This window comes from Amblyomma maculatum, chromosome 3, assembly GCF_055883805.1.
Source record: "Amblyomma maculatum isolate TAMU_Amacu chromosome 3, ASM5588380v1, whole genome shotgun sequence".
NCBI lineage: Eukaryota > Metazoa > Arthropoda > Arachnida > Ixodida > Ixodidae > Amblyomma > Amblyomma maculatum.
In genome coordinates this window covers 197,621,180-198,111,179 of record NC_139346.1, presented here as the reverse complement: position 1 = coordinate 198,111,179, position 490,000 = coordinate 197,621,180, and the positions used below count along the sequence as shown (strand labels likewise).

Sequence of the window (490,000 nt, the reverse complement as noted above, 5' to 3'; positions counted from 1 at the left end):
GACACAAGGTAAAATGGTGCACCTACTCATGGGCGACAACAAAAAGTGAAGCAGTGGAATAAAAGAAAAAGTAATAAACTGTTGCGAGGAACAAAAAGGCAGATGAATCATGGTGCAGAAAACTCAGAAACAAAGGACAAAATGATCGGAAACTCTAATATTGCATTTATATAAGCAGTCGCGTGCGTCCCGTTGAAATTTAGAGAGAACCTGGCTGCGAAGGGTAGATACTTCGCTTTGCGGCGGGCAGTGTTTGCCCGAAGCAAGTATTCCAAGCATTGTTTACAGCGCTAACGCCCTCGAGAAGCGAAATAAGGTTCTCTATGTGCATTCGCTACGGATAGTCCGGCGGCGCTCTCGTATTTCTGGACCGTGTGTTCAATCAAAGCTGGACATCGGTTGCTCTGTTTGCCCTGAATCACAATGGGTTCCGCGCGGGCACGCAGAAAGAGGGGGTGGATTTGCCGAGTCGAGCTCGTCTTCAGTACTACCGTGCAACGTCCTGGGAGCTACAGAGTTTATCTCCTGTTGATGAGCTGTATTCACTCCAGTGCCTTCCTTGCGCCCCTCAATCGGCACTTAACCAGGCACATACTGCGTCAAGACACCGCTTAGTCCGACAGAAGGCTCAAGGTGCAAAAAACTTAATGAAGTGAGTCCACCATAAGCTGGTACCACGTAACGCGTCGACAGTGTCGCACGAATTTGGCGAGATGCGAGTGTCACTATCACATTTTCCGGCCTCCCGGAAAGCTTTGAGTGGCCCTTTCGCAGGCTACTTCACCGGCCGCCCAACGATACACCTAGGCGAACCGGTACATTGCTAATTACCAGTTGCGCGCGCGCCGCGCGCTTTTTCGGGGGCGGGGGGAGGTGGAATAGGAGGGATGCGTTAAAAGTTTGCCGAACTGCGCAAATGCAGACCTACGCGTACATTGTATAAATGATGTCCGCGTTGACGCTAGCTGTTGACTAAGAGCTTAGAGTTTGGGCCGCGGCTCACGCTGTGAGATGCAAACATGATACGAATGTTTTTAGCAACTCGTAGTGCCTGCATACGTGTGCTCGCATGGCGATGCGCCTTTGTCAGCGTCGGTTGACATCCGCTGTAGGCCTGTAACTCTATAGTGTTTCATTTCATGTGATTAAATTAGTTTCGTAGACGGGCGTACCTATACATCGTGAGGAAAAGCTTTCTCTTTATTACATTATCTGCAAATAAATTTCGTGGAACATCATTGCTGGCGCAGAATGGCGGCTTTGTTTCTTGAGTCCTAAGAAAGGCAGTCAGAGTATGAAACACAAGAGAGTTACGGACTTCATTACTTATGTGTATAGGTGGGGTGTTTAGTAAAGACTGAGACTCGGTCTAGGGCGCTGTGCTCTGTGCTCTGCCTTCACTGCGCCATCTCTCGATGTTTTTGATAAACGCTGTGGCTCCAGTTCTATTGCAATATTCTCCATTATTGTGGCTCTCATGCGGTGGCACCAATATTCATTCAAACAGGAGATAGTATTTCATCGCCTCGAAGTGTACTTTGTAAAGAACACCTTCACATTTTAAGAACCTGTGCGCTATGAATCCCCATCTTGATGGCGCCTGTCTAGAAACAAAACATTGTAGACGTTTGTCTTTAGTGGTAGCTGTGCCTAGAAGAGGAAGGTGAAGAATTACTGAAGACCATAATTGCCGCAGACACAACCAGGACATTTTTCAATGACGCTGAGATAAAGTGTCAAAAAAAAAAATACTGGATTGAGAGGGGCAGCCCCGACCAATGAAGGCCAAAGCGCAAATGTCGGCAATCAAGACAATGTCCATCACATTTTTCGCACACGAAGGGGGAATTGTAAAAAGCTCATGCCGTTCCTAGAAGCCAGAGGGTAAACGCGGAGTACTGCAGAAACATTCTGGAGACGGTTATGAGAAAACGCAAGTCAAGAAAAAGGCCGAAACTATGGTAAATTGAAAACTGCACATCGATAACCCAACTGGTCGCGTTGAAAACACTGCGGTTAAATTTCTTGCTCGGAAAAGCATTGCAACTACTCATCACCCACCCTACAACCCTGGCATGGGCCCTGGCATGGGCCCCTGCATGGTGAAGGAACAGTGCAGGGGACGGGACACATAGACACAAGAAAGCACAAACACAAGGCGCTGACTATAAACTTCACCAAGCAAAACCAACTAGCCTGCCAACTCGTTCTTATTCATTTCATCCCTGCAGTCTCGTCTTTTGCCCCACAGCAAAATAGGAAATAAACTAATATCAGTCTGATACGGCGCAAAATGCAATGAAGGCATTGGAGGCGGTATTCAAGCACATAACTAAAAATGGCTTCACCCATGTTTTCCAGGCATAGAAAAGACAGCTGGATAAATGCATTTTCCTGACGCAGGATCACTTTGAAGATGACCAAAGGCTCGATGAGTAATTTTCAGAAATAATCTTTTTTTAGAGAGAATCAACCTCAGTCGTATTTTTTCGAGAATAATATGTTGCTCCCGTTTATATTACATTAGATATAATATAACGTATATACGTTTATATTAGATGCTCAAAAGCGAATAATGAACTAAGTATTCAAAGCTAAGAAAATATTAGACAAATCTATAACTTTAAAGGGGGGTGTGTACATATCTTAAGCAAGCGTGCATTGCCGACAGTGATGTGTGTCATCTGTGGGCTTGTCGTTAAATTATATGCAGCATAATAATAAAACGTCTGGTCGCAAGTTTCCAGCTAAGGACAGCAAAAGAAGCCTTATTTTTCATTTTCATTTTAAACACATATTCAAAAATTGTGGACAAGTTCGGTGAAAGAGTCATCGAAAGAAATTTTTTCTATATATTTTATAACAGTGTGCAAATCTCCTTTCGGCAGACTTCTCGTTTTTAGCTATCTGTTTTCATAAACTCATCCTATTCATTTTCTTTGACTTCTTAATCACTCGTCAGTGCAGGACAGACTTCAGAAGCAAAATTCTATGCATCGGAAGCCTTGATTATTTCTGTAAATTTCTTCGGACTAGTATCGCAGTATTTCGCAACTATCGCAGTTATTTTCGAAAATGCAGTGCATTAATTTTATGTGGTAGTTCTAGCTACTTTGTGCGAGCGCAGAAATAATGTGGAAAGCACGCTACGCATTGGAAGCATACGCCATTCACATCAACATGAAGTTAACAGTATCTTACAATATTTCACAATTATCTCACAATTAAAAGGTGTCCAAGAAAGCTGGAGTAACTATTCAACTTTGGTCAAACCAAACTGAAACCAAACCTTACGTGTTGACCGCAGGAGAGTTTAGTGCTTTGAACACAAGCATGCATGGTGCGGGATCTGAGGTGCGGAATTCGTGGGGTAGTGCAGGTACTTAGCAGTTCTCCGATGGGTACGAGCTTTCACTTCATGTGATTACCGGCACCTCAGAGATATGCTAGAGAAATACTCCATTGGCTTCACCTCTACAAAAGCAAACACAACGTTGACAAAGAGTCTTCTGCCCAAGCCACCCTTTCGCCACAAACACTTTATCACCATCATTAGGATCATTCCTTTTTTGTGTTCCAGTACTTGTCCACAGCAAATGCCATATCTGAAAATATCTGAAAAGTGGGCATTTTTAGACAATGATGATGTGTCGTTTACCGCTGCAGTTAATACTTACAAATAGCGGAAACTTTTGAAAGCATTAAAGGTGCACAACCGATCAAACCATGTGATGTGACAAATCCATGTTAGCAGTTTCGCTTGTGCATTTCCCATTAATCTTAGAATTTCATTACGCCGTGGGACTCTTACGGCTTAATACTTCTGAAGGGTTTGAGTGGTTGGCGTATAAACAATCTGTCTGTGGGGGAGGGGACGGTGCGGGCATGTAGGTGGGTGCACGTCCACCGAGGTCGCCCGGGAGGTGTCTCGACCTGCTCCGATATAATGCTGTAAAAACTCGTTACGCTGGCTCGTGCATAGCACCAACGATTTTTGAGCAGCCAATATCAGAAAAGAAATACGTTTTTTTTTTTTTTATCATTGTAGCGATCTAGGCATTTCGAACTTGTTCCAAGCAGCAGTCGGTCAATAGCTGCGGAACTCCTTCTTTCCCGGGTTAATCGTAGTATCTGGCAGCCGGCCTTGTTTGCTGCCGTTTTGATTATACTCGCCAAATCCCCGCCTATGTTTACGGGTTTGCAAACTTCCCGTGAATGCTCTGTTACTCTGCCCGACTTTCTTTTTTTTTTTTTGTTGTTGTTGTTGTTGTTGTTGTTGTTGTTGTTGTTGTTGTTGTCGTTGTCGTTGTTGTTGTTGTTGTTGTTGTTGTTGTTGTTGTTGTTGTTGTTGTTGTTGTTGTTGTTGTTGTTGTTGTTGTTGTTGTTGTTGTTGTTGTTGTTGTTGTTGTTGTTGTTGTCTTTTCTACGTGATCTGCAAGCCCCTCAGGCAACTGAAAACGCCGGCCACGATGTTGACTCACTGGTGGCCCTGCACGTGTGCCTTACAGTCAAGAGGCTATAAATTGCAGCCGATATGCTCGCCTGCAACAGAGAGGCGGCGTTCGATTTGTGATGGTTTCGAAACCGATGTGCATGTTTTCATACTCAGACGCCACGCAGGCAGAAATGGAAACATAAACGGGCTGACTTTGATGACAGCTTCTGACTCAGGTTCGCTAGTTGTGCTGCAGCTAACAGCAACTCCACAAGTTTTTGGTACTTGATGGTTGTAAAGATCAATGGCGCCGGAAGATGATATTTTTATGTATACTAGAGCTGTAATGGATGAATGCTGCTCAGTGCAACACAGCCACAATTTTACTGGAGAAACTTTTTCCAAGATAGAATGGCCGTGCGCATGAGTGACTATATATAGCCTTATGGGCAAGTAGTTTCGTTACTTAAATATGCCAAGGTTTCGGGAAGAAAGAAGTAGGAAGCGATTATGATATGAATGCACGAATGAAACTGGTGCATGAGTGGCAGTGCCAGAACGTTTTGACTGTCCTGCGCTTTTATCCAGAGCTCATTTTTTGAAACCGTGTCACCGGGATATCGACAATGTTTGATAACACATTACTAGTCCAACCGAAAGGTAAGCATCTGCTAAAGTATATTTCAACGTTAAAACTTCTAAGTGGTTTCAGAATGGTAGAGTGGCCAAACTCCGCAGGTCTACTGTTTTATACTTAAAGGTTGTTTTGTTGTTGTTGTGTGTTGTGTTTTATGGCGCATAAGCATCTAAGGCTATCATGCGCCAAACACATGATGAGATCTGCTGTCCATGCAGCAGATGGTAATATGGTAATTAAAACTCCTAATTTGTTAAGAAGGTTGGCATCTTTTAAGAACATAAAAACGCATGATATATTAACAAGAGCATTTTCTCCTATGAGTAAGTTAGGATGAAGAGGAATATATTCTGAATAAAATATTGGAAAATGCTTCTTTCTTAGTTTTTCTAGCTTTGTACAGGAATATAAAATGTGATTAATTGTGATAGTTTCTCCGCAAAGGTCGCATGTTGGTATTTCCTCTTTTCTAAGAATATAACCATGTGTAAGGTATGTATGTCCAATACGGAGGCGACATAAAATGACTTCAGTGAATCGTTCTTGGTGTGTGCATGACTTCCATTCAGATATGACAGGTTTTACTAGGTGTAGCTTATTATTTTCTTCATTATTCCATTTAGACTGCCATCTATCTCTTAGCTTAGACTGCATTAACTTGACTGCTTCTTTGTAGGGAACGTGCACTTTCTTCATTTCTATATGTTGAGCTTGTGCAGCGCATATATCAGCGCTAAAGGATCCCAATGCAACGCCTTGTACTTTCTATTGGTTGTCACTGCGGCATAGCAATGCAGATATTTTTTATATTGTAAGACTTATAAATGCATCGCAAAACTCATTTCAGTACAACAAAAACTACAAACAAGAAAAATTTAGAACCACCGATCGCTGCGAACTGCTGCACGATCGCTGCACTGTTAACGAAGCACTATACTTTAGCAAGTCAAAGCTAAGATAAAATTCATTAGTGAGGAAAAATTAGGAAAAGACCAGCAGTTTTGCGTGGTCATCGCAACAACCCCGCCCAACTTACGATACATTTAAGCACTCTTCTTACTGTATGCCACTTTTAAGCAAGTTGGCGTTCTGCTTGTTTGCTAGTAACGAGCCCTAGCGGTTCCAAAAATAGCCGACATTAAGTTAATGACTAGAGTGAAATATGGTCTATAATGCGCTCTCTTGATTACACCCTTTTTAAATACCCTCAGATAAAAGCTCAAGAGCATACGGCAGTTCGCATTGTCGGCTACTGCCCGAGATTGGCCATATTCAAATTCATAAAAGTTAGACGAGCAAGGGAAGAGGGAAACGTAGGTAAAGCAAGTTTTTCTTCAAACGCAAAGTAAATAAAAGGTGCCTGTTAGTGAAAACAATAATACCTCGCAAAGTAGCAGGTGTAAATTTGCCTCTATTATAAAGCTTGTTTTTCGTATTCGAACCCTATAGGGAATATAGCTAGGGAAATGTGTGTCTATTTTTACTATTTTTCATTGTTCCCGGAGTCATTGCAAAAGCTGCGAGGCGATAAAATCAGGTGTTTTTTGTTGGCGGGAAGCAGTGTCTTGAATAATTTAGTGGTATTCGGGCTCAGAAAACGCAAATGACTTTGCTGGCCTTAATTGCAATAGGACTTCTGAATTGAAAGAGCCAATCAGCGGACAAAAGCGTTTAATTATTCACATGAACACGCTGATGTAAAGCAAATGAGAGATATTTTGATGGTTACTGCAAAAAAAAAATAAAAAATTTAAGCATAGGCTTTAATGTTACCTTTTTTTTTCTGGAATTTACTGAACGTAATGCAGGCGAACCTAAATTTCTAAGCTTTGCTGATTCCGTGGTGCACAAAATGCTATTTTGATTCCTCGTGAACGTGATGCGCCAAGCTTCGCCATCGATTTCTCTTCTCTCGGAGCCCTTATATCTTCCCCCTGTGCAATATTAAGAACTTGATGGATGAAGCAATTTCGGCGCTCAAAACACGTTCGAAGCTTTTCCGTTTTTCGCTCCTCCTGTCCCCCGAAGAAAGCTATTATGCTGATTTCGTCCGTAGATTTGGCTTCAAGCTTTTGATGGGAGGAGCGGCATGTTATTGCATCATTAATCAAGAAGCTTACTACTGCTTTTTTTATGTAGTGACGCTTCAGCGCCAGGCTTTTTTTTTTTTTTTTCGAGAAGCACAAAAGCAAAGGCAATTTTTTTTTCAGGGCATATTATAGTGCATTTTAGATGCATCACCTTTTGAACGCTTTTGTGTCTTTAGAAACAGTGTGTGCGACATTTCTTATGAAAACGTCTTTAGCAACAGTGTTATGCGACATTTCTTATGAAAACGCGAATTAAAATAGTCATTCCAAAAAATGTTCTAGCATATTTTAATAGGCTGAAACATTCTCAATGATAAGGTATAGCGATAATAATTGGACTCATTTTGCAGACCCTCGTCTTTAATCAATAATTTATTTTATTTGTCACCAATAAATGAAATATACAGATTCGACAGTCTTTCCCAGCTATCTCTACGAGACTCCCCCGCAGCTACACTCTTAGTACGGTGGCTTGTTTGGTTAAAATATGCGCAGAAATTTGTCAGTCGCGAATCAAATTAAACTTAGAAAACTTATTACTAACCCGCCTAAGTCAATTGCTTAACGTGCTAGGTATGCTCGCTAGTTGCATCATTCACTGAAAGTTGTCGTAGTGTATCTGCACCAAACTAAATATTATAATATGGATTACAATACGAAGAATTGTATATATTCCGCTGGCGCTGTTAACCTGCGCGTCAAGTGAAATTATCACCGCCAGCCATTTGCAAACAGCTAACTGCGTTTAACGAATTAGCCCAATAAACAAATTTTTCTGCTATTAAACTGCTTCCAGGGCAATCAAGAGGGGTTCTAGTGCGGAATATGTTGCTGTGTTCACTCCCTGTGAAGCAAATGGCTCCCCAGCGCCATTCTTTAGTACGCCATCACTTTTCGTACTCGTTTCAAAACAAAAAAAAAAAAGAAAAAAAAAGAAACCTACAACCTCACGGTGGTTTAATTAAAGGCTCTCTGACCCCAAGCTGGTCAATATGTTCTGCCCTCACACAGGTGTCAGACGTCTCCCTGAAACTTGCAGCCTCAAAAAGCTTTATAGAAGGTTAAATAACAGCAGAATTAAAGCTGCCGAAAACAAGCCTTTTTGATGCTTTTGTTTAGGTGCTTCAATTGTGTCGGTTCGTCTCACCCGCCCAGGCGACAAGCCTTTGAAAGAGAAATTTCCCTTTCTTCTTCGTGCTTAAAGGAAATTGCAGACTACGCTATAGTCTACATCATAAGCGCATTTTATTAGGTTTTCTTTTTCATTCTTGTTGCTTTCTGAAGTCATGGAGTGCATATGTAATAGCCTTCCGACGAGTGTGCGCTACACCGATAGTTGAACGAGTCGACTCACGTTCATGATAGAAAAAATATCGCACAGAAAGACGACTAACTCGGACAGAAGCTACTTAGCCAATCGCGTGTTTCAGACGAAAATACAATGGGCGAAGTGAGGACGAATAAATGTCAACTTAGAACACATACCACGCAGTGACATGGACCATGACAAAGAACTAGCTGAAACGCATGTTTTGAGTGTGCGGGGAGGAGGAGGGCACCGAAACGAATCTAGCAGCCAAAAATAACCAAGACAGCTAGCCAACAAAACGTCTTCACATTACAAAGTTTTCACGACAAATAAACGCACACAAAAGAAAACAGCTGCAAGTAGTCATCAAACTCCGCAGATGTAGTTCGTGAAAACGTTAGGCCTATGAGTACTCGTAAACGAATAAACTGTCCCTGAAACGAACGTCCGACTGCGCCGCGTAGTCTCGGCCAACGCGCGTTGCGAGCTTAATATAAAGTTTCGTACCCAGAAAGCAAAGTTGTTCGAAAGTTTCGTCAGTTAGTCAGGTGCATAAAAAAAAATTTCTTCTTTTCTGTACACAAAACAAAATATACTCACAAAGCGTGTATCCTTGCTACAAGGAGAATCCCTTCACTAAAAACGAACGGTAGCACTTGCGGGCGAATGAAACAACACCATAAACTCGCTCCGAAATACCGAAACGACACCATACGAACCCAGAAGACAGGAGATATCCGTGTTCCTGGTCTCTGTCGGTTTGTAGGTGTCGCCGTCTTTAGGCGACAGTTTCACGATTTCCGCGTTCTCTCCCACCGCCCGTTTACGTGGGCGAGGTTAGAATCTCGGCCAAGCGGGCTGTGAGCACCGCACTCTAAGGATCGCTCCGACCGAGTTCTTGGAAATGACGCGAAGTCTTCCCAGTCGGTCGTTAAAGCGAGTCTGGCCACTACTAGGCTGCACACTTTTCGCGTCCCGCACTTTGGTCTTCAAACTGCGACCCCGCAGTTATGGGTTCCCCTTCTTTTTTGTCCGGCTAGTTCATTCTTAGTACATCTATCTCGTTGTTTAAGCGCTCTTACACTTTTATTCCATGCGTCGGCTTTGGTCTTTTTTTTTTTTTTTTTTTTTTTTTGCACAGCAGCTAGTCGAAGTTTATTGCCCTGATACGGTCGAAGTCGAAGGCCATCAAAGTGAGCGAAAATAGATGTACGCTTGGTAAAAGTCAGGGCTAAAAAGTTTTAAAGCACCGTACAACAATTGTCAATAAGTTACTAGCGAAAATCCGAGCTAACTTTAGAATCCCTTCCCACCTGGGAGAAAACAGTTGCGTTGCATGTCTGAGGAATGTTGTGATCTCATTGTACATGTCATCACAATCAATAAGTTTGTGACCCCGCTGAGGTCACAAACTTATTGATCTAAAGACGTTTAGACTCATTCACGCGTGTTTCTGCCATCTTCATTTTCTCCAAGTGCTTGCTCAACGAATCTTAAGGAGATAAGTTCACTAATGACCAATCAATACGAGTTTCACCCTTCGATTTGGCAATGACAATAGCGAGCATAGCCAAGGTTGGACAGTTTGTAGCTGTTTGTACAACGCTGAAAATATCCAGGAGCGTTTTATCCTGGACATTCAAGAGCAAAATTATGAACGCGCATTTCTATTCCAAGGCAGCAAGGAATTATGGTGCGATTGTGTAGCGATTGTGTTGCGGGAACATAAAGCCGCAGGCATTTATGTAGGAGGTGCAAATGCCAGGATGCGAAACCGTTGACTAAACAACGCACCTCTTCTGCTATTACTGAAGCATCTTCAAAGCGCAGGTAGGTTGCCAGCTGCTTGTCGCCATCTAAACTCTGGTCTGGATTAGCCAACTGATTGCTCTTTTATTTGTCACCGCCTATAAACTTTGGACTAGAAGCTCTGCTAACCGAAAACACTGGAATCGCCAGTGTATCTCACCTGAGCAGAAAAGTAATGGGAAGAAGCGTGCATTACACACACAAAAAAAATTATCCTATCGCAGTGTAACAAAGGAGCTTTTATACTCACAGTATTTCTGCTTCACACAATCTTTCAAATGCTTGAATTCCTTTCTGGGTGTAGTTATCGCTGCAGCCGATCGTTTGGCGTACAGACTGCAACGTACACCCTCGTGCTGTTCATTGCATGCCTTCACTTCCGTCAACTTACATCTGTAGCAAAAGCTTTCGCACCTTCTACTCTGTTTAGGTGCGCTAAACCGTGCCATTTTTTGTATTTCTTCTTGAATTTACATTCACTGTTCAAAAGCGCTGCTGCGCTCATTTGAGTTAAAACTCGATCGTCTTCGTTATCACAGCTGCTTAGAAGGTTGTCGTGTTTGCACAGAAAGCAGAAACTGACCACTGCCGAAGCAACTCATGCGAGGGTAGAACGCTATTTCATAAATACGGCTGTCTGCATTGAAGTTACATATTTCAGTATATCAGTTACATACTACAGTCAGTCATATATATATCGTTATTTCTACTTGATTTTATGTGTGTGTGTGTGGGGGGGGGGGGGGGGGCATATCTGTGCATCATGATGAATAATAAGTGCCGTGTACTTGAAATTGAGAAATGAATATATCATTAAACTTTTTTTTCTGCTGAGAAAGAGAGTGAGTGCGTAATATTTAAAACGAAAAGTTTCCTTTTGCCGAAAATTGGGCAGCGGTATCCTATAGATTGCTCTAATTTCTTTATATCCTGTCATTTTTCGCTCAGTTCGTGCTTCCTTTCTCGAACTTTCAGTTAACTTGCCTTCTTGGTATAATCCTAAAGTGGTCTCTCCTCTACTTGCCAGGCCGCAACCTTCATATTTTGCAGCTTTGCTGTGACAAAATATATGGGCGACAAAGTAAAAGACAAAAGTAACCGCATTAGTTTCCACGTAGTCTCTTTTTCTTTCGAACTCAAGCGACTTCGAATAACAACATTTTACCTCTTTTTGATGCTCTGTAAGTGTCAAAACCAGGCCCCTTCCGCCTCGAGGCGTCCGCTGCGGCCATCCTTTCCAAGGAGGCGCTCTTGTTAGTCGCGCAGTTCGGCAGTTACATTTTGCTTTGAGAGGCGACAAACTAAGCCTCAGTGGAGAAATTTCTCTTAGTTCTCACCACTTTAACTTGCGTCCTGACGCGACAAAGACATTTGAGTAATTGTAATGATGTTCTGGTCTGGTCTCCGACCTCGGGACAGAAAACAAGGACAAATGAATGTGCTAACTACCTAACTCACAGAATTGGTGAACAACTTGCTCGAAGCGTTTATGAACCGCAAGAAGCTGCTAGAATAACATGGAGGCTGAGAGAATATTGTTTGTTTCCAGTCGTCCTTCGTGTGTGTGAAGTTTCCAATTATGTGCAACAAGATTGTGCATCGCATTCACCGCGTTCTTATAGTTTTCCTGGGCAGTGTTGAAATCCGCTTTATGTTCTCACACCCCAGATATGTCGTAGAGTTTCACTATTTTATTGTTCTGAATTCGAACTGTACGCCCGTTGAATATGCTTGACAAGTCGGTCACTGATATTAACACGTGAGTAATAGTCTCGTTGTTATTCCTACACTTCGTGTTTCACATTCTTGATAGCAATAAAGCACGTAAACACTGCGCCTATTTAGCCATTGCTTGCTTTTCATATAAATAGTGTCTTAACAAATTTAGCCTAACAGTTATGACGCCCAAAATACGCCCCTGCAACATACCATTCTAGTACTCCCACCGGAGAGCTTAAATACCCTAAATTATTCCTTCGTTTTTAGTTTTGTTTTTTGACGCCGTAGGGCGTGTTTAGAATGGTTATACCTGTTCTAACTTGTCTTTCATTATTTTTTTTTTTGTGGTATACCAACAAAACAGAAGGCTCCCATTTTAATATCTACTAGCGTTATTATAACGTTTGGAATCTAGAGGACAATAAAACAAGATTATTCGTGTGTCCCATGGCTCAAGACAAATTTTTCATTTCTTTTTTTTTTTTCCTTTACTGTCGATTTGGGTGCTGGAATGAATCGGAGAAGAACGAAATTAGATTTCTATCCTCTATAATCCTTCATCATAAACAGCGATTTTTATGGGCACCATTTTAACGAGGCCTGTTGGAGGAGCCGAATATATAAGAGTAAAGTAAGATTTTTTTTTTCTATGTTTTTTGGAGCTATGTTTTTTGGAGGAAAAGAAGACGGTAAGGAAGTGTATGGATTATGGAGTAATGACAGCAGAAGCAAGAGATAGTTAATGGCTACTGCGGCTTATTTACGACATACGTGGACTGCTTGGTAAATGCGTGACAAAGAACTACTGACAGGGCTCTGAGATGGCAACAAGGCTGTTGCGGCTTATTCAGGGGAACATCATCATTCTCATGGGGCTTAAATCGAAGACAGGCAAAAGTATGTAGGCTCGTGCTCCATTGATTGCAACCACTTATGTCCACATATAACAGAGCCTAAGCAAAAACAGACTCTAGCGGCCAAAATACTGATCTCAAATTTAACCTGGCTGATGCGGTTGCCGCTCTGATTAAAGAACACCGAGAGAAAGAAAGCAAGTGCTTCTGTTTTTGGTATACCAAACAGTCATGTCATGCATCCATGCTTCATATTAAAACCATCTGATAGGATTCTTAAGAATTCAGCTAGATTACTGTATACTGAGCATTTCACTTTCCTTTTGCAAGTTTTAGCAAGATGTGCAAGCCTTTTCAGCATTATTTTGTACATGTTCATCTCGATACGTTGTTAAATCTCCCTCCTATTCATCGTTGAGGAGAGCGATCGAAGAAGGCTCTTTGACCGAAACACATCTGTAATTTAGGCACGCTCCCGAATCCGGGAGCAGCGAAAAAAAAAAGAAACGGCGCATTTTCAATGCTCATTACACGATTCGGCAGAAAAGCTACAGTCAGCGCATCGCCCGCGGCCTTGAAGTGAGAGATCTAGAAAAAGAAAGTCGATAAAACGAGGCAGACATCTTGTGTTACACTTTTTTCAAGGCATTTGGCTACAGCCGAGGTGCTGAATTTCCGACAGCTTGCAAGAAATCGAGCAATGCTCGGAGCTAGAACGAACTTAAACTCCTCCGCTTTGGGCGTCGCTTTCTTTGGTATAAAAAAAAAATTTCGCCTCAGCAGATTCAAGCAGAGATTTCGTATCTCTTCATTATAACGCATACGCGTTTCTGTCGCAATTTTATGTCTCGATTTCCGCAGAGCTAGGGCTCCCCTCTTTTTGTATACAATTCCAGGATTTGAGAAGACGAATGAATTCAGCGAATGTCAGTTACACGCCTGTCTGCATATATGGATTATGTTTGATAGGAGCGCTTATTTTCGCTGTGCTTTACAGACACACTTTTATATATAAAATTTCTTCTCTCTTTGGTCATTTTTTAAGAAAAAGAAGATGCTTCATATAATCCTATGAAACATACTGGTGATTTCTATTCTCTCCCAGTTTTACCGAAACTTAGTTCAAACTATATACCCTCTCAGAACCCTTTTTAAGAAGCAGCCCTTTTCAGACAGAAAGGGCGATAAAGGCATCTTGCTGAAAATGCTATGTGAACACAACGTAAACTAATCCTCGCACATTTCGTGTCGCTAAATATTCATGCTTCAAAGCGCAACAAACAAAGAATTTTATTTCATGCGAGTTTATGCACACAACGGACACCTCACAAAATCACTCCTGCTTGAAGCCATTGTGCAAATATTTGTGATTAGCAAGTTGTATGCGCTAATGGAAGACCATTAAAGTAATTACGCTATGGTCCGACATCGTTCATTTAATTAAGTCCACTCCAACTTTGCATAGTGTGACAAAAGCAATATTTGTATTGGCGCACATGTATCTATATAATTTAAAAATTCTAAGTATAGGAGTTTTGTGTACAGCGGATGTGCCACGTGCTGCAACATTATAAACTAGTCAGCCGGTTTCATTTGGGACGCTTTGCTCTCCCTGCCTTCACTGAAACGGCCGCAGGAATCTATAAAGATCTGATCGCAAACAACGTTTCCTTCTACCCGAAATCCAGCAAAAAAAAGTAGGTTTATGTGATCAAGTCTATAAGCTGAATGCTGAGAATAATTTCCCCTGAGAGAAAGTGCGACAGGCGCCGAATTATAATCAATGTGTGGATCTCTGCGTTAATGGATGTGGACGTAAATATAGAAAGGGAGAGTTCATCGAAAGCGGATGAACATACGATGAATGTAAGTGCAAGAGAGAGTAGGCAGTGAATCAATGCTCAGGCGAAAATGAGAGAAAGAGAAGTAATTGCGGCGTCTGCGCGAATGCGCAATCACAGCTTTGCCTAGTCGCGAATATTAGGGAACTGTGCGTCGTAAGCTCCAGCCATGTACCTTCTTCTTACATAGCAAAAACACAGAAATTCCTGCCAAAAATGTACTTATACCCAAATACGAATGCCAACTAGGAAGCCAGGAAAGCATAAATGAATACAAATAGTAATGCTCCATGATAAATCAGCACGCGACAGAGCGAGGTAACATCTTCAACTTTAATCTTTTAGAAAGTTTTATACTGTCGTCATAAGAATCTCCCAATTAGTTGACAATCGATGCGTTGGACGACGAGTTTACGATTTCGAAATGTCATAGACTACTGAAGCTGAAATACGTGTCGCAAAAGCAAATGGTAATGCGCAATTAGTAGTGGAGGGCTGAACCATCTTAGCACGGAATGGGCATTTTGGTGCACACGTCAGAGCTTCAGCAACAAAAGATTTTGAAAGGTTCAGGGTTTTTATGTTTAAGGTGGTTTTTACGTACAGGTCAGGCTTCTCTCTCTTTCTAGCTTCGAGTTCTGCAGAAAGCATCCTTAGAAAGCGAAGAACATATATTGTGCTAAAGTGAAATTTAACCTGCTGCTGTGTCTGCGCTTCGTTAGGGGAGATAACTGATATCAATCACTGATGAAATTTCGTCCAGATACACTACAGCATTTAAAAAGCGGTAGAGAACTAAAAACTTACCACAGAGTTAGTTACGATTAGTGTGCATTTGTAATTTTAAAATATGAAATGAACGGGTATTACACTTACATCATCTTCACGTTTTTCAGGTTTCATACATTTTTCATAGCCTGGCCACTTTTTCATAGCTTGGCCCTTGGGGGGGGGGGGGGGGAGGGGGTAGAAAGAAAGCGGCCCACGGCTGCGAGACGGGCAACGGGTAGACTCCTGTAATCTCTAGGATGTAGCTGGAGGTGATAAGTATTTGGAATGGGGTTTGGGTTGGTGGGAAGGCTTCATGGGAGTTTGGAAAGGAATGGGGGCAGCGTGGGACGTGAGCCATTGATCCAAATTGAATCGAGGTCTTTCTCAGGCCTCCCTAATTAGGCAGGCACACACTGAAGACGCCAAAGACACCGAGCAGGTTGGACGTGGATACAGAGAGACAAGTAACGACACAGCTTTCCAAGGTGCACTAGTTCCGAGTGCTGCCGCCAGGTGTACCAGTTCAATGAAACAGCAAGAGAAAAATGCTTTCTATTGGCTCCGCGCAACAACACGATGCGGTTTTAAGCAACTTAATTGGAAACACCAGCTTTCATCGCAGTGCAGTGTAGTTAGATTTTCAATTTTTAATGCTTTATTCCTCTGAGATGTTTCAAGCCGTTTAAGAATTTCGTGTTAGGACCGCATGCTCTTTCTGATGACGATGAAGGCAGAACAATGCATGATCGAGTCATGGGAGTCATTCATCAAACTTCTTTTTTTGCGATGTAATTATACATTTCAAAATCTGATATCTCTGCACCCCAATTCTTTGGCCGATACCCCTGTGTGGTATGTGCCATCAAATTAGAGGAGAACAACAACAATGGGCGTCGCAGTTATTATAGTTTACACGGTGATTTTGCTCCTCCTCCCTGGCATGGGGCCATGGCTTATCCCGAGGGGAGAAAGCGCGTGTTCCCGTCGAGACCGAGTTCATCCGGACTCGGCGACCAATTCTGCCCGCCACAGTAGTAAACGAATTAATGACGGCATGCTCACGATCCCCGTGCACGTTACGAGTCAGGCGGCGCTGACGCTTCTAAAGGAGACAGGTGCTTGCGTGCTAGCTCGAAGAGACGAGACTAATGTTCTGGGCAAATGTGCACGGAGCGGGTGAGGGGAAACCATCCCACTGTGCCACTGGCAGCTATAGCGTAGTGGAGTTGCAAGAACGTCAAAGTACCAACGACGCCAGAAGCATCGGCTTTCTTTTCTCTATGGCTGCCACTGAATGAACGACACAGCTTGTCTTCTCTTCCGATGCTACAAGAAAATATCTCCAGTACAAAATGAGTAACTTCGGGGCATCGCTACGCTTTCAGATCGAGCAATACGGGACCCGAAGCAAATGCGATTGTTACATGACATGTCTGCTCAGAATAGAACACGCCTACTAAGGACGCACTATAGGCTAAACGTGGGCAACATAGGAAGTCGTCTACCGTGACTGCTACTCTCTATTTCAAGACCAAGTAAATTTTTCATTGCAGCTCTTTGTGGCACTGCTGTCAGGAATAACAGGCGAATCAATGGGAGGAACGGAAAATTTCTATATGTCGCACTAAGATTCATTTTCGCACAGAAAACGCATTTTGACTCAGTAAACGTTTTGAAGATCAAAAGTGCTACGAACAAAGCTTCATATCTTTTCATTTTCTGTCGTCCTGTCGTCCAGTAGTATACAATTGTATAATTCTCCCTTTATGCTTTGTGCTGTTTTGATCACACACTTGAACAGCATTGTTTTTCAGTCTCTATGACGTTTTAAAGCTTCGAGCAGAAGTTTTTTAGACTGCATTAAGCACTGTCAGAAAATCAAGCAAAAAAAAAAAGTGATTTGCGCCTGCTCATTTCCGCGGAATACAAAGCTCCGGATTCTTACTTCGGGTAAATTTAAGCAAGCCGAATGCAGTGTGCATTAACAGATTATAGCAGTGAAGGAGTGGAAACAAAAACGAGATGTAGTAGTATTCGAATGAGGGAACATGAGTCTACTTATCAAGTTTTTGATCGAGGCTCGAGAGAAGTTTTAAATGTTTATTATGTTCCTCGTCAAAAATGATTTCTTCTAAGGAAATCGTGAAGAGCTAAATTCGGCGGAGAGAGGCTCGCGTTTTCGCGACTGCTTCCACACGAACAGATAAAGTCTAAAGAAGCGGAAGGGTAGAACTCTTACTAATTTGCGTGAATTCAGAAGCGTGACAATACGGCATAAATTTAAGATCAGAACGTTGCGTTGGGGTTAAATCCTCTACAGATTTATTTTCCGTTGTTCACATCTTTCTTGCCTTTTGCTAAAGTAAGAAGCGCTCTGAACGACACAAGTTGGATTCGAGAAGTTGCCCATTGCCCATGTAAATGTGATGACACTTCCTTTCCTTTCATTAATTACAGATTCCTGCTTCTCACCGTTGCGTAATCTCTGGCTTTACGAGTTGAGCCTCGAATCGGTACACAGGAAAAGCAGTTTCTTTTCTTCGTCGACTTCTTGTCCCTATTCAGCCCTGAAGCGTCTAGACGGCAGAAAAAGCCAACAATAGGCGAACTTCTCGTGGAGTTGTCCTCGCACCGCTACTGCCATTAAGAAGTTGCATCAGTTGGTTTCCTTGTGGTGATACCGAGCGCTCTTCCGAAGCGAAGCACCGGAGCGTAACATTCTGTGATGCGAGGCGGAAACTTGACTGCGGGCACAGCTGTGGGCGGATGCCTCCTGAAATCAGCGTCTCTACGTTCGAAAGTACGAGAGGAATAGTTCCTCTCTTTTGAAGCAGAAGTTCTTCATTTCCCTTGAAAGGTTTGTTGTTGTTGTTGTTGTTACGTCGAGTGGTGTACGCCCTTTACAATTTTTCTTTGTACCTTGGTATATATTGCAGAACATTTCCTAATCGACTAGAAACTAATGTGCAGAGTTTTGTTTCTTCCGCATTTCCTGAACCGAACTTTCCAACTTTCCAAATACTCCAGGAGCGGTATCTCTAAGTTCTCCTAGCATGCATGAATATATTTTCATCTGTAACCGACTTACGTACGAGCCACGGTCGTGTCTTTCGGCGGCACGAACAGGAAAGAGAGAAGAAGCAGGTTCATGAGAAGGAAACCAACTTGACTGGACGTCAAAAAAACTACACAGATGAAGTTGCTACTCACAGCGTGATAAACAACGAAATCGACGAATCAGGCAAAATAATAACGAACGGGTATGCGCTCATGCCTCGCAAGTTGTAAGCACTGCCGGCTTCTGACATCAAAAAGGAACACCACCTCTGTTCCTTTAGAGCACTTCGTGAAGTGTCGTCTTATACCGAGCAGGCATCTAAGCCGCAGAGCGTGTTTTAGCGGCTTTCAGCGCGCACATCTTGCCGTCGATTTGACGTTGAATAACATCGCCACTGCTCTTGTTTTTAACGCTTAGCTTTCGGTGTCTGTGTAAAATCACATCGCGTTTCTTATACCTATAGCATTATTGTTGCATTTTGTTTCTATGCTTAACGCCTGAAATGTTCTTCTCGGTGTCTGCCTTTATGTGAGAGGGTGTGCCGATTACTGCGAATGCGAAAGTGCGGTACTCTTGAAATACGGTCTCCTTCTACAACGCGTGCGAAGATATAGCGGCGATTTATTGCAATATTAGTATCACGCATGGCCTGCTCGAATAAACGCATGGACTTAGCCAGGTTATTGGCGTACTATGATGGTCATCCAAGCCGTAGGTTAGGAACGTTTACAAGAACGGACACTTCGTTGGGTGTAATGCTACCGTAAGATCGAAAAGTTTGAAAAACAAATGTTAAGTCCTTCATGAGAGAAAGTGCTGAGTGGTTCGTAAATAAGACGAAGGAACATTGAGTAGCATCACTAAAGTTGCTACGCACATGACAACAACAGCGCGTATGGTTCTTGAAGCACGTGATCGTCTTAGAAAACACAAAGGGAATTAGGTTTCTGCGTCTGGTGGCTTCAGAAAAAAAAAAAAAGAGGAAGGAGGTGGGGCAAATGAGGAAGTTCGTTAAGTCAATTCATTCTCTTTCTTCGCCAGGGAAATAAAACGAGGAGGGGGGGGGGGGGGGGGAGGTTTTGTACTATGAATATTTTATTTGACAGCTGCGATGCCCTCCAAGAAAAAAGGCCAATGTGTGAAAGTTGCCAATTCATGTAGTCTTGACGCAATAGTCGGCTTTTCCTTGTAAGTCCAAATTACTTCTAGATCGCTTACAACCACAAGGGTACTTTTCACTGAGTCAGCTGTCATGCGTTCTTCTCGATGTTCCCATTTTGCGAAACTAATAAACAAGGATAAACCCAAGCGCATTCTTATCAACAGCAGCGTGCAATCAATCATTTACACATCGTTTCACTAACTCGATGCCCACGGCCGGTAAATCAGGAAGGCTGAGTGCACATGTGCGAGGATGAGTCGCAGCAACTTGTTGTCAAAGCTATCAATGAGCGATTGCAAGCATTGCGAAAATGTGCTCCGTGCGGCAAATGCTGTGATAATTTTGCTTCTGCGAATGCTCTATAGCTATCTACAAAACAAGACAGCTCTTTTCCGGAGCTCAAAGACCTAGCGCGCAGATTTCAGTGCCTAATAAAAGTCAAAATGCGAATATATGATGGTCAACTATTGCACGCTACGTGACCATACATGAATATACGTGACCAACTAACCCTCAGAACAAAAACAAATAACATATAATCAGTGGTATCCATGCGGCGTATACGCGTGGGCGTTGTCGTTCTACAGAATGCTGCATGATTATGTTATCGCCTTCAAAATAAAAGGCAGAGAGATTAATGATCATCTCAGGATCATTTATTGCGATTTGTTAATTTCCTTTTCCTAAATCTGCAACCAATCAGTATTCAGTCATGTCACCTAGCAGCTTCCATCATTCAGGCTACGAGGCTTCAAATTTGGGTTTAAATGGCCTTCGGTGTCTTCGATTCACATCTCATCCTTCCATATGAAAGGAGCTGCGCGAGTTTGCTGGCAGCTCTTCCTAACTTTACCATGCCCCCTAGTCTCGTAACGTCACACGGCCTGCCGACCGATCAGTGCGCGTCCAAGTATCGCCCTCTTCGTGGGAGTTGTAATATCAATATTATTTTCCCTCAATATCATTGAATCTCTCTAAAACCGTAAACGAAAAACGGATGAAAATTCGGGGCTCTCCTCCAGTGCTTTCGTGGTGCATCAGATTCGTGACAGGTGCCTTTCAATCAACACCGTCGCGTCCGCCAAGGTTCGCAAAAATGCAAGCGGGCACGTTACCAAAGAGAAGTTTGACGGTTTACACACTCTCATGTAGTGCACTGCCCGTCGTTGTCTCCATCTGCTTATATCTGTGGGCTGTACCATGTTAAAGCTGTACTTTTTCTTTTTCACTCGCCGTGATTGGCCCAAATACGAATTAAGTGCGCTAGGTATTCAGGTTTCGCTTCAGTTTTGGTGTCGCCTCGAGGCTCGGTTTTCAAGCCCAAGCAAGTTTCTGATAAATATTCGAGAACTCTTAGTGATAGCGCACTAATCAGCTTTAAGAGAGCGCCGCAATGCGATGCGTTCTCGGCTCACTGCTCAGCCACTGAAGTCGAAGAAAACGACCACGACATGCCAATCTCAGTGCGTGAGAGTGACAGTTCAACAACGCGAGATGCTCGGCTTTAGTGATGGCGTAATGACCGGTCCTAAAACGAACTTAAAAACATAACAAACGAAAGGCAAAGCATTTTTTCTTAGACTACATAGCAGGAAATTGCCTGTTTAAGCGCAGTTGCACGATAAAGAAATTTTTGTGCCTTGGGGAGCTCTGTGTCTTCTATGCAAAAAAGATGAAACCATTGAGCCTGTTTTTTCTGGACTGCTTGAACGCAGTTTTATTATGATACGTCCTCCAAATGACTCACGGGGATTTTCCGCTTAATCCTCGCGGCATCAGGTGTCTCCCGATTGAAAACGAGGACGGTATTCTTTACGACCTCGTAATGGCATTAGGCATGCATAGTATATGGAGAAACAGGATGGTGGTGCGTCACGCTGATCTTGACCTACGGCTAGGAAGAATACTTCAAAGAGTTATTGTAAGATATTGTGAATTTGCGAAGTTATCAAATTAAGGAATCTAGCAAAAGCATTGAACGATTTTTAGCCATGTTACGTCAGTAAAATATGCCCGACCGTTCTTGTGTAAGTGTTGTATATCTTGAGCTTAATAAATTAAAAAAAAAAAGCGTTGATGCCGCATTGGTTTAATGTAGTGGCAATCGTAGCTGGTGCGTTTGAGCGGCAGCAGGATTGCTTCCATGAAGTCTTTTATTTTATTTCATGGTCAAAGAGAGGCTTATTAGAGAAAAAATCTCGGCCATATCTGAGATTTTGGGCTTTATTGCTCACGCACTAAAACAACGCATGGACGCACCCATAATATGCGTTTGTTTAACGAAGTATATTTTCCTCTGTATGTATTGAACTGAGCCATACTCGTGCAGTCAGACGCTATTTATTTTTCCGTCCTTATCTCATCACAGCATTTTCGAACATTAACGGAAAATATGAACAAAATGTATTATACAGGGAGCAAAAAATACAAACAATGATGGATGTGAAAACAGCATGCGACCAGGCAAGTTCTTTTAAGTCCTTGTTCTTAACACAGAACACTCAGTAGCGATCTTCCTTTCTCATCATTGTATCAGCCATAGAATATGCACGGAGAGCTGCTTCCAAAGTCACTGCAATTATTTCGCATGCCGCCTCGCTTATTTCAAACGCTGAGGGCTCAGTCTCAGCCTAGAGTAATACTCCCAACGAGCAAAATACGTAAACAAAGGCTAAATCACTTCTTTTCCTTCCGAATACCGAGGTCAAAGTTTGAATGTTTTCTTTTCCATTTGTGCTTTCGCCGCTGTCAGTGGCTGCCGGCTGTTGCATGAACGAGTGCCTGGCCCTAATTAGATGGTCGCTGCCAAAACAATGCGCTGTGCTCAGGAGCAACGGTCACAAGTAATGGGCTTGTTGCCCAAGTCCTGCGTCGGAGTGAGGCCGCGACCGCTAGCAGGAGCGAATCTGGCACGTTTTTCTCTCGCGTATCCACTCTAGAGGTCCCCAGTCTCGAATTCAATTACGACGAAGACGTAAGAAAGAAAGCGAAGTGTTTATTTGTATGTGAGGCTGAAATAAGACTTTTCAAATTATCGACGCCAGTTATGTCCTCTCTTTCTCTCATTCCCTCGTCGTGTGTGTGTGTGTGTGCGCGTGCGTGCGTGCGTGCGCGCGTGCGTGTGTGTGTGTGTGTGTGTGTGTGTGTGTGTGTGTGTGTGTGTGTGTGTGTGTGTGTGTGTGTGTGTGTGTGTGTGTGTGTGTGTGTGTGTGTGTGTGTGTGTGTGTGTGTGTGTGTGTGTGTGTGTGTGTGTGTGTGTGTGTGTGTGTGTGTGTGTGTGTGTGTGTGTGTGTGTGTGTGTGTGTGTGTGTGTGTGTGTGTGTGTGTGTGTGTGTGTGTGTGTGTGTGTGTGTGTGTGTGTGTGTGTGTGTGTGTGTGTGTGTGGGTGGGTGGGTGGGTGGGTGGGTGGGTGGGTGGGTGCGTGCGTGTGCTCGCGCAAGCGAAAGGGAGAGAGGGGAGAGAAGGGTCCGTCCGGAATCAGTCACTTTGCTCGCACTTCATTATTTCTGCCCATGTACGGATCATCAAAAAACCTTTCACTAAGCATAAAAATATCCAGGCGCTCTCACGTTTATTATTTTTTTTCGAACAACGCGGCGTTCCCCGCACCGCGACATAAGTCGTCGTGTCAGGCGCTGGCGCTTTGTCTCCGCAAGCGTGGGTGGCAGCGGCAGTGTCAGTGCAACTACTTCCACGCTGAGGACTCATAAAGACGGCGCAAGCTTTCTTATAAAAGTGGTCTCGGGACTCTGGCATCTGAAGAATAATTACAGGACACGAAAGCAATCTCGTTTTGGCCCAGAAAACTTTCTAGTGGTGTAATTAATCAGCTCCCACGCTGCTTTCAGGCATGGCCGAGTTCACCGTCCGATGTGAGCGAGTAGAGTGCGCAAACTGGGAGCGCTGAGCGCAGGCCGCGCCAATTTGACCAGAGGCGGAAAACACGTGTAAATCAAGAGAGCTAACTTGGCGATAGCAGGTTAGTTGTAGGCCAGCAGTAGGGATGTCTTCCTGTGTTTTCCTTTGCTCAACGTAGCCGACGCTTGCGATCCTAATCAGTCCGGTATTAAATAGCTGGCTAAGCGCGGTGGTTCTGCGAGCACCACTTAAGCGTTCTGGGTTTCGTCATTTCTACTTTCGCCGATCAATTCTTTCCCGTCCATCCAAACAGCAGCCCGAATCCCATATCGGGAGCAGACTCGTATCGTTCAACCAATGAAGCGTTTTCACGAGCGAGAACTACTAAGAGAAGTATGAGCATTCGTGCCTAAGTAAAAGAGTGAAAAACCGCCCTCCATTTTTTGGAATTTACTCATGAGAAAGCTAGCAATATCATCTTTACCACATGCGTTACTTGCTGACTGGCTCCTCCGCAGATGACACCTGCTTCTTGTCTTCTAATTTCCTTTAATCTCAAAACGTGCAAGTTGCAGCTAAAAATATTATGCATATCGCGGTGACCGAACAAGCAAACCCTTGTCTACCCTCTCCTCGATCTTCGTTAATTAAAAGTTTCCTCGAAAGCCGTTCTTAGTGCGTGCACCATAAAATACGTAGTAGGCTGAAACAAGTGCACGAAAAGCACGCGCCTTTTCTTCGTGCCTATCAGGCGGTTCAAACAAAATCATGGTAGATCAGATACACAGTTAAGCAAAGCACATATCGCTTTCATTGCAAAATATTCACGGTTAGAATACAAAGTTAATTAGTACCACGGCGCATTACACATTTATCAAAGTTTTTTACCTCCAGTTTCTTCAGAGGGGACAGCTGTTTGTGAAAAGGCTTTTTTCTGTATTATTAGCACCCGAGCACTCTGAATGTAAAAAGAATTGCCCATTATCATCCAGCGATGTTCCGAAGCGCAGCCCTAATATTGGTTTATAAAGCGACGGTTTTGCATATTCATTCCAGGACATTTTAGGCGTATACGAACATGATAGATCTTGACAAGAGAAGTGGACAGTATTATTTTTGATGCTGTTGACATTGCAATGGCGTCTGAACACGAGGTCACCACAAGTACTCCAGGGCGTTGTTGGTTGCTTGGGCTACATTTCTAGTGCTTAGTTCCGGATGCGATGTAAGCGCAGTCATCACTTTTAGCGAGGCACTACTGGTTAGGCCTTGAAGCACACCTAGTGTTTTTAGCCATCCTCGAATAAGGTTTGCACAAGAAATAATAATGGACTCTGGTGAAACCGCTTGCCCGATCCATCCGGTTAGGTCGTCTTTCTGACGAGGACCTTCAACCGATGAGTCCATAACATGAAAATCTGCTTTACTTTTCTTCTGTAAAGCGTACTTCGTTACGCGCTCATCAGCACTGCAACAGAGCCTACTTTGCTGACACAGACATATTCTAGGGCTGTTAAATGCTCTATAATACGCTCTCTACAAAACTCATAGTGTCGTTTTAATCTGCAACGCCAACTTACGGGATAGTTTCGAATGCGAAAATGCTAAATGTCTGCAACTACGTTGTTTTTCCTCGATCTCGAAGGCACGCACCATTGAGCCTTGCAACCTCGATGATCTTATCGCGCGGTGCCTATCCCACCAAATTTTCGAGCAAGTTCGTCCCTTTTTCCCACCCATTGCAGGCACGTGGGCTCTGTCCTCCCACTTGCGCTTAGCATTCAAAACATGACGTTTCCTTTTGGCCTCGCCTATAGCCACCTAGCTCCTATATTAAACGTAGACCAGATGAAACTAATCATTTGTCTCTTACCGGCATCGAGTCCAGGGTCCTGACATTGTATTGCAACCAAAGTATCGCAACACCTGCTCCCACCCACGGTGGAAGAAAGGGAGGTGCTCCGACGGCGCGACCACGCTGCAGCGAGAGAGCGGCCGCTTAGTGTGACCGGAAGAGAGGGCAGCCGCTAGGAGCAACACATATTCTGTGGGCCATCCTTTCCACCGATTCTGCTGGCGTGCCCATGGAGCAGCAGCGCACGCGCTGATAATTTCCCCCTTCAGTCAGCCTAAAAGACCATAACATCGACGCATTTCTGTTTTCGTTATTTACACGTCAAGTTCTGAACAGACAGAAGCTTTCATACCGCTTACTGATCAAAATAACTCAATTTCAAAAGGAGGAGAGAGAAGCGTCGTCTGCTCGAGGAGACGACGTCCTGCGCTCGCCGCCGCGGAGCGTGTTTTGAACGCGCTTCTAACGGATTGCTGCTTCGTATGGCCAAAAAAGAGCAGCGTCATGCCATCATGGCGCCGATAGCAATGCATCGCGGGTGATGGGCAGCTCAGTTGATCCATTCAAGAGAGAAGTCCAGCTGCTCGACTCGGCTGCTCGTATTTTTGAGGCAGTAAGAGAAGTTTTCCGAAAATATATTATAAACTTAATGCTTACCTCACCATCGACGAATCGCGTTTTATTCCCATGCGTTGAACATAAAGTAAATATGTTCATTCCCTAAATTACCATTTTGCAGTGAGGTTGCGATAGTTCATAGATCCGCAAAACTCCCCTCGGGACACTTGTATATTTTTGTCCCTTATTGTCATAACTAGCACACTGCTGGTCGTCTAAGGCAATCTTAGCTACTCGGTGCAAGTGCAAGACAATATTTATAAAAAAAAAAAAAGGTTTCGATATGCATCGAAATGATAGACCCTTCTCATCAATATGTTAATGACATAGTCTTATCCAACACATAACTGCGTCAAAATTTAAAGTGATGTCAGAGAACTTCGAACCCGTTTTTAGTGTCGATTTCTGAGAAGAAACGATCCGGCGTCGGCGTTGTCAACATCAGCGTTGCGAGCGAGATATATCACGGGCATGGCGTTGGCAGGTGGCAGCTGACATGGCTCAGCGCTGATTCTTCGGTGGTTTGTGCGACCTAACGAGACCACATGGTGCCAAAATGTTTTGCATTTTGTAAAGATTTTGTATGTGCTATTTTGGCGGATGCTGTTTACTCGAGTGCTATGCCTTCATGACGCCACCTGTGACCTTGAGCTTTCACTGAAAAATATTGCAGCAACTATCACATGATCTAAGTGCTGAGAGAATATTTACTCTTTCTATATTTTAAGAGCTCACAGCTACAGCATTGCAAATTATTTCTTTGCTACCACGTGGCCAACCATACAACGTAATCCATCACCTGGTCTACCACGTGTGACGTCATGATTCTCCAAAATCACTAGACAGGCCCCCTTCTACCCCTGATTTACCTACTATATTATGGACCCGCCTTATATACTCCTCCTGAAAATAGTGTGTCGCCACTTAAAATCGCCATTGGTGGCAAAATTATGGTCCAACCGGTTTAAGTGCAGAATTCTAAGTTGTCGAACAAATTATGCACCATACGGCGCACAGTATTGTTTTTTCGAGCTGTACCCCAACATGTGCAGGGATTCGCACAGACGACCCTTGATCCTCGATACCGTGATGGGGTGCGACCTTCGAGGGGCCGTGGCGGGAGAACAAGTGCTCGTGAGAGGTGCATATGGTACCAAACGAACCGTTGTTTTGCGTAGTACAAGTTGATACTGAAATTGAGAATGTAGGATTAATTACGAAAAACTCGAGCTAATGCTCTTAATGATCAATCTCTCTTTCTTTTTTCATAAATTATGTATCAGGAGGCGTTCGTTACCAGGGCCTATTTCTTTTATTCTTTCACTCAAGGCATTCATGCTAGAATCTCTTGGGATCGAGAAAATAATGGACCTTAAAAATTAATACAACTGATTGTAACTCTGCACAAGAAGATACCCCATTCTTTCTCTAGCGCCCCACATCCGTACGGTACCCCGACATTTTTTGGGCGAATATATTTATTGAACGAAAACTTTCACAAAGGTAAGCAATGTGTTGTCCCGTAAGATCAGATTTTCTTCATTGGCAATTTACTTCATTTTCTTGACGCCATTGTGTCCTGAATATTGTACCGGGCAGTTTTGTCCTACAGTATGGCTTCTCGCGTCCAATGGCCGTCTTCATTTCTCCTGCCACTGCGAACCAGTTCCACTATTTATCTGCGTTACTCCGTTCCCAACACCACAAGGGACTTTTGCCACGTTACGCCACTGCCATCGAAATTTGTTTCAATCAATTCGTTGTCGTCCTGGGTGCGAAACCGCGAGCGGAAGAGCTGCAGGTAATGAACAGACATGGGAGCTCGAATAAGCCCTCACCGGGCGTAAACGGAAGCTAGAGCAAAAATGAGGGCGATCTCTCACCAATAGAATGTGCGCCGAAGAAAAGAACACAGCAATAATCTCGCGTTAACAGCAAATAACAACCGGTATTTTAAACCTACTGCTGCTATTACAGCATTTCCCAAGTGGGTCATGACGCATGATTAAGGATATCGGCAGGCAATCGTGCTGCTGGCAAGATCGATGCATCCGAAAGGCGCACTTTTTACCATTAGTGTCGCAGTAGATGTTTTAGTTTTATGGCAGTTTTGATTTTTAATCTACTACACTTCAGCCTTTGCTAGCATCGTTGTTCTAGTTCTGCTTCCGACTCCTCGTCAAAGCGGCCAGCATGGGTCGTTTCCTTAGCTACTCGAAGGCGGCCTTTTGTTCATGGGCCCAGATGAACGGTTGGTCGTCTTTTATCAGACTGGTTAGAGGCTCAACTAACCGGGGGAAAGTCATGCACCTAACGTATATAACACGCGCAGAGACACCAGAAGGACGCACACCCCACATATCAGCGGGGGTTCGGAAATATGTACTGCAGCCGCCTCGTCGTGGAGTTTTTCTAGTTTTATATAATGGACAACCCAACGGATTGCCTCCAGAACGGCACTCGCACGCTGGGACGCTTGAGTAACAATACTAGTGCGCGTACTGAAAGTAGCCGGCATAACCTGAAGGTAGTTGCCATGATGGAGGGGTTATATTATGAAAGGGGAAGGAATGAAAACCCGGAGGGATGCAGCTATGGAAACTGCCCGCAAGTTGTTACCGTAGAAGGAGGAAGCCGTACAGTGACGGCGGGGGAACAAGCAACCGGTAGGTGGTTACTGTGGGAAGATGCGGAGGAGGGTTGCCGGGGGCTGCAGGAGGGTATGGCTAGATCGAAGGAATACGCAAACAGAATGTGATCTCCATCGAACTCACACGGATGATAATATTCATAAAAGGCGGAGGTATATAAGGGGCTTCTTAAAGGATGGATTGGCTAGAGCGGATGCGTAACCGGAAGGCTATTACCACAGGTACCACTCATAAAGTGATCATCAGAGCGGCTATCTCTGTCACAAGTTCTTCGCCCCGGTGGAGGACAGAAACATTAAGGGCTTGTTATTTCTGTCCTAATTTATTACGCATCATTTCCTTAAATGAAAAGCTTAAGTGCCCGTTCAGTTTAATTTTAAACCATTTAACATTATTACCCTAAGGTCCTCAAGAAAGGTTATTACATAATTGGCGACAAAAACTAAAAAACGCGGACGAAATCACAGATAAAAATTTTAGGAGGCACTTTTGACCACCAAAGTGCGACGAGGCGAAAGCATCTGTTGCGCGGTGGTCCGAAGCCCTCCACTACGGCACTTCTTTCTTTTTTCGCTCCCACCTTCTTACTTTGCCTTACGACTCGGTTAAGGTGTCTGCGGAGGATTCCTACAGATACGTACTGCGCTTTTTCTTTCCTGAAAACCAATTTGAAACACCGCTGATGCCTACTGTACTGCGTCTGCTTCTATAGACCAACACCAACCTCCAGTCGCCAGGCTGGGCCGACTGGAGGAGAAAAGTACGCTTAGCCCCTATAGGAATACATGAAACCGAAAGATTTCGAAGCAGATTTTTGATTTCATGGAGCCCCTGCGATGTCGTTATTAGGCACTGAGCAACCATGAACATCCTAGAACAGATCGTGAAAGTCTGAAATATTAACTAGGTGAAGCCTATTTAAAACACCGCGGAACGTGTGGGGTGCGAGTTGGGAGGGCGACCAATAGAAACGCATGTAAACACAACTTACCGCAACGTTTTTCTCGTTTCGCAGAGTATCAGAAGTAGTGGCCGGTCGTTAAACGTTTAACCGCCTACTGTGCCTACTAAGGGCACCGATGTGGCACCGATAGCAAGGACAGCCCAACTTCCACAAGGGGGCGCCCTTGACAGTGAGTCTTTTATAACTCAAGAGGCAGTGCCCTACTTTTTGAAGCTAGATCAGGGTGCCTTAGAACACGCAGCTACAAAAAAGAAGTTTAACAATGGAGATGACGCATGTGCTGTATGTGGAAACTCCAGTGAAACAATTGACCATATTATACTCGAATGCAATGGTATCCATCCGGAAGTTGATGCAGGCGCAATCATTGTTCCTGAAGCTCTGGGGTTTAGAGATAACAGTGGCCGGGTGAATGAACCGGCGGTGGAAACTAGCAAAAAACGGCTGGAAGATTGGTGGCTTAAATGCAGAGAAGTGACATAGTGTTAGTAATGTAGGAGCAAAATTTAATAAATAGAATGATGGTTTAGTTAACCATTCCAAATCAATAATTAAGATATATGGAGAGAAATGAGCATGATGGCTACTGCTACCACCCCGTTTCAAAGGGGACGCTCCTATATTCCATCCATCCATCCATCCGTGCATAGAGCATAGGGCATTGTGGAGATACAATAGGTATGAGGTTTTGAGGGGTATTTGGAAAGGAATTATGGTGCCCGGACTTACTTTCGGAAATGCGGTTTTGTGCTTAAAATCAGAGGTACAGTCGACATTAGAAATAAATCAGAGATCCGTTGAACGATTATCACTAGGTGCCCACGGCAAAACCACAAATGAGGCGGTACAGGGAGATATGGGGTGGGCGTCTTTCGAAGTACGGGAAGCTCAGAGTAAAATATTATATGATGAACGCCTGAGGAAATTGGACACTAACAGATGGGTGCTAAAGTATTTAAATACCTGTACTTAAAAAGCGTTGACTCACAATGGAGGAAAAGAACTAGGAAACTAACTAGTAAGTATGCTAGTCACAAGGACGGAGAAATAAAGAGCATTAAGCAACAGGCGAAAAACACAAAAGGTAAAAATTGGAAAACTTCGATGGAAAAGAAACAGAGCGTGGAATTATACCGAAAGTGGAAAATGCAGATCAGGAAGGAAGCTTTCTTTGATAACTCAAGAGGCAGTGCCCTACTTTTTGAAGTTAGATCAGGGGGCCTTTGAACACGCAGCTACAAAAAAGAAATTTAACAATGGAGATGAAGCATGTGCTGTATGTGGTAACTCCAGTGAAACGATTGACCATATTATACTCGAATGTAATGGTATCCATCCGAAAGTTGATGCAGGCGCAGTCACTGTTCCTGAAGCTCTGGGGTTTAGAGATACCAGTGGCCGGGTGAATAAACCGGCGGTGGAAACCAGCAAAAAACGACTGGAAAATTGGTGGCTTAAAAGCAGAGAAGTGACATAATGTTACTAATGTAGAAACAAAAATTTAATAAATAGAATGATGGTTTAGTTAGCCAAGCTAAATCAACTACCACCCCGTTTCAAAGGGGACGCTCCTATATTCTATCCATCCATCATGCGGAAGGTTTTAACAGCGGCTTAAGGAGCGCACGTTTCTGCCAGGAAGTCGGCCGAGGTGATCTCAATTGATCGCAAGAGCCTCCTTTGGCATGTGTGCGTCTTCCATCTGCCCGCTTAATGCCTTTACAAAATCTTCAAATCGTGCGGCTCCAACCGAGGCCGTGAACAGGGACGCGTTTTCGCTGCTTGAAAGGTTTGCGGCACATTGATATTCATTATGCCCGTTTTTAGGCAAGGTTACTTAACCCGGACATTCTTGCGATGCAACATTTTGATGAATAATCACAAATGTACGCACATTATTTAAGACACGCAGCAAAGAAATGGCATGCATTAACGAAACTGCACACTCATGTACACGGCAACGCCAGCTGCACAAGAGATATCGCCCCTGCTAAGAGAAAGCGTCTTCTGAGGGCTGAGGCTGATATGAGCGTTCCCCTTTACAGCGAGATATCATAAATCTCTAAATTTAAGTCAAGGAAGAAGTATAGAAATAAAATATAAAACCTTTTTTTACCAAATTTATGTTGATTTACAGTGACGATGATGCCTCAGCACACTCACTGCGCAGTGCCCTCAATTGGCGGCTGATGGCAGTCATTACAAACTGCTCTACCCCTTTGTATTAAAAGCTGCCGCGGCATATGGCACACTAGACAGTATATTCTAGGCACTGCAGGTATCCGAAGTCAATCTTTCACTGGCGTCTGGACGCTGTGCACGAACATTGGTGACGCCCGCGGACACCAAAAGGGCGTACCCCTTGGATATGACGTTCAGAAAATAGTTGAGATTAACGGGCAGTCTTGTAAAAACGACCGACCCGTACGAGTTAGTAGTGAAGCTAATAGTTGACAGGCCTCTGTGACAGCTTACTAGTCAGCTTAAGGCCAGTAAATTTTATATGTTGCTGCAAAAATATTGACAAGCAAGTTTTCACTAAAAATAAACACAATACAAATCCAGTAAAAAAATACCTGCATACAAAAATTTGGTAGAGTTTCCTGAGACTAATATTTATTTGAAAAAGGTTTTTTCACCCGACGCCTTCATTAATACGTGCAGAGTACAGACCGATGCCCCAATGTCCGCGCTTTCGAGTGCCTCTATATAAGCTTCCGCCTTGACTTTCTTTTATTCTTCGAGCTGAGCGTGTCTTTGCAAAGAGCGACATGTTCCTGCCGCTTCCAGTGCGAAATTTCACAGATTAAAAAAACATTAAAGTCTATCACCTACGACAGTTTCCCGCCTTTCAACATACAGTACCCCGCTCGAGCTGAGCTATACTAACAAGCGCCCATCCTTCGAGTGCTCGCTGTGGCATCAGGCGAAAGGCGTCTGGTTCTGACACTTGCCAAACAGGAATTTTTCTCTTCAAGCTGTTTCAATACAAGAAAATAAATCACAACAATTGAAACTAAGTTCCCTTTTCTATCGTTTCCAGAAGTTCCTTATCACGGCATCACTCAGAACACAAAGGATCCGACTTCTAAGCTAGAGTCAAATGCAACTAACGGCAAAACATTAAAATGTTTGAACACGCAGTAGCAAACTTCTGAGGAAAGAAAGAATAAGGAAGAACACCGCGCAATGTTTAGGCAAAATAAAGTGACTGCATGATTACTGTAACCATTGTCTCCTTTACGACACTTTACAGCATCGCATTTTTCAAAATATATATCATGAAGCACTGCACCAAGTCAGGAGAGAGGGGATTAATCGCGGCTCTTTTCATTTTTTTTTTCTTTGCTCCAAGCATAATCTGAAGGCTGACGTCATAACAGACAGATTTTCCAGCGCATGCAGTGATAGACGGACAGTACAGTCGGTGTGGAGGAAGAAAACAGTTTTATATAAGTCGTCGAAAAGGTACGTAAATACTTGTCACACAGATGGCGTGCGCTACAACTCTCATGAAAGCAGTTGAATGGATGCTTAATTACGCATTGCCTGAATGCTATACAAACTGTTTCATGCATTAATCTCCGGCGCTGTGACGCTGGTATGAAAAAGAGGAAGATAAACTGAGCGTCGCCGATGCGCGCGTAAGTGTGCGAACCATTGGTGTGACTGGAACCACCGATGCTGTCTAGGCAGTCAATCGCAGCAGCGTCCAAGCCTGCAGCCACAACGCCACACATCTGAGCGGCACATTGAAGCGATCATAGGACACGGAGCGATAAATTTGCGTTACCACAACTGTGCATTTTGTTCTTATATTTATTTTGGTTTGGTTTATGAGGCTTAACGTCTCATAAATCTCATAAACCCCATAGTACTCCCTGAAGCAGAGATTACCATCGCGCATGCGATTCAATTGAAGGGGGAAAAAAAGGAACTTGCCAGTCACGTGTTGCTTACATAAACATTTGTATTTTATGTCAGTCAAATGAATGAATGAATTAATTAATTAATTATTTAATTAATTAATGTTTATTCCAGTTTTGTCGTATAAAAAGCGTGGGTGACGAAAAAAAAGCAGTTCGCAATGACCGCTTGACGGGCTTCGCCACCCGTAAAGTCGACGATGAACAGCAGCGGCAGTTCGTGCGATATAAAATGAACAATTCACGCGTTACAAAAGGAGACAGTGCTATGATACAGAAGAAAAAATATACAATGAGAAGGAGAAAGTATGCAGATATGAATGGTCGACAGATGCATTTCTTATCAATACCACCTAATCAGTGAATATTTCTCGGAGGAGGGAAAAAATCATTTCGTTTATGTTGCTATAAAGAAAAATTGGCAGTGGCTTAGCTCTGCTATGCCTGAATATACATAGCGTAAAACATTGCCGTATTGCCAGTGATCATAGAGAACACTTCCCTGTTTCTCCTCACTACACCGATCATCTGCAAGCAAGACGTTCCGACATTCTGTGTATTTCTGGGCGGTTGTTAATTTCGTTTGGGTTTAGCATCAGAACGATGCTTCTTTTCGAAATGAGGCAGTGTAGCCGAAGAAAAAGCATGAACGTTTTTGAAGAAAAAAGACGCTGGTGCGAGCGGTCTCACGCATGCGCATAGCGGGCGGCGCACACTCACGCGAAACTCTGCTCTGACCCGCGTAGAGTAGCTTTACGCTACAAAAGTTGGTTGGTTGGTTTGTGGGGTTTAACGTCCCAAAGCAACTCAGGCTATGAGAGACGCCGTAGTGGAGGACTCCGGAAATTTCGACCACCTGGGGTTCTTTAACGTGCACCGACATCGCACAGCACACGGGCGCCTTGCTTTTCGCCTCCACCGAAAAGCTGCCGCCGAGGCCGGGATTCGATCCCGCGTCCTTGGGAACAGTAGTCGAGCGCCCTAACCACTGCGCCACCCCGGCGGGGTTCGAACATATTGGCAGTATATATTTCAACATAGCAAAACCATAGTTTGTTCTGCATTTGTGTACCCAAACATTTCAGTGTTTCTTGTAGTATAGGGCGTGTTGCGTGGCACCAGCTGCACAATGCGGGACAAAAAAGGGTCATTTCGTGCGGTATGCTCTTTATAAAAACAAGCAAACCTGCACTCGAACAGCTTAAGGACTGGAATTATTTTGTATTTTATCCGTATGGGACGAGTTGGGGCATCACAGGAGGAATCTGTAATAACGAGTAGCACTTTCTTCTGCAAACCAAAAAGCTTTTGCAAATTGGACATAGCGGTATTTCCCCATACCAATAGCAACACCCTAAATATGAAACAAAAAAAAAAAGAATTCATAGTAGAGATCAAGTTTTGTTTTTGTTGGTATAGTATATTTATTACGAGAGATTATACGAGATTATAGAGGGGAGAGATTGTACTCCACTCCCCTCTACAATGCCCTCGGGCCCCAAGGGTAATAAAATAAATTAATTTATTAATTTAAAAAGCTTAGTGCAGACCTTGTTTATCTGAGCATCGCATGATATTGTGAGTGTAATATCAATGACAAGTGATCTGAATGATTGGACATATTCGACTCTTGAGCCGCCGAAAAATATAGGTGGCGCATTCCTTACTAGCTTGCCCTTGGCATGAAATATATTGCCTTTGTTTTTTTTTCTAAGGGCGACCATTCCTCTAAAGAGGTCACTACTTTGTTCGCAGAATCCGTTAGTTGATTAATATCAGTGAAGGAGCAGAATAAGCTGATGTCAGCATAAATATCAAATTTTATCTCGTCGTTTATATCAACAATATCATTTATATATACGTTAAAAAGTATAGAAACCAGAATACTGCCCTGTGGCACACCATTCGAAATTTGTAGCACATCAGAGCGATAATTATTGATAACAACATATTGATGTCTGTCGAAGGAGGGTTGAAATCTGGGTCAGTTGGTACATTGTCTTAGAGAGTAAAAACCAGCCAAGGGACGAGGACGAAGAAAGACGAAGTACACACGGTAGCTGGACTAACAACTGTGCTTTATTGAAATAATACCATTTCCCAAGAAACCTTGCAAGGCATGCGCAGCTCGACGTCCAACACACAGCATAAAACACAGCATAAAACACACAGTTGTATTCCTTGTGCCACACATATTATTTATAAGATCCCTCTGACATGTGAAAAAGTTTACATGGCCAAACTGGCCGGTGTTATAATGATAGGCTGCGAGAGCATCACAACTCTTTGTCACAAACCAGCGCAGCTAATTTGTCTCGCCATTGTAGGGATTGCGGGTGTTATCCGCTGTTTTCAAATGTCACGTTTCTTGGTAGGGGCAAGGGTAAGGTAGAGCGCGAAGTTCTTGAAGCTTATCACATAAGTATGCAAGGAGATAATTGTATTAGCACTGCATCCACATTTTTTATGCAGAAAGAAATAAGCTTTTATCTCAAAGACCCTAGTGCCTTGGCTATCTCCGAAGCGTTGCTGTTTTTCTTTTTTTTTTTATGCTGTGTGTTGGACGTCGAGCTGCGCATGCCTTGCAAGGTTTCTTGGGAAATGGTATTACTTCAATAAAGCACAGTTGTTAGTCCAGCTATCGTCTTTCTTCGTCCTCCTCCCTTGGCTGGTTTTTATTCTCTAAGATGGTGTCTAACGTTTGCGGTGTCTTTTCTCGTTTTTCCCTCCTCTCATTCGCGCTAATAACATGTTTACAGAATTAGTGAACGTGCACTGGCATCGCAAGGCACACGGGCGCCTTGTTTTTCACCTCTATCGAAAAGCGGCCGCCGCGGCCGAAAATCTGTCCCTCGCCCTTGTGTTCAGAAGTGGAGCGCCCTAAGCACTGTGCGACCACGGCAGGAGTTTTGCATTTATTTATAGATTTGTGTACCACCCTGTATTATATGTGTGCCAATTCGTGAAAATTCAAGGCCCCTGCGTCCCACTTCTTTACTCTAAGTCGCCAATTTTTTTTTTTTCATTTTTTTTTTTCATTTTTTTTTCTGTTTTTTCTTTTTTCTCGCCCCGGCAGACGATTTCCTGTTTTGGTCATTTGTCGCCGCTCATGCGAATGTCTAGTGTGAACGTCTAATAAAAAAAAACTGTTTCTAAACACATGTATGTACCCAATGAATTCTCTTATATGTTCATCGCCAAAAGTATTTTCGAAATTCTAAAAAGCAGCACAGTGGCGGTGCGCGTTTACGGCGAGAACCATTATTGGTAATTTCTCTGCAACATGGGCGAAGCCTTATTTGTAACAGTGGGTGGAACTAGAAAGCTATTTGCTTGTCTCATTCTTACATAATGCATGCGTCCCCACCTTTTGTGCTGTTTACATTTTTCGCTACGAATGAATACTCCGAACACAAACTTCTAATGCGCCTGCGCCTCGGTAGTATCGGCAGGAGGCAATAGAAAACACGTGGAAGTTTTTACGTGTTCAAGCAGTGCTGTGGATAGCGCCAGACAAGTGCGAGTAGAAAAAAAAAGGTTTTGTTTGGTTTATGAAGTTTAAAGTCCCAAACAAAGTCGGCTATGAGAAACTACTGGCATCGCACAGCACACTAGCGCCTTCCTCTTCGCCTCCATCGAAAAGCGGTCGCCGCGGCCGGGACTCCATCCCGCGTCTTTGAGTAGAGTAGTCGAGCGGCCATGCCACTGCACCGCAGCTGAGCAGAAAAAAAAAAAAGGCACGACTTTAGAACAAGGGAGGAACAAAAACCAAACGCGTCAGGTGAACAAGAGAAATAACTACCACTAACGGGGACACGTCCAAACGCATACTTATGTCCATTACTGCTACCGTCGCAAGCTGTTACAGGCAGATGATTATTTGTCAGACACTTGGACGTCGTGTAAGCAAAAAAGTTTGGTAACGCCCGCTATTGCGTTTACGATTACTACATCCGTGCCATCAAGGCTGCATGTAAGAATGAGTTCTTCCCATCATGCGCTTGCTTCTTTCGAAGTACTGAAAGTTGAATGAGCTAGTTGGAACTTGGCATTGTTGCAAAGGCACAAAAGACGCCAGACAACACACAAAAGAAAAAAAAATCAGAACGACACACCGCTGTAATACCCTGACTTTTTCTTTGTCCCCCGTTTCGCGCCGTTGCCAAAATAAACAATGCCCTCCTTGTTCCCTTGCCTCGCCCTGAACTCGCGGCCGAATGTGAAAGCCACACGACTCGGTCTCTGTGCACTTGAAGAAGTTTCTACATGTCATCTTGCACTTGCCTTGCGCAATGCTGTCTGGTAATACGCCCATTGATCGAACCAAAAAAAAAAAAAGCATAATGGAGCTTTGCAACAAATCCCGCCGGCACTTACGAATACCACGTGCTCAGCTTACAACCTTTCTTTGTTTACCATTGTACTCGAGGCCCGTAGGTGATACGGTGATAGCGTTACCCTATACGTTGGGCGTGACGTGCGCAGGCTTCCCACGTGTGTCAAAGTGTGGAGGCGGTATGACGTCATAGACAGCAATATCGCACCACTCGCCATCTTTAAGTGACTTTTTCTTGTCGACGTCTTTCTGCACAGCAGGTAGCCCGTATTTGGCGTTCCCCGACCGAGACGATCGCTTATGACAGCGTGGGGAACGCGAGTGTTGCAAGCGCGGGAAGTCGGGCAACTGCGCACTATTTCTGTGCTGTATCCGGCACGCGTGATACTGGCCGGGCTATGCAACCTGACAAATCGAGGGCGCGTGAATGGCGACAGCCGCGCTTAGTAGGCGGCCCTAGACTGGAGCGCTAGCAATTTATACAACCAACGCGGACCCCCTATTGCAATTATTATTTCTCCCAGGCCATCGGCTCATGCTATTCGTGCTCTGATTTAAAGAATCAAGGCTATAGAGTGAAGAAAGCCAATGATCACCAATCTTTGAGACGGGTTCTGGTAACAACGTCGCCGGAAAAAGTGGCCCCCGAAAAAAAATGTCCCCTGAAGAAAAGTACCCATTTCCAAAGTAAGAAAACATGCCTTCAGAAGGTGCCTGGCTTAACAGTGATTGTTTTTATCATCACCGGCTTTTACTGCAGCTTTACATCTCCTTTTGTAGTTTTTTTTTCTTTATTGTAGTTTGTATTTTGCTTCTGACATTTTTTTTTTTTTAATTCGACGTGGGGTAGTTGTTCATTGCGCTATAAGGAGCAGACTGCGTCCCGTCGTGGAGTGCTGCAGTATTGTATGGCACAGTGCTTTCAACCGTCGGATTTGAAATCATAGTGATGCGGGGCGGGGCGGGGCGTTCAGAACAAAACATTTAGAGCACTGTGGAATCTACACTGCAGAAATGCGAAAGCTGGAGTTTTGAGTTTTAGTGCCGCATATGGTGTACTACGTTTGCTCTCATCATTATTATCAACTATCAACTAAATGCACCGCCATTATCAATGCTACTGTCATACAGCTGTATAACGTCACAACACCTGTGGCGCACCTGGCGGAGAGAGCGGGAGTTAGGTCGCCGTTCATGCGCACCGCCGTCTCTCACGGACGGCGCGAGTTGGTCGCCCAGCTTTGAGGCGTGACGTCATAACACCTGTAGTGCTCCTGGCGGAGAGAGCGGGAGTTAGGCCGCCGTTCATGCGCACCGCCGTCTTTCACGGACGGTGCGAGTTGGTCGCCCAGCTTTGAGGCGTGACGTCACACAGAGGTCATGCGAAAGGTCATTTCATGTGCACCACCGTCGCACCGCAAAGGCTTGAAAGTGAAAGTAGTATTGCTTTCACAATAAAATAATGATGGTAGCAGAAAATTATTGGCCTAGGGCAAGTGCTTCTTTGGACCACGGCGGGACTCGTCCCTTCGCGTTCCGCCTGTGCGCGCTGATGTCTCTTCTAATGAAACGCTTATCTATTGCGGATATTCAGCTGTCCGCTGAAACTGCCCCGTTATTTGTTTCTTCTCGTCCATTGTAACCTCCTTCGACAAAATAGCCTGTAATGAAAAAGCTATGAAAAGTACCGTAATAAAACCTTCCACCCCCATCTGTGTTCCGGTTACATGACGGCGTTGCCAAAAAAGAAAAAAAAAAGAACTAGAGAACACGGAACCTTAGGCAATTCTGAAATGCTTGCGAAATCAAACTCGTATGTTATCGTTTCCCATACGGCTAGAAGGAAATGTTTAAGCGGCACCTGAATTCTTTCTGTTTTAGGGCTTTCTCTTCTTCATGATTATTTTATTTTTTGCGCTTTTCTAGGCTGAGTCTGAACACGTGGGCTTGTGCAATTAAGGAGTACGTAGTCAACAGGATTAGGCACCTAGGGTCAGTCATTAAGGAGTTAAGAAAACAGAATACCATAACACGAAGCATGCAAACGCTATGAGGTAGTATGTCCTATGTCTTGCTACTAGATCCCGGTGCCTTTGCATGCACGTAAAACTCTCGACATTAATGTTCCGGAAAGCGAGAGGAAGGAGTGCGCGTACGAGAAATGCCCGGCAATACCACCTCAAGTTCATTCAAAACAAAAAAAAATTAACTGTATTTTCATGCCGCGAGGTATTTTCATTTCCGGTCAAGTTTCCGACGCATCAGGCACCGTGGGCCACGCACGTGTTTAAGAGAGCTACAGTCCTCGCTGCTTGCAAACTCATAGTTGCAGCTTCCCGACAGCTTCGGTGCTCTCGTGTTTCTCCATCTCGGCCGCCCCGTGTCTGCTCATTGTGAACTATGTTTGCCCGCGAAACAGAAAAGCTATTTTCGCTGAGCTCACATTCACCGCCTCTTGGTCGGTAGGTCCGCCACGCCCCCGTGGCGCTTTTCACTGCACGTCGGGCTGGTGGTCGGCGCCCAGCTCCCTTATCGAACCTTGGAAACGCGGCTGTTGCCCCCGATGTCTTCGACAGAACGTATGCCGGCGTAGAGGTGTTCCTGCGGCGTCGTGCAGGATGCCCCCAGTCGATCGCTCATGTTTTATCCGAGTTCGCGCGACGGCAGTCAGTGATTGCAGACAGCGTGGAAAAGCTCGAAAACGCCAGGCAATAAAATTCCGAAATAAAGCCACACGCGTGCTGCTCTCTCGTTACAAGCATAGCATGACTGAGCAATACAACCCATCAACGCTGCTTATTGGAGCGGAAACTCCACTGCGTCATGTTTCGCCAAGGTCATTGATTGTGACAAAAGTTCAGGTGGGGTGCGAGGAGCCGGCGCCGCCCGCTTCTTCTGCCTCGCACACTTGCTGCTGCTTCTTCTTCACTAACCTGGCTAGCTGTATTCGTACCGGTGCATACCTCCACAAATGTACAACATTACAATTCCACACAGCCCTCTAGTCCCCGGCCTACCCTTTCCCATCACCGCCATCGCTACCCCCTGGCTCGCCTCCTGGGAACTATCCCTTCAAAATGCCCTCGACACCTTCGTGTCGTCTAGATCCGGCGGCGTTTCCTTGGACGTTTGCAGAAAGCCGGACGGCCTGTCTAGCGCAGCTAGAACTCTATTATTCCTTTTTCCCTCTTCGTTTTCTCATTCTACCATTTCCCTTCTCTGAAGAGATGTCTCACCTAGGCGTCCATGCCCATGGAGAATGAGACACTGCTGCATCTGCTATAGAAAAAAAGAAAACTTTTTATTTTCTGTAATGCCGTCGATGAAGACAGTCGCGCTTGGTACGCTGAACGTACGCAGGATAAGCCAGGACGTGCACACTCAGGACGTTGTCCGCAAACGACCTGTACGACAAGATGTCCAAGTCCGCGCCGACGTATTTTTACAACATAAAGCACCTGTTGTAAACCCTGATAAAAGAGAAACTCATTCGTCAATAACTCATACGCATTGAGAATGAAAATGCTCCTGCTAGCTTATTCAGTCAAGCTTGACATTGGTTATTGTGGGCAACAGAAATAATGCTGCGCGCGCAGCGTGATGTCACAGAAAAATTTCAAGGGTTCGTGTAATTGTGCTTAGGTGCAGGGCAGTACTGCGAGAACATTTCTCTTGCTGCTGTTGATTACATTGCTGCATGTTCGTTTCTTCATGCCTTTGCCGTTTCTGATACGCAATTTTCCCTATAAATCAAGGTCAGTTTGAGCCTCGCGGCTCATTTTCTGCACCATGATGTATGAGACTGCTGTGGTGCGGTGTGTTTCTGCTTCGTGCAGGCATCTGGAAGCAGAACAAGGAGGAGGAAGATAAGACTTGGGACTTGGGCGCACGAAGATGACTGAGAGCCATGCTGCCATATTGATAGCCGGGTGGACAGCCAGGGAGTAAAGACAGTCAGAGGCGGCCTGGTGTCTGCCCTGCTTCTGCAATATGGTGTTCTGTGTCATTCTCGCAAGATGGCGCAACGCGTCTGGATAAGAAGAAATTCTCATTGTTTTTCTTTTCTTTAATTTTGCATGAGCAGGTTTCGAAACGCTTTCTTCGCCAATACCTAATCTGTGGGACAGGCTGTTAAATTTTTGTCCATTGTTTATCTTTTTTCATTACTGCCCCTATTGTCTTTATCCTAAGCGATCTCCATTCTCCTTACACTAGACAAGGTGGATTTCAAATGCGTTCTCAGTCACTCAGCGTAGCGTAGTCGTTTGCGCGCTCGTTGAGGGGGGGTTCAACTCCTAGCGATGACAACATTTTTTTTTCTTAAATATAAGTTCATGCAGAAACATTCATCTATTCAGTTCATACAGTGGGCGGTCACTGTATCCGCTAGCAATGGTGTAATCGCCCTTTAATTTTTTTTTTTCTTCCTTTCAGAGAGAATTTGAGCGCGTGGATTTGAAAGCAGAACCCAGAATACAACACGGTTTCAAACAGAGTTTCGCAACCAAAGAGAGACAGAAGTATATCAAATATATTGGAGTAGTCATGATAAAGAAAGACAGAGCCGCATTTCGCAGATAAAAATGCGAAAGGTTAAACGAGCACTGACCGCGTGCCACGGAGACAAAATTGTCACCAGGTAATCAATCCATTGGACATCTCTGTCGCTCCTTTCTCAAAAGCCGAGAAAATGAACCCACAAGTTGCAAGTTACTTTTTCATTACTCGAGCGACTGACAAAAGAGAGGCACGATTCGTGAAATTTAATATAGCAGACATCATTGCTCTAAATTGCGTTCAAGCAGCAGTCTTCGGTCATACACGCATATTCGCCGAAGGTCGTCTGTGAGGTCATTATTTTCTTCTCTTCGCTGAAGAGTGGCGTAGTCGCAACTGTCTTTCGCGAGCAAATGTGTACCTGCCTGTAAAGCGGCTGCTGGCTCAAAGGAGGCCACCAGCTGCTAATGAAGGGGAATGCCACGAAGGTGAACACGTGTGCTCAAAATTGGCTTCACGATTTGAGCGAAGTTTTATGAAACCTTAGTTCCTATATGCCCTATCCTTGAAGTTTAAATTTGTTTGCTGTGTAATTTGTACTTGGAAGGTGCTTCTTCTGTAAATACTGCGTTTTTATTTATTGTTACAAGTGTTTAATTTCATTTTTTCATTTTAAGTTTGTTTGTTTGTTTGTTTGTTTGTTTGTTTGTTTGTTTGTTTGTTTGTTTGTTTGTTTGTTTGTTTGGGACAATGACGATTAATTCTTAAGGACAGACGGCTTCTGTCTTGTGTGCAACCAATCTTTAATGTTGCATGACATATGCGCACCCCTTGAAAAACTGGCATAGTGCGTCTTCCTCAGTCTCGCCGAAACACGATTAGGATGGCGAAGTCGTGAACTGTTCAGCTGGCTTCCGTGCACAAATAGTAAAAATTTACCCTAAAGAGCGGACTTTATTATCTTTTTTTTTATTATTGTTTAAGAGAAACATAAAAGAGGATAGGTTAACACGGGAGTAACAAGATATAGCTGTTGGCATCACTCAGATGGGCGTTATTTCTGCGTAGTATTACTTGCTAATTGAAATTTATTCAACATTGGCAAGTGCCCATCAACACACTGTACGAATGCCATTCACGATTTGTGTTTTCGATCAATTCAGCATCACCATTTCGAAGTTTCTGAGAGAGCTGCATGACTTTCCTATGCACTGTTCACTGTCCATACATGGTCATTTGAAGCCTTTCTGCCGTCGAAATTAATTCAGTAATGACGTTATTTAATATCTATCTTTTAATTCTAGTGTCTAAAGGTGTTTCGGAAAAAATATAGCTATGGTCTAGCTTGTGGTTAAACCTGGAGTTACGCAAGAGCAATCTGCATGGATACGCTTAAGTTCGGCTTGAAAGTAAAGGCATGGCTTTTGCGCATGGTATTTTACTCTATGGTTTCAGCTTTATTTATGCCGTAGGGGGATCACTTCACGTATGAGCACCCCTTGCCTCTCGTCGTTGACCATTCTCATTCGGGTGAAGAAGACTTCTAGTGGAAGACTTCTACGTCGAACTCCGAAGCACATCGCTATTGTCGTTCGCTTCTACCAACTACCGAATTATCTCTCTTAATTTTCTTCTTCTTTTACTTCATCTTCTTTTTCTTCTTCGTCTTCTTCTTATTCTTCCTTTTCTTCTTTCTTCGCTCTTCGGAATGGCACGGCGAAATCGCGAGACTGTGGACAATGTAGCTCTCGCTACAAAAGTAATCAACCTGTAGCGCTTGAGATTAAATCCTTAACGATCACACACACAAAAAAAAAATGTGCGCTTACCAGATGCGTATTACATCACTAGATCACTCCTCTGCTATTGTGCAGTTCCGAATGCCGCTTGAGCAGCAACAGGTCTTGCTCATGCCGTCAAGCAATCTAAACGTTTGAAGGCATCACAGACACAGCCGATGTCCTTGCGAGTGCGAGCGAAGCTTCCACGTTAAACAACTGCCTTCAAAAACAAGTGGGGTGGTCATAATGTTGCGATAAACAAGCTCCTGACATAATTGCTCTTGTAGTCCCCAAAAAATTTGTTCAAAATTTGTTAACTAGTTATTCCTGTGCTAAAGACAGAACGAGATCTTACTTAAGAATCTGCTGTATTCTCAAGTTTTTGACGACTTGGAGTTCAAAGCATTTGCAAGATTCGTGACAGCTGTGTACCGAGTTTTGAAAGCTTGAACAATTTCTACAATTTCGGCTCAACTCATTATATTCACTAAAACAAAAACTTCCAGGCTTGCACTTCAGCTTGCTCAGGTGGAGTAGCGTGAAATCATTTATATTACTGCTGCCGATTACCTAGCTGCGTCTTCGGTTCGTTATGCCTTTGCCGATCAACGATATAATGTAGTTCTTGATATATGAGTTATTAACTAATTCCCAAAAAACGATGAACCCAACAATTTCCAAGTAACTAATTTCACTTATTATTTAATATTTACAAGTAATCAATTAACAAACGCAGTAAACGACTACAAAAGCAATTAAATATTTCATCTAAGTGATTAATAATTCATCGATTTCTAAATAGCTGACCTATTCATGCAGTTCAAACGTTAAATTAATAAAATATTTCGGTGACCTAATCAGTTGTTCCTACTACTATCTACATAATTGTTTATTAATTATTAGATTAATTCCCCATCCAATGGATGATTAAGACTTCGTGCGGACACTCTCTGATGAAAGGCTTTATCTACACACACATATAACGTCACTCATGAGACAAGAAATCCTTTCGCATTAACAATTTTCATGCAAATGCACCCGGTTCAAGTGTAACCATTCACTAGCCCCCACTTTTGTTCCCCTGTAAAGCGTGCACCGCCGCTAATACGGCCTTTATGTGGTGAAGCCAATAGGCTGTAAATTACCGAGAAGTTTAAATAACACGCGCCCTACTTCGCGCGCGTAGCAATTCGTGACAAGAATTCGTAACCAATCATGAGACGCACTACGTGAGCAAGAAGCAGGAAGTGCAATAAAAAGCGAAACTACAAATGCAGATCGCGGATAAAAAGGTAATGAGGTATTAGGCGTGGTGAGCAGAGGGCAAAGGTTGAGAGCGTAAAGTTCAGGATGTAGCAAAACTTGGGATCTCATTCAGTTTCTGGCAAATATAGCCAGGAAAACCAAATCACACGTTTTTTTTTCCTTTTTCTTTTTACTGCGCTTATGCTCCACAGAAAGAGTTCATTTTTGTATCATTATTGTCATTACAGTGTTTAAACTAACACACATTTCGTGAGTTTCCCAGGTAGCACAAACTTTACTGACACTGTACCAATATTGGGCCTAAGGTTTGTGCTGCTGGGATTCTTACGTGACATAGCTGACCTAGTCGACACGCCAGTTTATACGGTGGGAGGTAAAGGTTGCTCTACTGATTGCTCGATGTGAGATATAAAAATTGAAAAAAAAAATTCCCATTATAAGCTTTTCATGTGTTACCTAATCCTCGACAACCAGCAAAGTTACACCGCTCATATTATATACCCGCCGCGATGGCTCAGAGGTTAAGACACGCGGCTACTGAACAGGATTCCTCGGACTAAAGCCTGATCGCAGCGGCCGCGTTTCGATGAACGCGAAACGCAAAAGCGCCCATGGGCTGCGCGATGATAGTGCACGATAATGATATATATGCCATTAATTGGTTCATAGGAAACGGATGGCGCAGTATCTGTCACACTTGTTCTGTGGATACCTGAACCGCACCCATAAGAAAAGGGAGGAAGGAGGGAGTGAAAGTGGAAAGAGAGAAAGAGGAGCCGTAGTGGAGGGCTACGGAGTAATTTCGACCCAGTGGGGATCTTAACGTGCGTTGACATCGCAAAGCACGACACCTCTCCGTTTAGCCTCCATCGAAACGCGGGAGAGGAGGTGGTGAAGGGTGGTAGTTCTTGGTCCTACAGGGCTGGGACGGTAGGTCAACACCGCTTGCGGCGCGGGCTAGCCAGCCACCGAATTTTATCTGTTGTAGGCCGTCATTGCAGCCGCCACTGCTTCGGTGGTGGACGACGGTTGTTGCGGCGCGCACGCCCCGCCGGGGTGGTGCAGTGGTAAGACGCCCGACTACTGTGCCGGAGCACCCGGGTTTCGAAGCCGACCTCGGCGGCTGCGTTTCGATGGAGGCGAAACGAAGAGGCATCCGTGTGCTGTGCGATGTCAGCGCACGTTAAAAATCCCCAGGTGGTCGAAATTACTCTGTAGCCCTCCACTACGGCTCCTCTTTCTCCCTTTCCACTTTCACTCCCCCTTTCTCCCTTCCCTTACGGCGCGGTTGCGATGTCCACAGAAAACGAATGAGACAGTTACCGCGCCTTTTTCTTCCTATAAATAAATAAATCAGTCTTTCTCTCTCTCTTCTTTTTCTCTTCTGTCCGCACGAGGCAGCGGAGGTGGTAGATGGGGCTGGGTCAGGTAGGTAACCGCCACTTGCGGCGGGGGCTAGCCTGCCACCGATTTTTTATCTGTTGTAGGCCGTCATTGCACCCGCCACCGTTTCAGTGGTGGACGGCGGCTTTGTTGCGGCGCGCGTCTTTCTCTCCCTCTACCTTTTCTTTCTTCTCTATTTTCTCTTGTTGTGCCCCGCCGGGGTGGTGCAGTGGTAAGACGCCCGACTACTGTGCCGGAGTACCCGGGTTCGAACCCGACCTCGGTGGCTGCGTTTCGATGGAGGCGAAACGGAGACGTCGTGTGCTGTGCGATGTCAGCGCACGTTAATTCCCAGGTGGTCGAAATTACTCCGTAGCCCTCCACTACGGCTCCTCTTTCTCTCTTTCCACTGTCATTCCCACCTTTCTTCCTTCCCTTACGGCGCGGTTTGGGTGCCCACAGAGCAAGTGCGACAGTTACTGCGCCTTTCCCTTCCTGTGAACCAATTTTTAAAAAAATCTCTTCTGTCTGCCCCTCCGGGGTGGTGCAGTGGTAAGACACCCGACCACTGTGCCGAAGTACCCGGGTTCGAACCCGACCTCGGCGGCTGCGAAACGAAGAGGCGTCCGTGTGCTGTGCGATATCAGCGCACATTAAAGGTCCCTAGGCTCCTCTTTCTCTCTTTCCACTTTCACTCCCACTTTCCTCCATTCCCTTACGGCGCGGTTAAGGTGTCCACAGAAAATAAGTGAGACAGTTACCGTGCCTTTCCCTTCCTATAAATCAATCAGTTTTTTTTTCTCTCTTCTGTCTGCACGAGGCAGCGGAGGTCGCTCAGCTATAGAGCCAGTAGCAGGCCCGTGCATTTTCTTTTCCTTCTTCCTACAGCCACATCGAAACGCAGCCAAATTGGTTTTCAGGAAAGAAAATGCGCAGTATCTGCCATACTTCTGGTGCACACCTGAACCGCGCCTTAAGAAAAGAGAGGAATTAAGATGAGAATGAAAGAAGGAAGAAGTCTGGTTTTGTTTGTAGGCTTTGAGATCCCAAAATGACCCAGGCTACAAGAGGCGCCGTAGTGGAGGGTTCCAGATTTCAACCACCTGGGGCTTTTCTAACGTGCGCTGACATCGTACAGAATATTTGATCCTTGCTTTGCGCCTCCATCGAAAAGCAGCCGCCGTGGCCACAATTCGATACCGCATCCTTGGGTTCGGTAGTCGAGTGACCCAGCCACTGAGCCACCGCGTCGGTGTTAGAGAAAGTGCCGCAGTCTACGGGAGTAATTTCAGCCACCTGGGAATTTTCAGTGTGCACTGACATCGCGCAGTAATGGCATATCCTTGCGTTTCGCCTCCAACGAAATACGGCCGCCGTGATCGAGTTAGAGCCCGGATACTCCGGTTCAGTATATCCAAGCGTCATAATTACAGCCACCGCGGCGGGTCACGTTAAAAATCGCCCAGGTGATCGAAGTTATTTCACAGCCCTCCAAGACGCATCTCTTATTTCAATCCCACCTTTCTCCCTTCCCTTATGGTAGGTTCAGGTGTCCACCGAGAAATGTGACAGATAAGTTAAAGTTAAATTGGTTCACAGGAAGGGAAAGGCGCAGTAACTGTCACACTTGGTCTGTGGACACCCGAACCGCGCCGTAAGGGAAGGGAGGAAGGTGGGAATGAAAGTGGAAAGAGAGAAAGAGGAGCCGTAGTGGAGGGCTACAGAGTAATTTCGACCACCTGGGGATCTTTAACGTGCGCTGACATCGCACAGTACACGGACGCCACTTCGTTTCGCCTCCATGGAAACGCAACCGCCGAGGTCGGGTTCGAACCCGGGAACTCCAGCACAGTAGTCGGCCGTCTTACCACTGCACCACCCCGGCGGGGCAAGTGGCAGATACTCCGCTTTTCGTTTCCTGTAAAGGAGAGTGACAGCATCTGTCGCATTTCTCGGTGCACCTTTCCTATCCTATAAGCCCCGCCGCGGTGGCTCAGTGGTCAATGCTCGATTAAAGAATCGGAGTGCTCGGGTGTTGACCCGCAGCGGTGGTGCGCAGTGGTATACTGTACCAGACAGAGTACCCAGATTCGATCACGACCGCCGGCGGCTGCGTTTCAATGAAGGCAAAACAGAGGCGTCCGTGCGTGCGATGCCAGTGCGCGTTGTTGTTGTGGCTGTAGGAAGGACGAGGAGGAAGAACATTTATTTCCGCCGAATATGGCGGCAGCCACCTCCGGGTCCGCACGCAGGCGTCCAGGGAGGCAGTCTGTCGCACCGCGGCCAGAGGACATCCGGCCCCGTCTAAGAGAAGAGGTCTTCAGCCTCGGCCGCCAGGCGGACAGCGAATCGCTGAGTTTTTTCGTCGGAGCTTCTTTGCGTGGTCTCCCATTCATCGCTAGCTTTAATCGCGTTGCGCCCTGGGGCACGAACGCATCTCCATATTATGTGATCTAATGTTGCCACGTGGCCGCAAAATTTACAAATTTCGGTTTCCGCACCGTCCCTCTTCCGCTCTCTGGCACCCGTCCAACTCCTCCACAGGGGTGAAAAGAAATTTCGAGCTTGGAGTCTTCTCCAGTTGTACTATTCCTTTTTACTCAGGGATCTATCCGGTGGCGGATATATCCTCCGGTCTTTCTTCAGATTGTCGGTCACATCCTTAAACGTACCAATACATTCTTTGCTCTTAGATGTTGTTGTGGAGGCGTCCGCAGCACCCCGAGGTAGCGAGGAGCGGGCGAGCATGTGGGCAGCCTCGTTGCCGGCGAGACCGGCGTGTGCTGGGGTCCAGATTATGGTCACGCTTTCGGCGAGAGACGACTTGTTCAGAATTTTTGCAGCACGATTGCTGACTCTACCCTTGCTAAAATTCCTAACCGCCACTTTGCTATCGCTGATGGCGTGTTTCACGCCTGGTCGTGCAATGGCAATGGCTATTGCAATCTCCTCCGCCTCTACCGGCGGTAGATCTCGGTTTATTTCGGTTCCTATGGCGATCCCGGTGTCTAATAGGGCGACCGAGGTTACGTCGCCTTCTTTCCCGATCGCTGCATCGGTGTAGGCGACAGATCCCGGTGGGAGTTTGTCCAATTTGTTAGCGAGGTGCTTAGCTTTTCTTTTCCTCCTCCCCTCGTCATGTACGGGGTGCATGTTCTTCAGTATGGACGAGACGTATAGATGCTTTCTGATTTCTCGATCTATGCTTTCTCTGACACTTTCGCCTTCCCCGGGCGCTAGTACGTTTACCCAGTCGAGGATTTGCCTACCCGCCGCCGTTCCTGCGAGTCGTTCTCTCTGGGACAGCATGATCGCCGCAGCTAGCTCTTTCCACTCATTATGCAACCCCATTTTCTCTAGAATGTCGTTAGATGTAGTTATGGGGAGTCCTAGAGCGCACTTCGTGCATCTCTTAATTATGGTGTTTAATTCGCGTTCTTCGGTCTTGTTGATATTTAGGAATGGAGTCGCGTAGCAGATTCTGAGCTCGTAGTCAGAGTATTTAAAGAAGACGTCCAACAGAAGGAGTGATCTCACGGAGGCTAGTAGACTCAGACTCGTACAAGGAAGAAGGAAAAGAAAATGCACGGTTCTGCTACTGTCTCTGTAGATGAGCTGCCTCCCGCTGCCTGATTTATTTATAGGAAGGGAAAGGCGCGGCAACTGTCTCACTTGTTTTCTGTGGACACCGCAACCGCGCTGTAAGGGAAGGGAGAAAGGTGGGAGTGAAAGTGGAAAGAGAGAAAGAGGAGCAGTAGTGGAGGGCTACGGCGTAATTTCGACTACCTGGGGATCTTTAACGTGCGCTGACATCGCACAGCACGCGGACGCCTCGTTTCGCCTCCATCGAAACGCAGCCGCCGCGGTCAGGTTCGAACCCGGGAACTCCGGCACAGTAGTCGGGCGTCTTACCACTGCACCATCCCGCTGCCTCGTGCGGACAGAAGAGAAAATAGAGGAGAAAAAGATGAGGGAGAGAAAGACGCGCGCCGCAACAGCCGTCGTCCACCACCAAAGCGGTCGCTGGTGCAGTGACGGCCTACAACAGATAAAACTTCGGTGGCAGGCAAGCCCCCGCCGCAAGCGACGGTGACCTACCTGTCCCAGACCCATCAAGGCCAGGCTCAGCCACCCTCCTTCCTCCGAAAGCAGGCGGATACAAATGGCAGTGGTAAGACTCCAGACTACTGTGTCGGAGTACCCGGGTTCGAACCCGACCTCGGCGGCTGCGTTTCGATGGAGGCGAAACGAAGAGGCGTCCGTGTGCTGTGCGATGTCAGCGCACGTTAAAGATCCCCAGGTGGTCGAAATTACTCCGTAGCCCTCCACTACGGCTCCTCTTTCTCTCTTTCCACTTTCACTCCCACCTCCCTCCCTTCCCTTACGGCGCGGTTGTGATGTCCACAGAAAACAAGTGAGACAGTTACCGTGCCTTCCCCTTCCTATAAATCAATGTTTTAAATCAAGTGTAAGAACTTGAGAATACTGCGCTTCCATTCCGTTAACCATTATTATTATACTATGCTCGGGTGCGAACCCGGCATGCGGCGGCTCCGTTTCGATTAGGCGAAACGGAGAGGCGTCTGTGTACTGCGCGATGTCAATGCACGTTGAAGATCCCCAGGCGGTGGTCGAAATTACTCAGCAGGTCTCGACTGCGGTACCTCTGTTGTTGTGGCTGTAGGAAGAAGGAAAAGAAAATGCACGGGCCTGCTACTGGGGCGGTATTAGAGAACTGCGTTCAGTTGGGAACGCTCTGTGATTGGTTGGAAGCACTTCCGGTCAAAGCCTCTCAGAACCTGTCGTGACGTAAAAGCGTTCAGTTCAGCGGCAGTGCTTCCAACCAATCACAGAGCGTTCCGAAACTGAATGCCAACTGGACGCACTTCTTTAATACCGCCCCTGGCTCTGTAGCTGAGCCACCTCCGCTGCCTCGTGCGGAAAGAAGAGAACATAGAGAAGAAAGGAAAAAGAATAGGGAGAGAAAGACGCGCGCCGCAACAACAGCCGTCGTCCACCACCACCGAAGCAGTGGCGGGTGCAATGACGGCCTACAACAGATAAAAATCGGTGGCTGGCTAGCCCCCGCCGCAAGCGGCATTTACCTACCGCCCCAGCCCCGTAGGGCCAGGAACAGCCACCCTTCACCACCTCCCCTACGGTATCTCTATTAAGGTGAAAGCCTTTTAGGCGCCTGGTGAAAATCTCGCGTCGGCAAGATTTGCTCGTGAGATATGCGAGCCAGATTCCGCCTTTGACATATACTGCGCCTTTCCTTTCCAGTAAAAAGAATGCTGATAGTTAGAATCTCGATGAACTTTGACGTCTTCAAAGGAATGCTGGTTGTGTTCGACAAGGAGCGCGCGATGTACCGTGTGCAGCAGCAAACTTAACTTTCGCACTTCTCCACTGCAGATTCTGCAGTGCCCTCGGAACTTTTTATTTTTATTGCGAAAGCAATACTATGCCAGGTTTCGAGCCTTCAGCGTAGCGTGGCCATTAGTTACGCTTTACACCACGTGACTGGCGTCATACCATCGCGAGAGCTGGGCTACCAAGTTGGCTCTCCAGCGTAGCGTGGCTCGTAGCCACGCCGGGCGTGTCACGCTTCTCCTCCTAGGTGCGCTGTGGTCTAACAGGTGGTGTCGTCTTCCATTGGAGACACTTCGCCTCTCTTCTCTCTGCAGTAAGTAGAGGAGGGGAGGCTGTGCTGTATAAAGCATGCCATTTCAGCGCTTGTAAGACAGTTCATCATGTTATCTGAGAAGCAGAGGGAGAGAGAGAGAGAAAAAACTTTATTCGTCAGCGATTTAATGTTTTTGCCTTTGGCTCCATTCAGCTGCTCCAGGTGGCCAGCAGTCCAAGTCTGTAAGCGACCTCTTGCGCTCTTGCCGAGGCCCGGGACTGAACGTCTGGGTCCCGGCTGGCGAGAACAGCTTCCCAGTTTTCCAGCGAAGGAGATGGTACTAGATCTGCCAGGGGCGAATCCTCCGCGCAGTTCCAGTTTATATGGTCTAAGGTGGCAGGCTCATCGCACAGTTGGCAGTACCGGTTTACTAAGTCGGGAAGGAGTTTTTCGCATGTCCAGGGGTTTGGGTGCGACCACGTTTGCAGCCGCCGCCACATGGTAGCCTGCTCTCTTAGTACACAGAAAAGGTTTAAGGATGTAAAAAATTAAACGTGAATACATTAAAGCTTTCCAGGGCATGTACTGCTTTAGCGACAGAATATTAAATATTTACTTTAAGTTCTAACCAATCATAGCAAAGAGCGAAACTAGCAAAAGGGCGAAGAGCGCATTTCCTCCGAGATGACACCCTCGCGTGCGTGTGCGCATGCAACCACTCTACAGACACTTCATATATGGAGGAAAAGAAAGCATAGGTGAAGCCCTGGCTATCAGAGCTGCATAAAAAAAGAAAGGAAAAAAAAAACATATGGGGAAGGTCACATGTTTCGCAAGGGTTACTGGGATTCCTTGGTCACGCTTCGTCTCAGGTGAAGTGAGCTCATGCTCTGTCTGCATCACCAATGTCGACTACATTGTTGACATAGCCGGCTGGTGCAATAACTGCGTTCTGTGAATGGCGCAATGTTTTGAAGGCCAACAGTAAGCGTTGGTTTTCACTGCTGTGCGTTTAGTTCATTCAACATGTTGTGGTAAGCAGGTTTAGAAGTCCCTGCTTCGCGGCTCAAACGTGCTGAATGCCCAGATGCGAGACAACGTGTATATGTCGGAGCCGGCCTGCATCTGCGTGCAGAAGCAGACGTGAGCAGGAGCTAGTGCGGCACCCAGACCCAGATCTGTACATGCCCAATGCCAGCGCCTGCGTTATCCACGCCGCACACACACCGGAACCCCTGAGACCGCCGCGGGACAAGCAAGCCAACTGCAGCTATCGCAGCCGGTCTTATCCGCATGAAATGCATTAATGAAGCGCCACGACATGAGCAGTTAAAAGAGCTAGAACGATGCACATGAAAATGGGTGCCCGTTTCTGACGCCTGACACGAGCTGGTGCTGGGCGCACAGGAAGTATAGGGCTAATGCTCAAGGATGAAAGATACAAACAAAAGTTTGACAGCATAGATGCCATTTGCTGCATGCAAATAAAAAAAACACGATTGAACATATTATTCAAAGAAAGGTACTTAAACTGTTTGTGCACAATGCTGATCTAGGAATTCGAGAAGTGTTGGGGTTTTGAGGCAGCCATGATGGCATACCCAATTACTAAATAGTGAAAACCAATACGACACACCTTGAGGACAGGTGGAAAATGACAGGAGAGTAGTTTTGGACAGCAAAGAGGAAATAATAGGTCAATCTTAAAATACTATCAAGCACTTGAGCAAGTGGAGTCGCCACTTAAAAGCAACAGCCACACAATGTTGCAACTGGAAATAAAACCAGCATTTTTGAGGTTCCACAATTAGGTCCCAAACCTGAAAATTATGTTGGCTCAGCATGTAAGTTGGTTCCGCATGTAGGTCAACTCCTTCAATTTCCAACGGCCATTTTTGCAAAGTCGAAACAATTCTACAAAGTGTGACAATGCTTCACTACATTTTTTGCCTTTTTCCATGTAACAGCTTGCTTGTTGAGAAAATACAATGCCTTGATGAGATTTAGTGCTGCCTGCTGCTCATACGCTTTGCATTCGACCACTTTCACACGTTCATGTGCAGTTGCATAACGCTGTTACTGCCGACAAGGGAGAGCCTTTCTATCTGCAGCGCTGTAAAGCCACAGCTGTGGCACTAATGTTGTGGAAGCCTAGGCAGTCGACAATGACTGCAACACAGCTATTGCATCATGACAGACCATCTCCACTGCATCATGACAGCAGTGTGCATTCTCAGCATACCTTGGCAATACAATACAGATAATATGTATATCATGATATCATAGATATATCATGAGATAATAGAAGAGTGCCTATGCGTTTAAAGGTTGCAATCCAAGCAGAGCACAAATTATCTGGCAAGCTTTTCTTCTAAACACACCACATCATATGTTTTCCCCGTATGTATAATCTGAACGCCAGAGACTCAAAGCAACGGAACGATACTTTGTCCCATACTGTAGCACACACAAAAACGAACATACATCGTGTAGGGAACATAATACATAAATGCTAGTTAATTCAGCCTTCAACGGACAAGTGAAAATATTTGAATTGACCGAAAGTTCGAATTATCAAATGAGCCTGAAAATACGTGCGAAAACCGTTGCCATCACAGTAATTTTATTTAATGGAAATCTACATGATGGCTGTCAACATTTATGATGAAACCCAAGTGTGAACGATGATTTTTCCTGGGTTAGCCAAGTGGTTTATTTTATTCACCCCATCGGGAACGCTGAAGAAAAGTGCTCCAAAATTTTAAACACCTTGGCCATCCTTTTTGCAGTTGGTGTGACGCAGTAGCAGCAGCAGCATCTCTTCATAAAACAACCCTGTTGGGTTTTGAGGATGCTTCATCATAAAATCAAAACGTCAAAGAATAGTGCTGTACTGGAAGTGAAATGTGTATGAACGAGAGGAAGATATGCGTAGGCATTAGAACAGTGTGACGCCATTTCAGAATGAAAACAAATGAACAGTGATCTACCAAGCTGCGTCCGAAACTGTGCGACTGGCTGATGCACGCGCCTGATCGCAGCCACAGGATGGCATGACGTTGGGAAAACCAAAACCGAAACGATACAATTAGTATATTTAGGAAATCCTATCATCTTCATGCCTGCAACAGCATGCACAAAATATATGGCCACCACCATTCTACATGAATGAGGTTCGGGGAAGCCTATGTTGGTGATCGCTGGCTGCACAGGCCACACTACAATGCGATCAGCCATCTAAATAAGCTATGGCCAAGCCCACCTAAGTCCGAATTCACGAACATCCAGCACCATTGACTTACATGGGCGCGGGGTCAAATTAATGAGATTTCACTGTACACATAATGTGTGTTGACAAGTCCCATGCTAGTGCATAAATAAATAAAAATAATTTTTTTTTCTTTTATTAATAATGCAAGTATAAGTGCACAGACTAGATGAGTGAAATGGCAACATCTAAAAGCATCGCTATTGCCTGACATGAACAGTGATGAGTATGTACAGAGATGATTACAAAATCTGTGGTTGTTCAGCGGCATCATTTTCTTTCTGTGGCTTTGAAACAAAGTTGCGAAAGACAAAGGTGATGCTGTCTTCTGCAGCTGCCAGGTGAGGATCCTAAAGAAAATACACATGAAATGTAGGGGAAAGAAAGCAACAAACAAAAGCTTTAAGGTATGTGTTAACAACTTACATATACAGCATTTTTCTGCTTTTCCTGTAAGGAGGTGTTTTTTGCTTAAAATTAAAGCCAGAAAACATGGCCACAATTCACGCGGGCCACGGGTCACATCAGTCCTGTGACAGCTGTGACCCATCCTTGAACTTAGACAGAAGATATCATTCTGACATTCCTCCAGTTAACCAATCTAAATGCTGTACTATTTCTCGAGACCCTGTTTCGGTAAATGCTTTTTCTTTTCTGCTGCTATAGTTTGTTTCCCAATAACAAAACTATTTATTATTTAGGGTTAGCTATTTCCTCGTATATATCGAACAACATTGCATAATAAGGCATTCCAACTCAAGATGATAGTACATCTCTCAATTGATAATGGCCGTGCAAAACGCAGGACAAGAAGTGAAGCAGAAGCATGTATCATCTACTAATTAATACCGCCCCCTATTAGTTAATTGCACTGTTATTCCTCACCATACCTGCATTAATGCAAGGCTCTACTGTACAAGTAGTACCTGTGAGGCAGGAAACAGAGACTACCCAATATAAACAAAATCGGTCCTCATCACTGCATCAAATTTCAGAAGTAACCATGCACTAAGCTGATTTCACAAACTGAAAAACTACTGTGCAGACAGAGAGGGGTAATGTTTGAACTGCTTAGGAACTGATTGATAGCTGAATACCAGTCAGATACCAGTCAGATGCTGCGACTTGCTTTTGGTAATATGTGTCTACTTATGGTCTGGTTTCCTGAAGACTCAGCCAAAAGCTGGCATGATGCAGGATGTCAGGGCCCTCTCCACAATTGCAAGGGCCATCAAAAACTACAGTATGGTCACACCATCACTGAGGCAGCTAGCGCCATCTAGAGAAGCTTCTTGCAACTAAACACACGTAGCCCCAGGTACTCTCAAAGGGATTAGATGTTTCTCCAACCCATACGTGTTGAGCAAAATCTACCCGGACATTCAGCCGGAGTGCAAATGCTGTCAGGAATTGGCAACCTATGACCACATATTATGGAGCTGTAGCATAGCACCGCCACCGGCGGATATTATGCGTGATCCCTCCCTCGAGCAGTGGGAGGCCGTGTTGGCCAGCTCAGACCCGGTCGTCCAGACCAGGGCCATGGAGTGGGCCACCCAGGTCGCCGTCAGCCATGGGTTGATGGCCATCTAACACGGAATCGTCCACACATGCTCTCTGACGAAAATAAAGTTTTTCCATCCAACTCAAAGGGATGTAGATGCAAGCAATTCCATATGATTGTTTTTCCGAGTCACGGTGAATGAAGATAAATTTGACTACGAGCAAAATAATGTCCCCATGAGCATATAAGCCACAATACGAGCCATGGGTTTGGTAAAGCAATTAAATTTACATTGTCAACATATGATATGCACAGTGCAACTGACCTGTGAAACGTGCTCGCTGATCGGAGCCGGAATGTGCTCCCACCGCAGCAGGTCGCTCATGCCAAGTTTCTGGAATGAATCGAGGGGAACGTGTACGGCTTGGGCACAAGGATCCGCAGGAATTGTGCATACACACAGTTCAACGTGTTGCACGAAAGCATGACCAGCATAACCTGTACGTGATTAAAAATTAGAAAACCTGAAAGAAAAGCTGAAGCCATATTTTACTTATTATTAATTAGCATACAGTCCTAATCTACTACGTTACCCAGTTACGAGTCATAGGTTACTGACAAAACGGCCCACTTTAACAAAGCCGTATGCATGCGCCTACGTGGCCTTGGAGTAGTGTGCCTGATTCAGCATCAAAGAGGCCTGGAAGATCCATTCATATTCCACCTTCCCACCACAAACGAGCAATGCCAGGTGGCAGCTCCTACCAACTTTGTGATATCATGTGGTCAGATTATGTGCAGGACAAGACTGTTACTGGCCAACACGTTAAAAAAAAAAACTTCAAATTTGAGTTTGAGACATAACAGTGATATAACAGCGTGAAGTTCTCACTGCAACGTGCAAATTCAAGCGGCTGCTCTGCAATCAGCCTTAAATATTAGTACTGCCATCTATGAATTATTAGCTGGCTTCAGCTTTTTGTGAGCTACACTGCAGTTGCCAACTGCTGGGACCACCGTAGACTGGCTGCAATGCCAATTTTATCTCCAACTGTCCAGGGCCCCGCGTCAAGAAAATTTGACGGTTGACTCAGGCTAAAGAATCAGAGACTCAGGCGATAGGTCTGTGTCATAATATTACTCCCTAAAATGGACAGCGCCTGCTTACATTTCACACAGCACATACTCCTAGTTTATGAACGCCGGTCTGAGCATTGAGACAGGGTTCAGTCAGATAGTATAAAAGGTGTAAATAGAGAGGCTCTGACAGCTACCACTTGCCTTCCTTGCATCATCTCTCCCGCGGCTTTACAAGGACAACCACAGTTCAACACAGCAGACGAATTAGTGAACCAGAGACATGAGAGTCCAAAAGCCCACCATTTGAACTCCACACTACTCATGGCTTACACTCCATCACACTCCTTATCGATGTCACTGGTTCTTCCTTCACCAGCCACGTTACAACGAACCAATTGACATTTGAGACTTGAAATCGAATTATGTAGCAGTGTCCGTTTGAGACGCTGCTACAAGATTTCCCCTTTCATTGTGGCTCTGTTATTGTCTAAGCAGATGCCTGAATCCAGAGTTGCAAAATAATTCACTGATCCTGCAAGAATTATCTTTAGTAATACATCTAGATTTAGATTGAAGGAAGCTCTTTCTCTGCGGAGCTGACTGCTCTCCAGAAGGCCTTTTCATCTCTCGTCATGCTTACCGTCTCACACGTGGCCCATATTGTCATGAAGCGTGCAACAGCTGAAGGGCGCAGATATCCTTCATGTAGTACACCTACTACAACGCAGTGACCGCAACCTAGAGTATTGCCAGAGTCCGGTGTTGCCAAAATATTCTTAGTCAAGAAGCTCCCATCTCTCATAGAATTCGTACTGAATGGGTCCCATGCAACCTCCTTCTGAAACTCATTTGACAAGCCCTATGTCGTCACCGCCTCAAACCATATGCCGGATGCCGCAAACCTCCTTTTGTTCACAAGCAAGTGCTAGCTTTTTTTTTTCTTTTGTAGCCCTCCAATGCAGTCTCACTCATGCAAAGGAGGTTGCACTTAAGAAGATCCAGGTCAGGGTTGGCCCAATCGAAACTGCACTTCCAAGGCTCGTCTCCCTGCCCTAAGTATCCACATATCTATCCAAGGATACTTCATATGAACTTCATATGATCTGAAAACCACTTTTACAGGATGTTTTATTGAACTGTTTCCAAATCGTTATTTTTAAACCCTGTGAGAGATATATCAGTGCACTCTGTGCAGCTGGATTGTACAGCAAAACAGGCATTATGTTTGTGATAGAGCTCAGTAATTAAGCAATAAAATAACTAGAATTAGCTGATTACCTTTTTATTTTTTATTTCAGGGGCCAATATTATACTATGAAAATGAAGGCCGTCGACAGGAAAGCTGAGTCCAGTTTTTAAATCTCCTTTATCGGCAAAGCAGTTTGAAATATTCAACGTCTAAATTACGTATTCTTTGGACATAAAACTGCATCGCTGGGCATGGTATTGTCATGGAAATAACACTTACTGCTTCTACAGCATAAGCCACACCGTTTTAAAAATGTGCGTTGCGGGAAGCCAGCTTTACGACCTAAAAATGTCTTTTTGACGACAAATATTTGTTTCGAACTGCATTGCTGATAAAGAAAATTTGAAAACTGGACCCAGCTTTTCTATTGACAGCTTTCAGTTTCTTAATATAATGTTCGCACCTAAGATCAAAAATAAGAAAGATAATTAATTTTAGTTAATTGGTTAATTACTGAGCAAGCTCTACCATATATATAATGTCCGGCTTGCTGTACAATTTACCTGTACCGACCGCACTGACATATATCTCACAGGGTTTCAAATAACGACTTAAACAGTTAAAAAAAAACTGCACCTTCTTTAATTCGTATAGCGATTTTATGCCCCGAAGCAATAAATACCACTAAAAAAAAAGCAAGACACGCACACTTGAGATGAGAATTTCTGCACGGCAGTGCAAGATGATTTTGAGATGCCACACAAAGTATCTCTTTACGCTGCTCGAAGGTGCTAGGCTAACAGATGGTATGAACCCTGTACCCCTCTTTGCTTCCAGTAGCAAGTATACCTTTCCAATAATGCTGTGAGTGGTAGTGCTTCCCAGCTGAGAAGAACGCTGAGGAAGAGTTTGTGGGGCATCTCTCGGGTGTGCCTGGGTCTCGTCCTCAAGGTAGTCATCCTTGGCAGCACTCCACACTTCGCGTGTGCTGTCACAGTTGCAACCCAGTAGCCTGTGAGTGGAGCTGGTGGTTGCATCATCAAGTGTGAAGAGGTCCTGCAATGTTACGTTGAAAGGGAGGAAATCTGTACTGCTAAGAATTCTAAGAGAACTTGATAAGAATTCGGTGACTGACACTTACTGCCTCTGCGTTCAGAGAGTCCGAACGAATACGAAAGGGAACTGTCAGTTTGTCCATTACAAGCTAATTCTGTTCTTACTTATGTAGTGAAGTTGAAAACGTCACAGGAGCATTGCTTATTGAAGAAAAGTTTTTCACACCAAAGATAAAGCTTGGCTTTCATTCCTTGCTTGTGAAGTACTCAGCTGAACGCATAAAATATGTTCCGTTTCATATTTGTAGCTTCCTTCACACACCGTGTGAATATCTGATGGCTGAAGTGTGCATCAATGGTTACACGACAGTTGGTTACAAGGTGTTTCAATATCCAGTGCAGCCTCACATCCACAAGCTGGCTTGACCAACCAAAGCCTGCACAGTTTAATCCATATGTGTACTTACTTTTGTAGGTACTTTTGTAGTTTTGTAGCAATTACTTTTGTAGTTAGTACAAATTTAAAGGCAAAATAACTGTAGGAAAGTGCTGGTTATGCTCCCTTTGAGATGGCAGCCCACAGGCATCCAGGCTAAAGTGAGGTTCTAAAAGAAGTTACCTCAACACGGATACAAAATGGTCTCCTGATTTCCAAAAACGGCACTGCACTTGAATTTCATTCAAGCACTACAAATACACAATTTAGGGCTTTGTTTCTGCATCAAAACAAGACGGCAATGCACAGCAGCAAGCGGAACTGCTTTGACAAACTAAGATATTTAAAAACAGACCTTCCACCTTTGTTTTCTGGAGAGTGCGAATGAAAAAAATGCTGAGAATTTGAAGAGAAGCTCTCAACAAAGCAGCCTGTTTGAGCTGTTTCAATATAAAAATCTGCCATCTTTATACCTCTGCATGCACTAACTTTACTTCTTTTACTGCACTTATTTTAAGCAGAGCAACTCTCCCTTCACTCTGCACACTATACAAGACTGTGTAGCAATGGTTAGATGGCATTCTCGAGGCATTGCAGATGAAGCTATGTGATGTTAAGAAGATAGTGAGAGACCGGAAAGCGTGGCGTGACATGGTCCATAGGGTCACGAAGAGTCGGACACGACTGAACGCCTGAACTGAACTGAGTTTTATGACCAGACAACAGATCGACTTGAGTGGCATATAACACTGAATTTCTCCCTTAGCAATGAAGAAAGAATGACGCAAAAAAATGTTAGCTGAGCAATTCACGTTGCAAATCACTGTACATTGTCAAATTTCACCACCTGAAATGCTCTCGAGATTAGTACACTTTGAATGGTTACTCTGCAAACTGATATAACAGGATTCCCTTTGTGAGCTGCCAGGAAGGTTGCAGCAAAATCTCTCACACAAGTTAGATTTACCTCTTAACTTTGACAAGCCGTGAATGAAGCAGAAACTAAGGTTTATTCAAATTATTGTAGCCAATTAATTAGAGACGAAAGACTGAGACATGCCGACCAGTCTCATGAGAAAAGCCCATATTTCGATGCCGACTTGGTACCTTCTTCAGGGATGACTGGGTGAAAGCAAGAGATAGACTTTTTTAAACTTCACTGCTACTGTTCTGGGAAAGGGTGTCGCCAGCATATCAGAAACACAAGTTGAGGACTGAGCAATGGATCATCAAGAGCAACAAGGGATGGATTTCGAGACTTTGCAGAGACCACACGCTGATGAAAGGGGATAGTGGGGTCTGCTCATATGTTCGTTTAAAGTCGACACACATGCAAAAAAAGTCAAGCCAGGAAGACATTGAGTGTTTCGCTTTTTTGGTGACAAATATGGCACTCTTAAGCCTGTGTTTTCGCTCATTGGCAAGCTAATACCTATCATCCTTTCAGCCCAAGAGGCAAGGTGATGGGTAGACAACCGGAAGTCATTAAGCTTCTGCACTTCGGGCATGCCACTGTGACAAAGAACTATCATATTGAGTCTACAAGAAGGAATGCAGAAGAAAACCTACAGCACGCTAACATACTGATAGTATTTGCACACCCTGCACACAACAAAGTTCATAAAGTTAACAGGCATTTTATAGAAACACTACAATGTTTCATCATGAGCACATATGAGTACCAACTTGCTGCTCTAGCATTTCTGTTGATCAGTATGTCCCTCAAAGCAGACAAGAGTGCCCTCACCCTGAGATCCTCAAGAGAGAACTTGACCCTCTTGCCATCCTTCTTCTTGTTCTCCAACACAGCTCCACTGAGGTCCTGCTTTGTCACCTGCCGCTGGAATATCTTCTCCTCTATGGTGCCCTGTCATGAAAAAGGGCCAGCACAAAACGCCAACGGATAAAGCTTAAAAATTACGATGCCCATTATGACCACTATACATAACACAGCAGTAGCACATGCGCTGGAGAACATTTCGACATCTTTTTTCTCCTTCTGACATGTTTGTTGTCAATTTCGCCACGAGTTCTATTTTATTCCTTAAGTTAGGTTAAGTTAATGACACGTATGACCGCGGCACTTGACAAACTGCTTTAACATGGTGCATTTTCTTTTGGTAATATTGTTACGCTCGAAGGCCTTCACGAAGATCAAGGTGTCAGGGTGTCAGAGATGCCTTACAATATTATCCCTTCCAGACTAACCGTCGTCAGCAGCCGATAGATGAAGACGTGGCGAGACTGTCCGTCCCTCCAGACGCGAGCCATCGCCTGGAGGTCGTTGGCAGGGTTCCAGTCAATGTCGAAGAGCACGATACGGCTAGCACCAACCAGATTCAACCCCACGCCACCTGCCTTGCAGCTCAGCAGGAACACGACTGAAAGTTTCAGAAAACACGACCAAATGAACTCTAACTCAGTTTTCTCCTTTTACACTGGGACCACATGCTCAATCACAATGTGGAATTAAACTACCTGTGGTGAATCGATGACTCTGGCATTTGGCTACTAATCTCAAGGGAGCAGGTTTGATTCCAAAGAAGGCAGCCGCATTTCAATGGAGATGAAATACAAAAGCACCTGCGTGCTGTGTGATGTCCAAAGGACCCCAGGGCGTCCAAATTACTTCAGAGCCCTCCACTGTGGTTTGGCTTGGTTTGGTTTATGAGTTTAAAGTCCCATAGTAACCTTACTGTGCATTGACATCACACAGCACATGAGTGCCTTGCTTTCTGCCTCTATAAAAAAAGCGGTCGCCACAGCCAGGATTCGATCGCACATCCTTGGGTACGGCAATTGAGCGCCCTGACCACTGAGCCACTGCAGCGAGGCCCCTCCCCTGTGACGTCTCTCACAGCTCATACATTGCTTTGGAACATTATCCCATAATTTGAAATTTATCATTTATATTTTACAATGTGGATTGCAATCATTTTTAACGACAACAACCAACCTAAAAGCAACTTCTACCGCAACACAGTTTTGGGCCCCTGAGCCCTTAAGCCCACTGCCATCAAAATTACTATGCATCAAAACCCATACGAACATTTTTGCTCATATTTTCACATTTGCACGTGCTTGCAAGACACATAGCACTACCACAGAAGCTTATCAGACACTTGTGTTTTTTTAAAAGCAATGTCCACTGACTGTCTAAACTGTTGCATGCGCTCAAGAAGTGGGGAAAAGAGCTTGATTTAGCTTTCGCAATAACATATTCAACAAGCCTCAACATTATCATGAAACAAAGGTCCCAGCAGGCTTCAGACCGACATTGATCTGTGAAGTAAGCAAGATGCAGTGCCACTGCTGTCGCCAGGCTGGACCGACTGGGGGTGAAAAGAAGGCTTAGCGCCTGTAAAAATGCATGGAACCAAAAGACTTCAAAGCAGTTTTCTGATTTCACAGGGTGCCTATGATGTGGTCATACGGTGCAGAGTAACTATGGACGTTGTAGAACACATTGTGAAACTAAAACCTCGTAAATAGAGGCGGAGTATTTTAAAACACCGCGAAACATATGGGGATGCAAGTCGGGAGCAAGGCTCATAAAAACGCGCAAGGAAAGCTTACCAACATAATTTTCCGGTTTCGGGGAGCACCAATAAACACGGCAGATGGTTAGATTTTGCCAGGCGTTTTGAAGAAAATGTGTGACAAAGTAAGCTACGTCATTTTCAAGGTAATCTATTTTAATTTGTCTCTATAAATGTGCCTTGGAAAGACCGACAGACCCATGAAAAACTATCTATCCGCTGGGTATTTCTCGCAATCGCTACAGCTTCACATGTTGTCTGCATGCTGCCGCGCGGGCTACATTCACTCTTAAATACTGTCATTCAAATGACGCAAACGTTTCAGCTGAAAGCAGTCTGCACGCAGCATGATCAAATGGCGCACAGCAGCAGACGACTAAAATGCCCCATCTGCTCACACGTCTCTTTCACGATTGTCGGCGTCGTCCGTAGTACAATAAAGCGTCATCTGCGCTGCAGTCTGTTACAGTGGGCCGTTCTCTTTCGTTCCCTTGCCATGACAAGAAGGGTTTTTCGAATGTAGTTTTTTTAGGCTGCACTCCTTGAACAACAGCTGTTAATAAGCAAATTCAGTGCATATGGCAGCATACCAGGCTACAAAAGAAGCCTGCAGGATTCGATGAAACAAAGCAGATAACGAGCCTGTCGGCGGTATGTATGGCTTCACAACACATACATTTAGCGGCGTTTCAAGTATAAATTCCCATTGGAATGGCGTGGCATACTTTGTCCCACATTTCTTCAAAACTCTCGCCAAGGTTTAACGACCGGCCAACGTGCTCTGCGAAAAGAGACAACTGTTGCGGTATGTAGTGTTTGCACCTGTTTCTATGGGTCACCATCTCAACCCGCACCCCCATACGTTTCGCGGTGTTTTAAAAACAATGCACCTCTTAAATGGCTCTTCAAGGTTTCATAACATGCTCTAGAATGTTCATGGCTACTGAGTACCAAAAAAGGACATCATAGGTGTTCCGTGAAATCCGAAAACTGCTCTGAAAACTTTCGCTTCCATGTATTCCAATGGGTCCTAAGACTACTTTCTACCCTCAGTCTGCTGCCACGTCGCGAGTGCCCCCTTTGTAAACACAGTCTTGGTCTATATAAAACTAACAGTTAGAGGCCATCACATCACTCCCAACGTGTACACCAGCGTAAAAGGTAATCATAATTGATATGGTATCTTTCAGTTACTTTTGTGGAAAGCATGTGGTATCCCCCTTTCTAAACCTCACAGCTCAAAAACAGCCATGCATACAGGAGTTGGAGTGTGGTGAGTTGAATCGCTCCACAATCTCCATCCGCTGCGTTGATGAAGTGGATCCATCCAGCCTCAAAAAAGGATAGCCATTCTGCACACAGTGGTCTTGAAGAATATCCAATGTCTGGAAAAAAAAAAAAAAAAGACACAAAAAAAGGTTGTGAATAATTTAACTGCCAAAAGTAGCCTAATGCTTTACAGAATGCAGGTACCACCACCTCCTGTTATGAAGTGAAAGTTGGCTCTACCATACCCAATTATGTTTCTGTAAGAACTCCAGCTATTGTGCTCCTTTGTCACAGTTGTATGTAGCCTAACGGAATGTAAAAATTTTTTCTCCTAAGCGACCGCCCTGGCTCTGTCATTAGAACGGCTTCTCAACGCTACCCTGTTTGCACCGTAGTTACACATGAATACGTTTTGTATGTGGTGTACTGGTATGTGGTATCTCCATACTGAACATACTAAGTCACACTAATCACTTTTATGCTTCCAGCATGAAACCAGATGAGAGCTTTTATACTGGACCACATTAAAACTCCTCAGAGGCAGTTGAAGGGCTACTACTCTCAGAGGTACAAGTGACAAGAAGTCAGCGACCACCATGAATACAGGAAAGATTGTAAAAGCAAGAGGAAGCAAGGAAAGCATTACAAGTATGCCAATAAACTTTTGCTGTCACAGGCAGACACCGGCACCAGAAATACCACTGTCTAAACTGAAAGTATTCCAGAAAGCATTGAAGCATATTAAGTAGTGTTGAGTACAAAGATACCTTTTTTTACTGATCATAAACATGAATGTGAATGGAACAAGAACACAAAACTTTTACTGCTAATGTCATTGTGATGTCAGCTTTTCAATTATAATCACTCTGGATGCTAGTATTTGTTGCTCTACCAACAATCACTCTACCAAGAAAGAAAAGACACTGATCTGTTGCATAGCACATACAATGAGTTTTAGTGCGATATGAGGTTGTAGTGCTACATTCATTCTGAAGCAGCAGCATTTTATTTACGCTTCCCTTGTAGTGCAAAAAAAGAAATTAGTACAATAATTCTGTCATGAATTTCGCTTGTGTTTAGTATCACCTTTGTAAAGTTAGAGACCAGGACTATTCGTTCCCGGGGTGAAGAACTCCAGAGGGAACGAAGAATGGCTGCCAGAACCATGAGTTTGCCAGAACTCGCCTCGAGGTCTGTGCATTCCAATGACTCAAAGTCCGATGAAAGGCTTTGGTGGGCCTCAGCACGCAACAAGGCCTGCAAAGTCAAGGCAGCGATTATCAGGAAGAGAAATGTAACTAGTCTAACCAGGAAATAATAGCTAAGATAAGGATAAAATGGTCAAGTACAGCAACTGCATGATAGGCTGCCAAAGCTGTAACTGCATGCACCAGAGAACCTGATGATGTAGCCACTGGCATCATCGCATCATCACATTGCGGTGGCAGCATTCAGGCTAGCGTAGAAGTCAAGAATACATTTTCATTTATATATATGTATTTCACATATATTTTCAGGTGGAATCATGTGCACATGATAGCACGAAAGAAGCTGAATTAAAGAAGTTTAAATGAAGAAAGAAGCTGAGCAGTGGTGATGGCCAAGTATGCACTCTGAAGCACTCAGAACCTGAATGGCAGAGTTCTGCCAGCTGGACTCTAAACACTACTCAGAATGTTTGAGATTACTGATACACAACTTCATGAACAGTAATAAATGACACAGAAACAGATTTCGACAGCTTGTTGATAACCAAGGAAAAAAGCACAAGAAGCAATGAAAAAGAAAGTATGTATAACAAAAGTCAATGGCAATATTTGTTCTTTTATCAAAATACCCATCAGCCATATGAACATTGTCCACTCTCATGAAAATGATGGCGTGTTTGACGAATGTTTTATCAAGTGCGTCCAATAACAGCACCTACTCTTCTGCCTTTAACAGCTCTGGGAAGGTAGTTAGAAGCATACATTTCACCATGTCTTTCTCATTTCACTCATGTTGCACAGTAAGCCAGCACCCTCAACTCTAAGCATTCTCAGAGTGAGCACTGGTACTGGTTATGTTCATTTCCATTACACAGATAATCTTAAGGTCCATGTGGTAAGTCACAACATTTGTACCTAGGAATATCCTGGCACAATGGCATGAATTACTGCTATTCCATTTCTCCTATCCCTAGGTATCATTTGAGGTCAGGTCGAAGACAGATTCTGTGATCACATCACAAATCTTGGTCGACGCTTGCAAAAAAAGAACAGGAAATCATAAACATACTGAAGTCATTAATCAAAGGTACTATTCCCGTGCTACAGATACACACCTCGTAAAACCTTGTTGATACGACTTTTAATAAATGCGGGGGGCAAGTGTATTAGCCCAGAAAACATATAATCCGAACTGCCTGATTTTGTAAAAATTGACTGTTGAATGCATCAGGTACAAAAGCATTCACTGCATAAGAGAGATTAGCGACATAATGTATGAAGAACTCCTTTTTTTAGACCTCAAAGATTTCAGTTCGTATTTGCGTTGTCCTAAGCACTGAGGAGATTTAGTAACAAATTCGGTTCGTAGAAGGCAATGACGAGCTGGTATCGCTTCCTTGGTTGCTTACGGATGCTTTGCCCCCTTACGCCATTCACATGTGTAGAAGCCATCGCGATGGCTTACAGTGGTCGCAGTTTTGGCCTGCTCTTATGCAAGCAAATAGTTATAGTTCTCGAATGGTTCACCTCTATGTCCCTGAGGCGCTGCAAAGACGCCACCGCATTTTTCCCCATGAAGTCATGTTGCCGCGGGAACGGACGCCTCGTATTTTGGCTCATTGGCTTTCTTTGATGCTTCGCCCCTTTGCACCTAGGTACCGCAGGAAAGTAACTGTGGCGGGTGCTACTGTTCAATCTTTTGTGTCGCCAGTGCTCGTTAGCACATGTATGGTTGATCGTAAAACGTATTATATGACCACTATTTGTCGACATTTTGAACATAGTAACCGGGGAGGCATGTTATCCGGGAATATATTAACCGGAAGAAAAAAAATTCAACACTATGGTAGATTTTTTATTGCTTGCGATTTTGAGCATATAAAATGGAAAATCGTATGAACCGGGAATGTGTCAATAAGGTTTAACTGTATTACAGACTGCAAGACTGCTGAGCATGAACTGTCTAAAAACATTAGGTTGCTACTGGTAATGATCCACAAAAGATCACTCTTCAACACTCATTTTCCTGTTCCGCTGTTAAAGGACCATGGGGCATCGAGGTACCGCAGGAAAGTAACTGTGGCGGGTGCTACTGTTCAATCTTTTGTGTCGCCAGTGCTCGTTAGCACATGTATGGTTGATCGTAAAACGTATTATATGACCACTATTTGTCGACATTTTGAACATAGTAACCAGGGAGGCATGTTATCCGGGAATATATTAACCGGAAGAAAAAAAATTCAACACTATGGTAGATTTTTTATTGCTTGCGATTTTGAGCATATAAAATGGAAAATCGTATGAACCGGGAATGTGTCAATAAGGTTTGACTGTATTACAGACTGCAAGACTGCTGAGCATGAACTGTCTAAAAACATTAGGTTGCTACTGGTAATGATCCACAAAAGATCACTCTTCAACACTCATTTTCCTGTTCCACTGTTAAAGGGCCATGGGGCATCGTGGGGGAAAGTGATGGCGCTCAATTGGGTTCAAGGTTTGATTAAGGTGAAATGTTTTTGAATCCTAACAGCCATCCAAAGTTTTACTAGGACACGTGGCAAATTAGGCATTACAGCAGGTTACCACCGACAATTGTCAGACCACCTGGTGAAGGTGCCAGCCACCTTCTCAAATTCCAAATGGTGTTAAGGAAAGAAACAGCCCTGTAATGTGCGAGATTGTCACTCCAACACATCAGAAATTTCATTTTAAAGGGTTTTAAAGCTTTTACAGTTTAATGATCATAATGAGTGCATTGTGGGGTTTGATGACCCAAAGAGACACATGAGATATGAGAGGCAACTTAGTGGAGAGCTTTGGTTTAACTTTAGAGTTCCCAAGATGCCCTAATGCATGCTAACAATATACAGCAGATGTCTTGCACAAGCTTTTCAGCATTTTTCCTCCATCGAAATGCAGCCACAGCAGACAGGATTCAATCTTGCGACTTCGGAAACCGCAACCAAACACCAAAGGCATAGAGTCGCTGTGGCAGGTAATTTATCTTTTATGGTAGCGAGTTGGGTTCATATTTATTTATTCATGTTCAAATACAGCAGCTTATAAACCTGAAGGCTCCTCTAAACCTTGCATTTTCTAAGCAAAAAAAAAAAAAAAAAAACTATTTATAGCTACAGTAGAGTATCGTTAGCTTAAACTAGTTTAATTAAAACAACCAATTAATTGAAACTGCACATATTTGGCGCCATCAAAACCAAGAGATCATTTAACAAAGCATTTCAAAATCCACACGTTCAAACAGATTACCAGCCCCTATTCGAGGCTGTAATCAATGGCAGTCAGCTGTACCACTATTTCTCTACATTACACACCTAAAGACCTTACAGTTACGCTTCTGTGTGGCTCTACCGTCCAATATGTATACTCCCTGCTTCATAGGAAACATATGTTACCATACTTTCCATAAGCCTCAAAATGAAAGAGGGCTTTAAGCATTTCTACAAACAAATTGTTGGTTTCACCTCCTAGCTTGTTTCAGTGTTGTCAAATTACATACAAAATTTGCAGAAAGATGCCTCCGAGCCCTTCAACGGCCCCTTGACTAAGCTTGGACATTTTGGATAAAAGAGCATATGTGGTTACAATCATCTTCGCCCATTATTAGAGTAATGTGCACCGGTTAATTGATTGACTGATTGATTAATTGAATGAATGAAAGAATGATGAGCGGCACTAAACGTCAAGCTAAAACATGGTAGCATTCACTCAGTGCTTAAAGTCTGGCTCCATCGAAGGGGGGATCCGAGCACTGGTGGAAAGGAGAAAAAGGAGGGAAAAAGAGAAAGCGGCTGGTTGCCTGTTTTGCAAATAGTTTTATACAAAGGGGAGAAAGCATTATTTTTCTCCATCTCCAGTTCTCGAATACGTGTTAGTGGTTTTTATTAATACTCACTGTGAAACTGTCGAAACGCCATAGAAGATGTCTTCCGATTATACCACTGACAAGAATAAAAATTATTGCCTGCTTTGTATTCATTCATACAGTCCTTATACATTCAAGCTTGAGGGGTCTCGGACCCTTCTTAAATATTACTGGGGGGTTTCAGACCCCCCCAAGACACCCCTTCCCCCCCCCCCCAACTTTAAGCCCTGCTCTCGATTGCTTGAAAGGGAACAGCGCAAACACAGGACGAAGAGAGGAACGAATAACATAGGCGCTGACTTACAACTGAAGTTTATTCAAAAGAAGCACACACATTAAGTGGTCTCGAGGCAAGCTGTCAGCTGAGTCAACGTCAGGGGTGGTGTAAAGGGGCAGAAGAAAGCAATAAAATTAAAGATCTTAAAATCCATAAAAGTTTCAACAAAGAATGATGAGTGATGCGAGAAAAAAAACCAACAGGTGTAGGTGAAGGATGGATAATAGGCATGCAGTGCGGTAAAATGAAGAAAATGGCTAGAACTTTATATAAAAGGATTAAAAAGTGTTCCAAGAAAGATATGATTACTTTTTCAATCAGAGAGGCAGCTGACAGCTTACCTCGAGACTACTTGATGTGTGCGCTTCTTTCAAATAAACTTCAGTTGTAAGTTGGCACTTGTGTTGTTTGTTCCTCTCTTTGCCCTGCGTGTGCGCTTTTCCCTTTCAAGCAACATAAAGCCTTAGAGTCCGGCCACCTTCACTCCGGAGCTGGCACCCTTCTGCAGCAAGCGCCCCAGCTTTGTTTAGACTCACAAATAGTGTGCACTTCCAATTTCTTTCCTTGCTACAGTCTAATGTAAAATGAGGGGAGTATTACAACAGAGTTACATCGTGAACTACTGCATTATGCGATTGTGCGAAGGTAACTGAGTTACATGACGGCATAGCATGTTATTTCAACTACTTGAAATCAGCAATGGTGACCACATTAGGTGCAATGTCAATCCATGTTAAAGAACCCCAGTTGATTGAAACTTCTGAAGTCCTCCATTATGACATCTCTCATGACCTGAGCTGCCTTGGGCTTTAAAATAAAAAATAAATGCCCCTCATGACCAGGCTAATGCAAAATTCCAAGCCAGAAAGTGGTAAATTGCTTTTTGCAAGAGTTAAGAGACACCAAGAGCAATTAGAATTTGACCTGTATGGCCAAGTTACTTTGTTCTAATGACAAAGAAGTAATTCTCACTAAAAACAGAGCTTTTGCAAGCTAGAGAAAAAAAAAAGAAAAGAAACAAGTGCTGCCACCCATGACTGATTTCGTGATTCGTGCATTGACACCAATTTGCTCCCAGAGGCCACAGACTGCACTACCATTTAACACGAAGTTGTGGCCACCCTTCTCTTTCCATAAGGACATCATGAGCGTGAGATCTATACCTGGGATAAGATACCTGGGATAAGATACCAGAGATAAGATACCAGAGATAAGATACCAGAGATAAGGTACCAGAGATAAGATACCAGAGATAAGATACCAGAGATAAGATACCAGAGATAAGATACCAGAGATAAGATACCAGAGATAAGATACCCCAGTCGCCCCCAGTGCCCTTGAAAGTGGAAGTGCAGCGAAGATTCTTACCAAGCCAGAGCCTCCATCTTCATCCTTGTCATCCAAACCCTTGACAGTGATGAGGAGGGGATGGTTACACAATTTTCGAAGAGCCAGGATGCAAGCTAGGTGGCAGTTAGCGTCAGTCGACAGATAGTTACTCAGGCAGGCCCGCACCACATTTGTTTCCAGCAGATTCTGGTAAAGCCTCAGCTGCAGTGGCTGGGGGCGGCAGAACACTACATATTCCACTGGAAAGCAAACCACACAGAAAAAAAAGTGTTGAACTTTAAAAGAAAAGTGCAAAAAAATGAACACATTCCTAGTGCGATGTGATTACAAAAAGCAATGACAAGGAAATAAGATATTTATTTCACGCACTAGTCAGAAGTTAAACCGACCGACCGACCGACCGACCAGTCAATAAATCAATTATTTCAATAAAATGTACAAATTACAAAAAATACTGAAATTAGAAAAGGCCACAGTGTTAAAAATGGCTCCAAAGCCAATACTTCTGAAAACAAGCAGATCAACCATTTCTTGTTTAGTCTGCACAGCTGTATGCAGCAAGCGGGCGATCATTTTATCGAAAGCTCAGCATTTTCAATACCCTTGTCCTCAGTGGGCAAGATTAAAAGTACCAACACACATGTAATCAATCCTCGAGCAATTATAAGCTCTGCAGAACGATTATGTATATATAAAAAAGCATCCTTGCTTACACCTTGTACGATGAGGTTTCAAAACCCATGTAGCCAGAGGAAATAAAGACTCAGAGACAAGGAAACAAGGTGGTATGGTGATAAGTATTGAAAAAACTGCGGTCACTTTTTGTCCATTTATAGCACTACATTAGCATTTTATGTCTCTTCTATAAGAAAGTCAATGCAGCCAAGCCATTCCTCCTTTCCCTTAAAACCTTGCATTGCATGTAGAGATAACTTCACAACCAACTACGAAACACATGTTCTCAGTTAACTTTGAAACGATTGCTGCAATACCATCTTCTCCGTCACAAGTTGTGGTCTTTTGCGATTTCTTATGCATATGCTGTGTACCTGCACTTTTATGTCCCATATAACCACACTTACCCAATGCTTCATGCAGGAGCCTGCAAGGTATTCCAAATAAGTTAATAATTAACTAGAATGTGAGGCACAAAGGCAAATGCCTACCTTTGCCTGGAAGGTAGCTCTGAATGACATCTTGTGTCCGCCGGAGAATGAACGGCGCAGTGACCTCCATGAGCTCATCGGCACGTGCCTGGCCCAGTTCTTTCTCCTCTTCAGATGCGTGTGGAAGCTGAGACCTCAGGATGGGCTCCTCGTAGAGGCGTCGAAAGCTGGATGCCTTGCCTGCACCCGTTACAAAAGATTACTTTCTCTCTTAAATTGTGTAGGAGCGCGCGGCCCGTGCATGATTAGTTCACACTATTCACACTACTATATAACGACTCTGTGGAATGCTTGTATCATGGAACATATGAACGACACACTATGCTGCAAAAGGTTGGAAATGTTCTTAGCCTTCAGTGAATTGGCAGTAAGTATGCAGTCATACATGTATGCCACCAAAGCATGCATAAGCAAGTGCAATGCTTAAAACAAAATTTTGCAATGTGCGGAAACACAACTGCATTAAATGTCAATGACGTGGTGCAATTTTCATTCATGCAGTTTTAGCCCTTTAGGATCATGGCCCCTTCACAGGCATTGCAGTCGGGAACCATAGAAACAGTAGCAGAAAATTGCTAGCACAGATTTGTATCCCCATTAGAACCCCCCCATGAAGGCATGCTAACAAGGCACGAGCATACCTAGTATCCCGGGGTTACAGAAGTCAACGAGCGCAAAAAATTCCTGGAGATCATTCTGAACAGGTGTTCCTGTCAACAGGATTCTCCTCAGTGTTCCCAGGCTTTGCAGAGACTGGAATGGTGAGGAGGTAAAAATGTGGAACAGAGAGCACACACATTAACCTGCCAGCAACATTGATACTGTGATTTGGCAAATAATCTACATAGTAAGACAGTCACTTTAACCGTCACACAGAAACCACAACAATACCTTCATTTAGTACAAAAAAAAAAAGCATTTTTCTGGGAAATTATAAAAAATCTCAATAATTAGACAGATACATAGCTATATATATGTTATATTATTCTTACTTGCAATCTGCATGTTTACACACAGCTTTTCACTCCTTTATTCCTGTCCAGAAATGAAGTGTCAATTGATACTCATTACCATCACATAAAACGACCTAGACCAAAGCAGTAAAAATTCAACTAAAAAAATAAAGTTCCGCCTCTAAAGGAAAAGAAAGAGAGAAGCATCACAACTGACATAATGTTGTATGACTGGAAGGGCGAGTGATAAAAGAGCTAGCTAACGTAACAAAATTTAAAGCTGATTATCAAGCACAGCCTGAATGCTGCAATATCACAGCTACGATCAAATTTCAAGGAAATGAAAAAGTATATAAATTACATGAGTGAGTCACAAACTCAACTTTGGCCACAACTCACCTCTGTAGTCTTGATGTTTGCATTCTTTAATCTGTGCGCTTCATCACAAATGAGCAGGTCAAAGGTGACACCTGCCAGGCTGCTGTTGGCACGCATGTACATTTCATAAGAAAGGACCAGCACGGGATAGAGGGACGGCTGCTTCAGGAAGACCTGAGGAAGCAAACAAGAGGAAGGTAGTCACAGGTGAGAGTGGAAACTAACAAAACAAGTGCAAACTAAGACCAGCACCCACTGGCTTCATTCAGACCCAAACAAGCCAAACTGCACAAAGGGAGCTGTGGTACCCATACGAGTGGTAAACAGCGCATCAGCACGAGATCAGGATATGAAGGTAGCTTCTTCATTACTACCTCAACTTTTGTTACACAAGAAAAGTCAAAAGAAATGCCCTGCTGCGGTGGTGCAGTGGTTAAGATGCCCGACTACTGTGCCGGAGTAGTACCTTGGTTCGATCCCGACTGCTGGCGGCTGCATTTCGACGGAGACGAAACGAACAGGAATCCGTGTGCTGTGCAATGTCAGTGCACGTAAAAGATCCCCAGGTGGTCGAAATTACTCTGTAGCCATCAAATACGGCTCCTCTTTCTCTCTTTCCACTTTCACGCCCACCTTCCTCCCTTGCCTTACGGCACGGTTCAGGTGTCCACAGAAACAAGTGTGACAGTACTGCACCTTTTCCTTCCTATCAATCAATTCTCTCTTTCTCTCTCTCTAAAAGAAAGCTAGATAGAGAAAATCAAGCAAGGCAAGCTCTGAACACTCATCATTGTCACCAAGGTCACAAAACGGCATACTTTAAGGGATTACGAGTTCAGCTTACTCAGCATATTAGTGACCAAGAATGTTACACGATAATCAGAAAGAATAAATCTAGCAGAAAGGTGCTGGATGTGCTCTAGTTTAGCAATGTCCTTATTATAGTATGGGTCCCATACTATTGAGGCATACTCAAGAGATGGTCTAACTAAAGAGGAGTATGCTTTAAGATTGACACCACGAGTTGCACGTTTAATTTTTGCTAAAGGAAACAAAGCATATTACATGCCTTCATGATAATGTTGCCAATGTGGGTGTCCGATTTGAGGTTGCCTGTAACAATTCACAGACAGCATTGCTTTCCACATAGCCCTAACTAATCTATTTTGTAATGATTATTGATGGCTTTTTACTCTACTGTTTTTGAAGATGTTTGGCTTCTTTGTTGCTGCAACTGCTTTAATACTATCCTCACAACCATCGTTACATATAGAAATTTTTTTTAACAAATCTCTACTACTTGTTTTACCTAAGACTAAGCTGTATTGAAGATAGTATATTACTTCCAGTGCTGCTTGTTTGTTGTTTATTTGATAAGGATGTTATTATTGCTGCTGGTTTTATGCCAGTGATGATGCTGTCACAAACTTATCATTGTCGTTCTTACCTTAGTGTCATTTTGTTTATATTGCTATTCTTGCCATTTTCGTTAAATCTAGACAAACTCTCTTCTCTTTGTAAAGCCCTTGAGCCCTGAGGGTGAATATAAATTAATTAATGCTGAAGGCCACGAATTAGCGAGATGCATAAAAATATTCCCTACAAGTGTGAATGTACAAACGTTTTAAGCAAAACAAGAAATGTTATGTTCATACCAAAACATAGGTTAAAAGCAAGACTTCACTCAGGCACCAAATGGCAAAGCTGCTGGATAAATGCAAATAATCCCTGTTTGGTGCCTATCTCATTTGGAACACTTAAACAGCGCGATGGGCACCCACACCAATACATGGTGAACGAATAACGGAGGTAATGCATGGCTCTACTCACGTCAATCTTGTTGCTCTGGTCAACATGGTAGACCTTGAGATTTCTATTCACCAGCCACTTCTTGAACTCTCTCACCCAATTCTGCACAGAAAGTACACAAATAGCCCCATGTGGTCTACATATATATATATATATATGATAAATATATATACACATATATGCAAAACAGGAGCTTTGTTGATGACAGGGCATGTGCATGCACTACACACAAAGTGTATAATAGTAGGCAAAATAGAATTCAGTGTTATTTTTGGCACGAAAGCCTATGACTGTGAATAAAATTGCTACTCAAAAATATCAGTGGTATGGGCACTAGCTGGTGCCCTAGCTTGAGTAAACATAACACCAGTAACGAGAATTTCTCAAACTCTACCAGGAAAGCAACATGGAAGCAGAAAGGCAAATAAGCATAATAATTTCAGCGCTCTCTCCTCATGCGTTACCTTGACAAGGCTACTTGGCGTCACAACAATTACTTTACGCAGAAGTGGCTGGCCTCCATAGGGTCCCTGTCTCAGAAGAGTCCTGCAAAAAGTGCCATCATTGGCGTGACCACTAAATTCCCTTGCTCCGCTGCGCACACCAATGTCAGTGCCTCACCAGATGAGTGCAATACACTGCAGAGTCTTCCCGAGGCCCATTTCATCTCTGGAAAGAGAAACAAGCAGTCCTGAAAGCTATGCTTGGACACAACACTCGCATAAATGAAACTTGCAGTTATGTTTGCAAGTGCTGGATGAGACTGCTATAAAGAAATGCAGCTTCCTTTCCTTCAAACAAAAAATAATAATAAATAAATATCAAATAAATAAAAATAAATAAGAAACACCACAAAGTCTAGATGCTAATTGCATTTCTTCATTAATGAAGACGTTCATGAGGTATTACAGTATGAGCTCTCACAGAAGCTCTCGTATCCTGTCAGGCTATCTTGCGTTCTCTGGGGAGTTCGTACGAAAGCTAAGTTCTTGATCTATGCCCCCAGTAACCAACTGCGCCATGCCCGAGATCGTAAAACGCACATCATAATTCTCCTTGTCTACCGTGAGGATGATAGTTAGCGATAACAATGATGCTGCAATTAGTGATAATGACAGTGATGACATTAGCAATAAAAATGACAGTGCATTTAGCTGGCAATAATAATGAGAGCAAACATGATGTACCATTTAATTTAATTTCAATTCTACAGTTCAAATGTATATTTAACTGTAAAATATAAAACAAAATTAGGTCACATTTTAAACTCTAATATAAACTCTAGTTTAAATTTAAATTTATAATTTGAATTTTACTTTGTATTTAAAAGTTGAAATTAAAATTATTGGCTTTCTAATTTAAGGAGTTCAACATTCCAAAATGACTCAAGGCGCCATAGTGGGAGGCTCTGCTTAATTCCGACCATCAGTTTGAACCCAGGTATCCCGGCTCAGTACGAGTGCCCTAACCCCTCAACCACCATGACGATGCAAATATATAAGTCTAAATTCAAATTAAATTTATGTCTGCCACACCGAGAAGCCACAGCGCAATTCGCTGTTATGGATTATGACTTTGTCGACGGTTAAGGAAGGGGCACCGAGTTACTGCTCTCACCACAAGAAATTTTACTGCAATGTCATGAATTAATCCTATCGTATACAGTAACAATATGCGCTATAAACTGGTAGTCTCCAGTGCACACTGCTGTTTCATCTTGCTACTTTTAAGTGCAAACGAGGTGCTTTGTAATGCAAAGATGCCACTCTGATAGCATTAACTAAACAACACCTCACCCAAAGCTGTGAATTGCAACCCAAGTTCCAATGTTTTACCACCTTAATCAATGCATGATGCACACCCTCTCAATTGACATGAAAAGTACAAACAAGATTTATACCAGATGAAAAGTGTGATTAGCTTTAAGGTAAGCACAACCAAAAGACAATTATTGCGTGAAGTTGAATTGCACAGCAACCCTTCTTTGCTCCAACAATGAGATCAAGCGTTAACAACAAAAGGAGTGCAACCGAACTTTTCACTTTTCACCAGGAATCCCCTTCCAGCAGAGAAGCATCCACATGGCGCTAGCTTACGTCGATCACATGAACACACATGCCGCGTTCACATTCTCAGTTCTCATCGGTCGGAAGGTAGCCACACAAACACTGAACTGCAATGGCATCCCCGAGTTTAGTGCTGTGTAAGCCAATGTTGCTTTAAGTCAGTTCTCAAGCTGTTTATAGTCTGCAAAGAAAACAACCAGATACATGAACTCTTACGCCAGAATCGCACCGCAGCCATTGAAAGACCGCATCTGCATGATGCACTCGTAGAGGAAGACGACGCCTTCACGCTGGTGAGGCCGCAAGCAACGGGCGAGTGACTCTTCCACCACCACATCCGTCACGGGAAGGTTCTTTTTGTTGTGGTCCCACTGCACAGTGTGGTTTTTAACAATATGAAGCAGTGTGAATAGGCAAATACAGGCCGCACTAAGACAATTTATACCAGCCACGTTCAATGCAATTCATTCTCTGACGACCCTTGAACAATAGCATATAGAGTAATATGCTGTCATTTTTTTTTTTAACACAAAATTATTTTTCTCACATTTCCACTTGAGGCACAATTATCATTTTCTGCAAACAAAATTAGGCAGAAGGGCGCAAGTTTGGTTACGTCATGAACACTACACAGGAAATTGCTTGGCTCGTGATGGTGCCATTGTTAGTACTATAAGAAACAATATGAGGTAATTGAACTATTAGTAACCTACAGTAAAATATTATGTGTAACTACCAACAACACCTGAAATCATGTATCGAGCCAATAGTATTGCTACATGTCTTGAGACCAAACAGCAAGATTTTAAAGGACTCTGTGTACACCAACACCTCTCTGCACAAAAAGTTTCAAATTAAACCACAAAAGATATTTCACACCTGATTAAACTAAAAGCTAACAGGAAAGTGCCCGGAGTTAAAAAGGGCCTATTTTTTAGACGAAATTATTTATAAAAGGACACCTTTGCAAGTAGAGCTTTTTTTTCAGGTAACGATAAACTGTCTCCCTAAAGTTCATTTAAACAGAATTCTACGACCCATGTTAGAAAAAAAAAAGGGGGGGGGAACTCTTGCAATCTTTTTGCACAAAATTTGATGATCGAGCAGGCAACGCCCATACTTGGTGAAGATTGTTTGGCCGGGGCATCACTAAAGAGTCTGGATTGATCACAGGAGATGATGGCGGGTTGAAGATTTTCTTGTTACTGGTGCCAGATGGAATGCTGCCAACATGAGGGCTTCTGAAAGCTGGGAACTTGATTGCACTAACTGGCTGTCCAGATGGTTCTGCAAGATGAGAGAAAAAAAAAACTTCAGACTCCTGAACAAATTTTTTATTTCATATTTTAACATGATAGGGTTAAAGAAAATCTGGCAACAGCATTGTGAACGGCAAATCACAGGCATGACTCTGGCAAGTGGTGGTTGGCAGCCAACATAGCCATGCATAGACTGGTCATTTGGTAGTGCGACGTCACGAGACCACATAACATGGCCGACTCTGGCTTCGCCTTTGGGATGGTAGGGAGAGATTAAAGGGGGGCATTATACCTATGCCAGGTGGATTTTTACATAATGTGATTGTTTACGACTTTATGGTAATGAGTATTATTGTTATAATAGAGGCTCAAATTAAAGCGATATTGGTTAAGCATGTACACAAAATGAGACCTGCAAGGGGATCTGGGCAACGGGAGTTATTCACACTGTCGCGCCATACCCTTAAGTGCAGAACTTAAATGTCCCTCCAATTTCTTTTTATCTCGATTTTTTTGCAGGAATTTCGTACTCTGCAGGTCTTCATTTGTTGTTCACTAGCATAAACAACTGTTTCGTAGCCATTTTCAAGTTTATTGTACATATCAGTGCTAAAAAGAAACAAAAACCTAAAAGCAAAATGATGCAAAAATCAGGCTTTATTTTTACTCTGTGCAGGAGCCAAACTTGATGGCCTGGAGTCTTCCTGAGTGGCAGTGGGCATGAAACCATCGCTGAAGCAACGTCCCGAAAGATACTCTTCTGCAGATATGGTCGCCTGAATCTGGAACATCAGAAGCAAAATGAAAACCATCAACCTCCACCAAAAAACACCACTATAATTGCACATTTCAAGAAACAAAAAATAGAAGTAAAATAGCGCTGCTTCGGCAAACAGTCTGACCACTTTGGAGACAAACTGTGGACAACTCTATCAAATTTCATTTTAGTAAAAATTAATTCTATGCCTCTGTCTGGCTATTGTGATGTTTGGTCGACAACAAAAGATGCATTTATCACCGAGAAAATTGGATTTTATATCTTCCCAATACACGATTCAGACTCCCGATGCCAAAGCCAAGAAATGGTCAAAAAAGGACTCTAGAGAGAAGAGGAGCCAGAGACAACTTTTAGACATTTCCTTATTTGCTGAAACTCTTCTGGGTAAGATGGTGGACACCGTTTGAGTCAAATCAGTTATGGTGCGAACAGTGTATGTTTGCGGGGTCAAGGAGGACAGCCTTTGCGGCGCCACAAAGCCTATAGACATATGCTGACAGAAGGCAGCCTTGAGACTGGTTTATGCTTCCAGGTGTGTTTTGAATGTCCCAGGGTTCTATATGCTGTCACTTGAACAGGCTGGGCTTGGCTCAACAGCCTTGGCATGCTCAAAGTCGATGCGATGATTCAAATTCCCCAGAACTTTCCACAATCGTACAGCGCCCTCGGTTGAAGTGTCTGCCAGCAAAGCCTTTGTGGAAAATTTTTCGTCTGCTGATGTAGCTAGAGGAAGAGATAGCACAGGGGTTTTGCACAAGAAACTGTGTCAGTGGACCAAAAGAAGGTGTGAAAGGTGCGTCTTGCAACCACCCGATCAACCCTGACGAAGGTGCTAAGTCAATCCTATAAACGTTGGTTCTCGCATAAGAATTTGGTTGAAGAGTAACATTCTCTTCTCTCTAAAGAGCTCTGCCCTGGCCCTGTGGTATGCCCAAGTCAGCTCACAGGCGGTGCCTATTTGGCCTTACAAGAGTTCAACAGGGCAAAAGGTTGGAGAGAAAGTGCATGAATTAAAACACAAGCAGCTGTATATGACAGCCGCAGTAAGGGTACACATTCTTTGTCTACGTATGGTGGCACGGTATTAAGCACCAAAGCTGCAGTGAATATATTGTGAGCCCTTCACGGATCTTCTTTCATTTGTACATACCATGATCTTCTTCTTCCTCTTGTACATACCATCATCATCGTCTCGCGGTGCCGGCTCAGGCACGTGCTTGGGTTTTGTCCATCGGAATAAACGCCAGACAAGGCATCCCTTGCCTTGCCGTCTCGACCTTGCCGTCTCGACCTGGACTTCTTCCACAAGACGACCAGCAAACAGCGGCGAGTCGCGTTGTCGTGTGGGCACAGTCAGAGGGGGTGGTGCAGCCGAGGTAGAGGGTCCTGCCGATTCGTAGGTACTCTCGGTAGACATAACGATGATGGCAGGCGGTAAACAGCGACCGCAACGTAGCTCCAGCGAGAGGCAGGGCACAAAACGGCAAGGGGATCAAGTCTCACCTCCACCACTTGTGGAAGAAGGCCAGGTCAAGACGGCAAGGTCGAGACGGCAAGGCAAGGGATGCAGTGTCTGGCGTTTATTCCGATGGACAAAACCCAAGCACGTGCCGGAGCCGGCGCCGCGGGACGATGATGATGGTATGTACAAGAGGAAGAAGAAGATCATGGTATGTACAAATGAAAGAAGATCCGTGGAGGGCTCACAATATGTTCTTGCATGCAATGTCGTTAGAAAAAGTGATAAGTTTGCAAGTTTGGCTTCTCACTCGCATTATGAAGCCCATAAGGCATCCCAAAAACTAGCACATCTTAAAGAATGAGGTCAGGCCTTTGTGTTGCAGAGATTGACAGTTTGAGGGGTAGCATAAATCATGGTTACTATAGTGGTAAAGACTGTGCACCCACCCGTGCAAACTTGACAGTGCGAACCAGAGAAACGCAGTAAAGTAAAATCTAGTGCATGAGGCATCCTCATTACCAGAATACGGCTGCTTGTGACGAGGCACCATTGCTACTGCGTCGCACTGCGAAAAGGGCCACAGAGGCACCTAAGATTGTAGAGCAATTCATCGACATTCCCGAAAGTGCATGCAAAGCAAGGCACTTGAAAAAACTGTAAAAAAAACATTGTCGTCAATTAGTTTCATTTCAAATGTACAGACAAACATTCTCCAGGAACTCATTAAAAACACTGTAATGCAAATAATTTTTGACGATATATTTAGGGACATTTGATTATTCGAACACTCAGGTAATTTGAATATTTTACCCGGTGGTTTCGCTGAATTATAGAGATTTTACTATAGAAACACTGTGCCACATTCACAGCACTTACTGAGAAGCATCAAGTTAGTGTGGCATCACAATACCTCGCATTCCTTGCCACCAACACTGAACACACTTCCTTCTTCGATGGCATCTACCTCCTTCGCCATGTATCCAAATGTCGAGGCCAATCTGCATTTCAGATAAACAAAAACGTTCCATGAAAAAAAAGGCGAGGGCGTGAAATGCTTCTTACTGATAAGTCTGTATTGCAAGCACTCACTCCTTTCCCTCGAGACTTTTTAAGGTGGCTGATCGTCCTTTCACAATGAGTATGGCTGCAGGGAAAAAAATGCCAGAATTGCCAGTTCACTCATTTGAAGGAAACACGGCATTTTGTAGGCACAGCTATTAGGACGGCAACAAGAGTACTTGTGGCCACTTACCATCACCTTCCCACTTCTTGTGCTAGAGGTAAAAGAATGAAAGATTAAATTAAATAAACATGAAGGAAACAAAGATTTAGACGGTTGTTCATATCAAAGGAGACTGTGTGAGCTAGGCATGTTAGGCCAGTGAAAACAACTCACTTTCTTCATCGACTTCTTGCACCAGACAACGCTGAAGTAACGAGCTGTGCTTGTCGACTGAGGTGCCGATGGCAAAGGTGATGGGCTTCCTCTCGGACTTTGCGCCAACATAGGTGGTGGTGTCCTGTGTAAATGAAGGGATTAACTCAAGAAAGGATGCTTCTGACATTTTTAAGGGCCCACTGATACTAGTGCAAGAACAAGGTTAGGCTGCCAAGATAGGCAAAGCTTCCTCTCAGGAAGAAAAGCCAAGCAATGCCAAGATTCGCTGCTTGAGCAAAAATTTATAAGAGCCATTTTGCTACACACTACTCTGCTGCATTGCTTTTTCTGTTCTGGGGTTCTTTAACATAGCATAGAGCCGCTATGGCAAACACAGCCACAATAAGTTATGCCAAATACATAGAGTAAAAGAAGGTTACATTCTGCAACTTCTTTCTGTTAATTTTTATTGCTTTTTATAGCAGACATAATGCTTAGTGGTTTGTGGTTGCTGAAGAGTGTACTACACAGCTCCTTGCCTTGCATCATACTGCGAATCTTTTCCTTTGTTACTGGCTTTGATGTTTCCAAAGCAATCTGCAGGTTCAAGTCCCATAGCGCTTCTACAAACCTCTCAGGTGTCGCAACATTCACATGACCTCCATACATTAATTGGTTGTTCAAGTATGGCTACAGATAGTCCGGAATGAAGTTCAAAACCTCGCTGATGAGTGCAGCTGGCAAGATATAAGCAAAAGACAGCACTAAGCTGCCGAGAGGGTGGACAGCACAAATCATGCTGAGCATGGTGCAAACTGCTTGCTTCTCCTTAGTTCTACTTTACATATACCTTATATACCTTATAGGATAGTTAGCTGCATTGGTGGAGTATGCTAAAACTTGGATTGAGGGAGGAGGGAGCACGCTTCATAGCTGTAAAATGACTCCCATTGTAAAAAAAAAAAGCCTTTTTTTTGCCCTCACTGGACAAACTTGAAGGACCATATAGGCAGGGCCCCAACTGCATCACTGATGGTCGCATGGAGTGCTCCCTTTACAACATTCAATCAAGGCTAACATTCTCGTTAGTTGGTGGATTAATGCAGAAAGTTTCCCTTGTGACATATTACCACTAAGGACTTCTATGCAGCTAAACACAGCTGTTGATTATAAGATTAGGTAAGCTTTTCAGAAATACATCAGCTGCATATACTGCCCCCGACAGGAAAATCCACTCAGAAGGACAATAATGATGCCACCGCTCCTAGCTGCAGGTCACAGAGACATCACAGAGAATACCCAGTGGCCCTTTATATGAACACCTAAGCAGAGGCAGCTACAGGTTTCAGTCAGTTTATCACACAGCAATTAGAGCCATGGTATGTGTTCACCAAGAGTACTTCACAGAAGGTTCCTATATTATACATGAAAACTAAGTCATACAGATAAGTCAACTGTGAAATCCTTAAACTTCAGCCTGTTAAGAGGAACTGTGCTTCTCACATCAAATTTTGTATTGAAAATAACATCACAACTTAGGATGTTATTGCAGTATGATGAACAAATGTGTTACCTTTGCAGCTGGCTCTCACAACGCGGTGAACGAGAGTGCCGGAATAGTTCATTAGTTGACTCTTCAACCCGTGCCCTCTTTGACACGTCTTGGGTAGTTGTTGAGCTTTGGTCGAAGAGTTTCATTATGTCACCAACACTTCTCTTGCACGCACTCCGATCAGATGCGACCTCAGCATTCTGAGGCACTGAAGATGACTGGAAGCAGAAAGCCCAGGTTGCTTATGAGACGCTCCGCACAGGTGTGTGTGGCCTACAGAGTTGTCCACCACCAAAGTTTCGCTTTACCGAACACTGAACAATAAAAATCCCCTCCCTGCCTTCCTCAAATGCAATCAACGCCATGTCGCCTTCAAGCGCTCGGTCCATATATTCGAAGGATGCAACCTGAACACTTTTGAATTCCTCATATACTAGGCAAAAATGTGAACAAACAGAGATGCAATAAAGTGTGCTGAAATTTGAAGAGCCTTGTATAAAAACATATCAAGCCAAGCATGAGAATGAATGCAGAAAATTGTTTTTTTCTCTATAAATGGATACCTTTGTGTTTTACGGTAGCACTGGTATGATTCTGGTGAGTGCTTTTCATTTTTACTTTTCAAACATGACAGCTTTCAAGCAGATAAAATGTGCTTATTCGATTACATAACTTCTTATGACAGGAATCAGTCAAAAGAAGTTCGATTTAGACATTGAAAACAGTGTTGAGTCACAATGCGTACATACAAGGACCCAACAATAATCATATGTGTAATTGTTGAGGTACTACAAGAATTTTTTCAGAGCCAGAGGAGTGAACAGAAAAAGCGGAGTGGTGAACGCACATATGCTTTGATTTCAGATCACTAACTTGGGAGGAAGAGGAGCCTAAATCTAAATTAAAAACATGGCCCACTCGCTTTTCAGGCCTCCAGTATAGCGTCTTCTTTCTGTCATGGCTTTCACAAAGCACTAAACAGCACTGAGCAGCATTTTTTTTAATTTATTTTGCTGTTCCGACCTTATGCACATTTCAAAAGTGCTCAAAATGTGGACAGCATATCCTTGATTTCGGAAGGTTATAGGTGTAATAAGCTGAAAGAAATGACACCAAAATATTGCACCAAAAGCAACAAAAAACCATATCAGCAATAATGCATTATTGCCAGTGATTCCACAATCATTCATGTAATGTGGTAGCTTATGACTGCATCCTAATAAGGATGTTGAGGCTAGATGGTTTGGTTTTGGTTTGTGGGGTTTAAGGTAAACCACAGGAACCAGCGCTTGTTCCTGTGGTTTCTTCCTGTCATCCCCGCTTGTTCGCGCTGTTTTTTTGGATGATGTATCACCAACTCGCCCGCTTAACTATCCTGTTGAAGGTTCCAAAGCAACTCACTCAGGCTATGAGGAACGCCATAGTGGAGGACTCTGGAAATTTAAACCACCAGGGGTTCTTTAACGTGCACTAACATCGCACAGCCCACGGGCGCTTCGCTACTCGCCTCAAACAAAAAGCGGCTGCCGAGGCTGGGATTCGATTCCGTACCCCTGGGCACAGTGGTCGAGCGCCCTAACCACTGCGCCACCCCAGCTGGGCATGTGTGAGGTTAGAAGGACACTAATTAATAATTAAAGAAGTAGCGATTGGGCGACAAAAAAGTGCATGTCGATGAGGAGCGTGTGCACACAATCGAGTATCTGCAAGAGGATGCACTGACAAGAGCCTTTAACACTGTCACATAATACCCTTAAAGGTGGAGCTAAAGTGCCCCTCAAATTTTATTTCATTTTTCAGAACACAAATGCTAGTCAACACTTTAGTGGATGTTCCAGCTCTTCTTTGAGTTATTTTAGCCGACAGTTTCTGCGACTGCATCAACAGCAACTAGCTTAACTATACTTAGTAGGGTTTGGTTTATGGGGTGTAGCATCCCAAACCAACTCATGAGAGATGCCATAGTGGAAGGCTCTAGAAATTTGACCACCTGGGGTTCTTTAACATGCACTGCCATCGCACAGCACACGGGCATCTTGCTAATTTCATCTCCATCGAAAAACAGCCACTGCAGGCTGCATTCGATCCTGCATACTTGGGTCAGGCACATGAATGCCCTAACCACTGAGCCACTACAGCAGGGCACTTAACTACATTAACTTGAGTTTTTGATGACTTTGGCTTCTGCACTACACTGCATGATTACTACTGGTGTATTTCAAAGAAATAATGAAGCCACTCTAAAATATTACGTGGTAGTCTTAAAACTGGTCTGAGGTCGCCATTTGTAATGTTCACGAAATATCATCTTTCGATTTTAAAGCGCAACAGTCTGAAACGAAGGAAGGCATCAAGAGTACCTGTGTCAGTGTCTTCTTTCATACTGTCACTGCTGAACTTTGAAAATTGACTTGCCCTATTAATCCTCTTTCTGTCACCAAAGATCACCGCCAAAGCACCCCATTAATTTGTTAACAAGACGGACAAGAAGCCACACAGCAGAACAGCGCCTGAAATCATGCAACAGCCCACAAATTAATAATAATAATAATAATAATAATAATAATAATAATAATAATAATAATAATAATAATAATAATAATAATAATAATAATAATAATAATAATAATAATAATGCAATAAAAATATTTTTCCGTCACTACTACTTCCATTTATTACTTCTTTGGAAGGTGAGAACTCGGCATCTGTGATGCAATGAAGTGATTTGCATGCGGCACGTTTAGCATGGATGGAGAAAGCAGCCCTGCTTAAAAATTAAACAGAAAAATAAAAAAGGCGGCAAAGAAACTATACGTTATAAGTACATGTACCTACAGAGACTGCCAACTGTTGACGAAAATTCGGTTTGCCGCATGAAATGTGGGCAGAACTAAACTCTTTTTTCCGATTCCTTTCGAGGCAGTGTGAACATTTCTCACCATCCTTCCACCTGTTGTACACTGAGTATAAATAATTTCACCTCAATAAATTTTTTTCTACAAAATTAAGCGCATGTGACAAGAACAACGCATTTACCTTGGTGATCGCAGGTGAAGGTGCCGGCTTCAAGAATGGGGAATTAAATTTTTTGCTTGCTGACTGCTGAAGAATTGACGACTTGCGCATGTTCTCTGTGCCAGCAATAAATAATTTAAGGTGGGTAATTGGCAACTAAAGGTGACAAAGAACAGTGAAAGATACTGCAGACACCTGCTATTTCGTGATTAGATGTAGCACGTTTAAAAAGACCATTACTGATGAAATCATACAGGAATAACTTGATATCATCATGAAATCAACCTAACCGCGCAAAAGTATTCTGGGTTTGCATGGTTTGCTGCTAAAACTCAACGCCGCACGCCGCCAAGTTCAGCGCGCAAACCAACCACAATAAATAGCAATATAAAATATTAAATTCAATAAGGCACGTAAATTACGTTTTATTTCATTGAATGTTTAAAATACAAGTGCAAGTGGTGTTGTTGTAGATCAAAATAAGAAAGCAAACAAAAAGCGCTAATATGGCGCTAATTGACCAACGACTTCTATCGAGCCAAATCCAGTAAGAAAAGATGGCAACTGGAGCCAAATCAAAATTCTGGTCAAATCAGATGTGAACGTTGTATGCACTCTGTTTTTGCAATCAGCTTGTTCTTCGCCTCTAAGTGCTCAAGCACACTGCCATCGCAACGTTTCACTACCTAGCAGTTCCGAAAGACTACTTCCTTACTTCTGCTTAGTATGTAGCTCTGCTTGAGCGAAAACAGTTCGTCTCAATGCGTCAGTGAAATGGGCAACACCAACGCGACTCAATGTGAGTGTTATCTCTGTTCCTTCCGTCTACGAGCTGCTAGATATCTTGGCTTAACTTTCTCTGATTGTGCAGATTCCCGGTCTTGACTAATTCACGGATTCGTCGCAGGGCTATAGGTGCATAGTGGCGGTTCGATATGCATGACCTGAATTGACCTAAAGCGGACTTTGACCGGCCGATAATGTCGGAAAAGGCGCGAGGGGTTGCACACCCCCTGATGCAACGCGAAGCGAAGTGGTGCAAATATAGCGATTACGCGTGATATAGACAAATAGAAGGATGCATTGCAGCCGCGATGCTACATGTCTTGTAAAACGAGCTATTTGACGACTTGTTTTGTGCATCGAAGCTTTTTTCTTTCTTTCTTTCTTTCTTTCTGTTCAACACATCCGTACGAACGTCTGTTTTTTTTTTTCTTTTTTTTTTTTTCTTTTTGGCGCGATTGCCTGCCCGCGTGTAACGGTCGCGGCACAGATAAACTCTGTAATGCTTGTTTCTTGGCGTTGAAACTTCCTGGCACGTGTCCAACTCGCAGCTTAATGCATTTGCTTCCGGTATAGCGTGCTTAGGTTTCCTGCCTCAAACGATGCTAGCCACTGTAGTATCGTTGCTGCTAGCCTTGCAGTTTCTCGTCTTTTGATATTGATCGCCTTGCTCGCACATATATTAATAATTTCGCGTTGGTGACTAGAAGGAATGTTTTCAGATAATTACTTGATGGTTAGTCTTTGCTGACACGGTATGCGAGTATCAGACTTGTCAGTGCTTTCAGGAAATGCATTTGTTTCTTGCTTTCATGTTGGTATGCAGTGCATGCTGCGCTCGCTGTTAGGTAGCCCGGTAGCTGTCGACGTGTCAGCAGAGCACTGAGGCGAAGCTTTCGCCGGTGTTGCCGCGGTTGAGCGTTGCCGGTCAGTGCTTGTAGGCGGCCTGGCCCTGCAGGTGCCTGAAAATGCCCGCCTGTGCAACTTTGCTCTCGCACACTGTCGTCGTACTGCAGCCTAAGCAATGCGACGTCCTTAAATGTTCAGGGAATGACGGTGGGCGGGGGAGTCAGCATAGGGTAAACACGGCGCTAAACCTAAACTAGCCTTGGTTCCTCACTGTTGCTTATATGCTACGCTGCCGCAGCAGCGGGTATGAGTCAAGTGTCTTCGCCCCGCTCTGGTTTCGTGGCTTAGAATTGAAGAGGTGCAAAACTCACTTTCGGATGGATACCTCAAACGTGCCGTCAGAGGAGATATACTGAAATAGACTCCCTTGAACACCGAATGATAGCGTCGGCACTCATAAAAAAAAAGGAAATTAAAAAAATTGCTATGCTGAGCTGATAATGACCAGGATAAGTGTGCTGTATATAAGCTGTTCAGTGCAACTGCGGCCATCCACTCACTGCTACCTAGCTCAACCTAAAGATTGTGGTTTTCCTACTCGTGAACCTAAATCAGTTGTGGTGAGATCATTCACATTAACTTGTACTTTAATAAACTCTTTCTGCCGTAGTTCCTAACTGCACTCATTCGAAGCCTATGCTTCAAGCAAAAACTGTGATACGACCTTAATTTGACTGAAGTCGTAAACACCTAGCACTTATGGTAAGCGTTCAGAGCAGAAAAGTGGGTCTCATATGAGAGTATGAGAAGCCGACTGCAGAAAAGTAACTAGAGTCCAGGTTTGCCTCACTTTAGCGGTTATTCTCGTGTTACGCTGTCAACTACCATCAAAACTTTTTTTGGCCCTCATTATATATTGCTTCTTTGCACTCCTTTTATTAATGTGGTAGCATTAAAAGTCCCATTCACCGAAAATCCGGCATCAGCATTGTGAGCGAAAAATCACAAATATGGGCTAGCAGGAGCTGCCAACTCGGGTCTCACCTTTCATACGGGAGGGGGATATCAGAAGCAGCCTGCCAGGACATTTTAATTCATGTTACCCCTAGGCCACGTAGGTACATTCTTATGGCTTGGTTTGAGGGACTTTATATGTGGGGTAGTAGCCTATGTTATTGCGTCATAGACATTAAGGCGAAGCTTAAGAGGCCGCCCTAATTTTTTTACTTTGTATACAATTGGGAGCACACCTGTATAGAGTGCTAGAGTGGTGTGCTGTGGAACAAGAAGGGAAATCTTGGCACTGCTGTTCTGTTAATGCTACAGCGTAGTTGTCACGGCAAATAGTATGCCTACTCTCATCAGCGGTGAATTTATGGGTCTCTCTTGGAACGGATGAGGGAGAAGGGATTCAACTTGAATCTTGCATTTCTTGAATTTAAATGTTAAAAAAGGAGTTGAAAAGAAAAAGAAATAAGCATCAACATGGTTTTCTTGAATAAGATTTTTCACGTGGAGGGGGCCACCACCCCATCGTTCCCTGCTTAAATCCGCCTTTGACGTTTCTTTGGTCTAAAGCCATCATAATCTCTAGACCTGAATACCTGCTCAAAACTTGATTTTGTGCAATAAGGTAATGTTTGATGCTGTAGGTAGACATGCACACGACTGCACAGCTGGCTATCAGTACTGTAGCTTGGACAAATCTGCATGGTTGATTCGTTTTTCTTCTGCAAAGCGGTAGATGCACGAGTTTTGCGGCTGCATGCTTTGTAAATTTAGAATTGTTTAAAGAGTGGAGATTGCTACAATGTATTTGACTGACTTCTGTATTTATACCTGTAAACCTAGGTACGCTCATTCTACCTAAGCTGTTATCATTTTCTTATTGGCGTTCTTATATGCAAAACCATTTTATACGACATGCTTGGTGGCGCTCTTCGGCCTACGATGCCCTTGCGCCATAAAAATCAGTTTATCATCATCATACGACATGCTTGGGTGGGGCACAATTTGAACAGAACAAGTGTGATATCAGGCATGAGCAGACGGTGTAGTCATAACCTCCTGCTTTTGGAAATCACAACTACAAATCTAGAGTGCAGGAATATTTAAAACCATTTTATTTCAAGGCACATTGGCATTTACGGTGCCCGCCTCAACTAGAGTGTGGGTCACTCAACCACATTCTCCTTTACCTGTGATGTTGCAGTTCCTCCATTTACACCACTTAATATGGCTGCTAAATACGCTGAACTTTCCTTGTGATACTTTAAAGGGACATCGAGATCATCCCCGGCCAATTATTGTTCTCAGCAAAAAATTGATTCACAGTGAATATATTGCCCAGATAATTGGATTTAAAACTCTTCCTGCCAATCAGTTTAAGTTTGTGGTATTTTTACTGAAAACAACAAATTGCCACTGCTTTGTAGTGATTGACAGCAGAGCATAGTCTTTGCAATTTAAGGCCAAAAATCATCTTCGACACACACTTTACTTGTGACATCTGCCGGTGATGGCAACACCTGTGATTCGTTGTTTGGTTTTTCCCTGCTTATAAAAGCTGTCATTAAAAATGCAGTACCATATCAGTACAGGTCGGCTTTTGTCTTCGTCACATTTAGACCGTCCTTAGAGAGCTGCTTTTTAATCCTAATGGCACCTCACCTTTCCCTGTTATGATGGGACAGCACGTGCTGGAAAGGGGCTTAAATGCAGCTCGCTGCCAGAGGCTGAGGGATACCGCAGTAACGCTCATGTGTCCTAGTACTGCCTGTACATTCAAACCAACTTCCGCCAAGTTCACACCCCAGCTAGAAACTGCCTAATTTTGCAAATCAGCTCACCCCACCTTCCCGGCATTTCTGCAAAATCTAGGTAGCTCTTACTGGAAGTTATCCTGGCTTTCAGATGCAAAGCATTTATGGGGCCAACTGGTAGAACTTGAGAATGATGTCTAGTGCGACCTTGGTAGATCAGTCTGTTATTCAGGGAAGCCTGAGAAGGAGAAAAAGAATGGTACCATTGAGTGGTATCACAAGATGGAAGGTGGCGACGTGAAAAGCAGCATCAGAAATGGTAACCATGCTGGGGCCAATGCCCACTGAAATGATGTCTTAATAATCATTCACTTATTAGAACATGTCATACGGAAGCACCTTATGTAACTATCAGCATCAGACGAAACTCAAGCATGACATGGAAACTCAAGCATGATTCCTACTGCAATATACAGGGAGTAGGCAGCAAGTATACACATACTGTCACTGTCAAATGAAATTTGAACAAGATAACTGTTTCACCTTGCTCAAATTTCATTTGACACTGATGGTATGTGTATACTTGCTGCCTACTCCCTGTATATTGCAGTAGGAATCAGATGACAGAAAAAACGTAGACGGGAATGTGTGCTGGTTGCTCTAAGGTGGTATTCCAAGGCAAAAGGTGCCATTACAGGCAGTGTGGGCTGAAGCCAACACTGGAATAGATGAATGAATAGATGTTTATGAATGCTCAGAACGGTTCTCATGTATGATACTGCCCATCTGACTTGCTTCCAGAGGACCCAGAAGTGTTAGTATTCGTATGGTTTAGGGCGCACATAACAGCCACTTTTTTTTTTTTTTTCAACACTTACCTGTGGGCAACATTCCATAAACTTAAAAGAAGCTGATTTCTCCTTATCCCATGGCGGTACCAAGCTGACCGCCGTTAGTACCTCATGCTTGTCTTTTTGGCAGTGCAGTCTAGACTGACCTTTGGTTCTTCTTCGTGGGTGGTATATGCAGTGTCACAGAGCCCTCTGGGAACAGCGGGGGCAACGTCCTTCAGCAGCGGACAGCCAATGGGCTTCCACGAAGTGCATGGCGAGAATGTGCGCCTGGAGCAAGGGGGCAAGGTGGCACGTCGGGCCGAGAGCTTTTGCAAGGCCATTGTGTTCAGCTCCCGGCCTGTGCAGGTCAACGAGAGGGTTGTGCTGCGTATCACGGAACTATCCAATGGTTGGAGCGGTGCTCTGAGGTGACTGCTGCGATTTGTGCCCTCATAAAGCAGGCGCCGAAACCCTCTTTCTTCAGTGATGCTTTCTCTTTGTTTGCACTGCCTTCGCTTTCATTATTGGTGCTTGTGTGCAATCTTGAAGTGGTAGAGGGCATGAGACTGCCGGGAATCAAATGAACTGCACCTTATAAAGCTATTTATAGTCCACTGAAAGTGTCGCTGAAACCAATCAAGTTGTCTTGTGCAACCTTCAAATGGGACACTTGCCCTGATGTATAGGTTTTCAGTAACTAATGACAAGCTATCAACCTATCTATATTATGGTGAACTGCTTACTCTTTATAATAGAGTGCACACGTCTAGAGACAAGAGAATATTTTCACGGTTTTCACTTCTCTTCATTTCATTTCTCTTCATTCCATGCTTCCCTTAGATGACTGCTTATTGGTTATCCACTACCTCATCTTCAAGATTTTACTCGTCCTGATTTATTTGTCCTGCTTTAATGCTGTGAAGGGACCACAGTTTATTTCAAATATACACTTTGGCTGCACATCGAGTATTTGAAGTTGTAACAGTTGGTAGTTTTCGGAAAACAAAGCGGAGCATTAAAAAAATTTGATTCTCCGCTGACACTGGTTTGTGCCTCACGGCTGGCCAAATGCGCCACACGTCTTTGGTAACTCATGGTTAGCAGGGAGCTGCCTTAACCACATAATGAAAACACTGCAGGATATGTCGTGTGCAAGACTGTTTTTGTTTGTATTCATTCTTAATGCGACTGTAAGCACTATATGCACTGCATTGTCATGTGGTGCTTGTTTTACTTATTTCAAGAGTCATGAAGGAGGTTTTTTGGTATCGCATGTCACACACTATATTTTCAAGGCACCAGGTTTTAATGAGACGTGGCATAGATGCAAAAAGCAACTTTACAGGGTTTCTCATGAATGTATCATTCTTGTGTTTCATTTTATATATTTCGTTAAGCCCGAGCGCTTTCTTTAGTAATTGGTCGCTTTGTCTACCTTGGTAATCTGGGATAGCAAATTTTTATTTTTTTTTCTCCATGCATCGCTTTGTTTTCTTTTGCTGTTTCAGGTTGGGGTTCACGGCCCACGATCCTGTCACGTTGCAGGGCACCTTGCCCAAGTACGCTTGCCCAGATTTGACAAACAGGCCTGGGAACTGGGCGAAAGCGTTAGGTGAAAGGTATGTCGCCAATTGTGCACAACAGGTTATCATGTAACCTCTCATTAGCCATGGAAGGCTAAATAGTTGATGACATGACAGAGTTTCTTAGGGCTGGGAGGGTCATTGGGAAAACACCTACACCAACCACTTGAAGAATGAACATGTTTCATCTCCCAATGCCAGGGTTATTTTTTATAATTTGTATTTATGAAAAAAGAAAGTGCAGCGCAGCAGGAGATTGAAGACAGAGCAACAGGCACTAAGAGCACGGGCTTGTGCATAGAAGGCAGTATAACAAAGAAGGTCATTCCACTAAATTTTTTATGGCATGAGGCAGCACAGTGATGGATATGTTGGAAAGATAATTTAGAGCACAAATGCAGTAGAACCTCGTTGATACATTCCTGGTTCATATGGTTCATACCAGTTTCCACTTCATATGCTCAAAATCGTAGGCATTAAAAAATCTCCCATAGAACTAGTTTTTTTTCTCCCAGTTAACGTGGTCCCAGATAACATGATTTCCCGGTAACTAGGCTCAAAAGTGCAACTAATTATGGTCACATAATACATTTTGCAATCAACCAGACACTGTGCTAACGAGCACTCTCAACATTAAAAACTGATCAGCGTCGCTCACCCGTCATAGTTGCTCTACTGCAGTGCGGAGTTGCGAAGGGGCGAAGCATCAAAGAAAGCCAACATGCGAGGCGCATGATCCCACAAAAACGTGACCATAAGAAGAAACGAGATGGTGGCTTTGCGGTGGCTCGATGGCATATGTGTAAAGCGCTTGAGAACTACAACTGTTCGCTGGTATACGAGCGAGCCATGTCTCGGGGACGCAACATGTGAAAATGGGTAGTGGCTGTATTCCATCGCGATGGCTTCTCCACTTGTCCTTCGTGTAAGGGAGCAAAGCATCTGGAAGCAACGAAGGAAGCGATCCTGGCTCGTCATTGCCTTCTATGAACAGAATTTGTCTCTTCCGCGTTTAAGACAATGCAAATATGAACTGAATTTTGCTAGAGATAAAAAGGGAGCTGTTCATACTTGATGTCTATATGCTAATCTGCACTTTTGTGCAGGGTAAGTCTCAATATTAAATGCCTTTGTACCTCATTCCACAGTTAAGTTTCTCTGTATATGACCATATCATATGTTTTCCAGATAATACTTTTTTTTTTTTCGCATTTAAAAATGTGTCAATGAGGTTTTACTGTAGCTAGTTTCCATAGACTGCATGCCATTCTTAGTCCGTTCACTCGCGATGGGCTTGGCTTCAGGACTACTCTTGAGTGCACATCATATATATCTGATAAGTTGCCCAACTCCCTAGCACGCCACCACATGCACGTGTCACATCTTTGAAAACACTTGTAACATCAGAACTAGTTTCCTGAAAAGCATGAAGCTGTGTTAAAATTGGTTTTATGACATGCCATGCACATGAACTGGCATTGTAGCCAGAGTAAAATTTTATTGCAGGTGGCATTTCATTGTTAACGCCATTAAGCCTCTTATGTTGTGTAGTGGGTAGCTACGTTCGCAAGGGTTCAGATGCGATGCAGGATAGGCCTAACACCATCTAGCGACTGGTGTGTGTGTATATATATATATATATATATATATATATATATATATATATATATTTATTTTTCAGCTTAGTGTTCAAGCGTCAATAAAGAAATTTGTGTTCAACAGAATAGTAAAAAACTGCCACAGTTAGGCTAATGTTGATTGTCCTTTCTTATGCTTTGTAAGCAATGCTTTGTTCCTATTTCCCACTTGCGGCATACCATGACATTTGCACGTGTCTTCTTGTCGCAAGCGGACTAAAAAGTAGATGATGCTGCATGCAGGAACCTGTTTCAGAACTGCATGCTCTCCTAATTGATTGGGAAGGCCTGTAGTTTCCACAGTGTGGCAAGCTAGTGTTAAACATCTTGCATTTTGCAAGTTAGTGTTGACAATCTCTCTTAGTGTTGAAATCTCCGATACGTCTCGCAGAAAACGTTTCGTATAAGCGGACTGTGAGTTATCACTGAGCTTCATTGTGCAGATAGCATAAACATGGTTCGTTTTTATCCCGGACCGCTGAATTTTGGCTGCTGGCCTACAAGCATGTTTCTATCCGAATCCAACATTGTTATTCTTTTTTCTTTCATTTTCTTTTTAAAGTGAAAGGTTTAGAGGTAGTTCGAGTCCTCGGGTATGCATGGTTTTCACCTTGAGGGAGGTTTAGAGGTCAATCTTCTGTGTTAAGCCTGGTGGTCGTCGTGTGACTTTGGGGCATAGTCACATAGGCCACCAAGTGGCCCATGACCACTGTCAAGGTCACGTGACCTGGTCGTCACCATGTGACAGGGCATAGTCACATAGGCCACCAAGTGGCTCGTGACCACTGTCAATGTCACATGAGGTGGCATCAAGGTCACGTGATCTGGTGGTTGCCATGTGACTTTGGGGTATAGTCACATAGGCCACCAAGGGGCCTGTGACCAGGGTCAAAGTCACGTAAGGTGACGTCAAGGACAATGTCATGTGACCTGGTGATTGCCATGTGACTAGGGCATAGTCACATAGGCCGCCAATAGCCTGTGACCACTGTTAAGGTCACATGAGGTGACATCAGTGTAACGGGGAAATAGAGGGCACTAGAGGGGCCATACATGTATAAATAAAAGTCCTCGAGCTCCTGCCTAGGCTACAACATTGCGCGAAATGGAGAATGAACACCCTGCTACAGTAGTGCTTCGGAACACAAAGAAGGCACGTCGGATTGAGGCCCTGAAAATGCGGCCCGCCGAAGAGACCGATGAAGAACGGGCTATACGTTTGAAGAAATGCACAATGTGTTTGTTCCAAGCTTGGCAATGAGCATAGCCATGTACACCCTTGCGCAAAAGTGGAGAGACCATGTGTTTTGAAAAACTTCACGTTATTTCTGAGTTATGCATGAAGTAGCCTCGCTAATATGCTTGCCATCTTGCCCAAGCAAATTATTCAGGTGCATTTTTTTACACAGAACAATATTAATTGCAGTGGTTCACATGGTCTTTTCACTCTTGTGCGATAGTGTACATGAAGCTTTCGCTTCCTTCCTGGGTTAACCAAAGCTAAACCACCAGCTGATTTCTTGTTTGTATCTGCATTATAGCAATAAATAGTGAGGTGCTTTGCTGTTGAATTATGCATGAATGTGTATTAGATTTGAAACTTGTTTTTCTTTCTCGAGGTATGCCACAGAGGGAACCCTGCTTCACTACTATGTGAACAACATGGGTGAGGTGTTCTTTGGCATCAATGGTGAGGAGAAGGGGCTCTTTTTAAATGGTGTGGACACCAGGATGCCCCTATGGGCCCTCATCGACATCTACGGCAATACCACAGCCATCAAGATGGTTGGTGAGTTAGCCAGCAGCTTCACTACTCCTTTTTTCGGGACTGTGCCTGAAGCATTTAGGATTTCATGGGATTTCACCTAAGACTTTTCACGATTTTTAAGGATAAGATTTTTTTAATTAGAGGACTGATTTCTTCAACAGAGTACTTCCAGCAGTGGTGCACATCAGAAGAGAGAGAAGACATGCTAACTAGCAGACTGGTCAGCCAATAATAACATAGTTAACTTTTTAGATATTACTTTTAAGCTCTTTATCGAAATTGATATTTTATTCTACAATAAAAAAACGTTGCAAAGAGTTCAAATAAAAAGCTGTAAAAACAGTTTGAGGAGCTCTGACTGCCTCAAGCTAATTTCTTTATTTAGAAATCCAGCTTCTTATGCTGTTGAACCACTTTTGTCCTTCCTTGGGCAACAGACCTCCTTGGGCTGCAGTGCGACTCACCCATGCGATAGACATTGGTACTCACGCTTCATACCGGAAGCTCCCTTACCTTCCCCCACCGAAGGTTCGGTCATCGAGGAGCAGGTCGACGATATGCTCCAGTACCTTGTCATTCAGCAGTCCTCAAGCCCCTGGGCTTTACCGATCATCTTGTGTCAGGAAGAAGGATGGCTCTGTTCATTTCTTTGTCAATTTTCATTGGCTAAACAAGGTACTTGTAAAGATTTTATTGCAAAAGCAGTACTATGCCAGGTCTAACCGCTCATTGCTGTGTACTGTGTCCGTGGTCCCCTGGCAGGAGCTGCCAACTTGGGTCTCTCGTTTCACATGGGATGGTTATGTCAGAATCAGCCTACCAGGACCCTGGCATTCACGTTACCCCTATAGGCCACTAAGGCACGTTCATACGACTCTCTCATTTCACATGGGACGGTTATGTCAGAATAAGCCTGCCAGGACCCTGGCATTCACGTTACCCCTATAGGCCACTAAGGCACGTTCATACGGCTTGGTTAATGCGGGGCTGTATATGTGGGCTGGGGAAGAAGAATGCTCGGTCACCCACATCTAATGCTTTCACTCCATATTCGGTTCAGCAGCGTTGAACCCTTCTAATTTTTTTATCCACTTCCTCAGATTGACAATGCCCTTGACTGCCTCCACGGTGCAGAATTCTTTTTGTGGTTGGGCTCGCACTCCAGCTTTTGGCAGGTTCTAATGGCAGACTTTGACCTCTCAGTGCCTTGTTTGAATTCAGTGTCATGCCATTTCGATTGTGCAACGCCTTGGTAACATTTGAGTATATGATGGATACGGTATTCTGTGGCTTGAAATGAGATATCCCTTTTTACCTCGATGACACCCACCACAGGACTGTTCTGAAATGCCTCTCAGACACAGGCCTACAATTAATTTGATGAACTGTCACCTCACTACATGCCATTTGACTGTTTTGAGCCATGTGGTATCCATAGATGGAGGGCTTCCTTACCTGTCCAAATCTCGTTCTGCCAAAGGTTTTCTGAAGCCGACAGCTGCAGAAGAACTTCGCAGTTTCATTGGCCTCTGTTCTTATTTCCGTTGATTTGTCCAGAATTTCGCATCCATCGCTGGGCCACTCAACATTGCTCTTTCAGGGTAGTCTTCAGACTTTGACAAAGCCTTTTTTACCACCTGGTACGCTTTTCTCACCTCTTCACCTATGCTGCACCATCTTGACCCCATCTCTCCCACTGACATGCACACTTAGGCCAGTGGTGTCTGCCTCAGCGCAGTGCTCGCTCAGCATAAGGCCAGGGTTTGACGAATACATTGTCACATATGCTTGCCACACGAGGGCTGACCAGTTCACGTCCCGGAAACGTAGACAAAAGTTCAACCTTTACAAGCCCACAGAGTCCGACCACCAACACTGCTTATGTTATCCCCAATACTCCCTCTCCCTCGTGCTCTTCCCCCAATATAGAACCAACAGACAACTCTCCTCAACCCGCGTGTGTCGCAGCACTAGCAACGTCTGCTCCTCTTCCTGCACCCCGCAGATGCACACGAAAAAAGAAACTTCCGTCAAGATTCAAAGACTATGTGATTAATTAGAAGACCTGTAAACATTTGCTAGTATTCTTATTTTCTTTAAGTGCGGCTCTTTCAAGATGACAGAAAGAGTGGAGAAAGACTACACTGCCGCCGAAAAAGAAAGAAAGCTTCTCTATTATCTGGACAGTTCATAAATTTCGTCCTTACTTGTACAGCTGACCATTTGACACCATCACAGACCATCACACGTTGTGCTGGTTATCGTCACTAAAGGATCTATCTGACTGCCTTGCTTGATGTGCTTTACGCCTTCGAGAATTTGACACCCACGGTACCTACTATTCTGGCTACAAACATGCTGACACAGATGCTCTTTCCCGTTCTCTTATACCACACACGACCACCACCTCAACCCCTCCGTCCTCAGAAGTTATCTTCTCTCAGCTTCATGATATCTGAGCCGCGCAAAGATCCCTAGATCACCTCTCTTCTTGCTTTTCTGTCTCAGCCTTCTCTGCAATCTGCACCTCAAGCCCTCCATCGCCAAGGGCCTCACTTTACCATTTGGGACAACCTCTTGTAATCCGCTGCAACTTTGGTTTGGTTTGGTTTATGGGGTTTAACGTCCCAAAGCGACTCGGGCAATGAGAGACGTCATAGTGGAGGGCTCTCAAAATTTCAGCTACCTGGGTTCTTTAACGTGCATTGACATCTCACAGCGCACGAGCGTCTAGCTTTTCGCCTCCCCTGAAAAGTTTCCTGATGGGGGCAAATGCACGCTCAAAGACTTGATATTGATATACATATATATTGAACCTGATCGCGGAAGCTGGGATGATCTCCTTCCCTACGCTACTTTTGCTTATACGCGATTTTACAAAAATAAAAAAACATATTGCGGAGCCGGGCTGCTCTCGTAGCACAGGAAAGTGTTGACTGCACCCCCCTTAAAGCCCAGTCAAACTGGTTTCACCAAGGATCGTAAAATGGTCTACAGTACAGCCACACAGACGGATGCAGGATTTTTGTCATTCTTCCTTCTACATGGACATGAGCCCTCATCTATTTTGGATACCATCCTCTCATACTGTCCTGACAGCCCCGAATGTACTGCTATTTCCCAAGCCACGAAGCACACTGAAAATTGCCACCGCCTAGCCCGATCATTCACAACAAAACACCTACTTTGTTTACAGGTTCGCACTTAGTTTCGGCCGGGTCAGCCCCTCTCTTGTTTAGCTGTGGGTTACTGCAGCATGCCCACACTTGTCCCAGAAACTGCTGGCCAGGTTCCAAGGCTCACACCGAGTGATTAAGCAGACCTCATCGGTGAACTACACTTCTGCGTCCATTGTACCTTCTTCCAATCTGTGTCGCCGTTGGTGTGAGACTATTTGCATCAACGCCTGAAGTTATTCTATGACCCGACCACATTTCCCTCCCCTTGTCTCGCCAGGATGGCTATCTCTTCACTCAGGGGGTGATTGTAGTGAAGAAAATAACTCAGTAGCAGCTCAATGGGACTACAGTATAGAACAAGAACGAAGGGGCCGAGAGTTCTTGTGTTGCTTCGGACACAGCGTGCAGTGCGCCGGTTTATCACCCCTACCATTAGACTATAAACAACCATCTCTTACAAGAGATTTGAAGGCCACCCTAATTAATAGCCATAATTAAGACCCATATCAATTTTCAGACATGCACTGTTTTGTGATATGCACTCCTAGGCATGACTAGCGCTGTTTGCTACTGGTAATTTCGCTTTTGCCTGAGTATCACTCAGATTCTTCATGCTGTAGCAACAACAAGAAAAGCATTTTCGAAAATCTAAAACCTGATATAGATATTACTTGCGGTTGCCTTCAGGCTCTTAATAATTAATGAGCATAACAATAATGCAATTGTAGCAGCACCCTCTCTGGGTGATGAAAGTGACAAAAAAAGAAAGGACAAGGTCTGCATGCCAGGAGCACTTGGGCTTCGGGTTTGGACTTGGAGCCAGAAAAATAAAACCCTTTATTTAGTCCACATTTGACTGGTCCGGGTCCTGTTTCGTGACGGCGCTCTACACAATCAAACTCGGTATAAAAAATGCGGTTGTTACAAATTATAGACAATATCGAACTCTCCAATAGCTTTCGCTCCAACATACTATTTTCTACTCCGCACGACTATGATGTGGAGAAGTCAACCTAGCCGGTGCTTGGCATGCCGTCCAATGGCGTGGCATCATTGTGGGCCAGCAGAGCTGTGCGGACAAGCCGAACATTCTGGTTCTCTCTTTTCTTCGAATGTCTTCGAAGATGTCTATAAAACTCAAGGAAAAGACTTCCCATTTCTCTAGCAAGGATAGCCTGAGTTGCTGTCCCTTTAGTGACTAAAGCGCACTGCATTCGCATGGTTTTCTTTTGAAATTTTGCATCACGAATTTCGGCTACATTGAATTATTTTATGATTTTTTTACTTGTTTGCTGTAAAGAGGCTTGACTGTTGCTAAAAAGCTAACATGTCTTCGCTCCGTGCTGATGCGCGCCATGAATTGGAATGGTACACTTAAGAAAGCTGGTTTCCTACTCTCACATCCTATATTTAAAAAGTGCAGAAAGTCATAAGTGAAACAGCCTGCATCAGAGGGAATACACCTTATTTCAAATACATAACCGAATTTTTTTCTTTGTGTTTCTGTGCTCAAACAGTCCTGATTGTGCTGATTGAAGTTTTGTGCACAAGTAAACAGCTAGATGTTTCTGCAGTGCTCGCCAGGTTTTCATTTTGGTTGTGCCCGAGTACAGTTAATAGGCACAGGTTTTTACATCAGGAAAACAATGTTCAGTATGAGGTCTGTTTATTTTTCTTATCTCCTGTGTGTGAGAAGGTTAAAAAAGGTTGGTCGTTGCAGTTTGGATGGAGAAGCTGCCCATTTCATTTTCCCGAAAAGCAATCCAGTGATAGTAGGGCCAAATGTTTCGTTTCTCGTTAACCCCGCCGGCGTGACGCAGTGGCTACAGGGCTCGAGTACTGTTCCCAAGGGCGCGGGATCGAATCTCGACCTCGGTGGCTGCTTTCGATGGAGGCAAAGAGCAAGGTGCTCATGTGCTATACGACGTCGGTGCACGTTAAAGAACCCCAGGTGGTTGAAATCTCCGGAGTCCTCCACTACGGCATCTTTCATAGCCTGAGTTGCTTTGGGATGTTAAACCACACAAACCAAGCTTCTTGTTAAGGGAACCATGGAAAAAGTATATATGGTGTACACACCTGAATTTTTAAATACTGAACCACTTTACTAATCTTTAGAGAAACTGTATATCTCTACCCCTTTAAACAAGTATAGGGCCAATTTTTAGCTGTGTGTTTTCTTCTTTGAAATGATGCCTAAGACTTTACGCAAATCACCATGGGCCGTTTGTCTATAACTGCATATTTATAGCCAAATTACTTTTTTTTTCGCCTGTTATAGTTTCGGTTTAAACAGGTCAGCGATGGTTACGATGTCAAGGTTATGCCTAGATCTCATGAAAGATGAAAAACTTGCGATGTAATCACTCTTTGATCATTTTAATTCACTACAGCATTAAAGCCATCCTGTATCGAGAACAGGAGTCACAATAGGTGAATAACAGCAACTGTACTGCAGTTTTTTCACCCTCACGTGACCTACACTTGACTTTGATGTCACAGCCTTCGCTCTGTTGCTGAAAGTAAAAACGGCAAAACAAGGAAGGAAAAAGTTTTTGTGGTCGTAGGCAAAATTGACATGGTGATTCATGTATACAGTAATGTCTTGCATATCATTTGCAGGGGAAAAAAATGCACACAAAATTTGATGTCTCTGCTCATTTAGAGGTTGAGCATGTAAACTCATTTACAAGAGCCCTTCTTGTTTGTTTTCCTTCTTGCAGAGGATGAACAGTTATTGAACAACCGCAACGAGATCATTCGCAACGGTGAGTTCCAGTTGATCATTTCCTGCTTCTTTATGGTTGATGGTCATGGTTATGGTTATTGGTTTGCGGGAGGAATTGCTGACTTCCCCTTGTTTCAGTTTCCATGACGTCTCCAGGCATGGAGGACCTCATTCGACAAATGGAAGGATTGAGCGGTGCAAGGGATGGCGCACCTTGGCAAGCAGTACCGGGGCCAGAAGTAATTTGGTTTTTCTTTCTTTTCTTCTTTTTTCTTCTTTTATGCGGTCATTTCACCGACGTAATTGTTATTGGGGCTGCGCACTTGCAGAATGTGTGGTGGTTGGTTGCTTATAGTGCGTTGTGGAGCTGCAGTTTAGCGTTTATGTACTGAAGACAGTGAAGGAAAGACTGGTTCCTTTGTCGTTGCATAAATAAGTCTCCGGTCACTTTTAGCTTGCCCCGCTCAGCCGCGAAAGAAAAAGAGAAAAATAAGGAACAAATTGTGGGTATGACCGAAGTGAGCTTGAAAATGCAGTTGAATGATATCCTGATGCCCATCGTTTAGTTTGCTCTTAGCGCAGGAGTCCTTTATTTTTAGTTCGGGGCTTCTACTCTGTCGTGGCAGCATCGCATGTACTTACACTGTTGTCTATGCTTGAGGCTGCGAGGTTGGCATCATGTGAACCAGGTGTCCAAGTCAAGGGTGTAGCCTTGTCCTAGTTTATGACACTTGTTTTCATCTATTGCAACCTGTCTTGGCATACCTGTTTTGGCGTGTTTGCAAAGGAGAGTTGTAAAGCACAGATATACTTGTTGTCATGACGAAGAAACTTTGCGCAAAACGAAATAGGACACTTCTCCACCAGTGTGGTACGGGGCTTCTGGTGAAGGATGTTTCATAAAATTCTTTAACGATTGTAATATCCTTTAACGAGATGCCTGCACATTGAGTGGTTAGGCAATGTTTGTTCTTCTTTACTTTAATGCATGTGTTCGGTAATATCGTTGCAGAATCACAAAATAAAATTGTATCGGAATCTCGTGCACAGCACACTACATGCAGCTGATGTGCTCATATACGTGGATATGTGCAGCATGATTTATGCTTAGAAACCGCGGCCTTGCTGACGTCGTTGCTGTAGTTAAGAAGGGGTTGGAATGGGGCCTATTAGTATTAAAGCAGGCGACAGAGAAATATACAGTTAGGGAGTGTATACAGAATCTACATTCACTCTAAATCATATAAGGAAACTTTTTCTGCCCCTGTTTTGCTATAAGAGGCCATGCCACCTGTGGAAAGTTGGGGGAACAGCAGAACTATCGTACCTCAAGACTTACAACGTTTCAGTGCGCCGATGCTGTGACTTGTAATTTCATTTATGAAAACATTGTCTTCCTCCGGGTTAAGTGGAGAGATATGGGAGAGGCCTTCGCCCTGCAGTGGGTATAATCAGGCTGATGATGAGGATGATGATGTCTTCCTCCCCGCTGCAGTTAGGTGTGAATATAAATGGACGAATGAATGCAGGCTGCGCAGGCGATGGGCAGTTCCGAGTGCCTTGACGGCCGCGCCAGGCAGCCGGCTCCCCCACCTCGCCACCCGACCACTGTGCATGCCACCGCCTCACCACTGAACCCCTGGTTCCGGATACCATTCCATAACGTGCTAGGCCCCAATGCCCGGCTTGACCCTGCGGACAGGTGAGTAGCCATGCCAGGGTGGGAGGTCTTGCAAGTGTAGTCAGATGAATTAGATTTTTCTTCTTTGACTAATACTGTGAGAAAGTAAATGATGTACTAGGTGCCAAAAAATCGGTTCTTATCTTTGATTTCTTCAGTGACTGCATTCTTGAGCTTGCCGCTGCAACTGAAATCCAGGAAATTTCTGTGTGCGATGTAGTGTCAGTGCCTACCGTGTCACTTATAGCTAGGGCCCCACGCATTTCATGATTGCACAAAAAAACTGCAAATTTTTGTATTTTTTATATAATTTTGTGTAATGGTCATATATTATTATCCTTCTTTCTTTAATGAGTTGTAGGCATCAGCAGGATTGATAGGAATGTGATTAATGTACTAATTGACTCAATTCCCTCAAAGCGGGGAAACAATGTTCTGCTGATCTCTTGACATGCTTGCTCCCCCCGTACGCTCAAGAAAGCTAGCACTTCAAGTGCTGGGGTTCTGGGAGCAAAATACTCGAGCTATTATGGAATTAGTCATGATAATGGCACCTGTTGAAAGCGGTGTTACCATATTTGAACAGTATAGAGGCCGACCTCCGTGGAGTGATAAACTTCCGAATAACTAGAGAACATCGCTTGGCGACGACTCCGTCGCACGCGCGGCACGAAAAAATTCTGTTTGCACCCGATCTAACATGGTCAGATATTTTCGCCCAGCGGCCGCCGCTTTGCCGCATCTGAGCGTAAGCAAATCAGCGCACAGAACTGGTTCTCTTAGCTCCTCCCTCTACAATGACCGCCGCCACCGGCCGGCTTCATTCTGTTCCGAGCACATTTTTGCAAACATCGTCAAAAGAAGCATTTAGTACGGCATCAATCGCCACGTTTCTGATTAAGCATAATCGAATCTAGGATCGAAAGGCTGTTGATGCCAAGCACAGAGAGGTGGCTTCTCAGGTGAAGGAATGCAAGTGTTTTCTTCCTGCAGCGATTCAGGAGTTAGCTCGTTGCAATGCAAATAATGTACCGTATTTACTCGCATAATGATCGCACTCGCGTAATGATCGCACCCCTCAATTTTGAGGTCAAAATTCCATTTTTTAAATTCCCCGCGTAATGATCGCACCCCGAACATGGAGCCGCCTGGTGGTTGATCTGCAGTCATCCCGCAGCGAATGCATTCCGACGAGTTCCCAACCTAGTCTAGTAACGTTGGAGTTCCCATGATTCCATGCTTTGCGGCATTCGCCATTTTGCAATTCGGCAGCGTCGTAGCGTGCTTTGTGTTTTTGTGCGAGTTTACGCCATTTCACTATGGGGCGGTATGCCAGTTACACCACCGCGTTCAAGCTCAAGGCTGTCGACTATGCACTGGAGCATGGCAACCGCGCTGCTGGTAGGCATTTCAGCGTGGACGAAATGAGGATACGCTATTGGAAGAAGCAGCGCGAGAAGCTGATGGCTACGAACAAGGCATGGCGGGCTTTCCGTGGACCCAAAATGGGCAAGTTCCCTCGTGTTGAGGAGGTGGTCCTAGAATACATGAGGGACCTGCGCAAGGATGGTTGTGCAGTGTCATTAGAAATGATACAGACGCAAGCACGCACAACTGCCAGGAAGCTGGGGATCGCCGCAAAGGATTTCCGCGCTAGCTCCGGTTGGACGACTCGCTTTATGCGACGGAATGGACTTTCCCTGAGGCGGCGGACGTCGTTGTGCCAGCGGCTCCCAGCCGCGTATGAAAGCAAAGTGATAGACTTCCATCACTTCGTCACTAGGCTTCGCGAAAAATGCGGTTACCTCATGTCGCAAATTGGAAACGCCGATCAAACTCCACTGACGTTCGACATGCCCCGGAATACAACTGTGAACGAGAAGGGTCCTCGTGAAGACGTCTGGCGCAGAAATACAGCGATGCACAGTCATGCTTGCTGTGACGGCCGATGGGCGGAAGCTGCCACCATACGTGATCTTCAAACGGAAGACTATTCCGAAGGGAAACTTTCCCCGTGGCATCCATATACGTGCGCAGATGAAAGGGTGGATGACTGCAGACCTGATGGTCGACTAGATCAAGACTGTTTGGGGAAGAAGACCAGGAGCATTTCTGCTTCCCTCACTTCTGGTTTTGGACAGTTTTAGGGGTCACCTTGTGGACAACGTGCGTGCCAAGCTGAAAGAGCTGCGCACGGACATTGCAGTCATTCCTGGCGGCCTGACTTCGCTGCTGCAGCCTCTCGACGTGTCTTTGAACAAACCGTTCAAGGACAACGTTCGACGACTTTATGCTGAGTGGATGGCGATGGGCCAGCATGATTTGACGCCGAGCGGAAAGATTAGAAGGCCATCCGTGGAGATGCTGTGCTCGTGGATCACAGAAGCGTGGAGCAGTATCCCCGATGAGGTAGTGGCTAAGAGTTTTAAGAAGACAGGCATATCTAACGCTTTGGATGGAATGGAAGATGACTTCCTGTGGGATTGTGAAGATGCTCCCAGCGACGACACTGCCGTTTCCGATTAGTCGTGCAGCTGTGAAAGTGAGGATGGCGAGGATTCAGACTTTGATTAGAGTACTGACGAAAAAAAATAAATGGGCATTGTGCACTCCATGTGATGCTTAATGTGCGTGTTTATTGCGAAGGTAAGCCTTACTCAGCTTTTATTTTTGGTTGTAATCGAGATATATGTTCTAAGACGTCTGACCTGCAACTTGTTTGCGTTTTCGGTGGTCAAAAATTTTTTGTAGAAAATTTACCCCGCGTAATGATCGCACCCCGAAATTTGCGTCAGTATTTTAAAAAAGAAAGTGTGATCATTATGCGAGTAAATACGGTATCAAATTCTTAGAATCACTGTTCTCGCGTCGGTTGCAATGCGGAAGCATTTACGAGATTCTAATATGAGTAGATATGCACCGGCGATCTACATTGGCGTGGCTGGTGGCAGGGTTTCATCTCCCGTTGCTGCCACGGTAGCGTGCATGAACAACGAAAACCAGGCTAAGTGTACAACTCCATTGAAATGCCTTCTAAGGCTAGAGGAAAGGAAAAGCTTACGACGAATATGAAAAACAAACTTTTGGGACAAAAGCGAAGAACATAGTGGCCGGTGAAGCAGCGAATTGGCTGGGCTGCTGCTCAAACATACAGGTACAATGCTGTAGCCTGGTGCTTTCTTATTTTTTTGTTCTTTTTGTCACTTTGTGTATGTGCTATATTGCAGTATGCTGTATCCGTTTCTTTTTTGTCCGGCAACCAGGACATGTCGTTGCAACGGGTAGAGTGCTTCAATGTGCGAGACGGGATGGCTACACACTGCGCTTCGCCCAACGGCGGCGCACGCCAGCGGCATTAGCCCTTTAATGGATCGTGCAAAGATTTCGCAGTGAAAGTTCGCCCCTTGAAGGCAGACCTTAACGCTGATTTTTGCATCGGGCCATTTCTGAAATGACTCCGCGTTATGCGCAATTTATAAAATGTGAAAACTCTTCACTGTTGTTTGAGATACCAAAGGGAGCTTGGCCACTGGGTTCATGAGCTGCAGAAAAAGCCAATTTTTCTACAACCTTGGTCATACAAACGAAGAGGGCGGCATGTAATGGTGGGAAAGAGTTACTACAAACGTGGAAAAAAAAGCAGTATGGGCCAGTCGGAAAGAAAAGGTACTACAAACGTGGAAAAAAAGCAGTACAGGCCAGTCGGAAAGAAAAGGAGGTCAGGAAAGCGCCATGATGAACAGGGCAGAATGGAAAGGCTAAACCAGGCTGTGGCTGAGTTCAAACTTTTAGTGAGAGCTGTCGGTGGTCGCAGTTTCCAACTTGCAAAATTTTCCAAGTCAGCTTAACTGCAGAGATTTTTTTTAAAAGCACTCATTCAGACTCATTTGTGCTTTTTTGTACTCTCCGCTCTGCCAAAAAAGAGGCTAACATGAGGAGAGGTACCCCCCCCCTCCCCCCTCCTCTCAATCCCCCCACTTTAGTATTCCTTTTTGAGAAATAGGCGGAGTTTCCTTCCCCCAGAAATGCTTCGTTGGCAAAAATTTTAGAACAAAATAATTTTTTTAATATGCAATTTCTATTTTTAAATTAATAGGAAAGAATCGGGGCATTCTTAGTTTATGGAGACACCCCTCTTAGAATCATTTCTTTTATACCTCTGACACACAAACACTTCCGATCCTGATTGAACTCTTCTGCATTGAAGTCTTCAAAAAGGATTGAAACATCCGGAGCTACTCAGGTGTTTTGAATGATCATATTGAAGTTTTCTTCGCATACTTTAAGTGGCGCCAAGCAGCTTCTAGATTATATATATATCTTTATATAAAACTATCAAAAGGCCCTAACAGTGTTCTATCATTCCTATTAATACATTTCTGCATTAATATTTGAGGTTTTGCTGCATTCGTTTTTATTTTGATAGCTCAATGATAAGGGTGTCGACGCCCGCTCTCGAATGTGCTTGAAAACTGAAGACCGCTTGAGAAAGCGGCTTCGAGCCAAGCAGGCTCGGGCTCAACTGCACTTGAAAGTTGCTGTGGGACAACCTCAATCTGCACTCAGTTGAATGCAGATCGATTTCAGTTAGGATCGAAAGTGCACGTGAGACAGGTATTATTTATGGTCAAATATGCACCAGATTTGCACCATTTGTGCATTTCCTAATGCTCATTCCAAAACTGCAAACTGTTCTTATCTAATGCAGGTAGATTTAAATACAGTGAGTGAAGCTGGTCTTTTGTTTGGAGGAAGCATGGTTAGTAAACATTAGGTCTTGTTGATAGATTTTTATCCTTAAGTGATCTAGAATCGCAAAGGACTGCAATAATGCATAAATAAGCATTCTAGGATGATTTGGATGAAAGTTATAGCTGGTCAAACGTGCCAAAGAAAAAGCTCATTTTGGTGACTGAGACCAATGATTTATATTGATAATTTTGTCAAACAAGTAGTCGTTAAAAAGCATGTTTTACTGTAGCACTTATGAGGTTATTTTTGTGGGAAAAAAAATGATTTGTAGCGATAGACGAGTGTAGAACTCAAAAGTATCGCTCCTCGAATATGGTGACTGTGACCGAAATTCAATTTTGAGAAATCGGCGAAAAATGTTTTGGCATATTTTTTAATTGCCAAGGCTAACAGCAACTTGCTTTTCCTGTCAAGATAATTGCCTCTGCAAGTGAGAAGCAAGTCCATTTCAATAAATTTGTGCTAGAAAGCTCGCTAAACCAGTTAGGCCAAACTGCGCGACCTTTTCAAAATGGCGCCTGGCCGCAAACAGTCGATGCCGGCAGCCAACCAAATGTGGTCAGTTTGGTCACATGGTTTCGGAGCTGAGTAGCAGTGTGTTCGCGCAAATTTGGCCTTTTGTTTCCTGTTTCAGGTGTCCGCTTATAGATTTAAATCGAGATATGGGAATAGTTTCAATCATGATCTTTCGAAAGAGGCCAAAATGATGCCGGTGGAGCACATATTTCTCGAACTGCGGCCAATCAAAGCTCAGCGTGGTTTGAGTTCAATTTAAAGGGCCAAGCGTTCGGATTTGCAACTTTGGAACGCTGTAATGTATGAAATGGGTGGTATTTTTCTACCAAAATTTGCAGATAGTTGCAGAAACGTCGCAGAATCGTGAAAATGAAGAAATTGAAAATCCGATTTGGACTGACTTTCGGCCACAAAGAGCCGTGTCCCCCCTTAAAATCAGGAAAACTAAATTTTTAGTGCAAAATAAATTTTAACTTTGAGGTTCAAATATGTCAAGTTGAAAATTGAAATTTATGCAGTAAACTTTTTTGGTCATAAATCTTCCGAACCTGGCAGGCGAGACGACAATCAGTAGTCCTCCATTATCAAAATACTCTGCCATTCAGCTTGACAGCGTCGTGTTGTTCCTGATCGACACCGCCCTTATCTGGTTTTAAAATCACAAGGACACGTTGATGACATGGGAGCGCTTTGTCACTGAACCTAAACAGTGTTTCGACGACTCCTCAGCTGCAAGCCAACTGTCTCTGCTCTTTTCCGTCACATCCACACTTTTGAAGCACTGAAGACCCGCCGAATAACGCCCAAGTTTGGAAGGCTGGCCAATGGGACAACCGTTGCCAGCAATGACGAGCACGTCTCTGCGGACCTTACCTTGACTATTTGGCAAATCATTTGTGAAGAGCTCCTCCGGCTCGACTCTCACGGCCGGCACATTCCACCAGTGTCCTCCCGCCCATCTTTTCCATGTGAACCCACCTACCAGCGTGAGTTGTCTTCGGTTCACTCAGCCCACCCTGCCTCTTCCAACGAATGGTCACAGCAACAGTTTGCAAGCCCTGTTTCTTCGAGGCATTCTGATCAGTGTAATGACCTTCGCCGGCGAAGACCAAGGCGACCACCCAGGTTTACGGATCAGAGCGAATCTGGCTGTTATCGACACCCAGACATCTAGTCCTTTCAGGACCGCCTCATTTTCCGCCCTACTCCCATCTGTTACCAGTGAGGCATCCCAGTGGCGTATGCAAGCGCTCCCCGTCTTCCAACCGTAATCTGACTCCTCTGTCCTCTGTATAGGCAGTCATACTATTCCACAAGTTCATTAGGTAAGATTACTTTGGTGCAAACTGTTTTCGCCAGTTTATCGAACATTTTTTTCTTGTCCTTTGGAAGGCCGAATTGACAAGGCTTTACTGTATTAAAGTTTTAATTTGAAATTCAAATTTAGGGATTAATTAATATTTTATTTAAAATTAAAATTTGTCTAGGTTTTTAAAAACTAGCTTTTTGGCATTAAGAGGTGAATGTGCACAGAACTGGGCAAGGCGCACGAAACACGAAGCAGCGACGCAGATGGCAGCGATGGCTTTTGCTGCGCGAAAGACCACACGTGTTGATGCGCAGGAAGCTTGCCGCTTAATATTGCAGATTCTCACCTCTTCAGTTTGAGGAATTAGAAACTCTTTGCCACAGAAAATTAGGGATCTTACTCATAGCCCACGTGCGGCTTTTGGAAGTCAAGCCCCACATAACATAACAATTTGTTTTCTTTTTACATGATACCCAGAGCGGAAGTTGCATTGTTTTCCACAGTCACATATAGGGCCAGGAAAGGTCTTTCCGAAGTTACTTGCGCAATGTGAATGTGTACAATGTGATCTGCAAAATTTGGGAGTGCAGTGTGTTGGCAGTTTTACAATTGTGGCTTTTTCTTTCTCAATGCACAGGACACTGGCCGAACGCTGCGACCTGAATGAACAGCGGGCATTTGTGTTTGTCTCGCGCACACTTCTGCCCAACGAGCGGCTTCAAGTCCGGGTGGTAGGCACGGACACTTCACTGTCAGGCTCGCTGGCGTTCGGCCTGACAACCTGCGACCCTGCAACCCTGTCTACAACAGCCAACCAGCTGCCCAGTGACCTGGACCCTCTTCTGGATCGGCCCGAGTACTGGGTGTTCCAGAAGGACATCCCATGCACGCTCAACGATGAACTGGTCTTTATCACAGGCGATGACGGTGTGTGCATGCTAACATTTTTAATGCACTAGTTGTTTTACGTTGTGCACTGCACGTCACTGTCTTTGTCAACTTCCATCTGTACACGTTGCATCCAAACACATCACTATCGCATTGCCCTCCTAAAGGGACACTAAAGCAGTCTGCAAAAATCAGGCTTTCAGTAGAAACCTGCAGTTTCATGCTCGGACTCGGATATCAAGGTGAAATTAAGCAGCAAAAGCGACAATTTTTTTTAGACGAAATATTCAACCACTGGCACGGGGTGTATTGTGGATCACACCACAGCCTGGGACTTGTCAAGGTGTGTTGTGACAAAACACCGATGACCCGAGAAGCTTCCGATATGGCTCCAACGATGCATTGCATGAAGATCGCAGCTCTGCACGGCATTCTAACAATAATTAAGCGTGGCTGTCTTCACTCAAGTGACCGTTAGAGTTACTGCTATAGGGTGTATGCATTTAATCATTTTCTCTCATTGAGGAGACGGAGGTCAGCCGTCAACGTCTGTCAGCACATGTAATTATGGTTTGGTTTGGTTTGTAGGGTTTAACGTTCCAAAGCGACTCAGGCTTTGAGAGGCGCCGTAGTGGAGGGCTCCAGAAATTTCGACCACCTGGGGTTCTTTAACGTGCACTGACATCACACAGCACACTGGCGCCTTGCTTTTCGCATCCACCGAAAACTACCATGAAGCAGAAACTAGACACCCCTCAATGAAGCATTGGTCCTTACATATTCTTGAGAATGAAAGGACATGAACATTGCACAAGCAGACTACCACCATCATACGCCTCCTGCCCCACCCAAAAGCTCGTTGTGAAGAAAAGGCCCAAGGTGGTTTATGCAAACTCTTGCTCTGAAAGCCCTGCATCATACGTTGGAGTTGGGGGAAAACAGATCTGACACTGGGGGTAAATCTTTTTTTACAATATTCAACAGTCAGAGTTAAGTGCCGCACTTTTTGTGTCTTCGGACATGACGGGGTCAGCTTGCCTGAAGAGACATGTGATCTCTTCCACATATGTCTGAACACTCTCGTTTCGCATCTGAATGCGAGAGTGGAGGGCCCGTTCAGCACATTCGTGGCAATCTGCACTGGTGTACACCTCGAGCAGTTGACGACGGAATTCTCGCCATGATGTTCAAATTTGCTCGTGGTTTTTGAACCAGGTACGAGCGCTGTCCTCCACACTAAAGTATAAGTTCCTCAGTTTGGCAGCGTCGTCTCACTGGTTAAAAGCAGCGACACATTCGAACTGAAGGAACCAGTCCTCCACATCCTGAAAAACTACACCGTGGAAAGACATTGGAACTCGCGGGGTCTGCAAGGTGAGTTACCAGCCGACACGACGCTGACAGCTCGCTGAGCAGGGGCACTAGATGTCATGGTGGTGGCTAAGGGCTGAAGTTCCGGAGGTAGCCCCTGGAGTCGTCTGCTGAAGCAATGCACTGGCATGTCAATTAGTACATGACTCTGGCGTGACGCCGTCCGGGTGGTTTATCTTGCCTAGCCGACCATTTTTATCCGGCACCTCCACCAAAATGTCACGTACTCGGGACACCAAGAAGAGTTATAACAAGGGGTCAGCCCAGACACAACAGCAGCAGCAAACAGCGCAGACGCGCAAGCGATACTTCGTTATCCTATCAACTTCTTCATCCTTCACTCTTCAGTCATGCGCCACCTGGCAATACTAGGTGGCAATATCATGAATGTATAACCAGCCTTTCAGTTATCATTAGCAGACATACCTAAGTAATGGCTCTTAAAATCTTCATCACACCCTGCTATGTCCCTCTGATATCGTACTGTGTACAAATTTCTAGGGCCATTGCGGCTGAATGGTGCACGCTCCGATTAGTGTTGCCTTGTGTTTGCAAATGTGGAATGTATTTTCTACAGCTGTCTTCTTCTCTTTCCAGGAAGAGTTCAGTGCTCGCAGAACAGTGGCCCTTTCAAGACGTTAATGCACGTTGATGGCACGCAGCAGTTCTATGCCTTTTTTGACATTGCTGGTCGAGTGACAAAGCTCAAGCTTGTTGGTACGTGCATCTTTTTTTCTTTGTTTCGTCTGCTTAGTTTGCATTTGCGGAAATTCTGTTCCTTGGTTAGAACCGCTGCATTCACATAAAATGTGGCACATTCCGGGGCCATATTTTGAGCATATTTTCGAGCAGCAAGTACTACATGTTTCCACGTGGTTGTGCATTTATCAGTAGTGTCAAAATTTGTGACACAGTTTGTTTAGAAATCACTGTCATCGCTACAATTTATGAGCACCCAAACTTTGGCCAACTCAAATGCTTTTGCTTACATATGAACCCTGTGAGAAGTTTCACGTCTGGTAATATCAAAGGGCTCTGGTCAGTTCTAGCTTGGCCATTTTCTGCTTCTGGTTACGGTCTTGCTTTTTATTAGTGAGGACTGTCGATGCACCGAAAGACTTGGGGCATCCTACAAAAGAATGCTTATTTCATCGAAGGACTTTGGGAGGAAGGGTGGTACTTGGGAAGCGTATTCTGGTGCAAAGAGGGATGCGTGCACATGTAAACACTAAATGAGAGAGATGTGTAGGCCAGGGTGCTTAACGTGATTAAGATATGCTCACTTCACCTGGGTTAAACTTTAAGACTCCTTTTGTCATGAGAGCTGTGCGTGGAATTGCAGATTTTTTTTTTAAGACCCGTTTATTATCAGTACTCACCTATGGGGCTGAAATGTGTAGGATAACAAAAAGTGTTCTGCTTAAGTTGAGGACAACGCAGAGAGCTATGGAATGAAAAATGGTGGGTGTTACAATAAGAGATAGGAAGCGTGCAGAGTGGATCAGAGAAATAACTCAAGTTACCGATTTTCAAGTCAAAATCAAGAAAAGGAAATAGGCAGCACATGTAGTGCAAAGAAAAGATAGCCAATGGTTGCTAAGAGCAAGCAATTAGATTTCAAGGGAAGGAAAGCGTAGCAGGAGGTGGCAGAAAATTAGGATGGGTGGATGAGGTGAAGTTCCCAGGGGTCAGGTGGATGCAGCTAGCACAGGATCGGGTAAATTGGAGGAAAATGGAGAGGTCTCCGCCATGCAGTGGGTATAACTTGGCTGATGATGATGATGACTATCTTGTATCACTTCTGTCACTTCTCGAACTGTGTGGGAAGGGACTGCAGGTTAGCGCATGAAATGAGACACACAACCATTGCTCCCGCACTTTCAGGCACCAGGCGATCTTCCCCCGTCACTGAAAGCGAGCAGGCCCCACGAGAGGAGCCGAAGCCCAAGAGCGAGAAGAAGCTCGAGAAGGCTTCTCTTCCGCCAATGGGTAAGAACTTGTCATCTCTGGCACCTTACTTGCTCTTGCACTTTGCCCTCTTATTTTCAACCATCACGCTGAAACGACTGTGTTGGATAAGAAATTGGAACAGCAGAATCACTTGGAAGCACAGTCTGCGTGCTCTACTTTGCATTCAGAGCAGGCCACCTAGGCTTATTTCTTAGCATTGTGTTTCTCAATTGTGATCCTCTGTGCGAGTATGAGTATGCTAATGAAGGCTGTCTGCTGACCTGAGGCAAAGTGCACACTTCCGAACAGGGAGACAGGCTACGGTGAATGTGCCGTATGAGTTACACCAAAAGTTGGACAAAGCTAGATATTGCACCCTCGCACTAGCAGAAACTATAGCAGGTACTGTATATGACAGGCATGGGGAGCCACCTAAGAATGAGGGACGTGTGAAAGCAAAAAAGTAATATGTTCAAAGACGAAATGGTGCCACCCCTGCAGCACGTCTCAATATAGTGCATGCAGGCAAAACTGGTACTCCACCTCACTCAGCCGCTAATTGAAACTGGCTGGTCGAATGCACTGCACTGCATTAAATGGTGAACACAGTGGAAACAGCCGATGATGCGCTTGCTTTGTTTCTGGTGGCAAAAGAACCTGCAAGGCCGTCTGTGCTTCTGCAATTTTGTCAGTACCGTAAAAACCCGCATATAATATACGAGCTTTTTTTTCCCAATTTTATCATGTTAGATTTCTGCCTTGTTTGGTTTGGTTTGTGGGGTTTAACCTTTTTTTTCCCAATTTTATCATGTTAGATTTCTGCCTTGTTTGGTTTGGTTTGTGGGGTTTAACGTCCCAAAGTGACTCAGGCTATGAGAGACGCCATTTCTGTCTTGTATTATACTGTATTTACTCGCGTAATTTATGCGTTTTTTTTTTTTCATAAATTAAGGCTTCAAAATGAGGGTGCGCAAATTACGCGAAAATTTCGTAAAGATGTCTTAAAAGGACATAACTTGCAATATATATCCAAATAAGTGACGCATCATACACAAGCAAAACTCTTTCCTTTATTAAGTGCACATACTTTATCTAGTCAGATTCTCTACCGGAAAAACTGGATTCTAAGCCATGGCTGACATCGTTGCAGCTGTTATCACCATCGTCGCTGGAGTCCCATATAGCATCATCCTCGCTTCCGTTGAGTGCGTTTGACAGTCCATTTTTTTTTTAACTTACTCCACAATGTTGGGAAACATGCCAGTATCCATTCGCAGATTGTTGCCAAAGCAGGCCTCTTCATTCTTTTAGTGGGAGTGAGGCTGTGTTCTCCGCTGGCCATCCATTCGACATTCAACTTCCGCATGTTGTCTTTAAACGGCTTATTAATGGAGACATCCAACGGCTGCAGAACTGATGTTAGGCCTCCTGGGATGGCAGTCAAGTTGATCTTCATCTCCTTCAACTTGTCTCACACTGTCAACGAGATGGCCCTTGAAGCTATGAAGGTCGCAAAAAAGTGCCTGGTCACTTCCCCCCACACAGCGCCCAGCCAGTCGAGCATTAATGCTTCATTTATCCACCCTTTTTCATGGATTGGATTGCAAAACATTTCGTTTTTCATGGACACGAATATGGATGCGTCCTTTAACTTTCAATTTCGGCATCATCTTCCACTTAAATATGACGAAGGGCGGTAGTTTGTGACCGTCAGTGGTCACTGCCAGCATTACAGTACACCGTTGCTTTTCGCTGCCGGTTGTTTTTATGGCAATAGACGGAACTCCCTTTTCGCTCACTGTGATGTTGGGTGGCGTGTCGAATTTCAGTGGCGTCTCGTCAGCGTTCATGATCTGGGACATAATTAAATTTTCCATCCTGCGCAGCACTATCACGAAACAGCGAAATGCCACCACTTTCTCTTCATATTCTTCGGGCGAACATTGGCAGAGAGTTATCCTCTATGACAGGTGATGGCGTCTCGTAAAACGGACCACCCACCCCCTGCTTGCTTTACTCGTCGCTGCTGGAATCCCTTCGTCACATGCAATTTTCCTGGCCTGGAACTGCAGCATCTCGCATGATATTGGAAGCCCGATGCTCGCAAACATAATGCACAAGTTCTTTAACGGTGGGGAATTTATCTTTCTTAGGTCCCCGAATGCTCTCCTTCCTGGGCTTGCATTTGTTAGCTCTGCCTTCTGCTTTCATTCAGATTGTACTGCCTGGCAATGGTAGGATTTTCATTTTCTTCTGCAAATTCAATCACCTGGAGTTTGAATTTTGCCAGATAGTTGTGGTAGCCAATTGTGATCGAACAACCAAACTTCAACTCACTACGCATAAAGCTGAGCCACCAACAACAAAGGAATAGACACGCGCTACGAGCACTACTAGGGTGGCTAGCACTACCGCGCCGTGGCTTCACTTTGGCTGGACTTGCTATGGATTGGCCTTGACAGTGCGCCGCACCAATACGGTCTGTTTGTGCATTCTCATGTGCATGCTGGCAGTTTCGCGCAATGAGGTGTGCAAAATATGCTGTTAAGAGCTTTTTTTTTTTATATATATAAATCTGGGTAATAAGTTACCGGTGCGCAAATTATGCGAGTAAATACGGTATGTGGATTCGAACAAATTTCGTCCTAAATTTGCAGTTCCTGCCTCATTAATAATCAGCGCTATCAGCATCAGGCTTCCAGCCAGAGGAGGTGCTATCAATCGATGATGTCGGCTGACTGTTTCAATGATTTCGATTTCACCATTCTGACCCCGCGATCTTCGCAACCATGGTACCCACGATGCACACATGACTGGAAGGAGGTTAATGGCATGATGTATGGATAGCAAAAGAATCACTCAGCGCATTGCACAGGTCTCTCACAGCCTCTCCAGCCATAATGGCCGCGCCCTACAGCCGAATCGCGGGGTGTTTGACCAGCATTCCCAAAGAGCACGTCAGTCACGCCTTCAAGAAATGCGGGGTACTGGATGCGTTTAGAGCTATGAGAAAAATGTTTTTAGCACGGAACTTTTGGCGAGCGATACACCGAACGGCGACGATCAAGAAAACTCTGGATCTGAGAACACTTCCTGGGCGCATACGCCGCGGGCCTGCACGCGGTGCTAGGCGCAAAGAGGCGTGAGCACGCCACATGCTATCCGGCTGCTAGTGCTTTGCCGTCCCACATCTAAGCTGGAAGCGGGCTACTGGTTTTAGAACAAACTGAGGACCATGTGGCTTTTGCAATTGCCGGGGCAAATGTGAGCCACTCTTCCGACGGTGCGTGAAATTCTCCGATATAGTGTGTCGGCGCGAGAATGGGAGCAAACCAGCCTTAGCATGTAAATGGCACTATTCGGCGCCTGGTTTAGGGTGGCATTGGACACGAAAGCACGGAGCGCGTACACTTCATGAGACAACCGTGAAATGTAGTATAAATAAATACTTCATTTTGTTAATATGCGGATGAAATTTTTTTTTTTTCTGTTTTTGCTGTCCCGAAATTACACCTCGTATTATATGTGGGTTTTGACGGTATATCTTAGACAATTAAAGGGTGCACTTCCTTCTCATACCACACAGGAAGCAAGGGGCTCGCAGGAAAAGCAGCTTTTATGTAGGCTAATGATGCTCATATTAACCTTGTGCTCAGTGTGCTGCTAATTTACGCATGGGACCTCGCTCGCACCAATTGGCTTAAAAGGTGCGAATCCCTCAAAGGTCGCCTAGACAGCAAGACTACGTGGAACCTTCTCCGATGCCTAATTGATCCGCCGAAATCGAAGAGTGAACAACATAGAAATTTGCATCAAGTTTCAAGGCACGGATGACAATTGGCTGTGTTTGTGACGCACAAAATATACATGATGAAAAATGCAGCTGAACAGGCAACGATAACAGAAAAAAGACGCACACACATAATTAGCTGTCAGTGCAGCATCATTCTCGTCTCTGTGTCTGTCTGTCTTCTGTGTATCGTCGTCTGTTCAGCTACGTTTTTCATTGTGTGTGCTGGCCAACTGGCTCAACATTTCACTGTATTATGAAAAATACAACACAGAATCTGGTTTTGAGATGGGATTATAACACAAGCTGTGTGCTTTAAGAAATAACATATCGCCTGATCATACATAGTTCGAACAACTCTGGCATAGACGTATGAAATGAGAACTGCATGCAGTAAATTGGGGCTGTCACCCACTCCACGAACTGAATACATTTCCAGGGCATAGGGAATTTATGTTTAGTAGTTAGATCACTGGCAGCTCATATTAATCATGTCATACCAACAACATTTATATGCCAATCTTTAGCTGTGTCAGAAGAATTAACTCACCTGTGTTACTTGCTGTGACATTCATCGTTAATATTATGGGCCATTGATGCAGCACTCCCTTCAGAAAAGTTCCCACATACGATGCGGCTAGGAAGGAAGCCACAGCTTTGCACCCTTCGAATTCTGCATTCCTGATGCTTGCATTCATTTAAGCTGGCTTGAAGAGCTAGTTCATTCTGACCCAAGCTGCAAGGGATCAGCATACGAAACAAATCATAGTACAGCTTTGCAATTCAAGTCCTAATATATAAAGTGCAAGGTATGTTGCTGGGCGAGTTTGTCAAACATTGTCAGATGAATGCTAGCAGACGACGGACTAGGATGAGGACACACACATGCGCTGTGTGTGTGCTCCTCATCTTTGTTCATCGTCTGCTAGCGTTCTTTCTCTAATATAAAGTACTATATATTGACTTAGTTTTATGAAATTGGTGGAGTTTTTTCTCCTCTTAGTAAATTTTAGCAGTCAGTTTTTCAATGAAAATGTAGTCACATTTGAACTTTAAACCCTGCCCATTGTTCTTGTGCATGCCCTTGGCCATCATTGTAGCACCAGTAGCAGCCTGGCTAAGTCTACTTTGGGATGCCTCTGCCACTGATATCTGAGTAGGCCTGTATTGACTGTGCCAATTGCTACCTTACCATGACACATTGTGTTGCCACATCTTGCTGCCCCCTTGTTAATGTCTGCTTGTTTATTATGGATTTGCCTAGTCTCGGGTGCTGTTACCTTATTTTTGCACTGTTTACACGTCAACTGCATAACCATTTATGAAGACTTTCCTAGTTCGCGTACCCTTCGTTTCGGGTGTTGGGGATGATGGCAATGAATGCTGTGGTCTCCTTTCCCTTGCTGCTCACTTGAGTGTTGTTCAGTCTGTCGTGCGTGATTTACTACTGCTTATAAGTGTCAATTCATGTGCGTTTCAAGGCACGCATCACATTTTTTCTTCCTTAATAGAACTCCTGGCACGTAAGTATTACCCTGAGGCCAAAGCTTCCGCCCTCATTCTTTGTTCATTTATTGAGTACTACAAACCTTCTACTGGTGCATGTAGAATGAATGAAATGCCAAACAAAACAAAAATGAATGAAGTACTATAAAGAGAATATCATTTTATCGCAAAAGGTAGTAAAGAATTATTCCAGTCTGAGTCGGCTCAAGGGAAGTGTGAATTCTGTAAAATGTAAAATGCAGTACAGTAAAACCTCTTTTATCCAGATTTCATTAACTCGGAAATTCGATTAACTCGAACTCGCTGCGCGGTCCCGGCAAGACTGTGTGTAGTTCAATTGTGGCAGACGCTCATTATCTAGGAGGCATTTACCCGCACATCGGTAAATTCGGAGAACTTCGATGAGAGCTACCGACTTTCTCGCGTTACCGTGCGATACAGCACGGATGCGCATGTACAACGGGCGGGCAATGGGAAGCCTGCGCGATACGATGTGGTCTGTGCGGGCTGCTTGGCAAAACCGCGCACTTCAAAGGGAGAAGCTACATCATTATCCTCAGGTCGGCGAGACTGTTTGTATTTTGGTTATATGATTGTCATTGCTGTCCTGTGGCTGCAATGGCTGCACTAGCTGCACACCTGACTCCTTTGTCCCGATTGTTTGTGATGCGACAGTGACAGCACACGAATCATGGAAATAAGCGCTCGTTGCTCTGTTCAACTGTGTTTGGGGCTTGTTGCCACTGCCATTGCGCTCCACAACGATGGCGACTGCCACTGGCATGTTGCTGTCACTGGCATGCTGACCGATGATGACATATTATCTGAAGTTTTCGATGAATGCGGAAATTGTTCTGGCGATGAAAGTCATGAGCAGCCGCTGCTGCGATGTCGCACTGTGCAAGAGGCCGCCAAGGCTCTCGCTGCACTGGGGTGATTTTGCATTGGATCACGCGACAGTGATCGTGCGCACCATAACTTGATGGGAGTGAAACTGTTATCACGCAAATTTCAATGAAGAAACAAACAATAATTACAATTTTTCATGAAATAAAGGTATGTGTATGCCCAGTGCATTTTTTTGTTATTGTTTTCATGGTAAATTCGATAATCCAGAATTCAGTTAACTGACATTTTTGCCAGTCCCTTATGATCCGGATTAATGAGGCTTTACTGTACTATCAGCCAACTACTAGGATGATGGCGGCCAGGGCAAGAGGTAGACTGTACTGTTAATTGCTACATTTCAGTTTCAGAGCGCGAAAAGAAATTTGCATAGGGCAGTATTAAATCACCCGACAGCAGATGGGTCAATATAATTTGCTTTGAATGCCTCAAGCTTGCCTCCATGGCTACAGTTCAGCACTCTTTATCGGCTTCTTTTTTTTTTTCCACCTTTCCTTGCAGAGGAGCCAGACACAGACTGCCGGATTTGCTTCGAGAAAAGCATCGAGAGTGTGCTCATCAACTGTGGCCATTCACTGACCTGCCACGACTGCGGAATGAAGCTTCTGCAGAGCCGCGATCCCCAGTGCCCAGTCTGCCGACAGCGCATAGAGAATGTAATTCGGATCTACAAGGCCTGAGGGAGTAAAGACTGAAGTCTGCCTGCCATCGAAGACAGCTGAAATACTCCTGAGCTTACAGTCACGAAATCTGGGCTGGGAGGGGGGGAGTAGGAACAAGCGACTGCTTCCTCAAAGACTGACCGGTGTGCAGAGTGCGTGTCTGCTGTTTGTAGTGAATTAGGCTCGACCAATCAGATTTTGTGCTCCTCGTGCTTTGAAGAAAAGAGACGCATTTGTGGACAAGGTTGCCATGGGGTTACTTGCAGGTAGGTTTTTGCAGCGTGTGCATACAGGCTACATTTTTTAGGCATCACCGTGGAAATTCTGGAAGCTGCCATCATTAAGGAGCAAATGCCTCCGGAGCAGGCCAAGGAGCCAACGGACTTTTTGTGTGCTTACAATTGCTGGTAACATGGTCCCACACAGCAGTTGGAGTAGTCTGGTCTAAGGAGGAAAAAAATTGCAATAGTTTTCACTTAGTGGTTATAGTTGCTGTTATCAGTAATTACCTTTCTGACTGGCGTAACATATTGATTGTGAGGAATAAAGGGGAGCCAGTTGCCTTGCTAAGTTAAGTGGGGACATTTTTGAGTGCTTTTAAATTTTGGCCTGGGCTCGTTCTATAGCTTGTGGCTTCTGCTGCTGTTATATGTCCCACATTGCCGGTGTGTTTTGTGTGCGTTGAATTGATTTTTTTTGAGCTACCTTTAATCTGCAAAGCTACTTTTGTATAGTTCTCAGTTTATTGGACAGCTGTTGCATGCTGGTTGGGTCCTTCCTCTGTGGCCTTGTAGCAAGTACTGCTGCGCCTTTAGAATGAACCAAGCCATTACGCTGGCAGTAGCAGCAGCTGTTCTTTCTTGAACTTCTTTCTTTAAAAGGTGCACTTCCTTCCATTGCTACTCTTCTGCAACAGCATACTCTGAAGTGCACCTGCTGAAAATATGCAATTGTTTGATCATTTCATCGGCTTAGACTTGCGCTTTGGGACTCTTTGTTTTTAACAGAACATAGAATCGAAGTGGGTGCTGTTTGTCTTAATCAGCATATGCCGGTGTATGTATGAATTTCTCTCTGGGTTATGATGCTCTGCCAACTTTGTGGCATCTTTGTATACTGATGTGGTGCCAGCAAACCATTTTTTGTGGACAGAGTAGCGCTTCCAAGGTTGCATTCTCATTGCGATATTTTCAATAGGACGCGCAGAGACTACAGTTGGTCAGATTGCTGTTGGTTATCACAATGCTGCTTTTATATGCATTGTCTTGGTATAGAAAGATTATGAGACTGTGCTGTTTGCTGAATGCAGTCCGTGAGAGATATATTCATATAATAAACCCTTACTTATTTTGGTTTTGTACATCATTGTGTTAATCTTATGGCACACATAACATTTGCTTTTAGTGTTTGTCTTGTTTCAACATGTGGCAACATGTGATGTAACGTTGACTCAATGCATTGCAAAAAGATTTTTGAAAATATACATTCAGGTTTTTAGGTTGGTTGAAGTTTCTAGCAGAGGTCTGTTTTTGCATTTTGCATATTAAATGGAAGACATTCTCTCACACTATAGTCCCTATAGTACATAGACGGTATAGTCACTCTGTGCCAGTGTCTCACTAGTGATTAGATGAAATACCTTTCTCATGGGACTTCCCTCCCTCACTTTCAATTCCATCAGCTTTGAAACTGCTTCAGCAATTGTAGAAATATATTTGCACATTTGTGAAGTGTGATTCCCTAGTGGTTCTTTTATGCCCCAATTATTGAATATGGGTAAAAGGTCCCTGATTTTTTGCTCTTTTTTTTGGTCTTGTCTCCACTGTACAAAAGAACTTAGTGCTCAAATATATCTTATCTGTAGCTTGTGTACTTTCTTTTGGAATTTAGTACAGTGGGCTGTACTGCACTGTTCGAGCTCGTGTCTACAAATTCATGCAGTGTTTGCAAGCCAGTGTTGCTTCTTCTGTCTTATTCTAGACTGCCTTCAGGGCAGGATGTCTAGCTCCAAACAAGGAAGGGACATGTTTCTTTTTCTTTTTTTCCCTGTGAACACTCACCTGTGATGACTCTTGTAAACTGGCTTGTGCTGTTGAATAAGAAGGTAAATTTATCAGCTCCTGTCTCGTTACTTTATGAGGGCACCAACAGAAACTCTGCCAGAACACCTTTTGTATTTTCTGGGAACTGCTACTGTAGCTTGCTACTGTAGCTACTATAGCGTTCCTGTAATAGAAGTTTTCTTCTGGCTTAGTTCTTTGTTGGCTAGTCATTGCAGTGGCGTAGCCAGAAATATTTTGGGAAGGGGGGGTTATACGGTGCTGATCGAAAAATGTAGAGCGAAAAAAGGGGGAATAGGGACGCACCTATGCTGTTGTGATAAGACTTTATGCATATGAGCAGGCTACGAATGAATAGAAAAGTTTTTGCTCAGAAAGACCTAATGTCCTAACGCTTGTTCTCAAAAGATTCTGCTGTTCTAAATTTGTATATAAGTCGTCTTCAATACCATTTACTCTTCTTTTTTTCGAACAGAAAATGCCGTGGCAGTATTAAATGAAGAAGGCCGTCACAGATCGGGGCTCGGGTTCCTTCTCTGTTATAACCTAAGCTCTTGTTCCAGGCATGAGGGTTGTGGCAGTGTGTCCATGATAAATTCAGGCCAGTAGAATCTTGATACAAATCTTGCGGTGTCATGAAGAATATATCGCCCAGAAACCAAGCAATCTGTGTGGAGAGGCATGGGAAATGCATTCATGGCATTCTTTCTATGGCTGGTGGCAGTTACCCATGGCCACACCCAGTCACTCGGCACATGTGGTGCATACTGCATTACTTAGTCGCAGCATTTGCAATTTGACGACGGTGCTTAATGCTCTCGTGTGCCTTTGCGGCCCTTACATTCGTATAATCTCTAGTGGCACACGTAGACATTCAGACCAACCATAGCATACAATGTACTTTGTTCACGGAATGTTTCATCATTTGTATCATTGTAAAATGGTATTTGCTGCAATCTTAAAGAGGTGTTATGGTAGGTTGCTTTTGTTCGTTAAAAATAGAGGTGTTCTCATAGCTAGGAAAAAAACTGTTAGCATTCTTAGAAAGTGCAAAATATATTTTATGGCTGCAAAAACTCCTGGTTAGCTTACTGTACAAATTCTTTTTTTTTTTTTTAGGCCATTCAACAATTTGTGCTAGCATACTTGTTTACAACAGACATTGCAACAGCCAATATTTACTAATGCTGATTGTCTTACTTTCACTTTTACTTTCCGGGCAGCACAGGGAAGATATGTCTTTATTCTTACTCAGTTCTTATTTGCTGTGTGTAATGGTAGTAGCAGTAGTAAACGGTTTTGCAGTTAGTAAATTGAAGAGACACTCAACGCAGTCTCAACTTGTTGAATTGGCTTGTGTTTGGACTTTATAACTTGTTTGACTCGTGTCTTAGATTATCAAGACTTTTCTGGATTTCAAAATGATGCAATGAATTGAGATCGCTGACTACACTTTTCAGTCAGTGCAGGGAGCACATCATTCTCATTACAGGATGGCTCAGCAACTCCAGTTTTAAGTTTTGAATGCTCACTCAGTATATTTCTTTCCATGTTTGTTCACTTCAAGACAGTGCTCATAAGCACCATGCACTTGGTCATAAGGGTGATGGTGAAACTCTTCGAATATGCACTTTGTGCTGACTGGTGTTAGTTCGTGCTGGAAGTAAACTGTACTGGCCAAGCCCTTTTTTGGTTTTCGCATGCCTTTATTTTGAGCAGTTCTTTCTGGGCCCCGCCGCTTGGCTACTGAGCCTGAGGATATGCAAGAAAGAGAGAGAAAAGAAGCTTTTTTTTCATCAGTTCAATAAATGTTATTGAATTCCCTGAGATTCTTCTTTTTGGCTACATAAGGTGGACAAGAGTACCTGACCTTGACAAACTATTAAGCTTGAGTTTTAGGGTATGTGGGTTCAATCCAGGCTGCCAGGGTCATGTTTCTATGCAGGCAAAAAGCAAAGTGACTGTGTACTATGTGATGTCTGTGCACATTAAAGAACACCAGGTGGTTGTTTCTGGAGCCCTCCACTACAGCGTCCTTCACAGCCGTCATTTTGGAATGTTATACGCTCTAAACCAAACCAAATCAGTTCATTCTGGCAAGACTTCCAAAGCAATTCAAAAAAACATCTGCCCGCACTTTGACTCTTAGCATTGGTCCAGGTGCATTCTTGCCTTCAGTTATGGTGACAGGGTTCTTGTTTCATGATTCAGTGGCACTGATGCAATAGATGCTAAAAGAGTGCCAGCTAATGTTTTCACGTCTGTTGCTTCAGGTGCTTTTGATGATGAGTAGTAACTAGTTAATGCCATTCATTTTGAAACCAAGAGTAGCTCCATAGTGCACTTTTGTCTTTTTTTTTTTGTGGTAGTTTTTATAACCCTACTTTATTCTTGCTTCCGACACTTTTATTCCTTAGACATGAGTTTTGTTGATGGTCAGGGATGTGATGCACAATGAAGATAGTGGATACCAACATGTCTGAAAATTTTATTTTGCTGGTCACTTGCCTTCCAGAAACTTTGAAAGCGCACCCACCACAATATTAAAAAGATTAAATTGATGTTTCTTTTTTTTTTTTCTAGTCTCTTTTATTCAAGGTGCGCATTTCATGTCTGCCCTAGGCAGAACAGGCACGCAAATGATATTCACTTCCACTGTGTGATAATTTTTTTTCTGCCTATGCTGTTCACGTAAACTAAAAAAATTCAAAACAGCGTGAGGTTTCGAGAGCATAATCTCTAGTTTATGCAGAAGCCTAAACTTGATATCCTTTTTGAAAGATTCTCGGTATAATGTTGTCTAGGGGAAATGCAGTTTTCCATTTTCCGAGAAATAACTTGTAGAGCCTGTACTGCCAGCAGCCTCAGTCCACATTCAAATGTTCACTTTTTTCACAAAATTCTTCCAGCGGAGCTGCACTTCAAGAGTTCTGTCTACTTATTGCTTTGATTTTGTTCCATAACCTTTACTGCCATCATCTCTTCTTTCTGTTAACCTTTTGCTAGCTTAGCAGCCGCAGTCAAGCTGCTTCTTGCTATTGCAAACAAAATCCAGGAGCACTGCTGTCATGCTTGTGATAAGCATGTAGGTATTTTGTCACATCATGCATGGGCACTTATAGCTGCAGTGAATCTCCTGTAGAGATTGAATGAATTTTTTTTCAATTCATTTTACTTCAGTAACTTTTGTATTCAGTGGCTTCTGCATCTTTTATGTGTTTACATTCCATTGAGTCACACGTATGGCTGCTTGCACAGTGTAGCTTGGAAATAATGTGAACCCTCTTTGAAATGAGTGCTTGCACTGCTTGTGCTTTTGGTGGGCTACTCCGTGCTGGGAGAACCTCCAACCAGTAGAGCCGGATAGTTGGTCTCTGCAGCTAGTGTTTGTATAGCCAGCTGAAATATAGAGTTATTTTGTCTTTGCAAGGACATAGCCGTGCCACTTTCCTCTGGTTTTTCATGCGACTGTGTTTCCTCATTCCTTGTTTCCATATCTCGCAAATAATCAATTATTACAGGCCAAGGATGATGGAAATAAAATAGCAGAGCATATCGGCCGGTTATTCAGTTCAGAACGTCATAGCACCATAACACATGCATGCTGGCAAAGAATTCTATGTCAGTGCTACCAAGAAGCTCTTGTGGCTTCCCTACAGAGCCGATGCATCCATGAGCAGGCTGCTGCTCTTTTATTGCTCAATGGAAAGCTTCACAGGCCAATGTAATAAGAATTGTAAAGAAGTATAGACACCTTGATTTTGGATTCATGTTTTATTCTTCAGAATGATGCGTCGGACATTACCGTTCACGGAGAACCACGTAATAATTGCCTACAAGTGGTAAATAATAGAATTTCTTTTCTCACCTGTTAAGGCTTCAACAGGTGAGTGATGGTTGTGACGTCAAAGTTACATTTAAGCTGCATGGGAGATGAAAAAAAATACAGAAATATAATCGTTTCTCTGTAATTCACATCGTTAAGCTTGGCCTGCCTACCTGAAGAACCGTAATCAGAATAAGGGAAGAATGTTTACTTTATGGAGCTTAACATCCAAAAACGACTCAGGCTGAGAGAGACGTAAGTGAAAAAAGAGCGATTATATTGCTGTGTCTTATCCCTTGCGTGAAATAGAGTTGAATTCGACGTCACAAGCATTGCTCAGCTGTTGAAACCGGAACAGGAGGAAAAAAAAGAGTTCAAATTATGTTTTATATTTAGGGGTCGTAGGCGGAAACCACAGGGTAATCTATACACAGTAATCTCTCGTGCACCATTAACAAAAGAAAAATCCAACCAGAAGTTGGCTCATTTAATGTATGATGAGCAGCTAGGAGAAATTAAAATACCAAGTTTGCAAGCAGAACTATGACATAGACCTGGAGACCAGTCGGTAACCAGCGCCTAATTCAAAAGCACTTCTGGGCAGAGCTCTTCAATACTACCAGTTGCAAAACTTCCCAAAAGCCCATATAACAAAAAATGTCGCTTTTGATTAGCCGAAATTCTGGTGTATAAGAATAGTAGTGGCACCCGCAGCCATTATAAAGGAAACTGCTTCTAAATTGCAAACTTTCAGACTGTTGATAAATGCACAACCACGATTGAAAACAATATTAGTTTTAGACGAAGTAGCAAACATTTTTTAAGGTAACAGCCGTATAGTTAATTAAAAAGAGAAAAATGTGATCTTCGAAAATTAATGCATTCATTCATTCATAAACCTTTATTCATGAGGATGACCTGAGGCCTAGAGGGGAAGGGGGTGGGTTAGGTGAGGTTAGAAAGTCAATGATGGCAATGGCACAAAGCTTCTATTTACTGCTTTCAGATGGCGCGACAGTTCATAAGCCCCCAAAAAATACATATAAAAGCTAGTCGCTTTTTGAAGCAGTTTTGCAACTGATATATGATATAAAAAGCTCTACTTCTGGGCACATGTACGTGACGTCAAAGGACAGTGCCAAATTTCTCGGGAAGATTCCTATATCCCTATAGTAACCGCAAACCCAGTAGCTAATCCGGAGCTGCAATAAGGGCACAATATCCAAAGGCTGCGATCGAAGGTTATTTCTTTTTTTTTTTTCGCACTGATCAGTGCTCTGTCCACGCTAAATACAGGTGGACCTATATAGTTACCCTAACCCACGTTACAGTGCAGCTGTACCCATGTGGAAGAATATTACTATAAAACACCGTTCCCTAACCTTGTCAATGCGCGATGCAGGTGAGCTTGTTTACTAAGGTTAGACCAAGCGAAGCGCTTGCAGGTCCGGACTTGTCCAGCTGGTTCTCGCGTCTTCTTTACAGTTGCAATATACTTACTGCAAGTAAATTATTTTTAATTTTTATGAAAAATAACAGAGAAAACAATAAATCTACTTTTCGCATCATTCTTTAATAAAAGTATGCTAAAATACAGGGAACTAGAAAATTTACAAACGTCCACGAAACGTTATAGAAGTCCCGGAACACCCGCAAACGGCGCTACAGCCATCTTGTTCCTTCTTCGAATATTTCATAGACATTGGCAAAAGAAGTTTATTGGCGAACTTCTTAAAAACGTCCCATTTGAGAACATTTGAAGATATGTGCTATATTACGAGCATTTGAAACAGGGGCACTGACTGATAGATGCGTATAAATATGTAATATATAACATGAATCCGTATTTGGTGTCATGCAATATGCATTGGTTACGGGGCTAAATGTTGATTTTATAGCATCAATTAACTTTGGTACAGTCGAACAGCTTGGTTGGTTGGTTTATGCATATAAAAGACTATCCGGAAATTTCGAGCACCTGGGGTTCTTTTAATGTGCACTGACGTTGCACAGTGCACGGGCACCTTGCTTTTCACCTCCATCGAAAAGCGATCGGTATGGCAGGGCTTCGAACGGCGTCAGTCGCACTTCGCTTGAACCAGACCTTAGAACCATGATGTTCAGATATGTATGTGTCATTTTAATCCATATATATGCGTCGCGCCACGAAGCATGTGAAGGGTTCCTTCAAAGCAAGGCTGTATACGTGTCGCCCTAATCGCCTGCGAGTGGTCGCCAGGTACACTTTTTAAAAATTATTTGTAAATTACAGGCTACAAGCAAAGCTTTCAAATTCGGCATAAATACAAAAATCTATTGATTTCCTGCAATGTTCCCTCAAGTACCGTTTCAAAGGCCTTTTAAATCTGTCGTCATTGCTACATCATCTAACTTAAGAGAAGCCTTGAACTAGTTTTCTTCTGTGCAATTAAAAATTAAGGCACCTTCTGGAAATGCGGTAGACTAATTCCAATTTCAAGGAACCAGAAAATGTTGACTGAATTATCCTATTTTGAGACCTTAACACGATTCAAGACTAAATGCAGTTCGCTTCACGAATATATCTGGTCATATAAATTATATTATTTGGGGTCATCCTTTTATAGTATATTAGTTGAAAAGTTCAAAACAAGCACCGCTAAAGAATTCAGCAGATACATTTAGGACTGTCTTCACGTATCAGTGTGAGAGCTCGCTTTCGTGATGCTGCGCCACAATGCCCGATTACCACGTACATTTACTCTGTGACGCGTGCTATCATAATATGCACGTGATCGGTAGTGCGATGCCCTATAGCCATATGCACTATTTCTGCTTCTCTGACAACGCCCTCGCGCCCTCCTCCTCTGACAATCGCCCGCTGCGATAGGTCACATGGTTTAAGGCATACAACTGGAGGCACATATGTCGTCGATTCGAATCCCTATCGCAAACTTGCCTCCAACTTTACTGGCAGATGCATTCCATTTGGGAAGTGAAATTGTATGACACCAATCGGAACGCTGCGTGAAGAACGCGATAGTGTCGCGGTTTAGATTAAGAAAGGGGAAAGCTGGCGCTAAATGTAGGTTTGTTAGGGATGCCGTATCAGCAAATGGCGCGCTAGAGGCGAAAATGGGGAGGTACACATGATATCTGTTGTGCATGCCGTTGTCCCACTCACCGCTTCGTTGGCGAGCAGACCGACGATATATGCCATTCATTAGGCTTTTTTAGGTTGTATATAATGACGGCATAAGGTAAGGTGGAGTTTGTAAAGCTTTTGCCTTAATAAAGGTGGAATGCTATATGTTTACTCAGCCAGAAGTATCCAGCTGGATATGTGGTTAAAATATTTGGCCACTACTATTGACCATTTGTCTTCCTTGCCTATATATCTTAGCGAGCTCAACTATCGCATCGCTCGCCTCACCAAAAGCGGCCGTCGCTCTGCGAAAAGTGAAGTCGCGCACGTCGTCCGTTTAAAGCCTTACCGATCACGCGACGCTGTTTAAGTCCACAGCGGGCTTCAGCTGCGTCGGGGGAAGTGTGACGCCCAGAAATGGTGATAAGATAAGAGGAGGTCGACGAAGGGGTGGCTCGTGCTGGGACTCGCAAGTGGACACAGCTGGGTTTAGTGCCTAGAAGTTTTTTCGTAACAATATTATCACTACTGCACCAGTTTCACAACAGAGTAAAATCACATTTATTGGGGACCCATTTGGGACTGCATGGGGGAGAAAGTAAAAATGATCTGACGATCGGACCATCGAATGGATACAAAATTGTTCGGAAAATGACTAAAAATATTTTGCATTGCAGCGAAATTAGTTGATGTAAAAATAGACAACGGTCGTCTGCTGTTGAGTGCAAATTAATTGCATAAAAAGGACTATTTTTCACAATTTAATTCATCATGATGCTCTACCGCAAGTGAGCTATAGGGAATATAAAAGCAGAACTGCTCCAGCATATGTATGGCTTCACCGCACAAACCCAAGCAACTCGTGCCGAGCGTGCGATTTCGGCTGAAAGGAAGAACCGCGTGGATAAGCACCGGTACAACGAAAGATCATCTAAAGGAAAAGACGACCGACAGTCAAGGTGACGTGCTGCTGACGGGACCTGCATATGTGACCGATGGTCACATATACAGGTCCCGTGAACATATGGGGTTTACAGAACAATTCCGCGTGTGTATAAATGCAACATGGGCAAATTAATGGATGCCGCCTATTCTGTGACACTCGTCAATGCTACTGCCTATCACCACCGAGAATTTAACGAGGTCTTGCATGACCTTCTCTCCCTAGCGGGTGTGCGATGAAGGGTGAGCAATAAATGAACATGCGCGCACGGGCACGGGCATGGATAAAGTGGTGTGGGGAACCACATGACTCGACTCAGATCTGCGCTCGTAGCTGCTGGCACTTTATCGTACACCCCCAGTACTGGCGTAGGCTGCTGCGTTGAGCTGGCCTTCTCAAGGTCTCGATGGTGATGTACGGCCGCGGGCTGGTAAAGCAAATTTCAAAAGCGAAACTATGCGGCGACTGGGCTGCAATCACCTCTGACCTCGACAGCCTCTTTTCTTTGGATAGCGTCCGAGTTAACAAATCGGAGTGACCGAACGATCAGCTCACGCAGCGCCGTATAACCATGCCATGTCCCAGATTGGCCGCCGCTGTTTTATTGAACGATTCTGGTTCTTGAGCAACAAATTGTCGGAATTTAAGAGAAACCGTGGTACAAAATAAGCGGCTTTAAAATACATCGAAATTACAACCGGCCACTCACAATTTGATAGTTTTGTTTAAATAAAGTGAACATACGGATCCGCGTTTGAGTTATCATGAGTCTAAGGTATATTTCATAGAATATGTTTACGTAAGTTCACGGAGCCGCATCAGCCAACTGAGCGCCCTGTCTGCGCGGTTTCGAGAGGGAGCCCCGGCCGACGCCTCGCCGTTCCCCGAACAGAAATGACTGCAAGCGGGGTACGGGTGCTGTTGTGCGGAGATGCCGGCAGCGGCGGCGTCGCGCACATTCCTTCCGCAACGGCGTAAAGCTGAAACAGCGGAGGCATATGGTCAACGGTCGCACCGCAGGGTGGTCCGAATAACCATGTAGCGTGTTTCAGTGCCTTTGCCGAGTGCCGCGCAGGGGGCGGCAGGCATGGCGCATGAGCTTGATCGTCAAGGCGACCGGCTCGGCCGATGTGCTGTCCAATGACTCATGGAGCCAGGGACAATTCACGTTGGGCGCCAGTTGTGGTTTCTACGTGGACATAGGCCACCAACCACCGCGGGTTCGAGCGTCGCGCGAGCGAAGCCCCGATCAGCCGTCACCACGCGCACACTGAAACACCGCAGCGCGCACTCAACCTCCACCGGGAGAAGAGCACTTCGCTGCAAGGACACAAGCCTCCAAGTTCACAAAGGAGACGTTTATTGAAACGCCATCCTCCAGCGGCACACACATGCACACATACACGCACACACATAGACATATTTACAAACGCACATACACACACATACTCAGTCACCGTGTCCCTGGCGCGCGCGAGGAGCAAGGCTCCCCTGCGCGCACGAAGTGACACGGAGTGCGCGCCGCAAGCACGCTAAGGCGTGCTGTGATCTCTCTCTCACAGTGACCAGAGGGTTCCTTTGAGAAAGAGTGGGCAACCACCGCAAGGTACGCCTGTCGCGGATCGTTGGATCACGATCGACAGGCTCGAGCTTCGCTCTCAGGTACGACCCGGAACAGACGAACTCTAGTACACACTGGTCTGCGCGGACAAAGGCCGGCAGACAAGAACAGATAGCGTACGCACCTTGCGATGTCTCGGAGGGGTCTCTCTCTGAGCTCCGCTCGGACGGTCGCGCGAGCGCGGCCGTCGAAGCGGTGCCGTGTTCCCGCCAAAAGGCGCCAATGAGAACAGCCACTGGGACGCCAGGGCGGAGCTGTAGCCCGAACGACAGTGACAAGTCGCCCGAGCCTCTCTCGGCCGCCTCAGGCGGGAGAAAGGGAACGAGGAGAACAACTGGGAAGCGGGCGGGGGCCGCGCAAAGGGCAGCCGCAGCAAGCCCGAATCCCACAACGTTGTTGGATTAGTTTGTGTGTTGCTTTAAGGAAAATGATGTCAGCCAAGCGACGACTCACGCTGAAAACTGGAAAGGAAACAGGACAATAGCTGTAACCTGTGTCCTGTACGTCTTCTTCCCATCATCTTGCGTGCGTCTTCCTTTGGCTCTACTTTTATCAGCAAACCTTAGGCTTTACTAAATCTTCTCTTCATTAATATCCCGCCGATTTTTCACTTATATAAGTCAGTTCTGACACGTTTTATACACAATTGTGCTTCGTTAGCGCAGAACGAATGCATCAGCTTTCATATATCATTGCGAGCCAGGCCATGCAGAGCAGTTTTGATGAGGCCTTGTGCTGGCTGCAGCAATTTCGTCTGCATTGGACACAAAGTTACGCCATATTGCACAGCAAGGACTATTTTCAAGGACATGCTTGTGTTGTATATACACAGCAATCGACATATTCAGGTGGTCGAAATTCCCGGAGTCCTCCACTACGGCGTCTCTCATAGCCTGAGTTGCTTTGGGACGTTAAACCCCATAAACCAAACCAAACCAACATATTCGTGGTTATTAGACATGCCCGAATGGTCTTTAAATGCGCTCTTATTCGTTTTGATTCAACGTACTAAAGATGGCGCGACGGACGCAACTGGCATGATCAGAGGATTACTGCAAGCAATTTTAATCCAGCAAACTATTTTATTGCGCATGCATTTTAATTTATGCGCTGCAACGTATACTCAAAAAAACATATAGCTTTATTGACTTTCTTTTTGTTGTGTTTTATTTTTAGCGACGCCACCCGGCACTTCCGATGCTGCAGTTTTCGGGAAATGGCAATACGCTGACGTCAGTCCAGCTATTATAAATGACCGAGTGTGACATCATGATGACGTCACATTCGGCCATGGTTACATCATTACGGCAACACGTTAAGCTGCGCACGATAGAATAACCTCTAGCTTAAACAGCATCGCTTTTTAAAAATTAATCGTCTGCTGAAATCACGACCGAAAAATCACGCCCGTATATACAAAACATTATTACGAGCGCGTCGCAATCACCGCAGCCGTGGCCTAGTGGTTAGAGCGCCCGTCTCGGCTGCGGGAGGTGGTCAGTTCGAAACCCACCGCCGGACACCCACCGGTAAAAATGGGTACAAGCGTCCCCCGGCCTGGCGCTCGGCTTTTCCAGGGGTGTGCGTTTGGGAGAAGCTCCGTAAACCCCGCTGCGCGCCCCTCCTCCGCAGTGGGCCCAAACCCAGTTTCGAACCTCGCAGCCTGCAAAGGTGGTTCTGTTTGTCTTTCAAAGGTACTTCCTTTGACCCCTCACCTGAAGTGCTCCCTTAGAGCCTCAGCTGCAGCAGTCCTAAAAAAAAAAAAAAAAAAAAAACACATGGGTGTGGCCGTGACAGTGGCGGGGGTCGCGGTCAATTTCGCCCGCGGAGCTTCTTTTTCATTTTTATTTTTGCCACTTGACGCTTGCACATCAAAACCCCCGGTGTTGAAGTTTTGCTTCTGACTGCGGTTCGCATTCGTTTGCACTTGGCGGTGCTTTGACCGTGAGCCCTTCGCAAGTAGCATAAAGTGGGCTTTGAAGGGGGGGGGGGGGGCGACAGTGGGTCCGATGTAGGCTATGCAGGACAGCCTCGGTGGGCTCAAAGTGGCCGCTGCAATAGAGGGCCGACGCAGGCCTGAAAAGAGCTGTCGACAAAGCTCCGTTGGGCCCTACTTGGGACCGATGCAGGCAGCCTATGCGGGGCTGCCCACATTTTTCCCGCATTGTCAAAAGCGCACATCCCGCCAGCTCCCATCGATGGTCCTACTTTGAACTAATTCGGGAAGCCGCTCTGGATGAACATTTTTTTTTATTTCGGTCAGTCCCCCAGATAATGACATAGGACCGATGAGGGCTCTAAAGCGCAAGCCGCACTTGGGTTTGTCCACATTATTCTCATAGGGGTACGACGCAGACAACTGATGAGACGCCCTAGTCGGTCAGCCCCTCAAATAATTACATAAGACCAATGCGGGTTCTATAGTGGCGTCCGTGTGCTGTGCGATGTCAGCGCACGTTAAAGATCCCCAGGTGGTCGAAATTACTCCGTAGCCCTCCACTACGGCTCCTCTTTCTCTCTTTCCACTTTCATTCCCACCTCCCTCCCTTCCCTTACGGCGCGGTTCGGGTGTCCACAGAGCAAGTGTGACAGTTACTGCGCCTTTCCCTTCCTGTGAACCAATTTATTATTATTAGGGGTCCGACGCAGATAATTGATGGGAAGCCCTAGTCCAAGTTCTCCCAATGAATATTCATGGACATATAATAAAGCAAATATTTAATACATGTCTGCTCTTTTTAAACAGCCACAATATTAAATTCCACAATAATTCATAAAATTATATTGCCTAAATGACTCCATGTCCATATTGTTCAGGCTGTGGAGATGTGTGCTCTGAAGAGTAATGTTGTTGTTGTTGTGGCTGTAGGAAGAAGGAAAAGAAAATGCACGGGCCTGCTACTGGTTCTGTAGCTGTGCCACCTCCGCTGTCTCGTGCGGACAGAAGACTGATTTATTTATAGGAAGGGAAAGGCGCGGTAACTGTCTCACTTGTTTTTTGTGGACACCGCCACCGCGCCGTAAGGGAAGGGAAGAAGGTGGGAGTGAAAGTGGAAAGAGAGAAAGAGGAGCCGTAGTGGAGGGCTACGGAGTAATTTCGACCACCTGGGGATCTTTAACGTGCGCTGACATCGCACAGCACACGGACGCCTCTTCGTTTCATGCGGACCGAAAAGAAAACAAAGTAAGAAGAAGAAGAGGGAAAGAAAGACGCGCGCCGCAACAGCCGTCGTCCACCACCGAAGCGGTGGCGGGTGCAATGACGGCCTACGACCGATAAAAATTCGGTGGCAGCGGCGGTGACCTACCTGTCCCAGCCCCATCAGGGGAATGAATGAATGAAAAACTTTATTTACACAAAAAGAATTCTCCCGGCGTTGGTGGGGCCCTCAGTCCAGGGCCCCAGTGGCCTTTGCCGTCTTGCGCGCTCTGTCAATCAGCTTGAGCTGGTCGTCAGGCGTCGAGCAGGACAGCGCAGCCTCCCACTGCTCCGGTGTTGGTGTGGTGTTTATTGGTGCTACCTGTGTTTTTTGACAGGCCCATGTAACATGGTAGAGTGTAGGGGGTTCCCCGCATAGTGGGCATTTATTTTCATATGTAGTGGGGTGGATTTTACTGAGTAGACTCAGATTGGGGTATGTGTTAGTCTGTAGCTGTCTCCAGGCAACCGACTGCTCTCTATTGAGGTCTTCGTGGGGAGGTGGATAGATCCTCCTAAGGCTCTTTGATGTTCAAGGATGGCTCCATAGCGTCTAGTGACTGCGTCCGGTTCCCCGTCGTTGTGAGCCCCCCGGTTGGCGTATGCTCGGGCATTGGCGTCGGCACGTTGGTTACCTTTGACAGTCTCATGGCCTGGTGTCCACGTTATGAAGCATCTCGAAAACCTGATTTTTCTTGCCTTGAGTACGCGGATGGCCACAGTGGATATGCGTCCGCTGCTATACCTTCTGCATGCTTCTTGCGAGTCCGTAATTATTTTTGTGGTAGCCTCCTCAACCAGGTGGGTCCTGTCCCAGCTCCATCAAAGCCAGGAGCAGCCACCCTCCTGTTGTTGTTGTTGTGGCTGTAGGAAGAAGGAAAAGAAAATGCACGGACCTGCTACTGGCTCTGTGGCTGAGCCACTTCCGCTGCCTGATTGATTTATAGGAAGGGAAAGGCGTGGTAACTGTCTCACTTGTTTTCTGTGGACACCTCAACCGCGCCGTAAGGGAAGGGAGGAAGGTGGGAGTGAAAGTGGAAATAGAGAAAGAAGAGCCATAGTGGAGGGCTACGGAGTAATTTCGACCACTTGGGGATCTTTAACGTGCGCTGACATCGCACAGCACACGGACACCTCTTCGTTTCGCCTCCATCGAAACGCAGCCGCCGAGGTCGGGTTCGAACCCGGGTACTCCGGCACAGTAGTCGGGTGTCTTACCACTGCACCACGCCGGCGGCGTATTTGGGTTTGCTCGGTACGGTGGCTCCGCAAGGGACAAAACGACACAAGAGACGAAGAAAGCGGGCTGTTCCGACTAGCATCTACCGCCCTCAGGAGCCGAGCAGCCTAGCGATTAGCGGCGCATGCTTTTTCAATGGGCGTCACGTTGGACGCGGCACTAGCTTGAGAAAGCCTATACTACTACTACTACTGTTACTACTACTACTACTACTACTACTACTACTACTACTACTACTACTACTACTACTACTACTATTACTAATACTATTATTATTATTATTATTATTATTATTATTATTATTATTATTATTATTATTATTATTATTATTATTATTAGTAGTAGTAGTAGTAGTAGTAGTAGTAGTAGTAGTAGTAGTAGTAGAGGTATAGAGGAAGACTCGTTTCACTAAGTTGGCACTGAATTGTCTGTAGGTAACGGCCAAATTAACTGACTAAATATTATCATCCCAGTTTTAATTATTAATGATAATAATATTAATTTGTTCACAGGAAGGGAAAGGCGCAGTATCTGTCACACTTGTGTCTGTGGACACCTTCATCCCTTGGTGTCCACAGACACAAGTGTGACAGATACTGCGCCTTTCCCTTCCTGTGAACCAATCATTGTTAGTATTATTAATTAAAACTGTGAAGATAATATTTAGCCAGTTAATTCGGCCGTTAACTAGACAATTGAGTGCCAACTTCGTGAAACGAGTCTTCCTCTATACTACTACTACTACTACTACTACTACTACTACTACTACTACTACTACTAATAATAATAATAATAATAATAATAATTAGCAGAAACATATTAGTGTATTATTATTATTATTATTATTATTATTATTATTATTATTATTATTATTATTATTAATATTATTATTATTATTATTATTATTATTATTATTTAGTAGTAGTAGTAGTAGTAGTAGTAGTGTTAATAGTATTATAGGCATCTCTCAAGCTAGTGCCGCGTCCAACGTGACGCCCATTGAAAAAGCATGCGCCGCTAATCGCTAGGCTGCTCGGCTCCTGGGGGCGGTAGATGCTAGTCGGAACAGCCCGTTTTCTTCGTATCTTCTGTTGCTTTGTCCCTTGCGGAGCTACCGTGCCGAGCAAACCCAAATACGCACCCCGGCGAGGCCACCTCCGCTGCCTCGTGCAGACAGAAGAGATTTATGATTTATTTATAAGAAGGGAAAGGCGCGGCAACTGTCTCACTTGTTTTTCTGTGGACACCGCAACCGAGCCGTAAGGGAAGGGAAAGTGGAAAGAGAGAAAGAGGAGCCGTAGTGGAGGGCTACGGAGTAATTTCGACCACCTGGGGATCTTTAACGTGCGCTGACATCGCACAGCACACGAGACAGAAGAGAAAATAGAGAAGAAAAAATAGAGAAGAAAGAAAAGGAAGAGGGAGAGAAAGACGCGCGCCGCAACAACAGCCATCGTCCAGTACTCCCCTGATGAGGCTGGGACAGGTAGGTCACCGCCGCTTGCGGCGGGGGCTAGCCTGGCACCGAATATATCTGTTGTAGGCAGTCACTGCACCCGCCACCGCTTCGGTGGTGGACGACGGCTGTTGTTGCGGTGCTCGTCTTTCTCTCCCTCTTCTTTTTCTTTCTTCTCTATTTTCTCTTGTCTCGTTTCGATGGAGGCGAAACGAAGAGGCGTCCGTGCGCTGTGCGATGTCAGCGCACATTGAAGATCCCCAGGTGGTCGAAATTACTCCGTAGCCCTCCACTACAGCTCCTCGTTCTCTCTATCCACTTTCAATCCCACCTTCTTTCCTTCCCTTACGGCGCGGTTGAGGTGTCCACAGAAAACAAGTGAGACAGTTACCGCGCCTTTCCCTTCCTATAAATCAACCAGTTTAAATCGACCTCTTCTGTCTGCACGAGGCAGCGGAGATGGCTCAGCTACAGAGCCAGTAGTAGGCCCGTGCATTTTCTTTTCCTCCTTCCTACAGCCACAACAACAACAACAACACACCACCGAAGCGGTGGCGGGTGCAATGACGGCCTACAACAGATAAAAATCAGTGGCAGGCTAGCCCCCGTCTCAAGCGGCGGTGACCTACCAGCCCCAGCCCCATCAGGGGAAGGATCTGTTGTGGCTGTACGGAAGAAGGAAAAGAAAATGCACGGGCCTGCTACTGCAGGCTTTGTAGCCGAGCCACCTCCGCTGCCAGACAGAAGAGAAAATAGAGAAGAGAGAAAGGGAAGAGAAAGACGCGCGCCGCAACAACAGCCGTCGTCCACCACCGAAATGGTGGCGGGGGCAATGGCGGCCTACAACAGATAAAAATTCTGTGACAGGCTAGCCCCCGCCGCAAGCGGCGGTAACCCACCTGTCCCAGCCCCATCCAGGGAAGGATCTGTTGTTGTGGCTGCAGGAAAAAAGAAAAGAAAATGCACGGGCCTGCTACTGGCTGAGCAGCTGAGCCACCTCCGCTGCCTCTTGCGGACAGAAGAGAAAAATAGACGAGAATGAAAAAGAGGGAAAGACGCGCGCCGCAACAGCCGTCGTCCACCACCACCGAAGCGGTGGCAGGTGCAATGACGGACTACAGCAGATAAAAATCTGTGGCTGGCTTGCCCCCGCCGCAAGCGGCGTTAACCTACCGTCCCAGCCCCGCAGGGCCAGGAACTGCCATCCTTCACCACCTCCACGCCTACCACCCGGAAAGGATCTGTTGTTGTTGTAGGTGTAGAAATTGGAACAGAAAATGCGCGGGCCTGCTACTGGCTCTGTAGCTGAGCCACCTCCGCTTCCTCGTGCAGACAGAAGGGAAAATAGAGCAGAAAGAAAAACAAGAGGGAGAGAAAGACGCGCGCCGCAACAACAGCCGTCGTCCACCACTGAAACGGTGACGGGTGCAATGACGGCCTACAACAGAAAAAAATTCTCAAACTTCAAACTTACTGGGGCGCCATATTCTGTGCTAAGTGGTTGTTTTGCCCTCAACAGGTGTGGTTACGAGCTCGTGTTGCGAGGTTGCAGCCCCCATGTGAACGTTTTTAGTGTCCAGTCCAACGAGTTCTACTCGCCTTAGCCTTCATTTGTGCAATTTCGCAAGGCTAACTTTTCTGACATCGCTGCAGAACGCACAATAAAAGCGCAGAGTGAGTTCGGCGCACTTAAAGCTGTCCGTATTCAGAGGCATATTTCGTATAAGGAGCAAATGCATACAGAACGTACCGTTCGGCGAAATAGTTCGGAGGAGCGCCAGCGTCGAGCAGCTCAGCACATGTGCTGGCTGTGGCGTGGTGAGGACACTGAACGTTTCTTTAAAACCAAATTAATACTTCATTTTACTCTTTTTAATCTTTCCTTTCAAACTTTAAAATCATCTCTTCAGTATGGTGCCGTGCGTGTGTTGGGGGGGGGGGGGGTATTTTACGGCACGCGTAGTATTGCGGTCGGGTCTGGCGGACCCAGGTTGGTAGGGTGTAGTTTGGTAGGTTATATAGTATATGTTCGCACGGCGGCTGCATGTGGCGTGGTGGGTCTCTTCGATTTGGCTGCACCGTATATATGCAGCGGCTGCACAGTTCAAAGAGGGCAGCACCGTCATTCTCGTTTTTCTGGTGCCGCAGGCGCCCTCTGCACTTCTCAATTCGTGAATGTGCAGAACTACAGACGTCAGGGGAAAATGTGCTAAAAAGATACGATGCACAAAAGAGGTACACACAGAACAGGACGATAGATCAGCAACTTGCCCAACAACAGTTGATGTTAGAGCAGGACAAGTCCTTCACGAGCTCTCGCCGATCGTACACTTGTTCTAGAGGAAGAGAGAATAAAGTGCAGCATGGCGTCCATATATGCCACCCGGCCAAGAGTCGACGACTCTGCGCATCATTCTAAGAGCCGTGTCCTTCGATCAGAACCCGGACGGTACTCCGCTAGCGGACGCGAATGGTTACGTATATAGTGTATTTGTGCTGCATGCTGGTGGTTGACATTATGTTGGCTTGGTGGTGAGAAGCGGTATTATGTAGTCCTGGCCACATATGTATACAGTGAACTGCAACTTTATCGAAACATTTTGAAAAATTGAGAAGTGCTCAACGCTGCTGAACCGAATGTGAAGAGAAAGCATTAGCTGCGTGTGAACGAGCGTTCTCCCTCTTCGTCTTCTTCTTCTCCCTCTTCGTTTTATCCTTCTTTGTCTTCATCTCCTTCTTCTTTTTCCTTCTTCTTTTTCCTTCTTTTTCTCTTTTTCGTAGCTGCCGCCACCCGAGGTCTCGCTTTGGCTGTCGTAATGTTGTTTTCGCAACAAAATTATCATGCCTCAACCGGAATGAATGAATGAAAACTTTTATTTTTCCGAAAAGCGGCCCTCCGTTTCCTGCCCCCGGCACGCAGGCCAGGGGGAGCGCGTCGGGAGTAGCCCCGCAGACTAAGGACTAGTGTAGGTACAGGAGTTTTTCACGGCCTCATCCGCCAGGTGGATGGCCTGCTGCTGAACGGCAGGGTCTCCGCTCCGCAGCCAAACCTCACAGGCTTCTCTACTATTAATGTTCATACCGGCGCCAGGGGAGTCGGCGCATTTCCCAGATAATGTGATAGTGTGCCTTTTTGGCCGCAATTTTTGCATTTCAAATCTTCTTCCTTCCCAGTCAGTGTCAGGAAGATCCAGACCGAGCATGGGTAGTTTCCGGCTTCTAACCGCCTCCAAATGCACGCCTCATTGTTAGAGAGATATCTATCCGGGGGTTGGTAGCTCTTCCGACTTAATTTGTAGAATTCAGTGATTTCATTGTATGTTATGGCACAATCTTTTATTCACCTGCAATCGGGCTGTTTCATTGCCGCCCGGTGGTAGAGATCTCGGGCTAGCAAGTGTGCAGCCTCGTTACCACGGACAGATTCATGTGCAGGTATCCATATGATGGAGATAGTTCGAATAATGGGGTTAAGAAGGAGGATCCTTTTGGCCTCCTCCGAAACCCTTCCTTTTCCGAAATTCCAGATAGCCGTTTTGGCTGTTGCTAATGGATACTTTTGCCTGCGTGCCAACGCAAGTGAGCGCTACTGCAACCTCTTCAGCAGTGCTCGTGTCACGAGTGCATGTTGAGGCCGCATGTTGGGTAAGCCATTCCCATCTACTACCGCCGAGACTGGTGCTCCATGCCTTCCGCACGATGCGTCGACATATGCTACGTTTTCGGCTGCCTTGTGTTTCATTCTTTTTGCAATATCTTTTGCTCTATGTTCTCTACGCTCTTAATTATGTTCCGGGTACATGTTTTTCGGCAAAGGTGGTACCAGCAGGTGTTTCCTTGTGTCGAGTGGAATAGATGTTTTCTCTTGTGTGCCTGTCTCGTTGGAGGTCAGTCTATTCAAGGATGGTCCTCCCTGTCTCCGTTTGACTTAACATTTCTAGCTGTGCGATGCGAACAGCCTCAGTTAGCTCTTGCTATGTGTTGTGTATCCTCATTTTTTCCAACATCTCCGTTGAGGTGGATATGGGGAGACCTAGTGCTCGCTTGGCGCATTTCCTAATTATGGTGTCGATTTTGTCACGTTCAGCTTTCTTGATGTTGAGGAAAGGTGTGGCATATAAGCGGTTGATGACATAAGCCCGGGTCATCCTCAGTAAACTGCTTTCTTTGAGGCCGTGGCCTTTGAGCACTACTCTCCTGAAGATGCCCGTGACAGGGGTAGTTTTCCCGAGAAGTATTATCTCCGCCGTCCTTAGTTTGACACTTTCCTTAATTGTTCGTTCGAAAAAAAAGAGTACCTTTGCCTTTCAAAACCGAGCGAATATACTTAAGGAACTTATATTTAAAATTTAGCACTAGACGATGCATGACGTAGTGTTAGGGAAATACATACCACTGTGGTCTCAATGGCTGCTCAAGACGAAAATATATGTGATACCTATGTGATATCCGACGGTTACGTTATCTCCATGCAAATAAAGAGTCCACCAAGAAACGAAAGAGCAGTGAAGAGAGTAGTCGTTTGAGTGAGACACGACATGTATGTACGCTTGAGGGAGGTCCGTATCACAAACCAAGTGTAATGTGCAAACTTTACTGTTTCCTGTCACCTCTCCTGCCGATTGACTGAATTGGTGACGATTAGAAAGTTCGCCGATATTTGAGCGAAGAGCGAAATATAACTAACGTAATAATAAATTTACGCAACGTTAAAGAGAAAATGATAACTGCCAACTTGCGAAATTGGGCTAAAATCACTTCGCGGCTTTTGGTCACTTTTATGCCGTAAAAGAAAGGTAGAATAATAGGGGAAAGCGAGAGCTAAAAACAAGGAGGGGGCTCATAACAACATAATTTGCCACGAATTTCGCAGTCACTGTCCCACAGCGGGTTAATTGCTTAATTATTTCACGCAATAAATACTTCAATGCGTGCTCTTACTCTCTGCTCAGATATGACCACTTGGCGTGCGATATCTGAACAGCATACGGCCCTTTAATAACAGAAAATGGGCACAAAACTCTTCATATTATTGCTTTGTGATTAACTGATTTTGGGGGGAAGACAGGATTTTTCAAATTAGGTGAGTAAAGGAAATGCTTGCATGTTAAGGTGATGACTACCTTTGTATGGTGGAGCATAATGACATTCAGGAGCGATTTACACGAATGTAATACAACTTTGGTGCACTGCTACTTTTCGGGGCAGGTTTAGTGTTGTACTTGGGAATCATGCTGAAGCATTCTGAACGCATGCCTGAAGCGTCGAAAGCTTACAATACCTCTTATAGGATAGCATTCCGCTCGCACTCAGGTAGTTGCCCGGCTTAACAAAGGCAGCATCTAATTTCCGGATCCTCGCGCCGAGGTGATATATCGGTCGCGCAAACTGCTTCATTCAATTACTTGCCGGGACGCGCTGCCAACGAAAACAAAGACATTACTTAAGCTGATGGATGTGGGTCATGTTTCCTACGAAAGTGAGATATCGGAAACCCGCTATCTGAGATTCTGAGGTACGCTGGGAAGGAAACGAACGTTGTACAAAAGAGGAGGGAGATGAAAAGAAGATATCAGAAAGGGGGAGGTATGGGGTGAATAATGAGTTGCGGAAACATGGCTTCATGAGAAAAGAAAGAATAATATATAAGAGTTTTGGCGGTGGATGCTACTAGGTGAAAGAATTGACGCGGGAAGAATTACGATGTCTTCAGCTCCGGAAAGGAGAGCGATCCAATTATCGAAATTCTGCTAGTTGATGACCGAGCTGGAAGACAGTGCACGCTCCTGAATGCACGCTACAGAAGAGAAAAAAATAAGCACAGATACCTGCAGGTAGTGTGGAAGAGGTGGTGGCAGACAGAGCCAAAAGAGGAAGAGCTTGCGGGAAAGGGCTCCCGCTTGCCCCTCATCAGCCCGCGCAGCCGATGATCGACGACGTGGCGTTGATTGCACTCGAAGAAAAGTAGGACACTCGCCACTATGAATTTTGCTGAAGCGCCGCGCGCGATGTTTCTCTGGTCGGATGTGTAAGTGTCGGCGCGGCCTTTGTTACGGCAAAGCTTCGCGTCTACCATAGAGAAATTTGCCTCGGAGTTGACACTTCCCATAACGTGCGTGTCAACTGTGATTAGGTAAGAGAAGGAGTGAGATAGATAAAATAATTCAATGACAAAAAACATGGAAAGGTCGGCCGGCGGTAAAGTGCCACTGGCTTGTTAATTCGCCTGGAGAATGGAAGCAAAGGAGAAAGAGTAGAAATGGAGTCGGATGGTGGCATGTTGATATAATGAATTGCTAGGGAAGGTGCAGGTAACATAGAACTACACGTGTGCACTGGCTGACGCTTGTTGAGTCGACGTGCAGCACTATCAGCACACCTTGTGTACATGTACCACGTACAGTGCAGAGGAGGGCTCCACCTCTCTCCCCCCTACACACACACACACACGCAAGTACACGTGTAATATGTGCTAACACACACACACACACACACACACACACACACACACACACACACACACACACACACACACACACACACACACACACACACACACACACACACACACACACACACACACACACACACACACACACACACACACACACACACACACACACACACGCGCACGCGCACGCGCACGCACACGCACACGCACACGCACACGCACACACACACACACACACACACACACACACACACACACACACACACACACACACACACACACACACACACACACACACACACACACACACACACACACACGAAACCGAACTTTTTCGATATGACTTTGGACGTATGCAACATTTGCGCATTTCAAAATAGAGAATGCAAATCGAACGCAAAAGTCGACGAATGAAAGAATGAAATTAGAGAGGACGCATAAAATCTGCCTTTAAAGGTATGACGCGAAAGCGTTGGTGGCCTATAGGGGGCCTCGATGCGCGCGACCTCTCACGCGGAGCGGCGTAGGGGGTGTGCGCATCGAGGCACCCTAAGTGGCTCCCTCCTGCGGCTCCTCTTGCGGGTCTTCGTTCGTGCACATGCATCTGCTACTGGCTCAATCACTAATCACTAAATGTATACCTCTATAATCTCACAGGTACTCGTTAGGACACAGTAGTAAGCTAGCACGCTAAGTGGAAGATGACCAGACATGTTATAAATTCCCTCTTTAACGAAACCCCACGAACGTACCTTCATGGCTTAGAAGTATATAGAATGCTTGACTCTGGATACAAATGTATATAGAAGATTGAATCCGCTCCGAACTTCCTACCTCAAATGAACTACTCGAATTGGCAGGTTCCTCTAAATTGTGTGGGAGAGGTTATTTTGTGAGTTATAAACTCTAGTTTCCACCAGATTCAAATTTTATCCCTATACGCTGTATTAAAGGGTCCTATGACCTGCCCTATGCTCTACAGCCGTCAAATAAGTTAACCAATGCTGCCTGACTCAAGTAAGTAAAAATACATTAAACGTAACATGGGCAATCCCTCACTGGGGATACGTGCCATTACAACATATGCCAACAGCAGCAACATTCACCACTTATTCTCGGCGGTCAAAATGAACCGATCTTCGGAGTTGCTGTGTGATGCAAGGGTAGTAGAGTTAAACGTTGGGACTAGCAGAAAGGCACATGGCATACCTTACTCCAAATCCCAACAGCATCCAAAGCAAATAACAGATGAGATGCTCATGAGAGGTTCTCGTTGAATTAACCGCGTCAAGCCAACAGCTTAACAAGCCAAGTTTTGGTTTGGCTCGGTTAATGGGTTTTACGTCCCAAAGCATATCAGGCTGTCAGATACGCCTCAATGAAGGACTCCGGAAATTTCGACCACCTAGGATTCTTTAACGTGCACTGACATCGTACAGCGTACGGGCGCCTTGTTTTTTCGCATCCATCAAAAAGCGGCCACCGTGGACGGGATTCGATCCTTGGGCACAGTAGTCGAGCGCCTAACCACTGCACCACCACGGCGGGGCCTAGTGAAGTTTTGTTAACAAAGAGCTGCAGTATGCAGATCATTAACGATTTTTCTTTGAGTGCGTCTCATATTTCAGATTGCCTTCGTAGACGATTTTCAGCCAACATTTCACGTGCTCGTTATTCTAAGTGTTGTCTTTGCGACTACACGTAGACAGCATATAGCGGTTTGCTATCATGGGCGCCCAATACGCTGAAGCAGCGTGGATTATCGGCATCCAAGCCTATGCCTTCATTTGACGATTTGAGTCATTTATCACACAAGGTCGGATTAATGTAGCACATAATTAGGGCGCTTTATTAGGCAGAATTTAAAGGTATACTGTAAACACTTATTTCTCCATCAAATATCATCCTAAGCCTAAGTTCGTAAGTTTATCGGAAAGAAGGGCGAGACAGAGCGCCACTGTGCGGAACAGCGAAAGTTTTATTTTTTTTCTTAATTGGTGGCCAGTCACACTATGATACAAAACATCCCAAAACAACGTTTTACAATCTCATCGCCAGCACATTGCGAGCATAGCGACGAATCCAGCTTTGACTACTCTTTCATTCGCGCCAGCTACTGTGTTTGTGGAAACTTTGTGTCAGGGTTTGTCGAAGTGTCATGGTCCAGCGCTTACGACCCGAGGTGGCCTTTTCTTGGAGATGAAGGTTGTTGCAGGGCACTCGACCCAGCGCTTACTGAACAATCCATCCTCGCTTTCAGCGCCCCACGGGTGTCGTGGATCACTACCGCCGCTTTCTCCGTGCAGCTAGCTCTCCCGGCCTTCCAGCGCTTTCCGGATGTTCTGCCGCTTCCCAGTCTTTATACACTGATGTCGTGTAGCCAGAGATAGACCACCGACAAAATCCAAAGTTCACGTGTGTTCACTTTTTTTTTTCTCTTTCCACTCCTTTCCCCTTCTCTGAGCACTGAGACGCGAACTTCTGCGCGCTCCCTGACTCCGAATCTCTGGGGCTAAGAGTAATAGATGTCGCTCTCTTTATGAGCCGCGGATGCTTCTTCGTGGGAAAGAGAAAAGACAAACCAAGGCAATGGAAGAGGTATCTGGGAAGATGTATTCCCTGTCACGCTTTCCGCCTTTGATCCCGCGGGATCATCGGGTGATGCGTCTCGCTTCGGCGCATCGGGGTTTTGCTTCTATCTTTTCGTCGCGTGTTTGGCCAGCTTCTGTGTGGCACTGTGGTTGTTGCACGTGACGATCCGCAGTTTGGAGCGGGAACGAGCCTTCTTTCTAGTCCTTACCTGACTTCCAGTTCTTCAAGACGTAGGAAAGTATAGTGCTTGCAAGTGTGCCTTTTGGTGGTTGATGTCCCGAGAAAGAAATTGATTGATTGATTGATTGATTGATTGATTGATTGATTGATTGATTGATTGATGGATTGATTGAATGTCCTTTATTGAATGGGAAGGCTCATGGCTATGGATGGGGGTATGAGCATGAGCCCACTGGCTTTTTGCTCCACGTCCAGTTTTGCCCCGTGTGCCGACGCTTACTGCAGAACCTGCAACTTTGTGCGTCACGGCCTTTTATTAAAGAGACACTGGCGCCAATTTCAAGCAATTCTGGTTTAGTAAAAGCAATTAAAAACAATGTCTGACTCTAGTGACTGTTGTTTCCAGCAAGGGACGCATTTATAGCAGCTAACATAAATTGCACCTGCCAGATAGTGAACATTTTTAATCTATAGTAACATCCTTTTCAGTTTCCCCACTTAAGGCTGCTATGGCGCAGGAAACGCCTCGCCGGCCGACGAAAGTTTTAGTGGGCATCCAAGAAATTTAAAGCAGTGGGGTGCCACCTAGTGACAAACATTAAAAAACATATAGGCAATGCGAATGGAGTGGTGCGTCTTATTGAAGGACGATCTGGAGAGAGCGCAAAGTGTATAACTGAACATGACGAATACTTCCGAAAGAAAAAAAAACAAAACAGTATCTTGTGTACTGACAAAAATCAGTGATATTTTCCGGAGATGTGGTCGCGCCGCGTACTACACTGGTAGTGATCGCTTTTTGACGCAAGAGGTCACTTTAGTTCTCTTTAATTTTGTGTGAAATTAAAATTATAAATCCTTGTTTCTTGAATATTGGCGTGCTAGCCTATACACTATGAGGCAATGTCTTTTTATTACCACTATAAACTCGTGACACGTTTTGATCAGTATTAAGTTCCTTTAAGCGTGCATTCGCCGGTAGGAATTGTAGCGTGTTTCGGCGGAACGGCCGATCAAGACAACGCCATACCACACCCAACAATATTATGCCTGGCTGACGTCAAAAATTTGCCGTTCGGAGCTGGCTAGTTGTCCGATCTCTCGTGGACTGCTTCTTGGTCGTCTCTGATAGCCCGTGTCATACTTTAGGAAGTAATAACTGTTATGAAGCCTAGATTCAGACTCAGATTGCCGATTTGAGGAGGGACCAGGACCTGAGTCGTAAAATGAAAGCCTTGTCTCTTTCTCAATCTCTGCAAAATGGGAGTGAAGTCGCCGCCTGTTGTCTGGTTTGTGTGCACATTTTGTACTGTGTTCTCCACCATAATGTTTTCTTCACACATTAAATATGTTCTAAGCAACAAACAACAATATTTGGAGTTGAAATCCGATGCATATCCTGCTTAATTGACTGCGAGGTCGAAGCTTTCTTCTATTTTTTTTTTTTAGAGTGTTAGATGTACTGTGTTCATTTCCGAACATCATTCCGCATGTTGTTTCATCTCGCACTGTGCAGCAAACATCGTCGACTTCATCGCCGTGCCCAGGCGCGAGAGCACTGTCCTATCGCGACAGTCGATCAGGTCTAGAGAGAAACTGTAATACACCCTTGGGCTGTGCAGTAAACACTGTCGTCTTAATCAAGTTTCAACTGCAAAACACTCTCGCTCTGTGGATTGAACATCGTCGTCTTCATGAAGTTCTGTCTGCTCCGCTCCTTCATTTAACCTAGGTGAAAACGCCGCACACAAGTGCCCGCTCTCCAGAAACAGAGACAGCCGTGCCAGACAGGCTGCTGAGAACATCGAACATCGAACAACGAGAAGCCAGAGTAGCCTGCTGCGGATAAGCTTACCAAGCTTGGAAGCGAGCCAAGATGGAAGCGGCGACTGCGGCCGCGGTCTTATGGCATGAAACTCAGAAATTCAAGGATAATTGAACTTCTAGAACTTTTTATCATGTCTCCTTATCTATGGTGCGATTGTTTGGAGTTGCACATAAACCAACACCTCATTTCTCGTTTTGCAGCCATGCGCAGCGTTTTTCATCGCTTGTGAGCGGCACGGGCATCATGTGAACTGGATGACCGCGTCGGCCGCCGATGCGCAGTTGCGTTTACTTCATACATTCAGACCCATAATCATCTTTCATCTGGAACGTCTTTCCCACTTCACTTTTTAATTATTTTAAAATAGACATCGACATAATACCCGCCGGTGCCGTACCTCGTCGACCTCGTCTCGAAAGCGCGTGGACGACAAGTTGCGTTCCTCTTCGGTGAAGTCATATTTAACGGAATGGCGGGACACGGATCTGTGGTCTCAAATTGAGCGCGATCCCTCTCGTCTGCCCCCGCTGTACCCTATTCCCACATACTCCCCATACTCCCCATACGCCCCATATTCCCCTACTGCTCTTCCTACCTCGAGATTCAACATTTCCCTCTTCCGCCGCTGCCCTCCTCGCTCCCCAGCCGCATCCTCCTCCTCCGCTTCTTACTCTCGTCTTCCTGTTGCGTCATTCCTGTGCTCGCGCCATAGCCACTTGCTTTCACAATATAGTCACCGTTCGGCTTCTCGTTGCATCACCCTCAGGTTGCGCATTATAACTCCCCACTTTATCCCCTTATTCCCCTTCCCTGGTGTAGGGTAGACAACCGAAACATATTTTCTGGGTGACATCCCTGCCTTCCCTCTTTTTACCTCTCTCCCCTATCTCTCTCCTCCTCCTTCAACGGTAGCCACCATACAGGTTCTTCACATGGCCGCTGTCTTCTGGTTGTAACATTATTGTAGCAATACCATTAAAGAGATCTAGCATACTGGGCGCACTAACGTAGATGTATGCCGGTTTACCGGACGCCTCTTACGCACGTGCAGTGCCACATCTTGCCCCACCCGTCACTGCGGCGGTAGGAGAAGCGCGCGTCCGGTAAACCGCTATACGGTAACGTTAGCGCGTCTCCGGTATGCTAAATCTCTCTATTGTCAACTTCAGAGGCACGGAAGACGCGTTGTAAGATCATTCGGTGCTTTCAGCAAAACAAACTGGAATTTCAACGTGCCTTTAGCTGCATCAGCAGGTTATGACTTGGTTCTGAATCTTGCACCGGCCCCAGTCGTATGCGCATAACTTTATTGTCTTCCGATTTTTGGAGAGTAACCTGATTTGATTTTATTGCACAGTAATAAAAGATATTTGCAAGCGTCTGCTACTGTGTAACGCGCATATTCAGCTACAGCTTCCGAGTTGTTTTCATTTCCCCATGCATATACATATCGAGGTAAACAAAATTGAGCCACGAACATACTCCACTCTTTTATTTTTGAGTCGTACTATATAGAGTTGGCGGCAGACATGTTCGAGAGTCCGTACCGATATCCTTGTTCTGAAAGACGAAGTTTCTGCATGCATTTACAGCATTCTCGACAGCAGTGGAAGGGAATTAAAATGGCCAGGAATTACGCTTTCACACGTGACGTCCCCGAGCCCACACTAGTCGGCCTGTTGTGTAGCCAAATCACGCCCCAGTAACGCTACCAGTAACGTCATATGTAACCCGCCTTTTCCTTCCACGGAACTGCAGTTACCATCCGCATGCCGGTTATGCCGAGTACAGTATTGCTAGTGCTACTATGATGACGCTTAGCTCAGGGAACGAGACTTCAATAGCCGCTGCTGTAGCATTTTTGAATGAAAGTGGTCGGTATATTTTTACATATCTGCAGTGCTGCAGCAAGAGAAGGGAGGTGCCTGGAATTTGAATGCACATATTTAGAGTATATGTATCATATGGCTGATGATTTGACATATGTATCATTACGTATGACTTGACGGAGAATTCTGTTCAGTTCATGAAAAACAAAGCCTTGGGTCAACCGGGAATTTGAGCTATACAGAATCGCTGCTATCTTCTGCTGACCCAGAAGCCACGTGTCATGATGACGCGAAATAGCGTCGTTGACTCGCTGACAGCGCTGTCGCCCATCTGAGCCTGTGGTAAGCGGGATGTCGCGTCAGCGGAAGGGCGCGGAGCGATGATTTGGCCCTAGGGCGTGCCAGCGGTCACCTGATGGATGGCGCCATCAGAGCGAGGTCGAAGTCGTCGCATCGGTTTCATGGCAACTGTCTTGGTTTATGGCAGCGCTTTGACTGATCTGTGGCCGATTTCGCCTAGGAAGCGGTTTCTGCTAGTCGGTGAGTTAGATGCTTTTTGGCCCCGAATAAAAGGGGTTGCGACCATCGAGTCTACGTTCATGACGGGTCGCATCGATCAGTTCAGATATTTTGTAACCGAGGTCAAAGCAGGTGCCTATTCAGAAAAGCTCAAATGTAATAGAAGGGAGAGGGATGGAGGAAGAGAAAAGTTGCCTTAGTCGGATGAACATGCAACGTTTCGCGTGTTCAAGCAGAGGAGAGAAAATTAAAATGACTGGATACGACAAAATTAGTCTCGCTACATACATGCGTACGCTAATAAATTAAGTACTTATGTGAATATTTGTCTAAAGCATAAACACGAACTACGCCTTGCCAAAGGATGTCATCTCTTTGAGATAACCTACTGGCTTGCTAAGCAATGCGCCAGTACCGTTATTAACTTCCAGCTGAGAATTTTGTATTAGATGCCCTAAAATTTGCGCCGTAAAAATCAACCTGAAAAATTGCATCGATGAGAGCAATACTCTGCAATGCAAACTCTGAATGCAGATCTTAACGTGTATTGAGGTAACAATTTTGGAGAGTTATGTAGGTATGCACTGTTGCAGGGCACAATGTCTTTTTTTATTTTGTTTTTTGCATATGTACTCATTCTTCAAGTTACACTCTTTTCCCACTCCTCGACAGTGATGAAGGAAGCCTTGTGGTCGGAGACGTGAAGGGAGGTACGGGCTGAGTGCTGCGTCAATGGCATAGTTTTGATAAGAGGAAGCCTGTACAAGTGTTTTGCGAGGTACGTCATCGCAGCGATGGGAGAAGTTACGAGGAAGAGGAGCCGGTTGTTCTAGCGTATAAGTCGCATAAAGTTCTTGTTTGTATTTATATCTAGACCGAAGTTCCTGTTTTATTATTGGTTTGGATCTATGTGCAGATAATTCATGGCGCAGAAAGTGTGTACGACGTTTTTGGTAAGCGCGGTAGGGGGGAATTCCCCAAGCCTGTGTCCAACTTTGTGACACATAATTGATAAACTTCATCAGAAGTATCCAAACAATTCTATAGGTGCTGGAGACAGACTCTTGCGCATGTAGATGGACACTCTCGCCGCTATGTAGTGGCCAGTGCGGCAATGATAGTCTATAATTTCGAGTGGCCCCTTAACGTTGCCGCGTTAATCTCAGAATCCCTACGCTGTCGTTCGCCACTGCAAACGGTCCGAGACGTCAGTATTCCGTGAGCATGGAAGGTTGTCGGAGGCCGAGCAGAATATTATGGTCATAGAAAGGACATAGAACGCACGTTAACGCGTTTTAAATTTTACGACGTCTAATCCATTCTGCTGAGCGTACCGATGTATATTTTATCACTCACAGAGGCGCGGTTTGCTCGTGCATCATATGTTGCATTCAGCACGGCCGTGCGCGTCGGTCGGAAGGCGTCGTTTTGTGTGAGAGGGTGAAGCGCTACCGCTGGGCATTGCACCTTCGAAGAAACAGGTGGAAATGCCTGTCTAGGTGTTTGAGTGAACAGCAGTTAAAAAGTGCAAAGTTGAAAGTACGAAAGCTTTTTGCCTGTTGAAGGCTCTCAAGATCGCACGTTTTCTACACGCCCTCTTAACCGGCTGGTTATTAATAATATAATCATAATAGGACGTATGAAAAATGGAGTGGGACAGAGGGATATGTATAGTACTCGTTCATTTCTTATCCCGGCCAAATTAAACGTGTTTAATTAAAGGACGGTTGTTTCTGGCAGTTTTTCACAACCCCGAAGTTTAGCTCAAAGGCAGTGACGACGATGTTGTGCATCGTGAATAGGAAATTTAGGCGCATTTCACGCAAACTTTGACACTTTTTTCATTTCGTATATAAATATTTTCTAGAAAGGCGAAACGGAGAGACACGTTTCGTCGCAATATCCGGGAAAAGTCCCATTCTCGTCGGCACTGAAATGAAGGGACATGTAAGCCGGATGGTATGCAGAAACGTTTGCCGCTTCGGGGTTATGTACAGTCTCCATGAAGACGAAGTTCAGGCGTGTCCATGAGATGCGCGCTCGTACCTTTGCTAACGCGGAAAGCACGCATCGATATAGTGCCTAGAATATACTACAGCATCGGGTCAGTCGCCGGTGAAACAAGAAGGTTAATATTTAAGGTTTTCACGGTGTGGGAAATATGCGCAACCGCATCCACGTGCGTTTTAACAGACGAGAAAACCCTTAAGCCCATACAGCACTCAATATTCGTAAATGTCTAACAAAACACATACAAGCAAAAGTTAATTTGAGTAACGAAAGCTCTAATTAGCACCTGTGCGTCAGAAATGTCATAATATTCTCCATAGATTTAGCACACAGCTGAAATTTCAAAGCACTGACAGATTTATTTGAGCCATATTTCGCGTTTCGCACCCAAAATGACTATGTCCTGCAGATATTTGGAAAATTGTTGATGCAGTTTACGCTGTTCAGAGTACCGGGAGGGGAGCGGAGTCATCGACTGGATTACTCACAATTCAGCACGTTTGCGGTGATAGCGCCTTGCCTTTCACGTTATGGAGTGCAGCTAACTTTGCTAGAAATAAAGATGAGGTGCCAGTGGTTTTGCGAGACGGTATATTATGTGCGTGGGCGAAATTGTCCAGGGAAAAAGGAAGAGACGAGAAATACAAACACAGCCCGGGTATTGTGAAAATTCGACGAGGTCTTCCGTCACGCTCCCCAATTCCGCCGCCGTCGCTGTTTCAGTTTGGCTCTGATGATTGACGAGGCGCTTGCAGCCAATCATAGCGGCTGGCCGAATCGTGAAAATGGAAAAGCCGGAGTGGTGCATTCGACATCGATGGACAGCTTCTTTACATCTATTCCATAAGTTTTTCTCCGCTGACTTTTGTGGATACATTCCGTTCTAGCGTATTGTATTTTGCTAAAAGTACCTACTCCGTCACACATATAAAATCATCCGGAGGCAGTTAGAAACTGTGAACGACATAGGATGAGGCTGAACTTTCAAATTTCAATACACTGTACTTCAGTGAATAGTACGCATGAATGCATAAGCTATGATACGTACCACTCATGTGCACACATAATATATTTCACGAGAAAAAGATTATAAAATGAAAAGGTTCATGCTACGTTGTGGTAGCTGTCACCAATTGCGACCACTCCGAATAGCTTAGAAATTTAATTCATTTATCCAACAAGTTCACTGATGTCTCTTAATGCGAGCGTCCTCTCTCTTTTTTCTTTTTTTGAGTGAGAAGCTTTCATCGGTTCCTTTATTATACAGCAGGAGGCCCAAAAGCCGAAACTGCAAATAGGGCCTCCTATGACTACATAAAAAATTACAATAGACGATGGCATGCACAGCAATCCAAGGTGGAAAACATAATATAGATGAAGAGAAAGAAAAAATAAAGAAACAATCAGAAGAAAGCATACAAGAGTAGAGCAGTAGGTTAAGGTATAGATGAAGCAAAAACCCTGACTGCTCATTGGAGGGTCAAATTCTAAAGTTAAAGCTCAGCTACTTTGGTCATCTGATGAGAAGAGAGGAGTCGCTGGAGAAAGATTTGATGTTGGGAAAGGTTGAGGGTCACCGGAGCAGGGGTAGGCAGCGAACTCGATGGTTAGATGGCATTCTCGAGGCATTGCAGATGAAGCTATGTGATGTTAAGAAGATAGTGAGAGACCGGAAAGCGTGGCGTGACATGGTCCATAGGGTCACGAAGAGTCGGACACGACTGAACGCCTGAACTGAACTGAACTGAAGCAAAAACAATAAAACCACAAGATTCTAACATGTGCTGTTTAAGCATTCTTTTTTTTTTTTTGAATGCGTACATTACCATTGGTAATTTCAGTGAAGGATGTATGTTATTCCAAGCTGAAATGGCAAGGAAATAAGCCTTTTTCTTCCCTCAATTAATGCGTGCTTTCGGCAACAGGAAATTGTCGGACAGTGCAAAACGCGTTAAGCTATTATTTATATTGATATTTTCAGGAAAGAAATCAACGGATATATATTTATTGAGAATCTTGAAAGGAAGGACCATAATGTGGAATTGGTGTGGTCTCTCGAGGGGAAGTCAATGACTGGAATAAAGTTGTAGCTGGGTGGTCGAAAGAAGAAAAGGTGACGATTCTTAGCAGAGAAATAAGCCTAGAAAGATGAGTTTTGTATGTGCTACCCAATGAAGCGATACAATAATTCATATGGGAGTGTATGAATGCATTATATATAGACAGCTATGCGTCTATGTTGAAAAATGGTCATGTTCTGAAGGGTGCTCGCATTCCATAACCAATTTTTTTTAACAACGGAAGCAACGTGGGGATTAAACCTTAAGTTCGAGTCGACGATCAACCTAGCAATACAGCATAATGTAATACACATTATTAATTTGCATTGATAGGTCTGACGTCATTTTCTTTTGGGGGGGACGTGAAATACCACACAATTTGTTTTTGATAGGCTGATTTGAATGCAGTTAATACGGCTCCAGTTCTCGCAGATTCGTAGCATCGAATCGAGTTTTGCAAGCAATTGTGAAGTTGTGCTAGCAGATGCCATTAAGGTTGTGTATTCGGCGTACAAGAGACACTGAGTTGTATTGAAACAAGACTGAAGATAATTTATACATGTTAAAAAAGGAGGGGCCGAAAAAGTAAATCTTGGAGAACTCCTGTATTCCTTTCTTTAAGAGACGAAACTGTGCTTTCTATAAACACGATCTGCAGGGTGCCTGTAAGATAAACAAGTTTTTATCAGAGTTAATGCCGGACCAGTAATACCATAGCTTTCTAGTTATAGAAAGAAAGAATACAATAATCAATATAATATAAAGCTTTAATATAATCAATGAAGGCAGCTCCAGCTATCTTACCGCTATATCAATTTGTGTTCTAATTTAGTCACAAAAATATAACAGGGCGCTTTCCGTTGAATGACCCCTTCGAAAGCCAATTTATAAAGGTGACATAATGTGCGTGTATTTGTGTTTCTAGTAATTTTTTAATAATCTTGCTTAGGAAATGTGTAGAAATAAGTCGGTAATTCTGAATTTGTGATCGGTCTCCTTTCTTAAATATCGGAATTGCCTTGGTGCGTTTTATGAAAACTCATGTCTCAAAAATTAGATTTCTAACGCGAGAGAGAGGTTCTAAAATAAAGTGTTTTACGCACTTAATGCGTGATGAATAGTATGCTGCGCTTTTAAATGCTTACGATGACATTTTCTTTTATTCGCTCAAAAATTATTTGGTCAATAAAGAAGTCACAGCTTGACGATTGCATCTGGGCTGCATACTTCGGTTTTATCCTGAAAACACCGACAAATATTGAAACTTAAAGGCGCCAAATTGTGGGTGTGTGAGGCTTGGCGACAAAAAGTTTTGACCGGATAACTATCTCCTTTTCATTTTTGAAGCAGCCAAACCCAGACGAGGCACTCAGAACAGTGCAGCCGATATTTTAAATCCAACTTAATGAGAACATCGCCGCAGGGCTTCATTTCGTCCTCCCAAGAGCGCAGTGGGCATGGTCGAGCGCAGGCAATCGACTCGATTGTAGGATTATTATTAGCAGCGAATGTCACTGGTTATATATATTTTTTTAACTACGGTGAGCAAAGCTAGCATTCGGCCTGAGCTCATGCATGGTCGAATTCAAGAGCCAGCTTGATGGAGAGTATTGAATCACGGCTCTCACTAAAAAGAAGAACTAATGCATACGTTGAAAGTTCTAAATCATTAGTTAGGTATTGAACTAAAGAGCCTCTCCAGAGTGAGCCTCGCATAATAGGTTTCCGCCAGGCTCTCGGCGATGTCGCGAAGCGATTGCCCCTAGTTTTTCACTTTTTTTTTTTCTCAAGAGTACCGATGCCATCAGAGAGAGAAGTCAAAAAGTCAAATCACTTATTTAAGACCTAGAATGTACACAAAAAGTTTTGAGAATGGTCTATCTTTACGAGACATCTGGCCTCGTTTCTCGAGTTTGTGAAGACGCTCGATTTGAATAAGAGCCTCGCACGCCATAAGTGTCCTATCCTTCTTTTTATTGTCAAACTTGTCCCAGTGGTAAAGAACTGGAATCAAGCTCCAACAGCACGCTAATAAAACGTGGACATCCTATTGAGCATTATAGTTGAGGAACCGTGAATGTAGCTTATTGCTTGTTTAGAGCATTTCAGGAGCTTTCAGATAAGTTCTTTGCGAACAGCCCTTGAAACATATGTAGTCACCTGTAAGGCGCGTTTTGTCTATCTACGGCAAGCGCCGAGCAAAACCAAGTATTCATGCCGGCGAGCGACTCGCTTCACAACGTCTCTTAAGTTTGCTCCGAACGAGATCTGGCCGAAGGGCCGGCCGACTTTCACGCCTTTTCGTCCCTTTTAGTTTGCTACCGCGCTTGAGGTAGATCGCTTCGGATTCCCTTCAGGAATGGACATGTACAATTGTTTCAGCGAGAAAGAAGAGCACTATGGTTATTCACATGTGCGATGTTGTTTTGACGGCCTAAAACGCTGTAGTTCGACGAAGACGGAAGCTGCGCCGAGGAATGGTCCTTGTCTGCGGTCTCTAGAAGTAGTAGGCAATGAAATAGTCTCATACCCGAGCTCCCAGTGAATGACTAAGAACACAGCCGCCATTGAGTATGCTTCATTCTCTTTCCTTCATACATGTCCAACAAATGCGCGTGCAAGTCGTACACAAGCGAACTTGTACTCTTGCATTTTATCGCCAAAAAAGGAGGCGAAAGTAAATAAAGGCCATGTTCCACGGCGCCGCGAATTAGTTCAGGACGTGCGAATGCGCTTTCAGATTGATGTCCAAATTGTTGACAAAAAAAAAAAAAAGAGAAAAGTGAATTGAAGACTGCTAAGTTGTCAGAGAACATACCGCAGCGAGGGACGAATGCACTTTGAAGCTCCAGCTGGAGGCACATATGATGCCGCATAGGATGAATGCCGTCTTCTTGGCTCCGTTGATTTGAAAACTGCATACATATACGACTGCTGTCCCTAAATTCTCCAACATCCTAAGTACTAATGGCGAACGAGCATTTTCGAAGTGCGGAGCTCATTAAGCAAGTACCATGGTCACAATTGGGTCAATACGGTTAACGAGCCTGCTACCAACAAACTGCGCATAGCTTGTGCGCGCACCAGTGGCGTAAAACAAAATTGATGCTCTTGTTTCTAAATCACCGCTTTTGTAAACTTTGAGATTTTCTATTTTGTCCCCAGTTACTCGTGTGAAACTTGCCTAAAAAACACCAATCCTGTGAAAAGGCGCAAGTCACCGTTGTTCAGGAAATTCGGCATCGGCATTGTCGGCATAGTGAACGAAAAATCACGGACATGTTTCTGGCAAGTGGCTGTTGGTAAGGGACATGGTTGAGAACCGATTGGTAAGCGGGTTGTGTGACGCCACGCGACCTCATGACGTGGCAGGGGCTGCCAACTCGGACAGCGTCGATGAGATGGTAGGGTGAGATGGCAACCGAACCCACTGGCACCCTTTGATCCCGATTAAAAGCGCGGCATACACCAAGGCCTCGCGAGCACGCTTGTACGGTATGGTTAAGCGGGCCGGTATATTTGTCGGATGGTCCTTCGCATAATGTGGCAGCGTACGACTGTACGTCAGCCAGTATGTATGAGATAATAGAGGCACAAATTCTTAGGTTAGTGATTGGACGAGCAGCAAAAGACATTTATCCGCAAAGGGAAGCTGCATACGGCAGCTATTATAGCTGTCATGTTATCATACTGTTAAAGGATTAGTTCCCCACCCCCACCCGTATTTGTTCTTTGAAATTAACGTTTGAAATACCACGGCAACGTTGCATGTTGGATCGTTTATTAGGTTGGTTTGTTGGGTTTAACGTCCCAAAGCGACTCAGGCTATGAGAGAAGCCGTAGTGGAGGACTCCGAAAATTTCGACCGCTTGGGGTTCTTTAGCGTGCACTGACATCGCACAGCACACGGACGCCACTCCGTTTCGCCCCCATCGAAACGCAGCCGCCGAGGCCGGGATTCGATCCCGCTTCCTTGGGCACAGTATATAGACGAGCGCCGTAACCACTGTGCCACCCCGGCGGGGCGGATCGTTTATTAAACAAGTGTTTTAGTCTTCTTGAAACTATATCGATGCTTTCAGCTAGCAAACATCGCCTACGGAGAAACCGAGCAGCGCGAAAGCCAGCTGTGAATGCGCGCCTCGCGTGCGGTGGCTGCATAGTAATTTTTTTTTCGGCACAGACAGGTAGGCAGGTGCGCTTTCGGGGCTGAAGTGTCGTGTCATAAGCCCGCAGGTACGACAGTGAGCTCTATTTAGCTCGCTCAAATCGTTATTCCTGTGAGCGATGTCATCGATATTCCTTGGGAATAATAACACATTGCTCGCGGTTCGATGAGTTGTTCAAATTTGTTTTCGCTGATAGAGTGCGATATTAAAGGCGCCCGAGATGCGCCAGACCGTGTCACTCTGTCTGCGTCGACGCTGGTGGCGGAAGACAGTGTTTTGTTCAAGGCGCGTTCAGCTGAAAGACGGGAGAACTCCGTTCTGTGAACCAGTCAGCGATAGACTGAGGTGTCGAGTGCAGCTGCAGAATGCGCAAACCGACAGACGGTCGGGGCAGGTGCTTGGGGATGGCGCGCTGAACGGCAACGGCGACATTTTAGGTTGGCCGTGATGTCACTTGCAACCACTCAACAGCATGCAATTGAAAACCCGTACAGCAATCGGCACCGACATATATCAGAACGGGGGCTTCATGAAAGACCTGTCGCTTCATACATATTCATACATATATTTCAAGCGTCTCATATATCGCAAGAACTCTAGGTGAGTGAGTCAGTAGAGCAAATGGCTATAAGGTTTGCTATTAATGCCCAATGCATCCAAAATAGACCGACCGGACAGGCAAGGTGCATTTCTGAAGGTCGTAAATCATATATTTACTGGTAACGATAATCAAACGAAGGCGTCGTTTCGAACAGTGAAGAAACTACGCATTTTGGCTGAGATCTGGTCGTTAGAAAATCAATGCCACCTGCTGAGGTCAGATGAAAAGAGCAGCGCCTTGAGGTGGCATTCGTGCGCATTGGATTGGAGTATTTCCCTCGCGACCAAGCCAAATTTTTGGAAGAAGAGAAACAGACAAGTAAGATCTTAGTCGAAAATTGAGGGTGCTCGGCAGTTTACGCGGTCATACATACCATTTTGTTTGTTTTGTTCTCTGCGTGAGAACATTTCCTGAAGTTGCGCGAAATGTTCGTATACCTACATCTTTATGTATACTTAATACGACTAGATAGTTTTTGCTGCGGGCATTTTGCTCGCTTGTCCGCATGCTCAATTTAGTTTCTTTGTTTAATTTTTATTTCAGACTTCGAACACTGAAGAAAATGTGGATCGGCGCAAGTTGTGCTTTCGTGATCATAGCCCTGTCAACCAGTGCAGTCTCTGGTCTGTTTTCTCAAACGTTTGCGGTTGTGACGTATACTTGAAAAGAAAAAGTTACGCATGTATAATTAAACATAATGATTGCTGGGAAAATTTTAAGCGAGGCGAGTCAATAAGCAACGAAGATGAGACATTTAACTTGTTGTTTAACGCTCTTATCGGTACTCTAAATGCGTCCTGAATGCAGAATTAGTGGAATTTTTAAGGCTGTTCAATGAGCAAGGCATGCCGAATGCGCTTTTAGCTTAGCAAACTGGCCTTATTAAAACCAAATATATATTTATATATAGGGGCGTCCGAACGATTCTTAAGCAGTATTATCCTGCCGATGATAGCGAACGTAATGGTCTGGATGAGTGTTCATCACTGAAGAGTATCAGGCGCAGGCACCTTCTCTGCCGGTTGTAGATTAGTAAGCTGTACAGCAGTATCGCTTACAAATCAAATTGCAGCTACTATACTGCCATGTTGCTTTTATTTAAAGGACGCCAAAGGGAATTACATCTTTCACTCTAAGTTGTACAGCACAGTTTGGATCATCATTCGATTTATGATGCAAGTTCAGAAACAGCGTATGGCGACTCCAGCTACACAATGCGGGCAAAGCATGAAGAAGTGCGATGATGTATCGTATGTTACAGGTGGTTACGAACGTCACGTTTTATATTCAAAACGCTTGTCATCAGTGGCCTTAAAACAACGTTTTTGTAGAGCACTTTTAATTTTTCTTCCCGGTGCGGAGAAGTAATGTGATGGGGTCCTTCGGGACGGATGGAAGCACGGACTTGCAAGCGTCAAAACGTTTCCCGAAACACGGTGAAATGGGCTAGAAATAAACTATTCGGAGAAAGTCTAAGATGCTCGAAACTACGTACAGTGTCCCATCTCATCTACGTCTCTGTAGTTGCCATAATTCTCTCTCCTTCTACAAAAATGCATGTATATAAACGCGAAATCATTTCCGCATTCTTCTCATGCCTTCTCTTGCATTCCCGGCCAGCAGCAGATGGTTCAACGCACGCAGTCAAAGCCAGGTTTGCACTGGTGGAAGTGTCAGCCTGTCGGATTTCGCTGCCCTGTCGATGTCCGTGCGAGTTGGGCATCGAGTACCCCAGCGGATGCGGAATTTGCGTTTGCCGTGAGTGAACCACATTCATTGGCACATCGCGTGCTGAGCGCAGAGCCATCGTTCCTTAACCTCCTATTAGACAACGTGATCATAGCTCAGCAGCTTCCAGAGCACCAAGAGGCGCATCTTTCGAAGTTTACGTTGAGGGCCCCGTACTGTGCAGAACTCGGCGTCGTTTCGGTGCGCGTATAAAATTGAGGATTGGTCGGGAGTCTGGTGACGTCACGTGAAATTAAGAGTGATTAAGACACCAGATGAATTATGTTTATAAGGCCGCAGCTTGACTAAAACGTCATTATGACGTGATAATGAAAACTACTGCATGGTAAATAAAATTGGCGTAATTATATTAGAACTTCTGACTATTGATTTGGTATACCCAGGCTTTTGATTTTATTGATCACAATACAGTGTTTCAAAAGCTTGAAAGGAATTTTATAAGAAGCCTCGCATTAGAATTTTTCAGTTCCTATCTGTCGATCATGTATCAATTTGTCTCGGTAAATGAATTTTATTCTCATATAAAAATAAAATAGTAATTTGTTTACGGGAAAAGAAAGACGCAGTATCTGTCACTTTTTCTGCGGACAGCTGAATCGCACCGTAAAGGGTGGGGGGGGGGGGGGGGGGGGAAGTGAGAGTCAAAGTGGAAAGAGAGAAACAGGTGCCGGTAGTCGAGGGCTACGGAGTAAATTCGACTACTTGCAAATCTCTAACGTGCACTGACAAGGGTGGGTGCTCCTGGCCCTACGGGGTTGGGACTGGTAGGTCACCGCCGTTTGCGGCGGAGGCTAGCCTGCCACCGGAGGTTGTACCTGCTGTAGGCCGTTATTGCACCCGCCATCGCTTCGGTGGTGGATGACGGCTGTTGCGACGTGGTATTTTTCTCTCCCTCTTTTTCTTTTTTACTTCTCTATTTTCTCCTCTATGTGCACGAGGCAGCGGAGGTGGCTCAGCTACAGAGCCAGTAGCAGGCCCGTGAATTTTCGTTCCCTTCTTCGACAGTCGCAACAACAACAACTGACATCGCAAAGCACAGTGCTCGTTAAATATCCTTAGTTGGCCGAAATCATTCCGTATATAGAGGAAATATATTGAGGTTTTCCTCTAAAGAGCATTCTTTGTTGGTTGCTTTTAACCTGTACATAAATGATTTAGCTTATATAAATGAAGAAGCAAAGCTGGTTCTTAAAATTAACGAACTCCAGTGGGAAATTAGGGCATCATTGACAGTAAACGCACGACGCCATCAGATTAGATAGATAGTGAGAGTTAATGACGTCATTGATCAATCAAGTGATCAGATCCAACTCGTCAGGTGACCGATATAGTTATGATATAGATGATGCCACACTAGAATCAGACAAATGTGTCCAAACTGGAAGTTGTGGACGGCAAAATAACATCGGACGACGAAGTAGAATGTCAACAACATTCTTATGTTTTCATAGCAACACTTCTACACAAGTTGTGAGCTTTGAAGTAACATCAAGGTCGAAATAGAGCGACGTTAGAGAAAGGCTTAACGATCTAGACACAGATCTTGGTACGGAATTAGGATATGCCTTCGCAGCGTGCCCGTGTAATTTTGGCCGTCAAAGAAAACTGTCATGTGACTTGCTGATAGCTTGAATTACTCGCCCAGTATGCACTCAATGCTCATTCGGAGAATGCTTCAGTGAAAAGCGGATTCTAATGCGAAAGCATTTCTTTCCTCATAACTGGCGTGTAGAGGACCTGTTTACAGAGCGTGTCACTACGGCTTGTCCTCGCCATCTCTCATAATATGAAAAAAAGAAGTCGTGCCCACGCCAGGATTCGAATCACCGTCCTTTCGTGTCCCAGCCGAGCGCATTAACCACTACTTTACATCGACTTCCTGGGAACATGTCCATAATTCTCTTTGTCTAGCGTAAAGACGCTAGAGTGCTTCGAGGGAAATCAAAATATGAAATAAAGCAAAAAGTAAAATGTAAAAATAAAAAGGAAAAATAAAGCATGTCTAGCGTTGCAATAGCAGCGCTCAGGCTTTCACATTTATCCAGTGCAGGCTCAGTAAAGCACTCAAAGTTTTTTTTTTTTTTTTTTTGTTGTCCGAGACCTGTCTGGGGACATTGAAGCGGCATCGATAACGCGTGTAAGTTTTTTTTAATTTATTGCGCCAGTTATTGTTTAGGCAGGTAAAAGAATACCCTGTGCCGCGTCTGAAACATTGTCTGTCCGTGACGTCACTGGTCACATGTGTGCTTGCTATATAAGATGCTGTTCGCGTGAAATAAAGGGTTGTTGTTATCGTGCCGGGATCGGGGCAAGTCTCAGTTCCTTCCTGCCCACTGCCCGGCCGCGCTCGGCGTCCGGCCAGGGACCGAACGCGACAGTTAGCTACGTAAACAACAGAGCAAGCAGGTTTCCGTGACGATCTATCGCTTTTACATTGTCACTTTGTTCCTGAAGCAAATAATTTGATAACGTTAGCTAGCTAGCTTTTACTAATTAAGTTTCACGAAGCAAAAATACTTCAAACCAAGCCAAGCGACTACAGCCCTCAGCTGGGCCCGTATTCCGAGTTTGCGTCGTTATCGAAGTGTCGCTATCTCAAGTGATCTCGAGTCATTTGATTGGTCGAAACGCCAAAACCGGGTGTTGCCACTACGGAACCGGATGACGTGGCAACATCATGTTCCGGCGTTTCCACGAATCAGATGACTCGCGGTCAGGAAGATAGCGACACTTTCGATAACGATGCAAACTCGGAATACAGACCTTGGTTTCACTAAGCTACGAAAAAGAATTTTTGAGGCGTTGGTTACATTTAGCAAGGGACTCCTGCAACAATAACGGCCCCAGTAACAATCATTGTGGTACTCTATATATCGAATCCCGGCCTCAGCGACCGCTTTTTGATGAAGACGAAAAGCAAGGCGTCTGTGTGCTTTGTGATGTCAGTGCACGTTAAACCAATTGGCCTAAATTTCCGAAGCTCTTCCCTACGTCGCCCCTCGCGGCCTGAGTCACTTTGGCACGTTAAACCTTACAAACCAAAGCAGACTTTTCGTACATGGGATGCATCCTCGTCAACACTTACTATAACAGCATGCGGACCACGAAAGTTTCCTGCATCGGAGTAATTTTGTAGTGTAGGATTACTGACTGAGATTGTCCTAAGCTTTAAGGATTAATCAGATGAAAGGATTCTTAAGTTAAAAAATGATGTCGATCTGGCAAAAGCCAGATCGTCATTATTTGATTGGTCGAAACGCCAAAACCGGGTGTTGCCACTATGGAACCGAATGACGTGGCAACATCATGTTCCGGCGTTTCCACGAATCAGATGACTCGCGGTCTCAGATGACTCGCGGTCAGATGACTCATTTTCTGATCAATGCTGTTGCTAAAATCGTGAACTCTAATAATAATTATGTGACAGTTGACATTCTGTGCCAGGCTTCTTTTTAGAGATAAAATGCGTTATATGATTGTCATATTTGCGCACTGCTTTCATGTGCCTTTTTTTATTTTCATGGCTTGTGCAGGCCCCAAATGCCCTGTATGTCGATCGGCCTGTTACATCAAGCCGCGCCCGTACGACCGGTGCCCACGATGTGCTCCTAGCAGTTACTGCTACTCGCCTCGTCTGTACTGACGGCCTCAGCTGACGTTCTTCGCCGAGGCTCGTGGAGCGAATAAACAAATGTTTACTCCTGCGCTATCGCGCAAACAGTCTTCTTGTGGCAAGTGTTTATACAGTGAGTACTTGTACTTTTGATAAATGTGGCGGAATCGGCGCGTCTGTAGAAGAAAATGACAGCATCTCAAAGAACAATCTTTCGGCTTGAAGCCTCAATGGTAAGATGGTCCTAAAGATTTCGTTAACTACATCGTGCCAATGGCTTTGCCATTTCACCCGCCTTCAATGGACGGAGTTCAAGAGCAGAAATGTGATGAGGTTCGTGGCGAAAGTGGTCGCCAACACCTTAAGAATAGACCGGAATTGATTTTATGCTGCATTTCCTGCTTAACTGTATACGACTGCGTGTTTCGCGACTTTGCCGAATGTGTTCGGTGCCTTTCGATAGTAAGGACGTCTGACGCAACATCGAGGAAAAAATTACTCGCAACGGCCCTGTTGAACTAGACAAAGAGACAATTAAAAAAAAATCGAAGCCAGTGAAGATGGACTTGAATGGTTTACATTTCTGAGAGGCGCTTCGAGGCATTTGGAGCTGTCATGTTGCGACCGCGCGCTACACGAATGCACCAAGAAGCGTGAGGCATAGGCTGCATGCAAGGTGTGATGACGTGGTCGTGGGAAAGCGCGCTGCATACGACGATTGCGAAGATAGGACGAGGCGGGAGCCCGACGGGATGACACCGACACACGCTTGTAAACATAGGCGGCGCTGCATTTGGTAGCGAGGCCGGAGGTAGGCAAAAATTGACAACGATTACGTTAATTCCTAATGCGAAATTTGAGCGCCGCTCATCAGCTGTTTCAGTTTTTATATAGATTGAGACAAAGAATTCGAGCAAGACATGTATGTACAATTACAGACAACTTTTAGGCAGGTGGTTCGCAGTGGCGAATGGCGGTGGCTATGCGCTTCGGCTCGAGCTGTGCACATATCGATATCCGCCGTCACCGATCCGGCGCTCTAATTGCCGCCTCACAAAGGTGGCATTGGAGGAGGAGCGAAGAGAGCAATTAAGTTATCGGGATGTCGTGGGAGGCAGCGCGTGGGACCATAGGAACGTTGTGCGGTCAAGAGGTAGCAGCGACTTACTGATGCCGCTGACGCCGCTAGCGAGTCAGGTCAACGTGGCTCTGCGTTTCGGCTTGAAATGCACGCACCGTGATCCGATGATGCCGAGCTGGTGCTTCGGCAACCGGAGAACCCCTTCGCCGCCATGCAGGAAGAGGGCGGGGGTTACACGCAGCGGCCAACGGTGGCCGCAGGAGCGCGCTGCCCCGGCTGCGGAGCTGGTTACGAGGGACAACGTCGACGCGAAACGCATGAACAGGTGCCAAAGAGCTGCGCTCTAAAACACAGCATGCCTACATTTGCCTCACGACGCGGCCTTTGTAGCCAACTCAAGTGTGCGAATATTCATTTATTGCGATAGCAATACGTCGCCAGGTTTCGAGCCGTCTCGCGGTCCCGGCGGAGGCCACGTTCGACCTTGAACATCCGAGGAGGAGGAGGCGGCAGCAGAAGAAGGCTGGTAACTTACGCTCTCGCGTCATGCTCTTAAAGGATGAGCTTAAGTGTCCCCAATAATGTAGCACTTTACACTAATGGGGCGTGATAGGGGAATAATGTAGCAGGCAAAAGAAGACGCGGAATGCCAGGTCGAAAGTTTTGACCTTCCCGAGAGCACGGCGCCTGACACCTCAGTCGACGGCCTGTTTTCTACGAATACCGAAATTGCGTCGTTAACCAGGTGCATCATTGACATCGCCACCAGCGGGGCTGTCCTCGCCACTCATTAGAAGAGCTGCGAGGCGGTTTCATTGACACCTTTGGCAGTGGGCCGGGCCTCTGTTGACCGCGCGTGCCCGCTGATTGGGCTGGACCAATTTAACTTCATTCCCTATAGCTATGGAACCGGTGATTGCGGACGCTATATTAATGCGTGGAACTGTATCCACGAACAGCACATCTGTCATCTCGCTTAGTTCCTTTTCCAGACTGGACATGTAAAAAGTGTATATAAAACTTCTTTGCCAACTCTCCCTACTGCTCCCGTCCGACCTCCTGTTCGTTTAATCACGCTACCACGAAATCTTGGCCCCCGAACCCGATCGCATTTAACCAGTAAGCCTAGATATTGCAGCTAGTCCACAAGTTAGCGGCCGCCAGCGGATCCCTTGACTAGGGGAACCGACGCTTTAGCTCCTTCTAATTACTGTTTTAATAAATCTGCATTCTCTCTCTCTCTTCATTGCCTACAATCTGCCAGTCGTGGCTCTACCGAAATGGTGACATGAACCAATGATATGTATGCGATTAGAAGTCGACGGCTGTAGAAAAAATTTGTCAAACTGACGCATGTTCGCGTTCGAGAGTTCGGCGTGAGGGCAGCGTCGCATACGAGCTTTGCCTTCTTACGACCCTAAACATAAAGTCAACATGATGCCTGTGCATTAACCTATGATTCTAGTATGCAAATGAAGTAGTGAGTTTTCAGAGCTGACACCGGAGAAATAGGAAAATTTGAATTCTTATAGGTCGCTGGGTTTAGAACATATGGGGACCGCGATATGCGATAGTTTAACACGCTGTTATTTTAACCCCGTTCGCTGAACTACTTTTATCATTGTGTCCTTAATTCCTTTGTTGGGACGGCTTACAATTCTCTCCTAAGAGCACTTCTGCCAATGTGTACATCGTCCTCCGCAGAGCTTCTGTCCTTTCCTTTACTTTTCCTTCGATCTCGCTAGTCATTAACGAGGCACAAAGGGAAGGTCACTAAAGTGACACGATGGGACAACTCTTCGTCCTTCTTATCTCAAACATGGATCTTAGAGGAAAGTCCCGATATAAGCATTTTGAAATTCTAGTGCCGCTACTGCGATCCTATTAGGAGCTTACTTGCCATGCCAGTCCGCTGAGAGTGCAGGATGTACGGAATGTACGGGAGAAATCGAAATGAAGAAGAGCAGAACATGGCAATCGATAAAAAGAAAGAACTCGTGTATAGCTACCGGCCTTCCATTCCCTCTTATCCTATTTCAGAAGAATCGATTGTCGCCAAGATACCGTGCTGTAACCGAGCTCCCTACGCGCATGGGATTCCATCTCACTGCTTTTTCGATGGTTGGAAGTTCTTTTCCTGGCGGCTGCGAACGCTTTCCCGACCTTACTCTGCGAAAAAAAAAAAAAAGAAAATAAAGAGCGGGAAGGAAATGAACTTTCGGTGAGTACGCCAAAAGCAAAGTTACATGCCAGTTCGAGTTTTGTCTGCAGTTCTTGTATTGTCCGGAAGCTGGAGAAGTCGGTAATGTGACTTTTATTTGCCTCTTTTTTAACTTTAACATGTCGTGAATTATTCCAAAGTGAATGACACGCTCGCATATCTGGAAGCTTCTTTGTGTGTTAAAGTGATATATAGGCCGTTGAACCGTTGAAGGTTATTGCGAACTGATGTTATAATGGATTTCATGTTTGTTGGGCTTAACTGAGCGGTGGGTATGACTCGAACGGCTGACTTGGCATGCTGACGTGTTTATAAGTTTCTTTAACCGTTTCCGTGAAATATAGCCAGCTTCTTTTGCACGAAGGTCACTTCGGTATTACCAAGACGCAAGACTCTGGTTGGAGGCCTACAGTGACGAAAGACATCGAAACCATTATAGAAAATTGCCAAGAATGCATCAAGATGTCCAGCAACCGAAAAATACCCCTTCAAAGCAGTTTCCATCAATACCATGGCAAAGAGTTGCAGTGAACCTGTTCTTCAATAACCATTGATGGTTAATCGCAAAATATTGTTTTCGGATGAGGAAGAAGAAACGGGCAGTGGAGTAGGCAGGTGCGCTCGTCTAGGCCCGCCAACATTCATTAAACGTCATCTATTATTGCCATTGTCATTTTTTGTTTCCTTTCTTCATTGGCTCTCCGCCTCGTAACTTTTGGTGGAGTGTGCGGGGTACGTTCATCTCTCCTCATCCTGGCCCAGAGCTTTGGCGTCCACCGCTTCCGACGTCGGCAATGCGTTCCTGAGACGCACGTGCTGGCTCTTCCCGAGTCTGCTAGACTCGACCTGACCTCGCCGTTCTCCCGCCACCCAGTCCCCCGCCCTGACCACAAGACACGATTAACGACAAGTAGCCCGACGTAAAAACTCCACTGACCCGAGACGCCACTAACACGTGAGGAAACATCACAAGATACAGTGAATGAAAGACCCGACCAAAAGATCCGACCGACCCGAGATACCGACCAGATGAACCCATTGACCCGATACAACGACATACGTGAGGACATTGTCCATGCCCGTGACGTTTGATGCGTGCCTGGGACTCAGCCTTCAAATCCTGGTGACTTGTGCATCGAAAGCTTCCTGGGCCAGGCTTTATTGGTCATCATGACGGCAATCCGTTACCTTTTTTCTCTTTTGCCTTCACCTATCCAGACACGATCATCGTCATGCCATAAAGCTGATCAACTTCGACTTCTTCGTCCGCCTATCGTGACGATCGCATGGTGCCAGACGAGGAAGAAGAAGCGGGCAGTGGCGTGAGCAGGAGCGCTCGCTTTATGCCCGCCAACATTCATTAACTGTTATCTAATGGCCTTGTCAGAGCAATGTTAGCTGAGCGACAGCCTGCGCTAACACTGAAGATTTTATCTACCCCCCGTTACCGCCATTCATAGCCATGGGCCTTCCTAGTCAATAAAGGGTTTTCAACTCAACTCATCGCCATCAGCCATATTCTGTTTCCTTTCTTCATCGGCTTGCCGCCTCGTAACAATATTATCACTCTAGATACCCGAAACTGACTTGCCTATAAAAACTATGATCGATTACAGTGATCAATCACTGCAGATCAAGTTTCGCGCCCGTCATGGTATTGCACCGGTAGTGGGCTCTGACAATGGTCCACAGTTCTCGTCATCTGACTTAATGAATTTGCTCAAGAATACGTGTTTAAACACCTAACATCAAGCCCTCATTACCCTCAGAAAGCCGGACTAGCCGTGGCTGCTGTGGAAATAAAACTTAATGAAGCATACTCAAGACCCGAACTTGTCCCTCTTATCCCACAGGTCAACTCCACTGAAAAATAGCTACATCCCCTCTGAATTATGGATAGGAAGGCTGTTGCGGATAAAGCTTCCTCTAACCCCTGAAAGTCTTGTTTTCCATTTGTCAGATGCCATGTCACTAAACAACGAAATTTCTAAAGCCAGTGCCGCAAACAGCAGCGGAGAAATTACGATAGAGGACATGGCGTACGTCAACTTTCGGCCCTTCTGGAAGGTGATGAACTCTGGGCTACAGACAAACCAAGCCCGCATAAGAGCCCACATCATATATTATTGACACCGGGAATGACACTGTACGGGGAAATCGAAACCATCTTATTCCTTTTCTCAAGCCTGCGGAAGAGAAGAGAGAAAACCAAGACGTCGTATACGAGGCACCTCTGTACGGCGACACACACGCAGACACATCTATAGAAGATTAAGAAACAGCGAGCGCTGATGCTTCTTACCAGCACAGCAGGTGTGGACGTTGCTTCATTGCTCTCACGAGATTGCTTTTCTGTGAGGGGAGATGTTGTAGGCAGTATAGTCACATGCAGTGGCTATAGGCCGGTTAGCTCGGCTGCGCTGCGGCGTGCTCGCGCGACGCTCGCTGTGGCTGGTACGTGTCTCGTGCTCGTGCCAGTGTTTGCTTGACTGGAATAACCTGTCCTGTTTGCATATCAACGCAATCTCCTTCTGTGGCTCGGTGCCGGTGCTTTTTTTATACTTTCTGAGCTTGCGCACCGCTACTTCGCTGCTTTCTCTCGCATTGCAGAAGCTTCAAAACAAACCCTTGGAAACTCGTCCATCTGTGCCCACCGCAGATTTTGCTGCGGGTAAGGTCACCTACAAAAGGACGATATCGAAATACGTCTCGGCAGTTACCGCGGCCTTTCGGGGCCCCTAGACCATAGTTAATCCCCCTGCTCATTAAAATAGTTTTGCACGGCCTGCTTCTGCTCTCGAAATGCTTGCCATGAAGGCGAACTCCTAATTAAAACAAACTGAAGGGACTCTGTCGTGCGGGAGTTCAACGGTCTCTTCATTTGCATAAGTGACAAGGGGCTTGACGCCGTCCGCGTCAAGTTTATTTACGCTTTCACTACTCCATCCCTTAGTTTTCTTCTTCTTCTTCTTTTTTTTTTTAACTATCAGAATCTGCATGTTTAACGTTGTCGCGGAGCCGACCACGTTTTTTCTCCCATTTATTTTACCCGACACGATCAACCTGTCGAGAAGAAAAAAAGAAATCTTGGGAGGCACGTAATTAATCGTCCGTACGGGTAATTATCCCCTTCTGGCTACGCTTTGGCCCTCGTTAGCATAATTTCTGGCAGCAAGAGCCAGCTGCCGCCATTTTTCGCAGCTTTGGTGGGTGCCCCATCAGACTAGTCCCTGTCGCCACACTTTTTGTCAACTGGTCCTTGTTTTTTTTTTCTTTCCCCAATTTTGTTTCCGCGTTAATTTGCAAACGAGGAACACATTGCTTTACTTTTTTCACTGCTCCTATAGAGCGCACGGTGTCTGTATTGAGATGTGTTTATTATTAGCTAACGCTGCAAAATTTATGACAATGTGCAGAGCATTTGAGCAGTGCGCAGGAAATTATAAATATTGGCAGAGCGTTTGCATTGTGGTGGTGAGTTTTTCATGCCTAGCATTACGAACGGACGACTGTAATCATGCTGAAAGCTTTCGCTCCTTGTATTTGAAGTGGACTGGTGGCCCTTGTTACCAATATCAATATCTTGCTTCTGTATGCTTCCCTGAATAATCTTTGATTCGAAGCTGTCTGTAATATTTGGAAAAACACCCAGGGCATTAGAGATACCGATTGTTTTTGCACCGGCAACACAAAATTTAGCAAAATATGCTGAATTGCTTCTTTAGATCTACCTCACCCTACACATTTGACTTAAACTTTGTTATAATAATTTCCATATCTACGTCCTCTGCAACAGCCTATTCGCGCTTGAAATAATGAGCTGCTTCTTGAATGATCATAAAACGCTTATCTCCTTGTTCTTTATCTGATTTACCGCAAACGTCCATAGTCTGCTGATCTCCATTAATTTATTGCAGTTAGCTCCTTTCTTAACGCGCTTTTAACGCTCTTTAATTCTTCACTGCGGTTCTCTGCATACTCCCTGCGTCAAAACCTGCAAGACCTGAGGCTAAGCCAATCCAGTTGGCCATTTCTCATTGGCCGGTAGGTAACACTTATATCGTCATATACCCTCGCTAGAATACGGGCCGATCTTCGATGAGCTGCCCTTAACGGAAAGCATGGTCAGTATGCTGTTTTATCAAAGAAAAGACGTCGAAAGAAAGGAGTAGGACAACAAAAAGCACATTTCAGTTTGCAGAGATGTGCCACTTTAGCTTTTTTTTATTGTTTTCACTGTAAACCGAACCCTCTTTCTTTCTCTATTACAGTTCTTCCTAAATCTGTCCCGTGCTCAAAATTTTATGTATTTTACTTCGGGTTTACCACGATTCTGGAAGCGGAAGTGGCGTGATTGGTATAATGTGTGTTCAAAAATTCCTGCCATTTCTCGCTCTTGCCTTAACCGCCTCTCAAATGAACACTGCTTTGCAGAAAACATGAAAAACATTATTTTCCACTGGTATTTCTCGAGGCTGAAGCGAAGAGCTCGCGCCGCGGTTACACCGACTCGCCATTATGCTGACAACCGGTGCAGCCGTTGCGCTGGGAGGCTAGATGTCGTTACTCCCACCACGCGGTAATCAAACTGTGTGGAACGTTGCAGCGACTTGTGCTGCCAGAGTAGTTGTGATCCCTCTTCTCATCTCGCGGTGAGCTTTGTTCCTGCTTTTCCGCTTTTCTTATTGCAAGGGAAACGTGTAAAACTTCTCCTAGGCGAGGTACGGTACGAGGTCTCTTGTTTGAATTTTCTGCTACTGTGCACCTCGCGAAGATTTCTTCTAACAAAGCTACGTGTCTCCGGTGAGACCCGGCTGGAAACACTAAAGCGCTGGCCACGAGTACTGGCTGACCGCCATGCACCGTGCTTGAGTAGGCTTATGCGGGGAATACTCTCCAATCTGAGAGAGTTGCACTTTTGCTGAGGGGTCTTAGAGAGCGGGCAGCGTTTCTGCTGCACTCGCGTCTCTGGGCATAGCAAAACCGGTGCGAAATTGCGTCCGCTGGGTGGCATTATAAAGGGCAGCAGTATTCCTGCACCGTATAGCGGTCGAGACACTATTATTTTTCTTTATACGGATAAATATCACGTGCTAAAATCATTAGAAAAGAAGATGGTTGCGTTAAAGTTTTTGTCAGTTTGTAAATAAAATGTCTCTAGAACTGTGCGCGGCAATGAAAAAAGTCGCGCAGAGACACTTACAGGTATGAATGAATGGGAAATCATTACAGTTCCATGGGTGGGATCACCTCGCGAACGCGAACAGCGCTGTTGGCTTTTCTCGTAATGGGACAAGCGATGTTTTGCTATTCAGGGATGAAATCGTGTCGTTCCCGCTTTCTGAACTCCATGAAGGAGATCGCTTTTATTTTTCGACGGGTGGCGTAAACATCCCCAAAAAGTATTTCTAGCTAGGCCACTGACCACATCACAGCATATACCACAACATATCATGGCATAGGATATCCTAACGTGCCATAAAGTGCTATATTTAAATAAAAACCTGGACGGTGCCTAGGAGAACCATCGCATCCTCAGCCGTGCCTTTATGGCGTTCTCTGCGCAAAGTAGGTGCGCTTGTCGGCCGCCTGAAAGCGTAGAAGAATGAAGTCTGGCCAAGAGGAGCGCATCCTGTTAGTCTAAACAAGCGAAACTACAGCGCTTTCAGCATCTTTGCTGCGCCCGGGTGCCCAGATGCCTTCCTTTTCTTTTACGACTCGGTCGCATCCGCCAGGAGCCTCGTTCTGGTGCCGTTGCTCCTGCGTGAGGATTGCTGTCAGGAGGAGCGCCAACCGCTGGAGGGCTTGTTTGTGCAGAGAGTGGGTGTCAGACAAGGCTAAGAAAAACTCCAGAGAGAACAGTGGCGACCTCTCAAACTCCCAGAGAGAACAGTGGCGACCTCTCAGAGCCCCGGGCATTAGCGACGAGAGACAGAAGGAAATGGGGCGAAAAGAGGCGGCCTCGGCAGAAGTTATTTTGTTAGCCGCTGATCGCTATGGCTCGATTGATGGTAGCCTGTAAATTGCCAACATGAGACGAGAAAACAATCGCAGCTTTTATGGGCCTATAGGGCGTACCACTCTTAATGCAACCTGACTGTCCGAATAATTATCCGTCCGTGGCGCCAGCCTCGTACCACGCTTTTTGAAGCCGCATTAAAGCTTTCGTGCGAATATGAGGCATTCGACAAACAAGGCGTTTAACGCAGGCCCTGTTGTGTTCTTCGGTACGGAGATGTGCGCGGTATCGTTAGTGATCGTACAATTACTATGTGCGCATGAATCACAGGTGTGGCAGAAACCACAGCTCATTTAATTGTGGCTGGTCTGGTATGAAAAACATTCGGCTGCTAAGGTGCCGCAGGCGCGACACGTGCCGAGACGGTTCTATCACGTCAAGCATGAAAGGATGCGAAGAAATTCTCCGCACACGCAGCGGGAAAGCATGCATACCTAAGAAATTTCGAACATTTATCCTATGAATGGCACCCGGATATTAACATTTCAAGAAATGCATGTCGATTTCGCGGCTATTGGCCTCGTTTTCCTGAATTAAGCGCGTACAACGTCACACCCGTCTGCTTATGCAAGCAAAATGGCATGGTATATACAGCCGCAAGAGAAATGATGAATATAAGGTAGTAGTGGTGGTTTGCAATGCGCATTTTATTTATTTACAGATACTGCTGTCTCAGGTTCGAGACATAGCAGGAGTGGTTCACATACAATAAAAAGGAAATCACAACATATGAAAAGGCACTTGTTTGACAAATTGCGCCGGTGGAAGCTGTCGCAACGGAGCATCAAGCGAATTAACTTTGAGTGGGAAAAAAGAAAATTTATGACAATCGAGGAAAGATCTGAATGATGTGATGTTCATGGAATCCGTCCAGCGGGTCACGAGTGCAGAATGACCAATGAATGAAATGGGGCAGCTAAAGAAACGAATTTATGCACAATTTTGTGTAACATTACAAGCCGGTCACATTTTTGTTGATGCTCGAGGGAGTTCAATGATAAAACATGGTAACGTTGTGAAGGGGAAAGTTGGGATCGCACCGGTTAAAAATGAATCTAATCACTTTTTTCTGTATCAACTCAAGTTTATCTTTGTCATGCACAAGATGAGGTGACCATACGACAGACGCGTATTCAAGAAGCGGCCTGACCAGGGCAAGTTGTTAGTTGCATTCTTTAGTAGCGCCTTTTAAAGTTCTTCTTAGGTAGCCTAATTTTTGTAATGATTTTGCGCATTAATGATTTTGCGCATATATTATCAACATGCTTATGCCATTTTAGGTTTGGGGAGAATACTACGCCAAGGTGCTTGAATTCGTGGACGCTTTCTAATGTGTGTTCTGCATTGCCGTACTTGAAATTTAATGGTTGTTTTTTTTCTTTTTTTTTGTAAAGGCTGTTGTCACAGTTTTTTGAAAATTAATCTTTATTGCCAAGTCGTAAAAAGAAGAGAACAAATTATTTAGTAGAGCCTGATCAATAAACATTGGAATACAGAACACAATAATCAGCGTACAAACGAAGCTTAACAGGAGTGTCAGCCCCACTGATTTATTTTGCGAAAGTTTCGACTGAGTCGAATGCAATTTCGTAATCAATAAACGCTATATATAAGGGTTGGTTATATTCCGAGAATTTTCTATCACATGGCTGATGGTAAGAATATGATTGATAGGTAGAGTATCTTTTTCGAAAACCTGCTTGATTCTTTGGTTGGTTGAAGTCTGAGGTTTCCCTGATTCTGTTAGCTATTATCTTAGTAAATACCTCAAAGGTAACAGATAGTAAGCTGATTGGTCTACAATTTTTCAAGTCCTTTGCGTCCCCTTTCTTATGAATTAAGGTAATGTTTGCTTTCTTCCATGATTCCGGTACCGTAGACGTCACTAGGCATTACGTAAATAGTGTGGCCAGTTTTTCTAGCACGATATCCCCCGTCCTTTAACAAACTTGTAGTAACCGAATACTCCCCATTGTTGTCTTCCTTTTTTTATGTAAATGTGTAGGCATTACGAAATCATGGTGTAAATGAGCCGCATGCGAAAGTACTGGAAGATATCTGCACAACAACCATAGTCCTGCTTCAAGAAAGAAATGAAATTCTTATAAGGAAATGTGTTAGGCAAGGAGACATGATCTCCCCAGTACTATTCACAGCTTTCTTAAAGGAAGTATTCAGGAGTGTTGAATGGGAACAGTTAGGTATAAAGTTTTATAAAGGATACATCACTAATCTGCCATTTGCTGATGACATTGCCTTGCTCAGTAACTGATGGGATGAATTGCAAAGAATGGCATTATGACCTATAAAGGAAAAACAGAAAGGTAGGCCTAAAATCAATATGCAGAAGACTAAGGTAATGTTCAGAAGGCTCGGGAAGGAACAGCATGCAGTTTACATTAGGCAGCAAAACACTAGAAGTGGTAGGCAAATATGTATTCTTAGGACAGGCAGTAACCGCAGATCCGGATAATGTAAAGGAAGTAACCAGGAGAATAAGATTAGGATGGAGTACATTTCGTAAGTACTTGCAGATTATGACTATAGCAGCTTACCACCATCGTTCAAGAGGAAAGTACAGTTGCATTTTACCTCTACTTACCTATGGGGATGAAATGTGGTGGCACGAAGAGAGGATAGCCGATGGTCGCTAAGGGTAACAAATTTGATTCTAAGCGAAAGAAAGCGTAGCAGGGGGAGGCAGAAAGTTAGGTGAGCGGATGAGGTAAAGAAGTTCGCAGGGGTCAAGTGGACGCAGCAAGAATATGACCGGGTTAGTTGGAGTAATATGGGAGAGGCTTTCACCCTGCAGTAGGTATATATAATCCGGCTGAGGATGATGATTTTGATTTATTAGGAAGCATTACTGCTAGGCAACAATTTTTAGTCATGTTAAATCGGAACAAGTTTGAATGAAAATATTTTGAAATGCGAGCGCATGGCAAGAGAGTTAGCTAGGGTTTTCAAAATAGGTCATGTCACAAACTGGCCTGCAACCACGCTCTGTTAAAATGCTGCTATGATGATATCGGCTGCTAATGCAGCCCCACATCTCAGTAAAGTTATTACACAGTCCGATCTCTTTTCGTATCCGGTGACTACTGACTGCAAGCCGCTGAAATATATTGCCCTGAAGGGTGGTTCGTAAATGACGGCGATCAAGAATGTTCCCAGTGGCGCTCTATAGAAGAAATATTTGTTGCATAAATGTACATTGCAAATTGCGAGAGTCGTCTTCAGAAGCGTTTTTAAACGAGGACCTTGATTGTACTGCAAATTTAAAGCAGCCGGAAAAAATGAGGTTCGTGATGAAACACAGAAAAAACACAAAATGTGCCGTTAGTGGGCTTCTTCGTCCTCCCCGTTTTATTGCACCGTTTTAAAATTTCATTCTTTCATCATGGGTAACCGACTAGTCCACAAGTATATTTCTGTAACTTTATTTACCCATTGCTTCAGCTTAGAATCTAGAGGAAACGTATAGAGGTTTATCTCGATTTTGAATGTTTGTTTGAGCCCTGCGGTAGAAAAAAAAATGCATTTTTTTTCTATGCTGTCGGCCCATGCTAGCTGTTTGCATAATACGCGTGTAAAGAGACATTACGTGACCTCTTGCGGTGCTTACACGTGTAAAGCGGAGCCCGGAACGCAATAATACGCTGAAAGCGCTGCTCCACAAAACAAAATGCACTGAACTGGGGCACAAGATGCCTGACCAAGCCGGGCGCCATCAGCTGGTGTCATCATTCGGACGGTTCCAAAGACGGCCGTGTGGCGGAGACACCATACGTGAAAATTGCAATAAACTGCGCGATGTGTTGAAATGCTCTATTTATGCGCCAGTAACTGCGAGGATCTGTGGCGTTAGGCCGACTGCGGTAATTTATCTTTGGGCAGCGACGGACAAGGCGACACGCTGATCCTCTGGGACTATAAGGCACATTTGGGAGAACACTTAACAATGCCGCTTAAACCATTTTCACTCCCCGGAGAGGGAATTTCTGCAGCCCCGAGGTGCACGTGAAAATGACCACCAGCACACAAAACTCCGCATATTCGCGCGCTGTCAGATCCTGGAGTGGGCAAACGTTCATTGTCTTTGACGGTGTGACCCGGAACACAGAACCGCCCACGACTGATACCGGAAAAGCTCGCAACACGAAAAAAATAAAATAAAAACGAGGACGAACCAAGAAAGGAAACACTACAAGACAAGCGAAGGCTTCTTCCTCGGAGTGATAGTACCCACGAGTGGAAGCCCGAATTCACCGAACAAGTTTCGAATTTATGGTGAAGTTCTGGTCATTAATCCCCAATAATCTCTGGTGCGGCAGTATACAAGCCCAGACATGACGGTCTTAGGAAAGCGGGAGTTCGAAGGTTTTTTTTTTTTTTGCCTTTTTTGTGCATTGTTGGTTTGACAACTCTTTTCCGCGAATCAAAACAGATTTCTACTTGAATTAGTTGATGTAGAAATGTCCATGAGGGCAACCCTTTTATTCAGTACACTACGTGGGAAGCTTGTGCGCATAAACTCTAATCACAGTGTCATGCACTATTCCAATTACCGTAATTGAAAAACACGCTTGTATATGTTTCAGGCGAAACGGTGACAGAAGACATACTGAGTCCTGACTTTATGCTTTTATTTACTCAATTATCCCCGTGTTCTCTAAATGAAAATGTTTATTACAGCGCGATGTCCGAGGTTAGTAACCAGGAGAATTCACCGTGATATGCTGAAAAATACTGAGACGATGCCACTATTTGCTTCGTGGATTTTTGGGTGAGTGCAATAGTGTGTGCAAGAATGGCGGAAAGTACTTCGCTGGTCTAATTATACAAGCTAAACCTAGAGATTGAACAGGTTTCATTGTGTACTTCGCCAAATTAGTCTACTTTCTAATTTTCTTTTTCAATTTACATCACTTTTTCATTACTTTTCGGGCGTACGTTGCAAAAGGCTGAAAGGCTGAGTGCTATCTCATCTGCGCAGCCAGTGTCCAACGCTGGCACCTTACCATTATCATTCGACAGAACCTTTCTCCAGATACCAAGATATCTTACCTTCATATAATCTATCGCGTCCAGTCCTTCAAACGCTCGTATCAGTGTTCGTAACGCAAATAGAAAATACTTGAATCCGTTACAAATAACACTTTTCAGTTATAAGATTTCCCGCGAGGGCTAACGCTCTGCCGTCGTAACCATAGCAACGCGCTTGAAAACCCGTCAGCTTGTCGACTCACTGTGTGGGCTGTTTGTCGCACCAAGCCCAAGGCAGGCAAAGCAGATGCTTCCAGACGAGTAGCCTTTGGAGCGCCGAATCGAGGAACCATTCTCAGATCACTAGCTCGCTAGGTGACTGTTGAGGCAAGCATGCATCTGAGACTGCGGTAGCAAGTATTAGGAACTTCCGTCTCTGGTAGTACTACGTAAACATTGTGCATCATCCGATCGACACAGCTGATGCTCAGCCCATTTAACCTCAACATAAGCCCGGAGAGCGTTCACAGACGAGCTGTGTCGTGCAGGCCCCTTCAGGATATGATCAAAACCCGAGAGGTAAGTCCTCTAAACAGTACTTGAAATTTCCTAGTTGTCAAAGATAGTACCGCTAGGGTAGTTCAGTCGGTAGAGTATAAGACTTTCAAACTTGGGGTCGTGGTTTTTTTTCTAACATTAAGCGCAAGACGAAGGTTAAAATTTCTAGTTAATGGTGTCGTTGTGCTAACAAAGTGGCTAATAAAGCAATGCATGCAACTTCATCGTATATAATGCGGGCAGGTAAGGGAACGGAAATACCAGAAATAAACTTTCGCGGACCAAACTTTTTTGCGGCAGAATGGCTGGGCTGCTTTTGACAACCGCCCACTCCGGGCACCGCGTCAGGTTTCGTCTCGATTTAATTCCGGTAAACCTTCGCTGTAAGGCTAGGAAGGACAGCATTGCTCCAAGCGTGGACCGGGATTTTCTCGGAGGCTGGGACGGGCCGCCGAAAATGCGATGTCCACTATTGGCGTGACCGTGGCGCAAAAGCGCTCGCACAGAACTCCATAGGTGGATTAAAAATGGCGGCGAAGTCGAGGTCCATATGGGGCCAAGGGTGGCCGCAGTTAGCGAGAGGAGAGGGGGGGGGCGGTTACTGACACTCGTATAAGTTAAGCTACTAATTGAACGCTTGAACTGAGTCTCCCCCCCCCCCCCCCCCCCTCTACCCCTGTTCAGTGCTCTTTCATAATCGAATGCTTCACATTCAAAACAATATTAAGATATATAAAAATATTTACTACCCGCTCAATCACTAACTCCGTAGTTTGTGTCTATTATTTTACACATGCTCCTCAGCATGGAATTATAGCTGACACATTGTGTGAGTGAGCCAACATTGATAATCCCAGTTTAACTAACTCGCATGAATGTGCGTGCCTTCATGGTCTATAGGAGTAGCGTTTCTGACTCGGGATCCTATAGGTATCGAAGGATTAGATTTATATCTCACAGGCAGAGCCTGAGTTGGCTCGGTGATTATTCAAACATTCAAACTGTCTAATCCTATTCTGATGGCTGGTTTCAACGCTCCAGGCATCCATTGGCCATCATTTACTTTTTCTTATCGGGATGAATTTATGTGCCGAGAATTGCTGAACATTTCCTTATTATTCGATCTAAAGCAAATTGTTAATGAAATAGGTAACTCACTGCTTGACTTAGTTTTCGTGGGTTCAAATATTTATCAGCTCGGATTTGAATGCGATATGCTGATGATATTTCGCATCATAAGGCTATGGTAGTCGCTTTCAACTGCCCTGTTTTCGCTCCGCTGTCGACGATCACCACGTTTTCTATTTCGCTAGCGCTGATGATGTTGCTATCACCGATTTTCTTGCTTCTTCTTTTGAAACGTTTCTCATGCTTAGTCACGTGAGTGACATCAAAGAATTAGTCACACTACTTTGAAACTGTTGTCGGTGATTGCATGCAACTTTTCGGTCGGCTAAAAATAAAGAAAAAACCCTCAAAGTACCTTGGATAATACGTGATATCCTTCACGTACCAGGCCGCGTTGTACGCCTCAGGCGCATGAAACGTTTATCGGATCCAGCAAGTGTTATCAAGTTTAGCAAAATAAAGGAAAAACTTGGAGTGATTACCAAAGCGGCTGAAGATTTTTTCTTCAATGCCCAGTTATGAAATATTCTGAAAACTAATCTTCGTAAATTTTGGCGCTCTGTCTTGTCGACAGAGTGCGCGGCGTCGTCTGTAATCGTCAATGATGAAACAACCAATGATCCGTTAATAATAGTTGGCGCTTTTAATCTCTACTTTAAATCTGTTTTTTCATCAGACACCCATTACGTTCCATCCAATGACCCTCCTAGTGTGGCAGCCCTAATTACTGATATTATAATTATTGAGCATGGTGTACTCAATTTAATACTGCGGTTAGACACACGCACACACACACAAAACTAACAAGTCTCGATGGTATACCCAATTTGTTTCTCGTTCGTTATTCACTGTGATCTGCTCAACATCTAAACAATCTTCTTTCAAAAGTCGCTTAACACTGGCATTGTTCCATATTTATGGAAGCTGGCCAAAGTGCACCTATTATTCAAGTCTGGTAACGAACAGCTTCTATCTACTTACAGACCTATTTTATTGACATCACGTTCATGTAAGATGCTGGAGCACATAATTCACAAACACATAATGGAATTTCTGGAATCTAATAACATGCTTTCTAACCTTCAACATGGTTTTAGAAAAGGTTTCAGCACCTTAACAGAAGTTGAATTATCACACGGCATTCTCAGCGCCCTTCATATCGGCACCCAAGTCGACGCTATGTTTATAGATTTTTCAAAAGCTTTTGACACTGCACTGCATTCTATTTTTCTAATAAAGCTTAAAATGATCTTGAAAAATCTTCATTTGGTTAGCTGGGTTGCCAGTTTGCTTTTGCAATTCTTATGTTATAATTCAACTCACTCTTCTTCTATTGACGTGCCATCTGGTGCACCTCAAGGTTTAGTTCTTCGTACTTTATAATTTTTACCGGACATTGTGGTATTCCCCAGAGATGAATTATTCGCGTCCAACATGCGGAAAGCCTGCCGATGCCTTGATGAGTAACTGAACCTGCCAATCATATGACTAGAGTATACACAGTTCAGAACCACTTCAGAATCATTTTGTATGGAACGTACCAATGCAGTCGTATAGCCAAGCGGGCATTTTTATGTATGTTTACACGTACTGAGGAGGGAAGTGAATGCGAAAGTAGCCGCGCCTGCCGTCACACGCGCATTTTGTTTTTCTTTCCTTGCTTGAACATCCACGTGAAAGATTGAGGTACGAGGCGCAGGCACGTTTTCTCCTTAAGACTCTTGCCAAGTTTGCGGGCACAAATACGCTGCCCTGCCGCATCTCTCAGCGATCTGTGGCGGACCTGCCTCCTGCCGCTCTTCTCTTCATCGCTCTAGGGAGCGGCCCGTGGCATGTGTGGAAGACGTGCTCTCGTCCCGAATAAATTTCCGCTACCAGCGCCTGTGGGTACTGGTCTAGTATGCTTCTTTGTTTCGACATCTCGTTTTCCCTCGTGCGCGCGATGTATTGCCTGCGGGAGGTTATGAGGTGCCCATATCTATGGGTTCGGAAAAATAACTGCTACATTCTTTCATGAATTCACGGCGCAGTCAGAAATTTCGGGACTGGCGATGTAGCAGACTGAGCTGCTCCGTGAAAGCGTTCGAAACATATAAGACATATAGGTGTATAGACATATAAAACCTCTATATGATGAGTTGTTTGTAGGTGAGATATTAGCCGAAAACAAGCCACTTTTTCTTCTTCGGAGTGGCTTCAGCTTGTATTTGTGTACATGCCCGTAGGTCTGAGACGCGAGCTCGAAAAAAGCGGTCATCCGCTTATTGATTTCTTTGCGTTAATCTGTCAGTCCGTTGTTGGCAACAAGATGGGGCTATCGAGCACCACTCTCCGCAGAACGCAGAGGCTTGACTTCAGAGCCGCGACATGCCGCAAAAAGAAAACAAAAACCCGGAAATAGTTTGGCAGTGCAAAAATCGAGCGGCGTATATTTACACGCCGTGAAAAGTTTCACACCACAACAAATAAACAGATAGCTAGACAGCGATATGAAATGTGGCCGCATGCTTATTGCCAGTGGCTCGAGGAAAGGGGAAAGGCCAGTTGATTCGTACATATACGTACACGCTTGCTTGTCAGCGAACTGTTTGGGTTGCACATGTTAGAAAGTTTGTGGAACTGCGTATATGATTGGACAAGCTAAAACATCGACGGAGGCACATTTGTCCAAACTTAGGAATACAGTGCCGTATGGCTAGCTACAGATGTTAAGGCATAATATGTGAGATTTAGCATCCAGCAGCTGCACAGGTGCTATAAGGCTCGCGGTAGGAAAAAGCTGCCAACTAATTTCGGCCACCTGGGTTTCTTAACATAAATGACATCGCATAAGTTTGACGGCAGCGTTACACAGTGTAATTCAATCAATCAATCAATCAATCAATCAATCAATCAATCAATCAATCAATCAATCAATCAATCAATCAATCAATCAATCAATCAATCAATCAATCAATCAATCAATCAATCAATCAAATTGATTGATCAATGAATCAGTTACCCAATAAAACTTTTCAATAGCAGCGCTCGATGGCCTGTGGATACTGTATACAGAGCCTTAACAACGAGTTAACAGAGGAAAGAACTTCGTGCCCTCGGCTGCGAATGCGATTTCCAAGACCTCGGATATCAGTAATGCAAGAGGAAACGATGATGTCGTTTGTGTATATTTGCGCATGCTCAGATTCAGTTCGTTTCGAGGCAGGCGTTGCCACTGTATGTCACGGGTCCGGTATTGTGACACACCCAGAACACGCGTAGGCCGGGTCTTCCGGACAGGTGTTTTTCCATCTATGCGTACATCTCTGACAAGCCTAGGGACGACTGAAAAAATATCCTAATCTATTGTCCTCCTCACGTGCAAATATTTTAAACGGTAAGAGACATTTTGGTGAACATTTCGATCAAAGGAGACAGACTCAGTAGTGTCTCCACAAAATTCGTTTTCATTACAGCTTAAATTTTAAATTGATAGGTTTTTCTGAAACAATTGTTCGACAACCCCTACCAAGTTTCAAGTTTCCATAAAAGTTCATTCATTTCACGACAAATTATGAAAATATAGATAAGAGGTCCTTTCGAAACGTTACGCAGAACGTCAAATAAGTGGCGCCGATATCCTAGAGCTGTGCAGTGCCGCAATAAGAAGTTTGCTGGACTTGCAGCTTTTAACATCCTACCAAACTTATCGCATGTCATCAATGAAGGACGTGTGGATTATCTCCTTGATAACAGCCGAATAATTGAGTTCTGAACTTGTTGTGTACGTTGTCCCATGCTCCGTCATAGTAAGGAAGGTACAAAAAAAAAGCACGCGGAGAAAATACAGAGCTTGTGAAGTCCGGAAAAACTCAGATTTGTGGCGCATTTTTGTGAGGTAATTCCCTTCGTCACTTCTCAGATATCTCAGTGCCGTGATGCATCTGACAGTACGACTGTCCCATATTATGTACTGCTCGGATGATCGATCACCGTCTTGCTCCGAATCACTGTCGCCTGGGTACCGTGATCGATTACCGATCAGCGTGTCGCCTGTGCACCCGCTGTAATCTACCAGGGCCGTCTTTCTGACAGGCCAGTGATTTGACTACGCCAAAAGCCTGATATTCGAACGCCGAGTACAGCGATCTCGACATGTTCGTTCAAGAGAAGCTGACGAGTATTTTAGACAAGCTATGAGAGTTCGAAACTGAGTCTTATGAGCTCGCAAAAGTCAGCTGATTTCGGCGATTCTATTACTATTAACACAATCCTTAAACCACTCCTCGAAACTTTTATTGAGGTCATGAAGTTTCAAGGTAGATTTTACACAGGGACAAAAAATGTCGTCGAAATGGTGCAGCTGTGGGTGAGCCGTCTGTTTCTTGAAGGGGCTTTATTTGGACGCTGCGAAGTCATACCTCAATAAAGCGCTGCTTAAAAACATCATGCTAAGTATTTGTTTTTGATTCTGGTGATTATGACATTATAGGAAAGTCACAAGTATAATTTTATTCTATCTTAATAGAAAAAGAGAAGATGATTGGAAACGCCGTTGTACATGGTATGTCTTGATCTTGGAGAAGAAAAAAAAAGGAAAATACTAACTACATCCAACACAGCAGGCTTCAGTTAACGTAGGTATTGTGCATAAGCTACAGAAAGCAGCCAAAACGTAAGCCCCCATGCACGGGCATAAATTTATTCCCGAGATTCGGCGAATGAGCCAAGCGCGCTTACTAATGCAGTGCTGCCCATTCGTCTGGATTGCTTAGAAGAGAATGACAAAGATAGAGAGAGAGAGAAAGAAACCGCAATCTCTTCTTTACCAAACTGCTGCTATGGCGCAATGGACCATATCTTCTTTCTCCCCACATTTGAAATAGCTCACATGGGAGTGTGCGCAAGCTTTTAGAGGAAGCAAAAGACTCCCGCGGGGAAACTGGCAAAGGTATTTTAACAGCGCTGAGATCAGGCTGCTTTGGTATATAGCACCGTGGATGAGAAAGAATTATGAACGCACTGCAGGATGGCAGCTCGTTGGAAATCCGCACGGGGCACATTACGAAAACGCGAGCGTGAGCCTTTCATGAGCTCGATTTACAACCTCTCGATGGTTATGACGACGGAGGTGTTCAATTCTCCATGTGTCATATATTTTCTTTAATTTTTTGCTCAATTTCGTGACCATGCATACTTATTTGATTCCGAGATCATTCAGAGGATTTGTATTCACAGTACTGGACTAAATATCCTGCCTAAGCTCCTTCGTCGACTACTACCGTGTGTATTTAGCAAAGCTTTAAAATTACACATTAGATTCGACCTCGGTAGCACAGGTCTGTCGATGTCCCGTCGACAAAATAAAGCTATACAACTGATAAGTCTGTAAAACTTTCCTTTGTGCTCTTTTGACTAATCTCAATCTAATTCTAATGAGTAACTTTTCCTTTATTTGAAATGCTTTCCTCCTCGCGGGATTCGCCAATATGCATTAAGCTCACGCCTTTAATGGCGTTCAGTTGATTTACAGATATATTGCAGCCATGCGTATAGCGATTAGTACCTGGCACATAGCCTGTATATACAGCTCTTAATTATCATAACTGCTTCCAGTATCACTGATCTGGAAGGTTCTACAACTGCATGCATATATATATATATATATATATATATATATATATATATATATATATATATATATATATATATATATATATATATATATATATATATATATATATATGGCTTGCCTTGGTCTGGTTTAGGGGTTTAACATCCCTAAGCGACTCAGGCTATGAGAGACGCCGTAGTGGAAGACTTGAAAAAATTCTACCACCTGGGGTCCTTTAACGTACACTGACATCGCACAGCATACGGGCGCCTAGCTTTTCGCTTCCATCGAGAAACAGACGCCTCCACCGAGAAACAGAATCCAAGGCCGGAATTCGATCCCGCGTCCTTGGGCACAGTAGTCGAGCGCCCGAACCACTGCGCCTCCCCGGCGGGGCTGTATATATCCTATTATTTTTTCCACCTCCTGTTACGTTTTCCGTGCAAACTTCATCCGAAAATAGGCTGGAAACATGGACAAGATTGCGCCTAAAATAAACGTTGAGCACCAAACCATCATCCATGTCGATAAGGCGCGAGCCATTTCGTTGTCTTTCACTGAAATAAGTTGTACCTTACATGCGCGCCTGATTTGCAGATTGCTTGAAAGGCGTCCTAATATCGTCCTTTCCGCTATAAATGCGCGGGATGCCAAACAGATAGCGAATTTTTAAATTGCTTGAAAGGCACGTCATAACATGGTTCCCACCACAATAAGTTCGCTGGCTGCGCGACGCAGCTGACAATAAACAATTTCTGAATTGTGCTATTTCGGGCATATTTCTGTGGTACGGCACCTTCCCTTGAAGTGGGAAGGTGCGCAGAGACTCTGAGCGCCGTGCTTATCCAGTTAGGGCGAATCGGTGACTCATCGAAGGTGCTCAGACGAATTACTGCCCTGAGCCAATCCAAACAGACTACAGTTTGGCATAGCATATGCACCTGAGGGTCGTCTATTTCCTTACGTTAGCACCCTTAAGACGTGCTTTCGTAGAAACTACAGCGAACCGCTCGTTATGGTTTCATATTTTGAACTAGAATGAAGGCTGTTGCAAATACTCATAGATGTGAGATTTTTTTTTTCTGAGCAGTGTTTGGTCTGGTGCACTTCAGAGAATAAATTTTGATACAAAAAACCAGCTGTGTAGACGTCTGCCTTTTTTTGAATAAAAAAATTATACCCTTAATTCTGCTTATCTTTTTTTCATGATGTGTCAAATCATGTAACACAAACTGACATTTTGAGATGATTGTGGTTAAATACAGAAGATGCATTGCCTGAACAGTTTTTACGAAAAAAGAAACGCTAAAACTCCCTTTGAGCAGCCACTTTCAATGTAGCAAGCACTAAGCTCATGTTTATATTTCTTTACATATCAGTTTCTTTATGATGCCTCTATTATAATCCGTCTGACTCTCTGCCAGTAAACTATTTCCGACAATGCATCATATCACTCAGCAGCCGTTTCATGAGGCATCAGACCAGTGATATCCCAAATGCACAGAGTTAGCATCGGTGGTATGATGGTATTAGTTCAAACCATGCTGCTATCCCTCGATGATGAGCTCTATGTCCTGTATGGTTACTTGAAGATGCGCATTAAAAACAGCATTCACTGGTGCTCGCTCCCGAAAGACGTAATTAAAGAACTGGCGGGCACATTCGGTTTGCCCGTATAGGGTAACTAAATGATCGATAGTTTGGTTTATAAGGTTTAAGGTCCCAAAGTGACTCAGGCTATGAGGAGCGCTGTAGTGGTGAGCTCCGGGTAATTTCGGCCTCCTCGTCCTGTACACAAGCGCCTTGCGTTTTGCTTACATATAAACGAAACCATCGTGGTCGGGACCGAACCCGTGACCTCAGAATCAGTAGTCGGGCTCACTCTGTACTGAGCCACCGCGGAAGGACAGTACTACTTGAGAACCTCTGGCTCAGCTGGGCGCTGGAAAACATTGCCACCGCGGAAGGGCAGCACTACTTGAGAACCTCTGGCTCAGCTGGGCGCTGGAGAACATTCTTATGGGCGTGACGAACTGATTTGAGCTGCTTAACTATGCGCCATTGGCTTGTTTGTCGGCTGGCCCTTGCATGCGAAGTGTCGTGGGGCTTTTAACTTAGCCTCTGACATGAGTCGTTCTTGGTAGCCAAGTACAGAAATATGTGGCCACGCTAGCTTTTTAAATTTCCACCCAAAGACAAAAGAACACTGTCTCTTACTGCTCGGAAGTGAATAAGTGACACGCCAAACATAAGGTGAGAACACCATCGATTAAAAATTTTGGGACACTTATGCCCCGCCTCGAAGTGCATGATGCGACAGCGTTAATGATTTCCCCCAGTAGCTAACCCTGCAGATCATTGTTCACTTACAGTGCAAATAACTCGAATCATGAACATGGCTACATGCGACCATGCACGTACTTCGCGTCATTGCGCATAACCCGTCCACAAATGAATGCAGAGTGACGTACGAGTATGGGGATTTCGAAGGGGTACTTCGTGTCGTCTACCGTTTCGAGTGAATTTGCTACTGGCTTGGGCGCAGTGCTGCTCCGCACATACGCAGCCATGTGGAGTCATGTTCCCAATAAGTATGATTGACCCTGTACATGAAATTTTCTGCTCTTTCTTCAGCTCTCGCAAGACCGTGACACCATTTCTTGCTGACTGAAGGGGTGCTCAAGATCTCAGGAAACAGACTATAATAGTGAGTCGAATCGACACCGTGATACGATTGGTTTCTTTCATAGTTGATGATACTAATAATTGAAATAAATTATTAATGTGGGTTTCATTAAGGTTGGTCGCGAAGAGCACTACAATCGATGTCGTCTGCACATCTCTGGCATCTATGTGCCAGAGTCTGCGGAACCTTGTTCACGGAATCGATACGGCGCTTACTGGCTCCTTCTCTACTGTACGATCTCCGCGACAGAGGCGCCATGAGTTTAGGCGTGTCCAACTGCATAACTACTTAAGCATGGACTTCATTTTATTCCAGTTCTCGGTGGTTTAAGTCGAATGGTGTTCCGAAGTCGAGGCATAGGTGAAGTCGAAACTGAAGAGGGGACCGGCGCAAAATCCAGGGGGACGAAGAAACTCCCAAACGGCCGCTCTGGCACTGTAGCCTTTTAGGTGCTTCTTGATTTTCCTTGTTTATACGTGATTTTATGTCTGATTGTGTTTAATTATGTAGCTATGAAATTATTTAATATATAATTACAAGTCATAGTCTATAAAACCGTTTCCGACAGGTAGATGTGGTGTGAAGCAAGCATTTGTCTTCAGCTTGGTACAAAACCTGTTGTATGCCGATCAACATGCTAGTCGAGTCGGGTCGATATAGTGACTGCTTACTGAAAAAAAAAAAAGCGGTCATTGATGGCATTTGACAGAGGTCATTATTTGAGGGGTCTTGCCTGCTCGTTCCAGAATTGTATTCGACTATAGCAGCATCTGTGGCAACATGCAAGTAACAAATACACAGCTATAAAACCGGAGCGGCTGCACTTGTTAGCGATAGGTTTTGTAAAATATGTCCTCTAGGACTCACTATCAAATCATGTCAGTCAAGATCATTGCCTACTGGTGATGCTCCAAAATAAACAAGCGGGGCTGAAATTCGAACTGTGGCTTTGCGTTTGAAGCGCTACTTTGCACATGTATTTTTTTACCGAGTTCAGACCATAATCATTTGTATTTTGCCTGTCTAGACGGCCAGACGCTTATATGCGTATGTGTTTAAGGGAGGTGGAAAATGTTGCTGTTGGCTGCTAAATTGGCATATACGTACCGCGTGCAAGACAGCGCACTAGGAAGCTGGGAAATGCTGGGGAAAGCGAGTGTAAGTTATTTTCATTGCAGTTGGAAATTTACTTGATGTCCGTTTTTACTCTTCGCGCATTTGCCGAGAGTTTCTCACATCTTTCTTGAGTTAATATAATCTCGGTATGCTTCGCTCATGCCGCTCAACGCTGTCAGCAGCCAAACGTTTTACATACCAGCGTCTGTGTTTTTCATCGTACCTTCGAGGCCGACCCACAGAGGGCTCCACAGAACATGCATTGAAAGATCGTTCTCCTAAGGCTTTCATAGAAGAGTCTAATGTAGTTTCAAACAGTGTGGGGCAGGACAATGGAAGATTAGCGTGGTTGCCGGGCCACCTCTAGGACGGTAATGCGAGAAGTTGGGCGAGTTAGTAGGTAGTCATCGAAGGCATTCATTCTTCCGTGTTTGTTTTTTTTTGCACTCGCTTAGCATAAAATTTGTAGTGCCCCCCCTCCCCCTCCCCCTTTACCTATCGTGAAGATGCGAATACCGAAAATGGAGCTTGCAGTCTACCTCGTCGTCAGATAGACAAGCGTGAAATGCCTTCAAGTAAACGAGTAGCATCTTTCAGAATGGCCCATTCTGCAATGGTAGCCAGACTCAGGCTCCTTAGAGGGTGAATGTGACACGTAGCCCCGCCTTTGCACTCTTATCTTCGAATGGGCAGCTCACTTGGTCTCTGCAGGAGCCGCCGTCACAAGCCGTATCTCAGCGCGCTCTGTTTTTATTCGCCACTTCGTATTCATGATTGGGACCACTGCGAGATATAAACATTGGAACAGGGAGGCGCCCCTTTCTAACATGACATAAATGGCAGAAGGCAGATGCAGGCGGAAAAAGAATGCGAAAATAAAAAGATCTATAAATCTGTTCAAAAATTCGGTTATAAGAATTCAGCTTCCCGCAAATGTACGCTACCATAAAATACGCTACTTCGGCCCTGTACCAAGACTTTCATGCTGCCACCTGCTGCTGGCGGCCAGGTACACTGTATTTTTTTCGTGCTTGAGTAATGCAGGTGTTACCTCGTTTAAATCATGTAGTCACTAGCCTCTGTATTGCGTTAATAGTTTTCAATGTGGGTGCGTTCTTTCTTTCTTGTGTTACGAAGTATAAGACAACCGAGTGTTGTGCGCCATCAGCGCACGTAAACTGGGTGGTAGAAATTAAAACAAAGGGCTCCCTAGCGGCATCTCTCAAAACCCACGTGTCGCTTTGATATGTCACATCTCGCATATATAGTGCGCCACACTACACCAGACTCCACGTCCCGCCAGCGCACACGCACAAGCTCAAGCTCCCACCCACGCCTAAGCTACGCCAAGTTACACCATGCTAAGCTTTGCCGCACCTCGCAACGCCTATATCGTAATGCCGTACCGTGCCACGCCGTACCGTATCATACTACATCACGCGTGATGGTTTGGTGGCTTTAGGGCTCAGTTCCTGGTCCCAAGGTCGCGGGTTCTTATTCGAGCCGCAGTGGTCGCATTTCGATAGAAGCGAAATGCAAAAAAAAATGTTTTACAACGCCACCGCACGTTTATTCTACAGTCTAAATTTTATGGACAAAAGTACTCCTCTACGGCGTCCCTAAAGTTCATATGCCGCTTCAGCACGTTAAACCTCCCATACGATGTCATACAATGCCTTGTCATAAGATACCATACCATACCATACCATACCATACCATACCATACCATACCATACCATACCATACCATACCATACCATACCATACCATACCGTACCATACCATACCATACCATGCCATGCCATGCCATGTCATACCATGCCATGCCATGCCATGTCATACCATACCATACCCTATCACGCATGCCATACCATAACATAACATACAAAACTTACCGTACCATACCGTATACTACGCCATGTTAGCCAAACAATACCAGTATCGATAACACCTTTAGAGCCCGTATCTCCTGCAACTTAATTGTGGTGGTGTCTATTAATAAGTCGCCTGCAATTTAGGAATTTATACTGTCTTTTCTCCGTTTATGGAATTTATTTTCACATTATATTCTTTCTGCGAGTTACCTTCTGTTCCCCTCAAGTTGCAACGTCAGGCCGCATTTTTCATTTTTTTCTTCGTGTTTGCACTCTCGCGAGTTTCGACCCGAGCTGACAAACAGCAAAAACACATTGCATCGCAGCCGCTTTTTATCCTTCCTGGGAATGCGCTTTTTATGTTGGCAGGTTTTGGCTCTGTACGCTACCGAAAATGTCTCATCCTGACAACAATGTTTTTTCACTACCGCGTTTCCTTAGAATCCAGAGAGTTACAATGCGCAGACCGCGCTCAGTCGTAAGGAAATAGGGTCTGGCTTTGTTTTCCACGTTGCATCCTCCATATCAGCCCCGTGGCAGAACCGAACTAGTCTTTTTGACTTTCTTGCTCCATAAACAGCGCTACGAAACTCGCGTGATATCGAGTGGAGCCACCAACGTCTGGCCTGCTCTCCGTGGAAAAGGAAAATGCACATGCAGCGGAGACGAGGTGCCACGGATACTTCCGCCTTTCTGTGCCCGCGATATAGGGCTGCGTGACTGGAAATGGAAAAGGCGGCTTCCTCCAGACCGTTGGAACCCATGTGCCACACACACATACACACAAAAAAAAACTGCGATAAAGTAACGCAGTGGTAAAAATAAAAAAGAGCACTGAACAGGCCACGTGGGAAATACGGGAGACATTGAAAATGAGTACACTTGGCTACTCAGAGAAGGGAGGCATTTCATAGCACGCCTATTCCAGCGTTCGTGGCAGTGTTTTCTGTGTTGTATGGCACTGCAGTAAGGCACTACTAGGAAAGCTTGAGATGGATAAAATAAGCTGCGGCGTCTGAGAGCATATTGCATGGTGTCCCTTTCTAGCCTTCTTTCTTCTGCACTCGGTAACGGAGCAGCTCTCCAAGCCTTACAGTAACGCCTGATAAGGACACTGAACGTGCAACAAAATACTGCTCGCAAACTGTGGATGTGTATTGGACAGCATAGTGACATCAAGAGCGCCTGTGATGTTATATGTTTCAAGCCATAACTGAGGCGTGAATAGTAGGACCCGTTTATCGTTCCAGGCAGCAACAATGGCACGGGAACCAAAGAAACGAAGTTTCAACAAGCACATGTTAGCGAGAGCGGAGTAAAGAGGTTCTCCAATGTCTAAAATTATTTCAGAGCGTTGGTAAAAACTAGAAATGGCGGCACAAACGGTTGACTATTGTCGGTATTTGTGTAAATTGGAATGTAGCTGTTCTAGGTAACATATATGAGAAAATAACATCACCAATAGCTTGTAATAGCTCAACTTTATTTGCAGTGTAGTAGTATCTTAAACATAAGATAGCCAGAATGTCACAAGAAAACGTATGACGTAGTACTCAGCGTAATCCTACCTGCCATACAGTTAATTTGTACAGATACCAGCGGTTCGGAGTGTTTTTGCCTCGCTTTCGCTGCGTCTGCTTAACTCACACCAGGGGCCTTTTTTATTTCACTGGTTATTTGAACGTTCTGTCAGGGTATACAGATGGGGAGGCTTTGAAACATGAAAAATATAATTTTCCTTTTTTCGTGCCACCAGGTATAGCGCGGACTGTAAGAGAGAGTTCCAAAATTGCGGTTCGCATCCATACGCTGCACGAAGTGCTGAACTGTGAGAATCATCGGCAATTTGTTGTCCCGGCCTATTTAACCTGGACATAGTAAGCATAGTGCCGGAGTGGCACCTTTGACCCAAGTGACCGAAATGACCCGCTTCTAGCGCCACATAAAAGCGAACTTTCTCATTCCACCAGCTAAGCGTTACCCTTACTGACCCGGTATTTTGTGAGTGCGATGTGTTCTAAGCCTCACGCCAGCGAACACATCATTCCGGATTGTCGCATCACAAACCAAACCACTAAAGAGACCATCAGCACTACTCGACATTCAGGAACCCGAGGAACATCAAAAGCACGTACACATTATGGACTTAAAACGCTGCGTCATCTCCTATCCGCCTGCTTAAACAAATACATGACATATTATGTTTATATCTCCTCGAAGTAGTTTTTTTCGCACCAAACATTTAATTCTACGTATTGTACATGTATGTTCATGTATACCATGTATCTATTATATCTCGCAAGCCTTATCTGTTTGTGTTACGCAGTGGAGCTTCTTATCTTTTGTACATACAAATAATTTTATCGCAACTGGCTATTGCCTGTCACACACGATATCATAATCTTTTGTGGATATATTTTGTTCGCGGCTCTGTACAACAAGGTTACGAAATATTATTTCACTTGCTTTATGCCATGCTGTCATATAACTGGTGCCCTTAAACCTTGTGCCCATTCACAGGAATTCTGTCCACAGGCCTCAGTATCTCTAGTCCCGGAATATTGATCGTTATATGGTTTTATTTAGGATAAGCCAACTTTCGGACGCTCGTTTCTTTGCTACACTACTCCTTCAGCGATATGCATGTTTGGAGCAAGCCGTTCGCTATAAAAGAACGGTGCATGGAAGCGCGGTTTTCCTTTGACAGCCAGAATATCCTTCCTTTCCGCCACCTGGTTGGCTGGGATAACTGCCTTCCGCTATGTACGCTGGATTAATTTCCGTGGCTATTCTGCGTTCGACCCGAAACAACCATTGCACCCTTTCCTCCCACCGCCTTCCCATGCAGTCTGTTCGGGAACGAACATGACCAGCCGTCGGTCGAACGTGCTTCACTGCCTCTTGCGATGTGCTTCGGCAAGCCAATCGCGACGGTCTCTCGTAACGACAGAGACTCGTGCTGTTCGCGATGCGGTCCGTTGTCTGAGCGAGCCCAAAACAGCCCCTCGGGGAGGTCCTCTCGGCGAGCCGTGGTGCTTTTGCTGGCTTTGTAGGCTGCACGGCGTCGCGTGTACGGGCCATTGGCCCCCGCGAAAGAAAGCAGGCCGCAGAGGCATTGCCCTCGTTCGCAGTGTACTCCGCGAGAATTACACACGAGGCTTACGGTTTGCTGTGCTCGCGGCTTCCCTAACCAGTTTCACGTATTATTACTACTTCCCTGCCTGAATGTTTGCGCAGCACTTCGTGAGGGAGCTGTACGGGCGAAGTGATTAAGTTCCGAGCGAAATGTGCGAGATGAAACGCTGTTTATTTATGTTATGAGCAGTTAGGAGTGTAGAGATTGATTCAGCTCGTGGAGATCTTTTTGTTAGTCTTTACTCGCTACCTAGGCACGGGATAAAGACACCAGGGCAGGAGCGAGCCCCCAAGAGATCAACCCGAAAGTGTCCATTACATTTTATGCCCCAAGAAGGTTAATCTTGTCCAGTTTACTAGTCGCAACTGCTGTTATGTTCCTGAGCTTGACACATTTCCTGCTTTGTGGTTGTTTAAACACATGTCAAGTAGGAGATGCAAAATGTGGCACGTCATAAAGTCTATTGAAGACAGTAAAGTGATCAATGGCATCGCCTTCTGAGACAACATCGCCTGAAACGTCAGAACAAGGTCTCATAAAAGTACGGTGGTTAAGCCGATGGTGACACAAGTACGCAGTACCCACTCTCTCCCTTGATATGCCGCACTAACAAGGCGTGGCCACAGTTTCAACTTGTTTTGTTGATGAATCACAGAACTCCACTGCCTGGTTTTACGGAAAAAGTTGCGCTACAGGTTCTTCCCAGAAGAATGTGGGGAGTTTCGATGCAATGTGTACCTGCGAGCCTATCCAAGCTCAGATGCCGCTTAAATAAACTAACGAGGAATCAATATTATCAATGCGATCATCGTTCATTTGTAAATAAGAAATTCTCAAATGAACATATTTATAGACAAAATAGTTTAGTGGATTCGACAATATCGCGCAATTGTCTCGTGGAGGACTTTCACACTTCGCCGTCGTAGTTACAGTGCCTGACTTCGGTTGTCTGAGAGGGACAGCTTTGTACTCCCGGTCAACAGAACTTGCGAAGCACAACCATCCGTACATTCCCACTTCCGTAGCGCATCTTCTCGACGGCGCTTCGCCTCTTGTAATCGATTTGAGAGCGATAGCTGGACGTTAGCGGAAATGGGCTATGCATGACCTTCTTTTCTGTTTACTCCGGGACTCGCAAGCGACCAACGCGAAACCGCGTTTTCGAGCTGTGGCTCTTTTGGTTGCTAGCGGACAGCTCATGATATTGGCCGACATTTCAGGGAAGAGACCTTGCGTCTATACCTGTTAGATCGTTTGCTAAGATCTGGCTTCTAGCACTCAAACAGTCCGTTTGTTTCCCAAAACGTTTCCTCCCGCATTTTCTACATTCGCCACGTCTATTTACCTTCAACGCCTACCGCATTTCTTCCACTTCGGCTGTTCCTTTCGAGTGTTCCCACGTGACTGTTGCCTTCGCGCTTAAAGTTTGTTTCGCACACTCTTCACACCCTCCCCTAAATACTCTCTCGTTTTTATTTATTTTGATCCTTCCTTTCCCTTTTTCCATTTTTATGAGCCAGGTTCTTTCATACATGTATTTATTCGTTTAGAGCTGTGGCGAAGATGAGCAGTTATGATAGTTTTCCATAAGAAACTGATGCACAGAAAAGGAAATGGAGGACAATCAATCCTCCAACAAAATTAATTGCTCTCCATTTTTTTGTGCACCGTTTTCTTCCACACGAATGCATGTTCTTTTATAGCCTTACCGAATACGAGCCAGTTTGCCTGCCTTAATTTGTGCTCTCATCTCGGTTTGCTTTGCCAGGCTCACACATAACGTATCTCTCAGAAAACATGGCTTATGTCCCTTTTTTTACGTCCTAACAGAGTGAAATTACAGCTCTGCTGTACGCTCTCGAATGTAAAATCGCTTCCTCCCTTCATCCTTCTCTCGTTTTTACTTGTCTCATGTTTCCCTACGTAGTGCACAAGCGCTCGAGTCATTTCCTCTCTGATCGGAGTCGTAAGCGTTCTTTCCACCATCCTTCATCCCAACTGTTTTGTTTGCTCCTGTCGCGTTCTATACAGCACTTATTCTGTATGACAGGAATGAAAAGCCTCTTCCTAGTTCCTGAATCCGCGCCTCACTTTCTACCAGCATGGAAGATACTTCATTAACCTTCGTTTTCCCTGCCTCGTTTTCCTTCGAGCAGTTCGATTTCACTCTTGGTAGACGGCGCGACGAGGAGGCAATTTTCTCTTAACGACTCTGAGCTCGAAGCAGTCGCTGTGCGAATTTACATGCCCGTCACTGTTGCGGCGGATCTTCCATTGCAACCTTGCCTTATTTCTTTCGTCGAGTTCAGCTTAAGCATCTTTCATTAAAGTTTGCTTTTTGTCTCTTCGCCTGACATTTCTGCCCAATTCGAGTAGAACAAAAGTAACATCGATATGCGCAGTTGCATCTGACGCCGTTCTTTTACTTTTGTGTGATTTGCGTATTGTGTATGCAGTCAAAAAATACAAAAAGGGGCCTATAGATAGCCTAAGAAGTCTTGCCACTATGAAAAGTGTAATATCGATCTGACAGAACAGTTCAGTAAAGTCGTCCTGAGTATATAGGAGATATATTCGGCAGAGGAATAATTAACGGGATTGATTACAAATTTCTCAAGCCATCAAACAAACAAACAGGTCGATTTTGCCTACTGCCCAAGATTCATAAGGTTCCGCAGGAGCATTGTTTATCACAAACATACCAGGAAGGCCAATTGTGTTTAACAATAATACGGCCACAGAAAACCTGCTAATATTCATAAGTTAACTTTTAGCAGACCTCCCGATCCAACTTCCTCTGCTTTGAGCAGGACACACTTACGTTCTTCGAATAATTGAGCTTATTAATAACACGGCTAACCTGCCACACTTGATGTCGCGGCACTCTACACTAATATTTCTATCGACGAAGGTATCAATGCTGACTCTCAAGTATTAATCGACAACGCCCCCCCCCCCCCCCCCCCCCCCCCCCCATGCGTCTGAAGTTATACATCGCTCCTTAAACGATGTCAAACTTTAAATTATTTCCAGATGGCGAGGTGTGTGTGAAAGTGTAGTGGCGCACGTGCAAGAATATGCGGGGCGGGGCTCGATGATGCAGTGAGAGAACTGTCAACTCGCGCTTTGCGATTGTCCTGTGCCGAAGATGAGCCGATTCCCTGCCTAGGGACCTAGGGAGACCCGAGAGAAGAAAACCTGGTGTCTTACATCGGGAGAGGGCTTCCTTCCGAAATCTCCTAAGTGTAAAGATGTAAATAAACTCCTTGTACTCTGCTGTAATGAAAGCTCCTGGTCTTCTCGGTTCCTCGACTCCTCGCCGGTCAACATTACCCTCGGCTCCGGCCCTGTGCGTCCGGCGTCGCGGCACTATATAAGCTATCGCTTAAAACGTTTCGGGAAACGCGATTCGAGGAGAGCTTCTTTTTGCGCTTTTTTAAATAATATTGCTGGCGTCAGTCCTAGCTGGACGTCATGCAGGGTGTTCCAGGTCGAGGACGCACAATTGCTACTTGTCTCGTGACTAGACTTTCATTCCAAATGTCGCTTCGTATTCGTATTCGTCAAGCGGCCCGGCCTGCATGTTCGTTTCACGTTTGCAGATAGCATGTATCAATCTGAGCCTTTTCATCAGCGGTAGCTGATTAGGTCAGTTTTATCATTTATACCAAAGTCTCAAATGGTTCCTGCAGGGGCTTTCATGAGGAAGCATCATTTATGAATCTCTATTCCCTGGATCGAGAAACCCTGCTCGCTACGGAGAATGAACTTCATGTCTAAATTTTAAACCTTACGCCTAAAAAACTCCGAGGTATGCTTTCTAGTTTCTATTGTTCATCACTGCGTAGCACATTACAGTACTCGATTCTAACTTTTGCAAAAATGAACCTGTGTTTATTACTCGTATTCGAAAACCAAAGCGGGTAAATAATTCGGACATTTTAGGAACAACCATGCCCATACAAATGTGTACCAAGGTCATATCTTCTGTGTGAAAACGTCGCTTCTAATCTTTTGCACTCCGCATTCTGGCTACGCACATTTATCCAATATTTCCAGGGTTCCCTTAAGTGACTTCAAATATATACAGTGCGATACGTAGGTGGGACGGGCTGCAGCGCCTCGAATTCTTCGTAGCAGGAGCCCAGACCAACGCAACCATTACTCAGCGTACATTCATCCTACTTCCGTAAGATATCCTCGATAGGATTTACAAATATCTGGAGGAGATCCGCCGATATCTGACGGCCCTCGCAAGTACCTCCGAAGGAGACACAAACATTATTTTAAATAGACCAGCTACACACACCCGTACCAGATATCCACCGGGAGGTTATACGGGTATGTTCGCAGCAATTTAAAAAGAAACCGTTGCGAATTCTTTGGAACTAAGTGATTTCTGGACAGCGCTCAAACCAATTAAGTTTTCTCCCATCTCCATAGGGGGGACATGTCACCCAGCATTTCTACAGGGCAATAGAAGTTATGTCAACTCCAAGTTTTTAGGTAAGTGAAGCCAGAGAACTGTGAATTACGAATAATGAACATAAGCTCAGTGTGCTATAAATACCCGGATCACGTTTAATTCCAGTTATATATTTGCATTTATTGAATCCTCCTGCCATGCTGATGTACAGGAGAGAGAATCACGCACGTGTTGATGATGGAAATTATGATAGGAATTCAGCACGTAGAGCTACTATGGCTTTTTTTCTTCTTCCCAAAACTCAGTTTCCTGTCTTGAGTTGAGAACAATATGCAGGTACCACTCAATGCCTTCCAGTCGGAAAAGCTCCATTTATACAACTATCCTTCGGATATCCATGGGTGATAACCTATGTTCGTCGGACATACGATGAATCGCCGCGCCTGATATACAGAATTCTAATAAGGAAGTAATTACTCATAGTCCCGTTTTAGCGTCTTGCTGTCACGTGCATGCTCGGCCTAAGCTTGTCGACACCGGATATCCGTACCTTATTCACACGTTCAATGGATATAAGTTATTTACTGGGAAGCAGCCGGTGCCATGGTGCGAAGTGATTAATCAGAGAAAAAAAAATAATTAGTAGGGCTAAAATTACCAGTTCTGCGCAGTAATCAGTGAAAGCTGACTATATTACTCTCAGGAAGCTTATTGTGATTCTGCAGCGGAAGTAGGCAGGAAAGGGAAGGAGGCACGCCTTTGTCACTATGCCATCGCGTCTATTGTGCGGAGTAGGAGCTGTGGTTGCTTGCGGGGGGCAGTTGAATGAGGTATGCCATTCTCCGAGGGACGGGGACAAAAGCCCGTCACGTTCATTTTCCCGCCTAGCCTTTGCTTTTGAGCCACAAAATATTTTGTCCGCAAGTATAACACTAGCGGCCGAAATGTTTGGGATTACAGTCCCTTTTTAGAATTTTACTGGCAACTGGCCGGTTGGACGTCTTATAGGCAAATTTTAGCGTTTCGGTCACACGTGCATGCCCCGCCTAAGCTTGATCTCTCGCTCCTCAGTGGCCTGCCCCAGTTTAGCTTGGGGTCACTCTTCAACGTGGCATCGCCCAAGCCTAATGCGCCAGACCGACCGGCATAGTTTAGGAAAATAAGCGTGCGCAGTGCGCGCAGGCGTTCTTCACGCCGGTCACCACACTTCACTGGACTGATAGCCGGCCGCCAGCACTTCGCCGTCGGTCGGCTCTTCGATGCCGAAAGAACCATCGCTCCATAACCACGACTGACGGCCTCTTCTACCGGCGGGCGTTCGGTATCCGCCAAGCGAAGTTTTTCTGCTTTCTCTCGGTGAGCGCGAGGAGCAGCCTACGGATCACCTCTCATTCCATTTATCATGGTTGAGCTTCAAAAGCGAAGCTGTAGACTTTTCGCTGCAAAAAAAAAAATAAAAAAAAAATCCGGCATCCAAACCATAAAAGTACAAATATGATGGAGGCAGAGAAGAATAAACAAAAGGTATTTTATTTCATCATCTGCAATAATCTTATAGATATGTCTGGTATCTTTATCTCACTTAGTTGCCTTCTGCCGCCTTCACAGTCTACAAACATGATATTTCAAAATTACCAACAGTCACACGCTAAAATAAAACTTCGCTAACAAAACAAAATAATGAAAAATAAAGCGATGAGGAAGCCAAGGCATTGACAAAAGATTCTACAAGATGGGCATTCAACAATGGCATAATAACAGCCGGTACTCTCTGGCACACGTGCAAAAAAAGGAAGACAATCTCGAAGAACCAAACATTCGCTCCATCAAACGCACATCGCAACAAGCAAAGGACCACTGAGCTAAGACAGTGAACCTGTCGCAGAAAGTTCTGGACTCCCCGCAGTTAGCAGCATGAACTGTGCTTTTTGAACGAGAGCTGCTCCCCACTCGGTGATGACCACGACGTCGAGGATAACTGAACGCAGAGTCCTCTGTCGTGCAGTGAAGACGCCGACCCACTGGCGCCTTGCAACGAATAGCCGAAAGCATCTTGCTCGCGTCACCTAGAAACACTGTAGTCACGCGCTGCATCACATGCTTGTGAGAACTGCACAGCAAAACCATGCAACGAGTAACGTCGAGAGAGGGTGAATATTCGGATGTCTTGTTAGAGGCATTGCTAACAATTAAGCCGACCCTTGTGATTTCCAAAAGATTTTCTTTCCTTGCTATGTCGCTTGCTCGCATTTCACGAGCAGGATATTATGGGCTGCTCATATTCAGATCTCAAGCAATGAATCCTCGCTGCATACAAGAAGGAAGAAAATGATAATAAATAAGCAATACATGCTGATGAAATGCAGCTTTTAAGTTCTTTTTAAATGAGGTGATGAAAGCGATTGCAGGGAACGTGACTTAACCGCTCGTTAAAGTAGCGGCACGCAAGCGTCTGTATGACAATGCTTTTGGCTCGTATGTTCCAACTGACACCTATAAATATGTGGCACCAACGACTAGCCCACTTTTGCATGCCTAGGCTTAAGTAACCACACTTCTTCAGGATCTCGCAGTGTCGCAGGGCAAGTATCGCACCCTTGGGAGGCGTGCTTGTATTTATCCCTTCTCCTAGTAATTTGTGTGCCTTACTATATATCAATACTATTTTTGAAGGCGAGAATACAATGCAGTAAACTGGCTGAACAGTAAAAACTGTCTTATAAATTGGCTAAACAGGAACAGTAATTTAAAGAAAGTAAAAATGCGCTAATAATCTCCTTAGTAGTGACCTCCGCTTATACTTCAGCCTAAATGATGTATATACCTAGCTAGTAACGAACGGGCGAAAATTTTCTCCGCGTGAGAAATTATTGCGTGAGCAAAGGAAGCAAGGGATTTCGAAAAAGAGACCACTACATTATGCCCAACGAAATTCATGGTGCTACAGTACAGTACGAAAATCATTTCTTAAATGTGAAGAAAACAAACAAAAACCGAGGGACAACAAATATAGCTGGCTGCTGGAGCTTAAAATGCTAGTGCCTTACGCATCCTGCGCAAGCAATTAAGAGAATTGCAATGTATGTATAGGGACACCAGAAGCTTTTGCGACGTGACATCAATAGAGGTTCCAATTTAGGCTTGAATTCTGTAGAAATGCCATCAGGCTTTATGCTCCACTGATGAATCTAGTTATTCAGGAAACATACTGTGCCAGTATGCAAAATGTATTCAAACGCGTTGTTCCCCAAAAAACAAACAAAAATAACCGGTTCCTAATGCGCGCTCGTGAGAAAATATTTTAAGAAATTGTCAAAGGCGATGACTACGCTTGTCGTAACATTGTTATGCAACTAGTAAACCACACGCTTTTCAATATAACTTTAATTTATGAATGATCAATAATGATATGTATGCTAAGGACTGCTTTTACATTTTTGGCAGCACTGACTTGAGAAACATAGCCATAAGACTAACAATTATATGAAAGAAGCATGCAACAGGCATGCTCAGTTCTAGGCGAGCAAATTCACATTAATCAAGATTGAGAACCCCTGCCCAATAATTGCATGAGGCAACCATTTAACAATGTGCACGGACACGAAGAAAAAAAAAACCATGATTACTTCATTCATGAATTGCAGACATTAAGTACAGTGGAATCGCCTGGATACGATTCTAGCGGGATTTGAAAATTAAAACGAATTATCCGAAAATTGTATTACCCAATACAGGCCCCCGAAAGGTCGCGATTGAATCGTACTTTGCGCAGAACTTCTATTACCACGCCTTTAAGGAATTGTTGTTTCATGCTGGATTTTTTGTTTCTCAGTGTCCCGAGGCAAGCTTTTCTGAAACGCGCAGAGCGAGTCACAGTTTCGTCGCTTAGCCTCTGCAGGAGGCAAGCCGCGAAGAGCCTCTAAAACTAAAGTCCCTTCTAAAACTTGGCACTCTGCCAACTTTGCCCAAAGCTTACCCCTACAAGCGATCCTCAAAAGATAAGCACGTGATGTTATCTGCGGGCAGCATTTTGGCAGGCCGCCATGGTCAGCGCTGCAGACAGCAAGAGCGATGGGTGTCATTAGACGATCAAGTAGTATTGAAACTATCGGCCACGAGTCACTGTCGCTCTTTGTCCCTTTTCTTCGGCTGACTTTTTTTCGCCGTCTTGGAGGGAAATCTGAAACCACAAGAGTTTTTCATGCTTTTGCTGTCGTATTTTTTTTAACAGACTTTAAAATACGGTCACATCTGGACGAAAATGCCTTGCGTCTATAGGGCATCGGCCGGGAACGAAAAAAAAAAAAAAAAAACACTAGTATTGTCCCGAAACACGTATAACGTGGAACCGTATCAACGAGATTTTACTGTATATTTATTATTCATTACTGCGGCTTTTATTTGCTCACAGAGCGAAAACTAGACCCATGACAATGGTCGGAACAGCGCTGAAGAGAACAGTAGGAATTTTCTTAACACCATGAATTCCCGAACAGAAAAAAATGCGTTGCTTATGTAGCATTGAGGATGATCACTATCTGTGCATTTAAAGTTATTAATTATTGAGTGAAGGTTTTCGAAGTGTTGGTATACATAACCTGCTGTAAGCTGATGGGGCTATTTACTGAGCAATAACTAGATTTCTTGAGTACGAGACCAAGCAAAATATAAATGGGTAAGTGACATTACTGCGGCAACTTCAAATCGCAACTGATGAAAAAACTCACTGCATATTTTTTTCAATTCCCCAATTTAAACATTGCGAAATCTGAAATTCACTGTGCCACTTAGCGCTGTACTGCAAACAAATTTTGAGATGTGACAGAAGCTTCAGTTTCTTCGTTGGTTCATGAGTCGAAAACACTGGCAACAACAAACAAGCAAAAGCCGCAGAGAGACGACAGCTTTTGCCGCGTAAGTTTTCGGTGTCATTATACTGGTCATTCAGTTACACCCTCATAGTCATGTGCGCTTGAGCTCACATATGACGTGTCTTAGAGGTGCTAAAGAGCTGTTTTGACCCAGAGAGAGACGGCACGAAAAGATAAACCAATGTTTCTGCTGCCCCCTTCACATGGCTGACGAAGTTAGTAGTAGAAGCTTTGGCTTTCCTGTCACCCACAGATAGGTAGGTGCGGACGCAATTGCACAATTATTTTCGACTTCACCACGCACCAAACTCAGTCACACTATTCCGCACCGCACACCGTCTTGCAGCACAAAAGATAGACGTGAAGCAGTCCTGCAGCTTGAAGTCATGGCGGGTAGCGCTAGACCCATCGTCGCAAGAAAGCAGCCCGCTCTCCCGCCAGTGCGGATCCATTGAAGGTACACCCGTGGATGCTCCTGTTTGCTCTCTTTCGGCCGCGCATTGCCGGACATGCATGGCGTGGCCAGCTACGCGATGCCAGAACGACAGAGTCAAATCTGGCTCGATGACTCCAACAGGATGGAAGTCGAATGAGGTCGAGGCAGCGGCCACCAGCCGTCAGGAGGCGCACCAGGCGTTGTGGGGCCGCATTGCGGCACTTGTCCCGGAGGTGGCGGTGGGTGGAATGTACAGCTGCCAGGGTTCAGCCGCGTCTGCTGGCTCGCATTCGTGTGCTCGCTCGTGGTAAGAGTGGAGGAGGAGGGAGGTGCCAGTCGTACGAAGCACCGGGTGAGGAGGGAAGGCTCAATTCCACGATGTCCCGCCGCGGCTTTTGCGCTTCCGGCCCGTTCGTCGTGGGGGTCGGTCTCCTGCTCGACTCTCACCTGCAATAACGTCCACGAATGGAGAGTTCAAGGAGGGTTACTCATCTATTTTTTCCAAGGGCAAAAGCTGTTCGATAACCATTGGGTACAGTTTATGCGTTTATGCTGTGTGCTTCGCGCTCACTGTGATCGCAAGGATAATCTTGGAGACGATGACATCATTTACTGCGCTGGCTAGCTAGGCGAGCTAGGTATAGCTTCAGCGACATCCACAGCGCAATCGTTCACGTCACCACGATCTCTGCGGCTGTTCCCGGCGACGAGCTGAGCTGAAGCCGCTCAAAGCGTCCCGCAGCACATAATATGCGGCTCCCTTCACGGCCACGTCAGCAACAAGTGAGCGATTACATCGTCATGCACGTTACTTGAAAGCACATGTGCGTGATTTCACGCTAAATCTTTATCACAGTAGGCGTGTTCGTATTGCTAGCGAAGCACAAGATTTTGCAATGGCACGTAGTTTTAACTAATGCTAGCCATGATTTTAACAAGGTGCGAACAGGCACGTAACGTTGAGACTATGGGCGCTTGTAATTGTCTTGTCCCAAATAAAGAAATAATCCATTTCCAGTTGCATTATGAAACCGAAAGATCGTCTCCAGATAGGAAAGATTCAGCTATAGATAGAGCTTGATTCCAGCAGCAAACTTCCATTTTAATCAAGTTTAAACCGAAACATTATTGTTTGCTCCCAAATAAAAACTTTTCACTTCTAGCTAGCTCCAGCTGGAAGGAATTAGGCTTCCAGCTTTGTTGATAACTACGTACAGTATTTGTTTTGTTGTCTAACACTAAATTACTACATACAGAGACTTAGTATCAGGTATCATCCTAAGGCATGAGCCCTCAATTACCGTTATAATGCCGTGCACAGTTGTGTACACGCGCAACGTATAGCCTGCGATGAGGACAGCATAACGGGAGAAGCTCAGCAGCATATCAACCATATTTTACTGATAGCAGGAACGGGTCCTACTATGCGTGCAGTTACAGAGGCTCACAAATCTTATCACTGAAAATAATGTTGTTCAAAAAGCGGTCAAAACAGGGGTACCATTCTCCGCGCAGCGTGGACAGCATTCATCTTCCTTCTGGAACTTTATTGGGCAGGAGAGCTTCGCACACCTCTGTCTCCGGCACCTGGACTTGCCGTCCTTTCAAGAGAGGTGGAATGAAGGATTTGTTACAGAAGAAAAACACACTGCACAGATGGAGCTCCACAGTAAATTACGTGCTCCTATAGCTAACAGCCAGTACACTCTTTCTCATCAGATTGTATTCATGGGCACAGCAAAAGGAGCTAAAAGGAGGAAGGAAATGGAGTAGAGCAGTTATTTAAAATTAGGATGTACACCATCTTGGTCAAATTTGGGGTGGCCCACATATATTTCGAAGGCATCAGTGATTTGACCATAGTCAGATTAAGGAGGACCTCAATTTTAATCAAATTCTAACAAAGACAAATTTCATGGATCTGGTGGGCGAAATTATGGGGGTGGTCCACCTAAATATGGAAGGCAGCACTGGGTAGGTCATAGCTTAGTTGGACACAAAGTTTGGTCAAATTCGGATGGAGTCAAATTTTGTGGTCTGGTGGGTAAAATTTTAGGATGGGCCAAAACATTTGGAAGGCAGTACGCAGTTGACCGTAGTCAAATTAGGCTGGACACCTACTTGGTCAAATTCGGAAGAAGTCAATGTTTGGGGTCTGTGGATCAAACCTTGGGGGTGGCCGACCTAATTTGGAAAGCATCACTGTGTTTGCTTTAGCCAATTAAGAAGTCATTCTTTATATATCAGTTAGTATTATCATCGATTAACTCGTTATTTCAATGTTTTCAATCTGCAGATAGGCACCTTCTGCGGACACTTTTGCCGACGTTTTTTCCGACCCGTGAGCCATTAATCGGTACGCATTAAACTTTCTACTCCACAACATGTGCTTTGCACATAGTCGTAAACAGCTGCGTAGAAATTGTCTTACGGAAGCATTCATTCGAAAGAATTAAGCCTGGTCAGAGCGTAAAAGATAGGGCACCATTGTCGTTACGCAGGCGAGGTTTGACATGGTCGTTATTTCAGCGTCGCGCGTGCGTCAAGTGCCACGCACTGCCTCCCACAACTCCATGAGCCCTCGAAGCGCGCGTCCTGCGCGCTTGGATGCACGCGCGCCGGTCAGAGGAAGTCTACGCATACGCGACGCATCGCCCACCGCCGACCGCGTTCACGGCGCTCGGATCCGACAGTACCAGATATTCGGAGCGCGCGCTGCTCTCGGCAGCGCACGTCCTAATTCTGGCGTGCAAGCATCGACCAGTCAGCGAGCGCTCTGCGTCTGTGTCGTCCGGAGCGGGTCTGACAGGCCTTCTAGGCATATTTTGAGCAAAATGGCGAATCTCCACCTCAATGGAAGCGCGTAATCCTGCACCAAATAAATGAAGTCAACAACGAGCTGCTCAACGCCGCCGCCATCGACCGATGGCAGTCGCTATGGCTTGCGAGCCACGCGCTTTATAAGAACGAGCTGGTAACGACGGCTCTATGGATAGCGGTGACCGTGGAACTTGGGCCGGGGCTCCCACGCGAAGGTAAGATGCTGTTTGTTCATTATTCATGCGAGTATGTTCGTTATTCATGTCATGTACATCAAACATTTCATGTGTATGTTCTTGTGTTTTCATCACAGAGGCTGCAAAAATGCTCCATAAGTGGTGAAAGAGCCTCCGCGACAAGTTCCGCCGATTATGTAGCGCGCGACTGGGCGCGTACCGCGCCATGCGCTTGGAGTTGTGTACCGCATTTTTTGCGCGCCAGTGCGCGGCGCTCCCTGCGCAGGCGCTCACGGCTCCCGGCGTGTAGGTCGCGGAGGTGTCTATGGAGTTGGACCTTAAAATGTATATGCGCAATGTGCGCCCACTCGCTGAATTGAGGCTTTAGAACTCCAGGGCGGCTTATTCTACTGACGCGGCGTCGAAACAGGCGTTATCACAACTCAGATATCGGCACTATGCACATGACCTGCGGTGTATGAAAAATGAGATGACTACTTGTGGAGAGGGTAAGAGTTATGCTGCCGAAGCTGCGAGGTAATAGAGACACACTGCTGGCTAACATCTAGGTTCTCCTAGCAGGACGAGAAAAAAAAAAGGGGGGGGGGGGCAAATAAAAATGCAGGGCAACAAAAATAGCAACAGTTGTGGAATGTGGTGAGAAATACAAGCCAGTGGAAAAGAAAACAAGAGCAATTACATTTTCATATAGGATACCATGAGCTAGTTTCATGATCTGCCTTCAGCTCACTTCACGCATTGTGCACTCTATTCCCTATTTACAATTATTACTTCTCTGTAAGGCTGCAGTAGCGGCGCTTTCAGATAACATGCATTTGAATACAATTTAGCAAGCCCACATATATTTTCACGCGTTAGCGTTAAAGACTCCGTTGTCGTGACATGTCCGTGCACTCACTGGAATTCGGATTGCGTGACACCACAAGCCCACATGACATGGCCAAGCTGGGGCGGGCTCGGGCTCTCTTTCAGACAACAAGATGAGATGGGAATCCAGCACTCAAATACCCTTGTATCCAGAGGTGGACACACTGACGCTAGGCCATGCAGGCATGCTCGTACGGTTTGTTGAAAACGGGTCTTTATGTCAGTCGGTTTTCATATAATGTGGTAGCTTAGGACAGTATAAGAATGAGTAAGTGTGGGTCAACAAAGGCACACATTAAAAAGATTGGTAATTAAAAAAAATATTAAAGTGCCTGTACGTGAACGAGAACCTGCAATAGGAGCTCATTAGCGTTGTATCTTATGTCCTTAAAGGTGAAACCTAGTTGTTCCATTTTAACAGGGATAATTCTGTTCAGACGAACGTTTTATATAACGAACAAATTTTCTACTTTATTCAAGTTCGTCTTAAAGGGAGTCTGATGTATTGCACTAGTTTTTTGTGCATTCAAATGACTTACTTTGCAGTGGCATCGAATGCATTTCATTTCGCCAAACGGCTGGACGGTTGGATGCCATTCTTCTCCATTGTGAAATACTTGCAGTTGAAATTGACAGCCTGTAATGAAAGCAAATAATTTTGGTGTGTGCAACACTTAAGTGTAGTTGAGTATGAGAATCTTCAACTTTAATCTTCCACTATATCATGCCAAGCTATGACTCTTTTCTTTCCTTAAAAATGCAGTGGAGAAGCATTTCATCGCTTTTCCTTAACATGCGACCCATGTCAAGGACTTTTTATAGCTCCTTATTTCTGTAACATGGAAACATGGAACAAAGAAATAAAATCAAGATGTTTATTGGACGCAGAAATGCCATTCTTTATTTTGAATGAAGTGTACCATAGCTGTATACCATTCGAATTTCGTTTTAGGGCAATGCACGTACCAATCATGATCATAATTTGACTGCGTTACATGCCAATGCAAAGGGAATATATTTGGAATAGTACCCACTGGCACTGCACAAAATGTGATTAAGGGCAAAAAGCAAATGAAGCAAAATTTTGATAATTTTGTATCCTCTTGCACTTAGTAACAGTACCACTTGGAGGCGCTTACAATCATTTTTCTCCTCTTTCACTCAAAGCTCACCTCCACTGGACAATATGTCCTTGTTAGTCTTCTTTGAGCCTTGGTCACGAAGTTGTGTTGGAACATCCCCATCTTGTGGCTTCACTGGGATAATATCTGACAGAAGAGGCATATGAGTGTTACAGTTTTAAAATAGGTGTTACATAATTTTCACTTCACACAAAACAATACAATATGGCAGTTACAAGTTTATAAATAATACCTCCGATTCACAATATAGTGAATCCGGCATAATCAGCTTATATAACCGCAGTTAAGAGGTGTTGAATATTTACCATTATCTGCTATTTAACATACCAAGCTTTTAGTCATTATATAATTGGAAACATCCAGTTTCATCTTGAATGGAGTGAATGTTCCAGGAACATTTGAATTATATGTGCTGTAAACAGCAACTTTTAATTAATAGAAATTTTGATATCTTTGAATGTTTAACCGGACAGTACACTTTCAAAGGAATTTGGTATTGATAGAATTCTGCTTTTGCTATGTGACTAAAAGAAATTTATTCATGATTGAATGACCATTTCACTACATCAGTTCCACATCGTTTGTGCTGAGCAATAAGGCTGAATGCATTTCATTGTAATATTTTAAAATATTATTTTCAACTGGGCTATCAAGTACGCACTTGGGCATTTCTTGCAGCAGGAAAGAGCATTCTCTCGGTAGGCATCCTTTTCAGGGCAGCTCAGTGGTGGGCAGGTGATGCGCCTGCATTCTACTGTCAACGTGGTAGGCTGCATGTAGCAACAAAAAAGGCTGAAAGAGCGGTATATTTTTGTCTAATGCCAGAATAATTCCCACTTTGTCACAAGGGAAGTCACAGGGCAACAGCAGTAAATCAACAGTTGCTATTCAAACAACTCTTGCCTGCGCTCCAGCGTTCTGAATTCTAGTAATGAAGGCAATTTTTTGCCACAATGGGAAAGAAAGCTTTTATGATCCCTGTTGAATTCATTAGAAACATTTCTCAATAGTCGCTATCGAAGGCAGTGGAGAGGGATGCGCCTGTACCTGACAGGTGCAGACCGCGCAACGGCTGAATCCGAAGGGCGGGATGTAAGGGTGCCACTTGGATCCGGCCAGGTGGAACTTCTTGTCTCCCTCTAGGAAGCAGCCGTGCGGCGAGCGGGCCTCACCCGGCGCGAAGGTCGCGTTAAGACCAGCCGACTCGTCTGCACAGAGTACAAAACCAAAGAGTAAGAATGGGACAGTGTAGACTGCTGATACCACGAAGTTAAACTACAGGCCTTTTTCAACTTTTTATGACACCAGTCTAGATAAAATCTACAGAACATGCCAAATATACCCCTGTCCCATCAAGAGTGAACTGATTTTTGAATGACTTAGCCAGCGGAAATGAAAACACCCCGCACGCGAAGAGAAAGCAGGAATGGTGAGAAATTCTGCGATAGTGTGGTCAATTTACCTATTATTTCAAGCAAAGCCCATTCTCACCTTGACACGTAGGACAACATTCCCCCGGGAGTGTCACGGCATTTGGGCATTGAACGGCAGGGCACACGACGGGGTCACATACCAGACGGCCTCTCTGCAAGGCAGCCAGCAGAGAAAGAATACTGTAAGAGAGAAGAGAGTAAAAAATGCTCTGAAGTTTGCTCTCAGGGGCAAAATTCAGAGCTGCAGAGCATTCTGCAGGTAATACTGTATGAAAACTGTTTCCGTAGATTATCAAGAGCATAATTAATGCAGCTAAAATACAATACAGGCGCCATGGCTTAAACACGAGGGACCCTATTATTTCATGGAAATGGCGTTCAACGTTCCGTTTAATCTTTCTCGACCAAAAGCAAGTTCACAGCGTTGTTGATTGGGACGAGTACTTAAACGCAGCAGACTTTTCACACCGCACTGATAGAATCCCATTTCGAACTGAAGAGCTTCTTTACAGGCTGTTTTAATAATTCTCATCCTTGGAACTGACGACCAGCTTTTTGTATGGATACTGTACGGCGCGATACATCAAATGGGTAGCACTGTATTGGATACAGCTCCGCGGGATTGCCTTCAGCTCTTACGATTTCATTACTTATATTTTGTCTGCCGTACGGATGAAAACAGGCAGCTTTTAAATTCCGTCACAGGAAAATTCTTCACGATGAAAGCGAGGTTCGTGAAAATACAATCGCTTCGCTCGCATCGCTAATTTCGTTATCACTCGTGACGCGTCTCCTGTGGTGACTTCGAGGGATGCCCTACACATCGTTTTCCGATCCACGATATAACATTATATGACGGCTTATGACAGCCGTTAAAGCAAGCTTTCTACAAGACGTAGAAGTAGCGCTTATGCGCGTGGCCAACTTTTGAAAGCAGTTTTCTTGAAAAGGCGTCTTAGCCAATAGCAGATATATATTGAAGCGCGCGGCTAAAATAAAGCTGCTTCACTGCAACGCTGCAAAGTCTCGTCTTTTACGTTAGTTCTCATGTTTTGTCCTCTCGTCTTCGATAACTAAATTATCGACTGATAATAAGCAACACAGCGAGCACAGCACGTGAGCTGGCAAACTATACCGAGTTTCAGTTTCGTGCTCGCACAAGTGTTGCAGTGACTTTCGCACGGACACGGCATAAAATTAAAGAAAATAAAATGTTGACTTTTTAGCAGAATTTGGAACCTAGAGTGAAATTCTGGAGCAGTTCCGCTGGAGCACTGAATTACAGGCTAATATTCCTGCTTGCTCCTTTTCGAGCACACTCTAAGCCGGTAATCGCGGAAAGTACGTGCCTGGCATGAGCACATGACGCATGCCTCGTGACGTGCCGTCCACTGGGCCCCGTCGTCGAACACTTCGCCGTCGTAGTAGCACTTGTGGTTGGACTCGATGCGGTAGATCTCGTTGTTTTCCGCCCCCGAGTCGCTCGTGTAGCCGGGAACAGCCCCACTGCTGGATCCGACACCACCTCCGCTCTTCGTTAGCTCGGACAAGCAGTTCTCCGGAATGCGGATCTGACGACAGGTATGACGAGCAAAGCTGTTTTTTATTAGGCAATGTGTGGGTATATCGAAAAGCCTAGACATATGTCTTCACATAACAAAAGAGCAACAGAGTCCTCGAGAGCTAGTAGAAAGCAAGCAGCCAAGGAAAGCACACTGCCTACTTCGTTCTATCACTCACTCACTCACTCACTCACTCACTCACTCACTCACTCACTCACTCACTCACTCACTCACTCACTCACTCACTCACTCACTCACTCACTCACTCACTCACTCACTCACTCACTCACTCACTCACTCACTCACTCACTATCTGACCCACTCACTCACTCTCTATCTGACCCACTCACTCACTCTCTATCTCACTCACTCTCTATCTCACTCACTCACTCTTTTATATGCTCTTCTATTCACTTATCCCCCACCCCTCTCGCTCCTGTTTCACTCTCTCTCTCTCTCTCACAAACTCGCTGGACAGCTAGCGTGTACAATCATCGCCGTCCAGTTCCAGAGATACTTCTCCTCAGTAACACAAAGCATGTGGTAAAGCACGCTTTGGGGAGCAAGAAAATAACTGAAGGAAAACAAATACGACGCAGCTGCTTGGCAACAGCGATGCTAATCTCGCCGGCACCTTCTCTCTCCTTAACAGGGAGGAGAAAAGAAAAACATAGACAAATAAGGAAATAGCCGGCATGAGAGTAAAGGACACATGAGAGGACCGGAGCTTTGAGCTTTGGATAACCGATGGTAGCGAAGGGTAACAAATTATATTCGAAGGGAAGGAAAGCGTAGCAGAGGGACGCAGAAAGTGAGGTGGGCGGACGAAGTTAAAAGTTCGTAGGCGTCAAGTGGATGCAGCTTACATAGGAAAGGGTTAGTTGGAGTAATATGGGAGAGGCCTTCGCCCTGCAGTGGGTATAATCCGGCTGATTACGATGATGATACCATTACGCGCCCCGTTTACACGCGCTTTCGGAAATAAGCTTCGTTGTCATTTTGACGTTGTGATGTAAATTGCGAAGGAAATAAGAGATGAACGCTTAAAGCTTCGCAAACGAGGTGCTGAACAAATTGTTTACGAACTTTGGATAAGCTTTCCAGATACAATTCTTGCGTGAGAATCGCACAGTGGCGCTGCTAATGTGCTAGCGCATTTCACTTACGTCTCTGATGTGTCCTCTCAGCTCGACTTGCTTGGACTTCCCCGTTTTTGATGTAACCAGTAAGTACGATGATCCGCCACTTAGTCGATGCAGGGTCGCTGCACTTGGGTCCTCCAGAGTGTCTTCCAGCTGGACGCAGTACGTAAATCATGAACAGCTTATAGCCTTCACTCTTTACAAGAAAGTACATGGTGAAGAGGGAAGAAAACAAATACCTGTTCCAGCTAGACAAGAGAAAGCGCCCTTCCGCTGGACTAATCCATTTGTATTCTTACCGGAAGAGCAGCACACGCTTATCATTATTTTCTAATACGGCCGCCGCCAGCTGCCTTAAACGCTCGAATTATGCGTATCTGCGCCAGTCCTGGACCCACCTCGTCTCCGGTGATCCGTTGGAGCACCCTCTGGACGCTGCGCGCGCTGGGCCTGGCATCGAAGGCGGGCGCGATCTCGAGCAGTTCGAGAAGGTGCCTCTCCGCAGGGTCGAGGCCCGAGATGAACACCGAGTAGTGCAGCCGACAGGACTTGTCTACGGACAGCCAGGCCTGGCCCGCCGCCGCAGAGCTATTTCCCTCGGACACGAGCAGCACGGGACCCTCTGCTTGAGGCAAAGCACATGACATGTTGTTCTTGCAACGAAACAGGCGTCGCTCCCGTGCACGGCGGAACTAGTACAAACAGCGACGCCAACTATGATGGATAGCTGCTTTCGGGTTGTTTGTAACTAGCGGCTTTTGGAATCCCTTATGCAACCTGCTTTGTGCGCTGAGAGGTACGCTACTAGAATCATCGAAACAGCTAATCGGAAGTGCGTGTGCTTTCGCTCTAAGTTGTTTCGTGACGTCAGAACACTTGCGTAGCAACGCTTCTATAAAGGCACTTCCATCGCCGAAGCGCATGCAGCGAGAAAGACGAGGACGTACAGCCTGTGTCAAAAGTGCAGAGCCCGGGGAGCCTCCTTCTGAGCCGAATAGAGGCGCTGATTTAGCTTTAGTTCAGGTCCTTCCCACTGAAGGAGGTAGAACAAAAAAATCTTCTTACCATCAACAAAGTCGGAATAATGAAAATTCATTACCAGCCGCAGGAAGTGGCTTAGAAGCAGACCCCTTGGGCTCTACACTTTTGACAAAGACTGTACATGTGAGGTAGGCGATCCCGCAATGGAGCGTGAGATGCAGCTCGGCGTAAAACGAGAATTTGTGCTCAACTACTACACTGATCATAGCCGTCTTAGTTATTTTCAATGTAGCTGACACTGCAGCAAAAGTCTTTCTACTTGCTGCTAAACAGGAGCAAAACAAAACTAAACCATGAGTCAAAGTAGTATTTTTCAGTCCAGTGCCCTTGGAGTGAGCGAGTTAAGCTTCTGATAATTTTATTTTTCACCTCATGAAAAGACGCAGCGAACCACACCACCACAGGTTCACGGTGGACCTAAATTGATGAGTGAAACTATGCTAGCAACAATTTGCTGGGAATTTTAGCAGTGTAGTGTTGGCATTTGTCTCAATGAAGGTACGATGCGATCCAAAAAGCTCGCAGGGAGGCTTGAACTAGTTGCGTTCAATTCCTTGTCGGTCTTCCATTTCCTTTTTACACTAAATATTTCGAAGCATCGTTATTCCGTGCAGCGCGATCGAACCACTTAAGAAAGCACATGACGGACGCAGGCCATTGTCAAAATACCAAAGGTTGCCATTACTTAAAACAGGCTACTAGTTAACTGCGTCGGTATTGTTCTTGTGCTTATCGTGAGATTTCCACACGAAGTTTTCTAAGCGGAAAAAATAATTAAGACATTCCTACCACGGCAGGTGGAGAGAAAAACGTCACTGAACGCATTCATTTCATTGGGCTCTCCCCATCACACAGGCGCAGTGGTTATGGTGCTCGACTAGTGAGAGCAGAGGAATCCGGGTTCGATCCCGGTAGCGGCGACCGTTTTTCGATCAAGGCACAAAGCTAGGCTCCCGTACACACGGCGCGATGTGAGTGCACGTTGATGAACCCCGGGGGATAGAAACTATGAGGAGCCCTCCAATATGGCGTCTTTCATAGTATGGGTCGCTTTGAGACATTAAACGCCACAGTTAACCTATAGCCTTAAACGAATTCCTGCTTTATGTACATTTTGGTTGGTTTTTGGGGTCCACCATCCCAAAGCAGCAGGCTATGAGAGACGCCGTAGTGGAGGGCTCCGGATGTTTCGACCACCTTACGTTTTTAACGTGCACTAACATCGCACAGCACACAGGCGCCTTGCTTTTCGCCTCCATTGAAATGCGGCCGCCGCGGCCGGGATTTGATTTCGCATCCTAAGGCACAGAAGTTGAGTGCCCTAACCATTGCACCACCGCGGCGAAGTGTGTTTATGTGGCTTATAATATATTCCAGTATGATTGCTTTAACGCAGTGTCAAGACTTGTTTTCAACAGCGAGTCTTCATAAGCCACAGGCACAAAATAAGGTACCAGCTTGTCCCGTAACTTGCAGAAGTGTGGCCTTCAGATGACACTAAGGGATAGATTTAACCTCCTCACCACTGAGAAAAGCGTCCGAGTAGAGGCGCTGCTTGACTCGTCCGCGCAGTTCACTCTGTCCTTCGGAGAGCACTTTGAAGGTCAGGTCGTCTGTAAGCAGCATCTCCAGCACCTGGCTGGTACCACGAGTGAAAGTTCCATTTGTCTGCGGCCAGGAAAAAAGAAACAGATTTGCGACGCGCAGGTAAGGCGATCAGCTGATCATAATCGCAGTTTTACAAAATTCTCTAAACAAGCATGAGTACTGTAGAATGATTCGATAACCTACGCGGAACCTTTGTTGAGCAATGCTAGGCGAAAATAGAAAGAAGGGCCGCAAACCGCGACGCGAAATATCCTCGAAACAATTGAAAAAAAAAAAAGAAAAAGATACGAGGTGGTTACTTTTGCATTATAGCGGCCTTTTGAATTATATTAAGCAGAACTGCCACATGAACTAGCTAATATAAGACCTAAACTGCGCAACGGTGTGACCAGTATAAGTGCTTGCGCTTGACGTGTTTGTGTTTCAAGGCGTATTATGTAACCATCTATACTGCGTAATGGTTTTTTAACATTAAGCACAGAAAGAGTTAATATAACGCATTGTTATGACAAGATAAACGTAGTTAAAAAGCAGGCGAACACAGTCGATGCACAGACAGGCTTTTTTTAAATATCCACGTGTATGCCGTGACTTTATTCAGCGCACCCGACGCAGCTATGCAGTAGGGTCCACCAAGCGCGATTAATGCGTCATTTTCGCTAGTTCATTTAATGTCGTGCTTGCCAAGAGGCATGATACATAACAGAAGACTCTCACACTAAATGTTGCTAAAGCACTTTCACATTCGCCGACAAATCGGGACACTTGGCTTGCGTAAAATCTGCCTTCACACAATACCAGTGACAGGGAAATCGTGTTCAAAAGCTGTGCGCAAGAGATTGTGAGGAACCGTTTAGGTCACTGATAGCGCCCGTCCGATATCATGTCATTGAAGAAACGAGGACACTGCGGAATACAGCTCTCCTTTTTTCTATTGAGCCAGGCCCACAAACACGTTTTATGAAATAGTTATCCGGTCGCGCCTATCTGTATCTGCATGTTATGTGGCGATTTTTTTTTCTGCGAGCTGGTGATTGCAAGCACGAATTCGTGCACGAAACAACGCGCGATCTCGTTTTCTGATAGTAAAACACAACATCAAAAACAGTTGATTTTCGTGTTTCTTTTTTTTGAAACGAGAGGAAAAGAATACCGAAGAGGTCAGTGCATGGTAGCTGAAACACAAGGATATCAAATGTTCTTTCTTTATACCCCGACAAAGGATGACCAATGAGAGATACCTGCATCCTCTGAGAAAACAAGGTGGAACCCCAGTAGTACTTCGGAGTAGTAGCGCCCATTTTCCCAGTAGTGCCCCAGTAGTACCTCCTATTTTCTCTTTTGCGGCTTATCTATGACTGACGTATTGTGGAGCGTTTGTTTAAGACCGCAAATGTGATTTTAGGAAAAAGAAACGAATCACTGTCACAGTGGAGATGATGGAGCACGGGTGCTATGACTGCCGATATTCATATTTAACTTTAGAAACGAAGCACATAAAAAGACATCGCCCATTATACTTTGGCACGGGGCGCATAAAAAGCCTTAGGAAGGCCCCTTGCGCACAAAGGCGCTTCTCTAACATAACCTGACGTCAGCGGGAATAGTGAAGAAGAGAAAAGGAGGACAGCAAAGGGCGCAAAAAAGTGCTTTGGGTGGTTCTGTTTTGTATTCTGTTCTTGGTTCAGAAAAAAAACACGCAAAAAACAAGCGTTCTTTTCTGGCTCAGTGGAACCCACCAGAGCAGCAACGTGTAGCAAACGACCGTGCAAGTGGCAGTGCCTCGTTGCAGCATCTTGTCTGACTGGCTTTCACCATTTCACTAGTTAACGTCGTGTCCGCTTCAGCATCTCGTCGCGCAACACTGTCGTTGTGAAACTGGCCTGCTGTTCTCTCACTGGGATGACTGAGCACGATCTGAGCAATAGGACTGTTATTGCGAAATGTCTGCGTTTTTTTGGGGTTCTCCTCTCTTTCTCATCTCTGTACAGTCATTTTCCTGGTGAGCGTTTTTCTTTTTCTTTTTTTCTTTTCCACCGGTCGTTAGCAATGTAAAAGGGTTATCATATCCGGCTGGATAGCTGAAGAGAAACCGTTAACATAACGTTATCTTTTTTTTTTAGACAATTTTTTTTGAGAATTTCCCTTCCCTAATTCATTATCACCTAAAATAAATGATGAGTGAAGGACCCTTGAAGAAAAGAAAAAGGGGGACACTTAAGCTCCGTCTTCAATTGGGAAAGCGTCAGCGATAATGGCTCCCGTCTTCAGGCTTTGTATGCGATTCCTCGTTCGCATACATGCACTTTGCTGCTCAACAATTCATTAAATTGTGCCTCTCTTATGTCGCAGATACCCATTAGCACAAAGTCATGAAGTGGCGCATCATTTGAAAGACTATCAGGCATAAATATAGCGCTCCGCTTTAATGAACGCGCCTACGTGGCATGGAGTAGCGTATCTGATTCGAGATCCTAGTGTCTTTGAAGGTTCGATTTGCATTTCACCCTCCCATTTTGAAGGAGTTGCTCTAGTTGGCCGACTATGTCAGGTGGTCTCATGGAGCCACACCAACCATCCGCCCAATAAGCGGCCGTCCATGCCACCTGCCAACTACCACCTGCCAAATGTATTTATTTATTTGCAGTGCCAGTACCCCCGTGCGAGCGTATCAGATAGGGGTGGCACACGAACACTTCCATCTAAAATACGATACTAACACTGATCACGACGGAATATCAATTTTTCGCTCACAGCGCCGACGCAGGATTTTCTGGAGAACGGGGGCTTTAACGCTGTCACTTTAATGATTAGCTTTATCTATCTCGAAATTCGCTTTCTACATTCCATGTAGTTTGCAACCCTTCACACCGTTCATTCAAGAGGGATCTAAAACAATCGTATGGGAAGAGGGGAGAGGGGGGCATTTAACACTGAACTGCCACCGCGATTTACGCTCTCTTTGCTGCTAAGGGGCCCCGAAACAAGCTCAGCAATTACGTACCAATGAGGTCATTAACGTGTAGCGCAGGTATGACCCATTGCTGTTTCTCCTCTCTCTAATACAGCCTGAGCCGACAAAGAGACAAAATGAGGGACGTTGCAGAGGGGATGAAGGATGTACGTGCTTCGATCAATGAATTCCTTGCCTTGACCTCGCTGGCGCGTGAATGTCTAGAGCCGAAAGCAGCAGGGAAAAAACGTCCTTACGCGCGGCAGCTGTCGCCTTTCGTTTCTTTTGTTATCTCGATCCCGGCGACTGGCGGTCGCGCTGCCCGAAGGGCGGCCACTTCAAGCGATGGGTCAGGAGACAACGTCCACTCAATGAGGCCACCATGATTGTGTGGGTATTCTCTCAACACGCAGCACAACAAGACATGCTTAGGAAGCAAAAAAATGCCGCTAAGTAGGACCCGCAGGGAAATTGCAATATCCTTTAGTAATCTACACACTTAGAAAAGAGCCTTAAGTAAAACGTCAGGGTCAGAGACAGGTTTTTTGTTTATGTAAATAAAATCCAAGGACAATTACGATACTCCCCAACGCGAAATTTGAGCGCGGCTGATTAAGAATTTCTGCCATACACTGAGGCTAAGAATTGGAGAGATGCTTTTATGCATGTGCAGTTACAAAGCACTCTTATTTTTCTTACGAGCCAAAGAGGATTTCCCAGAAGCGAAAGAAGAGCCATTAACGAGCGGCGCAGAAGTCATGGCTCTTCTTTCTCTTCTTCTAAGAAATTCTTTTTGACTCCTAGCTCTCTTTTTTTCATTACGCAGGTAATGGCCCCAAGCGGGCTCAACTACCGAACGAACGCATAAGAGCTGCGCTTAAAATGTATTATTGCTAACAGCTAACGACACTAACAAAAACGACAAGCTAGCAGTATCAGATGGCTCTATCATGGAGTATAGCACTACCTCTAAAACGCTACTGATAAATGCGTACCACAAGCCACTAGTGTGAATGCGTAGATAGTAGGTGGCCGGGACTAGCCTTCGCGTGGGCATTGCCAGCTCCTGGCACGAGGTTAGCGGAATCAGCGGCTGTACGCTCTGTGCTGAACGTCTCTAATGTCTGTTTTTTATGAGGCAACAAAAAAATGAAACTCAATTCTGAATTAATAAAGAGTGAGAGCTTGCAGTACAGTCATGAACAAAATTTTTCGAGATGGTGGAGGACCGTTTTAAAACTGTCTTGTCCTCCCTAGGCGGCGACATGATAGCGTTTAGGCCACGACTAGGCGCATACACGTCCTATATTCGTCCGAATGACTGTCTCAGCGCTTCTTTCGTGCGAGGGAAGGCTTTTTTTCCGAATTTCGGAGCTAGTGGTTGGTTTTGGCTGTTCGTGCTCACCAGCAGTCGTGCGGCCCTCTTGCTCGATGAGCGACCAATCTACTGCACCGACACATTCACAGTGCAGGTCGTCTTTTATAGCATATTTAAAGATGTTGCAGCCTCACTTTTTATCTATATCTTTTGTCTATTATATTTTTATTATAAGCAGTTTTGAAACAGTGTTTTTATTATCGGTGCAGCGCTTACGACGAGGACGAGAGGAGACACAGACACAGCGCTCTTTAGAATTTCCAAACGCCGTAACTTTAACGGCTGTGGCTAGACCGTTTCTGACCATATCATGTGCGTCATTCCAAACGAATGCGACTGCGCGCCTTGCACACCTGGCTCTTAGGCGTGCCACGTGGCCTTCTTTCTCAACTCCGGGCAGGACGGAATCCGACAAGTATACCGCCGGGTGCAACCACGTGACGCTAGTAGTCATTTCTGAATGAGTGTAGGGGCGACACACTTAAAGGCGTGCAAGTTAGAGCATATTCGGACGTTTTGGCAGGCGTCTCTTTGAACATGTACCATGTGCCTCCGGTGACGCTGTGCGTTTAATACATTCGTATGCTTATCGAGGAAAGTTCCCACTCACCCAGTGATAGGCGAAGGGCGGGTTGTAGGAGGCGGCCATTGTGCGCACCTCGTTGTCTGCCGGGCTGTCCGTCTCCAGGACGACCACCATGGGCGCGCTGTCCAGGCCCGACGCGTATGCCTGCGCACGCGAGAGGCGCGACCAACAAGAAAAGCGTGCGTTACAGCTTGTTTACCGCGACAACTGCGCTCCAGCTGCGCACAACAGTTCCTGCACTGGACATGTGAAAGGATTGAGTCTGTATAGTGCTTCCTTATACTATACGGGCAAATCCTACAGGTTTGTTAGTTTGTGAAAATGGCTTTCTAGTCTTTCTTGCCGCGTCTTTCATTGCGCTCTCCTTTCTTTTCTCAGCTGCTTTCGACGCAGAGGCCAAAATCAACAATGCCGCTTTTTTTTTTTTTTTGTACGTGATGACCGGCGCGCGCATGACACAAACTGGCGCAACGCGCGTCCGCAAAATATTAGCAAACTTAGAATTGAGAGGCTTTTAACTTGCAAGAGAGAAGCGCGTATGTAAATGAATTCTGAAATGCGGCTGCAAACACCGCGACGGGAAGACAAGAAAAAAGTGCGGCTTTTAAAAGCGCACGCTAAAGCAGCTGTTTCTGCCACGCCCATGTTTACGACGGCGCCTCGCGGGGGGGATTAAGGAACCGCCCAGGGACGAACTCCAAGGCGTCACTGTAGCTTTGATCAGCCGCGGCTACCAGAGATGCCACGGTACAGGTGGAGGCGCTGGTGAGAGCAAAACACAAGCGAACGATGTTGTTATACTATCATTGACAACCAGGGGCGGGTGTGAATGTCAGTATCATGATTTCTTGATTTAGAATATCAAAATAAACGCAGGAGGGCGCAACAGTAGCAGTATGCAGAAAATTAAATCGACACGATCATCTCCGTTGCCGCCGTCGTTGATTAAGGAATGCCCAATCTAGCAAGGAATCACTACACTCTCCTTGTTAGGTGTTACTTTACAGTTCTACTGTTGCTACTTACCACTCTGCGACCTCAATAATTTGTTTCCCGCAGACTGAGAAGTTTTCACTCTAGGCAGTTTTGCAATATTTGACAATTTGCTGCAGTCAGGCGAAGAGCAGTGCGCGAGGAGTTTGCGGCACATATTTATTAACCCTGCACTCATAAACAATATCAGGATGTATGCATACACTTTATACCTACGCTAGCTTCCATGGAATGAAAGCGACACTTTCCGATACGTACCTGTCATTACGGAAGTAACTTACCTGGTAAGATATCGATCCATCGTCGTTGACGTTTAGCACAGCGAAACCAGAATTCGCTGTTTCTGCCGTCAGCACAGCTTGAAATACTGCAATTAGAAAACAGAAAGAAATGAGGACACTGAAAAAAGGCAGGTAACCGTGAGAGAGAAAAGCGTGCACCAGAACGTGGCGCTCGAAGCTTCTGTTAGGTTGAAACTACGCAGTCGCTCTTAATTCGTAGTAACATTGCTATAGGAAATTAAATACAAAAAGGAGGAGGCGCAGCCCCGAAAAGCCACATTTATGCATTCGGTAGGCATATGAAGAATGACAAATTTTATTTCCAAACTGCAAGTTATTTTGCGTTACACCCGGTGTTCTCGACCATATCGACGTTTTACGCATATGCATATTGTCAGCTATCCTGAATGTTTGGTTACTTATGGAGCGACCAGCATTAAATAACTTGAAACAGGTCTCAATCTCTAGCATACACATTTAAGCTAGTTAGTGCATCTTCGAGAACTTTACCAGCGCTGCAACAGGGGACAAAATCTTTCCTTCTCTCTTTGTCCTCTGTTGCGGTGCTGCTCAAGCTTTCTCTCAATATCGAACAGAAAAAAAAAAAAAAAGGAGAGGCAAGCTGAATAAAAATAGGGATTGCAAGAAGTCAGAGCAATTTTTACAAATACGCAGTTCAGGTAAGCGTAGCGTAAGAGCTCTCTCAAGTCAGTGCGCATCGTGATAAACTGCAACGTTTTATGCTGGCTCCCTGAACAGCGGCGGCGGATGTGCGACACGATGAATCTTTGCTATTCCAAGGAGTGTATACCAAGGGGAACCGGGAGGCGAGTGTCATTATACTTTCGGGATCGAGAGGGTCGATTCGCGCGCTCCTTACTGCCTCTCCCCTTTTACACTAGTGGGTGCAAAGAGGCACCGTATCGCGGGAAACGAAACATTCAGTATCGCAAATAGTTGCCGGCAAAATGTCGCAGCAGGTGTCGTAAATGCCCGGCAAGATTTTTTTTTTTTCAGTTGACATTCCCTGTAGGCGCTATCTTTCTTTTTTTTTTCTTCGGAGCTTCTCCTCAAAACTTATTCAAGTCAGCGCACTGTAATCCCGCAAAATGGGCCGCAGGAACGGCCTCTATTGACGCTTCCGTGTGCAAATTGTAAATCTGTCTCATTTCCTTAGTCGCTTCCTTGAACAGCTGACTTTTCGAATCTGCGTTCTCGCAGCAGTGCGAAGAAAGCGAGCACTCACTGTTGCACGTGGGCCGGACGACGACGGGTCCCTCGATGTGTCGCTGTCCGTCGGGCGACGTAAGGCGCATGCGCAGTTTGCCAGCCACCAACAGCGGCTGCTGCTCCGGTGACAGGCTCAGTTTCACGCTGGCCACGTTCAGTGACTGCAGCCAGAGAGAAAGATGCACATACAGGAATCCTTCCTACACCCACCCTAGAGGGCGCAGAAGACTCACCACGTGGATCTTTGGGAGCGTTATCTCCGAGCTGGCAACCACCACGGATTCGCCCGACTTGCCCGCCAGGAGGCTCAGCTTGACCAACACGTCCCTTGCGTCTGCGAGACGAACATCGAGGGGCATAATGTGGCAGGCAACGATCCAGGGCAAGGATGCCTAATTGGAGCCCTTCCGCAACACACCGATTTCTCCTTTAGCTCCTTCTCTGCGCTGCTAGGTGTTCAATTGGCACTGACCAAGATTCCGCTACTGTGTAGGCGTGCTATGACACATGAGGAGCGTAAGCACGTGCATATACATAAATAAAGGTAGCCAGTCGTTTCAGGTGTAATGAAATGCGCACGCCGATATTTAAAATGAAGCTGCCCAAGGGCCAAGTATCAATATCACTCTTATGTGACATTCTGAGTTCGATGCCCTTTCTAGCAACTTGGCAGAATGAAATTCCATTTCTCGTCTCCCATTCAGACCGCAATACTAGTCCAGAGCCATAGGGACCTACCTGTGGGCGAGAATATTCCGTTGAACATGACCGTGACGTGTATGTCAGACCTGGAGGGCGAAATGGCGGCGACGCCTCCACCTCCCAGTGTCTCTCTCACCCCAGCCTCGGGAACCATGAGCGAGCTGAACACCTCTGCGATAGAGAAATGTGCGAGAAGAAATGTAGCCCAAGAAAAAAATTTGTGGCCTTATTATTGCCCCGTCCAACAGGGCGACAAAGTGAGAGTCATGATTTCCGCCGTATTTGTTTGTTTTTTTTTATTTTTGCATTTACACCATCGTGAGCATTCATTTATGGAGAGCACGCAGGAGCGAGTGGCTATCGTTTTTAAAGAAATATTTGCTTCTTAATAAAAATATGTATTGCGAACGCTATGAGGCACCTATTAGGTGCACCATATGGCGTCAAGGCATTGATAAGAGCAGTTGCGCTAACAATAGCCCATTGTATGATGGCTCACTTTTTTGTTTAATTCCGGCTGAAGCGAGCAATTGGCCCACATTCCAAAGGGTCGAAATGCAGAAAAAAGGAAAGAAAATGCCCCCTCCTCTTTGCGATGACGGCGCGGGCTAAGACACTGAGGTGGTCGAAATATATTTCCAGCTTCCCATTGCGGCGTTTCTCATAGGCCGTGTGTACATTCAACAATTTATGCTATAATCTGTTTTCTCTCTTATGTGCCTCGCTTTGCCACCATTCGGAAGGAACCTAACTGCGCCCACAGACTTAGAAGCCGCGTGGTAGCTTGCAAGCTAGACGCAGGTCAGATATTTCGAAGCTCCTACCTCTTTGTGTCGGATACGACAGAATCGATATGCAGTAGTGCCCAGGGGCCCTCGTATACGCATTAATGATTGCGGATAAGGAAAGGAGAGCAAGTGCACGAAGACACTGATTGTGCGAAGGCAGTAGAAGCTATAACAGTTGTGCAGATATCGGGAACGGTACTTTTTGTTTTGCCTTCGTGAAAAGCAGCAAGAAATGAAAATCAAAACTGAAATATCAGAAATATGGTGCTTATGCTTTCCTTCATTTGCAGTCCGCCCTGCATTAGATATGTTGACAGCTAAAGGGCATAGAGAATTGAGACAAACGATAAAAATTACATGGAGTACCTACCTCATACCTCATCCTACCTCATACGGCTACATCGAATTAAGTTTCTATGTATAATAAAAAATGTTGGTTTGGTTTGGTTTGTGGGGTTTAACGTCCCAAAGCGGCAGAGGCTATGAGAGGGGCCATAGTGAAGGGTTTCGGAAATTTTGACCCCCTGGGATTCTTTATTGTATGCTGACATCGCACAGCACACGGACGCCTTGCTTTTAGCTTACATCGAAAGGCGGCCGCCACAGCCGGGATTTGATCCCACGTCCATGGGCACAGTAGTCGAGCACCGCAACCACTGCACCACCGTGAGCGCAATGAAAATTTTGATTCCCAAGAAACGTAATTTCTATCCAGTGCTTGGACAAATGAACCATCTCACTTCGTTTTGCGTCTTGAAAAAAAAAAAAAAAAAAAAAAAACAGTTCTCAAAACTTTGAAGGATACAAATAAGCTTCTGCTGTAAAAAAAAAAAAAAAAAAAAAAAAAAAGGAACCGGCTGATGGATTGCGTTCTCCCAGTAAAAGCGAAAGACGCGCCGCGGAATTTAAATTTAAAAAAAAGAAAGAATAAGACGGATGGCGTTTATTATTTTTATTTTTGTTTCCAGAGTTCCTACTTGTCGTCAAAGCAGGCCCAAACACAAGCAGAAGGCGCATTGAAGGCTTCATTTAAAACTAAGTGACTTTCACATTGCCTGCCCGTCGTATGCGAACTAGAATTCCGTCTCGAAGTGCAAAGAAACAGCTGACTCAAAGTACGGACAGAACAGCCTCGACAAATGCAGCAAAGCCAGGAGGATGACATGCCGACAGCGCGGCGTGCAGCACGCAAATTCATGCAGCGCAGCATCTCGTTATGTCGACAGTCGAGCGAAAGCTGCTCGTCCTTTGTCGCTCAGTCAATGAGAAGCGAAATCAAACAGCTGAGAAAGGAATAGAGAAGAGAGTAGAGGAGAGTGGGGATAAAGCGTATAACGTTGACGCGAAGAATGACAGAGGAAAGAAAGGAAAAACGTTCCCTTTTAAGGCCTCCCCACAAAGAAGCGAGAATACCGTAATACGAGTCGAAGTTGACAATGGCACCTAAACAAAGGGTCCAGAAAAATGTGTGAAGAAAAAAATACCGAAGTTAGTGACTCATGCCCGTCCTGCTTAGAATATTTTCAAAAGGCCAAAAAGATGTGGGAGGGTGGGGAGGGGGGCGGAGGGGAGGGGGGGGGGTACACGCAGACGAAGGAAAAAAGAAAGTCGTAGCCATTTTGCAGAACACTAAAATAAATGAACACTACGCTACTGTGGTGCGAAGAGAAATGAGAGGCAAAAAAAGTGAACGTTGGGCATAAATGGGCCTGACTTTCGCACAGAAGACGAGAACGTTCCCATATTCCGGGGAGCAAAAAAAAAAAAAATCTGTAACTACGACAGCTCGCATGAGTACGAGGAAGATGACGTTTCTCTTAAACTTAAGAAGAAAGCAGCTGAATTGAACGTGATGTATGCGAGTACCGTACAAACCGACGCAGGGGATAAAGCCAAGGCACCGATTGGTATACGTGTACTCGGATGTAAAAAAAAAAAAAAGGAAACAGGGGAAGATGCAGGAAAGTAGAGGCCAGAGAGGCCCGAAAAGTTGTTGGAACCGCTTTGGAAAATAAACGAGGTTGTTTGCGCGGCGGAAGCCGGATCTTGACAAACAGCCGAGGTGTGAGCCACGGTTGAAGCGGCGGCGCGTCTCGCTCCAAAATATCGGCCAGGAGCGCGAGTTTCCAGTGCGTGAGCGAGAGACGCGAACGGGAATTTGTTTTCCACGGCAGTCATGACCTGCGCTGCAGGCGCCTGCCATCTTCCGGTGCGCCGTAGATGATCCCCCTTTTCCGCGGCCTCCTGGCTGCCTGGTTTTGTGTACAAGCGGCTCGTCTGGAAATCGATGATGGAGAGCAGAGGCAGCAGTCTTTGCGCGGACCGAACTTTGCACTGAAAGTATCCTGTTTTCCCGCAATAGGCGAGCGCGATGCATAATCGCGTGCGCAGTGTTCACGAGCCTGTTATTCGTCGCCCTTTCTTCGGCCAGAACTCTGTGAGGTAATAAACTGAACCGAGTTGAGTGCAGGCGAAGCACGGAACGTCGCCTACTGAAAAAAGTGTATGAGGCAATAACCTCACCTTTTCTCGCACAATCTCACTCAATTCACATAAGAAATCACATACATTTCGCATATAATTGCATAAGGTCTCATAGTTTCTTGTACATTATCATAAATTATGTACGATATTTTATGATAATGGTGTGCACCGTGTGAGAGTCTATGCGATTAGATGAGATTTTATGAGGTTATTGCCCTGTAGAACTTTTGGTTTTTCAGAGGAACTCGCATGGGTTCCCACCGCGTTCCTCCTTGTGGCTAGTGGGAGAAAAACAAATAAATAAAGTGGGGCGCAAGTAAACCCATCTAACTTTACACCTTTGTCGAGTGTACGAGGTACGGTTTCGTTACTTTGGTTTCTAATCGCTTCTTTCCTAGTTACTGCGATTTATTTTTTCTGACGTCATCCCATTTGTAGGCACGAAAAAGAGAAGCAGCTACTTTTTCTGCTTACAGGAGTCAGACATTCACCAACTAGCCTGACAGCAGCTTTTGCCAAAGCTCTTTTCAAAACAAACGTATTTAAACGTATAACTAAATTAAAACAATTAAATGAACAGATTTAGCCGTTTTCTTCGGAATATATGAGAAATGCTTGAAGAAAAACTTCCCGAGATAAATATCCTGTTTCTGGTAGAAATAGCAGTGCATGACTCTGTTAAGGCCAGGATAAGACGATGATTTTGCCCGAACCATAACCCGATGTTGCTGCTGTGCCCTTTTACAATGGTGCTATGCAGGCGTCATTGCAGCGAAAATTGTGTCCTGTAGTACTGGCAGATAAACGCGAACGACGTAATCATCAAGGCAGCATAAATAGATGTGGCGTCTGCAACGGCCCCTTGGTGCGACGACACCTTGATCTCCTGGATAGTCAGACCTGCGAAACTACGCCAAGCGAATAATACCCTAAGGTGTTATTTTCTGTGAACAAAATGGTTGTTTCTGACAGGGTGTTTCTTTGTAGAGCTTCGCGGAAGCAAAGATAGCTGGTCTAGCGTGGCTTACTCTCGCTGTTCGGGAGAGAAGTATCGTTTCTCGAGCGGACCAGTCGTTGCAGCTGCACATGCGGACCTCACACGCGTTGCAATATTAACACCAGTTGTTTGTGCATTTTCAGCGTCGCCCACCAGAATCTCCAATACTTTTCACCACTCCAGTAGAGATACAAAGTGGTTTGGTTTGTGGGGAAAGTGACGTTGCCTGAACGAATGCGCAGTTGCCAACATAGGTTTGCTATACGTATAGTTCTCTATGGGAGCCAGAGTTTTGCGTTTGTTTTGCATGTGCCGCTCACGATCATACGAGTGTAAAGCAGCCATCGACTGCGTCGGACCAAACCAAACGTTTAAGGGAAGAGCTCCTCATGTCATTGTTGACACCTGAAAAGAGCATGCATTCTTTACCTACAGCGTATGCTGAGTGTCTCGACGACTGACGCAAGCGCTCAGAAAATTAAATAATCTTCAAATTCTGCAGACAGGGTTAGAGCCGGCCCTGGTTGCCACATTAGCAAATAGAATTTACGTCACTGATGGATACAACGATGCATACTGAAAACAACGAGGGAAAAAAGAAAGAAAGAAATAAGCGCAGCTTAAAAATGGTAGTTTCTAATCAATGACTGCTCAGGCACGAAGGCAAAAAGTGGGGGAGCCACAGTGTTAATATTTATATTCATGTGCGATTTCTGCCATTTGGTAGCGCTGCTCTTAAACGCGACGTTTCCTATTTGTCGGTATTGCCTTCGCTAGCCTAAATTCCGTTATTAAACCACGGAGTGCAACTAATCGAAAAAAAAGGCGACGGGGCCAGAACAGAGGATGGCAACTGGTTGCGTCTGAGTAGACTCGAGGACTGGCCGGAAAAGGTGGCGCATTGAAGACAATGCGCAGAAACCCATGCCAAGCACAGTCAGGCGGAAAAGATAAAAAAAAAAAAATGAGGCGAAGACGTCGGTTGGTGCTTCATCTCACAAACCGAGGCGCACAAACACCCATTAATGTCGGCGGCGACAGAGAGCGAGCCGTGAGGCAGCCAGTAGATGATCTGGCGCAGGCGCGAGGCAAAGTCAATATTATTCCAGCGTGACGGGGGAGACACAAGCGCTCGCACGCCAGCGCCTCCCTTCCGTCTGCGTTTGCGTTTTCCTTCAGTCTAACGCCTGGACGTTTCTTGCCGAGGTTTGCCGAGCGAGGAATGTCTGTCGGCGTTTTGTTACAGCCCATTTATTTATAGCCGAAACATTGTTCTCATTCTACTTTGCACGACCGTAGCAGCGATTATGACTGCATGAAAAGAAAAAGAAGCACATATTTCGCCAACAGGTGAAAATCACCACAAGAACGCTGCCTGATTAACAACACTGAGAGAATTTAGGAGACTCGCGGTTCCAAATCGCAGCGCACGGCAAAATGCTTAGGAAGGAGAAATTACAGGCTAAATTGTGTTGATCTATAGTTAAGACATTCAGCGAGAAACGGTCATGCAGTGTGTTCATACTCTCCTCTTCACTCCTTTATCTGCTTTGCTCTTCTCCTTTTTTTTCTGTCTCATTTTCTTCTCTTCTTTCACAACTCCGCTTACGACTAAAATGGGCATCAGTTAAAAGAAGACTCAACTTGGGCCTCAACAACGTGATTCAGCGTAAAACAACAACAACAACAACAACAACAAAAAAAAAAAGGTGCAGTAGACATTAGCTTCTACGTCTTTGATTTCGTGCATTGTCTGCGACATTTTCTAGCGAACATAAGCGGCCTTTTGCACCGAACTTAAACGACAAATTTTTTTACGTTTATCCTTCTAGGGATAGTTACACCAATGTAATAGATGATAACAGCAAACATGAAAACAAATTTGGAAACAATTGAATCACAGGGATAGCGGCTCCTGGCAGTACCTTCACACAGTCGGCGTTGTCGAAGCTGCTTGCGGTGAAAACAGCCCGAGGGAAGTGGCAACGGCGAGAAATAGCGCTGGCTGGGCCGCTTTTAGCGGACATTAATGCAAACGAATGCTAAAGCGCTGCCAGCCGGCAAAAGCGATTCGTGCCAGTAATTAATTACGCATTCCGCTGGCTCCTTCTCCGTGCTTTCGAACAGGTGTGTTCGCAAATGTCAGTATGCTTTCTCTTAGCTAAGCGATGGCGGATATGAAGAAAATGAAGTGCGAGCTGAACATTAAAAGTACCGAGACCTGCATTAATAACGTGTTTTACAAAGAACCGATGGGACGGAAAAACACAAGCGCACGAAGCGTTTGCGGGTTATGTCATGTCTCTGCCAGATATGCAAATCATCGGACCTTTGAAACTGTATTTCGGACGCTTTTGTTGGCTGTGGCCAGCAGATCGCCGCATCTATTTACTCAAGGTGGCTACAAGCAAAGTGGCCACCCATTTTACCATTTTATTCGTCCTCTCCAACCGAGAAAAATAAATCACAAAAAAGAGGAGAGGGAGCCCGGACTAGGTATAAAGCTTTGCCAGGCTTAAAATCATTTAAAAATAAATAAAAGAGAGCAGAAGCTCGAGACAAAAAGAAAAAAAAACACTTTTTTTTTTAAAAGCGAAAGAAAGTGGCCACCCAGCGTGGTGAAGACGTCAGCACTGCCAGAGAGCCACGAAGCTCTTTCCAGAGCGTGCGTGACGCCTCGGCTCGTCTTAAACTGTGGCGCGGTTGATGCCACAGAACGAGAGAAAAACAAAAGAGCCCCTATCACTACTGTTCGGTTATTAGTGCGTAAAGAAAAAAAAGAGATACCAGGGAAGACATGTTTCGAGACAGAATCACCGTGTGCTCGCACTCTGTGCAAAAACTGGAAGCTGTGCAGCCTCCAGAGAAGTGTAAAGACGGAACACCTACAATGACATAAATGTGCACATGTATCTCGAAAAGGCACAAATCGGCAGAGTAAGTGTCGTGCTGTAGTGGAAGGTAAAATCAGGGCACGTGTATGGGTTACCGAAGGAGAAATAACGCGAAGGAAGTTCGCAAACGGTTTAAAATTTTAAAGGAAGGTCATTCGAACAACACAATTAGGGTAAACAAGGTCTATAACCACGCAGTTCCCATTTGTTTGGACATTTGCATGACAGCTGAGGGTGCGTGTTACGCACTTTTGCGCGATAACATGTGCGTCACGATCTTACGCCAGCTGTTCAGCACAGTTTTTCGTTTTAAACAAGTACGCACGTACGCATTAACTGCGGAGCACACTTGCACCAGGAGAAACCTGAAACGCGAGTGACGGTGCCGAGGACTCCACTCCACTGTCGTTACAGACAAGGCGCATTTCGTCATCCCAGTTGGTTGCGCCCGAGTTGTCCATAACAGCACTACAAAGTGGTGTTTCTTTCCCTTTTTTTTTTTTTAATCTTAAAAATTCCACCTTATACCCGCGTGCGTAAGTCGAAACACGGCATGTGTCCTTCCCGCCTTCCTGGCATCTTGGGTTTTCTTTGTCTTATTGCCGTGCAATCCAAGCTGCTAAGTTATTCCACGACCTCCATTTACCTGTATGCCATGCGGAACATGACATAGGTGGCGTGCGAACTAGCTATGCGAGGGAGGAGACGGAGGGTGGCTGCTCCTGGCCCTGATGGGGCTGGGACGGGTAGGTCACCGCCACTTGCGGCGGGGGCTAGCCTGCCACTGTATTTTTATCTCTTGTAGGCCGTCATTGCACCCGCCATCGCTTCGGTGGTGGACGACAGCTGTTGCGGCGCGCATCTTTCTCTCCCACTTCTTTTTCTTTCTTCTCTATTTTCTCCTCTATCCGCACGAGGCAGCGGAGGTGGCTAAGCTACAGAGCCAGTAGCAGGCTCGTGCATTTTCTTTTCCTTCTTTCTACAGCCACAACAGAATTTGTTCGGCGGAGGGGACGGAGGGTGGCTGGTCCTGGCCCTGATGGGGCTGGTATAGGTAGGGCAGCGTCGCTCGAGGAGGGGGGGGGGGGGGGGACTAGCTTGCCAGCGAATTTTATCTGTGGTAGGCCGTCATTGCACCCGCCACTACTTCGGTGATGGAAGACGGTTGTTGCGGCACGCGTCTTTCTCTCCCTCTTCTTTTTCTTTCTTCTCTACTTTCTCTCTTCTGTCCGCACGAGGCAGCGAAGGTGGCTCAGCTACAGAACTAGTAGCAGGCCCGTGCATTTTCTTTTCTTTCTTCCTACAACCACAACAACAACTGGCTATGCGACAGTTCTGCTATACTCGCTTTACCGTATCTGTAGCATGTATGTAACGCAGTTACCTTCGATGTGGCTGCTTCGGATACACCAGCCGGCAAATACGGAAATTAGATATCTCAGGGGGAAAAGCAGAAAGAGGAACTCAGAGTCACTTTATAGGACTGTATATAGTCCAACGTGCGTTCTCATCAATGAGATTGAAGAAAGACAGCACACAAAAATTACAAACTTACTCAAGCTGGGCACAGGAAGCCTCTGGCTCCATCCCGGAAATTCGTTTTTCTTTCTACTTGTTTTGTTTTCTTTTAAACAAGTTGTGCGAAGCAATTCGAAGCAACCAGAGAAAGAGCTTCGAATTGTCGCGCACGCAGAGGGAAATAATTTGACGCGCGCAAAGGAGCTCGCCTGCAAAGGAACCGTATCTTGGCGCGACAATCGATTCCTCCGGAATAGGATACGAGCGAATCGAAGCACGGTACCGGCCCTCCTGCACGCTGGTTATTTCTTTTTTATCGATTAATCTGTTGCGTTGTTTTGCTTTCTGTCTTCTTCTGCGCTTTCCGTACTTCTTGCGAACTCAGCGAAGTTAAGTGCCGTGTCAAGTGAGTCCCCTGATGGGATCGGAGTGAAGGCGCTTTATTGCAAAAATGCCTGTATTAGAGTTTCTGGCTTCTTTTGAGTTCCGTGTCTGACTTCTTAGCCGACAGGAAAAAAAAAGTTACACCAAGTGCTAATCCGTCTTTATTCCTTGCTAGATACTGGCGAGACCTTGCATGAAAACGAAACGGGAGAGTAAAATGGAAGGGGAGAAAGATTAGGAATGGGAGATGTATACAATAAGCAACAGATAAAACGCGAATAGAAAACGAGGGAATAAGTGGACACAGCTTAGAGGAGATCGTAGGCTTTCACTCGGATGGATATTTACAAGGGGTACCTGAAAAGTTCGACTCTAACCCTGACATAGTTACGACGGGTCGAAATTATGCAGTCACTTCTCGAGATAGTTTCCCTCTATATAGGGTTATATATAGTATATATGCATTTACTCTTGCAGTTTCATTATTCCACTATTGTAGAACATTACGTTCTAATCTTCCCAAAAAAGTCCTTTACGGTCTCCATGGTGGGTCCATCACCGCTCTTTTATCGGTGGGAAATGATGGTTGCCGGAGGAAGTGAAATCCGCAGAATCAGAGATGGGGTCGGAAATACCCGGGAACCACAAAAGTGAATTGCAGCTATCGTAACGGCTGATGTGCGCGCTGACCCCTTTCCAGAACATCCCTGGCCGTTCTTCGTTAACAACTGATCACAGGCGGTGAATCTGGGCTGCATAATACTCCCCAGTGGTAGTCGGGCTTTTCTGGAGGAAATCCAGGTGACTGATACTCCTGGCTGGAATTCCAGAATACCTTGCCAGCGGATAGGGCCACCTTTGCCTTTTTTGCGACAGGGAAAGGTGGGATGTTTCCACTGCTTCGAAGCAGCTATTTACTCAGAACGAAAGTAATGCACTCGAGTTTAATGTATTGAAGTGAATGCCTGCAGAAAAAACCTAATATCAGCTTCAAACATTTTATATCTTTCGCGTAGAGAAGTTAGCCAAGACGATTGTTCTCTAATGTCAAAAGTCACCAATCGGGACGGAACTTAGAATGTTCAGCCGGTGTGCTAGGATATGGCTAATCATCTCCACCAATACGGCCACAGATCCTGCATTGTGTGACATGTCGATCGGTCACTACAGTGTGTTCATACTTTGGACATTTTCACCTGTGCATGTTATGAGTAATAATCTTCAGCATCTTCAGTTGATGTCTTCCCACGTTTGAATGTGGCAACCACTTTTTCACCATTGCATAAGAAGAAGCATTATCCCCTAGTGTATCCAACATGTCTAAGTAAGTTTCTTTTTGTGTCAGTCCTTTCTTCAGAAGGTATTGAATAATTGCTCGCTCTTTCCCAACGTCTTCACTTCCATATTTCAGTTTATGGTCTAACTTTAAACCCCTGTACTAATATATATATATATATATATATATATATATATATATATATATATATATATATATATATATATATATATATATATATATATATAAACCGCACCCCCTTCCCCTTATATCTGTTTCTTTCTTTTGTTGACGAGGTTGGACTCAGATGCGAAACGCAGCAGCCACAGCCTGCACCTTCTTCTTTGACGCTGTTCCTACAGGGGGCTATAACGATGGATTGCGACAGCTGAAGCTATTCCCACTAGTCCTACTAGTCCCACGCCAGGCGAGGGTGATAACGCCAAACGTTACTCTTTTGAGGGGCGGCGCATAGCGCATGTTCCGGTCGTGCTCTGATGAACTCGGGGCCAGTTAGTGCCAACTAATTATTCAGTTGTTAACAAGAGCGCAAGAGGCGCAGACGCGACAGAAAAGGAAAACATGCGCCGAGCGCTTGACCCATCTATTTCCATTTGTGTCGTGTCTGCCCCTCTTGCACTGTTGTTACCAACGAACGTTAACCAACTTACCCAACGTTCAGCAATATGGCTGATTAACTCGACTTACACAATGAAAAACGTGTTGCAGAACAGCCCATACTACTTTCAACAGCAAGAAATTAGTTTAAAAAAAAAGAAAGCTTGGGTAGTCACAGCTGGAACAGCTCGCAAGTATATAAATGAAATTTTCTGGTGTGCTTGAGGTTTCAGGCGACTTTTATTAGTATTTTTTTTTTCACATGAAAACTCCTGCAGGTCACAGGGCATCGTTTATATCAGGGGTTTCCAGGATTATATTTTGTTTTCTTTCCTGCACACGGGTTCGAACCAGATCACGGCGATCACATCTCAATAGAAGCGGAAAGCAAAAAGGAACCCGCGTGCTGTACGATGTCAGTGCGAGTGAAAGTTCTCCAGGTGGTAGAAGTTATTCCGGAATCCTCTACTACTCCGAGCCGATTCGGGACGTTAAACCGCATGTATCATATCACCATGTATGCCATCTTCCTTTCCGTGGCTGCCAATGGGCTGTGATTAACACTCGGTAAGTTCTTAAAGCGCCACTTTTGCATCTACCGACCAGCACAGGACACCCATGCGGCCCGTGTGTGGACTCCTAAGGAAGTTCCTGTACGGGGTACAGGACCGTAGGACATAGACAGGAATCTGCGGGAAGCAACCTCCCTATGCTGTTTTCTGCAGAAGAGTCGGTAAATAGACGGCAAGCACTCACAGATTATGGCTAGCAGCTCACCGGTATCGCTAAAGAGGAAAGTATATAACAGTTGCATCTTACCTGTACTCACTTATGGGGCTGAAACGTGAAGGCTAACCAAGAGAGTTCTACTTAAGTTGAGGACAACCCAGAGGGCTATGGAACGAAAAATGGTAGGGGTAACATTAAGAGATAGGAAGCGTGCAGAGTGGGTCAGAGAAATAACTCAGGTTACTGACATTCTAGTGGGAATTAAGAAGAAGAAATGGGCGTGGGCAGGACATGTAGTGCGAAGAGAGGATAACCGATGGTCGCTTAGGATAACAAACTGGATTCCAAGGGAAGGAAAGCGTAGCAGGGGGCGGCAGAAAGTTAGGTGGGCGGATGAGATTAAGAAGTTCGCAGGGGTCAAGTGGATGCAGCTAGCACATAACCGGGTTAAGTGGAGGAATATGGGAGAGGCCTTCGACCTGCAGTTGGTATAGTCAGGCTGATGATGATGATGATGATGATGGTGATGATGATGATATGAAAGCCCCCACGGTAATCAGATCAAGTACATAGCGAGCTGCCTTCGATTTCGAGGAGAGAAAATTTTGGACCCAGCACTTTTCCATTTCGTCGCAAGCGCCGCAAGCACCGCAAGCACCGAGACCTTTCTGAGGCATCACAATTAATTGGTCTGATATTGGTACAATGTTGTCACCATCCGGTCCAGCATGGGACCAGAGCACTGCCAGCATGATACTAATATTGGGCAGATGATTTGTGCGCGAACGCCAACTTATGTGCCCAATAAAGATGATTGAACGCTCGGCTAAAACCAGGCAGTTGCATAAAGCTCTTACATGTTTGCATTTTTTGCCCGTATATAACGTTTTTGTTTCTACTTGCTCTTTTAAGACTGATTATTGTAAATGTAAAACTGCGGTGTGTTTTCAGAGGTTTCATGCACACCATTGAAATTTTCACAGCCATTTTCGTCACCGCTGCCAAACCTTGCGGCAAGTTTGGGAACTACAGGGTGCTTCATTCTCGCAAAAATCGTTTTCAAAGATTGCCATTCTTTATGGCACAGCTGAAGCAGTTCCGAGGGCAGCTTCGTGTTTCGTGCAATTTCTGAACCATTACCCTCTTCTTTATACCAGCTCCCCACTTGTCCAGCAAAATTTCGAGCTCCTTTATTTGGTGATTTATGCCATTTTATGACCGGAGCCGCCGCATTCATTCGATAACCGATAAACACGCGTATGAGGGCTTTGCTACGAATGATTTCTAGAAATGCACGCACGGTTGCCTATACCGTCATTTTAATGTTAGTCTACGTATACTTCTTCGGCCAGTTCAGGGTGAACATTGCCAGAATCCTGCATTTACTTATAGTAACCCGCAAGCTGCACTCCCGGAAAACCTTGTTAGGTTAAAAACTAACGCAAGGCATGCAGCGAGGCGTATATCTGCTTCACATGGAAACCAGTGCAGCCTGACCCTGCTGCAATCAATGAGTCCGGATGTCCTGCCCATTAGAGTGCGCATGCTTTGGCGTATAGAAACAGCAATTAGCATCTCCTAGCAAAACAAGATCATGTACCATACATGTTTGCTCGATATGGGCATACATAACGATCAAACACACTCTTCGATTTTGTTGCGACCTAATGTGTGCTGTGCGATGCCAGTGCACGTTAAAGAACCCTAGGTGGTCGAAATTTCCGGAGTCCTCCACAACGGCGTCTCTCATAGCCTGAGTCGCTTTGGGACGTTAAACCCCACAAACCAAACCAAACCAACCTAAGGAAGAAAGCGCAGTTGAAGCTTGTGCTTTATTAGCATATGTAAGATAATGGGCAAAATATTCGTAAGTAGCATGGCTAAAACGTTTCGAAAGTGCACAAGCCTGATGCAAGTTAGTTGTGAGTGCCTGTCGAGTTACTAATACTTAGAAGGCACGCAATAAAATGAACAAACTAGATATTGCTACAAATGTGATGTCACGCACGCGAAACATAACAAGAACATAGGTCACATCTGAATGCAAGTATCATTCGGCTACAAACATGAACACATAATGTCATATGTACGTGCCGCGCAACATAACTCTGAACGACCCGCCCGAAACAGAAAAACAAAACGGACACGAACAAGAAAATCGCCTTCATGTAGTGTTGAAGCCGGACATATCGCAGTCCAAAGGGATCCCGAAAAGCTGTTCGAAATATCGATAGTCTTATACATTAAAAACGACAATAGGTAAGATCAACTCACGACAACCAGGCTACACCTGCAAGCGAGGCTGGAGCATATATTATATATAGCGCTCGCTACTAGTTGCTAGGCGTAACATGCTTCGAATCGAAGCCGCAGTGGACGTTGCTTTGTAACTATCCGCTCCCTGTAACAAGATGTGAAATCTTGTTACCAGTACACTTTATAATGAATAATGCGACTGAAGTTAAGTTACGGTTGTTTTTTTCAGCGTACTCGGCCGTGATGGACGTCAGGCAATACCACCGTTGTGTTTTAGTTAGGTTGACTGCATCTCAAAGCAGCAATGTAGTGTGAGAACGAAGGCCAGTTTCAAGGCACAGCACGTTCACATTGTCACGGGGGCTCACGGCATTAGGGCTGGCTGTCAGTGGGTGCCAAAAGCAGCACAGTGACCCATCTCCCCGCGCGAAAAGGCGCCGTTGGGAAAAGCGTCACAGGGGTGTGACACGCCTTTCGACACATCGAATGCTCCTTTCGCCGTCATATTGATACACACAAATAATGCCGTGCGTTTGCATAAAATATTCAAAGGGACTGTCTGACTTCTAGGCAGAAACAATTGTTCGATACAACTAGCCTCGATAATAGTGATAACGGCAGTGTCGAATTCATATCAGACCTATAAAAGCCAATCAGAAACCGTATCTGATTTAAAGCAGAATACACGGACAAAACTGAGCACATACTCTGAAGAACGCCAGTAGCCTAAAAATCGTCAAGAGGAAACTAAGCACAGGAAAATCATGCAGATGTATGAGCTAAGAGACAAAAAGGGCAATGCCATTACCAATAGTAATGCAAGCCAATCAGAAGTTTCGCCACTAAAAAGAACGAAGTAAATAAAGCCAAAGAATCAATGAAAATTGGGAAGTAGCTGGGTAGGATAACGTGACTTCGGATTTGTTAAATGACGGTGGAGAGGCCGTGCTAGAAAATCTCAATTTGTATACGCAATGCTCTATGGCCTCGACAACGATGGAACGTTGGAAAAACGCTAACACTACCTTAATTCATATGAAATGGCAGGCCAAAAAGCATGAAAATTTACAGATCTTTCAGCTTACTATCCGTTAAATGTAAGCAGTTTACTGAGGTGATCGCCATTAAATTCAGGAAAACCAATGACCTCAATACGCCAGAGGACGAGACAGGTTTTCGTAACGGCTGCTCGACAATAAATCATATCTACACTATCAATCAGGTGAAAGAAAAATTCATAACTTATAACCACCCCTGTATTATACATTTCATAGATTACGGGAAAACATTTGATTCGGTCGAATGTCAGCAGTCATACAGGCACTGCAGAATCGTGGGGTAGGTCAGTCGCATGCGAGAGTACTGAAATACATATATATAGTAGCTGCAGAGCTGCCATAATTCTCTACAAAGAACGCAATAAGAATCCCCATGTTGATGAGTGTCAGACAAGCACACACGCTACTTCACTGATATCCACCACTTGCTGAGAGAAAGTATTCAGAAACCGGGATAGGGAACCGTTAGGCATAAGGTTTGATGTAAAAACAAAAATGAAGGGACACTTAAACTTCGCCCTTAAGCGTCTGACGCGACAGAGTTAATGGCTACCGTTTGCCGGCGTGGACGAATTTTTTACTCGCTCAATTACTAATTCCTTAAGTTGTTCCTCTAATTATATCGCACATACTATTTAGCATTCAGTCGTACGCTGCCACATTCTGTGAATATGGAAAAGCGCCCAACACAGATATAAAGCCCCGCCTAATCGAGACGGAAGAACATGCCTGCGTGGCATAAAGGTAGCGTGTCTGACTTGAAATCATCATCATCAGTCTGACTATACCCACGGCAGGGCGAAGGACTCTCCCATATTTCTCCAATTAACACACTGACGGGCACAGCTCTGGCAGGTGGTAGTCGGTGATTGCCATGGCATGGCACTGATTGGCCGTAGCGTTTTCTTATGTCACGCGACCACGTGGCATGGCCGATTTGCCAGGAGCTTCCAACTCTGGTTCCTCTTTTTCTGCGGGAGGATGAGCTGAGAATCCAGCCTTGGGAGAGGTTAAGGATGCAGGATTGAATCCCGGCCACGGCGGCCGCTTTTCGATGGAGGCGAAAAGCAACGCACCCGTGTGCTGTGCGATGTCAGTGCAGGTTAAAAAACTCCAGGGGGGTCGAAATTTCCGGAGTCCTCCACTATGGCGTCTCTCATAGCCTGAGTCGCTCTGGGACGTTAAAACACCAAAACCAACCAATAAGATGCTAAAATTTGAGTCAAATAGTGCAGCTTTCCGTGAAAACAGAATACGGCCAATATTCCTACCATGGTTATACGCATTGTGCAATACTCGACGATATTCAGGCAAGAGGCGGCGTTATTTAGCAACCAGGATTCATATCCTACACAGAACGATTCATATGACTCGTTCAGTTCTGTTAATTGGGAATGATAACTACAGAGCCCTTTTCAAACAAACGTAGCGTGGCAGTCTGCAGCACGTCATGACGTGACGTCCAATGTCTGCTTTTTCTGTCTCGACATTCTGGCAAATGCCGCGATCTAATTCAGGAACATGGCGACCAGAGCGTATCGGTGACGTTTGCACAACCGTGGCGCGCGTGTAGGATACGAATGGTCGGAACAAAATTGGAACGATCAGTAACACAACATCAAACAAAAAGGAAAGCGCACGGGATACGAGCACAACTACCGCTGCCAAGGAGTTATCTTTGCAGCGCGCGCAGGAAGAGGGGCACCCACTAACAGAACCAGGCAAATATACCGAAGGGACCAACGGCCTCCGCACACATTGCGGCTAAGCGCTCAAATATTGATCCACGCAAATGGGCTCCGGGGAACGCGTGCCCGAGGAAACGTGCAATCAGCGGCAGCCGGTCACCCCGTCGGCAATGCACGCGTTCGGTCGGACACAGCGCGTGCAGTGTCGCAGCTTATGTCTGAAGGAGGGGGAGGGAGCGACGCTGGGACACGAATATCGGCCTACTAAGGAGCCACGTATAGGACGGGCACATGGCTAAGTGAACGCGCTTAAGCATCCGCCGCTTCACTATCCTGAACAGTTGCTTTGTTCCGTTTCGTATTGCCGGCCCTTCGTAAATATTGTTACATACGCAACGCCTACTAAGCTATTATGCGCATTACATCGATCAGTCTGCAGCAAATACTACATATATATTAATAGTATAAGCAGAAAATATTGGTAATAACTTCTAAATTACATTCATTTCGGCAACTGCATGGATGCAGTGAGACAGATAAGAATTGATGCAACCGGTGTAGTTCTTTCTTCTTAGTTAAGAGTTAATACAGAGTTCAGCGTGAGAAGCTGTACAGAGCACACGCTGCGTATCATCGCATTCGCGAAGCTTTCTTCATGCAAGCGCACAGTATAATTCAGGGAGCGTGAGACTGCTGGACGACCATGGACGCCAAACACAACTCAAGCAAGTCGACATGTGTTATGTCGACTCGCTCCTTATTGCATAACAAAAACAGCAGCAGCCTGTAGAGAGCCTCACTTCCGCATGGTTGTGCAGCGAGCAGCTGGGGATAACGTTATTGCGAAGCTCTTATTCTCGGCAGCTTACGAGTCGTCGACACTTTGTCGTGCGAAACCATTTCTTGGCTCATGGTTGGCGTAGAGAGGATGTGTGGCCAGGACACGCGGGAATGATGTGTGACAACGAGATGTGAACAGCTGCATACAGACTTAACCCGAATGACGGAAAGCGAGGCTTGGACTACCTACAGCACTCCGAGGCGATAGTCATCGGGTACGAGATAAAGCTTTCGGGTAAGTTTGCTGCGGCTGACGATAGGTGGTCTGCAGCTCGTTTTGGCAACTTTTTTGACAGGACTCGATCACCGCGTACAGCACACTCGTTACGTAGGCGTTCTTCTGCGTTTTGCTCGCCTATGTGGCAATTAGTGATAGTGATAGATGGTTCTAGTGACGTCATTGCCCAATAGCGTGATCGGGTTCATCAAGCGGCGCAATCGAGGTAGTAGTGAACTTGACAATGTCACACAATGATCAGACAAACATGTCTAGACAGGAAGTTGTGAGCGTCCAAATAACATCGGACGTCGAAATAATGCGACATTTGCAATCGGCGTAAAAGCCCGGGTTGTGTCACTCTGAGTTAGATCGTTTCTGGATGCTGACAAGTGCGGAACTAGCAAATGTTTTCTCACTTCCGCACGTAAGGAGACTTACTGAAGTGCACACGTCATTTCTGGTATTTATATCTGCCCCAAAAGGCCGCAGCTGCCCCGAAGCGTTCAATCTTTTCAACCTCGATCTGAATTGGGCCCAAATGAGCTTTCGTAGCGCGTCATCACTGCCTGTCACGGTTTGAGTATATAGACTCCTGCCTGAGCCAGAGCTCTGAACAATTTAACATAGCGATGCCGGCCCGGCCCGCCCACTACGTACGGTCGACCAACACAGCACAGACGCAGAGCTCTCTGCGGCGAACCATGCTGCTTGGCCCGCCCACGCGCCGGGAATTCGGGAGAGCCCATATGCACCTTCTCCACACCCCAACTTACTTGTCTCCGCACGACAAAAGATTCGCCTCCGTGCGAAATAAGATAGTCCCTTTGATCTCGGGAAGCCGCTCGAGCATTGTCTGCTCCCGCGAGAGGCCACAAACATTAGCTCACGACACACGGCGTTAGGGATATAAAAAAAAGAGAAAAGAAATAGCAGGCACCGTTTCTCGCGGGATACGGCAGTGCGGGTGCGCAGCTATACGCGGCGTACATTAAAGGCAATTGAATTTTTTTTCTAATTACCACACTCCTTTTGGCAATGTATCCTGATCTGAAAGGAATATGAACATCTCTGCCGCCTTTTGTGGTACCCCAATCATGCACCCTTCTTCGCAGCGTCGTTATTGTAAGCGGCAATTTACACATCTTTTACCAACGATTTGTTTTCCATTTTGGATTCATCGTCATTTATGGATCGCATTTTTATCGATTTTGCGAATGCATTTAATACTGTTTCACATCAACTTCTACTTTTCAAGCCTAGCAAACTTAATCTCGATACTAATGTTATGAAGTGCATTGAACGCTTTTTGGAGGGTCGTACCCAGTACGTCACCATTAACGACGGTGACTCACCCGTAAGTCCTGTAACTTCCGGCTTTCTTCAAGGTTCCGTACTAGGTCCTCTGCTCTTCCTAATTTATCTTCAATCTGATCTTAACATCTCCACTTGGTGTCACACCTGGTCTATGAAACTAAATGTTGGTAAGTGCAAAACGATGAGTTACAAGTACGTTTAACCAGTCTTCATGCGCCTATTTCCTCAATAACTCTCCTTTAACCTCTGTCTTTGATTATAAGTACTTTGACGTATACATTACTAGCAATCTATTATGGAAAGCGCATGCTGAACAAATTACTAATAACGCTAACCGAACGCCTGGTTTCTTTCGCCGCAATTTTTCCTTTGCTCCTGTGACCCTGAAACTTCTTCTTTATAAATCTCTTGTCCGCCCGAAACTTGAGTATGCCTCATCTGTTTGGGATCCCCACACTAAATCACTCATACAAGCCTTCGAATCCATTCAAAATCGCTCTGCTCGTTTCATTCTGTCTAACTATAGCAAGTGTAACACGTATGAAGAAAACGTTCTTCCTGAGCTCTCTTTACGCCGTCGCATTTCTCATTTATGTCTTTTTCACAAAATTTATTTCACGAATGAAAAGCTGAATCAATCTCTTTTTATAGTACTCTTACTTATTCTCATCCGGCATGCACCACAGATTCAAAGTTGGCGTGCCAAGCTGCATAACTAATCTTTATTTTGAATCCTTTGTTCCTATGATAAGTACGGACTGGAACCACCTTCCCGCCTTAGTTGTGTCCATCACCGCACCAGACTGCTTCAAGTATGCTGTATTTGATCACCTGCATTTACCCGCCCAGTGCACCGGCATTCTTTGTTTTTGATGTTCTTTTTTGTACTACCCACTTCTATCTCTAACGCCGAACGGTCTCGAGAGTAAATAAATGAAATGAAATGAAATCTATGCGGCTGTCCCAATCAAGCTGGAAGATATCGAAGACAAAGACTCAAAAGAAACGAAGCAAAAAATCATCGAATCACGTGACAGCTGCACGTGCGCATCTACACTTGTCCTAGAGGGCAGGTTGTATGCCTTCGAATTAAAGCCCCGTTCCACAATTCGTAAGTAAGACACGTATCAAACTGACAGCGCCGGAATACTTCGTTCTCACCCGCTGGTAAGCTGCACGCTACCACAACACTCCCACTGAAAGTCTACCTTGATATAAGTAAAAACGAAAGAAAGAATGGAAAGAATATTCCTTTATAAGACAAGCATTTACATCGCTATACCCTCACATAAACCCCAAAAGTAAGCAAAAATGTATGAAAAGATGGCCGGGGAGCGACCATTGTTGCATGACGTCATTTTAGTCTACGTTGCGGGTCCGGCGAACAGCTCCTTATTTGTGCAGCCTTTTTTCTACCCTCCGATTCAGCATAAACAACTACCAGAAAGAAATCAAACACTCTAACCGGCTTACGACGCGCGATAATATTTCGCATCATTTCCGTTTCACCCCGCCGGGGTGGCGCAGTGGTTACGGCGCTCGACTACTGTTCCCAAGGACGCGGGATCGAATCCCGGCCTCGGCGGCAGCTTTTCGATGGAGGCGAAAAGCAAGGCGCCCGTGTGCTGTGCGATGTCAGTGCACGTTAAAGAACCCCAAGTGGTCCGGAAATTTCCGGAGTCCTCCACTACGGCGTCTCTCATAGCCTGAGTCACTTTGGGACGTTAAACCCCACAAACCAACCAAACCAATTAACCATTTCTGTTTCCGTCGTTTGCCCTAGCCATATTTAGGACAGCAGAGGTCCAGGAACATGTGAAAAAATTCAAAGCGCCTGCGACCCTGAAAAAGGCAGTCTTTATATTCACGGAGTTTGCACTCACAATTACCCCGAGTGTAAGACAGCAGAGCACGGCGGGCCGTTAGATGTCACGTCAGAGCGTTAGAGCAGACCACTGCAGATGCGACGACAGGGTTCTCGTGGCCGATAAAAGGTGGCTGCCGGGGCCGGTTGTGTAAAGTGGGTCTGCAGGAGCATATAATCAAAGAAATTTGCGCACAGTTTCACACTGTTACGGGGGAACTGCAGAAGCGAAGTGACAAGTTCAAATTTTTGTAATGACAAACAGGTTGGCCAGAAAAGAATATAAAGGCACAGCAATAGCCATACGTTGGAGGCGATGGAGGAGAGAGTGAAAGAAGGAAGGGGCGCCATAGCGGAAGGATAATTTCGACCATCTAAGGGCGACCTTTACAGTACACCAATATCCCGCTCGACACGGGTATCCTGTGTATTTTGGCTGCATCTAAACGCAGACGCCACGGCAGGGATTTCATCGCGCGTCATTGTGTTCATCAACGGAGTGTTGCAACGAGCCACCGCTGTCGGTTAACTCGGTTTTTCCGCAAACCACTTGAGCATCTCTTCAGGAGCCATGGATATGGAATGCACCCAAGCACCACGCGCCCAGGAATGCCACGCGCAAGATTTGCGCGGAATAAGAACGTTCATTACTGCATACCGCGACCACAGTGTTACCGTACGCAGCCCACGTTGCCGCACAAATAACAAACGCGAACAATGATGAGTACGAAAAGGAGGAAGGGAGGTACGGAGTGCCTGGAATTCCGGACGAGGGTTCGCGAAGCCGGCCAATTCGCGGCGTGCACCGCGAGCCTAACTACGCCTCCTTCCGGGATGAAGCTCACTAAAGTTAACGTCGTTGCGTGTCTTCTTCCTTTTCTCCTTTCTTCCCTATCTCTCACTGCGGGTAAACTTCTTGCGCAGGTAACGGCAACGAATACGGGCAGAGAGGAAAAGAAAGGCGCGTGCTGCGCAAGAGAATGAAGGAAATAATAGAGGAGGTGCGGACGCGGAGAATTCCAATTTAATGAGAGACGCTGTTAGTGCGGCGAACCGTTGGGGCCCGCAGCGGTGGCTGGCTCAGTATACGGTGCGTGCGTAAGGGCACGGCGCCGCTGCTCGCGGGCTTTAGGGAGGACTCGGAGCGGGCCCTCAAAGGCGCCGGCAAATACATGACATACATGTGTGCGCACGGTGAAGAAGGTCAAGATGGACGATGTCGCAGGCTTGCATATTCGCTTCCTTGTTTTTTCCTACGGCACACGTTCTCTTGCGTTCCATTACTTAAAAAACAAAAGCTCTTAAATAATTTTACCACATCGTGTAACGTGTGCAGTGCTACCGTTAACTTTACTGGAGCACGATGTGGTTACGGATGCGTGACTTTAATCATGGCAACCACGGCACCGGGATTCATTTTTTTTTTTTTTTTTTACGGTCTCAAACGCATTGGCCGCTCGTTTACGTTTTCAATGGGGCAGAAATTTGTGCCTGCTGCCAGCGTAGTCGCTTCGCTAGTCCCGAAACCACCAGTTTCAGGTAAACTGTGACTTTATCTCATCTAAGCCACTAAATCTACGCGTAATAGCTACAAATGTCGCGCGAAAAGGTACCGATGCCGCGCGTATTGCGGCATCCTGCCAGAGAGTGACCCCACCATTTTCACTTCGGTGACGACACGCGTGCAGACCCCATGGCCAAGCGACGTAGCACCTGTCAATTCTTATGGAGTTACGTGTTTTAATTATCGCAATACGAAATTTGAGAAAAACAGAGTAAATGAATGCGCACCGACAATAGTCTTTCAGTGACGAGCCATTGGGCTTACGCTGGTCGCCCTGAGGACGCCAGGAGTCGGCCAAGTGCGGGCGAAGTGCGGGCCAGCTCATGCACAGTGGTGGGGCGGAAGAGGACGAAGACAGCACGAAGGCTGCGGATCGCGCAATACTAAATATGCTTTAGAAACGAGAAACAATGTCCAATCGTGTGTTTTTTTTTTTTTTTTTTTTGTGCTATGTTCTGTCGGTAAGGAGTGTCGACTCGAAAACGTCGCCTGATAAAGATGAATGTCAAAAACGTGTAATGGTGTTGAGTAGTACATTAATGCTTGTGTAATATGTAGTAGTTATGTTGACCAATTGCGATTAGTTAAATAGTTAAGTCGATTTAAGAAATTCAATGTTCCGTTTGAAGCGGCATCAGCGCACTCAATATAGAGAGTCCCAGGTGATATAAATTATTCCGGAGATGAAGCCCACCTCTCGTTTCGGGGCTCGAAACCTCGCGGTCTACAATTTGTCTTTAAAAATAACATAACGGGCGTAACGTGGCCTTCTACCTCAGTTCCACAAATGCGGTGTATGCTTCAAAGACGCCTTGCTGTTTACTCATAGTGGGTTGTCCGAATGTGGATAACCAAAGTACAAGATCGGTTCTGTTTATGGTGTTCAACTTCCCCAATCGACATCGCCTGCGAGAAGCCGCCCACGGTGGAGGACTACACATTGTTTAGACCACCTGGTGTTCTTTGTTGTAGACGGACATCGCACAGTGCACGGGCGCCCCTTGTGTTTAGCCTCCATTGAAACGCTAGCGCCGGAGCCTGCATTGAACCCCTCCTCCTCTGGATCAGCCATCTAGCCCTCAACCATTGAGTCACTGTGGCTGGCCGAGATAACAACGCTTAGCTAACAAGGGCTGTGCAGACATTACGAGATCCAGACATGGGGAAAATAACGTGGCTTCTTAAGGTGTTCAATTCGTTAAAACTAGGCGAAACAATTGCTGCAAACAGAGCCATTTCATCGTAGCAAGCCCGGCGCAAAGGCGCGCGTTGCTAAGCACTCGTACCTGGTTCGAGCCTGGTGGCCTGTGTGATTCTGCCGGCGACCAGCCCGTTGGGGTGCCCGGCCGTGACCAGTGCCATGTGCAGCTTTTCCTTCTGCAGCAGCCGCCGGTACACCTTGGGTATCTTGCTCCACACGGCGCACACCTGCGAGGCAGGGAACACGTTCAAGGCCGCACAAAGGCCAACTCGCTGCGTGTGTCGCGGGCTGCTGCCAAGTAGCCACACTTCTTGTACGCTGCGGACCCTGTACGATAGCTACTCGGGATATTCTTGGCATAGTCGAAGTGCTTTCACGACGCCCACGGCATCGTGTGGTCGTCGCGGGACGTATTTCGCTCTCGGACCGAAGCCTCGCGAACCCGCCTATAAGCCTGCCGTAATACTTTTGCACTTTCCATTTTCTCCCTTTCTCTTTTCCTGTGCGCCTTAACGAGCAAGGAAATGTAAGAAAGCGCGATTGCAACTCCGGCACCTGAGAGATTATTCGCACAGAGAGAAGCTGGTTCTATTCAGAGTGCAAGCAACAGTGCATGTTTTCAATGGTGAAGAAATCGAAGCGGGTTTTCTCTGCTCCTCTCTCGGCCTAGTTAGCTAAAAGCCAAATGAACGAGGAACACTTCAGCCGTACTGGACGTGGCCATATTCTTGCGAACCGCAAAAAAAAACAAAAAAGAGAGAAAAAAGTGGCCGAGCTTGGAAGAAGCACCGCGTCTTGTTCCGCATTGCTCTCTGCATAGGCACAGCAGCATCGACGGGCTCAAAGCGAATGAATGTGTGAAGCTTGTAGGTCAAGCATGCGAACTTAGTTTGTCTCAGCATTACAAATGGTGATGAAATGAACGAATAAAGTCGTGGCAGCGTCCTGGAATCTGCACGATGCCGGTTAAGGGTGGAAGGGAAGGGCAGTGTTCGTCACGTTAGGTGGTTCCAGTCAACATACTTTTGCTTGGAGGAACAAAAGCAATGTCACCGAAAGTTTAGCCCGTGAAAATTTCTTTGCCATCATCGGAAAATGTACACGGCAGGATGTGGCCAAAGGGAGCGAAGATTGAAGTCTGGCAAGAATGACGTCAGTTTTGAGCTTTTCCACATATCTCCGACGCGGTTTGACGAAAAGCTTGGCGATAGTCACGGTTTTAATCAGCGGAACTATTTTACATTCTGGCAGTGTATTTAAAAATTCGCCAAACGGCATGACGCGATGGCGTTAATGACTTCCTCCAGCGGTTTTTCTTCATGCACAACCCCAGTTCTTTCTCCTCTTTCAGTTCAATTCAGTTCACTCGTGTCCGACTCTTCGTGACCCTATGGACCATGTCACGCCACGCTTTCCGGTCTCTCACTATCTTCCTAACATCACATAACTTCATCTGCAGTGCCTCGAGGATGCCATCTAACCATCGCGTTCGCTGCCTACCCCTTCTCCGGCGACCCTAAACCTTTCCCAACATCAAATCTTTCTCCAGCGACTCCTCTCTTCTCATCAGATGACCAAAGTAGCTGAGCTTTAACTTTAGAATTTGACCTTCCAATAAGCAGTCAGGGTTTATGGTCGACAATATCGACTGGTTTGATCTTCTGGCAGTCCAAGGAACTCTCAAGAGTCTTCGCCAGCACCACAATTCAAACGCGTCAATTCTTCAGCGGTCAGCCTTTTTCACAGTCCAACTCTCGCATCCATACATCACAACTGGAAAGACCATAGCATGAGTTATACGGATCTTGGTTGGCAGACTAATGTCTCTTTCCCAGAAGCAGGCGTCTCCTAATTTCATGGCTGCAGTCTCCTTCCGAGGTAATCTTGGCGCCCAAGAACAGAAAATCTGTCACAGCTTCCACTTCTTGTCCATTGATGCTCCAGGACTTGATAGGGCAAGACGCCATGATCCTTTGTCTTTTTAATGTTCAGTTTAAGCCCAAACTTCTCACTCTCTTCTTGTACGCGCATCAGAAGTCTCTTGAGTTCCACTTCACTTTCTGCCATTAAAGTGGTATCATCCGCATATCTAAGGTTGTTGATACGTTTTCCAGCAATCTTCACTCCAGCTGAAGACTCGTCCAGACCGGCCTTCCTCATGATGTACTCTGCATATAGGTTAAATAGGCAGGGCGACAGTATGCAGCCTTGCCTCACTCCTTTCTCGATCGGAAACCAATCACTAAGACCATGCCCAGTTCTGACTGTGGCCTCTTGCCCTTCATACAGGTTTCTGAGGAGACAGATGAGGTGAATTGGAACTTCCATCTCTGGTATCATCCGCATATCTAAGGTTGTTGATACGTTTTCCAGCAATCTTCACTCCAGCTGAAGACTCGTCCAGACCGGCCTTCCTCATGATGTACTCTGCATATAGGTTAAATAGGCAGGGCGACAGTATGCAGCCTTGCCTCACTCCTTTCTCGATCGGAAACCAATCACTAAGACCATGCCCAGTTCTGACTGTGGCCTCTTGCCCTTCATACAGGTTTCTGAGGAGACAGATGAGGTGAATTGGAACTTCCATCTCTTGGAGAGCTTGTCACAATCTGCTGTGATCTACGCAGTCAAACGCTTCTCCTCTTTACCGCACTACTAAATTTACAAAAGACCAAGACCATATATACGTACATCCCTTCCTTCGCCCCCCCTCCCTATCTCCCCCTCGTACCTCTGCAAAATCGACGTGCTCACGTGGCCTAGTCTAAGGCGTGTGCACGTGGTTCGTGACCCAGAATCATTGGTTAGATTGGGCAGCAATAAAAATACAGTGGATTCAAACGCCAATAAAACGTGGAACATTTCCTTTACTTAAAATAAATTATTTTACATAATTATGTCGTTTTACACATGCGCCGACCTTTCATTCACAATACATGTCTACTTTCTAAACAATTTCTTTCCACTCCGCGACGTCATGCATGACGTAGGTGTCTCTACAGGCCGACGTCCTGTTTTTCGCTGCTTTAACGCCGTCTCGTTGAAAATGCAATGAAAAATGTCTGTCATGTTGTTTCATACATTCGAATCGTTGCATGAAGGTGCGAAGAAGCGTTTAAGGGGATATGCTTGTATAGTAACGTGCACATGAAATTCGTGAAATAATTTCGACTACAGCAGTTAGGCATATGGCTACAATTAGCAATTTGTAGCGGGCGATCAGAGTATGCAGTTTTGAAGCGGAAGCTTCGATCACTACTGTAGGTAGTTCGAGTCGTCGGGTAAGCACGGTTCTCACCTAGTGAAAAAACCCTATGAGTCACAATAACCTCCTACAAATTCTCATACTAAACTAATACTAATCTCATACAAATCTCATATAAATCTTATATAATCTAATGCTATACTGATTCATCATATGAGAAATACATGAGAATTAGAGATTTGTATGAGTTTAGTATGAGGAATAGCCCTCAGACTTGAGGGAGATTTAGAGGTCAAACTTCATTGTTAAGCCTGGAGTCCGCTATGTGCCTTTGGGACATATCCACGTAGGTCACCAAGTGGCCCGTGAACACTGTCAAGGCCAAGGTTACGTGGGGTGACGTCAAGGTCACGTGACCTGGTGGTCGCCATGTGACTGCGGCATAGAAACGTATGCCACCAAGTGGTGCGTGACCACTGGCAAGGTCAAGGTCACGTAAGGTGACGTCAAGGTCAAGATCGAGGTCGCGTGACTTGGTGGGCGCCATGTGACTTTGGGGCATATAAGGGCAGGAATGAAAGGGTTTTCACATACGAATGAAGACCTCTTATGCCCTGCGTTGAGAATACTCTTACATTAGAAAGCACACTACGCAGGAAGGCGGAGAGGAAATAAATGTTAAAAGGAACTCCTAAATCTGTTCCACCATCAACAACATTACGTACTCTGTCACATTCAGAAGGAATAAAAGAAATGCAAAAGACTCCGCTCAGTCTAGAACGCGAGCAGCGGGGATCAGGCAATACTGCCGGCTTAAACACTGCTTGCTCGCTGCAGCCGATAACGTTCGCAGCTGTTGTCTGCCTTTTTTGCACTCACTCAGTAAAAAAAAACACTGAAGAACACAAAAAAGATCCAGTCGCATTAAAATATCGAAAGGCTTGTTATATCTCGATCAAGCGCTGCCGGCTAAAGCTCGGGGTGGGGAAGTGAGGGCGGGGGGTCGGAGCTGTCCTGCCAACTCTTTGTTTTTCACCGCTCTGCCCGCGGGTAGGGAACCCAAGGTCGAGCAGCAATGCAAAAAACACGTCCTTCCAGCAAACGATAGCGAAAAGGGGACGAGAGTACAGACCTGGCTGTTCCCACCGCCGCTACTGACGGTGGAGAAGGTGTTCTTGTTGGCCACTTCGTGCTCCTGAACGATGTAGCCCTCTTCGTTGGTGATGAGGATGCTGGTGACGGGGGTGGGACTGCGAAATTGAAAAGAGGAACGGTTCGCAAAACAAAATAACTGAAGGTACAACAGCTCTAGAAGTTTGTAGTGGGAGGAAGACAAGACAAAAATGCACGGAAATGATATATGAAAGCAAGGCTTTTGTTCAAGGATTTTGAAAGCTACTGGCTATTTCAACTACATGCACTGACAGCGAGCAGTGACTACCAGAAATGTCGAGGTGCGCTGCAGCGTAAAAAGACGGAGAAATGCAATGGACATGCTGTCTATCCATCCAACGTTTAACGTATACAATGCCATCTTGAAGCAAAAGCAAAGCCTGGGTGCATCAGGTATGAGCTACGCAGTTGGCTTTGAAAATAACTTCGAATGTTCTACCTTGTGCGCTTGACCTTTGCTTCAGCTGAAGCTAATTCCCCAAGGCGTCGCTAATATTTGTCTCACTGTAATCGGCAGTAAATTCACCGTAGCATGAGCCAGGTAATTTGTACGCTAGTACGTGCATATCGGATGAGAAACTGAAGCACTGCCGTTCCTGATAATATATCAAATGCTACCTCCTTGCCGTTTTGGATCAGCGGTTAGGGCAACCGCCTGCTGATCCCGAGGATGGCCGCGGCCATCGCATTTCGACAAGAGCGAAAAGCAAGCCCATATACAGAGTCTCTTACATTCATTTGGGGAAATTAAACACCATAAACAAACCGAAAACGAAAAGAAATACAACCAGACCATATCCTACGAAACGCCATTAGTTGATGGGCTCGGTGTGCAGGTTGTCAGGAACGTTCTGGACTCAAAAGTTTTATCTGTCGCGCCACATCAATATGCTTAAAACCTCTTGCCCATACTTTTGTCGTTTTAAAAATCGATGACCAGTTATAACTCGACCAGTAAATTACAATAACTTCCAGGTAATTAGTTGCTTGCAGCGTGCAGTTAAATACACTCCAGCTCAGATTCCGGCTGACCCACAAAGGTCGTACAGTTTCACTCAGGCAAGGCGTAGTTAAATTTTCTTCTCTGTCTTCATCTCGCTTCTAGGTGAACGCCGAGAGGCAGCTAATGCGACAATACTTGCTGCATGTTTTGTGTGGTGGAGAAAGTCAATGAGTGGACGTCTGGCTCTCAGCCACCCACCTGAATTCGATAGGATGCCTACAGCGCATGACACAAACGCTACTGACTCCCTCCATTATATGCACTAAGTATTCCAAATCCGTCTACTGGGGCTGTGCGATATGTGGCCCCACGCATTTGCGGCGTTACGCCTAGGTTCAGAAACAACAGCCACCGTGGCATTTTGATCTTGATGTCGTAAGCACTCCCGATGCGGCTTTCAGCCGTAATGATTTTTCCCGGAAAAGCGCCCCCGTAACTGCGTCGATTCCAGGTTTCCCAACTCCTTTCTGTGGAATAAAACATACCCAGGCGCCATCATATACACAGCCGCCGCGATGAAATGATCGTCCGGTCAGCTGTTTTACGAATTACTTATCTATTGATCATGTCCTTGTGAGAAAATTTCTTTTGCGTATGCGATACTGCGCCAGGTTTCAGCCCATCGCGTAAACCCGGCCGCTAGCCACGTTCGACCTTTAGAGTGACCGCACATGGTTCCCGTTTTTAAGCCGTCAGGTAAACCCGGTCGGTAGCCACGGCACGCAGAAGAAGAATGAAGAAAGAAGGAGCAAAAGAAGAATGAAGAACAAGAAAAAGAAGATGGCAAAGAAGAAGAAATATGTTGAAGAAGAAGGTTGAAGAAGCAGAATGAAGAAGTAGAAGCAGAATGAACAAGAAGAAGAATGAAGAAGACTGGTGACTCGGCAATTCCTAACTATAGCTTATATCGATTCTTGGGCTCCGCGTCACAATGGCAGCACCACCCACATTGCCTGAACCTAACCTAACCCACCTAACCTAACCTAACCTAACCTAACCTAACCTAACCTAACCTAACCTAACCTAACCTAACCTAACGTAACGTAACCTAACCTAACCTAACCTAACGTAACGTAACCTAACCTAACCTAACCTAACCTAACCTAACCCAAGCAATACACTTGTCTAGCTAGGCACACACGAAATTGTTTAGAAGCCGTCGCATGTCGAAATGCAATGCACGTGGTGCCTCCGTTGATTTGATTACCACCGAGGGCGCCGGGTGTCCAGCCGAATCAGTGGAGGGACCTTTTGAAGCGAAAAGCTTCACCAGGCTAGTCAGCTCCGAGTCTCGCGTGTGCTCCGTCGTTAGAAACACATATATTATCATCAGAAGCATCATCATCATCATAATCATCAGCCTGATTATACCCACTGCAGGGCGAAGGCCTCACCCATATTTCTCCACTTAACCAGGTTCTGTGCTAGCTGCATCCACTTGACGCCAGCGAACTTCTTAACCTCACCCACCCACCTAACTTTCTGCCGCCCCCTGCTACGCTTTCCTTCCCTTGGAATCCAGTTTGTTACCCTAAGCGACCATCGGTTATCCTCTCTTTGCACTACATGTCCTGCACATGCCCATTTCTTCTTAATTTCCACTAGAATGTCGGTAACTTGAGTTATTTCTCTGACCCACTCTGCACGCTTCCTATCTCTTAATGTTACCCCTACCATTTTTCGTTCCATAGCCCTCTGGGTTGTCCTCAACTTAAGTAGAACTCTCTTGGTTAGCCTCCACGTTTCAGCCCCATAGGTGAGTACAGGTAAGATGCAACTGTTGTATACTTTCCTCTTGAGCGATACCGGTAAGCTGCTAGTCATAATCTGCGAGTGCTTGCCAAATGCGCTCCATCCCAATCTTATTCTTCTTGTTATTTCCTTTTCATGGTCCGGATCTGCGGTTACTACCTGTCCTAAGTAGACATAATCTCCTACTACTTCCAGTACTTCGCTACCTAATGTAAACTGCTGTTCCTTTCCGAGGCTGTTGAACATTAGTCTTCTGCATATTGATTTTCAAGCCTACCTTTCTACTTTTCCTGTCTAGGTCACCAACCATTATTTGCAGTTCATCCCCCGAGTTGCTTAGCAAGGCAATGTCATCAGGAAATCGAAGATTACTGAGGTATTCTCCATCTACCATTATCCCTAACTGCTCCCATTCCAAGTTTCTGAATACCTCCTCTAAGCAGTCTATGAATAGTACTGGGGAGGTTGTGTCTCCTTGTCTAACACTTTTCTTTATGGGAATTTTGTTACTTTCTTTATGCAGAACTATGGTTGCTCTGCAGCCACTATATATATCTTCCAGCACTTTCACGTACGGCTCGTCTACCGCCTGATTTCGCAATGCCTGCATCACCGCCGAGGTTTCAGCTGAGTCAAATACTTTTTCGTAATCAATGAATGCTATGTATAAGGGCTGGTTATATTCCGAGCATTTTTCTATCACCTAATTGATGGTATGGATATGATCGATAGTAGAGTACCATTTCCGAAAACCTGCTTTATCCTTTGCTTGATTGCAGTCTAAGGTTGTCCTGATTCTATTAGCGATTACCTTAAATACCTTATACGTAACAGACAGTAAGCTGATTGATCTGTAACTTTTAAGGTCCTTAGAGTCCCCTTTCTTATGAATGAGGATAATGTTTGCATTCTGCCATGGTTCGGGTACCGTTGATGACACCAGGCACTGCGTATACAGGGTGGACAGCTTTTCTAGCACGATATCGCCCCCCCCCTCCCCCCCCCCCCCCCCCCCCGTCCTTCAGCAAATCTGTAGTTATCTGATCCTCTCCAGCTGATTTCCCCCTTTTCATTGTTTCTAATGCTTTCTTGACCTCGTCCAACGTCTGACTGTTTTTCCCTATCACCAATCTCCTTACGGTCCTGACTACTTTGGTTACTTTCCAGTCCAGTTACTTTTACTTCGGCCAGTAATCATTAATTGCCTATAATGCTTTATTCACAATGAATAATGACTCGCGACATTAGCCATAGCCCTAATAAAACTCGTAGCCAACAATGCAATCCGGAATCCAGATAACGAGCCGAGCAAAGCCAACGCACGAAGTCCCTGTGTGCTTTCGTTTTGCCGCAAGTAAGGATTAACGCATTACCGCTTCCATCGCGCCTCGAGGAGCATCACATGGTTGAAGCCAAACAGGGACCTTCACTGCGGCGTTCCTCAGTGCCGCATCCTCAGCACTCGCACGGCAAAATCAATGAACTTTTAATACGCATATTAATAATCACTTCGACGCAAGGAATGGGCACAGAGAAAGCTCAGTAACGCAAAGGCGAATAAATCAGAGACGACAGAATGTATTACGCAATAAGCTGACAAAAATGCAGGGGAGCTAGCTCTTAGCCCAATGCATAATAAATTCAAGCAGCCTAAGTAGCCCTTCGACGAACTGATAAGTCGAACCAAGAAAAAAAAAAAAAGAAAGTAACGAACAGGAAATAAAGCACAGCATAAAACTGGATGTTTCTACATTGCGTCAACCGAGAAAAGAAATCCTCAGTAAAAAGAGACAAAGAAATGCTTTAAAGGGAGCTTTGCGTAGCCACCGCATAACGGAAACTATTGGAAGTGCCATTATTATAAAGCACCAAAAAAGCCCTAAATGAAGTCATTTCATCATTCAGAAGAGATTCTTACTAAACGTCCAAAGCTTAATGCCATTAAATAAGTAAAACCCACCATACGAACATGTCCCAGGCCAGAAGAGAACGAACGCACTGATGGCCGGAAGCCGGACAGGATAAGCATAGCCTAGAGCCATGACAGAGATTAGCAAATTATTTAAATATTTAGAAGAGCCCGGAACGGGGCGCTGCATTCCATGTAACCGCTATACAGAAAAGCACACTATAGGCCGGGGGAAAGAAAGACGAAACAATGGAGCTCTGCTACAGCCAGGTGCACCGCTCGCGGGAAGGACAGAATTCGGCGCGCCATAGCGCCGTACTTAAATCGGTTTTAAGAATTAAAAACTTGATATGGCTGTTAAAAATCACCAGTTACAAAGCTCTAACTGCTATAAGGCTAGTGAAAGCACTAAATGAGAAGATAATTATTTCATTTTCATGAGCCAAATCAATAGCTTAATGTGGTTCATTGCTTTTTTTTTTATGTCCGCCCCCGGCGGTGTTGCTTCGCCAAAAAGCTGATCTTATAACAAGTTATAACAAGTGTTATTTAGGCACATAGTATACGAGCAGTAAAAAAGGACCCATAAGACGCATACATAGAAGCGGAAGAAGTCTATCGGCGAATGGCAGGCCTAAGGGTGGCCAGGATGGCCAAAAGGAAAGATGATCTGGGAGGAAAGTTAACCGCTAGGAAAGACTACCTGCACGAACGCTTCTCTAACAACATGACCTGGAGAACAAGCTGCGTCAACAGAGAAAGAAACGAAGCTGTGCTTATTTATGGCTTCGCTCACAGTGGCCCTGCAATATATCTTCCGTACCGAAAAAGGAGTCAAAAGGTAGCGAAGAATTGCAAACACCGTGAGGAAGGCGTCCTAGCTAGCTCCTATTCGACATCGATCGTCATGGGTGGCGGCCACGAAAGCCTTAACGAACTCCGGACGGTAACGACGTTACCGAGCGTGTCGACAACGAGGCAGTCGACTCGGGGCCATCGGGAGTGGCCAATCTGGCTGGGGAAGCCATTCTGATAACGCCAAGCAAGGCGAGGTAGAGAAGTGAAGTTCTGCCGGCTGATGACGTGACGTTCGTACACAGCTTGGTGCGAACTGTGCTCGCCAGTTAAAATCGCGGTAAAAATTTCGTCAGGCTGTTGAATAATAATGATGATAATAATATAGGTTCTAATATTGGTTTGGGCGGAAAGAATATGTACCCTCTCACAACGCGCACCGTCAGCTGAAGAGGTCTTCTAACTTCTAGAGTGCTGCAGTTACTTATCGGATGGAGTATTTGTAAGGCCACAACTCTGACTTGGCCACAACTAGGCCATGACTCTGAACTTTGTTGGGTTCCCAGATGGACTCTCCCTGAGTTGCTGTAGTCGCAGCCTTCGCTACTCCTCCGGCTTTTCTTGTCTTTGGCCTCTGTTGGGGCAATAAAACCAGCAGAAGCCGAAGAAGAAGCGAGAGGCTCAATTAGAGCAATTCAGGGAGAGGTCATCTTAGTATAGTTGTTCAGACTGTTGTCACTGAAATTTCCGCTCTCACACCGCAAGTGGTGTCTGCACTTTGCAAGTGGAGGCTGCACTTTCTGGTGATCTTGTGTGGGTGCGTCACAGCCACTCTCTGGCCGCAGTACGCACGATCTTCCTTCTGAAAACACCTTGTCTTCGGCTATACGCGCTGCTGGCTCTTCACGTCTACGAGAGATCTGCCTTGCTGCGCGTATAGTTGAATCTCGTCTCCGCTCTGACGTCACTTCGACGCTGCCTGGAAGGCGCGTTGGCCCTTCGCTGACTGCGTTTCCATTCGTGAGGACATGCCTACCGCAACAGTTATGCCCACAGGAACTGACATCTGTGTGGCGTCCGAAGCCGTTACTGAGGAGGTTTGTTAGTGAAGTAGTTCATTTCTACCGCGTAACGTGACCACACCGAACTCGGTAGAGGAAGAAAAGGAAGCCGAGGACTTTCACACTTGCACTCATCTGGCACCTAACAATGGACACCATCTTCGCTCCTGCCCTTTCTCCGCACTGCTCGTGTTTCTCCTCCTACTGCTTTAGGGTTATGGCATTGAGGTACGCAAAAACTTCCCAGCCCCAGGAATAATTTCGGCCGTCTTAACAATTCCCAAATGCATAAATTTATTTCGCAGCCCACTACGGCCTTTCGCTCTATCACTTATTTCACTCTCTTTTAATATTTTCTCTCATCGCGGTTTGAAAAGTCCAAAGACTAATCAGATAGTTATTACGGCTTTCCTCTCCTATAACCAAATCAATCTATCTTCATGGCGACAGCCGTTATTCAGATGTCATTGCTCGTCTGAAGACCGTTTCAGCATTGACACCTATGGGTAGAGAACAAAAACAAAACAAATGAAAGAGGAGAAAATGGAGCGGACGCCATCGTGGAAATATAAATGAAAAAAAAAAAAAAGGAGCTGAATCTCAAGCGACCGGAATAAGGAAAAAAAAAAAAAAACAGGAAGCCCAGAAGAAGGAAGTCTCGCGGAGAGTGCTACCCTACCCCTCTAACGCCGCCAAGTGCGGGTGCATTTCGATAGCGCCATCGGTTAAGCACCCATGCAACAACGCCGACCACACCGAGCAATGACTACTTTCGTTCATGTTTTACGTAGGCTGTAGTGTGGTTTAGCCGGTAGTTTGTAGTGGAGAACCGGGTATATATGCCTCTGCAAAACTGCTTAAAGCGAATCTCTTGGCGTTGCTGTGCTTTCTCCACATGGGTTTAGAGGTTGGTGCACTTGTTCAACCCCTAGCGGATCTGTTGGCTTAGTCGCCGCGGTGCTCTGGAGTGAGCGTGAGGTTGTTGGTTCGATTCCCGTCCGCACTGATATGGAGACGGAAAGTGGAATGGTAGTATGGTAATATTTCCGCGACGTCAGAGCTCTTTTAGTCAAGATATTATTGAGAATCACCTTTGTTCTTATTAACATGAATAATTACACTGATAAATAGAGTATTCACCATCATAATCATAACCATTGCGGCAGCTGGCCTGAACGAACTGCATTCTGCTGCAGAAAGATTATCAGTACTCAACTATTTGTAAGAAATGCGGAGGTCAACAATAACGGTTCGTCCTAAATTGAGCACAGCGCAGAGAGCTATGGAATGGAAAATGGCAGGTGTAAGGTTAGGAGACTGGAATCGTGCCGAATAGGCAATGAAAAAAATTACCGACGATTACGTTACTTCCTAATGCGAAATTTGAGCGCAGCAAATAAGCTGTTTCACCTTTTCGATAGATTGAGGCAAAGAAATCGAGCAACACATGTATGCGCTATCACAGAATTTTTTTTTATTTTTCACGCGTATTCCTTTAACAAAGACTCCACTAACAGTTCTTGACAGTCATGAAGGAAGCTTTGTGGTCGGAGAAATAGACTGATATATGTTCGACTTGGTACACCAATGCTTGATTCTCAAAGACGAGAACTATACAAGTGCCTCGCGAGGTTGTCACAGCCGTGGGACGCGTTACGAGCGAGAGGAACGGGATGTTCTCCCGCATAAGTGTGAAGAAATTCCTGTTTGTCTTTATGTCAACATTAAAGTCCCCCACTACTAACATCGGTGTGGATCGATGGAATCGCTCATGGCTCAGAAAGAACTGGCAGATAATTTCGCAGTGGCGAACGGCAGCGGCAATTTCGGCTCGGGCGGTGCACATATACAGATCCGCCGCCACCGATCTGGCTCTCTGATTGCCACCGCACAGGGGTTGCATTGGAGGAGGAGCGAAGAAAGGAATTAAGTTCGAGCCGGCGCTTTGACAACCGGAGACTCGCAGGAAGAGGGGGGAGGGGGGCGGCGTGTACACCCAGCGGCAAACGATGGGGGCAGAAGCGCGCGCAGCAAGCGGACAACGCGATAAAGGGAGGAGGGAAGAGATAGCAGCGACTGACTGATGCTGCTGACGCCGATAGTGAGTCAACGCCAGCTGCGGAGTTGGTTTCAGGGACAACGCCGCCGATGCCGATGCAAACAATATGATACCCTCGCTTCTGCAGCGCCAAGAACCAGGTCTAGCCGTGGGAAGGTGGTCACGTATTCGTCGACGTGCCGGGGCCTACGTGAAATAACCGGCGCGTCGACAACTGAAGAGCACCCTATCCGCCACACAGGAAAAGGGGGGGGGGGGGGGGGGGACCCTCCCCTCCTCTTTCTGCATGGCGGAGACGGTATTCTATGCAGTCACGTTATCTTGACTCTCTAGCGGCGTCAGCGGCATCCAGCGGCATCAGTCGGTCGCTGCTAGCGCTGGGGGGATGAAAGGGGGGCGGAGCTGGTTACGAGGCCGACGACGACGCCGACGCCGACGCCGATGCGAAACCCAGGAACGGACGCCAAAGAGCTGCGCTCTAAAAAAAAACGCGAATTGATGACATCTTAGTCAAAGTGGGCATAGGCAAGCCGTGTTGATGGCAATATACTGGATTAGAAGTAGGCGGATGAGATTAGGAAGTCCGCTACGATTAGGTAGCCGCAGTTGACACCGAGTCGTTGAATTTGAGAAACATGGGAAAGGACCTTGCTCTGCTTCGAGCGTAGTCAGCTGGTGAGGAAGATGACGATGATTCACAACACTGCATTCAGGTGTTCAGGACGTCCAGAAATAAGCCACTGTGGTGGAGCACTGTTTAATTCCTTTAGCGAAAATCAGAGGCGATAGTTCCTCTCTGCTCCAGGACCACTGGAGAAAAGTGACACTATACTGCATGAGAGGTCCAAGTCATGAAGGAACGCGGAGCGATGGCTGCCAGCCTTGCGTGCTTGTGGTGTTGTAATTGGCTATGCGTTGAAAACAATAGACCGTAGTCGTTTTTCTAAAACTCCCGCATGGTCATTTCTGGAAGCGTGACTGTAGACGGACCGTGAAGAGATGGTGCCAAATTATTCTTAGGTCGTGCAAAGATCCAGTGGAAACATACATGCTCCCAAACAATTGGTTTCTCAATACCCCTATTCCGCCGTTAAGCTTCCCAGCAAGCGTCCATTCACACCTTGCTTCATAAGCACGAACTCGCTGCATTCTGCCTTTACCTCCGAAGCTATATCAAGGATAGAATGACCACTCCGATTACTGCATCTCTGAGTACAATAGAAATATTTTAAACAACTAAAAGGGCTTAGTAGCCAATACGTTTCAGATTTAGTATTATGTTTCAATTTCTTGCGTGTTCTTATATACGTCTTTTTCTTTGCACCAATGTACGTTTATTTATAGCTACTATAGAATTCTTCTACTGTTTCATTTATTGCGCAGCGGCTCTCAGCAATTTTTACGACGCATGCTGTACACCCATCTTTCCTGACCCAAGCACGTGGCCCTGCATAAAAATATGAGAAAATACGGGAGCCATTCCGAATGGCTTTCGCACCACTTCGAAAATGATGGGCACTAAAGGAACGCCGGCCCTCGGAGAGAAGACGAATGCGCTGCAGTTCGTTCACGCCTACAACGGGCGAGAGAATTGGGAGGACGAAGAACCGTCAGAGGGCCATTCCAAAAAAAGAAAAAAAAAAGCTCGTTGTATTAGAATTGATCGTCTGTTTGCAACACGCGAGCGCTACTTTGCGTCAGGTTGCAGTATAAATTTGATTATGACTTGGAGCCTCAAAATGTTAGCACTAAACCATTCAAAGAAGGCAGGTTGTAAAAATATTGCAAAATAGGCTATTGAATGCATAAAGCGCCCGGCCATGCATGCTCTTTTATTGCAAAAAACGAAATTAATTTGTGATAAAAGCGAAATATTGTGAAAAGATCAATACTTTCGACCACTTCACTATCATAGTAATCATCAGCTGAACTAAGTCCATTTCAGAACGAAGGTCTCTATCACCGGCCTCCAGATAAACTTGCGCAGTACCAACTGTGACCACGTTGTACCCGAAAGCTTTGTAATCGCATTTGCCTAAGCGAGGTTCTGTCTCACGCGCTACTTCTCTGTTCCTTTGGAATGCACGAAATTACCCCGAGTTATCATATATTACCTGTTCTCCTCAATAAAGCTTCCGTGCGACTTGGCCCAAATGAAACCTGATGTTCTAAGCGGTCACCGGCGTATTTGCACGCATCACTAGGCAGCAACCTAGGGTGTTTCCGTTATTCAACTTCTCGCTACGTGTGTGACAGCCAATCTCACCCGAAACTGATCCATATACTACCGACGACCGCGCATATGAGCGCCACCCGAACGCATTTTAACTAAAGCAGCCGCCTTGGGACAGTTGCCGAAGTAACACCGATCTAGGGAGTGTGTAGCAGCGTGATTTCTACGAGTGCCAGAATAACCACGCTACTTTCTTTTGACGGCGCTAAGCATAGAACGTGCGTGTAGCGGGGAGACAGCCAGACGAGAGAGAGAGAGAGATTTTAATGGCAACAGGAGATGTCTGCCTGGTGGTAAGCCTAGCATGCTACTTCTGATGAGGGTGACAGAGTGTGGGAGGGGAAGGGGAAATAAATGAGAAAAAAAGAGAATCGGTGTCGCACACTTTCACACGCACATAATCACACGCAGATGAGTTTTAAAGGGTATTGATCAACCCTGTGTCCTTAAGAAAAGTTAACTTTCACACGCACATGATCACACAGATGAGTTTTAAAGGGTATTAATCAACCCTGTGTCCTTCAGAAAAGTTAGTAAGGCCTTGGTAGCTCGCGCAGCAGACGATCCGTCGCACCAAGGACCCAGGACATGTTCAAGGCGCAAGGCTGTGTCTTTAGGTAAGCTTAAATTATTGCGCAGTGTCCTGCGATGTGCAGTAAACCGTTGACAGGAGGTTACCAAATGTTCAAAATTTTCACACACATCACATGCAGAGCACAGAGGCCTGCTCGCTATGCCTATTTTATGTAGGAAGTAGTTTGTGTATGACACATTCAAGCGGATTCGGTGTAGACAGTTTCGATGCCACCTGTTCAAATTGTGAGGAATTAGAAAGACGCAAGTGGGATCTATTCGGTGTAGAGGTCGATATTGATGGTTCGGCTCACACCACAGAGAGCGTTGCAATCGCCATGATTCAGTTGCTACAAGTCTTGCTGCATCTCTTCGTGAGAATGGTACTGAAATTGTCCTTGTGGAATCTTTTAGTTCTTTTGCAGACGTTTGCTCGCTAGTGCCAGCGGTACCTGCTGTGGTAGACTCCGATGTGCAGGTCCTTCCTGATGTAGGTCAGGTACCCGACGGCCGCAACCGTAGTGGCTACGGTGGGGTACGAGCCGCGACCAGTCAGCAGGGCGGTGAACTCTGCACACAGAGAATAGAAGCGCGATCACGGTGTTATACCCATGAACAACATACATTTCATCTCCTGGCGTGTAAAAAGGCATTTTTAACGCAATAGTGGCGGCAAGAAAGCGATCAGGCTATGTTTCTCGACACGGCTTCAACAGTCATGCAAATTATAACCAGGCTTGCGTACACTTTACTTAGCTAGTCGTTCAAGCGAAGCGAGCGTACACGAATGCACAAACCAGCCAACCAGACAAGCGTAGAAACGCGACCTCCCATCCATTGGAATGATCTGTAATATGAAGCTTAGAGCTCATGGTTTCATTGTTGCGGCGTCATGTAAGCAGCATTATAACGTTGATGTACCGCTCTTAAAATAGACACGAATGCCTTTTGCATCGACCAGTGGTGCTTACAAGCGATTAAGGTCATAAATAATATTGCCTTCCGCCAAAGCTGCAGGAACTCACGTGTGAATAGAAAAGAAGATCCACCGATTTTTCGGACAATAGATAGATAGATGGATTTATTGAAAGGAAAAGCAGAGAGGTTGGTCGCAATAATTCAAATCTGACCTGTTACTCTGCACTGGGGAAGGGGAAGGGGAGAAGAAAGAAGATCATGATGGGTGACGATGTGGGAGAAGGCATATGAAATATATATCCAGGCTCTGTAGCTTGCCTCTCAAGCGCGAATCAAGCCCGCTGGCGCACAAAAAAAAAAACTGCAAAGAGCACGCACTGCCTGGACACCCTTCTCCTTGTCCTGCCAAGCGCCCAGCAGCCATTCCTCCGACAAAGGCCTCTTGTCCAAACGCTTCAAGGAAGCGGCTAGCACACTTCTTGCCCGTATACACTGGGCACACCAATAATATATGGTCCACAGTCTCTGGGATGCCACAAGTTGAACATTCCGGCGAGTCCACCTGTCCAATTAAATGCAAGTAATTGCGCGTGAAAGCCACATTTAAACGAAGCCTATGTAACAATCATGCCTGATGACGCGGAATATCACGCGGAACATAAAATTTCAATGTTCGGACAAGTTGTATTGGGTATCGCATACATTTGCGAGCCGCAGGCATAATGATATAGCTCCACGCAGTGTGGATGCTTACCGAGGAAATGCATCAAACAAATAATTGCTGTCCTCTTGTTTAAATAAAATAATTTTCCGGTCGGTCGACTGGTCGGCGGTCCATCAACGTGTCAAAAGTAAACTGACGAGAAAAACGCTACCCAACAAGGATAACAGTTGGCCTGGGTACACTTGTGTCCACCTCTAACAATAAAACATCATTAAGACGGAGGTATTAACCCGAGACAAAGCCAGGCGGGAAGGAATTACACATCCCTTAATACTCCCAGCGGTCCGGTGCGTGCAGCATCATGCTTCTCCACCCTCCCTAAATGCCCTCTGCGCACTGGCCGTTGTCTTAGAGCGACAAGTTCGCCACAACCGGTTGCGATCAGCTAGAGGCCGTTTCCTCCGACGGTGTTGTTGAGGCAGACGGCGCTGTACTAATGCGCGCATTCACCCGCGGCGTGCAAAGAGGCCCGAGCGGCCGTAATTACGCGCGCGCGCGCGTTACGAAAGGGAGAAAGGAGATGCGCGGCGGGGATGCCGAAGATGAGAAGCGCCGCATCCGGGTGCGCTAATGAGTTCCCCTGCATCGGGAGTTGGTAAACCGCCCACAGCCCTTTCAAGCCAGTGTCGCGCTCGTGGTATTGCTCCTCCACACGCGACATCTGGCACGGCGGAGTGTGCGCAAGCACGCGTGTTTACCGAGCTCAGCAGACCACGTAGCCCCCTAAATTGAATGAATTGTCAAACCACGGCTGTTCCCGCATCATTGCGAAGTGCTTGGGGGAAAAAAATTCTACGAGGCACTTTGGATCACTAAACTGCGATGAGGCGAAAGCATCTGTTGCGAGGTGGTCCGGAGCCCTCCACTACCGGCACCTCTTTCTCTCTTTTTACACTCCCACCTTCCTCCTTTTCCTTGCGGCTCGGTTAAGGTTTTCGCGGAAAACTGGGACAGGTGGGTCACCGCCGCTTGCGGCGGGGGCTTGCCTGCCACCGAATTTTTATTTGTTGTAGGCCGTCATTGCACCGGCCACCACTTCGGTGGTGGACGATGGCCGTTGTTGCGGCGCGTGTCTTTCTCTCCCTCTTCCTTTTCTCTCTTCTCTATTTTTTCATCTGTCTGCACGAGGCAGCGGAGGTAGAGGCGAAACGAAGAGGCGTCCGTGTGCTGTGCGATGTCAGCGCACGGTAAAGATCCCCAGGTGGTCGAAATTACTCCGTAGCTTTTCACTACGGCTCCTCTTTCTCTCTTTTCACTTTCACTCCCACCTTCCTCCCTTCCCTTAAGGCGCGGTTGCGGTGTCCACAGAAAACAAGTGAGACGGTTACCACGCTTTTCCTTTCCTATAAATAAATAAAATAAGTTAAGGCAGCGGAGGTGGCTCAGCTACAGAGCCAGTAGCAGGCCCGTGGAATTTCTTTTCCTTCTTCCTACAGCCACAACAACAACATACTACGCCTTTTCTTTTCTGCAAATCAATTTGCAATGGCGCTGCTGCCTGCTGTACTACGTGCTTCTGTATGCTGTGGGGTGTGGCGTTTGAGTTATTTATTTATTTATGGCGCTGAGTTTGCCACACGGCATGAAAGGTGGTGGTAGAGTCACAGAAATGTGTGGAGTGCAACCATGTGCAAGAAGTCGCATAAACTGCGTGCATAAATGTTGTTTGTTATCCATAAGTGGAAATGAGAGTAATTATTCGGTGAAAGTCCAGCCTTTTGTAGAATGGTCTTGCGTTCGATGAAGCGCCAAATGAAAGGTGCTGCACGGACGCCTGGATCGGCATGACGCGATAGCGTAAGCTACCAGCCAACATATAAAGCCCCGCTTTAACCGAGTCATATGAACGTGATTGTGCGGCCTAGGGATAACGTGAAGGCAAGGGTCTTGGCAGGCTGGTTCTGATATTCCCCTCCCATATGAAAGGAGAGGCCCGAGTTGGCAGCCAAACGTAATGTCAGGAAGCCCTACGTCCAGTTAATGCTCCGCCATGTCAGCTGCCAGCTACCGCCTACCACGTAACGAAAGCGTTACGGCCGGCCGGACGGCCGGACGGACGGAGGCTATCGCTTTAAAATTAAGGATGATTCAACGTGGCTGGGCCGAATACCCAACAAGAGCACTAGAATGTCGGGGAATCGTCCTTAACCTACGTTTCGATTTCGTCTCGATTGTCAAATTCAAGCAGTCTTAAGACAAGAATCGGCGAAATCGATGACCGGTGACCTTAGTGGTAGTGCGCTCTATACTTTTTGAATCGCTTAACGCGCCTTAGGCAATATGTTACAGGTGTCTTCTTTATTGGTTGCGTACAGATGGAAGTTGATGAACACAACATGCAATGTACAGCGCGAGAGACGTGCACAGCAAAACTCTCGAGATGCTCGGCTGCGGTGACAACTTGTCGCCCCAGGCAATCCTCAGGCACAGATTTCTATTCCTGTGTGTGCTCTAATGATCTGCAGTAATGAAAAAGAAGGAAGCGGGGATGACGTATGTATTATAGTGAAGTGGCCAGCGAAGCTGATGCGTTCGCGTTACATCTAGGATCGAAACCCCCTGCGGACAAAAGTATATTGTTTTAGTCATTTCATACAATATCAAGCGGGCTTCGGAAATTATATAACGGCTACCTCGATGAGTGGAAGCTGTATAGCGCTAAAAAAAAAAAAAAAAAAAAATGAAACACATAGACAGAAAGAGAGAAAGAGAGAGAGAGAGAGAGAGAGAGAGAGAGAGAGAGAGAGAGAGAGAGAGAGAGAGAGAGAGAGAGAGAGAGAGAGAGACAAGCCCATGATGTCCACAGGAGGATTCCGGTCGGCTATACTATGCGCTGGAAAGGCATAGGGCGACGTAAAAGTTAAAAAAAAAGAAAAAATAGTTCAGATAAGTTGACTAGCAACGGCGCGCATGCTTGTCGCGCTAGGACGGTGACTTCGACAAATAAAACACTGCTTGGCCTGCTTTAAGGGCTGTCAGCCGTTGTGGCCAGATCCGAGAACTCCGTCAGTAGGCAGAGATTATGACCGGATATGATCCAGAATCCAGTGCTTGGCCCTCACCGCTGCAAAACAGGGCGTACGGAAAACGCATGCGCTATATTCTCACAACAACCACGAGGTACCTCGGCTGGGCTGCCAGTCACTCCGAGAAGAAATGGCCTGTTACACCTAGTGGCACGAGCAGAGGCACATTATTTTATGTTTATTTGGGGGGGTAGCCTCACCATAATATATGCCCTTTGCGCGAGCCACGCTGCAGGTGACCTAGTGTACGTGAAGAAATGGGATGATTGATTGACTCTTCGCCGTAGTAACCAGATTTCGCAGAGAAAAAAACTCGGTGAAAGTGATACGTGCGAAGAGTGCGGTAGACAGGACGCAGGCTTGTCCCCCTCGACGTTTTATGTCGAGGTAGGCAGGAAGTGAGACGGAGTATCGTCTTGCGATCGACTTGCGATCGACAAGTGGGTCGAGTGCCGTGACGCAAGCTTTATTTCCTGAGCCGAGGTCCCACCTGTGCAGCTTATTTATTTGATTTGTTTACAAGACACTACGGCCTCAGTCTTAGGCCTTTGGCAGGAGTGGACAGAGCCGTAAACACGTAAACAAAATGAAAAAAAAAAAACAGTGCAAGAATTCAAACAAAGAACGGTGGTACAGCCACACCAAGGAATAATTTCGCTCAGAACGGGCGCAGAAAAAGTTGCCACTCCAGCACAATCAAGCATTTCCTGATCCAATCCAAATAAGTTGGACAGAACACTTCAGCAATATTCAAACAGAAAATTGAGATGTAATTAGGCAGGTTTCAACAGATGCTGCGCGTACTCCCTCAGCGCTGTACTGCTCATTTTTCATCCCACTGCGAGCTTCTCTCAGAGCCGAGGCACTTTCCTGACAATTAGCAGTTAAGAGGTGAGGTTCCTCCTTTTATATTCAGCACACGCTGAAGCGAGCCATGCTGACGTGGAATGGGCCAGGTCGTTCTGTTTTTTAATTATTTTTTAGTAAGTCTAGAAGTCAGAAGCTCGCCAATGCGGCGGAATCTCGGTAGTAGAACTCCCGCGGTATTCACTGGGTGAGCCTGATTGAGATAATAGCAGCGCTACTCGCTTGATTTGCATTTCCATCTGTGTTTAACCTTTCCTAAGCAATACCGCGCCACTAAGTCGCCGGATGAAGTAAATGATTCATTCTCCGGCATCATCGGGCTACGCATGCGTGCGTCTCCCTTGCACGTGTCCCGCGCGTAGCAGACCATCCGCTTATACGCTCGGCGGCGCACACAGAGTATTTGCATTAACCACTGCTTCGTCCCGTCCCGCAGCTGTGCCAAGGCCGCGTCTTAATTATTACGCGCCGACCTCGCGCGTCACTCCGGACGGGGCTGTCGGCAGCGACAGCAGCCGGCGCAGCCACCGGGAGCTTTTGTGGGCGCGCTGGCTCCGTCTCGCCGCTGTCTGGCCCGCCGTCTGAACGGCTTTGTGAAGATGCCTCTGTACGAGGCATCGCTTTCCTCCTCTTCATGCTAGAGAGTTTGGAAGGTATATCGTTGCCCAATTCTCCCAGTGAAATAATCCCTAATGTGGTGCCCCCAGCTATCTGCCTTCACAATAAAAACACCGTTATTATGCAGGCGTAATAATTTTGTTATGCTAAATTACCCCCAGCGTAGAGCAGAATTCAATTAGGAATAATTATTCTTCGGCACGCAATGACTGCCCTAAAGCGATCAAATAAAAGGCATTTTTCCTGCTACAGAGCTGGTGATTGATTTATACTATCTGCGGATTTTGTGCATCCCGGTACACGAGCAGTTCAGATTATTATTTTATATATACGACTTTGTCCGAGAACAAACAGCGCTGGCGTCAACGCAGCGTGCCGTAATCAAAAACTTCTCAACTAGCCCTGCTGAGAAATACGCTGCCACTCCACTGATGATTAAGCTAGCCACATAGTAATCGGCTGCTAAATTCAGCAGTCACCGAGCCGTCATTCCCGGCCGGACACCCACCGGTTTTCTCAAATGGGCACAAGTCACGGCCCGGCCTTGTGCTCGGCTTAACAGGGCTCGTGGCTTGGGAAAGGAGCCCGCGCCTTCTAAGCCCAACTCTGTGAGCCGTAAGAGGCCACATAATGGGCTTTTGCCGCGCGAGGCGGACTTATTGTTGTTCGATGGCGGAACAGATCACTGCCACATCGGAGCAACTATTTGGGACCTATGACCCCTTTCCCAAACATTTCCCCCCAAAGAGCCGAGCACCAGGCCGGGGGAAAGCTTGTAGCCATTGAAAATCCGGTGGGTACCCGACGGCACCAGGGATCGAACCTGGTACCTCCCGAACACAAGGCGGATGTTTTACCACATGGCCACGCTTCAGTCTGCCTGAAAAGGAACAGACCATTGTCTAGCCGCTGCCCATTTAATGGGCCGACGAAGATCGTGAGTGCGAGCAATGGTTCTCCACGGATCTGGCAAGGCAGAAGATCGTTGCCAGCTGCGCTGACAGTATCATATACATTTTAGATATGAACGTTTGAGTGTGTTGGGGTCGTGCGGTGAACCAGAGGGTCCGGGAGTTCCGAATTAACCTGCAAACTATAATGAGCGGAAAATGGCTATGTGTACAGAACTCGAAGCCCATTTGCGTTGTCCCACAGCATAGAAGCGGCTCCCAGACACGAGTCGTCACATCGCTACGGTCGTCCCTAAAAAGCGCGATCAAAATCGTGAGAGAAATTAGAGCCAGCTGAACAGTCCTACCCCACCGAATGAATCGAACGAACTGAATTGGGCATAAATCATTGTTTGGACTGAATTGGACTGAATTGGGCGTAAAACATGATAGACATATTCACGGCATAAATTTATTTGAACCTTTTTTATGGCGCCAATATAATAATTACGAGGGAGTGACTAAAGTAGGGATAGGCGAAAGCCTGAGTGCCGCATTCTGCTACGCAACTGTTGCGCATGCGATGCGATGAGTAAAGTAAGCGACTACTGGTTCACATTCTGCTAATGCATTGGGCTGTCAAGTGGTGACGAGTTTCGAGAATATTCCAAGCATTGTCTAGATAATATCTAGGAATGTCTATTTTATATAATTAATTAGGCATTAATTAACTTAATTAGTCAATAATTATGAATTGATCATTAGTCATTGGCGATTTATAGCTACCCATTAATTAGTTTAAATAATTATACAATAACTAATTAATCAGTCTTACCATCATTACGTAATTATTAATTTATCCTTATTTTATTAATCAGTCATTAATTAGTAATTGATCATTGTTTGGCATATGGCCATATAAGGCACGCATTCGAGCATACTGTGGTGGTGCAGCTGTGATTGTTCGAGACCTCTATGACGTCATCAGCCTCGGCCAATCAGAGCCGCCGCAAAAGCGGGACACATTTTGTCCACGACCGTATGAGCCATTTAAGGCTTTCGCCTTAAAATTGAAGAAAGCAAACGTTTCCAAGTTTAAACACGGCGGCCGAAGCACCAGCGTAGCCGCGCTTCGCTCCTCAAATCGTCGGCAGTCCTCGGAAGCACAACAGTTTGTCTGAAGTAGCGCTCAAATTCGGTTTACCAGTGTCGAAAGCTTGGCAACGAATGACAGAGCTAAAAACATGTTCTTTTAATATTAAGCATACTCAAGGCGGGACGAAAGCTTCGCATTTTCGGTGGGTGTTTATTTTTATCTCCTGGAAAGCAGAAAATTGCGCGTCCAATCCAAACACACAAACACTCACCCGTGGTGGAATAGTTACGCTGCCAAGAGCGTCTCAGCCCTGATAATGCGCTAGGCAGCAACGTAATAACTCAGGCCACCGCCCCGCTATGGCTGTTCACCTATAGATGATATTTAGTGTCAGTTTTATTTTGTGTGCGCGTGTATTTGCCTTCACGTTCACCGCCACGCAGGACAAATACAAAAGCACCTTTTTTTCACTAGCATGGATGAGGACAGGACGTCAACAAAGCAGTGCGCGGCAAAAGACATTCTGCGGCGTTCGCATCCGCCTTTTGCTTTAAGTACCCTACAGCGTGCTTTTTCAACGGGAATACGCAATTTCTCCCCGCAGTACACGCTCGCCGTGTGGTTGCTCTTGCCACAATTTTCAGCGAAAAAAAAAAAAAAAGAATGAACATTTCGAACGATTACTTTGGTTCACCGTCCTCTTTGAACGTTTCCTTCCTGTTGTTTAGTTGTTGTTCTTCGTTCATGGATTAGAGGACTGTGCAAAGCCTTTCTTCTCTGCCTCCCACACGACGTGATTCGCGGGATGCATTTTCGACTTCACTCGCGTTTCAAATCACAGTCTTCTGTATGCATGCGTCGTTTTACATGCAGAACGCAGCTTCGAAGATTGCGCACTTTACGCAACAGAGTCTCTCTTTTATATAATTTTGCTGCCAACAAAGCACATCGTTGCCGTTGTACGTTTTGTTGCCTTTCCGTATCTGCAAGCCCATCAGTTTGCATGCGAGCTCTGCATCATCACGTGGCTGGCTTTAGTATTACGCTGGCTTGTTTTTCTTGCTTGTTTTTTCTTTGCGCCCTGCACGGCACTCTTTCTCCACTCGCGCGCAGTGGGGTCGCCGATTTCGAGAAAGGCTGCCTTTCGTCCGAGAGCGGTTTCTACAACCCGCACGTGTTAGGTCTTCTTCGAAACATTCTTGTGTTATAAAATCCCACTTTCTGGGCTTCGAAATAGGAAATGCGATCTTGCACCCTATTTTTCAACCACAAAAACTGCGGTTCTGAGGACATCGTCGAGAAATGCTTGTTCGGCAGGCACCGTGCCATAGGTGCTGCGTACATAACAGAAGCATGACAGGAGAATGTAAGAGCGTCCCCTTTCAAACGGGGCGGTGGAGAATGCTGGCATGTTTAGCATTTTCATTTACATTTATCTAGGCAATCTGCATAACTGTAAAGTACTAGTCGACAATTCTCTTTTATTATTACGAATTTGCTTATATGCTACGGTAATTTTGAATCCTGAACATTAGGCTTTGGCAGTTTGCTAATATTTTACGCGTCTATCACCTAACCGATTTTTAATGTTTCCCAGAAAAATCAACTGTCAGCATTCTATCAAAACATGCTCAATTGTTTTCACTGATTTACCGCACCCTACACATCTGTCATCATATTGCTTGAATTTGTTTTTGTAGCTTCGCTTTTAATGACACCTTGATCCGGCTTTAAACAGCAAGCCGCTGCCTCTTGTATTAACATAAGACTCCTTCCCGATTACCTTTTGCCATTTCATAAACAGGTCCAGAGTTTTTATTATTTTTCAGTTGAATGAGTATCAGTTTCCGCACCGTTTAAAGTTCTTTGTTTGTCCTGTGCGATTTCCTACGTACCTGGCGTAGTCGTATATACAACTGAAGAAGAAATGCGGCAGATGCTCCTTCGTGGTGAATCCCTTTTTATCTTCCGCACCCTGCATTGTCACTTTAGCTGGTCTAAGGCAGTTAAGCACACAGTCCCTCTGGTTTTCTTCGCTCCCCGGAAGCGCATGACTGAGCCTCAGAATAAAATGATAGAGTATCAGACGAAGTCTGCAAATCATTTTGTGAAGTGTGCTGTCGGGTCTGCTTAACTCCGACGCCTAGAAAAGATTACATGGGTCATATAGGTCGCCGTATTAATGATGGCTTACGAGAGTAAAAACTTTAACCATGTATCAAGATCTCATTTACAGTTGCACTGTAAGGACTGGAGAAAGGTAGAAAAGGTGGTAGTTTTTGAGCAGAAGTAACAACGCGATTGCACGCGAGTTGATACAGGCTCGCCAGATAAAAACAAAAATAAGGGCGGAGGGCGGTTTCTAGATATTAGCACGCCATCGCCCACTATTCGTGAGAAGGAAAGTACTACTTGCTATTTATTTACATATACTGTTGTGGCACAGAACGAGGCTCAACTAGAGGTGATATATGTCGAAATCATCAGGTCGCAGCAATAAGTGTGAAAAAAACAGTAACCACATCGGTACATATAAACATCGCTAGACATACGCTTGACTAAGTCACAAATAAGGTATATAAAAAAGGGTATTCAGATACGACTAGAAATTTGATTGGAAAATTCAGCATGCGACAGTGCACGAAGATAACTCTCGAGTGAATTTCAGATTTTTGAGGGGTGTGCAAAAAAGTACAGGGGGGCACTTAAGTCTGCTTACGTGCAAAAGTGCGAAAACATTGCGAGTTCCTTGCTTATAGTTCCGTTATGAGCTCGTTTGGCGTTTCTTTGCTTTTCTGACGTGTAGGAGTTTACTTTTACTTTACATTACTTACTTCAGTTACTTTGTTTTAGTAATCGTTGCTCTGATTTTTCTTCATTTTAGTTTTGCTTACCTACATACTTTACTTATGTCTTACCTTTTTTCCTTTTTCTCAACACCTCCGAGTGTCATTACGCTAGAAAAAGAGAATAATGGAAACGTTGGCAGGAGTTCGGCGTAGAGTAGCGGTTAGTCCGCTCTGTTGAACACGGAATGATGATACTGGCTTGGACATATTTGGTTTTATTAATGAATGACAGCAAAGTGTGGACGTGCTGTGTACACACGTCCTGTTCATAGCTAGTGGTGACATGCTCTGACGACTCTTCCGCCTCGTGGGACGACCAATTATCCGCCTAAAAAGTAATATTTAAAACAACCTTTTGATGCTTGTAAAGAACTCAAGTTGAGAGTCTGCTGCCCCGCGTGCACGGCGCGGAAGGATCTATGAGTCAAAATGATGCTTGCACATCACACAGATGGTGCCATCTACCAATTCGTAGGGAATGATGCAGTCATGCGTCGTGTATCAGCGATGAAACAAAGTGATAACAAGGCGGAATGAGTGGAGGGCAAGAAATTGCGTCATAACGGCGATAAATAAATCTGCCGTTCTTTTTTGCAACAAACTTAGGTTGTTTTATTGCGTAAGCAATACTATGCGAGGTTTCAGACCATCGCGTGAACCTGGCCGCTAGCCACGCCGCGCCGCAGGTGGCGCGTCGTTGCCATAGCAACAAGAGCGACCGCAGATGGGGCCCCTCTTGAAGCCGTCGGGTAAACCCGGTCGGTAGCCACGCCACTCCGAAGAAGAAGAAGAAGAAGAAGAAGAAGCTACGTCGGCTTTGCTTACACAACCTACCGGGGTACTCCATTTTTTTTTTTAACCTGCAGATAACAAGGTAATCAAAGAAATCAAGCATATACGACAAGCGGTCCTATGAACGATTCGAAATCCTACAGCCTCGCACTCTTTTGGAGCAATTATTAGACTATACGCTTCCGAAAGCCTAGTTTCCTCCTCGCCGTCGCGCATATTATATCTTTATGCCTATGCTATGCCTCATCACGTTAGGCATAAACGTTATTCCTGAATGCTTAATTTACTGGTGAAATGTTGCTGCATTTATTGTTATAGCTCTAAGCAAATGGCTCAAATTTTTTCGTAAATTTCGCTATAAGAGTCTTCTTGAAATTAATGGACATCTGCTGTTTTCTCATTTGACATCACTATAGCAGATCGCAGATCGCAGATCGCGCTAAGCTCTAACTCTTAATATTGCGTCGTTCCTTCACTCTAAGTTTGCATCCGAACCTAGGTTGCGAAAACTCTAAGTTTGCATCCGAACCTAGGTTGCGAAAATATCCTACAGAGATCGGTACTTCGCCGCACGACAGCAGTGACTGAAATCTACACATAAATAAATAGATAAATAAATCAATAAATCAAAAATAAAGAACGAAAGAAAGAAAGAAGGAAGGAAGGAAGGAAGGAAGGAAGGAAGGAAGGAAGGAAGGAAGGAAGGAAGGAAGGAAGGAAGGAAGGAAGGAAGGAAGGAAGGAAGGAAGGAAGGAAGGAAGGAAGGAAGGAAGGAAGGAAGGAAGGAAGGAAGGAAGGAAGGAAGGAAGGAAATGAGAAAAGGAAGGAAGGAAGGAAGGAAGGAAGGAAGGAAGGAAGGAAGGAAGGAAGGAAGGAAGGAAGGAAGGAAGGAAGGAAGGAAGGAAATGAGAAAAGGAAGAAAGGAAGAAAGAAAAACTGCAGTGTTTTACAGCAGGAGTAATCATCACCAGCCTACCCAGCGGATTGTGAAAAGAAAGCCCACTATAGATTTTGGTACTGCTCCAAGTTGATGCAAGCCAAGCCAAATGTCCAAGCGTCCTACAGAGAATAAGAACAGGTGGAAGTAAGAAGAACGCGCAAAAAGAGAAGAGAAAAGGAGAAGGGACGAGTATAGAGGGATGGCGTCAGGGAGATAGTAACGGATATGACGACTTTCGCCGAACATTTTAACTTAGCCTTCGTCCTGTCTAGCCGGTGATTTTTTCACTTGCTTTTTTTTTTATTATTAAAAACATTGTTTTCAACAGTGCTTCCTTTTCCACAATTTTGCGCAGTAATAAATAAAGTTAGGGAGCATGCGGCGTAAAACGAAAAGCTAAAGAAAAACAGGAAAAAAAAAACGACCTGAATGTATGCAAACGAGCATTCGTGTGCATTATGAGTGCAGACAGACAGCACGCGCGAATGTGTTTGTACCCTTTTCACGAAGTTCTTTAGCGTCCTTCTCACGCCGCGCACGACAGGCGAATAGGATTTTGAATGCGACGGGCGGAACGAGTTCTTCCGAGCACGGAATACAATTTAGAGGAAATGTTTTCCGCTCCATAGTCACGTCCGACGCATGCGCAGGCGTTAGCGGAAAGGAATTCGTTCTGTTCTCAAAGTATCAGTTAAAGGAGATCAAGTGCTATATGAGTCATCGAAACGCACAAAAAGAAAATGATGACGCTTGTTTTTTCCTTTTTTTCTGGCATTCGCAACAGAAAACCGAGAAGAACGGAATGCATATCCAGCTTGTGACTGCTTGGAATCTCGCTAGTCCGGCCGATCAGCTGCTGAGTACATTTACTGGTTGTCACCAGTCATCCATGCCCGGGGGGATTAAGGCTACCGAACTCCCGTCCCCGCTCATACAGGAAGCTCAGCGAGTTCAAAGTGTCCAGCTGAATCGACCTGAGGATGGAAGGAAATACGAATAAAGCTGTGGAGAAACTATAAAATGGAACAAAAAATTTTGTGGACAAAATGTGTTCCGCTTTTGCGGCGGCTCTGACTGGCCGAGGTGGGATGACGTCATAGAGGCCTCAACCAATCCCAGAGCACCACCACAGTATGAGCGAATGCGTGCCTTATATGACCATGTGCCAATCAATGATCAATTACTAAACAATAAATAAGTAATGAATTATTTATTTCATTACTATTTGATGGCTAATTAAGTAGTTATACAATTACCTAATGATGATTACTTAAACACCTAGTGACAAATAATTAAATAATTAAGGCCTAATTAATTCATTCCCCATTAGTGTCAGTTGCGTAGCAGAATGCGGCACTCAGGCTTTCGCCTTTCACCACTTTAGTCGCTAAAGTCCCTCGTAATTTTTTTTTTTGTAGGAGCGGGTAAAAAAACTGTTCAACCCTTTGCCACTCTGTAATAGTTACAAGTTGCTCATTGGAGGTTGTCCAGTTCGACAAGCTGTAATCAAAACTCACTTCTTTCTTAACTTTGTGTCACAGTGAGCACAGAACATTTGTCTTTCGGTGGCCAAGAGCCGATGAGTATTGCACTGATTGCTCTACCTGCAGCCGGTTCTTCTGGAAGCAGATTAAAGCGTATAATCTGTCGGAAGGAGCAGCGTCGCAACGCTTATTACAAAGCAGCACCTAACGAGATGGGCGTCTTGCGAGTGAACTTTGATGCTCTGACCACAGGCGCGTCCACGAAATAGTGTGCCTATTTTTCCAGCATCACAAGCAAGTGGTGCGACGACGCATGTTACCGTAAAGGGATCTGTCAATTTGTAAACGACAGTCAGCATGTCTTTGCTAGAGTTTCTTTCTAAATATTTAAATGCAACAGCGTATCATTGTTAGATACTTTGTCTTCCATGCGTGTTACCATGCAATCGCTACAAAATATCTCCTCCTCGTAACCTTGTCATTTAGTTGGTATGAGTTAATTACCGTACGTGAAACATGCGCATATCTTGGTTTTAAGGCAATGCGGCTGATTATGAAAGAAAATGTGAGTAAATAAAAGAACTTTCTTCTTTCTGTAGCCAGTTGCTTTTCTATTAAAAAAAAAAAACATTTCCCTGATAACAAGTTCTTTGTATGTTCTCTTGTATTTTTCTCTCAGCAGTATGCGTTTAGGCATAGAATTGCGACACATCTGTTATTACACGATGATCTGTGTATATTTCGCTTTAAAGGAATTTAAGAAGCGTGACCAAATTAGTGATTTTAGCGGGGCATGTTCTCCAAACCTTACCGATATTTTTGTTCAGGTTCCGCGCACGACTACAGTAGACGTTCATGTTTGATTCGTGCTCCTGCTTTCCTAAAACGTACCGTAAAATAGGAAAGGAAGTTAAAGCTCTCTTGTAAACAAATAAGGAGGCTCCACCACAGAAATATGGCTACTCGCACGTGAAGGTGCCCGTGAACTGGAAGAAACAAGGCAAATCATCTGGCGGGAGCGAGCGGCAGCGGCGCGGCGCCGACTGCGGCGCCATCTGGCGGAGCTTGACTGAAACGGTTACTAGGCAACGGCTGTTCAAGGCCATCTGTGCCCACCGGCCACCGGCTACGCGATGAGGCGAAAGCTGGCGCAATGTTGCTTTCGCAACAATGTGTTTGGAATTAAAGATTGGTAAGATCGAAATAAATTCAGTGGAAAATAATTCCGGATAAATATCGCGGTTCGAAACAATTTGACAAATTAGGACAAAATAAGCAAAATATTCGCACCAGTGACAATAAAAAAGTAAAAAGGACATCAACAGGAGATAATATAAAAGAAGAATAACATGAAATGGAATAGCTGCGTAGAGAGACATAATTGCATAGCAGATGAGATTAAAAAAAAAAAAAACGCCTCCTGCGAGAGATTTTCCACGCGTTGTGTGGTGAACGGTCAGCTTTAGTGTCAGTCGTTTAACCATCTGTTCTTTTATTTTTATTTTCTGCTGGCCGTGCTTTGAGGCGCCAGTGTCTGCCTGGGTAGGTGCTTACGTGCGCTTTTTTTTAGAGAAAGAGACAGCTCCGTCTAGTGGAGGACAGACATAACAAAAATAAAGGAGTAGGGAACGAAGAAGCGAAGGCAAGCAAAAGAATAGCGATGCGCTCAATCGCCATATTTATATCTTATTACTTCCTGCTGGGCTATCTTTAAAAAAGGGAGCCGCCTCGCTCATCGGTGCCAGGGCGAACAGCGGTGACGCGGTTGGTCGTCCGACCAAACGCCATTGTTCCCGATTAATAAGCACGTCACCAGCAGCATGCGCGTCACCGGCCTCCCCCTCCGCAGGGTCTCCTCCTGGGCTCAGCTGGAGTGCCAGCTGCCCTGCAAGGCTCTGGCCGCGCAGTAGAAACAACAAAAAGCCGCCAAAACCTTTTTGTGAGCTTAAAGTGCCGCTTAAAACATTTGCGACCTATGTGACGAAAATTTCACGGCTACTCGCTGAAAGTGCGGCAGCGCTTAAGCCCCGCGGCGGATGTATTTTTAGGGCGTCGGAGAACACGAGTCGTCGCCACCACGGAGGAAGAGAAAGAGGGGCGCTCTTGAATAAAATTCAGCTTTAAAGTTCAGTGCTCGTCTCTTCTTCCTGTCTGTGTGCTTTCCTGGTGCGCTGCTTCATAATCAATGCCAAACCAATTAGCTCAATAGTCCACTTTACTCTAATGAGGCGCACAAATTGAAAACTTCGGAGGAACTTAGAAATTGATCGCTTAGTGAAAGTTCGCTTAACTGAAATGAGCATGCAGCCACTACCACTGATGAAACAAAGAAATACAGAGAATGCAGAGCGTTCAAGTACATCCTAAATTGCTTTTTTTTTATATTGTCAATATTCTAAGCAGATATTGAGTACTTCGAACCTTTGATATAGATTTGCAATTTCCAGTCGAACCTGTTTTAATTCTAAATTGAGGGATTTAAAATATCGAAGCGGCACACAGGATATGAGGGATGTCGTAGTTGATCGATCCGGGTTAATAACGACCACCTATGGTTGTTTTGCGTTTCGCCTCCCTGAAACGCGGCCGTCGCGTCTGAAATCGCGAGCCGACGACAAAGCGACCAGCAACCAAATACCAAAGCCACTGCGCCACCGCGACTGGCCCCGCTGAATATTTGTACAGGAGTCAGTATCATATTTGGAGGGACTGATTAAACCGGCTCTGAAATTTCACGTTCGCTGTATACAAGGCCAAATTACTTTGAAAAATAATTAAGGTAAATTGCTAATCACTTCTCTAAAACGCACACAAACGTACTTCAATCACATTACCAATTTGTGCTTATGAAAAGTAATGACATTGCTATTACCTTTGAAAAGTGATTTAATGACTTTTAAATTCCTTCTTATATTCTGTGCGCATGTCATTATTATATTGTTTATTTTATTGCAGCGGAGGAGCGATGCACGGAACCCGTGCCAATGACCTTCACGCAACTCTAGCCCACTACCTTTAGAAAACTGAACCCACTTATTGCTATTAATCTCTAATCCGATTATCAACAATCTCTAATCACTAATCCCTATCATTAGTTTAACTACCACTAATTTTTTAATGACATTGCTATTACCTTTGAAAAGTGATTTAATGACTTTTAAATTCCTTCTTATATTCTGTGCGCATGTCATTATTATATTGTTTATTTTATTGCAGCGGAGGAGCGATGCAGCTTCCGAAGGGCCGTTGAAAACATTGTCTTGCCTTTAAAAAAAGGTTTCGATCTTGAATGGCCACTCCTTTGAATGTCCGTAAGGAGAACAGAGTGGATTCCAAAGAAAGGCAAGCGTAGCAGGGGGCGGTAGACAGTAAAGTCTGCGGATGAGATTAGGAAGACTGCTGAGATCAAATAGATGCAGCTGGTATTGGATCTCCGCTCGTAGCTTCATTTGCTGGTCCTTTATCGTCCATCCGCTAGTAATGAAGTAGGCTACTGGGATACGCTGGCCTTGCCAAGATCCCAGTGGTGATGGGTGGTTTCGAAGTGGAAAAAGCAGGAAGATGCAAGACAAGTAAATAAAAGAAACTTCGAAATAAAAACAAAAGCCTAAAGCCTTCTAGGTTTTGGTGGATGCACTAGTGATGCTAAACGTTAAGTGGGTGCTATTGTCGCAAAAGGTTGGAAATCTCCGTAAGGCACACGAGGCAAGATTGCGAGCATTAATAAGGTTTGAAAACATTGCTTTTTCTCTTCGATACCGATACATTAACGCTTTTCTTCGCAACCAGTACTTCTGTCCGTGCTTTGTTTCCTTGTGTTCTCAAGTTTTCCTGCGATTTTGTGATGTAACACTTCACACTTCCATAAAAATGTTTTTGGTCAGGTTAGTCGAGTTTACCAGCTCTTAGAGACGCAGAGTAGAATTTTCGTTCGCAGCAAAAATAAAACTTATTTACTTTTTGTTATCTTCATGTCTGACAAGCTGTGAAGGATGCATCTATTGCGAATAAAATTGGACCTAAAATTTCCTTCGTCAATCTGTTAAACTTAAAGATCGAAAGGGACTCCGTGATCTCCGTTTAAAAAATGGTGATGTAGCCAAGCCTCACGGATTCACGTCAGAGGACTCATCTGGGGTCCGGAAAGTTTCCTTTCCAACTGTATATAAAGTTTCGCCATTTTTAGTATATATTTTATAAAAGCGACCCTCTGAGATAAAGCAGCGTGTTTGTGATGCAGATTCAATAATCTATCGATATAGCATTACTTCCCTTAGCCCTCAACGTCACTTTAAAGGCGGTCGACATGCGAATGAAAAGTAAAGACGGATGTCGATAAAAACGATCACCAGACATAAAAGCAGAAGCGGCCAGCAGCAGTTGAGTTGACATCCGCGAAGCACAACATAAATAGACAGATGTACAACTGCAGACATGGTTCGGAAACATATCACGAGAAATGCGTCTACACCTATGTTGGTCTTGGACTTGTAGGCAATTAATTCTAGAAGAGTCGCAGATTTTTCTTTCTTTTTTTTTGCGCCGATTATGCAGTCAAAATATCATTCGCTCTCCCTTCGACATCAAAAGCACGCCCCAAGTTTCTCTTGGAAGGTATTTTTATTTTTGAAGCATGAAATGCCGTTATGTCCCGTTGACAGCAACCCTGAGGGGACGTCGAAACAAACGCCAACATCCTGGCACCAATTCTTCTTCCTCCGGGCACCGAAACGTCAACATCCGTGCACCGAACGAGATTTCACGAGCCGAGTTTTCTTTTCTGACGCTTCCTAGCCCTCCATAAGGATGGCGCCACAGTGCCGCACACTCGCGCGTAGTATCCCGACTTACGCCAGCGGTCGAGGTATAATTGGTATAATTGGGTAGGCAGCAGCTCGAACAGCGTTCGGGCATTTGGAATCGAGTATGTCTCTTTGTTCCACCGTCATCTCATGGCGTTACTTTAATCACTCGGAGGCGACGCTCCTCCTACGTTTTTTTCAGGCTATCGCCTCTTCATGGCCGCGTATGCATCTGCACCGTTCTGCATTTCACTGCCGACGTCATCAGAGCCGGTTAAGGCGAGAAATGAAGCCTGACGAAAGGGCAGGCAGGAATCGTGCTGTGCGATATTAGTGCATGTTAAAGAGCCCCAGGTGGTTGAAATTTCCGGAGTCCTCCACTACGGCGTCTCTCATAGCCTGAATTGCTTTGGGATGTTAAACCCCACAAACCAAACCAAACTAAACCAAACCAACCCAAATCTTGTGGAAAACGCTCGCTTTGCTAGTATATGCGAGTTATATGCCACAGAAGAAGACTGCTTGCCCCTGCGACGAGGCCATGATTATGCAGCCGCTCACTCAACGGACAAGGCAGCCATGGACCGCAGCTGCCTACCTTAGGCCGCACAATTGCAAGCGATTGCTTCGACGAGAAAAGAAACCTACGAGATTGACTGAGCGCGCTGCCTTGTTGGCGGAAGGAAAGCTCGTGGTGTGGTGTGCTGAGTACACTAGACCCATTTCAAGATCGTGGCTAGTACCATCTGCAGTAAATGTGCTATGCCCGCAACCACTGCATGCTGTCATCTACACTGGATTACGGGAGAGGCAGTAATGTCTTCTCAAACTGTCTCCTACCTGTATTTGCTTCTTCAGCCGCTTTTGGAAACTTCTAAATCAAAAAGGACACATTAGAATAATTATTTGAAGGAGCTGAAATGCCTATAAACCCTATTCACTATCAAGTTTAGCTGGAGGCGGTTGTGTGGAGACGCCATAACGTTGGGCGGTTCTAAACTAAAAGCACAGAAAAAAATGTCTCCGAAGCGTCGGCGTCTGTCTACCGGCGTAATTCCTACTGTGCGCCGTTCATTTGTCGGACACTTGAAACGCCGTTTAGAACGCCGTCCAACCAGAGCTCGGATTTCACCGACGCCGTTTCATGATTCGCCGTAGGTCCTCTCTCTCTCTTTCTTTCCCCCTCTCCGATGCTGCGTTGTGCGTGCCATGGTTGCCAGTAAAGCTGCAATGACGTCATGTGAATAAGCTCTATATGCTTCACCATACTTTTTCCTCACTGTAATGGAAATTAGCACTTGCTTCGCAGTTAAATCAAGGTCGTGTTTTATTTTGTGTTAGCCTCTCATGTACGGTCCGCTTTAGTCAGCACTATCTCAAAAGAAATAGATCGGCGTACGTGAATAAGCTCGATACGCTTCACCATACTTTTTTCCTCACTGTAATGGAAATTAGCACTTGCTTCGCAGTTAAATCAAGGTCGTGTTTTATTTTGTGTTAGCCTCTCATGTACGGTCCGCCTTAGTCAGCACTATCTCAAAAGAAATAGATCGGCGTGTTGGCGCGCGGTTAACGCGAGTGGGCCGACCACTGTCACCGGACGCCTGCTATTCTCGTCCTGGAAGTTAACCAGGAGATGTCAGGTCTGCGTCAAAGAGGGCCGCGAAGGCCCCCGCTTTCCATCCAACGCGGCAGCTGCCTCAGCCACGCGCGGCTAAACCAAACGCAGACTGAGTGGCTTAGAAGAGCAGCGCTAATCGGGCGTCGCTGGCAGCGCGACATGTCCGACGACAGCGTGTCAGGCGTCTTCCCGTCTCTGCTAACAAGCGAGCGGACAGCTGCGCGGGGCGTCGCTTTCCAGCGCGATCTCTGCCAGGAGAAGTAAACGAAGAAACGATGCAGCGCTTGGAACAAACAAGCACGCACGCACGCACGCACGTACGCATGCAAGCACGCTCTCGATCACTCACCGAATCGCCCACTCACTCACTCACTCACTCACTCACTCACTCACTCACTCACTCACTCACTCACTCACTCACTCACTCACTCACTCACTCACTCACTCACTCACTCACTCAGGCACGCACGCACGCACGCACGCAAACAACACACGCATGCAGTATCGAGTACCTCAATGTCTTAATTACCGTATAGGTTGTGTAATCCGTGGTCGAACACGATGCGTTTGTAAATCTTTGCTCTTGTAGAAATATCGGCAATGGCTGGTTTCGTTAGTTTCTCTGGCGCACGGTTTCGACGTTCTTCGCTCCTCAGGATTAAATGTCTGCCTCACGGGAACAAGGCTTGCCAACAGCCGTCTGACAGCACGGCATTTATCTTTCCGCTTCGGACAATAAATTGCGCATTGTGAATGAGAGAAGATTTAATAGATCAGCTCAGCCGCCTACCCGCGGTATAGTCATCCTGTCGTACACTGCTTTGTGTCCATTACACAAATACTGTACACGAGCATACATTGACTTTACTTGGCTTAAACAGGCGCTAGTGTTTCGTGACACATGTATCAGTAGCAGAAATTTTAATGCAGGAATGCATTTAACGGCTACATTTTCACCTCCCATTGTCCGTTGTTGTTGTTGTGGCTGTAGGAAGAAGGAAAAGAAAATACACGGGCCTCCTACTGGCTCTGTATCCGAGCCACCTCCGCAGCCTCGTGCGGACAGAAGAGAAAAATAGAAAAGAAAGAAAAAAGAAGAGGAAGAGAAAGACGCACGCCGCAACAACAGCCGTCGTCCTCCACCACCGAAGCGGTGGCGGGTGCAGTGACGGCCTACAACATATAAAAACAGTGGAGGAGGAGGAGGAAAAACTTTATTTAGCCCTATAATATTTGGCGGTTTTAGACGTCTTCAGAGATGCCTGCTTGTTGTATCCACAAGAGTCTTCTCCGTCGACTTCGTCCACTTTTTCACAATGGTCGGTTGCCCTCAGTCCAGGGCTCCGCTGGCTGCTGCCGCCCGTTGGGCTCGCTGTACCAGACCTTGCTGGTCTTCGCAGCGGTCACTGGACAGCAGAGTCTCCCATTGCTCCGCACTCGGGTTTCGAATTTTGGGGACCACATCTATGTTTTGACATGCCCATGTGATGTGATATAGTGTTGGTTTTTCATCGCACCACGGACATCTGTCAGCGTATATGGTAGGGTGCATTTTGTTTAGTACGTGCAGGTTTGGGTATGAACCCGTCTGTAATTGTCTCCATATGACAGTTTCCTCTCTGGTGAGAGAACTGTGCGGTGGGGGATATCGCATTCTTCTTCCTCTATAGTTTTCTAGTATGGCCGAGTATGACTTGGGTGCTGGCAAAAGTTCCGCGGACTCGTCGGATGCTCGGAAAGTAGTGTATTCTCGAGCTATCCTGTCAGCCTCTAGGTTCCCTGCCACCCCCATGTGCCCCGGTACCCATATAATTTTGTGTCTGGTCTTGTTTTCTTTGTGGTTGTTAATTCTGTCGCTCGCTTTGAGGAGTATACGGAGCGCGTGACGACCAATCCTACCATTCATGAAATTTCGACAGGCTGTTTGAGAGTCCGCGAGTATCGTTAGCGACCGCCCAGCTCTATAGCCCTCCGCCACCGCTAGAGAAATGGCTACTTCCTCGGCCTCTGCTACTGTGCAGTGTCGGATAGAGGCGCTGGTCACTTCACGTAGAGACGAATTGACCACCGTGGCCACTGCAATTTTGTTGTGTCCTCCTCTCGAGGACGCGTCTGCATACACAGTCGTGTCTTGAGGAGCATATGTTTTTTGAATAAAATTGGCCCTTGCTTCTCTTCTACCTTGGTGGAGGTTAGGGTCCATGTTTCTTGGGATTGGAGCTACCTTGAGGTACTTGCGAAGTTCGTCGGGGATCGTTACCGTCCTCGCTAATTCTCGCATCTGCTCACAGTATCCGAGTCTCTGTAAGAGCGCTCTTCCAGTCGTTGTCTGCAGCAGCCTGAGTTTTTGCGACTCAAGCTGCGCCTCGCGTAGTTCTTCGAATGTGTTTTGCAATCCAAGCGCCATGAGCTTTTCAGTAGACGTGTTGCGCGGTAATCGGAGCGCCGTCTTATACGCTTTGCGTAGCAGGGCATCCGCTTGTTGTATTTCACTCTTGTTGAGGCACTGGTAGGGCAGGCTGTACATAATTCGGCTCACTACCAGGTTTCTAACTAGTTTTAGTGTGTCCTCTTCGCGCATGCCATGCCGCCTGTTGGTGATGCGGGTGATCATGCGTGTCACTTTTAGCGTTGTTGTTTTGAGCTTAATAAAAGTGTGACTACTGCGTTGGTTCGATTGAACCCACATACCACTGGCTAGTCCACTGCCGCAAGCGGCGTTAACCTACCGTCCCAGCCCCGTAGGGCCAGGAACTGCCATCCTTCACCACCTCTCTGCCCATTGTCCGTCATGGTTCCGTTTACAAAAGGCTAAACGACAACCATAGATGCCCCAGTGACGCTCAAAGGGATTTCAAAAATTCTGTTGCGTCATTGTTCTAATTATGCGGGTCTTCAAAAGTATCCTCAAGTGAAGCAGTACTAACTGTGAACGGTTTCTTAAATTATTACCTACAATAACGACATTGCGAAGGAAGAAGATAATCTAGGAGACTTTCTAGTGCGCGTGCCCCAAAACCGTAAATATAAATTGGTTTATAGGAAAGGAAAGCCCCAGTATGTCACATCTAGGTGATGTTGGTCATACACCTCCATCGACACCTGACTTGCGCAGTAACAGAAGGGAGGAAGGTGAGAGTGAACGTTAGAGAGAGAGAAAGAAGTGCCGTAGCGAACGACTCCGGGCAAGTTCCGCCTACCTGGGGATCTTTAACATTCGCTGACATCGAACAGCATACGGACGCATTTGCGCTTCGCCTCCATCGAAACGCGGCCGACGCAAATAATTGGGACCAATGACTACATACAATTCCTGCCCCGCCGGGGTGGCGCAGTGGTTACGGCGCTCGACTACTGTTCCCAAGGATGCGGGATCGAATCCCGGCCTCGGCGGCCGCATTTCGATGGAGGCGAACAGCAAGGCGCCCGTGTGCTGTGCGATGTCAATGCACGTTAAAGACGCCCAGGTGGTCGAAATATCTGGAGTCCTCCACTACGGCTTCTCTCATAGCCTGAGTCGCTTTGGGACGTTAAACCCCACAATCAATCAATACATAAAATTCCGCAACTTTCCGGAGGCTAGCATTTTGTTTCAGTTCGCAATAGAAAGCGTAACATGCAGTTTAAGCGCAATATCAGCCATGAGAGTTTCCAGCGGCTTTTGAGAGTCGCCGCTTAAACGAAGTGAGTTTTACCAAGAAAATGAATGTTTACGTCTAGTCTAGGCTGCACAATTCGGCAGAAGCTCGAAAAGAAGTTGTTCAGAGTAGAACGAGAAAATGGCTGCGCATACGAGCAACAAGCGTTTGCACAAATGATGGTCAAAAGAGTACTTGCGCGCGCACGCAAATAGGAAGCATGGTGCCCGCTCCATGCAAAGCCAATACAGTCCGGGGCTCAGCGTACCTCGCTTTTTTTGCCATCTCTCTCTCTCTCTCTCTCTCTCTCTCTCTCTCTCTCTCTATATATATATATATATATATATATATATATATATATATATATATATATATATATATATATATATATATATATATATATATATATATATATATATATATATATATATATATATATTTGTCTCTCTCTCTCTCTCTATTCTCTCTCTCTATATTTCTCTCTATATATATATTTTTCTCTCTCTCTATTATCTCTATATATTTTTCTCTCTCTCTATGCTCTCTCTATATTTCTCTCTATATATATTTTCTCTCTCTCTCTATTCTCTCGCTATATATTTCTCTCTCTCTCTCTCTCTCCACCAATGGACGATCGGAGACACAATTGGATACCCGCTTCAGAGCATTATTCTTGCACTCGCTGCGTTGTTGGGAATGCGCAAACGAGGGTAGTTTCTCTCGGAGGAATTCGCGTGCTCTCGTCATTCTACGGCGCCGACATTCCCGCATGTACGCAGACGTTTCGGCGGTTCATCGAATGACAGCAGTGCGGCATGGGCTCTGAGCTCCCGCTTACTCGCTGAGAGGCTAGAACATTCGGCGTTAACGGGTGCGCCGCTCGGTACACAGGGTGGTGTTCCATGCGGCGAAAAACCAAGGAATTAAATCTATTTTCTGTTAAAACTGCGCGAAGGGGTGAAAAACCGTGATAGGAACGAAAGGACGAGATGGATTCGCCGTTTAGATTTTGGTTCCAAAGCAGCACATATAGACAATAAAAAGCAGGACCCCATCGCTCCAGCGTATATACATGCTCAGAGTACAACCTAAAGCCACATCGTCACTCAAAATCAAGAACCGTACTGTCATGACTGCACAAATGAAAACAAGAAAGTGTGCATACCATTAGTTACTCACTCAAGCATTATATTTCGACTTAGAAAAAAAAAAAAGAGAGAGAGTTAATACGGGCACATCACATTCGAAAGAGAAAAAAAAGCATGCGTTAGCCAACCATCCCTACTGTTAGTAAAGAAAGAAGCTCTCTTAGACTACACATTAATTTTTTTTTTTTTTTTTTAACTGGGTTGCAGGGTTCTTGCTTTCGGCTGATGATGTGGCTCTAGATTGTAGTCTTAGACTGTGCTCTGGAGCTTTGGGTCTTGTTTTTGATGTGGCTATGAGTAAATGTTTTTTTTTTATTAAATACATTTTTAGTTGGCATTCAGCGCTCGTCCGTGTCTGGCTTCTTCCGTCGTCCGTCCGCTCACGCTGTTCCATTCAAAAATCAACTATCACCAATATACGTCCACTTTCTGGCACACTAAGATGAAGGGGACAGGTTATACACGCGGAAAGCGGTGCGTGTGTCCTTCGTGTCCGCTGTCTTTCGATGCTGCCTCTCAATTTCGGTACATTGGCGGCTACCGGCTGACAGACTACAAGAAAAGAGAGTGCTAGATGTAGAAGGCGGATGAGCAGCACCGGTGTTGGAGCTCATGTCTTTTTCGAGTAGCTGTACTCTTTCGCTTCAAATGTACCAAACTAGCCCACTAGAGCGTCTTACTTTAAATACATGATTGTAGGTTTCATTAGCGGCTTTTTCATCAAAGTGAGCCACTAAAAATTCGGACGCCTATGATAGATTTAAATGGCTCCTTCAAAGGCCTAGGGTCGTCTCTTCATATCATTTCGAAGACGCAGACTGCTTTGTATTTAAATCATTTTTTGTTTGGTGCCGACTATGCGGCATGGGGTGGCTCTCGCACTGAGCGGAAGTTACCAGTGGTCAAGCGGAATTACGCTCGGCTCGTCACCCAAAGGAGCAGATGTTCCAGTCCCGACTACTTCTCTTTTCAGCGTAATTCCTTCTCTGTTCTAAACGCGGGATTAACCAGTAAAATAGTCAAGGAAATTATAACGGGTAACTTGTAAGAGGCACCATGCGTGGTGGCAATTAGATGTCTAGATGGCTGTTAGTAATAGCCGTATTAGTTGCTGTTTATTTGTGTGTGTTTTTTGTGCGTGCTTTGCTACGAGCTGTATTCATACCAGGGTGAAAAGTATTCAGAAAACTTCAGCCAAAACCGTTATCATTGTTTAAATAGACAGACTGAAGTATCTGAATCGATAGGCCTCAGACATGCGCGCTCAGTTGCGGCGGAAGTTGGAACCGCATGCCATCACGTGTGACGGTAATACGTGGCACCTCTGCACCAAGGTTGTTTTTCCGTGCCCTGGGAACTTTGGTATAGACACTGTTTGATTCCACGATTGCTATGGGATGCCTCAATATCGGGCTATATGATGTAATTTTCTACGCTCTATGGCACAGGCTGCGACCTCTCAGCCTGAATAATTAGGCACGCCGTCTATGGCAGCAAGCCGCGAAACAGCATCCCAAGTTGGGTGCCCGGAGAGCACGGGCCAACTGAGCAACGCCGCTAGCCATGTGTACCTTTGTATTAGCGTCTCAGACGCCCGAGGCGGGAGACGCGCTTATCAAATCTCACGAATTGGGCGCTCTTTTTGCCATTTTGTGCAACGCAGCTCCTCATCATTGTCTTCCTGACGCTGTTGCAACGCTGCCACTGACGGCGGGCTTTCCCTTTGTATTGTTCTTCTTGCTTCCATCTCTGGGCAGCTTGTTAGCGCATGGACCTGCTTTCTCGCCTGCCACGTCATCAGCAAACGGGAAAGTTCACGACGCCAGTTTTTCGTTGTTTTGTGCCTCATTTCTTTTCCCGGCCACCATTGTCTTGGAATCCGGGCGCTCGCTGTTTGCACTCGGTAAGAGCGGAGACTACCAAGTATTTCCTTAATCTTAATTACACCGTTTTTTGCGCTCGTGACTCCGCCTGGTCGCCCAGTTCTGCCCCGAGCGCCTACGTCGTCGACGCTACGCACCGAGTCCCACCGCCTCCTGGAGGCCGCTGCGGCGTCCCTCGTGGCAGGCCCCGGCGCAGTTTAGTTCTCTCTGTTGGCCTTCGAGCAAGAACGCTAGGAAAACGGGACGCGATGAAAATGGTCTGAGGCGCCTGGCTAAACCACATAGCTTTGTCGCCTGTGGTTAGGGGACGGCGGAATTAAAGTGACATGACTGGTAACGACAGGATCCAAAGAAAATAGGCACGAGTCTTTGACGAAAACTCGCTACTAGGAGAAACATATCTGAAGATGACAAATATCTCCCGATTTCGATCAGGCTACATGGCGCATACTCACTTTGCCAAGCAAAGTTACTGACGTCTTCCGTACACGCGCATACTGGCGGCAGAAAAAAAAAATGGAGGGAGGCTTAAGCTTCCCTATTGAGGACACGACGCGATAGTGGTAATGGCTCTCGTTTGCCAAGATTCTTGCAGGCGTTCGTGTACATGGACTTTGCTTCCTCGACCATGGCCGGTTCCAGGAGGCCGAGCAGAATACCGCGCCCCAGGTTTGCCAGTTCACTTGTGACAGGGTGGTCTCTATAGCTGCTCAACGATTACGCCGACGCTGTCCAAGCCAGGAACGCGAGCCTATAATAGCTGCGCTGTAAAATGCAGGGAAGAGAGATTGAAGCTGCCGCCACCTGATGGGTTTATCCTCGTCCTCCTCCTCCACCTCCTCGTTATCTGACGGTACTTCCTGCGCATTTGGGGGGTATTCCTGTTGTCTGCAAACGCATTAGCGCCGTCATACCCAAGGACACGTGCCCGAGTGTCCGAACGATCCGTACGTTAGATGTTCGTGTTTTTTTAAGTGCTGTACCAACCAACAAACATGTGGCGCAGAAAGGCCCTACCGGCGAGAAGGCGCGGCATGCTGCCACAGATGCGCTGTTTGCCTGGTTGGCAGGAGTGCGCTGCGTGTAATATGACCAGCGCTACGGCATCATCATTCGCCTCCTCGAAGAGTGGCTCTCGGATTGCTCCCAACCTCGCCGGATTTCCTTCCTCGTCTTGAGGTATCACTGGTTTTATGAAGTTATTTTATTGCATCAGTACAGAGCACACATTACGTTTGGATTCACACCTTGGGCGCGAGCTAGGGTTTCTATTCGTGCTTGTCCCTAGCGGTCTGTGTACCTGTCTTTTTGCTCTTATAGCGGGTTCCTCCAGCCAGTAGTGGTTCCAACATGTGCAGTCTGGCTGTTGGGTATATTTAAGGCGCTCCAGTAGCATCCTTCCGGTGCAAGTTCTGCTCAGGCAAGGAATTTGTTCTACCCGTTGTGTATGCACAGTGCACCAGCTCCACCGCAGTAGAACTTTGTCCCAACTTTCGGGTCAATCCCATCTTGTAGCATTCCACTCGGGAAGTGCCCTAAACTACTCAACCACGCTCTCAATCCCACCCCCACATTTTCTTCCTGGGAAGCTGCTCTCACCAGCGTCAACGTTCACAAACAGCGACGGTTGATTAGCAGACCTCAAAGTCTCCAACACTGAGGTCTTTGCTCAGGGAGCAAGACGTCAATGCATCATAGTGAATAACATGTTTAGAGCGATAGCACTAGTTCACCACCAAAGCTGAAAAAGCGGAGTGAGGCATGAAACCTCGACCTTTGACCTTTGAACATCTGCTGATGTAGCAGGTGCTGCAAATTCAGGCTTCACTTGAGGTGGAGAGATAGACAAACTGTACCTAGGCCACGCAGGCATGTTGGTTAGACTGGTTAAAGTGGGGCTTTATTTACCTATATCAAGTGGACGTCTATACATCTGGTATTCTGTATGCTAATTAGTATGTTCGTATAATAGAGGACCAAAATAAAGTTTTAGTTCCAGAAATGTTTCTAACCTTATCCGCCCACGTGACTTCCTGGGGCCCTCTGCATGCTTGTCTTTCTTTGGGGCTGGTTTGACGACTACAGGTTAACCTGCGTTTGCATGGTACGCTTGATGTGTCAAGGTTCCGCGACTGATGGATTAACGAAGATTACTACTGTACGTCATTTTGTTAGGTTGTGCCGCCACCGATGCGTCGCCCTTTAAAAGGTAAACTAGACTCACCTTTTGAATTTCTGTCCTCATCGTCCAGTTCGAGTTTGCGCAACGCCAAGTCCTCCTCCAAATCCGCATAGTCTGCGAGGGAAACAGATAAAAGCAACGTAAAACGCGGAACGAAAATGGAGACTGACAGACACGCTACACAAAGCGTTGAGCCGGGTCTTTTGCCGGGACTGGTTGGTTCATAGATAACATAGGCAAAAACCAGTGCGAAAGAACGTGGGCGAGAGAAATACACAACACTAGCTCTCGTTCCGTGTTATTGCCTGTTTTTCTCGCCCGCGTGCTTTCACGCGTTTATGCCGTCATTCTCATGCAGTACACGCACGCACGCACGCAAGCACACACACACACACACACACGCACACACGCACGCACACACACACACACAAACACACACACACACACGCACACACACACACACACACACACACACACACACACACACACACACGCACACACACACACACACGCACGCACGCACGCACACAGGCACACGCACGCACACACGCGCACACACACACACACACACACACACACACACACACACACACACACACACACACACACACACACACACACACACACACACACACACACACACACACACACACACACACACACACACACACACACACACACACACACACACACACACACACACACACACACACACACACACACACACACAAATAATAATAGTAAACTCTTAAAACGCGAATCCTCTCTCGCGTGCATCTCGGTGGTTCAAAAAATGTGCTCGTCTATAAAGACTTCTATAGAAATCGTAGCACGATGGCTCTGTTTCGTGTCGCTTAACCGGTCATAAACGGCCTACGAATATGGCGGAATCATCTGCGAGGCAAACAGCCGCACGGCCTCCTTTTTAAGGCCAAAATGCTTTTAGCTCCCATTCTCGGCATATTCAGGCTACTGTTTCAACGCGATGGACCGCAGTATATGTCAAAGTAAGTGTACAGCACAGCGCCGCCTTCGAATTGCTGGAACGGCAGCGGCAGCCCCGCGGAGCCTAGTTTCGAAGACGAGCGTAGTAAGAGGACACACCCGGCAGCTGCCTCGTGAAAGGTTCACGATGTTCATAAATCATGCACTGTTTCCAGCAGTCACGAGCATTTGCGAGTGAGAAAGCGGGTCCGTAGACTGCGCGTCTGTGAGGGAACATGAGCGAGCGCGAAAGAAAATGCGGCAACGTGGTCTGTTAGCATGCTGGCGGCCTTGACGCTAGCAGAGTCGCGCGTTGCGTCATGACGTCAGACAGTCGACGCGAGGTCAAAGCGAGTGCGGGTCTAAAATCGCCGAGTGTGGGCCGCTGCGCGGAGAGACGAGTGCTCATTGTTTTCTGCATTTCGGAAACGTCTCAGAAAGATACGAACTAATACAGAATCACAGAGAACGTCGAAGAGAAAACACGGCGACTAAACGGGCTTAAAACTTCACAGTAGAGAGGCATGCCTTACCGCCAAGCCTGAACTTGTTAACTGTCTGGCTTGCACGACTCTTCATGGTCAAATAAAACAGCGCAAATAATTGTTCTGCGCTTGCTCCCGTAAAATGGCGCACACATCTTGTGGTTTTAGTACTGCCTCAGAAGGCCGCTCGATAATGGGGCACTCGGTGTAGGTATCACATAAAAAATAGAACCTTTATTCGTTGCGGCAGGATACCCGTTGTATTGTCGACTTCGGTTTTCGAAGGAATGTCCGGAAAACTACCAAGACGTCACGGAAGATGCTGTGAGTACGAAGTGTCTAAGGAAGACAGCAGTCATTCCTCTTCGCGTACACCATATTTAGCACAACGTGAAAATAATTGGAAGCCGGTTTGACACTGAGGTTGGTTTCAGCGCTACCGTAAACTCGCTGTACCGGCTGTGTAAGTTAGTGAACGCCAGCGTCAATAAAAGAAGCGCCGGGCACGTTTCGTATCGGGCGCATATTGATTGTGGCTTCGTGGTGCGTACTGTAATCTACTACATTTCGAGGAAGAATATATTGGACAGACAGGACATTGCCTCCATGAGCGCTTAAGGAAAATGAACTATAATGTACACTAAGTTGTGCCGCAGCATTGAGGCTTACGTAATCGCGTATGTGGATGTACACACCTCTCTGGTGCATGTCATGTGCTGAATAACTTTGTAGCCGATCTCCTCGTCAAGAGTACATTTAAACACGAAAAATTTCCCGTTAGAAAGGCGTAATTGCAATCTAAGAGGTTCACAGAGGTAGCCGTCGCATTGTTGTACTGGCCAGTTCATTGGACTGCTAACATGCCGCATACTTATCCACTCATATCCTTTACGCTATGCAGCATGCTTCCTTTCTGGGACCATATTCAGCAAGATGAAAAATTTTTAATTTCATTTGGTCGCACGCGAGCATGAACGGCTGCATCAGGCGAAAGCAGCAAGCGCGACCAGTCACATAAATTCCAACATAGCGGGTGCCCCCGTAGATTGCAACTCACCGATCGGCGTTAACCACAGCCTGCGTCATGCGTTTAATACGGATATCCGATTGCCAATGAAAAAATGGTGCGGTCGCTGTCCGCGGATGCGTGAAATCCGCAGCTATAGCTCATCCCCCAAGCAGTGCTAGAAGGCCAAATGAATAATGAATCCGAATGAAAATGGCAGACTGGAGCTTATGAAATACGGTCCCTGTCTGTCCGCTTACTGTCACTTCTTGGGAGGAGCGTCCGCCATCTGCCCCTTTTCTTTTGCTGGACAGCGGTTTCAGCTTCCCTCACCGATTTTGGTGCCTTACGTCCTCCTTTCGTGCTCAACTGTCCTTTTTTAATGACATGAGGCAGCGGTTTTAGCCTGCTTTGTTGCTCTCTCTTTTTGGTATGCCATACTCTTCAGAGTCCTCGGTAAACATTCTCGGCGCAGAGCCAACTGCTAAACGATGACAAGATATCGCGAGGCAGGCTACGTACAACGAAGGGCTGGGGCGATAGCCGAGTGTTATAAGGCATCGGGAAATGAAGCAGATTGTATGCGTCACCATTCACCCCAATTACTCTCGGCGTTATGTAGCTTTTTCATCCGCTAGACACCTCTCGGGTGGTAATATTTGAAATGTTTCCAAAAAGTGCTTCATGTTCACCTATTCCTAGCTGCAGGTTCATTACGCTTTCGAGACGATGTTTGCTTTAAATTGGCCAGAATTGAAAGTAAAAGAACTCAGCGTTATTAAATAGAAAAATAGGTAACGCTTCCCCTATGCCACGTAGTCAATTCAATCGGCTCGAGGTGCGCCTCTTGTGCGCACTATAAAGCTTTCCCTGCAGCGTCGCGTGATATTCTTGAACGCTATGCATGCTAGAAACAGGGATACAAAAGCTAGCACTGCTCTCATTGCTTCCATCGCTCTCTCTCTCTCGCCTTATCCCTCTACCAGCGGAGCCGCGTACTCCGAAGCTTCGAACTCTGCCCTCCCAACTGCGGAAACAAACCGAATAAGCGCAACAGCCGTTAGAACGAGTAGCGCTGTTGTCTTCTGGGAGTAAAGCGGTTCCTGCCCCTCATTTGGTTTGTAACGTTGTTTATACAGTCTTTCCTAGTGCATTACTAAAGCCACGAATTGTCTTAAAACTTAAAGCAGAAGGAACGCAAAGGGGACTTTCGGTGACACTCAGGCCTGGTTTGTTAGCAAATGGCTTTCTTTTTTTTTTGCTATGACAAACAACACAGCTGAAAGAAACGGAGAAAGGAAACCACTTAACGCCGCTAGTAAACTCACTGACGAGCTCTAGCGAAGTATAGAATCGAGTCAAAACAACGAACGAGCGTGTAGTTCTCTCCAGGGAACTGCGCCATTTGGCTCACATGTTCCAAAGCGAGCTAAAGAGACAGTTCGTGCCTAAAGAAGCAGTCGTAACAGCAGCTCCCCGTGTGTCGCAGGAAGTACACAACGCTTCCAGTCCTGCAGCACATCCACACGTGAGTGTACTTAGAGCAACGCCGTTCTGGCAAGAAACCAGCGGTTCACGCCAGCTACGACACCAACAAAGATTCTGCCACTGTGGTCGAGTCCAGAGGTTTCGTGCAGCGTCTGAAAAGGATCGGCGGCTAAGTAGGCTCATCTTCATTGCCGCGCGACGGTGTAGCAAACTTATCTAGATGCGAAAGCAACCAAAATATGCAAGGTTCCCCGCAAGGGTTAACAAGTTAACAAATCGGCAAGGCGCACTGGCCACAGCGCGACCGTCCGAGTTTTTGTCGCGCGCTAGAGAAGAATGAAAAGAAACAAAGGCAGCTCGCCTTTGTGAGCTGGATACCTGCTAACTCCACAAGTGAGGTCAAGGACAGCAGGTAAACAGGAACTACATAGACCACTGTTCTTACCACTGCAAGTGCCCTTCCACTGCAACCGCATGGATATTGAACAGCATTGATATTTTTCTTCTATCATGAGAGTGGTTCCGTCAAGGTGAGAATTAGGCACTGAAATAGATAGAAAAATAACTTATGACGCAGGCATCACTGGCAGAATCACAAATGCCTTCTTGTGGCGGCTCAGTGGTTTCGACACTCGACTACTAAGCCGGTAGAACCGGGTTCAAACCCAGCCGCGGCGGCTGCGTTTCGGTGAACGCGAAATGCAAGGCGCCCGCGTACTGTGCGTTTTCAGTGCACGTTACAGAATCTCGGATGGTAGAAATTGTCCGCAGCCTATGTGTCGTTTTGGAACGTTAAACTCCATAAAACAGTGCAATCCCTCTTGTTTCTCTTTTAACGACTCACACACCCTTTCTTCTGTAAGAAACTCGCTTCTTTTTCACCAACCTTGTGGACGGCTCGCCAACTAAACACTTGCCCGAAACTGTCGGCGTGCAAAATCGCGTCCATTTCTTGTGTGTTGTCCAGGGCGTCGACTTCGTAACGAATTGGATTTAAACTCGCGGTCGGTCGTTCATTGTCCTTTCCCCGAAAAGGGGGGTTGGCCGATCTCTTGCGGTTTCTGCAGTGCACGCAACAACCTCATCTCCACCCAGGTGAGAGCGCCCATCGTTCTGCGCCTCTCACCTCGCGCCAGGCTTAGGCGGGAGGTACGCGGTGCAGAAATAGCCAGGCGTGAAGAAAAGAGCCGCTTTCCATTTTTCAAAGCCTCGAGGGAAGAGAGCAGAGAGAGGGGAAAGGTGGCGACGGCGGTCGCGTGCTGCCTTCCGGGCGCGACCGAAAGCTTCCGCGGCTGTTTAGTAAACATCAACTTCGGCCGCGCTTTCGAACAAGTCACCCCCCGTTTCGCGGCTATATCAAGGCCGGAGAAGAGCGGCCGAGAGGTAAATATGGCCATCCGGCTTTCGCTTTTTACGCATGAAGTACTTTTAGCTCACATGTTATGCAAATTCAGGCGAACATCGTCCAAAAAGCGCGGTGAACCCGACTTCGAACTTAAGGCCGGAGAAGTTGTCCGGAAACCTCCAAATTTTTCTATCAGAATGCTCGCCTGCAGAAAAAGGCCTTAGATCCGAGTGGGATCCGCGCCCGGGCGGGGTGATGACAAATGAGCAGCTTCGTTTCGCGACGCCTTGGATTGCTCGGTCATCGGCTGTATGTTTAAATGTGGTATTTATTGCAGCGAAATAGCGTATATGTAGAGGAAATATTTACAAGGAAGCAGCGCATTTGATAAACGGGAGGCAAGGCTGAACAAATAATCGAATGGTGGTGCCAATGCGGAGCTCATTAAGTTCATATGCGGTGCGTTACCTTACTGCGCCAAACTCCAATGACTCACCAATACACATGCTTTCCAACAGGACTCCGCATTCCAAGAGAGACCTGTGTAATGGGCCATAACGGCGAGTACGTCATATTATTCCACAGTCGGCTATCATCGCAGCCTCTCGCGCGGGATGTCATAACTTGTATGCAGCCCTATAATCTGCATTGGAAATCATTGCATTCGTTATCTTTAATTGGTTCTTTCAGCTCCCGCAAAAATTTGCTGACTGAAGAACAATGGTCGCAGTGGCGCGACAAAGGTCGAGAACAGCGCCTATTGATGAGCACAAAGCCCAGCACTAGGAAAAGAAGCGTCCGAACACGGAACCACGTGAATCACTCAAAGCGGCAAAAGAAGTCGAGTGCACTGCACAGCTAAGAAAACAAAAAAGTACTTCGCATATAAGCTCCATTTCTCAGCACGAGCAACCTGCTCAGATACAGAGCACTGCATATGATAAAGATATATTGTTTAATTAGACGGCAGTTGCGGTTCGACGATTCAAGAGTCGGCAGGCTTTTGTAGAACCGACACGCTTTCAAGTGCACTCAATTGCTTTTCAGCTGCAGCATTATGCGGTTCAACACAAAGGATACCGAAAGCATACTCAAGAATGCACTGAAAAAAGAAATAACGGGTGGACGCCGCTACAAACAGCTGGCCCAGATCGATTCAAAGGGTGCAGCTGGCAGCATCTATGGGTCGTTCTGGGCAGTGCGATGAACACCGCCCAAACAGCGGGTCTTTATAGAAATTTCCACAGTTGTCATGACGGGACATACAAAGAAGGAAGCCATGCTGTGTTTCTCTGACAACAAAGACCAGCAATGTCAAAAATGCGAATGGGTAAATGAACTATTCCCACGGCGTATTAAGCTGCTAAGTCCACCCTGCTTGTTGATTACAGCGCATCACCTGCGTATGACGTGTACACCTGGACATAGCACACGTGTCAGTGACGGGCCTGCTGTGAAGGCTATTTGGCTGGCTATTTAGGCTATTTTTCGGAAACAGGCCGATCTGCTTTACGTCAGTATTAACTTCCAAGGTAAAGTGCGCCTCACGTTTTGCAAAGTACCTTCAATAGCTTTTAGGCACTCACTTGCAAACTGTTCAGGTTCGCACATACGAATGGAGTACAGGAACCACCATTGACGAGACTTTCTTCTCTAGGATCATACGAGCTGCTACTTTACAGTGAGCTGCTCACCGAAAAGTGATGCCTGGTGCTCGTGTATGCTGAAATTTTCAGTGAATCTATAACCGCCTGTCCTCCCTCGCAATGAACTCGTCCCTAACGTCAAACGTTATATCTACCACCCCCCCCCCCCCCCCCGCCAAAAAACAAACAAACAAACAAAAAAAACTCGTACCCAGGTAACCAACCAGAAGCAGGAAACCTATCGGGACTCCCTGCAAATACCCACCCGTCAATTTGGGCAAAAAATGCCCCCCCCCCCCTCCCACAAAAAAAAAAAAAAAAAGAAAACTCGTACCAAGGTAACCAACTAGAAGCAGGAAACCTATTGGGATTCCCTGCAAATACCAACCCTTTAATTTGGGCGAACAATGTCAGCGTGAAACCTGGTAACAAATCGTCTTCCGGAAAACGCGCAGGGAAGACATGTCGTGCATTGTAGTCGTAGCTGCCATTAAGCCAGATCAGGACACCCAGAAGCATGTACTTGACCTCCCAACGAAGCTGCACGAATATCATGCGCGACATTGCAACGCTCCAGTGGAAAGGACTAAGCAACCAACAACGCGCGGCTTGGTCGAAAGAAGGAGGCAATCCAGGGGAGCCTAATGGGTCCTCGAGCCGCAGCTGCCCGTTGCGACACCGTGGAGACGCTGGTCGTCGCGTCTGGCAGGGGTGTGCGAGCAGATGTGCGCATTAGGCGCTAGCTCCGAATGCGATGCGAGATCCCAACAAAATGAGCTCGCGTTGTGCGCGGAAGGCTGCTTTGAGCGGAATGTCTCGAATGATGCTATAGGATCGTGTTTAAAGAAAAGCAGATATTATTTTTTTTACAGGTGCTCATAGCGGCGCTTTCATCCTGCGACGGTGAAGGTGAATGTGCTTTGTGACAATGCGTGCTTAAGTCATCGAACAGAACTTTTTGTCCCTTTCGGTAAGGTATATATTGATTTGTTTGTCGTCATGTTTAATTGAAACGATCAATAGCTGCTAAAACATAACGCCCCTCCCTACGTTCTTGTGCGTGCGTTTAAAGCAGTACATGGGCTAGTTGGTGCGGCAGACGAAATAAGTACTGTGCCGAGAACAACAATGTTGAACAAGACGTCACAACTGCTAGTGTGGTGTCTGCGTAACAACACGACTTCAACTGTCCAGAAGGTGTATTCAGGGATCGCTAAATCTCAGAACATGAAAAACAAGGGGGAGAGGCGGTCTGTTACATACCGAATTTAGCTTCTGTCTCGAAGGTGCTTGTATTCCGAGCACGATTGAGCTCCAAAGCACCAGTACAAATAACCGAAAGAACGCCTTAAATAACGCATGCACTAAGCTCCAGTGGCAAGTATCAGTATCCATTCAAATTAATGCGCCCATGCGGTCTTTTTCCATCTGCGACACAGTTCAAAGTCAACATCTGAAGAACATCACGCAGACAGCTCATACGCCTGATTGGGGCGACAAAAAGTATGTTTATCAAAGTAGCTGAATCAAGGATGCTTTTAGGCTAGTTGATGCATTTCCTGTCTACTCTGTTCCTTGTGTCCCGTTGCTCCGCATTTAAAACCCACAGCTGAAGCGATCCCTCATTCGAACGACCTGTAAGCCGTTCTTTCATGTCATATTTGTGCCTCGGTTTTAAATAGAGCATGCGTCACAATTTCAGCCACGTGTTTTTGTTGTTGTTTTTTCCTGGAGTAAAACATACGCGCTTCGACTTAATGTTCCGGCGGAAAGTTCATGTCAGTGAAAACAAAAGCAACGAAAAGAGGCAAGCTTGCAAGAGCTGCTGCCTCAGAGCGCGCACTGTTGCAGATTGATAGCCAGGGACTGGGAGCGCGCGAGAGAGAGACTGAGCGCCATGTTGGCACATTGACAGTCGCGAGAAGAGTCGGGTATTAAACGCAGTGTTAGAGGCGCCTTGTGTTCACCCTGCTTCAATACCCACCTTCTCCGGGGCATGTCTTGCAGCATCGCTCAGGCAGCAGCACGGGGTCGTCGCAGGTGGGCTTGGGACAGTCGTTCTTGATGTTCTCGCAGCGGACTCGAGCCACGATCCGCTTCTTGCGGTGCACCTGCGGCCATACAGGCGAGAGAGACAAATCTGCGTTAGAACAACGCCAGGAAGATACATATAAGATCGGCGTTGACTAGAGTCTCGAGCCACGTATTCAGGAGGGGCTTATATGGAGCAGTGTACAGGAAAAGACAAATTGTAACCGGCACGCGTGACTATTCGCCGGCGATGATGCGCTGACGCGAGCACCGAGCGTCCATTGAGCGAGATGAGTCTGCTGTGCAGTGCATGTCCGCACGTGGCACCTCTTGAGTTGCGCCATGACCTTGAAAGCACCCCTAACTGTGGCGACAATTGATCAGAACGTAAAAGCGTGGTGCATTGAACAAACTTTAACCAAGCGTATTATTTTTACATACATTCCGGCCCCGTGTGTCCAACCTCGAGAAAGCATACGCCAGACAACGCGAAAAACGCCGCCGAAATGCGCTGTATAGAGCCCTATCTGGTGAATACACTGACGCTGTTGTGACGTTCTGAAGTATCAGTGTAGCGGAATATATGCAAAAGGCATCCTACATTCATAGCATAATTTATCTAACTACGCCCGCTGTAGAACAAAGGCTTCTATCATACAATATACGTAGCGATACAATACATTGCGGCGCGCCTTTTACGTGCTCTTTTCGCAGTGTCCTAGTGGAACCGGCACTCGAGCAGAGAGCGCGTGAGAGGCGCACTGCTGTTTTCTAAAGGGACATTCTTCAGCTCTGAAACTGGCATTCTGAGACCGAACATTGGCTAAACCGAAACCGCGCGGCCGCAATGAGCATCAGCTAGGCTCGCAAGCATGTCAGGCAGAGGTGACCTCGAAGGCTAGGTTGGCGTTCTCTCCGACCGCGCGTTTTCAGCTTTACTCGTGTGCCACAAGGTTTACTGCGATGCGGCGGCGACGACAATTCTGCTTTTGAAAATCTAAAAAGTGAATTTATAGGGGGTTGCGAAACCCGCAAACAAGCAAGGAGCTTGTAGCACCCCTCGCGTCATGCTCGGTCGCGATGGCGCCCGACAAGGATGGAGTGGACACTGTCGGAGCTAGTACTTATTCGCTGTATAGCTCTGACAAGCCCAATAGCTTTAGTTGCAGTATTAGTTATAATCATCTTGCGAGTAAACGCAGTCTCTATTATGGCATCCACACCACCGCTGACAATACTATGCCGAAAAGTGTACTCTTCTAAGCAAAAAAGAAAATATTTTGAAAGGAACTGCTAAGCGCTTTATGTGAAACACCTTAAATAGCGTTCGCCAACCTCGGTACTCACTCATAAGCATACTACCTTGGGAGGTTTAACCGCGTTTATTTCCCTACTGGTCAATTGCGAATTACGCGCCTCTGTCACCACCTTTTTCCGTCGTGTGAGCTATTTGGAGTGCGACATGCAAACAGTACACTCAATGTTGACCCCAAGCACCCGAGAAGCGTCTTGTCTGGTGACGTACTACAGTGACAAGAAACATGCATCCGTTCCATTCCTATTCGTGAAGTCCTAAAATATAGACACTGCGAGTGCGTTTCGCAGCATACTTCTGGATGAGCAGCAATGGCCACAGCTTCAACAGTTCGTTACGCGCCTCGTTCTTTCCTCGTTAGTGATGAAAAGTAACTTAAGCTGGTCGAAAAGTAGTAAGCAACCCTGCGGTAATTACAAGAGCGTTGCCGTTTGTGAAATCGCTGTCCGCTCTTTCCAATTTGCTGCAGCCGTGTTCTCTTTGTGTGCATTGCAAACGCAGCCCTTTCCAGCACTGCCTACCCCGCGCCCGCGGGTGCGTTAGACGTGTTTATTATACCAGGACGACGCAGAAGACGAGCGAGCGGAAGTGGGTGTGATGGATGGCGTCGGTCGAGCGCACATAGCGCCCTGCATAACCCGAGGGCGATGAATGCGAGCTCGCCTCCGCAAATGGGAGTCCGCGTGCTTTGTGCCGCCCTCTAGGGGTCTAAGAGGGCACTTAATCAGCCCAGGGACACGCAGTCGGGGGCGTCTGGAAAGGCGCGATGTCTCCATCTATCATAGCGCGACGAGCGGGCGCGATTCACGAGGCGACCGTTTGCCCATTCCACCGCCTTCCTTTATTCCCAGACAGTGGGTCGTCCTGTCTCGTCACGGCCACTGTTCCTCAAGCCGCGTTTTCAAATGCAGAGCTATAGGCCTGCACTCTGCGCGCAGCGAGCACGCTGACACCCGAGATAAGTTGTTGTTGGTCTAGACTGTAGGCTCTTTTCACCAATCGTAGCTAGGCAGAGTTCCGTCCATTAGTGCATTGCGTCTTGTCATCTTCAATGCTTCGTAGGCTACGAAAACAACAAGAAGAAAACAAGTGCACTGCAAGCGGAGGCTGTCGCCAAGGGTGTGCGCCAAGAAATGCGGCGGCATTCTCCAGAGCAACACAGAGACAACTTTCACCATTCAACTTTCAGAGCAACAACGGTACAGAAGGGAACAGAATGATGGTTTGGTTTGGTTTGGTTTTTAACGTCCCAAAGCAACTCAGGCTATGAGAGACGCCGTAGTGGAGGACTCCTGAAATTTCGACCACCTGGGGTTCTTTAACGTGCACTGACATCGCACAGCACACGGGCGCTTTGCTTTTCGACGGGCGCCTTGCTTTTCGATGGAGGCGAAAAGCAAGGCGCCCGTGTGCTGTGCGATGTCAGTGCACGATAAAGAACCCCAGGTGGTCGAAATTTTCGGAGAACTCAGGCTATGAGAGACGCCATAGTGGAGGACTCCGGAAATTTCGACCACCTGGGAAGAGAATGAGATGACGTATCTACTCTAATTGTTGCCTTCCATGCATGTCGCGCTGGATACCGAGCAAAAATGCGTCGACGTGTATGTATGCTTCTTAGTGTAACACTGCAAATAACGCACTTCAGCCAGAAGTACAACATCCAGAATTGCTGAACGATCCTGTAGCCTTCCTCTAGCCTACACGCTGATGGAATTGTGGCTCAGCTCAGCGCTCGCTGTTTAATCGAATTAAACGCTTGCGATCAGCAGCTTGACCTTACTTTCTACATAGCGATTTCATCCGCCTGGTCTTAAAGAAGGATAGCAGGCAAATGTGGACGACCCATGCCTCTCCCTCAAAGTGCGTAACTTCAATGATAATGCATGCGCTGAGTAGTGCGAAATCGTGTACGCAGTTACAGCTCCACTGATATGGATAGTAATCATTTTTACGCTCTCGACATGGTCTTCGAAGTACATTCCGTGAAGTTCCATTCAGTATCCATACTAGACATATATTGATTCAGCACCGTTTCCCCGTTTCTATGCCAAGGGGAACAATGTAGTGATGCATTCACAGCGTAGCGAGGCACGTTGTTTGTACCTGCGGCGTCGGTGTAACGAGACGCGGTTTGAAGAGAAACCGGAGAGCGAAGCCGGTGTACCACTTTCTGCTGATTGGTATGCAGTGACGCCCAAGTGACAGCCCCTGTCAGGTCCGACACAAGCGATACCAGATAAAAGGACGAATAATGATAATATAAACCAATAATGCGTTCTCCGAACTAATGAAGTCAGCTGGGCTGGTTGGTATTACACTGCGCGAAGTAATAGCGCCAACAGACCAAAGATGAAGCAACGGCAGAGCTTGACGGGTCAGCTCTCGACTTCTGGTTTAGTCTGTTTGTACTCCTATTTGCAACGTTTATGTTTATATTATATTATAATATATTATATTATATTATATTATATTATATTATATTATATTATATTATATTATATTATATTATATTATATTATATTATATTATATTATATAAAATTAAATTATATTACATATTATTGTATTGTATTGTATTGTATTGTATTGTATTGTATTGTATTGTAACGGGAAAGCACTCAGAGGTACGCGCGACAGTTGGCCGTCATAAACACCCTCCAAGAAGCCAAGCCTAGCCTAACGTCAGCCTCGTCGTTTTTCACCACAAGCGCCAGAACGACCTCGCCGTCTGGCGACTGCGTACCGCAACAGTGTCACATTGTACCACATTGACGACCACAAACAGCTGCTGTTGAGTTTCACAATACACAGTTGGCACAATCTCGCAAGTTTCCTTTTTATATTTTGCATTTGCTACACAAAATGCGTGGCATTTGCATCCCACTCGATGGGATGGAAATGCTCAGCTTTCACACGAGCAGTGGGAGGCGGCCTTGACCAGCGACAACCTGGACCAGCAAGCCTGGATTATCCAGCTAGTCCGCAAGTCAGCTGCTGCCAGCGGAGCCCTGGACTAGGGGCACCGACCACCCAGCTCCTTACTGATTATTATGCTCATTAAAAGTTTTCTCTCTCTCTCTCTCTCTCTCTCTCTCTCTCAGCTCTCAAGAAGGACGCGAGCGACGCCATACGGATGACGCAGAAACCATGTGCACAGCAGAGCGCGCCAGAAGAACGCCGAAATCGACCTTGGCATTCGGGCTCTCGCGGGCCGCCCCATTAACCTCGCGGAACGCACGCAAGGGATCTCCGAGGCTGACACCCGTACGTGCGCAACCGTCGTCGATCGTGGTACTACATGCACACGCAGTGCCTCTTGGATGATTTCTAAGTTACTCTGAGGAGAGCAACTTGTTCAAGAACGAACTTTGCGGGGGTTAATTACGAGTCATTAACATGACGACGAGGTGTACCCCACAGTGAAGCTACAACAAAGTCGTTGAAACAATAAAACGACAAAAAATTATCTCGTCCGTACACTCAGCCGCCGGCGTAGTACAAGTGGCTTACACTGGCTTACACGCATTACACTGCCTGGTCGAACAATTAAGCTGCCGGCTTGCCTGCACCGAGTTACTAGAACATTGCGATTGGAACGAAAATTAGGTAGACGTGAAATAATTTGTTCGGAGGCAAAACGATAGTTTACATGTAAGTTTAGGAAAGAATAAGTGCGGAGTTCAAACAGGGACTAAAAACTGTGACGACGCAACTGCGAACGTGGTATCGTTTCTTCGTGTATACTTCACGTAACTCTTTGTATAGTGCAGCCTCCTTACAGGCCAGCCTATAAAATATGCCTATCGAAACACGTATACAACAACACCGGCCTACGGAAGACTTTATGTTCCTTTGTCGCCATGTGAGCACAACGTGTTATCAAGCGAGCTGCAGTAGGCAAACTTATTTTTACAAAAAAAAAAAATCCATGCCTGTGTGATGTGTCTCGAAAATTACATCTTAAAAGTACTATTGAGTCATGGCGCTTGCACTGTATGTTAGCTGGATGCTATTCGCATGCCGCAACTGCCTTGCTGTTACCTTACGAGGAAGCTTTATTTTATGATGCGCGCAGTCGTGCCAGCTTGTGAGTCACTAGCACTGTTAATGGCCCACAGTAGCGCCGAACAAGGTAAGACCACCTAGACACAATAGGCGATGTTGCGCAAGCGCGTCGAAATCTATTCGACATACGAAGACAATGCGATGCAAATGTCGCGTGATCAACATTTCCTTGTGGTCTTTCCAGTTCGTTGTGCATGGTTTTTCCCTCTCAACTGGTTCGCCACAGACATGAATGGGGTGAAGCGCTAGCTGTTGAGATTGCTGACTGAAAAAAAAAAAAAAAAAAAATACAGCTCCGAGTGGCGGCTCCGCTTAGGCCCCGTCGCTACTTACTGGATGGTCCACTTATTTAAGCATGCTAATGAGTGAGTTTATCAGAAGAGTGGGCTTCCCCGTCAATTTGGGGGGTCAATCTTTTTTTTTTCGCTTGAGTAAACACGCTGTGCGACATACGCGCGCAGATGTATGCAATCGTGTCTCCAAGTGCGTCATTGTTATCAACTCCGAATAGGCCCGCTTGCTTCAGAGTGTGCCTACTAAGCCAACTGGCCCACTACTCCGCATGCGACGCGTCAGTGTCGCCCTCCTCTTACCGCTTTTGAAAGAAGGGAATCTGGGCGTTATACAAGACGTTAAGAAAAAAGCTTAGACCAGATGAGCACATTTAGAAATCGTGAAGTTTATTGGAAATAACCCGCCAGATATAAAATTTGTACGCCCGCGCATAGCGACATAATTGAAAAAAGGAGAATCACGATTGCAAAGAAACCAAGCAAAATATTAAATAAACAGGATAAGAAACGGCAACATCACATTACAGTCATTCAAGAGGCATTGGCAGAATCAAAAAACGAAGGTTAACAAGATGTCATTAAAAACGGAGTGCTTTTAGTTAAAGTAACACCGAGGACTTGCTAACAAAGGCGTCATGTCCGAAATTTTCCGAGATCCCATCTCGAGTCGACTTTGTGCAACTAATGACGGTGGCTTTCCTGTGATCGAGGCAGCTCTTGCAAAAAAAAAAAAAAAAAACTGTTACATTTTAATTTCGAAAAGCGGAGCTTTCACAGCCTCTCCTTAAAGCACTGTCCTGTCTTTCCAACGAAACTATAACTCCGCAGAAGGTCGGAAAGCACTATTAATTATATCACGTGGAGCAGAGAGCTGGGCGAGCTTGTGAAGGCTTAGCGCAATGTACAGTGCCAGGCCCAGGTTCTGGTCATTTTGCGCCCTATTTTACGTTAGGATATCCCATGGCACAGAGGAAGTAATTGATTATCGCGTAAGTGTCCTTGAGTTCACTGTCTAGCACACGCTTCTACAATTGCGATAGTCAACAAGGAGCCGAAAGCGCGAGTCTAATGTATAGTTTCCTCGCGTCTTTCTTGACATGAAATGTTAGCTTGTGCATGCGGGGCTCTAGAAGACCTTTGTTTCCTGGGACCGTCGGCTCCCGCGCGCAAACCCCGTTACGCAACCTATTCTAGGGTGATTCAGCCCAGCCTGAAGACGGTGAAGCTGAGACTTTAGTGTGTTAACACTAGATGGTTCACTCCCTCATTTAGCCGGAGTGCGATGTCTGAAGCCTCCAGGCTCGCGCAGCAGCGACGTTCGTACGAGACGCTCGTGACTGCGTCGGCGCTTGGAGTGACGTCACGGGACCACATGTCATGGCCAAATGAGCAGCACTTACGAAATTTGAATCGAATCTGCTGGAGCCATTGGGTCCCCACGCTAGACACGCTAGACACGCCAGACAAGCTATTCCTATGCCACGCAGGTAATCTCGAACGGCTTGGCTAAAGCAGGGCTTCATATACCGGGCGCTGGAGCGAACACTTTCAAAAATTCCTAAATGTAGGGAGTTCGAGATTGAAAAAAAAATATGTACAAAAAAACTCTCAAGCGTGCTGCACACAATTTGCTTAAGAACTCTTTTAATTAGATAACTGATCACCCGGCACCCACTGATTACTTCTTCAATTTTTGCGTGTGGTAGTTAATTCTAATGACGAGGTCGAAGCCGTTAGCAAAACGAGGTCATATAATTTTTTGAAACGAAGAAAAGCTATTTTGTGAAGCCCTGAAGAGCAAAAAAACATCAACGCTTCTTTCCGTACGAAATCGAAATTGACCGCGACAACCGCAGGAGGCTCGGGACAGATGTGACGTAAGCAGCGATAACGTGTTGCAGTGGCCACAGTGCTAAATGCGAACTGCCTTCTCGATTGTGACGTGTCATGCACTTCATTTCAAACAATAACGACCACTCAGTTGGCAATGACTCGAATTTCTGCTGAACAAGGCTGCGAGAGAGAAGAATGTACATAGGGTGGCGCAATGCCACCTGAAGTTCGAGCTGAACGTCGTAGCCCTGAATCACGACATAACCGGACACCGAACCTGTACCGAGCTTCCTGCGCTTCCCTTGCGCTCAGTTTAAAGTTCATACAAAAACAAAATAGTGAAACATTTTCATCATAAAGAGCTTTACAAAATGAGCTTTCCTTCGTTTCAGACACTGACTAGCATCGTTTTGTTCACGGCTTCGATCTCCCCATTGTAACTAAGGTAACTAAGTAATAATTGAAAACTTAATTAGCGGGTCTTAAATCGTTCACTGTATAATTAAATGTTTTGTAGCCAATAAAGCCGCCGCGGTTGAGAGTTTATATGTATATATATATATATATATATATATATAGGCAGAGGGTGGCGCTGGTGAACACTCTCAAGGTTCGTATACAGACAACATAAATACCCAAGAAAGTAGCAGGGGGGACAGCGGCCGATGTAGCTCAGTTGGAAGAGCACCGGACGCGTTATTCGGAGGTCGTGGGTTCGGTTCCCACCATCGGCACGTTGTTTTTTCTTCTACTTTGTGTTTAATTATCTTTCCCCTAAATAGATTAAATTATTAATCTCTGTGATTATCCAAGTAAATATTAAAAAAAAAGACAAAGTATCATCCCCAACGCTTTCCTTGGCCTCGCCGACTGTTGGCTTCTTTCCTTCATACATATATATATATATATATATATATATATATATATATATATATATATATATATATATATATATATATATATATATATATATATATATATATATATATATATATATATATATATCATGTCAGTTTCAAGCCCACCATTTTCAGAAAGTTTGTAAAGTGTTCGCTGGAATACCCGGTATATATCCGGTGGTACTGCACATAACCGGCGCACATTGACTGTCTGCTAAAGTAAGTGCGACAGAAAACCAATGTGAAAACGCCGCTGACAGCGCACCTATTTCGCATTCTACTCTACTTCGCTAAACCCCACATTATTTCTCAAATTTTCGCTGTCCACAATGTTGTGCGGGCACGGTTTCAAAATTGCGGACGTCAGGCAAGGCAGACCAATGCACCGCTTAATTAAGGCAGGATGAGGAAAGAAATGCCAGAACGGCTTTCTACAGTATTGGCATATATGTCCAGTCGACGTGGCCATTCTTCTCAAAACTAGGCCGTAAGCCTAAAATCTGGAGGTATTCGCCCTGCTGGGCTCGCTAGTAAAATCCAGTCAGTGCGAATACTGAAGGCCTTAAATACGTATCCTGAACTTCCCATTTGTACCGTCTTGTCTTATCATTATCCGACGCGCTTAAGGCACCACACACGCCATTCATCTCCAGCCTGTTTTCGCCACTTCAAGAGCAACGTGACCGCTAAGTCACGCGGTCGAGTGTCGTGATTCGAGCTTACGACACCAGCGCCCGTACGTAATTCATATTGTCGCTCAGTTGGAACGACCCAGACAGCACTCAAAAACAAGTGGAGATATGCGCCGCGATCACATGGCTGTGTGGCTTCATCACGAACGTGCTAGATGACGTCATATCCTGGAAAAAGAGACTATATATATAGAAGCGCAGTGACAACATCGACACCCTCTGCGCCCGTAGTTACGTAACTGAAGCGAAAGGGAGTAGAGAAACACAGTCTGCTCTGAAGAAATCGCGCTGTTTGCAATCTTAGCAGAAAGCTCTTTTTCTGCTGACCAAGTATTATTCGCAAGACGATCCGTGGCCGCGCTACCGCTACTTCCATGTAAGTGTTGCCATTGGAAGTAGAAAGTAAACCCCAAATGCTTGAGTTTTTCTTACCAATATCAACGATAAATACTAAATTTGCTAAAGGTAGTCTGGCGCCAGAGACGCCCTGCAGCGCTGACTTAGAGTCAGAGCCACGATATCCCGAAGTGCACAAAGAAAGCTCAGTTTAGGAACCATCACAGGTTCTGCTACTGTATAGTACGCCAACCTGCCATGTCGGCGTGCCCAAGATATGACAAGGCTAGGAATCGCAAATGTGGTACACAATGATCGTTCGGCTTTGTTCCCTGTGTACTCAGTGTACAATTGCAGACGGTCTCCTCAGCTTTACTGTGATTCACAGAACCAGAGATCTTTCCTTTGCGGGCATGAACCGCTTTGAGTGGAAGATTGGGATGACTAGGTTACAAATCATGCCCTCGTATGTGCATAAATTATCGTTGTAACTTATTTACGGCTGAATACCACCAAGCTGCACATAAAGTGTACATGGGTAGCAAACAAGTGACCTTGTGTTCCCAGTCCAGAGTCGATGGACCAAGGGCGAGTCTCCCCAGCTTTGATTATTTGTACCAGAAGCTTATGCAACGGCTGCAGACGAAACAAAAGGCAATGAGCTTAGTTCAGGGATTCGTTGCCGACGGCTTTGCTCGGGATTAGAAGTTATGTTTGAACTATATATGCAAGTAACTTATAATTGACATTCTGCTTGAACTATTTATGCGAATAACTTCTAATTTATATTTGCTGCATGGAGCTGTCATAAAAGTGGGCGCGTAATTAACCGTGCTGGCACCGATGGATGAATGTGATTAAACACGGTAGATGGACCGCATGCCCCATGTGGTTTTTGCCAAACACCTTAGCACGCTCACCTCTTACAGCGGGTATATAAGACAGTCTTGTCGACAGCTTATGCTCATGGCCGAACGCGTGAAGGACGGCCGAGAGGAGCCTTGCAGGGTTTGGTTGGCGAATATCATTGCTTACAATCTATTTGGAAGCGCGCGCACCGGCGTCTTCTCTCCGAAAACACTGAACCTATGGAGATAGTTTGAAGAAATCAAAAGCATTGCGTACGTTAATAGCCAAAAATTTACGCTGCTATTGCGTTAACCTAACGCAGATGTCTGCGTAAATAGGAATTCGCAGTGGTGTGCTGCAATTTGGTAGTGCGCCAGAGAGCATTGCCGTAGGGACTCGCGCGCTGTTTCCTATGCAGATGAGTGTATTAACAAGGTTGTTTTAGATTTAGACGGTTAGAATAAAATTTTAGGCGAACGGTGACCCAGGCCGCGCGGCCGGTGCCCAGAGGACGACGTAGGCCCCGTCCGGAGCGTGCCTTCTACTGCAGGCCCAAATAAACGTTTTACCAATCCAATAGCCGAACGGAATACACTGCCCTGCGACTAGAATATAAGCTCCGTAGCATATAAGCACACATGCGCACACGCAGTTAAAGAATGTATCAAAATGTACAGCCGCCAAGACACCGAAATTAGCACTAAAAAATCCAGAGAGAAAAACAAAACGGTTGAAGTTATGCCTCCCTTGAGTTCGCTGTCTAAAATGTGCAAATCTAAGATTCTATCTTGCGCTCTGATGCTATAGCGGAACGAAGTCTAGCTTGCAGTCAGGTAAGGTTTTCATTCTGGTCGCAAGAAGGGCAGCTTGTATATCATCATCTTTCTTAGTAAGAAATTTAGAATATAATTAACACTGGCTTCTACGGGAGGACCGCGCAGTCTTCCTGTCCTTGAAAATAAGCGCACCCGGGCTGGTAACCATCACCGATTTATGAACTATAGTAAGGCCCTAGAGCCTCTAGTGAGGCATGGCTCGATCAGAGCCTTTGTTTAGATATACATTATAGTTATGGCCCAAAGAGCATCGCTTCGTAACTACACAGCGGTAGTGTGCTGCTTTCCCACTGTTAATTACCAAAACATCTACTGCGAACGAATCCATGCGGTACAGAACGGAGAGAGGCGACCTTTCGTGTGTATATAATAATCGGCTAGACGTTGAGCTGAGCAAACAACGTGCGTTTTCGCGCGAAGACAAGGAATTGAAAGTTTTACCTTGCCGAGATATACTTAAGAGGGTGCTAGAAGTTGACCATTTGAACAAAAATGGTCTGTGCACTGTTCTTCTCAGGCTAGCCAAAAGAAAGCAAAAAAAGGGCATTCTGGATAAAATTGAAACATCGCGCGAAAGCAATGTTCCACACGTTTTGTTTTTCAGTCCCTTTAGCATTGTGTAGTTGGCTGAAATGAGACAAACAACTGCCACCAATTAAATATCGTTTTACGGCAAGCTATACACCTCAGGCTTCACAGCGAGAATGTCCATCCCACATATATCTGCCTCGGCCAAAGACTGGGTACAAAACCTGAAATAGAGCAATAGAGAGAGAGAGAGAGAGAGAGAGATCAAGCAGCGGTCCTATAGCCTTCACAATCAAGGCAGCACCCTCAAGACGGCTCGCTTAGAGCGCGAAATATGTCAGTGCAACACTAGCGCTAACAAAACCTCCTTCTCTCTCCTATGAAAAAAAAAGAGAGAGAGAGAAAAAAAAAACAACACGAAACCAACTCCCTTCGGAGAAGGTGCAACACAAGGGACTCTCATGCCACTGGCGTCTGGACCTGCTGTTTTCACCCACACTGCTGGTCTGTGCCTTCTCTCAAAGCACAGTTACAGTTGTTGATTCCGATTACTTTCTGCCATTTATGTTTTTGGATCAGTCTGTTCGCATTCTTTTATTTCTGTGCACCCCTCTCTCGTATAGGTTGTCATCAAGAAACTTCATGAAAGCTGTATCCCCTGCTGCCTTCAAAAGGGTCCTTTAACTCCTTCACAGCATTCCTGTTCCCCTTCAATATCATCCTCGCTTTGGGCAGCGGGGATTGTGCTCTCTTCGTCTTTCCCACTTTTCGGATCTCCTGTTCCCCATTCTCTTGAGGAAGAACGCTTGCCTTTTCTTTCGTTCAATCTGCGCCGCATCTAGACGAAAGTTCGACAATGAGGGTGCGAAGCACGAGTTCGTTGAGTCCGCGGGAGAACCAATGTACATCTTCCATCGCGATAATAAGAAAAAAAAAAAACGAAGAAAACGGGCAGTGTATCCAGATGGAAGGGGTGTACAGATGAAAGGCCTCAAAATGACACGTCTTCCAGTATCACCTTTACTTTTGTTACGAAAAAAATAAAAATGGCGAAAAGAGGTTGGTGCACAAGGGTATATCAGCAGAAAATCTAATAAAGGAAAATCGAAAAATGCCAGGAATGAGAGAGGAAAGAGAAAGAGCAAAAATTATCCCACAACGAGGAGAAACAGTCGTCTAATCCTAAAATACATCTAAGAAGGAATATAAGCATAAAAGATGTACAGAAATTGTGAACTTCTCGATCCTTAATTTGTGAAAATGAATTTTCAGTTTCTATAGGCGATTAATATACCGGGCACAACTTTCGTCTTTTTTCGATCATATAAGAAGAATATCCCGGTGTATTCTAAAATTACATGCAATATGCCTTTCTTTTTATCATGGGCAGCTGACAAAAGCCATTAGCATGGGTCGTTAGCACACACATGGCCACCTTAACTCGGAGAGCTACTAGTGACTGCGACAGTCAAAAGTAAGAGCATGGGGGCTATCGGGAAGTGAGATAAAAACATAAATTAGGGCTAATTTGCAAACTGTGGGTTGCGCAATGATCAAATAAGCAAAAAAAAAAGTAAGCGAAAGGTAACGGGGCAGTCACGCACACGACCAGCTGTTTCGTACACGCAACGGCGAACGGTGGTGCGCTCGCTTACTTCACTACTGTCCCACAGTGCCACGCTGAGTACATTTTGTGACGCGCGCTCCCTTCCGTAGCGAACGCTGCGCTAGAAAGAAACTATGATAAGCAGCTTCATGAGACCGAAGGTAAAGTCTGTCGTCACTCGCGGCACCCTCATAGCAAGCTCATGACGCGAGATAGCAGCACCGCGGTGCGGTCCCACAGCTGCTCGTTTCCCAGGAGCCGTGATTTCTCCACTTTTCCAAGCATCCGTTTTACTCCTGTCCAATTTAGTCAGAGCCTTCCCATTCACTCGTAGGAAGATACATGGCGGATGGTTCATTATCACAGGAGCTTGCCCCTTCAGTAAGCGCTATTTGTGGCGCTAAGATACAAACATCACAAAATATAGCCTCCTTGGCGCACTTTTCCGCTTGCCGTGAGAGGCTTACAACGAATGATCGCGCGAAGCAAGGCTTTATTAAGACGAATCGGCCCGCCGGTGCACGCACGTATAATCCGGGGCTTTCGTGAAGTTCAGCGGACGGGTACGCATTTAAATAAATTAAATTTAAATTGGTTCACAGGAAGGGAAAGGCGCAGTAACTGTCACACTTGCTCTGTGGACACCCGAACCGCGCCGTAAGGGAAGGGAGGAGGGTGGGAATGAAAGTGGAAAGAGAGAAAGAGGAGCCGTAGTGGAGGGCTACGGAGTAATTTCGACCACCTGGGGATCTTTAACGTGCGCTGACATCGCACAGCACACGACGCCTCTTCGTTTCGCCTCCATCGAAACGCAGCCGCCGCGGTCGGGTTCGAACCCGGGAACTCCGGCACAGTAGTCGGGCGTCTTACCACTGCACCACCCCGGCGGGGGTACGCATTTGGTGCTAAATCCGTTTTGTTGTGGTTGCCGTCTCGATTCCGACGCGTCGGAATGGGTTTGCCATCTCTCCGAATCGCGGGAGAAATGCCGGGTACGATAAGTGAAAACAAATGTTCATTCTTGCCGAAGGCAAGCAGGCATGCGCGCGTACTAACAGCCTCGTGCCGCGCCGGCTGACATATTGATCGCGATTTCTGAGAACTGTGGGCACCTCCGCAGCAACCTGCACGTGGCGTTCTTAGATTGCGCGAACTGCGCGAATTTCGCGCGTTACGTGCCACAGAGGGAACGCACGATCAGCAGAAAACGATGTGGCGGGCTCCGCGCCCGTGGTTGCGAGCTGTCGCTGCCACTTATAAATAGACATTGATGAAACGCTGAACGCATTGCGCTGTAGTCGAACTGAGAGCTAATAAAAAGCCGAGAAGAACATGCGCAAGATCTGGAGAGGTAATGCTTTTTCATTTAAATGTACCCGCGTAGAGAACTGTTGACGTCAATGAAGGGGCACGTACGGTGTTAAAGCATGAGACATGAAAAGAGAGAACATTGCGAAGGATAATGAATGACCCAGGAATGCAGCGATAAGGTAAAACGAGTGCAGCATGTCCCTACCAAGGTAGTTGGCTTGATTTGTGGGGTTTAACGTCCCAAAGCGGCTCAGGCTATGAGCGACGCCGTAGTGGAGGACTGCTGAAATTTTGACCACCTGGGGTTCTTTAACGTGCACTGACATCGCACAGCACACGGGCGCCTTGCTTTTCGCCTCCAACGAAAAGCGGCCTCCGAGACCAAGGTACGCGAAGTTATTACCTCAAAGTACATAACCACGAAAGACTTCGTTCTTATTTCAAACTTCAATAACATATTGACGGACGGTTCAACTCCTCCCAAGAAACGTAGTACTTTGCAAAAGCGTACAACTCTCGACTTTCCCTCCACAATTAGACTTTCCGACCAACGTTTGGGGGTGGGCCAAGTGTATTAGTCAAACCGTTTCTTACCTTTACGTTGGATGTGTTTATTGAACGCACCATGAGAGGGCTGTGCGATAGTGGTATGTGTGGCTCCACTGCGCACGGATGGAAGTTGATGAAGACGACGATATGCAATCCGAAGCTCGAGAGAGTGGCAGTAAAAGAAGCGGGTGATCGGCCGCGGTGATGGGGGCGAGGTTCGTACTCGCTTCCTACGACAAATTCCTGGGTTCGAGTGCACTTCGCTCCGACGGGTTTGTTCTCTCGAAATGTGCTTTAGACAAGATTCGTGGTTGAGTTAAGTCGTGTTAAATAGTGTTCGCAGTAAAGCAGACCGAAACGTATCGAGAAGACAGCGTCCAGCATCGCGTTGAAGTATCTAACTTCCTACTGGCCGAAACACACTGGACAGGGAGGACGACGGTATACGGCTGCACACAAGTCGCATGCTCCACATGACCGCTGCATCAAAGTACTAGGCAAAGACGAGACTGGATAGCCACAAGAACAAGATTCAAGGCAAATAAGAAGAAAAAATCAGCGAACACTGGAAAAGGTTACAAAATGACAGAAATTCAGGTATCTCCAGCACATATCCAAGGGCACAACAACAAAACCGGGCATGATCGCGCTGGGATTCCCGACATGATTGTATCTGTCCATTATAAAACTGATTGCGGTAGATCTGGTTCCCAAAATTGTTTTCTGAGTTAAGAGAATCTTGTGAAAACGGGAGTCTTGCGGACTATTGTGAAAATTCAGGTAATTCTCGCGAAAATGGTGAGATACGTATAGGAAGAGCGTTTGTTTTACACTTCTCTCTCTCTCTCTCTCTCACAAACACACACACGCGCACATGCAGTTAAAGAATGTATCAAAATGTGCATTCTATTTCATTTCTATTTGGTTGATTTTGTTTCTTCTCGTTTGGTATATGAGTTTTAAAGCCCCAAGGGTATCCAGGCTATGAGAGACACTGACGTCCTGGGCTACAGATCATTTCGACCACCCGTGGTTCTCCGCGCACTGACATCGCACAATACACCAGTGCCTTGCGTTCCGAATGTTCGGCCGTCGTAAAGCTTGAGACATGCCGTTTCATTTACACCGCATATGATTACGGTGATAATACGCACAACTGGAAGATTCGAAAAATCCTTGCGCATAGTTTACGTGAAGGCGAGTATAGTCACCACCATGATCAGCCGTCACATCGGCTGCATAACCAAGGTCAGTCTTCCCTGTATTACTAATCTCGTTTGCCTCCTTCCGTCTCGACATCATCCACTGCGCATCCCTTTCCGTTGGAGATATCTCACTCCGATTCCTCTCAATTTGAGGGTACTTGCCTTCGTGGCCTCCCCATTACCATTACTTCTCAATTTCCGCTGGATATCATCAACTCGAGTTTGTTTCCTGACCCGCGCTGCTCTGTTCGTGCCTCTTGAGGGAACACCGATCGTTTTTCCCGTCACATAGCCGGCTTTTTTTCAACCTGATATATATAAATTGTATAAATTAGCACATAACTGGTAATTATTATACTTATACAGCAATTATTTATCTTTGGCGCAACCTGTGGCAAAACTAATAGTAAATTCGTGGCTATAGCTGCCTAGTCTCTGAACAGAGTCAATCCATAGGAGAAAAGTATGTAATTAAACTAATGCCGATGAAATTTCTATGGCGCAGGATAGGCGCCATAAAGTATGAGTAATTGGAGGTCATTGAGAGAGGAACTTTAACTACACAGGAAGAATTGTGACCACAATGTATCGTGTACCACCAATGTTTAGCCATGAGCCTTGGCTACCTATGCGTACCTGGACCCCCTTTGGTGCGATGCAGAGCACGAACTCCAGTAAACTGTCATTGCTTCTGCTCAGACTTGAACTGATTACTTATTCTCACTGTGACTAAAGCTTCGCGCTAGTAGATGAATTTTGGTTGCTTATTCTAGAAAAACAAAAAATAATAAAGCAATCTGCAGGAATAAGCTCTGAGCTCAAGACGTATATGAGCACTGTCAACATGGTAAAGCATGAGTGCGCATGTAGGAAAGAGCCCTTTTCTGTCGGAAAATAAAACTCCGCTCGCTCGCTCACTCACTCACTCACTCACTCACTCACTCACTCACTCACTCACTCACTCACTCACTCACTCACTCACTCACTCACTCACTCACTCACTCACTCACTCACTCACTCACTCACTCACTCACTCACTCACTCACTCACTCACTCACTCACTCACTCACTCACTCACTCACTCACTCACTCACTCACTCACTCACTCACTCACTCACTCACTCACTCACTCACTCACTCACTCACTCACTCACTCACTCACTCACTCACTCACTCACTCACTCACTCACTCACTCACTCACTCACTCACTCACTCACTCACTCACTCACTCACTCACTCACTCACTCACTCACTCACTCACTCACTCACTCACTCACTCACTCACTCACTCATTCACTCACTCACTCACTCACTCACTCTCCGGAAAAAAAGGCAGCGAAAGCAGGGTGGCGAAACTGCTAGAATGAAGAACAAAGTTCGAACCTCAATTTCAGGATAGGGGTATTCAAAAAGCTAAACATATCAAAAGACAGCAATCGAAGCAACGATGCGAATGTTTCATGTCGGCGGAGGAAATCCGACCACTCTACAAAAGGTCCCCGCAAACAAACGTGAACAAGACGCCAATGCCTGCTCCACATGGCCGAGAATTACAGAAAGTACGCTGCTGCTCCTACATGCTGTTAACAAGCAAAGAAGCGGTCATATATCCTCGGCTTATCTTCGCTTCAGGAGGCCTGTTAAAACATATGCTCAGAAAAAAAGGCGTGCAGGTAGAACAAGAGTGCAAAGAAAACGGGACTCCCTCTGTTATTTCATCCTCCTACTAAGCCCGGCAGCATTATCCCCTGTGGACAGGCTTCTTCGTGATGTTGGTAACGACGCGGAGTGTTTGTTCTTATTTTGAAGAAGTCTTGTTCCACATATACCTTTTTTTTCTTTGCCTTTCCTGTGCGTGACATTTATTCTTGGGTTTTTAAGGACAAGGGTTAAGCACAGGACCCAAGCCCACAAGAAGGAAAATAATGGTGCAAAAAAATCTCTTCGACAGGACCAGGCTTCGTCTTGGCAGGACGACACATCTGCGCTCCGTAGGCACTCAGCCGCCACGCAGAAAAGTGCACGCAGGGGGCGGACGTGTATAATTCGAATGTGTACACCAGCGCTAGATGCTCAGTTCATTCCCCTACCCGACCGACTACGTGCCGGAGACTCCGTACAACCACCTGCTGCGCTGAAGCACAGCAGGAAAAAAAAAGTAAAAAAAAAAAAAAGAGGTCTCGGAAGACACCGGAGATGCCTCGTTCTAGGCTACAAAGTCATCGGGAGCGGCAATGCTTACAATACTATGTTTACTTTCTCAGGTGCGCAGAGGCGTTTTCAGCCCTTTTGACAGCCCGGTTTATGTATTTATCTAGAGTACGGAGTGAAGTTTAGGCTGACTAGTGGTATAAATCAAGCAAAAAATCTGTGAAAACGAAGAGTCAATATTCAGCACAGAAAGCTTTAATGCGCGAGCGCTGGACAAAACTATTTTTCACTGCAACAAGACTTCGGTAGAGCGCAGAAGCATTAAAAAAAAAAAAAATCCGAAATCAGAACAGGAAAGAAGCCACGATGTCGACGGCTGTTGGTACAGCGCCAGTCTTGTCTATTCTCTTCATTCTGATTCTCCTTGCTCTTCGTTTTTGAAGGGCTGCAGCTTGTTTCAAGTCAGGAGAAATTGAACGGCGACAATCGGGGAATGCTGTTCTATAGCCACTTGGTTAAAAAATGCCTGCATAACGCGGTGCATAACTTGGTCTTCTTTAAGAGTAGTGATTTTAGGCTCCTTCGATAACATCCTCAAGCGAGTCAGTCCGTATCTGCGAAGCAGTGCGGATTCAAGAAACTCGGCTGCAAGCGCGCACTTAATTGCGACATGCGATAGACTGTGCGGCCTCTAACCCTTCTTCTCATATTGTACTAGTGCTTTTTGATTCCCTCATTGAGACGTCTGCCCGTCTGACCTGCATACACGGGTAGCCCTAGACATACACCGTTATAGCACCATTACCATTTAAGACCTTTAACATCGATGTAGGCAAGTCGTATTCCTTTCCTCTGTACATCCCATTTGGAGGCGGGTCTTATATATCGGCTGAAAGTGGGGTCTTTTTTAAACGTGTAGCATTTAAGCCGCGCTTTGTATTCTCGTCGACGTTTTGCTTCTCAAGACTGACGTGACGAGTGCTATGCAGCGCTCCTTGTGGAACCGGCACAGGTAGCGCGCAGTCAAGTGGGGCCTAAAATGACAACGTAAGCACACAGCGGAAATGCTACAACATTTGAAAACACGAAAAAAAAAAAAAAGGAAACAGATGCTGTATATTGTGTGCTGGAAACGTTGTTGAAACTTTTGGAAACCACGCGCTATGTGGAGTGCATACCAGAAATTGCAATACTTTGTTCACGCTCAGCGAAGTTCCCGCGTTTCTACCTGCAGGAGGAGGATAAACACCAAATAAAAAAAGAGAGAGGAGCAATTCATGCAACTGACCCTCCGAGAATTGCGACAATTGGGCCTTGTTGGTGGCTCACAGTGGCGCGATGCGCTTTACTTTTTACGGACAAGAATGGAAAGGGAGTTTTTTCTCGTAAAAAGTTGAGCGCGTTCGCCCCCCCCCCCCTTTCCCCCCCCCCCCTTTCTCCTTCCTACTGTCGCCGCTGTCGCAAAACATATGCGCGAATCCTTTCCGACCCCCTCTGCAAACGTCCCGCTTTGTCTTGCAAAACACAGTGTATTTTGCAGCTTACAGACGTAGTTCCTAAGTTAATTTAGGCCTTGAAGCGTAACTTGTACGTACGACCACAGCTTGCAACCCGAGGAGTGCTGCTTTTCGGCGGTGAGAATACTGCGCTCATGTAGGCCGAATATCATTCAAGCTTGTAGCAATGCTAATCCAAATTCATGCTTTACATAACATGCGTTGTATCCTCGAACGTAGCAGTTGTAAAAAGGACACTGACGACAATACGGTTTGTTATCGCCTGCAGTATTTTTTTTTTTTACTTACAAATCCGCCAACACTGTCTACAAGGCCACCACGTGCTTGAGGCCCACAGCAGCGAGAAGGAAAAGTGACAGCGGAACCAATTTCGAAGGCAAGAGGCGACTATTGTAAAAGCGGAAATGGTGAATCCATATGCAGAGCCAGTATGCTGCCAATGCGGGCCGTGACATCACCTCCTAAGATTGCCGTCAATTTCTTCACAGTATATTGTCTCCGTGCCACCCAGGACTATGCCTTTTCTTCTGGCATGAAAAAAAACAACAAAAAACGACGTAACGTGTTCCCGCAATCCGACATGAGTACACCAGCGCCGACTGTTAAGGTTTATGTTGTTTAACGGGCTGACACATCCACGAGCAAGGAGTTATTGCGCCCCGTGAAAATCAGATGAGCCACTTGGGAAATATTGGGTCATATAACCAATTCATCGCGACAGCTCATTACTTATGTGACCGACGCCGTACGTTTCGTCGTTCTGTAATGGTGAAACGACGACGATTACGAGCTGGCGGTTTGGTTTTAACGGGTTATTCTGTAAACTAGGTTATTCTCATCAGTCCTTTATAAAGCCACGCCCCACTAAACTACGGCGTCTCTCATAGTCTGAGTCGCTTTGGGACGTTAAACCCCAAAACCAAACCAAACCAAACGAAGTTCTGTGAGGCAGTAAGGTCACACAAATTTCTCATAGAAGCTTATACGAATTGCAAACAAATGTCACAATCTGGCACATTATCATAGATTATGGATTGCCTCGTTTGTCCTTTATCACGCCCAGCTTAGCACAGAAGCTTCCTTTGATATCTTTGATTGTCTTATACAGAGCTCTTGTGTTCCTTAATTGGCTGTTGTCCTCAACTGCTTGACACTGTATGTTCAGGAAGGCATTCTTATCTCTCCTTACTATTTTCTGAAAATCCGCATTGAGAACCTTGTATCTTTCTCCTTCCCCCATACCTTTTGCCATCCTCCTTTCCTCAGCTATTTGCAAAGCCTCTTCAGATAACCAGTTTGCTTTTTTGCATTTCTTTTGCTTTGGAACTACCTTACTAGCAACTTCTTGTATTATATCACAAACATCAGTCCACATCTCTTCGGGCTCTTTGTCTTCTAGATCTAATTCTTGAAATCGATTCCTCACTTCCACAGCATATTCTAATGGAATATGATCCAGATCATACCTGAAAGGCCTTCTAGTTTTCTGCGTTTTCCTCAATCGAAGCTTAATTTTGGCAACAAGAAGCTGATGATCGGTGCCACAATCGGCCCCAGGCCTTGTTTTTACTGCTTGTATAGCGCTTCTCCACCTCTGCCGGCAAATAATATAATCGATCTGATTCCTGTACAGACCGTCCGGTGAAATCCATGTGTACAGGCGCCTCTTGTGCTGTTGAAAATGAGTATTCGCTATGGTCAGGTTGTTTTCTTGACAGAACTCTACTAGCCTCTGCCCAGCTTCATTTGGCTCACCAAGACCGAACTTGCCTGTAATTCCGGATATTTCTTCACTCCCGACCTTAGCATTCCAGTCTCCTATGAGAAAAACGACGTCTGATGATGGGGTGCGGTCTAAAAGGCATTGTAGGTCCGCATAAAATCTTTCAACGTCAGCTTCTTCAGCAGCAGTGGTCGGTGCATAGACTTGGATAACTGTTATGTTGAAAGGGTGACCTTGGATCCGAAGTGAAATCATTCGGTCGTTTTTGGGGTTGTACCCTAGCACTGCTTTGCCCATTCTTCTGTTTACTACGAGAGCGACCCCATTCCTTCTCTTGGATTCGTGCCCACAATAAAAGACATAATGGTCGCCGGAGTTAAATTCTCCCATTCCGGTCCATTTGAGCTCGCTGATACCCAAGATATCAATGTTCAATCTGTCCATTTCTCGCTTGACGATATCCAGTTTACCTTGCGTCATAGATCTTACATTCCATGTTGCTATGTGATATATCTCCTTGCAACATCGGACTTTCCGGTCGCTTCCCGACACATCCACAACTGAGCGTCCTTTTGGCTTTAGCCCAGCCGCTTCATTCGTCCTGGAGCTACTAGGAATCGCCCTTTGTTCATCCCCAGTAACATGTGGGACGCCTTCCAACCTGGGGGGCTCATCTTCCGGCGCCATATCGATAATGGTATTGTAACTGGCCATAGGGTTTTCTTGGCAGGAAATACTGGAGTGGGTTGCCGTTACCTTCTCCAGTGAATCACATTTTGTCAGAACTCTCTGCCGTGACCTGTCTATCTTGGGTGGCCCTACACAGCAGAGCTCACGACTTCATCGAGTTTCGCAAGCCCCTCCGCCACGACAAGGCAGTGATCCATGAATGGGTATGGACGATACTTTATGATAAAGATTACACCGTATGAGATTTCTAGGAGTTTTGTGAGATTGTATGAGAAATCTTGTGTAAGGTGCCTCCCAGACCGTTTTTTTTTTTTTTTTCAATAGTGCGCTGACTAGACTTTTCTGAGTCGCTCTCAAAAGCTGCTCGCTTTCCGCTTTTCCCGCCTCTCGACGCAACTTGTAGCCAGCCATATTGGCTGAGCTGTGCAGGAAAGCCGACGGCCACGAGGCCAACTAGAAAAGCGTGGTCCTTCCCTGGGGCCACGTTTAGGTAACGACATTTTGAAGTGCGTCGCGCTTAGCGATAAAGAAGCTGGGAAAGCAAAAACAAAAGCACACCAGCGTCAGGAGATAAGGGCCGCCCCCGAGGGCACAAAGACAGGCGAGAGGTACGCGTCGCTAGCGCGAACAGATGGCCCACCATCATCATTAAGGCGGTTCCGGCATCGCGACAACAAAAACCCTTAAGCTTTTACAGTTTGTATGAGGAGCATCGCAAGTACTGTTGCCTCTTGGTACTTAGCTCACGGCGTCGTTGCATGTTGCGCTTTTCGTATACGCTGCATGTGTTCGGCCTGGCGCCTTATCTGCCACGAGAGAGCCGAGAAAAAGCTCTCGGACACGTTTTGCACAATCCCGTTGCTCGCGAACCGCATAGTGTTCGTCTGAAACAAGGCGCAAACTCATCAACCAACCTGCTTTCGAAGTCACTATTTCCTGCCGCCCCCGAGGGACTAACCAAGGTGTTAGCGCTAACTTCGCTTGCCGGGTATCTTCTAAAAGGCAACTAAAAAGAAAATGCTCTAGGAGCACAGAACGCAAGTTGAAGGGAAGATATTGGAAAGGATAGAATCAGTTCAAGAGACATATTAAAATAAAATAAAGAAAATCGTACATAACTGTGACTGGAGATCAGACTAGAAGCACATCGAGTGGTCGAACGCACATATAGTGCATGGCTGAAGAGACGCAGGCCGTGGAGTTTTACAAGAACTGCAAGCATCGAGTCTAAAGAGAAAGAGATATAGCGTTCCATGTGTGCCCTGTAAATTATTTTTGCATAGCTGAACTGCAGCAAAGAAACAAACCTTCAAACATATTACGTACTGCCCGTACCTATGGCGCAACGCACCTACCAAGGCGAAACGCTTCAAGCGCAAGTCCCCGATAGGACACTACACTTGTTGTGGCTCTACTATAACGAAAAAAAAAAACTGCATGAGGCAACTTGTTGAAGAGATGGAAAATTGCGATTAAGGCACGTCCCAAACATAGTCCCCCCACCTCTCCTCCCTAAAAGAAAAAAAAAATGCGGCAGGCATAAGACAATATAATTCTATTTGAATTCTGTCTTGGTCGTATTTTGTGTCATCAGAACAAGAAAAAAGTGATCAGTTAACCCGGTATTGTGCCAGCTGTCATCCTTTAATCCACGCCGACTTCTTAATCGCATCCATCCACTTTACTTTCTGGCGCCCCTGCTATGCCTGCTAGTTTTTCGGATCCAGTCCCCAATGTTTAACGACTCACTGTGGTTATCATCCCTTCCATTTCATCCCCTTTCTGCGCCCATTTCTTATTCTTTATTTAAACCAGAATGTCCTCCTCTCGAACTTGCTTTCTGGCCGCTCTGCTCTTTCCCCGCCCTTTAATGCTGCACGTACCGGTCATTCCTCTTTCTATGTATAGCTGGCTGCGTTGTTGTCGGCCCATGTCCCACAATTTTCGCTAGTCTCTATCTTTCTGTACCAGGGGACAGGTATCGCTAAAATGCAGCTGTCACATACTTTCGCAGTTGAGGGATACTGACAAACTGCCAATGATCACCTTAGAGAGCCTTCAAAATGCACTCCACCTTCTCATTACTCCAATTATTTCACTCTAGGCAATCTGCAGAAAATAGGGTGCTGTCTACACTGTTAGCGAAAATCACAGGCGTTGCTTAAGAGGTAATAGTTGACAGGTGACATGGCATCGTGCTCATTGGCCGGCGGCTTGAACGACGTCAGAGACCCCATGGCACGGCACGAGCTGCCAGATCGAACTTTTACTTTCAGATGAGCGGGTGAGATGGAAATCGAACCTTCCATGAAGCGATCCTTGGGCGGTGCGCGTAAGACGCGCTAATCTTATACCATGCACAGATGCACGTCCGTACGGCTTGTTAAACGCAGGTTGTTGTAGATATCTTTGTCAGATATTTTTTTTTTAATAACTGGATAGCTTACGACTATAGGCTTATGACTGGCCATAGGGTTTTCTTGGCAGGAAATACTGGAGTGGGTTGCCATTACCTTCTCCAGTGAATCACATTTTGTCAGAACTCTCTGCCGTGACCTGTCTATCTTGGGTAGCCCTACACAGCAGAGATCACGACTTCATCGAGTTTCGCAAGCCCCTCCGCCACGACAAGGCAGTGATCCATAAGAACAAAGCTAGCGGAATTGATGGCATTCCAGCTGAGTTGATTCAAAACCTCAACCATGACGCTGTTAACATTCTGCATACATTATGTCAGAAGATTTAGACAACCCTGCAGTGGCCACAGGATTGGAGGAGGTCAGTTTACATCCCCATTCCAAAGAAAGGCAGTGCCAAAGATTGTTCCAACTACCGCACGATCGCGCTTATTTCGCATGCTAGCAAAGTGATGTTGAAAATCCTCCAAGGTAGGCTGCAGCAGTATGTGAATCGAGAGCTTCCGGATGTGCAAGCTGGGTTTCGCAAGGGCAGAGGAACTGGTTACCAAATTGCCAATCTTCGTTGGATCATGGAAAAAGCAAGAGAGTTCCAGAAACCCATCTACTTCTGCTTTATTGATTATGCGAAAGCGTTTGACTGCGTAGATCACAGCAGATTGTGGCAAGCTCTGCAAGAGATGGGAGTTCCAATTCACCTCATCTGTCTCCTCAGGAACCTGTATGAAGGGCAAGAGGCCACAGTCAGAACTGGGCATGGTCTTACTGATTGGTTTCCGATTGAGAAAGGAGTGAGGCAAGGCTGCATACTGTCGCCCTGCCTATTTAACCTATATGCAGAGTTAATCATGAGAAAGGCCGGTCTGGACGAGTCTTCAGCTGGAGTGAATATTGCTGGAAAACGCATCAACAACCTTAGATATGCGGATGATACCACTTTAATGGCAGAAAGTGAAGTGGAACTCAAGAGACTTCTGATGCGTGTACAAGAAGAGAGTGAGAAGTTTGGGCTTAAACTGAACATCAAAAAGACAAAGATCATGGCGTCTTGCCCTATCAAGTCCTGGAGCATCAATGGACAAGAGGTGGAAGCTGTGACAGATTTTCTCTTCTTGGGCTCCAAGATTACCTCGGAAGGAGACTGCAGCCACGAAATTAGGAGACGCCTGCTTCTGGGAAAGAGAGCAATGATTAGCCTTGACCGCCTAGTAAAGAGCAGAGACATTAGTCTGCCAACCAAGATCCGTATAACTCGTGCTATGGTCTTTCCAGTTGTGATGTATGGATGCGAGAGTTGGACTGTGAAAAAGGCTGACCGCCGAAGAATTGACGCGTTTGAATTGTGATGCTGGCGAAGACTCTTGAGAGTTCCTTGGACTGCCAGAAGATCAAATCAGTCGATATTGTCGGCCATAAACCCTGACTGCTCATTGGAGGGTCAAATTCTAAAGTTAAAGCTCAGCTACTTTGGTCATCTGATGAGAAGAGAGGAGTCGCTGGAGAAAGATTTGATGTTGGGAAAGGTTGAGGGTCGCCGGAGAAGGGGTAGGCAGCGAACGCGATGGTTAGATGGCATCCTCGAGGCACTCCAGATGAAGTTATGTGATGTTAGCAAGATAGTGAGAGACCGGAAAGCGTGGCGTGACATGGTCCATAGGGTCACGAAGAGTCGGACACGACTGAACGACTGAACTGAACTGATAGGCTTATTAATATATGGGAGGAAGACCCACGTCAGACGTCGTGCCTATTGGCCTCCTTCCTGAAGTGTAAATAGAAATGCACTTCAATAAATAAGTAACAGAGGCACACATTGAACAATTAGGGATTAAGCGAGTAGCAAAGTGGACATACGCGAAAGTGGATACGCAAGTGCAGCCGCTGACGGAAACGATTAACGACATCGCATCATACCCTTAAAGGCGGTTTCACCCAATTTTTCATTCAAGGACGGAGCCATTTCCTTTCACGCCGGCTGTCATGCTCTCCCTGTGCGTGCGGCTGGATACAACCACACACAGCACACCGCCCGACTTAGGGGCTTACTGCGAAACCTGATACTTGTGTATTAAAATCCTGTATTGAATAATTTAAAAAACGCGATATATATGGGTTATTCCTTGAAAATTATGTCACCTGACTGAGTACGCGAATATGGCCTAATCACGTGCAGCCTTTATGTTAGCCTGGCAGGTAACTTGGGTGACTGAGGTCCAAGGTCGTCCTGATTCTATAGGCCAAGGGCGGTCTGATAACATAAAAGGCGCACGTGGACGCCGGAAACGACTGATGAAGTAAAGTAGATTAGCCGCCTTAGGAAAAAGTGTAAAGAAAAATTTTCAAAGCAAATTTCGGATTTTTCAGTGCAGCTTTGATGTCGTACTTTCATGAAAAGTAACCAAGTAAATACTAGAACAGAATGTAAAAGTATGAGGAGTTAATTCAAAAGACGATGTATCACACCAAGCGTACTTGTTCGGTCGAAAAGCCAACGCCATATCTCGAAGTTTCGGCTCGGGTGTTGTCGGGAGTTGTCAGAAGTGATCGGAACGTGGCAGGAAAAGTGGAGGCCTGCAGTTGATAGACATGTGCTAAGTGATGGCTGGGAAGTGTGATGGATGAGTGGTAGTTGATACTAAAGCCATAAGTGATTGATTATATCGAAGGTAATTAAAAATAATAACACATGAAATCATTAAAATATAACAAATAATTGAATGTATGTTAAATTAAACAAAAAATTAGGATTGTAGTCCGTTGTAGCTAAAAGATTGAAAGTGGTGAGCCGTGTTGCAGTTCGACAAATAAAAATCGAAAGTGATTAATCAGTGTGCCGTACTCCATCGCACTAAAGGTTCTGAGTGAATGATTCGTACGTAGTCCATTGTAGTTGAAAACTGCGGAACTGTATACCGGTTAAACCTTGTTATCCAAGTTCAAGCTCTGTTCAGAATGGCTGTAGTACACATCAGCCTGACGCCTGCGCCGAAACGCCGACGCACTAAGACCGACACGCACCTCATTCATGGCGAGACACAGCTACAACCAAGCACCGAGGAAGTTGTTAAACCCCTAGCTCAGTCACGCGGTCAGTGCATGTTAAAATGGCAGTTTTTAACTACACCAGCTACATAGGTGTATCAAAGCTCCAATACGCTCATTGGTGTTTTGCTACATTAGTGTAAGAGGCGTAAGTTGAAAACATTGCCTGAAAGAACCCCAGGTGGACCAAATTTCCGGAGACCTCCACTGTGGACTCTTAGCTCAAGGTGAAACGTGCAAACGAATTACGTTGGACGCGGGTGGTTGAAATTTTAGAGCCCTCCACAACAGATTTTCTCTGCTCAAGATCAAACGCGGAAGTATGATTTGCAGTACGAAGAGATAGAAATTTTAGAAGCCCTCCACTGCGGCCGCTCTCGCCTCAAGGTCAAATTTGCAGGCCACATGACCTTGGGAGTTCCAGCGTGAAGAGTAGAGCTCAGGCTCTGAAAGTAGGTGAAGCAAACGAACGCACGCTATCATTCACTCGCTCAAAAGCGAAGCTCAAGCGTCCTCGAAATGACAAAACAAATGGCCAGAGTACGTGTTCTTGGGAGCCTCGCGGTCCCAGAAACCAATGTAAGGAAAGCTTTGCGAAATATATTTTCTTCGTTTCACACAGCCCCGATTGAGGCGTTCATTTGTTAACAGCAGTTGCGAGTACTTTGTAAAAAAAATGTGCAAACGTACGTTACGTCGTTTCGAAGCTATCGTTTTAAGGAGGAGGAGGAAGATGAGAAGGAAAGGCAGGGAGGCTAACCCGTAAAAAAAACCGGTTTGCTACCCTGCACTGAGGGAAAGGGGTGAGTGGTTATAAAACTTGTGAGAAAGGGACGGGTGAAGTTAGTACAGCCACATCACATCACGTCACAGTCATATCACATAACATAACAGCAAAATCAATGTCTTTCATATCGTTTTAAAACAGACCATTGTCCCTAAGGTCTGGTAGCGCGTGAAACGACCAGACCTGGTTCATGAAGGTATTAGTTTGTAGCCGCCTCCACGCGAAAGCTTCTCCATTATTTAGGCTATCTGGCGCGAGTACCAGTCTGCGTCCTAATATATAATGGTAGATGATTTCCCTGTAATTTTGCAGGCGCTCGTCGTATGCCCAATGTTCGGGGGGCTCGACGGTTACCCGGAAGTAGAGCTCGGGCTAGCTCGTGAGCACGATTCTCCGGTGAGCGGGGAAGAGGACGCTCATTTCCGATGGAAATAAAAGTTGTGCAACCAACCAACCAATCGTTTTAAAACGCTACGATAAATGTGTGCTGTGAAGTCGGAAAAGCCCTCGAAAGGCACTAAGCATTTCTCCAAATCGATGAAGCCACTGCTGGAGTGTGACTTGAGCTACATATGCTCCCAGATACTCCCTTTGAAACTAGGCAGACTATAGACGCCATCGTTTCTCAAACGTCATGGCGAGTGAACGAAAAAAGAACAATGCGCAGTAGCAGACAGGGCCGCTTCACAGACCAACTACAGGCGCATAGGTACAGCTCGCGGGTGCCGCAGCCGATAACGGCTGGGGATAGGATGTCGTCTATGCAATCGTCTGCTATGTTGCACGGTTCTATTTCATTCGCTTGCCGTGGAGTTTGAGAACTGAAGCTGTCTAGGCCGACGTTGGTCATGGCTGTCTAGTTTGAACGAATGTATTAATCAGAAAATTTACCGCACGTTGAAGCTTGACAGACTCTGTGTGAAACTTGCGCTATTCAGAGAAACACCTAAGAGATAGACGGCCTTCCAGGGGTATCTCCGCTTGACAACATACATTTATCGAGATGATCCAAAAATACTGCTTCTATATGACGTAGAATATTTTGCCAATAATCTTTTTCTACTTACTGTTAACGAAAACTATTAATAAAAGGCCGCCTCTGTAGGTACTCTCTTAAAAGCAAAACATATGCATTGTAGGCCAGTGCAGAAGTCCGGCTACGTTAACTCTCTTGTCTATATTGGTAATGACATTGCTCTATTTGTTTCATAGCTCGTACATGTGATTTTCGCCTACATCTAGTTTCCTCTTGATTGTTTTTAGTATACCTCCGTTGTTTAGCGGATGCCTGATTTTCTTCAATTACATTTCTTTATTCTTTTATACATTACGCTTATTAATTCCGAGAGCTTTGCGAGACCAATAGTATATCTATGGGGCATAGAGGCTATAATAATTTGACTTTTCTTGACCTTACGAACAGCGAGCGTCCGCCTGTAGGAGTTTAGCCAGTATCTCTGGTTTTCTTTTTTTTTTTTTCTTCAAGGCTTGCGTCCAGTAGCGAAGGCTTAAGGTACTCCGTACAATTCCTGTGCAGCCATTTTCTTATGTGCGTTCAGTTACCTGCATTATGAGTGCTCACAAAAAGCCGCCAGCCTTTTCTGGCAGTAGTGAGGAGATACGACCGCATTGATTGCACTGCTATTCGGGGAGGAAACCAAACAAAATTTCCGCGGCATAATCACTTTGAGAAACTCCCGCCCGTGATGAGAGATCTGGCATAATGGTCGATGACAAATGTTTATTAGTTTCATCATCCGCGAAAGACAATATAATCGCCTACTGTCTTGCATCGTAGGACGTCTCAATATTGGGTGTCGAAATTTTAAAAAATTCTGTGAATAGAAAAATCACTCTAATTTATGAAGGAAAAGAAAGGGGGCCTCTTATACCACAAAGTATACGGCTTTTTATTTAACTGCCCAAAGTTTAGGTATATCTGAGCTTATAGATCTTTCATCTCTCCAGAGAACTTACCAGCATTCTGTCCAACTTCTATACCTTCTACTTCTATTGAGCACTCTGTGATGATATTTTTCAGATTATATATCGTTGCTTGAACACTAAGGTGATCGTACTTGTTTTGAAGCAGAATATAAATTTCGCAGCGAGGTCCGAAATAGCCATACTTTCCATCTTACCACTAATTCGAAGACGGGCTTCTTCCGCCCTAGTTTCATCCATTCCACATGCAAGTCTGAGATAATTAGAAATCTTACCGTCACGTGGAAAGCAGAATTCAAAACGTCAAGCACAGCTACATAGCGCATGATTCCGGGGTGCGCGCACGATACGGAACATATTTCCTTTTTATTATCGCGATTCGGGCTCTGCCAAGTCCACCTCCGAATCGCCCGTTTGCGAAAGAACGCGCGACTTCGGACAAGATTACCCTGGTCTGGCCGTTAAAAGGATTTTTCTTTTCACAATCGCGCGATGTCGCTTACGCAACTGTATTTGGTGAAAAGGGCAGTTCTCTCCTGGTCAATTTACAATTACTGAAATTTCTTTTTACGCACATCATATAATTGTGTGCCTAGGCAAATGCATGCTCTGTCAATCCAATTGCCTGTAACTACATTTTATGCTGTATTTGACGCCAGAAGCCTTGAAACAGCGCCGTCAGCTCCCTCGGAGCGTTGTTGCGCGCACGAGGAGTGAGACCACATTTCACAACTTGGAAACTTACATTAAGTATGGCGGGAATATTACGGAGCCTACAATTATTTTGTAGCTACACAGGCGCTGAATCATCGCGCCATTCATATTTCGGTATGGCTTTCGCCGTGCGAGCCACCACCGCGTGCGCATGTGCGCGCTGCTCGAAAAGCATGCGCACGCAGCAGAAATCCCACGCGCGCTGCACGTGCAGGCATCCGAAAGAATCCGGGCCAGCGGACGATGCGCGCCCAGTTATGCGGCCTCCGCTGGCAATGCCGACGGCACAGGGCGGACGAGGCGTAGTTCCCCGAAGTCTCTGGAATTCGGCACCGCTGCTCGCCGACGTAGGAAGGGAGGTACGCGGAGAGGACACTTTTAGCGAGTGGGGAACAGAGTGCGGCATTCTTTCGTTCGACCTTCATCTTCTTTCTACAAAAGCGTGCATGTTTTCGCGTATGACTAAGTATCTTCTCATAAAGCGTCATTAATTATTCCGTCTCCTTTTTTAATTTAAATTTTCCTCTCATTGGAACGCCGAAGTTGCTACCCGTATAGTTATGCGCGCTTTTCTACAGAAACTAAGCCAGTTATTTCCTTCCTTTAATTGGGTCTTTGTTACTGCAGCCCCAATCTGACGAGTAAGCCGAAGGCAATGGTTATGCCTACAGAGCAAGGCAAGAACACTCAGGACGAGACCCTTCCCCATTTAGGGTTACTTTTTATTTTTCTTAACGCGCGCATATGCAGGAAGATCCTACCATGACACGGAAGCTTCTCAGAACGCCGGATGCACATCATTCAGGAGGCATGCAGCGCAGATATTATAAACCAGCGCACATTCCTCCGCAGCCCGTCAGTTTTCAAACAAGTGACGTCAGCAGGCCGTTAGATGGATACCAGATTGTCTGTCGTCATTTATTTTTCTCAGCTCCAGCTATATTAGCGCAGGTTCCCTCGGTCTCCCGTTGTCGTCATCACCGATGCCTTCACTCCGTCTACATACGCATTCCGACCAGAATAGGAGGACTCGATATGGCTCGGCTTATGTAATTTAACGTCCCAAGGAGGCTCAGGCTATGAGGGAAGCTGCAGTGGAGGTGTCTAGGAGTTTCCACAACCTGGGGTTCATAGCCCTAACATCGCACAGGCTTTTCGCTTTCGTAGAAAAGCGGCCACCGCGGTTGGGATTTGACCTTGCGTTCAGCATTCCAGCGTCCTAACCAGTGATCCACCGCAGCGGTGCGGATGGCTCGGGGCAAAAGGACACATCTTCTGGCTTGGAACACGACCACTCTGCCTTAGACTGCGGCGAAGGCTAACTTTGCAAAGACCGTTCAAATCGGATGCGCTAACCCAGACGTGATGCAGAACCTTCACGGGGATTTCAATCGTAAAAGCAGAGAAGGGACCGATACGCGTTTATTTTCGCAACACGTGTATTTTATTAATGGTCGCTGCTGAGAGCTAAATGAGTGCTATATAATGCTTCTGCATGGGTATCGGTGCATAGCCAAGCTTAATCCCCAACTTCTAAATTTTTTGTTCTTTCTTAATCACTCACGTTATCCGTTGCAAAAGCGCGTGAATCTTTGGACGAGTACAAGAGCTCGGATGATCACCAAGCGTTCCAAGCACCCACACGACGACGTCGAAGGCAATCATGCATCGCTCCATCATGAGGCATATATTTTATATTTTGTCGCCAATCAAACACGAAGGCCCTTTGGTGTTTTGCTCACTCTCACCGAATCGCACGCGCTGCGCTTCGTGTCGGGTTTCAATGCATGAATGAATCAATCTCATTCGGGTTCTTAGGCGCGTAGAATGTAAGTTCGCATGCAGAAAATATTCGCAAAAAGAAAGATCGTTTAGGCTCTCGGTCCTCGGCGTGTAAGCAGGAAGGAAAATATAATGCAGAACAACAAATAATAAAAAGGAGTCTATGCTGCAGAAGCACTTACATATCGTCCGAAGTTTGAAAAGAAAAAAAAATATCAGGCATTGACACATCTGTGACAGAGATCGTTCAGGATAAGCCACAAAGAATCGAGAGAAATCAGAGCAACACTCAAAACTGAAAGTGTGTTCTGAGGGACATCTGTGTAAGGCACACTGTTAGTTTTGATTTCCCATAGCTTGTAAGTGGCTAAGAGACGAATAGAGTATCAGTGTGAGGATAATCAAGATGTCTAGGAAGGAATTGGTTAAAAAAAAAAATACACCAGCAGAAGTGACCATACGATGCGATGCGAGATATTCCCATTTGCAGCAATATTTCGCTTCTACATTTACTGCTGTCCCACTACGCTTCTGAAGAATTTTATTTCGAAGTCTTCGCTTTAGAAGTCTCTTCTTGGTCTTGCGCAGTTAGTACTGGTCGGAGCATGCACGCACGCACGCACGTACGTACGCACATGCGCACGGATGCACGCACGCAGGCAATGCGGACCCTTTTTTTCTTTCTTTCGGGGGGGGGGGGGGGGGGGAGGGAGGAGGGATGATGGGGAAATAGGAATATACCGGTTAGCTTAATCAAATAAACATGCTCCTCAGACGACGTATCAAATTCAGCGATACTTGGGTAATCGTGTCATCTCCTCCAAGCACCATCAGAGCTAGATGACGAGCTAAGAGCTTCTATGGAATTCACAAATGGTCGTCGAACTTTCTTGCTAAGGTGAAAACATAGAAATAGCAATGGTTCCGTTCGCCTGAATACTTTTTCTACAATATTTCAACACAGTAAATATCTATTCAAGAAATCGTTTCCCCGCTAGTCGTTAGAGGCGGTTAATTTATTTTGAAGAATTCTGTTTGCCTGTTCTATGGGTCTTCTTGGATTGTTTACAAATTCCTTTTTCTTTTATCCTGCATAATTGCAGCATTGCCTTTTTATTCAGTCACTGTTTTTGTTCTTTTGTCTACCCCTTGTTTGTTAGATTTAGTATAGATATCCTGAAAAGCAGGTGTTACGGCAGCGATGGGCACTGGCGAGAGACAAGACGAGGAAAGAATAAAAAATACGAGCAGGAGAGGAAGGAACTAATGAATAAAATATTTACCAATATATTCATCAGCCACTCAATCAACCAGTTCGCGTGCATTAACGAGACTTCAACATAGAAGCAGAAAACATGTTGAAAACCGTGTGACAGAAAAGTCCTCATCTTCTTTCGCTTATTTTCTTATTATTTTAACTGTCACCATTAATTACCACTGTTGTGCGACCATAGCAGGCCGACTCTCAAAATGACACTACACCGACGCATCAGCATTAGAGTTAGGCACGTGCCACCTGTTAACTCTCACGTTGATTTTATACATTTTGTTCTTGCAAGCGACACTCTCAACGTGCTCTGCTTCCTAATGATTCCGCCCTGCCGACCGAGCGCTAGCGCGGGAGAAAGGCTCAGTGTTATCCTCTCAATTAGCCACGTTCGTGGCCCCGCAGCGACTACGCGACCCTGGTGGAACGCTGCCAGGAGCCGGACAGAGAGATCTCCTTCGTGACTCAGCGGCGAGGAGTGGGAAGAAAAGAAACAAACAAACAAAAAATGATTAAAACGCGAACGAAGAAGTCAAGGCTAAACGCGAGACCGCTGATGAGCCTACCATGGCGTCACAAAGGACGAGATAGGCTGGTCGAGCTAAAACGCGTTTCGTCACTCGGCGCAGAAAACATCTCTGCTTCGATGTTGCTATTTCGTATACTCCGCGTGGTGGTTTGGGGCCTTTTCGCACGCAGCCCATGCTGCGACGCTTGCTAACCCAACTCAGCTGACTGAGGCTTGCTGGAGAGGTTCCTGTCGCGTAGCAAGCCGACACAGATGCTTTTTTCCGAAGTCAACGAACCCCGATGCGAGCGCAGCGCATTAGAACCCTTGTGTGGCTTGCATCCTTTTGACGATACCAGACCTGAAGGTCTGCTACGTGGGAGAAAAAACTGAGCGCAGGATTCGCACGTCTAAGACAATGAATACTGAGTCCACAGTGATTGTGTGGAGACGACCAACCGTTTTTTTTTTTTTTTTTTACGCAACTTGAATAGTTACTAGTCAGTGGCCTCCATTTAGCGGTCGGGCCAGTGCTTAACATCACGCATGTTAAGTTCCCCAGGAGAAAAAAGGACAAAGATGGTAGCAGTGAGCTAACAACATGAGGGTGACTGACCGCAATTGGCACGCGCAAAAAATGATTCGTCCACACCTTTCATGGACAGCAAAGTTGTCAAACGTCCGACTCTTTCACGAGTAAATGATTGCACGCTAAGCAGAGCGCAAGGGATTCAAGGGGAGCAATGAATAAGAGTAGTAGTTCTCGTTCCCTTTTGAAAATATGGCCACGTAACTAATGACTTACTATATACGGACAACATTTCCAGTCTCGCAGTTTGAGTCGGAGTAATATTTATCAGCATCCAGGTATATAGCCACTGCGATCACAATGTGCGTACGCTATAGCGTCACGGTGGCTCCCTGGGCATTAAACAGCAGATCAAAGAACAAAACATGGTTAAGAAAAAGGCAGAATGAGAAGGAAAGGCAATACGTCACAGTTTTAAAATAGATTCTCTGCTAATGTGCTATACCGCACTGCTTTTTCCTTCAGGGTCTAACGTGAGAGCGATAAAGACACCCCTCTCCACAAATTCCGGCGTCGTCACGGGCGTCGGCACTGTGAGCGAAAAGTTACGGGGATACATTTCAGCTATACCATTAAGGCTAAGGAGGTGGCTGCTTCAATGGCCTCCCTCTGCGGTTACCCTTGAGATACTCACAAATACTCATCGACATATATCCTTAGCGAAAAAAAAAAAATTCGTATGAGTCACAATTACCTCATACAGATTTCTCATACTAAACTCATACTAGTCATACAAATCGCATGAATTCTTATATATTTTTCATAGGCTGAATGATATTTGTAAAAGATGATATGAGATTTGCACGAGTTTCGTATGAGTTTAGTATGAGAAATCTGTTGAGGTTATTGTGACTCATTACGTTTTTTTCACTATGGCATGTATCTATAAGTTACCACATTATGTGCGAGAGTGCCCGACGTAGATATAAGGCTCGGTTTAGCCGAGCCGTACGAAGGTGCCTTTATGACCCTGGGGTCACGTGTCTTACTCGAGACCCAAGGGGCCCTGTGAATTAATCTCCAGATCTCACCCTCCCATATCAGATGAGCCAGCTGAGCTGGCGGCTTCTGCCAACTCGATGTGATGTGATCACGTGACGTCACACACCCCGCAGATCAATCAGAGCCCGTCCACATCACCTGCCAGAGACACGCTCGTCATTTTTCTCTTATCATGCGGACACCACCAGAGAGGAGGAGAGCCTTTAGCACTATCGCATTTGAAATCACTGGCATGCCTCTGCTGGCAGGTAGTATATAGTTGACAAGTCAGGCGGCCAGGTGCTCATTGGTCGATTGGGTTAATGTGTGACTGCCCGAGAGCGCATCACGTGTCCGAGCAGACGCTGACAACTCTGGTAACTCTTTGAGGTAAGAATAGAAGCCCCGGGACCCTTCGATCCGGAACCGCCACACTGCTCCTAAGCTACGCAGGACAGCTTGACGCGTATGACTTGGACAAAGCGGGGCTTTATTTTTGTGTCGTGTGGTCTGTCAGATAATACCGCAGCTTACAACTTGTTGGTAATTAGTATTTATGAGATAAGATAGGCGAGATTAAGAAAGAATGGAGTAGTGATCAAACGAGTAGCGAAGTTAATGTTCTGTAATGTAATGTAATTCTGTAAGGAGAGCAGCCGACGGTGACCACTAGCTATGCCGAGTCATACCCTTAAAGACACATGTATCACCCAATTTTTGTATACGTAATCTGCCGTCCACAGTGAAGGGACACGGTAAATAGACCATAAGTGTAACAACTTGCAAATTTGCATCGCAGTTCACCACCCGCTCCCCGCGTAAACTCATCCGAGGGTTCCCAGACTAATCAAATTAAAATTGTATATCGCTATGCAAGCTATAATCATGCTTTTAGAGGGAAAGGCAATCTAAGTGAAGTCTTCTGCAGGTAATAATAAAACAGGTTAGAGATAGAAATATGGTTTGCGGTCCACTGACAAACCACTTTGCCCCAATGATGTATCGCGGATAGAGACAAATTATTCCAATTGCAAATAAATGAATTTTTTTGCTAGGAAACTAAAATAAAATAACCGCAGCAAAAGGAGCCGCCATTCGAGAAAGAAAGAACTCTCGAGCTCCTTATTTTTCTTCCTTTTTTTTTTTTTTTTTCGTGCCAAGCAATTCCTTTGGCTGCTTTAGGATTCTTCAGCCGTGCATTCCTTTCATGCGCACAACTTTTTATCCTCCTTCCCCCCCCTCCCCTTTTTCTCTCCTCAAATTCCACTCTTCAGATCCCGTGCGACCCACTATGCGATAGAGATGCAGATTTGTGTACTCGCATATTGCATATGCGCGTGGCCTGTCATCGCGCATACAAGGTGCGTTAGGGGCGGGACCTTCGGCGCCTGCTGCGAAAAGTTCCATTTGCCTTTCCGCAGATAAGGGGAAAAATGGAATAGCAAGGAGGAAGATGAGTTCCGTTCTCTATCCGAATGATGTAAGCAAATGTACAAAAAATGCTTAAGAAAGCAGCAGCAGTATAAACACAAAACATAGTAGGAAGCGTGTGACCGGTAAGAACAAATGCAGACATTTCTCTCGATCTACAATAAAGAGTACAACATACAAGCATGACGCTGACTGCTATGCTGCTTCTTCCAGTTATTTCTTGTTTTCATTTTTTTTTTTTTTCATCTACGTGCAACTTCACTCGAAGAACAGGTCACGCCAAGCAACGTGTCACAGCTTTTGGTTTCTGAGCTGCCGCATCGAATGAGATATACATACGACAGTACTGGGGCAGGGCTAGATTTAGAAAGGAACAAAGCGTAAATGAAATAAAAGAAAGGGAAATACCGCTCGCAGACCCAGACAGGTTGCAACGTTATTCTTTCTTTTGCTACGCGTCCCGTACCCCCCACCACTGACTTTTGTTTTTTTGTTTTTGTTCCCGCGTTTCCCTGTACGGAATGCGTCACTATCACTTCTATTCCTTAGCCGCGCTTGATAATGTTTTTCTTCTTTCTCGAGCAGCAAGCGAAGCTCAATTGTGCTTCCATCTGTATGATAAAAAGATTGGAACATCAAATTGGTTCCGTGTTTACGACGCGGTGCAATCTTTACCCGTTTCCTTCATTTTCTGTTGTATTCCTTGGGCTCTGCCACCACAGCAGAAGAGCGGCTTTGTCAACTTACGGAAGCATCGTACAGTGCGTCGAACTGGGAGGATGCCACATATATCTTTTTCGAAGAGTCACTTCAAGCAGATAGCCCGCCAAAGAAAATCAGTTTAAAGTTGCTTAAGTCGTGTGCGCTTCCGACGAATGAACTCACATAAAGGATGAATCCACCTATGCCTCTGCTCAAGCCTCTTCGTTTCGCACAACGACAAATACTGTGCTCTAAATCAAGCATCTAAAATTTTGTTGTTGTTTTTTTCAAGCAGGTTAAGTTTCTCTGCCCCAATTACTCATTAAGCGGCGTCGCTAGCAGCGGCCTGCAACACCAGGTGCACCACACCACGCTGGCTGGTTAGGATCAACTGACACCTCGCATGATTTATTTCATGACAACCCAGCACTGTGAAGGGTTAAGACTGAACGACATCACGCATGATGTCACGACAACGCGCCACGGTGGCTGTACACAATAGAGTGACATCACGCATTGATCAGCGTAAATTAACGTCACTCACGACTCCATTATAGCGCTTATTAATCACAATTCGAGTCCCTGATAGGCTCCTACACAATAATCGCAACACCACGGGGCAATCACTCGCACGCCTTCTTAATTATACTGTAATGTAAAGCTTGCTGATGGGCTAGTACTAAAACAACCGTACTTTCCAAAAGCGGAACACGTCTCAACACAGGAGAAAAAAAAAAATCAGAGACGATAAATGAGATTCGTGCGACAGAAACGAACAAGCGTATACCTCTTGTGCAGCATGCTAGACGATGATGTTATCAAAGTGCATGAGTAAAACTGCGCAAAGAAGACGAGGAGAAAGACACACGCAAGACAGGCAAGGCGCCTGTCTTTAGTTCCGTTTTTTTATGCGCCGTTTTACTCTTTCGCTTCAAATGTAACAAACAGCTCGTCAGAGCGCTTCAATTATCGAAATGACAGAGATAATAATGCTCTTCTGTGAGTATTGCGTTGTGGCAAGGTTTCTCTGAGGAAATGGCGCTTCCAAACCATCCGTGCATAAATAACCAAGTCACCTGCCAAATATCACCTGCCAGGCGCATGCTCGTGAAATTCAAGGCTGCGAGCCTCCAAGCGGGGTTTACAAGGAGCCCGGAGTGTTCTGTTCCCATCTCATCGTTCCACACGAAAGGAACTGCATGAATTTAGCAGCTCATTTTGATTCGACCATGACACCTGGTCTCATGAAATCGCACAACCCGCCGACAAGTCATTGCCCGGTGATGTGACTTGCTAGAGCCACGCTGGTCATTTTTTGAGTCTGGATGCCTCAAACGGGAGTTGTAAAGGTTCTGGTGTTTCTCAGCTGTCAGACGCATGCTTGTGATTTTCCAAGGCAGCAAAGGCGTCAAACGGTGCACGCCCACAGCGCCGGACATTTTTTATCATAGACTGCCGTACTATAACACTTTCGCGTTAGAAATGTGTTAAAACACAAGACACAAAAGTAGGAAAAACTGTTATCATACTATGTATGGCAAACTTCGCTCTCATCCCATCCATATTCCCATCCAATTGGTCGAGAGTACCAGACGGTGACGCCTTCTATTAGCTTGACTGTAGGTTATAGCTTGCGACCTGTAACTTCTTTTCGTCCACTATGTTCTGGTGTTCAGCGACGCAGAAAAGGTTGTCTGAACACCGCAAGTGGCGTTAACATCCTGAGAGGCTCAGAAGTTCGGCTTAATGATACCGCCGGATTTTAGTACATGTGTCCAATAACAAGTTCCATACGATTCATGGTAGAACAGCATTTACTAGTGCGACAAAGTATTCCGAGTCACAAGATCCTAGCCGTGGCGCTAATCTAACTGTAGGTGTCCTGCGCCTCTTACCCCAAAAGTTACTGAACTCTCCAAACTAGGCTTGGCAGTTCACACCGCCTGAATTAACATTGCTACAAGAGACAGCGCAAATACCTTTCGCACTCATACATTCGCTTACAAACCGGGACACGCTACTGCTTTTGAAGAAACGAAACTGCTGCGTGGAAACCGCGTGCGAAATATTTCATTCTATTGCCGACATCGGTAGCCCCAGCAATAAAATGTTATCCGACAAGAGAGAAGAATATTAAACTGTAGGGCTGCCTAAGCTAGGCCAACTTCTTTAGAGGCACTATACAACCTAGTCAATCCCGACAGTAATTTCAGACATGTTTCTTAACAGATGATGTGACTATACAGACTTCACCCATCCCTCTCTTACCCATCATTTTTATATCCACTCACCCCCTTCCCCAGTGCAGGGTTGCAAACCGGGTTCTTTTACCGGTTAACCTCCCTGCATTTCCTCTTCCTGATCTTCCTTCCTTCTTAACAGATACATAATTGGAGTTTAGTCAGTCTTATGTTTACATTGCCCCTCCGCGATGCGAGTGGCGCCTGCGTGAACTCGCCGCCGCGCCGTGCGGTGGAAATGACAACCGTCTAACGCAGTTTGGTCGCCCGCTCCATGTCGGGGTCCTCCAGCCGTTTCCAGTAAACTACCCACAGTAGGAACGTTACAATCGCGCAGGTCCAAGCAGTGGTCGAGATAGAGCGAAAGAAAAAACACACACACGCACACACGCACGCGCGCGCGCACACACACACACACACACACACACACACACACACACACACACACACACACACACACACACACACACACACACACACACACACACACACACACACACACACACACACACACACACACACACACACACACACACACACACACACACACACACACACACACACACACACACACACACACACACACACACACACACACACACACACACACACACACACACACACACACACACACACACACACACACACACACTCTCTCTCTCTCTCTCTCTCACACTGGCACAAAACGCGGCGGCGATGTTATTTTTACGTGGCCCCTTGAGCGCGTGGCGGCCGCTTTAGTGTCGTCTATTTTGGCGCTACCATAGGCACGCACAGTCTCACCAAACGGCGCCGGCGCGACCATGAGCAACGCTGAGTGACCGGCACTGACGCCGACACCTGTGTCTGGGCCGCGAGATTACTACTTCGCCCAGAATAATTCGTTCGAGAAAAGCCGCGCATCATCTACGCCGCTGTCTTTGTTGACGTGGACAAAGTCACCTCCATGAAAAACTTGCATGTGTGCCAATAAAAGGTGATCGAATGAGTCGAACCTCAATCCTGAGTAAAAGAAAAAAATATGCCTGTAAAAACATGCGACACACGGCAAAATGACGACTGTACACGTACTTCAGGCTCCTTTCGTATGCAGCCTTTAGTAACTCAATTGATAACAAGGTTTCTAAAAGCAATTTCATTTATTTTACACGAACTGTCCTCAGAAAATGCGATTCCTGAAATTTCGTTTCTCTGCCGGTCGTATCTAGCACCCTGCGAAAAATACAAGCGTCTTCACTATAAGCCTCTATGATTAACACTTGAACGCTATCAGGTTCACTTTCACTTAGCATTATTTTTCTTTTCCTTCTTTGACCCTTAGCCGGCCCCATTAAGTATAACTAAATGAGCAGAGCAATGCGGAGATTATTTGGTACTTAGAAAATAAAATGCCACGTAAACGGTTTAGCCCGATTCGTCCCAGTGGACGCCACCCGCCAGATGAGCTCGGTGGTCGTAGAATTTGGCTGTCGAGCCCAATAAAATTGTCCACCCATTTTTTAGAGTTCTCGAAGCGTGTTAAACTGCGATTACAACCACTGGTGAACGGGTTTTTGTTACGTCCGGAAAAACACCCCTTAGATGCGCCGTATAATATGGGGAAGGGCTCGGCAGACTAACTCGTGTCGCAAACCCACAAAACAGATGCCTATCTTAATGGGCCAACGGGAGCGGAATTCTATGGCCACCCACTGGGTGACGATCTTATTGGGATCGGCAGTCAAATTCCATGGCCACAGAAAATGGCTGACAATCTTATTGGGCACGGCAGCAAATTCTGACGGCGACTTACTACATGAGCTCGGCTGCCGTGACGAATTTGGTTTGGTTTAGTTTAGTTTAAGATGTTTAATGTCACAAATCAACTCAGGCTATTGAAGACGCCGTTTTTGAGGGCTCCACAAATTTCGAGTCACCTGGAGATCGTTAGCGCGCATTGACAATGCACAGCACACGGGCGCCTTGCTTTTCACCTCTATCGAGAAGTGGGACCCGCGGCGTAATACGGCCGTCAAGCCTAAGATCGTCACCCATTTTCTCGATTTTTAGAGCGTGATAAAAAGAAGTCAAGAGGTGGAAATTACGTCCAAGGTTTCCACTATATTATATGGTGCGCCTAACGCGGGTTTTTCTTGATGTAAAAAATTCGTCCATCAATGGTTGTAATCACAGAGTCATTTACATTTATACGAGAGATTGCCTCAGGCGAAATTCCTCTCACCTCCGGAGGAAAGAGAGAACTTGATGAGCGAGCACCGAGCTGCGCAGCGTTCGCCGCAGAATTTGCCCCTTTTCGCCCCAGTTTTAAATCACTGACGGCCCGGCGTTCGCACTGCGCACGTATGAAGCATCATTTTTATTTTTCATTAGGTCTCGGTGCAGGCAGCTAGAGGCCACGCCTGAGAAAGAAGTTAACTCAATCGGCGTCGCATTTTTGTAATGTAGTACAACGGATACAAGCGCACACACTCGCGTACACTTTCTCGCTTGAGTTATGGCCGGTTATTGCAGCCGAGGCGAGTGCCGGAGGCCTCGCTCGATGCCAGCTGAAATTGAGCCCCATCAGCGAGCGACGCGTATCCTCCGGGGTGTATATTCGGTGTGCAAATAAGCTCGCAAAGAGGAAGTCCTAAAATGCCGGCAGCGTCGGAATCTCAATAGCTGGAAGCGAGTAAGGACCTGGCAAAGATATTGGGGCAGAAGAAAAAAAACGAAAGCGAGGGTTCATACTAGAAGATTTTGCATACACGTCAGCGAAGCCTCTATCTGTAAACTTTTACTTGCCGGGTTTTATTGCACACAAGGAAACACAGCTGAGACGCATCGGCGATGATAGTTAAGTATAGCCACTATAGAAAAAAAAGGAGAAAAAAAAACAACACGAAATCATGCATGTAGCTGCATGAATTCATATCTGTATGGTTGTGAGTACTATCGGCCCGCAAAATTTATGGCATGCGTGTAATCGAAAAAGATAAAACATTGTTGCAATGCCTCGCGATCCAACCAGCCGGTAATGTTACCAGTTGATACAGTATTAGAAATTAACTAGAATTTTCTAGTACACTAAGGTATTATATGCCCGTTTCCCCACAGGTTCAAATATTTCAGGGTTGCGTGGCTGCTTCCAGAGAATCTTTTTCACCGGAAAACTTCGTACCGCTATCATTTGTATTTGTGGGAGATAGTACGTGTTTCTTTCCTGCCAGTTCACGGTTGAAAATTTGCTTTTTGACTTATAAGGGTTAACGATCCAAAGCGACAGAGGCTATTACAGATGCTCTAAGGCAACTAATGCGTCTGGAATCAAGTCCGGGTCCCCAGGCTGAGTAGTCGATAGCCCTAATCACTGAGCCAACGCAAGCGGAGAAACGGTTGCAAGTGAAGCGTGTATTCGTCTTCCGGTGACGTAGCTGTTCGTATTGCGCTTTGTTTTAATCAATGGTGTTTTCCGGACGACGACACGTAGCAATTCTCCACATCAACTAAGGAGCCAGACTATAAATCGCAGTATAATAAAAACTCAGCGTCTAAATCCAACTGGCCTAGAAAACGCTCTCTGGTTTCACAGCTCGGACTCAGCCGCGTCCTCCCTCTCAGCCTGAAGCTTCGGAGCGGCTGAAGGTCGCTGAAGGTCAAAGCGAATGTGTTGGCAAAACTCGCGGAACATGAGGTTTCGCTTTAAGAAGTTTAAGAGTCCTATACCGTACCAGTCCGTGGTTTAACCCAGCATTTGGTGTAGTCCCCACAAATACCGGGGCCACCTGGGCCACGCATGAAGATTAGGAAGTCCACCCCAAAATTTTCAAAGTTGAAATTAAACCACCTCCAAAATGTGTGTGGAGGTGGGGGGGGGGGGGGGGGGGGTGAAATTCTGCTGTGCCTGGACACAGAAAGTGAAGGCCCATTCGAAATCAACCTAAGCTCGTTTCCGAATTTGTGGATTGGACCGTAACCTTCCTCCATTGCTTTCGAATTCACAGCGCGTAAGTAATCTTAAACGCCCTTTTAATTTATGCGACGAAGTCGACAGGCAGAGTACACGTGAGCTAACACTGGAGCTGCATGCTTTACTAGCACCTCGCACAGTCTCTTCGTAATGCGACAGTATATAAAAATTACAGACGATTTGTATAGTTAATCAAGTGTGAAGTGGGTACGCCAGCACTGATTAAAGAAGGTCCCTAGGGAGAAGAAAGATAATCAAGAGCAAGGATGTGCGCTTGAAGGCGAGCGCCCGTTAAATCGCGGAGGTGAGCACAAGCTTTTTCCCGATGTGGCAAGCAGTGGGGAGTCGAGGTCAAGGGAGCAATTCGCATGCATGTTTGCTGTCTTTACTGACGCGAGGGGAGACTGACCTAAGTCGAAAGCAAGCGATCGGCACGCAACTGCTCAGTCTGGAATAGCCCGCGCTTGTACTTTTTAACACTGCCTTGTCACGGCCGTGACGACCGCAGCTGTGATACGCGTTACCCTGTCATTGGCTGCAGCTGTGCAGCCGCTCCGCCTCCTCTTCGGCTGAACAGCGTGTCGCGCGTCGCCACCTTCGCATTTGAGCATAAATTTTACGGGGAGAAAGACAGCGGCTTCGGACAGACATGAAAAAAAAAAAAAAAATCGCGATTGCGGTTAGGAGTGCTACGCACTAGAAAAGTACAAAAAAAAAAAGAAAGCAGAAGGAAAGCTATTACTAATACAATGCCAGTCAACTCCACCATTTTTATGCAATGCATAGCATAGACAAAATCAACCCTTGCTTCTTCTGGGCAGTGGTAAACGAGGCGTGCGACGCAGTGATCCTCAAACTTGCCCTTCATCTTACTGCCAATGCAGTGTCAGCGCGCAGTGCGTTGCAGGAAAGCAATAGCGCATTCCAGAACGGCTCATACACGCGTGCTTTACCTAGGGAATTGCTGCCGCTTTCCTCCCGAGTTGCTTTCGCGTGTTTGTGAGGCCACTGCCATCACTCGCTTCTTTTCCATTTAGGCAGCTTCCTTTCGTGTTTCGCTGTTTGATGCACCCACATGGAATTTCAAACCTCTTTTTCAAGCAGCGCTTTCGGTCGCCTGGGCGCCTTCGTCACATTCGCGCGCGGCTACGTAAAATTACCGTTGACGAAGCAGACAAGCAATTGTGTATGAGACCACTGCTGTATCAATACTACCACCGAGCACTGCGAAGCGCGGAATTAAGGGATGAAAGATGTCAATACAGCCGCTTGCATGAGCTAAAACCTATTAATTACAAGATGGGCGGCGCAAGCCGCTGCGGCCATGGCTAGGCGGTGTGAGGTATCGGAGACTGATGCATGCCCTGCAATGGTACGGCTTCATAATCGACTTCTTCCTCGTCGTCGGGTTAGTGGGGGTTTTCGAGACGAGGCTTGCCGATAATGGGGCCTAAACGTGTTACACACCTAAAAACTGCGAATGCTAGATATGGTGAGTTGGAAGCTACGCCGTGTGTTGACTACATCTATACTCTTCACCCATGGTTCTAAGAGCTTCGAAATCAATCGGGAGGTATCAACTCGTCGTAGGCAACACATGCTCTTCACTAAGCGTTCCGACATCAAATCACTAAGCATTCAAACACCAAATGAAGCGCATGTTTGAGGCAGCACTAGTGGTAAGTGCGAAAATGCAAATAAAGAGAAATTAGCAGCAAAGAACTCAAAGCATTATTAAAAAATTGTCCGTGGGAACATTTACTACGAATAAGAAGCTAGGGAATGAAACCACTCTATGAAGCACATGTGAAATAATAAAAGACTGCATAATACAGACACATGGGGTAATCAAAACAATCATAACAATTTAAACAATTATCGAATGGAGAAACGAGGCTGTGTTGTTAAAATAAATACAGCACAGAATGACAATCTGCCTTGTAAGCGGCATGAATATATCTTCGGGTAGGCAAAGCGTGAAATACCGGCGATCATTAGCGCGAAGAGCAAGGTCACAGGGCAGGAGGAAGCGGAGAAAATTATAAACAAAGTTCAAAAGATATGATGATGATGATTATGATGAATATAAATGGCGTCAGAAGCTATTCTAGCCAAAAAGCGGTACGGTACAAGCTATCATCTTTCTTTACTCAATAAAAAGATCAGTGACCAACTTTGCCAGCGTTCCACCCAAGATACACCGAGCACCGGGCCGCTGCATCAAATGTGGGTCTCGAGCGGCACGGGATAACAACTCCGAAATGTCCTGCATCGACGCAGATGCCTTAACAACTATAGGTCGCTGGACAAGTCAAAAGTCCAAAATAGGAACAGCAGGAAAAGCACTGAAGAGTAGGGTAAAGCCAATGTTCTTAGATAAGAGCCGCATTGAGCTAAGTAAAGAGAGATGAAATCCAAACAAATGTCGGAACAAACGGAATACGCGAATAAGGAAGGCAGCAAAGAGTGCGTGCCTGCATAAAAGTTGAGAAGAAACCACAAACAATCGAAGAAAAGAACCTTCCGAAGTGTAGCACTTTCGACCGCGAACCCAGCGGGTGCCAGCGCTTCAACGAGCACTGGGACACACTGCTCGAGGCGACAAGTTCTAGCGTGGGGTTGGGTGCAGACGGAGCGGATAAGCGGACGCACGGAAGATTTCGGAGCATATCGGAGCGAAAATCCCCCGACGCGCACGCCGACGCCTGCCTCGATCCATTTGAAAACCAAATCACGTCGCACCCTGACAGGCAAAGCTTGAACCCGGGGCCGTCCACACCGTCCCCGGATTCGAGCGGAGTCTTCCTTTTTAGTTTCCCTCCCCTCGACCTCCCGAAAGCACGACCTCCCGAAAATTCTCCCAGCCCCATGGAACCAGCGTCAAATATCTCGAAGCACTCCAGCGCAGGTTCGCGCTCGCAGACAGCGACGTCAACGCGTCTCGAGATATCCTGGGTTCCGAAAATTGTTGTTCCTCCTCCCACTTGTCGCCCGCGGCGATTCGTTTTCCCCATAGAGCCCGGGCTTTGTCCTAAACGAGCATTGTCTCCACGCAACGTCAAGCGCGGAATTTTGTCCCGCTCCTAACGGTATCGCAGCGACGTTACTGTCGTGGCGTCGAATCTATGTCGTAGGCTCCGTAAGCGTAGAGGCCCTGGTCCTGTGCCTTGCGAGTTCAGCGCTTGCAAACGTATGCATTTGCCGCGGAACCAAGTCCTTCCTTGAACACGTGAAAAATGCAAATGTAACGAGAGAAACGTGAAAGGTTGCGCTCTGGAGGAGGTGATAATTGGTGGAGGCAATTATTGCTGGTGACGTATTCGATACAACGAGGAATGCACACGACGACATGCCAAAGGCTCACCTATTTCGAGCATCCGACGTTCAGAAGCGTTCTCCGTCGGCAAGGCGATTCACTCCACCCCCGCCCCCCCCCCCCCCCCCCTTCCCCCATGTAAGCGAGACCTCGTACTATAGTGAACTAGAATATTATAGTTCATTACACTTTGCACATTATAATTATAAAGGAAACTCCAATCCGCGAACATGCATCAATACGAACTCAGCGCCGTCACGAAACCAACCATCGGCGCACATTGCACACAGATCGCAAGGCAGCGTTCGATCGCCGAATAGGCATAAAAGAGAGCATCGTGGACTTATTTATAAATCATTTCCTAAAACAGCATGATTCCAACCACGATATAGCAGCTTCTCTGAAGTCTTTCTCAGCGAGCGACTCCTCTAAAGCATATCCCCACCATTTCTTTCAAACGTATAGCTCACTTAAGGCTATCGTGCTGGGCAGTTTTATGGCCTGAACAAACCGCGTTCGGAAAGCATATTTTAACTAGGCCTGAAGTGGACCATTTCTAAACTTTGAGTCAATAGAGGCTTCAAGCAACCTTTCAGGGGAAGAGAGGTAGAGACGAGCGTTCCCCCAGGGCGCACTTGAATCGACCAAGTAATTGCTTATTAGCGCAGCCGAACCGCTACAATGCGCGCCGCTTCCTCTACAAAGAACGCGGCTACCCAATTTTCTCGGAACAATCCTGGTTGATGAAAAATTCGTCCATGTCCGGAAACGGAATCATTGTATACCTCCCCTTTGTGGCAGTTATGTACACAATTAAGGTACTTATGTACGACCACTATATACACAGCGCCGTTCGCTCTCAGCTGAACCTTGCCTTTTACGCTAAGCCACCGGTGAGCATATGTAGCCGGGTCGCGAGTGCTATTTTATTTTTCTTCGTACTACAAAAATTACACACCATTCACGGGTAGCGCCCGGAAACCACGAATTAATGTGTTTTAGCAGCAGCAATTTCCGATACTTTTTATTAATACCGCATTACCGCATTTTGAAATTTTGCTCCTAGACTTCACAATGGTCCCGCTATATGCAAAGAGAGCCCATTGAGCATATTGCCTCAAAGGAGCGCTACGACCCGTTGAAGACGTTGAGTTCGCTGTCCCTTACCCTTCTCGACTTTTGTCCCTTATCTTTGCGTCTTACATTTGGGAGATCAAGGTCCCTCAAACGAGATAAGTCCAGGATGTAGCATTAGAATGTAGGTAGGTAGGCAGGTAAGAATTAGGTAGGAATCGGGAAATTCTCGGCGCTTCGCAAACACGACTATTACTCCATACACTTTCAGTCCTCTGCTGCTCGTCTCACAATGCCTGTTGATGATAGCTTTCCAAAAGTGAGATAGCAGAATAGCTGTCGTTCCAAGTGTTATGATTGGAGTAACCGAGTGACAGGCCTTCCCCGTATGGTTTCAAGCGTTCGTCCCGCAAATCACCGCACTTTCGGCAGTGATTGTGGGTTAGTGCTGCGGACACTGTGAGGGGACGAACCGTCCAGATATATGGCCTGTGCGTCTGTATACTCACAGGGCTGCACTCACAGCGAACGCAGTAGAGGACGCCGAACGGAGGGCCCAGGTCGGGACGCCACCGCTCCTCCAACTCGTACGTCAGGTTGCCGAACTGGCAGTCTGCGGAGGAAAACAACAAGGAATAGATATTAATCGAGCAGTCGTCGCCTAAATAGAAGAGGGGACGGGTGAGGAAGGCCGGTGCATAATAAGTGCTGCCGCACACATGCACACCACACACATACAAAAGGACGATCAAAACTAGTCGTATCCTCCTAGTGTGCCCCACAATCAATCAATCAATCACTCAATCAATCAATCAATTAATCAGTCAATCAACAAATCAGTCAATCAATCAAATCAATTATTTTTGAAATAAATGATTAATTGATTGATTGATTGATTGATTGATTGATTGATTGATTGATTGATTGATTGATTGATTGATTGATTGATTGATTGAATACCACCCTGCCAGAGCTCTTTCTAGGAGATTATTCTGAAAGTTGGCGCAGCGTTTTAATGGTAGGTTTTACGTTTTTACTTCATTGTAAACGTGATACGTTATCTGAGTATGCACGGTGTACAAAGCAACGGCTGCGCCGCTGGTGGTGGCGGATTAAAGTCCGCTGCGGAGGGGAACCCCGAAAATGTTTGTGCTGTTGTCTCATCGTGAGTTCATTTTTCATGTCCGGTGTGTCGTGATATAAGAGAACCCGTTGCCGGGGCATTGCAACACGAAGTTTGGGGCATGGTCAAACTTTCACGGGTTCAAGCTTGCGTAAATACGCATAAAATGCACCGGAGACACTGCAGTCTGTCGCAATAAATGTAACTAAATTACGTACTGACGTGTCCGACGACTGCAATGCAATGACCGCAAATTACTTGTTTTAGATCATTTCTACAAAAATGCATTACTTTTCGGATTTATTAATTTTGAAATGTAATTAGTTGCCTTGAAGAACAAATCTGCAACTAAAATGTTGCTGTCGATATTGATTTGATCAAAACGGAGACCTGATCTTTCTGTTGACACAGTTTTGGTATCTGGTATGCCGAGCAGGAAGCCTGGAAATAAGAAATGGTACGCGCCATGCCTAGGGCAGTGTATGGAATCAGTGTTGCTCAGTGCAGTTGGAGGACGTTCCATGTGCGTGCGATATTAACGCGGTATCGTAAAAAGTTGCGTCACGCGAAAACCCCGGCGTTTGCGTGACTGAATATTTGTGGTTGGTGTAGTGGAGTCGTGATGAAGCCTTGAAGCTGCCCAAGAAGCGAAAGTGAGTGACCACGTGGTGGTTTGGTTTGGTTTGTGGGGTTTAACGTCCCAAAGCGACTTTGGCTATGAGAGACGCCGTAGAGGAGGACTCCGGAAATTTCGACCACCTGGGGTTCTTTAACGTGCACTGACAACGCACAGCACGCGGGCGCCTTGCTTTTCGCCACCATCGAAAAGCTGCCGCCGAGGCCGGGATTCGATCCCGCATCCTTGGGAGCAGTATAGTCGAGCGCCGTAACTACTGCGCCACCCCGGCGGGGCAGGCCACGTGGTGAAATCTAACCACAGAACCTTTCGGCCACGAGTCCGACACGCTACTTATACGGCCTCGAGGGCCGATGCACCTACGTTCGCCAGGGTTAAAAATCAGTATGTGATGGCAGAAAACTTGTAAATATGTGCGAAAGGATGCGCCAGGGGACCTCCAAGTGACCGTAGGTACCACTTAAAGCTGTCGCGTTGTTCTCTTAAGGTGAACTTAGGTGTCCAAGTGTCCGTGGAGTTTTTTAACAGCATATCATAACTTAATGGTACGCTGGATTGAACGAGTTGGAAGTAGTTTATATCGTCGAAAACTCAAAAGAGACAAAGGACCGAGAAAGGAGGGGACGGCACGGACGCTGTCTAACAAGTGGAGAATTATTAGAAAAAACAATAAATATATACGGTGAAACAAGCGATACCAAAAACCAAACATCAAGGATTACGCTGCAATGAAAGGTATTTATCAATGAAGACTACCTAATTTTCTTGTAACCATACGGACGGTTTTGCCACACACATGTCCACACTGCAGTGAATGCAAAGATGTTAAAGATGATCCTTGCCTGCCCAATTTTCATAACCATACTATCCATTACTACAGCAACAACCAGACCGAAAGGGAAACGTTTGAGGCTTACTGCATTGCTAAAAATGCGGACACGTGTGTGGCGAAACCGTTAGTTGCGTTAAAGAAAATGAGATAGCCTTCATTGATAAGTGCATTTCAATGCATCGTAATCCTTGATGTTTTGTTTTTGGTTTCGTTCGTTTCATCGTATATATTTCCTGTGCTTTCTAATAAATCTTCAGTTACTAGACAGCGCCCGTGTCGTCCCGTTCTTTCTCTGTCCTTCGTCTCTTTTGCGCTTTTCCACAACACATCATAACTGTTGAAAATGACAGTAAAGCGCACCAGCGTCACAGCGCACCAATTTCATAGAAAGTGCGTTTTAAAGTTTTCCGGATAAGACCAGAAACGTCCTCAAGAAACCCTATTTAAAACTTATCTCATAAAATATCATTAACAAGCACGTCCTGCACGTAAACAAAGCGTTTTTGCCCAGATTCACCACAGTGTTCGATGCGGGGTTCTCTACGCGCTGGGCGTTTTCTGAACGACTCATACGCGGAGGATGCCGCGGTCGTGTTTACGACCGACACTTTCTTGGAACCCGGAAATGCGTTCAGAGCAACGGGTAGCCGAATTAGTGGAATTACTGCGTGAGCAAATGGCCCCTGAGACCATAAACGGTGACGGCGCGATGCGGTGCGTCACACGAGCGCACGCTGGAACGCACCGCTGCGAGTTTTTGCGATGACAAAATCATAGCTGCGACATTGGTCACGGGAGCTTGGGCGTTATGACACCAAAAATCAGCGCAAGCGATCAGCAGTTGCCTTAACCTTGGCTTCATGCGCAGACATTTAGATTTTATGCTCGTCGTGCAAAAAAAAAAAAAAAAAAAAAAAAAAAACAGAAGTGTGTTGGCGCGCCGTGGCTGAAAGAAATGAGGTTGTGATGTTTCAGATTTCGACATTGGTATATTGCACGACCCTAGAACATGTTTAATGAGCTAATTTTAATCCCCTTCAGCTTGAACATCGCTTTTTGGGCACTGACGTTAAAGGTCAACTCCGGTGGTTTTTCCATCATTTTGTGTTTTTGGTTGAATTACATTCCTCGGCACGTCCTAACTCGAACACAAAAAACTGTTTTTCGAAATTCCAATTAGAAGTATTTTTAAAAAGAAAAAACAGCAAATCGAAACCGAAACTGCTTTCACGGCCAGAAACGACGTCCCAGGTGACGAAATGGTGACGTCACTCAGTATTAGAGAAACACTTGTACGTGCGTTGGATGGTGAAAATAAAGTATGGAAATCATGAAGCATTGCATAAAATGTCTGAGGTAGTTCAATATAAGCCTCACAATTTCATAATCATGCGGGAAGTGGACAGTAACGCCGGTATACTGTTTGTGACGTCAGAAACTAAGTGTTGCCGGCAGAAATAGTCTCAATTTAAGCCATGAAAACAGCATATTTTAAAGTCGTGTTGCGCGCGAACGGATTATCGTACCCTTACAAAAATGAGTTTTGAAACTCTATTGTTGGACTATTGACCGCCTTTTGAATTTATTGAATTTCGATAGACATTCAACCCCAGCTGAATGCAATCTTTACAGGGCCAACAGAATTTTCATTGTGTTCTACCCAATAGACTTTGTGTGCTATTTTTTCTATGTGCTTTTTGTTGTCAGTTTTCAACGTTCACGAACAATTAGCGTGTACTGTTCATGCTGACCCATGTTTTTAAGTAGTTTTAGGCACAAATGATAAGAACATGATGTGACAATTTCGTTATGATTTTTGGCTCTAACTTGTAATCAACTATTGGCCACATTCTGCAACGGGAAATATAATAGCAGCATGCAGTTGCGTGCTCGTTCATGTTATATAAAAGTACATATTAACGGTGCACACTTAGCTCAAGCTTCGCAACAGAGTGAAAATATGCCCTAAAAACTTCATGATGGCAAAGCCTTCACTAATAATGCAAATACATTGTTGAATGTCAATCAGAATCCGTAATGAATCAGCTTTAGTGGTAGGGCATATTTTATATTTATCATAAAACAAGTTCAGTGAGTCATCATACTAACAAACAGGATCCTAGATTGAACCTACCATGTAGGGCAGGACAGAGCTTTTTTAAACCAGTTGCAAAGTTCACTATATATATGCTTCAGGGTCTGAATTTCTGCCCAAGCCTAGGTATTTTTTCCCGTAGCTTTTGCCGCAAAATGAGGTGCAGTCTGTATTGGAATCCTCCACCGCTGTATGTCTTTGGAGAATTTTACTGTTATTTTTTTCTTTTCCTTCCTTTCTTAAAGTGGACACCATGCTAAAATGAAGTCACTTTAAACATTGAGGGGTTCTAATAATGACGGATTGATCCCACGCATACTATAGAGTTAACACGCATAGCAAAAACATTCGCGTATGAAATAAAAAGAAAAAAAAAAACAGGATTGCAGGCGTCTTCTGTCGGCGACTCGTCTTTTCAAAGAAGCATTCGGCCACTGCCTTGCTCCTGTCCACACCCATCTTTCCCCTGTGCCCGCGAACGGCGCCAGCATGTCCGGAGGGGTCGAGCGTTACTTCCTGTCGGCCGGAGAGGAAAAGGGGGGGGGGGGGGGGGGTCGCTCCCTCTGGGTCTCTGCTCTCTGCCTTCTCCGTGGTTTGTCTTCACGGAGATGACCTTGGCTGCAGCATAGCTGGAGTCGCGCAGCGGGGGCGGCGGCTCCCCCTTTTCACCGAAGCTGTTCTGCGCCCCGTTTTCTTTGCACGCAGACGCGGGTACGCTGAGTGCGGCGATGTGCCAGTTCAGTTGGCGTTTTCCCGCCACCGTGGTAGCATCTTGCACTGTGAGCGAAGCACCGTATGTAGGTTTTTCGCTGGTGATTATCACGAAGATCGTTTTGTTCAAATTAGAGCGCGAACGTACGCATTTAAGTCTTCGGAGGAATCCGCTCTTGGGTGGCAGCTTCTGCGCAAGGAGGACGTGTTTAAGAAGTTCAACAGTCGCAGGCGCTTTGGATTCTAGGCGAAAAGCCGGCGCGGGCGGAGGGAGTGTCTGCACTTTGGTGAGTGTTTCACTTTTTCCTATTCGTGTTTGTGCCAGTCTTGTACAGTGTGTGCTATGAGGTGAAGCACGCATGTAAATATTTCTAGCAGGCAAACCAGCCTCATCGGAAAAAAAAGGAGGGGGAGAGAGAGAGAGAACGAGGCTTGTCTCTACGCGGACGCTGGGGCCGATGGAACGCCAGCTGGAATGGCGACATTTTCTTTCTTTTTTTTAACCGGTGACCGTTTTTGACGGATTGTTCGGCACAGTGCCGTACTCTTTCGATACGCTACTCGCGCTGAGACGGACACATTATCGAGATCATAATATGCCTCTGTCACACATTGTGGATTATTGAATCTGTGCAGCTCCACCATTTTTGCAGTGTTTGTTTTTGTTTCCACTCATTTTAGTGCCTATAGTTGGTAATTTTGCTTCAAGTTTTCTGGGTAGTAATGCTTGTGACTTGCGCTTTGCTATTTATATTCACAATGGGATCTTTGACGGCAGCATATATTGTTTATCAGGGAGAAATGAACGATGTGGTAGTGCTGCCGAGCTGTGGAGGCGGCGGTCGATGCCGTCTAAGCAGTGAAAGACAGTGACAACTCATTTTAGACAAGAAATTTCTTGAGCTATGACGTGGAGCAGCGCACAAATGCCTTTGCTCTATTTTTAGGTTAGTATATACCGCAGCTTAATTATGATTTATATTGTTTATTTCAGCATCACATGCGAGGAGTTCCCGGACGTATCAGCGTTTTACGCAAAGAACAGCCTGGCGTCATACCTTGCACATGAATTGAAATAAAGCAAATAAACAACCCAGCTCATGTTATGGGTTCACCAAAGATGCATATTTTTTCTTTCTCATTAACGCGCATTTTTTATTCTGTGTTCCCTTTCCGCTGCGGATTGACAGAAAATGCTGCGTGATCAACGGTTAGCCAGGAGCAGGCACGAGGTGGTTTACATTAATGCAAAAGTAGCACAGCACATATCCTTGCTGCGGTCAGTCAACACATTCTATGTTCTGCTCGACCAATCAACAATTTAGTCAGTTTAGTGTAGGTTAATGAGTGCGTAAGTATAATGGGGCTTAAAAGATCAAGATCTGTTTTGTTCTTTTATGCCTCACTATGCTTATCATTAACCAGCACTGATCAGACAGGATTGTTGATTGGTCGGGCAGAACATAGAATGTGGTGACTTATCGCAGCTAGGAGATGTACTGTACTACTTTTGCATTAATGAAAGTCACCCCGTGTCTGCTCCTGGCAAACCGATGGTCGTGTACTATTTTCTGTTGTTCAGGAGTGGAAAGGTAGCAGAAAATCAAAAAGCGTCACTTGCAGAGTTTCTGAAGCATTTGAGCCTGAAATCAACAGAATTTCAGTTGCGCGAATTCCAAAAGCGCTCTTAAGAAACACATGGGCCACTATTTCATAAGCGCTCAACAAGAGGTCAACACTGCATCATCCAAGATGTTGCCGATTATCAACAGACTTTCAACAGCGTGTATTGACACAACGCTTTCGAATTTCTATAGAAACCCTACATGCATTTTTGTAAGGGTACGGCGCTCAAATTTTTATGAATGCGTCAGGATGGAGAGGAGAATCTACAGTAAAATTTTTATTAGAATATTCGAATTTCAAAAAACCCCCGGAGTTAATTGTGAAACAACTGTATGAATTTTCTAAAACAATATTATCAGGACATCGATGGCATTGATCTTATCTTTCGATATGCAGCAAAACCTTCCTTCTTGAAATTACAGTCTTGCGCTCGCACCGGGGAAGCAAAGCTGTCAAAGAAAACCAATCGGGTCCCTTCTTGAGAGTAAATCGCGGCAAACTACAAGAGTCCCAAGGGAGATGATGCGAATATATTAATGGCTAATTGTGTACTCTTGAGATATTTCGAGATAATTATGTTCATAAACAACTCTCCGCTGAAACAAATCACTTGTTCATAATTTGTCAGTATGTCTAGACTGCTTTCCTCGCGCCTGAGATGCGAGATTACAGCCTCCTAACAGGAATATTACAGCTCACAAAAATGGTTCGCTGAGTAAGAGTGGTTTCAGGACAGTCGCTTTTCCGCAAAGAAAAATCGGTCGATAACTTAGCTCGCCTCTCCAAGCACAACTGCTGTTGTTCACCCCTTTTTTAAAATGGAATACTTTTGAGCGTTTTGCGTACGGAGGCGACGTAGCTACTGCGAAAGACTCCGCCTTTCTCCCCAGCAGCGGAATGCGCCGTCACGTTTTCCAAGACGACGAGGCCTGCACAGTCCTGTGACTATAAAAGCTAAGCTATCTCGAAAACTGTCTCGATGTTGCGGTAAACAGACTTGCGGCTGGGCTGAACTATTCGGCTGTGCCAAGACGGTGGTAAATCACTCGAGATTTATCGCTGCGGGACGGCGCGCGCAGGTAACTGCCGACAGCCCTCGAAAAAAAAAAAATACGAGTAACAATCCAGCTTAAGGATACGACACGATAGCGCCTTTTGGGTGTATATGCACACCTATTCTTTAGCATACATTCGTACTTTACGTGAAAGACCCCGCGTCATAATATAAACCCTCCTTGTTGGCAGGCCGCAGAAGCACGCTTTGCGTCTCCTAGTCGCTAGCACGTATGATTCACAACACACATGGGCTGTTGAGATGTTTCTGTGAGCGAAATTAATAACTTCAAAAAGGTAATTTGGATAAGTGGCGAATCTTAATTCGCATTATGTATCATTTCATTCATTTCCATTTCAACCGTGACGTCGAATTTAAAGTGGACGTTGTATGGCGTTTGAAACTCCCGCACTAGGTCATGTAACTGAGACGTCGTGACCCTGTCGGCAAATCAGAATTATTCGCTCGCTGACAACCCCGCCATGACGACGATGTCGGCTTTTCTGCGACACGGGACGCTTACTCTACCGTGTAGCACAAGTTGCTGCTTCAAATGCTCCGTAACCTCGATGACCAGTCCATCGAAGCACTCACAGAACTTTTCAACACCCATTGGCATGATGGTCGCCTTCCGGATACCTGGAAGCATGCCAAAGTGATCTTCATACCTAAACCGGGCAAAAAACTTGAGCTGGGCAATCTCCGACCTATTTCCCTTACATCTTGTCTCGGTAAGGTGATGGAACACGTTATTCTTAACAGGCTTAAAAACCACGCAGACAAAGAAGATCTCCTTCCGCCCACTATGATTGGGTTCAGAGCCGGACTCTCCACTCAAGACATCATGTGGCAAATACAACATGACATACTCGACCCAGGTCCCATCCGGGCCACACGGACGATTCTCGGCCTCGATATTAGCAAGGCGTTTGACAACGTATCACACGCCTCCATTTTGACAAATCTCGCTCAGATGAATGTAGGAACCCGTACCTACAATTACATCGCGAACTTCCTACACAACCGCACCGCAGAACTCCACATTGGCGAACTCATCAGTGACAAGATTACCCTGGGCACCAGAGGAACCCCACAAGGTGCAGTCCTCTCCCCTTTCCTCTTTAATGTCACCATGAGGGGCCTTCCCCCAATTTTAAACGCCATACCTCACGTAAAACACTCCCTATACGCCGACGATATCACCCTCTGGACCAACTCTGGTTCAGACGGGGACATCCAGAGTTCCCTCCAGACAGCCATTGACACTGTCCACACCTATGTGCAGGCGAACGGCCTCACATGCTCCCCAACAAAATCGGAGCTGCTTGTCATCCGCGACAGGAGAGTGCGCAGACCGGCTCCCGCAGCGCTTGAGCTCATCACGCTCCACATCGACACACACCCTATACCTTCCGTTCAGACCATTCGTGTCCTGGGCATGCTAATACAGAACAATACACAGAACTCCGAAGCAATACAACGCCTCCGCACCACAGCTCACCAAATAATCGGCCTTATTCGCCGCATCTCCACACGTCGTAGAGGCATGATGGAGGATGACCTCTGCCGGCTAACACAGGCATTCCTCGTTAGCAGGATAGTATAACTCCTATCCCTACTATCACCTTCGCCGAAAAGATGAGGAGGCAGTTAACAGCATCATCCGCTCGGTGTACAAAGCTGCCCTAGGGTTGCCACAATATGCTAGCACACGACACCTCCTCCAACTGGGGATTTACAACACTCTTTCCGAACTTATAGAGGCACACAAGACAGCCCAAATTCATCGCCTCTCCAGGACAAATCACGGCCGTCTCGTCCTTGACCGGTTAAACGTCAACCCAATAGGCGATCCCCATCCCACAGCCCCCCTCCCGACATGTGTACACAGCCGCCTCGTTGTCAAACCACTACCAAAAAACATGCTCCCTGGCCGACACGACGCGCGCCGTCAACGCAAAGCCAGGGCACTCGATGAAACCTACCATACCGATCAACACGCAACATACGTGGACGCGGCAAGGCAAGATTCAACAACATATGTGGCCTGTGCTACCACGCCGCAATCTACACTGATCTCCGCCGCCACGGTCCGTGCCCCCTCCCCCACCGCAGCGGAAGAAACAGCTATAGCGCTCGCCATCGCTGACCCGCGTACGCGTACAGTCCTTAGTGACTCAAAAAGAGCAATTCTAAATTTCTCGGCAGGCTACATCTGCCTTCCTGCTGCACGCATCCTGCGCGGCTGCACTCCCGACCACAAAATTAACCTAGTCTGGGTACCCGCCCACGCGGGCAACTCTGGAAACGATGGGGCCGACCAACTTGCCCGAGGATTAACAATCCGGGCGGTCGGTCTCACGCATCTAGACACACTCGCTGAAGCCCCCCAGACTTTCGCCGAAATTACCAATTTACACAAAGAGACGCGACGCCTTTTCCCGTCTCCCCACCCCGACCTCGACCGAGCACAAGCCACCCTGCTGCGCAGATTACAGACCCACTCATTTCTTAGTCACTCCAGGCTATCACTAATTACTAACGGGGAATACGACCCCGCATGTCCAAATTGTAATAACGGAGAACCCGCCACTCAGGCGCACATCCTCTGGGGATGCGTAAATAACCTGCCCCCAAGGGCCCTCCTGCCAGCTCCCTCTGCGGAAAGCTGGCACCAACTCCTTACCAAACCAGACAGGAACACACAACTTTCACTCATTTCGTGGGCCCAGGATGTCGCCCCCACCTGGGGGCCACACAGGACCCATCTGCCCTAATTCACAACATCTGGGGCAAATAAAGTTCTCTCTCTCTCTCTCTCTCTCTCTCGGTTGGAGTCCCGCTTTCCTCACTATTTCTTTCGTTTGCTTCCGGTGTTGAGTTATCACGATTTCACGACGTCGACTATCAGGGAGGAGACCCCGAAGTGTTTGCTCCCTGTTCCTTCATAAGCACGTTCAACCAATTCGGCCCGTTCAATCAGCCGCCGCGTTCACAAAAACCGTGCTTCAGTCATCGAAAGATCCGTTTGCAAAGCACCCGTGTAATGTCGATTTACAGCACTTACAATGAATAAAGTTTCAAACACTTCCGGGTACACTACGTTAAATGGCGAGCAGATTCCGAGTCTTTCATTTCCGACTCCCGACAGACGCACACGTGTGCTGCTGCCGCGGTCTCTGTCCCCGCGCACCAGAAAAAAAGGCGCGCACAGTGGTACCAGGAACATGAAACGTAAACTACGAGAAGGTGTAGCGCGTCGGAAAAAGGCGAGACCGCGTGCAACAGTCGCTTCCAGCGTAAAATATCGAGCTTCGGCGCATCCAGGAAGACCGCACGGAGACGCGGCCACATGCATAATAAATCACGCCTTCGCAACGACGGGCTGTCAGTGCGAAGCCGCGAAGAAAAACAGCGCCAAGGTGGAGAGCAGACATAGCGCGAGTAGCGGGGAAAAAGGAGGCTCAGGAGGAGAAGATGGGGAAGATGAGGAAGCTCGACTGCAGCGGCAGCCACGGTCCGACGCGGAGGTGGAACACAAGGATGTCCTTCCCTGTATTATAGATGATAAAGCCTATTCTGCAGTGTCGTTGAACGAAATCACCTCCGTTTCTCGTCGGCGGCATCGTATATACTTTCATCCAATTTTCCTGTGGCGCCTCTTCTGCAGGTGATGCGTAGTACATCGCCTCGGTGGGAAGCTGCTACGACCGAGAAATATAATAAAAAAAAGGTATGCAAGAAAAACCCCAGTTTGTATCGATTATGCGGACGGACTATGCTTTCATGTCACAGGCACAGGTCGAGAACGGAAGCCGTTGAGCGAGGACATCAGCGAACAAACAAAAAAAAAATGGGGAAGGAGGGATAGGGGGTAGGGGGGGGAGATGTAGCAGTGAATCTTATTGACGAGCTAGGGACGTAGAAGAAAATAAAAGCTCTATTCGAGACGTTTTTGGTCATCGCTTGGCGGAATAAACACATCGTTACGCCTTGCAATTGAGTGCTCGCGAAGGAGTTTCGACGATACGCTCAGCTACGTCGGTCAAAGCATTCTGCGGCGTCAAAATACGTGACGGCAAAGGTCGCTATGTCTGAAACCTGAATTTGTACCTCAACAAAATTATTGCTGTACAGACTGCTTTCTTTAGATTGCCACGCTTTCTTTACCAACCACATGCAAGTGAGGGTGGGGGTTAGAGCGTCACAGTAAGAGGACACGAAACGCTTCGTAAGGCGGCTGCACCTGTCTCATTGTGCGGATTGGAATGATGCTGACGGTGATGATCAACTGGTCTGTCGTGGAGATAGAAAACATAAGATGGCGTGGCCGCGCTTCATTTCGCCTTCAGCAAGTGGTTTCCACTAATTGCGGCGGTCATGACAACATACGTAGATAGCCGTCATACGGTGATAGTTCATGAGAGGTTATAGTGAGACCTCGTAGCTCCACAGCGACAAGCATATTAGCGCTTTCGATGTGCTAAAAATGGCCATTAGCTGCAAAATTTAACAGTTGTAAACTTAACTATTAGAGGTTATGCATTATGTGTTGGCGTTGCAACTGTGCTATAATATGTTGATGGCGTTAAATGAGGTCTGGGCCACTATTTCGATGCTGTGATTGGGAACCCGTGCACCTCAATCTACACAGAACAGTTCATCTCGTTGTGTCATTTAGGTGGTGAATGAATATTTCCGCTCAGATTTTGAGAGGTGGAGACACAGAAGCAATGAAAGCTCATCTAAACGTATATTGCTAACTTCCGCTTTAGTGATGCCACTTCGCCCATGCCAATGATTGAGTTTTACCCCCGATGAGAGTCCTAATTAATGGCATTGCATTATTATTTACGCAACATGATATCCGTGTTTCCTGACCTTCGGTGCCCACTTGTATTGCACCGGCACAAAGCCAATCTCTAAGCCTCAAAGTCATTTATTCATTTATTCAAAGTAAAGGCCTTACAGGGATCATGAGTGGCCTCTCCAGAATTTGTCTGCAAGAAGTGGCCAGGGAACCTATAAATAACGCGTTATTTAGTACCAAAATTGTGATGCAATCGTTCTTTGTGCAGCGTTGAGGGTGGTGTCATAGCATTTCTCTTTCCATTCAGCACCCATTTTGCTAGTCAATTAGGATACTAGTTTGCGACAGGGATTCGAACCAACGACATATCTACCTCCAATTGTACGGCGTTAACTGTACAAGAGGTGGCCACCTTGAAGTGAGATATATGATGCACGTTTCATTTTCTCAAAAGCTACCAATTTTTGTTTCAGAAAAGGCACGCTTTGCCAAACTCTGTCCCACTGTCTAAACGCTAAGCCGCAGAATAAATCTTGCCAAGCCATACCATACAGATGAAGTTATGTGATGTTAGGAAGATAGTGAGAGACCGGAAAGCGTGGCGTGATATGGTACTTAGGGTCACGAAGAGTCGGACACGACTGAACGACTGAACTGAACTGAAACCCCGACAAATGTTTTTTTATAGAGGAAATGAGAACAAACTGATGTTGCCCTGTGTTGTATTTCCGCGCTGTAACAACAAACAAGAAAACGAAGCTTTAATCAAAATTGAAGTGAATTCTCCAAGAAAGTTGCCTTACGTGGTACATCCTTTGAGAGCATATCCTAAAGGCGATAACCTATACTACGCCGTTCACCTCAAAGCGATGATCACGGAGTCTTTTCGATGTAGACGTCATAAGCATGAATACAGTGGCGGATAACTTTTTAAATTGACAGATTTAGCACCAATAGATACTCGCATACTTGTCTGCCGAATAAATATTAGCTTATGCAGACTGAGCCATACACAAGCGATTTTCACGCAGAACAACAACAACAAATCTGAAGGGAGTTAGTGGCGTGCCTCAAAATTACTGCCATGCGTCGCCAAAGCGCTCCGTAGATCAATCTGTTCGAAGTGGGTCACAGAAAATGATACCTGATATGCGTCAGGGGCACCATAATCTAAACGCGAGAGTGCCTGGAATCGGAAACCTCGCTTTAATGCACCACTTATCATCATACAGACGGGGCCGACAGTGGGCACCACAATCGTTTTTCTTTCTTTTTTTCCTTCTGGGAGGCACTCCGTCAACGAAACAGCCTTTCAAAGAGTGGAATGCGCATTTTTACGTCTTTCCCGCGCGAATCAGGGAAGCATAATAACAACAGCAACGAAAAGCTAGGCACGCTTTTTACATCTCACCCACACCGAAGTGCTCCCCTGTGGGGAGAAGGGAAAGTGCCAAGCGTTGCTCCCCTCCGATCCCGTTGTTTTCTGAAAGCGCAGCCAAGCAGGAAGAAACGAGCAACAAAAGAGCGCACGATCTAATAATCCCGTAAGGCGCGGGATAAAATATGGGAAGCGTGGGGGCCGCGGGCTCTAAACGAGAGACGCAAAGCTTCGCGTTGGGATCCACGCCGCACAACTCATTCGAGGCCATCGCGCCGTTTACGGCCGTCGTATAAGAAGGGAATTCCCTTCTTTCCTTTTGTTTTTCCTCTTTCGTCCTCGCGAACGGGAGGCCTCGGCGGATAAAGCGAGACCGCTACGAAGGGGCGAAGCAATAAAGCGCACGTCCCTGTTCATCCTTATATCTATTCCCTCCCATCTCTATCCACCTCTCTCTCTCTCTCTCTCTCGCTCGCTCGCTCTCCTGCTGGGCCGCAAACTCGGCTAACGAGCTCAGCAAACACACTGGGGACGCCGGAGGAACAACAAACGCAGCGTGGCTTAGTAACTCATCGACAGGGGAAGGGGGACAGGGAAAAAGATTCGGGAAAGCGGGTGACACTTCCGCGTTTTCCCTTCCCTGACCGGAAGAAGCGGAAAGCGAAGGAACGGACAGACAGCCGAGCACCAATGAGGTCGGGTAAACAGCGCTACCGTTCTCTTGCCACGGCGGAGCGATGAAAGGAAACAGTGAGGAAAGGTACAGCGCAGTCATAAGAAACGCAACAAAGGACGATACTGGGCAAAACAAAAACGGCGCTCAGGGAAGACAGTGTCGCAGGAAACGTGATTGCTGCGGCTACGCAGTGATGATCGTTCGAGCTTGGCAGGTTGTCTGGAAAAGGTCAAAGAGTGCACAAAAGAAAAAAAAAAAAGCTAGCCAGATTAGCGTGTTTGCTGCAGTTACGGGTTCATTTCAGTTCGATTCATACATGGCAAAATTACTTTTGAAAAGGAATTAAATTACATTACTAATTACTTTGCTGAAAATCGCAGAAATGTAATTGAATTGCATTACTCGTACTGCTCCAAAAAGTAATGAAATTACACAACAATTACTTCTACTGAGTAATTCAAATACTTTTATATTACTTTCTAGTTTCCACTTATGCAAAAACTAAGTAAAGCTAGTAAACAAAACAACAACTTGTTCTCCAGACGCGAAGCGGACACATTTTTTTCGTCTTCCCGCCAAATTCCGTTGAAGATAGCTATTCCTTCCCCCTTTCCTACAGCCCTTGCCATTACAAAAACAAGACAAGAGCAATGAAAAAAAAAAAAAAAGCAGAAGCATGGTCGAACGATCTTGAAATGACCGGCGAACTCAGCGTCTTGCTGGCCCGGAGCTGTCTCCACCATTTGAAGTTGCCGAAGCTAGCAATTTTCGCGAATCAAGATGCGGATTTAGCAGCGCAGGACGTTCTCAGCACACACACACACAAATATATATATATATATATATATATATATATATATATATATATATATATATATATATATATATATATATATATATATATACATAATTATAATTGCCAGAACAACTACGTCGAACAACTACGTCGAGGGAAGCAATATATGAAATCTGAGCGTAATAAGATAATGGACTAATTTCAAGGCCAAAGAGAAGTTCGGTCCGCGATTTGAAGAAAGGAAGGAAGAAAGCTACAGCGGCCGCCTCTAAAGCTACAAATGAGACGCCAAGTTTATTCAGAGGCGAAGTAAAATTTGAAATACTCTGGCTTCGATCAATGTCGTCGTGCGAAGTACTACCTGCAGTACCTGGGGAATGGCCAATCCAGGTATATTCGACGCGAACCATCCGCTATACGCAATTCGAAATGGAGAAAAGGCGCCGAGTAACCAGTGGAAGACTTTCTCTACATTTTACTTCAGAGTGAAAGCTCGAAAGAGAGCTACGCGTGCTCAGCGAGGAGAGATTTTTCCGGCATTTTCGAGCGTGAAACACCTAAGACAAAGAACGTCTCACCGGCATCGACAGCTGGCCCATTTGCCGGCCCAGTGGCTGCCCTAATACCCGGCAGGGAGGCGCTGAATACCGCCGAACGCTACACTGTACATTTGGCCGCGGCGATGCTTGGATGACGGTGAGCTCGGATTGTCGGCCGCAGAACAAGGGAGCTACTGCTCCTGTTTCTCGTGAGCCGGTTTGCGCATTGCTTCCCGTGGATGCGGTTGGACAACGCGCACGACTGGAACGCGATTACGTACGTACCCCGGAGCCACAAGCTTATTTATTCGCATTGGTGCCCTAAGAGGTATCAGGTGGGAAAGTATAATAATAATAATAATAATAATAATAATAATAATAATAATAATAATAATAATAATAATAATAATAATAATAATAATAATAATAATAATAATAATAATAATAATAATAATAATAATAATAATAATAATAATAATAATAATAATAATAATTCTCAATTTTAGAATAAGGGGATGCAGTCACGCAAACGTAGCAAAGGCGACTAAAACTTAAAACCCTCTCACCTAACTTACTCCCTATGTTAATCACACATGTAACAAGGTTCATGGTCGGCACAATACTTGCCGTTCTGGTAATATGAAGGTCTGGCAGCTCCCTACCACAAAGTTTCTTGGTGCCAGCTTTGCTTTGCTTTGAAAATCTATTTCGAGATATGCATTTTACGTTAACACAATCGGCAGATACAAAACGACGCGTGCACTCACGCACTCGATCCCGTCGGCGTGCAGTGACGCCACGAGGATGTTGCTTTCCCTTGCGGTCTCGCTGATATATTTCGGGTAGTTGAAGAAGAAAGCACGACTGCAGGCAACACAATGGGCCCCCAAGTCCCGCCTAAAGCTGCGGTTCCCTTCCTTCTTCAACATGTCGGACCAACTGGTCAAATACTTCAGCCTGCAGAACTTTTTGTCCGAGATGCTGTGTCATGGGGAAAACAGCCCCATCACGCAGCTCAGGGCAGGAACTTTTCCGAGGCTGCTCCTTTGTTCGTAGTCAAGGAAAAAAACAAAAAAAAAAAAAAAACAAATCTCATTATAACTTGAAACAGCCTGTATATGCTTCACTGCCTTTGTCGCCGATTCTAGCTGACTCTCAGCGACGGCGCTTGGCAAAGCGGTGTGGCCACGCGCTCGCAGGTTCCCTTTCATATTTGGCCAGCCTTTATTTATGTACACCTTTGTGAGATCACTCGGCGCAGAAGCCAAGGGCTCCAGGCGGAATAGCTCGAAATGCCGACGGGCACACTCCTCTGTCCGGAAGTCAGCAAACGATTTTCAATTTTGCTATTTATTTTGTATATGGTTTTCAATGTATGAAAGAAGCATTCGGAAAGTGATTATATCCGGTAGTTCCTAATCATAATGAATGCAGTCTCGCAGTGTTGGTTATTTCGGTGAAACTATATGTTGTTGTTGTTTTGTTTTTTTGCCTTCAACCTACTGGCACGAAACAACGAAACAGTGGACGCACACAATTTGGATTCCACAGCATCATAACTTATCTCGGATTCATGTGATTAATCTTTAGAGAGATGGAAATGATCGAGAACCTAGTTTGGAGTCCCTTAAATTTCATTAGGCGCTCAGTTACTTTGCTATCGCTAAACGTGAAAGGAAATAAGGGCAGCACGGAAGTAACTTAAGCTGGACCATATGGAAGAATAAGTGTACAGGTACAAGAAGTTGTAGGGTTATATACGTTCCTGCGATTTGAACCCAAATAGGGCAGGGCAGGGCAGCCATTCGATGAAAAGAAAGCCCAGAATTGCAGCGGAAAGTTATACTGAAAGGCTTCCCGCCGAAAGCCTTGCGCCAGTAAAATAAATTTTACTGGGACAAATTTATACAATAGTTACAAAAATGAAAAACGCAAAGCTCCAGGAATTACACAGCAGTTTCACAAAAAGTAAAAAGGGACGTGTAGGCTGGGACATCGTGGACTTATCACGGAGTCAAGTAATGAAAAAATGTTTTTGCTTCGGCTATTGAAAAACTGACCAATATTTAAATTCTAAAGTAGTTTGTTCCAAATTATGAAAGCAGCGTGCATAATAACTCTTTTATCGTACGCATTGTTATTAATTTTAAGGTTAAATCGGCAGCTGTTAAATTTTATATCCGACGAGATGGATAGACAAAAGCAGATGAGGGTAATGGGAGGCTATAATTTATTACGTGTATAACAACATAAGTCAGTTTGTAATCCGTCATGGCGAAAAACGGTGTAATAACTATCGGTCAAGAGTGGAGCGGATCTATCTGTGTGTTTACTGTGATTATACGAAGAGCTCTTTTTTTTTTTTTTTGTAATATTCATACTCGACTTAGATATATGTGTATTATATGTCAGTCCCTAGGACTCTATACACTGTAGTAAATAAGGTGGCTGAGAAAAAGGCAGTTAGAGAGTTTTTGATGCGCGAAGTGGAAAGAGCTCCTCTGAGTGCTTGCAGCGCCAGCGGATGCAAAGTACTCGTATGCTTCCTACCCGCGTAGTATAGTTACCCGTAATGTAAGCTTTCCTGGTGTCGCACGTCGTCAACAGGTAGCACTGGCGATGGGGGAGAAGTGGCGCACACCCTATCACAGCGCTGGACTGAGCGCCAGACACGGAATATAGAAGGATATTGAAGCAGGGTGCGAAAAGGAGAGAGCGAGAGAGAGATCAGTGTCTTCCGGATGTGTTTATTAAGAACAGGAAGAGGTCTGATCCGTATTTTCGGCGCCATTTTTTTTTTTTTATACAAGAGGGAGAGTCATAGCAACCAGAAAGCGAAGCCCAGCGACAACCCCTTGTGATCAAGCACAAAACTTCGCCCTAAGCGGCGTGCGCTCGCTCTTAAAGTGGTGCAGTCATATCCGCTCCACTCTCACGATTGTTCCAGACTGACACAGGATTGCCGTGGTCGTGGCAAGGCTTATCCGCGGCCGGTGAAAGGTCGCCAACGCAGATTCCTAAGAGAGTAAGCGAGTGGCTCTCTTAGCAGCTAGCAGACGGACATACGGCTGAAGCAAGAGGAGGAAAATAAGGACCGCGACTAGCGCGATGAAAAGTGGCGGGTCTGCCGCAAAAATGCCATGTGTTTTCGCGCTAGTACCCGTCGTTATTAAAATGTAAGTTGAGAGGGTCTCAGAATAGTCATCATGTACGTTTGCGTGCTTGGGTATACTGTCACCTGTGGTCCAGACAGTGTTGTCTGTAGAGATAAATAAATGGCATTAATTTGGGTAATGCTTCTAGATTCTGCTTTATTTCAATTTATTTACCTATAATTTTAGCAGCTGCAGCATTTCGGTGGATTAAACCTAACGGACTCGTGCTATTTTTCCGCTGTATTAAACATATAGCCGGCGTTGATTCTGTTTCCTTTGCAGCCTTACACGCGGAGTTGTCTCGAAACATCAGTGAACAAACAAGCAAAACTGCCTCCGAACCCGAAACCGCTCTTGGTCATATGCTACCTGCCAACTTCCGCATGCGAGAGCACCAGCCAACTGAGCCACGAAACGGGCTCGCACATCACACACTCCGCCAACTAATCATGTCACCTTGTGACGTCACCAACCTATTGACCAATCAGGGCACTTCATGCCAATATTTATTCGATGCAGAAATTTCCCAACAACATAGGGTTTTCTCGTCCTGTTGGATCTTAAGTAAACAGCATTGAACTGCTTTTACTTACTAATGCGACTGGTTAGCGGAATACAGCCCGTTTCGGACAGTATAGTATTATCTTTTAAACTGCTTTTCTTTTTGTATTAGCTGCATCCAATCTTACACTCAGCGCATATGGGGGCCCGCGGAGGGAACGCCGGCGAGCAGCAACAGTTGGACTACAGCGTCGTCGCAAGCAGCTGAGACACCATTGCAGCCTCGCTTCTCTGGCCGAGGTCTCCAAGCGCTGCTAGGAAAGAGATTCGACGACGTGCGGGAACATCTGTCGCCTGCGCCGAATTCAATTTCCTCCGTGTCGTCCCCGATGCGCCGCTGCTGTTGGCGTCGCTGTTGTGGGCTCCCCTGTTTGGGGACGACCTGCGCGCCTGCGTTGTCAGGGTGACGGTTTTGCGCACGTAGACAGCGTTGAATGTGAAAAATGATGGGAACAACAATAAAAAAAAAAAAAAAAAAGTGGTTGCGAGGCTTCTCTGGAACATGGTTGCACCTGCTGTTTCTGTGCCTCGCTTCAACTTTCATTGCACCTTCGGGACGCCTCGGGCGACTTTACCGAGCTTTGTTTTCTTTATTCACGTTATTCTTGCAGAGACACGCGATTTTATGTTGAAGAGGAGCTAAATAAGCGATGCCTTGGGAATAGAAAAATGAATAAAATCGTGGCCAACCGTGAAGCACGAAAGGTGTGCTAGTGGCAGTTTCCGTTTAGTGGGTGTTATTCTTCCTGCGGCGCTCGTTTTTTTCCTTTGCTCTACTCATTGCCCAAGCGAGGGAAGAGGTGCAAACTTTGGGTGCAGCTACTTCTGTAGCTTGCTCTGATTTGCTTGCCAGAGGGAGCGCAAAGTTTTGCCATCCTTGTTTTCTTTTTTCTTTTTTTTTTTTTGCTTCGACACTATTTCATACTAGCCTAAGCGTCCTGCGCAAATTTGGCATTTGGAAAACTTTTCGCAGTGACGACGAACATTTCCAAGCTGAGCCTTGGTACGCATTTGTGGACACTATGTCCGATGAATTTTTCCAGCTTAACGGTCGTCTTTTTGATTAGTTTTTACGCCGACGATATCGACTTGCTCCTCACCATGGCGCGACTAATTTCAGTTTCACGAGAAAAATAAACGCTCTTTGACACTCAACTTTCCGGATAAAGGGAAACAAAGAAAGGGGCCCCGCCCCGCATCGACATCGGGATGTTGTGAACAATTCACGAAACAAAGAAAAAGTAAGCGCCGCAAAACCCACACTTGTTCGGGAAATGAGAACGGTCGACGCAAGAACATTTGCAGATTAAGTAATCGCCTTTCGAAAGCGACCTCGTAACTACCGTTTCCCACGGCAACAATGTCGACAAGATGCCTGACGGGTGCTCAACCTTGAGGATGATTTGCATCCCACGACTTCGGAAGCACCCGGCGTCGGGCAGCAAGTGTGCGAGAACTATGTCTGCTTGCGGCCACGTGCGTTAGGAGGCCCAATGAAAGACCGAGAAGAATCCAACATTGCGTCAACATTACCTTGTGTTGGCGAAATAGTTTGCAGTGACTTGATAACAGTTATGCTCCAATGCTCGTAGTCTTTAGAAACTGCGTAAAAACTGCATTCCTTATGTAAACCTGTGTTACTTTGAATTCCCGCGTTGTGACATTGCTATCCAAGTACCATACATTTTGTTGACAGGAGGTCCCGCTGAAAGGCTGACTTCGGAACCTCCTTTTGTGTATTTTTACCAATCTGTAATGCAAGCGCAAATCAATAAACAAACCTTGAAACATTAAAACTCTACCCCCCGAAATGGACGAGTAGCACTTGTTCCCCGACGTCGGCGGCGGGCAGACCGGTAACGATGCGTCGACTAAAACTATGTTACAGTTGGAAACGCGGAAACATGGATAGATAGTGCCCGCAGATGTAATGAACCTGACACTCAAGCGAAATTTCGGCTAGAAAGAAACAGCGATGCAGGCTTTTATTGCTGCGAACTGCACATACCTATTTCCTCCTCGCCTCCGTTTGGCTGTTTTCCATATCTGAGATGAAGTATAGCGGGAAGACCGGATGGCCTGCCTGCTCAGATTCCGTGCAGTATTCCGTCCTCTTTAAGCCTGATTGTTTAAATACCCTGCGATTGCTTCCGTTATAACTGCTATCCTCCCACGTAAATTTGAACAGCATCGCGAAATGTCATGGCAGCCGAGGAGATCGAAAAATGGGTAGAACCGTCGTCCGGGAATGCGCGTCCAGCAGAGTTGGTCCCGGCAAGGACGTGGCAATCAATCGCAATCACCCCATCGTCGGCTCTCAAAGTGCACATCTCAGCTGGCGGCGTCCGGCTCGTCCCGCACCGGGCCGGTCATGGGCGAGTCGCCAAATTCATCGCAAAGTCAAGGTTCTTCGCGTATCGCTGTTCAGCAACCGAATGGCCCACCGCAGTTGTGTCCAATGCGATAAGATAAAACCCTGGAAAATAAATCAGCCCCTCTCCAAAGTGAGTAGCTTTGGGAATTTGAATTTCAGGACGTTTACCATTCTCGCAAGGCGAAATTCAGCGGCACTTATAGGACACTGCAAAATGATGACGCAAGCGGGAATGTTCAGTAACTTGTTGGGTACGGGTGCAGGTACAGGGGTAGTCAGAAGTTCCCAGGCTACAGGTTCTGCATCGTGGTCGCCATATTTTGCCACTTGAGGTCCCATGAACCCTATCAGGTATCTCAGAGCTTAGAATAACGCTTCTTAGAATAACGCTTCAGAAGCAGACCCTGTGGCCTGGAAACTTTTGATTACCCCTGCACGTGTTTATTGCGCTTGTGATGCTATACTCGCACCAGCGGCAGAAGTAAGCCGTAGTATATGCTTCGTGACGACGCGAGTGATGTCGTGCTCAGACAGATCAGTGATTGGCATTTTCTTCAGTCACCTATAATAAGCGCGTTGTCACGGAAGCCATTTGTGACGTCTCTCCATTCTGACCAATCACCATGACGCGTTGCACTCGATGTGTTGCAATTTGAGCGACACAGCGATGCCGTGTAAATCTCAAACAGGATCTTTACAGCTCGTAGCGTAACTATAGCTTTTAAATGCGTGCAGTTTAAGTTTACAGCACACATTTCTTTTAGTTTAGCAGTGAAGTACTATGTTTCGTTGGTAACTCCCGAACGGAGCTCGAAAAGGCCGTTGCTGAAAGAAGAAAAAAATTCCACGTCTGTTCTCAAAGTTACTTCCCTTCAAAACACGTAGGAGGGATGTCGCCAATAAAGTACCCGTGCAGCTGCGCCACAGTAAAGAGATGCTTTCATCGCTCAACAATTTTCAGTCCACTGCTGGTATCGCGGAAAATAAAAGCAGCAGAATAATTCGCATCAAGAATGAAGAAACATGGCGCGTTTTGTCATCTTCATCTAGTTTGGAATGAACCAAGTTTATCGTGCGTTTAATTTTCTGCCTGTTGAATCTCCTCTTCTCCGCAAATTGTCTCCTTGTGTGTGTGTGTGTGTGTGTGTGTGTGTGTGTGTGTGTGTGTGTGTGTGTGTGTGTGTGTGTGTGTGTGTGTGTGTGTGTGTGTGTGTGTGTGTGTGTGTGTGTGTGTGTGTGTGTGTGTGCGTGTGTGCGTGTGTGCGTGTGCGTGTGCGTGTGCGTGTGCGTGTGTGTGTGTGTGTGTGTGTGTGTGTGTGTGTGTGTGTGTGTGTGTGTGTGTGCGCGCGTGCGTGTGTGTGTGCGCGCGCGTGTGCGTGTGCGTCTGTCTGTCTGTCTGTCTGTCTGTCTCCCGCGGATATTTTGGCAGCAGTAAAGCGCAGACGCGAACAATCTAATAAATGGTGCAAGTGTCTATATAAGGGTACATACTTGATATACAGGGTACAGTGCAAGCATAAACGCGTAGGTGAGAGGCTCCGTCATTAGTTTTATGCAAGTGCTTTTGCAAGAATGAGAAAGAGAGAAGTAGCAGGCGTTGAAAAATAAACTTCCAAAGAGTACATTATAGTTCTCAGGGATACAGTATGCAGCGGCTGCCGTAAGGATAGCAGAAACAGAAGCTCAATTAGTGCCTTGCACTGCACAAAGGAATTCCCTTCTGCATTTCATGCAGTAGGGTTAATCAGGTGCAGCCTAGGTTAGTTTGCAAGTTCTCTGATGTCGTTAAAGAAGAAACAGTGTACGTTCAACAAAGCCCGAAAGGCTGGAGCGAAAGCGAAGCTATGGACCAGCCGAAGCTTAACTGTGGGCTGAAAAGTTCCAGGAAATGGGCTTTCGAGAGCCGATAGAAAATAGGACGAGCAGAGGCAGAAAAACGAAAACGACAACGGCTTTTCTGCTGGCGAGTGCCCATGCTGTTCTGTTCCGGGAAAGCTCAAATCAGCACCCATATATCCTGTCCTCAAAGTGGGCACGAGGGACAAAAAACACCAAACCTTTCAAGTTTATTTCAAAAATACACAAATATACACAAATACACAAAATGCAAATAAATTTGATGTTACCGAGACAGGACACTTTGAGAGCACCGCAGAACCTGCACTGGATAAATGCAGGAAGCGTGAGTGTTGGTTGCAAGCAACGCTCAGGCCACTGTGGCACTAGACGCGGCGTCATATGTTTCTTAATTTATTTTCATTTTTGGGTATTTTTATTTCGTTTATTTTCATTTTCTTTCTTAAATAAAAAAATTGCTTTTATTTTAATTCCGGGAATATGTCACATAACTGGTGACGTCATTATTTCTTGTTACGACATACTACATGCCTCATTAACTTCATGCAGTCACCCCTCCCCCTCCGACTTTTGTTTGGAATTACGTGACTGGATCTACTTTTCGTAGACACATTTTGAATGTCAGCCATTCATTGGCTTTAATTTGCAATGTACCTTTTCCATTGTACTTTTTAGCGGGAAAGCTCTAATCCTCGCGGTGGGTCTACTATAAAAGAGGAAATTATACGTCATTCAGGGTAAATGGGTATGGCAGCTTATTTGTATGTGTTAATACATTAGCATCACACTAAGAGTCTGTTATTGCTATCTGAAGTGGCTGGATTAGGTTTCACACCTTAAATTTCCGAATCCTACGCGAGAAACGTGGGTGAAATCCGCCAAGTTATTCTTCAGTACACTGTGAGCAACTTGTAGAATTTCCAAGGCGTGCCGGAGTGATCTCGATACGCCAACAGTTCATGTACCGGCGTGAATAGGATGGAGCGGTGGAATCCCGTCCCCTATACGCAGTGATTCTCACATTCAGGAAACACCGGTCATTGCAACAGAGGGTACTTGGGCTTCAAACTCATCCCGTTCAGGAGTACCTTACACTAGCACTAGGCTGCTTCAGCTGTCAGCGATTCGGCCACATGGCAAAGAGCTGCCGCGCATCGCACCGATACAAGATTTGTTCGGAGAGCCTTCAGCACACCCGGTGAAAATCGCTCCTGCAAACGAAGTCTTCCACATTGAGCGCTGTCAAAAAAAAAAATACATTTAAGTCTGCAAAAGTTATTAGGCCCAGGACTTAAGGCGTTTATAACATTCCTTGTGGCTCAGTCAATGTTAGACCGCCTTCCTCTATGTGAGTAAGTGTATTAATAAATTTGTTATTTGCATTTTCTGCGTTTGCGTAAGTAAGCTTATTATTATTTGTTGTTTTACTATTAGTGATTGCTTGAGCAGTTTTGTTATTTACTTTGATGTGTATACTGCAAATAAGCTTATTTTGTATTTATGTCATTATTTATTCATATCTCCCATCTATATTGTATTACGTAGTCTTCTGTACAGAGTTACACGTTTACACACATCTACACACATTTAAAGAGTTTATATAAATGTCCCTTCGCCTGACGCTTTTATTTTGTTTCAAATGCTTATATGATATTTAGAAGTGTATATGTTGTTACGTTGATCTCTATATTGTCAGACCTGGTTCTTATGAATTGGTGAAAAAGAGTAGCCGGAACCGCTATGCGGCACCAACCTCGCCTTTATTATTGTCCATGTAAATAAATGAAAAAGATCGTAAAGTGGCGTCGCATGTTGTTAGGAGTACGCCGCGTCATTTTGCGCGCGCGCACACACACACACACACACACACACACACACACACACACACACACACACACACACACACACACACACACACACACACACACACACACACACACACACACACACACACACACACACACACACACACACACACACACACACACACACACACACACACACACACACACACACACACACACACACACACACACACACACACACACACACACACACACACACACACACACACACACACACACACACACACACACACACACACACACACACACACACACACACACACACACACACACACACACACACACACACACACACACACACACACACACACACACACACACACACACACACACACACACACACACACACACACACACACACACACACACACACACACACACACACACACACACACACACACACACACACACACACACACACACACACACACACACACACACACACACACACACACACACACACACACACACACACACACACACACACACACACACACACACACACACACACACACACACACACACACACACACACACACACACACACACACACACACACACACACACACACACACACACACACACACACACACACACACACACACACACACACACACACACACACACACACACACACACACACACACACACACACACACACACACACACACACACACACACACACACACACACACACACACACACACACACACACACACACACACACACACACACACACACACACACACACACACACACACACACACACACACACACACACACACACACACACACACACACACACACACACACACACACACACACACACACACACACACACACACACACACACACACACACACACACACACACACACACACACACACACACACGGAAGGTCGCAACGCTGGCAAGGTATGGAACTTTCTGTTCTCACCCGTGCGGCAGTTTGCAACATTTTTGGCAGCCAAAGTGTGCTATATGTTAGAAGTATTGTTCATGTTAGCAGTTCATGCTAGTTGATGATAGTATATGCTAGAAGCGATGTCGCGAGTTAGTATGGTAGAAGATGCCCATATTTAATGCGTAAGCATTAAGTGGGTACGTTTTCAAGGTCGAGTCATCAGAAGTTTGTCCGCAGGATTACGTTCAAATTAAGTGACTGGTAAGAAAACGAATGGTTGCACAACAGAGGATGAAAAATCTCGCTAGGAAAAATTAAGTGCATGCAGAGTAATTAGTTAAATAATTCGAGCCAATTAATCAATCAGACGTTGAAATAGCCAAGGGTGTAATGTCGACGTTCAATGGGAGTCACGTGCTACCAAACTTCCATGGTTTGTTACGTCACAGTGTGACGTCACAAGCCAGAGCTTCTTCTTCTTCCGTGTCTCCTTTTATTCCACAAATAATGTTACGTATTCCGCCAATACGGGAGCCACAGAGATTTCAAACGTTTTCTTTTTTTTTTTTCGCTGTTCTTATCTGGTGTTCAAACTGGAAAAGCTGTAGTCGCACGAAACTTAACCGGTCGGCCAGCAGCGGGGGCCTCGGTCTGTTTTATTTGTTTGTTCGTCAAATTTGCTCTCGTTAGAAATTTTCTCGCCACCAGAAATACTTGTTTTTGCTTGGAGTCATGCAAGCGCGTTTAAAGTATGTTTTTCCAGCATTCGTTAAATGTTTCCTGCAGCAATCTTGTACCTGTAGCCTTGAAACGATATTGGCGGAAGTTGAAACCTCATTCCGCATGCATAAGGTACTTTTCTTTTCAGAATACTTAAAAAGTGAGAAACGAAGCAAACTATACAGTGATCTAGTCGATATCTTGATACCGGTTACTCTGTGCAGGATGGCTTACAGTCATGGCTGAGAACTCCACGCAGAATTCCTGAGAACGCCTCCGTAATTCTCCTTGTCTGGCGTAAGGGCGCCGAGGATAGTGAAGGAAAGGACAACAGCGGCCTTAACAAATAAAAGATAATGAACAAAGATGTTACAGCGCTGTCCCCGATTGAAGGCTATGAAGGACAACGAAAGTGTTTGAATCTTCACTCGCAAAATTCAAAACTGAACAAAGACAATAAATATCCTGTTGAACAGACGGGTGGCGCCATCTAGCGACGTTGACTCAAATCACCACAGCACAGCAGTCTCGTGTGGCTCTCACCAGGAAGCCACAAATGAGCCTCGAATTTGCCCTGATTCGTCCACATCGTAGGTTGTATGTTTTGATGCGAAAATGTTAAAGGTAAAAATAAATTTGCATACGTCCGAAAAGCCACGAAACCCAGGCCAAGCTCATATGAAACTAGGCGCGCAACTTGTTGTGCTTTCGCATTTCCACACGTAAGGAGACTTAAAAGCGCCCTTGTGAAATTGATTGTCTTTTAACCCCACCTGAAGGAAATGATGTTTGTGTGTGTTTGTTATTACCATGCTGCTACAATTTTGGGCAACGCATTGGTTATTCCTATTATAACGAAATTCTCCTAATGGCTCTAGCAATGCCTTTCTGATTGATTCTAAAATGTGGCCCCAGAATGCTGGAAACGTCTATAGAATAACTTTGTTTCTTTTTTTTTTTTTTTTTTCTTTTGGCGCCAAAAGGGACTCGAGGGAGCGGCGACTCCGGACCGGCTACTACCTGGGAGTACTGCTCCAAGCATGTTGCGTGCCCCTTGGTATGCCTGGTGGTTTTGACAATTTTTACTAGATTTATTGCTCACTTTGCCCCGCCGTGGTGGTGCAGTGGTTAGTGCGCTCGACTACTATGCTCAAGGATGCGGGAGCGAATCCCAGCTGCGGCAGCCGCTTTTCGATGGAGGCGAAAATCAAGATACCCGTATGCTGTGCGACGTCAGAGCACGTTGAAGCATCCCAGGTGGACGAAATTTCTGAAGCTCTCTACTACGGTGTCTGTCATAGCCTGAGTAGCTTTGGGACGTTAAACCCCACAAACCACCCATTCCTCAGTTTAAATTATGTTACAGCCACATCTCTAATAAATCAAGTTATTGTTAGTCATCAAGCCCGGTGGCCCTCTTCTTCAATGCGACGAAGTTACTGTCCCGCAGCGGATTCATGCTTCATCACAGCACTAAAGCGTGGTTTCCAGCGAATGTTTTGCGTTTGTCACGAGAACGCAGCATATATGACGCAGGCACGTATCTGTTTGTCCTCAGAGCCTTCTTAAATATCTTTTCGCCGCGAATCTAATGTAGAAGGGCGAAAAAGAATTGAGCATGCTTCTTAGCTGCCGGGGTTTCGTCACGCAACCACAAAACCTTAGCTGCCGGCATTCACGCAGAAAGACTCCTTCCATGCGGGAGAACCCTAACCTGACCTGACTCAAGCCAGGCGTAGCGGCCAAGCAGGTAAACAAGCTCCACGTGCTGCTGCGCACGGCTGGTCGTTGACCTTGGCGCGCGAAAAGACCTCGGTGCCACCACTGCTGCTTGCGACGCCAACTGCTGGCACTCGAAAGGACCCCGCGCTCCCTGTAAAGGCTGGCTCCAGAATTCGCTTCTCCTTTCATCGCCACCGCTTAAAAACAGCGCTATTACAGCTCAGTCCTCACCACTTTCTCTGCTGTTTGCGGGCGGCCTTCTTTCGACTGCATTCGTATCCTGTCCACCCCCGCCCTCCCCCCCCCCCCCCCTCGCTCCCCTTTCCCTAGCGGCCTTCCTCTCTGTTTTTCATCGCGGCAAGACAAACAGCAAAGCGAAAGCTGCAAGGAAAGCAGCTGGCGTGAAAGCGCTGACAGCATTAGCTGTCGACGATCGGCACCGCGAAGCATCATAGCGAGAACTCGAGCGGCCATGCTTCGAGGAGGCAGGACCGACTGTCCTTGAAGGGCCACCGAAGAGAAAGTCAGGCTCGCCTGTATCAATAGATTATCACTTTATAATGAAATATAGGTTATTTTCATTCAATAAGCAAATATATATATATATATATATATATATATATATATATATATATATATATATATATATATATATATATATATATATATATATATATATATGTATGTTCGAGAATCGCCACCAGAGGCCGTCTCAAGCGCGAACGCGATGAAGACTAACCTTCGTACACGAATCTCTGAGGTTATGCTGCCCTGCCAACCACTTCCCAAATATGATCACGGGGTTCTTTTTGGTTTTGACGTCGCAGGCTAGAATCCAAAGAAGAGAAAAAAAAAAGGTATTCTAACTTAAAATACAACTTTCCAAGATATGCACGTGTTTTCTGCAGTCGAAAAAACGTTGACACAGCCGCCAAAACGTATTTGCTAAGAATCAAACTAGGATGACGTTGTCACCGGCGTCTATTTATAATGAGCGCAGTGGGAAGTAACGAGAACCGCGGAAGAGGATTGTCACAGTTTCTCTGCAAAACTATCAGAAATTAGGGGTCCCCTAATTACATATTTAAAACGCGGTGGCATGACTCCAAGGTCCGTTCGGCCAGCTCCTCTGTCTCTGGGAGCTCACCGCATACCCTGGGGTAGTGCGCCCACCGATACTCCATCCTAAGGGGCGTACTCCTGTGGTCGCCCTCTTCGCTTAGGGGGATTGTTGATCCCAGCTTAATACCGAACGGATACTAGGAGCTAGTCAGTCACATCTGCACACAACCGAGAGTAGCTGCCAACTTTTATTCTTGGGCCATATCGTAAGCAAGGACAGAGTTCGCTCAGACCACCAGGAAACAGCTGCGATCGAACAGTTTCCGCAGTCTGGTGACAAGAAAGATGTACGCCGTGTCCTTGAACTGTGCGCGTATATTACCGGTGATGTCAGAGGAACGTTCCGCGAATCGTGGAACCTTTGATGAAGCTTACAGCGCTGGCGTGCCATTTAAATGCGAAATGGCCAGAGATGAAGTCTTGCAGGAATTCAAGCGTCTCTTCCAGACTCTTCCTTTCCTAGGGCATTCTGACGAAAACGCTGAGACTTCATTGGTGAAACGTGGACTTATGGTCCTACGATGACGGAACGGCACAACTTTTGCGTCGCCATCTGTCGGCATGCAGCGGAAATGCGAGATGAAGCTCTTGCCGACGGCGCGGCAGCATCCCAGCGGTGACGCGCGCGCCTGGAAAACATGCATACTGTTTGCCTAAAGTCGTATCACGCGGGCTAAACAACCGTTGACGTTTAAATTTTGTAATGCTTATGTTTAGCCTTCTCTGTTCATTTTGGAAGCACCGATGCGGTGCTTTTCAAGTGAGGAGTAATGCAGAGAGCCATTGAAATCTTTAGTTGCTGTTCTTTAACAGCCGCCATGGCAGCTTCATCACTGTGATTGCAGCACGCGAAAGAATCCTGCGCTCCTTCTTTTGTTTCTGCTCATTGTCGCGAGACACGGCTTTATTACCTTATTTGCAGCTTATGCAGAACTGTTTCCGTGTTGTTCTAGACTTTTCCAGTTTTGTTGGGCCGGTTTATCTAGATGTGCTTCTTTGTCGACTGCATATTCAGAGCTGCTGACTGCGGCAGGCATTCGCAGTTCGACTACCGGTGGATATGTTTACTGCTATCACCCCAGCCGAGCTTCGTGATTCTTTTGCTAGCGCACAATAGAGAGTTTATTTCATTGCAATCCCAGTCTCCTCGTTTATTGCCATCGGCCTTGTCAACACCACGTGACAATATTTATTTCAGTACAATTGGTATTCCAAGGGACGTACATTATATATAGTTAGATCTGAGTATGCTAATCGTGGCCACATAGCACAGGTCTTAAGAGGTAAAACTAATTTGTTCTTACTGCCATTTTGCCCAATCCCTATCGAGAATGAAAGAATGAAAGGCAGTCATCATTTGGTGCTACTATTACTAACAACACGATATGAACAAAATAAGTGTAATTGTTCTTTTTTACCCCCAGACGCATTGCACTGTCATATAAATCACTGTGGTAAATTAGATAATAGCTTCTGCGTGGCCTTCGTAGCACGTATACTGCCATCGCAGGTAAATGCACACACGTTAAAACGAAGTTCACAGTCCCTCGCGACGTCGCGAACCGCGAACATCACCGCCCGAGTGGAGTTTCCAGCTAACTACTGGTTACAAGCTGTAGCTCTGGCAGCCTTCCAGGCATAAGCAGAATTAAACTAGCGGACAAAACTTGGCCGCTAAGAGTGAAACACACACAGACATAGGCTCTACACATTCACACGCGACACGAATCCAAAACTACGCCGTTATTGACAGACGCCTTCATCGACATGCACGCGCGTGCGAAGTGGGCGATTACGCATGCGCCTGTTTAAGTCAGTATGTTAATTCCCCAGTCCGGCCTTTCAGCGAGGGCTAGAAGCTCCCTAATGCGGTCGGCTAACCAGAAGCAGAAAACGCGCTGTATAATCGCCAGAGAACTTAGGCGCTGAATATCGGCGTGGACCCAAAGGCAAAAAAAGAGAAATAAGGTTCAGTGCCATGGCTAAAATGCGTGGGAGAGGGCCAAGCCGGAAGGGCAGTGATCCGTGATGAAGGGGCGCCATCTGTCGCCGGCACCTGCGCCAAATGGCGTGCTTATCGCATTCGTTTGCTCGACTAAATGCGCTAGGGCTGCCTGTCCTTCGGCCGTCGGTCAAGCGGGCACTGCCGAGCACCGGCGGGTAGCACCTACCCGAGCAGCGCCCTTGTTTGCCTTCTCCGGGAGGAAAAACACGCTTCAAGGGGAAGCCAACAGAGCACAGCTGCCAGACTGTAGACTTCCGGTCCAGCGCTTTCGCTTCCTGCCCCATGCCAAATCTCACCACCACACAACAGAGTAAGCTGTCCAGTCTATTTAAGTGCTCGCTAGGCTTTACAAGAACGAAACAGCACTCAACGCAGCAACCGCTGTACGATTGTGCTACTTTCCTCGTACCAACACAAATTCGTTCGACAACGTCATGTCTACATCATCGACAAAAAAAAAAAAAAAAAAAAAAAAAGCTTAAAATAAGCTTGTTGTTCAGTGCGCAGCCCTCTGTCGTATGGCTGCTTTGATACTCGCTGCTGAATTACGCGCTTTTTTTGTTTCTTCTCAAGTGGCCGCACAAGATACGCAGACATCTTTAAATTTCGTTGTTATTAACGTGGAACTACCATACGCTTTCGCATCCATTTCTACTTGGCATAGTTTCCAAGCCTGTTCACATCTGAGTGAGGCAGTGGTGAGAAAATGATCACAATATTTTAATGCGAGTCGACTGACTGCGACACAGGTTCGGTATTCGTTTGTTCGATATTTTTATCGATACACCTAACTATACATCCATTCTGGTAGTCACTTCTACATCCATTCTGATACATAACTCCGACAGTCACTTAATAAGCAATACCTTAAATTGTGCCTCTCCTAACTCACACATGTACATGAAAGACCTCTTGACGTAATAAGAAGCCCCGCCTTAAAAAAGGCGCACGCACGTGCCTCAGCGGCCTAGTGATAGCGTGTCTTACACATGATTCAAGGTTCCAAAGTGCATTCCATTCCCATCACATCCAGGTATCACAGGGGAAGCTAGAGTTCACTGCGTCTGCATGCATGTCGTGTGGTGCGTGACGCCACGCAACCTGCCACCCAAACAGTGCCCAGGCACGCCAACTGCCAACTGCACCATGCCAGAAGTCATTACCGTATTTTTTAATGCTGACAACGCCGGATTTTTTGAAGGGAGATGCCTTTAACGCTGTCTATTAAATATACAGTCCCCACTGTTCGCACTGCGCAGGGGCGTGTCGCCGAATGGGCATACCTAATCGGCTACTCACTCCTATGGGTGGCACGCGCAACTGTGTCCATCTCAATGCGGGACCATCGCAAATTGCCCAATCTCAAGAATGAACGCCCCGCCGGGGTGGTGCAGTGGTAAGACGCCCGACTACTGTGCCGGAGTTCCCGGGATCGAATCCCGGCCACGGCGGCTGCGTTTCGATGGAGGCGAAACGAAGTGGCGTCCGTGTGCTGTGCGATGTCAGCGCACGTTAAAGATCCCCAGGTGGTCGAAATTACTCCGTAGCCCTCCACTACGGCCCCCCTTTCTCTCTATCCACTTTCACTCCCACCTTCATCCCTACCCTTACGGCGCGGTTCAGGTGTCCACAGATCAAGTGTGACAGATACTGCGCCTTTCCCTTCCTATGAACCAACCAACCAACCAACCAAGAATGAACAATGCGTCTCTGAAATACTTCAAACTATAAAGGAAATAAAGCGCGCGGATAATGAAAACGCCATTTGCAGCGCCACCGGAAAGAATACGTGCATCAGTCAAAGTTTAAGATATAAGAAGAAATGGGTCGCACCGTGTGACTGTGACGTCGGTGTCGGACGTAATTCGCGCCTACCACTTATATGAGAGGAGGTGAACTTTCGCTCGTAGAAGCTGCGGAAGGAAGCCTGCGGAGAGGACATGAGAGGAGAGAGGAGACCGATGTGGCGCAATCGCCTGACTGGAACGGCTGTGCACATTAAAGTACACCGGGTGGTTGAAATCTCCGGAGCCCTCCACTACAGCGTCTCCCATAGCATCAGTCACTTTTTGGGACGTTACACACCATAAACCAAACCAAACCAAAAAATCACGGGCGAAGTTTCCAGGGAGGATGCCCTACGGAATCACCAGCAGCCATTTAAAATTCTATGTGGCAGAAATTAATATCGTGTCCTGCACTGGTGCACATCTCACGCTTTTCTCGCGCTCCAAACGTCATCCGCTCCTTCCGTGTTAGGCGTCCACAAAGAAAGAAGGCGAGTAATAAGCTTTCTTTTTTTTTTTCTTTTTCCCAAAACCAAGTATATCCGCCGCAAAGGTTCACTGCTTCGGGCGCCCGACAGCTGAACTCAAGAAGGCTGGATAAAATCCGGCCCACGGCAGTTGCTTTTCTGTTGAGTCGAAAATCAAGGCGGCCGAGCAATTCGCGATACCAGTACATGTGAATGAACCCTGGGTGATCGAAATTTCAGGAATCCACCACTATGGCTTCCCTCATGGTCGGAATCACTATCGAACATTAAACCCCATAAACAAACATAATCAAATTCAAATAATAATAATAATAATAATAATAATAATAATAATAATAATAATAATAATAATAATAATAATAATAATAATAATAATAATAATAATAATAATAATAATAATAATATCAGGATTATCATTTTCTCTATGCTTAGAGTCAATCACTGCACATGAATGAGAGCACCCGTCCTCTTGCTTACGCTCACGGGAGTAGCCATAGGAATGGGAACCACCGAAGCCACGGGTGTGCAAGTCCACGGATATCGGCTTCATTGGCGTTGATTTGCGTCCAAACTGAGTGCCACCATTTTATTGTCACTCATTTTCGGGTAAGAGTGCAAGCAGAAATCGTTTTACTTTTAACGTGACAGCGTGTCTTCTCCAGAAAATCCGGCGCTGGCCGCGTTCTCGGCGTAGACGTCGTGAGCGAAATAACCAGACCACGCCTCAATAGCGTAAGTAACATGGCGGGGCACTTACTGTTCGGCGAGACGCGCGGTGTTATGAGACCAAATGCTATGGTTGAGTTGCCAGAAGTTGCCTCCTCAAGTATAGTGCCTTTGAGATGCGAGGATGTCATCACGCACGCTACACAGAGGCCGTGCAGGTATCACGTTCTACGGCTTGGCGAGGCTTCATTTCTGTACGTATACGTTGGGTGGTATTTCAGATCATACCGTAGGTTATGACTGTATACTAATGAGTACACGATCGGTAACACAGGTAGAAATTAAGGGGATAATCATGATTAAGTTTCTAGCAAAGTACACGCACGCGAAAGAGGATCCGTAAGGGAAGCTGCAGACGAGAGAAAATAAAGCAGTTGCGCCTCTGAAATACTTCAAACTTGAGGTGCGCCTTATAGGCGCACCTCGTGTGTGCCACACGTTGTCTAACACTTATAATACTTACGATGTGGTGTGTGAGGTTTAACATCCCACAGCGACGTGGGCTATGAAGGGTGCCACAGTGGAGCGCTCCGGAGTATCTCAAATACCTGGCGTGAGATGGCATCACGAGAAGTGTAATCACATTGCACAGTCCACTGTTTCCGGTCGTATTAAGCTCCACTTTAACGCGGCCACCACGGCCATGATCCATGCCACGTTTTTGATGGTCGTGGTAAACACAAATTCTAGGGGGCCATTTGGATCCCTAAACGGCGATGAGGCGAAAGCCTCTATCGCACGGTAGTCCGAAGCCCTCCACTACGGCACCCTGTTTTCACTCCCACCTTCGCGATGACGCGATAGCGTAAGCTACCACCCAACATATAAAGCCCCCCATTAACCGAGCCGTGTGAACGTGCCTGCGTGGCCTAGGGATAATGTGAATGCAAGGCTCTTGGCAGGCTGATTCTGATATATCTCCCTACCATACGAAAGAACATGCCCTAGTTGGCAGCTCCTGCCAAACGTAATGTCAGGAAATCCTACGTGCAGTCCGTGCTCGGCCATGTCAGCTGCCAGCTGCTGCCCACCACGTAACGAAAGCGCTACGGACGGACGGACACGATCCGTGAGCATGAGCCATTAAAAGCCATATCGCCTTAAAATTTATTTACCCCCAGATAAGCCGTTCATGATGGGCGGAGCCGATACCTGACGCGATCCGGCACGCCTGCTCAATCAGTGATTGCTGGTCGCTCGCTACTGACCCGGACAGAGAAGCCTGACGGGAGGATCGAGGAGCAAGAAAGGTGGGGAAGTGGTGTTTAATTGCCAGGTGGCCCCGGGCACTTTAAGAGAAAGTGACAGAAGGTTGGGTTTGAATCGCTGCGTTTCGGACAGTGCTCAGCGTATTGCGGGGGGGAGAAAATGTGGTGGGAGAAATGTTAGGGTACGTGAGAATCCGGAATTGCCGGTAGTCGATGGCCGCGGCCTTGATGGTGATTTTGTGGTCTAGTGTCAGCAGCCTTCTCCGTGTGCACCATAGTGCATTTCGCTTTAGAGCTGAAAACCTCAGCCCACCTCGTCACATGCTTTACACTTGAATACCTCAGTACACCGTCGACCGTCTAGCCCGAGGCTTAACCAACCGGGAGACGGGAGATCTATCGGGAACGGACGCGCCCGTCGAGGCACGCGGAGATAACAAACTTTTATCGCGAGCTAAGATGCACGTACCCCGCCCTTCACCCCGATCTGGGCCGGGCGGAAGCGACGACATTCAGACGCCTACAAACAAAGGCCATTTTTAGCCCCTAGCGATTATCGTTAATTACGAACGGAGAATACAACCCTGCATGCCGGCACTGCGCTGACGGGACGCAGGCCACTCAAGACCATATACTATGGGAATGCGCCAGTAATCCCCCTCCAAAGACACTCTTGCCAGCTCCCTCATCGGAGGAATGGGACAAGTTGTTGGCCAGCGCAAGAAAAACTACGCAACTGGCCCTCGTCACGCCCACGACTGGAGCCCACCCTGCACTCGTCCCAGCCCGAAATAATTTCTTGCATTTTGTGGCAATAAAAGTTGTTCACCACCGCCGCGGTGCGGTCAGTGGTTAGCTCGCTCGGCTGCTGAAAACGAGGATGCATATGTACAGGGGGAGTCAAAAGTTCTCAGGCCACAAGGTCTGCTTCTGAGCAGTATAGTCAGGCAGCTACGACAGCCATAAATCCCAGAATACGTGTGGAGGGTAGAAGAAGCATTATTCTAACCTCTGAGATAATTTATAGCTTTAATGTGATATCACGTGTCAGAATATGCTGACCAGAAGCAAAACCTGCAGTCTGGGAACTTTTGACCCCCCCTGTACACCTGAATAAACGAAGTGGACCGTTGTGGTGCGGTCAGTGGTTCGAGCACTGACCTGCTGAGCCCGAGGAAACTGTGCAGCTGAATACACAAAGTGCCCCGTCGGTGTGCGGTAAGTGGTTAGAGCGCTCAGCTGGTGAACCTGAGACACTCGTGCACCTAAATATACTAAGCACCGCGCCGTGATGCGCTCACTGCATAGAGCACTCGACGGCTGAGCCAGAGGAACCGCGTCCTCGGGCTAAGCAGCCGAGCGCTCTAACAACTGAGCGACGAGCGGCGGCGTACCTCGTAGACTGTGGTGCATAGCGTAATGCACTATGGCGCACATCTTGTAATGCGCCCAGAGTAAACAAGGTGATGATATCGTTGCATGTTTAAGCGCGATGCAAAATGGCTCAAACAGGTAGTTCGCAAAAGACATTCAAAAGAAGTAATCGTATCCGATCGTAAGATATAACAGCGCAACAAATTTTGAGGCAAGCTAAGGTTTTAAGCATTCCCGTTTAAAACAAAGCCCAGACAAGTCGCCGCACCACTCTATACCTCCAGGGACACTTCGCCGCAAATACTACGGGGAATAATGCTGTTGCTACCGCCGTAGCCCACAGCAGCATCACGCCATCGTCTGCTTCCTCAGCGACGACTGTCGGCGGCTCAACGCTAAACCGCGGCCAATTAAAAGCGAGAGAGCGCTCGTTAATTTCAGCCAATTACTTTCGTCAACAGAGCGCGCGCGCGCCATTACGAACAATTACGAGGCCCAATTCTCCGTGTCTTGCTCGGCTTCCCCCGAACAAAGAGAGGGCGTGCGTACCCCGCACGCCCGTTCGCCGCGCTGAAATAATGGCGGCAGCCACCGCCGTCTGCTCCGCTACCCGCCTTCGCCGTTTTCGCGGCTAGTGATACGGGCAAGTCAAAACCGCGACGGCCGTTCGCACGCCTCCCTCTGCGCACGCGTGCCCTAGCGCTCAATCGCGCCTCCGTCGCAACCTCTTCCGCCTGTAGAACGGACCTTCCGGCTTCCCTCGTCATTACTGAGACGGCCGACCGGATTCCAACTGGCATGTTTTCTTTTCACGCGGCTGGCGTGCATCCTAAGCGTCAAATATTCTCACTACTTAGCTCCATCACGAGAAAATAACGAATTATAACAATAAATAAATAAAAGCGAATAAAACGACTGCGATTGAACGCGGAAGTGAGCAGTGAACGGTTTTTTTAGGAACGCCGCGCGTAAACAAGCAAACAAGCCGCGTTTATAGGCCTTGGTCGTTCCTTGCGGAGTTAGGTTCCCTTGGCTGTCTTTTTCTTCCCCCGCCATCCAGGAGGATAGGATCCCACGAGGAATAGGGTAATTTGGTCGAGAAGAGCTGGAATACGCTGTAGATTCCAGTGGCCATCCGGCGGACCATTCATCATTTTCAGCACTTAATGCATGCTCAGCAAAAGAAACAGGGGCACCGATGAAACATTTTATGCGTCTACGATACCATCTAGTGGCAGCGGTCAGTTCAAACGAGGCGCTTGAGAAACGGCAAAACCGTCTGCGACGCCGAATCCCGAACGCTGGCTACCTAGGCCACGACGTGGACGTATCGGCAGTCGCCAAGAGTTACCTGCGAATTCTTGCTCTGCCTGAAACTTTGTGATAAACGATGCAAAGTGTGTCCATTCAAAAGGATTTTCTTTCGATGATCTTTTTGGCGTAGAGAAGACAGCTCTTGGTTATATAAGAAGCGATTCAAAATGAAATACGTTTACCCTATCAGCCTAAGTCGAGAAACTTATATCAGCTATAACGCAAGCGTGTCTTCGCTCTGCGAACACGTCGCGCTGTCCGCATTTAGCCTAACAAGGAAGAAAAGCCCGTGTCCAGCGTAATGTCATGCTCAAGGTTGAAGGGCCACCGGCCGCACACGATCATGGCTGGATAGTTGCAATATGGCCAGAGGAAAATCTCCATCTTCACTTGTAGGGGAGACAATGAAGAGGCTTAAAGGCGGCTGTCTCTAACCTAGAGACTGTAGAATTATAATAATTAGGTCATAATTAGTTATAATTACTCGGTAAGCAGCAAGGAAAAGTTAGTAAGCAGTTTGCTGACCAAAGTAGTACAAACGACACTTAGCGAATAAAGAAATGCAAAGCTAATTACACGACGAAATATGGCGATAGGATCAGGACAGATGCATGCAGTAGAATTTAAGCAATTAGAAGACTTAATACCAAACCATTGTCCCCGCGCAAGAATATTAAGGACTCCAGTGTATAGTGAGTTTGCACTACAAGACTCCCACTTCTGTATTTATTCAACGTTTATTTGTTTGTCTGTTCGTTCCTCCTTGCGAGCATGCCTCTCGTAGGTGGTATAGCTGGAAAGTGGCATGGCCGAGCCTGATTGCTCAGCTGCTTGTGACGTTACGAAAGCACATGTCATAGCCGAATTGGACGGCACTATTGAAATGATGGTCTAACCCACTCAGACCCTTGCCTACCGAGTCAGACGCGCTCCTCCTGGGGCATGGAGTTACGTTTGTACGGCAGTGGTTGACGCGGGACTTTATATCTTTGCCGGGCGCTCCCTCCCAAATGTATTACGACCGTATGCGCTAATGTGAATGCATGCGCGATCCCAAACCGAAATGACAACCCATGTGCTAGCCCATCTAATTTATGTTATTGCGATAGCAATACAGCGCCAAGTTTCGGCCCGTCGCGTCGTCCCGGGAAGGGACACGTTTGACCTTCGAACAGCTGAGAAGAAGAAGAAGAACGCTCGGTCACCGGCAGCTAATGCTTTCGCTCCCCATTCGGTTCAGCAGCATTGAACCCTTCTCATTTACATGCGGGCTGGCAGCTTACGCTCTCGCATCACAATCTTAAAGTGTCCCCAATAATGTAGCACCTTACACTGATAGGGCGCGATAGGGGAATAACGTAGCAGGTAAAAGAAGTTTCCGCCGTTGCTATCGCAATTCAGCTAGGGTTCAGTTCGGTTCAGTCGTGTCCGACTTTTCGTGACCCTATGAACCATATCACGCCACGCTTTCCGGTCTCTCACTATCTTCCTAACATCACATAACTTCATCTGCCGTGCCTCGAGGATGCCATCTAACCATCGCGTTCGCTGCCTACCCCTTCTCCGGCGACCCTCAACCTTTCCCAACATCAAATCTTTCTCCAGCGACTCCTCTCTTCGTTAATTGCTCACGCGCTGATGATCTCTAGGGCGAGAAATAAAAAACCGCAGCGGCCTCCAACCCATCTCACTAGCGGCGGGACGATTAGATAAGTGCCTGGAACACGTGCGCGCAATCCGATCCGATTCGCATATCCGTCGCACTCGCTGAGACTACGCGAACTCCAACACCGAAACATAAACACAAGGACACGCGAAGTGCCACGCGAGCTTCTAGGTCTTTCCTTGTTGATGCGAGGACCCGAGTCAGCTGCAATTAATGTACCGTGTTCACGGGATTTCAGAGGGAGTCGCCTTCCACCGACCCCAACGTGCCGTAGGTAAACACCTCACACAGCTCTCCGCATCTCCTACCGGCCTCCTCGCCAACCAGTAACAACGATACTGTGATGAACAGCGCGAAAGCATGGGACAAATCTACAAAGAACCGCAGGCAGGGGCACACTTCGTAATATCGCGCCAAGTTGTCATGCTCTGCCGTGTCTTAACAGCCGTAACAAACACTTTTATAAAACTTCACCTCCACTTAAACTGCTGGTGAATGTTCGGCCCTTACTAGCGGTCACCGTACAAAGCTAATATGCTGTGGAGCCGCCTACGACCTGAGCATCCATCTGACGCCTCACAAGCTTTCCGTTCGCGACATGCATATTGAGAGCAGCTTTGACCACTTATTATTTGGTTCACGGGAAAGGAAAGGCGCTGTATCTGTCACACTTGTTCTGTGGACCCATGAACCGCGCCGTAGGGGGAGAGGGAAGGTGGAGGAAAATGGAAAGAGAGGAAGGGGAGCTGTAGTGAACTACAGAGTAATTTTGGACCACTGGGGATCTTAAACGTGCACTGACATCGCACAACACACGGAGCACCTGAGCACCTGAGCAATGCTTTCCGCTCGCCGAGCGCCGACGCTTTGAAGCCGCCATTTTGAGCGTCGCCGACTCAAGAGAGAAAAAAAAGAAAGATGGCGCGGATATGACGTTTTATGCCATGTGACTTTCTCTACTCTACCATTGGAAGCCAATGATTCTTCTCCTGCTCTCCCACTGGAGGGCGCCTGTTTGTCTGAGAGCACTTTCAAAGTGCTCTCGATTGCGCCTGCTCTCCCACTCGAATTCGCCACAAGTCTGTCAATGTCAAGTGTTAGCAAAAGGGAACCAGGAGCAAGGTGACGGCATTCGCCGAGTTTGCTCTGCGCAGTGTACAGCGTGAAGGCTTGGTAACTTCTATTCTCAGTCAACGCATCCCGTCGCCTTCGCGGCCTGAGATACGCTGCCTATTGGAATGGTTGCAACACAAACTCATGATCCTGTTCGTGCACTGATTTGGCCACGAATGCAACGTAGTATAAAATGACCCAGCGATCTGATGCCTCGGCCCTCATGAATGCTTACACCGCACCACGATCGTCACCAGCTGAATAGCCGCTCTCACAGTTCCCACTTGCTTAAAGAAACGACACCCTGCAGCGTGTCCTCAAAGCGTGCTCCTTCGTCGGTGCGACCTTCTGTCCAATTCGGCGTTCATGTTTCTCGGCACGAGACGCGGGCCATTAATTCACCCTTTTTAGAAGAGAGTACCGTACAGTCCTTTGTAACCCGATACAATCGCACTGAGTGTCCTTCGGCCCAAAATGCGCTTGTTGTCTGCTGAAACGAGCCAGCAGACGACAAGCGAGTCACGCGCGCCGAGAAGCTCCCATGTGGCAGACGACTGCATCGTCGGTGCCCTTTCAAAGGAACCCCTGTCCTTGTCGAAAAGAGGGATACCGTTCTGATCAAGCCCACGCGTTCATACTGAGTCGCTTCAACTTGCCACACTCAAAGGCAAGCGACTCGGTCACGCATCAAGCAACCCGCTTGCGCAGCGGCGCGTTATGCATGCATTTACAGGACTCGCCCTTCAGACAACGCAAAGCGAGCTCCTTTCTCGTCTGCTAGATGCGGCGTTCTTGTCGTCTTCTGTACGAGCGCTGTCGACTGCCACGCGCATAACGACGTTGTTCTCGCCGAGTCTTGCCCAACGAGCAGACCGGCGTAACCAGAAACCCTATACGATGACTCAATTTACGCCCACGCTGCCCAGGGCACCTCTCCTCCTTTCTTCCTTGCTCATCCTGAGGGAACCTTAAGTCTCGTATTTTTTCTTATTGACACTTCCAACGTCATGTTACATAGACCTTGACAGAACTGTTTGGTCCCATAGCATGATTGGCTAGTAGCGGGACCAGTTGATCAAAATACCAAAGAAAGAAATGCAGCATGCGGTAGTACAGCGACACAGTGACAAAAGAAAACCATAACTAAAAACACCCATTAGAACATCAATGTATTATTTCGACAGCGGGTTGCAAAGTGAATTGATTATCAGTCTAACAATACTGCTTCGTTCCTGAACAAGAAATGCTCCTGGCCACAAAAAAAAAAAAAAAAAAAAAATGGCATGCTGCTTTCACGTCGGTGCGTATAGAAATCCATCTGAGGGCCCCGTGGAACTGTTATTAGCCTTCGACCGTAATCATTATTGGCAACGGGTAGATTAAAGCAGTTATTCGTTGCAGCTCTTTTACTGCGTGCTGGTATGGTGAAGGAGCTTAAAAGCAGGGGGTCATCATGGGCTGTTATTCTATGTAACATATCAGCAACGCTTAATACATGCACAGAGTCCAGCGGAAGTACACGCATCCGGTGAACAAATGGCTTTGTAGTGTCCGTTCTATTTGAAAAGGTAGTGATTCTTATTGCTTTCTTTCGCAGGCGACGAATATATTTTAAGTGTATGCACTATCGCATGATGGTATGCAATAGCTCAAGTAACTATGCACAAATGAGAAGTATAATATTCGTAGAATCGCTGCGCCAAAGCATTCACCGCCCATGTCGCTTCAACCTCCCGGCTATTCATTGTGACGAGTGGCACTTAGCTGAACAGAGAGAAAGCTTTGCAAGCGATGCTTGTTACACGTGCCTGCTGTCAAGAGGTGAATTTTTCAGCAATTCATTCTGAGGCAGCAAAGCCCAATTTAGACGGGCGAATAGTGCAATTTATGCCGGAGTACTTGTAAAGCTTCCATAGTTACAAACAACAATAACAAAAACAAAAAGAAAGCTGCAGGCACGGGGGTACAGAAGCGCGGAGCCTCGACTGCGTACCGAGTGCGTTACCTCAGGCGCTTAACTGAGCGGTTTTTATTTTGGTTTGAATTTGAATTTAGATAGCCCCGTGCGGTGTCGTTTGGGTATTCTCGCATCTGTTAATTTCGTGCATTTTGAAACGTTTCAGATAGCGGCGGCGCTAGAGTACAGAGGCCCCAGAACATTGGGTCACAAGATGATGCAAGCACTGCCCGTCTTCGGTCCTCGTGGTTTCAACGATTACCGACGCAGTGCCGGATAGCGCTTTTTCCGGCGCTTGCAGTACCTAACTGTAATCGGTGGGAGCCTAACCGCGACGTACAATGGTGGTGGTGGTGGTGATCAATGATATCTAATTTTATGCGGAGTTGGCTACCGTTAGTGTTGCGAAACGTTTCGCTTGACCACCTGAATTACTGGACCTCTTCAGAGCCCGTAATCGACCCGAACCAGTAATCGACCCGAACCAGTAATCGACCTGAACCAGTAATCGACCCGAACCAGTAATCGACCCGAACCAGTAATCGACCCGAACCAGTAATCGACCCGAACCAGCCTATGAACAGGTCATCCAGCGACGAGTTTTTTTTTTTTCTTAATCTCTCTCGGTCCGGCACCAATGCTCTTGGTGGACCTCCTCAAAATGCTTTCTCAAACTCCATTGATTGTGAGGTAGGTAAATCACGGAGAGCCGTTGTCATGGGCCTGCCATTCTGGCTGCAAGGAAGGGCATCTTGGCTGTTCTCGGTGACCACCATAATCAACCTGGCTACAGCCTCTGCAGAGCTACGGCCCCTCCCATGTTCCTCCAATTAGCCAGGTGCTGTGTCAGATGCGTTCACTCGAATATGTAAACTCCTGAATATCATACACACACTAAACTTTCTGTCGTCCTTGCTACGCTTGCTTGCCTTTCTTTGGAATAATCTTTTACCCTTAGCAATAATCGTTATCTTCGGTTATTGCTGATCAGTACTGGGCACAATCCCGGTCGCTAGTGCCGCGTTTCGAGAGCTGAAACGTAAGGCGCTCATGTGTTGTACGCTGTAAGCGCACGCGAAAAGAACTGCAGATGTTCAGCTATACTTGAACCAAGTTTCACCAGCGTCAGCCATCGGCCGCAGCTGCAGTGGCTGCTGTCGCTTCGATCTTGGCTCTCTTCCGTGCTTGGTAAGCTTTTCAGCAACGGGCTAGTCTGGCTTTTATTGCTTCTATGGTCGCGGCAGCCGGTCTGGCACAGCTGCAGACTCTGTCTTTAGCGAGGTGGTGTACATGCAAGGACTGTTTACCTAGTTTGAATCAAAGAGCGGCGCAGATAGAACGTCATGAAGACGATGAAGCTCAATGTACAGCGCGGTAGTTCTTTGCAGTTGGAACTTGATGACGACGACAATGTTTGATGCACAGTGCGAGATGAAAACGATGTTTGCTTCACGGCGCAAGATGCATGAGGCGCACAGCGGCGCACGATTACGTGGCGCCATCTGTGGAACGCATCAGCTAATAGGTACAGAAATAACGCGAAAGTAGCAAATGAACGCTGGATTAAATCATTCATATCAGAAATCGAATTTCAGAGGGGCAGTGTACGCGTGATGGTGAAAGCGCGGGTGCATTGCTCAGTGAAGGTCGACCGTGTCTGGAGAGAATAGGATGGAATCTTTCCATTCACATACAGTTCACCCTTACGGCGTCAGCATTCTGCGCAGGCGCATAGGCACCCCGTTATTCCCCTATCCCCTAACCTTTCTGGCTACTCTACACTCCGAAGCGCGCTGCTATTAAAAGCGCAAATACGGTATCTATGCTGGGCGAAAATAAAGACCTAGTGGCCCTATAACAAACTTCATCAGCATCGAGAGTTCAATGGCTCGCAGATGCGTTTATAATAGCAGCACTCATTTTAAAACGCCTAGCATGCAATACGCACAGCGCAAATTTCAAAACGTGCAGCACTTTTGTGCTGACCTTTCGCAAGCACGACGTCATTAATCTGTGCCAGTTCTTAGCTTCCGGCTGTAAATCTCTGGAATGTTGGTCCTGCTTTTCAGTTCTGTCCTTAGGTGATTTTCGTTGTGATAGTCACTGTCATTCGGTGATAGTCATTGTCATTCCACAATTAGGACGCTCTAGATGTTAATGGCCTCTCACGGAGAGTATCGCTTACAAATGTGGTTACGTGCCATTATTCAGCATACAATGACAGGTCATATGCATTTCACGTCTGAAACATGTCCTAAAGTGCTGCGCGAATCATTCGCGCAATCTTGGCACAGCCATTGCTTCTCAGGAGCAACCTGATAAAGCAAAGGTGACTGATGAAATACCCTAACCTCTAAACCATTTTAACACGTTTAATACTATTACCAGAAATGATATCGCGCTTCCATCCCGACTTTTGTGGCGTTCTTCTCCAGCGGCTGTACCGACAAAGCCTTAAGATATGACAGCGATAAAACAACCCGCCGCGGTGGCTCAGTGGTTAAGAAGCTCTGCTACTTAACCGGAGTACCCGGATTAGAAGCCGACCGCGGCGGCCGCGTTCCGTAGAGACGAAACGCAAAGGCGTCTGTGCGCTGCGCGATGTCAGTGCCTGTCAAAGATTCCTAGGTGGTGGAAATTAATAGCCCACCACTGCGGCACCTCTTTGTTGCTATGTCTTCATTTCATCCCACTTTTCTCCCTACGCTGTTGAGATATCCACAGAGATGTGTATGACAGATACTACGCCTTTCCTTTCCTATAAACTAAATTACGTTAAGTACGCAAGCGGAGTAGAGTATCCATCTATAGCGGGCTGCAGAAATATGAGGCCAGAGTGAGCCTTATAGTATTCAAAATATGCTTAATCTAGTGCAATACAATTTCCGCGCATACGTCCATGTTCGTGCAAGCATATGGGAGCCGGGAAACCTTCTGCTACGACATACTGGCCCCTTTGTTTTCCTGCACTCTCCCCTTGCACGTACTTGAAGAGCTGCACAGTAATATGCCCCAGGTGGCCGTGTGTTGGCAGGCTATTTCGGAGACACGGGTTTGGCAGTGCTGCTCTGATGCCGCCGCCACTGCGGTCAAGGTCAGAGCGGCAAGGTCGTCCACCGCTGCTATTCCCGGTACCGGCCGCAGACGACGCCGCAGATTCCAGTGGCTCCCGATTCTCCACCATAGACCCGAATGGCGCACAACGCTTTGTACTGCGATAATGTGTGTTGTCAGCAGACCGGGCTGCAATGAAAGCGTGACTCTGGCTGCGTGGTTGTCGGGTTGCAGAAATAACGTTCGCACGCTTGTTTGACACCGATTGGATCATCGCTCTTCCTCAAGTGCACGTTGAGCTTTAACTGCCTGTTTACCAAATTCATATACAGAGTTTCCTCATAAAGTCGGTGAGAACTCATATCGCAATATGTTTAGTCGTTAAAGAAATTTATTTTAGTTCTTATTGATATGAACTGATAGGAGGTCAACTCTCTGCTCGTGAACTGAATCTCTGCTTGCAAGAAATTCAATTTATAAGCCGATAACTGTATTGCCGCTTGTCGCGCGAGCATCCCAGATCATTGTCGGTTCAGTTGTGTCGGCTTTCTATTCTTTCAACTGATAGGTCATTGTGCTGGACGGCGACGCGGCCGTTACATTACCGCTTCCCTTTTACCGCATGGGTTGTGCTTCTGCCACCAAAGAGCTCGGAATAAGTACGTAGTGTTCTATCTCTCCGGTGACTGTGCTGTGGGATGCTATGGCAACGTACGTCAAGGTGCCCTTGATGATCAGTAAAGTAATACAGTGCCCTACATTACAGCGTCTCTCATAACACATGTTTCAGTTCGAGACTTTATCCTAACAGTATTTATTTTTATACCATCCTGTACTATATATATATATATATATATATATATATATATATATATATATATATATATATATATATTGTGGAAGAAGGCCAGGTCGAGACGGCAAGGTCGAGACGGCAAAGCAAGGGATGCCGTGTCTGGCGTTTTACTCCGATGACAAAGCCCAGGCGCGCGCCTGAGCCGACGCCGCGGGACGATGATGATGGTATGTACAAATGAAAGAGGAAGATCATGGAATGAATAAATTAAAGAACATCCACGGAAGGCTCACACAATCTGCCCGGGGGGTCGGAAGCGGCCAGCCTGGCCGCTCTTAACTAAGCGATGCATCGCGGCGCACAAACGGTTTCAAGCGAGACACGTGAACAATTTCAGTTCCACGGTGGCGTCGATCAGCTGGGGTATCAACAGGCGTCACTTTGTAATTCACTGGGGAAGTTTGGTTTATGACCTCATAGGGACCTATGTAGCGGTGGTGGAATTTGTCACTAAGGCCAGGGGTGCGCAACGGTGTATAAAGCAGTACTTCGTCGCCAGGACGGAAAGAGACCACTCGATGTGTAGAATCATAGCGAGTCTTGCGGTCTTCCTGACACGCTGTCGTGTTGAGGCGGGCAAGATGACGGCATCTGGCCACACGAGATAAAAAATGGGTAGGTACTGATGTGGAGTAGTCGGGCGGAGAGAAGAAGGAAGCGTCGAGAATTGTAGTGGGAGGACGGCCATAAACGAGGAAAAACGGAGAATAACCGGTAGTCCGCTGTACTGCTGTGTTATAGGCGAAAGTGACGAATGGTAGAATAATGTCCCAATTTCGATGATCCGGTGAGATGTACATGGAGATCATATCCGATAAGGTGCGGTGAAATCGCTCAGTCAGCCCGTTAGTCTGGGGATGGTAGCTCGAGGTTGTCTTATGAAGGGTGGATGACGCTTGAAGAACTTCGGCAACGACTTTCGATAAGAAGGCTGTACCGCGGTCACTTAGGAGCACCCGAGGAGCGCCATGACGTAATACAATTGATCGCAAAAAGAAATTTGCTACTTCTTCAGCGGAACCAGTCGGTACAGGTGCTGTCTCAGCGTAGCGTGTGAGGTGGTCGACAGCTGTTATAATCCAATGGTTACCCCCATCGGAGAGAGGTAGGGGACCATATAAGTCGATGCCGACTACGTCGAATGGCGTGGCAGGACAAGGAAGAGGTTGTAGAAGGCCAGCGGGCGAAGAAGTCAGTCGTTTGCGACGTTGGCACAGAGGGCAGGATGCGACGTATTTGGCAACGGTGGAAGATAAGCCAGGCCAAAAGAATCGTTTTCTCACGCGGTCGTAGGTTTTGTCAAAACCAAGGTGGCCTGCAGTAGCGTCATCGTGGAGAGCCGCCAGAATACGTGGGCGAAGCACACGCGGCACGACTGGGATCCAGCGAGTTCCATCAGGGCAATACACGTAACGGAGTAGGATGCCATCTTCGAGCTTGAAATTGCGAAGCTGTCGGCGAAGCCTAGCATTGGGCGGGTCCGAAGCGCCGATAAGGCGGTCGATGATAGGACGGCAGTAGGCGTCAGCTAATTGCTGCGAGCGGAGTGCGTGTTTGTGCTCAGAATCGTCAAAAGAAACTGTTGTGATATGCGTCGGGGGAAGAGATGGCCGGCTGTGGTCAGAGGTAGAAATGCGTTGCGAAGAAAAACAGCAGGCTGATTCCGTAAGTGGGCAGCGAGAGAGAGCGTCGGCGTCTTGGTGTTGGCGACCAGATTTATAAGTGACGTCGAAATTGTATTCTTGCAGGCGTAGAATCCAGCGGCCAAGTCGGCCTGTCAAATTTTTGAGTGAAGACAACCAGCAAAGAGCATGGTGGTCGGTCACAACTGTGAAGTGCCGACCGTATAGATAAGGGCGAAATTTTTGGACAGCCCAGACGACGGCAAGACACTCCTGCTCGGTAATGGTGTAGTTTTTCTCAGCTGGAGTCAGAGTCCGACTGGCAAAGGCAATCACTTTCTCACGCGATGTTGCATCACGCTGCAGAAGTACAGCGCCAAGACCGTGACCACTGGCATCGGTGTGCAGGATAGTTGGAGCGCTATCACTGAAGTGGGCAAGAACAGGATCTGATGTGAGGGCGTGCTTTAGGTCATTAAAAGCAGTTTCGCACTGTTCTGTCCATACGAAAGGGCTGCGTGCTTTAAGTAGCTCATGAAGTGGTGCAGCAATAGTTGCAAAATGCCTTATAAAACGCCGGAAATAAGAGGCGAGGCCGAGGAAACTGCGCAAATCTGTAGTCCGTTGTGGACGAGGAAAGTTCAAGACCGCGATTGTTTTTTCAGGATCTGGGCGAATGCCGTCATGACTGACCAGATGTCCCAATATTCTAATTTCCTTCTGTGCAAAGTGGCATTTCTTGGTGTTGAGCTGAAGGCCTGCCGAAGCGAGACAGGTGAGGACTTCATTCAGGCGCGTGAGATGGTCATTAAAGGTTGTCGAAAAGACAACAATGTCGTCCAAGTAGCACAAACAGGTTCTCCATTTTAGGCCACGAAGCACAGTATCGATCATTCTTTCAAATGTCGCTGGTGCGTTACAAAGTCCGAAAGGCATAACATTAAATTCGTAAAGGCCATCGGGTGTTGCGAAAGCGGTTTTTTCTTTGTCGTCCTCGTGCATAGGTATTTGCCAATAACCTGAGCGAAGGTCCAAGGTCGAGAAATATTCTGAGCCTTGGAGAGAGTCAAGGGCGTCATCAATTCGTGGCATCGGATATACATCTTTGCGGGTAATTTTGTTGAGGGCGCGGTAATCAACACAAAAGCGTACCGAGCCGTCCTTTTTTTTAACTAGCACTACTGGGGAGGACCATGGGCTTGTTGAGGGACGAATTATATTGCGATGGAGCATGTCATTTACATTTTCTTCGATTACTTTTCGTTCAGAGAGGGAAACCCGATAAGGCCGTCGGCGAACGATAGAGTTACCTTCAGTAATGATGCGATGGTGCGCAACACTAGTCTGTCCCAGTGGTGTGGAAGTGGCATCAAAAATGGCTTGGTGGTGTCGAAGCAATGCCAGCAGTTCTTGGCGTTGGCTCGGCGTAAGTTTAGGATTAATAGTCTTTGCGAGAACAGAAAGAGAGACGTCTGAGGAAACACGTTGCTGAGGCGGAGGGGCGGTGAGCACCATCAGGGAAAAAGGTTGAACATCCACCATGCAATGCAGAGAAGTTCCTTTTGGGAGCACGAGGGATTCACGTGAAGTGTTAGTGGCCACTACTGTCGCTGAGCCGTTGTGGAATCGGACAAGACTTGACGGGAAGGCGATGCCGCGTGCAAGATGACTATATGATGGTGCTATTAGTACGTCCCCGTCAGTTATGTGGTCAGAAACAACAGTAAGCAGTTTTTCGCACTGAGGAGGCAAAACAGTATCAGCGGCGGCAACGAGGGGATGATGTCGTTCAGGAAAGTCAGATGAGAAATCGCTGTCTGTCATATGGATAACACGCTCACCACAAGAAATTAACGCTGAAGCGGTTGACAAAAAATCCCATCCAAAAATCATCAGATGCGCACAAGGTGAGAGCACAGCAAACTGCACATGATGGCGGATGCCGTCGATAACAACTCGTACGGTGCACTTCGCTGAAGGGCGCAAAGGAACGTTACTGGCTCCACGGAGTTCAGGCCCATCATATGGTGTTGTCACTTTTCGCAAACGGTAGCACAAATCAGCGTGAATAACAGAAATTGCAGCCCCTGTATCAATCAAAGCTTCAACCGGTAAACCTTCAGCGATAACAGCAATCACGTTATACGGGCGATCAGGAGGACTTTTAGTAAGTTCGCAGAGTGCAGTTTGACCTCCGGAAACTGCAACACTTAGTTTTCCGGATGGCGGACAGGGAGAACGGTTGCGGGTCGGAGAGGGGAAACTGAGCGGCGGTATGGGGATGTGGACCGGCGTCGGGATACATGGTTCCCACGAGGCTCAGAGGAAGATACTGGAGGTGGGGAGGATCGATGAGGTGGGCTGGGAATAGGTCGCTGCTGATAATATGAGGGTACGTCACTTTCGAAGGCGTCGTAACCACGCCGCTCGTTTTGAATGCGTCGACGACAGAAGCGGGATATATGCCCTCGGATTCCACAGTAGTAGCAAACTGGGCGAGAGGGGCGCCAAGGTGCGTAATAGGGTGGCGTAGGCTGAGCCGTCGTCACGGCGTTGATGTGGTTGTAGGGCGGTGCCAGTTGTGGCGGCGGAACAAAAGGAGGGGGTGATGCTGCGACGTTTGCGTAAGTCGATGCTGGGCGGGTTGCAGGAGGGTCGGACACCATAGGCCGAGTGATTGTTGCCAGCTCATCTTTAATGATGTTGCGGAGACCGGCGTCATTAGAAGGTACCGAAGAATGATCGCACCCGTGTTGACAGACAGGCTTGAGGGCTTGGAGCTCCTCCCGGATGATGGCTCGAATCAGTGCCCGCAGATCCATGTCAGCAGAGGTCGGGCCAGTAGCAATGCCGGGCTGCAATCGGGAGGACTGCAGCTGGTCGATACGTTGGCAGGTCGCAATAATGGCGTCAACGGTAGAAGGATTCTGGGCAATCAGGGTGTTATATGCCACTGAATTAATTCCTTTCAAGATATGGTGTACGCGTTCAGGTTCCGGCATGGTGGGACTAATACGCCGGCAAAGTGCAAGTATGGCCTCTATGTAAGACGCGTACGACTCATCGGGACCTTGGAGGCGAGAGGCGAGCTTATTCTTCGCGACCTCTGTCCGAACTGCTGGGTCCGCAAAATATTGGCGGAACTGCTGCTTGAACGTGTTCCAGTTAGTGGTGTGGGGTTCGCGGTTAATAAACCAGGTTCTGGCGACCTCAATGAGGTAAAAAGAAACATTCAGAAATTTTAGAGCATCGTCCCACCGGTTGTAGTTACTGCAGCGTTCATAGGTGTCCAGCCAGTCATCGACGTCTTCATCGCGACGACCAGCGAACAGCGGCGGGTCGCGTTGTCGTGTGGGCACAGTCGGAGGGGGTGGTGCAGCCGAGGTAGAGGGTGCTGCGGATTCGTGGGTACTCTCGGTGGTCATAACGATGGTGGCAGGCGGTAAACAGCGACCGGAACGTAGCTCCAGCGAGAGGCAGGGCACAAAACAGCAAGGGGATCAAGTCCTACCTCCACCACTTGTGGAAGAAGGCCAGGTCGAGACGGCAAGGTCGAGACGGCAAAGCAAGGGATGCCGTGTCTGGCGTTTTACTCCGATGACAAAGCCCAGGCGCGCGCCTGAGCCGACGCCGCGGGACGATGATGATGGTATGTACAAATGAAAGAGGAAGATCATGGAATGAATAAATTAAAGAACATCCACGGAAGGCTCACAATATATGTATACTTACTACACTACTTTAGAATACCGGAGCGGACTAAAATATAACGAAGCACGCTATTTCCTTGTAACATTTTTCACGTGTTGCCTATTTAAAATTAGCAGCCGTGGTATGCGCAGGATGGTAGTAGACGTCAGCGCGCTTACACTTGGACAAATGATGTTTTCATAGGTTCAATACAGAAGGTATGATTGTAATTTGAAAAGAAAAGTGTACTCCGTTTACTTATGTCCGCACTTCTACATTGCAGCCCAGTATGAAGTAGCACGTCAGACCTTCAATTAGTAAGACGTAAACAATGGTGGCAGAAAAAGAGCCACACAATGCTCACTGCAGGCCCACCCAGTCCCAAAGGCGCCCTGCGCTTTTGCGGGTAGTGCGCGGGACTAGAGAGACGAGAATAACTCCGTCCTCTCCACTCAGCAGACAGCGTGCAGACAGAGGCACAAATGAGAAGCCGCCGCCGCTGCGTCAGAGGAAATACGAGGGCGACCACAGTCATACATGCAGGCACGTTCCCGCGCGCGCCAGAAGAGGAAGCAACCGACCATCAGGTTCGCTTCGAGCTGAGTAAGATGTCGCGTTTTCGTCTCTGAGACGCTGTGCACGAGATATTGGCTCCACGCTCAACACCACGCCTTATTTATTTTTCCGCCAAGGTTATGTGGGACGACCTTGCGAAGCTTTCAAAAAGGCTGCGTCAACAGTACAGTCTTCAGCTCCGTACAGTGCGTCTCCGCGTAGCCGTGCAACGCTTGGACAGCAGGAGCAGGTATCAACAAATTGCAGTGGCTGAAGTCGTGAAGCTGTAAGAGGCCAAGAGAGTTCGCTCTACAACTGTGCGCGTTAGTATGGAAAAACGAGCACCACGAGCTGTCACTTAACTGCGGCTCAATTTCAATCTGGCTTCTTCTGAGCTTCGTCTTGAGCGGAACGCAGGAAACGCCCCTGTGACGCGAAAATATATAGACCTATGATGACGTGATGAATAGCTATGATGGCTATGATGAACAGCCCTGGAGGTCTTTGTGGCATTTTTGAAGCATTTTTTTTCTTCGGCGAACCACAACAAAGTACACTCGTAACGAGAATTACGAAATGCAATCAGAATACGCGGTCATCGGCTATACCGCGATCCAATTTTTTCTTTTGCGGCTCAAGTTTATCACCACAGCAGGGGACCGGACACCATCTAAGAATGCGCAACTGTCAGCTCGGACGAGCATTCCTGCCACTTGGAAGGCGCACTACGTCATATCAATAAGTTATCTTGGTAAGGCAAAACCTTTCAAGCATACAGTTCCTTCTTAGCGACGTGGTGCTCAATGTCTATAAATTTTAACACCATACTATTTCTCAAAAATAACGCACAGCTGCTCATGATTTGTGCATCCTGACAAGCGACTCACAGCACTAAGTTTAGCGCACAAGATCATTATCCTCATTTCTTGTTTGTGCGTACAGTACTGTCTGCGTCAAATGCTATCAGAAACACTCAGAAACTGCTCTTTAGAGGCACAAAATCGTACAATAATTCCTGCTCCTTCTGTGGGGATCTATAACCACGCCCCGAGAGAAGGACTAAACAAGGAAGTGAAAGAGAACACTGAGAAAAAGTAGCCGTGGTGAAAAAATTTCGACCAGCTGGGGTTATTTAACGTGCCCTGACACCGTACGGCACAAGTGAATTTCCCCTCCCTCGATCCACTTCACTACCCATTCATTTGTTTACATTTAATTAAAACAGAGAGTGCATGCATACGACCAGCACGTAGCAGGTCATGTCGTCGGTCAGGATTATGCGCGAATGCGCAGCCGGGTTGCCTTTCGAGCACTCGAAGCGTGGTGCATGGTTCAAAGTCGGGATCAGAAGAGGACACGGGAAAGAAATGCAAGTTTTGCACAAACTTTGTCCTGATTTTAATGTCAATGTAAGAACGCTATTCAAACAAAGCCCACAGCCAAACTGAGTACTGGCCCGTCCTTGACGGCTGTTGAGGTGAAAAGACGTCGAGACGAGTTGTGAAAAGTGAAAGCAAATACGACTCGGGTAACGCGCGGCTGGAATATAGCTTCGGTACCTTGCGAGAAGCACACTTCCACCGCTTTCCCTTAGTTCCTCCATGCCTTCATGCTTCTCGAATGGAACCACCTCGTGCGATCGTCGGCTCTGCTTACTCGACTCCTCCCGATAAAGGCACACGCGAAGAGAAGCGAACGCCAAAGCGAAATGCAGCGCGAAAAAAAAAAATAAAAAAAAGGCCGCTGCATAGTCGACCCAATCGACCACGGTTGGTCCGGGTAGCAGCAAAAAAATAAAAGGACGGCATCGGCCGAAAACGGGCCGTCAGAGATAAGTCGTTCGCCCACACCGCCTTTGTTTTCCTTCGGAGTTGCTACGCACGTCGCTGGACGACGTCGCGTTGTTATCGCCAGAAGACGAAGCCACGCGCGGGAGGACGCACGGGTCCGCTAGCAATGTGGCTTCACGTTCGCGTACACACAAACACGGCCAGCGTTGGCCCACAAACGGCAATGGAGGGACCGTAAGGGACCAAGTTTCCACAGCGAGGTCCTATGGTCGTTGGTTTCCGTTTCCCGCTCTTGTTTTGTCTGCGTTCGTGTCGGTGAACAACGCTTGACAGGACCTACGTCGACAGCGATGGGTCATCGACCGACCGCGTACAGGAATGGTTGTCTGGAACACATCACTCGCTGTGTAGTGCTTGGTCCAAAGGACACGTGGTCTGATTGACCGGGCATGCGAAAACGCGGAGGTCATTCAAGGAATGTAATTTCCACCATTAGAAGCACTGTATAGACCCAAGTTCGTTGTGAAGGGCGCGATGTGTATTTGTAATACCAACGCCATCCAGAGAAACGAAATTAAGAGTTTCGTGTGTTCACAAGCGTGACGTGCTTCCTAGCGATTAAGGCAGCGTTTAGTCCGCCGATGCAGGCGCAGTATACACAACGTTGCCTTCAGTTGTATTCAAAACAGCAGCTAGAAGGACTGCGCGAAAACATCCCTGCCCATTTATTACGAACAAAAGAAAGCAGGTAGCAGCACAGGTATTACCTTGCCCGCCACAAAGGTATTTAGGCAGCAGATGTGCATGTACAAGTGAAAGTTGCAAAAAAAAAAAAAAAAAACATAAGCGAAGTGGAGAAATGTGACGGGTATGTTCTGATTCACCAGAGGAGAACGGCTACCCAGAACAAAAAACAAAAAAAAAAGGGAAATTGCTTCAAGAAGTTCAGTTAACAATGCTCAGTCATTATTTAGTGTGTACGCCGCCCAATGTTGCTCCCTCGGAGCTCATGAATCCTCCTCGCAGGTGCACGACGGCTCTGCCGCTCAGCATGCAGGGCGCAGAGGAAACACGCCAAGTTGAGGCGCGGAGGAGATGAGAGCACGGGTTTTCCCCATCGCGAGCAGCCCACCGAGAAACACGCCGCTTTCGAACACGCTGCGGGGCGGTCGTGTCATTGTTAACCGCGAGTGACACGCACGACGTACGACTCGACCGGAGTCTTGGCTGCCCAAAAGACAACACGCGCATCACGTATGTGTATCCGCCCGCGGGGACGCAAGGTCGCACTGCCGCGCTGCCTTACGCCACTAGGCCGTCCTTTTCTGAAAGCAAGGACGCTCGAGGGAACGTCAACATGGAAATACATTGCAAACGCGCGGTGGTCTGGACTAATTCGTCGCAATTCATGGCGAAAATAGATCGTTACAGAAAAGACACGCAAGGAAGAAGGGGATCAAGAGAAGAAAAAGACGAGCACTCAAATAATTTCGCATCTCCACAAGGTTCTCCACAACCTTAAGCAAATAGGCAGCCATTGCAAGGTTAACGTAGTTATTCCCGCACTACACAAGCTATCAAAAATTTACCCGACGATAACAAGGAAGAAGAAGGCGGTGTGCAAAATTAAGTACCTGACTAAGTTCACTAAATGCGTGACCAAAGTAATCTACAGCATCTTTAACGTGAAAAAGAGTGTGAATAGGCCGAACTGGTCGCCGTTTCAATGAAAGAGCTCTGGAACACTCCAAACTAGTTAAGGACAGAATAAGCGGGCATCTTACTGTCCAATGCCGGAAACGCAAACCCAAGCTTAAGAAAGCACAGTTTCTTGGCCATGCAAAAGACGAGCTTGAGCGCGAGATAATAGAAGCTTTTCACGTAAAGAATGCTGGAGACAATTGCGTCAGCATGCCGCCGTTATCTTTGCTTGAGAATAAAATGTCCTTTTTGGACAACTGCAATTAAATTTCAAGCCACGAGCGTTGTCTGTATTCAAGGGTTAAACCTTTGAATACAAATAAAATATAGTCGAGAAAGTGTAGCACGTATCCTGCCTTGGTTGTTCCGAACGCTTGTATCTACGTCTCCTTTGTGTTGCGAAATTTATTTTCAACACTGAAGATTAAGAACAAATCGACTCATCTAGGGAACACCTCGTGGCGCATGATGGCATCTGTCCCGTCCCAGTTTTCCACATATGACTAATCGCCGGTAGGAGTCATAAGCACTACCCAGCGTACAGGTACTGGACCCAGCTGTCAAAGTAGGAGAGGCTGCTGACGCAGATTTCTTCATATCACGACAAATGGGACGACGCGTGACTTTCGGTACGGTAGCGGCGTGAAATCGCAAAATAAATACAGACTGCTACTGAGCCCTCCTCCTTTGAAAATATACGAACGAGAAAAAAGAACACTGGTTCACGCGGCAGAGGTTCCCCTCTCGTCGCCAAGAAAAAAAAAATATATATAATGCTGCATTTACCTACGCGCGATAACACTAAGCCTGTACTGTACTGTAACACCAATCGCACTGTACTATCGGTGATTTTTCACGCTTTCGACAGGTCAACAGAATAAAAAATATCCCTCCCCCCCCCCCCCCCCCCTTTTTCGCAAGAAAAAACAAAAACAAAAACGTCTATAGTTCGGATCATCCCTTTCGACGGAGTACTGGTTTGTCCCCCTGCCTCTTCCAGCGTCTTTGATAGCGTGTCCAACAACGGAAAAGCGAGAACATGCTCGTTCGTGTGGAGGCGAACTCTTGCTGCCTCCATCCGGACTGGTGTCGTGACGAAGGAGGACCGCGTAGCACAGGAAAGGCTATAATGATGTTTGCTCTGTGAGACTTCATTCAGCGACGTAGGCAAGCGTTTATCTGAAAGTCGCAGTGAGTGAGCTGCGAGTTCCCTCAGCTATTTTCGGCTGACTGTCCTTTGTTCTTGTAGCATGAGCTCTCTGGCTGTACCGTTGCGAACAAAGTTGAATTTCCCAGAACCGACCGTGTGTCGTCCCTCCGTCAGCACCGCAAAGAAAAAAAAAGCCGCCTACTACGAGTCCTTACGCCAAGTAACTCGGGTAAGAAAAGGAAAAAAAAAAAAAGCTACTCTTTTGCCGCGCCATCGTCCCTGCTTCTGCGGGGAGCCCGTTGCCTGCACTGCACAGCGGTTGTTGCTTTGCGCGGCGCAGCAGTGCAAGACGCAGTGAATCCTACGGCTGCAAATAGAAGCCCCGGGGGCAGGGCGTCCGACAAAAGAAGCCGCGATGAAGGGGTGAGGAGGACTTGAGGAAATGGCTTTGCACGGAGGCGGCGGACAGTTCGCGGTTGGTGGCAAGCAGTCTGGCAAACAGGGGAGCGAAGAGCCAAGAACAATCACTAAAGACAGAGAAGAGGGAAGTGAACAAAAAAAAAAAAAAAAAGAAGAAAATGCAGCAGGTTGCGTAGTCTTGGGAGCAAAAGCAGGCCAAGAATGCAGCTGCTTCTCCACACGGCGAACTGTGCGCCGCGGTACCCAAGCGAACGAACGCTTGTTCGAAGCCTGCAGGCTGCTTCAGTGACGCTGTCTGCGCTGCTCCGTTGTTAATCGCGCTAAGGTGTTGGTACGCGATCGCCTTTTTCAGTTACGAGCAGCGTTCACCCGTTCGTTACGCTACCTCCCGAGTCTTGCAGCCTTGATAATTCGGAGTCTTGGTAATTCCCTCGGACAAAATCGGCGTTTCTTTAGCGTTATGTCAAAAGTTACACAAGAAACTCTTTATAGCGATAGAACAGCGTCCACGATAGCTTCGTCCTTCAGAGTCATATCCGTTGCAACTACACTGCTTGAGGTGAACTAAACGATCAGTCTACGTGCGAGAAAAACCGGCATCCGCACCCTTGCTTGGTTTACAGGCTGACAATGGAAAACATAGTTAATCAAGAAGAAAGGCAATGTGCGTTGCTTTGCTGGTTGGTCGGTCGTTATAGAATTTGCGGCGCTGGAGGACGAGGGGCAATACGCAGATGTGTGTCGCTCTCGTCTAGTGAGTCATCTTCCAGCACAGAAACTTTACGACGAAAGACTCTGGCTAATGACGCACTTGGAGATTCTGGCAGTCTTCTTCTTCTCGCCTTGGTGCATATAGCACATACCCACAGTAGAGACTGGCCAGTGGCAGTCACGCCACTTCATAATTTGTCTTTCTTCACGTGTTCGCCTTTGCCACTAAACAGTATAGCTCTGCAGAAAAGAGCCCTTTTCTCACAGTGGCCGAAACTGCACAGGAACGCGGAAATAAGTGCGAAAGAAGCTGTATTAGCGAGTAATTACTCATTAGCTTCCACTATGAGCGCCGACCCAAGCGTAAAAGGAAACCATGGTACATGTAGCGCCCTCCTTATGATCTCCTCTTAAAGTACCCCGCAAGAATAGATATTAAAAAAAAAAATGAATGCCGCACTTTAAGCACCGCCGTTTCTTTCTCCGCTTTGCAAGCTTCACATTGTTTAAAAAACGTTTGCACAGTAAGGGCATTCTCCAGACCTCACCATAAAGAAGCTTTCTTGAAAAGCAAACATAATTACGAAAATATCAACCATGCTAAACGTGGTCGTTATGGCAATTATCGTGGAACACGTGGGAGGAACACATTGTTGGATTTCTACATCGCAATACAGACCATCAATACAAAAAAGGGCACTAAAAGTAAAACCTGCTGTCGATTGAACACATTATTCACTCTGATATTGTTGGTCACTGTGGACACACAATCAGATGATATTCACGCCACGAAACAAGGTGGAACAGACAGCGGGTGTTTTTAATTGAGGCCTGTGATTATTTCACGCAAACGTGTCGATGAGAATAACCGAAAAAAAAAAGGCTACCAAAGAAGTTTACCTTCAGTTTTTATTTTGTTTCGCAGTCAATCAAACATAGGAATAGGCAATTTCTGGTCTTTTCGATCGATATCAGTGAGATATAAACGGTAAATGAAGAAGGCAAGACAGGACATACCCCCGGTATTTTTCCTTCGGCCATATGATTTCAAGTTACACAACCCGTTGGCTCTCTACTTTCGGCGGTTCGTACAGGTTTGTTGAATGGGGTAAATAGAAAAGAAAAAGAATAGCCCACGAGGTATGAATTCTTAATTTCAACTGCGGCTATTCATCTGTCTTGTTACAACAGGGTAAAAAAATACGTCGTACAAGTTTTGAGAGCGGCGTGCTCTCTCTCTCTCTCTCTCTCTCTCTCTCTATATATATATATATATATATATATATATATATATAAAATGGCCGTCGGCAACGGTCAGCGAATCCCGTTTTTGATGGGCCCTGCACATTGCGAATTCCGACAGCGTAACATCCCCATCTGAAAATCGGCAAAGTGAGGAGAAATAAAAAATTCAGAGCTCCCATTTGGTTTCAAAGCTGCATTTTTTCCGTCGTAGAGACGATAAGCGATGCAAACCAGGGAATAAAATGTTAAGGTCCATTTCTTCAAATTCACGTTTCCTGCGATTGCTATCATGCCTCTAAGAAATTTCGCAAAGGATGACCTTACAGTGATTTTGTTGCTGGCGCTTGAGCTCTGAGGTGTACCTGGAAGAGCGCAATAAAGCTCTCGATTTTTCACGTAATCGTGCACTACATTTCCATTTATTTTTGCAAAAAACGTCGCTCATGAATATAAGCATGCTCAAGTTCTGATTTTTATTGCCACGTGTGATGGGAATATAACAGAAGAACCAACAGATTTATAGCGTTTTTTATGGTTTGGGATGGAGCGCATTTGGCAAGCACTCACAGATTGTGACTAGCAGCTTACCGGTATCGCTCAAGAGGAAAGTATACAACAGTTGCATCCTACCTGTACTCACCTATGGGGCTGAAATGTGGAGACTAACCAAGAGGGTTCTACTTATGTTGCGGACAACCCAGAGGGCTATGGAACAAAAAAATGGTAGGGGTAACATTAAGAGATAGGAAGCGTACAGTGTGGGTCATAGAAATAACTCAGGTTACCGACATTCTAGCGGAAATTAAGAAGAAGAAATGGACATGGGCAGGACATGTAGTGCGAAGAGAGGATAACCGATAGTCGCTTAGGGTAACAAACTGGATTCCAAGAGAAGGAAAGCGTAGCAAGGGGCGACAGAAAGTTAGGTGGGCGGATGAGGTTAAGAAGTTCGCAGGGGTCAAGTGGATGCTGCTAGCACAGAGCCGGGTTAATTGGAGAAATAAGGGAGAGGCCTTCGCCCTGCAGTGGGTATAGTCAGACAGATGATGATGATGATGGATACGACTGCGTGAATAGGTTGAGGTTGCAGGAATGTTATTCCGAATACAAACGGCTCTAAGTGTTTTCTTGGAATTATTTTCGCTGGAGTAGACTAATTCTCTTACTTGATTTAAAAAGTACTGTCGTCGATAATTCGTTCTATAAGAGCTTTCCCTTCTCTTCAATGATCTCGTAAACGCAGTGCCAGGACTAATGAACCCTCTTCTTTTGAGCATGAAAAGGCGTGCCTATTCACTTATTTCGCTGAAATCGCGCCACAAAACGACTTTGTTACAGCATTCGTTCTTCCACTCGATTAGAAGCTCCACGCCGAAGCACGAGTTGCTAACCGCATGCTTTGTAATGCTCAGGTTTTACTTCTGCCTAATGTTTTGCATGAAGCTACCTTCTTTTCTATTCGTTGCTTGGGCCTCCGTTTTAGACGTCTTCCTCGCGCCGACGTCTCGGGCGAGCAAGGACGAAGTATACTGCACACACGCGCCCACCAGAGTTACCAGATTTCCAAACTCTGTGCCACCGACAGAGCTGTCGAAATCTCGTTCCTTTTGTGTCTGGTCCATACATTCGCGAAAAAGGAGCGAAGAATAAAGAGGTCATAAATCTGAATCCAATTAGGAGAGTAGCCGGCGAGCGAAAATTCATGCGTCAAGCGGAATCGAATCGGGGAATATAAAGTCGCATGTTATGAAGCGAGAAGGGACAGCAAAAAAAAAAAAAAAAAAAAAAAAAAAAAAATAATAATAATAATAAAAAAAAAAATAAAAACTGAAAGGAAGTGAAGAAGGAACGGCTTCGAAATTGTGCTCTTCATCCGAAAATAGGTACGCACTGCGAGCTTGCGAGCAGCACCTACGCGCCGAGTGTTCTGAGCGTCATTACAGCTTGTTTCCAGCGGCATCCGCCGGGAACACCAGCGTGCGCCTTGCTGTCCAGAGCTGTGGCTCGGGGTTTTAAAAAGGGCCAGGAACCCCACGTTTGCGTTTCCTTTTCGTTCCTACTATGCCAACTCTTTTATAACTCCAGTGCGCCCTCCAGAATATTTGACTTACGTTTCAAAAAACTTCCTTTTTGCTGCATTGCACGGCACGTCACAATGTTCCCAGATGGGGTCCTGAACAGAGCAAAATAACCTATTTTCCTTAATGCTGGCAGATTTCCCAGTCAGCTTAATTTTATTACCATTTCTCCATTTCAAGCTGTTTTGCTGAATGCAAGCTATGTTTTCATTTGTAGGAAGCTCTTTAAGATGTTTCTGAAGATGCACGACGCATTTTCTGCGTCCGGACTGGACATACTTAGAGGAAAGTCTGAGTTCCGTCTTTGTTTTGAGAAAGGAAAGCCATGTGATTTGTGGCTGCCGCAAAAAAATTCGCCGACCTAAACGGCTGACGTTACTCTGTGCATACATTTTCATATGACCTTTGGTGAGATTATTACCGCTGTTGCTGCTGTTGTCGTCTGTGTTGTTATGGCGCATAACCACGGCGGTGAATTAGCAAGGTTTGGTAAAATAACCGCGCGTTCACTCAGTTCAAACGCTCACTCACGCTCAATGCCCCCACTCAGTATATATATTGCCACGCGCCTTCGCAGTGACATCGACAGAAGAAGAACGGTTGGTTTCTCTCTCTTTCTTACTTCTTCAGACTATTTGACTGGACATTTAGCATGAATTTTCTCTCACTCCTCAATTTTTTCTACCCGTTTCTCCTGGCCTGATCCAGAACTTTGTGATCCCCCGATACAAAGGGGAATGGCCGCATCAGCATCAGCATCATCGGGCGGATCGGTGAAATAAAATGAAGAGCAAGGGCAGTAGGCGTGTAGGTTCGCCGGGGTCCTACTTCAAACAATCCCTTTAAATAAGCCGAACATAAGAGCTCTAAAGTCCAAAACGTTCGCAAAAATAGACAGTGCTTACGCTGCGCTTAACTGGTTGATTTATTGATTGATTGATTTATAGGAAAGGAAAGGCGCGGTAACTGTCTAGCTTGTTTTTCTTTTTGTGGACACCTCAACCGCGCCGTAAGGGAAGGAAGGACGGTGGGAGTGAAAGTGAAAAGAGAGAAAAAGTAGCCGTAGTGTAGGGCTATGGAGTAATTTCGACCGCCTGGGGATCTTTAACGTGCGCTGACATCGCACAGCACACGGACGCCTCTTCGTTTCGCCTCCATCGAAACGTAGCCGCCGAGGTCGGGTTCGAACCCGGGTACTCCGGCACAGTAGTCGGGCGTTACGCTGCGCTTACTTTGCTTGCGCTAACTATCGCTTGCGAAAACTTTTTGACCGCACCGCGAAAATTCGCATGCCAGAGCTGTTGCAAACACTGCCTTAAGTCTCTGGCTTTCATTGAGCAGTTTCGCTCACTCGTGAGGTCAGGTTGCGACCGCTAACGGACTTAACTGAACTTAGCTCGTTACTGTGTGACTCTCTGCAAGTTGAGTTGTACGCAACGTATCAAAGGTGCTTGTGGTAAATAGTGAAAACGAAAAATAAAAAAGTATTCCTTACGCGCCCTTAACACCAGAAAGCTGTAAAGAAGACAATTCTGGTATATACCTAATAGAATGCGCCTTGCTAAAGGATTCGCGAGGTAACCCTTTGATTACAAGCTTGTTCCTGTATTAATCAAAAAAGTAAAAGCCCTCTGCTGTCCCACAGCGAATGCTTTTTTTTTTTATTTTTCTATAGCACGTGCCTTTTATTTCTGGTTGCCAAGAAAATGATATCTTGCCAAGAAAGCGCAGAACAGAATATGTACAAGGAAAACCACACAGTTCCGTAACCTTGGGTGAAAATTATAAAGCTGCTATATAGCATGCTTTTCGTCCCATAGCATGACCTGACTTCACAAAAGCGAGCACTGAAATCTGCTTGGAGTGCATATTTTCGCGATGCATTCTTTGCTTGAATGGACAAAGGGTACTCTAATTTAATAAGCGCCCCTCGGTAATTCGCGGCTTTCTTAATTTAAAAATTTAATTTGCGAGAAGGCGTAAATGGAAAAGGGCACAACATAACTCCAACTCCAACTTTAGCCCGACATAAGTCACAGCTAAAGGCGAAACTCAAACTTACATGGGGAAGTAATAACAATCCCGCAGGGAAGAATCAACAAATGGTAAGATGAAGGCAACATGCAAGGTTATATTAGTAATTCGGCGCGCCTATATTAGATTCTCAGCGCACACGTATTTATACAAGCCTTTTCGGAAATGCGTAATCCAGGAGACGAGGGGCTCGATGGCGGAAGGGAGAAAAAAAAAGACTAAAAAAAGCTTCTCCTTCAAATATATTAAAAAAATGAGAGCGCTAAAAAACGATGTAGCACCGCATGTACAAACACAGGAATGAATATAACGCGTCACGCTCGCGCTATTAATATTCATCAGCGTTGTCCGTGCGCCTGTTTACCCAGAACTCGTGGAGTACATACCTTGCAGCGTGCACATGCAGCCTGTTTCCATGCGTGCGCGCTGCTGAGTGGGCCGCGCGACAGGCACGGGCAACACGGGTTAACGTATAGGTAATATGCGGCAGCAGAGTTTGCTCGTGATTCGCGCCACAGAAAGGCGTATCGCGGGCCGAAGCACACGCCTTTTCGGCGCGCTCAACTGGCATGAACTCTTTAGCATAGACATGGCAGGGCACTCTCCATACCTCCCTTTTCATACGGCGGGGTGCATGTTTTGCTTTCGCTTTCTGTGGATCTTCGGGCTCATACATCGTCTCTCGGATAGACGCTTTCTAGAGATAGATAGAGACGCGTTCCAGGGCTCCGAAGAAAGTAATCACTGTAAATTCTTTTTTTTTTCTTATGCAGACACAAGATTTGTGTTCACTTTTGGTCGCACGTCCTCGATATGTGGTAGCAGTTTTTTGTAACTGCATGGCTTCACACGCGCAGAAAATAGAGATTGTTCTGCGTCCATTGAAATTTACCCGAGCAGAATATACGCAAGGAAATTTAGGGCTGTCCCGTTTAGTGAGGCTCAATACAATTTAACCAAGTGATTGATTGAGTGAATCATTCATTCATTCTTTCTTTATTGGTTGATTGGTTTCGACTGTTATATTCGATTTTGACCACACAGCTCTCTAAAAAGACCTCCGACCGATGTGTGCACGCGTATTTCGCTTGCGTCTCCGCCGGAAAGCAGTTGCCACAGGTGACGACTCCCAGTGGTCGGATACCAAAGCCATCGAATAATTGTTCCGGATCATTAGGATGTTGTTAGTACTTCTGATTTCATCCAGTCGTGGCTCAGATCTGCAGCGTCTCTTGGTATCGAACACCACTGGCGACAAAGCGTCGTTTCACGAATCCCGCCTCTGACGCCGGAAGTGGACGGAAGCGCGCCGCGCCGCACAGGAACCTAAACCGGCCTCAGTAACGCAGTGGTGACGGCTTTCAAAGGCAAACTTTCTTTCATGCGGTTCTCCGAGATTGAATATGTCTTGTTCTGGGATTCGTGAGATGCGTATTCCCGTCTTCAAGAAACAGCCTTTTACAAAACTCGAACTGGAGACCAGAGTTTCCCGTGCGCGGAAAAAAGCCAAGGTCATTGGCTGCACTTCTGAGCACTGATTTGTCTTAACAAATCGAAGAACACCCACAGTTCAAAGTGGAAGAAAGGAACTCAGCCTGACACACCACCATTTGAGCCTCAACTGCGTCCTGGCAGTATTCTCCTATAGCTTCCGCATTCGCGAGTACTTTGCAAGTGAATCGGCGAGCAAAAGCGCCGTGCGCGCGTATCCGCGAACATGGCTACAAGTACCGTGCGCAAAATCCAACGAACTCTGCTCACGGAAATGAGGTGATTCCTACGGGAAATCAGAGCACCGACCATAAGGTCGCTCGCGAAGTTACCAAAAGCTTAGCCAAAAAAAAAAAAAAAAGAAAAAAAGGAAGGAAGGAAGTGCGAGGGAGCAAACAGCAGCATCGTTCGATGGGCTGAAATGGACAAAGCTAGAGAGCTCGCCACCCGGAGTGGATGCCGCCGACGTTTTGTGCAGGTCCTGTGTCTCGCACCCTGTGCCGGTACGGCAGAAAGCCGCGGAAGACATCCACACCAGAGTACCGATAGGCCCCTGCGGCCTCAGTGCAATAAAAGAACCTGCGTCGGGTGAGCGCAGTGCGCCTTACGCAAGCTCCGGGCTTGATCAGGTGCACACGAGAAGCGACAAGCCCGAAATGTGCAAGCACACGCACCGCAGACGGGACAGCCCAGCGCTTGGTGTGATGTCAACCGCCGCGACAGTGAACAATAAGAAAGATCGCCTGACAGAATGCGCGTAACTAACGAGGAATGACATAAATATACAAATATTGCGACGGTTACGGTGCTCTACGGGACTTGACAAGAACCATTAGGTGAATGAAAAGAAGCGATTGCTTGAAACATACTGAGATGTCTCAGACGAAATAGAACCAAATACGAAGCCTGTAAAGAAAACAAAACAAAAAAAAAAGACGATAGGCAAATTTGGGAGGTTGCTACACAAGCAAGTAAAGATCGCCCTCTAAACAGTCAAAAGGCAATCTGGAATAAATCTAAACTACCCGATGCCTGAGTTCAGTGTGGGTGCCTCGATGTACAACGCCATGAAATGAATATAATATGCTTATCGGAAAGGAAACGCGCACTATATGTCACATTTCTCGTTGGACACCGGAACCCAACGCCACCGGCCGCTGTGACGTAACAAAGTGGGTCTGTGTACTTGCGGCGAAAGAGCTGAAAAAGCGCAGGAGGGTGAAGAAAATTTATTTTGCTTCTTCTTTCACTGTTAGTACGTGTTCGTTAAATTCCTAAAAAGTAATTTTCAACACCAGGCAAAAGCTTCAAAAAATTCGCACTTATTTGTTACTGAGTGAAAGCTGCTGTTGATTATGTTCGCGAGCAGCGCACTCCCGTCGGAAATGAAAATTAGAGAGCATCCCTTGCAGGCAAATGTAGGGTTAACTAGAGCATCACCAAAAGGGACCACTGCATGGTTGAATGATATGTCGACGAGAGTAAGTGTGCCTCTACGCCTATAGTTTGCATTTTAGCCGCACATTTTGATAGGCTAGGATTGTGAGATATAGCTCTATTCCGCACGTGTACACTCCTAAAGATCATGTCGCGTTGAAACTGGACCTGCATAGCAGCTACAGGTGTTGCTAGTTCTCACGGCGCTGTTTAGTTGTCCATCCAGAAGAGTGAAAAATATCGCGCTTTTCATCTTTTCTAAACCAATTTGGAATTTTACCAATAAACATGGAAACCACGGCTGCAGCCATACAAGGCTACAACCTGAAATAATTAAATAAAATAAACATTGAGACCAGCATTGTGCGTTAACACCACAAAGCAATTACTCTACATTCGTTTCAGCAGCGTTGAAAACCTCTATTTTTTTTCCAGCCTTACACCAACTATAAAAAAATGAAGAAATAAAGCAACCAAGCAAATAATTTGAGAAGATGTATTTCACAAATACTTGTGCTTTGGATTTTCAAAACAACAGGGCTGGCAGCCCGCCAAAGTGAAACACAGAAATACACAGTTCTGAAGCGTTTCCCAAAGCTGCTTTCACTCTTAGGAGGCGATTTCCGTTGTTCTTAACATTTCCATCGAAAATGTCAACATATTTTTAACTTCGAAATAGAACTTGCATTCTGATGATGAAACTAGAAGTGTCTTCTCAGGACAGGTGGAGAATATTCATTGAATACCCTTTTTTTAGGTACTGTATCATTAGTTTTAAGGACGTTGATCTTATAGTCAATTCAATAGTAATTCATTTTCTCTGTATAGTATCAATTTCATATTTGATTGTTTTGCTGCGGCGTCTGCAGGTCTGTCATTCAGCGTACAGCACAGGGTCTTCAGAAGAGCGCATGTGTAGCACCAAATCAAGTGCTTTAATAACACACGCTAACTTTTGTGCCGATTGTCAGAGAAAAAGTCAGAAGACTCTTCATTAGTCAACAGCTCCATGTTAATGTCGGTTACTAGTTACCGCTGGTTCATGAGCCTTACGAATTTTTTTGCTTTGCACAATTGTTCGCCTACAGCGTAGTTATGCTGAACGGCGTTGACTGCAAATATTGCGGGTCACACAAGTCCTCGGTCAATTTCTTTGACCAGGTCATAATGCTTCTCAGCGACAGAAACTGCAGCTTTCTCGCTTGCAGTAAAGTCTTCCTCGTAATTCTCGAATGTCATCTTCTTCAATGTGGGATATACAGCGTATCCTGTCATATTGAGACCAGTTTGATATTTTTCGTTTTATGCTTGCATTCACCACAACGCTGCATTCAGGCTTGTACTTGAATTCACGCTAACCGAAGCCTTGTAACTGCTGATCGTCGTCTACAGTTTATGGAGATGTGATTACTACCGATAACGTTCCATGTAACAGCAATTTGTTTTCGCACTCATAGGCCTATCATACAGATGCGTGCTACTGCGCCCCTGCCAGCTGTCGATACCTGCCAAAGCGGTCTTTTAGACAGTCACTCAGGAGTCTACCTAGTGAAACGTAAGAAAGCTCGAACTCTTGAAAGCAGTAACGCACAACTTCAGTCAGTTCCTGAGTTGCTTGATGAAGCGCAACGTGTGCCTCTATGTTCCATTGTCGGAGGTCGCTGCCTCCACTTTCCAGTCGTCAAGCCAATTAAGAAATATGTACAGGAAGATGATCTTGAAGTCATTAAATATGACTACTTAATCTATGAAGCTTATCCGTGAGACAGATTCCCCTGTGTGCTGTTATGATGCTTACGATCTTCCACCACTTGACAGTTGTCGCAAAGAATCGCGCTGTCCCAGCAGCATAGAGCAAATTGTGCTACTCTCTAATCACCTGGTGTGCGAGGGACACTGGTTCATTCAATAGCTGAAGAAAAAGTTCTACGTGTTGTTTTGCAGTGCCCGATGAATACATTATTTTACGCGAGGGGGTGTATATGCTTGTTTGAGCATCCCGCCGAGGTGGCGCAGTGGTTACGGCGCTCAACTACTGTTCCCAAGGATGCGGGATCAAATCCCGGCCTCAGAGGCAGCTTTTCGATGGAGGCGAAAAGCAAGGCGCCCGTGTGCTGTGCGATGTCAGTGCACGTTAAAGAACCCCAGGTGGTCGAAATTTCCAGAGTCCGCCACTACGGCGTCTCTCATAGCCTGATATGCTTTGGGACGTTAAACCCCACAAAACAAAGTTTGTTTGAGCAGGCGGTCGAGCTCAGTATTATATGTCGATCCCCAATATATATATATATAGAACTCGAATATATCGTATTATTGCTTATATATAACTCGCAGAGTATTCATTTGAAAGTCCCATATGGTTTGTTCGTGTTATTTCGAACTCCCGTTAGGCATACATTTTCTATATCGAACTGCGCGCCGCGGCCCTGCAAGGGGCGCTTCTCCTATCTTCTTTCTCACGATCGCCTTGCGCGCGTGGAGCCCAGCCTGACGCGTGGCTCTTGACACCCGCTGACTGAACATTGTAAATCGCGTCACTATGTGAACGGTGTCTCCGCCTGACACTACCCATCGGTCAGTTGTGCCTTTTTTTCTCATCGCGACATTTGTGTATCGCAAAAAAGCCAGCCTTCAATGCAATAGCCGTCATGCGGTGAAGCCAGCCTGGCTTACCGAAGCATTGACGCAGCTCTTGCGCGGCAGGCTTCGCTGCTGAATACGATGTAGAAATCAATTGTACCCTAATTTATTTGCGTTATTATTGCGCTTAGAAATATCGGTACTAAAATTAGACCTTTTTATGTCCTGCGACAACCTTTTCTAAGTTCAATGTCTACAGCAGCACTGATGTGAGCCTCAACCACAAATATGCCTCCACTCCCCAAAATCATGCACCCCGTATACCATGGGAGTCAGAAGAGTGACAGAACAGAAGCGTTGCAAGGCCGTTTTTAGGGCAGACAATACAGATGCTGCACAATGCGCAGACTGTATGGGACGCGTTCGGTAACAACTAAAGAAAACGGGGGCTCGGTTGTGCGCTGCAGCACCCGACACTCGACCGCAATGAAGGCGGAAGAGGTGGCCATTGCGCTAGCAATGGCCACCCAGCAACAGGTCAAAATTATTGCTAGTGACTAAAAGTCAGCGATGAGAAACTTTGACGCGGGCCGCATTTCGGCCACAGCAGCAAGAGTGCTAACAAGTAGCCCACCACCGGCAGAGCAGTTTGCGCTCATTTGGACACCGGCGCATCACTGGCTGAGGGGGATCGAGAAAGCGCACGTGCGAGCCCGACGATTAGCTACCTGCCTGGACCCAGTGACGTCTCATGCGTAACCCCGTACTCCTTGCGCGATGAGGAGCCTCTACAGTTCGATGATGGCCTTAATACATACCAACATAACCTAAATTATTACAAATTAGGCAGATCAATATTTCCAAAAGCGCGTAAGCCACTCACCAAAAGCGACGCGGTTATGCAGCGTAAGCTACAAACCGGAGTATTCCCGAGCCCCCTGCTTTACAGCAAGTGGCACCCGGAAATATTCAGCCCTAGGTGCAAACGTTGCGAGGGCATAGCGGACATGATCGATAAGATATAGAAGTGCCCTAGATTCGGAGAACCTGGCAGAACAGATGATTCCAGGGAGCTAATACTACTCAAACAGTACGAAAAAGGACAGCGTCAAGTCATCTGTCTCGCCCTGGCCGCTGCTAAGATCCAGGAGATCCCGGTCGACGTCTGAGGGGAGGACATAGCTGGGACAGAGCTGCGCCTCGGGTCCTGGCCAACCTTTTGACGGGCGCAGATTAATGTTATTTCTCTCTTTCACTGATGACATGCAGTGCGTCCGCATGTTCGCGCTGTGGGTCGGGCGAGGACACGCGCTCGCAGTTCTGCTGCGGGCCCGTGCACAGCGAGTGGCCGCGACACCACCCCTCATGCCACGTGCGGGCAGCAGTGTGTGCGACGAGAAACACGAGGGTTTGCAGGGCAACAGCGACAAAGACTTCCGCGACGGGGCGCGTTCAAGCGGATAAACGCGCGACGAGCTAAAAACGACGGAGGAGAAAGGCTCTGCACGCGTTCCTCGGCGCCGACGCAACGCGATACGACGGCGTCAAAGGCGTCTCGTCCCAGCACGAGTGCCGCCACCGAACGACGGCAGCGCCAAGAAGCAAAACACGCCGAGTTTCGCCACAGACCGAATGTCACCGACCGCTCCTCGAAAACAGCGCGCGCGCCTCGTGCAGACAGCCGCCGCGTTCAATTGAAAGTCGCGCGCCCGAAGACTATGACAGTACAACAATAATAAATGGGAGCCGCAAAAGGGGCTTGGGAGAGACAAAGAAGCCACGAAGAATGCCTGCGCTGGGGGAGGATACGCACGGCTATTGAGATACCTAAATGAGGTCAGCCCTCCCCGATTTACTTGCCCAACACCAGCCGCTTAGGCAAGAAACTACACCGGAATATGGTCATGTACTTTGCATGCTTAACTGAAACTAACAGCGGAGTCCGCTCGGTGCACTGTTGCACTCTGTAAAAACTGCGTTTTTTTCCTCACCTCTCTCGTAGCTAACCATTTATGCCACTTTCAAAAGTTTCTGCGTACGACATGCGCCTCGGCATTGCAGAAAAGTCACAATATACAAAGCCCGGAGTGACTGCACTTCGCATTCAGCTGAACCGGCTCTAGCGACGCGGAGAGTTGAGATCACCAGTGCCCCCCCCCCCCCCCTTCCCCCCCATATACAGGTACGTATAATGCACACCTTTAGCCACGACAACACAATAAGCGATCCGGTTGATCGGTATATTCCTCCTGAAATCACTTTAAACGGTTTACTACAGCCGCAAGAAAGCTTTCAGTTCTGCGTATTCAAACAGCGAACCTGATGTCGCTGAGGAACGCCCCTCAAACAACAACAAAAAAGGGAAGAAAGCGGGAATTTTTTTGTCAACCTTCAGGCTACGAAGCGCACACGTCTACCGAACGAGGAATCTCAGGGCGCACGAGGTTCGGGCGCAACGTGTGTTACGCCACGCTGTCCATTACGAGCAGGAAAGAAACGCTTGGGGAATCACTCACGCGTCTGACGGTTGAGCTTCCTCCGCGTGGTCTCCTCGATGATGGGGGGTTTGCCGCTACCTGTGCGACGCCGCGCTGCCTCGGCGGTGCCCACCGCGAAGAGCACGAGCAGCACCACAGCACGCATAATCACCATCATCATAAGTCGCACGGTAGAGGCCGGCCGAGGTTATCGCGCGGCGCGTAATCCACCTCGCAGGCTAACAAGCACCTCCGAACCCACGCGCGCCCGACGACGCTCTTCGCATGAACTAGCCGACGAGCGAGTGTCGACGCCGGTACGCTCGCGCGCCGCGCCGCCGCGCGTTGTGACGTCATGGTACCGTACGCGACGTCACGCGGCGCAGCGCCGCTCTTGGGGGCGGTGGCTTCGTCAGGAGCGCCTGTTGGTCTGTTTCGTGTTGCGTCACCGAAGCAACTTAGCGCGCGCTCCAAGGTTGCGCTTCGCGAAAGGAGAGCGTGTGCGGCCGCTGGCGCGGAGAGCAAGTGACGGCGGTGTGCAATGTGGGAAAGAGTGCCCAACACAGATGTAGGTAGTCGAACGGAGATGGTGTTGAAAGCACGCTGTGATGTGCGATAAAGATACTTTCCAAGGGTTTTCCTGCCAATAGCGACACATGCCTTGAGTTTTCTTGCAATCACCATAGAGCATGAATGAGTCGATCTTGCCGGTCGTTTCGCTTTGCAGTACCTATCTGAAGAATGTGACATCACGCTTGTTACACCTTTATCACTTTTATTCAGTTTGGCGCGGTGGCTCAGTGGTTGGGCGCTAGACTGCTGACACAGAGGACGCGATTTCTATCATGGGCGCGTCGGCCGCGTTCAAATGGAGAACAAACGCAAGGCACTCGGCTACTAATAGTAAGTCGTACAATGCTTTATTGGAATAGGGGTGCTACTGCTTCAGTGCCACTTAGTGTGTGAAGGCGGGGAGACGCGGTGAAAGCGGGTCAATGGTACGAGGTGAGAGAATTTTGGTAAGGAACCGGTGGCGCGCTTCCTTGGAGTTTGTGAGAATTATCTCCAAAAAACATAATGCACGGTTTGGATGTCCTTCAAGGATATCTTGCTGTGATCGATTTTAATGATCTTATCGTGTCGCTAGACGCCCTCGCTTGTGTTGACGACGAACACAAAGAACACATATGTAAGCTGCGAGTCTGTGACGATCGCCTTTAAATGCTGTCAAGAGTCAGCAAGAGCAGGTGGCAATATACTGAGCCGCGCAGGCTGTTTTCAAAAGGTTTCCCATAAAGCGTTGACCATTTTCACGTCAAAGATGTGTCACACGGTGCATGGCCGCGCCGCGATTAACGTCCATGGCGGACTTGCTTGGCAGCTTTGCTGTACGTGATGAGCGGCGTATATAGCAAACAGTTTCGGTGGTCATCGCCGGACCCTAGTGGAAATAAAAATACAGTCGACTGGCATAGTTAATGAAGTGCGAAGTAAGTGCTCTGGCACTAGTTATCCCGTGCTATGCATTTCTCGGCATCATCACATCTAGAGCAATTAAAGAAGGCCGACGGAACTAAGAAAGGTAATCGAAGAGCAAGGAGCTGCGCTTGAAGGCGAGCGCTGCTAACCCGAGGAGGTAAACACATGCTGCTTCACGATGAGGCGAGCGGCGCCGCGCGCACTTCTACTGTCAATGAAGGGTCAGGGGTGACTTCGACGCTCGACTGCGCAGTCCGAAGTAACGCACGCTTTCACAGCACTGGCAGGTGGTGGCCTCGACGGCTGCAAATACGATACGTGCCACCAATTACTCATTGACTGTAGCTGTGCGGCCGTTCTGCCTACTTACTGCCATGCCGCGTTTGCCCCCACCATCTTTTTTTGCGCTTCAGTTTCACGGAAGCAGAAAGACAGCGGCGTCAGACAGATATTTATTATTGTAGCAAGCCTTGCTACGCAGTAAAAAAAAATTTGGAAAATAATTAACTTAAATCTTTAAGGCTTTGACGCAAGAGTGTTGCTCTCTTTATTGATCTGCTGTCACGTACATGCAACTTGCGTCTCGTTTAATCACTAATTCATAGTTCGTGCCTGCATTACCTAACGCATACTCATTAGCATACAGTCGCACGCAACGACATTATGTGAAAGAGTACCCGACAAGTTCCGCTTTAACCAAGCGTACGAACGTGTCTGCGTTACTTAGACGTAGCATGTCTGACTCGGTATATAAGGGTCCTGATAGGTTTGATTCCCATTCCACCTTCCCATTGCAAGCTACGAAAGTTGCCTGCTCTTGCCAACGGTACCACGTTAAGGGGTCTCATGACGTCACGCGAGCTAACGACCAATCACTGCGCGGCCATGTCACTGCCAACTACCACCTGCCAGTGGCGCGCCTATGACGTTTTGTTCAGATTGACGACGCTGGATTTTCTGGACAATAGGGCCTTTAGGACTATCCCGTTTATAACTGAAGCGCCCACGCAGTACTCGCTTGTTCGTCCGAAAATGTTGACACTTCACACACGATCAGCAGACTGCACTTCGCCCGTTTCATGCCTGGGAATTGAACCATAGGCAACTGACTGCAGGAAAACAAGCCCTCTATACTTACTATCTCTGTGGACACAATTCACACGTTGGTGTTCACGCCCGGGGGGGAAGAAGCGCTCGAGCGGACCTCTGCGGGCCGCACGAAGTTTAATTTTCAGGTGGAGCTGGTTTTGCGGTTATTACTTGAGCTGAAGTGAAGCTGCATAGAAATAAAAGCAAAGGACGATCACATTGCTCTTAACACCGCAGTTACGCGTTAAGGTTTTCTGAATCACAATGCTCTAGCGTTCTAAACAAGCTTGGTCACGAATGTATTGGATACGAAGGTGTTCCTTGCTCGACTCAAAGGAAGAACAATGCCATCTTTTCGCAAATCCTTTCTTACCTGCAACAATGCAACATTAGACCGGAGACGTGCTTGCATTTTTCTGCATCTCCGGCCTTGCAGGAACCCTAGCGCTGGAGATCTAGACATGGCTAATAACTACCTGAAGGCGTTATTAGCCGTGATCGTGTACGGTTCCCTTCGTTTCATGGGTGTTAGCAGAAGAGGTCGACGATATCGACTTTGCCATCTGTAATTGCTTTACACCGTCTAGTAAGAAGTGTTTAGCTAATACAGCTGAACTCAAACGACGTGATTCAATCTTGTGATTGAGGAAACTTGATTTTGAGCTCAGGCTAATCATACACGGAGTACATGGTGGCACGAAGAAAGGACAGCAATTTAGACCGCCGCATAAATAGCTTGCGTTGCCAATTCGCTCGTCTGTATGACGCTCGTCTGTATGACCTCTTTTTGTTGGCCTCCCTTGTACCAAAAAACTTCCTGTAGTTTTCCTTCTCGGTCGTCTCTTTTATTTTTTCACCCTCTCTTCATCATTTGCGATGTTTTCAAAGGGATCCTCTGTGGTTGGTCTTGCTTCTCTCAAAGTTTCTAAAACGAAAATAAGATTACCGTAAAAAGTGAAAGGGCCGGTAACTAGGTGAGAAAAGTTCCAGTGGTGCCCATTGACAGTGATGTTTGTTTTCGCTAGCCTGCCTGCGCTTCCGAAAGGGCGTTTCCCAAGAGGAGTGACCTCTTTCACTCTGTCTTCGGACCTGGACTGAGTTTATATTGAATTCTCCTGCGAAACACGCCGCAAGCCTATCCCTGGGCCCTAGGCGCTTTATATATTTCATTCTCTTTCATTGTTTTCCATGTTCTGCAGTGTGTTTGCCAACTTTATTGCATTTTTGCGACGCGCGCAAGAAAGAACAAACGCTGTGACGACATCGACAAACCCGGTAGACAGTGGGAGTCACGTACTCGGTGCTTTATTCCCATTCGGCTCCTTTCTGAACGGCGAGCGCTCCAGGTTTGTCTTTTTCCTTTGTGTGTACTACCGCAAAAGACGGTCGAAACCAGCATACATGTACACACACACGCATTCGCGCAGCGTCGCACACAAGCGGGTGACGTGCAAAGCGCCGTTCCACGACGTGCAGGGCAAACAGAGGACACAACAAAGTCTCGCGGACGTAAAAGCCGCTGCGGGTGCCAGACGTGGCCTCGCTTGATGAGGGGTCATGATTTCTGGCACTATCCGCTACCATTCTGATCACGTACTGCACTGAAGAAAAGGCCCAGGGGAAACTATCCGCGATTGGCTTTGTGCGATAGACACTTCCACATGCACCTCTTCCTCTCCCTTTTTTCCTTTCCCTCTGGTGCTGTATGGTATGCGAATATGTTCTATATACTGCAGAGCCCGGGTATATTGAGCCCGGCTTTGTTTGTTTAGTTATTGGCTATACCGAAGACTAGTTGAAAACCTTGCGTAAAGCACAAGGAGATCGCGCTGCATATCTAATAATAATTATAACAACAACAACAACAACAACGATAATAATAATAATAATAATAATAATAATAATAATAATAATAATAATAATAATAATAATAATAATAATAATAATAATAATAATAATAATAATAATAATAATAATAATAATAATAATAATAATTACACCTCTATATAAGCGCGATTGTTTTCACAGTGCACAGCTCAAAACCTACACTCCGAAAGGCCTCAATGAGAAGACAAAAGACAAGCGATGTCTCGGATCTGATTTTTATTCAGAAAGCGTTCCTTATATACATTCTTGTCTAGAAAAGAAATAAAAATAATAATACCGAGATGCTCACACGTGAGCCTTCTATAATCATGATAACTGAGACATATTCATAACTGAAGCATAAATATCAGTCAATGGCAAAGAGATCACCTATTCATCCCGTAAACGATTATAGTTTCCCCGCACACTTGCGCCACGCCGAAGTGGTTTGCGGTTTTATTGTAGCCGGCGAGAGCGATGATAAGCGCCTTCGATTTCTTTTATTTTGTGGTTGTTTTGCTGGACAGAAACGTGTATATTTAATGTTTTTCTGAACGAAAACTCGGTTGCTGGTTAGCGCTTGTCGTTTTGCGCTTGGCATCTCGCTTGGCCGCGCTGGAGCGAGATGCCATATGACAATAGTTCGAATAATGAAAAGAGACTGCAAGGAGCGGCAGCGTGGAAGCAGCCGCCAGCTCACGCAGATTTTGAACTATAGCCGCTTCGTAGTTGGTATTGATTTCTTTTTTCTCAAAAACGTAAACCGGTAGCTCTAATGCTCTCTCGCGTCAAGGTCACATTATTCCGCGAGTTGTAAAATGCAGTCGCCATGGCAACAGCGCGTACCACGTCAATGAAAGGCACAGTATCCGTCACACTTCTGAGCGGACATCTGAACCGTGCCGTAAGGGAAGAGAAAAACACGGGAGTGTAAGAGAAAGCGGGGCCGTAATAGAGACCTGTGCTTGCCTATTTTCGAGCGCATGGGGATATTTAAGGTGCACTGACATCGCACACCAAACGGACGCATTTGCGATTGTCCTCCGAAATGCGGCCGCAGCGTTCAGGTTCGAATGCGAGTGCTGATGCTGTGATGTCAGTGCAGGACAAATATCCTCAGGTGGTCAACATTATTCTATAGTCCTTCACTATGATAACTATTTCTATCTTCATCCGTCCTCTCCTTTCTTCCCTTACGCGCGGCCGTATGTACACCTAACAAATACGCTTATTTCCTTTCTTCTTGGTGCTGAGGTAAGCAGTGTCAATCCATTGCTCCACTAAAGCAACATGTGCTGTGCGATGTCGGCGCACGTTAAAGATCCCCAGGTGGTCGAAATTACTCCGTAGCCCTCCACTACGGCTCCTCTTTCTCTCTTTCCACTTTCACTCCCACCTTCCTCCCTTCCCCTACTGCGCTGTTCAGGTGTCCACAGAAAAGTGTGTGATAGATACTGCGCCTTTCCATTCCTGTGAACCAACTAACTTTCTTCTTGACTAATTTCAATTTATACTTTTTGCTAGTAAACAGAAATCGCGGCAGTTTCACCCGAATGGCTGTGTTCGTAATCGTTACATCGTGAAAAAAATAAAATAAAGATGGAAGCATTGTGATGGCTCAGTGGTTACGACGCCCGACTGCTGAACTAGAGCACCCGAGTTCGAACCCGACTGCCAACAGCTGTGTTTTGATGGCGGCGGAGCGGAGAGGTGTCCGTGTGCTGTGCGATGAAATATGAAATAGAATACAGATGAAATATCTCCTGCAAGCCCCATTTTGTGGCTGAAGCCACAGTTGAGAACTTCGCTATCTTGTTGCGATGAAACCAAATCTCTAATAGTCGGTGCGCTATAGAGAATTTTGGATTGCCAAATCTATACCTTCATTCTGATTTGGATTTTAGGTCACCAGACACAGGAAACATTAAAACACATACCCAGAGCGCAGACGTTAGCTTCTGTCCTATGCTTACCAATTCTTTGTCGCTTCTGTTCAAGTAAGTGTTAACGAATGGTTTAGAATGTTTTCGAACTGGCTGAAGTTGCCGCCATAACAAAGGCACAAATTGCCCGACGCATTGTTCCACACCGTGAAGCCACATATAACGGATTCAAGTTTGCGCGGGCTTCCAACTCGGGCAACTCTTCTGTGAGAGGTGAGTGAGATGGAAATTGAACCTAGACCCGTGGACACAGTGTCAGGCACATGCAACCTAGTCCTGTTGCCTTTGATATATCTATGCTTGACCATAAAAAGGCAAGGCGTTTCTCGTTGTATACCTATGCGGCGAGATTGACAAACACGTACATGTGAAAAATATATTACGAGAAAGTATACTCCTGTTCAATTAATACGAAGCAAGGTATTAATATTGACCTAAGCCAGAAAAACAATTGATAAACAATGACGTATTCACTGCGCACTTCATTCGTCATGGTTTAACCATGCCGTATCGCCCATAATATTTTTAAATTTTTAGTTATATTTGTATAGCCAACAAAATGATTTATTCCAGAGACATAGAAAAGTAAACACTCACGTTTTCCAAAGCAAACAAATTTAAGAGTAAATACATTATAACTGCAAAAAAACAAATTCAGTGATTTTTCTTTTTTTTTTTTTTGCAGTGGTAAAACTCTTTGCATTAAAAATAAAATAAAAAGAAAACGTTAAGGAGGTGCTGGCACGTTTCTTCACTCTCTGTGCTCCTTCTTTGGGCAAAGCAGCATTATACAAATATGTCTGAAAATGGGAGTCTTTTGTTGCAATAACGCCCAGCGAGTATAAAATGCCCAATGACATACTGTGAGAAAATAATATGACAATTGCGCTATGCTTTAGTTTCCACCACATATCTGACCGATTTCGTACGCCTTTACTGTGCCGTTAGTCGCTATTGCGACTTCGAAGAACGTGTACACTCGATTAAGACGTAATAGCGAATATGATTGACGACAATGACGAATACGTTTTGGCCGTGCGACAAAAATGCACTTCTCTCAGATTCCTGATCGTGTTATTCTGTGGATGAGAGCATTTCTTTTCAGAAACTCTGTGCAGAAATGGCGAACCTGACCCCTGCACAATATATGCACAGGATGAGGACTATACATACCGAAAGTTACGCAGTACACGTGATGGGAGCAATTCCCGAAAATCACTCTTTCTGGGAGTCGTATATCACTATTCGTTGTTAAACAGCTTGTGTCTTCGTACATAAAAGTATGCTCAGCAATGTCACAGCGACTAGCCCAGCTAAAATGCTACTTGGTCATGTTACACACCATGCGCCTTCTCATGTTTGCTAGCCCAGCGGAGCCGCTGTTTAACCTTGTGGACGAACTTCCTGGAACATGATCTCATACCAGACGGCCAGCTTTACCTGCCTTTGTTATGTTTACGCGCAGTTTTCAAAAAGAGCGTAAACTGAGCAGCAATATATTATAATCCAAGAAACGCACGAAAAGCAAAAGAGGTCTCGAGTGTTCAAGGCTTCTTCCTTTCGAAAAGAAGGATGAAGGGGCCGTGGATCTCAACACAGCCCACCGCTCGATACGGCCAGGAACAAGCTTCCTCCTCTGTCCACTCGGCTCCACGCGAAGGCGCGCAGCGAAAGAGAAAATTAGTTCCGCTTTCTTTTTGTCTATGACTTTTCTCTAAGTGAAACAAAGTGTGTGGGGAACAGCGGCTTGGAGCGTGGAACGGATCTACAACGAAACAAGACAGTGGACGTCCTTTGTCAGCCAGGTTTGCTTCGCTGCTTTTTAGGCCGTTGGGTCTCGGTGTAAGCTTTCAGCTTGGCTCACCTTCTGTACTCTGCCGGAAGGCTATTCTTTATATTGTGCTCGAAAGAGAGGCACAGAGGGGACAAAACAAGATGATGGCGTAGAAAAAAAAAGTATTCGTAAGGAGGAAATGCTAAGCCTTGCACAGAAGGTCTAGTTCTCCCTGCCAGCGTGGATGTTACTACGAAACAGCCTTAGGGCAAAGAAGCAGAAAGAGAACAAGATACATGTAGAAAGTTATGTTTTTCCGGAACTCCACAGGAAAACTTCGGCGTGGCTGTACCTTTACCATGAGCTTGAGTCCTTGCTTTCGCAATCAGACTGCATAAATAGAAAAATAAACAAAGGCTTCTTTAGATAAAGGCTTTATCTCTCACTGTCTAACTCTTCCGGTCCATAAGCTATCTCCCTGGTGGCCCGTCTTGACTGCAGAAGCAATATGCTCGTCCTCACTCAATTTCTTTCCGGGGTTGTTTCGTGTTGTGTGGAAGTGACCGTTTTCATCTTACCGCCTGCTAAGGTCACATTCATTTTGTTTGGTGCAGAGTTTGGTTTTTATGCTTTATAAAAATATATTTCTTTTTCTGGTAGTGTCTCTATTGGCTCAAAAGAAGCGAAGCATAGTGAAGTTAAAGCCTGATGTGCAGAAACAATATTTTTTATTCCTCGATTTCGCTCTGTTCTTACATAACCGGTCGTGGCTGGTCGTTGCAGAGCGACATTATTGATTCGACTTCTCAGAACCACGACAGTGGGCAAAGAAAAGAACAATTAAATGACACTAGCACAAAATCCCAGCTATTTGAGCCAGAAACCGGAACGCGCGAGAACAAAAATTGTAACGATGTTAATGACAACTGCTTGTACCTAACTGAACTCGCCAAGGATAAGATACACAATAAAATGCCTTGTAAGCCGTTTATCAGTGCTTTGAGCGCTCGATCCTAACGTAGTCGCAGTGTGGGTGTGATGCAAGCAATGCTATAGTATCGTTATGCTCTCCTAGGTGTCTCCCGTGCAAACCTTACCACGGTGCAGGTATCTGGCGTCAGTTCTCTAACCCTGGTTTGACCGTCCTATTCTTAAACATGATACTCGTGCACTCAATCTGCCAATTTCTTCTTTTAGTTAAAGCGGAACGTCAATAGTGTACAGCGAGTGCTTACGGCGCCTGTACAGCACACACTATATCGATGGTATACATGAAACATACGGCGTTCTATGGTGGACAAGATCCGCTGCTGCAGCCACCGAGTTCAAGTGACGCGATTCTTCTGCACCACGAAGTCGTCTTTCCGACCGGTGTCTGCACACGCATGAGTAAGATGCTTGCTTGAGCCGTCCTGTACAGAAAAAAAAAAAAAAAAAAAAGTGAACAGCAACCTCTCAACTGCCAACAACAGTATGGAAAAGGTAGACCCAGAATAACGCATAAATTGCTTCCAACCAACAATAAAGGTGAAATATACACTGTCACTCTAGAGGATATAAGATTTCCGTACGGCATTCAATTTTGAATTATTAATTTTTTCTTTCGAAATTTACGAAGTAAATATCATGCGCAAATGCTTACTCTTAAATTGCAGTAACAGACGTGATAGGCCAAAAATTTTGATTATTTTTGTGTTTTCGTGTAAGTATTTTGCACCAAGAGACAATATAATATTGGCGTTTATTTCGAAAGAAATATGCACTTCTAATACCATGATACCATAAATTAATACCATGATATTTGGAGGCTGCGCTAGAAGATATTAAAAAAAAAAATCGGTGTTTTGCTCTTCCATATTTTGCAACTACCTAATTTTGTAGATTGCCAATGTTCTGCGTAGCACTGCTGCGCCCAAGGAAGACTTGCCCGTTTTTCCTTGTCCACTATGAAAGCACTCGTTACAAACCACGCTGATCACTTTAAGCTGCCTATAGAACCATAGAGCGCACGGTCGCTAGCGCGAATAACAATATCGGTACCCGGGGTCTTGCGCCTGCGTGTTAAAGCTTTTTTTTTTTTTTTTTCCAAAAGTATTTTCAAATCAAGCCGTGCTGTATGTAACAAAGCGTAAAATAACTTTAAGGTCATCAGTTTGGTTTGGTTTGGTAAAACTTTATTTCCCACAGTGGGGGTCCTGGAGGACACTCGGCTAGGCGCCAGGTGTAGAGGGCAGCTCCCACGTCGGCACAGAGAGCCCGAAGCTCTCCGCCGCCGCGCGGGCCTCCTGGACAGCCCGAAGCTGATCATGTAGTGAAGCACTTTTTAAAACTTCGTCCCAACGTTCCTTGTTCTTGGCGTAGGCGTCGCTCGATGCACCACCACACAGTATATGGTTTAAGTCTACACGGTCACTGCACCGTTCACTCACATGTTGTCCGTCGTAGTCTGGGTCGATGTGTTTCATGCGCCAGGGGTTGGGGTATGAGTTCGTTTGCAGCAAGCGTAACGTGACTGATTGGCTGCGGGTTAATTTCTAATCCGAGAGGGGAAATGCTCGTCTGCCTAGATAAAAGTGCTTAGTGAGCTCGTTGTACGTGAATAATTGATCTCTGTACTCGATATGTGGAGTAGCAGGGGAAACCGGAGGGACGCGGTCGATGAGTCCTCGCGCCGCCTCGTGTGCGATCTCATTGAGATTCATCAGTCTACCGAAACCACTCTTCTTGATTAAGCAGACGATATCTGCAAATTTTTTATACGCGGTAATATACAAAGTTTTACTGACTAGACCCACATGTTCGTTAGAAGGCGTCTGTTTAGCAGGAAACAGCTTTAACTTTGTATCAGGAGGTGCAAGAAACGGATAACAGTTGGTTGTGCTCGAAAACGACGGACTCATATTTATATAGTCGTTTCAAAAAATAACTGTGTACACAAACCGCAAAACAAATGCACCTCTAGTAACGTTTATAGAGTTTATAACGTTTATAAGTGGACGCTTGAAGGCTCAAAACAGGTTCGAACTGGGGCGAATACACGCGCCCGCAATGCAGACACACCGTGACCTTTAGCGTCAAATTCGCATTCGCACTGCAAACAGCCATGCGTTCTGCGAAAACACAACTGGGTTGTTCCACTGCTCATTGGAGCTGACGGCTTAGTGGTCCATTAAGCGATTCGCCTGTCGGTCTAAAACCCGAGAGGCGGCGTAATATCTCCTACAGTCCACGCAGGCACGTTCCTATGGCTGGGTTAAAGCGGGGCTTCATATCTCCGTCGAGCGGTATTTCCTATAATCGAATAGCTTTCGACTGTATGCTAATTAGTATGTGTGAGATATTAGAGAAAAAAATTGAACGATTAGTAGCAATGAACATGCACGTGAAGTCGAAACCTCAAGGGAAGCCGAAAAGGGGGAACCGCTGGCGCTGTCGCGTCGTTCTATTAAAAGGGGAGCTGAAAAGCCTCCCCAATTTAAGCTGCGTGAACACCAGTGGGAAACAAAACACAGTTAGAAAGTAATCTACATCTACTTCGATAAACCACGCCAAACTAGTGCTTCTTCACGTCATACTAGGCTGTCACGTTAAACTTCTGTGATTGTTTTTCGAAATATACCGCGTGATGCCACCGTACACTGTAAAAACTACAAACCAAAACCGGAACTCAGTCAATAATATAGGAACGACGCTTCACGTGACGCTACCGTGACGTTACTAAAACTGTTATAAAATTACTGGCACGCATGTTCAATGGTTGAAGTAGCGACTGAATCGATTAGTTCGCGCAAAATATGCTTGATGGAGACTACTGCAACAATCGAAAATATGTTAATCAGTCGGGTAGCGGTTATTAACGCTCCAGAAAAGTTTGCGACGTTGAGAATGCAGTGACGCTCTTTGAAGTTACCTAAAGTTAGTGTCATGAAACCTCAACATCGATTAGTATTTATAAAATGACATATCGCATATGGCTGCCAAATTTGGCGAAAGTGATCAGGAACTACAGCATATGCTTAATTAGGATGTGGAAACATCGAACGACACCTGGACTGACCTTAAAACAGGCTCCCCACCGAAGCGCGAACTGCGGCTGACATTGCGAAGCGCTTCCTTCACGGTCCCATTTTTATAGGTGACCGGCATGTCGCTCTTACTTCGAAACTCAATGTTCATGCATCTCCTTTTTGGCAGGCTTTTCTGCACTGCTTTTTCAGAAGGGCTGAGTTCTGGTGTGAAGGACATTTCTCCCCATTCAGGCATCGATACCACAAGACTGTAATGTGGATTAGTGTAACGTATAATGTCCTATTGCTTGTATCATTATTCATCTTCATTACCAGATCGCCAACGTTTCCCGCAGGCCAAAGCAGGGCTGTTCTGCCCCGTATGCGCCGACTCACAAGCTTTCCTATAGTTTTGAACCCAATGATCACATACTTATACGTATACCTAGATCTGAAGTCCTCTGATATACGGTTATTTTTCCTCACTGTTATCTATTGTTAGTCCTTTGTAGTGCCACTTATGATACTTTAATGCTGAAGCTGCGAGGCTTCTTAGAAAAATTTTGTATCTCAAAGCCATGTTTATCGAAGGGGCGCACGTGGGCTACTTTAGAACATTTTGAAATTGGAAACTTTTTGCTCGAGCTCAAGAGAGCGTTTTCCACAAGGTAATACTGAATAAGCTTCTTAGTAACACAGCGCTTAAGTAACGTTCGCAGTGCCTGACACAAAAGCATATGGGGTGCTCTCTGAACGAACGGATTTCCACATCTGCTATCTTTTTTACGTTCGTCTACAGCAGTGCTTCTTGGGAGCAGCACCGGTTTATGTTTAGTCTCCCGCCCAGCATACGTCCCGTTTAAGTAGTGTCCTACGCGAGCGATAAAAATAAAAACAACAAAAAAGACATCCGAGGCGGTTCTTCCCCAGGAAAGCCCATGCGAATACTGGCAGGAAACCAGGAAGGCTGGCAACGTTTGATCGACGAGCACCTATACCTGGCTAAGCAGCGCGGTCCGGGGGCTTTGCAGGCTGCGGCTTTAAGCCCTTCCCCTCGGTTTCGCCATATAGTTTCTATGCGCACTTCTCCATCGCGTAGAAGCGCTTCTTCGTTAATGCTCCCTTTTTTCCACCTTCCGGCACCGAACGACTCCAACGGTATGATTTATCGTTCCATCGTCATGTCTGAGACAGTCCCGCCTTTTCCGCTGTGCTACAATTTTTGCCGAAATCTAATAATACTCGCGGCGGCAGAGTCTCTACTCGAAACTGTAATAAACAAATAAGCAGCCGAGCTTGCACCGCGTGCGGCTGCGTCAGGGTTGCGCTGTCAAAACTTGGCTGCGCGCAACGCCAGCAGACGCCGGTTATGCGGTTGCTTGCAGGGTGAGGCTGCGTCTTGAATGGACACTGAAAACAGCCTTCTCCAAGTATCCTATTAAGTCAGTTCCATGTCTCTGTATAGCTAAATTGTTTGTTCGGAAGAAAAAGAAGGATTTATATGGCCGAATAAATTTTAATTTACGTGCAAAATTTTATTTCACCCCCATTCAATTTACACTCGTTATATTTATATCAGTTTCGAGTTGGAGATCACCAACTCGAAATCTGCAGCGATCTTGTCTGCCTTTAGAGGCCAATGAGAAAAACGAAGAGTGCTTGGAGTTTGTTAAAAAAACACACAGCGCAACAAACGGAGGACAAGCGAGTAGACGGGAACAGCGCTGGTCCTCAGTTTGTTGAGCTGTGTGTTAAAAAAAAAAAAAATGATGCACCAACTAGCTCAACTCTCAGTTTTATTGCTTGGAGTTTGCTTGCAATAACACCCGATAATAACAACAACAGCGTTTTTCTTCTAGCCCTTTTCTATATGTTTGCAAGCAGCTGGATTAAGCTTTGCTTCATGTTAAAGGAGCTCAGCTAGAGCTTAGCGCAGGTAGCGTCTCTGTCGGAAGGTGGCAGCAGTCTATCGACAGAAACTAATTTCAATTCGTCTTCGGTTCCCCTTTTACCGACAGCGGAAACACAGTACGAATAGGCTGGTTCACCTTTCCCTATGCTTCCGCAGGGACTCAGAAAGCATACTGGAAGCAGAAGTCAGCGCCAGAAGGAAGAGGCGCTTAATAATAATAATAAAAAAAAGACATCTGGTATGGCATGAGCAATTAGATATAAACTGTAACTTGTCCGAAAGCACGGTGCCCTAAGTAACGGAAAATATTTTCTGTTTTTCGTTCTTTTTTAGACTTTTATCGCGGACCAGATGCGTTAAAAATGTCGGCTGGCTGATTTTTGTGCACATACATCATCATGGATATAGAAATGGAGGCAACAGCATCCGAATAGCCACAACTGACCAGTCCAGCATCGGTAACGAAGAAAAGGACTCCTCAGATGTGAAAACAAAAAAGCCATTTGCATTGGGATACCGCTGACATCTGCATCAAGCAGTCATCACCGTGCCAGTTCATCATCATCATCATCATCATAAGCCTGACTATACCCACTGCAGGCCTCTCTCATATTTCTCCAATTAACCCGGTTCTTCCCGTGCCAGTTCGTTACAAGTTAAAACCTGCGTCGCGTAATAAGAGGTTGTGCTCTGACGACGCAGGTGGAACACTCTTACGGCCATCGCTCCGAGTGCTCTAGAGGAATTCACAGCTCACATAGGCCTAATGTCATCGTCACAAACAGCCTTACTACATCCACAACAAGACCTAGGCCTTTCTCACGTCCGTATACATTTACTTGCTCTGTGCAAACTGCGACGTGCCTTTTGGGCGCCAGCTTCTTAAATTTACAGGCCTGGCTGATTGCCTTCACCTTCTGCACGCTTGCCTTCTCATGGAGCTCTGAAGAGAGTTTCGCTTATCTTCCTTCGCATTACGCGTCTTTCCCATGCCAATTTCTTCCCAACATAGAATAAGATATCATTAAGTCATGTTTGTTACCTCAATGCCTGGCCCATTCCGCTCACTTCCCGTCTCAGAAGGCTGCACTTGTCATACCGCTTAGACAGGCCGCTGCGCTGCCTTCACTTCAATTTCAGTCCATTTCTTTAGAGTCCCCGCGTTCCAGCAACATAGATGAGTACAGGTGAAATACAACTGTTGTGCACTTGGCTTTTCAGAGATATTGCCAAAAGGCTATTTTTGACCTGAGAGCCCACGCCAAACAAACTACACCCTATTACCCTATTAGTATTAAAAGGTAAACATTATATGTCTCATCGGTAATTAAGCCATGCGTCACCCGAAAAACGTTTTACCCAGAAACACGGGGGCTTTGCCAGAACTCAAAGATAGTCGATGGGTACTGCCTATCAATAGTTAATGGGAATTAAAATAATGGTAAATTTACCATTATAAAAACTAGAAAAGATTTTCTGTTGTCACGACAAATTTCTGTGCCGAACCTGTTGTGACAAGAGAACGTTTTGATACATTTTTAAAAATTCCCGCTCTTGCACCACGCGGGGACCCGCGGTGCCGGCCGTTCGCCCCAAATCCCGCACGTCACGTTTTCTAGCGCTGTAGAGTAGGGTGTCATCATTGGTAGGCAGGCATCACAGCAAAGAATAAGGCGGGAGGTTCGCTCGGTCAGGAAAGAGATCACGTTGCGTCTCCCTTTCCTTTATTTCTTGACGAAATTTTTAAATAGCGCGGAGGACGAAGACGAAAATAGACGACACACACACATACAGAGCGCTGACCAGCTGTCAATTTATTTTATTTTCGGAAATTCAGAAATATATATATATACACGACTTGATGCTTGACAGAATGAATGAGCGATGCCCATGCTGTAACCGAGCAAATTAATTTTTTTCTGCCTTGACAAGACCGCCAGCTCTTTGTCGGATAACGCCAGAGAAGCAGAGCTAACGGACCGGTCGCCAAGTTCTAAGATTCTTTCCGCTTCAATTATTTATCCTGTGAAGCAGTCTTTACTTTTCCTGTATGCCCTGCACTTATCTAACAGAGGTTTGTGTTCTATTTTACGCTTCGCTGTGCATTTGAGGCAGTGAAGTGGCAGGTTTCGATCTTTAGAATTAGCCAAATCATTATTATGCTCTCTTAATCTATCACTCAGGCACCGTTCAGTTTGCCCCACATACATCTTCCCACATGATAGCGGAATTTCGTAAACCAGAGCCTCACTGCAGTGAACAAATCTATTTTTGTTCCTTTTCTTGCATCCAGCAAAGGTTGCAATGGGGTTAGCAACCCGGCTAAGCATTGACAGCTTGCAAGGAGCTTAAAAGGCTACCCGTACTTCAAAACGTTGTGCTATCCTATTCAGGTCATGGGACAAAATATGCATGTAGGGAATCGCGACTCTCTTTGACTGTGATTCCCTACATGTATGTCTTTGTCTTGTACTGTGATACTCATGGCATTGATAAAAAAATGTCAGTGTGTACTTTTTTGTCTTTTCCAAATTTGCGGCATGGACCATTCTTACATTTAGAAACTTATAGGAGAGCACTTTATCCAGACAGCACAATACCGGGGTCGTCAAGAAACAAAGATGCTCGCTTATAAAATGCAGACATTATTCGAGGAAAATGTCGCGTCTCGGGCTCATTTTAATCGGTCAGCGCAACGCACTACAGCCGTTTAAAGAGCGAAGGCAGGTAATAAACAACAGTTTCCAGCAGGATCACATCTCCGCACCGACTACGCTGCAGACGGGATTCGGATGCGGACGATTCGCGTCCGACTAGCGGCGAAAGCACGCCGCCTTCCGAAACGTCGCTCCCCGGGAGAGGGGACATCGTCTCTGCTTGAGCAAGAGAACAGTATGAAAAGAAGCCGTCGGATTGTCAAAGAGGAACTAGCGGTGGTCCAGTCCTACTCACTTCCACGAGATCTTATCTTACGCACCTCTTGACTTTCGCGGGAGAGAAAGAACGGCTACTCCACGGAGCGGTGGCGGCATTAGAGGAAGCCAGCGTCGACGAACTGGAGGCGGCCGGCCCTGATTTATGGCACCAATCCGAGGCGGCGAGGAGAGTCGGCATCAACGCGATGACATCACCGCTACGGCGGCGGCCGCTGATAGCGCTTCAGAGGCGGCCGGTTTCATTGAATCCCGATACCTTTGAGGTGCGAAGAGGGCCGGTCTCGCGTCGAGATATCTCTCAGCGGCGCTGCTCTTCCTGCCCGTGCATTAGAGAAAACGACAGAACGTGCCAAAGAGGAAGAGACGAATAACGAAACCGGCCCGGGTCTTTAAAGAGACCGCCCTAATGGCCGTTTATTGCACGGAAGGATTAAAGCTGGTCAAGGAAAGCCGGATGCTTTGAGCGAGAAAACAGGAGGAAGAAATGTATTGGGGCGCAGTAGCGTGCCTTTTTGTACTTGGCGACAACTGGACAAAGAATGCAAACATTTAAACGCACTCATGTCTACCTCTGACTCTAACCGATTAGCCTTTGTCACCTGCGCACACTGCTCTGATACCCGGCGATATGCTTTTTCATAACTATCGCTGAAGCGCCCCGCACAAGGGAGAATTCCGTATACCTAAAGATGAAAGCTGACATCGCACAAAAGATCCCCAGGTGGTCGAAATTACTACGTAGCCCTCCACTATGGCTTCCCTTTCTCTCTTTCCCTTTTCACTACGTGCTACTTTTCGAGCTTGACTCGGAAGCATAAGGTGTCCGATATGAAAGATGTTTGTGTGATCATTTTGCACTGAGAATCAGTGGATGGGCGAAGAAATAATGATAGGAGAATCCTCCGTAAATCGGGGTATTGTCGGATGCTCGCCATGCTCGGTATTGGTTTCCTCATATTTAACTAACCGATCTGTCAAACTTAGTGCCCCGACGCTCGACTACTGTGTCCAAGGTAGCAGTATCGAATCCCGGCCTCAGCGGCTGCGTTTCCATGGAGGCGAAACGGAGTCGCGTCCGTGTGCTGCGCGATGTCAGTGCACGTCAAAGAACGCCAGGTGGTAGATATTTCCGGAGTCCTCCATTACGGAGTCTCTCATAGCCTGAGTCGCTTTGGGACGTTAAACCCCACAAACCAAACAAACCAAACTTAGTGCTATCAGAAATAGTTATTCAAGCTAAGTACAAATTCAAGTTGCTTTTACGACATACATTAAAAATGAATTCTGGTTCCTTACTATCAATTCACTGCATTGCTTTTAAATCACTGATCCTCCAATCGTTCTTAACAAACGTCACTTACCTAGTACTTTAACTAGCTTTAAATCCTAAGAAAGACACGGAGGCAATGACTATGTCTGCGTTGACATCTGGGTGGATAGGGGAACATATCAGCTAAAGATATTAAATCATCTTTACCAGTTTACCACACACTGCATATATGTCATCCCATTTCTAAATTTCAATTATATGAAAGTAAGTCAGCTCCTGCGGCTCCAGAGTTTCACCGCAAAAGAAAAAGTTTAGAAGACGCTGCAAATAACTGTTTGCATGGTGATAATAAATATGAGGCGTTATGTGTCACTGCAGCCACATGGAGATATTTATTGCGAAAGCAATACTACTCTAAGTTTTGAGCCTTCAGCGTAGCGCGGCTGGTAGTCACGTCTTACCCACGTGACGCTGTGACGTCACACCCCACGTGACACTAGGATGAGAGCTGGGCTACCAACTCATGTGGCGTCTGTGTGCTGTGCGATGTCAGCTCAAGGTAAAGATCCCCAGGTGGTCGAAATTACTCCGTAGCCCTTCACTACGGCTCCTCTTTCTTTCTTTGTTTCTTTCTTTCTTTCTTTCTTTCTTTCTTTCTTTCTTTCTTTCTTTCTTTCTTTCTTTCTTTCTTTCTTTCTTTCTTTCTTTCTTTCTTTCTTTCTTTCTTTCTTTCTTTCTTTCTTTCTTTCTTTCTTTCTTTCTTTCTTTCTTTCACTTTCCTCTCTTCCCTTACGGCGTGGTTCAGATGTCCACAGAGCAAGTGCGACAGATACTGCGCCTTTTTCTTCCTGTGAACCAATTATTCATTTAGTTATCGTGAATAAAGCACAGCACGTGGTAGCTTCCAAACTCAGCGCTTGGTGGACAAACAGCTTGCACTACGGACGCGAGGAAAAAAGTCAGCCTTGCACTGTTTTGAAAACCGCCCTTAACTAAGATGGGCGGACAGGGTGAAGTGAGTAAAAAAGCTGGCTTTATCGTTATTAGCTAATGCTACTTTACTGCCAGTAGCCACGGGCGTATCTGCTATGCGGTGTACCAAGAGAGCGGACCTTGAAGAACGTTCTCAAGGTGTATCGCTTTAAAATAGACTAAAGGTACGCCCTAAGGCGTCGCTCTTTCCAAAACTACATTGTCAAGAGGAAAGACCCACTTCAGTTAAAGCGATTGCAGGTTGTACACGACCAGCACTGAACAGTGAGGACTTTAGATTCTGCCTGATATTCATTAATATGAAGACCGATACGAGCCAATCCTTGAACTGTGCTCTCTACTGCCCCCTCACAGGAATAATATAATTGTCTTGAAAGTCAAATCGAACGGGAAGCACTGGCGTTAAGGGGCTTTAATTTAAAGAGCGCTTCGTGAACTCATTGCTCGCTTGGTGAAAGGATCGTTACCTGGTATGTCTGGTTATGGCAGTAACGAGGCTGCATTCCTCTCAAACATAACTTTCTTTTTCGAGCTCAGGGTATATGACTACGTTGGTAAATCAGCGTCGTGTAAGAGGGCAAGGCAGAGATGCGAAAAGGCAACAAGGAACGGTAGATGAGGCTTCGTGGGACATGTTAAGCGTTGGTCAAGGGCTTGCTTTCAAGCATGAAATCGAACGCTGTTCGGGTGATTAAGATACGTTGCGTAACGGTTTCTCGAAATACGCGACCGCTTGAGGGGGGAAAGTAAAATAGATTCTTATAGGAGTGGTATACGTCTGCTGATGTCTCGCAGCCGCAGCCAGAAGATCCCCACATTTTTTGTTTGGGAGCTGCAGCGTTCCTCACCCCGCTGAGGCGAGAAGCGGCGAGCGCTTCGGCGTCTCGCCGTGCGCGCATTCGCTTAGCGGCCCAGCCGAAACAAATCGAGCACGGCTTATAAACATCGATAGCGCTCAACGTGCATACAAACGGGATCCGACGAAGTGGGAGAGAGAACGGCGAGAGGCGTCTTTTTTCTTCTCTGCTTCGCAGTCGCGTTGGAAGCCGCCTTTTCCTGCTGCCCTTCGTGTGGCGGTGAACGATAACGTGGGACTCAGGCTTCTGCCGCCGCCGAATGGTGAATGGAGCGACCTTATTCGGCCTCGCCCGTTCTTTCTTGCTGCCAAAGCGGCGTGTATACGGGCACCTCGCAAGAAAGTTGCCTGCGGTCAGCAGCGTATATGGTACAGCGAATCGAACGACGTGTACACTCCGGACAGTCTTCCGGAGACTGGAGTTGTGCGACCGCTCACGATGAACAACGTGGAACGGCGCAAACCGGTAACTCTGGCGAGTTTCTATATGTGCCCAGGGTTAAAGAAAGAGGTGTGGGAATGTGCATGAAAGCTTCCATTATTGTCCTTCGTACGACGCTGAAAGAAGTAAAAAATATTTCAGGTTGAGACTGCAGTGCACAATGCTTTCTTGTGCGTTGTACATATGACTGTTTGCTGAAAAGGAAGGAATACCCTTCTCGTTGAGCCAAATTTTAACCTACAATACTCCGGTGCTTCTTTAAGAAAAAAAAAAAAAGCGAAAGAAAAACGTTTTCGTGTGCATCGAAGCCAGAATTTTGTGCACTGACGCTGACGGACTCTGGTTATTGTCATTTTATAGACAGATATGTGAGAGAGGGTGAAAGGAAATTGACATCTAATAATCCTTGCGAAGTTTCCGGCTCAAAACAGATAACGAGCGCGCGTTACATAGCGCAGTGTCAGAAACGCAAAAATGCTTCACCGGAGAGACTAAACAAGAGTGTCTTAAAGGTGTTGACGCCACAAAACCAGTTATAACTCCCACAGCGTTAACCGACAACACACCGGTAATAATGACGTGAGTGCATAAAAAAAAAAAAAAAGAAATGCAAAAAACAGTTTATCGATCGGCGTGTTCACCTAAACGAGACTGCCGGTATAGAAAGCCCTGAAAGTGCTCTCGCTTCACGTTGTCCCAAGACTTAATTTAAGACGCCATGAAAGCCACCAATATCTCGAGAAATTTTTAAAAATGATTAGCGAAACGCTTGCTAAGGCGAAACTTGAGTGCAGCTGTCCAGGTATTTTCCTTTCCAGGTACAATGAGAGTAAGAAGTTCACAGACACTTGTATAGATAGATCTGCCCCGCCGGGGTGGCGCAGTGGTTACGGCGCTCGACTACCGTTCCCAAGGACGCGGAATCGAATCCCGGTCTCGGCGGCCGCTTTCGGCTCCAGGCGAAAAGCAAGGCGCCTGTGTGCTGTGCGATGTCAGTGCACGTTAAAGAACCCCAGGTGGTCGAAATTTCCGGAGTCCTCCACTACGGCGTCTCTCATAGCCTGAGTCACTTTGGGACGTTAAACCCCATAAACCAAACCAAACCAAACCAGATGTCTACCAAACCAAACCAGAATCTAGAGATTACTCTATTTGTCCGGCGCATTATGGCGTGCTTCACCTGACAATCCTTTCTCAATTGGGTTGTTTAGTTAGTGGCGTTTAACGTCCCAAAGCGACTCAGGCTATGAGTCGAGAAAGTGGACAACCAGTTCCGTCGCGTGAGTAAACCGTCACCCTCTCCTTTCCGAAAAAGCCCTTTCCTTCGCATGAAGTATTAGGGAAGTGAAACATCCGTCAGCAGCACTTCCCTAGAACTTCATAAGAATGAACCGTAATACACAACCGAAAGCTCTGGGTTCATACCGATAGCATGTATTCATGCCGGGTTCATACCGATAGCAGACGCCAAGGATTTGTAGCACTCAGCAGACGCATAGAAGGTGATTTTAGCACCGTTTTTGTGGAGCCCCCTGAACAGCGCAAGACGCCTATTGGACCAATCACGTTGTGGAAGAGGGGCTGTGATTACGGCTGAGTGAAGAATCACATGTTGTCGCAAAGCATACCTAGCTCTAACATCCTAAGCAGAGTGGATCTCGGCTCGCAGCGGTGAGTAAGAGTATTGGTTATGTAATCGCAATAAGAAGGAATTACTCATTAGAAAGGTACCCAGAAGGACCTATTATGATGTTTCTGTAACATTTGCACCTTAATTTCTCCTACCCTTAACGTCATCCGCCACGAGCCTCTTACGCCCCCTTACCTTGCAACCATTGGAGACTAGCAGGCTGGAAGATCCGGTGTAGGCCTATGAGCCGTTCGCTGCAAGTAAACCATGTTCCTTTTCTTTTCTTGTTCTTTTTTTTTTTTTTTTTTTGGAAGAAAGTAGAATGATCTAACGAAGCTTGGGCGAAATGTGTTCTTGAGGATTGGCCGCCGTCACTGAGCCGGCCCTTTGTCAAAAAGCTCTCAACCTTATTGTCAGCGTCCGGGGAGCGTGCGTACAACTTTCACGACACTCAGGGCTGGTGTCGTGTCTGCAAAGAAGAGGCGAATTGGAGACACCGGCAGTCTGTGCGATGCTATACGGGAACCGAGGAATCCCTTGCCGACTCGCTCACAGCCCACACGCGCGCACACAGGCCAGTCGCGTTAGCGGATGCAAAAGGCTTCCGCGCCCTTCCTGGTCCGGGAAGCGACTCTTCCATCGTTTATTCTGTCTCCTGCAGGGTTGACTGATCCGGTTCGCTCGCATGCACTTTGCATTAACTGCGGCCCTTATTTCTCTTTCCGCGTGTCTCCGGCGCCGACGCCGACTGCCTCCTCAGTGCTAGCTCTGGCTTCTTCTCCTTCTCCTACGGTGTTGCGCGGCTGTTGTTCTTCCGGCGCCGCTAGTGACTGCGACAGCACGCACACAAAAAGCGAATACCCAGTATAAGCCAGGTCGTCCCACGCTGAGCTCCGGCAAACGGCTTTTTGAAAAGTGCTGCGAGCCGCCGATTCTGTGAAAGCTGCGGGCGCCAAGAAAGAAAAGATTGGACCGATAGGCCGCCAGACACCCAAGGAGCCGCCCGATCACGCTGGCGCAAAGGGACGACCACCGCGCCGCCACCTACGGCAGCAGTCGAAACGGAAGAGGTTCGAAAAGCGACGCTCGTCGGACGCCTTTTGCGCGGGGTATCTCTCTCGAAGCCGGGCGGTGCGTCAGGGTCCACGCTGTGTCTCTCGTTCATCAAGCACTCCCTGTGCGTACGCCGGGCAACTCTGCTGCGGTGCGGCCTCCCCCCCCCCCCCCCCCTTCCCCTTCCCCACCATCTCTCTCTCTCTCCACACGAGAGAAATGAAAATAAGAGGCTCGTGACAGTACAGTCGTCTAGGTGGCCCTCTGCAGTCTCTCGGCTATTGCAAGGTCATTGACGCCAGCAGGTATCTATCGAGAAATTGGCTTCATTCAGGTGCGGCGCACACGTACACTGGTCTGTGGTTTCCCGGACTTTCATAGTTTGCGTGCACGCAGTGCCCTTGACAACGATTTGGCCTACAGCGTTGCATCTTAATGCGCGCTCAGGTACCATCATTCAAGCGTGTAGTAGTGCCGACCTCTTTCTGCAGCGCTGCTTTCACCATAGCGATCCTCTGGAACTGGCACTAACTAGCATCGTGCCTCACCGTTTCAATAATTGCTCAGATCCTTCTCCTTTCTCGCTTGGCTCTATGCAATAACTCCATTCCTTTTCTGCTGTCGCTCGTTAGCCTTCGCCGCGATCTGCGTACAACATCCGCAGTGATGTGAAATAATAATATTCAATCAATAAATTAATCAATCAGTGAAGCAATCAATCAATCTTTATTTAATGTGCGCAGGAACAGCCCCCCCCCCCCCCCCCGAAAAAAAAATGAAAATGCACACGCAAGTTTTACACACACAGATAGAACACAAAAAAGGAAACAAATAACACAAGAAATGAAACTGAGACGAAAAATGTCACTGAAAGAAAGAAAACAATGAGTAGCATGTCTTATATACACAGTCAGAGAATTGTTAGCACATCACGAAAAAAAATATAGATAGAAAAAAAAACAACAACTGATATTGATTATAGTAATAGAAATATACATAAAATAAACAGCCATTCCAGGCGGAACAAGTGCGTGGTACTTAAAACACAGGCTAGAAATACAGGGAAATACAATAAAAAAAATAGAATTGAACTCGGGCCAGTAAAATTCGAAAATAAAGTTTAAAGTTAAAATATAAATAAGAAATGGATAAAAAGCTAATAATAATAATAATAATAATAATAATAATAATAATAATAATAATAATAATAATAATAATAATAATAATAATAATAATAATAATAATTATTAATAATAATAATAATTGGTTCACAAGAAAGGAAAGGCGCAGTATATGTCACACTTGCTTCTGTGGACCCCTGAATTGCGCCGTAAGGAAAGGAAGGAAGGTGGGAGAAAAAATGCCTATGCGAAACAACACTGTGTGTGTCTGCGAGTTGAGACCACACATCCCGGCCATCCGCTTAGTCTGCCAGGCGACGTTCTAAGATGTAGTCCGGCCAGAGTTGTTCTAGGAGCCAATTATGTCAACTTGTGAGATCCGGATATACATTGAACTCTGACAGCACTGTATGAGACGAAAGGGGATGACAAAGAAGCTGATCCGTATATAGAAACTCTATTGAAAGAGCTGCGGCAGAGGGCTAAAACAAGTTTGATGAGGTGATGATACCCGCATACAGTATACACCAAAGCGGTGCAATATACGATTTATACGCCTTTGTATATACATGGTTCGGGGTTTCGGTACCAGCATATTGCCACCTAGCGTTGCCAGGTGGCGCATGACTGAGTGAAGGACGACGAAGTGTCGCTTGTGGGTTTTGCGTCTGTGCTGCTCACCGCTGTTGTATCGGAGCTAACCCCTTGATATTCTTGATATCCTCAATCACCTTGTACGTGACATTCTGGTGGAGGTGCTGGGTAGATCACCTATGCAAGAGTCTTCATCAGAAAGACGTCGCGCCAGCCCTGTGCCATTGGACACCCCCGTGCATCGCTGCAGTCGACGGCTCCAGGGACTGCCTCCGGAGTTTCAGCCATCACCCGCCGCCATGACATCTAGTGCTCCTGCTCAGCAGGTAACGGGCGTCGCACCGGCCTGTAACTACACCTTGCAGGCCCCTCGGGTACCGAAGTCTTTTCACGGTGACCTCTTTGAGGATGTGGAGGACTGGTTCCTTCAGTTTGAGCGTGTCGCTGCATTCAACCAGTGGGACGATGCTGCCAAACTAAGGAACGTCTACTTCAGCCTTGAGGATGGCGCCCGGGTCTGGTTCGAGAACCGAGAGCAAATGTTAACATCGTGGCGGGAATTCCGTCGTCAACTGCTTGAGGCCTACACTAGCGCGGATCGTCGCGAACATGCAGAACGTGCCATTCACTCCCGCATCCAGATGCCCAATGAGAGTGTCCAAGCCTACGTCGAGGACATGATGCGCCTTTTCAGGCGAGCGGATCCCGCCATGTCCGAGGACAAAAAGGTCAGGCACTTGATGCAGGGTTTGAAAGAGCAACTGTTCGCAGGCCTTGTGCGCAACCCACCGTCGACTGTAAATGGATTCCTTGCGGAGGCCACCACAATGGAAAGGGTGCTCCAACAACGTGCCGCGGCTTATAACCGACCCCTCCATACTGGCACTACTGCGGAGTCATTTGCATCTTCCGAGCGGCATCCTGATGCTTTGCGTGAACTGATTCGCAGTGTCGTGCGCGAAGAACTGAGAAAGTTCTGGAACCCCATGCAGCAATCGCCAGCTTCCATTTCTGCTATAGTGCAAGAGGAGGTACGACAGGCGCTCAAGAGCCCTCTTTCGCCTATAGTTACGAGCCCACCATTGCTGTCGGGGACCGAAAACCGTCCCACATATGCTGAAGTTCTGCAGAGTCAGGCTCCCCCTTCACCACCACCCATTCCCGCGCCGCCTACAGTTTCGCTGCCCTCAGTGCAACCAGTGCAGTACTTCGACGAACGTCCCCTGCCCCGACGCAAAGCCGACATTTGGCGCACGCCTGACCGCCGTCCACTCTGCTTCCACTGCGGTGAACCAGGCCATCTTTACCGGGATTGTCCTTATCGACGCCTCGGTCTTCACGGCTTCCGCATCGACGCGCCTCCTCCCCGGTTTGGTCAACGACCCCGAGTTATTGAAGAGTATGTGGCGGAACAGCGTTCATCTCGTTCGCAGCGTCAGTCCCGCTCCCCTTCACCAAGGCGCTCATTGACGTCCACCCAAGGTTCCTCGCGAGAGGGACAAGGCCGCTCGTCTAGCCCTGGTCGGGAAAACTGAAAACAGCGACCTTCGGGGGCGAGGCCGCTGGTAGTCGCTGCGTTGAAGACCTCCCGTCGTCGCCGCTTCGATCCGACCGCGAGCTGCTGGTACCGTCCCCTAGGGAAGCCAAAAGCGTTTCTCTGGACATTCCTGTTATTTTAGACGGTCGTACTCCAGTCAATGCATTAGTGGACACCGGTGCGGATTATTCGATTTTGAGTGGTCGCATGGCGACTGTTTTGAGGAAGGTGCTCACTGCTTGGCCAGGTGTGTACCTTCGAACCGCCGGCGGTCATATAGTCCTCAAAGGGGATGTGCACGGCTCGTATTCAGATTAACATATATGCGTTCGTCGTTAGTTGCGTCGTTTTGAGTGACTGTTCCCGTGACCTTATCCTCGGCATTGACTTTCTGCGAGAATACGGAGCAGTTATCGACCTGCGAAAGAGACGCGTCACATTTTCGATGGGACAATCTGCCGAACGAGATAGCAGCAGTCCTTGCAATGCCGCACTTCGCGTTTCCGCCGAGAGCGTCTCGCTGCCGCCGCGAAGCAGTGTTCTTGTGGAAGTTACCTGTGACGATTTCCGTGCCGGCGATGCTGTAGCGGAAGCGAACCATTCACTCCTGCTTGCTCAAGGCATCTGCGCTGCTCGAAGTTTATTGTCGCTTCACAATGGCCGGGCTGCACTCCTTGTCACAAATTTTTCTAATGAGCACCGGCACTTGTTTCCGGGAACTGCTATCGCTTTCGCTGACCCTGTTACGCACGATCCGGTCTGTTTTACATCCACGGCAGTCGAAACTAATGAGCCATCTCTTGACAACATCGACATTAACTGCCACTTGTCGAAGGAGAAACGGCGGGCCTTAGAGCTACTGTTGCTGGACTTCAAGCACTGTTTTGCTTCTTCCTCGAAGGTTCGTCAAACGCCCATCACACAACATCGCATCATTACTTACGAAGACGCTCGCCCTATACGACAGCAGCCTTATCGTGTGTCTGCCAAAGAACGAGAAGTGATCCAGACGCAGGTTCAGGAGATGCTGGATGATGGTGTTGTACAGCCTTCACAAAGCCCGTGGTCTTCACCAGTAGTCCTGGTCAAGAAGAAAGACGGCACTCTTCGATTTTGCGTCGACTATTGGAAATTGAATAATGTGACAAAGAAAGATGTATACCCGTTGCCGCGCATCGATGACTCACTGGACAGATTGCGACGTGCGAAGTATTTTTCATCTATTGATTTGAAAAGCGGCTATTGGCAAATCGAAGTAGACGAAAGAGACCGAGAAAAAACCGCATTTGTCACTCCAGATGGCCTATATGAATTCAAAGTACTCCCATTTGGATTGTGCTCTGCCCCAGCTACATTCCAAAGGATGATGGACACCGTCCTCACTGGCCTCAAGTGGCAGATCTGTCTTGTGTACTTGGACGACGTAGTTGTTTTTTCCGAAACATTTGACCAACACCTCGAACGCCTTCGAGCTGTACTGGAAGCGCTCCGTTCTGCTGATCTCACGCTGAAGCCCGAGAAATGCCACTTCGGGTATACAGAACTCATGTTCCTTGGCCATGTTGTGAGCGCCGATGGGGTGCGCCCGGATCCCGAAAAGACTGCTGCCGTCGCACGGTTTCCCGTTCCAGCTAACAAGAGGGCTGTTCAGCGCTTTCTCGGCCTGTGCGCATATTATCGGCGGTTCATTGCGGACTTCTCTCAAATTGCGGAACCTCTAACGCGCCTCACAAGGAAAGACACCGCCTTTGTGTGGAACTCTGAGCAGCAGACGGCCTTCTCTTTGCTTCGCGAGCGCCTTCAAACATCCCCTGTTCTGGCGCACTTCGATGAAGCGGCTGACACAGAGGTGCACACTGACGCCAGTAGTATCGGTCTTGGTGCAGTCCTTGTTCAGCATCAAGACGGGATCGAGCGAGTAATAGCCTAGGCTAGCCGCACACTCTCTCGCGCCGAAACGAACTACTCTACCTCGGAAAAGGAATGCCTGGCGGTCGTGTGGGCCACTATGAAGTTTCGCCCTATCTTTACGGCCGACCATTTAGAGTCGTCACTGACCATCATTGTTTGTGCTGGCTGGCAAATCTGCGAGACCCATCGGGACGACTTGCACGCTGGAGTTTACGACTTCAGGAATTTGACATAACTATTGTTTATAAGTCAGGCCGCAAACACGAAGACGCTGACGCGCTGTCACGAGCCCCCGTTGACACTGACGATGCTGCAGCCGATGGCGACAGCGGCTTTCTAGGAGCTCTCAGCGCATCTGAGCTCAGGGATCGACAGAGAGCTGATTCAGACATCCTTGCATTCATCGATTATCTGGAAGGGCGTGATACGCCGCTCCCTCGACGCTTATCTCGGCACATTGGTTCATTCTGTATGCAGCAAGGCGTCTTGTATAAAAGAAACTCCCAAGGCCAAGGAAGAGCTTACCTTCTGGTAGTACCATGCGAGCTCCGTGCGGATATTCTACTTGCTTGCCACGACGAACCGACGTCTGGTCATTTGGGTTACTCACGGACGCTTGCTCGCGTCCGCAACATGTATTACTGGCCAGGACTCTCCGCAACTGTGAAACGCTATGTAAGAAGCTGTCGCGAATGCCAGCGCCGTAAAACACCGCCTCTGAAACCTGCCGGATTTCTCAAGCCCGTTAGAGCACCACGTATTCCGTTCGACCAAATCGGCATGGACCTCCTTGGTCCTTTCCCTTTGTCGCAGGCGGGAAACAAATGGATAGTAGTCTCTACTGACTACCTGACCCGATACGCTGAGACAAAGGCAATCCCTCATGCCACAGCTTCTGAAGTAGCCGAGTTTTTCATGCATAACATAGTCTTGCGGCATGGCGCCCCTTCGTATGTCATTACCGACAGAGGCACAGCTTTCACTTCGCAGCTCATCGACCACATATTTGAGTTGAGTTACACGACGCATCGCAAGACCACAGCGTACCATCCGCAGAGCAATGGTCTCACCGAAAGGTTAAATAAGACGATTGCGGACATGTTGTCAATGTACGTCGATGTGCAGCACAAGACCTGGGACGAGGTGCTGCCGTACGTCACATTTGCGTATAATACAGCCCAACAGGAAACAACGCGCTTCACACCATTTCGACTTGTGTACGGGCGTGAAGTTCAGAGCATGCTCGATTCCATGCTTCCGTGCCCAGATGATGACCAGCTTCCGCCAGGTGCCCAGCAGTATGCCATCCGCGCTGAGGAAGCCCGCCAGCTTGCCCGTGTGCACATCGGGCGGCAGCAGACCTCTGACGCGCACCGCTACAACCTCCGGCACCGCCAGGTTCACTACAAACCTGGGGACCAAGTCTGGGTGTGGACACCAGTTCGCCATCCAGGCTTGTCAGAGAAACTCCTTTCCCGCTACTTCGGGCCGTACAAAGTGTTGCGTCGTGTGAGTGATGTCAGTTATGAAGTTATTCCAGACGGCGCCGCACTTTCAAAACGTCGAAAGCCCAGCTCGGACATTGTGCGGCTGAAGCCGTACTACCAACGATAACGCACGGCCACCTCCTGTGACCACTCTCTTACTTTCACACCTTTCTCACCGTCCGTCTTCACTTTTTTTTTTCCATTTTTTTTTTCGGAAGGGGGATTAATGCCACCTAGCGTTGCCAGGTGGCGCATGACTGAGTGAAGGACGACGAAGTGTCGCTTGTGGGTTTTGCGTCTGTGCTGCTCACCGCTGTTGTATCGGAGCTAACCCCTTGATATTCTTGATATCCTCAATCACCTTGTACGTGACAATATTAATAACGCGTTCATTTTGGCAGAACAAGTTCTACAATAAAAGACATGTTTTTAAAACGTAAAAACATAACACAAAAGCGGGAAAGAAAAAGTCGATGTACATTTCAATCGCACCCAATTAGATCACGGAATTTTCTCGGCCTGTTTCATTAGCGATGCTCGATTATAAATTCTTTCTAACCAATGATAGTAAGTGAAATAAATGAATGAGTTTGCATAAGACTATGATGTGTTTAGGGGTTTAATTTTGAGAGAATAATCTAGTCTGGGAAAGAAAACACGGGATGTCTGAAAAAAAAAAATCCTCACGAAAAGATAGGAAGAAAACTTCAAGAGGTGTTAAAACGCAGCATGTTTATGAGGGCGTGATATGTGTGCTAGTTTTGCACGATTATTTAGTGCTAAGCTATTCATGAAAAGGGAGTTGTCTGAAGAAATGAATCGAACGGTACGGCTCTGCAAGAGTTCGATATTGGTGGTGACGTAGGTTTCATCAGGTTCTCAAAAGGTCGCATCTTGGGGCGCATAGCAGTAGTATAGGCGTTATTTTAGTGTCTTTTTTGAAGGTTTATAACGTCATGTTAGAGGTTACTTTACGGTTAACTATATTTTGATGATCCGTTGGGAGGTGCAATATAATTGTGCCATACTATGTTTCAGAAGCTGCTTTCGTCCTGGAAGATTTCGTACACGTGTAGTTTGATATAGCAGTTCAGCAAGTAAAAGCAACATCTAACCCTTTGAGCTTGCCTCCTACTCGCATCGGTACCTACATTCGGCGTGACGCTTCTTTTTCCGGAAAAAAAAAAATCCCCTTGTCCGGAGGTGCTGAAAGAAGGTGACAGAAACATTTCCGCTACTTATCGTTCTACACCCATGCTGCAGCCGCTGTTTTAAACATTTTCCGAAACTATTATTCTATATCCGTTTTTCCTGTGTTTTCTGAGGTGGCGGAGGAAGCGATAAAAAGATTTCAGCTTTTATTCAGCAAGGACTTTATCAAGCCACAGCAAGGTCGATTCCCAAATGGTCACTTCATTAAGCGTTACATAACATATATAACACAGAAAGTCATAGATTGGTTTTACATTGCACCAACAATCTTAGATCTCATAAAGGTCTTCAGTTTCATGAAGCATGACCTCTTTACACAAACTAAAACCATGTAGTGCCTGTGGCAGTGCGGCCTGTTTAATGAAGCGTTAATCGTTGAATCGATTCCTTAAGTAAGTTTTAGTAATGTTTAATAATGCTTGCAAGTTTTAAAATCAGGCATGCTTCAGGGTGAGATTTTAGGACAGTTACTGCTCCTTATATACATAAATGATCTTGTAATGCTATCACAGACTGTTTATACTATCATACATGCAGGTAATGAAACATTACTTTTCAGAGGTCGGTATATCTTGTCGGTTTAGTTAGTATATGGTGTTTACCGGTCCAGATAGACTCAGACTGTGCGGGACGCTGTAGTCGAAGGTTACGGATAATTTCGGCTACTTGACATTCTTTAACGTGCACCGAATCACAGAGCATGCGAGCGTCGATCGTGATCTCGTGAATATAATGAATGCGCCAAATGTATGGCTTCAAGCGCTCTCGGTATGGTTATCTCTCAACAAAATTATATTTTTACTAAAGAGAAAAAAACAATTATGCAATATTTGGAGCGAGAATAAGGTAGCTGACAATGTTGCAATATTCACTCTTCAGGATCGCCAGCTCAACATAGTTTATCCACCCAAGTTTTTGAGAGTTTACTTTCACAAACATATGACCTGGACGCATGCCTCACAATCGCTTTTCCATAGCCCTTGTCCCCCGAGCATGTGGGCGTTAATTTCGCTAGCTTGGTTAAAACGCAAGATCTTTTACACACTAATTTTCCCGCGCTTACACTACTGCCTTCTAATGTGGGGCAGCACAATTAATTTATGGTAATATAGAAACAGTGCATGTCTTACAAAAACAATATTAGTTTTCCATTTTTAGGGGAGAAATCTTATCATGAACATAATTGCCATTGTTTTCAAGACGATAAAATCTTCATCTTTTTTATCATATCACATATGAGATCCTAAAAAAATCAAATGACGAATGCTCCTCTATCAGTTACAATCATCCAGAGTGTGGTCACGCGTTACGAGGGAGAAAATGTGTAAAGGAAGTGGCTAAAAAATGCATAGAAAAAAAGTGAATATATTACCAACTACGACTAATACTTAGCACCACTCTAGAAATAGTTGACATCGCAACAGAGTGTAACATACATTATTTGGTGAAAAGACAAGTAAAGGCATCATTATTGTGAAAAGCAGCATATTGACGAAGATCTGGGAAGTCCACGAAACTAATACATACCTTTTCTGTTATGGAATGGGTATCTATACTGAAATATGAAGTGAGAATAGAAAACATCAATAACTAGCTCGCTGAAATTGTATATCGCACCGTACGGCTACGTCGCCAAATAGGAACCACAGTGAATGCTCGGAAAGGCAGTGTTTACAGCTGCAGGCTTTTTAAGTGCGCTGTCTAAAGCTACTTTCTTTTGCAGTTCTTCATGTCGTGCCGTACCCTTCGTACCCCCGTGCTGCTTTCTGATGCTTTCTTTAGACGTTGTCAAGAATTGCGTCCAAATGTATGGTTTAGTTTTTCTAACAGTTTTCTTGTTCAGCCTCATTTGCATTGCTATCCTACTCTGTTAACGTGAAAGCCTTTCTTGGCCCATGATCAAAATCTCGCGTGCGCGAGATCTGGGGTCGCATTCTAAGTTGGCATAGTCATCGAAAGTGTCGCTATCTCCCTGACCTCGAGACATCTGATTTGCGGAAACACCGGAGCCGGAAGTGGTGGCAATCAAGCTGACATCTGGTTCCGGTGTTTCCACCAATAAGATGACTCGAGGACGGGAGACAGCGACACATTCGATAACGATGCAAACTCGGAAAGCGAACTTTGTGCGCGACATCTGTCCGCGAGATTCCGCGAGATGTGTTCTCCTTTTGTTCCGTTCCTGTCATCGCCATGGGAACGTAAGTTGCACGACGACAAGCTTCGATGCTCTTTACTGCCAATTCCACACTTGGAACGGACACGCGCCAAGGAACGCCTCGCGATAGACGCGACGATGTACCGTCCAGTCTCATATTTGCGGGAGCACTGCAGAAAACGCCTGTCAAGGAAAGAAAATTTCCACTCTGAGACACCAGCCCTAGCCTTGCGAGCAAAAGCTATACAAAGGGCCGCTGTACCGTGTGTAGTAGCAACGCTGCAGGCATTAGCATTTCTCCAGTGGAGATTGTATAGTGCTCTCGCAATATTTATTTGTTCAAATAGTGCGTGTGGTTCTCTGTAGTTTGCGGTGGGTGTTCTCCTTACATCTAGCTTTTTTTCCCTCACCGAGTCTGTTCAAATCGTTCAGCTATAGAACAGCCACAAGGGTGTCACTCGTGCATGCTATCATCCCACTCATCGCTTCGGTGACTAGAAAACGGCTTCTGAAAGACCATCTTTATGCGTACTATGGAGTGATGAAGTGAAGACTCTCGTGTGCTGTGCGATGTTAGTGCACGTTAAAGAATCCCAGGTGGTCGAAATTTCCGGAGTCCTCCACTACAGCGTCTCTCAAAGCCTGAGTCGTTTTGGGACGTTAAACCCTAAAATACAATACAATACAATACAATACAATACAATACAATACAATACAATACAATACAATACAATACAATACAATACAATACAATACAATACAATACAATACAATACAATATTTTCTTGACACACACCTCGCGACGACGAAACGTTCGTAGTTTTTGTAGCGGAAGCTACGCTGCGCTACCCCTGAGCATTTCGCCGGTGCCTGGGTGCCTGAAAGAGCGCCAACTTGGGCCTCTCCTTTCGTGTGGGAGGGTGATATTAGACTCAGCCTGCCGTTACATTTGAATTCACGCTACCCTTATGCCACGCAGGCACGTTCATAACAGGTATGAAAGTGGGTTCTGCATAAAACGCCGGTAAACTTTGGTGCGTTTGGCGGAACGCTGGTTGTGTTATATGCAGCGCTCGGTCACTTGCAGGCAAAGCTTTCGCTCCAGAGTCGGTTCTCCAGCGTTAAATCCCAATAATTCTTTTTTAGTCTTACTTATAACCGGGTGTAATTGCTGTGTTTTTTTTCTTGCACGATACTTACATGATACAAACATTCTGTAGCTATAGGCATGGTGCGCTGCAGTTCACCTGTACATGTGGAGTCATCTGGGATCTACCACGTCAAATTACGGAGATTTAACCGTGAACTACGCGATCAGCTGGGATGCAAAGGACGCATGACTACGGAGGCCACGGTTTTAATCCTACCTGTGGCGCTTGTTTACTCCTACTTTAATCCGGTTTAACGAGTGAAAGTGGTTAAGACGCTCGGCTTCTGAACCGGAATATCCGGCTTCGAAATCATTTTGTTACAATTTGTTGCAAGGAGTTTTTAGTATGAAAGCTCTACAAGAGGTGATGGTCAGTCACTGCATGGTCAGCCATATATGCTCCATCACTCTCTCGTAGGTGGCGAACTTGAAAGACCCGTTGAGGAGAATCGCACATTGTAGCCCCTATATCGAACTTGTTTGAATTAGTCGTGCGTGGCCACGTGGTTTTGACGTCACGAGCAGTTTAGCCAATCAGAGTGCAGCACAAACAAGGTCGGGCAATATTCTTCGTCGAAGGGTGGTGGTTGTAGAAATATTTTATTGCCACTGAAACAAATAGTGGGGCAAAGTCGCTCTCTTACTACATGGGAGACACCCTTATACGGCAAAATAATGTCATTGAAGAGCAATCCTCCTCATAGCACTGGAAAGGGGGTGATTGTATGAGTTGTAAAGATTGAATAGGACTGCTGCCTCTAATTCATAGTAAAAAGGCTTTCACTCCTTGATTTCTAGGTGATCGCTTTCATCGCCGTCATGCGTTTCCGCGAATCTCTGGAAATGCCACAGAAGAGTGGGCGACGGCTGGGGCGCTTGAATCAGCGAAACAAGCGAGTGTCGTTAGAGACGCTGCCCAACACTGAATGAAACCAATACGCACGGCAGCACGTAAGGCACCAACAATGAAGTGGAAATGGCTGCGCGAAGACATGCTTATTAGCATGTCTTCGCGCAGCCATTGATTTCGCGCAGAGTGGCTGATGGGGGTTTCCATGACCGCGAAAGTTTTCATAGTGATCATGGGTCCGATGAACACTGTGCACTACAGTGTTAACTGCAGAGATTAAATATCCCCATTCTCCTTCCCCCATTACCCCCAAAAGTTCTTTGGTTAATAAGGACTTACGTTTTTTATTGCGATAGAAATACTGCGCCAGGTTTCGGCCCAAGGAGAAGACGATGAAGACGACGAAGAAGACTATGACGAAGAAGAAGAAGATGAAGACGAAGAAGTCGAAGAACACTCGGTCACCCACAGCTAATGCTTTCGCTACACATTCGGTTCAGCAGCATTGAATCCTTCTCATTTATATATGGGCTGGTAGCTCGCGCTCTCGCGTCATACTCTTAAAGGATGAGGTTAAGTATCCCCAATAATGTAGCACCTTACACTAATAGGGCGTGATAGGGAAATAATGGAGCAAGCAAAAGAAGCTTCCGCCGCTGCTATAGCAATTCAACTAGGGTTAACCAGAGTTAAATCACAACTAACGTTTTTGATATCACGTGGTCTCGTTAAGTTGCATAACATATTGAAGAATCAGTGCTCGGCCATGACAGCTGCCGGCTACCACCTGGCAGCGCCATGCTCTTGATTTTTCGCCCACAACGCTGATGCCGGTGCCGGTTTTCGACGCAACGTGCCCTTTAATGCTACCATGTTAAAGAAAACAGTAATAACGTGACAATGAACGAGTAGGGTTGTAATTTAAAAAAAAAAAAAAAACCTGCAAGAGGAGCATTGCATCTCGTGGTACCGCATTATGCTCTCAGGTGTCTTAAGCAACCCCGTAGCTTTTTGTGAGAGCTTGCGCAGGCACGTAGCTCTCAGCTTCGGCATGTAGCTTCCCATAAACTTCTCAGATGGCATTTTGCAGTTCGCATCTTGTGCACCCTTCCTTACGTTCTGCCATCGCCTTCGAGTAAGACAAAAAATTAAAAGGAAAACCTATTAAGAGTGGCTTGTCTGCTTGAATCAGTACAGAACACTGGGAGGGAGCTCTCAGAGGAGAAGATGAGAGCACCGCGGTTCCCAGCGGCAAGTGCAAATAGGTGCTTCGGCTGGTTCGAGGTGAGAGAGGGGCCAGAGCGAAAGCTGACGCGGCGGATGCCGCCCAAAGAAGAGCCGCCGACGTGCGGCGATCGCCTTCATCTCGAGTCGCCGCAAGAAGCACGGCCGCAATCGCGTCGGCAGAGATGGACAGAGTCCAGCATACGCACAATACGCACGGGAAAGGCGCCGCTCTAATGGACGAACGGTGTTCATGCTGCTGTTCTGTGGACCCGGAAATGACGGCCGTATTCTCGCGCGATGCCTTCTTGGACATCGGGGTGGATGATCCTTGCATTACAGCATGGGCGCTCAGTTATTAAGGGTAGTAACAACTTAAATTTCATGGACTGGAGTTGTCTGGCTCAACGGCTCACTTGGTGACCAAAGTTTTGGCTCACCCAAAGGTTCTGTTAGAAACGCCATAGAAGACTTGTTTGAGAATTGCTCCGGTATTATTTAAGCTCCTTTTATGGGTTCCGATGATGGAAACTATCGTAGCAACCTCGGCAGCGATCTCCGGAGAACGGCTGAGAGACTTAAACTGAATGAAGGCGCATCCTCCCCCCCCCCCCCAAAAAAAAAAAAAAAAAAAAAAAACGGGAATAAAAAGAAGATCACGGCCATTCTTCTTGGTCATCACCTTTTGCATAGTATGAAGAATTTGAAGCGGCGTCGTCCAGTAGATGTTTTTTCTGATTCCGCGCAATTGGCCCGCATCTGCAATTACGCAGCGTAAGATTGAGAAACTCAATTGTTGTTTGCATAGCAGCGGCGATGAGCGCAGTGATATGTTCCGCTTAGTACAGTCGATATCATGATTTAGATCCACGTGACATGCAGTTCCCTGTAAATAGGGTAAACTGAAAGTTGTCTGATCAGGCGCCTCCGCGAACGCAGCAAGTGACGAAGAGAATGGCACTAATTCACGCCTTGTATCTAACTGTCCCACATGGAAGAGTGTTCAGCAAGATTTTTTGCAATAAGAGTTCTGTACAAGCGCTTGGACTGGACAACACGAGCAGTGGTCTAAACATGCCATCGAAAGCCCGTGCACGGGCATCAGTAGACCTACCATAGTTCTACCATGCGGAGGTCGCATTCCTGGACATGAGTTTATTTTAGTGTGCAGTCATTTATTTATTTATTTATTTATTTATTTATTTATTTATTTATTTATTTATTTATTTATTTATTTATTTATTTATTTATTTATTTATTTACCCCTAGCGCCACATGGAGCATCAAAGGGGAAGGGGGGGGGGGGGGGAGGGGTACAATTCTATAATGCATAAAAAAAAAACAGTTACAAAGACGATGCAAACACTTCATTGTCAGATATATGAACGCAGGATGAAGACAGGGCGTTCTATTCTCGAAGAGTGTGTGGAAAAAACGACGATTTAAACAAGTCGGTTCTCGCTCTGAATTCACGCACTTTATAATCGTGATAAATTCTCTCGGATCTATAGTGCGGGCAGAAAATGTACTTGTCCTTGCAAATAGCAGTTCTTTGGTGATATATATTGTGAAATAATTTTAGCCTCAGTTTCCTTGATCTCACTTCGTGGTTTTCATTGCAATTTCTGTTTTACGCTGGTCATGCTAGTTTGTTTACTATAATTTCCTGAAACACAGCGGGCAGCCAAGTTCCGAACTTTTTCTAATTTGAGCTTATCAACATTTGTCGGCGGATCCCATACAATACATGCATATTCCAGCACGGACCTAATGTAAGTTTTAAAAAGTAGATCTCTAGAACCTTGCGGAAATATTCTTCTGTTACGATGCAGAAAACCCAACATTTTGCAAGCCTTCTCAGAAACATAACATCTTAAAATCGTTACAACTGGAATGCCTCAGGGAAGCATTCTTGGGCCACTACTATTTAAAATTTATATCAACGATATCATAAACGTTTCTCCCCAAGCTAAATACTTTATCTATGGTGACGATAAAACTTTATTATTCACGTCTTCTATCTATGAGGAACTTGTGGCTCAATGTATTTCAACATTAGACAAACTCAATACATGGTGCCAAGTAAATTCATTAACCATCAAAACGAACAAAACGAAAGCAGTTCTATTCCAACCTAAAATTTCCAGGGCTACCATTACAGACCGCACAACTATCGGAAGGGCACCAACAGAAGCAACGTCTTCAGCTAAATGTCTTGGCGTCATATTTGAAGAACATCTGACATGGAATAAACACATCGACATGCTTAGTTACAAACTCGCAGGCGTTGCTGGCGCCCTAGCGAGAGTACGCTCTTTTCTTCCAGTTTCCATTAAGTTGTTAATTTATAACTCCCTCTTTTTTTTCACACCTAAAATATTGCCACCTAGTCTGGTGTAATACTACAATGTCAAATATCACTAAACTTTCTTTATTGCAAAAAAAGGCTGTACGTGCTATTTGTGACTCGGAATATGATGCACACACCGAACCCCTTCTCAAAACTCCGACGACCTCCGGCGCTGCATGGTTATACACAAAAACAATACACACACAAGAGAATTAAACCATGACGTTAACACAGATTCTCTTGTGTGTGTATTGTTTTTGTGTATAACCATGCAGCGCCGGAGGTCGTCGGAGTCGTATAGCCAACTAGCCCGCTCTCAAGTACTACTGAGCCCCTCTCAAGAAACTTCAAATCAGCCCTGTAAAATTGCTTTACAATGAATTTCTCTTGCAGCAATACCAAACAGAAAAAAAGCGAGGAGGAACTCTGCACAAAGACATAAAACAGCATGACACTCGTCATACTGCAACACGCGCACGCACGAATTATGGTGCTCAGCTACTATCCTACTCATTACCATCCTTCTTAAATTTACTTGGTCTCTGATGTCTTGTATCAGTTTGCGAGTTTGTACAATTAATATTATTACCCATGTAATAAAATGCTTGCTTTAATTTTCATTGTGAATCACTTGATAAAGTTTTGCCATTGTATAACATTGTGTAACCATGTTTGATTACTGCTGTCAACATTCGTTTACATTACTAGATACGCAATCTTAGAAAGGGGCACAGACCCTTGTCAAGCCAATTGTTTCTCGGCTTGGCTTTTTTCTGTGCCGCCTACATCATGTATGGAAGTGGAAAAATATTGATTTGATTTGATTTGATTTGAACATGCCGATGCCAACACAGCAATAGTGCCCGTTCACGTTGTAGACATAATTAGGTACATTTTTTTTTCTCGTAAAAGTAGTGTGCACTGTCTTCTGCAAGTTCAGAATCATGTGCCACTATTCACACCACTGGTGCACTCTATCCAGATCTTCCTGTAAAGCATGTGAGTCACGAGAATTTTTCACTTCTCGATACACCACACATTCGTCGGCAAACATTCGCATGCAGGAAGTAACATTCACCGATATATCATTAATAAACACAAGTAAAGGCAGAGGTCCCAAAACTGACACTTGTGGGACGCCAGACGTTACAGAAGTTACATTAGCTCCATTTATGGTTACGTACTGAGACCTTAAACTTAAATATTCCTTTATCCACTCAACAACCTTCTCATTAATATTTAAACAACGCAGCTTGTGGACTAACAAACTATGATCTACGACGTCAAAAGCCTTTTTGAAATCAATGAAGACACAATCAATAACGCTGCAACGGTCCGACGCTTCACATACCTAGTCGACAAACTTTGTTAGTTGAGTAATGCAAGATGCGCCTTGCCGGAAGCCATGCTGGTTTGGGTTTATTACGGGACTGAGATGATTCATGATGTTTGAGTATAAGACATGCTCCAAAAGTTTACAGGCGTTGCTTATTAAAGAAATAGGACGGTAATTCGGGACAAATTCCCGAGGCCCAATCTTATGAATCGGAACTACGCAGGCAACCTTCCAATCGCTCGGAAGGGAACTGGTAAGTAAAGATTTTCTGAATAAGATAGTTAAAAATGGAGTCATGTGTGGTCTTAAGTGTTACCGTTCCTTTCATCTACGATTAAATACAGTGACGTTCGCAAGGGCCGTGTAAAATATAAAACGAAGTTGTCTGAGATAAAGACTCATCGCTTCTCCTCAGGCTTTATTATTTTCCTCTTACTTTTTTCAAAAGAAGGTATCGGTAGTGATTCAGTACTATCATTATTCAAAAGTATAGCCAGGAGGCTGAGGTAGTAGTCATAGCCGATGTTGTGGACAGAACAACAGCGTGAGGTGGAATTTAAATTATTCGTCGGTGAAGCTATGCGCGTAAAGAATACTATGTGGCAGAGATAGCAGTGATCGCACGCGGCTATTCTCAGAAATCCCGGTCATTTCCAGTCACGCTGTTAAAACGACCCGACGATCCTTTCATATAAGGTACCTGAAGGGCGTACGACAATCTCGAACGTCGTACAGGAACGACTGCGCGCTGCTACAATCAATCAATATAAATTTGGTCGGCCCTCAGGTGCCAGCGGGCTGCGTGCTGGTGGCTTCGAGCAAAGATAATTAATAACCGAACATTACAGATCTTCTTGGAAGTATGCTCACTGGAATTTGCTGTCTATTAATAGTGATAACAAAGTAGGGAATAGACCACAATGTGAGGGCTATCCGGCCTAAATTACGTCTCACCCTGTTGCGATCGCCATTTGTGAATTTCATTTTCTTGTTCTGTGCTGTGTTAAGCGTTACTCGTTTCTCAAACAATGTGAAAAAGCTTTTGCGCCCACATGGTCTCGATCACATTTACACAAAGGTGTCAAGAGACGCGACAGAAAGCCTGAGGACGATAGTTAGCAAAGGAGAACCGACGATCAAACGAACTTCCTATCACGCCCAAACGGCAATCTATCAACGCGCAACATATCCCCACTTTATCCTACGATCCCCATTCGCCATCACTGCTCCGAGCTTTCTCCGCTGAACACGAGCACGAGGCCGAGAATCGGCAGACCACGGGGTTCATTAATCACTACGGCTTTGCCGAGAGGGAGACAGGAAAAGCGAAATGTGGCAAGAAAAAAAAAAAAAGAAGGAATAAAATAAAAATTGCATCCGAGTGCGAAACATGCGCAATAGTAAACTGGCGTATGTACAGGCAGAGCATTTCGTCCAAGCTAAATGAACGCCCGCTCCGGTTACTACCACACCTCAGTTGTCGGTCCCCTAAGGCTCAACAGCTCTCCGGGATTTTCTGCCCTGTAAATACATATACTCAAGCAGCGCCTCCCAAAAAAGCATGCTGCAAGCGTTGTTCACGGCAGAAACAAACGTTATACGCCGCGCCTCGAATTGCGCGAAGCTATAAGAAACAGAAAATGGTTTTCCTGAATCAGCATCGATACCAAGCACCGATGTCATCTTCAGTGATTGCTGGGTATTTATATCCGCCAAGCCGCGCTCTTTTTTCTTCATTCCCTTCAAACCACGCTGACGTGTCTCGCTCGGGACCCTGAGCCGCTCTCAATTTTTTTTTCACTTATTTGTCTTGGTTTCTTGCTGTGCTATTTCCCCCCTCGAGTCACTTGAAGTAGAAGAGAACAACGAGAGAGGACCAGCTACCCGTATTGCGACAACGTACAAGTAGAGATTCTGTGAAAAGTTTACATATTCTAGCTCGTACTCTGTGGATAGATATTCGCCGCCTGCGTTCCAGAACACAAGAAAGAGAGAGTAACCCCACTCTTCACCCCTCCGAAAGATTGAGCCTGCTCTGATGCCACAAAGGCTCCATTATAATTTAAAAAGTGTAATGTACATTATACTTAAAGGCGAATAACATAGGTCCACTGGGCTTTTCAGTTGGTAATGTCGGGCTCCTAATGTTCGCCGCAATGGCTTTTTCGTGCTCACATTTCAAGCTCAGAATGATTTAGATTGCCTTCTTGGCAAACTCAAGTGAAAGTATCACATCAGATGTCAGATCCCACTCACTTGCAGTAAGGTATACGTCGGCCAGACTGGAAGATGTTTGAACGAGCGTTTGAGAGAGCACGAGCGATCGCTTGAGAAAGGCACTGGATCTAATCTGCCGATTCATTGCAAGAAGTGTAAATGCGTGCCTATCTTAAAAGAAACTTCCGTACGGGATAAAAGTCGAGGCAATGTAGCTCGTTAACTGAAAGAAGCCTTCTTCACAAAAAGGAAAGGTCTTGATTGCGTTAGCGAACCGTCCAAAGTGCTGTGTCAGAGTGAGTTCTCTTTTTTAGAAGGGCGCGGTTGATTTTCGCGCATGAATTTTAGAGTCGCATTAAGATGCGCATGCCTGATGAGTTGAATAACTAATATCTTTATTATGCTAAAGCGCTTGAAGTATTTTGCTTTCAGTCGTTTGTCTGAAAAGATTTTTTGTTGTGATTGTCAGTTTTCTGATCAATTTTTATGATTGTCTTCATGTTACATCGGGCCCTATACACCACGTGTCATAGATCAGTTTGTTGTTTCCGAATCATCGATCATAACTATTTTTATCACTTTTATGCCTGTTGCCTTTTATCGGTTTTATGGTCCTTTCCCCTTTTGACGTTTGCTGCCTTTGATTAGCGCCGCCACGGTGTGCCTATATAATGTGTGTTTCCCTTGAATAAAATATCAGTTGTCAGTGAGCGCTTGTCCGTGTCTTCTTTCATGTGAATGTGTCGTTAGCGCTTCCTTCTTTTTTGAAAAATGCTGCACCAACTAGCCCAACAAAAAATACTTCTCAAGTGAAAGTCATCCGCAAAACGTGGCGAACCGGAGGGAAGACCTACGCCGAATAGAGAGCAGACTTTGGGAAATTTTCCCTCCGGACGGTTATCAGCGCGTCGAGAGAGAAAACATACGGTGTGTGCATTTGAAGAATATGTAACCGATGCGAAGACCCGCTTGCCTGTTGCATCCCGTCATCGCACTTTTGCTCAACGCATAGAAACGGTTAGATGTGGTACGTCCTTAAAGAAAATAGTGATGGGGGCAGAAAGTGAGTTCACGCTGAACGCGATCTCCGCAGCCTATTGGCTCCGCGGATACTGTAATTGTAACTGCGGCCTTATGCCTTTGTTTTGTGAGCGCTTGCACCCCTTAGCCGATTTGCGCTTCAACAAAGTCGGTGGCAGAATTGCTTTATGGCATTGTGCGGCGTGGCATATCCGGTACAAGACTCATTTCAAGAATATGGCCAACACTATACATCTATGCCCTCTCCTAGACAGTTGACGTCAAGTATTTTAAGCCATTTCACCTTATATCTTACCTCGATGATGAGAGAGCGTGCAATTTCTTCCCGCGACAAGCCTTGGTCCGTGTGTGCAGTTCCAGATGAGGAGTGGTCTCTCTTGTCCCATCGTGGTTTGTTCCATTCTTCTCTGTGCTTGCTTAATAGTGGCGCGATAAGCAAATGCCTGTATGCACAACCTTCGAAAGAAGTAAAGAGTCGATTGGACACTTACGTGCCGCACGCTGCCGCATATCTTGGCGCCCTTCCCTGAGAGAGTACGCGAAACTGTATAGACGTGCCATAACCGTTATAACGGCTCGAAGCTGTCTTATACTGACAGTATGCAGAATTATGGACGCGTCGGTGGGATGCGGGAGACCTGCCAAGTGCGAGTTTGCTGTGGCCTCGAATGCAGTGCAAAAACGAGCTCAATTATGAGGAAGGTGGCATTACTGAAAACATTGAACGTCACTTTATTTCACCAGGAACCCCTTGGTCTAATTACATTGCTGAAAAAGAAACAGAATTTTATCCCAGGAATAGGATTAGTAGTAATCGTGAACAAGACCGTTAAGAACAGAGGCAGAGTGCTCCGAAGCCGCTTAGTAACAGTCTACTTCTTACAAAATGCTTCGTGAATGGGCTGCTGAAATCGAATGAGTGAGGCAAAGAAAAATACTGGTAGTAATTCAATTTGCTTTGCGGTGGTGATTCGAGAGATTTGCTAAAAAACGTGCCAACGGGTATAAACAAAGTCTCTGTCCTCTACTCTGACCAACTATATTCGAAATGCATCATATTTAAACTGAGAGATGGTGTGTTGCACGACATGGGCTTCTCCGCCCACGAGTTGTTTACTGCTGTTCTTGCCCTTGATTACAAGACTTTGGTTTTGCTTGCTGGAAAGACGCTTTTATTAATAAATAGCAGTTCTTTGAACCGCCCTGCTTCCACGGTGTTTAGATAAGGAACATTCTGATATAAGCAACGTAGTTCACAAATCAACGACTGAAAGTCGGTCAGTTATTTGCACATCCGGCGATGAGGATGCTCACTGTGCCATAAAGGGGCAAGTCTCTGTCAGCGGGGATTTGGGCGTACGAAAGCCGGCCTAAAAGTGAAAGGGACGACAAATCAGAATTGACTTGTGTTGATAGATAAACGCATTCTAATCGCGAAGGAACCTACCTGAGCTAACCTGACCTATCCGGAGTTTCGCTGAACAGGGTGGGGCTTTTAAACGCTATCGCAATGAAACTATAGCTTTTACCAGACGCAACACTAACATCTTTAAACGCAATATCGTTATGAGTCCCGTACACCGTAAATCTGGCGTCGGCGGCCGTCTGTCGGCGTTGGACTTGTGAGCAAAAAATTCCGATATAGCCGAGCATTACCTAGATGTAGTATTACCTGACGTTACGGTTGGCAGGAGCTGCCAATTTGACCCTCTCTTTTCACATGGGAGGGGAATATCAGAATCAGCCTGCCACGAATTTTGAATTCACATTACCCTAAGGCCAAGCAGGCACGTTTATACGCCTTGTTTAAATCGGGACTTTATACGTGGGCTGGCAGCCTATACAATCGCGTCATGCTCTTGAATTGTCATCAATAATTTAACAATTAATTTTTCTGCACGTATAACTTTACGGCCATAGATTTGAACTCTGACATAGTGTTATGGCCACTTAAAAGTTATGCGGGACATTTAAGCTCCACCTTTAAGGGTATGGCACGATAGCGTAGGCCACCAGCCCACGTATAAAGCCCCGCTTTAACCAAGCCTTATAAACGTGCCTATGTGGCCTAGGCGTAACTTGAATGCAAGGTTCCTGGCAAGCTGATTCTGATGTCACACTCTCATGTTAAAGAAGAGACCCGAGTTGGCAGCTCCTGCCAAACGTAATAGGCAGACCTACGACCAGTTAGTGCTCGGCCATATCAGCCGTCAGCTGCCGCCTGATAGCGCCATGCTAGCCATTTTTCGCTCACAAGGCGAAAACGGGGCTTCAAATCTCTCGCATTAACATGGCAGGCCTTATCAGAATATGATTGTCAATTATTTTAAATGTATTTGGAAGGATAAAAAGTCTTCGATTCGTTTTGGATACTTTTTTACATATGCTGTTTGATTCATTCCAAAAATTTAATTGTTAGATATTAATCCGCAGTTCGAATTTTGAATTATTCGCACATCCTTGCAAATGAGTAGTGGCAAGAAGCAACTGCGGAGTTTCAACGGCAGCCAATGACAAGGTGACTCCTTCGTCCTCCCTCTGAGCGCAATGTCACGCTGTTTACTGCTGCTGGCGCCAACGCGACCCTACGTAACAGGTTGTTTTGTTGAAAGTGCGGTCCCTTCACCAGCGCCGACGTGTGGCCGGATGCTCATCTTACGCGCTGTTTATAACGCACGCGTGCGACGGGCCCTTTCATTTCGCCGCCACGCTTTGGGTTAGCGTTGTGTGTCCAGCCAACCTTGCTCCAGGTCGTCTGAAGGTGGAAGCTGCTCGCTTCTGTCGCGCCGATTCACGTGTAACGCTTTGTTGTTGCCGGCTGCCAGCGTTGGGCCCCTTCTCGCATTTCGCCAATGCTCATTCGATCGGTCACGCAAGCAACGAGTTCAGAACAACACGAGGTAGCATTATGCGCGGGCATAGCGTTTTTAGTTCGTGATCATTGGCGTCTGTCGCTACTGCACTTATATAAGGCTGGGACAAATTTCCCGCCAGCCTAATTAGAGTCTAAGATGGGCACTTCCGTGCAGTCGCGCCACTCATCTTTCTAAATACTTCTTCACTCCCATTCCTCCTGCTATATCTGAAAGAATGATTTTCGAAGCTCGAAACATCTTTCAGTTTCATGAGGGTGTTTGCGAGCATCCTGCTAAATGGTTGCTCCGACGACCCATTGTATCCTAAAAAACGAGAGAAAAGAAAACTTGAAAACATTAATTGGAATGAAATTCGAGGGTGTGTACCAGCAGTGCAGCAGGTTACTGAAATTTAGGCGATAACGAATGAAAGGAACAAATACTTTTTTTTGTGTGTTTAGAAGAAATACTAATTGTAAATTGTAGGATTTACTATCCCGAAATGGACTACATAAGGTCTATAAAAGATGACGTAGGAGAGGGCTTCAGAAGGAATTGTAACTCCTAAGGGTATTTAGCATGGCTGTTTAAGGAGCTCCCGGACATCTGGTCCAAGTCAGTCTGGTGCACTCCGAAGAAGTGAGTGAATGGAAATCGAGAATGGGATTCACGCTGGCTGACCTATGTTAATCATGATACATGAGTTGTGCCACGTGCATAGTTCATATAATCTTGCACCGCTAAGCTAATTGGATCAGGTTCGCTTCTCTTCTCTCGATTTGCCTGTTTAGTCCCATGCGCAGAGTGCGATGGCGTCTTGAACTGGGAAGGGTTATGGCTAGATAGCAGCAGCTATGTCAAGTAGGACTTCATATGTGTAGGAAAAAATACTGTTTTATGTTCGTGAGATTACAAGCTATTATTACAATGCTGATGAAGCACAGAGAGGCGAGGGCAGAGGGAGGGAGGGAGGGGGGGGGTGGAATTAACGCTTCTTACAATTCAGCAGTAGTCCATACGCGAATGTTTTTCACCTGAGCGACACATGCTCTGCAGACAAAGCAGACTCAGTCGTCTATTGATGAACTGAAGATATTCAAAGAAACACTTGGTTCAGCTCAAGAGAGTATAACAAACTTCAGCCGATATACAGAATCATTGCTCAGAAATATGCCGAAATGTTTTAGAACAGGACCGAATCCTGCATCGGCGCCTTGGGCTACCGATTGAACGTTACTGGACATGTAAACCTAACTATGCTCCTTGCGACACTGTCGTGGCACACTGAGTGTAAGCCCTCTAACCACAGATAATCTTCAAGTTTCGCAGGTAGACAAAGTCGCACGAGAAAGGTGCAGATGCGACAGGAGCCATTAGCGCCTGTCCCGTTTACATTATTCTCTATTCTCGGGGGAGGGGGTTCGTCGCTATGTTTTCAGAAGAAAAAAAAAAGAGAAGAGACCAAGACTTTGAGGTGTCGTCGAGGGTAGCTGATTCTACCGCCATACAGCTGTAGTCTCTCTTCAGGATCCGGAGTAGAATACATTTTGCAGAAGTTCTTCGAATATACCATAATCACGTATCAAAACGTGTAAATTATTCGACAGGCTTTTCAGTGGATAAAGACACAACACAGGATTCTCGAATTGGTTACAGCGTAGCAAACGGTGCATTTTTCCACGTAAGCAATTATTAGTTAACCGTGGAACGCTTTCAAACCAGCGTATCTGCAAGTTTTGCGTACTATTAAACTGACATATTGCGCTGTTTCTCTGTGCTTATTAGCAAAAAGTCATTATAAAGTCCTTGCTCAGACACCCGTAAATAAAGATTTAAGGGTACCTCACCTGGTGTTATGAAATGCTTTGCTCAAGTGCTTGTGCAAGCTTTGCACCTAATGTCTTGAGCATAACTCAATTCTCTTCGTGACAAAGTGAGCAAGAGAAGCTGCGCTTTCATCTAATGCCGGTGTGAAGACCCAGTGTGAGAAATGGAAAGCGAGTTTGACACCACGCGGACAGAGCGCGAGACTTATCGAATCCTTTAGTTTAAAACTTCGTCTTGCGTTAACGAATACGACGGTAATATGCAGAGTGCTTCCACCCCATCAGCCCCGCTCTTTTAACACACGTTTGGAGCCGTATAGCGCGTTTACATCTGAGAGAAGCTCGCGCGAGAGGCAGAAGAAGCGGATGGTCTTCTTTGCCTTTTCGTGTCTCCAACAAGCCAGACTGCCTTTTCAGAAGCCTCCAGGATATTTCTCGAGAGACAAATTACGATCAAGAATTTTGCAGAACAAGGAAGGTCCGTGATTGGAGAATAGCTGCTCCTTGCCGCCAGCCAGCAGGCAAGAAAGAATAATGAGTCGTTTTTTTTTTATATATATTAGTAAGCGTCTTTTCAATTAATGCCGGGGGGGAAGGTCATTAGTGCAGACCGTCCACATTCGACTGCAAGGCAAAGACGTTCTATGGGAAGCTGTTTGTCCTTACTTTTCTAGTTCAATACACTGCCTTTCATGGTGTTTAAAAAGAAAAGCAATGTGCAGAAATGTATAAAAGACTGCGGATGTTTCAGGTGCTTGCACGTGCATTCAAATTCCACTGAACACATCGCTTGGTTACTGCAGATAATGGAGGGCTGAGTCTCACAATAATCAAAAGTGATTCACATTTTATCAGTTGTTTTATTATGACATAGCAAGAGTGCAAAATTTTATAACATCTCAGCCTATTCTCATAAGAATGCCCAAAGATCAAAGCAGTCATTTCGTCACTTTATGTGCTGCAGCAACAGGACGACGTTGCACCTCTGCCAATCTGCTACTCAATTGTACTCTTCAATGGTGAATAAAGAAAAATATTCGCATATAGCTGAATTTATAGGCACACAGTATTGAAAACCCTGATTACGTGTGAGCACCTTCTTGCAGTGAGAGTACCTGTTGTACAGAATATTCTGTTCACTGTGCGCACGTTTCTTTCGCTCAATGCCGCTAACTACTGTATAATGTTAAACTTTTTTGCGTGTTATTAACGGTCTTCATCCACGGTTTAAAGATTGTTTGCATTTCAAACTGTATATTACTATTCACTTTTGTATATTTAAATTGTGTACCATTTTTAGTCCTTGACACCTGCTAAACATTTGAATAAGTTAATAAACTTAACCTCATGAGGTTGCCACCTCTGTTGCATGGATATTCAATAATATTCAGGGAATTCCACCCGCTCCTTTTTCGCATGCATTTCGTGTAAATATTCATTTCCTCCCCCTAACACTCACGGAATGGCTTATTATGAAGTCAAGCACTTTAGACTTCAGACAGATAACAGTCTGCAGCAATATGATGTACTTGTTCTTGCCGTCTTCGAAAACCAAATCGCACCTAGCTTGGCAGTATCTTAGAAAGTACGTGCACACGTTTATCTTAACTTTTCTAATTCTCTCCTTTCGTTATTCTGGTTTGGTGAAATGAAAAACAAAATATATTATATATATATATATATATATATATATATATATATATATATATATATATATATATATATATATATATATATATATATATATATATATATATATATATATATATATATATATATATAATATATTTTGTTTTTGTGCTATATATATATATATATATATATATATATATATATATATATATATATATATATATATTGTGCTATATATATATATATATATATATATATATATATATATATATAGCTTTAGAGAGGATACGACTCGCCTCGCGTACGCGACGACGTATTCGTGAAAACCGTTTTTCCGTTGTGCCAAGACAGCTCCGAGGCCAACGCCACTCGCATCAGTATGGACCTCGGTGGGTGCTGTCGGGTCGTAGTGGCGAAGGATTGGTGGCGAAGTCAAAAGACGGCGCAATGCGTTGAACGCTTCGTCGCACTCGACCGACCACGCAGTTAAGTCACTGTTTCCTCCGAGTAGTTTCGTCAGGGGTGCAATTATCGAAGCAAAATTCTGCACGAAGCGCCGAAAATAGGAGCATAGACCTATGAAGCTTCGAAGTTGCTTGAGAGAAACCGGCTTAGGAAACTCCGCCACTGCGCGCAGCTTGGCCGGATCAGGGCGAACACCTTCCTTAGAGACGATGTGCCCCAAAATAGTCAACTCCCTGGCACCGAAGTGACACTTCTTGAGATTCAGCTGCAGGCCGGCGTCAGTAAGGCAAACCAAAACTTGCCGCAAGCGCTCTAGGAGCGTAGCGAAGTCGGTGGAAAAGACAACAATGTCGTCCAAGTAGCAGAGGTAGATGTGCCACTTGAACTTCCGCAAGATGTTATCCATCATCCTCTCGAATGTGGCGGGCGCATTGCACAGACCGAAGGGCATCACATTAAATTCATAGAGGCCATCCGGCGTCACAAATGCGGTCTTCTCTCTGTCACAGGCGGCCATTGGTACTTGCCAGTAACCTGAACGTAAATCAAGAGATGAAAAGTACCCAGCACCTCCACCAAGTGAAAGGGGGTTTTTACTGTGCTTTAACAGGGATAATAGCCCTGTCGAAGTTTCACGGCGAACCACACAAGAACACAGCCAGTCTCAGTCTCCACAAGCGAGCACGAGCAGCGCAGCGGCACTTCGTCGTCCTTATCCTCGTGATATTCTCACCTACTTAATCCTCGTCTTCGTATATCCTCGTGTAGTTCACTACAATATATATATATATATATATATATATATATATATATATATATATATATATATATATATACAGAAAGCCTTTAACGTTCAATATTTTTAGCGTAAAAAAATAAACAACCTACAGCGTTTTCTGCTGTAAAAAGTATTTGCTGTTTACATTTCTTTACTGGCTTAAGATCCTTAGGCGTCGTCTTTTGCGACACTTTAGCCTTGTCCTGTGTTACAGAAACTCATGGTAACACACAAATTTTTCATGTCGTTCAGATAAATGCAACTAGGAACCACGCAGATTGACAGGGTCGGCAGTTCATGACGTATACTTTTGAATTACTGAAAAATCCCAATAACACCCTCCTCTGCAAATAACATCTCAGTTGAGCAAGCACAGCAAATGTATTTCACCATTTAGTGTAGAAAATTCTTCTGAAGCACTGATAGTAACACAACGACGTGTGACTGCTCTTCAGAAACTAATGGTAAACGTAGTTGAAATGGATCATGTGACCGCACGCAGCCAAAGCTCCTAAATGCAGTGCTGGTGTATCTGAATTGAAAATAAAAGAAATATGAAATTAGCTTTGATTCAGTATATGTCAGGCCAGCGAATAAGACAGAAAGAATATTTAGGATGATTTTGGAAACCAAGTACAAGCAACAAACACTTCTGAGCGTACTTAATATAATGGTCAGTTGCAAAAACATGCAAAAAGTTGCATATTTTTGCAAGCCCAGGAAATAATATGCAAGCGCTTTTAGTTTGCTTGACTGCCACAATTTTTGCCACAGTGCTAGTCATCAAGATTATCACGAAAATTCTGAATATTTCATTGTCGGACTGTGTCGGTTAGCAATGGTTCGCAATCTACGCGCTAGTCACGCTGGTTTAGTATACGGCCTGGCCGCGTCGGTGCTGGGTGGCGCTGTGCACAATCGCATCGCAGCACGCCCAACCAGCGGGCGCCGAGCAGTTTTAAGAGCAAGGGTGAGGAAGTTTGTCACATGTGAGGAGATAGTGCTCTGCCAGCAGTCAGTTCTGTCGTACTAGTACTGCACAGATTCTAATGCGCCGAGATGGATCGATAGATTTGCGAGTCTCCTGATCGCTCTACGGGGGTGTCGACTACATGGCGTAAGTAATGTGGTGAAGAAGGCTGCGCTTAATAGCGGCTTAGCTTTACTGCAGCATATCCACGCCATGTAGAGTAAAACACTCAAGTAAAGAAATTAGCAAGCTGTAAAGTGGAAATCTAGGCCCGAACAGAACAAGAACAGATCAATTATTGCCTTGTTTTATTAAATAGGAAAGTTATTCTATCAAAACACTCTAAACTTCTCCAAATTTTGCAACGCTCTTGTTGCGCCGCCTATTTAAGACTTTATTTTTTATTGGCAGTGAGATGAGACTTCACATGTTTAATTCCAGCGGGAAACATTATAGCGTGGCGCCGATGGCAGAGTATTAGCTGTTGCGCAGTGCATCGGGCCTTCGCATGTCACGAGTTCATTTATATAAGCTCCAAGCGCTTTGAAAGAAACGAAAAACATGTCACAACGGCGCAAGAACACTTAACACAGGCCGCACGTGGAAAGAGGACACGGCGGATTAGCAAAACTGGATGCCCTCCTACCAAATAACAATTAGCGGAAACTAATTTGCATGCGCGAAGAAAACTTCATAACCGGGACATTTCGAGACAAGCAAGTTAATTGGGGGCTACTGCCGGGAGCATCCGCGCAGGCAGCGCGACGGCAGCGGTAAGAAACTGTTTCGTTGCTTGCTTTGCAAGTGCCACAACAAGGCCTGAAAACCCCTCCAAAATGACAGCAGGGGGGGGGGGGGGGGCAGAAAAATTCGACTTCATAATTCGCGACGATAGCGTACATAGGCGGGACGTCATTGAACATCAGAAATTAACTGGTCCCTAATGACCAGGGAGCGCTGGGGTGCGCCACCATATTTTGAGAACATGAGCGTGTCTGGAGCGTTCGCTACCAGGATACATCTACCTTGCAAGTTACATGACAACTCTGAAACATGTAAGGAACTACGCGGTTGGGCGACCGTTCGAAGGATGACGTGTGAGAGAAGATGAAGCACTACTACGGGCACGGAAATGAAGTGGAGGATAGGGAATGCTGTGTATTCGTAGGCAGCACCCTATACTCTTGAAGCCACACTAGAGCTGTTATAATGCAAAACTACAAGAATAAAATTGAGGAAGGCACGTGCGCAGTATGTGGTAAGTTTGTATACAAAAGTGTAGATTGCCAGCATGATGGCAGTATCTATCTAGATGTCGACGCAGGCGCAGTCCCTATCCCTATAAAATCCAAACGTTTAGAGATAACACGACTCCCGACATTTCCTCGTTATGTTTTGCGCCGCGGGCATGACACATATGTCGTTTTAGCTCCGGTTCGCAAGAACTATAAAACTCCCTGCATTTGAGGCGGCAGCCACAGCCAAGGAGCACAAAGTAACGAAATTTTATAAGACCTGTTTGGCGAGTTGGTCCAGCAAAATGCATGGTTAAACAGTGCAGCAATAACACGGTGAAATAACCCATCGAGGAGAGAACAAAGTACAACGTTCTTGCTTTGTTCGCGTTCGTTGGGGTTGTTCAACTGCATTCGGCGAGCCTTTGGGATGGGCGCACTGGGCGTTGACAGCGCATGGAGCGCTATACGTCTTAAAAGAAAAGAAATGCAGCTTGGTTTCTTACACCACGATGCATGCGCAGTTTCAGCACCTCGGTTCCAGCAGCCTCATTTTGTGTTGCAACTCGGTTTAAAATCTACAGCGTGATCCTCTTAAGGAACGTTGCCCCATCGGTATTCCTCGGCCCTGGCGCTTGTACCGTTAGGCCTATGCGTGAATACGGGTACTCGTGCAAGAAGGAGACATTTCTTTCGCTCAATTCGCGCCACCGCTGCACTGCTGACCAAAGGAGAACCCCCACAAAGAAATGGACGACCGCGGATGTTCGCCGCCATCTGAGTTGCTGAGGCGCGAAGGACGGGCGAACTGCGCCATTCCTTTTCACCCCTTGTCTTGCACTTCGCTGAAGGCGTATACGGCGGTTCCCATCGGCAGTTTACGTGCTATGCACGAACGGCGCCGAAAACGACCGACCATTGTCCGATAACGCCCATCTCGTTCACCCTTCTCCAACTTTTTGTCGAACCCGAGCCGGTGCAATGCACGGAGTCCTGCCATTTGTTTTGAGCCCAAGTACCACCCGCACCATCCATTGGAGAGGTACCCCAACCCTTGACTGGAGTGCGCCATCAGCCCAAGTGCAATAGCTTGGCTGGGAGCGTGCAAGCCTGTGTGCGTCCTGCTGTAAGAAGAACCATTTATTTCGTCATAGGAAATGGCGATATATGCTCGTGGTGCCTTGTCCTTACCCGCCGAATGTATTTTATGTCCTATTACTTCGCACGAAGATGAGTCTCGTGCACTCATTTGTTATTGACTGTAATGAAAGCCATATATATCAATGTCGCGCTCGGAACCATTTGTCAGCCGATGGTGATTGTTTTCCTGCTTCATGTTTTTGCGGTGGGGGTGGGGATGCGGGTGGAACGTGTTAATGCACACATATAATATTCCTGTGACATCAACGTTGGGGTTTCTGACATGCGAAAGATTTCGTCCTTATCGTTAGCAGCCACTATAATTTTAAATAGCAGAACAGATGCCATTCAGTCACAATACTTTTTCTCAGATCTGTACAGCTAGCTAGATCATTCGGTGTCTCGTTCGAAGCGAGGCAAACTGGTCGCATCACATAAAGCCTCCACGGAGCAAGACACAGCAAAAACAAGAAAGATCGACAGATAAGATTGCAAGGCTGGCCTTTCCGGCTACCTCAGTTTGTACAGAGCGACTGCCTCGGACAATAGTAGAATCAGGGTTCAAGCAGTGGATGAGACTGAAATTTCCATCAAACGAGAATTTTTTGTGACTACTGCATAATTTTTTTTTTTTTTGCAGTTGTTGACTTCATTTAATTGGAGGCTAAATAGTAATTATTCCCTCGCAACAAATCTATTTCATCTTTGGCGATTACTTTGGACATTGAATAAACATATATAGAGAAATAATGAAGGAAGAAAATAAAGAATATGTAATTGCCATATGTAGGGAAAGACAAAAAATTGCTAGATGTAGGCTCGCTGAAAAGAAATACCTCTAATCGACCGAGGAAAAGCTGTCGACGAAAAGCTTTGAAGAGGATGGGGCAAACTTTATCAATTGTCCGGAACAATGCGAGCCGATGCACCAGGAAGGAGGCAACGCAGGAATAACTCGTTTTCTGCGCATGCGCCTCATCCTGCAAAATTTCGTCCACGGCTATACTAGTCACTTTTTGTCCTTTAGATTCCTTAAAACACCTGCTAAGAAGCTACCAAGCAATGCCATCTCACAACTTATATCCGAAGCAATCGAGTGTACGTTCGTTCCATAATTGCAATTCGGTCGCTTTTTATCACGTACGCTTGTCAGTACTGCGATGTAAAAGCTGTGGAGACCAGAGTGCATTTGCCTACCCTGGCCAATACAAGCAAGCCTCGTACCCAGGAACAGCCACCCTTCACCACCTGTGTCGTTCCCCAGGTGTTCGAAATTACTCCGTAGCCCTCAACTACGACTCCTCTTTCTATCTATCCACTTTCACTCATACCTTCCTTCTTTCCCTTACGGCGCGGTTCAGAGGCCCCCAAAAACAAGTGTGGCATATAGTTATTATCATTATTATTATTATTATTATTATTATTATTATTATTATTATTATTATTATTATCATTATTATTATTATTATTATTATTATTATTATTATTATTATTATTATTATTATTATTATTATTATTATTATTATTATTATTATTATTATTATTATTATTATTATTATTATTATTATTATTATTATTATTATTATTAAAACACATAGCTTTCTCTACCATTATTCTGTCAATTCTGTGCTGTTGGATAGGGTTGATGAAATTAATGACCTTGGTGTACTTTTTGACCGCACCCTCAGCTTCTCCCCTCACACTAAACGCATTGCTCAGCGGGCTATGCGCACACTCGGATTCGTTTGCAGACTTTCGAGAGAGTTCCATACTCCATTTCCGTTCCTAAAACTGTACCTGTCCATATGCCTCCCGGTCTTGGAGTATGCGTCGGTTGTTTGGAATGGCACTTGCAAATCGAACTTGGACAAGGTTGACAGAGTACAAAAAAAAATTTTTACGGATATTTCATTATCGCTTTCCTTTCGCAACTTCCCCCTCTCGCTCCACCAGGAGCGCCCAACTGAATCTTTCTTCCCTTCACTGCCGTCGTATCAGACTTGATATCATATTTCTGTACAAACTCCTTCATGGCCACATTATGTGCCCTCAGCTCTTAGAGTACATCCTACTGCGCGTTCCGCGAAAGAGCATGAGGGAATTCAGACCATTTCAGGTTTCTCCTCTTCATTCCCACTCCCCTCTGGACAGGATGCAGTGGTTATTTAACTCTTTTTGTCCTCACCTTGACATCTTCCAAAACTCGCTCTGTTCATTTACATTGGATGTTCGTAGCGTTGTATTCTAAATAGTACTTTATCACATATAACTCCCACTTTCTAGCCTTAAATTGTATTTACTTCACTTTTTGCTTTTTCTCCTGTTCAATGCTGTCTGTATCTTGAACTACTTTTTATCCGTTTCTTGCTTATATTTCAACTTTAAACTTTATATTCGAATCTTACTGTCCCTTGTTCAATTTTACTTCTTTATTGTATTATTCTGTATTTCTAGCCTGTGTTTTAAGTACCATGCACTTGTTGCGCCTGGAATGGTTGTTTATTTTATGTATATTTCTATATTACTATAATCAATGTCAGTCATCTGTTTTTTTTTTTTTTTCTCTTCTACCTACCGTTCTTTTTTTTTTCTTTATTTCCTGGTGTGCTAAAAAATTCTCTCACTGTGTATATAAGTGATGATACTCATTGTTTGCTTAATTTCCGTGATACTTTTCGTCTCAGTTTCATTTCATGTATTATTTATTTCTTTTTTTTGTGTTCTCTCTGTGTGTGTAAACATGTTTGTGCTTTTTCATTTTTTTTTTGTGCTGCAGCACAAAGACCACATGGTTGTTCCTGCGCACATTAAATAAAGATTGATTGATTGATTATTATTATTATTATTATTATTATTATTATTATTATTATTATTATTATTATTATTATTATTATTATTATTATTATTATTATTATTATTATTATTATTATTATTATTATTATTGTTATTATTATTATTATTATTATTATTATTATTATTATTATTATTATTATTATTATTATTATTATTATTATTATTATTATTATTATTATTATTATTATTATTATTATTATTATTGTACATACCTTTGCATACTCCTACGCGTAGGAAGTTCCCTTCCTGGTTTTCAAGGGAACTAATTACGGCGTTAAAGCTCAAGGAACGGGCCCATCGTAAAGCGAAACGCCCTGGGTTTCACAATTGGGCAGATGAGTTTCGCCGTGTGCGTTCTCTTTGCAAACGCTTATACAAGCGGGACTACGACTCCTATCTTGAGTCTTTAGAGAGGAATGCCTCAAATCGTCCTAGTCAGTTCTGGCGTTACGTTCGCAAGCGTTCCATTAAATCAGATTTAAGTATCAGCTTAGTTGACTCTCAGGGTTCGGAAATTCGGGATGTTGCCGACAGTTTTGCACAACATTTTTCCTCCGTTTACAAACATCCACATTGTGATTCCGTTTGCCTCCAATCTGGTGCACTATCTAATTCCATTCTCTTTGACGAGGAGTTGATAACTGAGAGTCTTAAACGTCTGAGACCATCTTTGTCTCCTGGACCTGATGGCATTCCAGCTGCCATAATAAAAGCCTTCAGTTATATCTTCGTACCAGTACTGACTGCCATATTTAATAACTGTTTAAAAAATGCTGCCTTTCCTCGCGTGTGGAAAATGGCACGCGTGTTTCCTGTCTTCAAGTCTGGAAACAAATCTGATGTTTCCAATTATCGTCCGATTTCTCTTCTATGTGCAACCTCTAAGCTTTTCGAATTAGCTTTGCACAGCGTACTTGCCTTCCATCTAAAACATATCATAGTACCGAATCAACATAGCTTCATGTCGGGCCGCTCTACTTCTACCAACCTTGTCACGTTTATGACGTATGCCTCTGCAGCAGTCCTTCAGAGGGGTCAGGTTGACACTGTGTACTGTGATATGAGCAAAGCTTTCGACGTTGTTACTCACTCACTACTTCTTGAAAAACTTCTACTCTCTGGCGTTGAAGTCTCACTCGTAGCCCTCCTACGCAACTATCTCCTTGATCGCTTCTGCTTTGTCAGTGTCAATGGACAGACTTCTTTCGTTTACCCTGCAACGAGTGGAGTTCCTCAAGGTTCAGTACTAGGCCCGCTTCTCTTCTCCGTTTTTATTAATGATGTTTCCGCGGCGATAAATAACTCCTCGTTTCTTCTTTATGCTGATGATATAAAAATATTCAAGGTAATACATTCTTTTCAAGATTGCGTGTTGTTGCAATCGGACATATCAGCTTTTTCTGATTGGTGTGCGATGAATCGACTTACCCTCAATTCTTCCAAAACTAGGGTTGTGTCCTTTACTCGTAAAACACATAGCTTTCTCTACCATTATTCTGTGAATTCTGTGCTGTTGGACAGGGTTGATGAAATTAATGACCTTGGTGTACTTTTTGACCGCACCCTCAGCTTCTCCTCTCACACTAACCGCATTGCTCAGCGGGCTATGCGCACACTCGGATTCGTTTGCAGACTTTCGAGAGAGTTCCATACTCCACTTCCGTTCCTAAAACTCCTAAAACTGTACCTGTCCATATGCCTGCCGGTCTTGGAGTATGCGTCGGTTGTTTGGAATGGCACTTGCAAATCGAACTTGGACAAGGTTGACAGAGTACAAAAAAAAATTTTTACGGATATTTCATTATCGCTTTCCTTGCGCAACTTCCCCCTCTCGCTCCACCAGGAGCGCCCAACTGAATCTTCCTTCCCTTCACTGCCGTCGTATCAGACTTGATATCATATTTCTGTACAAACTCCTTCATGGCCACATTATGTGCCCTCAGCTCTTAGAGTACATCCTACTGCGCGTTCCGCGAAAGAGCATGAGGGAATTCAGACCATTTCAGGTTTCTCCTCTTCATTCCCACTCCCCTCTGGACAGGATGCAGTGGTTATTTAACTCTTTTTGTCCTCACCTTGACATCTTCCAAAACTCGCTCTGTTCATTTACATTGGATGTTCGTAGCGTTGTATTCTAAATAGTACTTTATCACTTAAAACTCCCACTTTCTAGCCTTAAATTGTATTTACTTCACTTTTTGCTTTTTCTCCTGTTCAATGCTGTCTGTATCGTGAACTACTTTTTATCCGTTTCTTACTTATATTTCAACTTTAAACTTTATATTCGAATCTTACTGCCCCTTGTTCAATTTTACTTCTTTATTGTATTATTCTGTATTTCTAGCCTGTGTTTTAAGTACCATGCACTTGTTGCGCCTGGAAGTGTTGTTTATTTTATGTATATTTCTATATTACTATAATCAATGTCAGTTATTTCTTGTTGTTTTTTTTCTCTTCTATCTACCGTTTTTTTTTTTCTCTTTATTTCCTGGTGTGCTAAAAAATTCTCTCACTGTGTATATAAGTGATGCTACTCATTGTTTGCTTACTTTCCGTGATACTTTTCGTCTGTTTCATTTCATGTATTATTTATTTCTTTTTTTGTGTTCTCTCTGTGTGTGTAAACATGTTTGTGCTTTTTCATTTTTGTTTTTTTTTTTATTTGTGCTGCAGCACAAAGACCACATGGTTGTTCCTGCGCACATTAAATGAAGATTGATTTGATTTGAAAGATTGATTTGATTATTATTATTATTATTATTATTATTATTATTATTATTATTATTATTATTATTATTATTATTATTATTATTATTATTATTATTATTATTATTATTATTATTATTATTATTATTATTATTATTATTGTCTCGTTTTGTTTGGTTTTCGTTTCGAGGCAAGGGCTTCAGGCAAACGTCAGCGAAATCGTTGCCTGGGTACCTTATGGATAGCGCACAATACATTTTTCGCAGCGATCAACAATAATTAAGATGGTAATGCGATAGTGATCTGTTCTGGATGCACTGCGCTGGATGGAAGTTTAAGAAAACGATTAAATGTATAGCGCGATAAGGTGGAAGTTAAATAGATGGCATGATAGGCTACGCTTTGTAATCAAAACACAGTCTCGGCTCAGTTGCCGCAATATTTATTTTACTTCCTGCAAAGCCAGTGCTCTTTCTCTCCGCTCCGGCTGTCCTCCTTTTCACGAACGGCGCAGCTGGGGTGACCAGAGACCACACACACAGCCCGTTTACGCGGCTCTTTGCGGCATCGAATGCTACGGCATTAGAGAGATTTAGCTTACCGTGATCCGCGATCCGCCACCGTGGCTCTCTACCGCGCGTGGGCGGGGCGGTCAAGCTGATTGGTCCCGACGCGGCAGCTCTTTGTGCCGACATCCAGTATGTGGCGCCATCTATCGGCGTCACGGGAGGTCTGGGCATGCGCAGTGGAACGCGCGCTGGCGGATCCCAGTAGCGGATCGCGGATCACGGTAAGCTAAAACTCTCTATTAACTCCGAAATGCGAGTAACGCGGACAAAGCTAGTGGTGTGCAATTTATTAAAGAAAATTTGAGTTGGTGTACAGAGAGGCCGCTTTTTCGAACTATATAAAGACACGAGGTATGGGTTTTAAGAGTAAAGAGACCTTAAAGTAAAGGGAAGGAAGGTAACTCATTGCATAAACAATAAAGCTAAAAGGATAATTTTATTGTCCTGCTCATATCTCAACGATAGACCACAGC

The 490,000-nt window shown here is 45.8% G+C and overlaps 3 protein-coding genes and 1 long non-coding RNA gene across 5 annotated transcripts; 2 read left to right on the top strand and 2 right to left on the bottom strand.

The window, feature by feature from the left end:
* Positions 1-55,019: 55,019 nt before the first annotated feature.
* Positions 55,020-88,636, bottom strand: LOC146197383 (DNA repair and recombination protein RAD54B-like). 2 transcript variants are annotated; one of them, XM_084599194.1, is made up of 23 exons: positions 87,669-87,792; positions 85,330-85,526; positions 83,775-83,898; positions 83,631-83,652; positions 83,468-83,522; positions 83,289-83,376; positions 80,806-80,920; positions 80,000-80,166; positions 79,096-79,250; positions 77,435-77,482; positions 77,278-77,359; positions 76,835-76,915; positions 75,026-75,178; positions 74,315-74,426; positions 73,674-73,853; positions 72,526-72,746; positions 66,873-67,043; positions 65,776-65,902; positions 63,187-63,359; positions 62,726-62,845; positions 60,337-60,543; positions 57,544-57,612; positions 55,020-56,064 (listed from the first exon to the last, which is right to left on the bottom strand). In XM_084599194.1, the coding sequence occupies exons 2-23, from the start codon at positions 85,452-85,454 to the stop codon at positions 55,957-55,959; spliced, it is 2,703 nt and encodes a 900-aa protein (XP_084455320.1). In that variant the 5' UTR covers positions 85,455-85,526; positions 87,669-87,792; the 3' UTR covers positions 55,020-55,956. The 2 variants fall into 2 exon arrangements, with proteins under 2 accessions (XP_084455320.1, XP_084455319.1); XM_084599193.1 differs by lacking the exon at positions 87,669-87,792 and adding an exon at positions 88,345-88,636 and having other exon boundaries at positions 55,021-56,064.
* A 237-nt stretch (positions 88,637-88,873) lies between these two features.
* neur (E3 ubiquitin-protein ligase neur) lies at positions 88,874-125,892 on the top strand. Its single transcript, XM_084599192.1, has 11 exons — positions 88,874-89,122; positions 93,747-93,978; positions 95,059-95,169; positions 98,390-98,559; positions 104,441-104,485; positions 104,584-104,684; positions 105,975-106,147; positions 113,341-113,630; positions 115,560-115,679; positions 116,847-116,951; positions 123,616-125,892. The coding sequence occupies exons 1-11, from the start codon at positions 89,098-89,100 to the stop codon at positions 123,792-123,794; spliced, it is 1,551 nt and encodes a 516-aa protein (XP_084455318.1). The 5' UTR covers positions 88,874-89,097; the 3' UTR covers positions 123,795-125,892.
* Positions 125,893-183,456: 57,564 nt separating this feature from the next.
* LOC146197381 (uncharacterized) lies at positions 183,457-384,809 on the top strand. The gene is made up of 3 exons (XR_014706191.1): positions 183,457-183,732; positions 193,067-193,139; positions 384,671-384,809. It is a non-coding gene; the product is annotated as an uncharacterized LOC146197381 (long non-coding RNA).
* On the bottom strand, positions 205,215-429,334 carry LOC146197380 (dorsal-ventral patterning protein Sog-like). Its single transcript, XM_084599191.1, has 23 exons — positions 429,100-429,334; positions 356,484-356,587; positions 306,784-306,910; positions 297,888-297,959; positions 268,820-268,937; positions 256,942-257,059; positions 252,690-252,831; positions 228,948-229,082; positions 228,443-228,543; positions 228,226-228,370; positions 226,980-227,065; positions 225,730-225,849; positions 220,704-220,848; positions 218,538-218,761; positions 218,164-218,292; positions 216,785-217,006; positions 215,494-215,587; positions 215,050-215,210; positions 214,664-214,772; positions 214,033-214,128; positions 213,400-213,497; positions 210,478-210,577; positions 205,215-209,423 (listed from the first exon to the last, which is right to left on the bottom strand). Exons 1-23 carry the CDS (start codon positions 429,239-429,241, stop codon positions 209,344-209,346), a joined length of 2,868 nt encoding a protein of 955 aa, XP_084455317.1. The 5' UTR covers positions 429,242-429,334; the 3' UTR covers positions 205,215-209,343.
* Positions 429,335-490,000: the final 60,666 nt, after the last annotated feature.

Coding starts and splice junctions, on each gene's coding strand:
- LOC146197383 (XM_084599193.1), bottom strand. CDS start 88,434: ATGCGCAAGTCGTCAATTCTTCAGCAGTCAGCAAGCAAAAAATTTAAT. Junction 85,527..88,344: donor CTTCACCTGCGATCACCAAG/GTAAATGCGTTG, acceptor TTCTGCTTCCAG/TCATCTTCAGTGCCTCAGAA. Junction 77,360..77,434: donor CAGTGTATTGCACTCATCTG/GTGAGGCACTGA, acceptor CACTTTTTGCAG/GACTCTTCTGAGACAGGGAC.
- neur (XM_084599192.1), top strand. CDS start 89,098: ATGGGCAACACCAACGCGACTCAAT. Junction 89,123..93,746: donor CAACACCAACGCGACTCAAT/GTGAGTGTTATC, acceptor TGGTATATGCAG/TGTCACAGAGCCCTCTGGGA. Junction 113,631..115,559: donor CTTTATCACAGGCGATGACG/GTGTGTGCATGC, acceptor TTCTCTTTCCAG/GAAGAGTTCAGTGCTCGCAG.
- LOC146197380 (XM_084599191.1), bottom strand. CDS start 429,241: ATGATGATGGTGATTATGCGTGCTGTGGTGCTGCTCGTGCTCTTCGCG. Junction 297,960..306,783: donor CAAGACATGCCCCGGAGAAG/GTGGGTATTGAA, acceptor TTTCCCTCGCAG/ACTATGCGGATTTGGAGGAG. Junction 210,578..213,399: donor GCATTCGATGCCACTGCAAA/GTAAGTCATTTG, acceptor CTCTCTTGAAAG/GACGGCAAGTCCAGGTGCCG.